Source organism: Colias philodice, chromosome 24 (assembly GCF_061535455.1).
Source record: "Colias philodice isolate Cphi_HAF_F1 chromosome 24, ilColPhil1 Martin Lab GWU primary, whole genome shotgun sequence".
NCBI classification, from domain to species: Eukaryota; Metazoa; Arthropoda; class Insecta; order Lepidoptera; family Pieridae; genus Colias; species Colias philodice.
Window position 1 is genome coordinate 6,733,493 of NC_143109.1, and position 434,835 is coordinate 7,168,327.

The 434,835-nt window shown below is 33.6% G+C and overlaps 7 protein-coding genes, 2 long non-coding RNA genes and 2 other non-coding genes across 30 annotated transcripts; 6 read left to right on the forward strand and 5 right to left on the reverse strand.

The window, feature by feature from the left end:
• Window positions 1-24,540: 24,540 nt before the first annotated feature.
• Window positions 24,541-46,048, reverse strand: LOC149477778 (facilitated trehalose transporter Tret1-like). The gene is made up of 4 exons (XM_089710366.1): window positions 45,805-46,048; window positions 27,200-27,248; window positions 26,780-26,915; window positions 24,541-26,359 (listed from the first exon to the last, which is right to left on the reverse strand). The coding sequence occupies exons 2-4, from the start codon at window positions 27,221-27,223 to the stop codon at window positions 25,020-25,022; spliced, it is 1,500 nt and encodes a 499-aa protein (XP_089566492.1). The 5' UTR covers window positions 27,224-27,248; window positions 45,805-46,048; the 3' UTR covers window positions 24,541-25,019.
• A 9,521-nt stretch (window positions 46,049-55,569) lies between these two features.
• LOC149477779 (uncharacterized) lies at window positions 55,570-81,785 on the forward strand. The gene is made up of 23 exons (XM_089710342.1): window positions 55,570-55,687; window positions 56,129-56,214; window positions 56,484-56,666; window positions 57,621-57,733; window positions 58,012-58,148; window positions 58,650-58,854; window positions 59,967-60,062; window positions 60,326-60,471; window positions 61,014-61,140; window positions 61,651-61,773; window positions 63,212-63,328; window positions 65,959-66,557; window positions 66,953-67,176; window positions 70,097-70,245; window positions 71,084-71,224; window positions 71,596-71,779; window positions 72,140-72,248; window positions 73,053-73,187; window positions 73,744-73,853; window positions 74,725-74,830; window positions 75,274-75,433; window positions 77,249-77,324; window positions 77,931-81,785. Exons 1-23 carry the CDS (start codon window positions 55,587-55,589, stop codon window positions 78,008-78,010), a joined length of 3,507 nt encoding a protein of 1,168 aa, XP_089566468.1. The 5' UTR covers window positions 55,570-55,586; the 3' UTR covers window positions 78,011-81,785.
• Window positions 64,215-65,824, reverse strand: LOC149477780 (uncharacterized). The gene is made up of 2 exons (XR_016317532.1): window positions 65,308-65,824; window positions 64,215-64,812 (listed from the first exon to the last, which is right to left on the reverse strand). It is a non-coding gene; the product is annotated as an uncharacterized LOC149477780 (long non-coding RNA).
• Window positions 81,786-83,888: 2,103 nt separating the features above from the next.
• LOC149477781 (facilitated trehalose transporter Tret1-like) lies at window positions 83,889-90,471 on the reverse strand. Its single transcript, XM_089710099.1, has 4 exons — window positions 89,993-90,471; window positions 88,091-88,226; window positions 84,731-86,083; window positions 83,889-84,262 (listed from the first exon to the last, which is right to left on the reverse strand). Exons 1-3 carry the CDS (start codon window positions 90,026-90,028, stop codon window positions 84,756-84,758), a joined length of 1,500 nt encoding a protein of 499 aa, XP_089566225.1. The 5' UTR covers window positions 90,029-90,471; the 3' UTR covers window positions 83,889-84,262; window positions 84,731-84,755.
• A 4,346-nt stretch (window positions 90,472-94,817) lies between these two features.
• Window positions 94,818-99,626, forward strand: LOC149477782 (facilitated trehalose transporter Tret1-like). 2 transcript variants are annotated; one of them, XM_089710104.1, is made up of 3 exons: window positions 94,818-94,908; window positions 96,509-96,644; window positions 98,134-99,626. In XM_089710104.1, exons 1-3 carry the CDS (start codon window positions 94,885-94,887, stop codon window positions 99,426-99,428), a joined length of 1,455 nt encoding a protein of 484 aa, XP_089566230.1. In that variant the 5' UTR covers window positions 94,818-94,884; the 3' UTR covers window positions 99,429-99,626. The 2 variants fall into 2 exon arrangements, with proteins under 2 accessions (XP_089566230.1, XP_089566231.1); XM_089710105.1 differs by lacking the exon at window positions 96,509-96,644 and adding an exon at window positions 96,681-96,816 and having other exon boundaries at window positions 94,829-94,908.
• Window positions 99,627-108,667: 9,041 nt separating this feature from the next.
• On the forward strand, window positions 108,668-215,800 carry ci (transcriptional activator cubitus interruptus). Of its 3 annotated transcripts, none has more exons than XM_089710324.1 (20): window positions 108,668-108,921; window positions 150,352-150,625; window positions 173,153-173,277; window positions 194,694-194,786; window positions 195,148-195,363; window positions 196,045-196,228; window positions 196,660-196,788; window positions 197,173-197,338; window positions 197,860-198,054; window positions 198,677-198,841; window positions 199,333-199,450; window positions 199,778-199,950; window positions 200,246-200,344; window positions 200,871-201,048; window positions 209,312-209,435; window positions 209,980-210,093; window positions 210,944-211,034; window positions 211,345-211,509; window positions 211,982-212,116; window positions 212,654-215,800. In XM_089710324.1, the coding sequence occupies exons 2-20, from the start codon at window positions 150,483-150,485 to the stop codon at window positions 214,607-214,609; spliced, it is 4,569 nt and encodes a 1,522-aa protein (XP_089566450.1). In that variant the 5' UTR covers window positions 108,668-108,921; window positions 150,352-150,482; the 3' UTR covers window positions 214,610-215,800. The 3 variants fall into 3 exon arrangements, with proteins under 3 accessions (XP_089566450.1, XP_089566452.1, XP_089566453.1); XM_089710326.1 differs by having other exon boundaries at window positions 195,148-195,351; window positions 212,654-215,799; XM_089710327.1 differs by lacking the exons at window positions 108,668-108,921; window positions 150,352-150,625 and adding an exon at window positions 150,669-150,743.
• A 5,725-nt stretch (window positions 215,801-221,525) lies between these two features.
• LOC149477784 (uncharacterized) lies at window positions 221,526-222,242 on the forward strand. The gene has a single exon (XM_089710089.1). It carries the CDS (start codon window positions 221,526-221,528, stop codon window positions 222,240-222,242), a length of 717 nt encoding a protein of 238 aa, XP_089566215.1.
• Window positions 222,243-229,793: 7,551 nt separating this feature from the next.
• On the forward strand, window positions 229,794-386,326 carry bt (projectin protein bent). Of its 17 annotated transcripts, none has more exons than XM_089710305.1 (148): window positions 229,794-229,868; window positions 261,670-261,897; window positions 262,679-262,818; window positions 264,883-264,904; window positions 265,234-265,396; window positions 266,341-266,482; window positions 267,595-267,730; window positions 267,806-268,009; window positions 268,092-268,393; window positions 268,632-269,258; window positions 269,344-269,516; window positions 269,598-269,771; window positions 269,859-270,113; window positions 270,449-270,565; window positions 270,798-271,250; window positions 271,469-271,576; window positions 271,664-271,780; window positions 271,868-272,032; window positions 272,127-272,240; window positions 272,345-272,446; window positions 272,532-272,630; window positions 272,707-272,802; window positions 273,195-273,287; window positions 273,450-273,527; window positions 273,615-273,734; window positions 273,837-273,929; window positions 274,017-274,148; window positions 274,230-274,319; window positions 274,405-274,503; window positions 275,187-275,279; window positions 275,557-275,634; window positions 275,717-275,824; window positions 275,914-276,003; window positions 276,481-276,594; window positions 276,683-276,751; window positions 276,957-277,076; window positions 277,439-277,546; window positions 278,201-278,242; window positions 278,449-278,508; window positions 278,789-278,881; window positions 279,358-279,408; window positions 282,171-282,347; window positions 282,434-282,640; window positions 283,225-283,269; window positions 288,345-288,489; window positions 289,320-289,556; window positions 289,670-289,806; window positions 291,855-291,932; window positions 292,951-293,076; window positions 293,156-293,585; window positions 293,779-293,884; window positions 294,137-294,297; window positions 294,855-294,993; window positions 295,363-295,577; window positions 295,677-296,008; window positions 296,085-296,268; window positions 296,508-296,632; window positions 296,906-297,083; window positions 297,242-297,366; window positions 297,747-297,773; window positions 299,430-299,589; window positions 299,781-299,914; window positions 300,973-301,144; window positions 301,837-301,988; window positions 302,350-302,500; window positions 303,506-303,614; window positions 305,934-306,130; window positions 306,833-306,974; window positions 307,616-307,764; window positions 308,083-308,240; window positions 308,911-309,052; window positions 309,547-309,686; window positions 310,114-310,348; window positions 311,121-311,327; window positions 311,849-312,012; window positions 312,491-312,626; window positions 313,210-313,334; window positions 318,838-318,994; window positions 319,669-319,866; window positions 322,917-323,176; window positions 323,578-323,728; window positions 324,170-324,451; window positions 325,211-325,351; window positions 326,152-326,310; window positions 326,927-327,065; window positions 327,446-327,609; window positions 328,260-328,573; window positions 329,193-329,460; window positions 329,894-330,054; window positions 330,534-330,675; window positions 331,096-331,204; window positions 331,997-332,201; window positions 332,772-333,039; window positions 333,351-333,511; window positions 333,699-333,843; window positions 334,327-334,479; window positions 334,889-335,017; window positions 335,954-336,144; window positions 337,585-337,699; window positions 338,332-338,527; window positions 339,100-339,318; window positions 339,769-339,970; window positions 340,642-340,786; window positions 341,228-341,359; window positions 341,772-341,985; window positions 342,473-342,626; window positions 343,030-343,266; window positions 347,447-347,661; window positions 348,612-348,831; window positions 350,133-355,121; window positions 355,670-355,837; window positions 356,250-356,402; window positions 356,810-356,959; window positions 357,801-357,995; window positions 358,427-358,525; window positions 359,048-359,153; window positions 359,717-359,875; window positions 360,217-360,421; window positions 361,154-361,290; window positions 361,944-362,153; window positions 362,610-362,965; window positions 363,500-363,620; window positions 364,056-364,253; window positions 364,628-364,747; window positions 365,747-365,911; window positions 366,576-366,746; window positions 367,359-367,475; window positions 367,929-368,094; window positions 368,641-368,801; window positions 369,378-369,536; window positions 372,407-372,614; window positions 373,249-373,435; window positions 373,847-374,001; window positions 374,336-374,488; window positions 374,963-375,086; window positions 375,658-375,757; window positions 376,337-376,502; window positions 377,388-377,512; window positions 379,121-379,316; window positions 380,317-380,486; window positions 381,134-381,252; window positions 381,523-381,679; window positions 382,440-382,606; window positions 383,085-383,223; window positions 383,712-383,823; window positions 384,270-384,406; window positions 384,932-385,101; window positions 385,606-386,326. In XM_089710305.1, the coding sequence occupies exons 2-148, from the start codon at window positions 261,725-261,727 to the stop codon at window positions 385,810-385,812; spliced, it is 28,503 nt and encodes a 9,500-aa protein (XP_089566431.1). In that variant the 5' UTR covers window positions 229,794-229,868; window positions 261,670-261,724; the 3' UTR covers window positions 385,813-386,326. The 17 variants fall into 17 exon arrangements, with proteins under 17 accessions (XP_089566431.1, XP_089566430.1, XP_089566433.1 ...); XM_089710304.1 differs by lacking the exon at window positions 229,794-229,868 and adding an exon at window positions 254,182-254,324; XM_089710307.1 differs by lacking the exon at window positions 229,794-229,868 and adding an exon at window positions 254,182-254,324 and having other exon boundaries at window positions 383,715-383,823.
• Window positions 230,500-231,640, reverse strand: LOC149477786 (uncharacterized). Its single transcript, XR_016317535.1, has 2 exons — window positions 231,009-231,640; window positions 230,500-230,654 (listed from the first exon to the last, which is right to left on the reverse strand). It is a non-coding gene; the product is annotated as an uncharacterized LOC149477786 (long non-coding RNA).
• Window positions 302,855-302,973, reverse strand: LOC149477787 (5S ribosomal RNA). Its single transcript, XR_016317585.1, has one exon. It is a non-coding gene; the product is annotated as a 5S ribosomal RNA (ribosomal RNA).
• Window positions 304,227-304,388, forward strand: LOC149477788 (U1 spliceosomal RNA). The gene has a single exon (XR_016317584.1). It is a non-coding gene; the product is annotated as a U1 spliceosomal RNA (small nuclear RNA).
• Window positions 386,327-434,835: the final 48,509 nt, after the last annotated feature.

Consider the following 434,835-nt stretch of genomic DNA (forward strand, 5'->3'; position numbering starts at 1 on the left):
GAATAATTATATTATAAGAAATCTTATTCTAATTCTATAAGTTTAAAGAATAGTTTCACTTGCTGCCGTCACTTGCTGAAGTCACTGAAGCCTTTGAAAGCTTATTTCACACATTTTTGATATGTATATTCATACTTTAATTGTCATTTTAATTGACAATTGATAAGCTAATCAGAACTTATCCAGCTGGTTGTAAAACTTTTAAACGAATGTATTTTTTTTTACATCTCCGAAAATCCTTTTTCCAGTTTCCACCGTACAGTTTTTCTTTCCATTTATTATATTTGAATATTTGGATTTTACTACAAAAGGCATCGAGATTACATTAAACTCGGTCATAGGTACGTGGTATAAGTACATGCGAAAGTGTATGTTTGTCACGCTTTCACGGCTGAACTAGCGAACCGAGCGTTTTGAAATTTGGTAGTTTTAATAGTTGATAATTCTGGAAGGTATAAACAATTTTGCAAGAAGAATAATTAACTAAATATTAGAAATTTAGAAGATAACTAGTAAAGTGGGTGAATGAAAGAGTTTGTAAGATTTTTCGTTTGGAAATTTAACTAACAACTCCGAAACAGTTTTATTTTAAAAGTAGCTTAATAATATTTTGAAAATAATATTATATTATATTTGATAAATAATTAAATTTGAGTCAAATCACTAAGAGAGAGACAAAAGAAAGAGAAAATAAACCAAATTAAGATAATTCCTTGAAATATTTACGGGCTATATGACATTTGCCGTGAAAAATGTCATAAAATTTTTGGTCGTGATTATAAATAAACAATAAAAATATAAACGAACTAGCTGTTCCCCGCGATGTTACCCGCAGTGATCCGCTCCTATTGGTCATAGCATGATGGCATGATGGGCTATCAACACCTAAAGAATTTTTTAAATCGGACCAGTAGTTCCTGAGATAAGCGCGTTCAATCAAACAAACTATTCAGCTTTATAATACATATTATAATAGTGTAGTATAGATAAAAGGAAAAAGTGGAACCACAATATACAACAAACACAGTATTTTTCGTATTAACTTTATCTAACTAAACCACTCGGATATTTAGAGCATTTAGATAATCCCAATTTTATCTGTCCCTAGCCTGATATGAACATTGCTGTGATAGATATTGGCTTAGTTAATTAATAATCTAGTTCTAGCTCAATACTAATATTTATAAATTCTAGAATATTCGATAGTAGATGGTTCTGGATGTTTCTTTTATATTTTGTCCTAAAGTATCACGATTTCATTTATCATCAATTCGAAAATTTAGGTGAAAATGGAAATTGAGATTATTATTGTTTTTTCATTTAAATTACCTACTTTACACTTTTGACTAAAATTTTATAAATAGAAAAATTTGGATCTAAAGTCATGTCATGAGGTATAATAATTTTTCCTTAAACAATGGGAGGAAAGTCGTCGAATGAATTTGCTTAACTTATATCATATGCAACTACGCTCCTTGAACTGTATTCTACAATTAATAATTATTCATAGATTTGGAATAGTACAGTCAAATGTATTCTGAAAATCTTCTATAGATTCCATACTTAAATGAACATTATCTACTTACTCTAAGCTTGTTTAAAACTAATAAAATTAACAGCCAACACTCGAAGCTCATTAAATTCCGTCCTCGTCAGCAAAGCTTAACAATTCAGCTAATTACTTACATTGTTTGCTGATTATAAAGTCTTCCTACGCAAGCGTGGGAAGCTGTGAGTCAGTGGCCTTGTCATGTCTGTTCATCACTCGTGTTTATCTGTGCTTACAGATAGATATAAAATATCGCACTAAGGTTAGTTATAGCACATTTATGTGATTACTAGAGCTACGTTTTCAAAAGGTTTTTAACACGCTTGTATTAGCTTCACCAGTATTTATGTATGCAACCGACTCCTCTAAACTTGGTGTTGATTTTTATCCAAACTTTGTACACTTAACAAGAATCGGTGGCAATACAATATCTAACTTCATGTTATTAAAGCGTGTTTTTTTAACAAATTTAATTTCAATAATAATTGCAATATTTAACATAACATAGCGTAGCATACGTAGGCGGCATGATTCCTATGCTTTTTTTCGATAAATGGGGAGGAGCTCCCAGGACCAGGAGTCTGGTGTATCTGCAGTGATATCAAATTTGATAAAATTTGATATTATTTTAATCTTAAAGATCTTAAAATTAGAATCTCTAATAATAATGAAAGACCTCATAGACTTGAAAATAATTTCATTTGATGCTGAAAACTAAAAACTTATTGGATTAAAATATTTTTAAATAAGGATAGTAACAGCTACATATATGTGTGACAAGCTTACGAGTTACTATAAATGCTAATTACGACAAAACTTGTATCAGGTATTTTTACTTACATAATCATGGGCTTGGAAAAACCTGTTGACTTTAAAATCGTCACATTGCTCTTGATTTAAAATTATTTGATGAATATTTATTGATTTAGATTTATTTCTCAAATATTAAGCGTGAGTTATTTTAATGCTCTGATTAAGATGAAGGATAAGTACTATTGTATTCATTATAACAGAAAAATAAAGGTTTTGTCTGTTAAAATCACTGTTTGACGACAAATAATCGAAGAGATTTATGTAGGTTGCTTTTATTTTTCAGTTAATATCTAAATACCAGTATTGAAGCAATTCCATGTTTTAATTAAATTAATAATATTTCCAATTCGATATTTCTTTAACAACGTAAGTACTCTTAAATTAGATATTTATTAGATTATTAAAGAAACAAAACGGACGTATGTTAGAAGTCGTAACTTGTCATTTTAATTTATGAATATTATATATCTATAAATAATAGTTAATGTTATATATGAATCTTAATGAAGTTTTAAAATATTTCTTACGATTCAGTAGATAAAAAAAAATTAACTTGCTGTTAATGAATGTCTAAATATTATAATAATTATATAAAATAATATTAATCGTGTAAACCGCAATGTATAAAAAACCCATTGTAACTTGCCATTCGACCTCGGCTTCCCCTCTGACCTCAAAGCCATTCGAGCGATGTAGCCCCGGTTCATGTTAGTTAGGGTTCCATAACCAAAGGTAAAACGGGGATCTATTAGTGAGACTTCTCTGTCTATCAGTCCGTCCGTCTGTCACCAGGCTGTATGTACTTCATGAACGGTGATAGATAGTCAGAAAGTTGATATTTTTAGAGATGATATTTACTAATGTTGCTGCTATTAAAACAAATTACGAAAAAATAAGAAGTAACGGTTGGTGCGGTTATAAATTAAATCGATGAACTTTTTTGCAGAACCACAGAATAATAACTATGGCAGAATATACGGAACCCTTAGTTTCGCGAGTTTGGCACACGCAGACTTATAATCATTATTGTTTCTTCTAGTGCTAAAAAACATAAAAAACATTAAACATTAAACGTATTTTAATTTTACAATAAGATATTAGGATGGATTTAGGTGTCAGAAGAATTTAATTATTTTATAATACGATGATTTTAAAAGTTATATCGTAAATGCTGTATTTATGTAACAGTAATACCAACTGTTAGTATGGTGAAATTATGATGTACATGAAATCATCATCAATACCTACATATAATAAAATTCTAGAAAAGTGGTGTCTGTACAATGAAAATATGTAAAAAAAATTTAGCAGGGGTTATTACTAAATCGATCCCAAACCCAAAACTGTCGTTAAATTTTTTTTGTCTGTTTGTCTGTTTGTCCGTTTGTCTGTTTGTCTGTATGTTTGAACACGCTAATCTCAGAAACGGCTTATCCGATTTAAATGCGGTTTTCACTAATATATTTTGGTAATCTTCATTTAACATTTAGTGTTTATTTCATGTCAATCGGTTTATAAATAAAAAAGTTATGACCATTTAAGTATTCACGGCGAACATTTGCTAAGGCATTCTATGGTACACTATTATACAGTGTACGATAAAACGTAAGTTATCTGTTATACGCTACAGTTATTTCTGGTGGTGGGGGTGGGGGTGAGGGGGTAAGCTGAGGTAGTAGGGGGGGAGGGGCAAATTAAAATTATGCTTATTTTTAGGTAAATTTTATACATAAAATGTCCTTTAACCCATTGACCACCGTAAGGCCCGATCGGGGCGCGACACAATAGATTTTCTATTGTGTCTGTGATTCCGAGGACTGATGGATTAAATTATGTCGTATTACATATATTTTTAAGCCCCGACGCAAAAAGATGAGTGATAAGTGTTTGACCGCTATGTGTGTCTGTGTGTGTGTATCTGTTTGTTCCACCGTAGCTCGCTAACAGGTAATCCGAATTAGATGCGGTTTTTTGTTAGGCAGCATATTTTCCGACGCTGGTTCTTAGATAAAGTGTATCAAAATAAAGTGTATCAGAGTAAATGTCAACGGACTGCGTAAAGTGTACAAGTATATTTTGAATGTGCTAATAATTGGCGTGTAAACAAGTCTCACAGTGATTTACCGAGTGTAATTTGTGACTCATTTTGATCCCATGTTTCGGACTTTTGAGTGAGTAAAACTTATAACACTGCTCACACATTATAAACCTGAAAATTATCATAGTTTCACTCTATAACATTTTCAAGAAGAGGGTAAAAACAGAAGAAGAAACTTTGAACAACCTAGTTTTTCAACAACAAAATAACAATAACATCTGCAACTGTCATAACTCACTGTCAAGTGTCAACTGCCAATTCACACAAAAGTTGCCATAGATAAAAAAAAATTATATGAATATTTTCTGCTAATGCTGTGTCTACACGATCATTGATTAATTATGGCTGGAGAATGTTTGGCATGTAATTTGAACGTATTAGTGACGCATAAGAGAATCAAATGCACTAAATGTAGTGCACTTTATCATACGGAATGCGTTCTATCAACCAATTCTTCACAAGTGGCCCGTACTAATTGGATATGTCCCGCTTGTGTTGCTGCTTCTCGAAGGGGTGGTGACAACACAAACACACCTATTAGGCCTTCTCCTCGTGCAGTGACGTCCCCTGTGGCTGCTTCCTCCATTGGTGACTCCGCGAATTTTTCTACCATCTTGTCGGAGCTCAAATCATTCCGTAGTGATATGCAATTGAGATTAGACAAACAAGAAGAGAAGATAGACACTTTCAGTGGGGCTCTTGATTGTTTACAATCTGAAATAATCGAAATGAAAAAGTGCTTTCAGTCACTTCGCACCGATCTAGACTCTGTAATGGAATGCTCCAGTAAATTAAAAGATATAAGCAATCGTAATGATGCCGCTCTGAAGTGTACGAAGAACTCAATTGTGGACATTAAAAACAAACTAGTTGAACATGAAAGCTCACTAGAATTTCTCTCGAAGAAGTTCGACGATATGCAAGCTGATTCCTCGTCACAGACATTAACTACAACTGAATTAAAAGTCAGTACTTCTACTATTGACAATAATTTGAAAACTCTTCAAAATAAGGTTAACCAATTGGAACAAATATCCAGAAGACATAATTTTGAATTACATGGCGTACCTGAAAAAAAGGATGAGAACTTAAGTTCAATTGTGTCTAACTTGTTGGATAAAATATCTGTCTCGCTTCCCAACGATGCTGTTATTTCTTGCTATCGTGTGGCCAAACGGGTGAAAAGTACCGACCGCCCGCGCACTATTTTGGTTACATTGATGACTCCTAGGCATCGCGATATGATATTATCAGCAGTGCATCGCTACAACAAATCTAACTCCAGGAATGTATTGAACTCGCTTGACCTCGGTGTTGTAGGTGAAGTTAAACAAGTTTATGTAGCTGAAAATCTCACACCAGAAATGAGACATATTTTCATGGAGGCTAGACAAGCTTCTAAGACACTTGATTACAAGTTCGTGTGGGTTAAGTTTGGGAAGGTCTATATGAGAAAAAACGAACATTCTCCAGCTGTAATCATCAATAGTCTAGATAAGATTAAAAATCTGCCTTAGTCTTTACATAATTATTTGCATCTACATTTAATTTTTATAATTATTTTTTTTTTTTTTTAACCGCTGCATTATGCTAATTTTTTACCAGAATGTAAACAGAATTAGAAGTAAGCTTCAGGATTTCTTTTTAAATGTATTAAACTGCAATTACGATATTATCTGTTTAACAGAAACTAATCTCGATCCTTCAATTAAAGATAGTGAAATATTGGATAATCGCTATAGAATTTTCAGGAGAGATCGGGATAAGTGCACTAGTCATAAAATTTCTGGTGGAGGTGTTTTAATTGCAGTAAAAAAAGATTACATAGTTAATAGAGTTTTCGAATGGGATGTGGAATGTATTTGGCTAAGCTTAATTAACTTTAAAAATAAACACATTAGCAAAATTATAAAAATATGTCTAGTGTACTTACCACCGGATCTTTCCATTGATAAACTGAAAGCTTTCTATAATAATACTACTGAGATTTTGTCAGGATCCGATGATTCTTTTATTTTACTGGGGGATTTCAATACTCCTAACTTAGATTGGATTAATTGTAACGCGACGAAAACTGCTACTCCTAGACCTTTGTTTAATGACGTTAAAGTCAACTTAATTTTAGACTTGATGACTTATGGCAACCTTAACCAGTACAATTTTATCAAAAATGACAATAATCGCACTCTGGATTTATTTTTTGCCCGTTTGATTCCGGTATCACTTGAACCCTCAATCGCACTTAGTAAAATGGACGTTCATCATCCACCTTTTGAAGTGTCTGTGAATGACATTCACGTCCCGTCCCTCGAACCATGTAAGAATAATAAAATCTTAAATTTTAGAAAATGTGATATAAATAAATGTAAAGATGAACTTAGGAATATTGATTGGAAGGTTCTCCTTTCCTCCGCGGATATAAATGAAAATCTAACACAGTTTTATGACACTCTAAATCTCATCATTAAAAATAATACACCTTATAAGCAACAAAGAAATTCATCAGTACCTATTTGGTTTAGTAACTCTCTAATCAAATGCCTACGGGAAAAAGAGAAATTTCATCATAAATTTAAAATGTATAAAAACCCACGTGATTATGACACTTTCTCTCTTTTGCGTAAAAGGTCTAAAAAGATGATGAAGGAGTGTTATAACAATTATTTAAAAGATGTTGAATCGTGTCTACATAAAGGTAACATTAAATTATTCTGGAATTACGTAAAGAGTAAAAATAAATGTTCAAGTTTTCCCCAACTAGTTAAATATAATAACATTGTTGCTACTAAGGGTAGTGATATCTGTCAAACATTTGCTAAATATTTCCATTCTGTATATGAAAATAATGCCATTGTTGAGGATCCCGTCCACAACAATTGGTCTAATTGTCTTAACAAAGTAGTAATTGAAGCGCATGATGTTAAAAAACTTCTTAAACAATTGGATCCGAACAAGGGTCCTGGACCGGACGGTATTCCATCTCATTTTGTTAAATCTTGCTATAACGAACTCACCTTACCACTTTATATAATTTTTAATAGATCTCTATCTACAGGCATCTTTCCTGATTTTTGGAAGATCGCTCACGTAATTCCAATATTCAAATCCGGCGATAGATCGGACTGTTGTAATTACAGACCTATCTGCATACTAAATTGCTTTGCTAAAATATTTGAACGTGTTATTTACAATCAAATTTACAATTTTGTTAAACCTTTACTTATTTCTGAACAACATGGATTTGTCGCGCGTAAATCAACAACATCTAATTTAACTGAATATGCTGACTATCTCCTAGAAACTTTGGACAACAAAGGACAAGTGGATGTCATTTACACCGACTTTCAGAAGGCGTTCGATGAAGTCAACCATGAGCTCCTGATTAAAAAGCTGATGATTTGTGGCATACATGGGAACTTATTGCGTTGGATCATCTCGTACATTAAAAACCGCACTCAAATAGTTGCTCTCAACGGCTACCTATCTGAACCCTATTCTGTTCCTTCCGGTGTTCCCCAAGGTTCCCATCTTGGCCCTCTTTTGTTCGCGGTTTTTATAAATGATGCACCCTTACGATTTAATATAGGTAGTAAATGTCTACTTTATGCGGATGATCTGAAACTATATAGAAAAGTCGATAATATTGCTGACTGTCAGTTGCTTCAAGAAGACTTAATTGCTCTTCATGCCTGGTGTAAGAGAAATTTAATGAAATTAAATACCTCTAAGTGTCATGTTGTCACATTTACTAATAAAGTAAACAGTATTAACTTTTCGTATCAAATTTCAAATATTATCTTAGGTCGTAAAGAATTCATACGAGATCTAGGGGTGACATTCGATAAAAGTTTATCATTTATCGATCATGTCGAATCTACTGTCAAAAAAGCCAATCAAAATTTAGGCTTTATATTACGAATGTCCAGATCTTTTAAAAATAAAAATAGTGCCCTAATTCTTTATAAATCTCTGGTCCGTAGCACCCTTGAATATGGCTCCTCAGTGTGGTCTCCATTCTACAAAACACATATCGACAAGCTCGAATCGGTACAAAAACGATTTTTACGTTCTCTATGCAATCGTGAACACCTTAGAAGATCCTTGCCCACCTATGACATTCGACTTAAATATTTCAATTTGGATTCACTTGAAATGCGACGTAAATTCATTGATTTAACTTATATGTATAAAATTATCAATAACCTAATTCACACCGATATGCTTTGTAAATTCTCTTTATATTGTAACGCTCGTGTCACTCGGAACGCTAAACCCTTCTATATACCCGCCACTCGCTTATATATTTCTTATAATAACCCAGTATATAGGTTATGCCGACTATATAACGAAATAGTTAATAAAGATAACACTATTGACATATTTTCAAATAGTCTAGCCAGTTTTCGTCGCCTAGTACTTACTGCTCTGCGTAGCACCTGAAGCATACGGATTTATGTCGAATCTTGTTAGCCTAAGTATATCTTTTATTGTATTTTTTTTTTTTATTTTTTATTGTTGTGGTAACAGTATTTTTAATTGTTTTTACATCTTTCACACTCTAAACATTTGTGTATCCATAGAATAGGCTTATACATAGAACGTTATCAATTGTACTTGAATAATTTGTTTGTTATATTGTTGTATAAGCTGTTTGGAAACTAATAAAATAAAATAAAAAAAATAAAAAAAAATAAAATCGGTTCATCCATTTATTATACCTACCTATAGGGGTAAAAGTGGGAATGAAAAAAATTAAAGTTGTCGAATCTAAGTCATATACATATGTATATTAAACTAGATTTCCGCCCGCGGCTTCGCCCGCGTTTTCAAAGGAAAACCCGCATAGTTCCCGTTCCCGTGGGATTTCCGGGATAAAACCTATCCTATGTGTTAAATGTTAAGGGGCCGTTCAAGTATTACGTAAGCAGATTTCTTACCATTTTTTACCCCCCCACCCCCCTTGTCATCAAAAGTAAGCAAAGCCCTTACCCCCTCCCCCTATGCTTACGTAAACATTTTTATTTTTTAGTAATAAATGTTTTTTTATATTGTTATTTTTAAAATAGGAAAATTCATGAAAATATTAGGTTTAACTGATACACATAGAGTACTTAAATGACAAAAAAATATAATCAGAAATAAAGAACATAACTAACATAAAGAATATTTTCGGAACAAATTAACAGTCTTCAGTCCATAAAACCTGAATCCATGATTCTAAGTTATCGTTGACATTGGATTGCTGCTCAGTGTTGTGAGTCTGCTAAATAAAACCAGCGTTTAAATATTATTGAAAGCTTTTCCCCATAGAAACCCTTCACATACAGATATTGAAAACACCGTGTATTTTGTGACTAATTGCCGGAGTCAATCTTAAGAAATAAAATATCAATCATTTACCTTTTTACTTTGACATAGGCCATCATATTTTTTACTCATAAGTCGTTTTAATTGTTACGGAACGTAAAGAGAAACTTTGTACTTATATTTACTCACCTTGGAAAAAAAATGAAGCAGATTGGATTTATTTTTAGTTGCCGCTTGCAATTCTTCTTAGATACAATAATATCCAGTTCCTTATGCTTTGCTTGTAATATATTATTTCTCCAAACTTCGTTAACTAACTTTTGTACATTTTGCACTTTCGTCCCAGTATGAGATTTTTTAAAACTTTCGAACAGTGAAACTTTTGACAAGTGAATAGCACACGGTAATTTCCCTAATGCGCGGTAATTCCCCTAACTAGTTCTCAAAGCGAGTGCCTACGCATTATATATGTATTATTTGCAGGAAACCCGAAAAAACTTAAATAACCAACGATGACGTAATCATCATCTAGACCCCCCCACCCCCCATGTCATCCAAAATAAGCAAAACAGAGACCCCCCCACCCCCCCTTGGTGCTTACGTAATACTTGAACGGCCCCTAATCCAAGTTACCCTCTATATGTGTGCTAAATTTCATTGTAATCGGTTCAGTAGTTTTTACGTGAAAGAGTAACAAACATCCATACATCCATAAATCCTTACAAACTTTCGCCTTTATTAAGATTAAGATGAAAGTGAACGTTTTATCAAAATCAGTTCATCCATTTATTTGATATAGGGGTAAAAGTAGGAATAAATAAATGAATTTTATCTGAGGAAAATTCGTATAAGTCAGGAAAATTTTTCCAAGTCCGGAAAATTTTCATACGCCAGGAAAAATTCTATACGTCGGGAAAATTTATACAGATGAGGAAAATTCGTATAAGTCAGGAAAATTTTTCTAAGTCCGGAAAATTTCCATACGCCAGGAAAATTTCTATACGCCAGGAAAATTTCTTTAAGTCGGGTAAATTTTTCTAAGTCCGGAAAATTTCCATACGCCAGGAAAATTTCTATACGCCAGGAAAATTTCTTTAAGTCGGGAAAATTTAAACAGATGAGGAAAATTCGTATAAGTCAGGAAAATTTTTCTAAGTCCGGAAAATTTCCATACGCCAGGAAAATTTCTATACGTCAGGAAAATTTCTATACGTCAGGAAAATTTATATAAGCCAGGAAAATTTCTATACGTCAGGAAAATTTTCTATAAGGTGGAAAAGGATAGGTTAGGTTAGGTTAGGTTAGGTTAGGTTAGGTTAGGTTAGGTTAGGTTAGGTTAGGAAAATTTTACGAAGTCCGGAAAATTTCCATACGCCAGGAATATTTCTATACGTCAGGAAAATTTATATAAGCCAGGAAAATTTCTATACGTCAGGAAAATTTTCTATAAGGTGGAAAAGGATAGGTTAGGTTAGGTTAGGTTAGGTTAGGAAAATTTTTCTAAGTCCGGAAAATTTCCATACGCCAGGAAAATTTCTATACGTCAGGAAAATTTATATAAGCCAGGAAAAGTTCTATACGTCAGGAAAAATTTCTATAAGGTGGAAAAGGATAGGTAAGGTTAGGTTAGGTTAGGTTAGGTTAGGTTAGGTTAGGAAAATTTTTCTAAGTCCGGAAAATTTCCATACGCCAGGAAAATTTCTATACGTCAGGAAAATTTATATAAGCCAGGAAAATTTCTATACGTCAGGAAAAATTTATATAAGGTGGAAAAGGATAGGTTAGTTTAGGTTAGGTTAGGTTAGGTTAGGAAAATTTTTCTAAGTCTGGAAAATTTCCATACGCCAGGAAAATTTCTATACGTCCGGAAAATTTATATAAGCCAGGAAAATTTCTATACGTCAGGAAAATTTCTATAAGGTGGAAAAGGATAGGTTAGGTTAGGAAAATTTTTCTAAGTCTGGAAAATTTCCATACGCCAGGAAAATTTCTTTACGTCAGGAAAATTTATATAAGCCAGGAAAATTTCTATACGTCAGGAAAAATTTCTATAAGGTGGAAAAGGATAGGTTAGGTTAGGTTAGGTTAGGTTAGGAAAATTTTTCTAAGTCCGGAAAATTTCCATACGCCAGGAAAATTTCTATACGTCCGGAAAATTTATATAAGCCAGGAAAATTTCTATACGTCAGGAAAAATTTCTATAAGGTGGAAAAGGATAGCTCAGGTTAGGTTAGGTTAGGTTAGGTTAGGAAAATTTTTCTAAGTCCGGAAAATTTCCATACACCAGGAAAATTTCTATACGTCAGGAAAAATTTCTATAAGGTGGAAAAGGATAGGTTAGGTTAGGTTAGGTTAGGTTAGGAAAATTTTTCTAAGTCCGGAAAATTTCCATACGCCAGGAAAATTTCTATACGTCTGGAAAATTTATATAAGCCAGGAAAATTTCTATACGTCAGGAAAAATTTCTATAAGGTGGAAAAGGATAGGTTAGGTTAGGTTAGGTTAGGAAAATTTTTCTAAGTCCGGAAAATTTCCATACACCAGGAAAATTTCTATACGTCAGGAAAATTTATATAAGCCAGGAAAATTTCTATACGTCAGGAAAAATTTCTATAAGGTGGAAAAGGATAGGTTAGGTTAGGTTAGGTTAGGTTAGGTTAGGTTAGGTTAGGAAAATTTTTGTAAGTCCGGAAAATTCCCATACGCCAGGAAAATTTCTATACGTCCGGAAAATTTATATAAGCCAGGAAAATTTCTATACGTCAGGAAAAATTTCTATAAGGTGGAAAAGGATAGCTTAGGTTAGGTTAGGTTAGGTTAGGTTAGGAAATTTTTTCTAAGTCCGGAAAATTTCCATACACCAGGAAAATTTCTATACGTCAGGAAAATTAATATAAGCCAGGAAAATTTCTATACGTCAGGAAAAATTTCTATAAGGTGGAAAAGGATAGGTTAGGTTAGGTTAGGTTAGGTTAGGTTAGGTTAGGTTAGGTTAGGTTAGGAAAATTTTTGTAAGTCCGGAAAATTCCCATACGCCAGGAAAATTTCTTTACGTCCGGAAAATTTATATAAGCCAGGAAAATTTCTATACGTCAGGAAAAATTTCTATGAGGTGGAAAAGGATAGGTTAGGTTAGGTTAGGAAAATTTTTCTAAGTCCGGAAAATTTCCATACGCCACGAAAATTTCTATACGTCAGGAAAATTAATATAAGCCAGGAAAATTTCTATACGTCAGGAAAAATTTCTATAAGGTATAAAAAGATAGGTTAGGTTAGGTTAGGTTAGGTTAGGTTAGGTTAGGAAAATTTTTGTAAGTCCAGAAAATTCCCATACGCCAGGAAAATTTCTATACGTCCGGAAAATTTATAAAAGCCAGGAAAATTTCTATACGTCAGGAAAAATTTATATAAGGTGGAAAAGGATAGGTTAGGTTAGGTTAGGAAAATTTTTCTAAGTCCGGAAAATTTTTATACGCCAGGAAAATTTCTATACGTCAGGAAAATTTATATAAGCCAGGAAAATTTCTATACGTCAGGAAAAATTTCTATAAGGTGGAAAAGGATAGGTTAGGTTAGGTTAGGTTAGGTTAGGTTAGGTTAGGTTACGTTAGGTTAGGAAAATTTTTCTAAGTCCGGAAAATTTTTATACGCCAGGAAAATTTCTATACGTCAGGAAAATTTATATAAGCCAGGAAAATTTCTATACGTCCGGAAAATTTATATAAGCCAGGAAAATTTCTATACGTCAGGAAAAATTTCTATAAGGTGGCAAAGGATAGGTTAGGTTAGGTTAGGTTAGGTTAGGTTAGGTAAGGTTAGGTTAGGTTAGGTTAGGTTAGGTAAGGTTAGGTTAGGTTAGGTTAGGTTAGGTTAGGTTAGGTTAGCTTTTTAAAACTAAATTATTTCTGGCCACGAAATTTATAATCGTAATATAAACCTAACTATTATTACATTGAGGTTCAAATTTATGTCTATCAAAAATTAACGCCCTCTTTTGTTGTTGTCGTCGTTGTGTTGATTCAGCTTCTTATAGCTTTTTGTGTATCAGTTTCTTTGTTTGTTTGAACGCGCTAATCTTGGGAACTACTGGTCCAATTTGAAAAATTCTTTCGGTGTTAGATAGCCCATTTATCGAGGAAGGCTATATCCATACTAATATTATAAATGCGAAAGTAACTCTGTCTGTCTGTCTGTTACTCAATCACGCCTTAACTACTGAACCAATTTGCATGAAATTTGGTATAGAGATATTTTGATACCCGAGAAAGGACACAGGATAGGTTTTATCCCGGAAATCCTACGGGAACGGGTTTTTCTATGAAAACGCGGGCGAAGCCGCGGGCGGAAAGCTAGTAAATAAATATATTTATACGAGTAAAAAAACTTTCAACTTTCCATATATGGTATGATAATATTATCATTTTATATACCTAGGTACTAAAGAAACCTAATAGTACTTGCTTGTAGATCTAACTATTGTGTGACCTACATAACTGGATAAGAATAATCATTAAAGATATTAAAATATAATTAAAATTCTATTATCATAATTATAGTTTTGTAATTAATTGATTCGTAAATGTTAACGATTCGGGAATTATTCGATGTTTTGTAATATTGTTGTTATTGGTGTCATTTAAAAAAAATATTTTCAGCTGTGTGCGGCGGCTGTGTTCAGCTTTGTGTGTGTATACATGATATTATACTCACTCCACTCTTTAATTCTTGCTCACTATATCTGTCTTCATCGAGTTGCTTGGAAGAAATCGCTCACAAGCGATAAAGCCGCTCTTTGTACATCTATATTATAAGCTATCTCAACCATGTAACAAACTATATTTCTGTGTATGAATAAAGAGTATTCATTCATTCATTCATGAGATGTGACATAACTCTAACTTCATTATAAATATACGCAGCTGAGCCAACATGTACCTAAATGCTATCTTTTATACTTAATTTTATCAAGAAAATTTTAAAGAATAGATAAACTCGATCAAGAGGCGGGATTCAAACCCGCGTTTTTCATCCCGGCAAGGCAAGAAATATCTTACTTACAAAGCATTTGATCATATTATACTTTTAAATACCTATTATCTGAAAATTAACGTTATAAAATTTTCATTAATAACCTGAAAAATGCGAGCATCGAAACTCAACCTAATCATAATCAATAGATACTTGCCTAACACATTAAAAAATTCAACTTTACGTGACTTTACAACACATTTCAATTCAATTTCTACACAAAGGATACCTTCCCGGATTCTATCGAAATCGGCAGTTAAATCGCATGTCAGGTATTTTGTAAGACACCCCCCCCCCTCCCTCCACACACACGATGTTCAAATACATGAACGGAATAAGAAATAGCATGGAAGAGTCGTGACAACACGTTATCATAGAACTTGCTACTTTATTGTTATTTATTTTTTTATTATACCGGTTTGTGTTATGTGTTTATTTCCGTTATCAAGGAAAAAAATGTTTTTTTTTTATTAGCTTCACTTGTACGTTTGTGTGTAACCGACTGCTGTAGATTTTGACCCAGTTTAGATGCAGATGTAATAAATTTTTTATACACTTATCAAGGGTCGATGACAAATGACAATACAATAATTTCATGAGCATTTTTTAACTATAATTATTCGGTCTAATAAATTAGTTCAAATTAAGTGACTTCGAAAAAGATTGGGAAAACAGATTCTTATTATAACACCGATTTTCATTACCCATAGGTTGCCTGGTACAAATCGCTGCTAAGTAGCGATAAGGCCGCCTTTTTAGCTTTGTAACATAATATTGTCTGTTTCTGTTTTATATGTATTTACTTGATGCTGAATAAAGTGTATTTATTATTATTATTTCTTTACCTCTATTAAACGTAAAAGTTTCATTAATAACACATAACTTCTTTCACTATTTCTATACCTAGATATATATTATCTCTCATGATAAGCAGTATTATTGAATTTACCTGATAAGAGTCAGCGAGGCAAGCGAACAATAATCCTTATATTTTATACGTGACATTAATTAAATTAGTAACCAAGATAAAACACTTTTATATTATATCAGTAGCGAGACATAAATTCAGAGAGTAAAATTAGAACATAATATGTTGTAAATATACAGGGTGTCCCACTGTTGGCATACTAAGCTCAAAGGAGGTTATAGTTAGGGCATGCACCCGGGTTTACCCGGTTCCGAAAAACCCGGGTAAACCCGGGTTTTTTGATGATCTTGAGAACCGGGTCTGAATAGTATGAAACCCGGTTCTCCCGGTTCCGACCAAAATATTAAAATATAAAGTATTATTTATATTTTGCTGCATTATTTTAACAAATTTATTGTATCTGGCAACGTCAGACTCACGTGCATCGTGAATTTTCGTGCCACGCCTCAAGCGTGGCTCTGATTGGTTGTCTAACCTTAGATGCTATAAGTTTCCTACGGTTGTATTACCAAGAAAAAAAAAATATTTAGGCTTCGAAAATGACAAAAATTAGGCTACAGAAATATTTTTTCTAGATTTATCGTGAATTTGAAAAGCTGTTGATTTTACTGTTTCATATAATGATCCAGTGTTTTTGTTTTTGGTATCAAGCTGAAATTTATATCGAATACTCAAGTCTTCGGTCCCTTTTATGTGAAAAAGTCAAAAAACTCACAAACCAACGCATCAAAAGATACAGCCGTAAATGCTGAAAATTTTCGCAAATTTTGACATTCGCATGGGACTCAAAACCTACAGCTGGGTACTTTTCATGAACACAGAGCCTTTAAATTTGGTAAAAGTAACGTCTTATAATACAGTTAAAGGAAAAATTGCTAGAAACATAAATTTTAAAGTTACAACATTATAAAAAATAGGTTTGTTCGGAGCCCTCGGAGCGCGAGTCCGACTCGCACTTGGCCGGTTTTTTACTTTACAGTTTCCAGTTAATGAATAAGGTTTAAGTTTATATGTGATATTATGATAACAAGGTACTTTTATAAGACTGATAAATAAAGAGAAGTATTGAAATTTTGTTTCTTTATTAATTTAATAAAATAAGACACAAGCCGCGTAAAATAAAAGGCCCATCAGGTACTTTTACAGTTACTTTTGTTTAATTTCGTATTTTTTCCGAAGTATTATAAAAGAACCGGGTAACCCGGTTCTACCCGGTTCTGAGCTCGATTTGGAACCGGGTTTCAAAAACTTGGAACCGGACTCGGTTCTGCATGCCCTAGTTATAGTTTTGCATACGCTGAGTTCGTTAAAAATACTTATAAAATTCCACACGCATTTCTTTTTTCAAATAGATGAATTCTTAGAACTCTATGAGTACACCCATAACAAGCAACCCGCCCAATTTTACCACCAGCACGTGAGCTATCGTTTACTATCTTATGCTAAACTACAAGTCTCTTCGCGCTTAGTATACCAATAGAAATGAAATTAGAAGTGTTTTTAGGAGAAACAATATTGCTTCATTATTTTTCTAAAAAAATGATTACATTTTATTTATAACATTAGTAAGTTTTATCTCATATACCTACATGCATTACCTGTGATATAATATAAAAAAAGCGTGTATGCCAAGCACACTAGCCCAGAAGTGAAACTTCTATGGCATCTGAAGATGGTCAAGATCCAGATCCATGCCGCGACCTTGATGTTTTACTACGTGCCTAAAGAAGTTTTAACTTAAAAAAATTGGTTGTCTGTAAAGTCGGTTTACTTACGATAGTTGAACGTGACAACGTCCGATTGTGCTTCTTTGTCGCTCGTTCCGCGCTCTCGCTTGCACTTCAAGCCTATGGAACGCCTCAGAGCGAGGTAACGCCGCATGAGTCATGTTTTTTCGTGCGTGCAGCCGGCTTTATCGAATTATAAGACGTTGCCACGTCAAAAAAACATTTGAATTCCGTTGTTTCTTAACAAGGTATTGATACTTAAATCAGAAACCGGAACGAAACGATAGGGAAATGATTTTTTTATTATTCTAATGTAATCAATAAACAGATACAACTGCGTATTGTTCAATGATATATTACGTTTTGCATAACACTAGGAAGGTATGTTAATTGAAATTTATTAGTAACTAGCTTTCTGCCCGCGGCTTCGCCTGCTTTATCTTAAACCTGATAAATGATATGCTAAATCCTTCCTCAAGAATAAATTAAAAAAAATTGCATTAAAAACCGTTGCGTAGTTTTAAAGATTTATATACATACATAAGGAATTAGAGGTAGTATTTTGGTATTTTAAAAGTTTATTAGAATCATAAAATACGTAAAACAAGCCATAGAGCCTGGGCAGTAGATATAAGATATATATTATGTAAAATAGGTAAGATATCATAAATGAAATAAGAATGGGGATTTTTTTAGATTACGTTCTAAGAATATTTACGCTACCACAATCGAAAATGTTTTAATAATAATAATTATTATTTATTTATTAATAGAACATCAGAGGTCCACTTGTAAGTATTATTTCTTAATTACTATGTTAGTTTACATTGTTTTTATGCAGTTTACATTTACATAATAAAAAATACGTTTTAGAATACAGCATTAAAATATTCACGACTAAAACTGAACATATCTGCTAGTTGCACAAAAATGTAAATCATAATAACAATTCATTCGAAGCAACGAACATGTGACTGCAACAGCGCTAATTGCAATAGCCTTCACTTGCAATAAGTTATACATGAGTATTGTGTGGAAAAACAACATTTACTATTTATTATATTGTATAACTACATATTAGTCAGTTCAATAAAGAAACGAATCTTCAATGGCGGCCAAAGCTGACTTTGACAGATGGTAGGATCATCAAAAAAGAAAATAAAAATAACGTAAATTGATAATTATTTTATTAATTATTTCAAATTGTTTGTTAACAAACTTTTTTGTTATTGTATTTGTGTATTTATATGAATTATCATATTTACGTATACAGAATGTAATAAAATCCCCATAATACTTGTAATAAGCCCATAAAACCGAACAACTTTTCCCAAAGAACATATTTTGTCAAATTCCAATAAAACATTATTTACTTTCGCAAATGCATAATTGTCATTGTGAATTTATGATAAAAGCTATTATAGGGAAAATCAAATACATTTTAGTGATTTTATTTTTCCATTTTTTTTGCATACCGTACGGCCGTGTGTGAGCGAGAGGGAATGATAAGCGCCGCCATTGAAGATTCGTTTCTTTAAAGAACTAACCATTTAAACTAGAGAATTTTAATAAGACGGTATTTAAATTATGTCAAAAAATCATTAAAATAAAAACTTTAGATTCACCGTCGTATAATCACACATTATATTTTGAATGCCATGTTTTTTTTTAAGTTGTAGGTAATAATAGTAAGGAGTCAGGAGCCTGTCAAACGTAGCGCAGGCGTTTTGAATAGACCCTGAAAGAAGCATTAGAACCTGTGATTGGAACAGATAATAATAGTTGATATTATTTACAGGACCGTTTTATATACCTACACAGAATTTTATTAATTTTAATTTGTGTAAGAAATTGTTCTGCAGATCCTTCTATTTGTCTTTTATTTAGATACATTTTTTATTCTTTTACATCATACATACATATTAATTTCTATAATTATACCGTGTTTTAACATTAATTTTCAAACGTGATTATATTGTATGACAGTATGAGTGTCCGTGACTAAAGAAACAATTTTCAGACATAAATATCTTTTAAAACTATTAAGGAAAAAATATACCAACTACATTGTTAACTATATGATAACAGCTATTGAGAAATCGTGAAAAAACAGTATTTTCCTTCATTCCCTGTACATTTACAACTACACATGTTTAATTGCCGCAGTTTAGAAAGAAGATTTAGTTAAATACGAGTATATTTAATAACAATAATATAATAATAGTCAATTTATTTTATAATTTGTAGCATAAAAATCCTACTGACTGTACTTACTGATAATGTAATTGTTATATTATATTTACTGTTTTATATTCTATCTCGATCATGATCGACTAAAAACGTCTAAAATGATTATTTTGATAATTTATTTATGCTGAATTTACTGGGTAGGTAATTACTGTGTAATTACTTAGTTATAACATACATAGTAATATTTGTATTCCTATATTGCTCATCTCTCCTTTGTTTTTGTATAATATTATTTAATTCTTAAGTTAAATGTCCTATATCTATCAATGTATAATTATTACAGTTTCTTGTATATGTATGTATTTATGCACTATCTACCTTTTTACTGATTTATTTTTACTATATCCCTAGGTTGCCTGGAAGAAATCGCTTTTAAGCGATAAGGCCGCCAAATTGTACATTTATATTTTAAGTTACCTATTGTTTCTGTAAATGTTGTTTTTGTGTGCATTGTACAATAAAGTGTTTTCTATGTTTTCTATTCTATTCTATTCTATAGTACCTACATAATGTACTGTCTATCTGTTAGGTGCATTTGGGAATGAATTAATACATAAAAAAACTAATGTGTTAGTTAGTTTAAAATGTTCATTCACAAACCGTTTTCCTGCCACGAAAATTACTACGTTCGTTTGATATAAACCTAGGTACATTATTTGTGAATTAATGTTGATAGATGTATATTATCTATGCTTACGTAACAATTGAAGGTCGGTTGCAGAGAATCATTTGGTTTGTAACTTAACTGTTTTATGTATTTAGTGACGATTTGATAAAATATATTTTTATATAAATAGTATACCGTTGATTATTTTTATACTGTGGTTAAAACATGCGAATGGGTTTGATTCTAGATTTGGGCTAAAAAATCAGTTTAGTTTGTATTAAATATTAATATGGTTGATTTTATTTCAAATTATTTAAAAAAATCTGCTTTTCATTAGGACTAAATAATAAAAAACTTCAAGATGATAATAACAATAATGTCATTTTTCTTTGTTTTTAAAATCTTGCATTTGTAAAATAATCAGATAAGCAAAGATATAAGTAGATACAAGAATCCCTGGAAAGACAATCAATTACTCGTTTTATTATTTTAATGATTTTGCTAAGTCATATACACGATAATTTATTTCATGCTAAATTAGATTAAAAAATATTTTCATTCAAACAATTAGATTAGGCGAATATTGTCTTTAATCTCTATTAATAGAGTCTAATCATAATAAAAATTCTAAGGTATTATAAAATTACGATAAACGAATTAATTACTCTGAAATTAGGTATTACATAGTTATTGTAAAATAAAATATAAACATTATCTTAAGGTTCTCAACCCTAATAAATTACATAGTACAACCTTCCTCGAGAATCACTCTATCCTATCATTCCTATCTAGTTACCTATAATAAAAACCAACGCTAAAATCATTATAAATCGAACATATTACATCATATTTTAATTACCCGCTACCCGCACTCGAAATTTATATTATCATTATCGAGTACATTCCGCGATCCGCTGTTATAATCCGACCATATTGGAAATGCATACTCGGTTCTTATTACGCTTAAGCTTGCATCACTGACCTACTTCATTTGGTCGTATGCATCAAAATCCGTTACTAGATTTAAAGATTTAAACTTTATTTTTAACAAAAAAAGGAGGAGGTTATATACTATGTAGTGGTGTTATGAGCTTCGACCTATCGGTATAGATGAATTTTCACCTAATACTAACTATCTCATTCAAAATTCATGCCACATTCATGCTCTTAAATTTAATCTTAATTTTTTACTTGTACTGTTTCAAGAGAAATTGTAGCGTACAGAATACCCATAAAGTAAATGATGATGAGAATATATCACATAGTATTATTATATTATGAGCCTGGTCATTAAATGTATGAACTTAGCTAATTATGGTAGATAATTAACGATGTATTATTTATTTATTTATTAGTATCAAATTATTGTATGTAGATATGAGTAAATTCTGCTATTGCTTAAACAGTAGCTTCAGCCAATTGTTTATAAAACCACAAATATAAATACGTATGTAAAGTAAAAAGTTATATACTGATTTATTAAATTACGAGTTTGTGGCTGTAACAATCTATACCTACTTAGGTACATTATAAAGCTAAAGAGTTTGTTTGCTGATTTGAATTTTTTTTTACTGTTATGTAGTTCTTTTATCGGAAAGGCCTATAGGCCTTATACCTTCGAATTACGCTACGAATTGCTGCCTCATCCACCGTATTCTCCAGATTTGGCCACTGGTGACTTCTGTTTCCTAATTTGAAAAATCACTCGCCGGGAATAGATATGGATCAAATGAGGAGGTTATTGCCGCCACGGAGCGCGGAGGCCTATTTTGCAGTTTGAGAAAACCTATTTTTCGGACGGGTTAAAAAAGTTGGAGCATCGCTGGACTAAGTGTATCGAACTAAAAGAATACTATGTTGAAAAATAAATTGCCACTTTTCTAAAATTTTCGTATACTTTTTGTAGGCTAAGTATTTATTGAATCGCCCTCGTATCATCAAGCTAAGGAGTGCAGCGATTTAGGTGACATTGGAGGGAAATGGCTCCAAACTCTATCTCAACCAGCATTCATGGTAAATTAAAAAAAAAGTGGCTAATGTCTTATTTATTTAGACATTAGCCACTTTTTATCCCGGAAATCCCACAAAAACTATTATTTATATAGATAAAAAATTTATTATTTGTATTGATAACAAGCAAGATAACATCTCTCGCGTTTAGTCGTTATTGCTATATGCATTTGTCAGGCGTTTTTAAATTTTTGATTGTTTATAAATGATTTATATAAAAGTAGAAAGACATATCTTCAACTTTTATCAAAATAATATAACTAGCTGTAGCTCATGGCTTCGCTCACATGGTCAAAAACAATTAACAACTCTGTTAATTCTGTCATACATGTCACATTTTCAATATAGCGCCATCTATTGGAATTGCTACATTTCGGAGTGATTCAAGTGAACATCTTAATGAATATTTAACTTCTATTAGATGTTTTACTGCAGTAAAAAGTTGCCCAGGTCACACTCTTGCCTCCTAACTATCTTCAGACTCAAACATCACACCATGAAAACGCCCTGATACGAAGAGAAAGAAGGACAAACAAATAGTCTCATAATCAATTTTTTAATATGATAGTAAGTGTAAGGACATCTTACTTACTCTTTCAGTAGAAGAAAGTACGGTAGGCCTAACACGTCTGACATTCCATCATCAAGCCATCATCTATATAACTATCAAATAATATAATATATACCTACTAGTGAATTTCTTGAATTGTTTAGATCCTCTATTTTTGTAGGATGGAAATTTCTAGGCCATTTTACGTATTTTCACGTAGAAAACGTCAAATGGATGAATTATATTTCCTACTGTAAAATGAGTAACCGAAAATGACAATTTTAATCCCGCTGAACATACCAGGCAACGAAAATTCAGGATAATAGGTTTTGAGGGTGATATTTGTATAATTTATAGGAAATTTTTTAAAGAAATAAATAAAATACGCAATATTTTGTACTGGTTTATTTCATTAACTTATAGGGCAGTGCGAACTATGATTCATTAAAACAATTAAAATACTACACGGTATAAAAATTATCACAAATTACATAGGAATATCACAAACGAACTGCGACATTACAACTTATTCAATATATTTACATATATATTAAGATTGAATTGTCACTAAATAAATCAACCATAAGACTCATATCCATTCAAAAAATATGTATCTACTTATTTAAAAACTGCTACGTGGTAAAGATCAGAATAACTTATAAGTAATTATTTATTAGTCCTTTATCTATACGAATATTTTGTTTTATTCGTAATATAATATTATTGCATTATGCATAAACATTTAAATTATGCTCTAATCATGCATACAGCATAACTGCAGGTACAATAATTTATCCACGCACATCGTGATCTTTATTCACTTTAATACATGTTTTTTCATTAAAATTATTCCTTATATCGTCAATCAATAAGAATGTCTATTAAATACATTAATATACTAAAATTTGTATTTTATGATGAGTGATGACTGATGACGGATGACTGATCAGTGAGGACCAAGAAGCTTATATCTAATACACTGGAGATTGCACTATGACCATTAAATTGTAACAAGAAAATATGACGTGCAATCTCCAGTGTATTAGATATAAGCTTCTTGGACATAAGTGATAAGATTGACAGTTAGCAGAATAGTCCGGGATACATCGCCCATTTTTGCAAGTGATTACTATCAAGCTAATTTTTCGTGAGTAGCTTTATTTTGATGAGATGCCCAATAATTTCATGTACGAAACTCTCGATTGTGGTAGCTACCAGAGGAAACAAGGATAAAATATTTTGATTTGATGGTTCTCAAATATTAATTACTAACTGAATGGTTTTTTTTTGTTCAATCTCAAGATTATTATCTAAATTATTCGAAAAAATATTTGTCCTACAAAATCTATGGTTTGATCAAAGAGTCCCCCTTTCCAATGTGTATCGATAACGAAGTCATCATAAATGATTACTAACCAGCAGATTTTTTTTATTTTCACTTATTTAATACTTATATAATTCAACAGACATACCTATTGTCCTACAAATTGCGTAATAAATATTTGAGAACCGTCAAATCAAAAATTTTTATCCTTGTTACCTCTGTAAGCTACCACAATCGAGAGTTTCGTACATGAAATTATTGGGCATCTCATCAAAATAAAGCTACTCACGGAAAATTAGCTTGATAGTAATCACTTGCAAAAATGGGCGATGTATCCCGGACTAGAAGCGAAATGTGTGGATAAAAGTGAGTGGACTAATTATAATTCTTATTAATTTTCGTATACTTCTACTTATTAGTTGTTTTTCTAATTTAACCTAGAATAGAGATTATTATTCAGAATATTAGGCTTAAAAAATGGGACCTAATGTTGATTTATTTAGTGACAGCAAAACATCTAAAAGTTTAGCTTATATAGTTACCACAAAATATCGTTACAATACTGAAACTCAATCTTATAACATAATGATAACAATTAACATACAGATATACATAAAAAAATTTGAGCGTAAAAATGTATCCATCAATTCGTTTTCATCTACAAAATCAAGTCTGCTATCACTGAGATTTTAATATAATATTTAAACAATACTCCAGTAATATTAAAAACAGTCTAAGACTGCATTTTCGTTCTCATACTAAAATAATCTAAAAATATGTTTAACATATTTTTTTTTTAATTTATAAAACTAATAATCTAAACTATATCTAAACAGCATTAATTTCCTTCTTTTCCATTAAACTAAGTTGAACTTCCCTGTCCGATTTACGAATTCCTTTAAAACTATTTTCGATATCGATCAGCGTTCTATCTTTCGTCTCTGGTAGTAAAAAGTACATAATTATTAAGCATATTGTCAATAATGCTGAATAGACTAGAAAAGCACCTTGTACACCTATCGTTGAGTACAAATGTGGTGCTGTTTTCATAGATATAACAAATGACGGTGTTAAAAATGAAGTAGACAATGTTGATCCCAAGCTTCGGTAGGCTAAAGGAAAAACTTCGCCACAAATAACCCAATTCAAAGGTACAGCGCCTAAACAAAACGACAAAGTATACGTTATCATTAAAACCATTGGTACTGTATCCAATAACCAATCTTGTGTAATAATTTCAGCGTTTCGCAAATATACAAATACAGATACAGCGGTTAAGGACAAAACTGTCATGGCTCCACTTATGAATAAGATCGTTCTTCGCTTATATTTTTTCAGCAAGAAAATAGCTAGGAACGCACAAATGGTTCTGAGGAAATCTATAACAGTGAACTGCCAAGTCACATCTGATAGGCTTTCTTTGTTTAAAACAGCTTGAAGGATAACATTACCATACGCTGGTATCATGTGCGCTCCGCCGAATTCAAATACTACAAGCATACAGATAGCCACTATAGATGGCTTATAGAACTCTTTCTTCTTGAAAATCTTCAACACAGTCTTCAATGAATTAATTACATATCTTGAAACAGACAACCACGAGTATTTATAGATCTTATTCCTCTCCGTTTTCATATCTTCCTGTGTCTCTCTTTCTTGTGCTTGAACCATCTTTTCGAATTCTTCCCTTTGCTCCTCTCCATCGCCTCGAACCCATTTAAATGCCTTTTTGGCTTCTCCAAACCTCGATTTTGAAACTAGCCAATATGGTGATTCTGGGGACAGCATTATAATAGCCATAGATATAATAGGGAACATAGAACAAACTACAGCCGTCATTTTCCAGGATAGATATGCGCCCCATACGTGAGATAGCAATATGCCAAGGCCAAGGGATATTGCGAACGTGCCAAGAAACGCGCCCCTGTATCTAGGTTCTGTATATTCAGCTACAAGGATTGCAGCGAGTGGAGTCCTTAGTCCTAAAGCTAGCCCGTGGAGTAACCTGGCCAGTAGGAACATTGGAACCGAGTTTCCCAGGAAGAAGATGATCCAGCCGAGCAGTGCGGGGATGGTAGAGATGAAGTGAGACTTCTGTCGACCCAGTTTCCACATGAAAACTGGGGATATGAAGTTTCCGACGATACCCATTAAGCCAACAGATGATGCTGGAAAATAAATACATTACTGATTAATACTGAGTTAGAAATGCATTTCAAAATAAAGTATTGATTTTCTATTAACTTTTTAATTATTTTAATACATAATTGAGAAAATGAGTAAGTTAAGAATTATTTATTATCTATAATTAATCGAGAAGAAAAACTTGAAGAGAACTTTACTAATTCTTTCACATTTCTCCTTCTTTACAGATTTTTATGCTGTATGTTTTATAGCAATACGGCTTTTTGTCATTTGTGGGTTTCGAACTTCGATGAACCATAATTTTTTTTCCACGATTTTTCTTGTCTCTGTGCTGTTTTTGTTGTGATGTATTCTTTTTCAATGGTTCTTTGTGCTATTTTTTTGTATGTGTGTGTTATGCTGTCCCTGATAACTAAATGTTTCTATCTTATTAAATAACCCACCAATCCAAGAGGTATCGTGGTCAGTCAGCGTGACCGGGCCGCCATCTCTGATCAACTGCGCGAACAAAACTGCTGGGTAGCCGTGTGCGCATCCATGACCCATGATGTTGAGTGCTGCACCGGATACCACGAACGCCTGGAAAAAGAAAAACATAGATCATCATCATCAGCCCATTATATGTTCCCAACATAACATAGATATAGTTACATATTATTACTATGTGGCATAATACTACATTTAGGTACCTTATGTGTTATGGTAGATGAATGAATGTCAATATTCATGTAATTTATATCTAAGTCGAGATTGGAGTCCCGAAAAATTAAAGAACATTTTCAAACTCACTATTTTTGACTTTTTTGAGCAATATAGATGGCATAAGGATGGCATAAACACAAGTTAAAGATTATAAAAATTACCTGTTTAATAAAGGGCTTCATCATTTTCGACTACATGTAGGGCACAAATCTGAAAATACAAAAAAATACATGTTTCACAATCAAGTCATCATTTATACCTATTCATTATAAAAAAGTGCTCGTAATTAGTAATTTCATTGAATGTATTTCTCATAGATATTATTATTTCAGGAAGATTTCACAATTTAATGTGTGCCAGTACAGAAAAGGTACTGTGAACTTTTATCTCTTTCTAAAATTGTATGCTTCCACTTATTTCTCTTATCTATGTTTACTACAGTCTCCATCTTGTAAATATCGGTCAATTGTATACAAAATTAATCGGTCACAAATACGTAATTTCTTCATAAATTCTCTAACATTTTCCTCCCATTGTAAAGCGAATTCAAACAATATGGGGCCTAGGACTTAAAACTTAATTAGGCTTAAAATTAAACGATTAAATTGAGAGAACCATACAAAGGTCGCAATAAATTTGCATAATAAAAAATAATAACTCGTAGGTAGTTGCGCACGGCTATAATTAGTTTTTAATTTGTGTAGTATTCATTTTATGACTCGAGTCATGCTATCGAATACAGATTTATACCTCTGCACACAGATGTTATATTATGCGGAAAATAATGTTAAACTTATGTTAAAATAATGTTAGTTTATTACAGGACGAATTAGGTGTAGTTAAGATGGTCAATAATCAAATTAACAAACCTGCGCACATTTTTTCTCCAAATATTTAAAAATTCCTTATAACAAAAAAAATAGAGAAACAGTGAAAATTGGTAGAAATGGAAAATAAATTTTTGATTTTCTTTAATCTACTACGATTATAAAGTAGGTACATGACGGTTTGACGCCGGCTTACAGGCCATCCTGTATAACAAAAATTGTTGGCCACATCCAGTCATCCTTACCGATAAAAATCAATATTAATAACTCAGGCCCCGGAATCACAGACACAATAGAAAAGCTCTATTGTGTCGTGGACCGATCGGGCCGTTCGGGGCTCAATGGGTTAAAAAGCAATGACCCCTTTTATCATATTATTGTAAAGATTTCTGCTGTACTTGTATTCCTCTCACACTTTAACAAAGTATTCATTCATTCGATTATCGCAATGTTTCGATAAGATCAGCTGAAACGTGCTTTGCAGCTTAGCTAAAATATGATGTGAATTCATCAACATAACCAAATATTTTGATAAATTTTCTGAAAATCTTTGAAAACGACCAAGATTTTCATTCTGTACATTAAAAGTTTTAGAATAGATTTGCCTTAGTACTAAGTGACTCTATATCCTAGTAAATGCAAATGAACGGAAACAAATAAAAAAAAATAGTCTAATATGTGCAGGAGATACACCGAAGTTGATAGTTCACGATGAAATTAACAAATTATCATCGTTACTCCATAATTTACATAAACGGAACAGAAGAAAAATCAGTCAGAGGAACATTTATACTTTGATATAATATCATTATGACTTCAAGCTGACTGCTGACAATGAATGACTAAAACCAAGCATGGGCTAGTATCTAATCTGTGGCATGGGATTCGAACCTCTACCACAGAATATACAGGGTGTCCCACTATAGGTATACTAAGCGCGAAGTGACTTGTAGTTTTATATACACTGATCACGTAAAAAAATACTTAAACAACAAAATTAAATCAAAATTATTTTGCAAAATTTTTCCTTAAAATTTATGTTTTCTTCTCTAGCTTCGCGCAGACGGCATATACCGCTTCGCTAATGTGAGCATTGTGTCTATGAAGACATAATCTTAAACGATAGCTCATATGCGGGTAGCAAAGTTTTGCGGGTTGCTTGTTATGGGTGTACACTGTACACATAGAGTTTTAAGATATATTTGAAAAAAAGCGTCTGTAATTTTGTAAGTATTTTTTACGCGCTCAGCGTATGCACAACTATAACCTCCTTTGAGCTTAGTATACCAACGATGGGACACCCTGTATAATAGCACTGCCTCTACACTTATAAACTAAACAGTTAAGTATATGAACTGCATGAAGGTGCAGGAACAAAGGCTTTGTGTTGTAACGAGGTTGTGTTCTGCATTATTTACGAGTATATTGGTTAATGGGGTTGTAGTTACGCTATGACCATTGTCATTTTGTGTTGTAGTGTTGAACGTTATTTCAATTTTTTATATTAGGTATAATATTAGCTGTCCCGGCAAACTTTGATCTGCGGTTGAAAATTAGATATTGACCGATTCTCAGATCTACACAAAATTTCATGAGAATCGGTCCATCCGTTTCGGAGGAGTATGGTAACGAACACTTTTAGAAAGACGAGAATTTATATACAGAGATAGTAGAAGGTATGTTTAACTTAGTAAGATAATACAAGAGTGCATGTTTGTGTTGGGAAGAGGTTCTATTTTTGTGAAATGATGATATCATAAAATATTGACGAACAGTAAAAACTGTGGGGTCCTAGAAACTAAAAAGTTAGCATGTAATTTAGATCATTTTTATTTTATTTTTGTACGTCGAACTGTTAAGTGTTTTGCTTATTCACCAGCCCATATACGTTGCCAGTTGCCACTGCTGGGACACGGGCCTCCTATTCCTATGAGGGTACAGGCCATAATCCACCACGCTGGCCAAGTGCGGGTTGGCGGATATTATTATAATATCTATAGTAAAATAAATTATTATAATTATTTATTTATTAAGGGGCAAGGTTGGGTCAGGGTCACCGAAGGTTAGCAGGATGCTTCGTCATTAAAAACGGATATATAACTTTAGCAGATTGTTCTGACTCGAGAACTATACTATAATTATGTTTTCAGGTTTTCCATTCATTTCGAGTAATTACTTTTAAATCGTGCGGAAATTCAATTTTGCTATTATTAATAATGATTACTGAAAAAATAACCTTGATCTAGCAATCAGTGTGATTCATGATCTGACTCTTTTAAAGAAAAAGTCGGAACACGCGGTAAATAGAAAAAAATATTATATTGTAGTCGACATATAAACTATTTTTTGTCGAAACTGTATCGAAAATTTAGTTTGGCATGTTGTTTGGATTTTCTTAGAATTAACTGAATAAATATTAGTGCTATGTGATTTAGGATACTAATTATAAATAAAAAAGAGAGTTACAGAGTCATTTGGAAAATTGCGCTTTCTAGAGATTTATTATCTAAATATTATTTTAAACAAATTAAGCGATTTTTATAAAACAATTACTTAGCTTAGATTTCTTTCATATTAAACATTTACCCTTCCGAAAAATTAAAAGGAATGGTGCATGAGGATTTAAAAATTATTGCGTATATCTGCGTATTATTGAAACGCAAAAACAAAATTATAGAAGAGCTAATAATAGACCGGGAGATACTGACACAAAATTTCGAGTCATTTGTAACAGGATGGCGGTTCTACAGGGGTCTTAGTACGCAATGACAAAAAGAAAAACGATGGCGTGAACGCTGGTACCGGCGGCTTAGTCGCGTGGGCGTTAGTCGAACTCGTCGGAAAATAGCGAAAGTCAAACGATTTGTAACAGTATGGCACTTATTTTTCCTGTAAGTTTGAGGATCAACAAATATAAATACAAAATTTCAAAGATCTATGTGTTGGAAATCTTCACTTATATAAATTAATAATAAATTAAGTTTTCAAGTATGACAGCACTTTTTCCCCCTACTAGAAGTATGGCAAATATAATAATGGTCACATTTTATCAAATACTCTCCAAAAATCCAAATGCAATACTGGTACAAAAAGTTTGGCGAAATAAAAATTTTTTGCAGATTTTCGGCGGTATGGCGACCATTTGGAATCGTCCGAAAAGTATGGCATGGCGATTTTCGTAAATGGCTGCACGACGATAGTTACCTGTGCAAAAGTTAGCCTGGTACAAATGGTTGAATGATTGTTTTATTTAAATCAACACATTCGCATCGGTATGGCGGGCTGTAAGTCACACCGGAAAAGTATGACATGACACTACCGCCTACTCCTTTTTATGGGCTATCGGTAAATTCTAAAATTTTTGTGTTACAAATCGTTTGACTTTCGCTATTTTTCCGACGAGTTCGACAAACGCCCACGCGACTAAGCCACCGGTACCAGCGTTCACACCATCATTTTTCTTTTTGTCATTGCGTACTAAGACCCCTGTAGAACCGCCATCCTTGTTACAAATGACTCGAAATTTTGTGTCAGTATCTCCCGGTCTATAAATTAAGTAATAAAGAAAAACAAGTTTTTCTCAAATCAATTACTCTATTAGCATCCGTTAATTATTGTTATTACGTTGAGTTATTTAATATTAATCATCAAGATGTAATTATTGATGGTAACAATTTTTTGAACGAAATAATATTTTACACACTTTTCACCTGTAAATACATATATACATAGTTATATTATAAATATTTTATTAAATTGTATTATTCTTACTATTAACATAATTTTTAAGTTATCAATTGTTACTAACAAAATGAGTCCTGATGCTTGAATTAATAAATAAATTATTATTATTATAAATTATTATATAGGGCGATTTAGCAGATTGACATTAAATTAGTTTGACTGTGTATTATGCCTTTTCAAATTAAACGTTCAATAATTTCGATTCAATTTAAAGTACCTATATGTTTGCTCCTCTTAATTAATATAGATTTCCAAAATGGGATATAGGGCGCATTACCTATATGGCTGTTATTTTTTAAATTTGCCTAATGTTTGCAACAATACAATTCTAAATACAGAGCAATAGCAATAATTTCGACTATACTTCATTAATTACAGATTCTCAGAATCTTTTTTTTAATTAACACACGCATTCAAGTATAAAATTACATTCGTATTATTAGCACAAGACGTTCGGAAGTAACAACAAATAGATTAAATAACTAAATTACAAAAAAAGTCTAAAATAAACGAACATGAAACTATTAGGCCGGGAGATACTGACAGAAATTATTAGGTCATTTGTAACAGTATGGCGGTTCTTCAGGCGTTTTAGTACGCAGTGACAAAAAGAAAAATGATGGTCAGAGCGCTGGTACCGGCGGCCCAGTCGCGTGGGCGTGTCAACCTCGTCGGATAAATTACGAATGTCAAACGATTTCTTCCGCAAAAATTTTACTATTTTCCGATAGCCCATAAAAAAGAAGTACCGAGGCGTTAGTGTGCCATTCTTCTTCTTCTTCATATATTGTATTGTCACCGATCCTTGTAGGTATACATGGTTTGAATTAAATCTGTCCGTTTAAATTGGTATCGAGTCTATAGGAGTCTAAAGGTGTTAAGGATTACATATTATCTATAGGTGAAGCTTATAAAGCGTGTTAAAATACACATAATTTCGTAAACATTTTATATTATTGACCGTTTCCGTATCACAAGTAATTGAACATTTTAGAACGATTGCTCTTTTGACCTTGATTATTCAATAGTTTACTTCATTCCTTCCTTCTTATGATTTTTTATTACTTTTTGGAGGGATTTTTTTCAACTAATCTTCCCCGATTCAGTTCGCTGACTTTTCTTTATATTATTTCGTTCACGTAATATCGTGACGATACGACCGGAACGATAAACTTTTTATCGATTGTAAGAAGTAAATGATTTTTGCTGAAATGCTATTCTTAGATTTTTTTTGTTGTAGTCTTTCACTTTGTATAGAAAAGTAAAATGAATCAAAAATAAACTCAAACTCAAACTCAAACATTTATTTATTCAATTAGACTTCTTCTAGAAGCACTTTTGAAACGTCATTAAGTACATATTTTAACATTTACCACCGATTCGGAAAGCAGTATCTACGGAGAAGAATCGGCAAGAAACTCCATAGTTGCTCTTTTTAATCATGTCAGATTTACAATTTTACTAATTACATATGTAATAATATCATAATATTATATTATCATAATATGCCAAAGAACTGTCCTGTGGTTTTTACGCGACAACCCTCCATGGGTTTTTATCTTCCATATATTCCTTAATACTGTAATAGGCTCTCTTGACAAGTACATTTTTTATATAAGATTTAAATTTAGAACTACTTAACTCTTTAATATTATGAGGAATTCTGTTGTAAAAGCGTATACCTTGGCCCATAAATGAATTTTTAACTTTAGCTAGCCGGAATAATGGCATTTCAATTTTATTTCTGTTTCTAGTGTCATAACAATGTCTATCTCCTACTTTTGTGTGTAAGTAAGCGTTATTATGTACATATAAAATATTATTAAATATATACTGCGACGGTACAGTAAGGATACCAGTATTCTTAAAGAGATCTCTTAGTGAGTCTCGAGCACGCAAATTATATACAGAGCGTATGGCTCTTTTCTGTAATATAAATATAGTTTCTATATCTGCAGCCCTGCCCCATAGCAGAATTCCATAGGACATTATGCTATGAAAGTAGCTAAAGTAAACCAATCTAGCCGTTTCTTCATCGGTGAGATGCCTTATTCTTCTAACTGCATATGCAGCTGAGCTGAGCTTAGCAGCGGTGGTGGTAACATGGGCCCCCCATTGAAGCTTCTCATCTAATGTCAAACCAAGAAAAACAGTCGATTCCACAGGGTATAATACCTCCCCGTTTAAAATAATATTCCTTTTCACCTTTTTTACATTTGGGAGGATAAATTCTACACAATTTGTTTTTTTTGTATTTAATAGTAAATTATTAGCATTAAACCAATTGGATATGCGTAAAAGAGCAGAGTTTACTTCGTCAACATTTGTGTCATGTCTATCCACATTAAAAATTAATGAGGTGTCATCTGCAAACAGTACTATTTCACACATATCCTGCAAATAATAAGGTAGGTCATTAATATACACTAAGAACAAAAACGGTCCTAAGATAGATCTCTGCGGAACACCTATGTTAATCGGCGCACCGCGAGATTTCTCTCCATTAACGACAACGGTTTGTACCCTGTTCTGAAGATATGAAGCTATGAGATCCTGAGCTAAACCTTTGATACCATAAAAATTTAGTTTCCGTAATAGAGTGGAATGTTCTACACAAGTATAGCTTTACCTATAAAAGTGAAGTATTAAAATTTAAAATGTATGTAAAAAACAAACCAACGACTATGCCAAATGACATTCAGGCAAGACGATGAACATTACTAATTTTAAAAACTTGACGAGCTGTCCTTTAGTCATTCAATTGAATGTCGTCGTCGTTCAATGAACACGCTAGTCATTCAATCAAATAGCAGATTCATCATTCAACTAGATGACTGCGACATATTCAAAACATTTATATTGTTACGAGGTATAAATAAAATGCTTAAAACATATTTTAGACAATATATTTCTTAGACTGCCTTTTAGTTTTCATTAGAGAAACCTTGCAATTTTCACTGTCAATGTCGATGTGCGCACGCGCACATGCTTACGTATTATTTTTTGTCAGTATTTTATTTCTATTATATATCTCTTCAATTTAAAGTTGCAGAATATTGCAATATTTCAATCCCGTAGGCGAATAAAAATTACAGACTAGATATTTATCTTTAAGATCATTTTTTAAGCCCTAAAAATATTTTTTACTCATATCTTGATATAAAACTTTTATATGCTTTCCATACAATTAATTGTCATGATCTTTAAATTATCCTGTTAGACATATGCAGTATGTAATATCTCCAGACCTCTGGCATGCAATAAATCTAACAAGACCTTGTTAATAAACCAAATAATTAATAAATTATTGAATTCTTAACTTATTCTGACGCCATTCTTGTGTGGCATTTATTAATAGTTTTAATTATCCTAGCCTCGCTAAGTAGATAAACTAAGTTTAGAATTATGTTCAGTCATACAAGATTAAAGATAAATGAATGAAAACGTGTTCGTTAAAATAAATACATATTGTGAGTTCAAAGATTATACTAGACTTTGGTTTCGCCCGGATACTACGAGGGACTATGTCAAATCACTACATAGTATAAAACAAAGTCACTTTTTCTGTCCCTATGTCCCTATGTACGCTTAAATCTTTAAAACTACGCAACAGATTTGGATGCGGTTTTTTGTAATAGATAGAGTGATTCAAGAGGAAGGTTTTAGGTTATATTTGTCTATGGTTTTAGTATATAATTTACTAGCGACCCGCCCCGGCTTCGCACGGGTGCAATGCTAATACTAAATACACTACAGAAAAATTGTGAACGTTGTATAGGTATAAAAATATAGCGGCCCGCTCCGGCATCGCACGGGTATAAAATACATAGCCGGGCGGCCGCAAACGCTACGTCCTGCAATTTTTAAATCTGTAATATCTTCGAAAATATTCACTTAAATCATACGGTGTAAAGGGCCATATAGATCTATATTAAATGAACAATGTATCCATGGTATTTAATTGGTTAAGGATTAATGCTGTATTGGTTAAAATCGCTTCGAAAATTAGCCATTATTTGTCGTAAAAAGTAAATGACAAAAAAAAGTTATTGTGGGTTATCCATAAGAGATAGACATATACCATCGCGGACTTTTCTGTAGACCTTTTCAATGTGTATAATACTTAGTACATTATTTTGATAAAACTCGTAGGGTTCAGCCTGCGTTTGCAATGTAAGCGGAATAAATGTAATTTTTTACGACATCACATTAGAAACCTCAAAAATAACAGTACTTCTCCACTACTTAATGGATTTTATTATACATATAAACCTTCCTCTTGAATCACTCTATCTATTAAAAAAAACCGCATCAAAATCCGTTGCGTAGTTTCAAAGATTTAAGCGTACAAAGGGACATAGGGACATAGGGACAGGGAAAGCGACTTTGTTTTATACTATGTAGTGATAGTGACTAGCAATGCCCTGCGGTTTCATCCGCATAGATAGCGATATCGTTACAGTGAAAAGTCTACTATAGGTCGGACTATAGGTTTAATTTTTAATCACATGATAATCACCTTTACCCCGTCCCGCACTACGGCCTTTTTTTTTGTTTTAGTGGGGAAATCTTTCATAGATACCCACGGCCTCCAGGGGAGGGGCCGTGGGTTATGTCGGATTCCTACCGACCAAAACCCCACTGTGTTCCGTCAAGACGCATATTGGTAGAATTCCTCCATGACCCCCGCACTACGGCTTGCTCGAACAGTATACCTACTATTTTCTGTAGATTGACACTTTTAAAAATTCCTTATATCTTTTGAATGGAATATCCAATTCCTTTCATTTAAAAAGTATTTTGCTGGTATTGAAACAGTCTATAATAAAACATCATTTAATGGGATAAGGATTAATATATGTGTATCGTAAACATGGTTTGATTACTGTCGGCACTTCTATTTACTTTGAAAACGTAAAAAAGTTGTTGTAGTAACATAACTACTGAAGATGGACATATGGTATCGCGGACTTTCTTGTAGATATTGATCCATTCTATAATACCGTAGAACATTTTTTTGTTCTATCTTCAATGGATTCCGCAGCGCACGCGATGACAGATTTTTTATTGAGGATTTTTTTACACCTTGGGTTACATTATTGCATTTTTGGTAAGGATCTCTAATTTTTTTGAAAATGCAATATAGCCTATGTTGCTCAGTAAAGATGCAGCTTTCTAATGGTGAAAGAATTTTTGAAATCGGTCCAGTAGTTTTTGCGTGAAAACCATACATACATACATACATACATACTTACAAACTTTTCCTCTTTATAATATTAGTATAGATTAGGTTTTAGACAAAGCGGGCGAGGCCGCGGGCGGAAAGCTAGTTTTTAATACGATAATTATTGTTACAAAACCGTAAGATAATGAATTTTAAGAATATCAATCTTTTCGTATAAGTAGGTTACAGGTTTGTAACAAATTTACTCCACTTTTATAAATTTTTCGTACTGAAAATATAGTAAGGTCACAGATTAGATACTAGGTAAGGTACCAAAATCACCCATGTTAGTCGGAGATATATAATTACTTGATTTCCGCGGATTCGCCCGCGTTTTCAAAGAAAAACCCACATAGTTCCCGTTCCCATGGGATTTCCGGGATAAAACCTATCCTATGTGTTAATCCAAGTTACCCTCTATATGTGTGCTAAATTTCATTGTAATCGATTAAGTAGAATTGGCGTGAAAGAGTAACAAACACACACACATATCCTCACAAACTTTCGCATTTATAATATTAGTAGGATAGGATAGGATAGGATAGGATAATGTTTCATATCATAATAAATATAAGTACTACCATGAGTACTACCTAATCATTCTTTTTTATCATAATCATCTTTCTAACCTGTTGCTTCTTAATTGGGGTCAGCACAGTCATCGTTAGTAGTTACATAGTTATATAATGAAACATTTTGTCAAAATTTAAATTAATTGAGAAACAGATTTACTTTGAGATTTTTAGGAAATAATTTACGAATAGGCGGGTACCCACACAGCGAGTAGCCTCGCGAAGCATTTTCTTCTCTACACTACCACAGAATAATAACTCGTAGACACTACTCGGAAAAGCGCGTGTTAGGCCTTTGCCACACTTCACGGAAATTACTAGAAGTCCTACTAATAATTATAAATGCGAAAGTTTATGAGGATGTGTGTGTGTGTGTGTGTTTGTTACTCTGTCACGCCAATACTACTGAACCGATTACAATGAAATTTATCACACATATAGAGGGTAACTTAGATTAACACATAGGATAGGTTTTATCCCGGAAATCCCACGGGAACGGGAACTATGCGGGTTTTTTTTTGGAAAATGCAGGCGAAGCCGCGGGCGGAAAGCTAGTTAATTATAAAATGGTTAAGCGGAACGACCGATCATTCGCGTAGTGTGCCCGCTTTTCGTATTCTAAATGCAATAGCATGTATTGGCATTCCGTCGCGGAAGATCCGTGACGTAATATCCGTCAAGTGTGGCAAAGGCCTTTCTGTATAGTGTATTCCCACAGACATACCTACAATGTGTATACCTCAGCGAAGTAATGTCCACACTCCACACAAATCGAGCGCTTAGGAAAGCAATTTCTTCGCAAGGCTCTTCGCTCTGTGTGGATCCGCCTAATGGAATATAACTTCAAACTGAAAATCGATTGATTTTGTTTTTATATTTTGATTTTACTTAACTATGTCTATTCTACTTAGATTTTATGTTGGTGACAATTAATTCTATTGGTGCAATAATCATCGCATTGTAATTATAACGTATTACTGATTATATGTGTAGTATGTGAAGTAATGTGATATAATAAGTTTCTGTGATATAAAAAGAATAAAGTTATGTATTTATATCGTTGTTTTATTTTTAAACTAGTAGACTTACCATTGAAATTTGCAAATTACGAATAATATTATACCTAGTTGAACTTATTCGAAATTTATATTTAATACTAGCGGTCCGCCCCGGCTTCGCCCGTGGTACATGTTTACGTTTTCTCTACATAAGAACCATCCTCGTACTTCAAGGAATATAATAAAAAAATAATTATCGAAATCGGTTCAGCCGTTCTCGAGTTATGCGCTTACCCAACACATTTTGCGATTCATTTTTATATATAAGATTACTGATTATATGTGTAGAATGTGAAATAATGTGATATAATAAGTTTCTGTGATATAAAAAGAATAAAGTTATGTATTTATATCGTTGTTTTATTTTTAAACTAGTAGTTTATCCTTAACTGACTGTTACCATTGAAATTTGCAAATTACGAATAATATTATACCTAGTTGAACTTATTCGAAATTTATATTTAATATTAAATTTAAATAATAATAGGTAGGTACGTGTATAACTTTCGATTGTACTAAATTAGATATTTTTTGTAGTCGTTGTTGTCATTGTAAAGTTTGTATAAAGAAAATTTAACTGGAACGGAAAATTTTAATCCGAGCGGAGCAAGGGTACTCAGCTAGTTTTATACAAATTCCAATTGTGCAAATTGTTGATTTGTCAGTTTAATTTTAACTCCATATCGTACAAATGTATTACATATTTATTTATCTATTATATCTAAGTAGGTACTATAAAAGAATATACCGGTCGAATTGAAGCTCCTTTTTTTGAAGTCGGTTAAAAACATCGTAACACTACTAGTATAGTTTTATATTATCTATGGTTATCCGTTTGCACTCATATTCCTTCTTAATTGTAATAATTCAATAATTTATAAGTAAGCATTTATGTAAATAAACCAAATGATTGAATTTTAAATATTTGCACATGCTCAGTTTGCGCAAACAAATGGAATACTTGTTCATTTTTTGTATTTTTCACATGGAAAGTGTGTTTGCTTATGATAAATCTTTTTCGGATATTGTCTGTACAAACAAAACTGGGTAAACGAGATCATATCGGGAATTTTTACTATTAATGTCTATAACAGCTAAAAAAATACGTTAAGGTACTTAAGTTACCGGAAAAGCGGCAGTTTTTTTTTACTATACTCCTTTTAAAACCATTTATTTGATCTTAGTTCTTACATCTGTGTTAGACAGGTGGAATTAATAGGGAAAGCTTCATAGGTATGGGATATATTTTCTTAACATAATGAAGACATCTGTCGTTAAGAGCTATAACACGAAAGAGTATCTAAACGTAGGTACCTAATTCAGGTAGGTGAAGCGGGGGCGGGTCACTAGTTTTTTTATAGATTAAACCCTAAACTTTAATTTAATTAGATTAGGGGCTAATTTTTTAATCCTTGGTTAATACTTATTCGTCGAATAACTTATAACGTATTACACTACTATGTATTTCAAAAATATATTCTTTGCCCGTCTTTGACAGTTTACGGGTGACATTTTAATATAATAATATTATCGTGTAATACTTTATTGGGCGGATAAGTTTTAACCATGGATTGAAAAATCGGCCCTAAAAACAGGTTATATTATAACGGTCTGCACCGTTGTCTGTCTAATTTTAGCAAAATAAATTCAGTTTTTAGAATAGTAGGTACTAGAATAAATAGTGAGTTCATATTTTTTTCTGTTAAAAAAACTGCGGGCCATTGGAGGAATTAGTATAACGATTTAGTTTTATTAGGTTACTACAAAAAAGGTTTTAAAAATTCCTTACTGTTTATATAAGCCCGATCTTACAAAACACAATGTTTTACTATTTTGAGCTCTTACTTCGTAAAGTCAACATTTTAATTAAAAACAATGTTTTATTATGATCTAAGTTACGTTGAATCTTGGTACGTAAATCTTAAATTAAATGGCAATTTATTAAAATAATAGATAACAATTTGTCAGTTAATTAATTACCTGAATAAATTACTTTCCTCTTTTATCAAATACTGCAATAATTTAAGTATAATAAATTTGCAATGGAGTGTTGAATAAAAATTAAATTATTAATTAACAATAATTATATTTCAATGTTATATAAGATTATTCTCATTTTGAACTTGACATTTTTGAAATTATAACTGATGAATGAAAATTATCTTTACGATTTTCCTTAGGATAATTAAAATTAATTCCAATAGTTTATGCAATATTTACCTCTCAAATATTATGATGTTTTCATAAACTATCGCACTGATATTCAAAGCATTTGACTTATAGCACAGAATACGTAAGACTAAGCTGTTGCCGAGCTACCATTAGCTTAAGTCACATCAAAATGTCCTTGACAATGGGCTAGTGAAAAATTGGTTGGTTCATTTAGGCTGGCGACAAACGAGGCGTTTTATGTATCTAGGACCGCCCAGTTACAGTTTAAATAAGTATATTTGAAGAATGTTTCACACAAACGGAATTTAAAATGTGAGAAAGTGGGATCATTACTATGTGCAACGTATTTTTTGATCCATTATTGTGGGATACAGTTTGCTCAACTCCAACTTGAGTTTTATATATTGAGAATAAAAAATAACTCTGTAAACTCTGGAAATTCATAGTATCTAAATGGCATTAGAGATATATTATATAAGATTAACTGAGTTTACTTCAAATCTTTTGTGTCGTGATCAGAGCGATTACATTATTTCATTTCCATAAGTAAGTAGGTATGTTTTATTTTACTAATTTACAATTTTTTTCATAAATCAACGTGAACTAAATATTTTTGAGCGAATGGTATTATGAATTTTACTTACTTTACTTACTTTTATACGTCATGTCTACTTAACTAAAAACGAACGAATTCAATACTATTGTTTTTAAAATGAAAATATGTTTAAAACTGTTTTATATGCCCAAAATAATGCATCTGGTACAAGAAGGAAATAAGGATCAAAACAAATTATTATCTAAGGTTAAATTAATAATAAAAACAGTAATTTATTGTGTGTAGTTTAATGAAATAAACTTTATGAGCGTAATTACAGTAAATAGCAAATCAATCATTTTATGTTAGTTAACCATTGTATCGTCAGAATTTGCATGAGTACTTTGCTTAAAGTACAAAGCATTCAGTTTATAACCGTCATTCATGTATGGTTTTCCTCTGGATGGAGACTTTAAAAAGTAAGCTGTATTTACTTAGAATTTTTCATTTTTAGTTTTATAGGCTTCTAGTTCTCAGTACAAAAAGTTATTCTATCCTTAACCATATCTTATATATAAAATTCTCGTGTCACAATGTTAGTCTGCATACTCCTCCGAAACGGGTGGACCGATTCTCATGAAATTTTCTGTGCATATCGGGTAAGTCTGAGAATCGGCCAACATCTATTTTTCATATGTACCACGGGCGAAGCCGGGGCGGACCGCTAGTTTGTTTATATAAGTAAATCGTATTTTTTTATTAAGTAAGATTGTAATCTAAAAAGGATAATATGAAGTATGTAGTAATATGAGAGAATTCGAAGATATTATCTACTTGTTCCAAACAACTATGTAGGTACTAAGAAGTAATCCATAGTATGACGTAAACCTTAGTTTCAATTTTCATTTTAAGTCTAAACAGTTTTAAGGAATCTTTCATAAATTAAAAATAACAATTTCTCAGAATAAAATGTTTGAAAAAAAACGTTCGTCTATAACCAGCCTAAATCGTAAACATTGCAGGAAGCAATGCATTGATTACTTCACGTAGCCACGCATTGAATTTGTTTCTATACAAAGGGAAATGAAAATTTTAAGACATTCACATGCATTTTAATAAATTCGTTATAGATTTTAATTTTTATCGTTTCCATACCGTGATTTGGTCAAATAAGGCATGTTTTATACTTAATTAAAGTATAATATTATGTACGGAATTAAAAGTGTGTTTTTTCTGCATTTATAGATATATCCTATATAAATACAAAAATATATTATAGTTTAGAAATAATAAAGATTTTTACGGATTTTAAACGCGATTTATTAATATAAGGGGGCCTGAACCCCAATCTATGTATGAATTCAAATAAAGGTTTTATTTATTATTATTTATTATAATTTTATTATACCGACGTTTCGCACAGTTTGCAGCGAGTGTGGTCAAGGGGAGATCAACTCTTGTTTAAAATCCGTTAACATCTTTAATTTCTAAATGTATAGGTAATACTCGCGTAAAATCAAAAACAATAGCTAGAGCTATACAGCCGGAAAATTTGGAAACAGTCAACAGTGGCACACTAACCATTAACGCTTATACAATGAAACCTAATTGATCCTACAGAATAGTTACTCAAAAAATATTACGGCACTATGGCACTAAGCAGTTCATCGTTTCTTCGTTCGTTTCATGTCACTTAAAACAGATTTACAAAGCGTTTACGACACTGTACTCTTCTCTTTATATTATGTCATCATTGGCTAGAAAACTAGTGTTTATTTAGTACATGCTATGCTATATAGCTCATGTATAATTCTGATTTGTAATCCATATTCCTGTGCAGTTTCATTCAAATCCGCTCAGTAAGTAGCTTTTATTTTTTTAATGAAAAAGAACTGCTTTAACAGAGACGGGAATGAAACTGGCTAAAAATTCCACCAATCATAAGTAGGTACTTTTCCTCCATAGAAATTTTTCACCCTGTACCTATACTTAATGTAGGTACATGTCACCGTCATCTGATTGAATCTGCTATTTGCTTGAATCGGCCTAGTCATTCATTTAAATGTCGTCATTCAATGAACGCGCTAGTCATTCAATCCAATAGCAGATTCAACCAGATGACTGCGACATACATACAGTGACACATAAATATTGTCGATTGTGTATTGCAATGCAATGTATCATCGTAATACATGCAGTGGTACACAAGTGAGAGTTAGAAGGTCAAATTTCGATAAAATCTAACGATCAATATAATTAGGAACAAAAATGACAACACTATAAAGGGGCAATCACTTATATAAAATTGACATAAGTACTTAAAACTTGCAATGATTTAAATTTAATGAACTGATAATAATTTACTACATATTACGAAATTACCTATAGTCGTATACCTATATCTAGTTTGGCAGCATCTTCACTGGCAAATAAGTAAATGATGAGGAAGATCAGAAGATGAAGTTCCTAGTTAATCCAAAAAGATTTCAAGTGTTATTATTTTTTTTAAACTTACTACATTTTTAAAATACCTTACAATAAAAACACTATCGTTATGCGTAATCCCCAAAAAGTATGTTTTAACGAAGGTATAGAAAACGTTCGATAATATTATATTGCATTGATATATAGATACCTAACTTGTTGTTTTATTTACAGTTTCACACAAAAAACTTTATATTACAGTCATTAAATAAGAATAACATCAACAATGCTTTAATCACATAATATTATAGTTTATACGCAACAGTTACAGTGGCGAAAGGAAAACTGTCAATTTACAAACCGTCCCTGAACCGAAATAATAAGCAGAAGTTATGTACATCGTTTAAGATAATAATACCCTTCATTCATATAATAGTTTTCCTGAATTTCGGTCATTTCGGCTAATAAGAATTTTTTTAAGTGGGGAAATCTTGCACAGATACCCACAGCCCCCGGGGAAGAAGAACTAAAACCCCAGTGTTCCGTCGGCGGCTTATAGTAAGCCTAACATTTTGCCATTTTTCAAGACCTAGGAATATTGAAGTGCACAGTTCTTAACCTAACACCGAAAGAATCTTTCAAATCGGATCAGTAGTACCTACCTGAGATTAGCGCGTACAAACAAACAAACTTAGCTTTGGCTTTATAATATAAGTATAGATTTAACTATACCTATTAATTTATTTTATAACACACTTCCAGGAAAAAGGAGGAAACGAACTCAAAAATTCATGTCTATAGATGACGTCTATTACATATAAAAGACAGTTATCCATAAAAATTATAGAAAAGTTAACTTAATTTTGCGAATATAAATATTATAATAATAATTCAAAACGAGCTTTTAGTTACTTTCTTAACAAAGCGTCAATTTAATTTCTTATGGTCTATCACTGGTCCAAATTTCTGTGAAATTAGTTCAGTATTTTAGGCGTGAAAGCGTAGCAGATAGGCATATAAATATACAGTTTCTCATTTATGAAGCATTTATAATATTAATTGGAATCTTTTTCAATTACAATTTAGTTGTTAGTAATTTAAAATGTTCACACTTCACAATAATATTATTTAGCTCAATGGATATCCTACAAATATTATAAATGCGAAAATTTATAAAAATGGATGTTTGCTAATCTATCTTTCACAAAAAACTGACGGATTTTGACGTCAAAGTAATAAATATAAGTGAACTATCATGATTCGTGACCTCAAAGGGACAACTGTAGTAAATTCTGGCGAATTAGCCACATTACAACTTACTCTGAGCGCTTTTCTATCTACACCTTCCTACATATACTAATATTATCATTGGTTCCCACTAAGGTCGTACTAAGTCTAATTACTAGAATACAAATAGTAGGTATTTACATTTAATTACTTTAAAATTCCATGTAATTAATACGCATTTCGTAGTCTAAACAGAAGTCTTAAGTACTGTTATTATTGAATTTCAAATGTACTTAGCTATGAGTAATTTTAACTATTTTTAAGTACAGTACGCAACAAGATTTACGAAATTATTATAGAACAGGAACATTTAGGAAAACCTTTCAAATACCTAGTAATTTTTATTGTTTTTGAACATTACTTTAACCATTTAATAAAAGTTTAAGTCAACGTTCCTTGTAAAAACGTATTTCAAAATTTAGAGAAAAATACAAATTTTGTGACTATTTAGTTACTTTGTTTTTGTACATAGCTTACCTGAAAAACTCATAATAAAATGCCTGTACTGAATCGCGTATTAATCACGCATAACATTTTAAATTTGGCAATTTATTTCAATATAAAATCTCTCGCACTAAAGTAACAAATCATACGATATGATGATTTCTCATTGCGTGTTAAAAATAAATCCCATGACCCTTTAAAAGTAATAAATCTGTATAAGACATATAATTGAGAAAGTCAAGCCCTTCCGGGTAAGTACATATATCGTGGTTTATATGGCTTTCACCTCAAAATGTTTTCTTTACGCATTATGTCATATTAAGTTATGTATTACATCAAGATTGTTTGGTTTGAAGATCACTGGCCTGAATATGTTATGACGGTAGTTAAAAGTAGGCCTGTATCTTTAATATAATTAACCGCAGGTTTTTAAAACTTACAACAAAATTCTACTAAAACAAATGAAAATGTATACTTACTGAAAAACGTAATCACAAACAATTTAACATTTCTTTCTAAACGAAAACTTAATTCCTTTTCCCGTTTAATAAAAAAAAACTAAACTGTCAATTTATACATCCCGCACATTTTCAAAATTGGAATTTTCATGGATCCACTAGTCTATGGAATTTCAAAATGAACGCGAGAAAGTGTCAACGGTCGATTTCTCTGTCGTCGTAACACCGACTGCGCATGCGTCGGTCACAGGTTGCAACACCCTGCGTCTGCGCCATTATATTATGTGTAATGTAGAGATGATTATGTATTGTTTATAATGGAGAAAAACCTGCGATCTAGTCAGACTTGTCTATGATTAAGAATTCTATTCATTAGCATTGTTTATTAATGATTACATTGTGAGATATATCTATGAAGTGAGTTCGTTTCGTATTCAGACATAAACAAGCTTATCCTAACAAAAAATAGATATCAAAAGGAAACTCACTTAAAATTTTGAAGCACAGTAAAGTTTAAATCTATACTAATATTATAAAGCTGAAGAGTTTGTTTGTTTGTTTGTTTGAACGCACTAATCTCGGGAACTACTGGTCCGATTTGAAAAATTCTTTCGGTGTTAGATAGCCCATTTATCGAGGAAGGTTATAGGCTATATTTCATCACGCTACGGGCAACAGGAATGGAGCCACGGGGGTGAAACCGCGCGGAGCAGCTAGTTTATAAATATAAAGAATAGAAAAAAATCACGAGGCGGGACTCGAACCCGCATCCTTTCGCGCCATTCCGGGGTGGATGCCTGACCAATTCAGCCAATTGCAAAGGAAAGTTGATAAAAGACAAAAAGCTTAGGATAACTCAAACTAAGATCTGGGATCAAATAGAACCACTTAAGTTGCCGACCTTTGAGATGAATTGTTACTGATCATCAAATAAGGGTAACCTTTCAATAAAGGTTGATTTTATAAAACCAAAAGTTACAATCTGTTTAAAATAAATACAATGCTTCCTATCCTATCCTTTCTACTAATATTATAAATGCGAAAGTTTGTGAGAATGTGTGTGTGTGTTTGTAACTCTTTAACGCAAATACTACTGAACAGATTATAATGAAATTTATCACACATAAAGAGGGTTAACACATAGAATAGGTTTTATCCCGGAAATCGCACGGGAACGGGAACTATGCAGGCGGGCGAAGCCGCGGGCGGAAAGCTAGTATAGTTTTAAAACAACTTCAATCTAACCAAATCTTTATAAGTAATTATGTTAATTGCGACAATTATTATATACCTACTATTGAAACCAAAAGTCACGAACCTCATGTATGTAGGGAACACAGTAGTGATTATTTATTGAATTAAATTGAAAGCTTCCAAATAAATGTTTTATATCAAAAGGTCAAACAAAATTTTAAGCTTCTATGACTATATGTGGTTTTACATAAGACACTTATATTTTTTTCTTGTTTATAATTTGCATTACGTAGTCTAGCTGTACATAACTTTAGTAAATCTGTGATGCTGTTGGTTTCATTATTTTTTAAAGCACGTACTCATTTCTTGCCAAAATATATGGAAAAACCTCTGTAGTACTTGTATACGTAGTATATTATTATTAGTCTGTGGTAGTACCTATTATCTATACTAATATTATAAAGCTGAAGAGTTTGTTTGTTTGAACGCGCTTATCTCAAGAACTACTGTCAAAATTGGAAAAATTCTTTCTGTGTTGGATTATGGATAGCCCATTTATCGAGCAAGGCTATAGGATATATGTATCATATCTTATAGGTATATAAAATTCTCGTGTCACAATGTTAGTCTGCATACTCCTCCGAAACGGGTGGACCGATTCTCATGAAATTTTCTGTGCATATCGGGTAAGTCTGAGAATCGGCCAACATCTATTTTTCATATGTACCACGGGCGAAGCCGGGGCGGGCCGCTAGTATCATTATATTATCATCACTTAGACCAACATAAGCGGAGTGAATAGATGAATATAGTTACCACTAAATTCATCTTGCTTAATAGACTGTACTGTAAAGAATACGTAATCATACCATTTTTATGTGTTAAGATGTGCTCATCTTTGCCAACTGTATGTGAAGATTGTTTGATATTTTTTTATCCTATAATCGCATCCTGTCCATTTATATTGCAAAAATGTTTAGCGAAATATTCGCTATTTATACGTACACGGTACATCATATATTACATAATAATATAATATCATCATCACCAGGCCATTTTATTCTATTGCAAGTTCAAACGCCATTTTTGGTCACGTAAATTAAGCAGTCTACACTTTAAGAATAAGACTCATGAAATTGTTGTATTTTTTTAAATAGGTCAAAATTGAAAATGGCGTCGGTTACCTACCTATATAATATTATGTACAATCAAACTGTATGTTTGTTGTGACGCTTATAGAAGCGTGTTAAAAAGGTTACTTTTCACCAAGCTTGTATAAAACGTGTATTATATATTTTTACGAAGTTATATTAGGCGTATCATCATCATCTTATTTGTTTCCCGCCGCAGGGGTTTTGCACAATCACCCACTACGCAGGCGTGTGAGTTCGATGTGATAAATGATGATAATAAATAACTTTTTCAGTAGGTAAATAGTGAGTAACAGAAAAACGTCAGCTGGTGTATAGTAGTTACTTATAAATGGCTTTCCGTCAGCAGCTTCGCTAATCGATACCATGGACCCAATAAATATTATTTGTCCATGTCGATACAGAGTCGGCAAAGAAAATTAGAAGTGAAATCTAGTGAAATACACACATCACATTATTAATATTACGGAGTTTATAATTTTCGAAAAAGTCATACTGTATGTGATCCCTAAGTACCTAGGCTCTATCGATTTTTTTATTAGTACTTATAGGTATTTTGTTTTCAATGGCGAATTATTCATTTGTTAGATTTTCTCAACTGCGGGGGAAAATGCCTAGCCACAAAGTCTGGTTCACCTGTCCTGGCCCCAGCCAATTTTTTTTTTTAGTTTTAAAATTGCACGCCTCATAAGCGAAGCGTTGAGGTGGGTACTACTGTCACTTCGCGCAAAACATCTGATTTTTCAAACTTAAAATGTCTTTATGTATCATACATTGCACTTGTAAGATAATACATACACACACATAATATTAAGAAAAAACACTATTTTTAACATTCATGATATTTTTGATGTCATTTTTGTTATTTAAACTAGTTAAAAAACAGTTTAAAAAAGTTCTGTCTTGGACGTCCGTGTGTCTGTATGTGCGGAGGATTTTCTTGTTAACACGATAGCGACCGAAATACTTTACTAATCGAGTCTTTTTTTTTCTCTTACGCTTGAGTATGCTCAGGAATAGAACCCTTTCATTTTTCAGGGTCTGATTCGATGTGGTTTAATTGTTATTACTTATTAAATAAACAAAAATAATTATTAATAAATAATTATTAAAAAAAAATATGAGGCGTGCACTTTTGGATTTTCCAAACTATTTTATTATGCCCTTGGTTTCATGGTTTGTTCTTAATTATTGTTTGCTATAAATAATTTTTCGTTCGATAATTGTTTTTTAAAAATAAATAAAATAAAAATATTAAGTATACTGTTTGGTTAATTTCATTTCAAAATTATTAATATTTTTTTCCATTATTAGTTTATGGTTTAAGTATAAACATTTTATTATCGTTTGTTCTTCAATAAATAACGTTTGTTCGAACATTTAATTGCCGTTTTATTATTTAATTTGTAATTTTTAATTATGTGAATCTGAATGTAGACCTTACTATTCATTAGTACTTTTTTTTTCACTTCATGGCAAGAAACTTAGCTTAATATAAATTATAATGAACAAACAATTATAGTCCATTGAATAAAAAGTTCTAGAGTGCGTGAGTTAGTAACGTAAGATGTTTCTTCGGAAACATGTCAAGAGTCCCTAGGTAATAAACATACTAAAACCCCGGGCCACTAGGAGGAGCCCCGGAGTGGGGGGAGGGGGAAAATGGGTCCATTTTTTCATTTTTCGCTTAAATCTCAAAAACGGTACATGTTAGAGAAAAACTTTCAAAGAAAAGTTGAAAGGCCATAAAATTATCTACAAGTTGTACCTGAATCATTTTTTCCTATATCCTACCGTTTCTGAGTTATACGCAGTAAAACATGATTTTGGCTCAAACAATTTCCACATCAATCGATCAAAAAATATTTCTTTCTTCCAAAAAACTCAAAAGTGCAACTTGTGACCGGTACTGATAGATTGCTCTTAATTAGGTCTATAATTGGTAAAATAAACACATTCCTCCATGGAAGCCTTTAGGAGGAATCGATTGTCAAAATATTATATTATGGTAGTTTGAGTTACTGAACTTGATCTTTTTATTTTTTTCTTCCAAAAAACTCATAAGTGCAACTTGTGACCGGTACAGATAGATTGCTCATAATTGGGTCTATCATTGATAAAAATACCAGATTCCAACACGGAGGCGTTTACGGGGAATTGAATTTTATTAGGGTAGTTACGATACTTGAACTTTTTATTTTTTTTCTCCAAAAAAACTCAAAAGTGCAACTTGTGACCGATACTGATAGATTGCTCTTAATTAGGTCTATAATTAGTAAAATAAACACATTCCTCCATGGAAGCCTTTAGGAGGAATCGATTTTCAAAATACTATATTAGGGTAGTTTGAGTTACTGAACTTGATCTTTTTATTTTTTTCTTCCAAAAAACTCAAAAGTGCAACTTGTGACTGGTACTGTTAGATTGCTCTTAATTAGGTCTATAATTGGTAAAATAAACACATTCCTCCATGGAAGCCTTTAGGAGGAATCGATTGTCAAAATACTATATTAGGGTAGTTTGAGTTACTGAACTTGATCTTTTTATTTTTTTCTTCCAAAAAACTCAAAAGTGCAACTTGTGACCGGTACAGATAGATTGCTCATAATTAGGTCTATCATTGATAAAAATACTAGATTCCACCATGGAGGCGTTTACGGGGAATTGAATTTTATTAGGGTAGATACGATACTTGAACTTTTTATTTTTTTTCTTCCAAAAAAACTCAAAAGTGCAACTTGTGACCGGTACCGATAGATTGCTCATAATTAGGTCTATCATTGATAAAAAAACCAGATTCCACCATGGAGGCCTTTAGGAGGTATTGAATTTTATTAGGGTAGTTACGATACATGAACTTTTTAACTAACTACCCTAATAAAATTCAATTCCCCGTAAACGCCTCCATGGTGGAATCTGGTATTTTTATCAATGATAGACCTAATTATGAGCAATCTATCTGTACCGGTCACAAGTTGCACTTTTGAGCTTTTTGGAAGAAAAAAATAAAAAGTTCATGTATCGTAACTACCCTGATAAAATTCAATTCCCCGTAAACGCCTCCGTGGTGGAATCTGGTATTTTTAGCAATGATAGACCTAATTATGAGCAATCTATCTGTACCGGTCACAAGTTGCACTTTTGAGTTTTTTGGAAGAAAAAAATAAAAAGATCAAGTTCAGTAACTCAAACTGCCCTAATATAATATTTTGACAATCGATTCCTCCTAAAGGCTTCCATGGAGGAATGTGTTTATTTTACCAATTATAGAACTAATTAAGAGCAATCTATCAGTACTGGTCACAAGTTGCACATTTGAGTTTTTTGGAAGAAAGAAATATTTTTTGATCGATTGATGTTGAAATTGTTTGAGCCAAAATCATGTTTTACTGCGTATAACTCAGAAACGGTAGGATATAGGAAAAAATGATTCAGGTACAACTTGTAGATAATTTTATGGCCTTTCAACTTTTCCTTGAAAGTTTTTCTCTAACATGTACCGTTTTTGAGATTTAAGCGAAAAATGAAAAAATGGACCCATTTCCCCCCTCCCCCCACTCCGGGGCTCCTCCTAGTGGCCCGGGGTTTTAGTATGTTTATTACCTAGGGACTTGTGCCGTCAGCACATTACAGTTACTTATTAGATCAGGCATCATGTAACATTAATATGTATTCTACCAATTGTACTTCAGTCGTAAATTGGCTCCAATATAAAGAGGTTGTCAATCCGTTGTTTCATTTCCGCTATCCAAAATATATAAAGCCGCTACAATCTGGTGACCCCGACAAACAACAACACCCGACTAACCACAACGCCTGACAACGCGACAACCTGACAACGTATTTCGTGACCTCGGACTTTACACGAAGCCATAAGAATATAAAAATGACAACTGAAAATAGAGCTCCGTCAGCAAGCCCAGCGTCCGAGTTAGCAACAGTAACAGTATCATCTAGAATACCGGAATTTTGGTGCGATCAAGCTCGCTTATGGTTCGTGCAGTGTGAAGCCATCTTAACACCTCAAAAACTAAGCGACGAGGCGAAATTTAACTTAGTCGTCACGAAATTGGGAAAAGACGTCATTCAACAAGTAAGCGACATATTGCTTCAGCAGCCCCAAACGAAGAAATATGACACCTTAAAAGCAAGATTATTAGCAGTGTATGAAGAATCAGAAAACCGGCAACTCCAAAAACTTTTGAGCGAAATCGACCTTGGCGACGAAAAACCCTCTCAACTCTTGAGGCGCATGCGAGATTTGGCCCGCGGAAAAATTCCCGATGAAACGCTGAGTATCATGTGGCAAGGTCATCTTCCAGCTGCAGTACGCTCCGTTCTCGCCGTCACCGACGTAAAAGATTTGGAAAATTTAGCTACGATTGCAGACAAAATTATGGAAAATATAAGACCTAATCAAATATCGGAGGTTAGTAGCAAACCGTCGACGTCAGCTGATACCGTTTCCGTGCTGCAAGAGCAAATAGCTCAATTGACTCTACAAGTGATGGAATTACAGAACATTTATAGATTGCAACATAAAAAACGAAATTATAATTATCGTAATCGGTCTAGTTCGAGATCCCGTGGACGTAACATGATACGGCGTGAGCCGCGGAGCGCCGACAGTCTTTGTTATTACCACGCGCGATTTTATCATAGAGCTAACAAATGTATAGAGCCGTGTGCTTGGAATAAAAAACCTAAACAGCAGGAAAACTAGAAGGAGTGCAATCGCAGGCGGAGATTTGCACTATTAAGCCATCGCACCGCCTTAACATTACCGATAGAACATCGGGACTAAATTTTTTAATTGATACGGGAGCGAATATATCAGTGATCCCTGTGACTAAAACTGTGCATAAGCGACCGAAGTGCGATAATTACGAGTTATACGCTGCTAACGGAAGCGTTATAAAGACTTATGGTGTAAAGACACTTACATTAGATTTAAAATTACGTAGACCTTACCGGTGGACTTTTATTATAGCCGAAGTGAAACAAGCAATATTAGGTGCTGATTTTTTGGGACATTACAAACTTTTAGTGGACATTCATCGTCAAAAATTAATTGATACAGTGACAAACTTATGTGTAATCGGTTCAGTAACTTTGAGTAAACATATACCAGTGAACACAATCGACTTTAATCATAAATATAGTGATCTGTTATCGCAATTTCCGAACATTACTAAGCCAATGCGTTTCATAGAGACTCCACGACATTCTATAGTCCATCACATCGAAACAAGCGGCCCACCCGTATTTTCGCGACCGCGACCTCTACCGCCTGACAAATACAATAAAGTTCGCGCAGAATTTCAGCGAATGCAAGAGATGGGGATTTGTCAACCATCAAAAAGTTGCTGGGCCAGTCCTTTACATGTGGTAATGAAAAAGAACGGAGAGATTAGACCCTGTGGAGATTATCGACGCTTAAATGCGATAACTAAACCGGACAGATATCCCATACCGCGTATACAAGACTGTACATACCTATTGGCAGGAAAAGCTATATTTTCAAGGTTAGATTTGCAACGTGCCTATCATAATATTGGTGTCGCCGAATCAGATATTGAGAAAACAGCCATAACTACACCCTTCGGCTTATATGAATTTAAAAGAATGACTTTTGGACTTAAGAATGCAGCGCAGACATTCCAACGATTTTTAAACAACGTTGTGTTCCGTGACCTTCATTTTCCAACTGATTCCGAAAATGGCGAGAAAAGCGAGGAAAACCATGATCGACAGAAGTACCTCTTGGCCAGAAGCTTTTCCCATAAAAGATATTACAGCAGAGACTGTAGCTGAAATTGTCTATTCAGGATGGATTTGTCGGTTTGGAAGTCCTATACGGATAACTACCGATCAAGGACGACAATTCGAGTCAAGTTTGTTTACAAATTTAGCAAAGCGAATGGGTATTAAAAAGATAAGGACTTGTGCATATCACCCGCAAGCGAACGGTGCTATAGAAAGATGGCACAGAGTATTGAAAACAGCTCTTATGTGTAGAGGCAATGCAGTCGACTGGGTTGGACAATTACCATCTGTTTTGTTTGGACTAAGGGCGAGTCTACGAGACGACACACAGACAAGTGCCGCCGAAATGGTTTATGGTGAAGCAATAAGATTACCCGGAGATTTTTTCCAGCTGCAAAGGCCTAATATTTCCGAGAATGAAACATTCCTTAGCCAACTGCGTAAAAAAATACACAACGTATCGTCAGTTCCTAAAAGAGAGTCCAGTAAACGCAATATATTTGTTCATCCAGAACTGCAAAAATGCACACATGTATTTGTACGTTGTGACAAAATGGTAAAATCGCTGACACCTCCATATCGAGGACCTTTCAAAGTTTTGGAAAGAAATGATAAATATTTCAAAATATCACAAGCAGACAAAGAGAACATAATTAGTATTGATCGTCTTAAACCAGCCTTTATAATAAACATTGATGACAATAGTCCGAATACGGTAGCGCAAGCGCCTAATGTAAACAACTTGCCGACTGTAACACGATCAGGTCGCATTGTTAAACCTGTCATAAGATTTAAATTGTAATTAGAAGTACTTACATGTTTATTTTATTTTTTATATCAATGCATTATGTTTATATTAACTTTTCAATTTTATTTTTACATTTATTTCTATTGTTTTATTTACATTTTTAACTGTATAATGTTGTTTTTTGCTATATACACTTTTATATACATTTTATTATATACCTTTTTCGATTATATTAGACAATTTTGAAATTAGAAATTTAAAGTTCATGCTAAAGATTATTTTTTATGTTTGTGATGATTATTATATTGTACAAGTAATGTTTACTGTTAAAAAAATTTTTTTTTTCAATGTATAATTTTTTTCCAAATTTAGGGGAAAGCTATGTGCCGTCAGCACATTACAGTTACTTATTAGATCAGGCATCATGTAACATTAATATGTATTCTACCAATTGTACTTCAGTCGTAAATTGGCTCCAATATAAAGAGGTTGTCAATCCGTTGTTTCATTTCCGCTATCCAAAATATATAAAGCCGCTACAGGACTCTTGACATGTTTCCGAAGAAACATCTTACGTTACTAACTCACGCACTCTAGACCCCCCTTGGAGGGACTCATTCAATGGACTATTACTGATATTAAAAAAGTAACGCCTAATGGATAATATCCCGAGCATCATGATGCACATAAATCCCGCCATCTATCGGACACATTAAAAAATAATTATTAATTATCAGTCTGTATGTTAAATAGGTATACAAATAAAAAAAATGATTTTTTTCATAAATAAATTTTATACAATAATTATTTTATAATTTGCAATGTAATTCAATTATATTATTCACAGTTCGATATTCTTTAGTCTATGATTCTAATTTTTATAATGTGGCAACCCACGATCGACGTGGTAAAAAAAATATGTTCATTGTCTATTCGCCAGCAAAATGGCGTCATCGAAGGAAACTTATTGTTTGTGTGGTCAACCATATAATATTGGGCAATTTATGATAGAATGTGACTGCTGCCGTGAGTGGTTCCATGGAAGGTAAATCCAAATATATATAAATTTTATCCAAGAAAGAACATTGTGTGTGAAGAAAAAATAAATCAATTTGACATCGTTCTGCGGTTCGGCCATCATGTTGTGAATTAATGTTTTATTTAATTTTTCTATAGTTGAAGTGATTTCAAAGTGTGTTTTGTGAATTTTAATCTATATTTATGAATTTGTGCTAATTTGTGGTAGTAATGGTCTTGGGGATTGCGTTATATTATTTGTTTACTGTTATGGTCACCATGGGACCTAAAAGTGCGTCTTGCAGTTCCCTTTGTGTACACACTATTAATAATTATTTGTAGGTTTTCATCTATTTCGCATCGATTCCCATAGAAAACAGTAAACTTTTCTATGATTTATGAACCCCCCTTTTACAGAAACAAATTTTCCACGTTATTGAAATTCACAGTGTTTCTACCTTTTTTTCAGTTGTGTCAATGTAAAAATATATCATTCAGACGATATAGATAAATACCACTGTCCAAAATGTGCACAAACCTACGGACCTTCAGTGTGTAAGTAAACTCCACATGTCAATGTTTTGAATGTTTGTTTATTATTATGCAATATTGTTTAACAATATCCAGTTTCATAACTGTTAATTTTATATGTTTGATAAAAAAATTGAAAGTTGTATAAATCGAATATTAATAATTATTAAGCCGTTTTATTTGTTGAACTTTTTGTGAAATATTATAGATAGCATACATAGCTAAAGTACATTTTTCAATATACAACCTCTACTTCTGCCAACACATCTATCAATACCAAGATGTATTTGCAGTAAAAATTCCTACAAACAACCATCGCGCGGATCGCTACGAAATCGGTGCAGAGACGAGGCCCTCTCAAGCTGGTACTCCAGCGTGGGTGAGAGCATTGGCCGCTCGGCCGATGCGACCCACACAGGCTGCCTTACAGAGGATGAGGGCGGATCAGTTTACAGAGGAATTTGTACAGGATAATGGTTGGTTTTAGAATATTAGTCTCCTATAACTATATATAATTTATATTTATTAATTACCTATTATCATGTATGCATGCCTCAGCCTCATTGGTATTAATTAGTTCTTTAAAGAAACGAATCTTCAATGGCGGCGCTTATCAGTCCCTCTCGCTCACACACGGCCGTACGGTATGCAAAAAAAAAATGGAAAAATAAAATCACTAAAATGTATTTGATTTTCCCTATAATAGTTTTTATCATAAATTTACAATGACAATTATGCATTTGCGAAAGTGAATAATGTTTTATTGGAATTTGACAAAATATGTTCTTTGGGAAAAGTTGTTCAGTTTTATGGGCTTATTACAAGTATTATGGGGATTTTATTACATTCTGTATACATAAATATGATAATTCATATAAATACACAAATACAATAACAAAAAAGAATGTCAACAAACAATTTGAAATAATTAATAAAATAATTATCAATTTACGTTATTTTTATTTTCTTTTTTGATGATCCTACCATCTGTCAAAGTCAGCTTTGGCCGCCATTGAAGATTCGTTTCTTTATTGAACTGACTAATACAGTGGTTAACGCGTGAGCGTAGCACCAAGGGGTCCTGGGTTCGATTCTCGGTCACGAAGATATATAAAAAAAAATGTCTCGGTTTGGCACGACACAGAAGGCTGATCACCTACTTGTCCCTAAAGAAAATCGATCAGTGAAACAGAATGTATAATGCATCTGCCCCTTACCCCACTAGGGGACATGGGACTTCACTTATTAAACATTTTTTATTATTATGCATAAACATTGCACTACTGTGTACTTTGATGAAATCTTTATTGCAGTGTCTCAGAATGTCTAATTATTAAAAAAATATTGTATGAATTCCCCTCGTTGTTAGTAAAAAAAGTTTCACTTTTGATTATAAAATGAATGTGAATAATTGTTAAATTTATTTTCAGGATTTACCCGGCCAATCATTTTCCACAGCACAGATGGATTGGACATGAAAATACCAAATTCTGCAAATTTCAATGTTAGATCAGTTTTGAGATTCTGTGGAGCACAATTGGAGGTATGTATACATTTTAATTAAATGAACTGGAACCTATTATGTCATAAAATCATTAGATATTGTAGGGACACTGATATCAAAGTAAGATTCTGAGTATTTATAATTTATTTTTGAATACTCAGACAGATACTTAAGTATATGTTTGCAAAATATTAGATTTCTATGGCTATTTATTGTAGTTATTTTAACATTATCTTAGTATATATCACATTTATTACTGTTAATAATTTTTTATTGTCTAGAATGAATATGGGCAATAATTATTTCATACTTTTCAGGTTGAAGTTATAGATGTAAGGAAACAGACAACACTTAGAATGCCATTGGGTGATTTTGTGGAATACTTCGAGACACCACCAGAGCATAGAGATGAAAAAGTTTTAAATGTTCTGAGTTTGGAGTTTAGTGATACACCGTAAGTTGCTTTTTAATATTAATTGCAAGTTGACGTTTATGTAGTCTACACTTTGATCACAGAGTAGTTTTTAAGCTATTGCATAGCTTCTATCGCGGGTCTTGAGCGCGGGGACCGAATCCAAAAATTCCGTAACGAAAAAAACCTCACGCTCCCCACTCCGACAGGCAGGGAGGTGTGGTTTGAAGGCATAGCATGCAATAGCTTTACCGCGGCAGTACCTGAGTGCCACGCGTCTTTTTTTATACTTTTTTAAGGCATTATTTATTTATGGACTTTGTGGCATATGTAGAAAGCATGTTAATAAAATACCTTCTATGATATCAGAATTCTATAGATTATTAATTCAATTTTAATCTTTAAGAATATGTCAACTTAAAATTAATAATAAAAACTTCCAACAACTATCTCTTGATCTCAAGTTAATATGCAATAGATTATCTAGAAGATTTTATATTCGTTTTGTATTATATAATATTTAACCTATTAATTAACTTCTAGCATGGCAGCACTAGTAGAACCGCCCGGGCTCGCGCGCCGTCTCGACTGGGCGGAACGTGTATGGGCCGGTGGCTCGTCCCTAGAGACGAGAGCTCGGCCAGCGGTGCAAAGATACTGTCTGATGTCCGCGGGGGGATCGTACACAGACTTCCACGTGGACTTTGGTGGCACTACTGTGTGGTATCATGTACTGCACGGACGGAAGGTGTGTACTAAATTATTTTCAACTAGCTTTCCACCCGCGGCATCGCCCGCGCAAACGAAAGAAAAGAGAGAAAAACGTATAGTTCCCGTTCCCGTGGGATTTCCGGGATAAAACCTATCCTATGTCCTTTCTCGGGTATCAAAATATCTCTATACCAAATTTCATGGAAATTGGTTCAGTATTTAAGGCGTGATTGAGTAACAGACAGACAAGAGTTACTTTCACATTAATAATATTAGTATGGATGTTAAAGTAGTGGAAGTTTGAAATGTGCTAATATTAAATGTTTCTCAAAAGTTGTTCTAATACTAGGGCACAGACAATTTAATTAAGGCCTCCCCCACATTGGGCGTAGGCCGAGCGTACGCGTTTCCTGAGCGTGCTGCCGGCGTCGGCGCGGCGCGGACGTCGCGTCAGCGCGCCGTCTGTGGGGCGCGGGCGTCGCGCCATCGAACGCTATGCAAGCGCTGCGCAAGCGCCGCGCCGACGCGACGTCGCGTCTAAAGCACTCGGCCGCCCGCGCCGTGCCCCTCGCACTCATTGCCCTCGTCGTCGCCCGCTAGGGTCAGTCACTAGAATGGATTCTGACGAGGAAACACTGCTGTTAGGCACGGGCGGCCGAATGCCCATGGAACGCGACGTAAGCGCGGCGTCTGCGCGGCGCCCGCGCGGCGCTGGACAACGCGTAGCCCGCGCCCCACAGACGGCGCGCTGACGCGACGTCCGCACCGCGCCGACGCCGGCAGCACGCTCAGGAAACGCGTACGCTCGGCCTACGCCCAATGTGGGGGAGGCCTTAGACATTATTGCAGTAAAATATTTCAAAGTTATGAAAAATTCGAAATATTGAATATATTATAATATAATTAAAATCGAATATATCAAGTTTTCATGTCACTGTGTTCATTACTCCTCCGAAATGGCTAGGCCAATTGTTTAACACTTTGGGTTGGTCTGACATGCCAACATCTATTTTTCATACTAAATGTTATCATAATATATCAGAAAGGCAGAAAAACATTTGCCGGGGAAGCTAGTTATTTAAAGACATAGACTATATAACAAAATATATATCATGTTAGTTTTATTCTTACACATAATGTATTTTTCAGATATTCTATTTAATACCGCCGACATCAACAAACTTGGCATTGTACCAACAATGGAGCGCTGCTAATAATCAAACTGAAAGATTCTTTGGTGATATGGTAAGTTCATTTCACGTTATGAAATGTGTATCGTTATAAAAATAAATTATAGGTCTTACTAACAAAAGCAAAATTTAGTATAAAGTGTTTAGTCCCTAAACATGAGTAATAATATTATAATATAATTGACCAATAACACATAGCCTCAATTCTCTCAGGCAGGTCTCAATTTGGCACTAAACAGAAATCTGATTGAATAATTAAAAAAAAATGATTTACTTAAAAATGTTTAAATAAATAAATAATAAATGCTATATTTCTAGGTGGAATGGTACGGCACAGCGGAAGTATGTCCCGGAGAAAGTCTATTCATCCCCTCGGGCTGGATACACGCAGTGTACACGCCCGCGGATTCGCTCGTGTTTGGTGGCAATTTGTTACATTCTTATGCTATTGAAATGCAGTTGCAGTGAGTATAATTTTCTATGTTTGTGATAGATTTTTAGTTGTTTCCAAGAAATAATGCATTTTTAACTACTTAGGTGTTTATTTTTCGATATAGAAATGGATAATGTTTTGAAACTCGGTTTTCTATTAAATTTTAATAGAATAAAAATCACGAGGCGGGATTCGAACCCGCGTTCTTTGCCGATTGTTATGTTGGATGATTGTGAGACCTACCTAATCTTTCGCCATATAACCAAGTCTCCTTGCCAAATGATATCAAATTTCTCTAGATAACAAAATCCATATAAGTTAAATATTATGTAAAATAATTCTGAACTTTAAAAAGTAACATTGTTTTGTCTCTTATTGTGTATGTCATGTGAAACAATCATTTAATTAAATCTATATATAAAAATGAAACCCGTTTTCCTTGGTCACGGCATCACGCGTGAACGGGTGGACCGATTTTGATAATTCTTTTTTTATTAAGTATATTCCTTGAAGTACGAAGAACGATACGAATGGTTCTTATGTAGAGAAAACGTAAATAATGTTTTATTACAGAATATATGAAATAGAGAGTCGTGTAGAAACACCGATGATGTTTAGATATCCATTGTTTGAAGCAATGCACTGGTATGCGGGAGCGCATCTATTAGCTATGCTTAGACGGCATAATGAAGAGACACAGGTAAAAAATTCAAATTCAAATAATTTATTGCATACCAATACATTTTTACATATTATTGCAATCAATCATAACATTTATTTGAATATAAAAATATCAAGTAGTGTACTTGTAGTTTTTATAACAAGTATTTTTATGCTGAAACTCAAAAATTTATTTATTTTGAGAAAAGAGAACATTTCAAGTGTAGAGTGAACTAGGAAAGCGCATACCATCTTAGACACAATTCAGCTTTCCATCAGGCGAGATTGTGGTCAAGCGCTTCCTTATATACTAAAAAAAACTTCTATCTGGCTTTTGAATTGTTAAAATCCATGATTTAATATTTTCCACCTCTTTGGAAAATACAGAAAATTTTTAGTTTGAATAAACAAAATTTAAACTACAAATTACAAAATTGTTTAATTCGAATTTTTCTTCCACATATTTGAAGATCTTGTATTATTTTGAACTAAAAATTATTTTAAAATCACATTTGATGTCTGACTTAGTTAAAAATATTTTTTGTCCTAGGATGAAGATTTTACGCTAAGTGAAACCTGTTTACCTCCAGTACAACAGGACTTACCGCCTTTACTACTGCGTGGTATTAAAATATTGGCGAATGCGCTCAAAGAGTGGCACGCGTTGAAAAGTGTAAGTATATAAAAATCATACATAATAATCTTATTATATATAAATCTCGTGTCACAATGTTTGTCCTCAATGGACTCCTAAACCACTTAACCGATTATAATAAAATTCGCTCACCATGTGCAGTTCGATCCAACTTGAGAGATAGGATAGTTTGAACATGTAGGTAGCACGGGCGAAGCCGGGGCGGACCGCTAGTCTCTATATAAAAATGAATCACTATTTCCTTGCACCACACACTACAAGTATGAACGGGTGGACCGATTTCGATAATTATTTCTTTATAATATTCCTTGAAGTACGAGGATGGTTCTTATGGAGAGAAAACATAAACATATACCTCGGGCGAAGTCGGGGCGGACCGCTAGTATTAAAAAAAAGTTACATACACGCAATTGATAGAAAAATAACATAAAATAGACTGCTTATTATGCTGAATTTTTCATATTCACAAAGGGAGTTTTTATCATTCACCAGATTTTTCTTTAAATTAATATTTTCCGCATTAATTACTATGTACTACAGTGAAGCGCCATATCAATTATTAGACTTAGCGAGATAATATGTATTATATAGCCTTCCTCGATAATTGGGCTATCTAACACCGAAAGAATTTTTCAAATCGAACCAGTAGTTCCCGAGATAAGCGCGTTCAAACAAACTCTTCAGCTTTATAATATTAAGTATAAATAAAATATTGAAATACCGAGTAAAATGTAAAATTTATAGAATTCAATATCAATATCATACATAAATATCATGTGTTACAGTAAAGGCAGGTCAGTAAAGCTAAATCATATAGTAGGGGAGGCCAAGAGGGGATTTTGGGATTTACTCGAGCGCGTCAGATTACTATAAGGGACGGTACCTTAGCTATTCATTAGTACCTCTAGTCAATATGAGCAGTTATGGTTGGTGGGTGCGCTCAGGGGCCGCCCCGCTGGAAAATTTGAATAATCCATAATTCCCTAAGGTTGAGCTCGAATCGTCAGATTAGCGAAATGGGGACTTCTTATATTGTAATTAACCCCCCCATATATTAATCTGACGCGCTCGAATAATATTACTTTAATTTTTTACCCTTTCTTCATAGCGATTAAATCGCCACTTAAATCGTCAGATTAACGTATACTTTTTTTCAGTGACGTCCTGGAGCATGCAAAATATCAATATCTAACGCGCTTGAGTATTTCCAAGCCAATTTTTTTCTTTTTTAAATTTTAAAAAAAAATCAAAAAACCCTTCCCCACCGCTAAAAGTGAAAACATTATAGGATCTTTTTTTCTCGCTATGGTCTAATCTACCAATTCTAATAGGTTCCCGTGACGCTCGAGTAAATCCACATTTAGCATCCTGGGCTCCCCTACTAATAATCACATTGTTAAGACGTCATAATCAATTACCAATAGTTTCCTAATATAATAATTATATTTTTATACAGACGGACACATCAAAACGTGACAATGTGCCGAAATGTCTCAACTCTGGGCAACTAGTGCGCGAGCTTTGCAAGGAACTGCGCATTTTGGAGAAGCGAAGCGGCACTAATAAGGATAAAGTGAGATAATTGTTATGTTAATTGACTTATTTACTTGTTAATATACTTGTGGAGTGTATGATGAAGTTTGATTTATATGTTATACAATGTTATACATTTAATGATATAATTTTAATTGGAAATTAATGATTTAAGTGATAAATAGTGTATGTATTGTGTCCATGGAACTATATATACTACGTATGGAACCCACACTCCCTAAGAAAAAGTAAAGTCAAAAAATTTGACCTTGAATCTTATCGTTTCCCCTCCGTCTCTTTCTAGTTACGGTGAGTCATAATATATATAGTATGTCTATATTTCCGTGGGGTGAGTATAAATGTAAAAAATTCAGGATATTAAGGAAAAAAATAACGGATACATCAATTTTATTCGTATTAAAATTTTACTATAATACTAGATTTTGCCCGCGACTTCGTCCTCGTTGAAGTCATAAAACATAAAATCCCATTTATCCCGTGGGGATTTCGGAATAGCCTTTCTAAGTGCACCTTTAGGATACTCTAGATATACAGAGTGTGCCAAATTTCATGTCTTTAGGTCCAGTGATTTTAGGCTGTGCGTTGTCTGTCAGTCACTAAGTAACGGGAGAGTTTTATATTTATTGATTGATTGATGGTTGATGATTTACGGCGGAAATAAATTACGTAATTGCATTTATTATTCTAATATAGTTACTGTAGAATTTTTGCAAATAGATAAAAAATAGATGTTCAAGTATTTAACATTGGAAAATTGTAATGTTCCTTTCAGCGTTTTTTCATGTTTGCGTCTTCCGTCTTGCATCTTCAGAACACAGGACCGCTATAAATTATGACAACATTTTGCTGTATAATTTGGCGTTACGTCCAGTCATTTGAGGAATTAATGAAGTAAAATATCAATGTGTTTTTATAATATTTATTTATCATTACAATGCCAACTGCCTTTACAAATTTGCAAATTATAAGATAATAACAATAAAAAGTAACGAAATCGGTTCACTGAAAATATTTTTATCATTCCATACCCTTAAGTATTTAAATAGTTTTAAGAGTACTTGAAATATGAGATCGTGGTCTAGCGCTTCCCTATCATACAATAAAAAACAAAATATAATATATTCAGGGTGTAATCGTTAAGTGTGCACAGGTGATTATTCCGTAACTATTGCAGGTATCAAAAAACTTTAAACTGATATCGATATGATACTGATATGATACTTTACCTAATGAGTAAAATAACAATAATAACTTTTTTTAAATATAACAAGAAATATCTAAAAATGTAACTTTAAACCCTCCCATACATTTTATTTCCCGTAACGTATATATTACGTTCCCACTGCTGGGACATGGCCTCCTATGAGGTTACAGCCACATCCACCACACTGGCCAAGTGCGGGTTTAAAATGAATGTTGCATATCTTCACTTTTTCAAAACAGGATATTTTTAATTCTACTATATTTAGCCATGTATTACGTTCCGCTAGATTGGACGGAAACCTGTAAAGAGAAAAGAAGATTATTTGCAAAATATAAAAAAAAAAAATGTCATTTAGATACAGATAACACAAAATTTGTGCTGTTGTCTTGTGCTTCTATTTCAGTAGGTACCATATATGTATGTACTTTGAGTTTTTGATTTTACAATACATATATCATTATATAAAAGTAGTAAACAACGTTTTTATACCATTAACTTTCACGCCAATTGAACTAACTCAAGTGGAGAAAGACTTCTCCTCATATAAAATACCATACCGAAATATATGTACACAATTTTATAAAGTATGGACACCCTAGTCTAATATTTATTACAATCATGAAACATTTAATAATAAGCAAATAACGATGTTAAATGGAAAAAACCTAATCAAAATTAACATTATAATCACAACTTCGATCTATTATTCCAGATTTAACAACAATTAAAGTAGAAATATTACTAAACTACAATTTTACATGAAGCGTAGTTTATGCATGGTTTTTTGTACTTACGAATGAAATATAATATCACATCCTGGATGCCATTCACTTTTGCAACCGCGCACAATATATTTACAACCATTTCTATTAATTTTGGCTCAGAATAATTCCAAAATACAAGAACAAACTCACGAAATGAACATAAACATCCGCCATTTTGCAGTAAACATTATTTGACACCTAGAATTGGGGCTGCCGCGCAACGATTTTCATAACATAATTCAAAATATGGGAAAAAAATTATGAGCGTGTTCGATAAGCAGTCCATTTTAAAAGTTGTAAACCTTTGTTATTTCAATGGAAAAGCAAACCTGCATGAATCTCGTTTAAATTTCATTTTTTTAGCGGATTTTATTAATGATTTATGTCATATAGACTATTATTACTGACAGTCGATTTTTTAATGCACGTCAATAGGGGAAAAATTTACAATCACGCTGGCTACCCTATGGGGTAAACAGGGGTTACTTGCGGTCATTCTATCAGTTTTTTATTTATTCTTTGGAGTTTGGGTTCCAGTATGACTATAGTTCCATGATTGTGTCATAGATTGTATTTTTAACGAAATAATCGTGTTTTGTACTAAAAAATCGTATGAAGAAATTGTTTATGCCTGTGCCTTAGCAAATGAATATAAATATTAATAATTTTATTTAATTTCAGGATAGCAAAGTGAAAAACCATTCGCCTACAAAGTCAAATACTAAAAAACAGTCATCAACACAAAAGAAATCACTCAAACTCACACTACCTAAACCTATAATGCACATGACACCAAATTCACAAAATGGTGAATTTATTGAAGAAAAAATATATGCAGATAAATATTATATAGATAACAAAGAAGTACCATACACAGAAAGATATGCTGCCGACTTGAAATATGTCAATGATGTCAAATATGTCAGTAATGATGCCAAGTTTGTTAACAGCGATGTCAAATTTGTTAGTAACGACGTCAAGTTTGTGAACAGCGATGTCAAATTTGTTACTAACGATGTCAAGTATGTCAACAATAATGTCAAGTATGTCAATAATGATGTCAAGTTTGTTAACAGTAATATAAAGTTTGCGAATAGTGACACAGTTAAGTATGTGAATACTGAGGTTAAATATGTGACGAGTTTGCCGGAAGCTAAATATATAATTGATGAAAAGGAAGTGCCAGAAAAGTATACTTATCAGAACTACGAGGTTGCATACCCAGAAGGCAACGGTTATGTTGAAAGGCCGGATAAGAAAAGTTTAAAGGTTAAAATGAAGTAAGTGGTGTCTTTTATATTTGTTGCAAACATTTATAAGCTAAAATTAGATCATATTTTTAGTTAGAGCAAAATAATCAGATAGCTTGACTCATTCAGGGTAAAAGTGAATAGGCTCTTTCTAGGCAGGCATGCTCATTCATAGACTGCATCACTACTTACCATGAGGTAGGATGCAGTCAAATGCCTGGCTATCTTTAATAAAAAAAAAATGTTATTATTATTGTGGTAAATCTTATTTTCAAGTGTATTTGATTTTAATTGTTGTATTTATTACTACCTTATAAAAATCAATTTATCATTAAATTGCATAAGAAATCTACCTTTGTTTCTTACATACTATCCTAAATATTTAATTCCATTCAAATACATATATAATTTTATGAAATTCACAGTAATTCCCCGTCCTCGTCCCGCGAAGAACCACCACCATACAGCCTTCCGGAACATTCTATACTCAAATCACATCTAATAAGATCGGATCGAACGTTAAAACCAATACAGCAATGGACAATATCTAAGAAAGATATAGGGGACTATCATGAAGAAGTTTTGTATACAAATGAGAATTTGCAAGCTAATGTGAGGCTGGAAGGACAGGAAATTAGTTATGGACCTGGTGAGGATTTTGATTATTATTTTATTACTAGCGGTCCGCCCCGGCTTCGCCCGTGGTACATATTTCGCAATAAAAGGTAGCCTATGTTCTTTCTCAGGGTCTAAAGATTGTCTGTGCCAAATTTCATCAAAATCGGTTAAGAGGTTTAGGCGTGAAAACAATACATACATACATAATTACAAACTTTTCCTCTTTATAATATTAGTATAGATATAAATTAATGTTTAAGTTGTGATAAGGGACAAGGTGTTAAATGAATATTGATAAGAAGTTAGTAATTCTCTTACATACAGGGTGTACCAAAAAGTAGTGATGAACGGAAGCTGAGAGGTAGAGGACCTAAAGGGCTATCCGAATCACCCCCATGTATGTTATGCGATTTTTCGTATTTTCGGAGTTATGACGTTTTTTTCAATTTTTCACCTATCGCCGAGTACGATGATATTTTCACTCATGCTGACGTCAATGATTGCGGAAGATGCTTGATTTTTGTTGTGTGCTAAGCTGAAAGATAGGCCAATTCAGTATGGTAACATTTACTATCGTTAGATCTTTGAATGGAATAAAAAAAAGAATTAAATGGCAAGAAAGATAAAATTACCCAATATGTTCACCACTTCAAGGGCCCGTAAAAAAATAAAATCACATAAAAAAAGTTTTCCGTTTGACTTTTAAAAACTTGCTCTATCTATCAGATAGCTACCCTGAAAATTTCATTTAGGGCCGATTTTTCAATCGCGAGATAAACAGTCTAATAACTACCCCTCGAATAGATTTATTCAATTATTTATCTAACTCATAACGGCTCGCCTATTTTTCAATCGTGATTTATTTGATGAATAACTATCTGACCAAATATTTCCATATTGGTAGCTCTGCTCTCGGAGTGGCGAAACAAAAATTAGTCAGGTTAGAGCAGGATAGAGTCTACTCTTGCAATTTGTCAACAACCGTCATTATGACTCACGTCAGGAGTGCATTTTAGTTTGTCTTGTATTGCTCTTGTCTTCTATGATTGTTGATTGTTGTTTTGATTCGAGTAAAGAGTTTGGTTAAATTTGTGTTTCAATTTATATATTTTACGATAGAAACGACATACTTAAAGGCAGCGTTCGGCAAATTTTCAATGGCTTGGTCATCAGTACTATCAAAAACATCAATTTCAATATGATTTTAATTGATAATAATTATATAGAAAGAGGTTTAATTGTTAATAATTCTACGCTCTATGTTATGACATACGAAAATATCCCAAATTTGACGCGTCAGTTGTCAACTCAAACGCCTAACCGTCGAATAGCGCGCTATCTGGCCGTTGGAGCGGCAAATAGATTTATTCCTCAAATAACGTAGTTATTCGATAGATAAGGCCTATTCGTCTATTGAAAAATTGAATATTTTGTTAACTGACGAATAAAGTCTATCTAGCTGTTTATCTGGGCATTGAAAAATCGGCCCTTAATTATTCAGAAGGCTTCAATCGAAAAATTTAAATCTAAATGTGGTAAGTGCAAAAATTGAATTAACTTGATGATCATTAAAACCAATAAATAGGTGTTTAATTACCAGAAATTTTTAAAATAACCCCGCTGTTGCTCAATGCAAGTGCGACATCACCGTAAAAAGTTGTCTTTTAAATGTCTGAATGCCCTTTTATCATTTTTAATGGTTTCTTCTGCTACTATGAATTTCCGGGTTATTTCGTCCAAATTGTGGCATTTTCTCAAGTAGCCGAGGTCTTTTTAGTATTCCCATTGAAACAAATCAATGGGGTTTAGGTCGAGGGACCGTGGAGGCCAGGCTTTAAGGCAGGCATCACCGGCGCATGCGCAGGCTGCAACGACCAATCCATCTTTCAGGGTATCTTTGCCCTTTAGCCTGGCCTGCACGGTCCCCGGACATAAACCCTATTGATTTTTTTCCTTGGGGATACTACAAAGACGAGAGACTGCCACAATTTGGACGAAATAACCCGGAAATTCATAGTAGCAGAAGAAACCATTAAAAATGATAAAAGGGCATTCAGACATTTAAAAGACAACTTTTTACGGTGATGTCGCACATGCATTGAGCAACAGCGGGGTTATTTTAAAAATTTCTGGTAATTAAACACCTATTTATTGGTTTTAATGATCATCAAGTTAATTCAATTTTTGCACTTACCACATTTTGATTTAAATTTTTCGATTGAAGCCTTCTGAATAATTAAATGAAATTTTCAGGGTAGCTATCTGATAGATAGAGCAAGTTTTTAAAAGTCAAACGGAAAACTTTTTTTATGTGATTTTATTTTTTTACGGGCCCTTGAAGTGGTGAACATACTGGGTAATTTTATCTTTCTTGCCATTTAATTCTTTTTTTTATTCCATTCAAAGATCTAACGATAGTAAATGTTACCATACTGAATTGGCCTATCTTTCAGCTTAGCACACAAAAAAAATCAAGCATCTTCCGCAATCATTGACGTCAGCATGAGTGAAAATATCATCGTACTCGGCGATAGGTGAAAAATTGAAAAAAACGTCATAACTCCGAAAATACGAAAAATCGCATCACATACATGGGGGTGATTCGGATAGCCCTTTAGGTCCTCTACCTCTCAGCTTCCGTTCATCACTACTTTTTGGTACACCCTGTATATATCTTGCTTCAATTTGGATTCTGAGACCATGATAAAAGCAATGTAACGGTTTTTAAAAAGACATTCATCTACATCAATTTTCTTAATTTCTTGTATTCGATGTAGGGCATCCTGCAATTTATCGATTTGTAAAAATTACTTCGCTAGTAATTAAGTGATATTTAAAGAAATCAAATAGTAACAATTACATCAATTTGCAGACAGCCTTATTGATGAAAACTTATAAATTTCCAAAAATTAGAAATATGATACATATGCATTAATTGTTTTTTTTTGAAGGTATGTACTCAGCAGAAGACATACAACACGACTATCAATACTCAGAAACGGCTAAACCGGGCTCGTACCAGCAATACGGCATACAACCGGCGACGGAGATCGCGTATGAACCGTACCAGAGGTTCACGGACGTCGTGACTACGCATCAAGTGAGATTTTTTATTAATTAATTAATTAATTTAAGTGTTTATTTAGTACTAGCGGTCCGCCCCGGCTTCGCCCGTGGTACATATTTACGTTTTCTCTACATAAGAACCATCCTCGTACTTCAAGGAATATAATAGAAAAGAATAATCGAAATCGGTTCAGCCATTCACACGTGATGCCGTGACAACGCGAAACGGGTGCAGACCCGCCGCCTTTTTAATTTTTATAGCTCCCGCCGCGCAGCGCGTCGAACGCGGCAACTGATACACAAAAATAATCCTTATGGCATGATTCTGTATTCACGCGCGATGACTTATAACGTATTTCATGTATAACTTTGGTGTTTCTACACCGATTTACATGATTCTTTTACTATAACCTGCCCAGGAGTATGAAGAATAATTGTGCCAAATTTAGTTAAAATCCGTCGGGTAGTTTTTGTTTCTATAACGAATATACAGACAGACAGACAGACAGACAGACAAAAATTTTACTGATTGCATTTTTGGCATCAGTAGCGATCCCTTATCACCCCTTCATAGTTTTTTTTTAAATATATTTCATGTACAGAATTGGCCTCTCTACAGATTTATTATAGACTACAGGCCCATGTTGAAAAAAATAGCATTATTGTATTTATGAAAAAAAAAAAGTTTCTAGCTAGTTTTCATCAAATCACAATGTTGCAGTTTGAAAAAAAAGCGCGTATATTCTGAAGTATTTTCCATTCCAGACTTTTGTAAAGAACAATTTAATTCACTGAGAGGCTCGTTTTTATCTCGAATATTCCTGGAACTACGACTAGAATTTAAATGATTTATTCTTATAAATACATTACAGAACCCCACATACAGTACATCAGGTGCGCAGGCGCAGAACGGCGTGTACGCACACACACACGCACACGCACCTGCGCACGCACACAACCAACTACCCTCATACGATGCGGCGATCGCACACCAATACAGTACTAGTAATTATGTGAGTTTTACTTAATTTTATTATATACACTAGCTGTGCCCTGCAGATATTCCCGCGGGCTTTTGCCCGACTTTTCATGTATTCCTATAGTTCATTGCTATTCTGACGTGTATACCTTTATTACTTATTATAAAATTTAATCGAACATCTTTAGATATCTTAATATTTGTTTAGTTATTAATATTTTCATAATAAATGTGTAAAATTATTCAATTACAATACTATAATAAGTAAGTTGAGTTAATTTCAAGTACAATTCTATCAATATTAGGGTTTACATTTTTTTTTTGTAATTGTACTAGTCAATAGTCATTATAAAAACATCCTGAATGTTTTTATACAGTTTCATTGAACAATATTATATACCTCAGGTGATAGAAGAGCAGAAACAACCAGAGACAACGCCAGCGACGCCCGTGCGACGTTCCGAGAGAGCGGTCAGACGAAGAATGTCCAACACTTACGAGTATGAAGACGGAGATTTATATGTGGACGAACCGGCGCCGGCCAGACGGCGGCCGGCGAAGCATAGACACAACCATAGACAGCACGCGGGTGAGTGGCCATAGACAATATACCATAGATAAGTTCGTAGGGCACGAATATTATGTGTGAGTAATAAGATATTATGTGTGGAGAATAAACTTTTTGATTCATTCATAAAGTATACTCAAATATGTGTGTAATAAACATGGCTAATGCTGGTGTACTTCTTTTTTAACTGCTATGACACACACTATATACTACTACGTGGAACTAAATATTTATTATGATTAGGTGAATAGACCCAGAAAAATGTGTCAATGCATAATTTAAATCACCAAAACGACCTAATATAACAGTAGTCATACAGTAACCATTTTTCCCTCGCTTTAAAAAAACAAATAAATAAGTAATATTTTCATAATTTTTTAGCGTCAAACAGCGCAGGCGCTTACAGATCGCGGCCGGCGCCGGCGAACGGCATCGAATCTCTCATACAGGCGTCCGTTTTGGCTGAGGAAGAACAGCCGGTCACTGAGACGTGAGTTTTTTTTTGAAGTGAAAACTTCTTTAGCGGCGTTGTGCACTTTTTCTGTAATGGGTATAAAATCTTAAACTCGCATCAGGATTCAGGACACGTGACCTGATCGAAAAAGCGTAAGACGGATACCATTCCAAAATATCAAACATGCTCAACGTTAATAAACAAGTTTTCACTTCTGCCGGAACTCCCGGAGTGCAACCCGTCTTTTTTTTTAATGTGGGTAGTTGTAGAAAAGATTTATAATTATAGTGGTTTTTATTAATTACAAGCTGTGCTTTGATAATCTGGAAGAGGATTTAAATATAAAAATTCTCTTTTGCATAGATATTTTAATCGGAATTTCATCGAAAGGACATTTTTTGTGTATGACCGTCTCGTGGTAACATGCATTGCTCTTCTATAGCGGGTCTATTTATAAAGTTGGATATACTTTAAATTATTGTAGTAATTTTTAGTTAAATAAATAAGTTATGTTGAATCTATTACAAAGAAATGTGTAGAATTTAACAAAAAAAACACATCATTCAGTGTAATTGTGCCGTCAAAGTTGTCAGAAAATTTATATTGTTTCATTTCCTTTGAAATTCGCTATAAAGAGTTAAACTATATAAAAAACTAGCAAACCCGGTGAACTCCGTTTCGCCACCAGAGACACCTTTTCTTTGCTATAAACCTTACGGAGCCCGAGACCTTTCCAACGAATGCAAAACCGTGGAAATCGATTCGTGCGTTCTGGAGTTATAGCGTCAGGAAGAAAAACCCGACTTATTTTTATATATGTAGTAGATATAATATTTACAGGGAAGACGCAGCAGTAGCCGGTATGTTAAGCATCAGTGAGAGATACGAAGCCCAGGCCCCAGCGAGGACGTTTAGTATTTCAGAAAATAATGTTGAACCAACAGAGAGGACACAGCCCACGTCTAGACTTGAAAGGTGAATGTTATTTGTATTAAGAACTTGACAAATCTTTATTTATTGTTACATAATATAATGATATTGTGAGAATTTAATTAAATAAAACATTAAATTTAAAACATTTCTGTTTACAATGTTAATTAATAATGTCGTGCTTCTAATAATTAACCAATTTCAAACCTAATGAAGTCTGAGATGGTGTTATTTTTCTACTAATACTATAAATATTGCAGAATGCTAACTTATAGGCGCTATTAGGGGGATATTGCCGCGCTGCGTCATTATAATATGTACTTGTAGCGCCTAAACTACCGCTAATCCCACCAGAACATAATATAAGACATTTATTTCAAGATCAAAAAATAAAAACTTAAAATATGCTTATAAACTTCATAAAAATCGAAATTCGAATTATGAGGATATTTATCCTGCATATTTGTATTTCAGGTTATTTTATGGAATATTTTATTCATGCCTCGCAAAACTTAATCACATTCCAAATTAAATAATTCTAGTATCCCATCCCTTTCTTATTATCCCTTGTATTCATTTCTAATATGGTTATTATTTACAGTACACCAAGCAGTAGTAAACGCGCAAGGAAGGCGGCACCGAACAGCGCTGATGAAGACTTCGATGATGAAGAGGATGTTATCAAGGAGGTCCATAGGGATGAGGAGTATGGTGAGTCATAAATAAATAAATAAATATTATAGGACATTATTACATAAATCGACCTAGTCCCACAGTAAGCTCAATTAAGGCTTGTGTTGTGGGTACTAGGCGACGATAAAAATAATATTTATTAAATACATATATAGATAAAAAAATGTATGCGTGTACTAGAGTACACACGTAAGAAGTGAAACTTCTTTATGACCTTAAAAATGTCACGAGTATGGCATAACGCAAAAATGTCACGCGTACGGCGTAACGCAAAAATGTCACACGTACGGCGTAACGCAAGAATGTTACACTAAATTTTTGTCCAACCCCGATAAAGAAGTTTCACTTCAATAACACCCAGACCCAAGAACAAATAATTGAGTTCATCACACAAATATTTGCCCTGACCGGGGATCGAACCCGGGACCGTCGGCTCAGTAGGCAGTTACTTTACCACTGCGCCAACCGCGTCGTCAAGTTAATAAATAGTTATATATGTATTAACTAGCCACATGCCCCGGCTTTGCACGGCTGTAATTATGTTGTATATATAATATGTATATCTTCAAACACTATCTATAAAATCAGATTGACACTTTTTTTAGGGTAAGTCTCCAATGAAAAAATGTAATCACGCGTTAATCAATTTCAAACACGGTTGAAAAGTAAAATCTAAGCTTATTACTGCGTTTTCTTTTACTTTATAATTCAAAGAAATAATGAAAAAGTAAATATTTTCTTCAAAGCAAATTCAAGAGTTATCGTTAAATAGATTTTTTCTGCTTGCATTAATTTAAAATTAATGTATGTAACTATAGGTAGTAAATATTGTTTTATTTTTTAAATAAACAATATAACTATAGTTAGATAATATTGTTTTATTTTTCAGTGTATCCATCTTTAGAGATGAGTTCAGATGAAGACGACGAATGGACGTCGTCGAGGCGACGGCGGAACTCTAAAAATAGAAACGACAATAAGGCTAAAAGTGAAAAGTGAGTATATACTTACTTACTTATAAGAGTGACGCAGTGACCCAAAGATGTACTTGTATAATAATTTTAGATAGGAATTTAAATTTTTGTTATGGATTAACTGAAGATCTGTTTCTTGCGGATGCGTGTGCGTTTTCCTGAATGAACAACACGATTAATAACTCTCCAATTATTTTTGTATTCATGTGGGATTGTTAGATCATTTCTTTTATATTTTTTTTTGTTTGTAATAATAATAATTCCTATATATTTGTTTGAGTTTTTGAGTATACATTATAAGATTTTAACTCCCATCTGCATCTGCATCGTGCAGACAGAAGTTATGTTTAAAATTAAACATAACGTCTGTCTGTCAAAATTGATAGTTTTTTAAAAGCAAAATTTGAGGTATTTTTTATTCTGTGAAGTTCGTGACGTATTCATAAATATATTTCTATTCGCAGGGACGAGTCGTGGTCGCCTCGCGCGCGCCTCGGCCGCCTCGTGCCGCGGCTCCGCGGGCCCGCTCGCTCGGCCGTGCGCCGCGAGTGCGTGCGCGCCGCACTGCACGCGGCCGCCGCGGGCAGGCCGCACGCCGCAGAGCCACCCAGTGTGCTGTGTGCGGTGTGTATATAGATACTGTGCTGTATACCGCGCTGCACACGAGTGCATATGACTAGCGTATTCATTGAATAACGATAGTTGCTGTGAATTTACTTTTGCCCCAAGAAGACGAGCGAGACAACGGAGCCCCGCTTCGCGGGGCTCCTGTACGGTGTACCTATACAGGGTGTAATCGTTAAGTGTGCACAGGCGATTTTTCCGTAAGTATTACAGATAACAAAAAACTTTAAACTGATATCGAAAGTACTTAACCTAATGAGTAAAATGGCGGTAATAAATTTTTAAAAATAAATCGAGAAATATCAAAAAAATTATCTTTAAACCCTCCCATACATTAAGTATGAAATATGAATATCCCATATACCTACATTTAATATGAAAGATTTTAGCTTTCTGTTTCTTTTTTTGGTTTTCTGCTTTAATTACTTCGCAAATTTGAAGTGACATTTTCCACGTTTTTCCGGACATTTTCACGCATTTTCCGGATATTTTCCGGGAATTTTCCAGGCATTTTCCGGACATTTCCCTGACATAGCCTGTAAATGTCTGGAAAATCCCCGGGTAATGCTCGGAAAATCCCCGGAAAATGTCTGGAAAATCCCCGAAAATGCCAGGGAAATGCTCGAAAAATCCCCGGAAAGAGCCTGGGAAATTCCCGGAAAATAAGCGGAAAATTCCTGGGAATTGCCTGGGAAATTCCCGGAAAATAAGCGGAAAATTCCTCGGAAATGCTCGGAAAATGCGTGGAAATTTCCGGAAAAACCGTGGAAAATGCCTGGAAAATATCCGGAAAATGCGTGAAAATGTCCGGAAAATCCCCGGAAAATGTCTGGAAAATCCCGGGGAATGTTCGGAAAATCCCCGGAAACGGTCTGGAAAATCCCCGGAAAATGTCTGGCAAACATCCGGAAAATCCCCGGGAAATGCTCGGGAAAGCCCCGGAAAAGCCTGGGAAATACCCGGAAAATCCTGGGAAATGCTCGGAAAATGCGTGGAAATTTCCGGAAAAACCGTGGAAAATCCCTGGAAAATGCCTGGAATATATCCGGAAAATGCGTGAGAAATGTCCAGAAAATGTCTGGGAAATGCGTGGAAAATCCCTGGAAAATGCCAGGGAAATGTCTGGAAAATATCCGGGAAATGCGTGGAAATGTCCGGAAAAAGCGTGGAAAATGCCTGGAAAATGCCCGGAAAATGCTCGGAAAATCCCCGGAAAATATCCGGAAAATGCGTGAAAATGTCCGGAAAAAGCGTGGAAAATGCCACTTCAAATTTGCGAAGTAATTAAAGCAGAAAACCAAAAAAGAAAAAGAAAGCTAAAATCTTTCATATTAAATGTATGGGATATTCATATTTCATACTTAATGTATGGGAGGGTTTAAAGATTATTTTTTTGATATTTCTCGATTTATTTTTAAAAATTTATTACGGCCATTTTACTCATTAGGTTAAGTACTTTCGATATCAGTTTAAAGTTTTTTGTTATCTGTAATACTTACGGAAAAATCGCCTGTGCACACTTAACGATTACACCCTGTATAGTTAAAAAAAAGACGTGTGGCACTCGGGGACTGCCGCGGTAAAGCTATTGCATGCTATGCCTTCAAGCCACACCTCCGCGCCCGTCGGAGTGGGGAGCGTAAGGATTTTTCGTTACGGAATTTCTCGATTCGGTCCCCGCGCTCAAGGCCCGCGATAGAAGCTATGCAATAGCTTAAAACACTACGAAACTAACCTAACTCACACAACCAAACCAATGACTGCCAAATAACGACTATAAGCTTAGTTCATAATATTGAAAATTTTTTTCCGCAGAATCCAAAACGGGCTGTGTTAGCGACAAAAAGCCGGCGGCCCCCACCGCCCGTGCACAATCCGGCTAATAGCAAGAGTAAGTTACTGTTTTATATTATACTAGCTTCCACCCACGACCTTTGTACGTGCATCCCCGTTTTTCCCCGTTCCCGCAAGAATTTCGGGAAATTCTTTCTTAGCGGATGCCTACGTCCTAACATCTACCTGCATGCCAAATTTCAGCCCGATACGTCCAGTGGTTTGGGCTGTGCGTTGATAGATCACTATATCAGTCACCTTTGAGTTTTATATATATTATATATTTTAATCTAGAATGTTCATGTTTGAAAATTTTAGCTGCTTTCTTTAATGGGGTAAAAAACTTTTAAAACACCTCCTCACTCAATATATTGTATTGTATTTTTTGCGGAATAATGTACCTTGCTCTATTCAGAATTGTTTAAGTTTGTGTAAGTTGATCTCAAGAAAACATTCTAATAATAAAAATTATAATGCTTCTTTATGTGTAATGTAGATGGTGTTAATATATTTATATTTAACTAGCATTCCGCACGTGGCTCCGCTTGCTTTGAAGAAAACTTAAAAAATTCTTCAAGAACCACTCTACCTGTTAAAAAAAATCCGTTGCGTAGTTTTAAAGATCTGATTTGTTTTATTTTATTTAATGATTTCTCTTTTACAGATATAAGACTGAAAAAAGGGATGAAGACGGCGAAACAGCGTCTCGGCAAAATACTGAAAATACACAAAATGATATATTAGTTTAGCGTACATATATAGATTCTATAATTATTGTATATTTAGTTGAACGTTAGACTTATGCGTAAATATAAATATTAGATGTATATTTTATATGTTAGATGGAGGACCAATCAATGTTGTAGCGGTGTGATCATATATCGGGACACTTGATTTGACGACGCCATTTTTGTTTATTCATTCATTCATTTGTAGCATATTATTCATTTTGAACCGACTTCACAAAAGAGGTTCTCGATACGGCCGGTGTATTTTTTTCTATAGTATTTTTGTAAGTACAGTTTTTCTGTACATTGAGTTATTTGGTGATTAAATTTATTCATTCGTTAAATGAACTATTCATTCAATAGAGATAGTAGTTTGTTGAAAAATATGAAATTTTGTTTGCAAATTTTCTTACTTATACTTTATTTGTACACAAAAATATATGAGTTTGAATTTTTTCTTCAAGAGACACTAAATATTTTTTTGTGTTTTCAATATATAAAAATACTGTAATTTCAGTATAATATTTACGTATATTCGACCCATATTTACATGTCACATTATCATAAATAATAAATGTAACCAAAACGTAGAATTATTTTTATAAAGCCTAGATCTGATTTCTGTAACTATATAATAACACTTGTGCAATGTAAGCGTAAATATATGTATTATGTATATATATTTTGTGAAAAAATGCGTATCTGTCTACTGATTTAGAACTAAACACCGATGAGATGCGATAACTTATAAAATTTAAATTAAAGAAAGAAGTTAAAACATATTTTTATTGTACTTTAATGATTGCAATCTAGAAAATAATGTTTTTTTTTAATTCCGCAAAAAAAAATATTTTCTAGTTTATATTACTATCCTAGTTTCTTCTAAGTAAAATAATATAGATGCATTATAATTTATAACATACGAGCAAACCCGGCGAACTCCGTTTCGCCACCAGAGACACCCTTTCTTTGCTATAAACCTCACGGAGCCCGAGACCTTTCCAACGAATGCAAAACCGTGGAAATCGGTTCGTGCATTCTGGAGTTATAGCGTCAGAAAGGAAAACCCGACTTCTTTTTATATAGTAGACGAAGGTCGGTAAAATTTTATGATAAAAATGTTTGACCGATTCCGATAATTGGCGATTCGGTTAATCGGTGTTCGGATAATCAGCATTCTACTGTAGTATTTAAAAGTATTTTTCAATTTCAATGTAAAGAATAATAATTAAAATATATGGTTATCGCTTCTCATTGGTTAACTATTGGTAAAAGACAGATTAGACCACCACCGACATTTATGAGATGTACTATGTAAACTCGGTTTAAGTATTTGTAGGTTTAAGTTCGTTTTTTATATTGTTATTTTGTTAGTTGAACATTGATTGGCAAATACTGTTATGTGTTGTATGTAATGTTCGAAATACAGGTTTTTTTTTACACAAAAAATTTGTTTGAAAAATAATTTTAATCTTAAATGACACCAATTTTGGTTGAAAATTAGATTATTGTACAATCCCAGTGAAATATTTGTAGATTTTTGTAAGCTTTAATAAAAATGAATTATTCTATATAGGATAAGCTCAGAACCTAATCTAAATTCAGTTAACCTTTCTTATCCAAATTGTGAAAAATAACATCAATATTGGTTAAGTTGTGATGTTGTGTGTGTAGTTTTATTAAAAAAAAATATATACACGACTTGAATTTATTCCAAAAATACGTAAACATAAGATGCTAGAGCTTTTATAGGTCATATAAGACAATAAATAAAAAAAATATATTTAATAAACAACTTAACATTGCATACAACATATAACAGTATTTGCGAGGGATCTTAATTTTTTTTATTGTTAGATTATCAACAGGGTGTTAATATTTATGACATTATATGATTTTGTTTCGTTTAAACAGTAACCGTCTTATTACAAAAACTTATACCTGGTTTAAACCCACATTAAAAACTTATGGTTTAACTTTTGAACAGAGGTTTAAACTTGTCCTTATCTATGGTTTAACGCATTTTTTGTAATAAGACGGTTAGTGACTATGTATTTCGAGTAATCAAATAGTTTACAGTGACGTAAGAAAGTATATTAAGTAATATTAAAATGACACGTTTTTAACGGGTTTAAACCGCGGTTTAATTGAACGTTAGCGGTTTATTTGAACATAAGTAAATGTGCAAGATTTTTTTATATGTGTAAATCGCTTGTCGCTTTTCCAGATTGGAATTATATGTGTTTAAAATCCCCTTAGTTGTTGTGATATTGATCCATTTAAAATAATATACACTTAGGTAATTTTTACGTATGAAAAATCAATTGTTTCCCCTTAGGTTTACGGGTTTAAAACATAATACAATTTAGCTAAATGGTGCATTAGGGTGATCGTAAATGTGATTTATAGATACATACTGTATAGCCCTTTGTAAGCGAAGCCTTATATTTTTTTTTATATTTCTTTTATATATAGAAAACACTTACAAAAATATTTAAGTCCATTTTTTACCCCAATGCACTAACTTAGAAAATTTTCTTTTATACATTTGTATATTCTTTTTTTATATCGAATTCGATATAGCATTTGTTTTCAAATATCTGTATTTCACAGTTTTTTTTTATATATTAGTAACTAGAATGGTAAAGAAGTATAAGAAAAATGATATGTAATATCAAGATAGAATAAATGTAGTAATGTGCCTCGAATATTTCCTCAGTAAAGTAATTATTTGATGGAAAATTTATTCTAAAAATCACGAAAACGCAAAATGGCGGTGGTCCCGTTTGATTTTTTTTCGTGTAGCTTTTTAATAGTGACTTTTTGGCTCTTTATTTTTAATTGTAAACAATGATTATGATTTACATGAATATGCATGTCTTTTTTTCTTGCCGGTTCTTCTCCATAGATACTGCTTTCCGAATCGGAGGCAAAATTTAAAAAATATGCCGATTCAAAAGTGTTTCTAGTAGAAGTCTAATTGAATAAATAAATGTTTGAGTTTGAATTTAAAATGAAGTAAAATTAACGATGTAGTCTGTATAAGCATAACATATTGTTTTGCAGTTGAAAATACTGCTATATTTCAACTAATATATATTGTGCTTTTTTGTCGTATTTTTTAATAGAATTATAGATATATTCGTATATTTATAGTCGTTTAATCAAAACTGCATTTTTTCATATTAATAGTGTTATTGTACATAAGAAATCCGAATGAATTTGTTAGCGTGGTAATTAATATCTCTACCTATAATTAAAATTTTATATAAAAAATTAGATACGTTTTGGCATAATGACTGACTAACATATAAAAAACTATGAACTAGTGTTTCAAATGGGACCATCGCCATATAAATATGTATTTAAGAGCAAATAAATATATCACATTGATTTTTCACACTTTTGTTAAATATAATTTAAAAATTAATAACAAAGGTTTGTATTCTAAAGTATTATAGATATAGTTGGAAAGACTCGGTTAGAAAGAAAGAGAAGATTGCAGTACTATATCTGTCTCTTTCTACTAAATTATGTTTTGTATTTAATTGCGCAGGAGTAAAAAAATACTGTGAGTTTCTTTTTATTTCTAACCGTGGAGTTGGATGCTTTATCTATAATACGATTATTTCTATTGAAATAAACAATAAAAATGCTGTTTATACGCTATACCACAGATTGTAAATGTAAGAGAGACGTGAGAGTATATAAAATAACATAAATATAATATGTAATATTGATTTATATGGTGACTTGTATGTTGTAATGAAAAAAAGAGTTTTCTAGACGTATTCTGTTGTTTTATTGATTTGAACCCTATTGCTATATTGGTTGGGGAAATTTTGGATTATAAAATAGTCTATGCACTTTAAATAAAAAGGTATGGGATTAGAAAGTATGTTAAATTGGCAAAAAAAATACATTGTTTTATAATAAATAAATCTTATATATAAAAATGAATCGCAAAATGTGTTGGTAAGCGCATAACTCGAGAACGGCTGAACCGATTTCGATAATTCTTTTTTTATTATATTCCTTGAAGTACGAGGATGGTTTTTGTGTAGAGAAAACGTAAACCTGTACCACGGGCGAAGCCGGGGCGGACCGCTAGTATCCCATAAAATATATTTTTGTTCAGTTTATCTTTTCATGGTATTCTATGGTCTTCATTGAAGCTTTAGATTACATATTGGACTCCGAACCTTAAATAATTTTCAAAAAAGATTACGAATTCCGCCATAGTCAAAATTTTGAGTGTCTGTTTTGAATATTGAAATAATCGATTTTTACTAAATTGGATATACACTGTAGATGTACATATACCGAAATAGTAATTTTATCAATTTTGTCTGTTCCGGCTAATGTCGGGAACGGCTGGACCGATTCTGACGGGACTTTCACTGACAGGTGATATTATAAGGAGTCACTTACACGGAGGAGGCTATTGTTTATACCGATATTCCCACAGAAACGGGATTAATAGGAAAAAACAACTAGCTCGCGGATGACGTTGCGCAGCTGGTAATAACTAAAACTATAAATATTAAAGTATAATACATAATGTAAACGTGTTATAAAATGATGTGACACTTTTGCTCTCATATCTCAATTATAAAGAATGCAACTAAATATCTGTCAGCAAATATTACAGGCACAGGTAGCAACCTTATCTCAAAGGAGTCGTAGGTATAAATTTTATCCCTTACCACAGAATACATAATAGTAGCTAAACGCTACAGAACGGACACTCTCCGCCTCCCGCCAAAATTAAAATTACCTCACCCCCGCGCGATCAGACATAAAATGGGCCATATTTTTCTGCAAGGACGATACGCAACGAAGATTGACAACATTAATCAAATTGACTTAAAGTAATTTTATTATTTTGGATTTGTGATTATCGTTTTTCGTAGAAAATGGTTAGATATTGTGCTGTTTACGGATGTATTTCATTAGAAAAACGCGAATTTCTTTTTACGCTAGTCACAAATGTGCCAACCATAAAGCGTTAACACACACATTTGCAGTCTCTACAGTGTGACTGTCAAAACGATCATTTTGTATGGAGTGTCCGGGGTGTGCCCTTACTATTATGTAGTTACTTATCATTTTTTTGCACAAATATTAACTACTAGTGGTCCGCCCCGGCTTCGCCCGTGGTACATATTTCGCAATAAAAGGTAGCCTATGTCCTTTCTCGGGTATCAAAACATCTCCACACCAAATTTCATGCAAATTGGTTCAGTAGTTTAGGCGTGATTGAGTAACAGACAGACAGACAGAGTTACTTTCGCATTTATAATATTAGTATGGACTAGCATGGACCAATATACTTACTCAATACTAGTTATGACCAAACTACGGGAAAAACTTTCATCCCCTTATCAACAATTTAGTGGTTGATTTTTGAAGAAAAAGTAGTCTGTGTTTTCATTTAAAATTTCATTGAAATTTATGCTGTTTTGCCGTTTTTACGGCTAAGCCATGACATTACAGAAAGAAAGACTCACACATAAAAAGTATCCTAGTGTAGTATTGATAGTAGATAATAATTAATATAAAGATACTTATATTATAAAGCTGAAGAGTTTGTTAGCTTGAACGCGCTATCTCAGGAACTACTGGTCTCATTTGCAAAACTCAGCGTTAGCCCATTTATTGAAAAAGGCTATATTATCATCACGCTAAGACCAATAGGATCGGAGCAATGCGGGTAAAACCGCGGAGCACAGTATAAGTTTAATAAGAAAAAAAAGATCGGATAACCTAAAGCGGAGCATTTTAAATAAAATGTCTTGGTAATGAAACCACTATCAATTAATTTATTATCTTTATTTATGAGTATTTAACAATAATAACATATAAAATAAAAAAATTTACAACTTACAATTTACAACTTCTTAGTAACTAACTTATAGTATAGTAATGATATAAATGGACGAACACAGCCGTTTTTATTTAAAAAAAAATGGAACATACCTAAATTCGAATGTAACTTTCTATGTTTGATTTAACTAGTTAAATAAGTCATATTTTTATGTTCTATTAATTCTATTATAACCAAAATGTAAGTCTATGATCACAACCACAGTGAGCATCTTCTTTAGACAACTAACCCAATTCGGTAACTACGTTATATTTGCTTGAAATTGTCGCAATAACAAAATAACACGTTTCCACATAACTACATAGATGAAATAAACAATAATTTATGAACACAACATTCTTTCACTTCACTTTAAACTTACTCGTCAATAAATAAATTATTCTATACCTATCACTTATTGCACGCCTCATAAGCGAAGCGTTGAGGTGGGTACTACTGTCACTTCGCGCAAAACATCTGATTTTTCAAACTTAAAATGTCTTTATGTATCATATATTGCACTTGTAAGATAATACATACACACACATATTAAGAAAAAACACTATTTTTAACGTTCATGATATTTTTGATGTCATTTTTGTTATTTAAACTAGTTAAAAAACAGTTTAAAAAAGTTCTGTCTTGGACGTCCGTGTGTCTGTATGTGCGGATCCTTTTTCTTGTTAACACGATAGCGACCGAAATACTTTACTAATCGAGTCTTTTTTTTTCTCTTACGCTTGAGTATGCTCAGGAATAGAACCCTTTCATTTTTCAGGGTCTGATTCGATGTGGTTTAATTGTTATTAAATAAACAAAAATAATACCTAATTAATAAATAATTATTAAAAAAAATTATGAGGCGTGCACTTTTGGATTTTCCAAACTATTTAACTTATATTACAGGGCTACTGCATCGCCTGTCTTGATTATGTTTCACAGACGTCAAAGACTGAGTTGATTTCACTTCTTCAGGAGAAAGTGGTCTTCCCCTAAATTCGTCTTCAATTTCTTGCAATGTCCTATCCTTCGTTTCAGGCAAGAAGAAATATGCTATGACAACGCAATACGCCACAACAGCTGCATAAATAACATAGGCTCCATGCACTCCGATCGTCTTAAATAAATATGGCACAGTCTTCAAAATTATGAAAAAGTTTCCGGAAAGGAAGAAAACGCTGATGCTACCCGCTAGACTTCTGTAATCCAAGGGGAATACTTCACCAGCAATAATAAATGGCAAAGGAACAGTTCCCGTGGCTATTGATACCATGTGGATGTGAATTAAGAAGATTCCAATAAAAGGATGGTCATAAGGAAGCATTTGATGCGCTTTAAGATAGCTGTACGCGGCTATTGCCAAGTATGCAAACAAATTTATTCCAACGGTTGCCATCAACATGGTTCTACGCTTCACTTTCTTAATTATGTATACAGCTATCCCGTTCGATATAATTCTTTGAGTTCCTAACGTGATTACCATCAAATAGATATGAACTTCAGTGCCGATTACGTTTGTAAACAAATCGATAGTGTAAGCTGCTAATATATTTGCTCCAGACCATTGACTCAATGTGTAAATATGGATCATTATAAAGATGGGTTTGTAGAATTCCCTTTTGCGTATAGTAGCGTTGAAGAATGCGAAGTTTGCCTTCATGCGTTTAGAGAAAGTGTCCTCTACTATAACCTCGGCTTTCGCTTCTCTTACGATCATACTAGTTTCAAGCATTCTCTTCAATTCTTCGTCTTCGGTATCGCCTCGGAGCCACCTGAATACTTTCTCGCTTTCCGCATAGCGGCCTTGGTCTGACAACCACGTCGGCGTCTCTGGCGAATACAAGACTATCAGTAGATCTATGAACATTAGAAAAGCGCAGACCAATGCGGCTATTTGCCAATGGAAAAATGCTCCCAAGGTGTGGACGAAAACAACTCCTGTAGCAATTGATAGAGATATCGTGGTCAAGAAGGCTCCTCTGTTTTTTGGGCTAGTATATTCTCCTATCAACACTGGACCCAACGAAGCAGTCATGCCCATAGCACATCCTTTCAGAAATCTTCCGATGAGCAAGACTTTTATGTTGGTCGCCAATATGATGCAAAACCAGCCGAGAAGCATGGTGATTATGCTCAAAACGTTTGCAGTCTTCCGGCCATATTTTGCCATTACTGTCGGGATTATGAAGTTACCCACTATCAATGCGAAGCCTATGATTGCAGCTGAAAAGATACACAAAGTTACAATTAGTGAATATCATATAGTTTAGGTATACATAAAAAGACGTGTGGCACTCGGGGACTGCCGCGGTAAAGCTATTGCATAGCATGCCTTCAAGCCACACCTCCGAGCCCGTCGGAGTGGGGAGCGTGAGGTTTTTTCGTTACGGAATTTCTCGATTCGGTCCCCGCGCTCAAGGCCCGCGATAGAAGCTATGCAATAGCTTAGTGACATATCACACTAGCGGATTGCGAGCGGTTTCAAAGCGGAGCGGGTGCGCAACGAATACGTTGCGGTTGCGCAGCGAATTCGTTGCGGACGCGTGGCAGATGCGCAACGTTTACGTCGCAGTCATGTACACTCATTAACAAAATGGAATCCGTGCTGGTTGTTACTTATAACTTGTGATAGTATAATGATTATGAGATCATTATTTTTTACGAGTTTCATAACATGTTAATGTTTAGGGTATTTTTTTATCCATTAAATCTTGGTCGAAATGCAATCAGATAACTTAATTGCTCATAAAGAAAGTTCATTAGTGAAATAAATGTTAAAGCTCCTTAACTAAAACAGGGCTATCTTATTATTAGATAAATAGCAGTGAATAGAAAATTTTATCAAGCAACCAGCAACTCACTATCACTTTGCTCATAATTAGGTTCACAAAATCTCTTTATAACATACGTTGCTATGGGAGAGATTATACTGGTCAGTCGTTACATACTTTTGGAATGTATGGTACATTCTAAAAGTCCTAGTAATTCAATTTTATAGCACCTTTTTTTAACAACTCCAGTTGTTATTACATCTTTAGTTAACTGTTAAGTAAGTGCATTTCCACAGTACGGTTAAAAAATTGAGTGCTACAGAAACGATGGAAATATTGAATGGAAGTTAGGCAAGGCGGAAGGGCTGGCTTTTGTGCGAGAGTATACAAAATGACGCGTCCGCAACGAATTCGCTGCGCAACCGCGGCGTGTTCGTTGCGCGCCCGCAACGTATTCGTTGCGCACCCGCTCCGCTTTGAAACCGCTCGCAATCCGCTAGTGTGATATGGCACTAATATTGTTTATTTTACTTTAAGTTGATTGAATGTATCAAACTCTAAAAATAATCTAACTAATCGATATCGATTTTTATTTTTTACAATGACGCATGGAGTTATAGGCCCGTGTAAAATTATCAAAAATTATGTAATTAATAGTAATATTATCAAAATTATCAACGTTTCTGCATCCGAAGATAAATTAGCTATAATCATCATGGTAACTCAATGGCTATATCTGATGAGTAGCCAGTAGATAAGATTATAATATAATTTCGTGGAAGATTAAAAAGAAAAAATCGCGGGATTCGAACCTGCGTGTTTCGTCTAGTTTCGCACGTTTAATCCCGTCTACTGATGGAGTTTTTCTATTCAGTGAAAATATCAATAAAACACTTTTTAACATAATTTTTCTCAATATATTATCTAAGATAGTGCATGCACACTTCTGGGTTTTGACGTCAAGTTTTATCTCCAATTGTTTTGAGGAAACTGACTCACAATTGTACCTAAGTACTATCGCGAATTATAATCTAATCACTCATCAGTAAGGCCTTGGCTTCTATCAGTTACTGAGTTATAGAAGTATAGGGGATATAAAGATTATTTCTTTTGCGATAAGTAAACATGGGGGAAATCGATCTTTGATATTTCAAAGGTCAATCTAATAAGAATCATCAATCAATATTATTAATTTAACTTTAATTCTGAGCCCGATTCTTATGTCATAATTCGTTGCGTGTAAATCAATCATCATATAGAACAGTTCATTATGAAGAAACACCACTAATTGACCAATAACTACCTACAGCTACACACACACAAAATATATTGTCACGGTTCCTATAAAAGTGTTTGAAGTTTGAATTAAATCTGTCCGTTTAGTAGATCAACATACAGGTAAAGCTAATACAAGCGTTATAAAATTATAGAATCATCAAGATTAACCAAATATACTTACAAATCCAAGATCCTGCGGTATCATCAACTGGTATGATGGAGTCTGGCTGTCGGAGCTGCGGCAGCACGATGGCTGCAAACCCCATCGTCAGGCCATGGGATGATAGGTTCAACGACACCCCCAGGGTTACGAAGCACTGGAAAATAGCATAAAATGTAAAGTATGTTGGAAAACAAGTGTTGTTTTGAAGTATGCGCTATGTTATCGATTTGTTATGTAAACGATAACATGTGACAAATACTTATCTACAATATCAAGATATGGAAGTGTATATTTTATTTATTTAATCGCTACTTCTAAAACTTACGTCAATCCAATCTAATAACATTGTTTTTTTTTTTCAAAAAAAAAAAGGTTAAGTGCGAGTCGGACAAAAGCTACAAACCTTACTGTTTTATTATATTACTAGCTTACCGCCCGCGACTTCGCCCGCTTTGTCTAAAATCAATGAATCACTCTATCTATTAAAAAAAACCGCATCAAAATCCGTTGCGAGTTTTAAAGATTTAGGGATTTAAGGGACATAGGGACAGAGAAAGCGACTTAATGTTTTATACTATGTAGTGATTATGATACTGCTTTCCGAATCGGTGGTAAATGTTAAAAATATGTTATGGCGATTCAAAAGTGCTTCTAAAAGATGTCTAATTGAATAAATAAATGTTTGAGTTTATGTTGTAACTTGTAAGTTGTAACTTGTAACTTAAAATTAATACTTTTCGCATTTTTTCCTTTATCTGTGCTATGAGACGTTGCTTTTGTACCAAATTTCGAGATTCACGGGAAATACCCTATAGGTTTTGATGCTCTTGCGAAAGTCGAAAATTTGCAAGCTGGTTGTTTTTTTGAACGAGCTAATCCCAGGAAATATTGGATCGATTTCAGGAAGTATCCCTGGATGCTCTATATAGCCTATAAGACTATACTGTAATATTCGTTACCTACCATGCGGATCGCTAATAGATAAACCCCTCTATTAGTTTTGTCAAAAATAAATATATTGTCAAAATAAAATCATTAAAGACTAATAAATTATTTTAAATAATAATAAGTACTCAGCGTATGCAAAACTATAACCTCTTTAGTCTTTGGGGCTCAGTATACCGTTGCTGGGACATCCTGTATATCCGAATGTAAAAGGTAATATTTGGAAGATGCAAAATAAATCATTAAAGCGATATTTAATTAAAATATCAAGTTTAATTATTAAAAATTATATTAGTATGTTAAACAGACTATAACCACAAATATAATACCTAATTTGCTGGATAATTAATTTGCATGAACGAATTGTACAGTAGAGTCTGACCAGTCAAAGCTGAACCCAGCAAAGGGCGGCAAATTTAAAAAATATGGACTTGGTAACATCGGCTTTAGTAGGAAAAAAACATTTTGATACTTTTGATATTCTTAAAGGTGATCATAGTATATAGGTACATTAGGTACACAACACAGCAGGATTTAAACGTTAACAAAACTGACAACTAACTACGCAGAAACGCCATGATGACATTCCATGTGGCCGCTACAAAAACACTGGGTTCAGCTTTGGCTGGCCAGACTCTACCTACGCTTCACTTTATTTCACTTATGCTCAACATACAAAGATCTTACCACACATATTTAGCTGAGTACAAGGGGTAATTCATTATATAGGTAATATTATTTATGTTATATGCAATATCCATGCAATATTTACTAATAAAATATATATTTACATGATTACATGTAAGTAGGTACATATACAGTAGCAAACGTTTAAAGGTTTATAAAAATACTGTTTTATATTTCGTCAGTCATGCATACCAAATTTGCAATTAAAATTTATACATAGCGAATACAAACTATATACCTATAACTATTCATAAAGTATTATGTATATAGGTTAAATAATACACTTACTTGTTTTTTGAACGGCGTTATCCATGATTTTCCCATTTTGTAGCTCCGTCACACCCGACACGACGTTAGTTTACTTCAAAATCATTTTGCGTTTACGTTCAATGCAAAGTCGACACTTGAGGATTTTTATCATCAATCGATAATATCAATTGATATAGACATACGTTTACATGTACACTTCAGAACGTTTACATTGCTGATGGCGCTATGCCAGTATTAAAATAGTATATTTCGTTATTATATGTACTTATGTTCTAGGTACTGTAGAGTAAGGCCCGTATTAATAACCGGTCTCAGAATTGAGTATGCTCTTACGTAAAAATTTAAGCTGCTTAGCTATACTATAATCTAAACTTGAGTTGTCACTTGGGGTTTTTTTTTTACTTTAGATAGGGAAGCGCTTGACCACAATCTCGCCTGATGGAAATCTAAGATGCGGACTAAGATGGTACGCGCTTCCCTAGTAGGTACCGGTTCACTCTTCGCTTGAAGCTCGGAGCAATTAACAACTTGAAGACCCTTGAAGAAGGGTTGCGTTTTCAGCTGAGTTTAGCGTTGATTAAAACAACACTCGGCTCTTATGAACACGCTGTGGCCTGTGGGCTGTGACGCTAAGTAGCATGATTGGCTCCCAAAAATCGATGTTTATGATCCCGCCAATGCGAGCGATCGCATTTGAGACGCTCTTGATATCTATACTAATATTATAAAGCTGAAGAGTTTGTTTGTTTCAAAGCGCTAATCTCAGGAACTATTAGTCCGATTTGAAAAATTCTTTCGGTGTTAGATAGCCCATTTATCGAGGAAGGCTATAGGCTATATATCATCACGCTAAGGCCAACAGGAGCGGAAATGCGGGTGAAACCGTGGGGCACGGCTAGTGTATTTATAAACAGCAACGATCTAAAGGTGCTCAACTGATTTCACAGGAACGCGAGTATGAGATCGGTTCCTAATCAGGTTCTTTATAAATTTTACGATGTGACTTAAGTATAATGTCTAACAACCTTTCACTTTTGCCTACTACAGAGCTATTAATTAATTTCAATGCATTTAGATTAACTTTAGTAAACGTAGACTAAATTTAAACTCATAATGCAATATTTTTTTAACTAGCTAGGTACTTAAGTACTACACTAGCTTTATTTTATAGTTTTTTTTATCGTTGATTAATTTTATTGATGATACTAGTAATGTCCATTAATTCTACTACCTATCTATTTACCAGAAAAATATATAGATATGTATAATAACTAAATAAGTATGTCGTGACTAGTTAGTTACCTATTTAAAAATTATTTCAAAATTGTATTTTTCAAAACTGTAAGTATAATTGTATATACCTACCTAGGTACTTTAAGGTAATTTTGGTAAAAGTTTGGATGAAACTATTATTAGGTACTTAGGTACTCAAAATGAGTTTCTATCCAAAAATATATTTTATTATCTTATCGATAGGTACCTAATCGCTATCACCAATTTTACACAGACATTTTCAAAAGAATTGTTAGTACCGCATCTATTTTTAAACACCTTCAATTGATTGGCAAATATGATGCAATTTTATGTTATAATCACAACACAAGTATAAACATACCCACTAGTTACGTATACCTATGTACAAAGAAAATTTAAATCCTAACAAAACGTACACTAACACACAATTACACTTTATTTATAGGTATTTTTATTACATTTTGCAAATGCAGATAAAATGCAGTTCTTAAAAATACGGGCCTTCAATGCGTAAAAAACTGCTAAAATTTTAAAACAAAACACACGCTAGCGGCTAAGTATAAATTTTAACTAAATATTATAACTATCATCTCACTCATCACTGTACAGAAACTACCTAGGTAGCTCTAAATTCTTTTTAAATAATTATTAACAAACCGCTGCTTTATTTATTTAAGACGCTTATCTGACAAAAACTATGTTAAATTAATTAGCAACTCAGATAATGTCATATTTGCTAACTGACAAACATATTTTTTTTATTTATCATTAGAAACAGCTGGAAAGACTGGAAGAAATTGCTTATAGGTAGAATAGAATAGAATAGAAAACACTTTATTGTACAATGCACACAAAAACAAAATTTACAAAAAACGATATTTAACTTAAAATAAATGTACAATTTGGCGGCCTTAATAATTTTTAAATCTGTAATATCTTCGAAAATATTCACTTAAATCATACGGTGTAAAGGGCCATATAGATCTATATTAAATGAACAATGTATTCAAGGTATTTAATTGGTTAAGGATTAATGCTGTATTGGTTAAAATCGCTTCGAAAATTAGCCATTATTTGTCGTAAAAAGTAAATGACAAAAAAAAGTTATTGTGGGTTATCCATAAGAGATAGACATATGCCATCGCGGACTTTTCTGTAGACCTTTTCAATGTGTACAATACTTAGTACATTATTTTGATAAAACTCGTAGGGTTCAGCCTGCGTTTGCAATGTAAGCGGATAAAATGTAATTATTTTCGACATCACATTAGAAACCTCAAAAATAACAGTACTTCTCCACTATTTAATGGATGTTATTATACATATAAACCTTCCTCTTGAATCACTCTATCTATTAAAAAAAACCGTATCAAAATCCGTTGCGTAGTTTCAAAGATTTAAGCGTACAAAGGGACATAGGGACATAGGGACATAGGGAAATAGGGACAGAGAATGCGACTTTGTTTTATACTATGTCTTCTTATATATAAAAACTAGCTTTCCGCCTGCGGCTTCGCCCGCGTTTTCAAAAAAAAACCCGCATAGTTCCCGTTCCCGTGGGATTTCCGGGATAAAACCTAGCCTATGTCACTCAGAAATGATGTAGCTTTCCAACAGTGAAAGAATTTTTCAAATCTGCCAAGTAGTTTCGGAGCCTATTCAATTCATACAAACAAACAAACAAAAAATCAAACCTTTCCTCTTTATAATATTTGTATAGATGAATCGCAAAATGTGTTGGTAAGCGCATAACTCGAGAACGGCTGAACCGATTTCGATAATTCTTTTTTTATAATATTCCTTGAAGTACGAGGATGGTTCTTATGTAGAGAAAACGTAAACATATACCACGGGCGAAGCCGGGGCGGACCGCTAGTAAAGATATAAAAATGAATCGCAAAATGTGTTGGTAAGCGAATAACTCGAGAACGGCTGAACCGATTTCGATAATTCTTTTTTTATTATATTACTTGAAGTACGAGGATGGTTCTTATGTAGAGAAAACGTAAATATGTACCACGGGCGAAGCCGGGGCGGACCGCTAGTATATTATATAGATTCTTAGGTAAAGTAATGGCTCTTACCCAAAGAAGATGTGTGTTATGTTATATGTACAATGAATATAACTTTAAAAGTCTTATCTCAGGTAATTGAAGATTCAGATAATCCTACAACATATTTGTTAACACATAGCAAATAATGATGTTTAGCCTTTTAGGTATCTCACATATTTTGCTCTCTACGTTTGTTTCATAAACTTGTTTCATGTATTTCGCCTTCCTATATATATATATACTAGCGGTCCGCCCCGGCTTCGCCCGTGGTACATATGAAAAATAGATGTTGGCCGATTCTCAGACTTACCCGATATGTACAGAAAATTTCATGAGAATCGGTCCACCCGTTTCGGAGGAGTATGCAGACTAACATTGTGACACGAGAATTTTATATATAAGATATTGTACTCTGTTGGAAGTTTTATATGGAATATACAAACATACATGTTTGCCTTTAAAATTTTTCAGGCGTTTTTACTTTGTACCGTTACTCTACGATGTAATTTTTATCACATCACACACATCCAGGTAGTTTTATGTCAAAGATTTTCATATATTTCGTAAACTCTATTTTTTAACGAACGAACGAAGTAAATTGACTGACCGATTGGCTTGGTTGGTAGTGACCCTGCCTTCCAAGCCAGAGGTCGTGGGTTCGATTCCCACCCGGGGGAAATATATTTGTGTGATGAACATAGATGTTTGTTCTGTGTCTGGACTCTGGGTGTTGAATATCTATATAAGTATTTATTTAAAATTATTATATATTATGTAGATATATGTTTATCAGCCATCTGGTTACCATAACACAAGCGAAAGCTTAGTATGGGATCAGATCGTGCCGTGTGTGAAAAATTGTCCTGAAATATTTATATTTATTTATTTAGATTGAAAGATAAAAATGTAAAATAACAAAGGACTTCTCATGCGAATTAGCAGTCCATCTGCCACTCTACGCATGTACCAAAAATCAAAATATATAGCTCAAGCTGTTATTATGTTATACTAATTTTCTATCTGAATAACAGTTATAGCCCTAAGCATTATAATCGGGGTTTTCCCAAAGATAAAAGTAAATATTTTACGATACATTAGATGCAATAATGCACCTGCGCTCTCGGGAATTTATAGATATAGATCGATACATAAATCTTTAAAAAATCTTGATTATAGAGAAAGGTTATTTTAGAATATCAAACTATGCCTTATAGAAGCGGGTAACCATTACAACATAAACGAAAAAAAAATATTTTGTCCATATGAATACAATTTTTTTGGAACGAAGTTCCTTTTTCTTTTAATTAATTAATTCTTCTTAAAGACGAGCCAGATTTTAGTTCAGTTTATAATAAGAAGGGAACGTCTATTCCTAACAGATTTACATCGTTGAAAAACTTGCGCAAAAGATTAGATACCAGACCCACTGTATAAACCAATATAAGTACTCAGCCTTAATAAATATACAATAAAACTTATCAATCTTAATCTCTAGTGTAAAGTTTTGTGTGTTCGTTATTATATTATGAGACAATGTCGGTAATGTGTTTACATTATTCGTAGAGATCATTTTATATTCATTTGTAAGTGGTGTGCGACGTTATGGTACCACCTTATGTAAAACAGGTAAAAGACAGTAATATTTAGTAAACTGAAGTTAAAATAGTGGTCATTTTTAACCGACGTTCCCTTGAGTTTTCAAATCAACTGCATTATTTTGTGTGTGATTTTTTGTGCATTTTTTGTCATATTTAATATTTTGTAGAAAATTTGGTGAATTTTTATGCAGAAAGGCTTTATATTTCGATACATTTGTGCATTGTAATTATAAAAATTTTATTTTATTATTGTTTGATATTACGCAGTGTGTTGATTTTACGGTCTACTCTTAGAAGTTGGAAACAATGCCAATAAGTAATTATTAATTACTCATTAATGGTGGAGAAGTAAATATTTGTGAACTTTATTTTCTTGTGTTTTATATTGCAAGTTTTAAATGAAATTTAATTTCTAAAGAGTGAAAAAGTATAAAGGTAAACTTAAAATAGTAGCTACCTATAAGAAAGACAGAAAGAAAAGAAAGAAAACGTTCAAAAGTAAGGATTAGATGTATTTTCTGGTTTTCTAGCGATTTTACTTACAAACTATTGAAGCGATTGTAAAAAAATAGAAACAATTATGTATTTTTATTATAAACCAGTTACGAGTACCTTAAATAAATACAAATAAATAAAAATATGTATAATAATATAAGCATTCGTAGACGGAATAAACCAATTTTTTTAAATATTAAGCCTGAAAAGAGATAATAAAATATGTTATTGGATCACAACTGATTATTGAAGACTTCAGTTTATAGATTTGATAAAATCATCAGTTTTTCCATTCGATAATAAAATTAGGTCAATACTTTCAATCTAAGTACGTTTTACTTCCAAAAATATAATGTTCACAATATGTTTGTTAATAATTTTAAAATAGTTATTTCTTAATAACCCGTAAGAAAACATCATAATGTTTACTAAACACAAAATTGTAATAAGTAATATTGTATAATTTATATTCATGGATGTTGCTTTTTACACCAGTTGAGACCGACGTGATGAGATATAATATCATCTATATTATAATCATCAATATCGTCGTCTTAATCTTCACCATCATCGTTGTCGTCTAAATCTTCACCATCATCGTTGTCGTCTAAATGTTCACCATCATCGTTGTCGTCTAAATCTTCACCATCATCGTTGTCGTCTAAATCTTCACCATCATCGTTGTCCTCTAAAATCTTCACCATCATAGTTGTCGTTTATATCCTCACCATCATCGTTGTCGTTTATATCTTCACCATCATCGTTGTCGTCTATATCTTCACAATCATCGTTGTCGTGTATATCTTCATCATCATCGTTCTCTTCAATATCTTCACCATCATCGTCGTCGTCTATATTATATTCACCATCATCGTTGTCTATATCTTCACCATCACCGTTGTGGTCTATATCTTCATCATCATTGTCGTTTTCCACATCATCAACAACATCGCTGTCGACTATAACTTCATGATCAGCATTACCGTCGTCTATCAGTATCGTTGTAGTCTAGATATCTTCACCATCATCGACGTCGTGTATATCTTCATCATCATCGTAAGCGACGTTGTCTTCATCATCATCGTCGTCATCGTCATTATCAGCAAGTAAAAGAAACTTTATATTACTTTCAGACATGGGCGGTGTTAGGTGTGCTCGTCAACATGCTAGGACAAGGCATGGTCCTAAGTTATCCTTCTAGTCTGATCCACGCTCTCCAGTCACCCGACTCAGATATACCAATTGACATACATATGTCATCGTGGATCGGTATGTTATTGTCATATTGACATGTTTTACTTGCAGACATGGGCGGTGCTAGGTGTTCTAGTCAACACACTAGGACAAGGCATGGTCCTAAGTTTTACTTCTTGCCTGATCCCCGCCCTCCAGGCGCCTGACTCTGATATACCTATTGACATACACATGTCATCGTGGATTGGTATGTAATTATCGGGTTAACACGCTTTGACATGTAGGTACATATTAACATTTATTTGGCTTCAGAATTGGGAAAATATTGGGAATTTGAAAATTCAGACTTCATTTAAATCTAAGACACTCGATTTGAAATTGACGACTGTAAAAAAATAACTTCAAGATTAAATTCCAATGTAAAGCCAATCCAATTGTTATTGTTATGCAACACTTGGTAGAATTATCTTTTGTTAGGAAAGAAAAGAGCGTCAAAATAAAAATTATATAATAAATTTACCTAAATTACAAATTACCATATGCAACAAAAAAAAAATAACATTCACACAATTTAAAAACCTTTCAGTGCGCGATCGGTTCAAACTTGGCCCTTGAAATTTTACTGAGATATTAAATTTTTACTATGAAGTTAAAAAATGATGTAATTTATTTGTATACTTACAAACCGTCTTTATGTCATTTGTATATGATAATATTTAGATCGTGATAACTTGAGCCGTATTCAAAACATAGAGATTTACCTAATGAATAGACTTATGATAAAAAATGTTATGTTTTTGTTATTTTGATGTTTTATATACTATAATAATAATTAACTATTCGATAAGTAATTTGTCAGAGCAATATAGAAAACATCGCATGCCTTTAGTCGTAATAAATATTTAATTTGTTACCAACAAGTCCATATATTTAAAATTAACATAGTTTTATAATAGGTATCGCCTCATCTTCATAATTATAATTAGTTAATTTCTAGTAAGATCCCTATATTATATAGGGTATATTTGCTCGGTCTATTGACTTATATTGTTTATCTACTTAGATGCAGTTCTATATATTACACACTGTTTACCTACTTACGGCTTGCCTAAGCTTTTATGCAGACACATAAACGGAGAAACGGAAAACGTTGTTGTTCGGTACAGCGTTCCCTGCGATAATTGTATTGTTTTGTGCCTGTTTATATTTATTCTTAGTAGCTCAGGGAGTTATTTCAGCAACATGCCCTTGGATACCAATAATGTTGTTTATTTTCTTTATTATCTATATTCTATAGTCTTTATCACGCTCTTTAACATCATTCACTGTGTCCTTGGGCCTTAGACAAAGTAACAATTAAAAAACGATAACGAAGTTAGAAAAGGCAAAGTGTATGGGATTGACATACGCCGCGTTAGATCACGTGGTCTATCTAATGTCAATCCCATACATTTTTCCTTTTCTAACTTCGTTATCGTTTTTTAATTGTTACTTTGTCTAAGACCCCTTGTCGGATTTATTATTTGCGTTTCTATCTCTATTAATATCTGCTTTTGTTTTCCAGCATCATGCATCGGGATTGCCGGCTTTCCTGGGTTCTTCATATCTGGCTTACTCATGGATTTAAAAGGGAGAAAAATGGCACATGCAATCGCCATGATACCTGGGACCATTGGATGGTTACTAATATATTTTGCCACCGACATAAGAACGATAATCATTGGAAGATTACTGGGTGGCTTAACAGCTAGTGCCACTGTTTGCTTGGGAGCTGTAGTTATCGGAGAATTTAGCAGTCCATCTAATAGAGGGATGTTTCTCAATATGAAGACGGTCGCAGTTTGCATGGGCAATACTGTAATTCATATCCTGGGATACTTCTTGCACTGGAGAACTATTGCTCTACTAGGCGTTGTGCCACATGCTGTCGCACTCACCATTATTATAACCTGGCCAGAGAGCCCAGCGTGGTTAGCTTCAAAGAAACGGTTTGAAGAGAGCGAAAAGTCTTTCCTGTGGCTAAGAGGAAACAGTGAATCATCTCGGCGAGAATTTGACGAATTGATCCGGGCGCAGAAGGAAAGAATGTCGGAAATACCACTGAATCTAACAATGAAAACCAGGGTGAAGGAATTCTTCAAGAAATTCACGCGACGTGACTTTATTAAACCACTCATTATAATCATATTCAGTGCCACGTTGTTAGAAACGTGCGGTAGACACATCTTTCCTGCATATGCGTTACAAATCATTGCAGCAGTCACAGGAAATAAGATGAATTCGTTTTACTATACTTTAGCAATTGATATAATTATAACCACAAGCGCTACGCTATCTTCAATCTTAGTTAAACTATTGAAACGGAGAACGTTATTGTTCGGTACAGCGTTCCCTGCGATAATTGTATTGTTTTGTGCTTGTTTATATTTATTCTTAGTAGCTCAGGGAGTTATTTCAGCAACACGCCCTTGGATACCAATAATGTTGTTTGTATTGTACTTCATTCTTGCCAATTTAGGTTGTACACCCATTCCACTTGCATTATTGGGTGAGGTCTTCCCTCTAGCTCATAGAGGTTCAGGTTCGTTGATATCTGGTTTTGCCTTATCTTTGCTATTGATGTTTGCTTTACAAGTAACACCATATTTGCTAGTTAGTGTTAAAGTTTATGGTACGTTTGCGTTCTTTGGTACTCTTATGGCGATATCGTTAATTACTCTTCATTTTATCTTGCCTGAAACAAAAGATAAAACACTCCAAGAGATTGAAGATTACTTTAATAATGGCAAATTCAAAGATAAATTGGACGATGAAGCTGGTATGAAGATGCTTCACAATGAAAAAGAAAATAAAGCATAAGTGTAATATATTTTTAAAAATTTAGCTTTTCTAATGTATGACAAAGATCTTAAGAAAAATAGTCATTCAGTAACTATATCTTAGGACCAGTTGTTCCCATAAGAGTGGAATGAGGGATATGTACAAATATTTTTAATGTATATATATTTAGTAGCTATGTAAATATATTTTAATGTAAGTTTCATTCGCCATTTTAGTGTTAAGTTTTTTTACTGTATTTTTTTATATTATATATGTAGTTGTAATAAAACAATTTTTTGTAAGATTGTTTTTTTATTCCAAAACAAAAAGGGGAAACAAGTGATAACTGCGTTAAAAACAACCGACTTCAAACTTGCACTTGCAACATTTACAAATACAGACAAAAATGCTCATAAAATAAAAACTACTGGGCCTATCCGAATAAAATTTTTATGGGACCAATTCGACACCATCCCGCATCGAACAAAAAAAGAATCACGTAAATCGGTTCAGAAACCTCGGAGTAATCGGTGTACATACATAAAAAAAAAAAAAACATACCGGCCGAATTGATAACCTCCTCCTTTTTTTTTTGAAGTCGGTTAATAAATTCGCAATGACTTTCCTGCTCTTCCTGATAAGATACTTATTTCACTAGTTGACTAGGCTAAAAGTACACTATTAAATTTTTGTTTGTTCAATATTACCCTAATCTCGAGTAAGAATAGATACATTTCTTATCAAAACACCCTAAACCTATTTAAACATTAAAAAATCATAAAATCCACTAAAAATATTTATGGAAAATTATTGTGTTAAATATTAGCTTATCAAAATATTTGCAGTTATATTATCATCTAGTAATCTTTATGACTAAATAACAGTTATATAGGCATACGCAGTGAAATGAGATAATTTTGACGCTAAGTTATATTATACTAGCTTTCCACCCGCAGCTTCGCCCGCGCAGTCAAAGAAAAACCCGCATAGTTCCCGTTCCCGTGGGATTTCCGGGATAAAACCGGGATAAAAAGTAGCCTATGTCCTTTCTCGGATATCAAAATATCTCTATACCAAATTTCATGCAAATTGGTTCAGTAGTTAAGGCGTGATTGAGTAACAGACAGACAGACAGAGTTACTTTCGCATTTATAGTATTAGTATGGATGATAGGTAGGTAATATTTGTATTGGCAATAGAAAGTAGAAACGTGATTTATTAAAATTTCCATTTCATATAACTGTTCCTTAGAACCACTATTATTATGCCTGAAAAATTAAAATTCAACATGATTTGTAAAGTGTTTTCCCAGAATTTATTATCGTCTCTCAAACTCAAACTCAAACATTTATTTATTCAATTAGACTTCTTGGAGAAGCACTTTTGAAACGTCAATACATATTTTTACATTCACCACCGAATCGGAAAGCAGTATCTATGGAGAAGAACCGGCAAGAAACTCCATAGTTGCTCTATGTCGACTCTATATCTCTATGTCGACGAAACAATCAAGAAACCTACTTCGCCAAAAATGTCTAGTTGAATAGATAAATTATAGGTAGGCGTTGTGATGAATATCCAGAAATATATTTAACTATCTACTATTATATACTATTTATAAACATTACCAGCTTTAAGAATTAGGTAGTGTAGTAATTGAAGAAATAAGAGAAATTAAAGTGACGAAAAGAATGCGGGATTCTGGCTCCTCCATTCATCAGACGAAATATAGTCTGTAGCATTCACTTACTTCACATGCTACTTCTTCACGAAGATATTATTCAATGCCATTGGAGATCTAGAGGTAAACTACGATAACATGGCGCGCCCCTCCAAATTACTGTTTCAATGTGTGTAGTGACATCCTTACGAAGGAGTTTGTATGTAGTTGTACGTATTCGTCTTTAGTACTTTACGTCCAGATTTGTTGGTCAACTAATCATAAGTTGCCGAGCGCCCAAGACAACGCACGTGTCGTTTTCATAGAATACGTCAGTGCAGCGCCATTATTAATAATAATGAGCGATTAGAGCGTGACTAGTCGAGCAACAAATCCGTGGATTTGTTTTTGTTTGACGGCCGTCTCATTACGCACACATGCGTTGTGAATCTTGGTGGTGCATTGTAAATACTTTCAAACGTTTTGAATTTTGGAGGGGCGCGCCATGTTATCGTAGTTTATCTCTACCCATAGGAGTTAGGACCCATGGTTTTAGTAATTGCCCTGTGCGAGCTCAATTCGTGTGGAAGCCATCAACCAACACTTTAAATTTTACATATCTACTTACTAAATAAAGCAACAATTTTGTTGTTTTGTATGTTCAATGAAAACTAATTATGTACATTATTATAATTTACAGTATTAGCTGTTCATTATATCATTAAAAAAATGTTTGTTAAATTGATTTATTATACGCCTGACATAAAAGTGTAGCTTAATCATTAGCCCTTCGGGTGTAAAAAATATCAGGCGCTAATAATTTTTGTAAAATAAGATAAATCAAATTAGAATTAAGAGTAAACAGGTAATTAGACGAATTTAAATAATTATTTACAATTAATTATAATTTTTAATGACGCAATATTAATTTGGTACCTACTTTATGGACTAAATGTAACAAATTATTACTTTTGCTACTACTATGGTTTAAATAGTTTAACAAGTTTAATCGACCAGCGTATTTACCTAATCATAAACCAACGCTTTCGCTGCAATCAACCACTCCACAACTAAACTTTACACACAAAATATTCCATCAAAAATACTTCAGCAGTTTTCGCATAATAATCGAAAGGTGGATTAAAATGTCCACCCTCTAACCCGCAGCTACCAGAGGACTAAAATCCACCAAAACTGGTTTAATAAAATAAGTGATTATTTTTATTAAGACAGGTCGAGTTAGAAAAATAAACAAATTGATAAAAGACGTGTCGCGTTGGAATTTATGTAAATTGGGAGGGCAGTGGGTTCACACTTTAATTTATCGCCGATTTATTGGTGTCCCGGGTTCGATTCCTGAATGGGGTAAGTTTTTTTTCCAAGGAAGGTATAAAGGTGTGTGATGAATTTGTTAACATTTAAAAATAGATTTAAACCTAAACCGAAATATTATTATAGTTATGAAAATGTTTCCAATAAAAGTTACTTATTTAAGTCAAGTTATTTTATAGAGGTAGGATTTAGATATATTTTAGTCTATTATACTTAAGTTGTACCTTAAAATATATATTATTATAATAAAATGTATGATTGAGTTTGACTGTGTTTTAATTACCTATATGTATACTACTTTGAGCTTTCCTTTTCCGAAATTCAATTAAATTCAATTTAAAACTTAGCCTATAAACACATTTTATGGTATTAATTGATCAGGTGTTAATTTTACTCCATATAAAATGAATGCGCATACAGACAAATTCGCAGTTAACCGCTAGTTATTATGAAGTGCCTGTTTAGCTTTCATAGTACTGGACCTAGGTTCAAAGGTCTGTAAATATATATTTAAATGCTTTCTCACGGTTCAACTTATGTTTCTTATAATAACAGTCAGCGATGATGCACGTGCAAAACTTTGTACTCACACGAATATCGAATTAATAAAAATTTATAATGTTTAGTGCTTTCTGCGCTTGATACCTATGTCTTTTATGTATAAGCTTTCCACCCGCGGCTTCGCCCGCTTTGTCTAAAACTTAAATAACGGCTAACCCCTTCCCGAGGAATACTCTATATATATAATAATATAATATAATAACCGCATCAAAATCCTTTGCGTAAAGTTTTAAAGATTTAAGCATATTTGAATGTCTTTTCACTAAAAAAAATGTACTTCTTGGATTTTCAAAGATCAAAGAGACGGTAGGTAGGCGGTAGGTAGACGGTAGGTTGTAGGAAGGTATGTTACGAATTTATCATGATGAACATTAAACATATCCTAGGACAGGAAGGATCTAGAATCTAGATTTCAATACGAAACCATTTAATGTTTCTATTACCTGTATAAGAAACTCTACATTTCAATTTTAGTATTATTATTAACCTTGTAGGTATGTTTTATGAAGTATTAATTCGCTTTAGTGAGTAAATATACTCATAATTAAGGACGGAATATTATTCGATCCCAGAACCCCACTCTATTTAAAAAATAACTTTGAGTACTCTAGTAATCACGGGTTAAATCTGAGATCGAATAACACTTATCTCATTAATGTACCTGTACACAAAACTAAATTCTACAATTCCTCATTTACAGTGAAGGCTATTCGACTATGGAATGACTTACCAATAGCCATACGCCAAGCGAGATCCATCGATGCTTTCAAAAACATGCTTTTTGACCACTACATCTCCTTAGTGGCCAAATGATGACTTTAATAATGTTTCCGTTACCTATATGTATTTTGTATATGTATTATATAATATGTATATATTGTATCTATTTATATTATGAATACGTATATATATATTGTAATATATGAATTTCTTTATTTATTACATATTGTATATTATTTATACTTTTACTTTTCTAGTAATTTATATTATTAATTTATTTAAACTTATTTTATCATTGTTTCTTTTTTAGTATACACCGCCTACTTGTATTTGTAATTGAGGAGCTGGGGAACAAAAGCGGACTTGTCCAATTAATCAAATTTTACACTAGAGCAAAAAAACTGAAATAGGTATATGCATATGGGCTGTAATTTTGTGCATTTCAGTATAATTAGTATTAATACAACATAATTACTAATAGCCTGCTTGTTGGTCATAAAACTATGCGTTTTATTTTTTTTTTTATTTTTTTGTAATGGACAAGTCCGGTTTTGATTACAAAAGGTGGACAACTCCGGTTATGATTGAAAGAGTTATGGACATGTCCGGTTATGAAAGAAAACTAGATTCTATTATTGTATTTTTTTATTTAAAAATTATATGAACTCTCCCACATCTGGTTCGCAACAGTCACAATCGTCACTGTGGTCGTCGACCGTCGTCTTCGTCATTTATTTGACTTGTTTCAGCAATTGCCACTGGTGAGGTATGGAATATATTGTTTTTAAACCAATCAAGCTCTTGATTATCCATCCAATTATCTCCGAATTGTTTCTTTAAGAGTGTTTCAACAATTTTAAATTCATCATAGGTTAGAATAATAACAAACACGCACCGGTAGGTATAATTTTACACTCACTTCGATTCCCTGTTGTTTTGCGCTTGCCGTCCTGTTTTTTTTCGTTTACGTGAGCCGTCATTTATATTGGCCACTATTTCTTCGATTCCGTCCATAATTTTGTCGGTTTTCTAGGAAAATTCTTCTCAAAATTACGAAAGCAATGACCGTCACACAGTGATTATCTTTTTTTTAATTTAGCAGTGTTGCCACAACTGATTTAGGGATATCATAACAAAAAAACAATGATTTTTTTTAGACTTGTCCGGTTTTGTTTGACATTTTTCGTACTAACGGCAATTCTCCTTACGTTTTTGTCCGGTTTTGATTGGAGAAAAAATCCCTTAGAATTTTAATAAATTTCTAACAGGACAAGTCCGCTTTTGAACGAAATCATCATTTTTAACAATTTTTTTCTCTAAGATCGGACCGCTTTTGATACACAATACTCCGGGGTTCGATAGATATGAGCTTAAAGAGTGCAAAAAAATAAAAATAAAAAATTCGAGTACAGTGGACAAGTCCGCTTTTGTTCCCCAGCTCCTCAATTTATCATTGTTTTCCTTGGTTGGGTCACCTGGAAGAGATGGCTCTGTAGCCATAAGGTCACCCATTGTGCAATTTGTTTGTATCGTATTTTATGTTATTTCTTTCAACTGGTGTGTGCAATAAAGAATTCATTCATTCATTCATTCATTCATAATTGACGCAATTAATCTTTTCGAGGTAATTAAACGAAATAATTTGTATAATAAAGTTGCAGACATTGGTCATATATTTGTAATACCTCTCGTGACTCACATACAAAGGTAAAAATTAAATCGACAGAAGAAACCACAGGCGTTCAACGGAAAATAAAATTCCTAGCACTATAAGTAATAAGGCTAGTAAAAAATGACATTCAAATAAATACGTTCTAAATTAATTAAGCGAGTCTAAATTCTTCACGACGTTGGGTGTTTAACGTTGAATCATATTGTTATACATTATAAATGCACAAATGTCTTAATTAAAGATTGAGACCGGCATAATAACTCAGAAAAAATACACAGCCTCCACTCAGTTCGAAGATTGCTTTTTGTTTCTTTCTAACAATCGCATTCGGATCGTCTGTCCCTTTTTTGCGCCAGACGAACTTGTAAATTGTACTTTTTACGATACATCCAGTTTCAAACGGCGTATCCAGATAGAGCGCATACAAAAATGAACTTTATTGTTTTAGATATACAGTTAGAACTATAACAAACGTTATGGTTGTTAATACATTTGCGTACTGATTAAGATGATCAAGTTATCTCGCTCGAACAAAACAAAATACAGCACAAGTCCTTTGAGCTTTCGAGTTTAGTTGCGCGATTGCTTTTTGTAGCACCGTCCCTTTCCTCGAAGCATTTCATTCGTAACGAAAACCTGTTCGATTCTGAAATCTTCTTAACACAACGAATTTTCAGTGAATAATAGACTTTACGACTTTCGCCCAAGGGTGGAAATAATCGGGTGGGATTATAAAAGATAAGTTGTTGAGAATGTTTACGTTAAGATGTTATTGTCACGTTCTATCGATGCGAGATGTGGATTTTCTCTTTTTGTCCCGTATTGAGACATACAGGCATTGCGCTGGACGTTAGTTTCCGAACTCGCATCATGCATGATTCATTACGGAACCGTCTTCGAGTTATGCAGTTTCACGCGAAACGCTGACAGTGACATTTCGTATACGAGACACGTGGGACTCGTATTTTTGACTCCTTTTTGTCGATTAAGACCTTTTATGATCTCGTATGACACACTTCCTTGTTATCCTCGCAGCTTACGCCGCGGCTTTTTTGCTGCACCTACACGAGAAATCAAAAATTGAACAACCCAAAACCAGTTATAAGTTACAAATTCCTTTTTTATATTGGACAAGACTACGGGCGGTTTTTGGCGTTGGCTGATTAACAATGATTTATTTATCACTTTTTGAAGGCGACTCACTTTTTGTGTTACGCGTTAATTGCTTGTTTTGAGGAATATTGCATTTTATACCCATTTTATGTTTTAATTACTTCAAGCCGAGGATGGATAAAATGTATGGACCAAAGGAATTACCTTTGATGCTTTATAAGTAATCAGTCTTTAGTTACAATTAATATTAAGTTCACAGAAGAATCTGAAATAAGCCTCTTAGGTATATTATATGGTATAAGTTCTTCTGTTACAAATTGACGCGAATGACTTGGTAGGTTATACCTACCTATATGGAGCTGTTAAACAGTGTGTATTGTCGGTTAAAAATAAATTTGAACAGCACGTGCATACAACATCCAATGAAACAATAATTTCATTACTGAAATATAAGTTGTCTACAAAGAAAAATAATTTGATCCCAAAAAGATAAAAAATTTAACAGCAACAATTTTTGAATCTGTGTAAAGTACTATTTATTGGTATGAATATGATAAAGCTTAATAATATATTAGAACTAAGTAGATAATTTCCATAGTATACAGAACACTTATTTTTACTGCGAATTTAACTGAAATATTGTAAGTTTAATTTATTCTATATGATTTATACAATAATCGAGTGAACGAAAAAAGTACCGTAGTCAAAATATTTGTCTCAGTAATAGAAAAAAAAACATAAGTAGGTACGTAAAGAACACATGATAAACACGTGTGTTTTAATTATTACTTGCACTCATATTTTTTTAAAGAGTATACTTACATAGTTTTTTTGTAATATAAATTCTGTAACTAGAAGAAATATATTATTTTAGAGTGGCATATTTTTCTAGCCGGGGCTAGAGTTAAGTAAATTATAAAAGAGAAATATCAAACTTTATGTATGTATGTTACAATTTAACTCAGAACTACTCATTCAATAAGATGGATGCCGATTGCCGAAACAAATGGTTTGTAAATTTTATAATTAAACGACACGCTAGAAATATAAACAACATATCTACATTCTACAATGATCTTCACTAACTCCTACACTTAATTTCATCATAACAACTGAAATTATAACAAAACCCTAACCACAAATCTAGTCCAGTGAATGTATGAATAAGGAATTTTTGTAAAGTTCCCAGAAAATTTGTCTTACTTGAGTCGTCAGCAATGTCATTACTAAACAAACATTGGCATAGTAGTCTCCATCACAAACACGACCCGTGATGAGTATTTACAGACCACTTAACAAATAGATAATTATATAGTCCGTTCTCAGATTTACTTATTTTACTTGCGTGCCGCTACATTTTGTTTTTATTTTTAAAGCGACATGCTTGATACTTGGGAACTTTCGCTGTTTATTCTTGGTGATGTGCTTGGACTTGCAATGTTCAATTGATGCTATATTAATTAAACAAAGAAAAATAAAGAAAGGAATATATTGTTAAGTTATAATTTTGAAAGTAGATATGTAAGTACTATAAGGAGATATTTAATTAATATTTGCTAACAAATATTTGAAAGTAGATGTAAAAATATCAATTTTTTTTATCAATGGCGTTAATTAAGTGCCGATGTAAATTTAATCTAAATACCTTTTTAATTAATAACAGAATACCTACATTTAAAATAACAAAAAAGTTTTTTGTCAACCACTTTAAAAACATTTTACGAACGACATTATTAAAAGAAAGATCAAGAATAAAATATCGCCTCTAATTTGACTTTATGTCTTAATAATACCGAATATTACAATGTATGCAAATTTCAGATATAAAAATAAATGAGTTGACTAAATTGCTATTCCGCCCACCCATCAAGTCTATACTTATCCATCGAAGTTGACTCATTAAAAACATTTTATCGCTAATCGCATGCAAATCCATGAATTATCATTGTTTATGTTAGTGCATCAGTCAGCATAGCGCTAAGCAATGCGATTGAGACATTATCTGGTTACTATCCGTGCGAGCGAGACGCAGCACAAATACGCCCGCGTATCATTTGTTCGGAAATAACTCCGCGCCAGAGCGGGACGGCGTTATTGAAATGTCAGACTCGACGCGCGCATAATGAGAAAACGGCTGTCTCTTTCGCTCCAGACGTTTTACAATCGTTTATTGTCATGTTACTGTCTCGTTTCGACGCAGATTGAGATGAATACGCCGAGCCCGCGCCGTGTCCTCCCGCTAATATTATCGGCACCGCGCCGGTGTCGGACGTCGCTGCGTTATTTTTTCTCCCGAAACTTTTTAATAAACAATCGTTTATTTATCATCGTGATCTGTGACTTTTATGCGATAGTGTTTGACAGTTGAATGTTTAATGAATTTTTTATGTGCTAAATTAATTGACAAGTGTGTGTGTTGTGTTGCGAATGGATTGCTGGCGTTGCATTTAGTGTAATGATTTAATTAGTGACAAGTAAGTTGAGCCCTTAATTTAATAATTAATTAGGATCTAAGGCAAGTGTGGTTTATGAGTGGATGTTGTGAAGTTGCGGCGGGGGTGTGTATATATGTAGATATATCTTGCTTAGTGACAAGTTTTAGCGAAATGTTCAACATGTGGTCCAGAATATTTTGTACCTGCCGGTCGGTCAGAAGGGATTGCTTTTTGTTACTTTAAAAACAAAGAGAGCCCTGCGACGGCAGGGTGCCCGCTCTCTGCCGTAGTGCAGTCACGTTTTCAGCTTTTCCCGGGAATATTTTTTATTTGTCACCTCACCGGGTATCATATGCGTGGATTTACATTCAGTTTTAATACTAACGCTATATTAATATGTCGCGGCGGATGTAAATAGACGTGCAGTTTGAATTATAATATCTGCGGTCGTTGCTTTTAAAAAGTTACCGCTTAGAAAATAGTGAGTTTCAATGAGTTGAGTCGTTTGTAGTTATTTCTAGTTGCAACTGAATAATGCACTTTGATCTCAAGATTCTTGACGCTTGATAAACTTTTGTCATTTAAAAACGCGAAGAAAGAATGCATTGATAATATTAATGAGATAAATAAAGAGATAATAATAAAGTAAGAACGTTTTAATCAATTAGTGTCGTAATTAAGCTGTTTAAGATCCGGCAAAAACTCAAGTATTTTAATGTTTTGTTTCGCTTTTAAAACAATAGGTTACTGCTAATGACACGGCCGCGGCGTGGAATAATTAAATGTTAAGTAAAACTTGGTCAGATAACGTATTCCGATATTGAAAAAGGCTCCACGTATTTCGGACTAGCGGTTCTCAAGTTACAAACGCTAAATAAACTTTGAAAAAGTTGGAAATCCTACCTAGGTACCTAGGTACCTACCTACCTTCTTAATACATATATAAAATAACCAATACTCCTCTTACACTGATTAATTCCTATGATCCAATAACTAAGTCAAAAGAAGAACACTAATTTTTTTAGGTAGGTAGTTAGGTACCTACCTAAAAAAATATGAACAATGCAGCGTATCTTCAAGTTATTTCGCTTTACTTATTTTTATATTTTAACAGTGAATGACATTGATGTGGTTAACTACAAGAACAAAAAATTAATATAAATGCACACATTGTAGGTAGGTACACACTAAATATCACATTATAAGAATTAAGAATCATCATTACTTTAACCTTAGTTATAGTGTGCGTCCACACTGAATGCGCGGTGGCGGCGGCCTAGGCGGGCGCGACGAGCGGGCGCTCGCGGTGGCCACACCGACGCGCGAGCTCAAGTAGCGGTTCGACGTTTTTCGGGTGTTGCAAACTTTGGACGATTTGCTATTTTTACTGGACAGTCCGATTTTGAGATGAGATCATTATAGAAGTTGTACACGAAATAAATAAAACAGAGGAATAACGGGTGAAACTTATATGAAGAATTGAGATTATACCCTACAAAATTACTGTGGTGTATATATAAGTGTTTTAGATTGAATCGCACTTATAAATAAAGAAGTTTCACTTCAACAATTAAGTATTTACCGCTATTTTACGAAAAACAATAAAGGATATAATATAAGAAGTCGAGCGACAAGACCGAACTGGTTTGATACCCCCGCCGTCCGCGCATTGGGTCGCTTGCTGACTAGGCCCGTAGTGTGGCCAGAACGCGCGGATAGGAGAGTTTGAAAACTACGCGCGCTGGCTCGCTCATTACCGTCGCACTAGGCTTCCGCCATAGTCATTTCAATGTGGACGCAAAGGCGCGTTTCATACGTTTGATATTTCGCGCCCGCCGTCGCAACCGCGCTAGGCTCGCAGTGTGGACCTGCACATAGCCTTACATCTTGCAAGCACATGAGAAAGCTACGGTCCTCACTCCTCAGTCCTCACATCACAATTACGACTAGAACTATTTATTATTTCATAATTTATCTATGCTAATTTTCTTATGTAGGTAGGTACCTATATACAAAAAATATAAGATGGGTTATTTACACAATCTTAGAATAACTCAAAAACGGCTAAACGGATCGTAACGAATTTTTATCTCTAGCGAACACGATTTAAAAACTGAGAGAACAGACCTATGTTATGTGTCAAATATCTGAAACTACTTACTTATGTACCTACCTGATTTTTGATATTATTTCACCACCAAAATATTTTTGTATATCGGGTCATCTAGAGCGGAGACTGAACGGCTTGCTATATTTAGGTATAAGCAAACAGTACAATAAAGCACTTAGATACAAATTACAATAAGTACATCTTATTTGAATTCAATTCTGTAAGACGCGACAGTAACATGAAAATATGGCCGACACATGAGAGAAATGTCAATTTGACAGTTAAAAGACACAGACATCATATTAAATTATTTAAATGATTGCACTTGGTACCTATTGTACATTATATTTCTCGTTCATAAACAAATATATGTTTATGTAATTTTTCCGATTAGTTATCTTCAATAATTGTTATAATTATATCGATTAATTGGACAATTCTTGCCATTACACAGAAAAATTAATCTGAAGTTCATTCTTCTCAATTAACTATTAAAAACCAATCCAAATGTCTTCTAAACAATCTATTCGTAATTCGAATTCTCGTTTCCAAATTTAAAATTAAACCGTCGAACGTTTTAAAATTTCTCCGCGCTTGCGGACATTTCCCTATAAACTGAAGAATGTAAAGTACCTATACCTGTACCTATACCCATACCTATATCTATACCTGTACCTATATCTTGACAACTCAGAGGATCACGATCGGTTCCGGCGAAGCATTGGCTGATCACGAACGAACGAAATATCTCTTTATGATGGGTTTTGTTTGGGATTTTCCGTTCTTTGTGTTTTTTGAGAAAGTTATTGTTCAAATATGTACCTACACAGTTTAAAAGCCACATTCTATATTTTAAATTACTTTTGTACCTAATTAAAATACTTAATACATTCTTGTTTCTCAAAAACATATTATTACTTGTACATAGGTAGTTAATATTAAAATAATAGGACTACATATTTATAAGTATGTGTGAATTGAATGATTAATTTTAAATATGTACAAAAAGTTTTATATGAGTACAGCTATCATTTAATTTACTGCACTGACCCAGGAATTTGCTACAATCACTGTTTTATTGTGATTTTGTATCTAAATTGCACCATAATGGTTTACTTCCTTTAGGATTAATACGATAGAATATAGACAAATGAGAATATCTAGTATAAGTAGACGATATTTTCGCATTTCTTAAATCTAGTGTCGAACTGTATTCTAGTTATGGCATACAATAACCTGTGATATTATAACATAATATAATTATCCGAGTATATTTTTCAAGTTATTAGTTATCTTACATCGAACCTATTTTGTCTCTGCTGGAATCGAATCAACGATCATGAGGTCAAAGATTACTAAACTAATATGTAGTTGGAACGATTTTCAATAGTTTTATATTTCGGGTCAAGTCAATTGTAGCCGTGGCTTAGTTGGTGAATAAGAAGATAATTTTAAAACTAAAATACCTGATTTTGTATATAAAATCTTTACTTTTATAAAAACTTCAGCCATATCGGTTCAGTAGTTTTTGCGTAAAATCACAAATATATGTATTCATACAATCATTCGGATTAATAATTATTAGAAGTATGGTTATAAATAACGATGTTCTATTATATTTTGTAGTTTTAAATAAATAAAACGATATCTGAGATCATTCAATAATTTTCAAGTTAAAGTTCATTTTTGTTAATTTCACTAACGAACTGGCATTACTTAACGAAGTAGGTTTGCAAAAACTCAAGAAAAAAAAATAATCGACCATAGATTCAACGATTTGAGTAGTATAATTTTTTTACGTTTTCAAATGAAGTATCCGTGTCTAAATCTTCATTATTCTATGGTTAGGGTTGTCAATATGGAAAAATTAGAATGTGATTTCAAGATTTATACATTATACGGATGTACAAATTTAAAAGAATGAAAGTTTATATAATACTACTGTAAGTAATTTACTCAATAAAATTATAACAATATAAAAAATATCACAAAAACCCCAATTAAATTTAAGGTACAATAAATTAAGAAAACAACTATTATAAATAATTGAATGTTTTCAAATACAAGCACAGCGCTGTTCTTAATACTAACAAACTAAAACATTATTCCAAAAAGTTTTAAAAACACAACCCTGAATATAAAATAATAAAATAACAATAAAGTGTCAGCCCTAGTGTTTCTCAGTCGATGACTGAAGCTTGATTGAAGATCAATCAGCTTGATTAAGCAATTATCAAAACTATACGTTGCCATCGCACGAATTTCTCGAAGGGTCTATGAATAAACAGCCATTTTGCCGTGAGACGATATAATATAGGATGAACCATGTTCTTTTTTAGGGTTCCGTAGCCAAAATGGCAAAAACGGAACCCTTATAGTTTCGTCATGTCCGTCTGTCCGTCTGTCCGTCTGTCCGTCTGTCACAGCCGATTTACTCGGAAACTATAAGTACTACAGTGATGAAATTTGATGGGAATATGTGTTGTATGAACCGCTACAAAAATATGACACTAAATAGTAAAAAAAAGAATTGGGGGTGGGGCCCCCCATACATGTAACTGAGGGATGAAATTTTTTTTTTCGATGTACATACCCGTGTGGGGTATCAATGGAAAGGTCTTTTAAAATGATATAAAGTTTTCTAAAAAACATTTTTCTTAAAGTGAACGGTTTTTGAGATATCAGCTCTCAAAGTCGTAAAAAGTATGTCCCCCCCCCTCTATTTTTATAACTACGGGGTATAAAATTCTAAAAAAAATAGAGGTGATGCATGCTAATTAACTCTTTCAACGATTTTTGGTTTGATCAAAGTATCTCTTATAGTTTTTGAGATAGGTTGATTTAACTGTAATTTATTATATTTGCTGCTACGGAACCCTTTGTGCGCGAGCCCGACTCGCACTTGGCCGGTTTTATTTAAATATGGTTTTTAAATGTGTTGTGAACCACACATATTGGGATTCTTTTTTTGAAATGTGGTCTTGTTTCGGACGTTATGTACAAAGCTTTGTTTAAGTATTATTTAAATATAGACAGTCATTGGTAATATATTTTTATGAAACTCTATTTTTTAACTTATCTTTATGGAGGGTAATTCTTATTTAAATGCAAAGCTTAACAAACATAAAAAATAATTCAAATAGTGAGAGAATTGAATCCTCTAGATATCAGTATTATAAATAAATAAATAAATAATAAATAAATCGTTTATTTGCAAGTAAACATGGTATACATTTTTAGACTACTTAAAATAAAAATAAAAATGTGTGCGTGTACTAGTGTACACACGTAAGAAGTGAAACTTCTTTATGACCTTATTTTTTAATAATTTACTAATATGCAACTTTACAGAAATACGTCGAATCAAAGATGGCGCGTAACGGAAAAATGTCACGCGTAACGAAAAAATGTTACACTAAATTTTTTTCCAACCCCGATAAAGAAGTTTCAATTCAATAACTTTGAATCAGTAATTTTCTCAATAATAATCCCTACTCTAAACTAAACTTTTCTCATTCTAATACATGTTTGAATTTGAGTACACTTTGAGTACACGCACAGGTCTACAGACCAACATAACACGTTCACATTAAGTATTATTGTGATTAATTACACAATACTCGGCTAACACTTTATCATATATTCCAACAATCTATCAAAGAGATCAATCAGCAGGATATTTTCACATCATTTATAACACTATATTATTAACATGTAGACATGGGTTTTTCAATTTCATGCAAGAATATATTAACTTCAAAATCATGCGGTTTGTGAGATTAAGAAATGTACATGTTAAGTTTTAAGTCGCTTTTATTGGCTCTATCTGTATGTTTGTATGGAACCGACATGTTTGTATGTAATCTGACTCCTTTAGACTCGATTTTGATGCACTTGAAACGGACAGATTTAATTCAAACTATGTACACTTATCAAGGATTGGTGACTGTACAGTAATACCATCAATTATAAGGTAAGGGTTAAAAATCAAAAGGTTGGCGAATCAATTACATTTAAATTTTGAAATTGTACACAAAACTTAGAATCAAATGGGCACATACCTACAATTTTTTAATTAGAAGTGAATAGTTATCAAAATTAACGGATCGGTGATAACTTCTCTAAATCCTGTTTGTGGAAGCTTTATTACAAATTGAAAGAAGTTGTTAATTGCGGCGTATTGATGAATATGCCGTGAGAATGAATTTGAAGATGATTCTAATTTTTTTTAATTAAATTTTAGTGTCGTGTCTAAGGTTTTTGTACTCTGTAGTTTGAAAGAATTTTGAAGATGATCAAAAGTTTTGTGTGGGTACTCGATAATTGACTCATAACCTCATTACTATGCTGCTGAATTAAAACCGGGAAGTTTAATATGTCCAATGGCTATAAACTTTCTTCAATTCTTAAATCTGTGCGGCAGTATGTATTCAAAATATAAGCTACAAAGCCCTACCGGTAGAAATTAATCCTTCATGATAGTACACGAACGAAAAACCTATGTACTTTACAAGGAAAACGGAGAGTCATGAACGATTTCCAAAAATAAACATTATCACAGCCTCGATCGGAATTGCGCCACTACCGTGACATTACCAGAAAATGCGGCGACAAAATATTTGTACAGTCAGCGTTGTAATATACAGAAGCGCGTCCAATTCGGGCCTCTACAAACAGAATCGATGAAAAAAGCGTCGACAGAGTCATCTTCTGGGGTAGAACTAATTGGCCTTCGCTGACCGTCCTTAAAAAACGTTATTTGTTGCTTCACTATTTGGTTCGATAGAAAAACGCCCAACTTTTTTACATCTTGATTGCATCTATCCATTATACTGGTGCATTGGTGAGTTTCAGCTCGGTTTACATCTAGATTCCGTATGCAGACACCTGTACCTACTACCTGTATAAATATGTAACTGGCTATTGTCTCCAACAAAAGAGATCTATCCGACGACTTGCTAACAAGGGTTTTTGGGAAAAAAATCAAGAGTGCTCCGAATTTGTTGGCGAACAATGGGAACCGAGAGGCTCGGCTCAGGTAGAATAAATTCTATTGTTAGCTGCCATTAGGACGTAATGCTTTTGGATTTTGTTGTAATAAATTCAATGAATGTTAAGCTTCGGGAAGGAACCCTGGTATTTGACTTTATTGCTCAACTGGCGATTCGACGTGAATGAGTAAAATATATAATAGTGCAAGATGTTGGTGTATGTTTTGTTGAAGCTAAAATTCTTCAATGTCCTTCAAGGATTAATATTTCCTACTTATTCGCTCTCGAAACAATTTAATTCATAACTTCTTATTCCAATTAAGTTGTTTCATCGTGCTTGCAATTATAGATGACTAGCGACCCGCCCCGGCTTCGCACGGGTGCAATGCTGCTACTTGTATACGTAGTATATTATTATTAGTCTGTGCTAATACTAAATACACTACAGAAAAACTGTGAACGTTGTATATAAAAACATAGCGGCCCGCTCCGGCTTCGCACGGGTATAAAATATATAGCCGGGCGGCCGGCCGGTACCGCCGCAAACGCTACGTCCCGCAATTTTTAAATCTGTAATATCTTCGAAAATATTCACTTAAATCATACGGTGTAAAGGGCCATATAGATCTATATTAAATGAACAATGTAATCAAGGTATTTAATTGGTTAAGGATGAATGCTGTATTGGTTAAAATCGCTTCGAAAATTAGCCATTATTTGTCGTAAAAAGTAAATGACAAAAAAAAGTTATTGTGGGTTATCCATAAGAGATAGACATAATATACCATCGCGGACTTTTCTGTAGACCTTTTCAATGTGTATAATACTTAGTACATTATTTTGATAAAACTCGTAGGGTTCAGCCTGCGTTTGCAAAGTAAGCGGAAATAAAAAACCGGCCAAGTGCGAGTCGGGCTCGCGCACAAAGGGTTCCGTAGCAGCAAATATAATAAATTACAGTTAAATCAACCTATCTCAAAAACTATAAGAGATACTTTGATCAAACCAAAAATCGTTGAAAGAGTTAATTAGCATGCATCACCTCTATTTTTTTTAGAATTTTATACCCCGTAGTTATAAAAATAGAGGGGGGGGGACATACTTTTTACGACTTTGAGAGCTGATATCTCAAAAACAGTTCACTTTAAGAAAAATGTTTTTTAGAAAACTTTATATCATTTTAAAAGACCTTTCCATTGATACCCCACACGGGTATGTACATCGAAAAAAAAAATTTCATCCCTCAGTTACATGTATGGGGGGCCCCACCCCCAATTCTTTTTTTTACTATTTAGTGTCATATTTTTGTAGCGGTTCATACAACACATATTCCCATCAAATTTCATCACTGTAGTACTTATAGTTTCCGAGTAAATCGGCTGTGACAGACGGACAGACGGACAGACGGACAGACGGACATGACGAAACTATAAGGGTTCCGTTTTTGCCATTTTGGCTACGGAACCCTAAAAAATGTAATTTTTTACGACATCACATTAGAAACCTCAAAAATAACAGTACTTCTCCACTATTTAATGGATGTTATTATACATATAAACCTTCCTCTTGAATCACTCTATCTATTAAAAAAAACCGCATCAAAATCCGTTGCGTAGTTTCAAAGATTTAAGCGTACAAAGGGACATAGGGACATAGGGACAGAGAAAGCGACTTTGTTTTATACTATGTAGTGATTACATTGATCAATTTTCGAAAGATATTCTTCATTTAATAATCCTCTCTTAATTAAATCATTATTTAATAGGAGATGTGGTTCTCCTCCTCTCGAGACAACCGTCAAGATTCTTAACATAATCCTGCTTAAAACAAATTTTATTCATAACCTTCTAAACTAGTCACTCAATATTTTCCTAGAAACCGATAAAACCTCGCGGCTTACGAGAATCGATTACAATAAACCTTTTCTATAACATCTCGATCAGAATCGAAAAAGTTCGATCAGATATCGGAATTTATATTTCGGCTTTTAAATTAATGGTGATTCTCGGCAAGTGTCCGTTACGGTGTCTACCTGGTCGAGTATATTTAGACATCAAAATACACTTTTTTTGTTGGATATCTGTGAAACTACTTACGGGGAACACAAACCAATTTCCTTTGTTGGATCTTTAATGATTTTTTCGTCACAATTTAGCGATTTGGTCGGTCATTCTGCGAACGCGGTATTTGGTTACCTGAAGGTGTGTTTTAACTGTCAAGAGGGTGTTATTTATGGAAGGTGGACGTGATTGTACCGATATGTAAACCTATTAGATAGTGTGGTGACTTCTGCCGAGTTTTTGCGTGCAATCTTGGCCCGGAAATAGGTTAATTTCACGATTCTTTATCCGGCGATTATGTGGCTTGTTAGCGAATTTTCGAGCTTGAGTTTAGTGATGTTATTATTGTGATAATTGAGTTCTTATACTTCTATGTTAATTAACAATCGAATTGTCTGTTTTAAGGTTTAAAATGTATAATAATGGTTTTTAAAACCGATTTAATCTCTTAGTATAAGCAATTTATCCTTTCTTAAATTCCTCAACTCTGCCTGGAAACAAGTGTTCTAACAAAAGCTATATGAAATCATTTTATTAATATTTCCATATGATACATCTAAAGGTACAATAGTTCAAGTACGGGACGCGGTATAAATTGTAGTATTAAATAATCAACTTCGGGTCGGAGTATGTTTGAGCACGTTATCTGACGGACAGACAGACAGGAAGCCCCTGTTAGATCTCATCTCTGACAGGCTGATCTCGACAAACTACCTCGTTACATGTTTAATCTTGTTGTGAAATTGATATTGTTATGTAAGGTGCTGTTAATGTTTTTTATCTATGTACCTACAATCTACAATGGGGTACACAATTTTGGTTCTGTTTTATATCGCTGTGAAGCGTTTCTTTGTTATGGGTCTTTATAAAATTAGGTTTTATTGGTTTTTGTGTGTTCAGTACGTGATATTTGTAGTCATTGGGTAAAGCTGTAGCAGCTGCTTGTTTAGTTTGTATTATGGCATCCAAATTCATTTTACAAGTAAGCAATCTTGTTTGAGCAAACTTTTTGAACTCGATTAAGTAACTGGAAGTAATTTACAATTTGATTGAACTTCTAGAACATTGAAACTGTCTTTAGATAAATAAATATACCTACATTTAATTTAATACATCTTATTTAGGATGCCAGTAATACGATCAAAATTCTCCCAGAATTATGTCCCTGTAATTCCGGATCTGAACCAGTACCCATATCCCACAAGATTACTTCATCAAACACACATGCATTAGTCCCAAGCTAGGTGATAACCACACTTTACACTAACACTTAGCACCACCACGCTAGCTACTGATGTTTGGACATTATAGTAATTTAGGATTATAACATCCGCTGCGATGTAGACGCGTAGAAATTTTTTGAGATTTTTTGAACTTTTTGAGAGATTTTTTGTTTGTGATTAATGTGGGAGTTTTTGGTAGTACAGTTTTTGTAAGGAATGATTGTTGGCGTAAAGTTAGGGTATAGTAAATAAAAAAATTCAATTAATAGTATAAACTGTCAATACTGAAGAATTTTTAAGTGTTTTAAATATTAAGTTTTTCTACATTAAAATTATTTAAGTAATACTCCATTCAAAAATATTTGAACAAGTTGTGTTTCAGATTTATCTTCTCACGCATTTTTAATTGTCATATAACATAAGGAGCTAAGGAAGTCGTATGTTTGTTTGTTGTTAATCTTTTAATACAAATTTACTTTGAAGCGCGTTACAATCTCCCACTGTTTTATTATTTAAAGAGTTATCTATGAATGTCTGATTATCATTTTACATCTACCGTACTTTTTACAACCTACCCGCTTTAAGTGTTCGTTGCTTTTTTTTCGTTTTATTTTTGGACACTTTGAATTATGGGTTAATTGATATAAGTGATAAAGAAAATGTAAAACTCGCATAATTTTTACGATCCCACATTTTTTATACCCTCACTTTTCCTTCTCTGTGGTTCAGTTTTCAGCGTCAAAATTGGTACATCCATCGGATAAACAATGCTAAAAGACTCAATCTATTAAAGTACAAACAGATAACCTAATTGCTCAAAAAAACGTGAAACACCTGCCTACAAAAATAAAATACCCTCAAAAAAAAATCTCGAACAAAAAGAAAAATCGATTACTTCCCCATATCCCCAGCCTCTATCTATAAAACCAATAAACTCAATCCGTACTTTAAATTTCACCTCTAGGAGTAATGGTTAAAACCAGTTTTTGTAGGAATGCGAGTGGGCGTCGGTTCTATTCCCGGTTTATTTGGATAAGTTCGAATCTTTAATGACTTGCTTGGTGTGATAACATTATTAAGTGGAACTAGATTATTGTGAATTGAACGTGTTGAAAATATCACTATGAAGTATGAGTACATACTATTATATCGTGAGTACCTACTGGATAGATATGTATTCATTTTTGAACAAATATATTAATTGTAGATGATATTTTAAGTGTTTTAAATGTGTTTTTGCGGTGGTAATGTCGCGTTGTTGAGATTAATTTGGTTGATAAACTCAATTATAAGGTACTTGCTATGAATTATAGTTGTCATAAGTGTATTATGTCATTACCCAACTGTGAATTCCTTGATTTTTCAAATTTATTTCGTAATAAGAATTTTACTCTTAAAACATGCCAAAAATACATCATCATTACAAAAATCACGTTCTCAAGCAAACTTCATTTTCCTCTCCACGAGGAAAGAAAATAACTTTTTCTGAAACCTGGGAGAACTTTTTCTGACGCATTACCCCAAGTTCCCAAAGGCCATAATAAGATACCTCCATACAGCCCGAATCCTGTACTATTACCTACTCGAAAAAGACATACCTATATAAAAATAGCACGTTATAAAATTCATCAAGTTCGTCTCCACTAGGAAAGAAAATAGCTTTTTAAAACCTGGGACAACTTTTGACACAAGGCCCTAAGTTCCCAAAAGCCTTACTATAAGATACCTCCATACAGCCCGAATCCTGTACTCTACTCGAAAAAGACATACCTGTATAAAAATAGCACGCTATAAAATTCATCAAGTTCCTCTCCACTAGAAAAGAAAATAGCTTTTTCTGAAACCTGGCAGAACTTTTTCTGACGCATTGTCCCAAGTTCCCAAATGCCTTAATAAGATACAGCCCGAATCCTAACTTTCAAAAACACGAAGTATAAATCCCACATAATTTCTTTCACATTGGATTACCTCTATAATTAATCCTCTCAGCCCGACATCGGCCATATTATTATTGTGTTATATGGATCTTAATAAAGGCTCTTGTTTTAAAGCTCTATTTATTACGATCGTTCCATCTGATTGTGTTTAGTTGTATAATAAAATACTGTTGCCTAATAGATGGAATTTTTTGTCAATAGCAGTTAGCTTTTAGATAAACAATAAAAGTTTATAAAGAAATATGAAACTGTTTAAATAATTTTGGTTGGTTTTCAAAACATTGTACATATCAAAAATTTGCTACAGTGAATTCTAAATAGCTGTGACATATTCAAAATTTTGTTTTTATTTTTATAAATATTGGATGAAATCGAAAAATTATTGCAGTATTCCGATTAAGATTTCCAAAGCCAGTAAGGGTGCTTTTCCACCAATAATGTTCGAGGATGTGTAGCGAGGAATGTGTTTGTAAATACTCAGCGCAAAGTTTTTTGAGGCTTCACAATACAATCATAATTACAGTCTAATCCTTATAAAAAAATACCGTAAAATCATACACAAGAAAGTGCTTATTTCTTAATTATTTGCAATACTTTTACACTTGTATTGTTGGGGCCAGGATTAAAATTAATACATACATTTAAGATTTAAGTGTCCTCGTGTATTGTATTAATACAATAGATATGACAGTATTTTATAAAAGGCTGCAGATTTGCGAAAATTATGAGCCTTTAAGAACCTTTCAAGAGGGTATTGTTGGTTTTTGCAGACATGTAAATTTTTTCATTTGTACCTTGAAGTGGATTGTCATGAGGTACTTGTTAGTTAGTAGGTAGATTTTTGTTTGTGTAATATAAAGATTTGTGTGTATTTTTGTATGTAGTCGCAAGCTGAAGCTTGTTAAAATAGGTAGGTAGATCTAGATGCAAATAATTTTCAATTTTTTTTTAATATACTCAGTAGGAAAAACGATAATAATTATAGCATGTTACTTATTATATTAATTATTATTATATCACACGGTGTACATTTTTTAAAGAAATAATGAAACGTTGTTTTAAAGCAAACATACATACACGACATGTAGACTAAATTTTATCCTTAAAAGTAACCACATGAAATTGTAACAAGTCAAACCCTTTTTGAGTACCAAGAAAAGTTATTTAGCGCGTTCAATATTGACCGAGCGGAGCCAGGGCGCACGGTAGTCTATTAGTTATATGGATTCTAGCTCTTGGACAAATATTGATTTTTTGGGAGCAAGGATTAGTAACTTTAAATAAGTTTTTTGTGTGGAATGCTGTTTGTTTAGTTTGGTATGAGCAATCGGGTTAAACGTAAAAAATAAAAGAAGGTAGTTACGTTTTTATATGAATTTTGTGGTTTGTGCTATATATCACTGAAGAAGAATAGGTTATTATGGTTTAATAATGTAAATAAAGCTCTGGGGAAACTTAAAAAAGGCAAAGTAAAATCATATTCGGTTTATAAGTTTCATTAAAATCTGTACAGCCGTTACGTAACAACAGTAGGTAATAACATTTTTAATCTGCATACTTTTCACCATCATTATAACATAAACATAGAAAATACCTTAGCTATAAACTCCCCACCTATTCAAATAGTACTAAATTAATCCAAACATGACAGTTTTATTGCATGACATATTTATTCCCGTTCCATTGATCGGCAAATATGGACACAAGTGCAGCGAGGTTGTTGTGAAGTAGCAATGCAATGTAAACTTTACAGATTTTCGTTTGCTCCATAAAAGCTTCTCGAGTTCTCGCCTTAACCAGGGCTGTCGCATGCACAAATTTTGTGAATCATTTTAATAAATATGTTTTATATTTAATTGTGTTACATGTAAATAGTAATTTCAATTCGACTATTTAACTTAAATGGTATTTATTTTTGATATTATTAATCAATTATAATGTAACGAACATTACTTTTAAAAGTCAAGGAATAAACGTGTGGAATAAAATAATCTGAAGCACTATTCACACTTATGTTAGTCTTGTTTATATGTAAATAATTAATTTATTCTATCTATGTCTACCTAGATAATCTACGTAGCTTATTATATAATTAAACTAAATTAATTAAAAAAAAAAAAATTTGTGTCGTTTTATGTAACCACGGTAAAAGTGAAACTTAGGCACAAAATTATCGTATTTGAAATTTGTACGATAATATTATCGTACGGTTCGACCGTCACGCCGCACGCGACTTGCGCTACACAGACCAAAAAGTTTGAGACGATGTAATAAAAGTTTTACTTTAAAAACATGAAACATATTAAAAATTCTTAAAAACCAACAGGGACAACCCTACCCCAGTCAATATTGACTCACTCAGTAAGCTGCAGCGAGGCGTCACAGCAAACTACCATTCAGCAAACATTTGTTGATGTCTGTTTGCCCACAGAACCTCTGCTCTGTTATCATGCCATAATGTTAAACGCTCAACGAATTAACCGTGTTTATTAATTAAGTAATTACTTTATAAAATGAACATTTTTCTGCTGTAGAATTAAATCATGAGTGATTTTAGTGTTGTTTGTGTTATACGAAATCTATCGAATTTCAAATTAATTTTATGCATAATTATTATTAAAACATCGTCGTTGCGGGTATAGTATTTATTAAACTGTATTAAAACATACAAAAAATTCTTACTTTGTTTGGAGTCTGCTATGTAATTATTTATCCTCCTATAAAAATCAATTTGCCAACAAGCAAATAAAGTCAGCAATAGTATCAAATATCAATTTATTTTACTAAACAACAAATGCGTTATTAAACCTCGATAATAAATTATCGACCAGCCGACCACCCTAACTCAGCGTAGACAAATAAATATGGATACACTTACAGCCAATACGTAAATACGCTGAGTGCACGTTTCAATACTCGCCTGTGATAAAGTCGTGGCGCTGCGGGCTGATAGTGATGTACTGGCGCCGATTTAAATGTCGATATTTTTTTTGTATTATTCGATGTTGAAATTTATTGTTGCTCGCGATTTTATGGCAGTTATAGATTTAGCTATGCTTTTTGCACTACTTTATGTCGAACTACATAATCACGAATTGTAATGTCTTCCCATTAGACAGACATAAAAAATTGTTATATAGCCTTTTATGGAAACTTAATTACATTTTTTTAAGATACCTAGCTGAAGTCCATCAATTACATCGTATTAAGACGTATCAGATCCAAAACTCAACAGTACGTCAATTAAATAAAAACAAACAGATAATAAGTAAACAAACATAATGGATCACTCGCTCGATAAATCGGGCTACAATCAAACTATTGAATACAAGAAAACATCATTACATAAAACAAAGGTACAATAAACACGCTTACCAATATAATCGATAACGTCCATGCCATTATTACTATGCTTGGTAATAATGGCCGGGGCGTTACTGAGCCACAAAACGAAGAACCAAACAGGTATGGTACGTGAACGTGACGTATATGTGGGACGCACACGCGATGTGTGTGCGCAAATTAATAGGGATTTGGGGGTTTTAAGTGAATTTTGTTTGCTTGCCTGTTCTTTTATAGTATGTGTAGTCTAATCTGTACTAATATTTTAGGGAAGGATTGATTGTTGTACAATTTATTTCAAAATCTACCTATACCGTTTTTCAACAATCTATTACCATTTGTAAGCTGCAGTTTATCAATTCTTTTCTGAGTTAAGAAAACTGAGTTAGGTTATTTTGATTTTATGTATGATCAAATTAGTTTAGTGGTTAATTAATAAATCAAACTTCACCTTTATTACATGACGCGTCATATTTTCGAAATTATTAATACAGAATTTATCAATTCAAAAGTCAACTAATTTGTGGTGAAGCAAGCGATTGAGCGGCAAATAAAGCATGACGAATTGAAAAGATGCACTACATCAATTCGAATGTACTTTAATGATAGCGACCGAGCCTCAGCTCTATATAATTTACAAAGGATTGAGTTATTAGAAGTACCTACGAGATACAAACGTGTTCACGTTTAATGCGCTTGCTTTTCGGACGACTTAATGTGATTTTGATATGGAGAGTGTTGAATAAGATTTTTTCCTTATCTAAGATTGAGTTTTGTATTAAGACGTTCGTTGCCCACAAAATGGGAAAATCGAATCGACTCAATCTAAATTACTTGGGACGTACATTTATTAAACTCATTAACATACTTGAATATTTGAATATTACACGAGAAATCTAGGATGAGGTCGTAAATAAGATCTGAATTGAGACGTTAAGGAATCTAGAAGCTATAAAAGTTTGTTTTTGATTGAGAATACAGTTTTACGTCGTATTAATATTTATGGCGGTTTAAATGATTTCATCGGAATCGAATCGATGACAACTGATGTATTTATTGAACTGTGACTAGTTTCTAGATTACTTTCAATTTCTAAACCAGTTTTGATTACAGGGACGTTTTGAGATTAAACTTATGGAGAGAAAATGTATATACAATAGAACAATGCAGTCGACAGGATTCTGAATATAGTGTTTTATTATAGTTTATTAAATAACGTGTATAATTTACGATGCATAAACCTTCACATGCATCTAACACATAATTAAAGCTCATTCATAACGTCACCGTCTAGTCTTTGTTTTGAAACGAAAATAAAGGTTTATCAAGAGGGACTTAATGCGTTATTTTTTCTCCCACAAATTATCTCATTATTCGTATATCCCTCTCGTGAGACGTGGGCGTAAGTTTGTCGCTTTCTTATGACCCTTTTGAATTGATTACAGTTTTTTTCGGCCATTGTAGGGTAATCACCGCATGTCTTTATCGTTCTTAATGATCTGAGATTAACATGTTCTGCCTAGAGGTTGGGATGACGACGCTCGAATTTCACTTCGTGTTTTAGAATACAATTTGAGCTTAGTTAATTAATGCTCAGGTCGACTGTCTAATGATATTACACATGAATTTATAATTCTGAATGACTAAGTAGGTATATTATTTAATGTCGCTGCCTGCTCATTAAAATTTATAAGTGTCGATGATAAATTCATGTATTTAATTAAATTTGGATAATGATATGCCAATAAATTGTTTTCATTAAATTGAGATGCTTTAAAATGTATTAGATGTATAATAACACGGCGAGCACTCACAAATCACAATACAGGCATGCAATCCCATCGAATAACGGTACTCGGTCGCTCATCGAGAAATAATTTATGTTACAAGGACTAGATCCGCTTTGTCATCATGTGTTTATTCAAACATTCAAAGCGGCGCGCTAACGACATCGGAATAGCTTTTGAAAAGCAATTAATTATTAATTTGGGATTCGATTTTCAATTCTTAATTATAACGTCGATATATAACTTCACGTCAGCGTAGCCTTTGTTACAAAACAAAAGGTGGGCATACGAAAGCGGGACCGCGAAACGAGTCCTAACGAACTCAAATATCCTTTTCTTTTTCTACGCTGGCAAGACAGCATGTCGGCGCACGAGAGCTCCTCCGGGCGATTTGGGCATTTTTTTCCTTTCATACCGATGTGGTTGCCCTCACCCGAGCTTGTTCTTGCTGTAATGGCTTCATTATACCAATCGGAATCTCGGAAAGCTTGCGGCAAAAACTGGCCGCTATAATGCTACTCGATCAAGATGCAAGCGAGTTTTATGAGCGCGCGCGGGTGTGTGCGTATTCCCAATTCGTCGCGGTTATACTTTTTAAGTGTTTATACAATTACGCATTCGGTTAAGTTAATTTTCACGAGAAATAGCAGTGGTTTGGTGTAATATGATTAACAGTTGAATAAGAATGGTAAGACAACTTTACTTTTTGGTTAACTTTTTTGAAGTAAATTGGTCGTGGTGTTTGGTTTACCTTCGTAATAATATATTGCGTTTAATTTACTTCGACGTTTAACTTATACGTACTTTTGATATAATTATTTACGTTCAATGACAAATTGTGATTTATTACACGCTTAATTATAATACGACTAAATAAATAACATGCATGTATTTTGAAATATGTATAAACAATTTTCGCTGTCTCAATTACAGCAATAAATATCGACTTAAACTTAATTATTTTCATCATATTATGTGGTTTGTGACAAGTGAAATATATATTTTTTTATTTTTACATAATATCGATAAAACATGCACATCACTAGCGGGGTGCCAAATCGACGGTCATGGCGGTCCTGAATGAGGCAACGTAATGACAGGCTCCCTTGTAAATTCGTTGAACCATCCAATTTCTTTACCATCAACATCCAAGTGACTTTATTTTACATCGCAATTAGGTACCCGGTACTTACATTATAATATAGCTTCGTGGAAGTCACTTTTAGCACAAATTTATTTTTTGGTAAATTATCATGTTAATGACTTTTCCTTTTTATTAAAATACTCGAAGTTTCAATTGTGAATAAAAAGATGGAGGTAGTTTCACAATTTTTTTTTATTCACTTGAACTTGTTAAATAGATAAATAGATTAGTCTTTTTTATCCACTAACCGCGTTATTGAATAGATGATTATTCTCAAATAACAACATTAAATATACTTTAATATAATTGAATTAAACACCAAAAACAAACCCCTCAACACAGGTTGAATCGTGATTCCAACTTGAACTCAAATAAACTTCATTGTACGAACAAAACGCTCCATAGTCCATACAAAAGGCACATTAATCTGCGGAACATGTGTTTATCTCTATTCAAGGTAAGGTGAAATAAATACGGTGGTTCGCAATTGAAATGTACGCCACTTAATAACCAGTAAGATCGAACGATAGTCTAGCTTTGTGCTTGGTTTGTGGGTATGACAGATTTTAATGTTAATAGTAGGTAATTTAAACGTTTGTCTAATCTCCGAAATGTGTGAACTGCTCTTGATGGATGGTAGATTAATCTGATTTATTAAGGTTACTTGTCAATGCACAGTCTTATTTTTTTTGTTATGCTCTATTTTTATTAAGTATTTAAGTATATTAGATCTAAGTTTACCTAAAAGTTTCATTTATACATTTTTAAAAAGTATAATCACAAATAATTCGTCAAAAACACAAATATAAGTTAATAAATGCAATTTCCCTGCCCACATGTGAACCGCAAAATGATCGAAGCGAGATTGGCATCGTTTAAACAAGTCGATAATTTGAAGTCGTGATCGCAACACTATCACGTATTAATCGATCAATTTGTAAGAAACAATCGATGAATTTTATTCGAGTCACGTGTGGTCGCGTTTTAAGATTAAAAGTATCGATATATAGGATGCTTTATACAACACTGGCCGTGGCGGTAAAGTGCTATTATGTGCTTTGTGAATTGTGACAATGATTGTGCCTTAACAAATAGGTGTTGGGTTCGATTCCTAGTAATAGAGCTAATGATTTGAAAGGATCTGTCCTTTTAGATCAATAGGGGTCTGTTTTATCTCGATTGTAGAGGGGTGAGTTATTTTGGCTTATAAACAATTAATTTGCTTTAAAGGTAGTACGAAATTATTAATTAAAAATATAATATTAAGGCTTTGAATAAGATGAATGATTTTTTTTTAAGTTAAATGTCATCGAACAGTGTCCGTGTCCGTTTAAAGTGTTACATACAACCTTACAAACATACAAGTGAAGCTAATAAAACCTATGTATTTCTCAAAAACTTACAGCAAACTAAAACGCACTATCGTAGGTATAACCCAGCCATGGCACCGACCTATTTAACACGGCCGGGTTATACCAACAATGCAATGACTATGTAGCGAAGAATTCCGCACATTCTCAATGCAAATTACGTAGGCTTGACAATTCTTTGTGTATTTCTATGCAAATTGAACGAAATTCAATGTTATTCCATGATTAAGAGTAAATTGAGTTTTAGTGTTGAATATTTAACTGTTTGATATAAAAAAAATGTATGGTATTGCCATATTTTCACCTTTAAAAGTTACGTATAGAAGCCGCGGAAGTGTCTTACCTTTTTTTTGTGTGTATTTTCTACAAAAATAAGTTGGCTTTTTGAAGACTAAACCAACAAATCGAAATTCCGAAAAGTTTATCCAATAGTTATAGGTTGTTTGTTTCGTATATTAAGACGTATGTACATATAAATAAGATTAAATATTTAGTTACATACATAAATCTATTTGTAGGCAATATTATATCAACGCATACATTGCTTGTAGGCGGGATTTGTCACATAAATACGAGTGCTTTAATGAGTTTTAAATTAATAAATCATTCTGACCTTTTCATTGGATAGCGTAAATGTTCATACGGTTTTATTATTTATCGATAAAGTTATTTTTTATCTTAATTTTTATATCTTTACTAGCGACCCGCCCCGGCTTCGCACGGGTGCAATGCTGATACTAAATACACTACAGAAAAACTGTGAACGTAGTAGGTATACAGGGTGTAATCGTTAAGTGTGCACAAGCGATTATTCCGTAACTATTGCAGATATCAAAAAACTTTAAACTGATATCGAAAGTACTTAACCTAATGAGTAAAATGGCCATAATAAATTTTTAAAAATAAAACGAGAAATAACCAAAAATGTTACATTAAACGCTCCCATACAATTTATTTCCCATACATTTTGTATTCATAGTAGATTTTCGAAGTGACGTCCTTATTGTGCAATACAATGAGGAGGTCTATTTACAGTTTCTAAATGAACTTCCCTCCAAATTTGCGAAGTAATTAAAGCAGAAAACCAAAAAAAAACAAAAAAAAAGCTAAAATCTTTCATATTAAATGTATAGGTTGATCCAAAAGTAATGATAATTGGGTATTTCCTGTGCACATAAAAATATAAAATAAATGTTTTATGCTTGCTCATGTAAACACTAAGTTATCACAAAAAAATTATATCTACAGGCCACGTTTCCAAGTATTAACATTAATTTTAATGTGAACAGTGCGAGCCAGAATGTTTCCCGACGAAAAGAAGAAACAACGATTCGACATTTAGAGGGTGAATTTCTAAATTTTTAATGAGATCAGGATAATTTTTTGTCACGATTTGTGACCATGGGCGTTACCTGGGTTCACCATGTTTATGCTGAAACCAAGAAACAATCAATGGCCTGGATGCGAGCTTCCAAATTGACGGTGAAGATTTTCAAAGTGAAAATTAGTGGGATAGATTAAAGCCGTAGTTTTTTGGGACGCTGAAGAAATGTGGAATATTTTAAGAAGGTAGCCACTACTACACAGGGCTCTTACTACACAGACCAAATTAAAAGATTGCGGGTAGGTTAGTAAGAAAAAGAGACATGGCAAACTTCGGTCTTGAATGTTGGTTCACCAAGACAACGCACCAGATCACAAAGCGTCAGTTGCGATGGCTGCCAATTAAAAATCGGCATTGAAAATGCTTGAACACCCACCCTGTTTGTAAGATCTAGCTCCTAGTTATTTCTATCTCTTACCTCGGCACAAGAAACACCGTCGATACAAGAAATTTTAAGACGACAGCGAAGTGATGGCCGATTTTGAGGGGTTTTTGTAGATGAAGTCAAAGTTTTTTTTTTCTAAGTTAAGGAAAAAATATATCGAAGTATATTATCTAGTTAGAAGACTATCTAGAGAAATACATAATTATTTTAAATGTAATGACCTTGTTTAATATTGATTATCATTACTTTTGGATCAACCCATGTACATGGGATATTCATATCTCATACTAAATGTATGGGAGGGTTTAAAGTTAATTTTTTAGATATTTCTCGTATTATTTTTAAAAATTTATTATGGCTATTTTACTCATTAGGTTAAGTACTTTCGATATCAGTTTAAAGTTTTTTGATATCTGTAATAGTTACGGAATAATCGCCTGTGCACACTTAACGATTACACCCTGTATATAAAAACATAGCGTCGCCCGCTCCGGCTTCGCACGGGTAGGTATAAAATAGATAGCAGGGCGGCCGGCCTGTAGCGCTGCAAACGCTACGTCCCGCAATTTTTAAATCTGTAATATCTTCGAAAATATTCACTTAAATCATACGGTGTAAAGGGCCATATAGATCTATATTAAATGAACAATGTATTCAAGGTATTTAATTGGTTAAGGATTAATGCTGTATTGGTTAAAATCGCATCGAAAATTAGCCAATATTTGTCGTAAAAAGTAAATGACAAAAAAAAGTTATTGTGGGTTATCCATAATAGATAGACATATACCATCGCGGACTTTTCTGTAGACCTTTTCAATGTGTATAATACTTTAGTACATTATTTTGATAAAACTCGTAGGGTTCAGCCTGCGTTTGCAATGTAAGCGGAAAAATGTAATTTTTTACGACATAACATTAGAAACCTCAAAAATAACAGTACTTCTCCACTATTTAATGGATGTTATTATACATATAAACCTTCCTCTTGAATCACTCTATCTATTAAAAAAAACCGCATCAAAATCCGTTGCGTAGTTTCAAAGATTTAAGCGTACAAAGGGACATAGGGACATAGGGACAGGGAAAGCGACTTTGTTTTATACTATGTAGTGATGATATGTAGTAGGTAAGTAATTGTTTTAGGGTTAATTAAGGGGATGAGATACTCTCATAATATTAGATAAATACTATTACTATATGTTTTAGGCATGTGTTTGTATGTGTCACACAATGATGTATCAATAAAATGTCTTAATTCAAAGCACGATTACGTGAGTCATCGTAGTACAAACAGTATCGATAAAAATCTAGCTGTTTTAAATAAAATACGACCATACCCATAGATAGGTACAGTGTTGCAATTCTCCTGACTCAAAAATCACGTAATAAATATATGTATCGATAATCGTTAGCTCAACAGATGAAGACTCTTAATTATCGTGTAAGTTAGTGCTCGTGTTAATCGTACTGTGTTCTTCGTTCAAATCACAGATTTATCTGTTTTGACAGCCCTATAAACCAGCGCAAAAATTCACGATAACCACTAGTGTTGGTGTATCGATACTGCATTCTTGTTTTTGTCTCATTCCACGTCTCTCACCAAATATTGATAGAATTATGACAAAATATATACATATATGTATCTTCAAGTCAAATAATTATTGTTAGTGTTGTCAGCCCTATTAACCCTAGCAAGAAGTCACGATAAAAATACACCACTAGTGTTGGTGTATCGATACCGCATTCCTGTTTTTGCCGAGTGTCGCCGGGGCGCGATGTCCAAGATGTCCGATAGTGTAACTGGTATCAAGTTGCGATGTTAATCGCGTACAAGTGAAGAGATTTAATACTTATTTACACGGAAAGTGACGGGTTTAAAACGGGGTTTTTAGAGTAATTCATGGAGGTCAGAGTGAGTTTTTAAGGGATATTTTGAGGATAAAATTGGGTAAAGTTTATCTACTTATGAATAGATCAAAAGATCGATTGAACATCGCTGCAACGGCCGAAATTCGGTCTGGTGAACAGTTATTGTTCTAAATTCTGCCTAAATGTGATAAATTTATACAATCCTATATATTCAGGTATTTAGGTAGGTACTTCCAGTTAAAAATTAAATAATTTCAGTAGAAATAACGATCCGTTTAAATGTATTTTCTAGTTTAAAAATGTCTAAGTATGAAAAATCGCATTTTCTCATATTTTAAACCACACATGCATTTTCTTATAAACACGTATAGCATTGGCAGTTAATTAACCCTTGCAGATTTATTGCGATATCCCGCGATGGTGATAAAGACCAAATCGTACGGTTTAGGGTTAAAAATATTTTTATTATTACCTACCTATTATCCTTTAAACTATGATGTATGTGCATTAAAATATAATATAAAAATTGTAATCGTTCTTCAGTATTATATGAAGTAGATCGGCTCTAAATTATAGGAGTTATTCGCTATTTGAAAATAATTTTTATTTTCCTTGCACATCTTTTTTAAAGAACTTAGTGAATAAACCAATTAATTTTATAATAAAGACGTTCAAATACTATCAATAAAAAATGAAATAAGTAGGTACTTGTATAAAAAAATCTCAATAATGGAACCCGGATAAATCAGCTAGCTTAGAAAAAAATGCCTTGCACCTACCCTTTAAAGTTAAGGCGGCATCACACGAGCATTAAGGCGGGCACACACAGACCCGTCTGATAATTAAAGAGGCCAACGGATGATAAATAATCAACTGTCGCGTTTTTACCGCACATGTCATTATCTCGACGGACTCTATCAGCCGTCACTCGATTAGGTACGAGTTTCCATGGAGCTGTTAATACCACCCTTGATGCATACGACTTAAATTACTTCGACTTTTAACTATCAGTATTTACGACGTACAACATATACATATATTGCAGTTTTATTATAGGAGATTAAAATATTGAACAACATAATTACTCGAGCTCTTCAGTCTATCATGTTCAAGCAGGTCAGAAATAAATACAAAACACATTTTAAATTCATTCTATTAAAAGACACTAACAATTTTATCAGCTCCATATGATATCCGTTGTTGAGACGACAGCGTAGCGCATACATAATCGAACGGAGCAACTTGATGAGGCGAGTGAGAGAGATTTTTTGTTAGCCATGAGAACGTAAACTAGTATGAAAAACTATACAAAACCTATAATTTTACTTGACGTTTAAGTGTCTGCTACCATATTAATACTAATCGACTTGTAGGTCAAATCGATCAATCGGTCGCATCTTCTCGATTATCCTCATGAAATGTATTGAATTAGTACGTCGATGACTTTTTAATTATTGGTGTTGTTTGTTTGTGCACGCGATGTTTTTAGTTTTATATGTTGTTATTTTTTTAGATATATACCTAGTTCAAAAAGGTGTGAATGGCCGTATGGACAATTAAATAGGCTTAGTCGTTGGATGTATTCCAGTGAAACTGTCCTACTAAAATGCAATAGTAAGGAATATAGATTGCATTTTTTTAATACATTCAATAATAATTATATCATTATGCTCGGTAATATCGTCATATTTATATCCATCGATATAAATAAATTGCTTCCTTTCATTTAAAAATTCAACCCAAATATTAAAAAACAACCTCATTTAAGAAACAATTGAAATACACCGCAACATTATAAATACACTCAGCAACATTAAATCATCACATTCGATTAAACATGTTCAAAAAAGATTCACGAACAAATATTAAGCAATAAACAATATGAAACACATAAATAAATATCGTAATCAACGCACTGTGCAAAAACAATAAATTGCATAGCGGTATCGCCATAAATATGAGCTTGATCAAATGACATATTGTAAAACGCCATCTATGGGAAGTTTTCACAAGATGTATCCATTAAGAGCTGTTGAAACCGCGAAAATAATTATTTTTTTTACGTTTTCGTTTTCATCGATAATTATAAACGCATTATGTTGTGTACAAACAATATGGAACAGGTGGTTTTGAGTAATACAAATATCTGAACAGGAACTGTGTTGAACGTTAATTATGTGGGATAAAAAACTTTATGAGATGTTTTATTTCCTTATATGTACAAATAGTTGTGCCCCGCCGTTTTTCCTGCAGTTTTCCGTTCCTGTTAGTCGTGATGATATATTATAGTCTATAGCCTTTCTTGATAAATGGGCTATCTAACATCGAAAGAATTTTACAAATCAGACCAGTAGTTCCTGAGATTAGCGTGTTCAAACAAACAAACTCTTCAGCTTTATAATATTAGTATAGATAGATGGTTTGATATTCTATGAAGTTATAATAAGTCCCATTTATATTCTAACAGGGACACGGTTGTTAAGATGTTGCTCATTTGTACAAAACCATGGCACGATTTAGTTAATGTTTTTTATTCCAACATCGAGAGCATGTCATTTCAGGATTAAATCTTATATATAAAATTGTATCCCGCATGTAATTAGAGCATGTATTTATAATTATTAAACATGATTTTAAAATTAAGACAAAATATTTGAATAAGTCATAACTCATAAGTGCTTGAATTCGTATAATTTAAAGGTGCGTTATTCCGCATGGACTTTCTGTACCAAGTTGGTTATTGCTTTAACCATACGAGTTTTACCTCAAAAAACCACTTATTACTTGTCCTTACAAAGTGCAAATATTTAAAAAATTATATTCACATGTCCTAGCATTCGCAAAGCCATCATCGCAAGGGCACTATTAAAGGTCAATATATCCCATTTAAAATAATTGCACGAAAAAATTTAAAGTATAAATCAGCCATTAGTCGGGCACACGGTGTTGCCAGCTTCAATTATGTCATTAATTTATAAAATGACTCCCGTCCAGCCTTACGGGGTGTAATGAAATGCAATAAATAAAGCATAATAGGGTAACACCTGCCAATCAAGTAAATGTTGCCAGCTTCGGGACGTTTTTTAGAGCATTTATTCGGTAATGACGTGTAAATAATTGAATTTTTAATTGTGATGGTTTTTAATTCGATGGTCGTTGGGCGGGTATTTGGAATTTCTTTTATCGATTGTGGTGAAGGAATTTCCGCTTGCGTTTATGAAATGTATTCACAAATATTTAAAGACTTAATTGCCTATGAGTTTACAACTAATATAATATGTTGTTTGTCTATCGACATATATTGTTAAACTAACTTCCCGCCCGCGGCTTTGCCCGCTTTGTCTAATACCTAATAAATTATATACTAAAACCTTCCTCTTGAATCACTCTATTTATTAAAAAAACGGCATCAAAATCCGTTGCGTAGTTTTAAAGATTTAAGCATACATAGATACAGAGAAAGCGACTTTGTTTTATACTATGTAGTGATACACCTAATCATTATTACAAAAATTTGTATAATACCAAATTAAAAGGCACCTATAAAGTTGAAGTGCCTGACTTCGGCTCAACCACCGCTAATAGTCACGCAAGTCAATATTTCCCAGAATACTAAAGCTCTGTAGCTATAATAATTCATTAAAACAACCCCTTTATTAACCATTGTAAAACTAACAAAGTAAACGATTACGGGAGCTGGGTATTTTTAAATTATGCCAACATTGTAGCAATGTTTGAGCTTGGTCACGCGCTGTTATACCGCCTTATTTGTTAAACGAAACATAATAAGTTATTTTTGCGCTAAATACACGCGAAACAAATGATTGTAATCCAAACATGTCGATATTGTTAAAGTTGAAAATATGTATGAAGGTGTACTTGGTTTTGATTCAGTGGAAACTGCTTTGGCAGTATTGAGTACGTAGTAAGTATAATTAATATAACATGGATGGGAAATAGGATGTGAAATGAACTCTTGGCCTGAAGACAACCCGAATCTACGTTGCTATCATATAAGGCACGACACAGGGCATCTGAATAGCAAATTAGGTACCCAACAAACATAGGTACATAACTACTGTAAAGTGCAGTGTACTGAATCAATTTTTTCACAATAATGAACCAGGCGGTCAGGATTTACAAAGACTTTTGCAATGTCACACTAATTGCAACTCAAAATAAAACGCAAATGAACCATAGCAAAATACATTACCAATCTTACCATCTGAAACGTTTTAATTCATTCTCTTCTATACTTTCCCCATTGACGTTAGCTACTTTTAAGTATTCTGTACCAAAATCAACTATTTCTATACTTCCAAAGCTTTTAAATCTCAATACTTCTATTCCTTGCTCGTATTAATAAACAGCTGAGAGAAACCACGGAACACAATTCCTTGTGGTCACTTACAGAAATTACGCGTTAGCACCAACAGCCTGTGAAATGGTTACCGCAGGGCTGTTTAAATCGTTTTGTATGTCTGTCTATGTATTTCTCGTGTCAGTGTTTGTAAATTCTTCATATATGGGTATATAGGTGAGTTTGTGTTTGTAGTCTAATGTATTGGAAATGGCTTGACTGATTTTTATGAAGTTTTGTGAATTGGATAGGTGTTAAATCGTTAAGTATAATTTTGCTAGATGGTTAGAGCTATGTCGGGTCTGCTAGTTCATATAAATGACTAGCCATGCCCCGCGGTTTTACCCGCATTCCTCCGCTTTTATTGGCCTTACCATGATGACCATACAGCCCACAGCCTTCCTTTATAAACGGGCTATCCAACACTGAATAACTTTTTCAAATCGGTCCCAAAACTCCTGTGATTAGGACATTCAATCAAACAAAACATTTGATTTTCTCCCATATTTTTTTTATGTATAAGTAGTAACAATTAGTATTGATAGAAAGTTATAAGATATAAACAAAGAAATGTGTAAAATTTAAACTATCGAAATAACCATTTTGTGGTTTGTAGTTAGGTTAGTAGTTGTCAAATTAATTGACCGTGAAATCGTCGACCGCACGCTCATTCATAGCTCATTGGGAGCAATATGGGTTTTGTAAGCAGTTTTTATGAAAATATTATGCCAGTTACATTGATTCTTGGCTCTTCAGCTATAGAATAATCTATTTTCAAATTTGGAATCCACTCAATTTCAGTAAAATGGATATTCTGTAATCTTAAATTTAGAATATGGAGATTTTGTATCGAATTCGAACTTTTTAATTCAAATTTCGAATCTCGGAATATTTCAATATACCTATTGCTATTATTTTTTTAATTTGAGAAAAGAGGATTCATAGATATGTATTCATACTCTGAACCTGAACTAAATAATTAATTGTAGGTAGTACTAAGTTAAGGAAACAAAATTTTTTCTTTCAACTTAAACGTATCATTCTTAGCAATGATTTTCACGCGTTTGCAAATTACATACCTTACTTATGGCACTAAGTTTGAATAACAAAAGGCCAGATGTCCAGGCTAGGCTTTGTCTGTAGTTAGAACCAGCCTAGCCACACACTGCGTTTAGCTTAACATTCTAATACTGTATTGTAGCTACTAGGCTGTGTTAAGGCGAAGCTGTTACAAAGTTTTCGTATTCAAAATTTTTATAATAAAAAAAAAAACGTAAAAATGAATTATTGTGTTGATACCGATCCTCGATAAGTGTACAATATTTGAATTAAATCTGTCCGTTTTAAGAGAGCAAGAATTGGTTTTAAAGGAGTCTGTAACACACCAACATGTCTGTTACATACAGACATACAGGTTTTGCTAATAAAAGCGTTTTAAAAAGAATTTACAAGAAATAATACAGAAAAAAAGATGATTAAGACATTGTATAAGATAATTATTGGTACATAAAGTTCTATTTCAAAGCGAATTTTATCGTAAAATATAGCAATATTTACAAAATATAGGTAATTAATAAACGTACAAGGGCAAGAACAACGTTATCAGCAGAAAATATAATTCAAGTTCGCATTAATAACAAAATTAATGGAGACCAGACTAAGTCAATTATACAATTAATATTAATAACTCATTGACTACTTATTGCTCTGTTTACGTGTCTATTTTTAAACATACATATGAGTTCAAATTGAAATTTATTTGAACTTCTGTGTGGAAATGGTAACACTTAATATAAGTACTGGGTATTAAATTTAATTGCAGTGTCTGGAAGTACGTACAATATAATTTATATAAATGATTGGCTTGAACGAGTTGCTTTTTCTTGACAATTTCGAAAACAACTTTAACGTTTAATTCAATTATATTTCATATCCATGAAGCGTGGCTTAGTTTATGCATGATTTTTTTTTGTTATATACATATACCAGTAGGTATGTGCGATATGTAGGAATATGCGATTTGATTGGATTTCTCATAGTTAAGTATTTCTGTGTCTTTTACGGAGTCTCTTGCCCGTTATTCGTCGTAGAAACTACTTTTCGAATCGATGGTAAATCTATGTTATCACTAGACATCGGATTATATGCACTAACAAAATGCCAAAATATGCATGCAAATATGCACTAAAAAAGGCCGAAATATGCACTAAAAACGACTGATATGCCTAAAATATGCACAATACAAAATCAAAAAACCTTTATCTTATATATAAAAATGAATCGCAAAATGTGTTGGTAAGCGCATAACTCGAGAACGGCTGAACCGATTTCGATAATTCTTTTTTTATTATATTCCTTGAAGTACGAGGATGGTTTTTATGTAGAGAAAACGTAAATATGTACCACGGGCGAAGCCGGGGCGGACCGCTAGTTATTTTATATATTTAAATCAAAGATTGTACAAATACAGTGAAATTTTCATGAAATTTAGTATAGTTTTTGTGCCAATATACAATTAGGCATTTTTACCTAATTTTCGAGCGCAAATTTGTGACGTTTGTCACCCGCGAGCCCAGTGTTGCCACCTTAGACCTTTCCGGGCTAAATCTAGCCCTTTTTTGGAATTCAACCCATGTTTTAAGTTTTAGGGTAATCTAGCCCTATTTTGAATAGCTCAAAATTTACTTAAAATGGAGCCCATTTTGTAATTTTTCGCCATTTTACCATGCCAAAATAGGGTTTGTTTACTCGCTAAGCGTTCTGATTGGCTAATAAAGGTTAGTCGACCAATCAAAACTCCCGTTACTTAACGAAATATGCACTATTGGGGAAAAAGGCTAAAATATGCACTAACGCCGTAATTAGCGAGTTTTATGCATTTGCACACATTTTTACATAATCCGATGTCTAGTTATTACGATTCAAAAGTGTTCGCAATAATGAGACTTCTTCTAGAAACAAGAAGTCTATTAATATTGAATAAATAAATGTTTGAGTTTGATTTTACCATACCTTCATTTTTTTCTCGCCTTTCAAATTTCCCCTATTGCTTCGCCTTAATCAGGTAGTTTACAGATCAGTATGCAGGGCCCGACTTCTAAGAATAGAGATAAGCGGCATTATTGCGCCCCGCGGCTCCACCCTCGGCTCCTTAGAAAAATGTTACGTAATGTACGACCGTTTGACGGTTACAATACATAGATGGCGAATTCTTTATTTAAATTTAAAAAAAGAAAATTTCTTCGAATAGTCGAAAGTTTTGCAGAGATTCCTATTTTGAATTTGAATGTTAGTTTGGAATATTTTTTTTGTTTATTGTCAAATTGCTTTTAATTTTTTTGTTTTGTACGATGATTTCAAATGTAGTTAATCACAAGGACTAAGTACAAGTATTAAGCTCTGTAACTCCTATTAATAAGTAATACAGTTAGTAAATTGTGCTTTGACTTCTATTTTCTACCTTAGGTACTGTTCACCTACTTTCATATTATAATGAAAAGTTACATATTGTTTATTTTTGCTTTCAATTGCATATCCATACTAATATTATAAATGCGAAAGTAACTCTGTCTGTCTGTCTGTTACTCAATCACGCCTAAACTATACTGAACCAATTTGCATGAAATTTGGTATGGAGATATTTTGATACCCGAGAAAGGACATAGGCTACTTTTTATTGCGAAATATGTACATACCACGGGCGAAGCCGGGGCGGACCGCTAGTCTACTATAATTACCATAACCATAGCGTAAATAAGCTGCCCAGTAGCAGTTCAAAATCTGTTTAAACCACAGACATAGATAGACTACGCAAGTACCGCGATCTGTATGAAAACCAAGCGTGTCATATTTTTTGTACTGACCTTGACGCGTTATGACGTCACGAGCGCTTTTTAGTGATGGTAATTTCATTTTACGCTAAATCGATTAGGACGCCACTCCCGCGGCGATTCTAGTATCGTCCTATCCCATCGAAGTAAATCGAAAGAAATCAGATCAAACTAGATCTATGTCTAAGAGGTAATTAAATAAATGAATCGTAATCGATTACTAAATCGATTCAAGACAGAAAAATGATAATTACCATAGACAGAGGAATGATAAAATAAATTTATAAACCTTTTAATATTCTAACAAGTAAACTAATGTGTTTTAGCTTTTTCTTACATATGCCCATTGAGTTACCGTGTACTACGTACTAGAGAGGCCATCGAAAGAAAGTAATGAAACTGTCAATCAATCAATCTTTATGTCCCGTTGCATCAATCCATTTTTCTTTTATGTTCGGGTTACTTGGAAAACTGAAAAAACAAACATAGTCTAAGCAATAAGGAGTTTTCTTAAAAAACTCCCAAGATGACACTTTAACTAATGGCGTCCATGTCATAATATTTATTTTTAGTACCTTTGTATTAAAATACTTAAAAGTTCTAGGTCAAGTCGTATTAAATGACAAAAAAAATCTATGCCTTTTTTTCTGAAAAATTGCTCCTTCAAATTATCATTTTTCTGTTCGATTATAAAATCGATTAGAATCGAGAACTGTTGCATCAAATGAACATCACTAACCACAAAATTGGACAGAAAAATGAGAACAGAAAAATGAGAAGACGCTATTCATTGCTTGTTATCATACGACTCGATCTTTACCGTGCCAAGTAAAAGCCGCAATGTATTCCGAATCATTTCGTATGATTTGGTATCCGTGTTTGTCACGATCGTTTTCCACAGATATTCTTTATTTGATTTTAAAATAAATAGTGCATATTCTGATTAGAAAATTACTTACCGGTGGAAGGAAACATCTCTGCTAACTCGGCCACTCACAGCTGTGGAGTTTCTACAGTTTATAACGGCGTAATTCGGCATTTTACTTTATTCAGCTTCACGTCTTTCCTTGGCGAACTGCAAGCGCGGACTGAGTGTAGGCCAGCGTCAAGTAAGTTTCATAATCTTAGTTTGGACACGGGAAGTACATACACTCGCTTAGTCTATCTTGATACATGTCTGTGGTTTAAACACTTGTTCTTAAACTCTCCTGAAGGATCAAAAAGACAAGGATACACTTACACCATTCTTCTCTGTCACACATATAGAAACTATAGCATCTTCTGTACGAAAAAGATTTCACTCCGTGTTACTTTTTCTTGCTTGATGATCGTTAAAACTTTAATTCGAAAGTACGTATTTAGTATTCAAGTGCGATAATGTAATTTAACGCCGCAAATGTACTCGATGTACATTTAAATTAGTTTGAAGAAACGATTTGAGCGCGTCGTAAAGTTCGCCGTTTATCGAATTTTTAATTTTTGTTAACTGGCTGCTACTGTACTGTGGTATGGATGAGGGTAGTTGTAATTTTTATGTGTGCGGGTAGATGTGATTTGCTTTTTGTTTTGTTTGGATAGTTACGTTTTAATAATAGGTACATATTTTGGTAAATTTAAACTGAGATAACAACAAATGATACTTGATAGCTTCTAGTAGGTACATCCCATAATATGAAAAAATAATTGTGTTATTTTTTTCATTTTATTTGTGATAGACACTCCTAGATAAATGATAGGCCCTTTAAACTTTATAAAATGTAAAAAAAAAAAATAACTGAATATTTTTATAATCTCATGGTGCCTCTGTTCTTCACTAGTAGATAATAAGTATATTTTTTTTAGCCTAGAACATTCGATCACGGGTGGAATAATTTCTTTGTACTCTACGAAAACTATTTCTGTGCAATAAAAATTATTATATCTCTCAACGAATGGATAGAAGCCAAGATATCGTGAACATTGTACTGTAAGGAGTTATGTAGTGTTGATACTTTTATTCAAGAGAATCCATAAATAAAGTACTTATTCCTCGGATATATTTGTCTTCGCCAAGGATACTAATAAATGTTGATACTTTATATAGATCGTTCGTATCAATCTGTTAATGGTTGTGTTAAACGAGTTGATATAATTGGACGGAAACGTTATGATACTTTTTAGGGAATACTATTACGATTTTTAAATAGAATCTATATTATATCTATAGGTTTTTAAGAAACTTAATAACTACGAGTTTATCATTCATATTTTAAACTTTAAAATATAAAAAAACGGTACTTATAACTAAAAACATTATATTTTTTCAGAATGATGTGTAGAATATTACTTATGTGTAGTATATTCACCACCTTGTGTCAAAACTGTTGAATAATTGACAATAAAAACCCGCCACAAGCAACAGTCACGTAAATGACGATATTTATACGCCAAACGCATCACTATAATAATGTTAAATTCATAGAAAAACACTTAAACGTCTTCCTTGAATCAATAAATTAATAATCAAACAAGTGATAACTGCGTTAAAAACAACCGACTTCAAACTTGCACTTGCACCATTTACAAATACAGACAAAAATGCTCATAAAATTAAAACTACTGGGTTTATCCGAATAAAATTTTTATGGGACCAATTCGACACCATCCCGCATCGAACAAAAAAAGAATCACGTAAGTCGGTTAAGAAACCTAGGAGTAATCGGTGTACATACATCAAAAAAAAAAAAAAAAAATTATACCGGCCGAATTGATAACCTCCTCGTTTTTTTGGAAGTCGGTTAAATACTAATCTTTATAGCATCAATTTCTTTTAAAACAAATAAAGAAGCCATAAACAGCATGGGAAATAGCGTAGACGAAATTTCACCTCGACTTTACAACTTTTTATTCCGACACCATAATCCTTCATGTTTGGAATAAGCTAATTCAGAGCACACATAGTTAAATTAATCAAAACTGTACCTTATTGCTATTTAAATAAGAGTTATTGATTGATTGAGTTTGAGTAACGTCAGCAGAAATAGATTTTGTAAATCAAAAATACACCTTATTGCTATGAAAATAAGAGTTATTGATTGATTGAGTTGGAGCATCATTAAGAAGTCGACAGCGTTGAGTAATAAAATATAAAGAACCAATGATATTATATATAGAAACAAGAGGTAGATACGTCATCAACGCACCAAAACTGATTCCGTGAATTGGTCCTATTTGGGACCAATGCAATCAGTCAGATTGTCACCGGTCCCAGTGAGCGTATATGCCGATAGGTACATTAAAGTTGTCGAAAATGCCTTCCTGTGTGTTCAGAAAGTGCACGTATTCGTGCATAAAAATAAAAGATAAAGGAATATCATATTATCACAGCAAAATATATTAAATTATTACAGTTTAAGAGTAAAAATAATAATTTACAATTCTTTATGAATGACACTTACTTGACACGTGTATTGAAATAATGAAAGGGATAAAACATTGCTTCAATCACTAGTGTGACAAAGCTAGCGTACACTGTGTTCAAAGATTATCATGTAGATACGATTATTGAAAATAGAACGGTTATTTTATTAATTTCGATTTTGGTAAATACTTTATTATTTTTATATTTAAATCCACAGTTTACATCCAGTGCATATAATTAACAAATATAGCTATTTATTATATACAATGAAATCGTGATGGCAAAAATGTTTGTTTGCAATAATAAAATGATAAATAAAAATAAAATGATGTTGAATATACGTAAACATTAAAGAAAAGATTATCGCTACTGACGAAAAATGCTATTTGCTTTTCTGTAAATAGCTATTGAACATAAATTTTATTTGTGTTTTAGATAAAAAAGGCTTATACTTCATCCTTTCTTTTATTTCATCCTTTTTTTCATCTAGGCACTACTATTATTATAATTATTATCCTACAAGTTGGAGTGATGACCTTGTACGGGTTTCGGGAACTGCCTTGAAACGAATAGCGTAAGATCGGTCCTTATGGAGTTCTATAAGGAGGATTATGCAGTATGCTCAGCAGTGGGTGTTTATCGGGTGAAATGATGATGACCGAAAACGAACACCACAGCTAGATATAAATACTTAATACAGTTATATCTCCAAAAAAAAATTTTTTTTTTCATTGTAATACGACATCATAATAATCATAAAATAGTAAATGAAATTGTCACATTTATTTACTTGTGCAGGAAACCTAACATCTATATTCTATAACATTGAACCTTCTGTGTCGTTAGTCTATGCCAATTACCATGGCAACTATTTGTTTATTTATATTTAATTGGCGAATTCTTATGACTTTTGCTTACACCTGCGCGGAAGTGACAAACTATCTTTGTCTTTTTTGTTTATATCATTTTATTAGAGCCATCTCTCTTATACAGTCTGTCAATGTAATAAATTAAGTAAAATGAAAATTGTATTTGTGTGTGCCTGACACTGCATATGAAGCATTTTTTTTGGATATATTGTGAGTATATAACGTATCTATACATAAAATATCATTGTAAAGAACATAAAATTTGGTGTGAATGGGTGGCTATGCAATTCAAATATATTGCTTTGACAATGGCGGTATAAATTCCAGGTTTAGAGTTTAGAGTTTAGACGTACTAGAGACGGTCTAGGCTAGACTATTCTGTTTCTTGGCACGCGCCTTGTTAATGGCCATATATTGAATTAAATAGATTTAAGTACATAATATTATTACCTACTATAATTTAAGTAGTTAGGTATAATATAGTTCACCTGAATTTCGTTCGCTTATTTAAAAGTTAGATATTTTAAACACGCTCGTCTGTAGATAATTCGAAACATGGATAGGGATAAAATGATATTATTACGATGAATTTTTTTTTCATCATAATAATATCATTTTACCCCTTTTTACACGATTTAAAACCGTTAAAAAGTGACGTTTTTTAAAAAGTTTTTTCGATAAAGGTAGAAAATGATATTTTTATCGTAATATCGGTTCAATAGTTTTTATATTATTCACAAAAAAACATATAAATTAAACACTTTATTAATATTATAGATAAAGATTTGCATATAAGTAACTCCAACTAGGTAGATAACCTTTGAAAGTTAATTCTAACAATTTTTATGCGTTTCTTATTAATATCTTTTACATATAAAAGATAGTTTATCTTTTAACTAAAAGGTACAAACGTGAATTCAAAACCAATTAATTTCAAATTAACAATTTAACCTACAGGTGTAGGGATAATATCCAAAATGGCACCTGCTAAAAATAATAGATAAATTATCCTTTAATTATGCCTTTTTATAATTACTAAACATTAAAACATCGATACATAAAAGTATTTTAAATTTTGATATTGCGCCATGCTCTTTCGCTCGCCTTCCTTCTTACAGCATTAAGTTGGTATAATCTGTGGTATAATGCTCTAAATTCTAAAACTCCCTTTATTAATTAATGATGATACAAGCAATATAATGTTTATTTTTTTATAAAAGTAATTCTTTGTCCTTTACCATTTGCCCCGGCTTGGCCTATACATACTTCGTAAAGAGAGAGCTAGCTAGTACCTAACTCAAAAATGTCTCAACCGATTTTATAAATATTTAACCCTTCGAATGCTACATCTTTACCTAGTTACATAGATTTTATATCTATCAATTTTTTTCGCTACCTCAAGTAAAACCGGGAGGCTCATACTTTTGATGATATTGATAACAATTATCAGTTATCACCAAACGGACGCACGTACCGCGGTCCTCAAAGGCATACGTTAGCCATTGTAATTTATGGATGAATACACGCTCGCTTACGGAATCCTAAATAGAGTATAAAGGATCAGCCGATGGTGTATTTTGTGACGGGTTAATATGCAACTGTCTCTGTCACATTGTACGGGATAGAAAGGGATGGAACGCTCTTGGAGACGATTTTAGTCATTCATAGTGAATTATAAACATTGTTTTTAGTATTAGTAATTACTAATTATTAGTATCTAGTAGGTATTTTATCATCTATGGTATAACTTAAATAAGTCTTTTTCTAAGATTTGATACGAATTGAGAGTGGAGTCGGTTTTTATGAAAGTTGTTTTTTAACATAAATATTCGATAAATGTAAACAAACAATCAGTTTATAATATTTGCATTTGAATCAACCAATCAGATGACAGCACTCTCAAATCAAACGACCAATCACATTGACGTGTTTCTGTACGCAAACGGTTACCAAAATTTGAATTTTCGTAACAATTGTTATTTTCAACACGTACACGTGATTATTTATGGGTGAAACAACCCATTTCTAATTGTCTGACGTGGTGTACTGCATACAGTTTATTCTGTGCGACTTTTAATGTTTTACGAAACGGTACAAAATACCAACATTTTGAATAGCGTATAATTGAGCGGGTAAGTAGATTCTATTTGTTATTAAAAAAAGTTAATTACATATGTGTATTATGACATGTATGAAATGTCCTATTTTCAAGAAAAGATGTTTGAACTGATTCGTATAATAAATCAAAGGCTTAACTAGCAAAATTCAGGCAAATGTATGTCGATTAAACATGTGGTTATTTCAATTAAATAGTTATATCATTGTACAACACAAATGACATCAACTTTCTACAACAAAACACTTCTACAATTATTCACTGACATATTTAAATTCAATAAAACCGTCAGGCCAATTATGCTCCCGCGAATCGTCACCAAACGTCGCCTAATGAACGATTTAACTTCGCATCACGGATCCATTCCAACCACACGGCTATAAGTCACACTGGACAATAGTAACCTATTAGATATGGCCTCTACTTCATTGGACCTGGTGTTGAAAACAAATTGTCTCATTAAAAAACTCCTGCGCACGTGTGCGTTCGTGTTTAACGTTAACACACGTGTACATGTGTGATTCGCTTGTCATAACCGAAAACCTTCTTAATCAAGTATCACTCAATTAAAGAGAAAATATCTCCCCAAAATTGTGGATACAGTTACCTACACGAGGTTTATCGACCTGTACCGATAAAAAAGTCGATTAAAAATCGATGATGAAATATATAATAATGACCCGCTTAAGAGTGAGCCCCGACACCATAAGGATAGACGGTTTCGAGGAATTCTGGACAGTTCGACGGCTAAAAAACAATTAAATCGTAATTAAGGTCCGTATTAAGTTGGACGGCATGCGTCTGCGCATTACGCGCTTTTTGAAGCTAGAGATGTGACACTTATATGGATTTGTATCGATATCATTTTTTGGAATGTTAATTTTATGCATAATGATATGCAGAATTTACCGTTTAGATATATCATAAATATACAATTTATTAATTTGTTTATCATTCTTAAATTTCATAATTTAAAATACATATTGATAAAGTTCGCTAGGCTAAAATCCAATTTACAGCTTTTAACACATGTAAATTCAAATGCTTTTATACGGTTCCCATTTTACGTATACTTTACATTTTAGCACTATAATTAGTGTGAATCTAACATTTAGAATGTAACACGCTATTTCACAAGTATATGCAAATAATAATCTAATGATCATTTACATGGTATTTTACGAGAAGTTCACGCTTAACCATTATTAGTTTTAAATGTTATAGGAACTACCGTTGCTTCATTTGCATTGTATTATGTATGAATGAATGAATTATAATATTTATATTGGTTTTTGTGCTCACAAAAAAGGTTGCAATTTAACAATTAAAACTTGCATCTGTCATAGGTAATTATCCAAGGAATTGTATAATCAATTGAATTCACCAGCTTCACTTGCGTAGGTACTAATGATCGGAATGATTTCATCGATATCGATATGTTTACCACCGACATCACTAGTCATTCCATTTAGGGGACAATGCACGTTCAAAACAATCACATCTTCATTAATTACAGAAGGAATTTTACTAAAGGCTCCTTAATAGCGTTAAGGTTCATTTACACTAGGTGACATTCTGGAGACAAAATATTCCTTAATTAATCTCTTTAAAGTATAAAATAATTTATTTGAATGGATTTACTCGGGAATTAATTATTTTGAGTAAACGATTAACTTAGGACTTGTCTATCAGAGATAATCAGATAACAGTTTCCAAGAACCCGTTAATAAGCATTGAAATAGTTGTATGAAAAATTTTAAATTCTGTAATATTTACTAGATACCGTTAGAATAAGGATACGTGTAATCTTGTAAGATGTTGTATGAATTGACATTCGCTTCTAATTATACAAAAAACATTAGACGACATTTCGTTAATAAATAAATATTTTTTTGAATAAATAAATCTAGTGTAAACTCACCCTAAACTACGAGAGGCCGATAAAAACCTGTTGAATTCAAATGTTGCCCTTTTCAGAACATGCTAACATCTCGTTATGATTTCATAATTTAGCCGCCTTTTACGGTATACGCTTTTTAGAAATCATCATGTCTTGCTAATTTTAAAGAGTGCATAGCTGAAACTGTTTCTCTTAATTAGACTTTTTATTACTTGTTAGTATGTTATTGTGATCATTACCCGACTGCCAAAGAAGGAGGGTAATGTTTTTCGAGTGTATGTAAGTATGTATGTATGTCTTTTCCTTTGTGACCACCTGTAGCCTAAACGGCTTGATGGGTTTTGATGTATGAGGTATCGTTAGATTTGTCTTGATTACGGGAGTGTCATAGGATACATTTTATCCTAAAAGTCCCACGGGATAAAGACATAATAATATTTTTTCTAAATTTTTACTCTTTTTTTAGTGTGCAGTCGGGTATTTTGTTTTTTTAATAATAATAATCTTGTTTAGGTATATTATCAGAGAAAAATTACATATTTTGGAGACTTAATGAGGGAAGCTGATTTTAATTCTATAAAGCACACTTGATTCTGTATCTAATTTAAAATAGCGGTTAAATACGTTCAACTTATGAGTCATATTAAATTAGATTTGTTTTATTTTCATTTCATTATTATCCATTTTCATAATTAACTAGATTTCCGCCCGCGGCTTCGCCCGCGTTTGCAAAGGAAAACCCGCATAGTTCCCGTTCCCGTAGGATTTCCGGGATAAAATTTCCGGGATGTGTTAATCCAAGTTACCCTCTATATGTGTGCTAAATTTCATTGTAATCGGTTCAGTAGTTTTTACGTGAAAGAGTAACAAACATCCATACATCCATACATCCATACATCCTTAAAAAAACTTTCGCCTTTATAATATATAATAGATTAGATTAGATTAGATATTAGATATTAGATTGCATTAGCTTTACCAGTAGTCGGATATACCGAAAATCAACGCATATGTTGTTTATTTAAAAACTAAACAAATCTATGTTCATAAAAACCTGTATTGTTATTTCAACACTTCATTCATCATTTTGTTTTCTATTCCTCAATCAACATTAATATGACTGTTTGTAGGTCATCACTTAATTCTTAAACGAGATAATTGCATTGAGTCGTCTGGATTGCCGCAAAACAACGTAATGCGTAGTGTTAAACAGATTGTTTGTAACATCACATCTTTGTACAATCTGATGAATATTATAATTTAAAAAATTATATGTGGAAATTATAAGAGCGCACGCTTCTGTAGCATGTTAAGGAAATTTATTGTTAACATAAAAACGCACCTCCTTTTAAAAAAAATACAAACAATAACACACTCCTTTCTTTGTTCCAGGTGACAAAATGCCAACCCGTATCGACCGTGCCACAACATTATAGCGCAACAATGACGGGAACAGAAGCGAGAGTGGAGATGACTTGATCGTGTTGTTTTTCCGTACAAACCAATAATGCCAGGACTCTATAATGCCTGACCGGGAGGCTGTCGGACCTGCGGGTAACGGTTTTCTGCCACTGCAGTTCCCGTCGGCGTTCGCTGCGTTCCATGCGACTGCGCCATCGCCGCCTGGTACCATGCACCACGCTACGCACTACCATCACCATGCTCAGTAAGTTTTGAACCTTATTTGTATTGAACGAAAATTGCATATAGCTTGTGTGTTTATGTGTAACATTGTAGTCGTCTAGTAGCATGCATCACGCTACGCACTACCACCACCATGCTCAGTGAGTTTTGAACCTTATTTGTATTGAGGGAAAGGTGCTTTCAGCTCGTATTTATTTGTAAGATTGTTTAAGCCGGCTGGTACTATGCACCACGCTACGCATTATCACTATCATGCTCAGTAAGTAATTTGAACCTTATGTGTATGGAAGGAAAAGTGTTTTAAGCTTGTGTTTATTTCTAAGATAGTTTAAGCCGTTTGGTGTCTAAACAATCCTAGGATTGCTTAGACGGAAAAAATGAAATTAGGAAAAAGCCGACATTTATTATTTATATTTATATAGATGGTAAAATTAAAAATATGAATATGCAATTAACATAGTAATGAGATATATGCCTTATGGTGTCCAAAAATAACTTAATTAAATTATCTACGTATTAGTAAGTTTTTAATTAAAATTCTTGCAATTTTATTCTTATCCTACATAATAAAAGGCGACTGAAAACATGGTTTTATAAAGAAAATCTAAATTAAGTGCCATAAAAATAATTACTATAGACGATAAGTAGTACTAAATTATCCATAGCAGAAATATTTTCAACATTGTAGTTTTTATTAAAGTGGAAGAGGGAGATTTTGATTATAAATTCAAAACTATACAGCTTATGGCTATAAAATTATCTCAAGTCTGGGTATTATAAGACGATTCTATAGTCATAAAATAAATTAATTATTACGTAAAAATAGGGTTTAAACTTTAAATACATTAGATATTTAGGGTTTTTTTTTATATAATTCCTATGTCGGTGTTTTCCGCTTATGTCAATTAAATTATCACTGATAATGTAGTTTTTTAGAGGTGTCAGTCTTTAAAATCGGTTACGTAGTTTCTACACTATTAATACACAAACTTACAGTCGATTTTCTATACATCTTATAAGTTTCAGTATTCTCATAGTACCTACATAAATGATATACACTTATAAAACAACCAAGAAAAGACATCTTTAACGCACCAAAGCGATTTCTTTTAATGTCACAAAGCATTCATTTTGCATTATTTTTTCAAATCCCACATTATGTTTATGGCATTTCAAGTGCCTATCGTAATCTGAAATAATCGAAAGAGCTCAGCGTATCGGATGAAATCATCTACATAAGTAATTTTATTATTATTCTCTTGAAACGCAAGTGTCCTTTTCGATCGTTTCGTACTCATTCCGAAACGCCAGATCCATTTATCGGATAGACTAGGGCTGGCACTTGGGTGTTTTTAAATTTAATTAATTTAAGTTCTTGTAAAAGATAAAATTGTTTTATAGATCTTAATAAATAAGTACAGTATGTTGTACTACATGATTTTTGTATTCTAAAAATATTGTAATTAAATAAATTACTCGCATTAGATCAACACTTAGCATTTGATTTGAACAATTTTAGAATTTTTATCACATTTTAAATTAAAGAAGAAATAAATTTAAATCATAGGTGGCAACCCTAACTAGACCATAAAACTGAGTGGTTCATTAAGCATTTGCACAAGACCCTTGCTACCTCTTTATGTATTAAGGAATATTTTTGCAACTTAATCGATACTTAATTTTATCATGTGAATTTGCATATTCATAATTTGCAAACTAATTTTGGGAGACTTTGTATTTTATGTTAATATTTGACATTAACTAAAAATGCATTGGAATGTTAAACAGGGAAAGAGTCAATAATATTTTTATGCTCAGTAAAATTTTAATTACCGTTAAAAGACTCAATAATAACAACGATTTTAAACATAAACGGAATGTACCTACACAAGAAATAATTCAAAAAGTGATAAAAAAAATTGAAACATCTATAGTTGCAGGCTTATTTTGGGATTATAAAGGTGCTTACAAATTATACCACAAGTTTTAATACCATTCTAAATTTCGATAATATCAATTCAATGTTGTTTGCTTTGTATGGTTGTCATTTTGTGAAAGTAAAATTTCTAAGTTACGCTAATAGGTAAAACTTATCCTTATCACGAATATAAAAGCACGCAGGTAAAACGTTTGATTGGCCACCATATTAACGCAGTTTACGGTCGAACCATAAAACCGGGGTGAGACAAGGTGTTACTTAATGATAATTTATTGCAACAACGGCCATGCGAGAGCCTTTGACGATAACATTAATCTCCTCTAACCGGACAAAGGTACAAAAAAGGGATCGAATCAAGAACAGGAAGTCATCAAAGGAATTGAGACATTTACAATGTTAGAGACGTTAATAAAAGCAAGCATTTCAACAAATGACTGTGCCGCTCTCAAAGGGTGTGTGATGTATGAAGCGGACGAGCCTCGCTCGAATGCAATGATTAATGCTCGAACTCGGACGCTTTTCTCTCGAATGTTCTAGAATATTAAAAACTTTTAAAACGTTAATTTACTAACAGTCCGCTCTTACAGCTCTGATGGATGAGACGGCCGGCTGGACGCCACAGTTGCAATATTTTTAACTTTATTGTTCGGGCTCTGAGGATCAATAGTGCTCTTTGTTCTTGTGTCAAATTGAAGTAAATCAGTACTGTGAAGTCCAGTAAATCTTTCGCACGAGAATCGAGTTGGTGGAATGATTAATTTATATTCCTGTGTTATTTGTTTAAGCTAGCGAATTGTCTTGTGAAGAGTTAGCTCGGGCGTTTGTTTGTGTCCATTATTTTTATTGTGTTACACGATGCTTAGTTCTTTCGGTATTTCAGGGGTTTTGGCTTTGATGGTTAAATGGTTAGAGCGTTCTGGGTTTCATTCAGTATATCGTTAAGATGCTTATTGCATATGAGTATCGATGTAAAAGTTTAGTATGGAATGCAAAATATCTTACCTTACTGTAAAGCATAAAAATATTGCAATGTTAAAAAACATACGATACACGCATGTTTATCCAAATTACATACAATTTTGCAGCATCGTCTTAACCATATTAAACAACAATATATTGTTCGGTTCAATTATGAATATTGCTTAATGTCTTGACCATAATATTATTATCCAATTTATTTTAGCATGAATGAAGTTTTCAGATCTACCAACACAAAAAGCTTAATCCTAGACAACATCAGCATGTTATTCTTGCAATATTTGTCTCGAGTCCATTCGGAATTTCGCCGGAAGTTTCGGCCGAGTGTGCCCATTAGCGGCTCCACGGTGCCTCATTTAACTCTCCGCTGCGATAATTGCCACCACGTGTTTATTTCTAAGCATTCTAATTATATCACGCACAATGGGTTGGACACGATTGGCTATTTTCGGTCGACGCTTTGGGTTTAGGGTTGGTCGTGTTATTTAGTGTTTTCTTCAAATACGTGTGTTAGATAATAGATGATTGATTTTTTTTCTTTGTATAATTAAAGTAACATAATAATTAACAGAGCTATACAGTAATAAGGTAACGCCAAAGTATTAAGGTAAAGGTAACCATTACAATAAGTTCGTTACGGAGTAAAGTAACAGAATAGTTCGTTATTTTTTTACACATTCATTTTCAAACGGGCGAAATATTTCTTCTACAGCTTTTGCGATATTCTAATACAGTTTGAGTGACAAACATTTTAATATTATAAGTACATAATGTGCTGTCACAAACTAAATAACTCACAGCTGACAACCCTAACACTCAGTCAATTCTGTTCGACCACAAAAGAGGTGTTGCGAGCCGATGTCGTTTGATTCATTAACTAAAAACCTTTGAACTGATGTAATGTCTAATGCGTTATGTGTAACGGTAATGACATTGTTTTTGGTTTGTTCAAATATTTCTTCTGTTTGAAGTTTTCAAACACAAATAAAATTATAATGTAATCAAAAGTTCAAACAAGATTTTATTATTATAGATATTAGACGTTAAAGCTTATAATTGAATAATAATTCTGTAAGATAGCAAGAATTTGATAATCTGGTCAAGTAAGAGTCGGGTATGCAAGGCGGGTTCTTTTGTATGTAGATTACAAATAATTGGAATTTATAAATTAGTTTTATCGATGTCTTAATTATTCTAAGAAAGTAGAAATAAAACGAATTAGAATTTCCTTGAATAATAAACAAATCCATCGGTATCAAATGATATTTTTGATAAATACACACACAAATAATACAACTTTCTCTTAGAGGCTTTAAAAAGAACCCTAAAAACATCATAGATACGCATCTACCACATCTACCGTCATAGGTAAAATATTTATCAAGTTAAGCCCAATTTATAGATGTTTAAAATATTATATGACGTTGAATAAGTTGTTTACATAAATAATAGACATCCAGTAATATTTATAATAAAATCTCACCGTGTGAAATAAGAACGGGTTGGGAGTTATCCGTATTAACAGTTAGGGATCAAATCGTTTTAATACTTGATATTATAAAGCGTATAGAATTTATATTGTTATAGCTCGGATCGATTCCAAGTACAGCTTATCTGTGACATGTTTGGGTTAATCTTATGTAATGTGAGAAATGAAAGGTGAAAAAACGAAGTTGTTAATAAGAATGAAGTTAATAAAATTGACAATAGAGGCGTTAGGCACGAAAAAAGATAGTTCGATTTATTTCGATCAATCTTTAATAATCAGAATTGTCTGTATCATCAAGGGACTTGCAATCTTTGAAAAACATTCCATGCTTTTCTATCGTCCATATAAGTATTATACATAGCCTTCCGCCCATGGCTTCGCTCTTGTAATCTACTTTACAAATCATATAGATACCTACTAAAACTTTCCCCAAGAACCACGCTATCCATTTGTGAAAACAGAATCAAAATTGGTGCTCTAGTTTTTGAGTTTATCGCGTACATACAGAGCTAGACATATCAGAGGACTTTGTTGTATGTAGTGACGAGCTTTCCTCTTATCTTTCACATGGTAACCGAACACCGATGAAGATGTACCATCTAATTGTCGACACTTGAAGTACAATGTGCCACACACGGCGCATTGTTTCGAGTAATTTGCGGGATGCGGGCCAAAGAATGGCCCTTCAGGTTATTGTGAGGACATGTGGTAGCTGTTTATGGCCTACGTACAAAACAGGCTTTGACAATTCATAAGCGAAAGACGGAACGGCTCAATTAAAACTAGTGAATAGTGATAGATAAGTGTTGTGTTTCCAATTGTTTATGCCTTATGGGTAGGTATACCTTTTTATGGTGTTGTAGATTTCATCGAACTGACATGATTATTGTTTTGATTGGTAATAAATGTTCTGCGAACTTATTATTTTTGGTGTTTGTTTACTCAGGTAAAGAATAGGAAAATATAGATGCATCAAATATTATAAATTATAACATAATATAAATTTGAAAAAAGAATCCCAGATTCAAATGACTCGCACATATTCCGTTATCATAATGCAACTTTTCTACCATCACTATACTTGGATATCTGTTAATATTTCTCCAGATACGTTAGTCGCGAATTCTATCTTAACTGCAGCACGAATAGTCGATGTTTACGGCTTTTCTCGTACGTCAGTTCAATTATTATTCTTGGAAAGGCAAAAATTGCGAGAACTCGACGTTTCCTTTTGATTTATTGGTCTGGTTTGAGGATGTGGAGTAACTAATTGTTGGTTAGTTTTGAGTTTTGGAAGCCATTTTGTTATTGTGGAGTCCTTTGATAGGAAAGCGAATGATATTATTGCAAAGCTAGTAGAATCAGCCCTTTATCTCGTGCAAGGTGTGTCCACAGTTGTGGGCATACTAAATTAATAAGCATGCCAGTAACTATAAATATTTGTGACAACTTCACAAAATCTTGATTAGGTCGTAAATCTTAGTAACGAACATTTTTCGAACATAAGAAAAATTCATAAAATACCACTACCATTTGGTAGAGGCATCCTTTTTTGAATGCTCGATCTCCACTTATATCGCTAGAAATAATACTTACCTTAACCACTCCAAGAAATCCCGTTCAAAATAATTGTAAGCCTATTTCCATCTATTACAATAACCACAAACTGTTGTCAACTACAACAACAGCTATTTCATTCAAGCAGTGCCTGCCTAATTCTGAACCGAACAAAAAAATCATTTAGACGGTCAATCGGGCCATAAACGGGATCCGGTCGTAAATTGGAGCTTCCTGGCATCCTGGACAGAGCACTATTGTCATAACTCCTCTATTAATAGATTGGGGTATGGCTTGATAGATATTGGAAGATTTTATGGTGAAGGCCTGTGGTCAGTTGTCTGTGCATGTGTCTAGTAAATAATCTTGCGTTATGTGTTTTTTCTAGTAGTGTTTAGGTTTATGAAAAATGGCTTGAGGATAAACCTTGCAAACTAAATAACGTGGTATATACTCTTTAATTGAGTTTCTCATCGATAGTAATAATTATAATAGATATAGAGTATAGGAAATTAGTTATTTGAATGGTACAGTTAAGTTCAGTAATTACTTATTAGTATAGTAATCTATATATATATATATGTATATATATATATATATAAAACTCAAAGGTGACTGATATAATGATCTATCAACCCACAGCCCAAACCACTGGACGTATCGGGCTGAAATTTGGCATGCAGGTAGATGTTAGGACGTAGGCATCCGCTAAGAAAGGATTTCCCGAAATTCTTGCGGGAACGGGGAAAAACGGGGATGCACGAACAAAGTCGTGGGCGGACGCTAGTATATTATATTATCGGTGGTAATATTAGCGTTATATTTAGGGTTATGTAGGTATTCAGTTGTATACAATTTTACCATTATTAATCTTACTTAAAAGTGCTATCACTAAAGAATGCCACTTTTAAAAGTTAAAACGCGTCTGTCCCGGCCCTTACACCAAGTCGTATAAAAGATGTATTAGGTGCACTTGAAAAAACAGCAAAACCGCAGAACAAGCCAGCACAAGTAAAGGGCACAAATGCAACATTAATCGAGTTGCAATAAATCGGTCGCCATTTTTACGCGCGATTGTTCCCGCGCAAACCGCGTGTCGTATTAAAACATTTGATAAAACTTCAGTGAGCACGATATTTATTATCGCTGTGGGTTCTGTATATTTTAGAAAATATTTAAACGCAGTGACATAGTTTTTTAATCTGAATTTTTGAATTCATTGCCTCTATAATGTACTCACATCGTTAAGCAGAATAATCTTTTGTTGATAATTGAGGGTGGATTATTTCAAATTTGATTGTTGTTTTAACAGTAACTATTAAATTTTATTTAAGTACTACGGATATAAACATTTAACTTAATCAAAACTCGGCAGTTTACCTAAGCTTAATTATTTTTTCGGTTAATAAGAAATAATCAAACTCTCACGTTTTATAAGTAAGTTTATAAAATTACTAGGAACGGTTTAAAGAGTTAGTTTTAATAAAATATGGAACCCTAAAGCCCGTTCATTGTCACATTGCGTGCTTAAATTCCGTTTTATTTACAACAAATGTGACCGCAGTAAAATTTAAAACAATGGCAATATACAGTTCGGTAATTACCGCGATAATTTATGATTATTGAATATTCATTTGTATAAAGAGATTAATTTCAGTTAAGTTATTTGCATAACTAATGTGTATTTAGTGTTTACGTCTATTTTAAAATATCAATTACTAGATTTCCGCCCGCGGCTTCGCCCGCGTTTTCAAAGGAAAACCCGCATAGTTCCCGTTCCCGTGGGATTTCCGGGATAAAACCTATCCTATGTGTTAATCCAAGTTACCCTCTATAATCTATATGTGTGCTAAATTTCACTGTAATCGGTTCAGTAGAGTTTGCGTGAAAGAGTAACAAACACACACACCATACACACACACACACACATCCTCACAACGCATTTTAAACTAGATATCGAACCTTATAAATATACTATAGCTTTCCGCCCGCGGCTTTGCCCGCTTTGTCTACACATAATAAATTATATTCTAAAACCTTCCTCTTGAATCACTCTATCTATTAAATAAAACCTTATCAAAATCCGTTGCGTAGTTTTAAAGATTTAAGCATAGGTACATAGGGACAGAGAAAGGCGAAAGCGACTTTGTTTTATACTATGTAGTGATAAATATATATGTTTATTGACAATACCCTAAACATACCTTTAAATACACAATAAGGATCGTAATTCTGTCAAAACCCAACACAAATAATGTATCAAATAAAAATATTTGCCAACAAAACTTTTATAGTGCTAATTAAACTGCTACTGGCTTGTCACGCGACGTTGCGTGAGCTTTTTTCATGTGCACTCAGCCTCCCATGATTACTGAGGAGATTTGATTTCAGTAATAAAACGCGTATTACGCAGAGTTTTATTGCTTTTTGTTCAGCAAATGGTGGTGTATGGTGCAGTTATTAGTTAACTAGCTGTGCCCCGCGGTTTTACTCGCATTGCTCCGCACCTATTATAGATATAGCCTCGCTCGATAACTACTAACGATAACTAGGTACGGAATATCTAAAAGTGAAATATTTTTTCTAATCGGCCCCGTGATTCCTGAGATTCATTCACATTCAAGCAAACAAACAAACAAACTCTTCAGCTTAATAATATTATGGGCATTAAAATAAGTAGATTAGGACTTTTCCTTGCAGTAGTACTCGGCAGATATTAATTAAATAACTTGTATGTGACAGTGTTACTTTGTTAAAAAAAGACAAAACATTCAAAATAACTGACGTATTCCTTGTTAATGAAATTTCTCAGTGATTCTAAACACTACAAAAGCTCTGAAACGTTATACGTTATCAAAGTTGAAGCTTGGCACCTGCCGCGTGTTTACAGAGACAAGGGACTTGTGGTGCGATTTATAGGCTGAAGCGGTTAGCGGTATAAATAATAATTAACTTAAGAACTGAACTACATAAAAATGAATTCCGATTATGCTCATATTTATATTTAAGTTGTAGAATTATGAGATTTAAATGAGAGGATACGAAAAACAAATTTCAACGCATGTTAGGTAGATTTTTTTTACTGTATAATAATAAATTGAGATTAGAATATACAAACAAAGCAAATTGTTAGGTTAGGTTATTAGAGTTAATTATTGAATAATAGAGTAAAGCGTTAAACATTTAATTCAAACTCAAACTCAAACTCAAACATTCATTTATTCAATTAGACTACTATTTAGTAGCACTTTCGAATCGTCATTACATAGTATTTTTAACATTTACCACCGATTCGGAAAGCAGTATCTATGGAGAAGAATCGGCAAGAACTCCATAGTTGCTCTTTTAAAATAATGTCAATAAATTTACATAATATGTAACTTATATCTAACTACATAATATGCCAAAGAACTGTCCTGTAGTTTTTACGCGACAACCCTCCATGGGTCTTTATCGTCCTTGTAAACTTGAGATGGACTGCTAATGCCGTGCAATGAATGCCGTGCAGAACACAATACTATTGTCTGTTATATATCAACACTACTACTAGTACACTAGGAGGTATTAATTAATATAAATCAAAATTAGATTTATAAAACTGAGTAATACGTGCTTGATCTTATATTTTTAGCTGACTTAAAATTTATTATTGTCGTTTAAGTCGCAACCGCTTATAACTTACAGTCCATTAGAATCAAGGCACAGTGTCAAGGGTTAGTTTTACACGTGATGTTGAATGTTGATGAACTAACGAAGTAGGAAATAGCGATATAAATAGAATCAAACGATTTATTTCGGAAGTTTCGGTTATAGTTTTATTATTATGGATGTTTGTTTGTTTTGTTATAATTGGGAGAAATAATGTGTGGGTAGAATAATTTTCATTCAATTAATATTGGAAACCTATTGATCTAATAACATATCGGTTCAGATGTTCGGATACCACTACCGTGTATATATTTTAAATTAAATAGATATACTTATACATAGGTAATTTACCGAATTAAGTACCTAAAAATTTTTAACCCTCGTCGTAAAGCTTTTTCGTGAAAATTAACAGCGTTAGAACTAGCAAAAATATAATTTTGATTATTAAACACCAAGGCTACATAGGCACACTATGGGATAGTAATACCTACTGGTAGCACTACCGAGAATTAAGTATTTAATTATAATTTATAATCCAGTAGATAAAAAGTATTTTATTTAATTTCTTATAATTTCATGCAACGATTACATTGTCAAATCAACACGCAATCGCGTGCAAATTTCAATAAACGAAAATTTTATTAACTCGATAAAGAAATAAACAAAAAAGGGGAAATATTAAAATTCATTCTCTCTTTTTAAGGAAGTTTTACAACGTTATCGTAAAAATACAATTTCATTCCGATCAGGTGATATTTTATAGTGATATAAAAATTGGAGATGATAAAATATTTGGGCCGTGGATTGGGTAATAAATTATTTTTGTAACGATTATTTTTATGATAGAGGAAGAGATATGATAAATCATCTGTAGTTGGTGACATATTAAACTATTAAATTTGCATTTGATGGGATTGCCATAAATAAATAGGAATGAGGTCAATTACAGGTAGTCAAACAATCTCGCTAATAAACAATAAAATGTGTTTTATAAAAAATTTACTACATTTGAATGCCACTTGCCCGTCATAGCAAAGAAAACGGGGAAAAGTGCAACACAATTTTGACGCCGTTCTAATGTCGTAAAACATTACCCTTCCCAGATTCGACACAGTCAGTGTAACAATAGTTAAAATCTCTGTTAAACATGTCCCGCTGATGAAGAAGTTAGAATTGTTACAGATAAAGGTCAAAACCAAGGGCCAAGACGGTCGTTAAACCCAGTTTCAATAAAAATCGCCCTAGCGCTCGAACAGGCCTTTTTACGACTCATTCGGACGTTTTATAACTTCTATACATATAAATATACGTAAACACAGCTCAAAAACAGGGAAATTTAAAACTGTTTACGGAGTCTAATTGAAATTTTATCGGCCTTAAAAGTTTGTGCCATGTGCATGGAGAATAGATCTTCTTGTTTATTTTCATGCGCCGGTATTGCTGTGATATTTTTAATCTGTGGTGATCAGGGTGTTATTGAAGATCATGTGTTTTGTCATTTGGGTTCGGTTGTATGTATATGACAATCAGAATTTAGTAAGTGTGTGTGGTGTTAACGGATGTGTGATGATTATTGCAGTAATACAATCAATACTTATAAGAACACAATATAATTCAACATGTTTTGTAGTTTTATGTAAAATGCAAACTGCACAGCATTTGAACCAAATCTATACTAATATTATAAAGCTATATACTTATATTATTATTTATTAAGAGTTTGTTTGTTTGTTTGAACGCGCTAATCTCAAGACTGGTTTGATTTGAAAAATTATTTCGTTCGTTCGTGTTGTGTAGCCCATTTATCGAGGAAGGCTATATATCACGCATAAACCAACAGAAGTGGAGCGACGCGGGTAAGGCGATTATCACACTGCCACGCACCACGCTGCATGTTGCGTGACTGCGTGTTTAACGTTACTTGTAAGTATCTCCGTTTGTATAGAAAACACGCACAGTCCAACACACTGAAAATGTACCACGCGCGTACATGCGGATCACGCGCATACACGCGGAGAAACATGCATCCCCGCGCGTAGGTGCGGGGCGAGACGCAAGGTATGGCACACCGAATCCCGCAGTGCCGCGCGTCGTGATGCTCAGTATTGTACGACCACCACAGAGAACGGCGAATAAATGAGAGCCGCCGTGCGTGAATCTACAAACGCACCTACGCGCGTGAGTGCGCAAAAAACCCGCACGATGATGCAGATCTGCACTCCCGCAGGAACGCGCGTAGGTGCTTCGACATGCAACATGCAGCGTGATGCGGGGCAGCGTAAGGATCGCCTAAAACCGCGGAGCACAGCCAGTATAGATATTATAGTTATACACAGCTAGCCAAAACTTAAAATTCGTATCAAATGACTCTTCCATCAAGACTTATACAACTGATTTCTTCTGCTAATACATATTATTACAAAATAATCTATTATACAGAATAAACAGAGAACTTATTGAACTGTGACGTCACCAAGTGCACTGTTTGCATACAGGACCAAAGGTTAATATGGCCGTTGACTCATTGTAGAATTATAAGCTATTTGTTCTCAAGTAATGGATGCTTTGACATCTAGTAGATGTTAAATTGGATGGCAATGAACTTGTGTATGTGTTTGTGATAGTTGGGTAGAAAAGATCTGATGGTAAGACTTTAACAGATGGTTAGGGCATATCGTTTCATTGGGTTATTAGGAAAATACCTTATAAAAATTCGTACTACAGATTAGAGAATCCGAACGTCAGATATTATATTATTATCTTGGATTCAATGTTTAGCAAAACAACTAATTTAAATAGGTAGGTATGTTTGTGATATTATAGTTGCCATGTATATTGAAAACATTCGACAAATCTGCATCCTTATTCGAAATCAATACATAGATGCAAAACTATGAAATATAATATGGAAATAGTTTTACATATAATATAGCTTCTGCCTGGCACTCAGGAATCACGTTAAAATCCTACATTGAAAGAATTTTTATTTATTTATTTATTTTTGAAATCAGTCCGGTAGTTCCTAAGATTAACGCGTTCAAACAAACAAACTCTTCAGCTTTATATTATTAGTACATATATCAATACCATCTATAATATAAAAATGAATCGCAAAATGTGTTGGTAAGCGCATAACTCCAGAACGGGTGGACCGATTTCGATAATTCTTTTTTTATTATATTCCTTGAAGTACCAGGATGGTTCTTACGTAGAGAAAACATGTATATGTACCACGGGCGAAGCCGGGGCGGACCGCTAGTTTTATATAGATATTAAAGCGTATAAATGAATGTAGTCTATCACGGGTCAAGTGAAGATAGCCCAAGTAATATTGATTACTTAATAATTAATGTTTAAACAGTGGCTCGTTGTATGAAAACAAGACCAAAATGAATAGGCTTTTGATTTATAACTATTTGCTGTTCAGATATGTTTTAGGTCTTAATACTTCCGCCATTTATAATTACGTAAGATGTTAGACTAGTGCAGTAGTTAGTTATTGGGATGAGGGTGTAGGTTCTATGTTTGTTACTTATTGGAAAAATAATATGTAATATTTTATGAATATTGTATATTATTTCTGGAGCTGGACAAATTGTTTAGTCAAACATATTTTTTTATAAAAAAGTTTTCAGTTGCGTAGCTTTCATAGCCTCTTGCGTTGTTATGCCTAGAAACTTTAAAAATTATCATGACAATTTAAATAGCTATCACATCTATTTGTTACGAAACCATTTGCTTTTCCTGACTATAATGAACACTGGTATGAAATCGAAAGCACAGAATCACAAACAATCAAATATCTCCATTTTATAATGTTATCTAGCTACTAGACTAGCTGTTTGCCGCGCCCGCGCCTTCGCCTTTTAGCCTTATATAAAAACATAGCTTACCTATATAATACTATTTACCCAGTAATATATAGGTAATGTACCTTTATAAAATGGTAAAATCGTTATTAAAATTGATAGAGCGTTTATATTTTACAGACAAAAATACATATTTATCTTAATATTAGTGTAAATGAAATATAATTACCTACTCATAGTATTTCACGTGGCAGTGCGACGACCCCACCGGAAGTGTGTGTGTTTGTATTTGTATACACACGCGTCAACGCGTTTCAACGATATTCTACAGTTTATGGTCTGCCTTTTATAGCTCTATCTTTGACCAGAGGTTCAGTGGTTTAGTTAGTCTATGGTTGATTACAGATTAAAAATGTCTTGCGTATTTTTTTTTTTAAATAAGGTTAGTGATAAACGTTGTTATTTTTATTGAAGCAAATAGTGAGGGTAAGAGAAATATAAGAGAAGAGAGAGATAAAAGCTGGTTAAAAAAGCAAAGAATTGATACTACTGATTTTTGAAGGATGATATAGAAATATTGTACCTACAGACCACACTATTGATTATTATAGTTCAAAATGAAACTTAGAAAGAAAACTTACTCCTGTGTCACATTTCGCAATTTTTCCAATATCTGAAAATTTAAATGATGCTGTTTTTCCTTTTCACCAAAACAAGCAATGCTAAGGCAACAATGAACAGATAAACTAAGACATACTAAAAGATTTTTGCAAGATTATCTCCACGGTTTCGTCATAGTCCAACTTATAGTCCACTGAGCCACTGCTTTTCTTTTTACTATATAAAGGAGATTTCAAAGTTATCCCAATGTATATTTAGACTGTATATTACCGTTCGGTAATTGTTTACATAACTGGTCACTGTTTATTTTCCCTTCATATGCATTAAAAAATCTCCGGAATTATTTACGTTCATAATCTGTTCTGGTTTATTGACTTCTGATTTTCTGAACGTTTTTCTTTAATCAACTTGTTGAATGTTGTTGACTTGGTTAATAATAACTCATATTTCATGAGTTCAGTGATAAGCTGATAATCAGTGACTGGTCAGCAAATGCTGAGCTTTTTTTTAAATCTTTATTTAAAGAGCTTAATCACAAAATGATTATGATGCTGGGTCACTTTTCGCCTTTTACTTTATTCATCGAACATTTTGTTAATTTATTTTTTCTAGTTTTTGCGCGTATTTTCATGTTTTCCATACAATTTCCCAAACATTAATTTCATTTCTTTCTAAAGAATTTGGTAACGCACGTGCACGTATAAAATGGAGTTGTTTTTATTCGAGTTTTTATGTGTTGTATTAATTTATTTCATGACCAACATTTAATATTACACACTAATCTAAAAACAACGCGGCAGATCCATAAAAATCTGTTATAAAAATACCCTCGAATTGCGTAATTGTAACGATGATAAACCATCATAAAAAATACATTGTAATTGTGTCACTCTCGTAAATTTTAAATAATTTCGACACGTGTCTATGTGAGTCGTAAATCTATTATTTTTAGTACAAGCCGCGGTTTATGGGTAGTTGGATCTTATCGTAAAAGTGCATTGCATAATTCGGTGCACGTGTTTTTTTGTGTGTACGTCTATTTGTAATTTTATATAGGTACTAGCTGTCCCTTCTACCTCCTGTCCTCCTGCCCGCTGTAGCTTTTTTGTAATAGCTGTCCCGGCAATCGTTGTTATGCCATTCTCTTATCACTTAGGTATGAAAAATAGATGTTGTTCGATTCTCAGATTCTTGAAATCCAGAAATGCACACAAAATTTCATTATAATCGGTCAAGCCGTTTCGAAGGAACTTCAAAAACCAGAATTTTGATTATATTACATTCTATCTCCGTAGAAAAAACTTCACAACGGAACATCCATTTTATGTTATGCGATATTAGTAAGCTGTAAGATAAGACACAGACATACATACATTTAAATTAACTTTATCCTTATTGATAATAATATAAATGTTAGAAAGCAGTCAATCAACGAAAGTGCATGTACGTCATCTAAAATGACTCGCAAAATAGTTTTAATTGGTCGTAAATCAGATTCGCTATTTAAGTATAAACATGATAGCGTTATCAGTCTAGAATATTATTGCGATATATGTAATATGAACTAGAATTTTAAGTTAATATTCATTCATGTAACTAGGCACAGATAATATCATTCAAAGAAAGTCTTTCATTAATTTTTTTTTTTGGAATGTTGTTTTTCTTCATATTCACATATGTGATATGCGTTAATTGTTATCTATTAATTTTAACTTTGTAGCTAAAAGCAAAGATTACAAAATATTCAAATAGATATGATTTATTCGCTATACATTGGCGAAAGACGCGGGTTCGAAACTGGCCTCGTGATCGAAGTTTTCTATAAGTACTTCAAAAATATATACATATTTATAAAGCATTTGAATGATATAAAACTAAATTTCGAACTTAATTGGTTACCAAGTCTTATGCTGGTGCAATTTTTTTTCAATGATAAATGTGTCGTAACATTACTTACACCTAGGACCTATCTAATCTGTGCTTATACATAGTTTTGAAACTTTAATTAGTTTTTTACTATGAAAATATCTTCATGTGTACAGCTATAAAAACTATTTCTACTGTAACAAAATAATTGAAACAAACTAACTGAGGTCAGACTGACGCGATCTTTGCTCCAGAACATTATCTTAATTACTTTGTAAACATTTGGGCCACAGATAATATATTGTTGCACAATTTTTTTGTATGTTGTTCTATGTTTTTTTAATGTGTTATATTTAATAAATAAAGTAAATATAAAATATCACTGAATTTTCCATAAACATGTGGTATATCGAGATGTTATTATTATATTCCTATGTAAGTATGTACATAGTATATGTAGCAAAGAGATTTATTTTTTTTCAAGGATTTTCGATTATTATTTAGTTTTTAATCTTGCTTGTTTTTAAATTTAACACCATTGAAAATAACACGTGTCTAAAAACCAAGAGACAAAGACATTTTACTTATTTAAGACTGAACTATTAAACATTCTTCCACTTAAACTTTCAAAATCCCAAAACTGCCTAGGGTGGGCACCCTAGGCAGTTTTGGGATTTTGGATAATTCACGACATTGTCCCCAAAACAAGACAATGCTGGTCACCCCGCACCCGCTGGCTTCTCGGTACCTTCACACTACAGGGTGATTCACATTTCATTTCATTTATTTTAATTGAGCTGTCATTTTGGCATATTGAAAAATAAAATGTCAAAAAGTCGTTGTCGGCGCGACGGGGCGCAATCGGAGGTACCCATTAGTTTAACTTCGATGAGGTCACTGTGTATTTTTAAAACAAATATATTAATTTTAGGTCTTATTGCATTTATTAGTTAGGATTTGGGACACGCTGTATTTATCGCATTTACGGTTTGGTTGCGTGTTATTAATTATTTGTGGCGAATTAAATGGAGGTTGCTGAATCACCCTGTACATTTAATATTTGGTATTTTAAATTCTGAGTAAAAAAATAGTTTTGCATACAGACGTGTCATACCTATTTATTTTCTTAATATTATAATATCCTTCATTCCTTCCATTGACATTATAAAATATGATCGTTATTTTTATCAATAACTAGCGGTCCGCCCCGGCTTCGCCCGTGGTACATATTTACGTTTTCTCTACATAAGAACCATCCTCGTACTTCAAGGAATATAATAAAAAAAGAATTATCGAAATCGGTTCAGCCGTTCTCGAGTTATGCGCTTACCAACACATTTTGCGATTCATTTTTATATATAAGATATGGACATATGGCACACCAGAATTTTGCCGGCAGAATGCCAGAACGGATTTGGATAAACTTTAACGTAGCAATAGATTAAAACTTAGATAATACGTCGCTGTAACACCAGAGCAAAGCGACATGGAGGTAGTTATAACTGTGTCTACGTTAAAAATAAAAACGTTCAAATGCGAATAAAAACTCAAATATAATGAACAACACTCCACAGCCTTTCAGAATTTTTCTACATTTATATTAACAATTGCAAAAAACACCATATTCATACATTCATAAAAGGTCTACTTATTTACTTGTTAAATGCCTATTAAAAGCCATATACAATATACATACATAATATAGAGCAGTTAATACAACTAGTTGCAACTGTAATTATATAGAGCAATTAACACGCCCACTCGACCTCACATTTCATTTCACTGACATAACTTTCCTCATATAACGCCTGCAATTGGTTGACACAAAACCTCCCTTTTTGCGCTTGGTTAAACAGAGTAATTAGAATCTAGCTTTTTATATTCATATACATATGTGCATGAAAGGGCAAGGTTTAATCATTAACTATATAAAAAGTGTTACGGTTCTTTGAAAAATACGTTTTTTTTTGTTTAAATTTCAGATTATAGCAGTATTGTATTTTACGACGTGCCTTGAACAATTACTATAGGAAAATAGAAAACATATAATTTACGAAAATCAATAGGTACATGTTATAACTTACCTTTTTGATCTTCCTTAAATGCTAAAAACCGTACAAGATATTTCACCGAATTTATAAATATATTCCAATTAATAAAACAGATTTATCTCTAAAATATTTCGCAATTTTAAAGCTTATAAATGCTTAATGGCCGCCATCTTAAGAACATAATAAATCTTGCCTTATTCTTTGTTGAGTCGGACAAAATTATTGAACTAATCCTTGGCGAGAAACGAAGCGTGAAGATATTATAGAGACATAAAATTTCGTAGTTAACACCTTTATTTGAAACTTGGAATAAGTATAAATTATTATGTGATTATGGGTTGCCTTGATTTTTGGTTAATTTTTTTGTGGTTGGTATGGTTTATTTCGGAATTTTGTGTTTTAATAAGGTCAAATGCTTTTTTCAACTAAGTTTAGTCTTTATGTATTTAGTAAATACTTGACTTAATTTCTCTATACAACCGGTTGTCTGGAAGAAATCGCTATTTAGCGATAAGGCCGCCGTTTGTTACAATGTATCCTAGATTAAGTCTCAATTTGTAATTTATTCAGGGCAATAAAGTAAATATGTACCGTTAAACTATCACTTCATAGTATAATATAAAACAAAGTCGCTTTCTCTGTCCCTATGTCCCTTTGTATGCTTAAATCTTTAAAACTACGCAACGGATTTTGATGCGGTTTTTTAATAGATAGAGTGATTCAAGAGGAAGGTTTTAGGATATAATTTATTAGGTTTTAGACAAAGCGGGCGAAGCCGCGGGCGGTAAGCTAGTAGAAGTATAAAGTTATTTAGCAAGAGCTTTTTAGGGTTCCGTAGCCAAAATGGCAAAAACGGAACCCTTATAGTTTCGTCATGTCCGTCTGTCCGTCTGTCCGTCTGTCCGTCTGTCACAGCCGATTTACTCGGAAACTATAAGTACTACAGTGATGAAATTTGATGGGAATATGTGTTGTATGAACCGCTACAAAAATATGACACTAAATAGTAAAAAAAAGAATTGGGGGTGGGGCCCCCCATACATGTAACTGAGGGATGAAATTTTTTTTTTCGATGTACATACCCGTGTGGGGTATCAATGGAAAGGTCTTTTAAAATGATATAAAGTTTTCTAAAAAACATTTTTCTTAAAGTGAACGGTTTTTGAGATATCAGCTCTCAAAGTCGTAAAAAGTATGTCCCCCCCCCTCTATTTTTATAACTACGGGGTATAAAATTCTAAAAAAAATAGAGGTGATGCATGCTAATTAACTCTTTCAACGATTTTTGGTTTGATCAAAGTATCTCTTATAGTTTTTGAGATAGGTTGATTTAACTGTAATTTATTATATTTGCTGCTACGGAACCCTTTGTGCGCGAGCCCGACTCGCACTTGGCCGGTTTTTATTTCATTTTGGGATGAAAAAAAAATAGGTACCTATAGACAATGAAACCCAGACTGTTCAAACTAGTTGCACAAATTAGGATTATATAATGTGCACTATCATTTTATCACTTGATTACACACTGTCCGAATATTATATTACAATTTTATTATATTTATTATCTTAAATTTGATCTTTCAATAAACGTAATAAAGTTATAAAAAATCAGGTAGTGGATAGGTATTAGCTTACCTTACAGCAAAGTAGTATGAAAAAATTTGTGATTTAAGTCATTAGGTACAGTCTACATAGGTATACATTGCACTAATTGATGCCTGCGGTTCTGTCTGAATAAGTGTCGTTTTAATTCCTGTATTATAATAATTAGTATAAATACATGATTATTATATTGCTAACTATCTGTCTGTTGCTCAATAGCGACTTAGGAGTTTTCGATATTAGCCGAAATGCTCAGCAGACAAACCTACATTTATATGTATTTAATTTGCCTCACGTGTAGAAATAAAACTTTCATAAAGTTCATTTCCTTTGAAAAGGACATGAATAAACGTAGGCTTTTTATTTTAGCTATGGATAGCAGTTAGTAGCTTTTATAATTCGAAAATATCCTACAAAAAGCTATAAAATCCTAACCATTTTTCTATGAAATGCTTGTATTCAAAACTGGTTTTATAAATTATAATCTCCAGCTCATAACAATAATTAAGTAACTTGTAATTATTGTAATGAGAAATATCTTCAGTTAATAACAAATTTAAATTGCCTTGTAATATAATAATGTTATACTTTAACAAGATTATGTGATAAGGAATATAAAGGTTGATGATTTAATTATGTTTAATTTCCGCTTATATCAAGAAAATTAGGTTGAAAATAATAGAACCCAAGCACTATTTATTCATATTTCAAAAATATTACTTGTGATCGTAAAATATAATGTCTGGCTAGTAAAAATATAGCAAAAATCTTTTTTTACATAGAATACATAATACTAATCCCATACATGACCCTTTATTTTAGGGTTGTCACTTGTCACACATAAAAGTATCTTTTTACCTAGAACTGCAGGTACATCGCTCGAACAAACTGATCAATCAAAACATTAAATTCGTTAACACGTTCAATAACAAGTGCGTTAACCCTTCACTAGCTGTCAACACTCAATATTGAATGAATAATAATTCGACAGAACGACCCTTTCAATATTTAGTCTGTGCGAAATCTGTAGAACTTGTTCCAAAACTTTCTTCCTGTTAGGAATCCTTGTTTCCCGTCTCGCTCACACCCGCCGGCTTGTAGCGACGTGTGACGCGCGAGAGCGGGACGGGTGACATGAAGACGTCACGCAGCGCTAAGGCGCGCGGCCTGCACTCCTTTATTTTGTTGGCAGACATAATTTTTGTTGTTTTTTCATGATCCCAAAGCTACGTCTTTGTTCGACTGAGTCTCGAGTTGGATAATTTCTTTATTCCGAGATGAACACACAATTTTCTGGGCCGCATTATTACGTTATGGAGTTGATTCGCGTAATAATTTTATTACTGGCCGCAATGGTGGAATGCTTTTACGTTTTAATTTTATTTGCGTCTTCAATTACGGTGAATATTGATGAGAATTAAGTGTTGGTTTTTTGTGACTGTTTTTGTGCCACCTGCGTCGGCTTTGTGAAGTAGCCACGGGTGTAGTTATTGACTTTGAGACTCTTGACTTGTTTTATTTTTTTGTACATTAATTATGCAGACTTAAGAGCTTTCTTTAAATTTTGGTCGTTGTATTAATAAAATCATAGCATTGCAGCAAAACTTTGCATATTGTATTTTGTTAGTTTCAAATTGGCAAATCTAAATAAGTATGTATATAATTTATCGTTCTTTTCTCTCACTAAACATCATAAAAAAGATTTAACTTTAGTGCAGGATACATACATAATATATAAATTACAAAATAAGTCAAGAGCCATATCTTATTCCGATATTACTTTTCACCTCGCCTCTAAATAAAATATCCCTTTGTCCCTAACCATGATGTCATTCAGTCGATAAGAATCTTTATCTTCAATCAAGCCAAGCCAAACACTCACTAAAAAATATCCGAACCAATCCATCGCTAACTTAATTGTAATACAATGCGTAATCAATTGTTTTTAGATTAACAACTGATTTACAATTAGTTCGCGGAATCAATTTTTGCTAAGTCATAAAATTTTATGACGTCATTGAGAAAGACATATTTATTAATACGGAGCAGCTTCGAAGGGTTAGAGCGTATACGCACTATGCGGGTAGCCGCATTGCGGGTAGCCGTCCGGCTGACCGCAAGCACAATTATGTACGTAACCGCAGACCGCACAGTGCGCATAGAAATGAATATTACGTACATAATTGTGCTTGCGGTCAGCCGGACGGCTACCCGCAATGCGGCTACCCGCATAGTGCGTCTACGCTCTTAAATGATTAGGTTTTTGTTCAATTGTCTTTATTTAGGATGCAAGACATTTTAAGAGGAACAAGATTTAAGATAAGATCTGAATCTGATTGTCTGATCTATATAGACTGTTTTTTTTCTTGTCAAAGTTAAAACTAGAGTTCTATAGAGTTTAGGCATTATACATTTTTAAATAAAAAATATGATTTTATAATACCGTATCTTTTTGATCAATTATTATAAATAAATGACTGCTATCAACGTAGAAAAATAAATACACCTATAAAAATTCCGTACACCACTTTACAGTACCCAAAACAAACTATAATACCTACATAGCAAAATATACATCAGACAGCCTTCTCTAGTAAATCTAGACTTTAATTCACGCTTACATTTTCCTACTTAATACCTTCACACAACTACAGAACCTTAAGTTTAATTATGCCTTATGCATACCTTCCTACCACTTTTATACCTTCATACAATTACCTTATGCTTATACCCTCCTTTTTTTTTTTTTAGTAGTGGGGATATCTTCCAAAGATACCCACGGCCCCCGGGGAAGGAGCCGTGGGTTATGTCGGATTCTTACCGACTAAAACCCCACTGTGTTCCGTCGAGCCGCTTTAATGATGGGGCCGCGGGTATTTGTTAGAATTCTTCCGCGACATGCTTACACCTTCCTACCACTTTTATACCTTCATACAAATACCTTATGCTTATACCCTACTACTTCAATACTCAATCCATCTTCTTGCAGGTTAGCAGCAGCGGCAGCAGCAGCCGCTGGGGCCACTAGCGAGCTGAGCTATCTGGCTGCACTCCACCCCGCCTACCGACCAGTGCCGTACGACCATCCCCTGTATGGGGCTAATACTTTACGAGGTAAGTGTTCCTTGTTAGAAGTTAGAACCCACCTACCTACTATGGGCGGGAAATTCAGAAAAGGAAACTATGAGAGTTCTATGGGAAAGAAATCAGAAGAACAGAGAAATAATATAGTTGTTATCCTCTGAAATTTAACAATTCATGTAAGATGTTTAAAAGTGTTAATGAATAGTATTTTTCATGAAACTACCAATTATAGATGGCTATAGTTGATGAGCTTATAAATATAATTATGCTGTATTTTTTTGCACATAAAATCTTTAAATGAATTAATTTTCGTTTAATAAAGCGATTATTATATACAACGGAAACATTGTGGCTTCAACGGTGATCATAAAGAGATATAATTATTACTAAATGTATAAAAACGCGAAACCTCGAACACAAGGAACTATTTTTAAAATAGAATATTTAGTAGGACAAACGATAAATACTTAATGCAAAACATTCATTACCTTTAGTTTGTAAAAACGATCTACCTAATTGTTATAAAATAATCAATCTCATTTTCATGAATTCTATGAAGTAATATAGACTAGAATATGAAATGACATCTGAGCTGAATGCACCAACAATTTAATGGTAAAGGTGACCAATGAAACCCCTTTTAAACATGAGCTTCGTTATCAGACGCTTACTTGTTAATGATAAGTGCAGTAATGTAATACCTAAGATTATTCTTGAGACCTAAATATTGTTTATATTATAGTCGAAGATTGACGGGTTGCTATGGAATAGGGTTTAAGTGATTGGTTTAAATTAAGTTTGAGTAAAATTTTAGAATCTTAAATGTCTTTGTTATATTTCTTCTAAGTTTAAAAAAAATATTGTTCTTCATAGTTAGATGCAAGATTTTTATTTGGAAACGCTACTGTGTTCCAGTTTTAAATTACAAGCTATGGCAATTTCGCAGCTAGATACAATTTATAAAGAATTCTTCGTTATGGGAAATATGGTACTGTCCTACTACCTATAACTAGACGTAAACAAGAAACAGTTCGCAGTCCGGATCTATTCATATAGCTATCAAATAAAAAACATCCGAACTGTAACGACGAAACGTCTTAATTGCAAGCTCGAAACTCCAACCCTTTCAATGCATGCCAATTTTAAACCACGCGGTCCTCTAATAGCCACATTTACCTATCTGTCATCTCGCATTGCTGCATTCAATTTGGAATTCTAATACACGGTGAGAGGGTTTATTTTTAACCGCCGTGCGTAAATACATGGTAGCAGTCGTGAGTTCAAATCCTAATTAACACCTTCGTGTATAGATAAATTGAGATGATAGCACGGATGTGAGTTGTAAGGGCTCTGGACAATATTTACGGTTGGTCATTTTTGGGCCGGCCCATAATGGACTGTATCGTTCAATATTTTCATATTTATTTTGTGCGCAGTGCCGGGTTAAGTTTGTTTGGAGTTAGGATAGGTTAGGATTCGTATGTTTGGGTTAGTGAATAGCTACATAGTTACATTTTTATGAAATTTAGTTAGAGCATGTGGATAGATGAAAAGTTAAAACATGAATTATCTAATCTAATACATCCAGTAGTACACATTACCGATACCTAAACTAGTAATTTTTAAAAAAGATAGTTATTATCTGCGTACACTGTTTTTCTACTGTGTCGTATATTAAGCATTATACCAGAACTACTAAAAACTATTAATATTGAAATTAAGTACTTAGAATAATAGGAGTCAAGCAAAGGCAGGGCGGGCGGCTAGTTTAATACAGGCATGTAAAGACAATATACATAATATTATATGCTTATACATATCTACTAGAATACAAAATCACTATAATTTTGTATAAGAACAAAACACCGAGGATTACCCATTCGACACGGGTATACAAGTGATGACATTAATCCTGATTGTAAAAGTGAATTGTTATAAAATATATTGGTTTTTGAGCCATAAGTTAGTATAGGAAAGTTCTATTTTGCTGTTACGAGTACATTGTTAAGTTTGAAATTGATTTGGATGAATTTTGATGTAGAGACAGTGGTTTTTATTGTAAAAATGTTTGTTTCCATTACCATTCAAAAGTAGGTAATTATAATTGGTATGGCAGTTAACTTTGTCGATTTTGATTGACTTTTGAAATTTGATAGTGAAAATTCATAAAGGAAAGGTGTTGGTAATTAGTAATTCCTAATTAGTTAGGTATATTTTTATTAGATTTATCTATAAAAATCCTTACAATTACAATTACCAATGTTCTGTAACATTTAATAATTAACGAATCATTTATCACTGTCTCAACAATATCTAGTGTTTCAATATTTGACCTTTAACTAATTATTAACCAATAAAAAAGGTTAAAATGAGAATATAGGTCTGTAGAGGACACGGGCCTTCCGGCCACTGTGCCTGTAACTTGAGAGGTCTCGGCCCAAGGATAAACAGCACCCGCTGGGATGGTAGTATGCAACAGAGCAGCAATAATAAAAATGTTTAGTTTGCCAAAAAATAAAATATTCAATAACAATTTTTTACAGTTTTTCTAATCATTGAGACATCTTTTTAAGCATTTACATATTATATGCTTGTGGTAGAACATCTCAACAAATAATAAAGTTTGACTGCCTTAATAGGTATTTATACTGTGATGATTTCATACCATTTGTTGTAGTTATTCAGCTTTCGCTAGAAGTATGCAATATAGGAACTATTTTTTTAAAGTATCTTTATTGAGATGATTTGTTAAACATTCAGTTGTTATATTGATTCAATTTAGAACGTATGTACAACATGTTCTCATCAAATATCTACTACATATTCTTTAGGTTAAGCGATATGTCGCATTGTAGTAGATTATCAATGTGTAGGGTAACGTCGACTCTAGTTTGTGTAGTTTTTCAACGTTGGGAGAATTTTTAGCAATAAAAATAAATTAATTACCAAAAAATAATTATGTTACACCTCTCGCATAAACCATCCAACGAAAAAATCGCACCTAATTGAGCGTTATCTACAGCCGTGTAAAGTTAGCCAGTAAGCCGACACTGCGGATTTCTGACCGTAAACAATTTCGGTAAAAACCGGTTTCATTTAACTTTCCGCGAATATGTTATTCTAGATGCTGGTTTCAGAGAAATTGTATTGATTTCAGATTTATTTGAAACCCTTTGATACTTGATTGGAAAAGGGTTTCGAAGATCCTCGAGATATTGTTATAATGTTTTATTTTAATGCATTTTGTTTCATGACTTAGGAAGATAGTTGTTAAAAAATATCAAGGTAATTAACAGTTTTTTTGATATAAAAAAAATCAAATGCAGTCGAGTGTACTTTTAATTTGCGATAAAAACAAAAAAAATGTCATGACAGTGTCTACCGGATATTGTCTTTAACAACTCAATTCATAATTTTGATAAAATCTTGACAGGACCTCATTCTAGAGCGGCCCTGAAATCTTTTATTAAACACTTGACCGTAATTTGAAGCTTACTTCATTGAGAAGGCACCTAGCTTTTTCCGCCTATTTTGCCCTCTCTTTCCGTTGTATATATGCTATCTCTCTCGCACACCTCTCCACCAGGTGGCGGGGCGCACGATAATGTGCGGGCGCTGGATGTTTTTTCATTGGCGTCTAGCTTCCGCCGCGAGAAGGTTGTCTACAAGACTACAACCTTGGTGCTATTAAGTATTAAGTATTGCTTAAAGCAAGTGCTAAAAGTGTTAAAAAGTGTATTCCGTCGGATCGGTACAGTGAGTTATTTTTACATCTATTCTAATAATATTTTACTTAAAAATGAGTAAAAATCTTTAAAGTCAACGGTATAATCGTTGGACTTTATTTAAAATGCTGAGGTTTTTAATGAATCCTTCAGCAATAGTTTATTTTTCAATATGCTTAAATACTTAATAGCATGAATAAAGATATTTAAAATTAACGATACAACCGTTACATTTTACTTGAAATAGTAACTTTTCTTTTGAAATATTTCATTATGCAATATGTACTAATTAATATTTGAATTTTTAATACTGTGAGTAAAGCTATTTTAACGGTGTTACCGTTCGGCTTTACTCGAATCGTTAATATTACTTTTGTGATTATTTGATATTACTAGATATATCAAATACCCTCTCTTGTATATAGATATTTTTAATTATTTATTTCATTTTTAATAATGTGTTTTTATTACAAGGTTACAAGTGAATTTTTCTTGGAAAAATTACAATTAATACCTACTTAGTATGGATATGAGCCAACTCAAAGCTTTACAGGCATACAATCCATTGCTACGACTTTATCACATTGTCGTTATCGCTAGGAACGATTCGGAATTCCTATAATAGTTTATTACTAAAAATTATCGAACGAGATGAGTCAGCTCCAAGAAGTCACGACATGTCAGAACATGTTGTGATATTATTTTATAAATCGTACGGGAGTTACCGCTCAACTGAATAATGATGGAATTCGCTCATGTATAGTAGATACGTACCATGAATGTACCACACATTCAAAACTATCCGTAGTCTATACGTGTCCTTTTATGAGTATTATTCTGATCCGTTTTTATGTGAAAATAGACATATTACACACGGCTAATTTGATTGAAAATTACGTTTCCTATGTTTCAAATGATGCAACTTTTTTGTTTAAACGAGTAAGTACTAAGTACCAAAATTTTACAATTAAATTCTTTGGTTTACTGAACTTGTGCTGAAAGGGTTATCGTATAATAATTATCGAGATACCTTAATATAAATTAGATTTAGATACATTTATTTCAAAGGATTTACAATTCACTTCTAACGTTTTAGAATAATATTATAAACTTGTACACCTTGACAAAAAGTAAAAAATTGCGGGTGAGTGGAGATTATTTTGTGCAATTAAATATAACGTCCTACGACGGTATGGTTGCGTTCGTAAGGAATGTTAACGGATATAAAGCAACTAAATGTTACATCGATTGCATGAACAAAAATAAATATGAATCGAAGTTCATTTTAAAATTTAGTGAATTGATTTGAATTATGAATTTATTAAATAGTTAGTTCTTTTTTATATAAACATAATAATTAATTACCATTGTCAAATCAATTCTTATTAATTCATCCTGGACAGTTGTCGCTAACATTGGAAAATAAGTTAAAGGACCTTGTTAATTGCTATATTATTTAAATGATTATTTACTGCTAATTTTATATTAGCACTAAGGTGTATCCTTGCTCGAAGCAGAATACATAAATGTGGCCACTACTCCTCGCAGGGGTTAGCCAGGTCAAATCCACCCTCGCAGGGTGTCTCTTAAGCATTTTTTGGCAGGCCCTACTTATTTCTAGTTACAAACATCCCTCGCGCAGCTGTCGCTCGCAGGGAAATGGTGCAAATATATATCGGCCCTCGCGGGGCTTTGATTACAACCGTCCCTCACGGAAAAGATGGTGCAAATATATATCAGCCCTCGCGGGGCTTTGATTACAACCGTCCCTCACGGAGAAATGGTGCAAATATATATCAGCCCTCGCGGGGCTTTGACTACAACAGTACCTCACGGAGACATGGTGCAAATATATATCAGCCCTCGCGGGGCTTTGATGGCGATTGGTGCAAATATACAAAGGATTGATCATTAAAATGATCATAGATATTTGCTTTCGTCAACGAGGACCCACGAAAGAAGTTTTGGATATGACCGTATCGGATCTTCACTCTTCTAAGGTAGGTAGAAAAAGGTTTTGAAATCTTCTTCACAGTGGGCAGTATAGTAATATGACCTAATAAATACAATAAAGGTTAGAGACGTCAAATAATGGGCGCATGAAATTGATACTTCGTATCCTAAAAGTTTACGCTTCAGGAATCAGGAAACCACCATTGGTTTACCAATTATGGAAATTGGAATTGAACAAATCGTATTTACCAATGTAAAGCCTATTCACAACAAAGGAAGGCGAGTCGGATCAAATATCATCTCGCAGATGATTTGTGGCGGTGGTTTCGAGGATTGTCACCAAGCCTTGTGTCAACGGTATGTTTGGTATCGTCATTCAATGGCACTAGCCGACCAATTTTCATATAAAAACATCGGAAGAGATTTTTTAATCGCAAAGCGATTGAATGTAACAAATGACGATTGATTCAAAATCAAATTTCAAATTTCAAACGATTGATTACGTATATTTGACCTCTCATAGGCCTATTTTAGTTGCCCGGTCTTGTAGGCAATTTATTTGACTCGTTTTTCAACCTATTTGACCTCATTATTGCACCCATGAGATTTTTCTTCAGGGCTCAAACAATAAATCGCTGAGGGATTAGGATAATCGTTTGTTAGACAAGTTTCTTGTCATCCCACCAGGATTATTATATTGTATAATAAAGTTATATACAACTATTTACGTAAAACGTTTAAGTACTCAACGAATACTGAGAATACTGACTGTTGAGTTTATGTAACTGGATGATAGAGGATAGAGGATAAATATGATGGATAGAGGATAAATAACGGAAAGTCAATCTATCCAAACAAAAGCCTCTTATTATTAGATATTACTTGGAACCCCTACCCTAACGAGAAAGATCTGCCAAATGACTGTTCATTTCTTTGCTTTGGGGGGGGGGGGGGGCAATAAATGAAATGCAGTAGGTACAGACTATACGGCTTTTAAAATATAAGTCTGGTAAGCGAACTAAACTTTGCTAGTTTAGTTCTTGCTATATCGCTGTCCGTGGCTGCCTCGCGTGTTTACGGATGAATAAAGTAATGTCCTGTCTTCGCATCCACAGCTAACTGTCCTATACTGTCATAATCTTTACACAGATTCATTGGACATAGCTCCCCACGAGCTCTGTTCTTCATTTTTGCACTCGCACAACTGTGGACAACACGAGAGCAATGCCTGCATTGGTAGCAGTTACAATCAAGGGCTAGCAAGGTAGGCTAGCCATATTACGGATGTTGGAACAACCGACTATATTTAGGGCAATTTTCTTTGTCCAGTGTAACGTTTAGACTGTCGTAGCATTCCTACGGAACAGAGATAGGATCAGATCTGCATCCTTAATGAAGTTAATCGAAAGGAGATACTTTCAGACGACGATAGTATTCAAAATCCACCATATTCCTGAGCATAATAATGCATAGTTAAGCTTATAATCTCTCTTGCCATTATCCTGCAGCAGAATTCCTTGGCGATAATTTGTTCTCGTAATGCTGGGGCCACACTAACGTCTAACGTCTAATGCCCTTTATCGCGATAATTATTCCGATAATTTTTAAGGCGTTAAGTGGGTGGCTACACTTGAACGGTCAACGTGAATGCCGATTGTTGGCGATAAAAACGGCGTTAATTTTACTAAAATTCTAGCAAGATGGACGTAGTGTGACCGCTTCATTGCGTTAATTCTCGCGATAAAGCTATCGCCTCGCCAAACGGCAATGTTAATGCCGTTGTTAAATAATACTGGCTACACCTAAAGTTAACGTCCATTATCGCGTTAATTAATGGCATTTCCCGTTAGTGTGGCCCCAGCATTAGAACGAGCGAGGTTGTTACGATAATATGAGAAATCCTGTCAGTTAGAGACCTGAACGACGCGATAGAGTACCGCTATTTCAGTAGTAGTAGCACCTAGAAGGGTGAAGGTATTCTGGAAAGCGGAACTGAAGGCCCGGTCAGCAGCACCAGCCACCTAATAGACAGTGTTCAGTGCTGCACCACTATAATCTGCAAAATGACTCTGACGGTATGAAAATGTGGAGTACATTTTCAAAATATCAAATGATATAGTTGGAATAAAAATCCTATTTGCCTCCGTCTACCCAAAAGACGTACGGAGTAGCTAGTAGTAGTTGGTTGAATTATAATAAGTATAGTTAAAATCCTTTATTACTGACTGGATAAATTTGGCTCTTTTCCTATCTGACGTTCATATAGCTGTTGACTGCCTAGTGTTATGCACAAACACTATTATAAATAAGTCACGTTATGTAGTCCCGAGACTTTCGGTATATAAGTTCTGATGTAAATCATAATTATATCTTAAAACTGAATTGATTAAAAGTAACGTACTTAGCTGTAGTAATTGCAGTTTTGGGACACAGATAAGCTCTTTTTCATTTTAGTCTCTTGAGTTCAGTATATTTGTTTCCAGTACAGAGTTTATGACCTATCAGTTTTAAATAAATAATTCATGCATTGTACTGAAAGTACCAGCCATGTTTAGATTATGATTGCGACGTTGGCTCTAAACATTAAAAGATACCGCACGGTTCAGTTGGATGTTAAAAATCTGTATTATAATTTAAACCATTTACCTGTTTTGATATTTTATTGCCTTATTCAAGGGGTGACCTTTTAAATTTACTTCTGACCCCAAAAGTAAGGACCAAGGTCTCTTCTTGTCCGCTTGTAGCAGGTTGGGTTAAAACTGTGTGAGTTGAGACATTTGGTAATTCTATGTTAAGATGATTCAATGATGCTTCTGCAGAGTTCTAATTGAATAAATAAAGGTTTGAGTTTGAGGTATTTTTGCCTCGTCGGGATCAGCTGTTGCTTCATTTTGTAAGTAACATCTAAATGCGTAATTGAAAGTCGTTACTGGCGCTTTCGCAGATTTACGCTAAAGATAGTGGAAATTGTAGTAACTTTAACTTTTCAAGCCCAAAAGGTTAACTAAGGTACGCTTGAACCAATCTCATAAGTTCTAATACTTTTAATCATTATGATTAACTTTTTGGTTCTTATTTGATTAACTTTTCATCTGGGATTGTTAATATATTATATAATATAAAAATTTGTGTGATTTATTAGTAGTATACTATCTGCACACCTTACCCTTTCAAATAAAGAAATAAGTAATTACTTATGTATTCAAATTCACATTGGCGTCACATTGTACACCAGGTGGGTAACAAGCAGGTCTCAATGAAGTAAGCTTCAAATTACGGTCAAGTGTTTAATAGCTGTGTTTTACCTGAAAATAAAACACATATTAAATACTTACCTATATTTGAAGCTTACACTTAACGTCCACCTGTTGTGGATTTCGACTCAATGAAAAAACATCCAGCGCCCGCACATTATCGTGCGCCCCGCCACCTGGTGGAGAGGTGTGCGAGAGAGATAGCATATATACAACGGAAAGAGAGGGCAAAATAGGCGGAAAAAGCTAGGTGCCTTCTCAATGAAGTAAGCTTCAAATATAGGTAAGTATTTAATATGTGTTTTATTTTCAGGTAAAACACAGCTATTAACATATTGTATAAGAACGTAACAGTTTTAATTGAAATATAAATGAATTCAAAGCAAAATAACAATAAAACAGTAACATTAAGACGTATGTGTAAAAGAAATAAAATCCCACAGAAACAGCTTACCCAGTGTTGTTAAAATTCACTCGACTTTATTACTGCGTTTTATTATTCTCATAATTGCAGCTCTTTGAAATAAGATTTTTAATAATCTTTCATGAAGACCATAATTTAACAATAACACTCGAAAGCCGTATTTATTCTCTATAAAATTTACTTTAATTAATCGCCATAAAAATGTACTTTGTTCCTTAAACGTTCACATCAAAACGTCCACATTATCATATTACATTAAATTATAATAAAATAATTAAAACAGCTAGCTCACTCGACTGCGTCCATTATGCTAAATATAGACCGTCATCAGTCGACTGCAAAATTTCGCAACCGAAGTGACAAGCCGAAACTTAATAACTTACTCAGAAATGCACCAACAAATTGGGAGTCAGGTCGTCTAACCGGCTCGGTAACCCAACTCTGGCTTACCGAACTCTCCGACACATATAAATTGTATTTTTATTCAAATGGAGCTTGCGTGCCGCGATAAAGCCTCCTTAAAAACAAATAAGTGCTCCTCCATGCATACAATACAAAACGCACTTTAAACATACCTGAAAAAGATGCATTATTCCTCGATGATTGCAGCTAGCTAGCCAGCAATCGTGATTCAGAGAACAAGAAGCTTTAAAGTTGCTGCAACAGAGATGTTGTTTCTGAAGTAACCACTCTTGTTACATTACTTTTAGCGGAACACGACAATGATACCGAAGCGCACTATATCTCCCTTTGCAATACTGTAAATCAAATCATGAGAACATTGCAGAAGGTTCTAAATCAAATGACAGAGCATGATGAAATACGCCATCCAGAATTGACCAACAGGAAGACCTTATTCGAAAAACATACTGAGAACGATTTAAAGGTTCATTGAGATAGTTTTTCACTCAATTTGTAAGCCTTGTTAAGCGGACCTTGGTTCGGCTTCGAGAGTTAAAAACAATTGAGTAATAACAGTATTCAAGGGTGACGAAGATGATAAAGTATAACTCCTTATATAGAGGCAGGTTTAATTATGGATTGATACATTCTGAGTAACACTTAATTAATTAATTAACGTCTCGCGTTCCGTGCAAGGAATTTTGTATTTTGTAGGCTTAACGCTCGAGGCAATCACGAGTTAATTAAACAGCCATAAAAACGTACCAAACCGAATTCCTAAAGCCATAACAAAGTTCGCAATCCAGCAATTTTAATTTGGAGTAACTATAATAAACGGAGTGGAGTTTATAAAATCGTTAAGCGTCTCCATAAAAATCGATACACCGAAAAATTATTATTAATGTATTCGTATATTGAATCGATGTATACGTCTTCAACCTTCGATAATCGTAAATTAAGGTCCAAGAGTTAACTGAGCGTAAAAACTGTGAACGAAAGATTGAGAGTTCATGTTACTTCGAAATTGTAAAAAGAAAAAGGCTCGAGCGCGCCCGTGAAAAAGAAAGAATAATAGCAGATGTCAAGTTACCGGAGAGCCCATTGATATTGATACGATGTTCCTGAAATGATAAGGCAACAGCGTAAACAATAAAATGTGTTATTGAGAGGCGACATTCACTTTTAAATGGAAATTCTTTGGTGACCGCTTCATTTTACAATTTAGAAGTGGAGATCGGGTTAATAATGTAGTTATACCTTACGGCATGGGGGTACTATATGGCATTGGGTAATATATTATTTAGATGTTTAGTCGTCTAAATTAGAGACTTTCCAATTTATAAAGATCTCAAAAGTATACATGTTTAGATAAATTATTTTAATAATCTTCATTTATTAACGCTTTTAAGTTACAAATACATACCACAATCCAATGTTCAAGATATTAAACTCTTAATTTACATTTACACCATCATTATAACCCTTATGATTATTCTTAAATAGATAAAAAGAACCTACTTGAGAAATGAATGCATTATGATTATTTAATTAACCGTTTATGTACTTTAAGCACTTAAAATGTTGCGTTTATCAAATGAATCAAACCCTGGACCCTAATCATTGTCAAGGAAAGAAGGAGAGGGTACCGGAACGGGTTTTAGAGTGAGACAGACGATGTTTGACAAGTCACCGGATTAAAAGCCAAATCTAACATACCCCGCATCCGAAGTGATCGAATTCACTCTTACAATCTACATTGCTCGGTACTTTGAATAAATCTGACCAGCAAGATCCTGTAACAAGAAGAAAAGCACCAATGTACATCGTACTACCAACGAACTTTTTACAAGTGATGGAGGAACGATTTATAACGCAGAAGGCTTAATTTTGATCTCGGGTCCTTTAATTGAGCGACTTTTTATACCGTTTCACCGAAACAGACTTGGAATTTCATGTTAATAACATTCGGATACATTAATGTTTATATTTTTTCGCGGTTTGCCCAGACATTGTTGGGTTTTATGTCTTGTCACGAATTTTAAGGATCTCCGAGATTTGCATAATGGTTTAGGAATGCGAGTAAATTAGACGTACAAATTGCTGTCGTTATACGTTCAATTACTTCGTAAAACGATAAATTCTTGCTTTTACCAGAATTCTGTTTATAACGGGCTTATTTTGCAAGGTATACAACATCCACACTCTTTATTTAATTTCCAAAATTTGATTTAGCTGTTGCACCATTATCATGTGTGTGTGTTTTTTATTTAGTTATTTATCATAATTTAGTCTACCTAGTTTTGACCAAAATCAAATTTATGATATGCTAGAACCAAATCTTCTAATCTTCAAATTATAAACAACAGCTACTTCATCATTTCCTCTAAATATCAGTCTTATTTCTACGCTCATGTCAACGACTATTTCTCACATTTGTCCAATCATTATAAACAACCGCTCTATAGTTTATACACTCGCAAATAAATTCATAAATTAAACTGTTAAACTATTCATCATAAATCGATACATAGCCAAGATCCAGTTTGTATGATTGACGATACGTACCTCGCGACCTGCTGTGCTCTTAACTGCTGCATTTAAATAAATATCTCCAGTGATTCCTTTAATAGCGATAATAGTTTCCTCTGTGTTAATGTTATTATCATTTATATCTGTTGTTGCTTTATATATTACTTTGACTGTAGTTATGAAAGGTTTCTTATGGTCCATTTTGATGTTGTTAAAAATGGATGTCGAACATGCAATATTATTACTTACTGTTTTTCATTTATTCATTTATGGAACTGATTCCGTCTTAATAAATAGAAAAAGGTTGGAAAATAAGAAGTTCTTTATAATATAGAAAAAGAGCATTAATATACTATAAACGTAATTAAATTATAATTGATTTGTTTACCTTTTTCAGACGAAGATTAGATGTTGTTTGTGTAGATATAATTAAAGGTCAATATGCCATAAAATAGATAGCAATTTTCTATTACATAATAACTGATTAGAAAAACTAAATAATTTGGAAAATCCAAAAGTGCACGCCTCATAATTTTTTTTAATAAATATTTATTAATTATTATTTTTGTTTATTTAATAACAATTAAACCACATCGAATCAGACCCTGAAAAATGAAAGGGTTCTATTCCTGAGCATACTCAAGCGTAAGAGAAAAAAAAGACTCGATTAGTAAAGTATTTCGGTCGCTATCGTGTTAACAAGAAAAAGGATCCGCACATACAGACACACGGACGTCCAAGACAGAACTTTTTTAAACTGTTTTTTAACTAGTTTAAATAACAAAAATGACATCAAAAATATCATGAACGTTAAAAATAGTGTTTTTTCTTAATATGTGTGTGTATGTATTATCTTACAAGTGCAATGTATGATACATAAAGACATTTTAAGTTTGAAAAATCAGATGTTTTGCGCGAAGTGACAGTAGTAGGTACCCACCTCAACGCTTCGCTTATGAGGCGTGCAATATATATCAAATGATACGTTTTTTCTTAAATTACTGTCATACTGCTATAGTAATTACCATCTCTATTATAGACAACTAGAAATCTTGATTAGTTATTTTATACATATAACCAGCTGTGCCCCGCGTTTCAAGCATTTGTAGTGGTATTGTATCTTACTAAGACAGAATAAATCATTAGTTCAACCGAGACGGTCGTGTCATTTCATTTACACCAGCTCCCCTCACCTCACATTGCTCCGCTTCTATTGGTCTTAGCGTGATGATATATAGCATATAGCCTTCTTTGATAAATGGGCTATCTAACACAGAAATAATTTTTCAAACCGTACCAGTAGTTTCTGAGATTAGCGCGTTCAAACAAACTCTTCAGCTTTATAATATTAGTATAGATTACATCTATTTCTGCTCCAAAATAAACTCTGAATTATAAAATCATAGTTCGATATCCATAATTACTAATGTATTTCTTTTCGTAGGTTCTTTATTACCTTTTTGCTAACATTAATAATTAAAGCCTTATAGTATACACTAGCTTCCGCCCGCGACTCCGTCCGCGCGGAAAAATTGAGAAAAATTAAGATTTATTTTTTATTAAAAGGTATCCGATTTTATGCCCAGGATAATAAGGTATAATTATACTACTTTTAATCTAAATCGAACCGTTAGTTTTCACGTGATGCCTGAACACAACACTGCTATTTATTTTTTCAATATCTTCAATGTACAGAATTGACCCTTCTACAGATTTATTATATGTATATGTATAGATTAATGAACGAGTAATTAACTAAATCCAAGCATGAGCTAGCTATCCTTAGATCCAAGTAATAGATACGTACAAATGTTTTGAAACCCGTTTGATTACAAAAAAACCGTCGGTGCGATTGATCAGCCCTGTATCGAGATTGAGACATCTTAAAACAAGTTCCAGTATTGGCTTGGATGTGTTATGAGCTGAAGCGGTTTGGTGATATTTATGTATTTATTTTATACTAGCGGTCCGCCCCGGCTCCGCCCGTGGTACATATTTCGCAATAAAAGGTAGCCTATGTTCTTTCTCAGGGTCTAAAGATTATCTGTGCCAAATTCGTAGCACACCACTAGTTTATGCGTGAAAACCATACATACATACATACAAACCTTTCCTTTTTATAATATTAGTATCGATTGTTTGTATTTTTTTAAGAATTGCAATTATTTTAACTTATGAGAAGATATGCATTTTAAATTCACAGCGGATTAGATTTACAAAAGAGATGTTCCAGTAACTACTGAACGATTACCTAGTCCAGAAACTAAGTCTTCTAAGAATGATGAACTACAGGACTGTTACGAAAATGAGAACTGATCAATTGAACGAAACAGATATGGAATTTTGGAATAGATATTTTCTATAAATTTATAAAGAATAGAAAAAATTCGATCACGAGGCGGGACTCGAACCCGCATCCTTTCGCGCCATTCCGGGGCGGACCAATGCCTGACCAATTCAGCCACTCGTGACCCGCCAGAGCAATCGAATTTATTCTATTCTTTCAGTTTTATGTGTCTAAGGGACACACCGCGCGCCATCTATCGCCATCTATAGATATTTTCTGTTTACTATAATTGATTATTTGATTGAACACAATGCTATTGAATTCTTGATATTTATTTATTTGAAAAGGGCATGGTCTGCATATTAGAGAGTCAACAAATCAAAGAACAAATGAAACGTCAGTGCAACTTGATAAAACGCAAGAAATGAATTCAATTTTAATATCAGTCCAATTATTATGTACTTAATTAAACTTGTGAAAGAAAAACACAAAAAATAGGCGCCACTATTACAAACGCTTCCGCTCATGCTTTATACCGCGGTTCCGCCCACGACACACGCTCATAATCATTCCCAGAATGTTTCCAGTTTTTAACCACTCCAATAGGAGAGGTAATTGCTTCATGTTTTAGTATACGTGTATTTAATTTTTATTCTAACGTTTAATTCGATTAATCGATTCCATTGTCCGATAATCGATTGTCTCGGTTCTTTTCAAAGTCGATAGGCGAAGTTCATCGGACGTTATGTAATAATTGTTCATATGATTGGCTTGTTTGTTTTTTTGTTGTATCTAATGAAGTGGTATCGTTTACTGTGATTTATTCTTTTGTTTGTGCGAATTTAATCGAATGCAATTTAAAGATGGGTTCTGTTGAATTGTTAAAAAAGGGAATTTCAATAAAGTTATTTTGAAAAGAGAATTTCAAAAGCAGGTGATTTTGGACAGGGGACTCTAGAGGAACATATTTATAAGGGAATTTCAAAAGACCGATATTATTTGATAATTTGAGGTAATTATGTTATAGGTTACAAGTCCTGAACTAGAAACTGAACCTCCGATCTCCCTAGAAAGTGCAATTAACCACTCAACCTATAAACAACCATAATATGTGTTAGGGGAAACATAAATCACTTCTACCGGGATCGAATGTCGTACCATTCGGTTCCTAGAAAGTTAATTAACAAGTCAACACGTGTTTTTGCGAATCCGACAACCATGTGGTGAGAATGTGTTTATTGAAAATCCCTTTTGGCGGTTTTATTTTGTCAACTTTGGTTTTTGTGTTCAAACTAGTTATTGTGATTATGTTTTAATTACTGTTTTTGACACGCGATAATTAAAGAATGATGTGCACTAGAAATATAATCTATATGTAAGTAAGTTGTGTAAGAAAATCATTTTAATTATGTTAAAAGTGTAAGTACGTCGAATTATTTTTATATTACTGATTTTCAAAACTAAGTTATAACATTAAAATGGACATAATATGGTAAGCTATTAAAAAAAACAGAGTCAATTTAAAGTAGGTAACTATATAGTATATACCTACTTGGTAAAGTAAACATCGATTATTTTAAATCTATATAGACTCTAAAACTAAGACAATCATAATTCCTCTTCTTATTTACTAAACTAATATCCAATCAGCATCTAGACAAATATTTGTTTTAGCCAATAGCCAATTGTTTGCTTGTAATTAAAGGTTTTCAATTTTTAATTGCTTAGAGGCGGAGCTTAATCATGTGTAACTTCAATATTTATCTTCACTTTAGTACCTAGTAAAGAAAAAATAGATGGAGCTTAATTAAATATAAAATAATTACGGCTCTTTGATCTTAATATTTAGGAAAATATGAAAACTTTCCAAAAATTACCATATAAATGTATAGCAATCAAAATAATAATATAGTAAAATTTATATAATTTTATTTCGCGAGAAATTAGAATATAATAACATTTTAAAAGATCTAAGAAGATAATTTACTACGATATAATGAAGCTGGATATCTCACCAAACAATGCTGATATAGGTATATCAATTTGTATCAATTTTCTTAATTTATGAATTTACATAAGTTTCTAAATAAATATTGTTCACAGTTTTTATCAACAATTAAGAACAACATTTCAAACCATAGTTTTAAAACGCACAACAAACGTCCGCGTCGCCGCGCGTCTCTAAATATCCTAAATCCTTAAAAATAACTCCTACACAAAAATTAACATCAGATTTAGTATAGTGTCGCTAACATTATCTGCTATTTGGCGACGTCATCGGCTTGTAAAATAAATCACTAGACATACCACCCGAGCCATAAATTGCAAGTAACGTCAGCAACACTTCATTCCTTTAAATTAATGAGAAAATAATTCTAATTTGAAACGCTATAAGTCATTAAAATGGTGGATGTCTTCATTTTGTTTTGTACAGGCTTAGGTTTTATAGGCGTTATTTCAAGGAAAATCTTAAATAGAGTGTAGGACACGATGGATTTCATGTGTATGGAATTTTGGCTGTTCATTACTAAGATTATCATATGCCTACAAATGTTTATCACACATAGTGTCTATTTTTTGAAGTGAAACATCTTTATCGGGGTTGGAAAAAAATATAGTGTAACATTTTTTCGTTACGCGTGACATTTTTCCGTTACGCGCCATCTTTTTCTTATCCCTACCACGCGTGATTCGACGTATTCCTGTAAAGTTGAATATAGTAAATTATTTTTTGAAAAATAAGGTCATAAATAAGTTTCACTTCTTACTTGTGTACACTAGTACACGCACACATTTTTTTTATTCAATAGAGCGTAGAGTAGAGCAATACTGTAGAGCCTATAAACTCACTTTCTCAAATAAGTTGGAGTTCCTGTTATCAACATACGTATGTTTTTTTATATTTTTATTGTACATAGACATTACTTTTTTCTTTTCTTGATCACTCCATAAAAATCTTTAACTTAACAACCCCTTTCCGCCAAGATCCACCCCTATAAAATTAATCACAAAATTGCTGACACTATGGTGATAAAAACACATAAACAGTAATTATCGAAAGCTGTGAGCACATGGTCTTCGGACCAATTATCTTAAGGGTGAGCTAATGATGTATGGAAATAGATTCCCTTTCGATTGTGATCAAGGGATCTTTCAGTTTTTTTGAGTTTGAGTTCAATGTGCACTCCACCTGGTTTATGAGGAAAGGCGCTAAAGTTGTTTTTTGTAACACTGCTTAGTGTTAAACTACATTGTTTAATTGAATTGTTGACATGTTAACTTGGAAATTAGTTCTGTAACTTAATTCATTAAAATTATTTAATGTACCTCAAAAGCTAGCGGTGCTAGGCATTTTCTAACGATACATGTTTATTTTTTTCTATCTTTCATTTGCTGTCAGTTGAGCTTCGTTAATACTTAATTTTATAACCCTAAAATGAAGCGAAATCTATTAAATCAAACAATTATTTTTTTATTTTACTATGGAACTATACTTACTTGTGCTTTGAAATAACGATTGTATTATAGTTTAATTAAGATATCTAAGTATATTAAAATATTATTAAACTCTAGCACCTTTATTCGCCTGTCGTAAATTGCCAAAAAGCCACCGGTCATATCTATCAAATCCTCAAATTAAACGATTTTTTACTTTTTACACTTCTGAGAAGCAGATGTGTTGCTCTACCTGCTATCACCTTTGATTATAACATAAAAACCTCGTTAGTTTAGGGTTGTCAAAACGGAGAAAATCAAAATTTGAAAAAAATATTTTTAAAATTGCTTTTGTGTTGCTTTGAAATTTTATCAACGTGTTGATATTAAATGGGTTTTATATTCGTTTTGATTCATATTGTTTATAGACTTGAACTGGTCAAGCAGTTTCTGACAGTTTAAAATTTTGACGAACCATATAAACACTGTAGTTACTAGCATGGTGAGAAAATTGACTTTTATTTCTATTATACATTAGGTTTCTTAACAAATATATTTTGAGTGCCAACCCTAGCTGTTGCTAAACAACACAGTCTAATCAGTTTTATGACATTTGATGTTTTAATGATATTTGGTAGCAATTCTGTTTTATGTGAGCGAATTTGAGGCTGAAAATAATCTTCGTGATTATGCTTTTACTGTTGCTTTTATTATGCAAAATTACTATTTGATATACTTTAAATATAGTCCTTACTACGGAGTAAGGTTCAACGTTTAGAAAACTATTGTTTAATTTCCCTTGAGATTACTTAATAATTGCTAAGCAAATACAGATATTATTTTTAAATAGATCCATTTTTAAATGAGACTGACAAACGATATTTTAACGCTTGCCGTTTCATAATACCGAAGTGTAATAAAAATTCAAATTTGACCGACTCAATATATTTAAATACGAAGGTTGCACCTTCATCTCGCCGCAAACCGAACATGATTTACGCGGCTCATTTAAATGTCACCCACACAGACACACAAACCGCATACTAGATGTCCACATCGACTAATTTTACGCCCGATCGGAGACAATAAAAATTAATACATCAGACGAGCGCCGCCTCAATCGATACTCGAATAATCGACTAACAAAAAGCGATTCAATCGATTTAATCGCCCGCTCGATTCGAAAAAAGGACGCATAGACCAGAGAATTCGGATTTCGAACGAGTTTTTTGTGGACGTCTGCCGAATGTCGCAAGGGTGACCATCGGCGGAATTCGAGTCGAGGTTCGCGTGTGTTTTTATCGATATCGATGATTGTTCTCACGGGGAATGAAGACATAAAAATTTTGGGAGCGCGGCGCGTCAAACGGGGACCACATGCGATATTTTGAGTGGTTTTGGGAATCGTGGACCGGCCGAGTGTCGGCTAAATTGGTGGTCCCTAACGCCTACAACCCATTATTTTGGTGAACGCCTCGTACGATCAACAAATCAAGTCGTTTCCTTTTTTTGCTCGCGCGTGTTTGTTTTGCGAAATCGTAAGGCATGTAATTATAATGTGCTGCGCGTTATACTTGATTAATAACTAAATAATCATGTTAGTTTAATATATTGCGAAGTCGTGTGCGTTTTTTGCTGAGCTTCAAGATTAATATCTAGTCGTTATGTAAAAGATAGATAGATAAACGCGATTGTATTTAAGTATGATTATTAACATTGAATAATATACGAGATGGCGATTTATAACTATTATTATTATCATAATATCTTGGATAACACGCTATTATAAATGCATGTTTGGATTTTCAAAATCTATGACGCGTATTATCACAAATAAAACAGAAATTCAACAACATATACGAAACATGTTATAGGTTAACAATTTAATTTACAATTTTACAATATATAATGTAGAAATTAAATTGGGCTGTAAAAACCAAAGTTTTGTATAAATTTCCGCCAATTAGGATACACGTATATGGCTTGTATCTCTCGCGGATTATAGCGCAGGAGATGAACCATAAATAACCTATAAATGTTGACATTTTAATATCGATGTCTTTAGTAACGATGATTAATTTCGGGACCTTTTTAAAATAAAATTATATACGCATTTTGTATAGTTTCGGTGTTCGATGAAACTTTGACGTCCGCAAATACTCGCCCCGCGGTTTTATTCACATCCTTTTGCGTTTGCTCCGTTTCTTTTGCGTGATGATTTATATTATATTTATATAGTAGTGTAATAATTTTTCAAATCGGATCCGTGGTTCCAGAGATTAGCGCGTTCAAGCAAAAATACAAACACACTCTTTAGTTTATAAGTATTAGTATAGATTTTACCAACCCAACGCCATTATCTAAAACGGCAAGTTAATATATTTAAGCTCGCTAAAACATTTATTTTGTTTTGTTTTAGAAACTCTGACTGCTTCATGTTTAGGTTCGGGTTAAGGTACCCAATACCCACATAATTTTTAAAATTATATGCAAATTATCGTAATTATGTTGTGATTAATCTCGCTCTCTGAGAGCTTACCTGTTTATATTATGTAGATAATGATTCATAAAATAGGTTTAAAATACTTATGTTTAATATATTTACGTTTCGAAGAAAACTTTAGAAGTAAAAAAAGTTGATTTAAATTTGAAATACAACAAAATCGAATAGCTAAAGTCTTTTATACCGTCTAAAATTTTGTGAAGTCCCGTGTCCCCGTAGTGGGGTGAGGGGCAGATGCATTATTCATACATCTGTTTCACTGATCGATTTTCTTTAGGGACAAGTAGGTGATCAGCCTTCTGTGTCCTGCCAGACCGAGACATTTTTTTTCTTCGTCTCCACCGGGAATCGAACCCAGGACCCCTCGGTTATACGCTCAAGCGCCAACCACTGTACCAAGCTACCGTCTAAAATAGTAACCAATAAAAGTTAATCTTACATTTTACGACTAGATCTTAAACTAGGTACATAAGTAACCAAACAAAATAATACATATTTGCATAATCAAGTCATTAAACGCCAGCTGCGTAGAATAGGTAGCACTTTATATACGATTTTGACATCTCAATGAGCCATTGGATAGTCTGTGCTTCTAGGAATTTATGCGTTTAATAATCTGTTGTAGAAACAGGCGGCAAACTTTGTTCGAAATTTAAATATTGCTTTTTTTGTTGACCAATCGATTACTTTTTTTTTTATTTGTTGTGTGTTTATTTATAATAGAGTAGTTTAAAAGTAAGATATTATTATGATACGTAATAATTATTTTACAGATATTAATTAAATGTTAGTGCACGACAGAACGAAGTCTTAATACAATTAATTAACAGTATAAATAATAAGTAAATTGTTCCTTTGATACATCTTTTTATTACTTTATCATGATATATAATTTGATATTGAATTATCTAATTTAATATTATTTTTATTCCAGGTCTTGAATACCTGAGTGCAGCACGTAGTCTTCATCCAGAGTTACACGCGGGTAGTACGCTTGCAAGTCAAGATTTTCAACTTAGTTTAGAAGGTAAGAAAAATTGTTTATTTTTATCTACTAAAAGTAAAATCATTCGTTGTTGTTGAATGTAATGTAGACAATATTAGATACTTGTAATTTTTCTAGTTTATTTGGGGTATTGGCAGAGTAAAATCGATATTTTATGCAGCTATTTATTACTATTTAATCTTACTACTTACGAATGCAAAACTTGTTGAATTTATGTTGAGAAAAAATCAGAAGTTGTTTTTGTTTTCCACGACTGAGCGAAATCATATACATAGTTAATATGCTTTGAATGCATAGCAATAAATGGACCTTCCTATAAAAATTATATGATATTGATTAATTCATTTTAAATATATAATTCTTAATGTTATGATATTCCCAGGTTCAAGAATAGCATCACCAAACCGTCTCCGGCTTTCCGGGGGCGCTATAAGTGCATCAGCAAATCGAAAACGGGCGGTATCCTGGAGTCCCTACTCCGCTGAGTCCCTGGACCTGGCGGCCGTGATCAGGGCGTCTCCAGCCAGCCTGGCGGTTAGAGCCCCCTCTGCAGCATCCACGGGAAGCTATGGCCATCTTAGCGCTGGTAAATATGGCTGTATGTTTGTCTATTCTCATATTAAGGGTGGTGTGTGCATAGTAAATAATGAAAGATGACTTTGTATTTTATGTTTCAAAAAACTAAATTCATTTTCATTTCCTTCTTAATTTTTATTTTCATTTTCGTCTTCATGTTTATGTTCATCTCCATTTTCATCCTCATCCTCAACTTCATATCCATCCTCATCCTCATCCCCATATTCATCCTCACCCTCATCTTCATCCTCATCCTCATCTCCATCCTCATCCTCATCCTCATCTTCATCTTCATCTTTAAATTCAAAAGATAAAGCAAAATATACTTTTTCATTTATAAATTACAACCATGCGAATATAACTAATAGCTGCTGGTTGTCTGAAAGAGAGAACTAATAAGTTGTAAGGCTGCAAAATTAGTTGTCTTTTTCTGTGTGTACATAGTTTTAAGGTTGCCTGTTTGTACAACAGCTATAACATTAAGCCGCCTTCTGTGCTGTTTTTTTCAAACTCAAACTTAAACTCAAACATTAATTTATTCAATTAGACTACTATTTAGTAGCACTTTCGAATCGTCATTACATAAGTATTTTTAACATTTACCATATTTTTTTTCTTGTAGAATACATTTTGTTTGTATTGTTTGTATTTTGGCAGCACAATAAAGAGTTTAAATAAATACATTCTTAACTACATTCTCCAGGTGCAATATCCCCCGCACTATCCCTATCCCACGCTTCCCTCGCGCAGCAGCTCCTTGCGAGAGGAGGTGTGGGGGGGAGCGGGGTGCTCCCCGCGGGGGTGCTGCTGGACCCGGCGCACCAGCAGGCGGCCGCTGCGGCTGCGCATCATGCTGCGCACGCGCATCTTGTTGCTGGTATTCATCGGTGAGTTGGGGCTTTCAGATGTTATATTGGGTAGTCATTGTATAATTTGTAAAGTTCTAGCTAAGTATTTGCGTAATATTTTTGTATTACAATCAATTTGTATGTATAATATCATTGATTACAATGTAGAACTGATTGCAGTTTTATTCGCGATTCGTGTACGGAAATGTTAGTAAGCGTCGTAAGAATAAGTAGGTTGAAGTTAATCCGTTGGTCATTTTTTTTTTAAATAGTGTCAACGAAAAATGTATATAAAATACATCTGTATGCAGGTTAATTTGTACCTCATACAATGGCAAAAAATATAATTTTTCTGTTGCAAATATGAGAATAATGACATATCATTTTTCCATTGCCCTCACTTAAAATATCTAAATAATAAACTCTCCTTACCTTCCCAATAATTAATCACCACCATCTTTTCCCTACAGATCTCACATCTCATCACCAACCCAGCTACTCATAGGAGCTCCAGTGGACGTCAGACCGGGCCTGGGGCTGGACAGCACCCCACCGCATATGCAGCAGCAGGAAGTCACTAGTGTTATGGAAGCTGATAGGTAAGGAAATGGTTTTTAGGTAGAATAAGCGATGGCAGGTTATAAAGAATTTCTTGGAAAATAATTCAATCAAAATATTTATAATGTTGGAATAGGTGAGAAATAAAGTAATAGAAGAAGGAAAAAGATGTAGGTCAGTAAGAAATCTTACTTTAAAAAATGTTCTCTCCATCTTGCTTTATAATAAATTAAGAATTAAGCACCATTTGAACTGTTATACCTACCATAATATTTAACTGGTAATAAATCTAGCATAATTACGTCTATGTAGATATTTATTCTACCACGAAATTCAATAATCTTAACAAAACAGTTTTAAAACACTCATTTTGAAACCCCTTAATTACCAGCTTAAAATACTTACAAAATTATTTTCCTCTCCAGCGCTTCAACAGCGCTAAATCAGCGCAAATCGCCGCAAAGCCTAATGTCCCATAGAGACAGTATGCACAGCAACAAGCCGCTGAGTGCAGCCGCTGAAAGCACTGTACATGATGGATTGGATTCTAAAGATGAACCAGGAGATTTTATAGAAACTAATTGTCATTGGGTAAGTGTACTAAAGAATAGAAAGAAGGAAGCAAAATTAGAATTGTGAATCGTTCAACCATTTTCTGAATATGGAAAATTTCTCACATAACTAAAAGCTTATGAATTGTTATTAATTTCTCCAATTTGTGAAAATGAAATGCTTATTAATATTTAATAGCTAATCCATACTAATATTATAAATGCGAAAGTAACTCTGTCTGTCTGTCTGTTACTCAATCACGCCTTAACTACTGAACCAATTTGCATGAAATTTGGTATGGAGATATTTTGATACCCGAGAAAGGACATAGGCTACCTTTTATTGCGAAATAATATGTACCACGGGCGAAGCCGGGGCGGACCTCTAGTTCTTTATAATTTGAACTAGCTCTTAACTGACCGAATAATTTAGCCTCATATAGGAAGGTCATTTTTCTGTCGTAACGGGAATTTTGTTTATCCAAATCTTTCACAATATTAACGGACCCTGTAAGACTTCTCCACAATTTGAATTACAAAGAATCCTTAACCATATTCCAGGTGGACTGCAAACTAGAGTTCCCAACCCAGGACGATCTAGTAAAGCACATAAACACAGACCACATCCACGCCAGTAAGAAGGCGTTCGTCTGCCGCTGGGTTGGATGCTCTAGAGATGAGAAACCGTTCAAAGCTCAGTACATGCTGGTCGTGCATATGAGGAGACATACTGGGGAGAAACCGCATAAGTGTACAGTGAGTAGAATATCTTATCTATACTAATATTATAAAGCTGAACTGTTTGTTTATTTGAACGCCGTCTCAGGAACTACTGTGCCGATTTGAAAAATTCTTTCAATGATAGATAATATTATCGAGGAAGGCTATATTATATCATTACGCTAAGACCAACAGGAGCGGACACACGCGGGTGAAACCGCGAAGCGCAGCTAGTTAATTATAATATTTACAACTAACTAAGAAGAAAAGTAAAAAGGGTGGCAGATAAAGGCATTATGGCTCAAAAGTAATATGAAATATCTTCCTCTCTCTTCTTTTATTCATATGTGAAACATAATTTATATAACAACTATACTCAGGATATGATTACAAGTAAAATAATACTACTTGCATTGACAAACTTCGGTTTGGTGTATCAGGGTATGATATAGATTCTAAACTGAGTAATAAATTTATATTTCACACCACTTTGAAAATTCTAGATCACCATATTATATTTATAGTTTTGTCCACTACCAAAACACTATCGCTAACACTTTTCTATAGAATAAATTTGTACTGGGTTCAATTCCTCTAAAAATGTCTCTTGCAGAACATATAAATAAGTATAATCATCATATAATTCTTATTATTTCAGTTCGAAGGTTGCTGCAAAGCCTACTCGCGGTTAGAAAACTTAAAGACTCACTTACGGAGCCACACCGGGGAAAAGCCTTACACTTGCGAGTATCCCGGATGCGCGAAAGCCTTTTCCAATGCGAGTGATAGAGCTAAACATCAAAATAGAACGCATAGTAATGAGGTAAGATATCTGATTAAATTATGAAGAAATAAGGTTTTTGAAGTAAATAGCTTCTTCACTGCAAAATTCTACTAAAAACAAATATTTTACTTATGGTAAGCGCATAACTCGAGAACGGCTGAACCGATTTCGTTAATTATTTTTTTATAATATGCCTTGAAGTACGAGTATGGTTATTATGGAGAGAAAACGTAAACATGTACCACGTGCGAAGCCGGGGCGGACCGCTAGTATTTACCGATCATATTTCTATGAACCAATCGTAGGAAAGAATACCGGTTGATGATGATAATGACTATGGCATAGCTTCTATCGCGGGCCTTGAGCGCGGGGACCGAATCCAGAAATTCCGTAACGAAAAAACCTCACGCTCCCCACTCCGACGGGCGTGGAGGTGTGGCTTGAAGGCATAGCATGCAATAGCTTTACCGCGGCAGTCCCCGAGTGCCACACGTCTTTTTTTTAAATATTTTCTTCAATTTTAATTTCAGAAACCATATGTCTGTAAAGCGCCTGGTTGTACAAAAAGGTACACCGACCCCTCATCACTTAGAAAACACGTGAAGACAGTCCATGGAGCCGAGTTTTATGCCAGTAAAAAGCATAAGGGTAAGTTATAATTTTTCTATTTGTACAATCTGTTGAAAGTATTCAATCAGGTATTTCTACAATTACATAACTAATCGTATTTTGTCTGTGAGCAATATAAAATTGGTTATAATGGCTTTTCTCTTTAAAATATGTTGTTAAATATCTATTCTAGAAAGAAATACTTATTATCATACGTATTTATATGTCAATTTACAGCAATGATCTGCATAAAACTTCGTCTACTATTTCTTCCAATTCTGACAAATAAATGGCATCCGTAAATAATAAAAAATACCAGAATTTAGCAATACGTGTAAAAATATAACCATAAAACATTTTGTCCAGGTTGCAACCGCGGCGATGACTCCGCAGAATCCGGTGGTGGGGGAGCTGGATCTTCCCCCCGTTCAGAGGAGGGGGGAGCTCCCCTGGGGGTGCGGCACACCTCTTCCGCGTCTGTCAAGAGCGAGAGTCCAGCATCTCCACTACCCTTGGGGCTGCATACTCCGGCTCATCAGGTAGGGTTTTTTATGTAGCATAGCCATCTCAATTAATCGAACTACATTATCTCAATTAATCGAACTAGAGTATCTCAATTAATCGAACTACATTATTTCACTTAATCGAACTATATTATCTCAATTAACCGAACTATATTATCTCTTTTAATCGAACTACAATATCTCAATACAGGAACTTAATTAACCGAAATACAGTAACCCAATTAACCGATGAATCATTTACATTAATATTTTTGAAAAATTAAGTGCACTTTTCTATGATCTTCATGAAAAAATTGATTTTATCTTCCAGCTATCAGCGCAATGTGGGGGTGAATTGGACTTCGGTGGTTCTGGTCTTGGAGGCTTTAGCGATGAAAATGGCGTCCCTTACTTTAGGCTAGATGGAGAGGTAAGCTGTTTCATCTACACTATAATATTATGAAGAGGAAAACTTTGTTTGTTTGTTTGATTGTAATAAATAGGCTCATAAACTACTGGACCGATTTTAAAAATTCTTTCACCATTCGAAAGCTAAATTATCCAAGAGTAATGTAGGCTAGGTTTTATCCAGGAAATCCCACGGGAACGGGAACTATGCGGGTTTTTCTTTGAAAACGCGGGCGAAGCCGCAGGCGGAAAGCTAGTTATAAATATTTTGATATTGATAGTTTTTGATTGTTTCAATTAATTGCACAAGTAATAATTATTTACTAAATGCAGCAGAAATAAAACTTAGAAAATCACATTCAATAATTGTCTAGAAACTCTGCCTAAACGGGTATCAGGCAGAGTTTTCAGTGACACGACAGATTTTGAACAAAAATGTCAAAAAGTAATATGTTAATTTCAATGACTTTTTAATAGCTTTTTATTTGACGATGTTGACGTTGTAGCTATAGTCCGTCATTGCTGTAACCAGACTAATCGTATTCCAGGTGGAAGGCGAAGTAGTAGGGGAAGTAGGGCAACTCCCTCTAATGCTGCGCGCTATGGTGGCTATCGGCTCCCCCCGCGCACACGCCGCACACGCCGCACACGCCGCACACGCCGCACATGCGCCGCGCTTGCACAAGCTGCCGTTGGCGCGCTTCGTGCCGCTGCAGCCCGACGTCGGTGAGTATACACTATAAGTATACGGCTTTATATCCTGAAATTAGTAGGATTACTAATATTAAAAATGCAAAAGTCTGTGAGGATGTGTGTGTTTGTTTCTCTTTCACGCAAATACTACTGAACCGATTACAATGAAATTTCATATTTAATCTTAAAAATCTTACATATTATCATAGACTAATACACTCAAGAAGACTTACAATCGCCATAGTAAAAAACGTAACTCGTTTCTCAGTTCCCAATTTTGTCGATAGATGTCACTCACAGTAGCATTTGGCATTTTTATAAGCTTTTTTATACGTTTAAGAACTAGATGTCGCCTTAGAGCATTAAGTCGGTTTAATGAAGCTAAGAGATGTCGCTACAAAAAAAATCAATGTGCCAAATAGTATCTTGACGTAAAATATAATACGCAAAAAACGTAAACTATAACGTAAAATATAATACGTAAAATATAATACGCAAAAAAATATTTTTATTTAAATGTTATTTTTTGCTCTGAATCGCGCAAGCGAAATGTTTTCGTTACAGAGCATATATACAACTTTCCGCCATTAATAATCGGGGCCTTTACGGCCGGCCGGTCGAGTAGACTAGTCTTTCCCTTTTTCGATTGAGGAAATCCACCTCCCTACCTCCACATCATTTTGTTTTAGTTTTAAAGATTTAATAAGCGTAAAATAATACTTTCTTCATTTTTGTATTTTGAGTAAACGTAACACTAATAACGGTTAGTTTGACCAGAGGCGACTCGTGACAAAATTGTATGGGTGTTTAATTAAGTATTGAACTAAAGTCTAAAACAAAGAAAATAAAGTAGCGTAGTAAATTCATTACAAAAAAAAAGCACCACAATAAGGGTGCTATTACAGATTTTTAACAAAAAACGCTATTTTACGGTACAATTTTAACTCAAAGCATGAGAACAAAGTAATATCTTAAATCTTTATATATAAAAATGAATCGCAAAATGTGTTGGTAAGCGCATAACTCGAGAACGGCTGAACCGATTTCGATAATTCTTTTTTTATTATATTCCTTGAAGTACGAGGATGGTTTTTATGTAGAGAAAACGTAAATCGTAGACGTCTCAAGTGGCTCCCCATTCGCATGCGACGTAATCTCCATTACCTTCAATTATTATACCGTATCCTTTTCGATCCCATCACTCCTTCCTACCTTAAGAATAACTTTTCATTTCTACACTGTGAAAACTACTCTCTACGATCCGTTGACAGACTTATTTTGTGTACCCCATCTCGACACACACACTTCTTTGGTGATTCCTTTACTGCCACTGCTGTTAAGCTATGGAACTCCTTACCACTAAAGATAAGACTTGCTCCCTCTTTACCCTCATTTAAAAACCTTGTTCGGAAACATTTCTTTTTATCAGCCTTTAATTCGGAATAGTATATTTATTATATGTATTTACATTTATTAGTATTATAGAATATATTTTTTATACTTTATGTAGTTTTATGTATGTATTATCATTAATTATTTATTTATTTTTCTATTATAATACATATATTGTATATATATTATGTAAGGTTATTTATAGTATAGTTATTATACATGTATGTATAGTTATTTATATGTGCATAATATAATGTACTTTTTGTGTAAGTATCATAGTTACTTTTTTTTTTATTTTCATGTTTATAGTTAAATTCTAATTTTATTTCCAAAATTCTATTTACTAAATATTTCGCTTTTTTACCGTTTGGTTGCCTGGCAGAGATCACTGCTTAGTGATAAGGCCGCCGATTGTACTACATCTTTCTTGTACCATATTTTCTTTTTATTGTTTCCTATTTTTAAGTGATTGTATTACAATAAAGTGTAATAAATAAATAAATAAATATGTACCACGGGCGAAGCCGGGGCGGACCGCTAGTTACAAATAATTGGAATATTTCGATTTGCAACAAATAATGTTAACGATATTTTTTATCAGTTAAATAGTTTAAGAGATATATCGTAAATACCATTTCAACCGCTATTTTCAAGATGGCGGCCGTGGGACAAGGGTGGCGACCCCACAAACTTGGTTTTAGCTTCACACTGACCCCCCCTACACATCAAAAAAACAAAATTGCGTCCTCTAAAAAATGCAAGGTTAGGGCTAAAAAATGTAACATTTCAATGGATCACTAATAAAAGTAACAAAATGAATTTTTAAAGTTATCTTCTGGAATCAATTTCAATAAAAATATAAAAAAATAATACTATCAAGTATGAAGATGATCTATAAAATGGATTGCGCTATGTTTACGTGATCTTTTGTTTCGCGAAGGACTGAAAATTTCTCTTAACCTCTTATTGGATTCCGTATTTAGGCATTTGATATTCGTATTGGAGTTTAGGTATACGATAAATTTAATTTAAAATTAAAGATATATTAATTGTTAAATGAATGAGCACAACTTTATTATAATTATTTATGGGAGTTCACTGCACCAGCGCTCCTTAGGATGGACCGCCTATTTTTGTCACTTCGTTCATCGCTGTTCGAGAGTGACTTCGTGACCACCATGGATGGTAATCGATAACACTCGCAGGCTTAGATCATTAAGTAATGGATGGAGCACGCTGGCAAATGTTCTAACTAAACTTTCTGCCGGTATTGGTGCGGGGAGGGTAACTCACACTTTGAAACACTATCACACATTCACAAAAATAATTTGTGTCTTTACAAACTCAAACTATTACAAAATGGACAGACTAGCATGTTTTTGCACACATACATCGATTACACAGAAAAATCTCTATACATATACGTAATAATACAATCGCTCTAAAGGGATGTAACCATATCGATATTACAAAAATAATAATTTTGTTGAAATTAGAAATAACATTAATATTATATTCATAAAAATACTACACAGGTCATTTGTAACGTTTTCATCATTATTATATGCATACGAAAAAACAATAAAACGCCATTTTATTTGTATTTGAATATGTATTTATTCAACACATCACATATTATATTCAATAAAATAAATATCGGTCTAGAAATTTTTATTATTTCTGTACCGAGGTGTCCATTCTGATTTTCTCCCACAGCATTCAATCCACCTTAGCCTTAAAGCAGGATTTTTTGTAAATCTGAAATATACGCAATATTCGTACATACATATAAATAAAGTAGCTGCTCCGCGCGGTTTCACCCCCGTGGCTCCACTCCTGTTGGTCGTAGCGTGATGATATATACCTTCCTCGATAAATGGGCTATCTAACACCGAAAGAATTTTTCAAATCGGACCAGTAGTCCCCGAGAATAGCGCGTTCAAACAAACAAACAAACAAACAAACTCTTCAGCTTTATAATATTAGTATAGATTATATAATAGAATAATTACAAGATTAACATTACAAAAAAAACGGCTAAATGCGAGTCGGACTCGCGCACGAAGGGTTCCGTACCATTAAAATGTTCTGCCAGTTAAAAGTAACCGAGCGTAAATTTTAATAAATATATACAAGACTTACAAAATAAACATTATACTCCTTTTTATGCAGTTGTGTAAAATTTTAATATAATAAAGATTAATTCTCATCTCATTTCAAATTATACTTAGAAAAATATTTTTTTATCGACGTTCAAGTTAAAAGCAGTCCGTCACTAAGAAAGTCGTAAAAATTAACGACCTTTTAAGCGACGAGTTTTTAAATTCAACTCTATCACTAAGTTCATAAAGATTAAATTTGAATTTCTCTTCAAGATAGTCTCGCTACATCACTTTATAGTCTCGTGGGGAGTGCGGTTCAATATCGCGTTCTAAATTCAACTTTATCGCTTAGTTCATAAAGATTAAATTTGTATATTTTCTCTTCAAGATAGTCTCGCTACATCACTTTATAGTCTCGTGGGGAGTGCGGTTCAATATCGCGTTCTAAATTCAACTTTATCGCTTAGTTCATAAAGATTAAATTTGTATATTTTCTTTCCATGATAGTCTCGTGAGGCCGCATCAATGATCGAGTATACACATGACTCGATTATTTGTCTTGATCATATCGCTAAACGATACATCGACGATTATTAGAAATTGCATTTAATTAGAAATGTACGTTAAAAAAATAAAAAAATATACACAAATGAAAGGTTATTCCATCTTTTTTAATATTCAACATGTTTGAATTGCTTCTGCAAGACTTGACAGTGCAAAACGGCATTTTTAGCGGAGCACTCGCAGACGTCCTTTCGATGTTTTACGAATACGCAGAGTGTTCGTAATCGATTACGCAAGTAGTTTTTATGAAAGCATAAGATTTTTCGATTCGAATAATCTTATACCTCGGCAAAAGGGGAAACGCCTGCGTGTGTTATCCATTACTTAATGATCTAAGCTCGCAGGTGTTTCCCCTTTTGTCGAGGTATAAGATTATTCGAATCGAAAAATCTTATGCTTTCATAAAAACTACTTGCGTAATCGATTACAAACACTCTGCGTTTTCCTAGGCTAAAACATCAAAAGGACGTCTGCGAGTGCTCCGCTAAAAATGCCGTTTTGCACTGTCAAGCCTTGCAGAAGCAATTCAAACATGTCGAATATTAAAAAAGATGGAATAACCTTTCATTTGTGTATATTTTTTTAACGTACATTTCTAATTAAATGCAATTTCTAATAATCGTCGATGTATCGTTTAGCGATATGATCAAGACAAATAATCGAGTCGTTTACTCGATCATTGATGCGGCCCCACGAGACTATCATGGAAAGAAAATATACAAATTTAATCTTTATGAACTAAGAGATAAAGTTGAATTTAAAACCCGATAATGAACCGCATTCCTTACGAGTCTATCTTTTAGCCCCTTGACCACCGAGCGGCCCGATCGGACCACGGCCCACGGGCCACGACACAATAGATTTTCTATTGTGTCTGTGATTCCGGGGGCTGAGGCATTAAAGAAATACAAATTTAATCTTTATGATCTAAGTTATAAAGTTGAATTTAGAACGCGATATTGAACCGCACTCCCCACGAGACAACTTGGAATGAAATACAAATTTAATCTTTATGAACTTAGGGATAGAGTTGAATTTAAAAACTCGTCGCTTAAAAGGTCATAAATTTTTACGACTTTCGTGACACAAATTATTTTTGTGAATGTGTGATTGTGTTTCAATAGTGTGAGTTACCTTCCCCGCACCAAAATCAGCAGAAAGTTTAGTTAGAACATTTGCCAGCGTACTCCATCCATTACTTAATGATCTAAGACCATGGACCACGTTGCTATGAACTGTTTTTGTCAAAGAATTACTCGAACAATTAGAGCATAAATTTCTACGTAAGATGTATAGGTGCCCGTAGCTGTATTGATGAGTCTCGTACTTAAAAACCGATAGATGCTGGTTCAAATCATTGCCGTACATCTTTTTTTTTTTTCCTTTCCCGTATTTTATGGTCATATAAATAATACTGTTTACAAGGGAATAATTAAGAAGAAAAAAGATATAGACATTTTTTTTAACAGAAAATAAAGAATTTAAATAATTTATATTACTAGCGGTCCGCCCCGGCTTCGCCCGTGGTACATATTTACGTTTACTCTACATAAAAACCATCCTCGTACTTCAAGGAATATAATAAAAAAAGAATTATCGAAATCGGTTCAGCCGTTCTCGAGTTATGCGCTTACCAACACATTTTGCGATTCATTTTTATATATAAGACTAGCAGTCCGCCCCGGCTTCGCCCGTGGTACATATTCACGTTTTCTCTACATAAGAACCATCCTCGAACTTCAAGGAATATTATAAAAAAAGAATTAACGAAATCGGTTAATCCGTTCTCAAGTTATGCGCTTAAAAAGAAATAAAGAAATACTCGAACAATTAGAGCATAAAGGAGAATGACCACGGGTGGTATCGGTAAAATTTTAGTTGTGCCACGTATTCGTGATATTGTTAATTCCTATTTGTATTTATAATGATCATATGTATCAATATTAAGTCTTAATTATACCGGATAAATTGAAATAATAGTAAAAGTTATTCTTTTGAAACATGTATGACCACGTATGGAATCGGTAAAATACTAGTTGTGTCACGTGTTCGTGATATTGTTAATTCCTATTTGTATTTATAATGATCATATTTATCACTATTAAGTCGTAATTATACCGAATAAATAGAAATAAAAGTAAAAGTTTCTGTTTTGACACATTATATCTATCTCTCTTGCAAGCGTCCTGCGTCATATGTCATAGTTGAATGAATGTGTTCGACGCATTGTTCGACGTTATTTATTTTGAATTATAATGTTTATTACGATTTACTTTTCACATTTGTCTTGTAAATTAAAATATTACCTATGTAATAAATGTAAAACTTAACGTTCATCGTTAGTATAAACTCGATAAAGTATTTTTTTGAAGCGTTGAATAAAACTATTGTTTTATTTTTATTGTCGTGAACTGCGGCTTATTTACATAATAACTTTAATCGTTTCTAAAAGTAGTCACTTGGGCAATCTCCTTTCAATGTAAAACGTATAAGTGCCGGTAGCTGTGTTGACTGAGTCTCGTACTTTAAAATCGATAGATGCTGGTTCAAATCATCGCTGTTCATCCACATTTTTTTTTCTTTTCCCGTATTTTAAGGGTCATATAAATAATACTGTTTACAAGAGAATACTTAAGAAGAAAAAAGAAAAGACATTTTTTTTAACAGAAAATAAAGAATATATATAATATACACTACTCTGATCACTATGTTGAATGTTTGTAGTGGGTGTCGAAATCTTATTAAAGGTACTCACTTCCTTAAGATGCTCCACCACCGCGTTGCTATGAACTGTATTTACTATTTATCAAAGAAATACTCGAACAATTAGAGCATAAATTTCAATGTTAGACGTATAAGTGCCTGTAGCTGTGTTGACTGAGTCTCGTACTTTAAAATCGATAGATGCTGGTTCAAATCATCGCTGTACATCCACATTTTTTTTTCTTTTCCCGTATTTTATGGTCATATAAATAATACTGTTTACAAGGGAATACTTAAGAAGAAAAAAGATATAGACATTTTTTTAACAGAAAATAAAGAATATATATAATATAATTATATTATATACACTACTCTGATCACTATGTCGAATGTTTGTAGTGGGTGTCGAAATCGTAATAGAGGCACTCACTTCCTTAGATGCTCCCTAAAAACTAAAATAATAATTCAAAAACACCGGAGTTTTTAAAACAACGCCCTCTAGATGTAATAATTGAAAATCGATAGTTTGCTGTTTCCTTAGTTCTAAAATTGGTCACTAGGTGGCGCTTTTAAAACTGCAAATTAAATAATAAGCTCAAATGAGAGCGCCATCTAGCAATAAGCTGAAATTACGGGGTACGATCTCTAGTATGACTAGTGTTGCCGAACTATCGATAGTTTGACTATCGATAGTTGACCTTGAAAATAAGTCAGAATATCGATAGCACTATCGATAGTATCGATATTATCGATACTATCGATAGCGTTAATCATGGAATACTATTGATGAACTGCAATAGTATCGATAAAATCGATAGTATTGATTGCACATAGTTGCTATACTATCGATACTGTCGATAGTATCGATACTATTGCTACTGAATATTGCAACTACAATCGATACTATCGATAGTACTGATACTATCGATAGTTTTGAGCTATCGATAGTAGTAAATTGTGCAATAGTATTTATTGTTCACGATTTCTTGGTATAATGGGTCAGTCAGTGCCACCGACCCATATTATGACTCAGTTTAAAAGTTAAGACTAGTATTTGGTTTAATCGTTGTAATAAAGAGACATCTAGTTCTAACATCTAGTTCTCTGTCATCCACTATAATATTATTGATAAAGCAATACTATCGAGAAAAAGGTCACTATCGATGGGACGATATTATCGATAGTATCGACACTATCGATAGTATCGATAGTTCGTTCGATATTGAGCTTCGATAGTATCGACACTATCGATAGTATCGATAGTTCGTTCGATATTGAGCTTCGATAGTATCGATACTATCGATGGTATTGCTATGTGTCGATAGTATTTACGCTTATAGGACTATCGATACTATCGATAGTATCGACACTATCGATAGTATCGATAGTGCTATCGATACTATTGCTTTTCCCCAACTATCGATAGTTAATCGATAGACTATCGATAGTGGACTATCGAGCGGCAACACTAAGTATGACAATCATCAGTCCTCTTTAGATTCTATTAGTCCATGATATTATTAATTTGTTTCCAGGAGGCGGTGTGCCTGGTAGAACGGAGATCGGTAGCACGAACGTGGCGGTAGAATTGAAAACTGGACTTCCCAATACGAGGCGAGATTCTGGAATATCTTCTGGTAGCAGCCTGTATAGTGCTAGGTAATGTATTGAGGTTTATTTTAATCTTGTTTTTATTAATTCTCTTCGTTAATTTTCTCTGATTTAATCGTATTTTACGTGAACATAAGCATCTTTATAATTGCATGACCGAAAGTAATTTCTATCCTGATAATTGAAAGTTTTATTTGTCATCTAAAGAATATCCAGTATTCTCTTTGTGTAGCCTGCAAATAGTGTTCGTATAGCCTGTGTTAATACTATTTATACGTTCAGTTTAATCAGTAACTCGCCCAAAATTTAAACTAACTCCTAGATCATCAAAATCCATACTAATATTATAAATGCGAAAGTAACTCTGTCTGTCTGTTACTCAATCACGCCTTAACTACTGAACCAATTTGCATGAAATTTGGTATAGAGATATTTTGATATCCGAGAAAGGACATAGGCTACTTTTTATCCCGGGAAATAGTATAGGTTTTATCCCGGAAATCCCACGGGAACGGGAACTATGCGGGTTTTTCTTTGACTGCGCGGGCGAAGCTGCGGGTGGAAAGCTAGTAACCAACATTTATGTTTGTAGATCATCCGACATCTCCCGCAAGAGCAGCCAAGCGTCCGTAGTGTCAGGCGCGGTGGGTGCGGGCAGACCGCCTCCCGCTGTGTATGATCAGCTCTCGCCTGATAGCAGCCGCAGGTATGTTATTAACATTATCATGTCTCTCTCCATAATACACGGGTACCACCAGAAGGAAGGTACCCGGTCCTTTGGGAGGCTTACGTGGGGACACAGGTCAAACACGCAGAGGCCCTTTAGAGAATTTAATGTGTTGTGGGACACCAGCCGCAGCCTGCCCATGACTGCACTATAGAGATACAGCCCTGGGCAGTCCGCAGCCAATGTAGGACTATTGCAGAAAAATAGAAATGAACAAAACTGGGTTATGGAAGGGGGTGTTAGATGGACTGGTATATTGGTTCTATGGGGACTATGGACGTCTGCCTTTTCAATATTAAAAATTGAAAATAATGGCAGACGGTGACTTGCCAGTTCGGTAATTCGGTACATTATCATTATTATAATTATCATGTTCTATATCTTTATTATTTTTATCAGCATTACCAGTCATTTTCACTATTTTCAGCAATACCGTCATGTTTTTTCTTTAAAATGGTCTTCTTAACTTCTTACTACTTCAAAAAGATCAGACAGTTAAACGAATTAAAACAAAATAAAAATCAAATTTAATTTGCCTTTGTCAATATTTACATTTTTATATTATTAGCTGTTATAATCTGCCAATTTAAAGAACTTGTTGAAACAACTGAATTGTTTTTGAAGTGAAACTTCTTTAAGCGCGTTGAGAGTAAAATTTCAAGGTCGCATCTTGGCAATATCGTCACTTCATGAAATAAGGCAACGATTTTAGCATCTTTGAATCTTGCTTAAGAAGTTTCACTTCTGACACGTGTGCTCAGCATACACGCTTTTTTTAGATTTTCTTTTAAATTGTTTGTTAATTTGACAATAATTAATATTTTCGCAGATCTAGTCAAGTATCGTGTGTCGGATACGCGCCGCCTCCATCATCAGCTCTCGCCGCAGTACAGGCAGTCAGAACCTCGCAAGGAAATCAGGTAAATATACATTTAATTTTAACGTGCTATGTCTGTTAAATTATTTTATTAAGCACGGGTTGATTTTTTGCAATCTGTAGTAGATCCACGTGAGTGACAACTTTCAAAAAAATTATTTTATTGTTCAATTATGCCAAGTTACACAAATGAACAACAGGCACAAATTATACAATTCTATGAACAGAATAAGTGTATGTTAGAACGTTGTTTTAAATAAATTTCATCGAAGAAGTGGTTTTACGTTCAAGATAAGGCGGAAAGCCAATAGCTATCTTATATATTTTAGTATTATACTATAATTATTTACCAGGCTGTTCTCCTCCGCGGAGTAACCTGCACAGAAGTAAGGGCAGAAGAATTAGCCCTAGAGCTGGACCCCAACGTGCAAGTTAAAGAAGAAGCCAGAAGACTCTCAGAACAGTCCAACCTGAGCGACCAGCAGTACCAACCGTACCCTTGCAGTAATGATGATGTGGTTAGTAGATTATCTATTAGAAAGAAGAAAGAAACCATTTATTCCAACACACACAACGCATATATCAAAATATAGCATTGTAAATTTTAAATAATAGGTAATAGAAAATATTAATTTATGTGTGATTAAAACTAGATCTAGTCAGATATCAAAGAAAATAAAATATGGATATACCCAGATAATATTAGTTATGCTATTATAAGACGATGTTAAAATAAATACTAGAATAAGCAGATAATATGGTAATAGATGTACACCAAGTTTAAAAAATAAAAGTCGGTTCCAAAAAATACTGAGTTCAAAATATCGAGAATTCCAGGATCAAGATCCAAAATTTAAAAAAAAGGTTATTAAATGTAATAATTATTGTACAATCTTAGAACTGTCATTTTTTACTTTCGAACTCCCTGAACTTTCTGTTTGGCAGAACTTCTTCTAAATTAAAAATATATTTATTATTTTTTTTTCCCAGGGTGATGTTCCATTCCCGTTCAAGACAGAGGAAGACCAGGACGCCGTCAACTACAAGGAGTCCCGCTCTAACTCCACTGTGGTGATCACCACTGCACAAGTTCACCATCCCAACCAAGAGGTTAACCTGGAACAGGTAAATATATTTTTTAAGGTCTATAATACATTTAGAAATCTTAAGAACTATCATGAAAAAAAAATAAACAAAAAAATACCTATTAAAAATTCTAAATTACTCATGATCAGAAAGTAGATTTTAAATTAAAATTTTTAATATTTAATGATGCATCCTTCCTACTAATACTATAAGTGCGAAAGTTTATGAGGATGTGTGTGTGTGTGTGTTTGTTACTCTTTCACGCAAATACTACTGAACAGATTGCAATAAAATTTAGCACTCATATATGTAGATGGTAACTTGGATTCACACATAGGATAGGTTTTATCCCGGAAATCCCAAGGGAACGGGAACCATGCGGGTTTTTCTTTGTAAACGCGGGCGAAGCCGCGGACTGAAAGCTAGTATAATATAAATTTAAACATTTTTTACAAAGAACGAACAATTGATCAACGTCAATTTCTATTATTAGTTAATAATTAATAACTGCATTTGATAATAAACCAAATATATAAGCAATGAAACATTATTAAATCCTTTATTTTGTATCAACAGGTTGCTGAAGGAGAAATGGTGGAAAACAAGCTGGTGATACCAGACGAAATGATGCAATATCTTAACCAATCCATATTGGGCACCGACACGGCACCAGCTAACACCGACTCCAAGGAAGACAAGGAAGAAGACAGTGCAACCAAAGAGAACATACCCACAGACATTCAGAACACAAACAATTCCTCTGACAAAATAAGCGATGTAGCCACAAGCGACGATTCTCTACTCAAAAACCTAGGTGCCATAGGTAGTGATCTCAACATAAGTGATATACAAGTCGATTTAAGGTCTTTAGATGTTAGTATGTCGGGTAACAGCGGCTCTCTTTTAGCTAAAACGCCGGACGATAAGAACCCGCCGTTGCAGGAACAAGTTATACCTGAAGTTGTTAACGAGAATTGTGAGAAAGAGTTTAATTCTAATAGACCACCAGCGAGTCAAGCTTCGATACCGAGTAATCCCTTACAATCATTGCAATCCATGACTGCGAATCAAACGGAACAATCCAATAGGATGCGAATGAACAATCCCTTACCTCAAAAGCAGACAGCAGTAACAAAAACAAACGTTCAAACAACTATGAGTACGAATCTCCCGCACGGCATGTTAAGTCCGCAAAGTCTACCTCACAGTACGATGAGTCCACAGAGTGTGATGAGTCCCCACAACATGCCCAACATTATGAGTCCTCCCAGTGCGTACAATGTGATGAGTCCCCAGAGCGTCATGAGCGTCATGTCGCCACAACACAACGCTATGAGTCCGCAAAGCATGCAGAGTTTAATGAGTCCCCAAATGCCGAATCAAATGGTGATGAGTCCCCGCCACAATAACATCGGCAGTCCGATGTCGCAAAATCTAAACAGTCCCATGATGAACATGGCGAGTCCCATGAGCCACGGCATGCCGAGTCCCATGCACCCAGGACTTCAAAGCCCTATAACGAGTCCCATGATTCAAAACATGACTAACATGACTATGAACATGCCGTCTCCACAGAACCAGAACCAAAACGTAATGATGAATATGAACGCAAATACTCCACAAATGGCACCACCTTACAACAATCAGAGGCAAAACTGCAAGATGCCGAACAAAAACTACAACAACGTTCCCAAACAGTATCCAAACCAGAACTTTAACCAGGCATACCCGATGCAAAACCAAATACCACAGCAGAACATGCAATATCCAATGATGCAACAATTTAACCAGAACCAAATGCAACAAATGCCTATACCACAGTCACAGATCCAATACAACATGAACTATCCCCAGAATTACGTTCACCAGAGCAATCAGATGCATCCAATGCAAATGTCCAGATCATCTATGATGAGCGTAGATAACAGCGGGAACATGAGTAGAGGCGCTATGAATAGTTACTGCGAGAACCAATGTCCACAGCAGAACATGCAATACCCCCAAAATGTGCAATACGCCCAACCACCTCCCTACAATTCAGTCAACAACGTCATGGGTCCACCACCCCCTAAAAATAACCAGTACAACCAATTCTACCCACGAAACCAATGGGAATACAACCAATACAACAAGCAGATGCAGAAATCTATGCAGAATTCCATAAACATGTCGACAGGCAGTCAAAAACCTGTCAACGGGATGAGGTCCATGAACCAAATGAAGAACGACCAAACAGACTGTAGTATGAATAGTTTGAGAAGCCAGAACCAACCGAGTGACGTCCAAGTGTGGGATATATCTCAATCTCAAATAGACGCGTCAAATAACAGGAAAAAACAGAACAGCATGCGACAGGACACGTATCAAAGGACATTAGAATATGTGGAAAATTGTGAAAATTGGAAAAGTTCTGAAATGGTGTCCAGCAGTACACATCCTTTACAAGGCGGGGATAACATGGTTGTAAACGACTTACAAACTTCGTTATCTTCGTTTTACGAAGAAAATCAATATTTACAAATGATACAATAGTTTATGAAATAAATAATATGTATAGTTATGTTTTGAATGCAGTTAATAAATTTTTTTACAATTTTTACATCTAGCAATATTGTAGTCTGAAAATGTCATGGTGCTAGTTAAGTCTTTGAATAAATTTTCCGCCTTTATATTAAGCGATTACATTACAGTTTTAAATGTTTTATACGCTTTTGTACACTATAAATAAATACTACGTATAATTATCAAGTAAGCTTAAACTTTTTTAAGTTTACTTTTCATAAATGTTCAATTTTTATTAATTTCTTCTAAATGTTTTAGAAAATGATGACATTTTATTTTATTGATGAATCTATTTCGTATTTAGCGGCGTCCTAGCACAAGTTTCTATTTCTATAAATATTCAATTTTGTACAATTGAAAAGTACATTTAGAATGTTATTTTTTTTTCTCTTACGAATTACAATTGAAATATAATTCCCAGTGGTTGTAATTATTTAGAAAATAAACGATGTTTATAAGAAATTTTGTGTCCAAAAAGTAAAATATTTCATACATAACTGTAATTTATACTAATATTATAAAGCTGAAGAGTTTGTTTGTTTGTTTGAACGCGTTAATTTCAGAAACTACTGGTCCGATTTGAAAAATTCTTTCAGTGTTAGATAGCTCATTTATCGAGGAAGGTTATAGGCTATATTATATCCCTCTTAGACCAACGGGAGCGGAGCAATGCGGGTGAAACCGCGGGGCACAGCTAGTTTTCATATACATTGTTTCCATGGTGCATCAAAGGTTGTTAATAAGTATATAGACTGATTAATTATTATTAGAAATATAAGTACATAATATGTAAAAGACACGCACAGGTTGTATATAAATTTGTATTTACGTCTTCCATTTAGCATTTTGTAAAATTGTAAATAGGTCTTTTTTTTAACTTCGATTCTGGTGCCTTTTTATTGTAAGTGCCTTGAGATTATTATGTACAAATACTTTTTTAAAACATTACTGTTAAGCTATTTTTAAGTAATTTTAAAGCAATATTGTCAATTTAGAAAGTTGAATCTCTTAGTTTTTATTTGTATTGAGATTATTAGATTTATTTAGTTTAGTGCAAGTATTGAATAACGCACAAATAATTGTAATAGAATTAATGACGTATTTTGTAATAAATTATTGTTTTTACTGTTTGTAAAGAACACATTAAGCTTAAACAATATTTTAATGAAAATAAATTTTTAATTGAGTATTTTTTGTGTTTTTGTTTTACCCTGCTGTTTTTCTTTTTAATGAATAATCTTCGCGAGTAAGTATTTAGATTTTAATCCGCCCTCCATAGTCGAATACAGCAGCAAATCAGACCAATGCTTTCGGACGAGCAACATGGGTTCCGGCCAGCGTGCAGCACTGCCACAAACCTCCTAAGTTTCATGACTCATTTGATCCCGGCGGTGGATGCTGGAGGCCAGGTGGATGTTGCATATTTTGATTTTCGAAAGGCGTTCGACACAGTCGATAATGACATCCTCTTAAAAAAATTTGCTGAAGTTGGGTACACCCCTAAGTTATTAGAATTCTTTGTGAATTACATGAGAGATCGGCAACAATATGTAGATTACAAAGGCTTTCTATCAGAACCATATTACACTAGGTCAGGCGTGAGCCAGGGAAGTAATTTAGGACCTCTTGGATTCTTATTAATGATTAATGATTTACCGGAAGTGATTAAACACGGGACCTGCTTACTATTTGCGGATGACTTAAAATTATTCATGAATGTGAAAAACTTTATGGATTGTAAACTTTTACAGAATGACATTAATAGAATTGTTCAATGGGGTCAAAGCAATAAACTTTATTTTAATACAACTAAATGCTACGTAATGAGTTTCACTCGCACTCGAACACCGCTACTTCATCAATATAATATTGAGTCGAGTTTCATAGAGCGAGTCTCTCAAATACGTGATCTAGGGATATACTTCAACTCTGATTTAACTTTCTCTGATCATATTGTAAACATTTGCAAAAAGGCTTATAGGAACCTAGGTTTTATATTGCGACAATCACGGGAATTTAGCGATATCGGAACTATCAAATCACTATATAATGCACTGGTAAGAAGCCATCTTGAATATGGTTCAGTTGTATGGGCTCCGTATGAACAAAAATATTCGTATGTTGGAGCGAATTCAAAATAATTTTTTAAGATATTTATACATGAAACTTTACGCAGTGTACCCATTTTATCCTTTGCAGTATCCTACTCTTTTTGTTCTCGGAATGGTAGGATATTATGATTTAAAAGTGCGAAGGGAGTGCCAACTTGCACTGATACTGATACGTATACTACGGGGCAAAGACCAGAACCCGCAAGATTTACGAAGCATTAGTTTCTGTGTACCGGACGCATATGTATGGAAACGTCGAAGCCCGCCACTTTTACTTGTTCCCCAGGCCAGAACTAATTTACTGTCTAGAGCCCCTTTGACAAAGGCTTTCCATGTTGTCAATGAGGTGCACAATAAGTCGGACATTTTTTCAAATAATTTGAGTGAATTGACAAAGATTATTTTAAATTTGATTGCTTACTCCTAGTCCTAAAATCTAACATATCAGTGTTAGATATTACAACTTATTTAAATTGTCGAGAAGTGGCTTTATTTAAATTGATGTATTTTTATTGTTTTATTATTATTATTTTAATATTGGATGTGAAAATGAATTTTATTTTGGAATGTAATGTTTTCAATTATTGGACATTATCTAAAACGTGCTAAAACTGTATATAAAGTGTATTTAAATCAATGTAGTGATACTGTTATTTTATACTAATATTGCGTTTTTGTATTAAATTTAGTTTTTAACTTTTAATTGAAAATGTTTTAAATTTGTGACATTGTTAAAAAATATGTATTATTCAGCTTTGTATGTATTAATCATTATAATATTTGACTAGTCACTAGAGTATCAAACATAATTGTAGCGGTTGTATATTATAATCTTAATTAATGTTATATTTTTTTTGTATTAATGAACAAATTGTATTGTAAATTTGACCTCCCTATCGCATTGGGTAACTGTAATGGTAGGAATGGTTGTATATAAATAAATAAATAAATTCCTACTCAAAGTAAATAAAATATGTAATCAAAATAAATTAATTCTAACTCTATTTTCACGAAAGTTTATGGGAACAAAAGCTATGTCCATAGTTCATCATTCAAAGACTTGAGAAATTCTGACAATCAATTAAACACTTTTATCTACGACGTCAATAAAGACATAATTTTTCTTCTTCCTTTTCCTCCTCATTCATGAAATTATGTGTTATAGAAAAGTGGGGATGAGTTCAGTAAAAAGTAGAATTGTACCTACTTTAGCAATCTTTACACGATAAAAATTAAATATTCCTTGCCTTAAAACAAGCTCATTATAACTATAAGTAGGTACCTAAACAGTCAGTTTATTTAATATAATATTGCACGCCTCATAAGCGAAGCGTTGAGGTGGGTACTACTGTCACTTCGCGCAAAACATCTGATTTTTCAAACTTAAAATGTCTTTATGTATCATACATTGCACTTGTAAGATAATACATACACACACATATTAAGAAAAAACACTATTTTTAACGTTCATGATATTTTTGATGTCATTTTTGTTATTTAAACTAGTTAAAAAACAGTTTAAAAAAGTTCTGTCTTGGACGTCCGTGTGTCTGTATGTGCGGATCCTTTTTCTTGTTAACACGATAGCGACCGAAATACTTTACTAATCGAGTCTTTTTTTTTTTCTTACGCTTGAGTATGCTCAGGAATAGAACCCTTTCATTTTTCAGGGTCTGATTCGATGTGGTTTAATTGTTATTAAATAAACAAAAATAATAATTAATAAATATTTATTAAAAAAAAATTATGAGGCGTGCACTTTTGGATTTTCCAAATTATTTATTAATGTAATGAATTAGATATAGTCCGTAGATACACCGTAGAGATACAAGTCTCGTATTCAAAAAGATAACCAAAAATCGATGCAATACCAATAAATTCTTAATTTATAATGACAAATCAAAAAACATTTCCTTGAAATTTACAGTATTTTCGAGTAATAAGTAATTGAAGAAACACCGTAGACGATAAAGCAAAAATATCATTATTCGTTCGCATACCGAACGTACGTCACGCATGAATTTAAAATAGACGCGATTATTTTTGAATATGTTGCCAGCAGACGCTCAATAAAATGAATAATAAAAACTGGACAAGTGTGTTCTTGATACTCGCATCGAAGTTCCGTAGGTTTTGCTTGGAAATCGAATTTAGGAATTGAAATTCGAAGAAACTGATCAAGGACCGAATTTGAAAGAAAGAATACATTTGACTTTTTTCAGCAGTCAAACTGTCCAAAACGTTCGTTTGGACAGCTTAAGTATATTATCTTAGATTTTATCATTTCTCAAGGTTATATGAGTTTAATAATAACAAATATCAACACTCAATACAATAATAACAAATATCAATTGTGTAGGTTACAATAAAAATGATGAGGAATATACTTAAAAGAAATTAATTTTGCTCTACATCTTGGGTATTTAAAAATAATTTGGAATATCCAAAAGTGCACGCCTCATAATTTTTTTTTAATAAATATTTATTAATTATTATTTTTGTTTATTTAATAACAATTAAACCACATCGAATCAGACCCTGAAAAATGAAAGGGTTCTATTCCTGAGCATACTCAAGCGTAAGAGAAAAAAAAAGACTCGATTAGTAAAGTATTTCGGTCGCTATCGTGTTAACAAGAAAAAGGATCCGCACATACAGACACACGGACGTCCAAGACAGAACTTTTTTAAACTGTTTTTTAACTAGTTTAAATAACAAAAATGACATCAAAAATATCATGAACGTTAAAAATAGTGTTTTTTTCTTAATATGTGTGTGTATGTATTATCTTACAAGTGCAATGTATGATACATAAAGACATTTTAAGTTTGAAAAATCAGATGTTTTGCGCGAAGTGACAGTAGTACCCACCTCAACGCTTCGCTTATGAGGCGTGCAAAAGCCAATGGAATGTGATAAACTTGATAATATTATTACAATTCTTTTTTATATAATAATTCAAAATCTTATGGTACAGATTATTGATATCTTGTTTCCGAAGCTTTATTTTAGAGCTTTTTCGAGCTTCCTGCGGAACACTATTACGTCATAATCTAACTTTTCTTTCCAAAGCTACAGGACGGAAAAGTCATTCACGATTGGTAATAAAAGCAGTTTCTTCTTGTATATTTGCTTTTTTCACACAATATTACATTGATCATATAATTTTCACGTTGTTTAAAAAACACAAGTTTTTATCGAAAATAGACTTGTGACTTTTAACCACATAATAAATGAAACAACATGATATAGTCACCTAGTTTTACTTTTGTTTATTGAACATATTTATATTATCCAGAGAAAATTGTAAAGAACTAAATCTATCAAATTTCAATAAAAAGTAAATAAAAATCTCTATATTTAAAAACTTCATAATGAACACTAGAAATGATGTTGCATTTTGATCGAGAAAGAACTAACATAAACTTTAAATTATTTTATCTATATAAAAATGTTTTAAGATTTTAATGACACAATACAATCTTGAGACTCAGATAAAAAGAAAGCTTTTTAAATACCAGATCTAAGACAGTTAGATATAAAATTAAATTGGAGACAAATAAAATTTAAAGAACAGGTGGTAACCGAATGAATTAAATACTAGTCATAACAATATCACAATAAGATAGAATAATAAAATATTGCTTAATAAAAATTGAATAATCTACAAGTATAGAACATAATATTTTTAATCCATGAATGTCTATGTAGGATTGTAGGACGAAGGTGTCTATGTGATATCTCCGTAAATAATTATAAAAGTAACACAAATAACTGTCTCGATGTACAAAAATAAAATCGCTTTAATTTGGGACAATATCATTGCAATAATAAGTAATTTAAAATGGATCAAAATTAGATTATGTTTTGTCTCTCCAAGTGTTAATGTTATGAATAATATAGCTCCAGTTTTGTGACGAAACACCTTGAAAACAGCTTGACCGATTTTTATGATTTTTTAAAAGGTAAGTATTTGTTTAATATAAATAGGTTGAAAAATATATCGCTTCAACCCATGAAATGATATTAATCCTGTATTAGTACCATAATTGTTAATGTATATCCAATGATAGTAACTATGTTTAAAATATCTCCTTCTCTCTAACAACGAAAGATCTTTTCTCGATATATATCTACCTCAGTCACACTCGAACCCAAGGTTCGCTTATTTAACACACGATATTGTACACTCACCTTTTGCATTCAAGAATTTTCTCCAAGCTGGCAAAGATTCACTCAATGTCGTCTTGGATATAAGCGGTCGACCTAATTGTGATATTTGGGTCAAATCTAACCATACTTCGGGAAATTATTTGTTTTGCTAGCGAAATTACTCAGTTTATAAACTTTTTCGTAGATTTATCTGTAGCACATGTTTGTGTTAGCATTTTACTAAAATACAGCTATGTTTTGGATAAAATATAAACTTAGATATTAAGTAAAACCTATTCTAGATATCTACTGGAAATGACCTTGTTCTCAAGAATTAGTAACTCCTTTACATATTGTGTCCCATAAATGGTACAGCCTGGTACAGCTTTTTAATACAATATTTTATCAACTACAATAATTATATCCTTCTCGATAAAAAACGCTTTAAAGAAGATTCATAAAGAATAACATAGACAAGATGCAGACAAAGAATAAAACAACTTCAAACCTTTCAAACGCCACAATCTAACCATTAATGTCACGTCAAAATCCAAAGTAAACATTAATTAAAAAATATAAAAAAAAATCCAAAAAAATTTTATCATGTGAACGAAACAATTGTTATGATAAGTGTCAGAGGTCTGCTGACTGTGATGTTCAGGAGTGCGTTACTCGTTACCCTCCTCACCATAACTATACCAAACCCCGTGGTTGCTTTTACAGGCCTCAAACACTGGTCCAGAAAGGCGTTGTACAATAAGATAGACCTCTGCACCCAATCCTGCTACAGCCTGATCATTCCTGGCCTCTACTTGAGCAATGCCAGAGCGGCCGCGGACCGAAATGTACTTCGACAGCTTAACATCACCCACGTCCTCACGGTTGAAGCCCGCCGGCTACCGAAATCAACTTTCGTTGATTCCAACATCTGCACGCTGTACATTAGGGCCAACGACACTCCTCAAACCAATCTCCTACCCTACTTCCCAATGGCCAATGCTTTTATTGAGGAAGGACTGCAAAAGGGCAACGTCCTTGTTCACTGCCATTTCGGAGTATCACGATCGGCGACGTTAGTGATTGCGTATATCATGCAGAAGTATAGCCTTAGCTTTGAACAGGCGTACAATTTTGTACGACAGAGGAGAAAGTTTATTAATCCGAATCCAGGGTTTGTAAGTCAGTTGAAGCAGTATCATAAGATGAACTATGACGTCAATGGCTTGCATAGATTCGAGGCCTATATGAATGTAAATGCAAGAAGGCATAGATATAAAATTGCTTCCATTGCAGCTGTGGTCGTGGGACTGATTCTTCCATTAGCAGTGATGGTTGGTTGACTATACTTGCACTGACGATTGCAATAAATATACCAGTTTGTTTTATACTTCTTTTTCTTTCAGGGTGCTATAGTTTAATTAGAAGATTGAAACTTTTTGTAAATATACATTTGCTATCGTCTCAATAAAGTTGATTGTTCATTATTTTTCTTTGAAAAATTTTAATATAGATACCTATCTATAACATTAGTTTAAATATTACAATACGTTTTTCTTAAATGTGAGAAAACGCATATTATGTTTGAAGACTGCTCGAAAAAAATAATTGTAGGTCACAATGTCTGAATTGAGAAGTCACTGTGAGTTATGTTTTGTTAACAAAACAACAGGTGTTTGCTATCAAAAATCCTCTTACTACGGTTAATTGAATAAACATATTATGTGGAAAAAGGTGGTGATGTAAATATAAAGATATTTTACAGAGAAATTATGAATTCATTATAGTTTAATCTTTCTTGTAAGAAAAAGAGATCATTTAAATGAGAGATATTTTATAATGTTATCAATTATATTTGAAAGTTGTACCTAACTATTTCTGGAATACATTCTATTACAATGTCAAATAGGTACTGATAAATTTTTATCTAGGTATATCAGAAATTATCTTTCGACTCTATTTTACTTTGCTCACACAAAACATATTATAAAAATCGGTCAAGTCGTTCTCGAAAAGTTAGGTTACAATTATACTAACAAGAGATTTACTATGTATAGATAACACCAATCAATAAGTCATCCCAATACATTATACATTGAACATTAGCTATGCGAAAAACGCAATCAATCACAAATCACAATACAAATTGCACAATGTATAACGATTTCGTGGTCTTAGCATTCCGACGTGGCACCTGCCTAACCTCTAATAATAATAGCGGTACAGAAATACCCCGCCAATTAATGGCCTGTGAAAAACATTCGCACTGTTTCACGTATACGTTGTGTTTAGTTTTTCACGTAGTCCAACTTTTTTGCTGTGTTTATCAAGATCGAGACGTTTTCAGATGTTTTAAAATCTTTACTGTAAAATAAAATAAAGACCGCCTCCTTGGTTCAGTGGTTGATGCGTGAGCGTACCGAGGGGTCCTGAGTTCGATTCCCGGTGGAGACAACGAAAAAGAAAGTCTCGGTCTGGCAGGACACAGAAGGCTGATCACCTATTTGTCCCTAAAGAAAATCGATCAGTGAAACAGATGTATAATGCATCTGCCCCTTACCCCACTAGGGGACATAAAAATAAACTGTAAAATAAAAGCATTCACTTATATTGTTAAAAGAAAACTATGCAAATTAAAATATATCTCTGTACCAAACTTCATACCGATCTAATCACATTTATTTGTGTGAAAAATCTGTTTCTCGTAAACTTTCGCAACACAATCTTTTACGTTTTAATACCTACCTAATGTCCAAAAAATCGCAATAATCGTATCTTGAATAACCATTGAAAGAAGACATGTTTCAAACACAACTTTATTTGTAGGTACTCTGTATGTATATCTCAAACTCTTACAATATACTCTTTTACCATTTATTAAAATATCGTTCAAGCCAAAATTTGCCAGAGACACTCTGTGCACAAATAAGTAGAATATAAATTCAGTGTCCACTTAATCCAGCTACATTTTCAACAATTTAGTAGCAGATTACAAAGCTTTGCATCGATAAAAAGTTCCTCGTGAAATTGGTGATATCACACCATCCACGTTGTATTGGTATCATCATCACTACATAGTATAAAACAAAGTCGCTTTCTGTGTCCCTATGTCCCTATGTATGCTTAAATCTTTAAAACTACGCAACGCATTTTGATGCGGTTTTTTTTAATAGATAGAGTGATTCAAGAGAAAGGTTTTAGTATATAATTTATAATGTTTTAGACAAAGCGGGCGAAGCCGCGGGTGGAAAGCTAGTTAAACATAAATCACAAATAAATAAATATATAAACTAGGATAATACCTGCTTCTACGACACAACTGGACAAATTTATAATAATTAGCAAATTTATTATTTCTTCCAAGGGCCTGGAACATTACCAAGTTCATTAACGTTTATGAAATATCGTAATTTATTTTAATTGATTATGTTATTTATAATATCTCTACATTAATAATTATAATATAGCTCTACATAATATATTCTATGGGAAGGTTTATTAATTTATTTTCATATAATATATGACGGAAGAAGAGGCCAAAGGCTATTTTTAAAAAGAGTGACGTCAGCAATTCTGACGTCACCATCATCAGGGCAGGCGCTCATACTCGAAGTAGAACGCCTGTGGGTATTTTTACTGCCTTTTTAATCTACGTGGAAATTATAGAGAGAGCTCCGAACGCTCCAACGGCCGGCGTGTGAATGTGCTCTGTGCCGTCGGTCGCTCGTATTTAAAGCAAACAATGACTCACAAGAATTAGTTTGAGTGTTGCCACTCGAATTTTTACAATGAATTTTCATCAGTTTTAACAAACATTAATTATTTCGTTAATTTAATTATTTCATTAGTGGTTGATTAATGAATCAACCACTTATTTAAAAAGATCAAAGTAAACTTTAGCTAGTTATAATTATTTAGTAGTTTGAGGGTAGTCGTTTATCGTCGTTGCGCCGACACGGCCATACTGACAGGCGGTGCGCGCTCTGTACCAGCCTCGTTGTAAATGTCTCGTTGTAAAAGCAGGTCACTAATGCGCTGGACTGACCAAGTGAAATCTGCTATAGGAATTTGTGTATCAGACTGCACCAGACAGTCTAGTAACAGGAAGACATGGCGGGAGATCGTGCGGAAAGCTGTGTCCGCCTCCACTACCGATGTGGATGTCTCAACGTGACCACGACCACTCTGCCAAGAGTGAATCGACAAAGAAGAAGAAAACGATTCTCGGCGTATTTTGTGTCGGTTCTCGGAGAGTCTCGAAGGTTCTCGTAGATTTATCGAAGGTTCTCGTAGATTTTAAGTCTAACACGGCCATACTGACAATCGTACGTCCTCGTACGCCTTTTCTCGTATTACAACACTACGGTAGTTCATCTCGGGATTTCAAAAACACACTGCCTCGGCCACGCTGACCTTACAGGACACACATGACAGAGGTAGTCCGTTCGCGTATCATGCGACCAACACCTACTCATTTGTGACATAGGCAGATTCTCGAAGGTTCTCGTAGATTTCTCGGAGGTTCTCGTAGATTTATGCTTATCACAAAGAGAGGCGCAGATAGCACGCACAATTCCTTCGATGAACTACACTCCCGTTACAATAATCCACGTAACAAACTTTTACTTTACAACGCACGAAAAAACACAAACGCCAGTATGCCGTTACAAAACTACGTAAACGTTTAACATTTAAAAAGAGTGAGCTTGAATTCTATCCCACTTCTGATGACGGAAGAAGAGGCCAAAGGCTATTTTTAAAAAGAGTGACGTCAGCAATTCTGACGTCACCATCATCAGGGCAGGCGCTCATACTCGAAGTAGAACGCCTGTGGGTATTTTTACTGCCTTTTTAATCTACGTGGAAATTATAGAGAGAGCTCCGAACGCTCCAACGGCCGGCGTGTGAATGTGCTCTGTGCCGTCGGTCGCTCGTATTTAAAGCAAACAATGACTCACAAGAATTAGTTTGAGTGTTGCCACTCGAATTTTTACAATGAATTTTCATCAGTTTTAACAAACATTAATTATTTCGTTAATTTAATTATTTCATTAGTGGTTGATTAATGAATCAACCACTTATTTAAAAAGATCAAAGTAAACTTTAGCTAGTTATAATTATTTAGTAGTTTGAGGGTAGTCGTTTATCGTCGTTGCGCCGACATATAATATGCTCTTTTAGTTCGTTAAACATCAGTTTTATTGGTAAATCACAATGATACGGCATGATTAAAAAAGCAGGATCAGTTTGCTTTCGGAGCAATTTCGAAGTAAGAGCATAGATATTAGATCCAAAAAAGAGTATTTATCTGCTAGACCAGTGTCTAAATGCAGATAAATACTCTTGTGCGTGGGTACACTCTTGACTCTTGAGCACTTTCTCGAGCATCTCTACGTAATGTAGCCGTTCTGCTCGATGCTCTGTTCGGCACAATTTTCGTAGCAAACATACTTACTAATAATTCACGATGTAAATGCTAATGTATTTACAATTAAGTAATTATTTCTCGTTAATTACAAAATAAAATAACATTCATTATTTTATTGAATCACAACAAACAAAGTCTTTCATTACAACAGATAAATAAAATGGGTATTTTAGTACAATGAATAACATTTTAATTGAGAACAAAATTTATTTATATAATCGTATGTCTGCCTGTCTAACCGTCAGTCACGTATTTCAACAGAACAAAAATACACACATTATGCATTGAATTTAAGTAAAATATATATACGTTATATTTTATAAAATAACATGACAGAAGCTTGTTGAATCTAAAAGCTTTGTGAAGGAAAAACATCTTGTAGTGAATTTTTAAATTTTATGTGAGCAAAGTTCTATAGTAGGTACTTATCATCATCACTACATAGTATAAAACAAAGTCGCTTTCTCTGTCCCTATTTCCCTATGCCTCTATGTATGCTTAAATCTTTAAAACTACGCAACGGATTTTGATGCAGTTTTTTTTAATAGAACGAGTGATTCAAGAGGAAGGTTTTATTAGTATATAATTTATTAGGTTTTAGACAAAGCGGGCGAAGCCGCGGGCGGTAAGCTAGTATAACTATAGATTGATCGTGAATAATTAATAAAGTCTGTTTTTAGTTCACAAACACTATTGTCGCCAAAATTAAGACTAAATTGCACAAGACCGAATTAAAATGACTCACACGCAAATAACCAACATAAGTCATAACGAATAATAATAATATAAGTAATGATTTGGACCAAAATTCCCCAAATTATCATATTTCAAACATATTCATATGGTAAGTGTGAAACTTGGCAGAGTCGGTTTTAATGCGGTATTGCTATAAAGTTTGAACGAAAATAGAAACACTGTGATTTAAAAATAGACGGGAAACAGTGTCGTTTTGAAATGAAAATGTTTCGAGGTCTTGTGTGCAAGCGAATAATGGCAATTGAGAGCCAATTTGCTGTAAATTCAATGTTGTGATTGTTTTTTCGAGGATTAAGATAATTTTTCAATGGATTTAAGACGTGGATTCTGGATTTATAATCTATTAAATCGTACTCAATGTTACGAGTTAAAAGCATTCAACGTAATGAACTTAATTTTTATTATTGTGTGTTGAGCTTGATTTCACTGGAAACCTATGTTATATTTTTGATGTTGAAGCTTTTGAATCAAAGTCACGATTTTGCAAATAAGTCTGTCATTGGTTTTTTTCTCAAAGTTTCTTACGATAAATATAAGGACTGAAAATGAGTTTTATTTGCTGCCATTTCCGACTAGTTGTAGGAATACATTTTGTTGTAATATCTCAGTTATGAAAATTACGTAACGTACATAAAGTACGTAAAGTTTTTTTCGAGCTTTCTATAAGTTTTTAGAGCTTTCGTTTCGTACGAAAGCTCAAATAACTTTTTAATTATTTGAGCTTTCGTACGAAACGAAATATATATCTACGAATATTGTCGCATCATATTTTTTTAAATTTAACTTTTTATCTATAAACGTAGAATATTATAATTTGTCTATGTTGAAGCTTCTCATCCTTTTCAAAGTAGTTGATCATCATTTTATAGAGTCTATTTGCCATAGATCTATCTAAGAATTAAATTGAATTGACCGCCTCCTCGGTACAGTGGTTGACGCGTGAACGTAACACCGAGGGGTCCTGGGTTCGATTCCCGGTGGAGACGAAGAAAAAAAATGTCTTGGTCTGGCAGGACACAGAAGGCTGATCACCTACTTGTCCCTAAAGAAAATCGATCAGTGAAACATATGTTAAATGCATCTGCCCCTTACCCCACTAGGGGACATGGGACTTCACTTTATCTAAGAATTCGAAATAATCTTTGATAGAGTAATAACTACTTCTACTACTACTATCTTTGTTTCTTGCCTTCAACTTCTAAGGACCTACAACGAATTACAATAGTGACTCTATGCTTATGCACTAATTAAAATGTTGCGTACTAACTCGTGAAATATATTTCTTCGATAAAATATAATATCTTTTCTGCCGATTCACACTTTTCTCATCATTTTGAAGGACTTTTGAATAAATAGTACTTATTTTATAAGAAAGGTCAAGAATAGTGTATACGTCGTAATACAGTGTTATCATTTGTTGGCATAGCACTCGACTACTTCACTTCACTTCACTAAGAGTAATTGCTGCATTTAACTCATTCTAACAAATTAATTTGATGGCATACTAAATGGCGATTTTCAATAAACGAAAATGTGCTTGTAATGTCGTTATCATAAAATGCAAGAATAAATAGTGCTTACTTATATTAAAATCGTACAGAAGGAATATTCAAGTGCATATTTTTTTATCAAGAAAAACTTCTTAATAAAATGAAAACCTTACTTCGTGTAATTTGTAGTAGGTAATTACAAAGGTAGGTATGGAATTAAAACAATAATCGTACAATGATTCATAAATATATTTCATCTTATTCTTATCACATAATATTACTTTGAAAATAATTATTATACCATTGCCTACTAAATATTTATTTTCCTCGCCTTTCCCAGTCCATTCCTTTTTTTTCTGTTGTCAATGTTTAACAAGGAAGGATTCTTTCATTATCACTTAAAGCTATCAACGGATTTGTAGGGGCTCTACTTTTGCAAATGTTAAGGGACGGTCGTTTGTCCAGGTCAAGTATCAGCTCGATTGCCAGCTCCAATATAATATCTAAATCCATACTAATATTATAAATGCGAAAGTAACTCTGTCTGTTACTCAATCACGCCTAAACTACTGAACCAATTTGCATGAAATTTGGTATGGAGATATTTTGATACCCGAGAAAGGACATAGGCTACCTTTTATTGCGAAATATGTACCACGGGCGAAGCCGGGGCGGACCTCTAGTATACTATAAATAGTGAAATTATAACCATCTTTTAATAGCTTTTACATCCTGTACTACTTCAGTGAATCAAAGACAAACAAAACAATTTAAGATCTAATAAATTTCCTCAAACATAAGAATCTGAAATGAATTTGGCTTGACTTCATATTGTTCGGTTAACATTAACTGAAAAACTTCGCTGTGAGAATTGGCATGCAAAATTGTATACGAAGCTTTTGATGTTAGAGCCTGTCACTTGTTGCGTATAGATTAATCATATTTGTTTACATTGAAACTGATCTCATAGGACATAATTTACTTGTAGGAATAAGGCATTAGGAGTCAGATATGTGTATTGTGTAGTATTATAGAGTAGACTAGGTGCATCTACCATTTACCAAAAACGAGACAAAATCACATCCACGATCCAGGCCACAGCATTTAGGTTAATGTGACTGCACTGTTACTGTACCGGCCTATTTATAAGACGCGGTTTATACTAAAGCCTAGGTATTATAAGTGTTGTAACAAAAGATATTTTTGGATCGTCCGAGCGTCGTGTTCAGCAACAGTTCGGTCGTGGCAGGCGCGGTGAGCGTACCTCACGAGTCCCGAGTGAATATCCACCCAGTGTAAGTTATTTTGCTTCAGTGTTACAGTGAAGTGGGTGCTAACACACTAATACAGGAGCGCGCCGCGCGGGGTCGGGCACGGAGTGGCGGGTGGCCGGCGGGCGGACGGCGGGCGGCCGGCGGGCCCGCGTGGGCGCCGTGTGGGTAGAGAAATTTGATAAGCCGCTTGACGCTCCAAGCCACTTTTGTATGCAGTACGGCGGCGATCACGGCGCACTATTTTTAACGGCCGAATGATATTTCAGTTATTTTCTGCGCGGCGGCGCAGACGGCGGCTGTGTCATTAATCTCTCAAACTATGCTTTGCATGTTTTGTAGCTTTCGGAGTTATATCTAGCTAACTATATACTGTATTGACGTCATGTCTTGTGGAAATTGCAAGAGATAAATGGGTATAACCGCGAAAAATTGTACCGTTACATTCATGACATCATAACAAACGTTACATACATGACTGAATGTTACTTACATGACCATTATAAAGCTTAGTACATATAACAGTTATCTTTTCTTCCTAGCATTAAAAAGTTAACGTCGACACGGTGTCTTACACTCACACGACAGGAAAAAATGGAGATATAGGTAGGTAAAACCAATTCATATCATAAAATAATGAATTAAAACAAAAAGATGCATAAATCAAAATTGTATTGAAAAAAATTGATATTTTTTCCGCTTTTTATTCCTTTCTGCATTTTTCGTTTGTAGTTCTTTATATTTCTCGGGATTTTGAACTTGTAACTTCTCTCGATATTTTTTTTGCCTTTCGGCATTCGTCAACGCCATCTGTAATTTAAAACATATTAAGGTAATGGAAAACTATAGATAAAGACCAATCCAATGATATCTTGCACATCAAAATCCGTTCAGCCGTTTAGATTTGAAAATATTATCGTCCTTTTTTCGCGAAATTTTTTAATAGACCTATGTGTTCTAAGCCTAACAATATGTCATGACTGTAACGTAACACATTTCGTTACACATCGTTACAATCATGACAAAAAATGCGGGCGACATAACCTTAAATTAAAATTACTACTCGATTGTGAATGCTAAGAACCACGAAGTAGTCTGATTCTTTAGTTTTATAGTAAACCTACGTAAAGATTTATAACAATAAGACAGAATATATATACTTACCTCGCAATCAAACACTTTAAATACCCTTTTTTCGAGCGACAAATCTCACATCAACACAAAACACCATTTCTCTCAAAGAAAAAATGGCTGCTTTTGTTTTTTAAATGTTGCCAGCATGCCAAATAGTGTTGCCACTCAACAAAATAAGAGAAGGATTCTGATAATTCTTATAGTATGGCAGTTAGAGACGTTACATACGTGACGTTACACACGTATAAAAAAAGTGGACAGTTTTTTAAATAATAATAAAAAATCGATTAAGGCCTTGTGCATTAAAAGATTTTTATGTACATGTTGAATAAGAACCGAATAACTTAAATTTTTCATAAAAATGCGAGTCAGTCATACCATTTCGTAGGGGTTATCAGTTTTTGTCACAAGGGTGTTAGGTGGACAAATATTTTTTATATGGACAGAAAAGTGGAGCCAGTAAAAAAAATATAAAATAAAATATTTCTGCAAGAGATAGATTGAGTTTTATGAAATAATCTAAAAGAACACAAGCATACCTTTTATTACATATCTAACAAAACACTTGTTGTCAAAAAACGTTGATGCCATATGAGAAATAAAATGGGAACATTGAAAAAATAATTCATGTACAATTTTTCGCGGTTTTACCCAAATGCAAAATATAATTAAATGACGGACGATGGTATACATATAAATTGTGAGGCAACGACAGGAAGGTTTAGAAACACATTAACATGCTTTGAAACGATGAATAAAATGTATCTTTAGCCGTTTGTTCTAATAAACTATATTATGTTAGTGTTGCATTACTTTGATCAAATTATGCAAACGATAACTATGCTGAATATTTATATAAAATAAGCTACCTGTAACTGTATACGTTAACGCATTATTCATATCAATAGAAAGTTATATTTTATAATATATTTGTAACAATTTAATATATTAGATATGCACTTTACGTTTGTTTATATAAATTATTTAAAAAATAATGTAACAAGGTCAACACTCAATTAAATTGACAATCATAAAATTGAAATCATGTAACATCAAACAAAATAGAAAACTTATGAAAGAGCGACGATATTTTCAGATCATAAACTTTTTATTAGAGTATTGCTTAATGCTGTGCAATTTGTAATAATATAAAATATAATTCAATAAAGAAATAGCATTATCATATAAAATTAATGAATTATATAAAAAATAGATTCTGATATCATGGTCTACATAGTTCGTAGCGTCGTAGAGCTTTCGTAGACTCAAGACAATAACTTCTTAAAACTACAACCTTAGTTGTAAAAAACACAATAACGAACTACTTCTATAGTATTATTTAGAGGCCGAAGTATTGTATTATTTCATAGAAATTCAATTCAAAAAACGTTTATTTCTAAAATATGTTTTCTCGATTTTAAATCTTTTGTTTACATTAAATAGCAGTGGTTTATCATATATTTTACGAATAACTTAACCAAAAAACAAAGCTATAATATGTGTGAATGGAATTAAATCAACGGTTTCACAATTCGAAAGGGAAAATTGAAATCAAATTATTAAGTACTCGCGGATATAATGTTAAAAATGTAAACAATATAGAAAAAATGTAGAGTTGTGACATTAAAATGAGGTTTAGTAATTTTGAGTCTATCTTGCAAAACTTATTAACTATATCATTTATAACTATGAAAATACAATACTCTACACATACAATACTCTACAATAAGCATATAAAATATATAATTAAATAACGCTCTGGGTGACTCTATTCATAATAATAAATTGAAAAGTTTACCTCACTTTCAGGTCTAAACTACAACATCATAATGGACAAAATTCAAGACCTATGTTCAAAGCAAGGGATGCTACGATTGTTTCAAATGAAAATTCGGGGTTGAAATAGGGCAGAAATAAGTTTGACGCGGAAATAAGTTTTTCACGATTTAACCGTAATACAGTGCAGAAGCTGTTGTGTATAATATAATTAATTATCCTTATTTAAACGTAATCTATAATATAAAAATGAATCCCAAAATGTGTTGGTAAGCTCATAACTTGAGAACGGCTGAACCGATTTCATTAATTCTTTTTTTATTATATTCCTTGAAGTACGAGGATGGTTCTTACCTTAGTTCTTACGTAGAGAAAACGTAAATATGTACCACGGGTGAAACCGGGGCGGACTGCTAGTATACAATAAAAACGTTAATTATAAATAACTAGAGGTCCGCCCCGGCTTCGTCCGTGGTACATATTTCACAATAAAAGGTAGCCTATGTCCTTTCTCGGGTATCAAAATATCTCCATACCAAATTTCATGCAAATTGGTTCAGTAGTTTAGGCGTGATTGAGTAACAGACAGACAGACAGAGTTACTTTCGCATTTATAATATTAAGTATGGATGTTATTCTGACCAATCGAACGTCTGACATTTGCGTTTGGCTTGTTTGATTTCTGAGAACAGAAAACAAACATAACCTATGTTATATGTCACTTTGAAATTAAATTAAATTCGTATTAATTATAATGTTAAATGTTCTCGTATACATGTAGTTGGAGTGGCTGTTACTATGATAGAAAATATTAGTTCTAACGCCCTTAATGATATGAATCTGATTCTTGTAGAAGACTGACGAAATTACTTACCTTATCAGTAAACATAAATTATTATGTGAAAGTCTTATAAATAAGAATTGTTATTTGAATTCAAATGCAAGTTTGATTGTTTGAATTGTCAAAAAGATGTTATAAAAAGGGACTTAAATACCTATTTATCAGTTATGTAGCTCATGATGTAGTCTATTTACGTAAATTTAAAATTTTCAGTAATTATATCGTGATTTATATTCCATTAAATTATGCCTAAATAATTTAAAATAAACACTTTGGATTCTTACCGGGCGAATTCCCATCGCTCTTTCTCTAGGTACGTAAAGCTAGCGATGAAAAATTAGCGAAATTAAAAAAAAACAACACCAGAATTTGTTGCTTATTTGTTGCTAATTAGTTGCTATAATGACGATTTTGTTGCTCAACCCGTTCGCTGAAAATCAGCAACAGTTCTAGCTTAACGTTAAGGTAGCGTGAAGAAATCGGAAAAAGGGATGGATCGTTGCAAAAATGCAGGTGAATTTGTTGCTAATTTGTTGCTGCATAAAAACAGTGAAAATTTTGAACTTTTTTCATTGGCGCCAAAAATAACACTGGCCACGTCAACTTAATTGTCGATTTTCGGTAGTGAAACATAAAAAAAAATTTGTTGCTCCTCACATCGATCACTGGCACAGTGTACAAAGCCAGCAACAAAATAGAAACCGGAAGTAGAGTTAATTTTGAAACCGGTTTGCTAGAAATTCGTCCACGCCAGCTTAACTGTCGATTTTCGGTAGTGAAACATAAAAAAAAAATTTGTTGCTCCTCACATCGTTCACTGGCACAGTGTACAGAGCCAGCAACAAAATAGAAACCGGAAGTAGAGTTAATTTTGAAACCGGTTTGCTAGAAAATCGTCCACGCCAGCTTAACTGTCAATTTTCGGTAGTTAAACATAAAAAAAAATTTGTTGCTCCTCACGTCGTTCACTGGCACAGTGTACAGAGCCAGCAACAAAATAGAAACCGGAAGTAGAATTAATTTTGAAACCGGTTTGCTAGAAATTCGTTCACGCCAGCTTAACTGTCAATTTTTGGTAGTGAAACATAAAAAAAAATTGTTGCTCCTCACATCGTTCACTGGCACAGTGTACAGAGCCAGCAACAAAATAGAAACCGGAAGTAGAGTTAATTTTGAAACCGGTTTGCTAGAAATTCGTCCACGCCAGCTTAACTGTCGATTTTCGGTAGTGAAACATAAAAAAAAATTTGTTGCTCCTCACATCGTTCACTGGCACAGTGTACATAGCCAGCAACAAAATAAAAACCGGAATTAGAGTGAATAAATTGACGAATTTCTAGCAAACCGGTTTAAAAATTAACTCTACTTCCGGTTTCTATTTTGTTGCTGGCTCTGTACACTGTGCCAGTGAACGATGTGAGGAGCAACAAATTTTTTTTTTATGTTTCACTACCGAAAATCGACAGTTAAGCTGGCGTGGACGATTTTCTAGCAAACCGGTTTCAAAATTAACTCTACTTCCTTTTTCTATTTTGTTGCTGGCTCTGTACACTGTGCCAGTGAACGATGTGAGGAGCAACAAATTTTTTTTTTATGTTTCACTACCGAAAATCGACAGTTAAGCTGGCGTGGACGAATTTCTAGCAAACCGGTTTCAAAATTAACTCTACCTTCGGTTTCTATTTTGTTGCTGGCTCTGTACACTGTGCCAGTGAACGATGTGAGGAGCAACAAATGTTTTTTTATGTTTCACTACCGAAAATCGACAGTTAAGCTGGCGTGGACGATTTTCTAGCAAACCGGTTTCAAAATTAACTCTACTTCCGGTTTCTATTTTGCTGCTGGCTCTGTACACTGTGCCAGTGAACGATGTGAGGAGCAACAAATTTTTTTTTATGTTTCACTACCGAAAATCGACAATTAAGTTGACGTGGCCAGTGTTATTTTTGGCGCCAATGAAAAAAATTCAAAATTTTCACTGTTTTTATGCAGCAACAAATTAGCAACAAATTCACCTGCATTTTTGCAACGATCCATCCCTTTTTCCGATTTCTTCACGCTACCTTAACGTTAAGCTAGAACTGTTGCTGATTTTCAGCGAACGGGTTGAGCAACAAAATCGTCATTATAGCACCTAATTAGCAACAAATAAGCAACAAATTCTGGTGTTGTTTTTTTTTAATTTCGCTAATTTTTCATCGCCAGCTTTACGTACCTTCTTTCTCTCTGCTTTTGGTTCTTTAATAAACGGATCTAGATTAAACATCACAAAAAAATTATGAACATCCAAACCAAATCTTTTTCAATAACAATATGAATTGAAATAGTCAAGTAGATAATTATTTTCAATAACCTATTCTATTCAGACCTTATTCAACTTCCACGAGTAAGATAAACCTTCTCCAAAGAGTATTTAATAATCCTAAATGTTAAATTAACACATTTCCTATATGTGATCTCACGTATACTAAGATCTAGAAGACCTAGATTACAATAGATATTTCAAACACACGTCACTCAGCCATTCCGATCGTATTTAATCAATGACTTGATTCGACACACATTGGGCTAAAATTAAACATAATAGGTTAGTAACAAAGAAATTTCTGCTGTAAACAAATAGCTTTTAAGTATTCTAAGTTTAGAAATGAGTTATGTCCTTTTATGAGGAAGGTATACCATTGACTGAAAAGATACTGTGTGTTATGACAAAATGAATAATGAACAATTAATGCTCTTATTATTATTATCAAGTTCTCAGATCAAGTTCGCCATGCCATGCTAGATTTAAATTTTATTCATTGTTTTCATTGTAATATGTAACAACTGCTAACTGCATAACCTAAAATCTATCGGTTGTTAAACTCACGCGTTATCTGCTACGCCAAACAACATTATTTCAACAACAACTCTATTACAGTTTATTGTTTACAGCTAACAAGCAATATATATTCATATAACCTAGATTCTAGAATGTAAATCTTATATATAAAATTCTCGTGTCACAATGTTAGTCTGCATACTCCTCCGAAACGGGTGGACCGATTCTCATGAAATTTTCTGTGCATATCGGGTAAGTCTGAGAATCGGCCAACATCTATTTTTCATATGTACCACGGGCGAAGCCGGGGCGGGCCGCTAGTATAATATATAAATCACTTCATAGTATAAAACAAAGTCGCTTTCTCTGTCCCTATGTCCCTATGTTCCTATGTATGCTTAAATCTTTAAAACTACGCAACGGATTTTGATGCAGTTTCATTTAATAGATAGAGTGATTCAAGAGGATGGTTTTAGTATATAATTTATTATGTTTTAGACAAAGCGGACGAAGTCGCGGGCGGTAAGCTAGTAATTCATAAACTCATAATGAAGTACGGTACCAAGTTGAACTTTTTAAAGTATTTGCTCTATAGTGTTTAATATAGAGCATTTAACTAGCGCGCTACATATATTGTTACAGCCTTCGACCGCAATCAATTGGCAGATTATGGAAGCAAATTTAAAAAAAATCTGCACATGATTAACATCACTACAACTGTAATTAGTTAAAATCAAACACAAACATTTATTTATTCAATTAGACTTCTTATAAAAGCACTTTTGAATCGTCATAATATTTTTTTAACATTTTTAAAGAAAATAATGTGATGGTACCGGTATGTCCAAGAAACAGAATACTCAACGACAGGACATATTGCCCTAATACCTTAAACCTAGGTCGACTATTAGGCATGTTTGATATTCCTAAAGGGAGAATAGTTACTGTGTACCAAATTTCATCCAGATTGATTCGGTAGTTTAGGAGAGAAGAAGAGGCGATAAGGCCGCCCTTTGCTGTTTCTGTAGTATTGTCTTTGTTATATGTATTTATGTATTTTCAATGCAATAAAGTATAATAAATAAATAAAATAAAGACAGACATACAGTTACTATCGCATTTATAATATAATAGTAGATAGGATAAATAATTGAAAAACTAGCTTAATTTATGGCATTTATGAGCAGGATACTTCATGTCATCTTGAAGGGTGTTAAAGTCACTTCTATGTTTTCATACTAACATACCACAATATTGGACATGCGCAATATCATAAACTCATAAATATTTTAACTAAACCATAAAATTTAACGAGCTCTAAAAACTAAATCTTAGGCTAAAATAATATATAACGTTATATTTTAGCTCCGACATTGATAACAAGTTTACTCATATCTCGAAGGTTGGAATTGAATAACATGTGGTTGCTGCAAAGTCTATTTAGAGATATTTCAATTCAGGATTCTCAATTCTCTCTATAGATTATAAGATTATACAGTGATGTCCCACTATTGGTATACTAAGCGCGTAGGGACTTGTAGTTTTGCATACACTGATCACGTAAAAAATACTTAAACACATCAAAAAATGTTTGCTAAATTTTTCCTGAAAATCCATGTTTTCTTCTCTAGCTTCGCGCAGCCGGCATATACCGCTTCGCTAATGTAAGCATTTTAATTTAACGATAGGTGCTGGTGGCAAAGCTGGGCGGGTTGCTTGTTCTGGGTGTACACATAGACATAGAGTTTTAAGAATTATTCATCTAATTGAAAAAAAAAATTGGTTGTTTGTAAAGTAGGTTTACGATCGAGATGTTTACGTGATAACGTCTTAATGGTGGCAGCGCTCGAGATGAGACGGGAGATCGGTCCGTCTCTCTCTCGTTATACCTGCGATCGCGCTCGTGAGGTTTTGGTGTGACACAAGTTTCTGAACATGTCACCCGACTAAAACGATTTTAAAAACGTTATCACGTTAAAAATGCGTCTGGAATTTATAAACATTTTTTACGTAAGTACTCAGCGTATGCAAAACTACAACCTCCTTTGAGCTTAGTATACCAACAGTGGGACACCCTGTATAATTTAGCTAGCATTTATGGAAGTGTAACTAGAACAAATAATCACACAAACTAAGGTTTAAGTAGTTTTTGTTTGACTTTTGAAATAGCGCTCATAGCGGTGCAAAATAAAATATGTGTAAACATAATACCTAGTTATATCGGGGCCACCCGCAGTACATGCGAGCGATGTCATATTTGTTAACGCAGCAAACTATGGCCACCCTGCATCGCCTTAATGCATACATATTGTATTTCTTCAAACGCTGCATTTTTGTTTAGAGATAAGTTTATTAGTTTAAGTTTTAGTTTAATTCATTCTGAATGTAGAAAGCACTAATTAAAGACGTGTAAATTAAATCTTGTGTTTTTAAAAATCGTCCTTCGGTCCGTCGAAATTTGAGTGGCGCAGCCGGTAGGATACTCGATAATATCCTGCTGCCGAGCTATCAGTAAAGCCATAATTAAGGATCTGTGATAGTGCGGTACAGACGAGTATCCTCGAACTAAATAAATAACTCCCGCGACGCGTACGCGTAAAAAACTGAATCGCTGCAGTGAAACGCGTACGGAGACTTCAAGGACGAGCATTCAGAATCATAAGTGAAGGACATGGGAGCGAGCAGACTGTGAGTAGACCTCTTCACTCCTGTTTTTCATAGTCCCTGTTTTTCACGAAATCCCCGACCCAAAATAGTCGGCCTAATCATTACGTTTATTTGATTTTGTTCATTACAATTATCGTGATAAGTCGTAATTTTTAGTGTTTAATTTTAATTGTTAGTTATTAGTTAGTGATTTTAAGTGTTAGGTACTTTCATTAATTTCGTGTTTTAATCGATAAAACTACGCAAAATGGAAGAGATTAAACTCATTCCTAGAGAAATACTATGTATCATTCCCAAATTTGATGGGGATGAAAAACTGTTAAACCTATTTATCAATAAAAGTGAATATATTATAAGGTCATTCCAAGATGCGAGTAATAACGCACAAAACTTATATGTATACCATGCCATAACGAGCAGGCTTATCGGTAAGGCAGCTTCACTGCTTAGTGATTACCAAAATATAACTTCATGGACTGAATTGAAAGAAATACTTACCCAACATTTCGGAGACCCGCGATCGGAAGAGTGTATAGCATTAGAGTTAGAAGGGTTAAAAATAAAACAAGGTGAAAGTTACATACAGTTTTGCCACAGAATACAAAACGTAAAAAGTTCCCTATTTTCAAAGGTGAACCGCTTCACAGATGAAGGGGTCAAAGCCGCGAAAATGATCATATACAATAATACCGCGTTAAATGTTTTTCTGTACAACCTCCCGGAGGACATGATCCGGATTGTTAGATTAAGGGGTTGTAAAAACTTAGAAAATGCACTTAGCGTAGTTACGGAAGAAGTAAATTTTATACAACAATATAATGCAAAGACTAGTAAGCCAAAACCTATAACCCAAAACACTTTTCAAAATTCATTCAAACCTAATTTTATTACAATGCCTTTAAATCAAAACTTTAAATACGGTAGCCCTCAACAACCAATTGGTTATAGACCGAATTTCGCACAACAACCGCGTCAAAATTTAATGCAACAACCTCGACCAAATTTTATTCAACAGTTAAGGCAAACACCACAAGCCCAAGGCTATAAATTTGGCACACAATCTGATAATAACCACCAATTGCGACCTTTTCAAAATACCGGTTATCAATTAGGAATCCCAAATCAACAAACAGACCAACCTCGTTTTAAATTTGGCATACAACATGCCCAGGCACCGAACCCCGGCTTAAATAGTGATGTATCAATGCGTACGGCACCTATGAGGCAAAACGTAACTCATAACATATATTACTGCGATGAACCAAATTATGAAAATTACGATAACTCACCCTTAGATTATAAAGAAGACGCCGCGAACGAGTTATACGAATATACCGATCCGGAAGTAACTGAAAGCAATTTTAATGACAATAACGAATTTCCTGTTACCGGCCTCCGACGAGACAGTGAAATAATAAATTTAAATTATTGTGACAGCTTCTTAAAATTACCACATATTATAGTTCCCGAAATAAAAGCAAAGTTTCTCATAGATACAGGAAGTAGTCGTTCCTTTATAAGTCCGGCCAAAGCAGAAGAATATTTTAGAGATCATAAACAGTATGAACAATTTACAGTTGTTAGTACCCATGCGCAAAGCACTCATGATGAGGTTATAGAAATTCCATTATTAAAAACTTTTAGAAGCTCACTTTCCCACAAATTTTATGTATACAATGTAGATAGTAAGTATGATGGATTAATCGGATCTGATTTACTTAAGAAACTAGATGCAAATATCGATATGAAGCACCAAGTTTTAGAAACATTTAACGCCAAAATACCGATTATATATAACCCTCCGTTAAGAATCACTTTAGAGCCTCGATCAGAAACTAGAGTATCAATTCCAACTAACCTTCAGAACGGTGACGCTATATTAGATTTTCAGACTTTTCGTGAAAGCGTTCGTATGCCAGCAGCAATAGTTGACGTGTCAATGAAAGTTAATGTAGATGAAAAGGAGCGAAATCTTCAAAAACACTTAACCGATGAAATAGTAAAAGTTAGTAACGATCAGGCGGGAAAATGTGACCGACCCTTGACGCCAATTACAATTTCGTCTGATTCAGACCGAACAGTGCCTATCACTAAAAATAATCGCCCGAGGTCCCCATATTCGATTCCGTTACCTGATAGTAGTACAATAACCGCGGAAAGCAGCACCTTGACCGCGTCTAGCAATAATAGCGAAAATACAGATACGGTTCACTCAACTCGCGATCTTGATACGGAAGGCATACTGATTCTAGATAAAGCTGGAGATTTTAATAAACAATTAACTCAACAATTCGTAAAAGATCACCACAAACGTACTAAATTTTCATACAAATATCTTACAGACAAAATTATTCATAAGAAACAGGTTATTAAGGATAAGCATGGCGGTGAAAATGATTTTAACATAGACATAGGAGATTCAGTTTACATTAAGGGAGTTAACACGAGACGTGCTAAAGATAAGCCTAGGTATCAGAAAGCGATAGTCACGGGACCGATCCATAGAAATGTTGTGCTAGTAACGACACACAATCGTGAGACTAAAGTTCCAATTAAATACATTAAGCGTCCTCCGCAGGTTACTGCTTCTGACGATCCATGTGATCCAAAACCAGGGCCTTCAGCTGCACCAGATTAAACGGAATCCCGGAATACTACCCCTCCGTGAAGGCTATGCAGTCGTCAGCAATGACACATGGAGAGTTATTAAGGTGTTAGATTTAAAGTTAATATATGATGATTTAGAATTTAATATAAATAGTTATCTATCATTTAGAAATCAGGTTCATAGTTGTATTGATGTAAAAGCGTTAGGTTCCGATTTTATTACAACAGAATTACAAACAGATTATCATATGAATTATACTATTGATAAATTTGAACAATTAATTCCGTCTTCTAGATCTAAACGTGGTTTATTAAATCCACTTGGTTCAGTTATAAAAATTATCACCGGTAACCTCGACAACGAAGATGCTATACAATTCGAAAACACTATTGAAAAATTAAAGACTAAACAAGACTCTATAATACATAAGATGACGATCGTTACTGAGATGGTGGGTTCGTTATTAAATGTTGCTGAAATATCTAATAACAATTTCATTGCAATCCAGAATAAGCTAAATGTAATTGATTCACTTTTAAATGACACAAATTTACATCAAAGGACTAATGAAATTATACATACATATTCCGCATTCTTACATAATTTTATGTCTATTTACGTTAGATTAAGTGAAATTGAAACTGCTGTAGCTTTTAGTAAAATTAAACTTTTACACCAATCCGTTGTAGATACGAAGGAATTATTACTTTTATTAAAAAATATTGAAACTAGCTCTAAGTTACCATTTCCAGTAAATTTAGATAATGTTCTTAAAATTGAACAATTAATAGAAGTACAAACTTATGTAAAACAAAGTCAAATAAAATTCGTAATGACTATTCCATTAATTACTGATGATATTTACTCATATTTTAAAATTATACCTTTACCTATATTTAACACAGAAAAAGGTCAGACTTCCTTTATCCTTCCCAAATACCCTTACATCCTTGTGAAGGGGTTGAAAACGATGCCACTTTCACAACCATGCAAAGAAATTGACGAAGACCGGTTCCTATGCCCGGAAATACTGACATCAACACTATACAAAGACGATTGTTTAACCGATCTTCTGCGACTATCTACAAATGTTTCCAGTTGTCAGCCGATTCCCATTTCCATAGATGACGTGAAAATCGACAATGTTCTACCAAATAGATGGATACTTTACGTAAATGTGGAAACAGTACTTACTAAGGTCTGTGAAAATGAGGTAACCCAAGAATTTCTTCGTGGTACTTATTTATTGGCGTTAGACGAGATTGGCTGCTACGTAAAAATCGGAGATATAACACTAAAGAAATATGAAGGGAATGGAAATGATATTATATACCCAAGTTTACCAAAAATTATATTACCAAATTTGATGAACTCCCAGACCGACAGGAAGCCTGTTAACCTGAAGGGTGCAAATTTAACTGACATAAATATGCTCAGGCATTTAATTGAAAATAGTGAAAATAGTGAAAACCAGTTTAATAGTACAGTGAATAGTGCCGTCGGAGTGATTAACATTATAACTTTTGTATTAATCGTAATTATAATTGTAATCGTCATAGTTATTAAGTCTAAATTAAGAAAAATATGTATTCAAGAAAACCCTTCAGATTTTCTTGAAACTGAGGATGGAGGAGTTATATCGGGGCCACCCGCAGTACATGCGAGCGATGTCATATTTGTTAACGCAGCAAACTATGGCCACCCTGCATCGCCTTAATGCATACGTATTGTATTTCTTCAAACGCTGCATTTTTGTTTAGAGATAAGTTTATTAGTTTAAGGGCCGATTTTTCAATCCCGAGATAAACAGTCTAACAACTACCAATCGAATAGATTTATTCAATTATTTATCTAACTCATTACGGCTCGCCTATTTTTCAATCGTGATTTATTTGATGAACAACTATCTGACCAAATATTTCCATATTGGCAGCTCTGCTCTCGGAGTGGCGAAACAAACATATTAAATTAGTCAGGTTAGAGCGGGATAGAGTCAACTCTTGCAATTTGTCAACAACCGTCATTATGACTCACGTCAGGAGTCATTTTAAGTTTGTCTTGTCTTCTATGATTGTTGATTGTTGTTTTGATTCGAGTAAAGAGTTTGGTTAAATTTGTGTTTCAATTTATATATTTTACGATGGAAACGACATACTTAAAGGCAGCGTTCGGCAAATTTTCAATGGCATGGTCATCAGTACTATCAAAAACATCAATTTCAATATGATTTTAATTGATAATAATTATATAGAAAGAGGTTTAATGGTTAATAATTCTACGCTCTATGTTATGACATACGAAAATATCCCAAATTTGACGCGTCAGTTGTCAACTCAAACGCCTAACCGTCGAATAGCGCGCTATCTGGCCGTTGGAGCGGCAAATAGATTTATTCCTCAAATAACGTAGTTATTTGATAGATAAGTCCTATTCGTCTGTTGAAAAATTGAATATTTTGTTAACTGAAGAATAAAGTCTATCTAGCTGTTTATCTGGGCATTGAAAAATCGGCCCTAAGTATTATTTTAATTCATTCTGAATGTAGAAAGCACTAATTAAAGACGTGTAAATTAAATCTTGTGTTTTTTAAAAATCGTCCTTCGGTCCGTCGAAATTTGAGTACCTACTGAACATTTTTAGTTCAATAGTTTGTTTATTGATATATTCATTACAATTGAATTTTATATTACCTACTTTATATTTAAATAAGAAAGTCGTGTTAGATACGCTCAAAAACAGCTGAAGCGATTTTAATGACCTTTGCTTTAATGAATAACTAAAAAATGACAGGTCACCGTGCAGATATAGCTTGTACCTAACTATACAAAAGCTATCTATTACTGCTAGTAGGTAACTAATAAATGATAAACTGAGCACCCATCATAGAACAGACCGCGCTGTCAATTGCTTAACCTACAGCTTTACAAGACAATCAAATAAGCAAACATGACATATAATATCCGTTTCGTATTAATTGCTATTACGAACACAATACTTCAATTTGGCAATCAACCAATGAGAGACATATTCAAAACGTTACGAATATTTTTCTTTGCGAGTCATGTTGCTAAAAATTAAAAACAATGTGCAGTGTGTATTACCGAGAAGATGATTAAGAAATAATGATATTAATGTAATACATTCTTAAAATGTACCTTTTATCTATAAAAATTAAAAACGCTTAAACATGCATATGCAATATGCATGCATTCTAGAAAATATTATCTTCGAAATTTAAATTTCAAAAGTGAAAATTTCATTTTTAAAGTGATTATCAACTTATCAATAAGTAGAAAAAATTTTAATGACAAGAACCTATCACCGATTCAATATGATTATGTATATTGCGTTGAATTCGATTGTTAATGCGATTTCGCATAATTTTATTCATAAAAAATTCAGGTATTACCTACCTATACATACAAATTTTTCAGCTTTTTCGCAATGTTCTTAAATGTAATTTTATTTATAATATGTTTATCTATTTGCAATAGAGTGAGGTATATAACAAAAATAATTTAAAATTGAAATAAACTGTACACATTGGGTTGTCTGAAAGAGATCACTTGTGATATTTTGAAGATTATTTTGTATGCGAGCACAATAAAGTGTAAATGAATAAAATGAGTTTCGTTAACAATATCCTTCCTAGAAATCGGTAATGTTACGCTTAATGTGATTCTTGGCACACTATATAATACACACACAGACATTTTTGTATAATACACTATATACACTATATAATACACACACAGACACTATCGCAGAGTTTTATCAGATTTGGCATGTTCGTTCGGGGTAAAAATATATTATTTTCTTTGGCCTTGAGATGTTATCTACCAGACGTTCTACATTATGTTTCAACCATGCGTTAATAAATTTTCGCTAATTACTTCATTATTTCAAATAATATTAATTTTTTTGTATTATGTACTAGCTGACTCGACAGGCGTTGTCCTGTCCTGTTTTCTTCATAACGAACACAACACAATCATCGAAATCGGTCCAGTCGTTTACTCATGATGCCGTGAACAAAGAAAATAGGGATTCGAACATAGGGATATATGGAATACAAACAAAAATTGCATAAACTCTCCATTTTATTATGATAAAAAATGTACATAATAATATTATATAAGTATACATTTAGTACAATATGTGTTTAGTACATGCATTTAAGTGTGTGTGTTTCGTCGATCGATGGTTGAAATCCGCCCTTCCAATCCATTGATTTTCAACTGAATTAAGTATAAGATACATCTGAAAAAAATACAAACACATATTCGTAAAGAGAACAATCTTGGAATCGCATAAGAAAACTTTTAGATAAAGACAAAAAATAATAAAAAAAATGTTGTGTGGTTTTATGAAACCACGGTAAAAGTGAAACTGTTCGAACGGTTCCGAACACTGCTTTGTGTAGCGCATGTCGCGTGACGGTCGGTAGGTATACCTACTCGGCAGCCGCGATACACGCGACATGCGCAGACCAGAAAGTTTGAGACGATGTAATAAAAGTTTCACTTTAATAACAAAAGATTTTGAGATTGTAAAATCAAAAGCAGAATAAAAATAAAATACATGGCGTTCTAACATACAAGACGTGTTTTGTTTGTTTGGTAGATGACGATACAAGCGTCAGGTGCATTCTATTGTAATCTGGTACAATCAGACATAATAAATTATGTCTGCAAGAAGTTACTTATGACTGTGTTCAAAGTTAAATGTTGAGTAAACCTGCACGACTCTACTAATCATTTACCACCGATACCACAATACAAAGTTTAAGTAAATGCCAATTGAGACGATAAACTTACTTAAATTATAATCTGTTACTGTATTACGTATTTAAACTTAGAAAATCATGATTGTATTTTCCTGTGTTTGATTAACTAAATCATAAAAAATGTTGTGTGGTTTTATGAAACCACGGTAAAAGTGAAACTTTCCGAACACTGCTTTATACCTACTCTGCAGCCAACCGTCACGCGACATGCGCTACACAGACAAAAAGTTTGAGACGATGTAATAAAAGTTTCACTTTAAAAAGTAATTCTTTCAATAGCAGAATTGTTAAATTAACCTACACAATATGGAACTAACCACAAAGTATCTAACAAGCTTTAAATCTGCCCTTAGTAAGTACCATAATACCTTACAGTTGCGCAAAAACACGAAAATTTACAGCATTTAAAATCACGTTCCAAGAGCAAAACTTACATTCCCGATACTAACTGTCATCAATAAAATGTAAACAATAAAACATTACGCAAACCAGAATATTCAGCGAGCGCTAACCTTCTGAAAACTGAACAGAAATAACTCCATCTATTCATAGTCAGGATAGCAACACAAGGTTTTTAGCATACATTTTTCTGACAAAATTACTTCGTCCCTTTCGCACTCACGCGAAAAATTAAATGCCATCTCTCTCACGTGGCGTAGTGCCAGACTTACGAAATATGAAAATAATTATGAAATGAGTATAAATAATGCACTTACGCTTTTCAATACGGATTATGAATGTGTTCAAGAAATGCTGTTTTATTTTATAATTTCTTCATTCAGGTTTGCTAATAAATAAGTGTCTCTAATTTTTTATCAAGAAGTAAGTGACTCGAATAATTTTCAGTCAGCATGATGACTTCTAAACAGACAAACGAGAATCTTGTTATCTCTTGTTATCGAGAAAGAAACTTGTGGCTAACATTTTATTGAAGTGAACTTCTTTATCGGGGTTGGAAAGAAATTAAGTGTAACATTTTATCGTTACGCGTGACATTTTTCCGCTACGGCCTACGAGCCATCTTGATTCGACGTATTTCTGTAAAATTGCATACCTATAGCAAATTATTTTTTGAAAAATAAGGTCATAAAGAAGTTTCACTTCTTACGTGTGTACACTAGTACACGTACACATTTTTTATTTGTTTTAACTCTTTGGTCTTCTTTATTTGATTAGCTACGAACATATTTATATTATTAAATTAATTATTTTGATTATATCGTATTCGTATTGACACTATTGATCTAACGATTTGTAGAAACCGCTCTACATTATCTAAGTCTCTAAATCTACCGTCCATTTCATGCATTTGTAGATTTAGAATTCTTTTCATTCCATTAAATAATACCACCTACCTTTTTTTCTCATATAGATACATTTTATGTACTTAGATTACTATTATGTATACTTTTTAGACCCAATAACCTACATTTTTAACGATTTTTTTAAACAAAATACCAAATAAAACTATCTACTAAAATAGTAGACTACACAATAAACGGATTTTTCTTAGAATCGATTGAGTACATCCTATCAACACATACTCAGAAAAACGTTTTATCATCAGTTTATTTTTGATCTTGACCTACTATTGGCAGATTTATTATAATATGAGTTACGTCTGCAAGTGATGCTAAAGTATTTCAAGTGTTTTCTTATGTGACGTATGGATTATTATACAATACATTTTATCATAATTTTTTTTAAATTTGAAGCGACTCGAGACCAAATATCTGCTAGACCTATTTGTTCAATATATAAGTAGAGATAAACTACGATAACATGGCGCGCCCCTCCAAAATTCAAAACGTTTGAAAGTATTTGTGAAAGTATTTACAATGCACCACCAAGATTCAGACCGCTGCCGGCCTGCTACTAAAGTACTAAAGACGAATACGTACAACTACATACAAACTCCTTCGTAAGGATGTCACTACACACATTGAAACAGTAATTTGGAGGGGCGCGCCATGTTATCGTAGTTTATCTCTACTTCTATATCTCTTTACATCATTTTAATTTACGACCTGTCAGCTTGGGGAAACTGCTATAAATGTACCTACTTATACGGGCTCATTTTTAACGCCCAACGGTGTAGACTACATTATTGGTTATTATTACGAATAGCCACCAATACCATAAAAATGAGTTCCTTGCCTACTACATGATCAAATGCTATAAATTTTCATGACTAGAATTCTAAGAAACTCAATTGACGTTGGCTAAAATGTAAATTCATGAAAAAGTCTAGAAAACCACCACCTATTCCCGGTATCCATACGCAAAAACTCATTGAAATAATAAACATTACACCTACATAATTCACACTGCAAACGAACATACAAAAATTACCCTTGTTTCATTGTACGTGAATCTACCTACACGTACGTGACTATAGTCGCGCAAAAATGTTCATCTGTTTGAGTAAGATATACCTAACGCTAATAAATATCTAAGGAAGGTCTTCTTTGATATTTTACGTGTTATAATCCTTAAATAAAACAGGTGTTTTCATACTAATGTTATGAATTTAAAAGTTAACAGAATATGAAACAGTTTAAATCCAAAACTGTTGATTCGATTTGCGTTAAATTCTACTATTATAAATGCGAAAGTTTGTGAGGATGGAGGAGTATTATGTTACCCTTTTGGGAAAATAAATGCAAGAACTTAACAGTAATAAAGGTACCTATTCAGAATAATCAACTATAGAAATACTAGATTTAACTAAAACCGCGCGGTACAGCTAATAGTTATAATATAGGACTCTACCATGTAGAGCCGCACGATGTCTCGCGGGCTTGATTCAGGCATTACGATTATAATTGGTCTTCAAATTGTGATCCACACTGCTTACATTTCAATACGTATATTGGGTATTGACTAAAATGTAAGCATATCATATCTAATAAATATTATAAAGGCGAAAGTTTGTAAGGATGTATGGATGTATGGATGTATGGATGTATGGATGTTTGTTACTCTTTCACGTAAAAACTACTGAACCGATTACAATGAAATTTAGCACACATATAGAGGGTAACTTGGATTAACACATAGGATATTTTTTATCCCGGAAATCCCACGGGAACGGGAACTATGCGGGTTTTCCTTTGCAAACGCGGGCGAAGCCGCGGGCGGAAATCTAGTACATCATAAAATCATACATAATTATTATTCTAACGATTGAACCTCAGTTTTGAACATTTACAGAACCGCTATGCATAAAATCTTAGTTTTAATGGTCAATTTTAACCTAATTAAAGGTAGGCTCTATAATATGACGATCACCTGAGCGAAGGTCAAATAGCTGAAGCTGGCTAAAGCACCATTTGGTGAACGTGCAAAACGCACGTATTCATGAAACAATGGCGAGCATTTATATCGTCACAATAACGTGGACAAATTAGCAATGTTCATTATTCATTCATTATTTATAGAATACTTTAAAGAAAACTTGAGACGCCTCCCACGCTTGCATCCGTTACACATATATAATTACTGACTGACTGATTATTTTTGAGTGATTAGTAATGTATACTTATTCCAATGGCTAAATATATCTAGCTAAATCCATACTAATATTATAAATGTGAAAGTAACTCTGTCTGTCTGTCTGTTACTCAATCACGCCTAAACTACTGAATCAATTTTCATGAAATTTGGTATGGAGATATTTTGATACCCGAGAAAGGACATAGGCTACTTTTTATCCCGGGAAAATGACGCAATCCCGGAAATCCCACGGGGACGGGAACTATGCGGGTTTTTCTTTGACTGCGCGGGCGAAGCCGCGGGCGGAAACCTAGTATAGAGATAAATGAAACTAGAAGGTGTAAATGGAAGCTTTTATTGCAAGAAAAACACATAAGTATAAACAATTTAAATTAAGACATAGCAAGTAAAATAAATTGCATATTACTAAACACATAACGCAAGATAATAAAAATATATGAAGTTAAATACTGTCATGTACTTAAGCTATAAACTAAAGAATAGATTAGATATTATTTTTCAGAGTAGTAGTAAGCTTTTCATTATCACAAACAAGTTAATAGACGAAAGTAGATAATATTATGCTTAAACAAATTGAAATCCTATAACAATCCTGAAAAAGCAATCAGCATTTTCATATTATTTAACGTCTATAACTTAAAAGTTAATATCATTATATTTTTACATTACATTGTCCTTAACATAAACAGGGATAAGTGTCAAGAACAAGTCAATAACTGCGTTAAAAACAACCGACTTCAAACTTGCACTTGCAACATTTACAAATACAGACAAAAATGCTCATAAAATAAAAACTACTGGGCCTATCCGAATAAAATTTTTATGGGACCAATTCGACACCATCCCGCATCGAACAAAAAAAGAATCACGTAAATCGGTTCAGAAACCACGGAGTAATCGGTGTACATACATATATATAAAAAAAAAAAAAAAAAAACATACCGGCCGAATTGATAACCTCCTCCTTTTTTTTGAAGTCGGTTAAAAACTAATAATAATTAATTGTACTTTCTTATATTGCACATTCATCACAAAAAACATGGAACCATATCCTACCCGAAATAAGAACCATTTTACCTTGACTCAATGAAACCTAAAAACCCCGCGTCGGATCAACTCGGGTAACCCGAATCTTATTAAAAAGTGGATATTTATAGTAAACGCGAGCGCGTGTTCAAATCTCTGCCAAATCACGAGATTTCAGTAATTGATCATGTCTTGGTAACAAATTGATTATTATTAACACTTGACTGTTTATTTAGACATACAGTTTTCAAAAGGCTTGAGTAGGTACTACACTCAGTTGAAGTGAGAAATTATCAGGTGTAATAAATTGGGAGTGCTAATTTGTGAATCAACTTTGCTAACTCGTGAAAATTTGTGAAAACTAATAAGGTATTCAATATAAAAAATTATGGATATTTTCAATATTGTTTCATATTAAATATAAAAATTATTTCGTAAATTACAAACTAAGCTCTTATGGATAGATTGTAGGTAATTGAAAAAATTTACTGAGCTTTCATAATGTAGTGGACCGAAGTTATTAATATTTCAAAAGTGATTATACAGGGTGTCCCACTGTTGGTATGCTAAGCTCAAAGGAGGTTATAGTTTTGGCTACGCTGAGTACGTAAAAAATACTTAAAAAATTCCAGACTCATTTTTTTTTCAAATAGATGAATTCTTAAAACTCTATGTGTACACCCATAACAAGCAACCCGCCCATTTTTGCCACTAGCACGTGAGCTCATAGACAAAATGATCACATTAGAGAAGCGGTATATGCCGGCTGCGCGAAGCTAGAAAAGAAAACATGGATTTTCAAGAAAAATTTAGCAAAAAATTTTTGACGTAATTTTGTTGTTTAAGTATTTTTTACGTGATCAGTGTATTCAAAACTACAAGTCCCTTCGCGCTTAGTATACCAATAGTGGGATACCCTGTAGGTATAGGTAGTTTACTATGATTTTATATTTATTTTAAGCAATAGAGTTGATACCTGCTTGCTATAACATGTACCTTCATGTTTATAGCCTTTGAGAATTCTATATCCAGGTAATATAATATACATCCGCATTGTAAATACTACTTTACAAGAGAAAATTCGAATGAAATAGAATTATCGGAAACATCTCATCCAATTTTGATACTTACGCATCCGCAAATACTAGAACAATAGATGCTAAATTCCTTTGCAATGTTTATGTTTGCTATGTCCTGGAGCCAGAAATAACAGCTTTGATTACAGAATTCAGAACACAGTTGTGTTTGAAATAGATTTCCTGTAACATAACCAGATTCGATAATATGATATATATTGCTAAGTGAATTACATTAACGCATATAACTCATGTTACTCAAATACTAAGGAGTAATAAGTAGATAAATCGTTCAAGATAATGCATTTAACGCTTCTACAGGGAAAATGTTCTAAAACAGATTGTTATAAAACTAAATTCCTAAGCATCTGCATCGCATTAGCAAGCATCATATACTTATATGCTATTAATAAAAATATTATCAAAAGCAAAGCAAAACTGCATCCCATTAAAATTAAAAGTTATTCTTTATTTGTCATGTACCTTTAACATATTATGTACCCTCTTCACTATGGGCAGCGTTGGGCGAGTATACAATACTCAATAGTGTAGAGGGCCTAAATGGTTATAATCGGCCGTCTTTGAAGATGATTAGGTATTTATAATCGCCGTAATGCCGGCAAACATCATTTTTTGGACCAACGCTGTACATTACGAAGAGGACCCAGTCAAGATATACTAGATGAGAAGCACGTACTCAACTAAAAAAAATGTTTATAATACACACACACCTCTCTGACATTTATGACAAAATGCATCCATAAATAAAGCATTATGTCACATTATCATCAGCGAGTATCACCTGTAGATTTATAGATCACCTGACCGACATTAAGCTGCCAAGAAATAGAAAAAATAAAAAGATAAATGGCCCTAGAGCCTGGAACCACCGGGTGACGAAGGGCGAATGTGCTGTTATTTTAAGATTGAATGTCACTAGGCTAGTGTTTGAACTAGATCTTTTATTTGAAATGTTCAAGTGAAGTGTAGTGATTATGTAGAATGGTGTGTAAATTGCTTTAGTGGACATGATTTGTATGATAATTTATTGAAAAGTTGTTATTAAATGTTTCAAAAGCATTTATTGAGATAATTTGCAAGTTTCTGGGAAATTTTAAAGAATAAACGAACTCGAGAATTAGCCTGATTAACTTTATTAAATGCAAAGAAAATGTTGTTTTATGGAAAACCTAAGTGCGAACTGGTTAAAATGAGAACGAAAGGTTATTAGCCTTTTGAAATCTAGGTCGATTAAGATTTCCGAAAGAAATTTGTTTCCATAAAAAATAAGCAAAACGATTTGAAAGCAGTAAATTATGTGTACATTGAGGTTTAAAACGAAATATATGGTAGGTAGAGATGATGTTATGAATTCAATCTATACCTACTAATATTAAAAAGCTGAAGAGTTTTTTTGTTTGTTTGAACGCGCTAATCTCAGGTACTACTGGTCCGATTTGAAAAATTCTTTCGGTGTTAGATAGCCCATTTATCGATAACATCACGATACGACCAACAGAAGTGGAGCCACGGGAGTGAAACCGCGGGGAGCAGCTAGTTGCTAATATATCGATTGCATGTTGAAAAACTAATAATACTCTTAATAAGGGCGATGAACTTGCCATATCAGAGATGTTGAGTAACCTGTTACAAAGGGATTTATTTATAGACTTTAATACTTATGATGCTGAATAGTTTCATGACAAAGTGGATAATTTGTAACTAGATGATGTGACAGAGATTAATGGCAATGAAATATTATTTGAACTACTTGAGAAAAATTGTGGAATGCTTTGATAGAAATTACGTTCTTGAATATAAGTATGAAATACTCAAGTAATTGTTCTAGACGTAGAATTTTGCGTATATCACAAATTTTCGTCAGTTGCGGATATATTTCATGAATAAGATACAGGGGAGTATTTACATGTATTTCAGCTTGATTAGATCATTTTCTATCTTCGACGGAAAACACCTCTGCATGGGGACGTCACGGGCGCCTGTCCAACCGGCTGCACCTTCCTACGCAAATTCCCTCCGCCTCGGCCGATCGCCAACTTTTCATAGTTTAGTTACGATTTCGAAAACGAACCGACGTCCCGCCGCCGGCATTTACCGATAGTTTCGATTTAACTTCGTCTTTATCTCGCGTTTCGATTACTTGTGTGATTGTGATATCGTTGACTAATTGTGATTTGTGCATTGGATTTATTTTATCATTTGCTGCAGGTATGTTTGTGTCAATAACTTCTTTGATAACGTGAGCTTTCAAAGCAGTGTTCAAAAAGTCTTTTATTTCAGTTAAGTTACTGAAATTGGGTAGTAGTTCGTTGAAAATAGTAAAAAATGATAAAAGGACAAATTATTTAAGATATAAACCAATCGAAATAGAAAGTGAAATTAAAAATCCAACGGACGGCGTTAGGTAATCGTCGGAAGTTATTAAAAAGCCCGAAAGCTCGAGGCCTTCAGCGGTTACAGAAATAGAACGGACATGTTTCGTATAATACTCATGAAAATCACTGAACTCCCACGGTTTTACTTGTTCGCTAGGTGGCGCTGGTCCATGACTCACAATCCTAATGATTTTCAGCCAAGATCGATGTTAAACCATCCCGATGGTGATTGATGAGTTTCAGTAATATTATGATTGACTGTGAAGTCAAATTTGATACATGATTCATTCGCTTTCAAGTATTTATTTAAAACGTGCTCTTGGCAAAACGTCGCATTGCAAGTAATATTAACAGAAGTGATGATGCGCTTTTGAAAAATTTGCCTTATTATGTGTTGATGGAAGACTTTATCTATTGTATTTGTATATTTTAATTTTAACGTAGGTAATAGAAGAAACCATTGAATACGATAAAAATACAAATCAGTCCACTCATGACTGGTTCTGAATGAGGAAAATATTGAATCCAGTAATATAATTATACCTAAAAAATACCTAAAATTCTCGAAATTTCTATCATAATATTATTATCTTCCATGCTTGGTCGTTAATCAATTTTTTTAAGGTAAAGTCAAATGTTAATACATATTAGGTTTTATAGTAGGATTAATTTCAGGAACTATTTTACGTTAAATTGGGAAATTAGGAATGTCCCAACTGACAAATTAGGAAAGACATTTTTGTGAAATAAAAAATATAAATTTATTATCAAGCATTTGTAGAGTTTAAATTACATTACCCACATTTTTAATAAATAAATTTTTAAAAGAACTTACACAAAAAAAAATATGGAATAATAAAATAACAGTAATAGAAACATGATGTTATGAATAACTTGGCTCATTTTAATTAATTAGATACTTACATAATATTTATACCTAACTACGGTGTTTTAAAACGTTCGTGTTTTAAAACTTTAATAAGACGTTAAAATATTGCGTATAATAGTTCTTCTATGCGAATAATGCATTTCTCAAGTAAAACATTTTAGTACAAATGATATGGTATTTAAGATTATTTATATAATATTAAGATTATTGTAGAGCATACAAAGTGAACAATTTTCCTATACACATAGCATTTTTTTGTAAAATTTTAAGACTTACTTTTTAGACTTACTTAGAGTGGCGCAGGGACCCAAAGTGAGTCTTGGCCTCCGACTATAAGAGCCTCCATTTGACTATCCTGTGCCAGTTGCCAGTTTTATATTATTTGCTTACGTTATGTTACGAACTTTCTTTATGTTACGTACTCTATGTTATGAAACCAAAATTTTAAGACACTGTGATATTATTGATTTATGACTGTAAGGAAGTGATATGAATAATGAACCTTTTAGGGTACATTGATAATATTAATTGGCCATAAATACAAAGCATAAACGACTGGTTACAGACATAATATTTAAAAGAGATTGTTTACAAAGTTATACAAAGTTTTAATATTAAGGTTTTCTTGATAAGACCAAATTACATATTTTAGTGAATATTTTTACTCTTGCTTTTGTAATTTTACATTTAAATGATTCAAAAGTAGGAAGTGTTTTCTAAGTATTCGATACTACCTATTATTGAAGTATCATTATAAAGGATTTCTCCTTTAATATAATTACTAGCTTTCCGCCCGCGGCTTCGCCAGCGTTTTCAAAGGAAAACTCGCATAGTTCCCGTTTACGTGGGATTTGTTAATTCAAGATACCCTCTATATGTGTGCTAAATTTCATTGTAATCGGTTCAGTAGTATTTGCGTGAAAGAGTAACAAACACACACATACACATCCTGGCAAACTTTCGCATTTATAATATTAGTAGGATAAATCTGTGTCTCCAGTGAATAAGGGAGTAAGACGAGTTATTCCCTTTGGTTTTTATTGCACCATTGGATTCAGCTCGTCAAAATACACAACATATCAAAAGGTCATATCTCTAGCTGCGTCCTAACCCATTTTTTCGAATGACCCAAACGGTATAAGTAGGGTGTGATTAACGGTATAAGTTACCTTATCCATCATTTTAGGCAATCGCAAAGGAACTATTCGTCTCGAGTCAAAAGTACCCACGAACATAAAGACGTATGTGTAGTTATACTTTTTGAATAAAGACTTAATTCATTTTGTTCCATCAGTCCTAACACTATTTTAGTATAAACGCATTTGTGTCATTTTTCTAACATGAGCATAAAGGAACAACTCTTTTAGTGTCATTGGTTCAAGTGATGACATGAGACAGTTTGGCATTAATGCCGTGTTGCTATTGGTCTATTTGAATACTGCACGGAAACAACACACACTATTCATTATTATTTTTAAATCGTTTTTTCAATAAATCTGCAACAACAAATCTTTATATTTTTTAAAAAAGGTATTTATCAGTTAACTTGAGATACTAATATATTTCTATGGAAATTAACTATTTTTTGCAATAGATATTAAAAATACAGTTAACACATTAAGTGCATTTAATGATATTATACACTTTGTTTATATAAATACAGAACGATAATTGAATCATCTAAAAAAAGCCAACAAAAATGTTAAACTTATATTTTCTTCTTATAATTGGGTAAGTTTTTAAAAAATAACTCGTTTTTAATATTTAAAAAATAATTTGGAAAATCCAAAAGTGCACGCCTCATAATTTTTTTTTAATAAATATTTATTAATTATTATTTTGTTTATTTAATAACAATTAAACAACATCGAATCAGACCCTGAAAAATGAAAGGGTTCTATTCCTGAGCATACTCAAGCGTAAGAGAAAAAAAAAGACTCGATTAGTAAAGTATTTCGGTCGCTATCGTGTTAACAAGAAAAAGGATCCGCACATACAGACACACGGACGTCCAAGACAGAACTTTTTTAAACTGTTTTTTAACTAGTTTAAATAACAAAAATGACATCAAAAATATCATGAACGTTAAAAATAGTGTTTTTTCTTAATATGTGTGTGTATGTATTATCTTACAAGTGCAATGTATGATACATAAAGACATTTTAAATTTGAAAAATCAGATGTTTTGCGCGAAGTGACAGTAGTACCCACCTCAACGCTTCGCTTATGAGGCGTGCAAAAAATTATCTAACTACAATAATCAAGACAATAATACTATAGTCTATAATAGTCGCATAAAAAAAAGTATTTATATAGCGTTTTAGCCACTGTGCTTTGGTAATTTGCCTTTTTTATAGGAAAAAAATACGCAATATCGATACTTCTTTGGTCCTGCATTTTCGTAAACATTTTATGGATACTCTGGTACCACATATTTTGAAAAAATTGGGCTATTGTCATGTAGAGTCTCTTCAAAGTGTGTGCCACAAGTCGTATTTTCATCCAAGGCACGTTCAAATCTGTGCTTAATTTTTTCATAAATCTTTGCAGCTCATTGTATTTTCTTTATTTATCTACATTATTTTGATATTATATAATATAGAAATTGTTAAAATTCTATATCATGCCGTAAAATATCGCCACTGACCAACTATAACTTTTCCTGTATTAACTGAACATACAGGAATATGGTTTTCGGGCTTCTCTTATCTCTTTATAGTGCTTGTATCCTCAATGTATACCACCATGACATTATGGCGTTGCCACTTTTATTATCTATCTATATTTTATTAAAGATTTTATTATCTGTGGCGTTCCGAAACGGAACGTACTTGATCGAATCTTAAATTGATTCGACGATTAATTTTCACTAGGACAATAGTTAATACGCAAAACGCAATACGCAGTTGATACGTATTTAATACCAATACTCCATGATTGTCTCCTGCTAACCTGTTCAGACTAGACTCATTGTGGTGACTGGTGAAACATTGTATAGCATTAACAACATTGTACTGTATTATTGAAAGATCGATTAAAGGTTTATTTTACAATCTACGACTTTCATTATACATGGGTTATAACAAAACCCCATAACATATTCGGTTTTACTCCGGACAACATCTTCAGCCACCCAATCCCCTTGCTTGAAGTCCAAATCCAGCGGAGGACAATAATCGTCATTTACAAAAATTGAAGGCTTTCGTCCTAGTATAAAAGTTGTCTGGATCCCATTTTATACTCAATCTATAGCATAATACTATAGATATCATGTGAAACGTGACTTTGAAAAAAATTATTCAAATAAATCACAAAATAAAAATTTGAAACAATCTTAAAAGTTACGAAAAACCCAATTATACGTCAAAATGACGCACAACATCCTCTTTACAACCAAATGGCGGAATTTACCGGGATGAGCCAACTATGTGCTGCTAGGTCTCGACGGCTAATAAGTTGGTTCTGGATTTTGCAGCGATTCGATGGTAAATATTATAGAAGAGTTCATACGTCAAATTTACGTAGATTGGACTTCTAGGGTTAAATGCATAAATACCTAAATGTTGTTTTGTTTTTATTATCTAATAACGATAAAAAAACCCGTTGATTTCATTCGTTTTTCAAGCTACGTACATAGTTTTTCCACTAAAATGCCTCAATTGAGTCATAAAGTACACAAATTTCAAGCATAATAAGTCACATCATTTCTATAAAACCAAAACTGGCAATAATATAAGTCGTGTTGTGCGATTATGAACATAGTGCATAAGGGCATAAGTCGTTATATTGCAAAGAGTAAAAAAAAAATTATGTGAATACATTGAGTTATTCCATGAAGTACTCGTTCATAAGGCAACAACTACAAAAAAACACGAAAAAAGTATATTTATGGGGTTGTTACAATATGTGTTCATATGTAAAACTATAGTCTAACATCATATCTTACCCATACAAGCTTAAAATTTTGAATTAATAAAGATTTAGTATTGATATATAGTTTTTTGTCTCTCCTGAAAAGTGCTGTTTTTGAGTTATTCCCTTATTCACTGGAGGCACAGAAATTATATAATTCACTTTTAAATCGTATTCTAATATATCTTATTAATACCATACCAAAATTAAAAGGTGGAATATTCAAACTTGTGCGGTATGCGAAACACAAAATATAGTCCAATGTAATGAAAGTCACGGTTAAGAAATAAATGCAATTTTTGCATCTCTGATAAATGTATATATACTTAAGTACATTTTTTTATTAAAACATCGTTCCCTATATCTCATATTATGTTAATTATTATGATACAATTGTAATAACTCAACTCATAAAATACATACCTAGAGGTACATACTTATTATACATTATTATACAGACGATTGCAAAATATGTTTTTTTGATTTGTAAACAAAATTTTTATTCGCAGCTAAACCGGAAGCGTAGGGAATGCTGTACACACAACATTATAACAATAATTTAAATATTTTTAATACTTACCTTAAGTTTTAGATAATTATATGAAAAACACAAACGAATAATCTCATAGAAGAGCAAAATATATAGTTTGTCTTGCAATTTACTTGATACATTTTAGCATAGAGATCGCTCATGTGTTTTGTTTGTGAAATAAGCTGGAAGTTCATAAGAAAACTAGGTAGATTCAATTTTGTAAATTAACGATGCCATCCGACGTAATTTTAACACCTAATAAAGTCTAAATAACTTAAAATAATCCCACTGTAATATTAATATTGATTGAGCTTTCATTTGTATTCATAATACAATATTAGTGTGATAAGTAAGAGCCTATTTAGACTTCTGGTCTGATAAATTCAGTGAAATTATAATTCCAATATATTATTCCTAACTTGATGAGTGACACTGCATCATTTCTCATCCCTGCAACATTTTTCATTGAAGCTCTACTTCTATCGACTGCCTTCTTGGTACAATGGTTGACGCATGATCGTAGAACACCTGGGTTCGATTTCCGGTTGAGATGAAGAAAAAAAAATGTCTCAGTCTGACGGGACACAGAAGGCTAATCACCTGCTTGCCCCTTAAGAAAATCGATCAGTGAAACAAATGCATAATGCATCTGCCCTTTACTTCACTAGGGGACATGGGACTTCACTATACTCACTACTAATACTCTACTGCTATTAGACGTAGCGTTATAAAAAAAAATTACATATTTTACTTAAGACTTTTGTCGATAATTAATATACTTATATGTTTTCTTTTTCAATTCGGTTCACTAGTTCTTTCTACTTGAATGCTCATACGCTCGTTCGCCAACACAGGTTATTTAACATTAATGAACAATTTTAACTCAATTTGTTAGTTAAATCAAATTCAAATCCAACTTTTTTATTCATATTAATTTAACAAGTATAATGAGTAGTTATTTTTAAGACTTGCACTGATTCGGAATGTTAATTCTACCGAGAAAAATCGGCAAAAAACTCGATAATTACGACTTTTATTATATATCTAGGTATATGCATTGAATAATTTATTAAATCTATATTAAAAACAGTAGGTGAAATTTAAATTATCATTACTGCTAATCTCACATCTAATATCTAATATCTAATCTAATATATATTATAAAGGCGAAAGTTTGTAAGGATGTATGGATGTATGGATGTATGGATGTATGGATGCATGGATGTATGGATGTTTGTTACTCTTTCACGTAAAAACTACTGAACCGATTACAATGAAATTTAGCACACATATAGAGGGTAACTTGGATTAACACATAGGATAGTTTTTATCCCGGAAATCCCACGGGAACGGGAACTATGCAGGTTTTCCTTTGCAAACGGAAATCTAGTTAAAAATAAACAAATGTTTACGATATTTACCTTCTTCACGTAACAACAACCAACATCTGTACATAATAATATGTACTTAGGTAATGTAATTTTTGTTTTGCCAGTTTAAACGTACTTATTCATTAGGAGGAACGCTGGATCATAAGCTCTAGTTTAAGAGACAGTATATTAGTCAAGGTGGATTATTGTGCACAGGGGTGATTGTAAACAACTAATAAGAATTATTTTCTATAATGAGTCAGATAAATTTCAAAACGTTTGAAAATCCAGAATTGTATATATAAAATGAAATATTATTTACAGTTGTAAAAGAGGAGTTTAGAATAGGTATTAAAAGTGTAAGTGTAGTTGTTTCAAATCACCCCTGTTCACAATTACCCACATTGACCCTACATAATTATTTAAGCTATAATGTTTTTTATCAATTTTTTTATTTATTAATTTACATCCACAGATAATTATCGCAGCGACGTCAGCTTCTCCACCAGTGATGACCAACACCTAGCAAAATGGGGGTGGCCGACGATTTTGCCCCGAGCTTCACGCAGAAGCCGCAGCTAAGGCAGGAGGACGATGGGAACAAGCTGGTCTTCGAGTGCCAGCTGCTCGCCGCGCCCAAGCCCGAGATTAGCTGGTACCGCAGCGATGAACTGCTGCAAGAAGATAATAGGACACAATTTAAGTGAGTGCTCTGTTTTATTGTTAACTCTACATAGAATACAATAATTTAAGAGAGTGCTCTATTTAGTTGCTATCTCTCTAATTTAAATGAGTGTTCTGTTCACGTTCTGTTTATTTGTTAACTCGACATACACAATTTAAGTGAGTGCTCTACTTATTTGTTATCTCTACGTAGAGAATAATTTAAGTGAGTGCTCTATTTCTTTGTTAACTTTACATAGGACACATTTTAAGTGAGTGCTCTGTTTTATTGTTAACTTTACATAGGGCAAGTTTAAAGTAAGTGTTCTTTTTGAAATTTACTCTATAATATCTTTGCTGTTTATAATTTAATAACTGTTTTAAGTGCAATAATATTTATCCCAAATAATATATTGTGGTTATGATAATAAGAATATCTTTTCATTTCAACATATACGGTAGGTTTGTTCAAACAATAAACTCGTGAAAAATTCTGGATTACGTGCTTGGTTATATAATAAAAACAGACCTGCATGCGTTGCAAATTAAGATGTTCATTATGTAAAATTCTGGATGATAAATTACGATAAGCTTTACAAAAAATGTTTAAAATATAGATACAACCATTATTGAGTAAGACGCAGATTTCTGAGTATCCAGATTATCTGTCGTAGACGTAGATTAATAATACAATTTCTCAAATTTTTGTTATTGCCAGGAAAAAGATCTGACGTAAGATAAATTCACGAAATTTGCATTAAAAATTAAACTCAAAAAAGTTCATAAAAAAGCAACAAAACTGATTACTATCTTGCCCCCAGGATCCAGAGCCTCGCAAACAACAAATACTTGGTGGTGCTCGAGCTGGATGACGTAATAGAAACCGACGCCGGACTCTACAAGGTTAAGGCTAAGAACAAGATGGGCGAGGTGGCCGCTTCCATCAATCTTAACTTTAGCCGTGAGTATTCGTAATGTTTAATTTTAAAGTTTAGTTATTTATTGTATACCAGAACAGTAAGGCAAAAAGTAAATTAATCTAATATATAAAGTAACAATGTTGTGTTTTTTTGGGCGGTGAGTAAAGCTTTGTAATTGTCTGTGGGCGAGCACTTGACTTTATGTGGCTTTACGTGATCAGTTGTATGAAAATTTTGGAGAAATGTTTACGTCTATAGCTGTTAACGATATAATATGTAAAGTATCATGAGAATAAAGTAGAAAGAGAGTTGTTAAATGTTCATAAACATTTCTAAATATTTGGTACTTGAATTTGGTGACGTTTTAACGTTTAATATAATCTAAGATCCCACTGCATGATTACTTCGCTCATAGTTTTTTTTAAAGAAACCAAAATTTTATGTATATTTATAATTAGGAGAATTTTTTGAATGGCAACCTAGTCGATATATATTCACCAATTATAAATGTACCTACATAAAATTTAGATTTCATCAAAAAAACTATGAACGCACTAATCCTGCAGTGGGATCTAATACTTATAATAAATTACAAATTTGAGGAATCTGACCTTGTGTCCGACTCGCTAAACATTTTTCCAAAATTTTTTTAATTTCAATCTTGCAAAAATTTCGCTCTAAAAATTCAACTCTGTTGATACCACCGAAATAGCAATATTAGTCAGAGCTTTTTGTTCTGTTGTTGAGTCGAAAATAAATCATGTAGGTATGACTGCGAAAATTTTGACGTGTGTGACAGACGTTGTATTTATTACAAGAGCTCAAAGCAAGTTTTTTAATAGGATCGGGAAATGTTAACCTGAAGGATACTCTAAAAATAAAGGTCTCGACGAAAATTAGTAGGCCTAAACCTCGAGTAGTTAAATGTTAAATAAAAAATAATAAACTTCTCAAAATATTGGGACTCTACCAGTAATTTTTTTATCAAAATCGGTCCGTTTGTCTGTTTTTTCATTGGTGTTATATTATTAACAAGAAATATCACTATTTTGTTAACATTGATATCCACAAAATATATAAATGATAAAGGAATTTATTAGATAATTATTTTATACGTAAATGCTCTACATAACAAATAAACATAAACATAATAAAAGTATATGCTATACCTATAGGACAATAGCTACTTATAATAACAATGAATTATGTAAACATAGCCTTGAAATATCCACCAATAACAACAAAACTTCTAAACCAAACCAAATAATGTAATTCCAATTCAATTTAACAATATCTCCAACACCTGCACATGAGCTCATCATCAAATCAAACGTTTACTGTTGAAGGCTATTCAAATAAACGAATAACATCAAAAACTTGGTTATTTTTATCTTCGATTTCACACAAACATCTGCTGTTACTTGTGCTAAAATTTGCTGAACGTGATATAGATTTTGCTGAATAAATTCGGTAAAAAGTGAATTTATAGGGAAAAGCTATGAAATGACTGTATCTACAAATTGTTATTATAATAGCATAAAACGCTTTGTTCTCCATATATCAAAGAGAAAGAAATATATTTAATTTTGATTTAAATTTTAAACAATCGATTGCGATTTGAGATTCGAACCTATATTATATTAAAACAAAAAAATGTGTGCGTGTTTTATTTAGAACTAGCTGTTGCCCGCAGCTTCGCTTGCGCCTAAAAGATAAATTTTCATGGTATAAGTTTTCATCCCCTATTTTACCCCTTTAGGGGATGAATTTTCTAAAATCTTTTTAGTTTTATTTATATATAGAAGATAGATTTAGTGTATTTTAAATTTAGTGTACACACGTAAGAAGTGAAACTTCTTTATGACCTTATTTTTCATAAAATAATTTACTATAAGCAACTTTACAGAAATACGTCGAATCACGCATGGTAGGGATAAGAAAAAGATGGCGCGTAACGGAAAAATGTCACGCGTAACGAAAAAATGTTACACTAAATTTTTTTCCAACCCCGATATAGAAGTTTCACTTCAAAAATATAATACTCGTAATACTATGTTCGTGTATGATTAACAAATGATACTGATGATATTTCTTTAAATTTTCAGCTGCAGACGAAGAAAAACAGAAGTAAGTAACTCATTAATTAATTCAATTTAACATGATCACTACTTAACTACATGTAGTAGAACTTTCACATCGCTTGCTGTCAAAGCTTCGTCTACCCTCTAATTTAACTGCCATTTTAATTTCGTTCAAGTCTCGATAATCTACATATTTAATACTCTTCATCTATACTAATATTATAAAGCTGAGTTTGTTTGTTTGAACGCGCTAATCTCAGGAACTACTGGTCCGATTTGAGCTCAGACTAATAGGAGCGGAACCACGCATGTGAAACTGCGAAGCACAGCTAGTAATCTATATAAAAATACTAAAATATCGATACATTTTCGCAGACAAGTAGACGGTAGAGCGCCAACGTTCGCGCGCAAGCCAGCGATCCGACAGGAGGACGACGGCAAACGACTGATCTTCGAGTGCCGCATTGAAGCAGAGCCCGTGCCCAACGTCAGTTGGTCCCACAGTGGGGTGGAGGTCAAACCTAGCCCTAGACATAAGGTACAGATAAGCATACTAATTACCACTTATTAGAGTGCTTTTTCATCAGAGATGTGCGAGGATGCGTTGCGAGGAATGTGTTTTTAAAGAACTAATCCTGTCGCTTTATTTACCTCGCATCTGACAGCACAGCTCTTATGGAATCGATACTATTGGTTCTTTACAAAAACAAACCCTCGGAGCGCATCCTCGCACATTATTGGCGAAAAACACCCTAATGAGTTATTACTGTGTACACAAAATATTTTAGTGTAGGTATTAGGTGAAAATATTTCAACGAAAATATATTATAACGAAATATATATTTTAAAGAAAAGAATAAGAGCAGAAAATATTACGTGTAACATAAGCGCCGTAAAAGCTTTTTTATAAAAGAATTATATTCAATTTTTTATAAATTAATTAGAAATGACCTTGACCTCATTTCTATTCTTAAGGATGCATTTAAACGTCCTTGGTGTAGGTGACCTAGATCCAAATAATGTATTTGTATTTGCTATGTCTTTGAATTAAAAGCATTAGTTTGAAAATAATTGAATTGTTAAAGAATATAAAAAGTAATTCAAACAAATAAATATCATCATCAGCAAAGCTTTTGAAAAATAAGCTTCAATAATAAATCATAGGGAGTTATTATTGGCTCAAGGATATTTTTACTAGAAGAAGTAAACAAATATAACTATGCTTAAACTGAAATATTTTACTTTCAAATAATCTCGATATATTTACAATTTATTTAACTTTAATTAAATACAATTATTGAGAACAATCAATATTTACGTATTCAATTATGTTGTGTTTCAATTTTGAATTTTTTACCACTCTTAATTTATAAAAAGCGACTGTACTCTATTAGATTTTTTAAATGTAATCCATCCTTGTTTCCATCCTTTACCATTTTTTTGTTTTAATTATTAATGAATATGCTTTTAAATTATTTACAGTTAACAGTAAACAAAGACGGTAAATCATATTACGCGTCGTTGGAGATCAACAACGTTACAGTGGAAGACGCTGGAAAATACAGAGTTACTGCTAAAAACGAACTGGGCGAAAGTAACGCTACTATCAGTTTGAACTTTGACAGTAAGTAATATAAAATTAAATACCTATCTAAATTATTGATAAAAATTCTTAAATAATTGTTACTCAAGTGCCATAAAATTTTGTTTCACCATTTTTTACATACTGCGTATACGTCTTTGAGACAGACGTTAGAAATGGTGAAACAGTATAAAAAATGTCAATCAGATACATTACAATTTCATAGTTGCTAGTTTCATTTGACTCTTTACACACTGGACACATATCTACATTTTATGGCGCTTTAAACTATACAATAAATTGATGATAATTATATTAATATTTTTTTTTATTTGACGCAAATGGACATTGTTTATTCGCTTTGTGTAGTAGATACATGACAATCTAACGCTAAAGATGCCAGATTTAATAAATGTTCATATTATATGTTATGTCATAATGCTGTTCTTGAACATTGTCCGTTTTATGTAAGTGTAGATTTTTCAGACAAGCTTTTGTATTATCATCAACTAATTCCTCAATTATATGATTCAAATACTCGACATTACACACTATAATGTATACATGTGTTGTAACATCATTGTTGTCTCCATTTAAGATGTTTTCTCATAATCCAATACATGTATATTTACACTAAATATTTATGTGACACTTAACCAGACAAATACAAAAACACAATACAATTATGTCCCTCTCAAGATACTAATCAACTTCATATGCACGAGTAGCACTTTTGAAATTTATATTTATTTGTAGTTACTGCTACGATGCTTTTTAACCCTATCTTTTATAATATTTTATACCTTTAAAAGACTTTTATTTAAGTATTTTGCAAACTCCAAGCTTAAGCAAACGCACATTAACAAAAATTAAAATACAGCCACTGTTATGCGTACTATTTATAAAAGTATCCTTAATTACAATAATTATAATATGATCCACAACATATTATATACGTATCTATATGAATATTTAACTGTTTCTATACATGCCTCGATTAACTCTTACATAAAACTGGCTGAGTGTAATTTTACCGATATTATAAGACACGAATGAAAGAAAACATCTTAAATGTGATAAACGGTTAACTCATAATAAAGCTGCAATAGTTGAAAAATGATAAGTGACAAAAGTAATGTAATATTTGATAATAGGCGATGAAGCGCCCGTACCAGAAGACTATATTAAGCCGACTTTTACGGAGAGACCTATCATCAGACAGTCAGAAGACGGTACTAAAATAACGTTCGAATGTAGATGTGTTGGCAAACCGAAACCAACCATTACATGGTAAGATTTACCCAAATAAACATTTATTGAACTTGTAACAATTATTGGAGAAACTAACGACATCGGTCTGTACAGGTATCACGGTAAAAAATTAGTAAAAGAGAGCAGTCGATACAAAATAACGCTAGAAGAGGATCAGACATTATACCATATCGCGCGACTCGAAATTATAGGCGTAGAGAATGCAGACAAAGGCGAATATAGGGCGGTAGCCAAAAACAAACACGGTGAAGGCGTAGCAAAAATAAATCTTAACTTCCAAAGCGGGGACAAACCTAAGTATGCATTCTTAATCTAATTGTTGTAATTGACATAATCAAAGTAGGTATTATTATCAACTAATTGCTAACCTTTTAAACAGAATCCCCGATGGAAAAGCACCTAGGTTTCCTAAAAAACCTACAATCAGACAAGAGGGTGACGTCTTAATAATGGAGTGCATATTAGAAGCACATCCATTACCCGACATTGTTTGGTATCATGGAGACAAAGAAATTAGAGACGGTGTTAAGATGAAAATGTCTAGGAAGGCAATTGGAAAAGATACATATAACTTAACGTTAGAAATTTTAAGTCCAACTAAAGAAGATGGTGGAAACTATAGGTGTAACGCCTTTAACTTGTTTGGTGAGAGCAATGCAAATATTGCTCTCAATTTCCAAGGTAATGAAAGTCGCACTTAAATTGAACAATCAGTACGCATACAGTAGCAATCGCATGCTGCAAAGCAAAGTCATTCAGCTGCATGTAGCATTTTTATTTTTTGCCGAGTTGTAATTTTGTGGTACAAGTAATCGAATAAATATTATAAATTAAACATATTTTTATAAAATATTAGTGACGCATATTTTGCTTTCCTTCAATTGTACATATCTCTCATTCAAATTCGTGTATTATTCAGGTGGGGATGACGAAAATGGTTTCGCACCCTCGTTTGTGGAGAAACCCCGAATCATTCCCAACGAAGATGGCACGCTCATCACAATGCGTTGTGTCTGCAAAGCTAAGCCGGCGGCTGAGGTCACGTGGTACCGGGGCACGACCGTCATTAAAGCTAGTAGTAAAATTCAAATCAAATCAACGGTCATAAGCGAAGATGTTTATGAACTGATGTTGCTTTTATCGAACCCGACAGCAGCGGACGGTGGCGCTTACCGCTGTTATGTTCAAAACGAGTTCGGAGAAAGCAACGCTAACCTTAACTTAAATATTGAGGCTGAGCCAGAACCAGAAGGCGAAGGCCCAACATTTGTTGAAAAACCTACAATCCAATCCAGGGACAATGGTAAATTAGTAATCATGGGTTGTAAGGTTAAAGCTAGCCCAAAACCGACGATCGTGTGGTACCACGAGGGTAAAGAAATCAGGGACTCGTCTAAGATCAAAACTAGGGTCGAAGTGCACGAAGATATATACACAATTGTATTAGAACTCCTCGACCCTGGTATGGAAGACTCCGGATTGTATAAATGCAATATTAAAAATGAACTTGGGGAGCTCAATGCGAATCTAACGCTCAATATAGAAAGTAAGTTTCGTTTGTGAATTTATTTAGAAAAATTATTTTGTTAGATGTATTCAATGATTACTAATAATGATTTTATTATTCACAGTCATTCCAGTTATTAAAGAGAAACCAAAGATCATTAAAATAGTTAAGAAGAAGACTGTGATTGTTGAATGTAAAGTATTAAGTAAATTTGCTCCTTCGTGTACATGGTTTAAAGAAGCTAGTGCTGTTAAGGAGGATTCAAGGCATACTGTGCTAATAGAGCCATTGAGAGAGGTAAGTAATTAAACTTTTATTTTATTATTATAACATCGATTGATCCGAAGTATTAATATCATATATATATATAATTTTCAGGGTGAGTTTACGGTAAAATTAGAAATTTCAAATGTGAGCCAGCAAGATAAGGGTTCATACAAACTCGTTGCCAAGAACGAGAAGGGTGAAGCAACATCACAACAAGTAGAGATTACAGACATTCCTGAGGAAAAGGGTGACAAACCAGTGATCATCAAACACCTCAGAAGCTTGGTGAGTAATACTGATAAGTTCTGATGTAAAGAAGAACACATTCAACTTAAATGTTCATTTATCAAATTTTAATTTAATAAATTACAGGCCAGAAAAGAGAATGAGGAGGCAGAATTCATTGCTGTCCTGAAAACATCTGATCAATCATGTAGATGTACATGGTACAAAAACTCAACAGTTGTTAGAGATTCCTCTGAAATTAATACCTCATTTGATGGTACCAACGCCCGACTCATTATTAGGAAAGTAACATCCAAGTACGTTGCAAACTATAGAGTGGTTATCCGAAATGAGTTCGGAGAAGATGAATCAAGCGCAGACCTTACGCTTGTAGAAGAAAAGGTAAATGTTATTCATTATTTCATAAAAATAATATTTTTTTTAATTGTGATTGTTGTGTAATTACCACGTGTCCCATGAAATTTGTCCAACCAAAAATGGATAAAAATTTTGAATAGTTATTTTAATCTAAAATTAATACATAGTTAAATTACGTGCTAAGTTAATGAAATTAATTTTGACAGCATTTCACATACATATCACACCCCGGCTATTCTTGTCAGATTAGGCTTTGAAATCATTTTCTATACACATACAATATAATAGAACGAGCGTATAAAAAACGTAAAACAATGAATGTTGATATTAATAGTAAAGTTTATTAAATTTTATTTCAGAAAAAGAAAAAGGAAGAGGAGGAAGAGGAAACAACAGTAATTGAGGAATCTGAAGAGGAAATGTCGATCGTGGAAGAAAGATCAGTCATAGAAGAAAACCACGTCGAAGAAAGAAAAGTACGATTTATGCTTACTATTTAAAAATTACTTTTAACTTCAATGGAATGCGTAATTAAAATTATTTGTTTAAAATTCCTAATTAACTAATGTAGAATATGTTTCTTTGTTATAATACCTTATCTCAAAAATGTATTAAAATGTAGTCAAAATTTCATTTACAATCCGGTTCTCGAATTTTTATTTTTGACATCAAAAATAGCAATATTATTCTAATAATTATGTTTAACAGGAAGTAAAACAAGAGCAAGAAGATGAAACTGTCATTGAACAGAAAAAAACAGCAGGCAAGAAAGTATCAAAGAAAGAAGAAGTTAAAGTAGAATCCAAACAAGAGGAAGTCTCTATTGAAGCCCAGAAAAGTGAATCAAAGGCTGAATCGAAGAAGGTTGAAACTAAGACTCAAGAAACAAAGAAGGCTGAAGTAGAAGAAGAAACTAAAAAGATTCTTGAAAAGAAAACCGCGAAAACTGAGGAAGAGAAAAAGGCTCTTCTAGAGAAACTTGAAAGCAAGAAGAAACCAGAACCGGAACCAGAAAAACAAATTGAAGGCTTGCCTAAATTAAAACCAGTCAAGCCTAAGGAAGAACCAAAACCTGAAGAAAAAGAAACTACTAAGAAGACCGAAGAGAAGAAGAAAGTCATCAAAAAGAAGGTCGTCGCTAAAAAAGAGAAAAAGGAGGACGTAAGTAGTTTGAATGTATGATAAATGTGTATATTTCGAAAAAGGTTTATGTACAAAAGCTTTGAGTAAACGGTCAATGAACAACTGTTTTAGAATTGTATGACATCAATTCTGAAGACACGCTATATCGGTGTATATTAGTGCTAATCATTGTGAATAGATATTTGTTTGGAGTGTTGTTCTAACTATTAGCTGTGTTACAATGTTATGTTTATTAGGACGAGTTTGACTTCGTCGACGATTACGAGCGTCCAGTATTGGAGAAATACGAAAGAATTACACCAACGCCCCTTGAAAAAAAACCCAAAGTGGATGACACACCAAAGGTAACACACACACAATCACATGTAACATAAAATTCTTTACAAGTATTAATACTCAAACATTCAAATCTTAATTAACAATTTATTTAGACTAAACGTGCTTCAATTTCCGAGAGCGTTAAAAGTAAACCTCAAGAAACTGAAGAAGAACCTACCGTGCCAAAAGGAGGTCCAGAGAGAACATCTAAAGTAGAAACTAAAGATGAGGTAGTAAATACATAAATATTTTTGTTAGATATATTTTAATGGTACAACGCGACATCCAATAATAATAATGTATTTTTAAAACGCTAGGTGGTAGAAGAATCTCGTAGAACTAGTATTAGGAAGGGTATTCCTAAGTCGGAAGAGCCAGTAGATGAAATATCAAAGGTAAAATTATCGAAAGCTCCAATAAAACCAACAGAAGAGCAACCTGAGGAACCACAAGTTGCTCAGTCTAAAAAACTCGTTAAAAAGGTAATACTTATTAAAGTACATCAGAATAAATTGAGTTTGGAGTTTTTATTCTATTGAGTATATTATTTATTTAAATGTTGTATTAATTTTCAAGCCTGAGGAACAAAAAGAGTTTGTTGATGATTATGAACGTCCAGATCTTGAAAAATATGACAAAGTATCTCCAACGCCTTTAGACAAAACTAAAAAACAAAATGGGGTTTCAGAGGTATACATTTTATTAAATCGTAACTTAAATCTTAACTTTTTTCATTTATTATCTTTAATTTTTATTAAATCTTAAAATGAATGTAATAAACTATAATTTTATAGGAATCGTCAGATTTTATTGATGATTATGAGAAACCTGAACTTGAAAAATATGAAAAAATTACACCAACACCTAAAGATAAACGTCGTCCTAGTGATACTCAGGTATAGCTCTAAAAATTCTATTTTGAATAACTGTTTTTAATATTACAAATGTTATACAATATAATACTTTTCGGTTCATTGATAGGATGAAACTGATATGATGAAGGGCAAAATAAAGCCTAAACCAAAGGAAGAAGAACCTGAAATGCCTACCCTTCGCAAACGTTCTGTAGCTAAAGATAAGGTAAACAGGGCTCTCGTTTGAAATTACTAGTTATACCAAAAGGCTTGTTAAAAACATTTTTTTTCTTCATATATAGGAGGAGGATAAAAAACCTGATGAGAAACCAAAAACTAAAACACCCAAAAAAGATGAAATTAAGACAAAGAAACGTCCTTCTCTTAAGGAGAAAGAGGTACACACAGCTTAATGAGCTAACAAAACAAAATTACTGAAACTAAACACACTAAAGACACGATTGTTTACACTGCACTCTGGGGCTTGAAATAATCACATTAATTCTTGAGGCTAACAAACGCCTTAAGTATCTTTCTATGAACTACAATAATTTTCTGTCTTGCTTCATTTACATGCAGATATTTTTGAGGTGCTCAGCATTTTTTTCTTCTCTTTTTTTCAGGTTACTGTAAATGTATATTTTATAAAGTTTAATTTTATATTGCATCCTGCATGTGTATTGATATATGTTTTATAATGTGTAAATAGTCAAAAAAGTCCTGCGTCGTTGGCTCCTATAATTTACACATTTATTTTATTTCACAATTTAATAGTAAAATAATTTTGAAGGTTGAGGAGGAGGAGTTTATTGATGATTATGAGAGACCAGTTCTCGAGAAATACGAAAGAATAACACCCACACCCATTGAGAAAAAGAAGAAGGTACACTTTAACACATTTACACTAACATCACAGATTATTCCTCTTTATTCTGCACTCAAAATTAAATGGCGTTTCTTTTATTCAATTCAGTTAATTTATATATAGTATTTGACGTTCTTTTATAATAATATGATTGTCATAAATATTTACAATTACGTATAGGATGATAAAGTTCCTGAAGATGTGTCATCTTCACCAACTAGAAGGCGTACTTCTGTTCAAGACAAAGAAAAACCTGAGGTAGGCAAACTTTATTCATATTAATTGTTTCACTCGATGATAAAGAGCACACACAATAACAAATAAAATATTTTTTCTACAACACAGCCTATGGAAATTGACGAAAATACAGATATCGTTGATAAAAGAGGTGTTAAAACTAAATCAGTACCTGAACCCGATGATGTACCTGCGACACGTAAACAACCATCAAAACCAGAACCTATGGTTTGTACATCTTACAGTTTTATAATTACAATCTTAATTCAAATATTTTCATTAAAAAAATTAGACCGAATTTATTTTAAATTAAACGTTTTTGATGCTTAGGATGAGGATGAAACAGAGGAATATTCAGAAACAGACAACTCTAGTAAAGATAAAACTAAATCAAATGAAAGAGTTCCTCGTACTGATACAGAGGTAAAGCTTATTAAATTTCTTTCGTTTAGTTCAATATTATTAAAATTTGTATGAATTGATTTATTGATACATGATAACGGTTTATAGAGACCCGTTGAAAATGGCAAGGATCGTAAAGAACCAGAAAAAGTTTCTGGCAGGGATCGTACAGAACCAGTAAAAGTTTCTGACGAAAAACCTAAATCGTCTACAGATAAACGTCGTCCTAGTGACGTTCAGGTACACAATATTTTCCACAACTTTAAAATAATTAAAATACAAATACATTTTTTTTATTAATACTATATTATACTTTGTTAGGATGACGTTGGTTCTGTGAAAGCAAAACCAAAAGACACTGAAGACGAACCAGTTAAACCTACACTTCGTAAAAAATCACTAAAAGATAAGGTGAAGATTTTAATTTTAACATAACTTCCTTGACAAATTTATATGCATAAAAAACATGAAATAATAAAATTATGATATTGTTTAGGAGGACGATACAACTAAAACTGATGACAATGAATCTGTTAAAACAGTTAAAAAAGTTAAAACGGTTACAAAGAAACGCCCTTCACTTAAAGATAAAGAGGTAATACACAACAATAATTAACATTACAAATAACATTTTGATACACACATTTGATATAACACACAAGATTTGGAAGTTCGACACGCCCGCTAATAAATCTGCACTTTGTCTATGAAATCAAAGTTATTCTTATAACACACACATCTTTCGCACGGCATTTAATGCAGTTTTGGACCAGCTAACGAGGATTTTATACAGATTTACAGACTACTAAGTTCGGCGGATGTTCACAGCTTCACACTAATTTTTTTTTTCCAGCAAGCAGATCTATTAAAAAGCAGTTCTTATTAAACAACAAGTTTATTTAATTATTTTTATTGCATGGCCTGTATATAATGCTTCGCTTTGTATAAAGCTTCTTGATTTTAAATTTTCATTTTCAGCTTATTCTGTTCGTAAGTATTGGTTATCTAATACGTGAACCAATTTATTCAAGTCACTGTCCTATCTGAAATACAACTAATTGTACGAAAACTACACAAAAGTGCAAAGACCGCAAAGAAGCGGGGTTATTTTTCTATTCATAATTTCTATACTCTGACAATAATTATAGTATGTCGGTATTAAGACGCATATAAAATATTTTCAATTAAAGATATTGTTAGCGTATACAAACACGATTTGTCTTAAAGTATATAAATACAAATATACAAGTTAAATTAAGCATTCAATTAAATTTGAAGGTTCAGGAGGAAGAGTTTATCGATGATTATGAGAGACCAGTGCTCGAGAAATATGAAAAAATTACACCTACACCACTTGAGAAAAAGAAGAAGGTACACAAACACCCGCTTGATAATACGCAATACACACCCCTTAGCTTAGGCCCTAAAATACTGATATTACATCCACAATTAAAACTAAACCAAATGCTTTATGCTCGTAGATACATCCAAAATAATTTTAACTGTATTATAGTTTAACAAGCGTGAATTACTATTCCTCAAATTGCAATGCTTAATAGTATTATAACTCAGTAAATGGCTATGGATTATATCATTTATCCTTTGAAATTTGTCCCTGTACCTATTTTAAATATAAAAAATACTACAGGAAGAAAAAGTACCTGAAGATGTTTCTTCTACAACGGTCCAAAGGCGTCGCTCTGTTAAAGACAAAGATAAGCCTGAGGTAGTAACCGTTTAAATAAATATCCTGTTTAATTTAATTTAAATTATATAATTATTTTAACGTAACAAATATATTTCTATAGCCAATGGATGTTGACGAGAGTGTCAGTTTATCTAAGCCGAAAAAATCGGAACCAGAACCTGAAGACGTTTCACTTACACACACAACTCCCGCTGAAACTAAGCCTACGGTTTGTATATTTTTGGCCTACAAACATACATGATTTTTAAAGTAACGTCAATTGAAAATCAAATTAAAATTTCTTAATTTTAATAATAGATGGATGAGGCTGAAGCTAAACTTAAGGTTAAAAAGCCGGAAATTGTTGAGGAGAAAACTATTAAACGGCCTAAGGATAAAGAACAAAAGGTACACTTTACAATACTACATAATTATTCTTAAACAGCTCGATACATAATATAATAAATTAAGATATTATGAGTTTTCATTTGCAATAATTCACAGATAGTTACCGACACTTATAAAACAAAGTCAGTTCTACCAATTGAAAGAAGATACTCATTCTTAATCAAGGTACAAAGATAATGAGATAAAAATAATATCGTTGATGTAATGCCACAAAAATAGCACAAGATATTTGTAGCACTTCACGAAAGCTAAATATAGTGTTTTAAAATGCGTAAAGCACCGACTCACTGAATTGTTCGCCAAGTTGTATATACACAGTTTATGTTATTCACTTCGAACTATATCTCACTATTCTATTGTTATCTATATTCTATTGTTCTATTACTTTTTCACAAACATCTTTTTCTTAGACTCTTTGGAATGCGTCTATTTTTTCTTCTGTATCTAATATATGTGTATATTTAATGACGGGATCAGGGAGAGGAGACAGAAGATTCCGTCAGCCTTACCAAGCCCAAAACTAAGACAAGCACAACTGCTCCTGAAGATGCCACACTTACTCAAAAGACACCAGCTAAGAAAAAGCTCACGGTAGTATTATTTAATATTTTAAACACCTCAGCTTAAAGTAATGTGAAATTATATTTTATTAACTGTATCTATTCTAAACGTAACACAGGAGGGTAGCGAAGCTGCTCAACTTAAGGTCAAAAAACCAGCCGTTGCCAAGAAGGCCAGTGATGCTGAGGTAGAAAAGCAAATTATTTACTTCGTAGTTTACTTAGTAGCTGAGTTGATTAAAATATTTGAAGAAGAAGCATGTTATAATACCACTGTTTGATGATTTTCCACAATCTCACTAACATAGAAACTGCTTAAGTAGAAATAATGCAACATAGAAGTAGTTAGGCTATAATATTGTAGAATCCAATTAAACTGTGTTACTCCCGTAGGAACCACTCACAATACAAGGTGGTAAATTCCAAGTGCCACAACTTAAGAAAACTGTCAAGAAAACACCAGACACACCTAAAAAGGCTACATCCAGTACCAAAGAAACTGACGCTGACGGGGTAAACTCCGTTTACATACAATACATGTACACTTCTCCCTTCTGTGTCTACACATTTATTTAAATGTTACTTTATGCACATCTATTTGTAAATACATTTCAACTTACACAATCAATGTTCGTCTTTTTACACACTGAATCGTCGTTTTGTACGCTATTCCTGCAACCGCAAGCTTCCACAGAGCGCGTCTGATATTTTGAAAACATACTGCTGGTCGCATGTCGCTTTTATCTCGCTTTTTCCAGGAAACTATGTGCAAGATGTTATGTACCCGACTGATTGTTATACCTGCTGTTATGAAGAAGAAAAAGGGATCCAAATTTTGCTTTAATTTTTACTAACATGTTGATTTTTATCTACAGTACGAACTGGACTTCGTTGATGATTACGAGAGACCAGTGCTGGAGAAATATGAAAAGATATCACCAACTCCCATAGTTCGGGAGAAGAAAGAAAAGGAAGTTACACAGGTAATTGATGATCTCTTAATAATTGAAATAATTCGAGTAGACGACAAGAAGATAAGTAATGTCCATTTTTGGTTGCAAGATTTAGTTGGATCTGCATTCGTCTTTATAAAGATTTAATTAACGTTGATTACAATAATATGGCAAAAATTATTATATTCTCAAGTAATTCTTCTGTATATTCAAAGGCGGTCGCAAAGGTTGCTCACGCAGAGCAGCATTTATCTGTCCAGGTATATCTATGTGCTTTCCTGAACCATGTATCTAATGAATTTTGGATTACAAATTGTTAACAATCCGGATTTGTATAAGAAACATCATTATTTACGTTCCCAAGTATTATTTTCGTTGGCAAAATCAGGGATCATCAGTCATTTTTGTTTGGGTTTGATATTTGTGAAATTTTAATATAATCATCGTGGGTTATTCATTATTGTATATTTATCGATCGTTTTGTTTTCTAAAATTATTTATGTCAATTTTAGAAAGATTTCAGCATGAACATCATGATTCTATTTGAACTGTATTTGTGTTATTATAAGCCTCATTTATTTATCATTTTTGTCCTGTGTACATAGATCCCTATATCGATGTTATAAACCAACTAACAGGTTTTATTGTAAATATTACTATGTGTTTTTATTATTATCTTTTTAGACTGAAAGCAGACGTACTTCAGTGTCGTCAGTACAAAATGAAGTAAGTTTTAAATGCTTTCTTTTATGAAAAGACCCTATAACCATTAATTACCTTACTTAAAGCAACTTATTTTATTTGATAAGCGGTATATAATATAATGTACTATACTGTAGATACAGTTGACAAAATAATTTTAAAACAAATGAAAGTAATTAGATTTAAAATTATTAAAAACTGCTCTAATAATTAATAATTGTTTTATTTAGGTACACGAAACAAAGACTGAGAGCAGAAGAAGCTCAATTATTGAAAATAAACAAGTTAAGGTAATGGTATACGCAATATTTCTGTTTTTAGAACTAATAAGTTAAGTATGAAATACACAATTATATGATTTTAGATAACTTAACTATCGACTGCATTATTGTACCCAGTTTATCTACTCGGCACCTTAAATATTATTAATAAAGCCATTTGATAATACATCTTTTGAACATGAAAAAAAAACATTTGACTAAATATGTCAATTTAACAATTTATTTAAAAGAAACGTTTAACAATTTTCTTTATAAAGGAATATTGATAAATTATATTATTATTACACAGCTTACAAAAGAATCAGCCGAGAGCAGAAAATCTTCAATATCCTCGATATCTGAACAACAACAAGTGTCGAGTTTCAGAAAGGGATCTCTCAAGGTAAGTGATAAAAATAAAGGGAACAGGAAGAAAATAGTTGATTTTATAATCAAGTTGATCATGAAGATAATATTGCTTGGAAAATAAAAGAACTCAAAATTTTGATTTTATTAAAGTAGTTATACAAATTGAAATTTGTAAATATATTCAGAGATCATAAAAAAATAAGAAGAACATAATAAAACAAATGCAAATGAGTTGGTAGTTAGTTTAACCAAAGCATTAAAAGATTTGATATTAATAGATTTAAAGGCAAGTTTTGGTTTTGAAATGTGTGAGGTAGAATAAGTAGTTAGAGCGTTCCGTTTGATATTAAGTAGTTACGTTTCCCAAGCTCGTATGATTTAGAATGATTTAAAATATTTGAGATGCATTAATCACGAAGCTTTTAAATTCAGTTTACTCCAAGAACTGGTTTAAGGTTTTGTAGTATTTTAGATTCCCCTAATGCTTACTATCCCATAACTTGTTTCTAGGCTGGTGTGAAAGAGGCTCAAGTTAATGAATTAGAGAAAGTTAAATTAAAGGTGAGGTATTGTTGCTTGTGTGAGCATGCTTTAATGTACTTAGATGTTCTCAAAATACACCAATACATTACATGTCTATTGTAAATAATACTGACAAAACTGATGTAGGCGTAGGCCATGACATGAAAAACGTTGCAGTTGCAGATATTTTTGAGTTGTGAAGCAGAGGTAAATTTTAAATAGCCTTTGTCTCAAAGCCAAAAAATGATCGCAATTCAAATGCGTTGACGTGTCATGGAGCGCCGAGTATCGTCACATCTTTACGTTTCTATGTTGTGTGCTCTATGTATATTTTCTGCAGCAAGCAAATTCAATCTTTTTTATGTTTGTCAATAAAATATGTTTTATAAATAGGACACACCTAAAGAATCAAAGGAAGATAATGTGGAGTTTGATAAACATGATAAAACATATCCTTGGCGACCTACGAACACAAATGCACAGGTAAACACACACATTCGCATAAACATAACACTTTCATAATGCAAATTACATACATTACATAAAATACATGTTTTACATTAGGACACAAATGATAAGGCTCATCCAAAGCGTAGTATGAGTTTAGATCAACCTACACCTAAAGACGATCTACAGCCCAGACGTAGGCATAGCAAGGTTGAGGTAAATATATTATAAAATGTATAAAATACATAATACACTTATACATAACTGAAAATACTTAAAACATTAATCACTAAAAACAGGACACAGAGGATGTAACTGAAACTAAAGAGACTGTAGAAATTAGGCGTAAAGTTTCAATAGACAGACCTACAGAACTCACATATCCGTGGCGTCGTCCTAGTCGGGAAAGTCCTGTTAAGGATGAAGACGTATGTATACTTTACTTTCACGATAATAATACTTTGATATTAAGCAAATATAATATTATTTTTATCGTATACGACTATACAAGACACTTATTGTATGAAATAGATCTTTTCATAATTTTTATAAAAAATAAATTGAGAAATCTGTTCTATAATTTTTAGGTAGAACAGGTTAGCAATTCCAAAGTTCAAGACCAAGGTAAAGTCGACAAAGACAAAGATAACAATGATAAACAATCGAAACTTTCTCCGAATCTGCCTCGTCCTGGTAAAACAACTGAGGTAAATAAATATAATATTGAACATACATAGATAATATAATACTAGAGTAAACGTTATTAATGTTTTTTTTACATTTAAATTTTATACGTACATGATTTTAGGGACCGACACAAAAACACGAAGAGAAAGTTCGACCTGATACAGAAAAACTAAAGGTACACACAACATAACTTTTTTATAAATTAAAACATCGATAGTTAAATTTAATAAATGTTATGTTTATTAGGTATCTGAAGACGTTAAACAAACAGACACAAACACTGATACAACTGCACAAAATACACTTTACCCTTGGAGAAAACCGAAAGAGGTAAATCACACAAAAACCTTTCATATTCTTTCTTTATTACATGCTTGATGTTTTTTAAATTTTGTGGAAATATTAGGTTCCAATCCTGGTCACACCGGATCCAGAATCAAAACCGAATGAGGTGCCATTTTCATGGAATGTTATTCCAGAAATACCTCAGGTATAATTTAAACGTTAAATATAAAATAATTATTTGGTATTATTAAATTTCTTGAACTACAATTAAATATTGAAATTATCAGGCAGAACAAACACCAGAATTGGAAGATAATTACACACCAACATTACTTGAAATAGATCCTGTACCTTGGAGAAGGTCTCGTTCTCCTCAGGTACAATATTTGTACACTATATACTTTATTTTTATTATTTTTATTTTATTTGTACACTACTTAAATAAATAAAGAAACACTTGCAACAAATTATATGCACACTACTATGTTTTTTATAGCACAAGCGAACCAATATTATAACACCAAATATACTGCAACATAGACAGGTCTCCTAAATTTATAACTCCAACTTGCACATCTTTTACTCAAGCACTGCACATATCGAAATACACGAGCACATTTACATACACTATTGCACCAACAGACATGCACAAAGCACATTAATTGTCCTACGACGCACAATATGCACATATTAAATAAAGAATAAGGTGATGAGAAACAGCATATAATATATTCTTCATATTAAACATGAAATATAATTCGTATCAATATGTACAAGTCTCATATATGTACAAGTATCACCTTATTCACCTGACACAACTATATTCACCTCGTATGGTCGCCATTAAAATCAATTGTTTTCTTTAGGCTGATGTAAACAACAAGGAAGAGAGCAAACCATCGTTAGCAATACCACAAGTAGCTATAAGCGGAACTCCTCAAAAGACTGATGAGGTAGAAATTGAACGAGTACAAAATTTATCAGCACAGTGCACTTAATACACGAATTTTATTAAAGCACCAGCACAATTGGCATATCACAAATTAGTAGTAGAAATAAACACAACACCTCTCGTAGAACACTATTGTAGAAGATCTTTTAGATTTGTGTCTTGTTTCGCATGTATAAGTAGATCCGTTTTTTTAATTCGAATTTTATTTAACTGTAGACTTACTTTTCTCGCTTTTGCTTGTGTAAATTGGTTAATAATGTCAATAATATGTAACATATTTTAAAATTAATGGTGAGTAAAAAGAAGGAACTTTTTTTAATAATAGGTGAAGCAAAGGACCAGTCCGGAGATAACATCGAAGACAACATATGGGATGTGAGAAAATATAAGAATAAACCTTTTTTAAACGGGATATTTTATAAATTTACAGAAAGTGGCAGCCAAAGAAGAAAAAGTTGAAGAAGAAGTGAAAAAGGCAAAGGTAACTTCAGTTAAGAAGAAGGCTGAAGATTTACCCGAAATCGCGGATTATGATCGCCCTGATCTTGAGAAATATGAAAAGATTTCACCCACACCAACAACAAGGGAAAAGCCTGAAAAAGAACCGGTAAAGACAGTTAACATCACGCTAAATATAACATTATAGGTGTATACTTAAAATAAGTTTATATTGACGTTAATGTTTTAATTTAGCCGGCTGAAAAACCGAAAGTGCCTGAAATCAAAGCACCCGAGGAAACTCCAGCCGCACCCAAAATTGAAGTCATTAAGGAAAAATCTCCAAAACCAGAAACGCCAAGGAAACCTTCCTTGTCACCTGCCCCTCCCGCTAGACGGGGTTCTCTCATCCCTCCACCGGAGGAGATGGGTAGACGCCCTTCTCTCATTATCAGCGACGAGGTATGTATACATTTTGATTACCAACATGATAAAATTGATGATACAACTTTTATTTCAATTACAATACATAGCTCATTTTTATGTCAACAAACACAATGGAGGTAATATGAATTCCTGTAGATAAGATTTCATTGTGCTGTCTAGAGTAGTTTAGAAGAATTACCTGATACTATAAAACTTACGAACCAAGTGATGTAAATGATGCATTTCACCTTTCTATTGTCTTAGGAATGTTGGCATATACCGACGCTACTCATGTGGTGCAAATGTATCTTTTCTAATTCACTTTGTTCCTCTGATGATTTTTTGTGATTTTACCAAATATTTTGAGCCCCGTAGACACCCTATTCTGTCAAGCCGAACCCATAACAATAGTGCGTCCAATACACTATTAAATATTACACTAATAATAATTTACCTACACAATGATTCCACGTGGAACCTAGCTTTAGTAACGGTTGAGGTTAGTTGATTTATTTGATTTTAGCTTAAAGTCCTCAATTCCTTGCTTCTTAGATTATTCACATAGGCACTGAAAAGGTAGATTGAATTGAATTTAAGTTCGTAAAAAACGTAATTCACAGGAGAATAGAAAACTAAGACCCGGTGAAGTGATCGAAGAGAAGAAGGTAATAGCAAAGCTGCAAAAACTTCGTGAATGCTATTCGTTATACTATTGCCGTGACGAAATCTTAACTATCTCTTAAGAATGCAGGAATGCATTTGCATCGCGGTTCGCAATATTTTATTACGAATACATTTCCTGAATAATTATATGATATAATCACTTCTACAACTTGCCCTGCATAGTCAAGGTTTATAGTCTCTATTTTCTTATTATGATTATTAAGAACATCATATAATCATTCAGCAAATTCTTCGCTGAATCTTTTTTTCGTACAGGCACAAAACTAAATGCACACTTTTGCGATTCGGAGCACACAAATAAACTGCACAGCTTGTAAGCACGTACGCACACAATAACGGCGACGGGTGGGTCGTGCATCGGCGGATATATGAGATTTAACTGGAGCAAATTGTTTGAATATTCATCACCGAAAGGAAAACTAACCACAAAATTAACAAATCGATGATGGCAAAATAATAAACTATAACTTTCGCACCGCTAGTGAAGTCTCTGCACATAATAACGTCGATAGGGCTCGTAGGGACCGTCACTCAGGTTCGGCGACAGAGGTTAGATAGGCAAATTTGATTGGCAGGATTATTATCAGTATTTTTTAACAACAGGTCACGAAATTACGTCCAGGCGAAGTTTTAGACGAGAGAAAGGTGAGATCGCTTGGGTCTGGTCTGGTTTAGGTGGACGCTGCTCGCTTTGCAAAGCATTTTGTCAAGTTTTATTTTCTCTCTGTTTTTACTATGGACATTTTAATTTTTCAACAACTGTTTTTTGCACATTGAATTTTTGTGAACACTGTGGCACTGAAACAGAATTTTATTCACAAAACACAGTTCACAAGTCACAACTTACACAGTCCTTTAACATAATCTATAGTGGATAGATGAACTCCACATTCTATATTTTGTGTCCATACCGTAGAATCTCATAGTTCCCTTAGATGTCTGTCCTACTTTAGACATATAGTCCTATAGAAGCCGCTTAGCCGTCTGCGAAAAATGATGTAAATCATTTTTCAAGCGATGTAGTGATAATTTCTGCCATAGGAGAACTAGCATCACATTTGAATTATAACGAGAATGTGAATAATTAGTACCTCTATGTTCTCTTATGGGATTAGCTTCTTAGAAGTAGAATGGCTGTAGATATTTAATTAATGATATCTAACGCTCTTATATTTTCTAATAATATTCTAAAACCTTTAAACCCCTAAACGCAAAAAGAACTGCACCTGTAAACCTATAACCTAACTCACGAAACTACAATTTACTCACACAATGTGGAAAACAAGTTGCACGAACACATAACGCTGACACATCATCAGGACGTTAAGGCATCACAATGAAAATAGAGATTGACAGCACACTCATGTACATCTATGCACAATATTAACTGAATGTCTAACTGAAATAATTATTTTTTTCCAAAAAAGAAACGCGGCAGGCCGGGCGAAATCGCGGAAGAGGTATAGATTGAGTGAAAATATATGTTTAGATATATGTCATAGAAAGAATAGAATCGTGGCTAACATAGTTTTGCCAAGTGATTAATTATTATATGTATTTCGTGTAATTTGAACCAAAGAAACCAGTAATAAGGCGAATACCGAAACCGTTTTATTATTGGTTTGAGTCGAAATCGGAAAAGTAGATAATACACACTAGAGTAGATTGAATATTAATAGTGCAATTAACACCTTGTCGTTCTAACAGTTTTACCAACATCATAAACACGTCGTAACACTAATTTCGTATATAAATCGCATGAGAAACGCTACAGCATTGATGTAACAAAAAATTTGCGATGCAGGTGTTGCAAATAAACACTCGTGAATTTATTGTTAAAGAAATGACACCCGAAGCCCACGCTAACCTAAATATTTAAGAATTAATGCTTCTCGCTTCAGAATGTTATCTATTAATTATATATTTTAAATTATTGGCCTTTATTACTCTGCTTTCTTTATTGATGTTCAATTTGATTATTGTTAACTAATATATTTGCTTCGCCTATTCTTGAAGAATACCACAAAACACTTAGCACTTAAATTTCAAAAGCCTTGAAGAAATAAATTAAATGTCTTATTACAACTGAGGAGAAGATTGAAATAAGAAATGATCTGATTCATTTTAACGATTCCAAAAAATGCCGTGTATAACAGCTAAAATCGAGTAAGTTTTAACTAAAAATGCTGAACGCGATGAAATCACAGTCTATGATGTTCTGCATAGTCGCCAAGAAACATTCGCGACACGAACTTCAAACACACGCTTTAATAGCCGAAAACTTGCCAATGCCCATGAATTATTGCTTCTATCGTGTATTGTAAAGACGATATATGTCTTACAAAATCAGCTGCCATATTGCATTATTGATCTGACTAATAAAAAGTATTTGTTATAAAAGCAGGTGTAGTTCGCGATTGATACGACAAAACAAATTCAGATGTAGTAACGTTTGTCAGTAATCTTACTAAATCTTAATATAGTCAACGATCAAGTTATCTATATCAACATTCTGTTTCCAATTAGAAAAATCGATAATAATAGATTAAAATCGAATTCCGAAATAGAAATCAGCTTACGTTAATAGATTTAAAAGAGCAATAAGTACCGTGTACGTTTCTAGACAAGGCTATATTTAAAAACAAGGACAGATACCAAAATAGACAAGAACAAATATAAATCTGATTGACAGATATATAAGTATGGATAGACATACCTTATGAGATGCGCGTGGGCCGGCCGCCTGCGGTGTGAGCTGCAACAATACTGGTATCTGAAGAACTTTTGGCATTGATGTTGATTCAGCATTCAGATTTCGGCGCCTAGGCATCAGTTGCTATACTGACAGGTTTCATCTGGGAAGAAAGAATTCCAATCTTCACTATGCGTCTCACGAACATGAATTATTTATAGCCATTTAATTTCGATCAATTATTCTATTGAGATAGGAAATTATGATCTCAAGTTACTTGGTAAAAGCAGAACAAAGTTATTTACTTATTTTATATCCAGAGGTTAGAAATTAGAATGTCGATTGTATGTACGGATAACTATTGGAAACTTTTAAGTAAAAAATAGCGACAATAAAATAATTTATAAACGTATCTAAAACAGTACAGAAGATGTGTATACGAAATGCATTATATACTTGTATAGAGCAAAAATGCAGAACTTTCGCTTAGCTATGCCTATGATACGTCATAGAAAACATTGACACAATTGGATGAGTATGAAAGATTGACTGACAATGTCGTCCGCAGCTTTTATCGGCCGAGACATTGAGCTGGATTTAGACAATGCAAAGTTCAGCTTTTGGCCTATTCAATCTGAAACTATTTACACACGACTCATGAAATTCAAAGCAAATTGTGGTAGATACGTTAAAAAGCAAAGCAGGCATCGGATATCGATCGACTGACGACATCAACACGCGAAATAAAACATCGTCCAAGTACACACATGGATACCTCACCTTAATCTGATAATTAATTGAATTGGTCTGCTGATTTGTGCTGTGCACAAATAGACACCCGCACTCCCCGCGCCCCACCCTCCCAATTTCGAGGCGACTCTGCCCGCGCGACCCCTTCAGTCTTTTGACATTCGCGCCAATTTTTAGATGGAACGACATTAATCGAACTGCCCATAACGAATCTTTTATTTTTGTTATTTTTTTTAAAGATAGGGTATACACTTAGTATTTTAAAGCATTTAAGTATCTAAAAATGTGTGAGTTTACGCACAACGTATCGAAAAACGAAGCGGTTTGTTATCAAGTCAAATAAAATAATAAAATCGTTGAAATGGCAAAGTGACTGTGGTTCATGTGGATATACTGTTCGTGTTTAAGTTGTTTTGTGGTATTTTAATTGTTATGTCTATGCACAATGGCAGCAGTTATAAAAAAATCTACTAAATCTATATCTAGTACCTCTACTAAAACTATAAGTAGCACATCTACTGGCACTAAAACTGTTACCTCTTCCACTGGTACGAGTATAAGTACTAGTAGATTATCGGTAACTGCTATTGACTTTCAACTTGATGTGGTAAGTACTTAGAATTAAGTTTTTTATTTATATGTCTTTTACAAGATTACACTGCTCAAAATAAATTCAATAAATTTTAATAAGTCATCGATGTATGTCTATAAATATTTATAAATCATTATTTTACATTAGTATATTGCATTCCAAAAAATACAGGGTATTTTTCTATTAGTGGACAATTATTTTAAAAATTCTATTTTGTTTTTAGTTTTACGTATTTACAAATTAACATTTTTTTCTCAAAGATATTAAATAAGTATTGCTCTAAGTATATTTATTTTAAGTTCATGTTGAAAATATTTTTAATTGAAAAAAAAAAGTTACTTAAGTAACTTTTTATCTTGAAATTAGACAGAACCAAATCTTTTTCTACATAATTTTTTAATTAATTGATTCCTGTTGACGTCACTAATAATTCCTATAATAATTTTTGGTGCAATGCCCAGCAATGAGCAACAAACATGATGTTCTCGTAATTTAACATTTCTTGCACCTGAGATTTGTATTCGATTTAAAATAAAACAAAATATGACGCGATCAAACAATTTATGATTGCCACATCAACACTTGTGGTACATTTGTCAAGAAGATCAGATCTCCAGGAGTCATTTGGCTAACTATTATGATCCAAAGCAGCAGTGTATAACACAACAAATGCATTTTGTGTTTGCTCGATGTTTTTTACAATCTATATTTATTCCCTGTTGAATTGTTTATATACTTCGATGACTTATTATTAACTATTGATCGACACATCGATCTCGTTGTCAACAATCCAACTTTTTATAGATGTGTATTCCAATTATATTTTTATAGATGTTTATATTTAAAAATGATTGCATATCTTTCTATTGAATCATTGCTGTGATATTTTTAGTTTATAATTTTGCATTTAATAATTATATAATTCATCTAAAATCAATTAATGTGATATTTATGTCGATTTCATGTGATTAACTTAGAACTTGTTTGCGTGCTCACAAACTCATTTCTAAATGATGATATAGCGAAGGAAATCTGGCGATGCGAGAAGACCATCAATCCAGGATTTGGAGGACTTGATCAACAAGCCTTCCGTACCATTGAAACCACATGGTGATGATGGACCACCGTCCATTGTTGACGTACAAGAGAACTACACTGCCGTTGAAGGTATGACTATAATATTTAGGTACTTCCGATAAAATAGCAATATAAATTGATACTATTATAATAAAACATAGACATAAACTATTATAATAAAGAATAGAATTTGAAATGTGATATAATAACAGTTTTTTTAATAATGCAAAAACACAATCCACTTCAGCTGTAATCTAGAGAAAGATTTATAATTTTTAATATTTTGTATTCTGCGATTTATTTTAAAATAATTATGTGATTTAATTGTCGCCTCTTTTAATGTTATATTTAATTTCAATATACTTCGAGCTGAATCTTATACATTTGTCATTACAAATGTATAAGATTCAGCTCATTCAGGGAGGGATTACGCATTCGTAATCCCTCCCGCCATGAAACATAAATGTTTACGATGGAGATAAATGTTCAGTATAAATTTCTTCTACTCTATCAAACGTTCAACTACTAGTTAAGTAGATACAAATGTATTGCAATAAATATCAACGTTCACAAGTTAATTATTTATAGACTCATCTAATTTATATACAGGTAAGCGTAAGCGGTAACACAGCTGTGCCAAATTCCAAGTCGATAACAGAATAATAACTGAAATAAACAACCGTGAATGATAAACTTGTACAATTAAAAGTTCCTTATTCTGTGTCCAGCTGAATTTATGTAACGCTGGTTTAAATTCACTTTGAATCAATATCAAATAAGTGAAGGAACTATAGTAACTAATAGCACAAAGTTTAATGTTTATCGTAATCAAAGGGAAATAAATGTAATAGTAAATCGTACTAAAGAACACGACATTAAAGTCAAACTTGTTATTCTTATCCCTAATAATTTCGTACCAGATCAAACTGGATACATCACGGTTCAAGTGGAAGGTAACCCAGCGCCGACGTTCAAATTCTACAAGGGAGTCACAGAAATCATTGAAGGTGGTCGCTTCAAGTTCATCACTGATGGCGAGACTGGTCTCATCACGCTGTGCATGCGAAAAGTCAAGCCCAATGATGAGGGAATGTACAAAGTCGTCATCAGCAACATCCATGGCGAGGACTCGGCGGAAACACAGCTTTATGTATCCGGTAAGTAAGAGGATTTGATAAAAGAAATAATGTTTGACAAAATTCATTCCATAAATGATTCATCAAATAATATGAAATAAAAATAAGTTCTTATTATTACATTCTAATAATAGATGCCAGTGGTATGGACTTCCGTGCCATGTTAAAGAAGCGAAAGTACAAAAAATGGGGAGAGCCAAAAGAGGACCCCAACTGGGGTGACTTGAAGGAAGTCGAGAAACCTCTGCCCGCATTAAAGAAGGTTGAAAAGGTAAGGTTAATTTATCTGTTAAACACTAATTTAAATAAATGTATGTTATTGAATACTGAAGATGGTGATATGAATGCCATTTAAATTGAAATTAAATCTTCTTAAATAAAATAAACTATAGATGACGTTGAAATGTTTTTATATAATTTAACGAAGGTATCATATCGCAAACGTTGTAACGCAACAAAATTTGTAATTCACATTTGATTAAAAATATTCCAACGGCATACTATTATAAATATATCAACATAAAAGGACAGCTCCATCAGGCTCTATCGATGAAATACACAAAACACCTTTGAAATATGCCAATAGGTCCTCGTTTTTCGCCAACATAACATGAGTTAAGTACAACATCGAGAAATTTAGCAGAGATTACACAAGAAGAGTGCAACAGACTTTACAATACTACCGTAACTTGTAAATCTTTTATTTCAATCAAAAGATTACACATTTTATGTCATTCAGTATATTTTAAATGATTATACTATCAATGAACACCGCATGCATCATTGTATTTGGTCCCTAGGGATTAGAAACTGGATATTTTGAAGATGAAGGGAATATAGTGGTCATATCAGAAGGTCGCGAGATGCTTAGATTCCCGGCTGCACGCAGAAACTCCTCAAACTGGTCCTGGTTTAAGGTCATCAGTTTTACCAAATACTACATCATTCACATCACCTTGTATTATTCTAAGAATTTTCACAAATGGTAACGAAATACCAAGTGCAGATTCTTGTTTGGGCACACTATCTATAGCTTAATATTGAATACTCCTTGCTGAAAAATTCTTCCGAGTGTTTGACAAATCTTGTCACAGTGGCGTCTTATTGTTTATGTCCTAATCTTTGTGATTGTGTTGAATGCATTATCTTCGAAACATTATGATGGCTGGTTGGCTACTACGAAAGATATCCCACTTGTTTCAAGTTAGTATGATAGTTAGCACACTTGACTAGGTCAGCCGAAAATCTCTTTCAAAGTCGATACTGAACATTCGACTTATTGTTGTGGTAAGACTGAAACATGGCTTTTATTAATGTAGCTTACACCATCAAGCGCACCCTGTTTGTGAATAGGTAGTCTACATGGCATATATCAATAACATTTCATATGAATTCTAGGGTATATATCAAATTCGGAGACGTATGTCTCTACCTGAAATAATACCCGATTGGCCTGCTTTGATGGAGGCTGTCAAAACAAAGGTTCGATAAAAAGGAAGTTTAAAAGGAAAGCTAAAAATATAAGAATTTCTGTTCTGTTAAATCTGACTAGAATAAACGAGACAATATCTTCTTTATAAGATAGTCTAAATCTGTTCAGATTATAATACCCAGTATAAGATTTACCACTTTAAAGGTTTAATAGAGCAGATTTTCTTTTATAAATAATGGAATGATAAAACACTGAATTAAACAGAAATAACTAAACATGTCTTCTGAACCTATTGGTATCAACTTCAATCTAAGTATATCCATATCCATTTTATTAGAGGATTTTTCTTGCCACTCCTGTTACTTATATATTATTTGAATCCAAATTTGATACCAGTACATTCAGAAAGATTTAAACAAAATTTATAAACATGATTTTTAAATAACTCGCACAAGGTTTTTCTATCACCACTTCACTTTTATCTTTAACGTTTCCAGGATTGAGTGGAATGAATGTGATAATCATTCTCACTTCTTCGTTTTACTTTCGACAATCTCTTGCAGGTTTCTGTGACGTCAGTTTGAGGAGCTTTTGTCACGTCATTCTCAAAAATTATATCTGTTTCATTTGTATTGTATCATTAATAATAATGTTATCTGGTGCATTCGGTGTATGCCGATTTTGGAATTTTATAATTTCAAATTTCTCTATATTAAATTCAAACTAGCACTATTTTTTTTTTAATTATTACTACATTACGGTTAGCGAGCATACTCACATAATACACACGATTGCGTAGAGGATTGCTAAAGCAATTTAATAACTCATACAATCGAGCTTGAGAACTTTGAGCGTAGGTTCAGTAAGGTTTTGTGAATATGTTGTAGAGATCCTCTCTTAGAAGACAGTCCCTAGCGGAACTGATCCCGGACTGGCCGGTGCTGCAATCGCACAAAAGAAACGAGGTTTGACACCGCGTTTACCGTCGTTAGATGACACATGCATCCTGAATTGTACCACTTAATGCAAAATCGCACAGAAATATGTATCACTTTTATATCTCAAATTGGACATGCCCGGCAAGATTATAAATTAACGTCTTGCACTGATATCTAATAATTTACCTCTGAATACCAATTAATTATATTGGAAATAGAATGAATGATAGTTTGAGGCCAGTGTACGCGTCATCTTCTTGGACTTGAGTTAATATTAGTCGATACAATTACATTAACCTTTTAATTAGCACTTAATATAAAACAATTTTGCTCATCTTTTATATGATATCCTTCCAAGATTTTAACGGTAATGCCTTTGCTTTGTACGCATTTTAAGTATCAGTGCAAATCTAATATTTCCGGGCGGTCCAACGCGACAACTATGTACCTATCACCTAGTTCGATGTAAAGTTAGCACAACTGTTTCAACCCTCTTCTGTTTATTTTCTCAACAAGCAGTTCTTTCGCACCTTCAACATCTTATATAGCAGCACTTCGCACCGGGTATTGCACAGTGACATCTAAATGTTTTAGGATATCTGTGGCTATCTCAAAAACATTAAATCCTAAGTTATTTCACAACTTTTTACTATAATTCACTATAATGATTTAACTTTTTGAGCTGGCACAGTTTACACTGTAAATCAAGTGGATCAGTCTTCTGATTTTTCCACTAACGCACCTTTCTTCAAAGTTAAAAGAATTCCAATTTCTGTACAGTCGCATGGAGTTTAAATTGATGAGTGACGATGAAAGGTTGGCTAATGAATCTAACGCCTCGGTTATCTCATCAAATCAATGTTTCAATTTACTTTACTTGCATTGGATTTATTGTGACACATTTCATGAGTGATCTTTTACAGCAAACAAGAAACGGGTTATTGGTGGTCAGCACCTAGCTTTTGTCTGAAGAGCACCTTTGTGTATCTGCACAACAGATATTTATTAAAAATTGGTTACTTTTATTGTTCACCATGTGTTTCAGAAACAAGAGTCTTTCTTGAAGCCTCTTGTAGATCAAAATGCAAAGGAAGGCAAGGATAAAAAGGTGACATTCGAAGCAATCTTCTCGAAACCCAACTCTAAACCTAAATGGTTCTTCCGTAAGGATGTAAGTAAAACCTCTAAAACACAAAATGAAACTATATAATCGAACTTTATTTATATTAAAAAATATGTATACTTTGTAGGAACTGTTCCCGGGATCGAAATACAAAATGACGAACGAGCAAGATTCGTACAAATTGATCATCTTCAACCCGAAGGTGGAAGATACCGGCAAAATCACAATAGAAATTGGCGGTGTATCTTGCACAGCTTTCTTACAAGTTGAAGAACCTGATCCGACTTACAACTTCACCAAACACCTGAAGAAGAAACTCACTGGATTCACGAGACACGAAGTGGTCCTGGAGTGCGCTGTCTCCAACAGCCTGGCTATAGTTTCCTGGTGGAAGGAAGAAGAGAAGTTAGAAGACAACGACGATGTCTCGATATCGAAGGACTTGTCTGGTGTTTGCAAGTTGATCATCAAGAAAGCAAAATTGGAAGATGCTGGCAAATACTCCTGTAGAATTGAGAAACAGACGGATAAAACAGAGTGTGATCTTAAGATTGTAGGTAAGTATTGAGCCACACATGTATTATTATAAAACAAGTCATAATTTGTCCGTGATTGAAAATAGTCTTGTAAGTACGTGTTCCTATAACGTACGTAGTATCTGTTATCTGTAGAAGAATATTGAACCTGTACATGTTTTATGAAAACAAGATAACGTATCATTCTATTCTAACGTTTTTACTTTATTTGCAGAATACGAATACAAGTTCACAAAGGTCCTTAAATCGCAACAAGCTATTGAAAAGGACACAATTACTTTACTTTGTGAACTGGACGATGCCGCTGGTGATGTGAAATGGTAATGATAATTCCTAATCTATTTTAATTCCTGTATTATTTTGTATGAAGATATAGATTTAACATAAAATTAAAATGATTACGTTTTTAGATAATAATTTATTAAAGAAGCAAAACAGTAAAGATTAATTTTATTAGTTACATGGCCGATAATTAATATTATAAGCCACATCATTCCTACTCATGGTACCAAATCTATTTTGGATTGTATGCAACTGAATGAAGTTAACATAATATTTTTTACCACAATCAGGTACAAAAACGACCAACCGCTGAAGGCAGACAAGCGTATTTCCATAGTGAAGGAAGGTCGCAAACGCAAGGTTGTGATCAAGGATGCCAAAGTTACGGATGCTGGCAACTTCAAGTGTTGCAGTAACGCAGATGAAACAACTTGCGAGCTTATTGTCAATTGTAAGTTCATTTTATTATTCAAATTTGTTAAGCAGATAAAGTTTAAAGTAACTATGCCATATAAACGCAACAAAAACTTCAGAACTGGCCGTAAAATATGCGTGAAATTTTAACTGGAAAATTTTTGTATGCAACAGTTGTTTTCGTATAGGAATGGTTTTTAACTATAAACTTGGGGGAATAACGTAATTATATTTCATAGTATTGCAATTATCGTTACGCTTTAAGACACAAAGTAACTATCAATCATTTAACTAATTAATGCAAGGAAGGGCCCATCCCTTCCTTTCTATTGTTTTAAACAATTGGACCTAGACTCCGTAGTGGTATAGATTTCAATTTGTAGACAATAGACTGGAATTTATTTCAGACTATGTTATAGTAAGTGATTCGTGTTAGACGCTTCTAGACCATATTAAACAAATATAGCAGAAACTGAATTGAGTAAATAACATACACGATTTGCTAATACTTATCACTTTGTTAATTCGTTATAATCTTCTTTGAAACAAAATTTTAAAGCTTTGATAATATTATAACGTTTTAAATTTCAACAGACTCTAATCGCTTCAACAAGAAGTTGAAGGATACTGAAGCAATTGAAAGGGAGAAGATCGTACTGGAAGTGGAACTGCAGGACCAGACCGCGGAAGCCGTCTGGTCTTTCAATGGAGTACCTATTGTTCCTAATGACAGGTATTTTGTCATGTTTATTATATTTTACGAGTTAGTTTTATTAGTTTAGATAAAAATTACTTATGAGGCTAGATTCGTACCCGCATCTTTCGAAGTTAGTTTTATTTTCAACTTTGATAGTCATTGATTGGCATTTAATTAGATTGCATTGTTATGTATACCTTATTTAATAATATTATGTTTATTAAAATAAAATAAAGAAAACGTAAACTGATGTAAGCTGGTGAAAGATGTGATGTGATGAACGTAAACTTAACATTAAAAAGTTTTATTATAAATAGTCAAATGTAAAAAATGTTACGCGAGTCACACGCTAATTAATCCAATAGTTGAATAAATAATATAACATACAATATTTTATCATAAAAGGATTGAGATCAAGAATCTGGGTGGTGGTAAACACCAGCTGATCTTCAACAAGTTAGAAATGGAGGACGATGGTGAAATTGTCTGCGAATCAGGAAAACTTACCTCTTCTTGTAAGTTGACTGTGAAGAAGGGAGAGTCGAAGCCAATGATCGAGTGTCCCGACGAATTCCACGGCACGGCAGGCAGTCCTTTCGTCATTGAGGTGCCATATAAAAGTAAGCAAACAAATCGTTAATAAACCTAGAATATACTAAACGTTAATTGCAACAGAGTTCAAATTTGAATGCAAAATTAAAATTCGCTATCCTTTGCAGTTTCTGGTAACCGTCAAACACAAATCGAAGCCAAACTTATCAAGGATGGCAAGATTTTGCCGAACAAAGAAGTCGAAGCCGTGGTTGAGCAAGAGAAGGTCTTGTTTAAGATCAAGAAGCCAGTCAGGGAAGCTTCTGGAAAATACCAGATCAGACTATCAAACGCCCAGGGCGAAGACAGCAAGGATGTATCGATTATCATGCAGAGCGCGCCAACAGCGCCGCAGAACGTGGAAGTTACAGAAATCTTCCAGACATCTTGCGTTGTTACATGGAAAGCACCTCAAGATGATGGTGGTGCTCCAATCATCAAATACATTATTGAAAGACAGGTAAATAATAATAAGAATTTATTAGACACTGCATTTTTCTGGAAACTGATTATTAAATAAACATTCCTATTTTCAGGACTTGTCACTCAAAGCAGCATGGGACCAAGTGGCCGATGTTGCACATGGTGAACCGACCAAATACAAGGTCGAGGATCTTATTCCAAAGAAAACATACAAGTTCAGAATCCGTGCCGTTAACAAGATCGGTGCCAGTGAGCCTGGTATCTTTGGCAAACCTGTATTGGCTAAAGATCCTTGGGGTAAGTTTTTCATTTCGTACTATTATCCTTATACTGATAATAAGCACCGAAGTAAAAAAATAAAATGGAACATATTGTATAAATTCAACTAAATTCACATTTTCTGTTTAAAGTAACAGAAATAATATTTCTTCTGTTTACTCATTGTTTTAGTTATTTTGATGATTTTACCAAATAGGAATACAAAGCTTATTTCATGATTAAAAAAACAATAACATCATATTATTTATGCCATTTAGATGAGCCATCGAAACCAAAGGGCATCGAGCTCACTGACTGGGACAAAGATCACGCGGATCTTAAATGGGAGAAGCCAGATAACGATGGTGGTGCTCCCATCACTGGCTATCAAATAGAATACAAGGTATGATTTAAATTTTTTATGATTTATGGAAAGCTCCATACCACATTACATTTTAAAATGTAAAATTATTTAACATGATCTTGTCTATTGAGATCGATTAATAAATTAATATAATTTGTATTGTTATTTAATAGAACTGTATTTAAGAAAATAGATAGTCACTGTATACGTTCATTTCATGCATTTATTAACAAAATACATAAATGTAATAGAATTAATATAATCAACGAAACATCAACAGGCATTTACTATTTCCAACACTTGCTATTATAGGAAAAGTTCGGCAAGGACTGGGTGAAGGGTGTAGAAGTATCAGGCGATGTTCTGAAGGCAACTCAGGATGGACTCAAAGAAGGGTGCACGTACGAGTTCAGGGTTCGAGCCATTAACAAGGCTGGTCCTAGTGAACCTAGCGACAGCACTAAGCCTATCGTTGCTAAGTGCAGATTCGGTACGTTTCACGCTTTTACAATTAAGGTTCTTAAATTAGACTGCAAAATAGTTAAAATTATAGGGAAAAATGATTTACTCACATGGCGAAGTGAAAGTTTGTTTATTTACAACACGGTCCCAAATTTTTAAATAATCGATATTTCTTTGGTTTAACAGTGAAACCATACATAATCGGTGAAGGACTCCAGGGTATGATCATCAAGAAGGGTCAGGTTATCACGTTCGATATCAAATACGGTGGTGAGCCTGAACCAGAGGTCAAATGGATGAAGGGTGAAGAGGTAATAACTGGAATTTATAATTTAATACCCATTCAATAAAATGTATATTCTAACATTGTAGAACAATTGAAAAATAATTTCGTTGCGGATATCAAGAGAATTTTTAAACTAAGTAGTTTTGTTTCCAAATTTGGAGATTATAATTAGGGATAGATAATACTTGAGAGATGCAGTTTATTAGACCATGATTCGATTTTTTGGCAAATTTTTATGGTTTGGAAAATATCCATTCGGCAAAATTATTTCGTCTATGTAAATTTATAGCTATTGAATAGATAAGTTGATAAGATATCCCTGCTTCGAAAATATTTTCAGTTATGAAATTACCAAATTTAAGAAGTTCCCATATTAATCTATTTTATTGTTTATTCCAACAAAAGAAACGCGGAAAGGCGTACACGGAGAAGGTTAGACGGGTGATACAAATAAATGTTGTCAATCAATGTTCTAAACAACTCATTCTCTACTCTTCTATTGAACACTGAAATGTGGCTAACATCACTATACACCAATGGCATGCGTTTATTTGAACTTCGAATGAAAAACTTATAAACGGAAAAGGTGATTGGTCCTTTTTGACTGCAGTTACAAAGTTTATTTTGAAGATACACCAATTAAATCATGTTATGTAGTGATCTATCTGGTTTAAATTAATGTACAAAAAATTTACTTTTAAGATAAATCATTTCGAAGTTCAATTAAATTTCTGTCAAAATTATTATGTTTACGCTATTTATGTTTAGCTGAATTCTTAAAATTATTGAATATTTACCGTGACCTATTATTATTAACATTTATTCTATATTCATTTATCCGATCGTTTTATTACCTCCACGTTACAAATATGGTTTTCATTCAAATAACAGTGAAACCAAACTACCCTTACTGTCATTTTAAGTTATATTAATTCAGTTAAACATAAATAAACTATTGTAATCGCCCTGAACGCGATACGATCGCTTTCGATGTTGTAAAATCGATGTATAAAGGTGCATTATTACTTTACACTATTACATGTTCTTCAAATAATCCATACAAGCACGATATTGTGTTACGACACGATATCTAATCACGACATTATATCGTGTCGTATTGAAGAACAAGGAGGGTAAGTTTAAAGCTGGTCGAGGTCTTAAATAGTTTTACGTGTCCATGGACTTGCATATTCTTGGAGAAATATAGCACTACTTGTTCAATCGATAAAAAGTGTAGCTACTGTTGATTGAATCTTTGTTATGTACTATATTTTTCTTGACTGTATTTACATTGCAATTTGTGCAAAAACGAAATTCTGTTACCATAGCATGATATTATATTGTGTCAGGATGAATGGATTGTATCACTCTCAGACCTCACTTTACACAAAAAATAAAGTTATAATGCACCTCCAATTGGCTATTTTTGTGACAAAATTGATGATTACAAAGCAAGTTCTATAAGACTTGGCGACTCTATCAAAATGTTTCTCTCAGTTTAACACGATTCGATGTATGCTCACTAAACACTCGATGTTGTGGTTGAATTTTCGTTTCCACTCGATGTACGCCGTTACATTTTGTTATTAATTATTACGTGAATACGTTTCAAATTTATTTGCATAGAAACTTCATTCTTTGATTCTACAGCTCCACTTGCAAACATGAAAATACTTAAAGCATCATACTCAGATATCAAACGATTCTATACTTTCCTATACATTTTTTTCCATTACTAGGTACTTTGTATCGCAAATATTTCATCTAAATCACAAGTAGGTACATCTCGTATTTTGTTCAATATGTAACACTGGAAAGTCTTTCCATTACTAACATAGTATTATCACTAAATCAATTCCTAATTCCTATGCACATCATTCTTTCTTTGATACATGCCGTAATATTATTCAGCATCATAACAGGTATGTTTCTATTAAAAGTTGAATAGATAACAACGATTAGATACACTTCCATGGTTCAGAATCATCACACTGCTTCATTCCATTCTCAATACATCAACTCGAAACGTATTCACGTCGTCTGTGCCACCTCAAATGTATGCATTATCTCATATCCATGATGGTATAGGAAATCCAAGACGACGGTGACCGTATCACAATAGACAAGTACGAGAGGAACACCGTGCTGACGGTCAGGAAGACGACCAGACCGGACAGCGGGAAATACAAGCTGGTTCTGACTAACTCGTCTGGTACTTGCGAGAGTCTGGCTGATGTTGTTGTACTTGGTAAGTTGTCTATATTGACATGATAAAAATTATATTTCTATCACATATTCATTATGTTATCCTTATTAAAACAATGCGAAAGAATTATTAATTTATGTATTCAGATTATTTCGATTTTATAATTTATGTAATTATTTGTCACTTATAAATGTAAATAACGCGGTATTAAAAAATATAATCACCATTTTTAGACAAACCTAATCGCCCCAACGGACCAATCGAAGTCGTAGACATTCGCGCAGAAAAGGCTACAGTGAAATGGCAGAAGCCAGACGACTTCCAAGGTTCCGACATTACCGGATATACTCTCGAGAAATTCGATATGGTAAGCTTATTAATTAATTATTATAATATAAAAACTATTTACCATAAAACCCCTAAAACCCATAAAACCAGTAAAATAATTTTCAACTTTTTTGAAGTGAAAACTTCTTTAGCGGCGTTGTCGCGTCAGGACACGTGGCCTGATCGAAAAAGCGTTTAAGGTGCGTATAAATTAAGCGCGGCAGCCGCGCGAGCCCATGTTCGACCAGAGTTGACGTTTATTTGCTGCGCGAGCCAATATGTAGATATATTTTAAGTTGAATGTAGTTGCCGCGCGCGGCAGGCGATCCATCACGAACATCTCTTCTGTAGGACGCCAAAAGTGTAGTCATTTTCTTTTTCAAGTCAGGAATAGGTATATCCATTTTCTTACTGATTTCTACCCACACATCATACCTCAGCGATTTATTGTGGTATTGGGAGGATTAGCTGTTCCACAAAAATTCATTAGCGCCATACAATTGTATTAGTAAACGGCACTTTTCGTTGTCCATTTTTACGTAGACGCCGCGCGAGCCGAATCACCAAAACTACAAACCGTCCACACGGCGCGCGAGCGAACGCCTGAAGCTCCTTTGATGCGGTCTCAAAAACCGACAGTGAGCGGATTGCCCCGCGGCACGTTCGAGCGCGGCAATGTTCGCGTCGCCGCGCGCGGCGATCCCGTCTACATAGTGCGCGGCCGCCGCGCGCGCCTATGTTCGATGGTTTGCCGCGCTTAGTTTATACGCGGCTTAAGACAGATTTTTGAAGTGAAAACTTCTTTAGCGGCGTTGGGTAGGTATAAAATCTTAAACTCGCGTCAGGACACGTGACCTGATCGAAAAAGCGTAAGACGGATGGATATCAAACATGCTGAACGTTAATAATCAAGTTTTCACTTCTGCCGGCACTCCCGGAGTGCAACCCGTCTTTTTTTTTAATAAATAATTATAGTGACCACAAACTACTGCTGCTAAAATAATTATTGTACAATGTACATTGATAACATTTTACTGAGCATCTAGTTACTACCTAATTATTATTAGTAAACATTATCCATCATACCTATTTTTACAGGACACTGGCAATTGGATCCCATGCGGTGAGACAGGCCCCGAACCCACCGAGTTCACGGTGAAGGGTCTCACGCCAAACCACAAGTACAAGTTCAGGGTTCGCGCCGTCAACAAGGAGGGCGAGTCTGAACCTTTGGAGACTGATGGATTCATCGTTGCGAAGAATCCTTACGGTTTGTGAACTCCTTTTATAAACTTTTCAACGAAAAAATAATTTATTTGCATAACTTAATAGGTATTATTTAGTAATACAATATAATTAACTGTTCACGATTCACTCTTGCTACGCAAAAGAACTTTTTTCTTTACTTTTTAAATGTTGAACAGCTGATATTAGTAAACAGACGAAAATAAATAAAATTCAACAAGGGTAAAATCCGCTTAGCCATTATATTATTATTATGCACCACATTAACTAACACAACTTTTTAATTATTTGAAAAGATGCGAACCAAATAATAATTAAACGAGTAGAATTTAATTTATTCAAACATCTTACAAGTTTAACAACAATTTCGTATTTTATAACATAAGTTTTACAGTGATTGCGTATTATTCAATAGTTCTTCATGTTTTGTAATGTTTGCAATCGGAACGCACCATATGGGGGTTTTTGCGAGACAGCTGTAACTTTGACAGATAAAAAATTTTTGTAAAGCCCGCGAAACATTGTAAACATTAAACATTGATCAGCTGTGATAACTAATAACTAAAACTTAAAATATAACTATTTGCGTATAAAATTAAAAATGAAAACGATCGTGCATTATACAATATTTTCAACATCCATAAACTTCAACTTTAGAATTCGAGCATCCAATACTTGACGGAATATGCGTTTCAAACGAATGTTCTTGTATTACAGATCCTCCAAAAGCCCCAAGCAAGCCTACAATCATCGATTATGACAACATGTCGGTCACATTGCAATGGGAGCCGCCAACAGACAACGGTGGCCGCCCTGTACTCGGCTATGTTATTGAAATGAAAGACAAATTCTCACCTGATTGGATTGAGGTAAGCTTATCTATGTAATTACCTAATTATTATTGGATTCAGATGCTGCTGGCTTGATGCCAACATTTTGTTTAAGATAAATGAATATAATATTTTGTAAATGCTGACTTAAAGATTGTATTAAGTATCTAATTATAAATTAATTAATGTTTGTTATTTTATTCAGAAAAACTTAGATATCTAATATATATTGAGGAATAACTAGGATAAATAATAAATGAAATACTAATAAATGAAACACTTTTAAATTCTTACTACTACTTACTTCAAAAGAATATACATATTCATGATTTGAAAGCTTCTAATAAGAAAACTTAAATAACTACCTATAAGATCATAAAATTGTAATTGAACATTTCAGGTGAGAAAAACAACGGACACCAAAACCGAGGCGAAGGTGGAAGGTCTAAAAGAGAAGATGATCTATCAGTTCCGAGTGAAGGCCTACAACAAGGCTGGTGTCGGTGATGCCTCCGAACCCACTGACAACCACCTCTGCAAGCATAGGAACTGTAAGTTTGATTTTATTAACATTTTAAACAGTAAATTGGTCATATTATTATGTTTTATAGGAAATGGTAAGGTATGTGAAATTAAGTAGTATAAATTCTGTATAAAAGTCTAAAGAAAATTGTGTATTATTTGTGTATTGTGTAGCTCTTGGTACAGCCTGGTAAGTTTACAGAAAAATAAAAGTCAAAGAAAAACAAATGCAAGGTACAGACGTGGTACATACTTTTTACAACGTGAAGAATCCACCATTTTAACCACAAAAAAGATATATTACAAAACAAAAAACATATATTAAATTATGTATAGTAAAATAGAAAATACAGAATTTCGATTTTTAAATTAAAATTGCAAAAAGCCAACATCACGCGGTGTTCCCAGGCGGTCACCCATCCAAGTACTGACCGCGCCCGACGTTGCTTAACTTCGGTGATCGGACGAGAACCGGTGTATTCAACGTGGTATGGACGTTGGCGATAGTGCTACAGAATTCTATAATCATATTCGACACTAAAATTAGGTTTTATTCAAAGATGAGGAATAACATTTATAACATAAATAGTAAATATTGTTATCAAATGTGATTAATATTTTTTTATGACATAGCTTCTAGGTATAGGTGTTAAACTTATATTTTTCTACAAGTTAGACCTCCACCAGTTACCAAAATAATATTCGTTAAATTGTATACTAGATAATATTTAAAACATGATATTACCACAGACTAATAATAATATACTACGATATTACTTATTTTTCTATAAGGCATATTGCTTTATGGTATAATAAATAATTAATAAAAATTAATAATAAAAATTATTTCATTATACTAAGTACTTATTTTTCTTTATTACATAATACATATCGTCATCATCATCAGCCCATATACTTTCCCACTGCTGGTACACGGGCCTCCTATGAGGGTGGGTACAGGCGATAATCCAACACGCTGGCCAAGTGCGAGTTGGCGGATATAATACGTATATTTATATTTAATTATTTTCCAGTGAAACCGCGCATCGAGCGCAGCACATTCAAGTCGGTGATCATCAAAGCGGGCCGCACGCACAAGTGGTCTGTGGACGTCATCGGTGAACCGCCACCGGAGATGACTTGGTAATTCTATTTATAATATATCCATTTATTTATATACAATTCATGTTATTAACAAGCAATAAATAATAGTTTAGTAGCTCAATTAATAAATTTGGCTTTAATATCTCTGTTGTGGAAATGAAATAGGAAGCTGGATGATGAATAAAGTGATGATGATAAGGACTATTCATTAATGAAGTGCATAATAATAATGATCAGACCATAATCCTTATTTCATTAAATTGAAAAAAATTGAAACAAATGAATTCGCAAATGAGATTCAAGCTAGGAGATAATTTAGTAAAAGATGAATATAATTCCTATCTACTATTACAGTTTTAAAATTATTTAATAGATACACAATAAAATATTAAACACCCTGCTTTATAAATTACATGAAAATCATTTCAATAGTGTTTAAAGCGCCATCTATCGAACGTATGTGAAACTAACGCAAACGGAGCGTGCGTCAAGTTACCAAAGGATAATAATAGCAGCGTAGCGTCCCTCACCGGTACAAAACTTACGAATGAAACAACTAGATGTCACTACACGCTTTATGCTCAATTTTAAATCGCGCTATAGAAGTTTTTTTCCGAACACGTAAATAGATCGAGTTAACCGTCCGAAAGCATACTTACCTGGCGTAGGGGACACCGTGATCAGGAAGGCGGTTCCCCCAGAGCGAGGCCCCGCCATTGCACTGCGGCGGGGTTGACCTCTGCGATTATCCCTAATGTGGATAACTCGGACGCGTAATTTTTGGTAGTGGGGACTGCGTACGCGCCGTCCCCCTATAAAGATATTGAGTAACGTGAAGTTACTAAAAGAATAAAATTGATGATCTTGGTTATTAGTGTTATAAAGGAGATGTCCAAAAAATGACCCAGAATCGACAGGAATGAAATGTATACCAATGGATTGGTAATTAAATATAATATAATGTAGCAAAAGCAGTAATCCTGAAATCGTTATAGTATAGGAGCTAGGAGCAAAATAAAATAAGTAAGAAATTCGTTTAAAAAATCAAAAAATAAGTTTACGTCATGTTGTAGCTTAATATGACGTTATAATAATGTTGTATCACTTGTGTTATACATGATAATTATCATCAACACATTTTAAAAGCAACAGCAACATAATAACATCATGTTCAATCACAACATAACTGACTAAAGATTCCGTTATTAAGTAGTAGTTTTTATTTTGGTTCAAGATACTACAATTGCTATAGTACTGTGTGTATTATTGGTGCCTAATTCTGTGGCTAAGGATTGGAAATAAAAAATAATAATAGGTATAGTATAGGAGTTAAAAGACAATAGAACTGAATAAAAAATCGTTTGAATATTATTATGATGTGGATGAGATTATCTTTGTTATTATAATTTTAATTTTAATTGATTAATTGCTTTTGCTGGTACATTCATGTGTAACACAATTTGTTGTAGATTCGAATGTAGTTGCTATTATAGATAGGTAGATTATAATATCATTAATACAACTTAATAAAATTAGACCTAATTATAAAAATAAATGAATAACAACGATATTCTAACACACAACATAACGAGTTTTTATTATTTTCAAACGATTTTTCACTTTGTTTTTTGGCTCTTAGCTCCTATACTATACAGATTTTTTTTTCAATCTTTAGCCATAGAATTACTATAATACTATAACAATCGTAGTATCTATAAAATAAAAGAACAAAACTACAAAATTGAGAGTTTTTGTTATGTTGTGCTTTAACGTTTTTGTTTCGTTTCTTGTAAAATATGATATTTATTATGTGTAACCCAAGTGATAAAACATTATAACGTCGTCATATTAAGCCACAACATAACGGAAACTTATGTATATTATGTTTTTTAAGGAATTTCTTAGTTATTTTATTTTGCTCCTAGCTCCTATACTATAACGATTTCGGAGTTGCCCCCTTGGTAATATTATATTATACTTCAATGCGAATCCATTGGTATACGTTTCATTCCTGTCGATTCTGGGTTTTTGGTTCATACATTTTTGGACATGTCCTTTCTAAAGTGAAATGACTTGTACATACATACAAAGTTATCTGTGGTAACTAATAAGTAATAACTATATCTTACGAGTGAATACTAAAAAAAATGTCTTTAATTTACAGTTTACATTATTTCATATAAGTTTCGTATAAGTTAATGTGCTAATTTTTACTCATTAATAATAATCTTCATTTCATATTTCCATATTTCATTTTCGGAGGAGTAGTTTTTGCGTGAAGGTATGAACAAATAAACCTACAAACTTATAATATTAGTAGCAAGTAGGATATGCCGTATTAACACCAAATTTTCACAGGTCATGGCGCGAGAACATAAAGCTGGTTAACACCGAGCGCATCAAGATCGAGAACCAAGAATACCACACGGACTTTACAATCGTGAACGCGGTGAGACGCGACACTGGGAAATACACGCTGCGTGTTGAAAATTGTAACGGTTTCGATCAAGAGACGGTCGAACTGACCGTGCTCAGCAAGCCTAGCTCGCCTAAAGGTAAGTTGTAGAAATAGTGTAATTTTGAAAAAAAAAGAAATTTCAAATATATATTTAATTTAATTCAAATAGTGTAGTTTTGCAAATTGTCTTACTGCTCCGATTACACGTTCTTGCATTTTTTGCATTTATTTGCATTCATGTTTGAACTCAAACATTTATTCAACAAGACTTCGTTTAGAAGCGCTTTTGAATAGACAAAATACAGAAAAATAATAATTTACCATTTACCAATAAATTGGTGTTTAACTATCTTATATATCTATAAGTATTCGATCTTTTATGTTTTTTATATATTGGTATTTTGGTACATAGGTACATAGGTACATTTGTACATTGTCACATTTTTATATTGGTCATAAGTCTAAAAAGCTTGCATTTGCGAATCAAAATTAATGAAGTGCCTGAACACATTTATATGAAGAAGGTATATATTTTATTAACATGTTATAACATCAATAAAATTACTCCCATACAACAAGAAGACGTGTGCGGTATGGCACTCGGGGACTGCCGCGGTAAAGCTATTGCATGCTATGCCTTCAAGCCACACCTCCGCGCTCGTACCCGTGGGGAGCGTGAGGTTTTTTCGTTACGGAATTTCTGGATTCGGTCCCCGCGCTCAAGGCCCGCGATAGAAGCTATGCAATAGCTTAAAAAAAGTACAATTTTCCACACTAACCAAACATTCTCCTCACCCAGGACCACTAGAAGTGACAGACGTCCACGCAGAAGGTTGCAAGGTGAGGTGGGAGAAACCGGAAGACGATGGTGGTTCCCCTGTCAAGGAGTATGAGGTGGAAAAGATGGACCTGGCCACCGGCAAGTGGGTCCGGGTTGGCAGGTATGTAGTATTATTAATTTTTTTTGAAGTGAAAACTTCTTTAGCGGCGTTGGGTATAAAATCTTAAACTCGCGTCAGGACACGTGACCTGATCGAATCGATCGATCGAAGCGTAAGACGGATGGATATCAAACATGCTCAACGTTAATAATCAAGTTTTCACTTCTGCCGGCACTCCCGGAGTGCAACCCGTCTTTTTTTTATATAAACGTAAACACATGTGTTAAATTCTTACCTGAAAGAGACAAGAAGAGAAAGAGTTATCCAACTGCAATTAAGAATTGTTAATTTTTATGTTTGCTTATTGTGGGTAGGGATAAAAAATCCAATAAGTATGAATAATTAATAATTTGCAACGATAAGTAAGCAGAAAAGGTTTAGCAAAGTTACCTATTAATTCGTAGGTATATATAGTTTTATCTTTATTTTGTGGCATTTCATGCAATATTTTGTTTAAGTATGTTATAAAATTAAATGTATTAGGGTATACATGGTTTTTTGGCTATCCTGCTACCAGTATTAAAATAATAAAGAAACACTCTTTATCCATACTTTTAATGTGAAATCTCTCTTTTAAAAGGTAGTAGTATATTATGTAAGTTTAAAACGTACACATTTTATAATATTTCCCCTCATTCCAGGGTCGCTGGAGACAAGAAGCCCCTAGAGATGGAGATCACAGGTCTGGAACCTGGTCACCAGTACAAGTTCCGTGTGACTGCTGTCAATGATGAAGGCGACTCTGAACCCCTGGAAACGGAGAAGGCGACCCTGGCTAAGAATCCTTTCGGTGAGTTAGTTGGAGCGACTTTGATTTAGGATTTCATTACTTTATGCCTATTTAAATTCGAAATGTTTTTTTTTCTACAGAAATACATAAGCTTTTTTTTTTCATAAAAAGTTCTTCAATAACGTAATGCGTCCAATGAAATATTGTGTTTACCAATAATTAATTTTTATACATCTCCGTTTATCGATTTTTTTTTAAAGATTAAATTCCGGATTAGCTAATTTTCTAAGCACACACTAATATACTATATGCAGCATGCTTTTAAGCAAATGAATGATTACAAAATTATCTGTATTAATGCCATATTATCCTGTCCAGATGTCGCGGAAAAGCCCGGAAACGTGACCGTGGCTGATCACGACAACCAAAGTGCGGAGATCAAATGGGATCCGCCGAAGGACGATGGCGGAGCGCCCATACAGAAGTACATTATTCAGAAGAGGCCTAAGGGCGGCGATTGGGAGAACGCTGCTGAGGTAAATTTTCCTATTTTTGGGGGTATTTCAATTCCAAAATTTCTTTGGGTAGCCTTTTTCGGGTCTTTTTATGGGCTTTTTAGTCACAATAAATAATCCATACTAATATTATAAATGCGAAAGTAACTCTGTCTGTCTGTCTGTCTGTTACTCAATCACGCCTAAACTACTGAACCAATTTGCATGAAATTTGGTATGTAGATATTTTGATACCCAAGAAAGGACATAGGCTACCTTTTATTGCAAAATATGTACCACGGGTGAAGACGGGGTGGACCGCTAGTATATATTAATATACAGCAAAGACATTTAACCAAAGATGTAAATTAGAAGAGTTATTTGTATTTTTAACCTAAATGTATGGACTGATATTTCGTTTTTTATTGAAAGTTTTGTCTAATCGAAATGTCTATGCTTGTTTCGGTAAAATTAGTTGACTCAGTTTACTGCTCTATTTTATATTAACATTGCTGTTGCTGGGAATTCGAAAAGTTGATTTTATACATATTAGCATTTTGTTCGATCATTATTATTTAATTTTATGTATAGACTGTTTTTTTTTTGACTAAAAGTACTTTTTACTTTTGATCGCTGAAAATACTATTCGTTACTTTTTTTCCCTATGAAATATTTTCTCGTTTTCATAATAAAACTAAATATTTTTTTACAGGTACCTGGATCAGCCACAAGTGGCAAAGTAGAGGGTCTACCAGAGGGTGGCGAGTTCGAATTCCGTGTGATCGCGGTGAACAAGGCCGGACCCTCGGAGGCGTCTGAGCCCACTGAAATGACCACTATACGGCATAAGGCTTGTGAGTACACATTTTTTTAATAAGTCCTATTATATTAATAAAAAAAAGCTTGTATGATGATTATACTGTTGTTAGTTGATTAATTGTTAGAATACCTATGTAAGAATGAAAGTAGAATGAAGGTAGATAAAGAAATTGATGCTTTGATGATGGGGAGTGATATAAGAGAAAAAGATTGTTGTTAACTTTGTTGGATAAATGTTTTAGAAGGTCAGATAGTCGGAACTTTGTTTTGATAAAAAAATGTAATAATTGAATATCCATTTTTTTCATATAAGTTCTGGAAATGGTGTCAGGATCATCCTAATTGTATTTTTATCCTTTTTACATACACTTGTCTATATGAACCGAAAAAAAAAATATTTTACGTCAATTATCATTATATTTTTTTCCTGATCTCAACTTTATACCGACTTCCAAAGAAAGAGTAGTTTCTCTGTTCGTCATGTTTATTCTATTCTTTTTTTCTTATAATTAATATTAATTTTGTCCAGTGAAACCGCGTATCGACCGCACCAACCTAAAGGCGGTGGCGGTTCGTGCGGGCAAGCCGATATTCTTCGACGTGAACGTTAGAGGTGAACCGGCGCCGAAGGTGCAGTGGTTCAGGAAGTGGAAGGATGTCGAGACTGAGGTGGGTTCGATGGTCACTATGTGCAAAAAATTACAAATCAATATATCTTTGAATGGTTAAAATAATTGCTTAATTTATGAACTAAACGAATGTTTATTTATTCAATTAGATGTCTATAGAAGCAGTTTTGAATCGTCTTAATGTAGTTTGACGATTACATTCTTACAATTTTTGCGTTTATAATATTCGTAGGAAGCAGGATAGTATGTAATTGGTCAATATAACAGTTTAATTGATTAGCTGTGTTAAGGATTATTTGATTTCAAATTCCTTTGTTCAATTTGTTGTACCTACAATTAAATTATTAACTCGCTCTTACACTGCTCAGGATAAAGAAAAAAATTATATGTTTATACCAGTGAAAACACTATCAAATTTAAGCAATTCATTGCCTGAAATCCAAAAATAAATCCTCATACCTCTCCAGGTCACAGAGAACGTAATCAACGTTGACTACAACACCAAACTAGACATTAAGGACTCGGTCCGTGCCATGACCGGCACGTACCGTATCCTGGCGACGAACCAGCACGGTTCTGATGAAGCGGAGGTTGAGATCACTGTGCTCTCGTCTCCAAGCAAACCTGGTGGTCCACTGAAGGTCGCTGATGTCACCAAGAACGGTTGTAAACTCTCGTGGAAGAAGCCGGAGGACGATGGAGGTGAGATATTTTACTGTAGTGTCTATTCGTGTTTATCGAATTTGGTTTGAGTGTAATTATGTTTCTTTAATAATTATTATCGTCTGCATCGACTGTGTCGTTAGTGTTACTGATGCCATCGATATCATCATCGTCATCGATATCATCATCGTCATCGATATCATTTTCGTCATCGATATCATATTTGCCAACGATTTCATCTTTGCTATCGATGTTTTTTTTTGTGTTATGAATTTCATTTTCTCTATTGTCACTATCGTCAATATCATCAGCCCTTGCTTGTTACCACTACAGGTATACAAGCCTCTAATAAAGTTCAACAACAACAATTCAATAAACTTAATAATGTAATATGTATTCTTTGTTCATCATCATCATCAGCCTATACATGTTCCCACTGCTGGGACATGGGCTTCCCAAAAGGCCATAATCCACAACGTTGGCCGATATAATATGTCGTCGATAATTTATCCTATGTTAAAAATTCTTATATATGCCCGGTCACTACTGGTGAGCTTACTGTGGGACTAGGTCGATTTGCGTAATAATGTCCTATAATATTTATTTATATTTATTTACTAGCGGTCCGCCCCGGCTTCGCTCGTGGTACATATTTACGTTTTCTCTACATAAGAACCATCCTCGTACTTCAAGGAATATAATAAAAAAAGAATTATCGAAATCGGTTCAGCCGTTCTCGAGTTATGCGCTTACCAACACATTTTGCGATTCATTTTTATATATAAGATTATATAAACTTATTAATATCCAGGCAAGCCGGTAACCGGCTACGTGGTAGAGAAACTGAACAAGGCCACCGGTCGCTGGGTGCCCGTCGGCAAGACAGATGACACGGAGATGGAGATCAAGGGTCTGCAGGAGGGAGAGGAGTACGAGTTCCGCGTGAAGGCGGTCAATGAGGAGGGCGAGTCGGAGCCGCTGAAGACTGACCACTCTATTGTTGCTAAGAATCCTTATGGTAAGTGTTCCAAGGGTCTGCAGGAGAGGAGTACGAGGTTGAAGTTGTTTATATGTTCTGTAGCGAAATATATTTCGCTACAGAACATATAAACAACTTTCTGATGTTCATGGAGGCCTTAACGGCCGGCCAGTCGACAATCCTCCCTTTTTCGATGAAGGAATTGGTTTTTTTATATTTTCATATTAAAATCGTGTTAGTAATACACACCATTTATTGAGACTGACTCACAATACTTTACAACTTACACACGTAATATTGACATCACATTAGCTTCTTCGTGCTCAAGGTCTTTGTGAAATAATGCTATACTTACTGAATTCAGCGTAAATTTAAAAAAATACGTCTATATAATCAATATCTTGTGACGAGTTTTTTTGACATTTTATGCTTAGATCGTCATATACTTGCACCGTGCACGCTATTAGAAGAAAATGACAATAACAATGACATAATGTTGTTATACTGTTTCTTCCACTGCACCTTTTTTGACAAATAAATAAATATAAATTTGAATACAGATATCCCCGGAAAGCCCTCAGTCCCAACAATCGAGGACTGGGACGTGGACCGCGTGGACCTCAAGTGGGAAGCGCCGAAGAACAATGGTGGGGCTCCCATCACTGGATACGTTATTGAGAAAAAAGACAAATATGGACACTGGCAAGAGGCGCTTGTTACTACGGTAAGTGGAAAATAGGGGTTGAATTTGTTGGTAGAGATGGAAATTTTTGGGGAAAGTTTGGGAAAAAGTTAGGTTAAAATGATTCGATGTTATCAATGTAAAATTATAGTGATTAGGAACTATAAGCTCTTTGAAAATTGTTATTAAAATTGTCTGGTAAAATTCGTTGAATGATAAAAAAAATTATAATTTTTTGCGAAACACATATTAATCATAACACACAAAAGAATAACGTACATAATTAAAATTGTAATTGTATTTAAAATTGTTCAAAAAATCTAAATTTTTTTTATATCAAGCATGGTAAAACACGATTTTAAAACTGATTTCTGTAGAAAAAAAAATCTTTCGCTACCGATAAGTTTCTCTATTTATTGTGAAGCTATAGAAGTATTTATTGGAAATTCTTTATTTATTGTAAAGCCATGAAATAATTTTTAAAATAACAGTATAATATATCTATCTCTATATCCCACAGACGCCAGAATGCAAGGCCCGTGTGCCAGAGCTGAAGGAGGGCAACACTTACCAGTTCCGCGTGAGGGCGGTCAACAAGGCCGGTCCCGGAGAACCCGGAGAGCCCACACAGCCGCACTTGGCTAAGGCTAGATTCTGTGAGTTTGTTTGTCTCTTCGTATGTACCTTGAAAATGAAGGGTAGAAATGAAATTCTATATTTTGATAAAATTACTTTGACTATATGTATATTGAATATTATCACGGGTTTATGCCAATTAAATATAGCGTTTAAAGCTACGACATTATAATATAGGGAATTTCGCAACAATATTATCGTATATAAATAATACAATCTATCAGAAATACATAACTAAGTATTATACAAATATTATAAAGCGAAAAAGTTCGTTTGTTTGGTTGTTCCGATTTGAAAAATAATTTCAGTGTTAAATTGCTCATTTATCAAAGAAGAATAAATATCAGAAAACTAACATTGCTCATTCTTAAAACATCAATTTAAATGTATAAGGGCTGATTTTTAAATCCTTGGATAAAACTTATTCGTCGAATAATGTATAAAACTACCATTTAAAAAACGTATTCTAATTGCCCGTATTTGACAGTTTACGAGACATTTTAATATTATCGTGTAATACTTTATTGGACGGATAAGTTTTATTATTTATAGTATCCAAGCATTGAAAAATCGGCCCTTAATAATATAATCATTTATTTGCAGTGAAACCACACATCAACCGTGACAAGATGGTGGCGATCCGCGTACGTGCGGGCACGACTATTAAATTGGACGTCGACATCAAGGGTGAACCTCCACCGACCAAGACTTGGACCTTCGCTAACAAGGTAGGTTTAAAACTGGGTATGAAGTCTGGAAATAAATGACGGTAGGAGGATATTTTTAATTTAATAAAATCCGAACATTCAAGCGAACCTTTCTTTAATTTTATGGACTAAGAAATTATACTTGTACAATTATGTAACTATACACTAGTCAGTATAGTACGATTCAAAATTAATGGCGGCTCGAAACATCGTACGATCCGATGCGCAGAAATAAATTTTAGGTATTAGCGGGACGTGAAATGATCATTGTTGAAATATTTTTCGCTGTGTTTTAAGTCACTATCAATTTGTATAAAAACTCATCTTCAATTTTAAAAATAAATAAATAAATAGATATTTCAGGACATTTTTCACACACGGCACGATCTGATCCCATACTAAGCTTTCGCTTGTGTTATGGAAACCAGATGGCTGATAAACATACATATATAATTTTAAATAAATACTTATATAGATATAATGATAATAATATTGGGAAATGAATTAAAGACAGTTGCGTTTTTTCGTTGTAATAAAAAAACAACATTTAAAGCCTTTAATCCATAAAAAAAAAATTGACAATCATAGAAATCAGAAAATACAGAGAATACAGAGCATCAATGTCACTTTTAAATGTCAAACACACAACAGATAATAAATAGCACAGAAAAAACAAATGTATTCTTTACATCTCCCCCCTTTGGAGAGAACAATCAAAATGATTGTTCGATTAGGAGCTAGCCATTACTGGAGATAATTTTGTAATATGGTAGAAGTTTGACTCCGTCTTCTTATGTCCAACATCAACTTCATAGATTGAATTTGAAATTTTTCTTAGGATTTTGTATGGTCCAATCCTTAATTCATCCATTTTCTTCCTATTCAGCCGGTTTCCGTTTTCTACATATACACTATCACCCACTTCAAATTTATATTCTTCTCTATGCAGATCATATATTTTTTTATTATAGTTGTGAGATTTTATTGAATTTTCAAATGCTATTTTCCTGTCTCTTTTGAGATCTTCTACTGTGCCTCTTGATTTCAATTCTGGTGGTAAAATGTCCATTTTCTCTCCTTCCAAAAGATATTTTGGTGTGAACTTAGTAACTGTATGCTCTGTTTCATTATATTTTTCTACACATTTTTGTGCAATAGTCGTCCATGCAGTCTTCTTGTCCCCTTCGTTTATTTTACACCTTATCCTATTTATTAAAGTTTGGTTTAACCTTTCATTAAGTCCATTTGAAAATGGTGCGTCCACAGCAGTGAATACCATTGTTATGTTTTTCTTTTTCAGGAAGTCTTTAAATTCTTTGGAATTTATGCCAGGATATTGGTCTGTTAATACCATACCAATTTGATTGCTTTGTGTCACATTTTTTATCAACTTGATGAAATCATTGGAGTTTTGATTTCTTGATGTCAAAATATAAGCATATCGTGTAAAATGATCAACCAGGAGATGTAGGTATTTTTTTGTGGACCTTGATCCTCCGAAACCTCCAATGGTATCGATTGACATAATTTCAAATGGGTGTGTTGCTGGGCCTAAGTGGGACATTAACCCAAATTTTGTCTTCCTTCTTGATTTGTTTTTTATACAAATGTCACATTGTTCACAAATTTTCTTAATGTTTGCGATGATATTCTTTGCTGTATAGAAAGGGGTTATTTTATTTATCATTTGTGTTATCCCAATGTGGCAGTAAGTATTGTGGACATCTCTAATTAGTGTTTTGCTAAATGCTTCTGATAGTATAATTTTTTTCCTGTTTTTATTCTTTTTGTAATAAATGTTATTCTCTAGTATAAATTTTGATTTTTCATCCTGTAGATTTAGATTTGTGTCTTGGTCCTGTTTTATATCTTTTATGTTTATTAAGTTTACAACTTTTAAGAAATCTTCTGTATTGTCATTAGTTTCTAAGACTGGATTTCTGCTTAAACAGTCAGCTTCTTGATTTGTCAGTCCCGGGTTATATTTTATCTTAAAATTGTATTGGGATAAATAATATGTCAAATCACCCAGCTCCTCATCAGTCCTAGACTTGATGTTCATATTTTCTAATGGTTTATGATCTGAGTATACTACAAATTCTTTATTCATAAGCCAGTGCTGCCAGTATTTTACAGCTTCCTTTATTGCTAAGCATTCCAAAAATATTGCCTTCTTTTTCTTTTGCGTCTCTGTCAATTTTTTTGAAAAGTAAGCTACAGGTTTATTTATTCCGTTTTCATCTTCCTGTTTTAACACAGCTCCCACTCCTTTAATACTAGCATCAGTGTAAATTTTTATTGGTTGTTCTGGGTCAAATATTTTTAGAATTGGTTTTGAGCATAGTAATTCCTTTATTTTATCAAATGATTCTTGGCAATCTTTGGTCCATAGAAATTTTACATCTTTCCGTAGTAAGTTGTGTAATGGATCCAGAATAATTGCATTATGTGGCACAAATTTATGATAAAAGTTTACTTTTCCAAGGAACTGGCGTATATTTTTTCTTGTTTCTGGAATGGGGAAGTTTCTGACAGCTGTTAAATAATCTTTGAGAGGTCTTACTGAATTCTTTTCTATTATGTGTCCCAAATATTTGGCATGATTGTTTGCAAAAGTGCATTTCGAGAATTTCAGTCTAAATCCTTCCGTTTGTATTGCCTCCAGCAGTTTTGATATATGTGTTATGTGGTCCCTGAAATTTTTTGAAAAAATTAAAATATCATCGATAAAATTTACTGCAAAATCTGATAGTTTGTATTTTCTTATTATGTTTGTCAATATTCTTTGGAAAATCGCTGGAGCTGTCTTTAAACCAAATGGGAGACATGTCCACTGGAAATGGCCTTCTTGCGTGACAAATGCCGTCTTATATCTGTCTTGAACCTTCAAAGGAATGGACCAAAATGCTGAATTTATATCAAAAGTAGAATAAAACTCACAGTTTACAGTCTTCACCATCAAGTCTTCAATCAAAGGAAAAGGCTGTGATTGAGGGATAACAATTTTATTCAATTCCCGGAAATCTATACACAGTCTCGATCTTTTCCCATCTTCTTTCTTATATGCCAGGGTCACCGGAGCAGCAAAAGGGCTATAGGATTCCTCGATTAAATTGTTTTTCAATAGTTTTGATATTTGATTTTCAATTTCTTTTCTATCTTCCATTGAGCATCTGTATGGGCGCTTGTAGCAATATTTATCTACTGTCAAGTCAATCTGAGCTTCATAATCTCGTACTGTACCAACGTCGTATTTGTCCTTGGCAAAGACTGATTTGTATTTCTCTATAAGTTTATCAATTTCAGTTTGTTTACATAAGTCGAGGTGGTTTACTGAAATTTCAAATTCACTGAAGTTTATATGTTCATTGAAATTAATTTCGCATCTGTTTTTATGGTTCATGTTTTTTTTGGGTACCTCAGAGCATAGAGAAACATCTTGTTGGTTTTTGTCACCTAGTACATCAGGAATTTCGTCATTCATTGAATTGAAAATATCCATTAGGGAGCCTTCATTTTTGTTATCCTCTTTATTTTGAACATTATTCTCGTTTTTTTTTTCAAAATTACATTGTATGATATTCAATTTTTCATCTTGGAGTAATCTAAATTTTTTTATACAATCCAAACCAATGAGAAAATCATAGTGAAAATTTTCATTATCTATAACAAAAACATTCATTTTACTTTCAATATTATATATTTTTATTTTTAGTGTTACCATACCTTTTGTTTTCTTCTCACCATTAATAGTTTTCAAGTTTGCAGTTTGCTTATAAAGTGTGTCTTCTTCTTTTTCATGTATTTTCAATAATTTTGCATTAATTAAAGATACATTTGAACCAGAATCATAAATTGCGGTAACTTTTAAAGTATCATTTAATAACAACTTTACTTTTATTAATGGTGGTATTTCTAGTTTTTTGGATTCTCCTTATTAAGTTCAATTTCTAATTCCGAGTTATTTACACTTTTCACCATTGCCTTTTGGTTTTTAACATTGAACCAGCAGGTTTCCTCGGGGTGAAAACGTTTCACTTTTTTCTCAGTAGCACAAATTTGGCAGGGTTTCTTTTCTTCATATTTTTTTGTTTTTATGTCAGAGTATGTGTGGTATTTTTTTTCATATTTGTTCCTCCCAACAAGATGTTCTAATTTCCCTATCTCGTTGTAGAGGTCTTCGGTTGCTTGTAATGTCTCTCGGTCAATTTTATCACTCAGGTAATTAGGCAGGCCTGCGGCTATAAGGTCTATAAGAGTACCAGTATCAATCGTCTTCCTCACCTCTAATAACAATTTTTCTTTTTTTAATGCGTACTCAAGCAATGAACCTGTTTGGTATTTAAATCCAAGAGCATATCTGATTGGCGACCAACCTTTGTTTCCAAATGTTTCACAAAAGTTTTTTTCCCATTTAATCCACTCTGATTCTATTGTTAATTTTATTAACATACAACTGTACCAATTCACACTAGGATATTCTAAAAACTGTTTTAAAATTTCAATTTTTTTTCTGTCTTCATTAATATGAAAGCGTTCGCATTCTTTGTTGAAATCCTTAATCCATTGGTAAGCATTTGTATTTCTACCAGTGAATTTTTCAATCACAAAATCCTTTGCAATTTTCCCCAAGTTTTGAGTTTCAGATTTTTTTTGCTTTTCTTCAAGTAATTTCTCTAATAGTTTCTCTAATGTTTCATTTGAGCTTCTAGTGAAAGATTCTTGATCATTTATGTTTTCCTTAATCTCTTCAAGATAAAAATCATTAAACTGTATATTTTGTTCTTCATCTAAATAAGTCTTTGATATTTCCTCAGTTAAAGTTATCCATATTTTCCTTGTCTGATGTCTTTTATTCAATGTTTTTCTTATCTTGGCATAGTTTGATGTATTTGTTATAAGTTTATGTAAACTTGCATTTTGATAGTCGGCCGGTATGGCAAAAGTTTTACCATCAGGTGTTCCTATTGAGGTTATGCAAATCACGTTCGATTTTCCATCTGGTGCTGTTTTCACACAAAAATCAAATCTTAACTTCTCCATACTTCGTGAAATATTTGCAGAAAATGTTGTTTTATAATGATAATAATATTGGGAAATGAATTAAAGACAGTTGCGTTTTTTCGTTGTAATAAAAAAACAACATTTAAAGCCTTTAATCCATAAAAAAAAAATTGACAATCATAGAAATCAGAAAATACAGAGAATACAGAGCATCAATGTCACTTTTAAATGTCAAACACACAACAGATAATAAATAGCACAGAAAAAACAAATGTATTCTTTACATAGATAATTAACACCCAGACACAGCAAACATCTATGTTCATCACACAAATATTTGCCCCGGGTGGGAATCGAACCCACGACCTCTGGCTTGGAAGGCAGGGCCACTACCAACCAAGCCAACTGGTCAGTCGAAATGAATGAAATGTGCCATTTGCTATAGCAAAAACGAATATACCCCGATTCTAGCCATTCATTCACATCCTGTCAATCCAGAACTAACATCTAAACCTTCCAGGTCATCGAGACCGCTCCAGGTGTTAAGCTGGAGAACGAGGACTACAACACGAAGCTGCAGATCTTCGAGTCGTCCTGGAAGAATACTGGCATATACACGCTGAAGGCGGAAAACGACTCCGGTGTTGATGAAGCCACTGTTGAGATTACTGTTCTTGGTAAGTTAATTTTGTGGAATAATTCGTGGAAAATAAGAAAAAAATATTGCGTTAATATTTTAATGAAAGTTGGTATACCTACCAATACGGGTATTTTGGTATTTTGTAACTTTATTTTGCAAAATATCCTCAAAATAGATTTGAGGATGTAAAATGAAATTTAACTCCTACAAAGCATATCTATAAACATGAGGTATATAGTTAACTCTCATTATAATTTTCAGGAAGAATCTATGATCAAAGAGAAATTTTAAATTTTGTACTCAAAAAGGTGTACATGCGTAGCTATCTAAGGGCCGATTTTTCAATGCTTGGATAAAACTTATCCGTCCAATAAAGTATTACACGATAATATTAAAATCTCACGTACACTGTCAAATACGGGCAATTAGAATACGTTTTTAAAATGGTAGTTTTATACATTATTCGACGAATAAGTTTTAACCAAGGATTGAAAAATCAGCCTTTAATGACTTATTGAAAAGTTCTGATCTTTTAACTTGTCTTTTAATATTTAACTAAAGTAGGTGTCAATAAAGATTCGTTAAAATAATACGAATGTATAATCTGAAGTTTATAAAATATATGAATCATTATACATAATTGTTACACCTATCTATATACATGAAAGCGTCCCACAACATTAAATAACACCCAAAATAATAATTCCCCAGATAAGCCAGGCAAACCGGAAGGCCCGCTCGAAGTGTCGGACGTGCACGCAGAACACGTCAAGTTGTCCTGGAGCAAGCCCAAGCACACGGGCGGTCTGCCGCTCAGCGCATACATCGTGGAGAAGATGGACACCATCACCGGGAAGTGGTCCCCGGCTGGGACTATTGACCCTGATGTCACGGAGGCTACTGTTACTGGTCAGTGTTAGAATCCTACTATATATATTACTAGCGGTCCGTCCCGGCTTCGCCCGTGGTACATATTTCGCAATAAAAAGTAAATGTCCTTTCTCGGGTATCAAAATATCTCCATACCAAATTTCATGCAAATTGGTTCAGTAGTTTAGGCGTGATTGAGTAACAGACAGACAGACAGAGTTACTTTCGCATTTATAATATTAGTATGGATAAATGCGAAAGTTTGTCATCGTGGAGAAGATGGACACCATCACTGGGAAGTGGTCTCTTGCTGGGACCATAGACCCTGATGTCACGGAGGCTACTGTTACTGGTCAGTGTTAGCAACTTCCCTGTCCAATGAGTCAAATATGATTCGCGAACGAATTGGGATAAGTTCATGAGTCACACGTGACTCATTTCTCTATTCACTTTTAGGCATATTTTTGGGTATGAACGTGACGTGATATTTTTTTGATTCATACGTGTACGTATAGCAAAAACCCTAACGTTTATGGTAATAAAAGAAAATTTCGCAATTTTTCTATAGTTCTTTATGTTATTACATTAATTGACTAAAAAATTATGGACACATTTTAAAAAAGTGGACACAAAAGTCGACTTTCGCGAGCACATGGACTCGGTAGCAACAAGGGCCTCACGCCTTTCTGGATTCATCATTAGACAGAGCAAATTCTTTAATGACTCTGAAGTACCAGTATTGCTTTTTAATTCCTACGTACGATCTCTCCTCGAATACTGTAGCCCTGTGTGGAATCCTACTTATGCCGTACACATACAGCGGTTGGAACGGATACAGAAACAATTCCTGTACCACCTAATTTTCACTCACAATCTTTGCCGTAACCTAACGTCTTATTCTTCTAGACTTATGCACTTTAAAATGAAATCGCTTGAAAGCATGTTAGTGAACTTAGCAGATCAAAAAAAAATGTGAGTTCTTATCGCGTGCAGTTGAGTTCTACAGTTCCTGATACTTTTTAGAAATAGTTCTGGCGTTTTTACCTTAAAAAACGTCATTTGAAAAAATGATCTGCCAACTTCCCGTAGCAGATCATTTTTAGCAGATCAAAAAAAAATGTGAGTTCTTATCGCGTGCAGTTGAGTTCTACAGTTCCTGATACTTTTTAGAAATAGTTCTGGCGTTTTTACCTTAAAAAACGACATTTGAAAAAATTTATCTGCCAACTTCCCGTAGCAGATCATTTTTAGCAGATCAAAAAAAATGTGAGTTCTTATCGCGTGCAGTTGAGTTCTACAGTTCCTGATACTTTTTAGAAATACTTGCGTAAAATGAAACACTAGAAAATTTATTTATGTCATATTTCATCACGCCGTAGCACCATGCCTTAGCAGCATGCCGTAGCAACATGCCGTAGCATCACGCCGTAGCATCACACCGTAGTATCATGCCGTAGCATCATGCCGTAGCTTCATGCCGTAGCATCTTGCCGTAGCATCATGCCGTAGCATCATGTCATAGCATCATGCCGTAGCATCATGCCGAAGCATCACGCCGTAGCATTACGCCGTAGCATCATGCCGTAGCATCATGCCGTAGCATCATGCTGTAGCATCACGCCGTAGCATCATGCCGTAGCATCACATCATAGCATCACACCGTAGCATCACGCTGTAGCATCACAGCGTAGCATCACGCCGTAACACATGCCGTAGCATTACGCCGTAGCATCACGTCGTAGCATCACAGCGTAGCATCCAGCCGTAGCATCACGTCGTAGCATCACGTCGTAGCATCACGCTGTAGCATCACAGCGTAGCATCACGCCGTAACACATGCCGTAGCAGCATGCCGTAGCAACATGCCGTAGCATCACGCCGTAGCATCACGCCGTAGCATCACGTCGTAGCATTACGTCTTAGCATCACGTTAAGCCGGGTCCAGGTCGGGTTTTTTCAAATGTCGTTTGTTAACGTAAAAACGCCAGAACTATTTCTAAAAAGTATCAGGAACTGTAGAACTCAACTGCACGCGATAAGAACTCACATTTTTTTTTTGATCTGCTAAAAATGATCTGCTAAGTTCAATAACATCTTGAAAGCAGACGGACCCTTTCTGATATCGTGTTTCTATACAAAATTATAAATGGTAAAATAGATAATTCTCAATTATTAGGAAAAATTAGCATACATGTACCAAGGCCATTCAGCCGTCCCACTAACATGAAAACGTTTAGTCTTCCCTTTTGTCGTACAAACTACGCTCAACACTCGTCATTGCACCGCATGTGTTCAGCTTACAACGAAAAAGTATGTAATAACGTCGATATATTTAGCGCATCCCTAAATTCATTTAAAAAATTAGTTTCCAAAATTGCATAAATATTGTATTTAAATTGATCCATAATGTTATTTTTCTAAATAATGTTAATATTGTAATAATGTAAATATGTATTCGCGTACTTATTATTGCAGGCTGTGTTCACCTCTAGAAGGTCTAGCACCTATTACTTGTGATGTATCATAGAATACCCATATCTATTTTTGTAGTGCTATGTCCAGTTTGGTGAACCTAATAAAAAAAAAAAAAAAGATGGACAGGATTGTAAATGATATTGCTCGAATTATGAAATGTCACTGAGTTGATACGGGGAAAAATGTGTATATTTAAAATACGTCATTTGTAGCTACGAACATAGATTCTAAAAAAACCGTCTTAACTGTAGTTCTTTTGGTGTATAGTTTATTTTAATTGCTTCAGTGATGATAGATCTTACTTTGATATTGGCTATATGTATAAATTGACGTTTTAAGTGCTGGTAATTTTGTATTTATGACATTTTTGAAATTACATTGTTGTAAGTTTAAATAGATCTAGTTAAACAATAATTCAAAATCTCTCCACAATGAATCAGATGCTTTCGAATTATGCCTTGGATATAGATAAAAATAGGCATCCAGTAAAACAGTGTTCCTGTATTTTTCATTAATCTGACTATTTCGTAAAACAACTAAATAATGATACTGTTTATAAATCTCGCTACATTTATATCTACGACAGTTTTAAACAAAATAATTTCCACACACAGGCCTAGAACCGGGTCACACTTACCAATTCCGCGTCAAGGCCCTCAACGAGGAAGGCGAATCTGAACCCTTGGAAACTGACCACGGGATCCTCGCGAAGAACCCGTATGATGTACCAGCTCCTCCAGGTCTACCTGACATCGTGGACTGGGACGAGAAGTCTGTGAAGTTGAAGTGGGAACCGCCCATCAGGGATAATGGTGCACCCATCACTGGGTATATTATTGAAGCTATGGATCGAGATCGTGGGGAGTTTGTTAAGGTATGTTGTTTTTAATTACTACCCGCAATAAAAAAAAACAGTATGATATCGTTCTTTGAACGAAGTTTGAAAAGTAATTTGAAACTGCGGTTAAAATATAATTATATTTTGATTCTATGAAGTCGTACAATTTTTATTTCAATATCTTGTACATCGTGTTACTTAAATTGACTCAAAATGCAGTATAATGATTAATTTAATAGTTAGTTTTAAAAATTATATAATAGAGAGCTCATTGGAACGGTCTAACGGTCAAAGACGACCTAAGTAAAAAAAAAATATAATGAAAGTTGTAAGTAACAATCATAGTTGTCATAGTTTTGGTTAAAAATATTTATAGAAATGTATATGCATTATACATCTAACATTGTTCAATTATTCATTCATAACTAAAATTAAAGATGGCGGAAATCCACGGCAACGTGTGCCAAGGCACAGTACCTAAACTGGAGGAGGGCAACCAATACCAGTTTAGGGTGAGGGCCGTGAACAAGGCGGGACAATCTGAACCCTCAGAGAATACCAACTGGCATACTGCTAAACCGAGATTCTGTAAGTATATAAATTTAATTTCGTTTTTTTTTCAGTGGACAATAAAAGACTAAAGACAAGAAAAAATCGTATGTTTTCAAGATTTTCAAAGTTATTGGCATCATATTATCTATGATGATGTCATCTGACAATAATAATAAAACAACCTACAATAAATGTTACATTAATGTCTAAAAATAACATTACTTTTGAAAAATTGGTACTCTTTGGAAAATATATTATGCCCTTTATATAATTAGAAAGATCTACAGCAATTTCTATTTAATAGAAACTAAATATGTATCCCTTTGATGTTCCTTTAAAATATGGAAACAATTTCAAACCCACTAAAACACATAGACTTATTAATATATTATAGACTGGATAATTGAGCAAACAAATTGCAGTCTCCTTGGTACAAAACATACATTCATACAATACATTCTTAACTTTATTTTACAGTGAAACCCCGCATCGACCGCACCAACCTCAACCCCATCACCGTCAAAGCTGGTCTCCCAGTTTCCCTGGACATTAAAGTCTTCGGCGAACCACCGGCCACTGTCACTTGGCACTTCAATGGCCAACAGTTGGCCAACAGGGACAATCTGGAGATCATCAACGTGGACTATAACACCAAGTTCCTGATGACCAAGAGCAAACGCGCCAATAGCGGCAAATACACCATTAAGGCGAAGAACGAAGTTGGTGAAGATGAAGCGGATGTGGAGATTATTATTGTTGGTGAGTTGGGTTTACTATTAATCTATACAGATAATAAAATGGTCGGAAAGTCAAAACTGATTATTAATAATTTTTTAAACATGCGGGTAAAACCGCGGTGCACAGTTAGTTCACATAAAATGTTGAATCAAACCAATTTAATATTTTATGCTATGTACACTTTAAAAATTCAACAAAAGAGCTCGATTAGTAACATTCTGTAACATGCTGTCCTTTTATATCGTTTTTATCTACTTTTTTCTTATTCGCAATACTATGTTGCAATCAACATCGTCCATTTTCCTAGTTCATTTTCTAAATTATCAATTATTTTACATTCCAACGCTTACGCTATGTCAATAATTTAAATCTTTTGTCTTTCTAACATAGTAATTTAGAAATTACTAACAAGGCTCTTATATAAATGAACATCACACAACAAATGAATGATAACATTAGATTTTTTTGCAATATTTTTTTTTTATATTTCGGGACAATTTTCACACACGGCACGATCTGATCCCATACTAAGCTTTCGCTTGTGTTATGGAAACCAGATGGCTGATAAACATACATATATTATTTTAAATAAATACTTATATAGATAATAATTAACACCCAGACACAGAGCAAACATCTATGTTCATCACACAAATATTAACCCCGGGTGGGGATCGAACCCACGACATCTGACTTGGAAGGCAGGGCCACTACCAACCAAGCCAACCGGTCAGTCAAAATATTGTTTTTACCAATGATTTATTCTTTAAATTTGTCCAGGTAAACCATCCAAGCCCAAGGGCCCGCTAGAAGTATCCGACGTCACAAAGAACAGCTGCACGCTGACATGGCAGAAGCCGGAGGACGATGGCGGATCGCCCATCGAGTATTATGAAATTGAGAAACTCGATCCGCTTACTGGTATGCTGTTTTTATACATAATAGTAAAATAAAAAAACTGTAAAAGGACCTTATTTTCTTGATATTTTGGGCTAAACTCGGAATTAAGGATTGATACTTTATTATTGGTAAATAACGATGCAGATAAAATAAATGCCAGTATTTCATAGGTTCATTTCTCAAACACATTTTCTAAAATAGAAATGTATTCGTTTTGAATTCTGAGTATTTTTTAGAATTGAAGTTAGGTTTCAGGTTTTGATATTAATAAGCAGTAAAACAATCACAAGGATCGGTTTAATCGCTTGCTGATAATGTCCCTATTTACCACTTTCTGATGTTTATTATCCTTTATTATTTATTATTTTAACTGACATATAAACTTAACAGATATATCCAGAAATTTTTAAACCGTACATTTCCATTTTGCCTATGATAAATTGTTACACAACAAATTTGCTTACTGATCAGACCAAGTCAAGATGTTTTAAGACCGCTATTACATCTTGCTTAGTTAATTTTTATTCTATACCTTTAATTTGACCGCCTCCTTGGTACAGTGGTTGACGCGTGAGCGTAGAACCGAGGGGTCTTGGGTTCGATTCCCGGTGGAGACGAAGAAAAAACAATATCTCGGTCTGGCAGGACACAGAATGCTCGTCGAAAAAAATCGATCAGTGAAACAGATGTATAATGCATCTGCCCCTTACCCCACTAGGGCACATAGGAGTTCACTTTCTTATTACCTTAATTATATTAATCATATTCATATTTAATGGACTTCGTTCGATAATAAATTCATATTAATCACATTCTTCCAGGCCAATGGATCCCATGCGGCACGGCCAAGGACTGCAAGGCCAACGTGGCCGGCCTCCAAGAGGGCAAACCCTACAAGTTCCGCGTGAAGGCCGTCAACAAGGAGGGCGAGTCGGAGGAACTGGAGACCGAAAAGACTATTATTGCTAAGAATCCGTTTGGTGAGTGCTGATTGGATAATAAAAAATGGTTGTCTGTAAAGTCGGTTTACTGACGATAGTTGAACGTGACAACGTCCGATTGTGCTTCTTTGTCGCTCGTTCCGCGCTCTCGCTCGCACTTCAAGCCTTACATGGAACGCCTCAGAGCGAGGTAACGCCGCATGAGTCATGTTTTTTCGTGCGTGCAGCCGGCTCTATCGAATTATAAGACGTTGTCACGTCAAAAAAGAACGCGTGTGCCAAGCACACGTGTTAGAAATGAAACTTCTTTGGCAAGATTCAAGGATACCAAAACGTCGCCTTACGTGACGTGACTGTATTGCCATGATGCGAGCTTGCTACTTTACTCTCCACGCGCCTAAAGAAGTTTCAATTCAAAATATTATGTTTAATAGAATATAGAACTACTTACTACCTGTGCAGTGGGATATATAATTACTGATTTTCAAGAAGACTTTTTCCTTAGTTTTTCCTTACAGTCAATATAAAATTTCGTAATAAGTGAACTAAAGTCATAATTGTTTTTATTTTTCGCAATAATTTCAAAATATTTAATAAAGAATAATAAAAAATCCTGTTTGCACTATTAATAACTTAAGTAATAAATATATAACAGACGAGCCCGGCAAGCCCGGAAGACCAGAACCACGGAACTGGGACAAAGACTTCGTGGACCTGGAATGGTCTCCACCAAAGGAAGATGGAGGTGCTCCCATCACTGGATATATTATTCAAAAGCGGGAGAAGGGTAGCAGGTGCGTAGTTATTACTGCTTTAAAAAAATAAAAGGCTATTTGGAAGTTTCTTCAAGATTTGTTAATTTGTATAAGTACTTTCTTATATTATTATTTTATATAAGTCTTCTCACACTTTAGCTGATGACCTTCTGCGAATGATATAAATGTTCTTTTGGCTCAGTTCTTTAATATTATTCGTTTTATAGCATTAAATGCCATTTATATATAAATTTGCAGAAAAATAAAAAAAAAGTATAAGTAAAAATTCGATTATGACGGAATTCGAACGTATCATTTATTTTAGAATGACTGTTGAATCAGAAAACAGCAGGACACATCTATTTTCATCACCTACCAAATAAAACAAATTTTAAGCAATTATTAATAAAAATCTCCAGGGTCTGGTCAGACTGTCTGCGCACAACGGGCGAGCGTCCGACCGGCCGCGTTACAGACGTGGAGGAAGGACACGAGTACCAGTTCCGCGTGATTGCGGTCAATAAGGCTGGGCCTGGTGAACCCTCGGAGCCCAGCAAGTCGGTGGTCGCTAAGCCGAGATTCTGTGAGTATTTTGGCTGGATTCCATATTAATCATTGATTTAAATAACCAAATAAATAAGGAAATGTAAATTTTCCCTCAAATTAAAATCGTATTTCGTAGAGGTCATTTTTTTCGACAAATTCTTTAGTATATTCGGTTTATCTTACATCAATGATATCAATATAAAAAAAAGACGTGTGGAACTCGGGGACTGCCGCGGTAAAGCTATTGCATGCTATGCCTTCAAGCCACACCTCCGTGCCCGTCCCCGTGGAGAGCGTGAGGTTTTTTCGTTACGGAATGTCTCGATTCGGTTCCCGCGCTCAGGGCCTGCGATAGAAGCTATGCAATAGCTTAAATACTAAAATTTTAAGTTCTTACAAGAATTTTGAACGTTGATAATAAGTAATAACTATCAAATTCTTCATATTCATTATTCTTGTGGTAAATTTTTGAATATCCTGTTATGTAAACGTAATAGAAACATCTTCTACCTTACACATACATCTTCTTAAGGCTGTTAAATTACTCAAATCAAAGTTTATGTGCGTATTAGTGTGTTCAATACAATTAATTTAAAAAATATACTTGTTTCAAATTACTTCATTGTTACCAAATTTACCGACCTTCCATAACATAACCTATAAATATAATATTTAATTTCTAAACAGTGGCACCGCACATCGACCGCAAGAACCTTCAAAAGCGCAAGATCAAAGTGGGACAGACGCTCAAATTCGAAGCAGATGTCAAAGGAGAACCCGAACCAACAATTACCTGGACCCGTAACGACCAGGTCCTAAAATCTGATGAGCGTCTCAAGATCGAGAACCAAGATTATCATACGACCTTCGTACTGCAGAAGGTCACTAGAGCTGATGGTGGAAAGTACGTGGTGACCGCGAAGAATGATACAGGCGTGGATAGCGTGGAGATTGAGGTCACTGTGGTCAGCAAGCCCGCCAAACCCAAGGGACCTTTGAAGGTTGGTAGATTGCTTTTTTAAGCTTACTTGATTGAGGGCTTTTGATTTTCCCGGTAATTATTATGTCCAGTAAGTGTTCAAATGAAGAAGTTGCTATAGCGTAAAGAAATTCGGTTTTCGTTAAAAAACGACTAGTTAAAATTGTTACTGTCCTTTGCTAAAATTATTATTATTCTTTTAGTTATGATTTATTAATCTAGCATAGGAGGTCAAATATTGATGACTTTTTGTGAAAACTGACTATGGCATTTTAGTACCATGTTATACAGAGGATGTGTACATTATTGCCATTGCGGACGCAATAAATCTATATAATTCTAACAACATTACCTTTTATTTATTATATTTGCCTACAGATTATCTAATAATTAATCTAGCGAGTGTGACATAATATTCATAGCAATCAATAATAATGTATAATGAACAAATATTGAAATGTAACAAATAATATTATAATAAATTATGTAACAGTGTAATATAAATTAGTGTGAACACAGGCTCCTGAAAAACAGTTTACCGCTATATTAGGAGCCTGGGTCATTATATTTTTGTAAGATATAATGGTGCAAATAAATGATTTATTTATTTATTACCTCAATTATAACCATCTCAATACCAGGTATCGGACGTCAAAGCGGACGGCTGCAAGCTCCAATGGGAGGCCCCAGAAGACGATGGCGGTGAACCAATCGAGAGCTATGTGGTCGAACGTATGGACACCGAGACCGGAAGATGGGTACCTGTATGTACCACTAAGGTACCGGAAGCTGACGTCACAGGCCTCAATGAGGGCAAGGATTACATGTTCCGGGTGAAGGCGGTCAACCCTGAGGGTGAAAGTGAACCGCTAGTGACGGAAACGGCTACAACTGCTAAGAATCCGTATGGTGAGTTCATTTAATTTTTATCAATGCCTCGTAAACCTACAGATGTTCACATGATATTTAGTTCAATGTGTAATTACCGGAAAATGTTTTGTAACTTTGTCTTTATTTATTTTAACGCATTCTGGAATCCTAAAGAGGTAACGTATGCTAATTAATAATATATTTTTACGATCCGGATACAAAACGTAGAAAAAAATAGACTTCAAAAAGAGTAATTACCGCGTTTCTTATCACGGCATTCCTATTTTATGGTAACTCATTTACTGCTTACAAAAAGTACAGTATTAAAAAATATTTTGCCTTCTTCTACATCTATATCAATAGAGTTAAGTCCCTATATGTACGTCTAAATGTTCTGAGTGTTTCTTTTTCAATACTTAATATTTTATTACACTTTGTATATATTTTTCTATGTTTTATATGTATTTAACAGGTGAACCAGACGCTCCCGGCAAGCCAGACATCAAGGACTGGAGCGCGAACCACGCGGACCTCAAGTGGGAGAAACCCACGGACGATGGTGGGGCTCCCATCACCGGGTACATTGTGGAGAAGAAGGACCGCGATACTGGCAAGTGGGTGAAGGCTGTTGAGGTTAGTAAGAGTTATCTATTTACCTATATCGATGCTAATTTATACGGTTTCGTCATATTTTATCACCCCCAATTGGTTTCTACACTTATTTCTTACAATCAGTTCTTGCAGTCCTCCACGTTGAATTAATTCTTAATTCATTATATTTAAAAAAAATTAAACGATATGAAAAACCATGCATCTTTTCAATTTGGAAATTAAATCCAATATTGACTATTAAATAGCTACAGAATCGACATTGAAGTAGAAGAAAATTCCTTATAACTGATGATAGTTTTATTTTTCAAAACGTGCATTCTCAATTCCAAAACCGGAAAACCTTTTATTTCACACGAATTCAGTTTGTCACTAAAGTTTCTACGAATTTATTTCTGCTACCCAGATCAAAGCTTCGTATGACTTATTGTTTCATACCATCCCATACAGACTAATCATAATGTGTATTTTATATCTAAGTAATTTATAAATATAATTTCCAGGTGCCCGGCAACAAAACAGACGCCCGCGTGCCAGATCTGATCGAAGGCAAGACGTACCAATTCCGCGTGAAGGCGATCAACAAGGCGGGCCCTGGAAAGGCCTCCGCGCCCACGGACAACTTGCTGGCCAAGGATAGATTTGGTTAGTTATATTCTTATATTATTTTTTCGAAGTAGGTTAATTAGATCCGGCTTGAAGGACCAATCATTATATCAAATACAACATTTTTTGTTATTGCTATGCATTTTACGTCTTTATGATATAGTTTGTAGTCTATGTTCTTAAATGTGCGATAAAATACTATTTTTTAAAAATATACAAAGCCGTCGGATAGGTCACTGGTTGACCCCGCAAAGGTTTTCCTAGTGGGTTAACCAGGGATTTACATTTTATGTAAAATTTTGTAAAAAATTTTGTCAAAAATAAATAAATATTCAATTTGAATTTGAAATTTGATTTCGATTTTTTTATTAACAATTTTTTTTCTGTCTAGCCATTATTTTCAGCATGATGAGTATCTAAAATTATGATTATTATTATTTTTTTATTTATCATTTACAGCCCCACCAAAGATCGATCGCACAAACATGCGCGACCTGACTCTGAAGGCGGGACAGAACATCAGGCTCGACGTCAAGGTCAGCGGTGAACCGCCGCCGACTAAGACTTGGTAAGATGTATTTCATTAAAAATATTATAAGAATAGTAAGAAAAAAATGTGTGCGTGTACTAGTGTACACACGTAAGAAGTGAAACTTCTTTATGACCTTATTTTTCAAAAAATAATTTACTATATGCAACTTTACAGAAATACGTCGAATCACGCGTGGTAGGGATAAGAAAAAGATGGCGCGTAACGGAATAATGTCTCGCGTAACGAAAAAATGTTACAATAAATTTTTTTCCAACCCCGATAAAGAAGTTTCACTTCAATAAGTAGTTTTATAAAATAATCAGAAAAACTCATGTTCTACTCACTTGAGATGTGTATCACGATGCTTTTAAAAGCAATAAGACTTATAAATATGCATCAGAAAAAAAAGATCAATTTGTAAAGTAAGCAATGAGCAAAAAAACTTATATATTAAGTATACTGAATTTAATACATACCTGATAGTCAAACTTGTTTAAATTTATTTGAAAGATATTTCATTGTCCACTTAGGCCTGATTTTTCAATCCTTGGTTAAAACTTATTCATCGAATAACGTTTTAAACTACCATTTCAAAAATGTATTCTAATTGTCCGTATTTGACAGTTTACAGGTGACATTTTAAAATGTTCGTGTAATACTTTATTGGACGGATAAGTTTTATTCAAGCATTGAAAAATCGGCTCTTAATAAATAAGTTATCATCTTTGCCTTATAAATCTTTTTATGAAATGAATAATCTTCTATTTTAACATATTTCTAACTACATATTGACATTTCCGCACATACTAATACCCCCAAAACCATCAGGTTCCACAACAAAGAGCGTCTCTCGACCCGAGAAGACCTCACAGTAGACGCAGAAGACTACAGAACCAAACTATCCGTGGTGGTCGCGTCACGCAAGCACAGCGGTACATACGTGCTGAAGGCTGAGAACAGCAGCGGCAAGGATGAAGCCACTATACAAGTTATTGTCCTGGATGTGCCCGCAAAACCTGAGGGGCCTTTGAAGGTGAGAAAAAATGCTGCAACCTCAAAAATAAACAGATTTTATCTAAACTTGAGCATAGCAAAAAAATCCTATAAGAAATTATGGAGCTTATTTGTAGGTACTGGGATACTGATAGTTTTAGCATCTTGCTAAAATGTTGCGAATGAATACTAAAAACTTTCAACTTGTTATTTAATTTAATTTAATCCATTGATTATAAGAACATCATAGGTCCACTTATTAGTAATTTCTAGTAAATTATTGATTCGCTAGAATAATATTGTTTCTGAGTAAAACACGAGCAGATACATAACAATTTATGGAATGGGATTAAATTATCAGGAATATGTATTGATATTTCTATATTGTAGGATGATTTATAACAAGGTGCATAATTCTTTATACATAATTCCGCGCCCTATTATGTAATCAGTTTTGAATTTATATTGTGAATCATCCACATATTATACAAGACTTGTCTTCTCTTTTATTCCTTTTGTTATCAGTAGAAAAACTGGACCGCATAAACATGATTTATCTTTATCTAATCATCCAATTCCATTTTACTAATCAAATAAATATTCTCCCCAGATATCCGACGTGCACAAAGAGGGTTGCACGCTCAAATGGAACGCACCACTCGACGATGGCGGAGCTCCAATCGACCATTACCTGGTCGAGAAACTGGACACAGAAACCGGTAGATGGCTCCCGGCCATGAAGACCAAGGATCCGAAGGCTGAGGTAGAGAACCTGGTGCCAGGGCATGAGTACAAGTTCAGGGTGTCTGCGGTCAATAATGAGGGTGTTTCGGAACCGCTAGAGGGAGAACAGTCGATTATTGCTAAGAATCCGTTCGGTGAGTTTGTATTTTGTGATATTGGCTCTGGTTTTCTATAAATGTGTGTTCAAAATTATATTATCATATAGTAGGTTAGATTCGGACAAAAAAATATGTTTGTGACAAAAATCGCTTCTAAGCTTGTACGTGTACAACCACAAAATTTTTATAGACGATCATAAAACTTATAATATATAATAGTATGTTCGTTCGTACGTTTTGATAACAATCAAGGTGCTATAAACGAAACTTAATCATAAAAAATATTAAATAAAACATATCAAACAATATTGAACCTTCCGTTAAATTACCTTAAAATTAATTTCCAGACGAGCCCGGCAAGCCCGGAACACCGGAAGTGGTCGACTGGGACAAGGACCACGTGGACCTCAAGTGGCAGAAGCCGATCAAAGATGGCGGCGCTCCCATCACTGGATACATCATTGAAAAGAGGGAGGTCGGATCGCCCAAGTGGGTGAAGGCCTGTGAGGTTAGTACACAATAAAAATAAATTATAAAATTTTACAACACACATGATATATATAAAACAACACGTCACGACACGACACAACACGTCGCGTAACAACACAACACGTCACGTCACAACATGTCACGTCAGATATTAGTGTATTATTTTTTACATCAATAAAGATGTTTATATTTTTTTATTCCAACAGGTCGGTCCAAATGACAACGAGAAAGCCACAGTTGGCAATCTCGATGAGGGCACGGAATACGAGTTCCGCGTCAGAGCCGTGAACGAAGCCGGGCCCGGGGAACCCAGTGACGCTAGCAAGTCTGTCACTTGCAAGCCTAGGAGATGTGAGTATAATTGTCTATTTAAAGTTAAAGCTTACAGATTTAAACTAGTATGTAGACAGAATAAATATCCTACTAATAATATTATATTAAATGCGAAAGTTTGTATGTTTCTTTTCTTTGTATGTTTGTTTGTTACTATTTCACGTAAAAACTGCTGAACCGATCATGAAATACGTTAAGGTGATTTGCACACGGTTGGATGGTGCTTGTTTTCTATTACAAATGCAGATACTTACAAAAACGTTAAAATTCACGCGCTACATTGCCTGGAGCAGGTACTGTACCAATCGCCTTACTATAAATTGAATTGGTAAATAACACGACCTTTCTTCCTTTTTTTAAACTTGTCATGTCATGGTGTAGGGTAAAGATTTTGATATCTTTGATTCTCGCCAAAGAAGTTTCACTTGTGACACGTGTGCTCGGTACACACGCTCTTTTTAATGAATTTAACTTTAATGTGACTTTATTTATTTATTTCAGTGGCACCAAAGATCGACCGTCGCAGCCTCCGCAGCATCAAAGTGCGTGAAGGCGAGCCGATATCTCTCGACGTTAAAGTGTCTGGTGAACCCCCACCGGATGTGGCCTGGTCGCTCAATGGCAAAATGGTCACTAGTGGCAACGGGCTTAAGTGTATGTATTTTTTTAATTATATTTATTTAGTGCTTACAGGATGTGCAGGTTACAAAAAAATCTGCAGTAAACAGAATACGATATAGATAGATATCTTAGGAAAATAAATAAAGTCTTTTCATTGGCATGTATAAGTCTTTCACAACACAAACAACGTGCTATGAATTGTATTACTATAGATGTTGTGGTATCATAGAAATATACCTGTTAGATTGAAAAACGAAGTGATCTAAAAAATTTTTTTCAAAAAAATTCTGTTGTTAATACCATCGTAGTTACCTCAATTCAGTGATCAGCTCGTTTCTAGGACTCCATAAAATCTTTTCAAAATACATTTTATTAACAATAACCCCGCAAAACGTAAATGTTTTCAAAATATATTTTATTTATATTTTTGTACATCTTTCAGTGGTGAACGTGCCCTACTTGAGCAAGTACCAACACTCGAGCCCGCGCAGGAAGGACTCTGGCACTTACAAGATCCAAGCCACTAACAAGTATGGTCAGGACACCGCTGAAGTCGAGATCACTGTTGTTGGTAAGTTGCAGTGGAAGATGAACCTTATTTATATGCATATAAAGTTATTTTTTAATCTGACATTTTTTTCTTAAGATAAATTGTTTGAAAGTGAAAGAGAGAGGGCATTATTGTTTGAAATGAAGGAGATAGGATATTTATCAATGTTGAATTATGTCAGAAAGTTAATCTATACTAATATTATAAAGCTGAAGAGTTTGTTTGTTTGTTTGTTTGTTTGAACGCACTAATCTCGGGAACTACTGGTCCGATTTGAAAAATTCTTTCGGTGTTAGATAGCCCATTTATCGAGGAAGGTTATAGGCTATATTTCATCACGCTACGGGCAACAGGAGTGGAGCCACGGGGGTGAAACCGCGCGGAGCAGCTAGTGTTATATATTATTTTATAGTTGAATTGAGTAGGAATACTAAATTATAAGTTGAGATTAAAAAAAAACACCTACAGTTATTAAATCAGCCTTTTGAGACAAGTTAAATTTGACATTGAACTTGATCAGCAACAACTGCGCTTGTTATCCATAGCATGTATAATAATCATAGATAATGTAATAAATGTTATATGCTTTGAATAAAATATATACAATTTTTGATTTTACATCGATATTAATAAATTTGACCATGTACTGTCCTATCTCTTTCACTTTCAAACTATTTCCACTTTATTATCAGTAATCAATTTTTTCACCATCAAACAAAAGTTTCAGTACCAGATTAATAAATATATCAGAGTTGATTATACCGAGGACACCTAATTTTTTGTAAAATCGTCTCAGTGCCCACGATACAGGCTTGCCTAGTGTGGGTACTATTACCTAGATAAAGCCAAATGTATGTAAAACGTGCAACATAAATACAATTGTAACTGTGTAAAACATATGTATGGTTTTTAAATAAATATATTTTTCATTTTTTAAATAAATATATAATCTTGCAGGCAAGCCCGACAAGCCGGAAGGACCGCTCGAAGTATCGGACATCCACAAAGAAGGTTGTACACTCAAGTGGAAGCGTCCCAAGGACGATGGCGGCGAGCCCATCGAAGCGTACCTCGTTGAGAAGTACGATACAGAGACTGGGGCTTGGCTGCCCGTGGGCAAGACTATTGGGAACGTGCCTGAGATGGAGGTGAGGGTTTTAGACAAAAAAAAACATTGGTTGTCTGTAAAGTCGGTTTACTGACGATAGTTGAACGTGACAACGTCCGATTGTGCTTCTTTGTCGCTCGATCCGCGCTCTCGTTTGCTCTTCAAGCTTTGGAACGCCTCAGAGCGAGGTAACGCCGCATGTAAAAATGTACGAGATACTCTTTTAAACTAACAGATTCGGAATGCTGGTGAAGATTTGGCAAGAAGCTCGATTGTTACTTTTAAAAGCTACTCTATTTATTTTGTATAAACAGAATTTAAATTCATTTGCTTCCTTAAATTATCCATAAACGGGGCTGGGTAGACCTATGTCGAGCAGTGGACAAATATAGGCTGATTATGATGATGATGAGGGCTGGTTATTGCGATCATAATAATATAAATTTGCAAGTCAGTTCAATTCACGATGTAGACTGTCTGGGAATAAGAGGATACGGCCCCTGATTGATTTACCTTATCACATATACAATCTATGTATTTTCATCATCAAAATATGCGGTTCATTGTTTAACAATATTTAATTATCTCCTCTTTGGTTTACTTTTCCTTGAGTTTTGATTAATAGTCCGGGATACATCGCCCATTTTTGCAAGTGATTACTATCAAGCTAATTTTTCGTGAGTAGCTTTATTTTGATGAGATGCCCAATAATTTCATGTACGAAACTCTCGATTGTGGTAGCTTACAGAGGTAACAAGGATAAAAATTTTTGATTTGACGGTTCTCAAATATTTATTACGCAATTTGTAGGACAATATGTCTGTTGAATTATATAAGTATTAAATAAGTGAAAATAAAAAAAATCAGCTGGTTAGTAATCATTTATGATGACCTCGTTATCGATACACATTGGAAAGGGGGACTCTTTGATCAAACCATAGATTTTGTAGGACAAATATTTTTTCGAATAATTTAGATAATTGTCTTGAGATTGAACAAAAAAAAACATTCAGTTAGTAATTAATATTTGAGAACCATCAAATCAAAATATTTTATCCTTGTTTCCTCTGTTAACTACCACAATCGAGAGTTTCGTACATGAAATTATTGGGCATCTCATCAAAATAAAGCTACTCACGAAAAATTAGCTTGATAGTAATCACTTGCAAAAATGGGCGATGGATCCCGGACTATAATAACATTGTTGTTCAAAGTTCCCTTGAATGAAAGTCTTTTTCATTGTTAGTTTTATAAAGTCAATGTTGAAGTTATAAGTACAACTAATTGGTCCTTCGAGGACAATATATCTATCTATGTATTACGAACGATTGATTATCTGCAATAAAAATTGGAAAATAAAGCTGACACTCAGCTTTAATAACATTCAATATGTGACCTAAAAATCTTTTTTACAAGCAAATAACATTTATTTCCTAAATATCCTTGTCTAAAACGTCTGTTTAAATAAATAACTTCCTAGGTTGACGGTCTGATCCCCGGCCACGAGTACAAGTTCCGCGTGAAGGCGATCAACAAGGAGGGCGAGTCTGAACCTCTAGAGACCTTCGGACCCATTGTCGCTAAGGATCCGTTCAGTAAGTTTCACTTAATGAATAAGTTAATAACTTAATAGTAATACATACTGCTGTTTTGAATGTTAATTTGTTAGTTTTATTCAAAAAGTGTAATATGTCAAACTGATGTGCCTTGTTTGTTACAATCATTCGTAATTGGTTGACATATAGGTTTCAATATATTAATGAATGTTACAATACTTATTATTCACAACAATATTGTAACCATAATGAAGTTATAACATTCTTTCTCTACTTAATACATACATTCTAACTTTAACTTCGTTATTACTTCTATATTGGACTAACTATAATCCTATAATTTATTTATTTATTTACTCTTCAATAAAACTATACATTGGAAACTTATTGCTAATATAAGTATACAAAACAAAAAACAGTATAGTTTATTCGGCGGCCTTATCACTTAGAAGTGATTTCTTCCAGGCGACCTGGGCAAAAGGTTAAGCTTACTAAAATGACAATAATTTGTATTTGCTTTCGACATGGTATATCAATAGTGTCATTTTAACTTATTTTTACTTTTCTACTTATAATAACTTAACCTGTATTTTATTTCCAATGCATTCTTGATCACTTTAGACGATTTGTTATGATTTTCAATTCAAAATTGACCTGTTTTCTCCCCACAGCGGTACCAGACGCTCCATCGACCCCAGTACCAGACGACTGGTCGGCCAACCACGTGGACCTCAAGTGGGAGGCTCCACTATCGGACGGCGGGTCTCCGGTCATCGGATATATCATTGAGATGAAGGACAAGTACAGCCCGCTGTGGGAGAAGGCGGTGGAAACGCATACACCGACCCCTAGCGCTACTGTTAACGGGTACGTTTGGATTGGCAGAATATACGTCGTGGAAGGGATTTGGAGGGAAATGGAAATGTGGGAAAATGATTTTTTTTTGTAATAGTACTTTTTAGATGCTGGTTTTTGTGTAGAATTACCATTCATTGATTTTTTTGTAGTAAGTGATTTATAAGTAATTATATACATAAGTAATCTAGTTATATGTGATATAGTTAGTGACTACCAAACGGATAATAAATTTGGTAGTATTTGAAACTTTTAAAACGCACGTACAAAGCATTTTTAAATGTTATCAACAATGATAAAATAGTGATTACTACTTTCTACTACAAATGGATGTTAATAAGGTACTTCTTCTCGTCTTCTACTTCGACTACTTCTTTTGAATACAAATCTATAAAAAGTGACATACTTTTGTTACAATTATAATGTTTCCATTTTATAACATTCCTACAAATTAAATAAAACCAATATGACGTTTGGATTCATATATTATAAGCTGTACCTATTTTCATATATTATAAGCTGTACCTATTTTTAATGTCAATAAAGTTTTTATTTATTTAATAATGCACTTATCATTTCCACAGACTAATCGAAGGCAACGAATACCAATTCCGCGTGATAGCGATCAACAAAGCGGGTCAGAGTAAGCCCTCTGACGCAAGCAAGACCTTCGTCGCTAAACCGCGGTTCCTGGCTCCAAAGATTGACAGGCGTTATCTCCGGGATGTGACGTTATCTGCCGGCTCCACACTGAAGCTGGAAGCTGCTATTAGTGGCGAACCGGCTCCGGCTGTTGAATGGAGGTATGTTATACTAAAAAAAAAGAAAAATATTATCATTTCTTGAGTATTTAAATGCAAGGCAATGCTATAAAACTAAATGTGAAAAACATGATTCATGATATTTTTTTCATCTTTTTGAACATAATATTATGTAGGTACACTAGAAGCAAGTAAAAACGTGCTTTTATACAATTAAATTAAACATATGAAATATGATGTTGATTGATTATAAAGCCTTAGCGAGATGGAAGTTTATGTATTTGTAGAACTGTCTGTTATTCTGCTGTACAAAATATATAACTGTGTGAAAAATATATAACTTTCTGCTGAAAATCGTTATCCTTAGATTCTGTAATAAAATAAATATCTGAAACTGTTTCTTATAAAATATTGCCATTTAGCAGCAAAAATTTCAACAAGTTTATCAAAATTTACACTACAGTTTATTAATCACACAAATATCACACACAGATACCAAAACATGCCATTACGCCCATCCAAAGCGGTCACCATCGACTCGCCCGACTACTCCACCAAGCTAGTGGTCCGTCCAGTGCGTAGAGACGACACGGGCGAGTACACGGTCAGCGCGGTCAACTCGAGCGGCAAGGACACGGTCACCATCAACGTGCTGGTCACGGATAAACCCGCCAGCCCTGAGGGACCATTACAGGTGGGTTTGAATGAGAAACTAGCTTTATCACTAACTTAACACTAGATTTAAAAAAAAATTGGTTGTTTGTAAAGTAGGTTTACGATCGAGATGTTTACGTGATAACGTCTTATTAGTGGCAACGCTCGACTCTCGAGATGAGACGGGAGATCGGTCCGTCTCTCTCTCGTTAAACCTGCGATCGCGCTCGTGAGGTTTCAAGTTTCTGAACATGTCACCCGACTAAAACGATTTTAAAAACGTTATCACGTCAAAACAAAATATAGGTGATCATCGAAACAGATTCAGTTTTGCTAACGGGCTTTGACTGAACAGCGTGGTAATTCATGCTAAACTTTTGTTTAATAACAAAGTTGCGAAGGTGCTGTCAACATGTTGCTATCAACACTGCGTATTGCAGGGTTTATAATGCAAGTTGAAACGTTTCCGACTTGGGAGCGACAGCATTTAAACAAATTTTGATTTGCACACAATTTGCACTAAAAATAATGTAAAAACTATACTCTGTCACTTATCACTTAATCTAGCTTATTATATTAGAAAGTTAAAAATTTCTAAACGTAGAATGTTTATTATTTTTAACAGCAAATTTAAAATATTGACTATGTAATTTATATCCTGTCAAAGTAATATCATAGCAATTAAAACATTAACTTATGCATTATTTTCAGATATCAGACGTCCACAAAGATGGCGCTACACTCAAGTGGAAGCGTCCCAAGGACGATGGCGGTGCGCCCATCGAATACTACCAGATCGATAAACTGGACACTGAAACTGGTGTCTGGGTGCCTTGCGCTAGATCTGATGAGCCTAGTGAGTAGTTCTCATGTTTAAAAGTAGTAGAAAATAGTTAGGAAGTAGTTCTGAAGTAAAATATTAAAGTAGTATTGAAGAAAATAGTTTAAAAGTTACTTAGTTCAGAAATTTTGTAGTTCGGAAGACCCAGTTATGAAGCCAGTTTGTTTTGAAAGAAAAGTAGTGCTGAAACAAATAATGTAGTTATAGTGAAGTAGTTCGGAAGCAAAGTTATTTTGAAGCACAGTAAATAGGATTCAAATTATTTCTAAAGTAAAGTTCTGCAGAAAAGTAACTACTTACTACAAAAACTACAAAAAAGCAAAAAAGTTCTGTATCAAAATTAGTTTTGAAGCAGTGTTTAAAATATTTCTATTTTACAATGATATTTACCCCGCGTGTACAAATTTATTCCATATCCATTACCTACAATGTTTTTACTTATTATTTTATTTTCAGAATGTGACGTCACCGGTCTCACCCCGGGCAAGGAATACAAATTCAGAGTATCCGCTGTCAACTCGGAGGGCGAATCCGAACCGCTCGTGTCGGAGACTAGCATTGTTGCTAAGAATCCGTTCGATGAACCTGGTAAATATTTGTTTTCTTGGTTATCTTTTGTTGTTGCAATTAATTTGAAGCAATTATTCTATTGTCATCTGAACCATTTGAATAGTAGCAAATTTTAAAATATGTACCTATTATCCAAATAATATTTATTCACAACCTTTGTCATTTTTTTCTGGAAAAAGAAACACTGCCTACGCATATAATAAACGGGCAGTTTCACAACGATACAATACACTTTGGACATTACTGCCACGACATAGTGTTTATTTCAATGAACGTTTAATGCAACAAATGTCTTACAATCTTTTTTAAACGCGACTGCAAGTCTAGTGTTGTATAGTACATCAATACCATCAAATATTTCTCACTACAAATCATTTACCCAAGATTATTTCGTGTACAAATTATTTTTACCCTAAATTATTTCTTCCAGGTGCCCCAGGCACGCCTTCAGTCACAGACTGGGACAAGGACCACGTGGACCTCAAGTGGTCTTCGCCCCGGGAAGATGGCGGAGCGCCCATCGAAGGGTACATTGTGGAGAAAAAGGATAAGTTTGGTAATTGGGAGAAAGCCCTGGAAGTACCAGCTGATAAGACCACCTGTACCGTGCCGGACCTGATTGAAGGACAGACTTATGAGTTCCGGTGAGTTGATAGTTAAATAATTTTTGACGGATTTTAGCTGTTCATTCATAGTATTTACTTTTTTTGTAAATTGAAAAGGAAAAATATTGAAACTTTTTTTTAAATATATTTTGTAAACTAGTGAAGGAATGATGCAGAAAGATTTCGATTATGTCAATTTGTACTCTTTATGTGTTTGATTATAGCATATAGATAAGAAAGTTATTATTGCTAATGGTCCTTCGAACCGGATTTATTGAAACCGATGTTTTGATACTTTATTTAGTGCTATATACTGCTTGATGTATCATGCGTTAACTTTTAAAAACTGAAGTGAACAAAACGTATAAAACTATTCACTAATTTTTATTTTACACGTTTTTTTTACTTTCCTATAACAAAACCGCTGAAATTAAACAATCTTTTCTTTTACTAGTTAATATAAATCATTTTTATGAACATTTAAAATTGTATATTCATATTATTCACACATTATTTACAATAACAGCGTACGCGCAGTAAACAAGGCGGGTCCTGGAGAACCCAGTGACAGCACACATCCAATCGTCGCCAAGCCACGCAACATGGCGCCCAAGATTGATAGAACCAACCTTATTGATATCAAGATCAAGGTCGGACAGAAGTTCGCGTTTGATGTTAAGGTGAGGTTTTGAGATAGTGTAGAAAATAAGTACGATAAGTGCAAGTGTAAGTAATAAATAATTTATACTTTTCATTGTTACCTATTGATGGAACTTGATTTTATATTATATTTATATTTAAGGTTTTGAAACCTTATAAAATACTGATTAAGTTTATGATAGATAAGAAATAAATAAAGCACAAATTTTGTCATTTCGACTAGATGAGTTTTAAAAATGTCAATTATAAAAACGATTTCTTAATTTTAAGGCTTATCTGCTATTGAAATAATTTAGATGAAACCACCTTAGTCGAAATAAATGACATATACTATCAAACTATTTGCGTATTGAAAGTATTAAAAAGCGCACTGTACACAACGCAAATTAAATAAAAACTGATTATTTAAATAACTATCTACAGGTATCTGGAGAACCGATGCCCGAAACAAAATGGTTCCTCGGCAAAAAGGAAGTCAAATCTGGCGGTGACGTCAAAGTACAGCACTCAGATTACAACACTAAAATCACTTGCAAGTCAGCAAGACGATCTGACAGTGGTCGGTATACTATAACAGCAGAGAACAGCAATGGCAAGGATGTTGCTGAGGTTGAGGTTATTGTACTGGATGTTCCTAGCCCTCCGGGAGGCCCTCTTAAGGTAAGAATTTGATTATATTTTGCAACTAGCTGCTCCGCGCGGTTTCACACCCGTGGCTCCACTCCTGTTGGTCGTAACGTGATGATATATAGCCTATAGCCTTCCTCGATAGATGAGCTATTTAACACCGAAAGAATTTTTCAAATCGGACCAGTAGTTCCCGAGATTAGCGCGTTCAAACAAACAAACTCTTCAGCTTTATAATATTAGTATAGATAATATTGGTCAATTTAAGCAGTGAGTTATTAGTTACTTCTTGTTATCATAGATCGGCTAAAATAAGTAGGAATTATTTGTTATCATTGTGATTTTTATAAAAAAACTAGCGGTCCGCCCCGGCTTCGCCCGTGGTACATATTTCGCAATAAAAAGTGGCTTATGTCCTTTCTCGGGTATCAAAATATCTCTATACCAAATTTCATGCAAATTGGTTCAGTAGTTAAGGCGTGATTGAGTAACAGACAGAGTTACTTTCGCATTTATAATATGTTGGTGCCGAACATTAAGGCTTATACATGCGCTAATAACCTTGACCATACTAGACGGATCTCAAACCTCTCCCGCTGCACCTTCTTTTTTCCTCGCATTTTGTATTTAAAAAGATACTAACCAGTGAAACAAAAAATCCTCGTCAGGGACTGTTGTGTAACTGATAATTTATTAAACATAAAATTTTCAGAGCTCTAAGTCAGCAGGTTACGAAGTTTATAGAGTATTTGCGGAAAAATCGATGACCACGGCACATTTTTTTTCTAGAAATCTATTACCTTTGGAAAAAATTCCTCGCGAGCAATTAAAGATCAAAGACCATCCTATTTTATATATTTTTTTCGGTATTGTGCTTTATGTTGTACCAGACTTTATAGAGGTTGAACATAGTCGAAATTGCCGGGTAACGCCTTAAGCACTTAGTATTAAGCCCGTGAACCGACATCAAACCTTTTTAATAAATAGCACATATCACTACATAGTATAAAACAAAGTCGCTTTCCCTGTCCCTATGTCCCTATGTCCCTTTGTACGCTTAAATCTTTGAAACTACGCAGCGGATTTTGATGCGGTTTTTTTTAATAGATAGAGTGATTCAAGAGGAAGGTTTATATGTATAATAACATCCATTAAATAGTGGAGAAGTACTGTTATTTTTGAGGTTTCTAATGTGATGTCGTAAAAAATTACATTTTTTCCGCTTACATTGCAAACGAAGGCTGAGGCCTACGAGTTTTATCAAAATAATGTACTAAATATTATACACATTAAAAAGGTCGAAAGAAAAGTCCGCGATGGTATATGTCTATCTCTTATGGATAACCCACAATAACTTTTTTTTGTCATTTACTTTTTACGACAAATAATGGCAAATTTTCGATGCGATTTTAACCAATACAGCATTAATCCTTAACCATTTAAATACCTTGAATACATTGTTCATTTAATATAGATCTATATGGCCCTTTACACCGTATGATTTAAGTGAATATTTTCGAAGATATTACAGATTTAAAAATTGCGGGACGTAGCGTTTGCGGCGGTACCGGCCGGCCGCCCGGCTATCTATTTTATACCCGTGCGAACTGCGAAGCCGGAGCGGGCCGCTATGTTTTTATATACAACGTTCACAGTTTTTCTGTAGTGTATTTAGTATCAGCATTGCACCCGTGCGAAGCCGGGGCGGGTCGCTAGTAAATAATATGTAGTAAATAATAATGTCAAATCTTTTTTATTTCTTACTTTTCCGTTTTTGAAGTCGGTTGTTTTTAACGTAGTTATTTTTATTAGTGAATATTAAGCTTTCCGTGCGATTAGAGCTTTTTGTGAAAATTAAGCTCTCCGTGCGATTAGAGCTTTTTGTGAAAATTAAGCTCTCCGTGCGATTAGAGCTTTTTTGTGAAAATTTAGCTTTTCGTGCGAATAGAGCTTTTTGTGAAAATTAAGCTCTCCATGCGATTAGAGCTTTTTGTGAAAATTAAGCTCTCCTTGCGATTAGAGCTTTTTGTGAAAATTAAGCTTTCCGTGCGATTTGTTTTTTGTGAAAATGAAGCTTTCCGTGCGATTAGTTTTTTGTGAAAATTAAGCTCTCCGTGCGATGAGAGCTTTTTGTGAAAATTAAGCTCTCCGTGCGATGAGTTTTTTGTGAAAATTAAGCTCTCAATGCGATTAGAGCTTTTTGTGAAAATTAATCTCTCCGTGTGATTAGAGCTTTTTGTGAAAATTAAGCTTTCCGTGCGATAAGAGCTTTTTGTGAAAATTAAGCTCTCCGTGCGATTAGAGCTTTTTTGTGAAAATTAAGCTTTCCGTGCGAATAGAGCTTTTTGTGAAAATTAAGCTCTCCATGGGATTAGAGCTTTTTGTGAAAATTAAGCTCTCCGTGCGATTAGAGCTTTTTGTGCAAATTAAGCTCTCAATGCGATTAGAGCTTTTTGTGAAAATTAATCTCTCCGTGCGATTAGAGCTTTTTGTGAAAATTAAGCTTTCCGTGCGATAAGAGCTTTTTGTGAAAATTAAGCTCTCCGTGCAATTAGAGCTTTTTTGTGAAAATTAATCTTTCCGTGCGAATAGAGCTTTTTGTGAAAATTAAGCTCTCCATGGGATTAGAGCTTTTTGTGAAAATTAAGCTCTCCGTGCGATTAGAGCTTTTTGTGCAAATTAAGCTCTCAATGCGATTAGAGCTTTTTGTGAAAATTAATCTCTCCGTGCGATTAGAGCTTTTTGTGAAAATTAAGCTTTCCGTGCGAATAGAGCTTTTTGTGAAAATTAAGCTCTCCATGGGATTAGAGCTTTTTGTGAAAATTAAGCTCTCCGTGCGATTAGAGCTTTTTGTGCAAATTAAGCTTTCCGTGCGATATGAGCTTTTTGTGAAAATTAAGCTCTCCATGCGATCAGAGCTTTTTGTGAAAATGAAGCTCTCCGTGCGATTAGAGCTTTTTGTGAAAATTAAGCTCCGAGCGATTAGAGCCTTAAATGAAAATTAAGCTCTCCATGCGATTAGTTTTTAGTGAATATTAAGCTTTCCGTGCGATTAGAGCTTTTTATGAAAATTAAGCTTTCTGTTCGATTAGAGCTTTTTGCGAAAATTAAGCTCTCCGTGTGATTAGAGCTTTTTGTGAAAATTAAGCTTTCCGTGCGATTAGAGCTTTTTTGTGAAAATTTAGCTTTCCGTGCGATTAGAGCCTTTAATGAAGATTAAGCTCTCCATGCGATTTTATGCGGTTATCAATTCAGCCGGTATATTTTTTTTTATGTATGTACACCGATTACTCCGAGGTTTCTGAAGCGATTTACGTGATTCTTTTTTTGTTCGATGCGGGATGGTGTCGAATTGGTCCCATAATTTTTTTTTTCGGATAGGCCCAGTAGTTTTTATTTTATGAGCATTTTTGTCTGTACTCGATGACTAAGTTGATATGTAGCAAGTAACTTTGATTCACTTCCCGGTAACCGATTGAGCTGAAATTTTGTATACGTATGTAAATTTGATAGCGATGAAACATTATCATGACATGAAGCTGATTTGATGATGGAATCGGAAGGTGGCCATAGGAACTCAGTAATATATTGACTCAACTTTATCGAGTTTGGGCTCGTTTGATTCGTGTTGAAAAATACACTAAAAAGTAATAAATAAAAATAACTGCGTTAAAAACAACCGACTTCAAAAACGGAAAAGTAAGAAATAAAAAAGATTTGATATTATTATTAACTACTACTTGATATTATTGTACATATATTTCGCAATAAAAAGTGGCCTATGTCCTTTCTCGGGTATCAAAATATCTCTATACCAAATTTCATGCAAATTGGTTCAATAGTTAAGGCGTGATTGAGTAACAGACAGACAGACAGAGTTACTTTCTTATTTATAATATTAGTATGGATATTGGTTGCAAAATGGGATCATTATATAAATTCTGAAATTCTTATAAGTAACTAATAGCAGCTACATGTTCTATTCCTGTTTTGCAACTCTTTTTCTGCATTATTTTTTCTATAAGAGATATCAATTTCTATATTTATCAAGACGCAGTCAATTCATATTGATATAACATACCACATTTTTTTTTCTTCTTTTTGATTATTTGCTTTGCCAATCACTTATATATATTAACAAAAAACGATCTATTTTTACCATCATGTGCACACATCAAACTTAACAAAATTCAACATTTAATACATTTTTCAGGTATCAGACGTTCACGCAAACGGGGCTAAATTATCCTGGAACCCACCTTCCGACGATGGTGGTCAGCCGATTGACAAATACGTGGTGGAACGTATGGACGAAGCCACTGGAAGATGGGTCACCGGTGGGGAGACTGATGGTCCTGTGACCAGCTTGGCGGTGGATGGTCTACAGCCTGGGCACAAGTACAAGTTTAGAGTTCGTGCTGTTAACAGGTTTGTTATAATTGATATTTTTGGTTTTATGGCATTCGAATGCTTTATAAATATAAATTTATAAAGAATAGAAAAAATTCGATCACGAGGCGGGACTCGAACCCGCATCCTTTCGCGCCATTCCGGGGCGGATGCCTGACCAATTCAGCCACTCGTGACCCGCCAGAGCGATCGAATTTATTCTATTCTTTCAGTTTTATGTGTCTAAGGGACACATCTCGTGATCGAATTTTTTCTATTCTTTATAAATTTATATTTATAGGTGGGTTATAACTTTATATATCATGTAAAGAATATGGTTTGAGAAGGCATTTTTAATTATACTGCTTATAATATTCTACCTAATAACAAACAATACGTGCTAAGATTATAAGTTAAACTACAAATTGATTCATTAAATAAATCAAAAGGATAAAATTCTGCCACTTATAGGGCTGATTTTTCAATACTTGGTTAAAACTTATCCGTCCAATAAAGTATTACTATGATGAGATATTATTCAAATGCCACGTAAACTGTCAAATACGGGCAATTAGAATACGTTTTTTATACATTATTTGACGAATAAGTTTTATCCAAGCATTGAAAAATCGGCCCTATAAGTGGCAGAATTTTATCCTTTTGATTTATTTAATGAATCAATTTGTAGTTTAACTTATAATCTTAGCACGTATTGTTTGTTATGCAGCAATACTATATATGATTTTGTGTAAAACAAATTTTTGTCGATAACTGTTACTTTAAATATCCTATTTGATATGTTGTGTTATTTATTTTAGGAAAGCTTTTTCACAATAAATTATTATATCTTTTTCTTTATTTGCTGATAAACATTACAATTAACATAATATAAAAAATACTTAAAAATGACACTTTTCCACTTCTCTTCACTTACTACCAAACACTTAATTCTAACACGTTTAGTAATATAAAATATAATTTTTCACCAGGCAAGGCAAATCCGAACCGCTCACAACACCGCACGCTACGGAAGCTAAGAATCCCTTCGACGTGGCGGGCAAACCAGGAACACCACGTATTAAGGACTTTGACAGAGACTTCGTTGAGTTGGAATGGACCAGACCAGATAGTGATGGGGGTGCTCCCATCACGGGTTATGTTATTGAGAAGAAGGATCGATTTGCACCGGACTGGGAGGAGTGTGCTCAGGTAATTATGGCTTATTTATTATCCGACTTCAAAAAAAGGAGGAGGTTCTCAATTCGGTCGGTATATTTTTTATTACAGTCAACGAAGCGATTTTTATGGAGTTATATTATGTTTTAGCCCCTGTAGATACTGTTCTAATAAAAATACGAAAGTACGAAAATTATTAAACACAAGTTAATGATACAATGAAATGTTGTGCTCATTTAAATAGTCACGTTGAACGTGGTAAGCTGAAATGATGAAAAATAAAAATAAAGTGTCAATTTTGTATTTCTGTAAAGTTATTAATAATACTGAACTGCGTAAAATATTACTTTATTGTTAAATAATATGATTTCACGCATTAAAAGTGAAATTCTCTACACTCTTAAATGTGTATTTTGAACATATTATAATCATTTTGAATTTATATTATTTTAACACGTTCGCGGACAGTACTGGTTTACAGGTTGCAGCTACTGAGACACTACTTTTTTTCATACATTGCCCAGGGGCGTAGTGTTACAACACATGGTTAAAAAACCATATGATATGACAGAACGGATATAGGCGTAAACGTCGTAAGTACTCAGCGTCAGATTCATAGTCACCATCATCAGCAAATGGGTATGGACTCGATTTAGGGGTAGACGCTGCATCAAACAGGTCTTGAAGACGTTTTTGTTCTTTTTCGAACGAGTCTCGAGACGCCATTTGCAAAAATATTCGTTACAAATTTAGTTCAACAAAATCGTGTTCACAACAAACAATAGCAACATAAATATGTTGTTTACATAAGCAACTAGACTTGAATTAGTACATCCAGTATGAGTAAAACAATTAAATTACGTTGGAAATAAAATACTCAATTTCTAAACAACAATTCACACGCGGCACGCGGGATCACCGCAGCGGCGCAGTACTCGACTAACCGTATGCAAACATGACGCCCACGGGCGTAGTGTGCGCGGGGAGAGGGGTAAAAAAATATGAATGTATGCGTGGAAGTACCTTCCTTTGACGAATTTTTGTAAATAATGCAGTGACAGTACAAAAGTCGTAATTATACCTGTGATGACAGTACAACATGCCGTTCTTTATGATAGTATGAAAAATCGCTCGTCGTTTGGCGTACTGATTTTATGCAAGTAAAAACTGATACGTCGACAGACGTACTGTCGTATCACTTTTAGCTGTCTAGACGCCAGTGGTCGTTACTGTCCGCGAACGTGTTAATAATGTCCTTGTGAGGCTATGTGAGGATAAATAATGTTTTTTCTTTCTTTCAAATTTACGATTCTAACACTTGAACTATTTTACAGATCGAGGGCGACGTAACAACCGGCAAGGTACCAGACCTGATCGAAGGCAACACGTACGAGTTCCGCGTGCGCGCCGTGAACAAGGCCGGTAAGGGCGTGGCCAGCGACGGCACCGCCCCCCACACCGCGCGCCCCAAGAACCTGCCCCCGCACATCGACCGCAACTTCATGTTCGACATCAAGATCAAGGTCGGCCAGAACTTCGAGCTCGACGTGCCCGTCGCCGGTGAGCCCACGCCCACTAAAGAGTGGCTCCACGAAGACAACCTCGTCTTCAACAGCGATAGAGTCAAGGTCACCAATGATGATCACTCCACCAAGATCAGGGTGGTGGACGCGAAACGCGCCGATACTGGAACATATACTCTTAAAGCGAAGAATATTAATGGAACCGATACGGCAACCGTCAAGATTCTCGTCATGGACGTCCCCGCTCCGCCCGAAGGCCCGCTGCGTGCGGATGATATTACGAAATCTGGCTGCACATTGAGATGGAGACCGCCCAAAGATGATGGTGGCTGTGAAATCTCGCACTACGTCGTCGAAAAGATGGACCAAGAGAACTTGCGGTGGATTCCGGCTGGTGAGGTGCAAGGATGCCACATTCGCATCGATCACCTCATCGAAGGTCACGACTACAACTTCCGCGTCCGCGCCGTCAACAAACAAGGTGAATCTCAGCCATTGGTCGGCCAGGAGCCGATCACCGCTAAAGATCCCTACGGCACACCGGATAAACCCGGCACTCCCGTTGTTAAAGACTGGGACAAGGATCACATGGATATCGAATGGGTTCCGCCCAAGAAGGACGGTGGTTCACCGATCACTGGCTACGTTATCGAAGCTAGAAAGAAATACGGCCCGTGGGAAGTGGCCGCTACCGTACCTGGAAACAAAACAACGGCAACAGTACCTGGATTGCAAGAAGGAGAGGAATATGAATTCAGAGTTATCGCTGTTAACAAAGCTGGTAACGGTGAGCCCAGTGATGCGTCTACACCTCAAGTCGCTAAAGCGAGATTCTGTGCACCGACATTCGATAAACTTCTGCTATCAGATAAGACCGTTAAAGCCGGACAGAGGATACAATACGAGATCCCGATAGAAGCATCTCCTAAACCAACCGTCGAATGGCAGATCAACGGCAAACCCGTTCAACCGTCCGACAGAATCGACATTCAAATTCTACACAACAGGGTTATTTTAGACATTCCATTCTCCGTACGTTCGGACGGAGGCGTTTACAAGTTGACCCTCAAGAACGATCTAGGAGTTTGCTCGGCCTCAGCTCAAGTTATCGTTTTGGACAAACCGGCGAGACCAGAGAAACCGTTGGTTGTATCGGATGTTACAAAAGATTCATGCTCGCTATCTTGGAAGGTGCCGCTTGACGATGGTGGTTCACCAATTTTGCATTATGTTATTGAAAAGATGGACCTGTCCCGTGGCACTTGGTCAGATGCTGGTATGAGCACGTTCCTATCACACCAAGTGACCAGGCTCATTCACAAGAAAGAATACTTGTTCAGAGTTAGCGCTGTGAATGCTATCGGACAATCTGAACCGTTGGAATTAGATCGTGCAATTGTTGCGAAGAACGAATTCGATGAGCCGTCCGCTCCTGGCAAACCTCAAGCTACAGACTGGAGCAAGAGCCACGTTGACTTGGAATGGACTCCGCCTAAATCTGACGGAGGCTCGCCTATCACTGGTTATATTATTCAAAAGAAAGAAAAGGGCAGCCCCTACTGGGTAAATGCTGCTCACGTGCCGCCTAACAAGAACAAGGCGACTGTACCAGATTTAGTTGAAGGACAAGATTACGAGTTCAGAGTGATCGCTGTAAACCAAGCAGGACAATCTGAACCCAGCGAGCCTTCCGATATTGTTACAGCTAAAGATAGATTCGTGGCACCTAAAATCCTCACGCCACTTAAAGAAATCACTATCAAGGCCGGTCTTATCTTCCATTTGGACGTGGACTTCATTGGTGAACCTATCCCTGAAGTTAAATGGACCTGCGATGGCAAACCAGTTGTTACAAACGAGAGGACTACAGTAACATCTGTTGGTCACCACACAATCATTCACACTGTGAACTGTAAGCGGTCAGATGCTGGTAAATATCATCTTTCGCTGAAGAACGACTCCGGTGCAGATGAAGGCAGCTTCGAGCTGATCGTACTTGACGTGCCCGGCCCACCACAAGCGCCATTCGAATACGAAGAAATCACTGCACAATCTGTTACGTTATCATGGAAAGCACCTAAAGATAACGGTGGCAGTGAACTTACTGCTTATGTCATTGAAAAGAGAGATTTGACTCACGGAGGTGGCTGGGTACCTGCTGTTACATATGTTAACCCACGCAATACACATGCGACTGTACCGCGTCTTGCAGAAGGTACTAAATACGAATTCAGAGTATTCGCTGAAAACTTGCAAGGCCGCTCAGAGCCACTTGTTACTGACAAGCCTGTGGTCGCTAAGAATCAATACACAGTACCCGGCAAGCCAGGCAAACCTGAATTGGTTTCCGCTGATAAAGATCACATTAAAATTAGATGGTCATCACCGATTTCAAACGGTGGATCCAGTATAATTGGCTATGATGTCGAAAGGAGAGACAAAGCTACGGGTCGCTGGATCAAGGTGAACAGAGAACCTGTCAGAAACAGTGAATATAAGGATGAAAGAGTACAAGAAGGCCATCAATATGAATACAGAGTTTCAGCTGTTAACGCAGCTGGTGCTGGTCAGCCTTCTGATGAATCTAACGTGTTCATCGCTAAACCAATGAAGGAGAAACCTAAATTGAGCTTAGACCACTTGATTGGCCGCAAGATTAAGGTCCGTGCGGGTGAACCGATCAATATTAACATTCCAATCGCCGGTGCACCCACACCGACTATCTCATGGACAAAGGGATCTATTCCGTTGGTTCCTTCGCATAGACTTACCTCCGAAACAACACCTGACATCACTAAACTTAGCATTGAAAAATCTACAAGAGACGATGCTGGCAAATACACAATCACAGCATCCAACGATCACGGAAAAGATTCTGCTGATATTGAAGTTATTGTTGTAGACAAACCCGGTCCACCAAAGGGCCCGTTGTCTTGCACACCTGTGACACACGATACTATAAGCCTTACTTGGCATCCGCCTACAGACGACGGTGGCAGCGAAATTACTGGCTACATTGTCGAGGTTGCTGAATTTGGCGTCAACGACTGGCGTACAGTCGCTGGATTCTGTCCTAAATGCTCGTTTAACGTTAAGAACTTAACAGAGGGCAAGAAATATGTGTTCAGAGTACGCGCTGAGAACTTATACGGTATTTCTGAACCATTGGAAAGCAAACCTATCGTTGCTAAATCGCCATACGATCCACCAGATGCGCCTGATACGCCTAGGATCACAGGCTACAGTGCAAACAGCTGCTCTCTCGAATGGGAGCCTCCTACAAACACTGGAGGAAGACCCATCACTGGCTATTATGTTGAAAAGAGAGAACGTGGAGGCGAATGGATTAAGGTTAACAACTACCCCACGCCGAACACGTGCTACACAGTACAAGACTTACGTGAAGGCAACCGATATGAATTCCGTGTTATTGCTGTCAATGAAGCCGGTCCCGGAAAACCCAGCAAACCGACAGAATCTATTGTTGCTGAAACACAAAGACTTAAACCGAGCGCTCCGGAAGCGCCCAAACCAGACAGAGTTACAAAGGACTCAGTTACGCTTTCATGGAGACCACCTAAATCTGATGGTGGATCTAAGATCAAGGGATACATCATTCAACAGAAAGCCAAGGGCGATAAGGACTGGAAGGACGTCAATACTGAGCCTATTCCTAGCCTCGTGCACACTGTGCCCAAACTCAAAGAAGGTGAAGAATATCAGTTCAGAGTCATTGCCGTTAACGATGTTGGTAAATCAGAACCTAGCAAACCAACCGCTGACATCACTATCGCTGAACAACCGAACAAACCTTGCATGGATCTCGGTGGTGTACGCGATATTACAGTACGTGCTGGTGAAGACTTCTCTATCCACGTGCCATACACTGGCTATCCACAGCCTACCGCATCGTGGTTCGCGGATGACAATCTGCTTGATGTTGAAGGCGATTCCAGAATATTCCAGAAACTTACACCTGACTCGGCGTCACTTGTTGTTAAAGACGCGAGGAGATCAGACGGCGGTCAATACCGCTTGCAACTACGCAACCCATCAGGATACGACACGGCTACAATCAACGTGCGCGTCCTCGACAGACCTGGAAAACCAGAGAACTTACGCGCTGATGAATTCGAAGGCGAAGCTCTCACCTTGTACTGGAACCCGCCAAAAGACAACGGCGGCGGTGAAATCACCAACTACGTCGTCGAGAAACGTGAAGCTAGAACTCCGACCTGGACAAAGGTATCCGGTTACGTCACGACACCGTTCTTACGCGTGAAGAACTTGTCCGTCGGCAGGAGCTACGAGTTCCGCGTCATGGCTGAGAACCAGTACGGCCAATCTGAACCGGCACAGACTCTCGAACCGATTAAGGCTAGACATCCGTTCGATCCTCCGGGCGCACCGGGTGCACCGAGATCGGTGGAAACAACGGAATCTTCTATCACAGTTACGTGGTCGAAGCCGCGTCACGACGGCGGATCGCCAATCACGGGCTACATCCTCGAAAAGAGGTTGATAACAGAAGACAAATGGACGAAGGCGTCGCACGCGCACATTCCGGACACGACTTACAAAGTGACCGGTTTGATCGAGAACCACGAGTACGAGTTCCGCGTGTCCGCAGTGAATGCTGCGGGCCAAGGGCCGTACTCAGCGAGCTCGGACGCCATCAGAGCGTGCGCTCCGCCCAACGCGCCGCGCATCACTAGCGACCTCAGCCTGCGGGACATCACTGTTATCGCGGGCGAAGAAATCAAGATCACTGTGCCGTTCACTGGCAACCCAAGGCCGAAGGTAATTATCATAATTCAAATTATTCACTATATATGAACTTAAATGTTCACTATTTTAATAAAACATAACATAACATAACTATCTTAAAATCGCATAAAATTAACAAACTTGAAATTACTCTTATGACAGTAACACGAACTTCTTTAAAGTTTTGTAAATTTAAATAAAGAAAGAAATTAATTGTCATATAAAACAACACGATGAACTACAATTAAATGGGTAACAAAAAAAATCTTTAATAATAATAATTCTATTGGTTTCAAAATTAACTATTTTATGCAAAACTAGCTTTCCGCCTGCGGCTTCGCCCGCGTTTTCAAAAAAAAACCCGCATAGTTCCCGTTCCCGTGGGATTTCCGGGATAAAACCTAGCCTATGTCACTCAGAAATGATGTAGCTTTCCAACAGTGAAAGAATTTTTCAAATCTGCCAAGTAGTTTCGGAGCCTATTCAATTCATACAAACAAACAAACAAACAAAAAATCAAACCTTTCCTCTTTATAATATTTGTATAGATTGTGTTCTCTAAACATATTTAAATCTTGCAGGTATCATGGATAGTGAACACAGACGAAGTGTTCCCAGACCACCGCATCCGATTTATAACGTCTGACATCGACACCGTCTTCATCAACTCGAGCGCTAAGCGATCAGACACTGGATCATACACCGTGAAGCTGGTGAACAGCGAAGGTTCTGACAGTGGAACTTGCAGGGTGAGTTTGATCGAAAATACAAATTTATAAAACTTAACGTTCCTATAAATTAAATGTGTTAAAACAGGGTTTCTGTTCTTATGTAATTCTGTGATAAGAAAGTTTCACAAATTAATAATATTAATTTTACAAAATCGGAATCAACCATAATATGCAACATTACAAAAAATTACCAATTTCATCATTTTGTTATTAAGTTTAACCGTGACAAAAAAGGCTGTTGTAACAAAATTGCTACTTCAATATTTATGAATTATGCCGCATTTTCGAATACTTCAATTATTTGACATAAATAAAATTTTCCTGAAAGCCAAGTTGTGTGTGTATATGCAACAGTTAACATTATTACGTTTACTTCACCTCTAGTAAGTACTTTTTTTTTATTTATTCTAATAATAATTATTTTTTCAAGGTTCTGGTAGTAGACAGACCATCGCCGCCAGTCGGACCAATGGAAGCGTCTGACATCACACCAGACACTTGCACAGTGTCGTGGAAACCGCCGCTAGACGATGGTGGTTCACCAATTACTAACTATATCGTTGAGAAAATGGATAATACTGGCGTAAGTTGTATTTTTATGATAAAGTAAAGGTAATTTGACTATTTTAGACTCTACATCATAGTTAAGTTATTGTGAAGTCTCAAAATTCGAATTAAAATGAAACTTATGCATTAGACATGGACTATATTTACATAGCTGTTTTATAATTAATTCATAATGAAAAATATTTGTAATAATATGTTGAAGTTTTTTATTTTATGCTGGGTTGAAGTCCCAATATATTTATATTAATAGTAACTTGGTTAACTATTTGTACCAGTAAGTTATTTCAATGCAATATTTTTTTTAATTACCTACATAGATTAAGAACCACACCCCATAGTATAACAACATTTTTAGGTGTCCTATGGCAACATTAAGCTATTTAATTCCCAAATTATGACACTAAAATATTTTTTTTCACATAGGTATGGTCAAAGGCGTCATCATTCGTGCGCAGTTGCCACTACAACGTGATGGGATTGGAGCCGAACCGCAAATACTTGTTCCGTGTGCGAGCTGAGAACCAATATGGAGTCTCTGAACCGCTCACCATGGACGATCATGTTATTGCCAAGGTTTGTATCAAATCAAATCAAATTGTCTTTATTTGCTGAATTTACTCAAACTCAAACATTTATTTATATTGGACTTCTTCTAGACGCACTTTTGAAACGTCATTACATATTTTTTACATTTACCACCGATTCGGAAAGCAGTGTCTACGGAGAAGAACCGGCAAGAAATTCCATAGTTGCTCTTTTTAATCATGTTTTACAGTTTAATTTTACAAAATACACAATATGTAAAATTATTATAATATGCCAAAGAACTGTCCTGGGGTTTTTACGCGTCAAATTTATAAAGCAAGGTACAAATTATATAGGTTCTTAAAAACATTCTGCTCGTAGTTAAGCGTGATTAGTTTAAATGGTAGTATGGAGAAGTAGGGAAGAGAATACAAAATGTTTAAATTTTATGAAGAGAATACAAAATGTTTAAATTTTATAATAACCATTTATCTTGATTGAAATGTTTTAAAACAAAACACTGCACCGTAAGAAGTAAATAAATGGACATTGTAATGATATTTAATTTCTAGTATGATGGTCCTTTCTCCTATTATGTCCAGTGTCCAAAATTGTAATAGTACTATTGAAAATTGTTATTTACTTTTGCAAAATTGTTCAATTGATGTTGAGATCTTTGACAATGATTATTTCATTAAATTTTTATCATTCTGTGCTTGTTATTTTATTTACCAAGCTGCTTGTCCCACCTTTTTATCTATCGAGTCGACTATTGTTGCCAAGTTTTTTTAGTATGACTTTTTTTTCTTACCCACAATTATTATTATACCTCATATATCTAATGTGTTAACTTGTGAATCACAATAAATAATTTGAATTTGTCCCCCAGTTCCCATTCACGATCCCCGACGCCCCGGGCGTGCCCCGCGTGACGGACTGGGACGGTTCCACCGCCACAGTGGTGTGGGACCGTCCCCGCTCCGACGGCGGGGCCCGTATCCAGGGGTACAAGGTGGAGTTCCGGGATGTCAGGGATGCGGTCTGGGCTGCTGCTGATTATCTGGTTAAGGACTGTAATTATCAGGTACGTGGTGTTTGTGGTGTTTAAAGATGATCGAAAATTTTGCCTTGTTTTTTTCTGGTATCGATTTAGTAAGTGGACTTAATTTTTTGTATTTTAAATCAGCGAAGGTTGAAATATAAACATTAATTAATAGAGTTGCTTTTTAGTGTGCGTAATAATTTTTTATTTACATTTGTTTGTTTGAAAAATCTGGACTGGTTCAAATCCTTGTCCTTAAAATATGATTTAATAAATATATGTAATTTCTATTGAACAAAACTTTTTTCAAATGTATAGCACAAACTGTTAGTGAATTTTCTATAATATGTGTATATTTAAAACAGATAATAGAAAGCTATCTAATAGGATCAATTGTTTTATTTATACTATGTGTGAATGTAATATTATATTGTAAGAACTATGCTAAATGCTAATATACTTTAAATTTACAGGCTTACAACTTAGAGCCGGGCCACGAGTACGAATTCCGTGTACGTGCTAAGAACGCGGCCGGATTCAGCAAGTACTCTGCTTCGTCACAAGTATTCAAGGTACGTAAATTTTAACAACACATATTTCTTCGACTGCCTGCTTAATATAGTGGTTAACGCGTAAGCGTAAATAATCTTGGGTTCGACTCCCGGTGAAGACGAAGAAAAAATCTCGGTCGGGCAGGATACAGAAGGCTGATCACCTACTTGTCCCTAAAAATTCAGTGAAAAATGTGTTAATCAGTAACATTACTGGTCACACCACAGGGTCACACGTTATAATTTCTGTGCATTTCAGTAATCTAATGGATATTTCCCTTTCAACCCAATCGGTTAAAGATATCTGCTTCAAAATTGAGTAACAAGATTTTACCCGAACATACACACATTGCAGAATCTTAATATACATGTGATATTATTACCCTAGGTCCACGATATCTGCTTTAAAAAAAAACTTTTCTTGTGAATAAATTCATTTCATATCATTTAAAAATGCGTTACAAGATTTCACCCGAACATATGTACATTAATATTATTTACATACATACATTGAAACTGAATAGAATGTGTGTATGACCCCAGGTCCGTGGTCGTGCGTCCCCCCCCTCCCCGCCCCGGTCTCCCCGCGTGCTGCGCGTGGGCAGGAACTACGTGGATGTCGCTTGGGACGCGCCGCAGAGCGATGGTGGTAAGTAAATATATTATTTATTCATTTTTATTAGATTACTTAAAATAAATAAATGTTTCCAGATAATTTTCACATACGGCACAATCTGAACCCATACTGAGCTTTCGCTTATGTTAAGGAAACCAGATGGCTGATAAAGATACATATATAATTTTAAATAAATACTTATATAGATATTTACCCAGACACAGCAAACATCGACGTTCATCACACAAATATTTGCCCCGGGTGGGAATCGAACCCATAACCTCTGGCTTGGAAAGCAGGGCCATTACCAACCAAGCCAATCGGTCAGTCAAAAAAATGTATTTTGAGATTGTAAAATCCGCAAAATTATAACCTAACGTGCAAGATTGGTATTGATGGACCGGTTGAGAAGTTGCAATCCGTGCGTAATATTTGGTCGCACTAAATTGTAAGCATTATGTCACGGACCGCAAAGGAGATCATTTTTACCGGTCATTCGTATTATAGTTTTGAACAGGGATTATTTTAATGTCCCTTTGCTAAGTTTTAAGTCGGCAAGTTTTATATCATTTTAAAAATATACGACTCTTCCCCAGGTGCTCGTATAACGGGCTACATCATTGAGCGTCGCGAACTATCCAGTTCAATATGGGTCAAATGCAACGACTACAACGTCATGGACACCAGCTTCACTGCGCTCAACTTGAGTGAAAAGGCTGACTTTGAGTTTAGGATTATTGCTGTTAATTCGGCTGGTGAGTACAGTTTTATTTTTTATTAATTTTGAGGAAAGGGTAAAATAATTTGTTTTAAGGGGATACAAAATAATGTCTTTTTCTACCTTTAAGTAACATTAAAAGAGTATACACCCTTATCTTGCAACAATTAATTTACAACAAGAAGAATTATAGTCTTATCATATTATCTTGGATGTGAATAATTAATATTACTTGTTATTTAAAAATTATATTTTGTCGTTTAATTCGCTCCAAATAAAATAACAATGAGAGGTGTAAAAAAATGTTTTGATAAGTGTCTCTAAAAATGAATTAGTAGTTCTTACAAACAGAATATTTCAAACATTACTTATGTACAGGTAAATCCGAACCGTCCTCATGCACCACACCGGTCCGCACCGGCGAGGAGGTCGGCGGGGCGAAGCCCGAGTGGCTGCAGAAGCTGCCCCCCAACACGTGCGCGCCGCTGGGCCGGCCCTTCGCCCTGCAGTGCGTGGCGTCCGGCAGCCCCGTGCCCAGCGGCCGGTGGCTGAAGGCCGGCAGGGAGGTGGTTCTTGGCACCAGGTATGTGTATGAAAAAAAAAAGACGATTTGCACTCCGGGAGTGCCAGCAGAAGTGAAAACTTGATTATTAACGTTCAGCATGTTTGATATTTTGGAATGGTATCCGTCTTACGCATGGAACATAAGGGCTAAAAAAAAATCCGTCTTACGCTTTTTCGATCAGGCCACGTGTCCTGACGCGAGTTTAAGATTTTATACCCAACGCCGCTAAAGAAGTTTTCACTTCAAAAATATTTTAAAAGTAATAGTGATAAAAATGTATTTGTTTTTAACTAGACTAGACCTAAAAATCGCTATACAATGACTTGATGGTGATGGGATAGAAAAATAAATTCACTTTGGTATTTGTATGAATAAGATAGTTATTAATATTTTAAATAATCAAGTTTTTTTGTTTGCTTTGCAGCCTACAATTATGTCGTCTAATAGACTATACAAGAAGACTTACCAAAATAATTAATTTATAGTCATCAAAATTAACTTACCTTATTTCACAAAAACAAGAAAAATGTAAAAGGAGAAGCTACAGAACAACCAAAAATACATAATTGCAGTTTGGTCGACAATTGATCATTTATTTGATTGTTATATCAAAAAACATATTTTTTCCATATTTGTTGAGGATGAATAACATAATTTATTTTCTTATTGATTTCTTGTGTTTTAATGATAATAATTTAATCAATAAATCGCGTTTTAAATCCGTTAAAACCTCTATCTTATTACCCACAGACTAATAGCCGAGTCCCGGGAAGGCACGCTCCGGCTGAACTTCACGGAAGTGACGGAAGCCGACGAGGGTGACTACACGTGCGAGGCGTATAACTCCATCGGACATATCTATTGCACTGTGCATCTTAAGATTGGAAGTGAGTAGTGTGGATATAAGAAAGAATAAGTAGAGTTTTCGAAGTAGAGTCGAAAAGAGTTAAATATTTTTTTTGAGAAGTTGAAAAGAGAGTAGGAGTTGATAAGAGAGTTAAAAATAGCTTATATTTGAGAGAATAGACGAAAATGTTGACGAAGTCTGTTAAAATAGAATTTGAGAAATGGGAATAGTATTATAAAATGTTGAGTATCAATATCTTACAATACTAGGAAGTTGTATGCATTGAATTCATATTCGCGCTATTCTGCAATTCAGAATTTTAATTGAAAATCAGAGCGCACCAAATAACCAATTACACCTTTACAATGTTTCTTTTTATACATTTGATTAAAAACAACTGATTTTTAACTCCCCATTGGATCAGTTATTTTCACACAACACTAAAACACAAATATAACAGAATAAAAATATCAAATTTTACTCCTCACTCAGTACGAGAAAACTAACTTACATCACTCAGTACGAGAAATACCAATTTTACTCCTTACTGAGTACAAGAAAACTAACTTATCTCACTCAGTACGAGAAATATCAATTTTACTCCTCACTCAGTACAAAAAATATTAATTGTACTCACACTCAGTACAAGAAAATTAACTGTTTTCCTAGAAAATTAACTATATTCTCACCCAGGTCCACCCCGCATCACACGAATGCCCGGTGACCTACATCTCCCCGAGCACGACAACACCAAGATCAAGATCCTCTACACGGGAGACCAGCCCGCTGACGTCACGCTGCACAAAGATGGCCGCAAGGTCGATGAGAGCACACACCTCAAATATACCGTGTTCGATGATTATATACTCATATTCATTAAGGACATCACTAAGGATGATATGGGTGAGTTGAATGAAGTTATAGTTTTAGTGGTTTCTTTGGCAAATAAATCGATAGGTAAACTGGGGAAATGCATGAGAACGTATAGAAAAAAAATAGAATAGTTTTATTAATATAAAATCTTTATAGTCTTTTTTCTGTTTATCTACGCTTATTATGTTTGTAAAGCTGCATTTTGACTAGCAGATTGTGTTACAAGTAGTAATAGACTAGTTTAATTTTTAACCGACTTTTTTCAAAGATTTAGTAACGTATTGACTATTGCCTACAAAAATGACCAGATAGATTAAAAAAAAGATCTCCTGTCCACCGAGATAAATTTTACACCTTTTATGTTAAGCACGCGGTCAAATCTAGTTAATTATATTAATTATCTGCATCTGAACTAATTGATTGTCTTTATTCATTAATCTAATTACAACAATCAATATTGTATCTAAAAATATTCCTTTCTTCCAGGCACCTACAAGATAACAATCAAGAACAACTCCGGCGAAATATCCGATACCTTCTCTATAACAGTCACAGGCCTGCCGGGCCCGCCGCAAGGCCCGCTAGAAACGACCGATATAACCCGACACACTTGCACTTTGACCTGGAAACCACCCACTTACGATGGTGGTCTACCAATCACCCATTATGTGGTTGAGAGGATAGATATATCCGGTACAAGTTGGATAACTATCGCGTCCTCTGTGAGGGACACGAGGTTCACAGTGCATGGGCTCACGGAGGGACAGGAGTACAACTTTAGAGTACATGCCGCTAATGATAATGGTATAGGGCCTGGGTTGGAAGGTGTCAATCCTGTTAAGGTTGGTTGGACAAGTTTTAATATTGTTAAATTGGTTTTCATAATTTGATACAGAGTATAATTGGCAATAGTTGATTTAACTCGTATTACAGTTCTTTTTTATCTGTAGTGTCATAATATTTAATCATCATATTTGTGATGTATGTTTTCATGCGCATATATCAATTTTGGTTTATAATACAGAATTTTCTGTAAAAATGGCACTCATTTTTTTAAAATTGCATTCGCTAAGTAACAAGAAAAGGCTACTACTACTTTTTAATACTTATGACATGGCTTTTCACTGTTTACGACACTTTCTTGATTTTATTAGATAAACATACGGTTTTAAGCTATTGCATAGCTTCTATTGCGGGCCTTGAGCGCGGGGACCGAATCCAGAAATTGCGTAACGAAAAACCTCACGCTCCCCACTCCGACGGACACGGAGGTGTGGCTTAAACGCATAGCATGCAATAGCTTTACCGCGGCAGTCCCCGAGTGCCACACGTCTTTTTTTATTATTGGCTTAATATATATTTATATTTGTCTATAGGCAAAGGCACCGTTCGACCCGCCATCAGCGCCCGGCATCCCGAAGATCGTGGAAGTGGGCGGACACTTTGTGCATCTCGAATGGGACAAACCAGAGAGTGATGGAGGTGCTAGGATACAAGGTAAGATGAAACATTTCTGATCAATTGGGAATAAGAAATACATTTTAAAATTCAGAGTCTGATTTAAAGTCGGCTAATCGACAAAAATGACCACATTCTCAAACAAAGATTGAAAACATTAAGTCATTTTCATTTAAGATATTGATAGCTTAAAATCTCTCTCAACAACCTACTGAATTTCAGAAAAATTAAAGTCATAATATTTACAAAAATGTATATCTATGCCATAAACTTTAAGGCCAATGAACTGAATTTCGGTAAAAATCAGTTTATTTTTCGATTCTCAATTTTACAACAACTTTGTACAAAAAAAAACACAAATAACAAACTTTTTTATATAACAATGTTATTCTTTGATTTCATTAGACCTGTTATAAAGAAATGTTTTTCTACATACAAAATTACACTAAATATCTATCTTATCTTCAATAACAGGTTACTGGGTAGACAAACGCGAAGTCGGTTCACAAAGCTGGCAGCGTGTGAACGCCACACTGTGCGTGGCAACACAGCTCAACTGCGCCAACCTCATCGAGGGTCGCCAGTACGAGTTCCGTGTTTGCGCACAGAATGAGGCTGGAGTATCGCCACCCAGTACTAATAGTCAGCAAGTGCGTGCGCAGGATCCAACAGGTATGTGGTGGATCTCATGTACAATAGGGTTGAAAATCCTATGTATATAGAGGATACCCTGTAGATAGTGTAGACAGCAAAACACAAACAAAATCAAACAAATTATGGAATATAGAAACTAGGAAAATAGTATATTAATACTTCAAGGCTTCCGAAAGACCGGGTATCTTGCACACACATAACAAAAGATAATAAACACAATCAAAGTTATATGAAGCTGTTCAAAAAGACATAAATTAAAATACTTTGCGCCAATGAGAATTGATTTCAAAAATTTTGTTATTATAAATTTTCGTATTAAATTATGATTCAATGCAACAATGCACAGATCCTAAACTCTCTATTTATCCAATAATTATTATTATAATTTGCAGCGGCCATACCGCCAGAGATAGTGAAGCCGCTGAAGAACGCGAACTGCATCCAGTACCACAACGCCAAATTCACGTGCACCATCACCGGGGTGCCCAAACCCACTATCACGTGGTATAAGGGTGAGTTTATTTATTAATTACTAGCTTTCCACACGCGGCATCGCCCATCGCATCGGCAAAAATTTAATATAAACAATTAGATTATTGTCTGATGCAAAACTCTGCCTACGTGTGTATTAAGCGCCATTTACATGATGCAAGTTTCTTGCCTGTTGCATACAATAAAATTGAAGCATAAATTACCTGCATAGTGTAAACAGTACGTAACATTTTGATGTTTAGCGCAAGTTTTGCTTGCCAAAATTTTCTTGGTGAAAATATCGGTCTAAACAAAAGATATCTGCAACTAAGTTTTGTCAAGACTTGCATTCAATAATTGCGTTAAATTTTCTTACTTGTATCCACGTGTAAACAGTTGCGTACAATTCTTGAAGGGCAATAAACGCACTTAATTTATTGCATTCAATAATTGCACTTGAATGCACAAGAATATTGTATCGTCTAAATCACGCTTTAGGCAGAGTTCTCTATTGAGTGATACAATGTTTGCAAATTAATTTTCACGAATGTTTTATACGTTGCTCAGATATTTTTTGACGAGTGATATAAAACTAAGTAATTTCCTTGAATAATAGCGCAAATTGCTTAGACCTTAATTTATTAAATTCATACTTTTCCATTTCATTTTTTACGTTTTATGTTTTCATCGTCATAAATTCCAACATTATGATTAATTATTTTACCAAGTCTCTAAGAATAGTGTATTTCTTTCTTGAGTGTTTCATCTCTACTTAGTTCCACATTACCAATTTATCTATTCCAAAAACAATACCCTCATTTTTTAAGTGAAAACTTATTTAGCGGCGTTGAGCACTTTTTCTGTAATGGGTATAAAATCTTAAACTCGCGTCAGAACACGTGACCCTGATTGAAAAAGTGTAAGACGGATGGATATCAAACATGCTCAACGTTAATAATCAAGTTTTCACTTCTGCCGGCACTCCCGGAGTGCAACCCGTCTTTTTTTTCTATTTATTAATATTAAAACTATTTACCCAGGTGCCCGCGAAATAACGAATGGTCCTCGCCACCGAATCTGGAGTGAAGGTGACAACCATTTCCTCACCGTGGTCGAAGTGTATGGTGAAGACGCTGATGAGTACCAGTGCAGGGCTGTTAACAAGGCTGGAGCCAAGAGCACCAGGGCTGAACTGCTTATTATGAGTGAGTATGATGATAGACAGACAGACAGATGGGGTCTTGACTTAGACTTTCACGTAATGCAAAAAATGCAATAGCCTAAAAAATGTTTAGTTTTTTATTCTTAAAAGAAATACGGTATATTTAGAAATGAAGGTCATTCATTGTCTATATTGAGAAAGTGATGAATTGATAATGCTACATGCTCCAGTTAAAAATACTTTAATATGGTTATTTGGTGAAATAAAAACTTTAGTATACAAACTGAAAACGAAATCTCAAATATTTTAAAATCTTGTTCTGGTTTTTAACCAATAATGTTTACGTTTTATTTACTTATTTAAAAGATAAATGACATGCTTTGGCACGACTGTCCAAAACTGTCCAGTAAAAACGTGTTCAAGTGACAACCAAAAAGTGTTTACTTCAAAACTGTGATATATCTCTCCATCTGTTTTTCTAGAAATATTCCTAACTAGCTTACCGCCCGCGGCTTCGCCCGCTTTGTCTAAAACCTGATAAATTATATACTCAAACCTTCCTCTTTAATCACTTTATTTAAAAAAAAAACCGCATCAAAATCCGTTGCGTAGTTTTAAAGATTTAAGCATACAAAGGGACATAGGGACAGAGAAAGCGACTTTGTTTTATACTATGTAGTGATCTATTACCATTTCCAAATCCACAGCTGCACCAAAACTGAACGTACCACCACGCTTCCGCGACACGGCATACTTCGATAAGGGCGAAAATGTCGTTATCAAGATACCGTTCACCGGACATCCGGTGCCGAAGATCACGTGGGTGCGAGAGGGAGAGACGATTGAGTCTGGCCTGCACTATCATGTGGAGAGGAAAGGTGAGAAAAATACGTGAAAAAGTGAAATAAATAGAAAAATCGATGATGGAAAGTCAGCTTTAGGACTGTGCTTTTCCACCTATAATGTGTAGCGAGGAATGTGTTTGTCAGTAACCAATAGTATCGCTTTTGACGCTACAAACTTCAAACTAAATGAAGCTTCATGATAAACACCCTTATTTCTGCTTAGAATTATCTCTGCTAGGTTATTGAGTTTATTGATTGAATCAAATGATAAATTGTTGAGTGCAGAAAAGTGCAATTAACAATTTATCATGTTTTAGTGCTTTTTATAGATGCATTTCAATTTGATGCATTTAATTTGCTCAATTTTTTTTTAAATTTGAATAAAAGATGCTATCAAATGTGGATGTGCAATAATTTATCTAAATCCATGCAACCATTTTTACGTTACAGCATACATAGCGCCATCTACAATCCGATTAATAAGACACATTTTGATTTTCATGTGACCACATTCAACAAAATAATCACCACTTTTTCAATCAATTGGCGATTTGCGCTGAACAATGAATTATGTACATAACATAGGTAAATTATCCACATTTCTTACAAGATAAATATTGAATTTTTATACTATTTTTATTGCAGAACGTCACGCGATCCTAACGATCCGCGACGCGAGCAAGGTGGACTCGGGCCCGTACCGCATCACCGCTGAGAACGAGCTCGGACAGGACTCCGCTACCATTAATATTGAGATTAGCGGTAAGTATTTAAAAATAATTAATTATAGGAGTAAAAGTTATTTCACAGAAGTGATATAGGTTATACCTATACCACTTCTGATCGAAAAAAATTAAAAAAATTTATTTATGTTAAATTGCCCCTCCCACGTCTGATCTGGAAGAATTTTGTTAAATCGACGCCATTTTAACATATTCTCTTACCATCTCTAATATATAAAAACTTCTATTCGAGCAGGTGCTACATAATTTCCTCTTTTAACGATTTAAAATGTTTAAATTTCATAATTTTACTTCTGTTTTAAGAATATCTGTTTTATGCATGATTTAAATTTATATAACTCAGGCCCCGGAACCACAGACACAATAGATTTTCTATTGTGTCTGGGACCGATCGGGCCGCTTGGGGCTCAATGGGTTAAGTACCTGCATATAATATTATGTCCATATTCTATTATTAACTCCCAATTTCCAGACCGCCCCGACCCACCCCGGTTCCCAGCAGTGGACAACGTGGGCGTGGACTCGTTAGCACTCAGCTGGCGCGCGCCTGTGTGGGACGGTGGATCCGATATCACCAATTATTTGGTGGAGAAACGGGAACATCCCATGTCCAGCTGGATCAGAGTGGGCAATACCAGGTGAGAATGTGTGCTGTCATATTTAGAAAAGTTTTTTAAATCATGGCTATTTTTATAGCGAGTAGTGTTTATTTACGCGATATAATAGTGGTGGTGGTATAAACTTTGGTGGTGAACACCAAGTAAAATAAATGATTCATGATTGTTTATTATAAAAATAAAATGTTCATATTAAAAAGTATATTATGAGTTAAGGAGAATTATATAAAAAATTTAAACCAAATCAGATGGAAAAGTAATCAGAACTTACCGAGAGGAAAAAGCTATAAAACAATTCATACATTATCAAATGATCAGCCATGCTAGCTTAGCTTAGCTAGCTAGCAATCTTAAATACAGCTGACCCGGAATTATTAGTCGTTCTATACCATATAACACCAAATAATTCGCAAAAGTTTCAACCAACTGCTGTTGTCTTTATATCTATTGACACCCAATAAAAACTGCTAACATCGAGTTATAATCTACCACCTATAATACAATTACAACAGAACCAAATTCCCTACACATCAAACCTTAAATACTATCTTCAACTCTATCCCCCAGATTCACAACAATGGCCATCACCGGCCTAGCGTCTGGCAAACAATACGAGTTCCGCGTATACGCTGAGAACATTTACGGAAGGTCGGATCCAAGCGAACCCACGTCGCTGGTGCAGACCAAGGCGATCATCAAGAAGGAGTTCAAGAAGAAGGAGTATCCTGGTAAGTTGGAAAGAAAAGAGGGAAATTTCTCCCTATAGTTACAAAAAATAATTACAAACTTTTTTTTTCAAGCTTAGAGGGTAGTTTTGGTAATTCATATTCAAATTTAACAGTTTTAGTACAGTTGGAAGTGGGTCATGGTAATATTTATTTCAATTTTTTATAGAAAATTGAGGGATATCAATTTTAAAAATTACCTACTATTTATTTAGACTTACTACGTATTTCAAATGCTGACTGTTTGACATCATTGAATTATTATGACTTTAAAAAAGCTCTATGATTTACATAAAACAAACAACACAGTTTACTAATTATTACCATCATGGAATATCAATTAGAAATTAATTTACGACACTTTTTAAGTGAAACTTCTTGAAATGCGATGAGGGTAAAATTTCAAAGTCGCGTCATGGCAATACCATAATTGGTATCTTTGAATCTTGCCAAAGAAGTTTCACTTCTGACACGTGTGCTCGGTACACACGCTCTTTTTTACACTACAACACAATTATATAACTCACATTTACTACACTACAACAAATAATTAACAACTAACTATTTTTTTTTCTCCAGTGGACGAAACAGGCAAACGCATTCGCACGAACGCGGACCACGGGCCAATCAAGGACTACGATAGTTATGTATTCGATATATACAGCAAGTATGTACCGCAGCCCGTGGAGATCAACACGTGCTCTGTGTACGACAAATACGATATATTGGAGGAGATTGGTGAGTCTGTTTGTCTTGTTTGTGGGTAGTTTTTAGCTGGTAGTTGGTTGGTAGTTAGTTGGTAGTTAGTTGTATGTAGAATTTAGGTGGTAGTAGTTAGGTTTACGTAGAATTTAAGGACAAGTAGTGAGTGTTTTGAAAGTAGTTAGTTTTTATGTTGAATAGATTCGATAGTATTTAGTTTTATGTGACATTAGTGAAGTTATCTCTTAGGCCTAGATTCACAGATCGCACTTTAACTTTACTTTGATGGAAAGTTCTACTTTCAACCAAAAATATATTTCTTAGTCGTGTCAAGCTCATCTTTACTTTCCGAAAACTATACTTTACTTAGTAAAGGCTAAGGAGTCGATAATCATGACTTTGGTCTCAAAGTAAACTTTACATGACTATGCGTATAAATCATGTAGGCCTTCATTTTAAACTAATTTCCTAGAACAGAAACGCATTTTAATATGGTTGGGTTATAGCTCGAAACGTCATGTCGATTTGAGTGACATTTTTTTGTTGATATTTTGATCGTTGCATTTCTTCGTTTGTCTTATAACATTATAATATTTTTCTGACGAATTTTGCTGTGGCTACCTGTTTTTTATATTTCTACAACAATCTTCCCGACCTTGCAAATCCACGTAATACCTATATAATGTTTTTTTTTTCTAAACATTTTATTTTTGATATAAAATAATGTTATTATTATATATAATATATAATAACATATTATTGAATTTAGTTATATTTCCATATTATGAAAATATTATAATAAATAAATAATATCCATATAATGGAAATATAACTAAATTCAATAGTTAATATGTTCTCAAAAATATAAATTATGTGTACGTAATAACGTAACGGTCACACGTCTTTCCCTGTACTTTACTTTGGGGCCGTACTTATCTAAAGAAAGTCAAGCAATTGTCTCTGAAATTAAATATGTTGAAAGTAAACTTCGGTCATACAAAGTTTACTTTGTGAAGACTCTTTTGCGGTAAAGTAAAGTCACGACTGTGAATCTGGGCCTTAGTAGTTAGTTTTGAGTTTAAAATTAGGGTCTAATTTAGGGTTTTATTCAAATTATTTGGTAGTAGTTAGTTTAATGTGAAATTAGTAAGTATGTCTATCTCCCTCTGACACGTTTTGGCAGCTAGCAGTTGTACTTTCGTGTAAATGTATAATATTCTCTCTATGTGTGTATTTTTTAAGCATTCTAAGCATTCCCCTTTTTAATGTTGGCTACATTACAGAATAGATAATATACTTAGTTATAAATTTCAATTATTTCTTAAGTCCTTATAATAGATAATTTTTGTTGCATGCAAATTAAAAGTGTGTGTCAACGTAGACGTAATTATAACGTATTTGTAATGTTAATATGAAAAATTAAAAGCAATTCCTTACTATCTAAATCAAATAAACAATATAAATAAATTGAACTTACGTTAATCCACGCACAATTTAAAATTAGCTCACTGTATTTAAAATAACAATGATATTTAATAAAACAACCGAAAAAAAAAAACAAATTAATCATAAAAAAATAATATTATATAGTTCTAATTAAACTAGTATATTAAATAAAAAATAGCATGGAAATAAAGTAGATCTTAACTCACGAAGTTGCTTGAGAAATAGATGAATTAGTAACACAAACTAACACGAGTAGTTGAACGAATTTAAACCTTATTACAAGTGTACATAATGTCGAATTTCGCAGGTGACTTCGTGAGATCATCTAAACGGAAACACGCTCGAGGTCTGTGTGTGAATAGATCGATGTAGTTGCATCTCTTTCTATTTGCATCTCTCTCTTTCACGCATTATATGATTATTTAAATATTTGTATTATTATGTATTATTGGCACCAACTATTTTAGGGTTTTAAAACATTCTTACAATGTATGAAATTATCTACGTATTATATAATTTAAAAATAACATTAAAAATATATGCAACGCTTTTTATTCGAATTATATTTGAAAACTTATAATATATTTATTTATTGTATTATTATGAAGTAATGATATAATATTTTGCTTTATAATTTTTCATAGAAATATTATAGTTTAACACACGGTTTGAGTTTTACAAGTTAATAAATATTAGCGGTTTGAATTAATATTTATCCATAAATTTATTTTCACATACACCATCGTTACGTAGAAGACGATTATTTTAGATGTAACATCAAAGAAATGAGCATAATATTTCAGAAACATAATTATCAAGGTTAATCCTAGGTTTATTCAAAAATTTTGACAAAACAAAAAGAGATTTCCAATTACTACAACGACTTGGAAACATGCGCACTATCCAAAAATTAATTACCTTTTACCAACTTGATTCAATCACGGAAAGTCTATTTTTTATTTCTTAGTACTTTTCTTATATTGATTGATTGAATAAAGATATTATCTATAACATTTTACGATTATTTAAAAAAATCGGTATTAGGTACACTCTACGATCAGCTAATAAATCTTTTTCAACGCCAAAATGATTAATTAGAAATGACTTCATAAAATCCTACTACTATTATAAAGGCGAAAGTTTGTAAGTATGGATGTATGGATGTTTGTTACTCTTTCACGTAAAAAGTACTGAATGGATTTGAATGAAATTTTGCACACATATAGAGGGTAACTTGGATTAACACATAGGATAGTTTTTATCCCGGAAATCCCACGGGAACGGGAACTATGCGGGTTTTCCTTTGAAAACGCGGGCGAAGCCGCGGGCGGAAATCTAGTATCAATATAATGAAACAAAGAAAATAACATACCTATATACCGGAAATTGTATCAAATATTTTCCAAGCCAAAAATTGGTTCATTTCACCCCAGTTGCCTAAGGTTTGCATAATGTTGTAGGCACAGGCGCGTTCGGTGTGGTCCACCGTTGCCGCGAACGGGCCACGGGCAATATCTTCGCCGCCAAGTTCATACCCGTCACTGGGGCTATGGAGAAGGAACTTATCAAGAAGGAGATAGATATCATGAACCAGCTTCATCATAGGAAGCTGATCAACTTGCACGATGCGTTTGAAGATGATGACGAGATGGTTCTGATATTTGAGTTGTGAGTATGCCGTGAAATATTTCATGTATTACTGGTTTATAATGGGTATAATACGTGTGGATTTGCAACGTCTTAGTAAAATAACAAAAAAAGACGTGTGGCACTCGGGGACTGCCGCGGTAAAGCTATTGCATGCTATGCCTTCAAGCCACACCTCCGCGCCCGTCCCCGTGGGGAGCGTGAGGTTTTTCATTACGGAATTTCTGGATTCGGTCCCCGCGCTCAAGGCCCGCGATAGAAGCTATGCAATAGCTTAAAAGTGAAAAATCTATTGCTGTAAAATTGTCAATTAAAGTACCTAAGCACTGCATTTTATTATGGACAGTGATTTTAATAGCATTATAAAAAAAGTTCAGTAAATATATCCTATGATTTTTATGTCTTGTATTCATGGTAAATATTTATCTGACAGAAAAGTTGAATCTACGTGTTGCCAAGCTACTGGCAAACCTGATTATTATTTTTGCAGCGTCAATAACACAATAATATGTTGTAAAGCTCTCACATTAAGAGCAACAATATAACTGTTGTTCAACAAATGCCTACCAAAAATACTACACATATTACATTACTACTTCTACTTTACTAAACTATTATAGTGTACTACTTTACTAAATAACTACCTACTTTCCAGCTTATCCGGAGGCGAGTTATTCGAGCGTATAACAGAGCCAGGATACAACATGAGCGAAGCAGAAGCAGCTCACTACATGCGACAAGTTTGTGAAGGAGTCAAACATATGCACGAACAGAATATCATACATTTGGACCTGAAGCCGGAGAATGTGATGTGCCAGACGAGAATGGGCACTGATGTTAAGGTGATAAGAGCTATTTTGTTGTATCTAATCTTATTTATCTGTATTTATTCTTTATGCACATAGAAAATGCAAAAGCATTACATAAAATCAAGGAAAGTACGACGCTAGTAGCTACGACGAAGAAATAATATTTTCTGTGTAAAAATAAGAATATTATAGATTAGAAAAAAATGTCGATAATGTTGACGGTCCATATAAATATCTTAGATTTGTTTTTCCAAGTTGTTAAATTTACAGTAAAATCTTAATTATGACAACAAGGAAGTTCAACAGTAGTTTTTAAAATAGATAGATGATTTGGATTAATTATTGTATCGTCCTTGGTAAATTTGTAAAAAAAATATTGAATAAAACATGTCTCAGTATTAACATTAGAAAATAAACTAATTTTTATTCTTGTCTATTTCTCAGATTATTGACTTCGGTCTAGCCACCAAGCTTGATCCTAACGAAGTTGTCAAGATATCCACCGGCACAGCCGAATTTGCTGCGCCAGAAATCGTGGAACGAGAACCTGTCGGCTTCTACACAGACATGTGGGCCGTTGGTGTTCTCGCTTATGTATTGTGAGTATTGCCTTTTTATTCTTAATTCTTAAAGTTACTCAATAGATAGAATATTTTCATGTTTGCAAAGTCGCTAAGTACCTTCGTTAAAATTAATTGGATTTAAAAAAAAAAACAAATGCTTCTCGACTGAAATCCTCATATTTAATATTTAAAATTTATAAACCAATTATTATTTTTTTATATTTTTTATTTATACTTAAATGGGCTGTTTTGATTCGAATATAGCATTTTACACCTTTTAGTTTTTGTTAGATACGTCTCTCTTCCTATCGGGGGAAATCTGAACTACAGTTTTAAACAAATTTCATCAAATTCTCTTCATCCATTCCAGACTATCCGGGCTATCACCGTTCGCGGGTAACAACGACATAGAAACCCTCAAGAACGTCAAGGCTTGCGACTGGGAGTTCGACGAGGAGGCCTTCCAGCATGTGTCTGATGATGCTAAGGACTTTATCAGACGCCTGCTGGTTAAGAATAAGGAGTGAGTATATTTTTGGACACTTTCTTTTATTTTGAAAAGCTCTAGGTTGAAAGTTTATCGGAAAAAGTCAAATGCCAAACTTCAATTTTACCTAGACCTTTTTATATGGCACATCAAGGGTGGTTCAGCACCATATTGGTAAAAATTTGTAAAAGCATGAATTTTAATCGACATGTAGTTAGAAATATCGTGTGAGAGTTGGCTTAATAGTTAATGCCTGCTGAAATATTCTCTTTCGCATAGCGGTTACATTTAATCAGTTTCCTGCAGAATTATTGATCAATTGTTCTTCTTCAAACGTTTTACCATAAATTATTGAATTTCTGCGTACATAAAATATATTCAATCTTTGAGACGGAGACAACATTTGTTTTGTCTTACAATTCCATGTCCATTTTCAAAAAGCTTCTGCCCTTCCCTCTACAGATCTTAATAAATATAATATATTCCTCTTAATATCAATTTTTCTTCCAGAAAACGTATGACAGCACACGAGTGCCTAGCGCACCGCTGGTTGGCGGGCGACGTTGCCAGTCGCACAACTATCGCTGCGGCTCGCTTGGAGGCGCTCAGGGATAGACTAAGGGCTAAATACCAGGTATGTTTCATTAAGGGCCGATTTTTCAATGCTTGGAAAAAACTTATCCGTCCAATAAAGTATTACACGATAATATTAAAATGTCACGTAAACTGTCAAATACGGCTAATTAGAATACGTTTTTAAAATGGTAGTTTTATACATTATTCGACGAATAAGTTTTAACCAAGGATTGAAAAATCAGCCCTTATTGTAATGAATATGGTTATCTACGTACCCGTTGTATTCTCTTTTACATTACTAACTTCTTTCTATGTAATACCCTCTTCTTTCCTGGCTGAATTTTGCCAAGGAAGTTTCACTTCTTACACGTGTGCTGGGCACACATGCTCTTTTTTATCATAAATTTTTTCGTTCTCTGATAGTTTTCTTCTTTTCCTTTTCTTGTATGGAATATAAGGTAGCTATTTCACATTTGCTCTAATGTCTTTGTATTTTGATCACACATTGACTTACCTGACTTGAATATTTTTATAAATTAGAGTATCGAAATTTAAAAAAAAATCTTATTATTTATTGCTATCCACGTTGTCTTATGAAAAATATGTACTAATCTTCACATAATTTTCAGAACTGGTCATCATTCGTGCTGCCGATCGGCAGGATAAGCGAGTACAGCTCGCTGCGTAAACTTCTCATTGAGAAATGGAAGATCTATGACGGACAATTCGGTACGTGCTATTATTTATATTTACTTCTCAGTAATGTAGGACTAAACTGAAAATATGTATAAAGATAAAACTTATTGATGAAAATTATTGACTGTTTATATTTTATAATATTGATTTTTTTATACAGTTCAATATCGTATGGTTATAAAATGCTATAAGGATCCAAATATATTAGTCAAAATGCTGTTTGTAATAACTATTGTGTAACTGAATGTATCCAGAATTCTTTTGTATTATTTACTAGATTTCCGCCCGCGGCTTCGCCCGCGTTTTCAAAGGAAAACCCGTTCCCGTGGGATTTCCGGGATAAAACCTATCCTATGTGTTAATCCAAGTTACCCTCTATATGTGTGCTAAATTTCATTGTAATTGGTTCAGTAGTTTTTACGTGAAAGAGTAACAAACATCCATACATCCATACATCCTTACAAACTTTCGCCTTTATAATAGTATTAAGATTAAGATTAAGATAGTGTTCGCTTTTTAAAATATATAAAACACCCAAAAATACGACAAATCCTTACAATACTGCCTCGCTTGTCGGACACATCAATAATCTGTCTATCTGTCCACCCGCAGACCGTCGCCAAGCGGCCCCGCGGTTCGTGATCAAGCCCCAATCAGCGTTCTGCTACGAGGGCCAGTCTGTGAAACTGTACTGCCGCATCATTGCATGTGCAGCACCCACAGTCACGTGGTCGCATAATAACAGAGAACTGAGGCAGTCTGTTAAGTATATGAAGAGGTTAGTATATTTAAATAATAATAAAAAAACACAAGACCTATAATATAACGTCTATAATAATACATTTGGTCGCATAAATACAGTTTTTAAGTGATAGATCCGGCTCGAAGGACCAGAACCTACAAAATGAATGAATGAATTCAATTATTGTAAATCATTTAGCCGCTTATTAACAAAGAGTTGAGATAGTCTGTTAAGTATGTGAAGGGGTTAGTACATTTACGGTCTTACTAATAAAATGTTGTCTTGTTTTTATGATTGACGTTTCATGTGACCAAGAGCAGGACACAGCTATGGTAGAAAATGGTAGAAATTTATCCATTGTTTAACTTTTTATTAGTAAGGCCGTTATATAATAAGAAAGATATTTCTATAAACTAATGTCAGTTGGATCTGGCTCGAAGGACCAGATTGTAGAAGATAATTGATTTGGTCACAAAATAAAAATAGTTGTGACAGTCTGTTAAGTATATGAAAAGGTTAGTGTGCTGTTTGTATGTGTGTACTTAAGGTAAATAGCTCGAAGGACCAGATCTTAAAGTAAAATTATATAATAAGAAAGTAGACATGTCTATAATACATTTGATCGCATAAAAACCTTATCTTGAAGTTTATTAATGCCAATCCAGCTTGATAGATCTTACAAAACAATAGTATTCATTCATCTGGTAGCATAATAACAGAGTTACTTGCTTGTTGGTATGAAAGTCAGTGGCTGTTTGGACATCTATATAATAAGAACTTACTTACTACTTACTTACTTACTTACAAGATAGAACTTAGGTAATTCATCTAGTTGACCGCAAGCTGCGACAGGCTGTTGTTAAAGTCATTCTAATCCTACAATATTATTTAATAATATTTAAATACAAACTCCATTCACAGATACGCCGGTGATGACTACTACTTCATCATCAACCGCGCCAAGTTAGAAGACCGCGGCGAATACATCATCCGCGCTGAGAACCATTACGGTTTCAGAGAGGAAGTGGTCTTCTTGAATGTGCAACGTGAGTTTATTTTGCTTTGTATTGAAAATAAACTATAAAATCAGTAATTGGACAAAATATTAGAAGATTGCTTGGTATCTTTCCTTAAATAATAACCGGGTAGATAGCAATTTGGTTACCATACTTATAAGTAACAGGGTGGATAAGCAGCGTTGACAGTAAAATTTCAACGTTGCGTCATGGCAATACCGTCACGTCATGGAGTAAAGTGAAGATTTTTGTATCTTTGAATCTTGCCGAAGAAGTTTTACTTCTGACGTGTGCTCGACACACGCTCTTTATAGTAGTATGTGAAATACATAGCAGAGTGTGATTCTTAAAAATTATGAGAGCATTTTGAGAACTGTTCTTATACATTACGTGGTAGATAACAGTTTGAGAAGTATTGTTATACATTACGGGATAAATAACAGTTTGAGAAGTATTGTTATACATTACGGGGTAGATAGCAGTTTGAGAAGTCTTCTTATACATTACGCGTAGATAGCAGTTTGAGAACTATTATACATTGCGGGATAAATAACAGTTTGAGAAGTTTTGTTATACATTACGGTATAAATAACAGTTTGAGAAGTATTGTTGTACATTACGGGGTAGATAGCAGTTTGAGAAGTCTTGTTATACATTACGGGTAGATAGCAGTTTGAGAAATATTGTTATACATTACGGGTAGATAGCAGTTTGAGAACTATTATACATTACGGGGTAGATAGCAGTTTGAGAAGTATTGTTATACATTACGGGATAAATAACAGTTTGAGAAGTTTTGTTATACATTACGGTATAAATAACAGTTTGAGAAGTATTGTTGTACATTACGGGGTAGATAGCAGTTTGAGAAGTCTTGTTATACATTACGGGTAGATAGCAGTTTGAGAAGTAATGTTATACATTACGGGATAAATAACAGTTTGAGGAGTATTGTTATACATTACGGGTAGATAGCAGTTTGAGAAATATTGTTATACATTACGGGTAGATAGCAGTTTGAGAACTATTATACATTACGGGGTAGATAGCAGTTTGAGAAGTATTGTTAAACATTACGGGATAAATAACAGTTTGAGAAGTTTTGTTATACATTACGATATAAATAACAGTTTGCGAAGTATTGTTATACATTACGGGATAAATAACAGTTTGAGAAGTATTGTTATACATAACGGGTAGATAGCAGTTTGAGAAATATTGTTATACATTACGGGTAGATAGCAGTTTGAGAAGTATTGTTATACATTACGGGTAGATAGCAGTTTGAGAACTATTATACATTACGGTATAAATAACAGTTTGAGGAGTATTGTTGTACATTACGGGATAAATAACAGTTTAAGAATTATTCTTATACATTACGGTTAGATAGCAATTTGAGAAGTATTGTTATACATTACGGGGTAGATATCAGTTTGAGAAGTATTGTTATACATTACGGGGTAGATAGCAGTTTGAGAAGTCTTGTTATACATTACGGGATAGACACCAGTTTCATTACATTTACGATTGTTTAGTAATTTGGCTGTGATCTTACTTGATTTTAAGGATAGATCTTTCAGTTTTCGTTCGTCTTCACACGAATTGAAGTGACCTATTCTTCTGTATCCCTTGTAGCGGTACCGAAGGTCCAGCGGCAGCACGTGGAGGAGGCCCCGCGGCGCCGCGAGCCGGCCCCGTACACGTTCTGGCAGGAGAGCAGCGAGACGGCGCCGGCCTTCACGTTCCAGCTGCGGCCGCGCGTCATGCAGGCGCGCGACACCTGCAAGCTGCTCTGTTGCCTGAGTGGCAAGCCGCCGCCCAGCGTCAAGTGGTGAGTGGGGGTGGGGGTGGGGGTGGGACAGGTAGCCCCATACAAGTTGCGGGCAGGAGAGCAGCGAGAGTGTCATTTATCCGGAGAAAACGTTAAGTCAAATCAAAATAGCATTTATTGTAACCATTACCATAATATAATAAGACAAAGAACAAACATACTTAAGTAATAGTAAAGTGTGTTCTTCACTAAACTGTATAAAAAAGTGCGATCAACACGTCTTCAAATGAAACAAAACTGCCAAAAGACAGTCGTAGACTTCAACCATCGTCATCGTTATAATGCTACGCATTGCGAAACTAATTTATTAACATTTTAAACTGCGCGCACGCAGAGATTCAACATGCGCACAGTTTCACAAAATTTGCTACAAAATCAAATTACATTTATATTTCACATCCTTTACATACTTTTAAAAATGTACAGGGGGCTGAATTAAATGTTAGTTTAAATGTAATAAAAATGTACTGTGATTCTACACAACTGCTTAATATTGATGTAGTCAATTGATAACAAATCACAGCCAGTCACCGATTATTAACAAGGCGAGGGTAGTTGGGTTAAACGTCGTATAAACAACATCTAAAACTAAGGCACGATACGTACGAATTCGCCACGATTCAAAGGAAGGCGGAATTTTATACAGTTTGAGAAGTATTGTTATACATTACGGGGTAGATAACAATTTGAGAAGTATTGTTATACATTACGGGATAAATAACAGTTTGAGAAGTATTGTTATACATTACGGGATAAATAACAGTTTGAGAAGTATTGTTATACATTACGGGATAGACACCGGTTTGTGAACAATTCTTATACATTACAGGGTTGATAGCAGTTTGATTTATAGTTGCCATTTAAAAATTAAATGCCAATAAAAATTTTTTGGCAACTATATTTATTGCCATTGTTGCTGTCGAAACAGCTAATTATCCACAAAAATATTAAATCAAAATTGACGTCTGACAATAATATTAACCTTATATTACCAATCCAGGTACAAGGACAAACGAGAACTGTCCAAGTACGACTACGCGATGACGAACTCGGACGGTGTAGTCACAATGGAGATCATCGACTGCCGGCCCGAGGACAGCGGCAAGTACTCGTGCGTCGCGACCAACGTGCACGGCACGGATGAGACCTCGTGCGTGGTTATTGTTGAAGGTAAATATCAAACTACCCACTTTTAGAGATTTTTTTTTTTAGTTTAGGCTGTCCAATTTCCATTTCATAAAACTCTTGTGTGAAAAAAATATTTTGAGGTTAGGTTTTTAAGTGTCTATTTTATTTTATTAAAAATATTTTATTCAAATTGGGGGTGTGGCAAAATGTTGTGAAATTAGAAAAAAAATGCTGATTTGTTTAATATCAAAATTCTGAAATGATTAAAAGTCACTTCTTTAAAAAATTGGACAGATAAATTTTCAACGTTAAATAAAATTCTTGATATGGGTATTGTTAAAATTTATTTCCTGTTTAATCCATACTAATATTATAAATGCGAAAGTAACTCTGTCTGTCTGTCTGTTACTCAATCACGCCTAAACTACTGAACCAATTTGCATGAAATTTGGTATGGAGATATTTTGATACCCGAGAAAGGACATAGGCTACCTTTTATTGCGAAATATGTACCACGAGCGAAGCCGGGGCGGACCACTAGTCAGAAATTAATATCGTAAAAATTTTGTAAATAATTAAAAAAAATTGTTCATTTCAATACATTAAATATCTAAACATTTTAGTATCCTATTTTAATTTTTCAATCTATTATAAACTTGATTCTACACAAAAAAATTCCAAATGTGCAGGCGAGGTGGTAAGCGCAGAGCAAGCTGCGCTGGCGCACAATTTCCTCCACTCCGGCGAAAGGCGATACATTGAGAAGCCGCTCAAACCGGCGCCTACACCCATCATTACTAAGACTAAGGTAAAATATTAAATAAATAATACTTTTCATGTCATCTTTTTTGTTGTATTTGCTTTGGTCAGGAGATGGATCTTAAGAAATAAAATTAAGATTTACAGCATTTTTTTAAATACATAGAAAACTTAACGGCCATTTAACTTTCAAGTACATCTATCGTCTCAGCTATTTAATAATAATAAATAAATAAACCTGTACATCTGCAAAGTCAGTACGTCTGTGTTGTTAGTTATTTAATAATTCATTATTCATTAATAAATGAATAATCAACAGGTCACAATCGACCCGCCAAGCAAATCGAGCACGGTACAAAGGCCGAAATATTCGCCGCAAACTTCGGTAGAAGCAGGCAAGAAGAAATATGGGTCTAAACTCGGAGACTCAGATTCGACTTCATCTAGATCCAGGAGCGCTACTAAGGAGCTAGTTTGTAAGTATACAGTTAATTAATAAAAATGTGGAGATTTTACTTATTTTAATTATTAAAATATTTTTTTCAGGTGTTATAAACGTAATGATTCTATTTTTTTAGTTAACTATTTTGTTCTGATTTGAGTTGTGTAAAAGTGAAGTTTATTGCATTTTTTTGCTTTGAAACTATTGAATGAATTTGGATAGTGTTTATTTTCTAGGTTAGATTACATTAGAACGTTAGCTTTGTTCAATAAAGAGACAACATTACATAGAGATTGTCGATATAAGATCTCAACTGCCTTCTGAGGGGGATAAAATATTACTTTATACCTTAAAATTTATTATTTTGAAAACTTTTCCACTATCTGTGCTATAAGACGTTGCTTTGACGTTTGCGACAACAGTGATCCTACAAGGGTTCCGCTTTTTCCTTTTTGGTTCAAAATCACAACTCTTTCTCTTCTCCGAAAGACTGACCGGGTGGCTTAGTTGGTAGTGGGCCTGCCTTCAAAGCCAGAGATCGTGGGTTCGATTCCCACCCGGGGCAAATATTTGTGTGATGAACATAGATGTTTGCACTGTGTCTGGGTGTTAATTATCTACATAAGTATTTATTAAAAATTATATATGTATGTTTATCAGCCATCTGGTTTCCATAACACAAGCGAAAGCTTAGTATGGGATCAGATCGTGCCGTGTGTGAAAATTGTCCTGAAATATTTATTATTTATTTATTTATTATTCTCCACTAAACATCTCTATCTCTATCTCTACAGTACCAGCAGCAGATTCGTCAATGTGCGCGCCATCGTTCGCCCGAGCTCTGCCAGACACTTGTGCCGCAAGAGATGGAGCTCCCCTGCTGCTGTCTGCCGCAGTGCGGGGCGACCCTGACCCCAGGGTCGAGTGGTTCAAGGATGGACAGCCTCTACACTCTTCTGAGGTACGTATTTAGTACTAGATTTCTGTCCGCGGCTTCGCCCACGTTTTCAAAGAAAAAGACGGGTTGCACTCCGGGAGTGCCGGCAGAAGTGAAAACTTGATTATTAACGTTGAGCATGTTTGATATCCATCCGTCTTACGCTTTTTCGATCAGGTCACGTGTCCTGACGCGAGTTTAAAATTTTATACCCATTACAGAAAAAGTGCTCAACGCCGCTAAAGAAGTTTTCACTTCAAAAACCCGCATACTTTCCTGTGGAATTTCCCGGATAAAAAGTAGCCTATGTCTTATACTGGGTGTTCAGCTACATACCAAATTTCATTGCAATCGGTTCAGAAGTATTTGCGTGAAAGAGTAACGAACATTCGTCCATCAGCATTTATAAAATTAGTAGGATTTTTGTCAAAATTTCCATGATATGCTTTTTCTGAGGTTTCCTCTGTGTGCAACTATATTGAATTGTAAATATTTTGTTCAGGTGGTAGACCTCAAATACAAGAATGGAGTAGCGTCCCTGGCCATCAACGAGGTGTTCCCTGAAGATGAAGGAGTATATTCTCTCAAGGCGATCAACAGCCAGGGGGAGATGGAGACCAAGTGCAAAGTCTCTGTTAAAGGTAGGATTATGAATAATTATGGTTTTTTTGGGTAGGAATTGATTTTGGCATGGAAAATGTGGAAAATAAATATTGAGAATTCAGAAATAAATTGGATAAGAAGTTTGCTTTTAGTTATTTTATCAGAATAAAGAAATTATAGTCTTGTTTTATTGCACTACATGGTAAAAGGTTTTGATAATATACTTTCCGGGCATATTTTGATATCTTTGTTTCGACAAGACAGGCAGTTCTAATTCCAATCTAGACAATTTATACCTAAAAAAAAGACGGGTTGCACTGGGGGAGTGCCGGCAGAAGTGAAAACTTGATTATTAACGTTCAGCATGTTTGATATTTTGGAATGGTATCCGTCTTACGCTTTTTCGATCAGGTCACGTGTCCTGACGCGAGTTTAAGATTTTATACCCATTACAGAAAAAGTGCTCAACGCCGCTAAAGAAGTTTTCACTTCAATAACTCATTTTAATACCATTTTCTCCCTTCAGCAGCAGCAGACAGTGCAGCAAGCGCCAAGTTGGGCGACAAGCCGCCAAGGATCGTGGACCACGCCGTGTCGCAGATTGTGAACGATGGCGACGCTGTCACACTGTCCTGCAGGTGAGATTTGTGTGTGTGTCTGTCTGTAGCGTGGAAATGAATGGGCTGATTTGGTTGGAATTTGTATGAATGGTGGATTAGATGACTTGGTTGCTCACTTGTCTCTTTAGGCTTAAGTTACTACGTAATAATATGCATTTTATCGCTTATCATGTTCTATTATACTTTGTTTTAAGTGAGTTATGACTTAAACATAAATGACTTAAAATTTTTACTAAACTTTTTTTTATTATCACCTAAATTATGATTTATATAATATAATATATAAAACATGTTAGTTATATCTAAATGAAGACATACAAAATATGATATTAGAAAACTGAACAGCCTGTTGATTATTTGTATGTAGTAATCTTTCAAACTACATCAGTTAAAAGGATCAAAATGACGAATTAAAATATCCAATGATTTTGCAATATTTTTAATACAAATGTCAAATTATCTAGGATAACCGGCGCAGAAAGGTTCGACGTGGTCTGGCTGCACAACAACAAAGAAATCAAACCGTCGAAGGACTTCCAGTACTCGAGCGAGGCCAATATTCACAAGTTGCACATCGCTGAGATATTCCCTGAAGATGCTGGTAAGCTTTCAGAATCTTTTGAAATAAATAATGGAGAAAAATCTTAGTTTTTGTCCAATATTTTTCTACAAAACACTCAAATTATAATTAGTTTTGTAAAAGGAAATGGAGGGAGATCATACAGTTTGTTAGGAATGATAGAATATGGGAGGTATTTGTGCATATAAACTAAAGAACAGTTAAATAGATGAAAATAATAAATGATAAGCGTGGATAACATTTTAAATTAAGTTTTAAGGATGGTCAAATAAAAACAAGACCTAAGTCCAGTCTGCTTTAATTTTCTATATTCTTTTAATTATTTTTTATTAATGAAAATGCTTTCTCAAATTGCTTCCCGAGAAATTGAAAAGTTACCTATTTTTATCAGTATTTTTTTTATTGAAACGAAGTTCGGTGAATGGGGTCTAGACAGAATTAAAACAATAATCTCTCTCTCTCTCTCATAGAGCTTTTCATCTGGGTGTGCCTTTCCAAGTTTGTTTTTTACTTTTTTTTTTAACTAATCATCAATTTCATCACCAGGCGTGTACACGTGCGAGGCGTTCAACGACGCGGGTGAATCGTTTTCCTCCTGCACCCTCGTGGTGACGGTCAGTGGGGAGACGCAAGTGTTGCCGCAGTACAAGATGTTCCCAGGATCCGCCACCGTGGTGACCGGGGAGCCGGCCGTGTTCACCGCGGAGCTGGATAAGGTGATGATGATGATGTAGTGATGAGTGTTGTGAAGGGTGGTGATGGAAATAAAGAAATAAGTGTCAATGATGAACCTGTTGTGTTTACTACAGCTGGATAAGGTGATGATGATGATGATGATAGTTGTAGTGATGATGGAAATAAAGAAATAGGTGCCGTTGGTAAACCTGTTGTGATTACTGCAGCTGCAGGTTACATAGTTCGTTTGAAAATAGAGAAGATTATGTAGCGTAAAAATATCGTACTTCTATGTCACTTCTTACAGTTACAATGAATGAATATTATTCTGTTAACATTCTAGTTTTTGTTCAACGAAAAAGCTAGATTGATTTATTTTACTCATGTGAATGTGAATTATTTTAAATTTATCTTAGAAATAAATAAAAGATCTGTGTATCACCGCAGTAAGCTTTTTTTACTTAAAATACTCACTTATAACGGATTCGAGAAAACCCTTTTTATACTGTTTTGAAATAAATACTAATATTCCATTATCCTTACAGCCACCACTCCAGCTCCAATGGTTGAAGGACGGCAAGCCGATCGACGAATCGTCCACCCGCTACAGGTTCACTATGGAAGGCAGCTCAAAGTATAAGCTTGAGATCGCAAGCGCCTCTACAGACGACTGCGGCCAGTACTGCGCACGCGCAGCCGGCTCCAAGGGAGATGCCCTTGCTGCTTTCTGCCTCAACGTCGTCGACAACTGATCGACATACAATACGAATAACAATGGACCCAGCGAAACACCTTGAGACACCCCAAAGCTTTTTGCTATCGAAAATTTAATTTGAATGATCGTAACGACTATAAAATACGGAGTCAAGGGATTCGTTTATTTATTAATTTAAAATATATCAAATATATCTATTATTTATTAATTTATTAAGTAATTTAAGTGTTATACCCTATCGAATGCATATTGTGAGACGACGTTCGGAATTCGCGTTTCGCTCTAGTCACTAAATGTTTATTTATTTATCGTCCTCGTCTAACAGAATTCGCTTCTGGAGATTTAAGCTTGAAATTAATAAATGCAAGTGTTGATGTTCGAACCTGCGACCCTTTGCCTGCACTCCGCTGCCACCGCGGGGTGTGGTCGACCCGGTCGGAGGGAACATCGACATGTCTATTTTTTACTTTGTACTATTTAATTGTAAATAAATTAATTTATATCATGTGACCGCATAATTTATAAATAAATATGTATACTTAAAAATACAATTGTGTTTTATTTACTGCTTCCTTGAGAAACTTCAGTAAAGCTTTTTTATAAGTTAACATTTGAATAGTGAGGATATTGGATATCGCACATGAGATTTTAAATTGGATATTAAAGCTATTACTTTCTGTACAAAAATAATCAATTCTTGATATTAGATTCATTGCATATGATATAACCACAGGATATAACTATAAAAAGAAGTTTTCTGAACTCGATAACATTCATATTTTAGATACATATAGATACTTCTCTAATTCATGGCACATATTCTATTGTCTAATTTATAGCATGACAGAGCTTTTGTATAGCTAAAAACTGGTTGACAATAACATTTCGCCGTCAGATAGTATAGAACAAAATGATGAAATTTTACTTTTATTTACCAGCCTATAATCTTATATAAAGAAACTACTTGCGTTTCATAATTTATTACAATCTCTTATTTTAATAACTGTCTTCTGGTTACATTGATTGACGTTAAATTCAAAGTTCGAAAGATCACGGGTTCGATCCCCAATGCTGACAAAAAATATACCTAGTAGGCACAAATAGATATAATACTACCTATGAGAATCTTATCTCCAAATTTTTAATCCATACTAATATTATAAATGCGAAAGTAACTCTGTCTCACTGTCTGTCTGTCTGTTACTCAATCACGCCTAAACTACTGAACCAATTTTCATGAAATTTGGTATGGAGATATTTTGATACCCGAGAAAGGACATGGGCTACTTTTTATCCCGGGAAAATGACGAAATCCCGGAAATTTTTTTTTCTTTGACTGCGCGGGCGAAGCCGCGGTCGGAAACCTAGTAGCATAATAAAAAACCGGTCTATGTACAATGACTGATCGAAAAGATTATGATAATAAGAAGAAACTTATTTTAAATCACTGAAATACACTCATTCAAACTTAAACCCCACCACCACAATATAAACACACTAAAAATATACTCAATGTTTAAAGTTCAAGCATCTGCATTAACATTAACTTAATAAACAAAATCTATATACAAAAGTACTATTACTTTGACCGAACCAAAAACACTTCTAAAATTAATAGCCCATAAAACGGTAGCAAGGATTCGACCCTAAAGTGTTCAAAGGGCCATTAAGAGAAATTAAAAAATGGACACAAAAACCGTTGGATGCAAGAATAAAAAGTATCACATCTCATTCCATATTTCAAATTTATCACTGTATCGTTTTCGTAAACTCGAAAAGGGTATGCTTGTACTTTTTTTTTCCAGTCAGTTCGGTTTCTCATTATAAATGAACGCGCTCACTCGAATACATTTTTTAAAAATCATCCCGTTTTTGAATTTAACTCGATTCTTCCATTCTTGTTGACGGTAGTGAATTGTGGATGCGACATTTGTTTTAGCTTGTTTTTGGTATAATCTCTAGCTTTATGACACTGCTTCTTTTCATGATAAATTGATGAAAGTTACTTAGATTATTCTTGGCTAAGCTTATTGCTTATTATATTTCTGGCAAATTAGTCCTATATCTATATTTTAAACACGGATCAAGACAACGCTTTGCTGACGAAAACGTTAGCTTAGAGAGAACGACAAATTATATTATGAATAGATTATGTACATCATTTAAATAATAATGAGTGGTCACAATCGCAACAAATTGTTCTAAAAGCCCGCGGCTTTGTCCGCGTAGTTATAAGAAAGTCCTATGGCAATGAGAGGTTTAACCGTGATAAAAAGTAGTCTATATACAAAAATATCTATAACAATAATTTTTATATTTTAATTCTTGTACCCTCTTCTTTATTGATACCTACCAATAAAATACCTAAGTCTGATTAAATTATATTTATATAAAAATAACGGCGTATCCACACAACACCAAACTTAAGAGGTTGTCCTTCAACGTATTAAGCTTTTTCCTACACTACGATTGTTTATAATCTTAAAATTTCTATTATATTTTATTGTTCTTTTCCTTTGTTCTTGATAAATCTATGAACGTAGAGTGTATAGATTACTGGATTGGTTTTTATTGTTAATTATATATAATAATATTTATTATGATTTCTAATTCCTTCGATGTTACTAACCACTACAATATTGAAGAAAATACATATTAATTTCTTAACTAGAAAGTACCGTAATTTTTATAAGAAGTAGAGGTACTTATTACTATTTTGAATACTTAATTAATAATCTTCGCAAATTAAAATACTTGAATCTTTTCTTAATCTTAATCTTTCTCATAAAGAAGTACCTACCTATATTTAATTCTTTTTTATTGATTATAAAATACTCAGAGTGGTTATCAGATGCCGGTTTTTATGCGAACAAAATATCTATTACCACTTTTTACCTCAATTCTTTTACTTTTAAATATCCGTCAGACAGGTAAAGGGAACAGGAAGTGTGGCATCTTATTTTCACGTCGAATACCGATATTTAGAAATACTTTTTTTACACACTAGACATTACTTATACCCCTTAATAATTAATTATTATAAGCTTTCTAGTTGCAATTATTTCCAATTAGACTCCATACAACTTTAATACTAGAACGCTCCGATAAACAACCCGTCGTCGTGCACGAAGACAGAAACATAAAAACATTGAAACGTACGAGCCTGATAATTTCCGATATCAACAAATAGTCGATGAAGAGCAACAAAAATAAAATCGATTCCGCCGCGTCATTTCACTCAACTCTACACAATAAAAATAACCAGTCTTGAGGATTTCATATTTTAAAATATGTTTGAGTTTTGAATAAGTGGTTTGTGCTGAGTCACGTTCTGTGTTGTTTAGTGCACTGTGCCCGCCCCGCGGCGTCGCTTGATAGACCTCATTGTTTCTGCTATTCTTGTTTAATGAAAATCGCTCGATTCCAACGTGGCTTGTTGAACGTTTTTTAGAGAATTGATTAAATTCGTGTAGATTGTAGATATTATGGATGTAACATGAGTTTAGAGTGGTTAGATGACGAAGTATTTAGTAAAAGTTATCTATAAATTGAATAAATAAACTAGGTCTTTAAGTAGGTATACTTAGTACTGAAGCAATGTAGGTACCTTACCTACATTATGTACAGCATACCTCCTTATATAGCACTAGCGGTCCGCCCCGGCTTCGCCCGTGGTACATATTTCGCAATAAAAGGTAGCCTATGTATTCGCAATAAAATTATATTATATTTATATTATATTTCGCAATAAAAGGTACCTCTTTCTCAGGGTCTTAAGATTATCTGTGCCAAATTTCATCAAAATCGGTCCAGTAGTTTATGCGTGAAAACCATACATACATACATATACAAACCTTTCCTCTTTATCTTATATATATAAAATTCTCGTGTCACAATGTTAGTCTGCATACTCCTCCGAAACGGGTGGACCGATTCTCATGAAATTTTCTGTGCATATCGGGTAAGTCTGAGAATCGGCCAACATCTATTTTTCATATGTACCACGGGCGAAGCCGGGGCGGACCGCTAGTAATATATAATATATAGATAATAGGTACCCATATTCCTCTTTATAATATATAGATAATACCTATAGGTATAAAAGGTGCCAGTTTGTCTTCGCTTACAATACCTATATCACTGAAAGCTTTAATACATGCATTCAAAATTTCAACTCAATCCGTTCGCGTTGTAATTCTGATAAGTGCAACAAACATCATCACACGTATACCACCGATTGTTAATTACAATTTACAATTTTATTAATCATCAAAAATGGAAAGAATATGACTAACTGGAATACTACTTTACAGTCATTAAAAACAATAAATCTAAATAATAAAAAACAAACAATACAATACTAAAGAATCCGTATGCTCCCTATACTGCAACTTCTAAATCAACGTACACGCACGTATCAGAATAATATCTCGACATATGCTAATTGCTGTAAATTCTCGTTTTATTGATAACCAGTTTAATTAATTAATGGTTTAAACTCACTAGTTTCATTTGCATGTATGTTTTATTTAATTACGCACCGGTGGCGACTTCAAAGAGTGGATTTCCAATTTTAGCAGAAAAAGTACGCGGCAGTTCTTATAAACATACTTAGTTTAACGGAAAACTTACTATACTGGTCGATTCGATCGCCTGTTGCTTTGGAACTAATTATCTATCAATTAAAATATATAACAGGCCGAACCGCGTTAATTTATGCGTGTAAATAATAAATATGGTTAGACGAGTAAGCTTTTAGTTTCGTACGCAAATGGAATGGCGGGAAAATCAAGTATTCTATGTAAATTGTTGTCTAGAATATTTATTTAGTAAATTTTAACAAATAGGTAACAAAATCGATAACAACCAATAAAATTTTCAATTAAGGAACTAATAGCAAGTGCTCATGAATCACACGTAGCTCTGTATAAAGTAAATAATAGATAATCTCTTTTAAAAGTTTTTTCACCATTCTACTAATTAACCTGTCATTAGGCTCTATAACAATAAATTCACACTTAAGTTGTTATTATTGTTATAATTCTTTCAAATAAATAATTTTATATTTATAAAATGTGTTTTAAAATCTATTATGAATTGATTGAAACCAGCAGTTTCATCGTGGTAGGTCTATAATCTACATCTACACTAATATTATAAAGAGGAAAACTTTGTTTGTTTGTTTGTTTGTTTGATTGTAATGAATAGGCTCATAAACTACTGGACCGATTTTAAAAATTCTTTCACCATTCGAAAGCTACATTATCCACGAGTAACATAGGCTAGGTTTTATCCCGGAAATCCCACGGGAACAGGAACTATGCGGGTTTTTCTTTGAAAACGCGGGCGAAGCCGCAGGCGCAAAGCTAGTAATACATATATATCCAAACCAATGTAGGTTAAATAATCTGAAAAAGAATAATTAATGTTACTTAATCTATACTCTACTGTATGTTTGTTTGTTTGTTTGAACGCGCTAATCTCAGGAACTACGGGTCCGATTTGAAAAAAATATTGGACTGTTGTGAGGTCAGACCAAAAGGAGCGGAGTAATGCGGGTTTCTTCAGCGGGGCACAGAAATTAACAAAGGATTGAGTTTCTAATGATTTATTTTACTTTTATTTACATTCTCTTCTTTCCTCTTCTTTTAATTGGTTTCCTTTAGACACCACTGTTATCTGAAGGTATCTATTAAGACTCCCATAAACTTAAACACATTACACAATAAAATACACGCTTAATAAACAAACATAATATTATGTAACATAATATTAACTAAGAGATTCGAATAGGTACATATTGGAGCACTTTTTGCATTCTCAGGTAAAATATTAAAAACTTAGTCCTGTGGAAATAATCATAAACTCTTAATAACTCATCGTCTGCGCCCGCGCGGATTATAATTTATACCTACCTCGCTTAGGGTTGTCACTCGCTACTAAACTTAATAAAAATCAGAACAAACTTACATAACATAATTAAATTACTTTTATACATATGTGTTATAAATTCTTCATTGTGCATACAGTGGATTTTTTGTTAGTTTAGTATATTCATACATTAATCTGATTCGCATAGAGAAAAACTTAAACACAATTACAACTAAATAAGGTTGGGTCGCCTAAGATCGGATGTGACATAAGATCGGATGCATGGAATAACTCGCAAACTAGCCAATATTCTCTACTGCTACCAACACTACTAGATCCGCCATTTTGTTCTGCCCCTCTCTTCACTCTGCGGCCGGCCAGCGACCAGACGGGACGTGTACACAGGTGATTCAGCAGAAAAGGTGTATTTTGTGGCGAAAATCGTCGATCCGATCTTACCTACAAAATTTTGATGGCTCATTGTGGAGAGTACTTTCATTGAAATAATGTAATTAATTATTTTGGGGCAGAATTAGCGAATCCTCTTTCCATCTGTATACTTTGATTACGCCTAGGACGTTCACAACCCGATCTTCCCTCCCAATGCCGAAGATCGGATCGAAGTTTAGCTCTTGACTGCGCCTTATGCAATAATGCGCAATAATTATTAACTTTTAATATATTTAACTATCCAATGACGCTATGACTATCAGACCTTAGGTACATTTTCATTATTTAGTCCTAGAACACGGAGGATAAAAGTTTGAGAAACTTAATTAGGATGAGGAGGGAAGACCGGACTAAAAAAACGCAATAAAAAAAAAACTTCTTTGTCAAATTTTTTGAGGAATTTCCTGACTCAATCATTGATGCTCAATGTATGGACGTAAGTCCGGATGTTTTCCTAATGTTAACATTATTATTAAACGCATAGAAGTGAAGATACTACATAGTCCGATCTTCGGCCGAACTGTTATTTTCTTCACTATGGTAAGTCGAAAAAAGTCTGCTTTTTAGGCTCTAAATTTGCTTAGATAGATAGCATCTACGCAAACCAAAAAATTAGGGGTTAAACAATATTTTCTTGTCATCAATTTACAGTTGACCGCAACAGAAAAACGACATCGAATCATGAGAAATAAAATAAAAAATACAGTACGTATAAAATTTTCGGCATATGCGTCCGATCTTAGGCGACCCAACCTTAGAGTATTGTAATTCTTTTAAAATAAGAACCGAACCGAACAGAACCGCGCTCTGCCGCGCGGTTTCACCCGCATTGCTCCGCTCCCGTTGGTCTTAGCGTGATGCACTACGTTTACATGCACTACGTTTTGCAGAAATGTTCGCATGTACACATGTACGTATCGCATGTACGCATGTACACATGCGAACATTACACATTTTTTTTTATTTACTAGACTTATCAATGCCAGCGGTGCTCCAGTTATCCTTAAAATTTTTCACTGACAACCCTGAGACAAGGTGTTCCAAACTTTATAATCCCGGGTCGTCGACCCCGCGGCCTATTGTCTCAAGCCAAAAGGGCCAAAAGGTAAAAAGGCCGTCATTGTGGCCCCGTCGCTGATCATTTCTCAAAAACTACGAATTCCGCATTAAATAAGATTTGAAAAGGGTTGGATTTATTTTCATTTTGAATGCTTTTAATGTTTTCGAGATGAGCAAAAAATTCCGATTCATTTTTTCGATTATTGTATGGTTTTTACTCGATTGTTAAGGAGTGTTGTTTTTCGAGTGTGTAGGCTGTACTTTTTTGACACGCTCACTCAGTTTAGTTTGTCATAGATAAGTGTTAAAAAATAGACAAAATAATATTGTGTTAAAATGTGTGATTTTGTTCATTAATTTTAATGAACAAAATCATACTTTCTAGACAACACTACTAAGTGCAGTATCAGCTTTTAATTTATTGTTTCTAGGAATTAAAATCAGTTTCACTTTCACATACTTAGATTACAGAAACTAGACCTTTTTTTAAGTTCTTAAAACATTAGAAATTTACTTTATTGTGAGATATAGTGGTGATCAGCTAAGTAGACACAGTAGACCCGCGTTACTCCAGCCCGTGGATTTTCCGCTGCCCCCTGGAATCCGATATATATCTATAAATTATTGAAAACTATATTTTGATAGGTACTTTTTGAAATAGTTCGACATAAAAGCACTTATAAATACCATTATTAAAAGTATCAGTTCTTTTTTATTTTTTATTGTAAATGGACGCAAAGATCGGTCTACTGATATCTAAGGCCATGTACCTAACCATTATTTTTCCTCAATGTAGATTTATTACTAATATAACCACGAATGTAGGTACTAGATGACATTTCAAATTGAAGATATAATTTTTTATTCGATTTCTTAAAATATACATTACTAGCTTTCCACCCGCGGCTTCGCCCGCGCAGTCAAAGAAAAACCCGCATAGTTCCCGTTCCCCGTGGGATTTCCGGGATAAAACCTATCCTATTTCCCGGGGTAAAAAGTAGCCAATGTCCTTTCTCGGGTATCAAATTACCAAATTTCATGCAAATTGGTTCAGTAGTTAAGGCGTGATTGAGTAACAGACAGACAGACAGAGTTAATTTCGCATTTATAATATAAGTATAGATTTACGAATTAAAGACAGAATTAGGTCAGATTATTCTGAAATTTCAACTTCGAAACCAATTAAAGTAGGTACCCAAATAACATTTATTTATTATTATCTTATATAGGTAATATAAAATTCTCGTGTTCCGGTGTTTTTCATACCCCTATTGATAAGAGTAAGGCAGAATATTTGCCGGGACAGCTACGAGTACATTTATATTCTAATTTTAGTATTAGAGCTAATTAGAATTTTTGGTACAAAGTGATTGACCATGTTTATACTGCTAACTAACATATAAATCGAACGGTTAACGGTGCAAGTGTGTTGTCAAAAGTTCTTACTTTAAAATTCATATTTAATTGCTTCTTCTAAAGTTAAACTACAGTGACTGTGAAATTTTTAAGCTTTAATCTGTGTTCTATCTAAAGATTAAATAAACTGCATTAGTTTCCGTCTACAAAGTGCCATAATCATCAAATAAATATCGAACCGTAAGGATTTTTTTATATTTATCTACCCGAACGAGAATCACAACCATCTTCGCGGACAAAACGCGTAAGCGACACGTTCTGCACGGCGCTTAAGCTCTTTTAGCCACAACGTTGGGACTTGGGACGTACTGCAACGCATCGTGAGCATTTATTTCCGTGCAAATTCAATGAGATTAATATTCTGACTGAAAGTACTTTTATATGGGAGCATTTATTGCAGCTGAGCTTTTCCAAAAATATTAAATTATTGCTATATTTCTTTTTTGCTTTAAATTGTGAAAGCAAATAAGATAGATAAAAATTTTTAATTATGTCTGCATCTGAATTGGAGTGGGGATGCTGTTCCTTAATTGATATTAATGAAGAATATATACATTGCATTAAATGCAAAAAATCTTTTCATTGTAAATGCATGAATCTGGATTCAACAACGTGTAAACCAACTGCGTGGATATGTCCTATTTGCGTCTCCCAAACACCTAAAACTAAAAATAACGATAATACACCCGTTCGTTTCAATCCGAATATAACTGTTCGTGGCAATAAGAGACAAGCTTTACAATCGCCACCAGGAACGTCAACAATAATGGCTGAGGACAGTGTACGTGCTATCATACAGGACGTAATCGGAAATCAATTTGATACGCTGATCGGAAAGTTCACAGCTGCTATGAAAGATATATTAAACAGCGAGCTTAAATCGATGCGCGAAGAAATTAAGGATATTAGAGATTCTGTGAGTTTTATGAGCCTCCAATATGAGGATATCTTGAAAGACAGAAAAGAGGACCAAGCAATTATCAAGAAACTGCAAGAACAAAATGATGTACTGTCAGCCACATTGAAAGATGTCTCATCGCGTCTTAATAATTTGGAACAGCAGGCTCGGGCTAACAATATTGAGCTGCAGTGTGTTCCTCAAAAGAAAAATGAGAATTTAATCGAAATAGTTAAGGAAATAGGGAAAGTTATAAATAGTGATGTGAAGGAAGAAGAGATATCCCACTGCACGCGTGTTATGAAATCCAATAATTCCAGTAAACGTCCTAAGTCTATAATTATCCAGTTTAGTACATCGAAACGCCGAGACTCGTTTCTTGCAGCCTCAATTAACTTCAATCGTTCTAAATCTATTACTGAAAAATTAAATACTTCATACTTGGGGCTTGATGATGTTAAATCCCCTATATATATCACTGAACATCTAAGTCCCTCAAATAAAGCGTTGCATGCAGCAACCCGCATCAAGGCAAAAGAAAAAGGCTATAAACATGTTTGGGTCAGAAGTGGTCGCATTTACGTGAGGAAAACGGACTTTACTGATTACATATTAATAAGAGACATCGACTCATTGAATAAAATTGTTTGATTTGTATAATTTAGATCTATAAGCAAGTTATATTTATTGTTAGTAAGCATTAAAATTCAATAATTTAAGGATATATTATCAAAACACTCGCGGCTTGAGATCAAAATGTGAAGATTTTTATCGTAATTTATGTAATTCTATGTATGATGTAATTGTTTTGACAGAGACCTGGCTCAATGAGGATATCGTTAACAGTGAACTTTTTGACGATAGATATTTTGTTTTCCGGCGAGATAGAACGCTTACTAAATTCAATAATAAAATTAAAGGTGGCGGCGTTCTGATTGCTGTCTCAAAGAGGTTCGCTGTTAGTGAACTCGTAAATTTTAAAAGTGACTGTGAGGACCTATGGGTTTCAATCAATATTGGTGTTAGATTTAAAATTACATTTTGTGTGGTATATTTACCACCACCTGTACAAAAACCAATTCTAGATCATTTTATGGATAATTTTAATTCTGTTACTGAAAGATTAAATGACGAGCATATAATACTCATTGGGGATTTCAATATGAGCTGTTTGGACTGGTCTCACGTAAATATTTCTCGCTCCAACGCGTATCCTAAATTATATCAAGATTTTATAGATTTTACACATTTAAATAATTTAAAACAGTGTAATTATGTCCGTAATTTTAATAACAAATTGTTGGACTTGATTTTTGTGGATGTACTTGGTTGTCTTGTAACAGAAGCTACAGATTGTTTGTGTAAAATTGATCCTTATCATCCCCCACTTGATATAACATTGAATTTGAGTTTAGATAGCAATTTGGAACCGAACAAATCTGTCAGATTTGACTTTAATAAAGCAGACTATACGAATATCAATACGGAGCTAGGATTGATTAACTGGCATGAACTATTTAATGACCTTAGGGATCCAAATTTGATGGTTGATATTCTGTATGATCATGTCAATGATCTAATTAAAAAATTTGTTCCTACAATATCTAATAAAAAACGTAATAAGCCACCTTGGTTTAATAAAAAACTTGAGAGATGTATTCGGGAGAAAAACAAGTACATAAAAAAAATTAACCTTTATGGAAACCCCCTCGATAAAATAGCTCTTCGTTTATGCAGTAAGCGTTGTGAGAAGTTATCCAAGCAATGTTATAAACGGTATATAAGTCAAATGGAACATAAAATTAAGGAACAACCAAAGTATTTTTGGTCGTATATAAAAGCTAAGCGAAACGGATCGAGTACGTATCCAAAATGTATGTCAAATGGAGTGAATTCAGCATCTACTGGACAGGATATTTGCAATTTGTTTGGCTCATATTTCCACTCTGTATACTGCCCAGTTAGAAAGTCTTCCGAAGGAAATACGTCATCCGCCAACTTAAATATTATAAAAAATAATTCTGACTGTTTCTCTTCTTTATATATTCACAAAGATGCTATTATTACCAAGCTTAAAAAACTAGATATCTCTAAAGGGTCAGGAGCTGATAACATACCCCCTATTTTTCTGATAAACTGTGCTGATCAATTAGCTATTCCTCTTTACAACATTTTTAATATTTCGCTTAGCACTGGAATATTCCCAGATAAGTGGAAGCTAGCAAAGGTTGTTCCCATTCACAAATCTAATTCAAAAGATAATGTATGCAATTATAGGCCTATTGCAATTCTTTCAACTCTGGCAAAAGTTTTCGAAAGTTTAGTTTGTCCGAATATCCAAAGTTACTTTAAAAAATACGTATCCGACTACCAACACGGTTTCACTACTGCGAGGTCTACTTGTACTAACCTGGTTCTATTTGTAGAAAATACTATCGAGTCTGTGGATGCTAATGGGCAAGTTGATGTCGTCTATACAGACTTCTGCAAAGCGTTTGATAAAGTCTCACACAGTGTACTAATTAATAAACTATCTCTTTATGGGTTCACAGGACAATTTCTTAAATGGCTTAACTCTTATTTAGAAAAGAGGTATTTTTATGTTGTTGTTGATGGCTATAAATCTAACATATTTGATATAACCTCAGGCGTGCCGCAAGGTTCACACCTAGGGCCCATACTGTTTAACATTTTTATAAATGATCTGCCTAATTGTTTTCTTAACTCTATTCCTTACATGTTTGCCGATGACCTTAAGTTAACCATGACTATAGGTAGCATTGATGATGCTTTGTTACTACAAGATGATGTCAACAATTTGTTCACCTGGTGCAAAAGCAATTGCATGGAGCTCAATATTAAAAAATGTTCGTGCATTACATTCACACGCAAGACCAATCCAATCATCCATAATTATACATTGAATGGGTCACACTTACAAGTTGAATCATCTATCCGAGACTTAGGGGTAATTATGGACAAAAAGTTAACATTTGTTCCTCATATTGACGCAGCGATTAATAAGGCTTCAAAATCTTTGGGTTTTATTATAAGAAACACTAAATCGTTCCAAAATGCTGAAACCAAAATAATGCTATACAATACGCTGGTGCGCAGTATACTGGAGTACTGTGTTGTTGTGTGGAGACCTCACTATGCAGTGCACAGTCTTAGGATAGAGCGTATTCAAAAGAGATTTTTAAATCATCTTGCGTTTTCTGTAGGCAAAGCAAAAGAATTAAAAGGCTATAATGACCGTCTAACCCACTTCAAAATTAAAAAGTTAGATAATAGAAGGAACGCATTAGACTTAATGTATTTATTTAAAATTTTAAACGGTCATATAAACTGTTCGGCGTTGCTATCAAAATTCAAATTTAGAGTTCCTTTTACATATCCCAGAAATCCCGTTAACCTTTTATCTCCTCCATTACGCAAGACTGTCCTTGGTTCCAACTCTCCGATTCCCAGACTATGTAGACTTTACAATAGATATGCTAAAGATTGTGATATGTTTTCCCTTAGTCTAAATAAATACAAGTACCTGGTTAATCACTTAGACTAATGGATGTTGATTTGTTGTTTAGATTTAAGTATAACTATTTTTTTTTTCTCACTGTATAATAACACCTTTTATAGTTTAATTGTACGCATGTGGTGTTTACCTACTTAAATTGTGCACTTAGTTTTAAGATTATTTTTTGTATACTTGCTTATTTGTGTAACAATTACTGGTAAACCTAAATAAATAAATAAAATAAATAAAATAAATAAACTAGCTTAATCCCTGTCATACCTGTACACAAAGTAGCCTATTTGCTGCTCCAGACTAATCTATCAATGCTATTTTATTCAATAACACACATAGCTTGTACCTATGTACCTATGTACTAGCTTGAAAAATTTCACGCTATTATTAGTAATTTAGTAGTAGGATTTTTTGACGATCGTCGATGATAGTCAGTATTAATTCCAATTTAGCTAAATTCCTATTAGAATCCTTACGAAGTCGTCCAATTCACTTAAACGCATGTCATGCCTGCATTACTGTGTAGGTACCTCTTTATATAATTCAGGAAATAGTTTAATTCTACATCTATATCTATTTATCTATACTAATATTACAAAGCTGAAGAGTTTGTTTGTTTGAACGCGCTAATCTCAGGAACTATACTGGACCGATTTTAAAAGTTATTTCGGTGTTAGATAGCCCATTTATCGAGGAAGGCTATAGGCTATATATCATCACGCTAAGACCAACTGCAACGGGAGCGAAGCAATGCGGGTGAAACCGCGGGGTACAGCTAACTATATTATACATATAGAAAAGTATATGTCCCATACTCCATTAGCGTCCATCCACTAATTAACGTCCAAATGTCCCATACCCCACTCGGGACGGATCATTTCACTCGATATCTTTACAAATACATCGGACAATGACAAACGGTTACAGACAGACGCACTACAATGTTCTTGTTTATATTTATACGTAAAATATAATGCATCCGCGCGCCTTCACCCCTACATATGAATTTTATGAATCGAAGACAGAGGTGGCGTGGAGACGCTTTCGGATTACATTTTTATGTTTTTTGTTTTTTTTTTGCTGGTAACTTTGAAGGTTAAATTATTGAAATTGATGTTTATTTTCATGTCATTTGATATACATATACACAATTAATTTAAATTATTGCATGTTTCTTTCAAAATGCTTATAAGAATGAGGATATAGTATATAGGATAGGAATTCTGTATTTTGTGTGCAATAAATAATTTTTCATTCAATCATTCATACGCCAAAGTATTTTATTCTAAATTTCGTCTTATTAGACTTACGGAAACGTTTAAGGGCCGATTTTTCAATGCTTGGATAAAACTTATCCGTCCAATAAAATATTACACGATAATATTAAAATGTCACGTAAACTGTCAAATACGGGCAATTATAATACGTTTTTAAAATGGTAGTTTTATACATTATTCGACGAATAAGTTTTATCCAAGCATTGAAAAATCGGCCCTTAAACGTTTCCGTACTACCAATTATAGAGATTAGATAAGAAACAAGTCTCTGAGAGTAATCATTAAATTTAATTTTCTATTTAGAATACATTAAATAAGCATCTCTACTTTGAATTTTCTTGCAATTTATAGATTAGTAATGTAAAAAATAGATCCTTATACAAAAATGTTGAAACAACAGTAAAACATATTAGAGAAGAAGATAACCTAGAGTCAATCATTGTGCTAGAATTTCTTAAACTATAGAGTTTAGACATTTTATTCAAATAAGGAGTTGGTCACATTCATTCAGCTCACACATTACAGATGCATTTATTATGAAACTACCGCCTCATTTTTTATATTTTAGATTTGGCCCTAATCCTTTTTGCTTGTTATGCTTGCCATGCTAAATGCGTTATAATTTCAAATACATATATAAGCATTTAAACAAACATAATAAATAATTCAATCCATTTAAATTACTAACATCTCTCACATAACATGTGCAAAAACACGCGCACATCTTTCCCTAACCCACGCATACCACCTTGTAATGTCGTAGTAGAATTAATTGGATTACAAAAAATCCATTGAAATGCATTGAAACAAATTAAAATAAAATTAAAATAAGACAACGCATGTCGGCTCTACGGCTCCGCCGGCGGCCCCGCGGCGACTGGCTTCGATTTATGCCGATACTTGGTAATTAAAAACAATCCGCCATATCGTTTTTTGTCTCTTTTCCTCCGTTTTTGTGCGCTCATTTGATTGTCTTATATTTCTTAATGCTGGATCGTCTTGTAAGAGTAGATGGTTTAATTTTTATTTGTTGCTCCGTTTTCAACGAAAGTTTTATACGTTTCTTTATTATAGTTTGACGGATATATGCGGGTTTAGTAATTTCCCTGAGGTCAGCGACCTTTAAACAATCGAAGGAAGATTCATTCTTCATGAGATGTATCAGATTTAACTGTCACATCGAATCTTTAGGCTGCTTCCGTATTAGAACAAAGTAGGTAGTTATAGGAGTTGAAACAGAAAACCCAAGTATATTTTCTCTACTGCATTCCCACGTAGAATAATTTCCTTTCCATACACAAGAGAAATTTAAAGATTTACATTTAGCATGCAGTCCTGTAACATAATGGTCCCTTATCAGCAAGTCATCATGCAGTGAAGTCACGTACCAAAGCTAGAACAAATTCTTTTGTCTTCAAATTAGGTAATTAAAATTTTTTCAAGATTATTCGTAAACAACTTATCTCAAACATTAATTCAAGAAGACTGCTTTAAAAAAAATTCTGCACTGTGTCTGTAAGGAATTGTGAAACAATTTCAAACCTATAAATACTGCATGTATATATACCTAAATATATTGAAAAATAGTTTAGTTTACCTACGAATAAAATAAATAATGATCGGTAGAGTTCAATCAACGACATTTTCTCAATTTATACAGTATTAATTAATCAATATAAAAAGGTTCTATCTCATTTTTTTAAATTTACATATTTCATTTTGAACAACTATGTACAAACGTACAAAGTTAACGTTAACGTTAAACGTTAACTTTGTACGTTTGTACAAAGTTTGTTTTATCACTTCCTTCGAAAGAGCAATGTTTATATCGAGCTAGTTACTAATCTAAAAAAAATGTTTGATACATTTATAACAACACAAATAAACATAGAAGTAGCGAAGGTATTAAAATAAAATAAGATCAAAAAGCTAATAATAATGTTTTATTTGTACCTATAACTAATTCATTCTTGTCTCCAATAAAATATTCACTCGTAAAAAGGCGCTGACATCAACCCACACTTAGCCAGCATGGATTATGCCCCAAACTGCCTCATAGGAAGTATCTCTGTAATGGAAAAAAAACATGATATTGATGATACTAAAAATCTTTTTTTTACGAAAAATTAGATCACATTCACACAAACGGTAATTGCTCATAATTTGTAAAATGGCGCCATTTCATCTGTCAGATAACGAACTTCTATTATGTGCCAAAAATCAATATTGACCCCAACAAAAGGAAATTTGGCACTTTTTTAAATTTTGAACAAAAAAGTACCAGGTGTAGCGAAAGGGTTGGGTATATCTATCTCTCTCTGGTATACGGATTATATTCGCTGTCTCGCTCTTATAACCCTTTTAGTTTTTTGGGTCAAATTTGGTTTTTTCTCATTGAATGTTGGTTATAATGAGATATTATGTATTGTGTGCGACCTTTTGTTAGATTTAGAATTTCAATAGAGTTTAAAGTTTAATACGACTTTCGTGTAAAATAGGAACTGGGATATTTTTATTTCTTAAATAACATACTAAGACTATAGACACTGCAGGGATTATTTGCGGTTTCTGTGCTTACAAGAGTCAAGAAATACTACATAGTTATCACGGTGATTATTATTTTCGTTTTTATAAACCAACAAACAATTTTTTTTATCTTTAAACTTATAGTATAGTAGTATGTAATAGGTATATTATTATATGTAGGAAATACATTTCTATAATACATTACATTCAAGTTCAATTTAAGAACATCAAAGCTCTCAATTTTGTTTACGCGGCAAAAAGCACGATTTTACACGATAAATATTAATTACACGCATTTAAAATAAAATTATCGTAGGTATAACTACTATGAAAATTAAAGTACACAATCATTGAAACTATCATCTACTTATTTATTTCTTGTTTCCTCGTACCACCCATCTACAACGAGTCGAAATTCAAATTTAACATTTGATTTTCACATTGTATCAAAACTAAAAATGATTACCAAATAGTATAACTGTTTTCAATGACTACATTGTATCAAACCGCTGACTAATCACGCCTACACCTCGTTCTTAAATAACAAATAAAAAAAATAATTAAATACAATTGTAATTGTGTAAGAATCTTCGTGAACATCTGTTATTGTCAACACACCTGAGTTGTATAGCTGTCTCGTTCTAACCTAGCGTATTTGTAAGTGAAGGAAAGAGACGGCGAGTATGAATCAATGTGGAAGTGACAAAAAACTCACGCTTCCTGTGTCTTTGGTATCATTTGAAAGAGGAATAATGCTCGCGTAGTATGGGAAAGACATACAGATCGTTCAGCTTTTGTTGTACTATTATTGTGAATTAAATTATACAGTAAATGTATTAATTAGGTAGTTAAAATTAATATTTGCATATCCGGGTCACATAATATTGAATGAATATTTTTTAATATTAATAGAAAACAATAACTTATATAGTATTCAAAGTGACAGAAGTTGGTTTGTTCATTTATTACTAAACACACAATAATTAGGTAATGTAAATAAAGATAAAACAAATTTACTTTAACTTAAACAAGGAGCAAAAACTTTTATAAAATACCTATAGTTAGTTTGAAAATACATCATAGGTACATAATACGAAAAAGACATAGTTAAGCTAAGCTTCGAAAATCAATCATAGAAAATTTTGTGTTTTATCTGAAGTTTTTGCATATACAGTACTAACTACAGTTTTGACGTATTCCATACAATGTGGAGTTTTTAACAATTCGAAAATAGAACGTTTTTAACTTAACCCTTCCATATTTGACAAAAAACCGTTTTTAAATTTAGAACGCGACGCGGCCCGAATATGGATTTAGTTCTTTTGAATTTGGAAACGGTTTAAAAATGGAAGAGTTCTAACTTCAAATTGTGGATTAACCAAAATAAACTAATGGGAAGCGTTCTTATTTTGTTTGTGGTTGAAGCGTATGAGTTTATTATGGAGTTAAAAAAAGAATTTTAATGGTTTCATATTCGAGACGTAGTTAGGTACTTGTGAGAAAAAGAATCTAGTTATCAAATCACAAATTAGAACAGGAAACGGAATAGAGAGTCATGCTTTTATCTACAATTCAATTGTAATTTAAGGAAGTGAACTCTATAAATTTATTATTATTATCCATACTCTGTCATTTTACTAAGAAATAGGTACAATTTAAAGCTTTGACAACAAAAAAGTTTACAAAAACAGCCGTCACATCGACACAGCAATTTCTGGGGTATCATTATAATTTTATCTGCAATCACAAAAAATATCAGATGTCTCAAACGTTGCAACCCTTTGTACGAATCTTGCGTAAAGGGGTTATTTTGAGAAAAAAGTGTTCGCTACATAGTAATATTTTGACAAAACTGCGGAGTCATGTTACAGCGGTTCCGTTGAAAGATGTGAAACATTTTTTAAGGCGTAAAAAACTTGAGAATATGTTTTTAAATTTATTACATATTATTTGTTTTTTTTTTAAAGTATATGCTTCAAATTCAAATTCAAATTTCATTTATTTCTGTAATTTTTTTAATTGTTTGTCTATTAAAATATAGAATCTGTGCCACGTCTATCATTGTCATTAGCTCTCTAGCACCTAGTGATTAGTTTTTATACATGAGTAATTAATAAATAATTATGCAGTGTATAATATGAGTAACGAAATACTCTATTACATCTTAATTTCATACCTATTATCAAACTAAATATATTTTAAACCGTTATTTCATTTTTAAAGGACTTTTAAAATAAATTTTATTATGTAGTTACTTATCATGTTACACTTCAGAAATTTATCAAGATGCAGACAAGATTGTAGGTAGTGAAATTACATTTCAATAAAAAAAAACACACACACACACAATTCACTAGGTATTTTAACTGACATTAGCCAAAAATAAAACGCGAAGTAATCCCAATCCCGAAACTAACAAACAAACGAAACAGATTGTACTCGCATACCGTTCTCGTGAAAAAGTTGCGAAATTTCCAAATATTTCTAATTAAACCGTCGACTTTTGGGACGCGCAAAAATCCACCGGCCGTTATTAATTTTCAAAATTTAACAAACCTAACATTACTCAGTTCGACAAATATGCTGACAAAAGCGCGCCAAAAATTTCTACGCGCGATCTGGAGCGAGCGAGCGAGATAGACTATATTTGTGTTATATAAGAAAGGGATAGATGCTGGCAGAAGTGGCAGATGGTTTATACTGTATAAATTATTTTTATAATATTTAATAATACAAGATATATTTGTAATATTTTCTTTGATATAAATAAATAAATAAATGCTGGCATAGTGTTTGCATAAAAACTTAATTGAAGTTATGAGGATATATGATCGAACTAAACCCTATAAACTATAAAGCTTTCTGTGTAGGTAGCGAATCCTTTATCTAAGATTAGTTACAAACTACGTAAAGTTAGGGAAGTCTAAGTATGTAAAAAGTTTACCATTTAGTTTTATGGAGTGAAATTCGAAGAAATGACTTATTATTTGTTCATAGCTAATGTAATAAAGACATAATAAATGAAATAGTACCAGTATATGCTAGTGCCTAGTTTAATTATCAGCAATGCTAGGTACTGTATATTACATTATATCAATTTATTTTTACCATTTTTTTGTAAAACTTGCATATTAATATTTGAAATGAAATGCAAAAATTAACACAAAATATGATACGTACGAGCTAACAAAATATCTGTGCAGCGTTGAAGGCGGACCGCCGGACGCGACGAAATTTCCGAACACACGTTTTTTGCCCGTTTGTAATTTAAGGAAAATTCGGGCGCGAGCCGGCCGCTAACTCCATGTAATTATACCTATTTCGATCGGCCACACTTTTTCAAATCATTGCTGCATTACTTTTCCGCCGAAATTCGCTCCCAACCTCGACATGTCCGCGGCCGGGATGCCGCGCTTTTTTGACGTTCGATTTTGAAAATGACCTTCCGATGTTGCCAGCAATTATTCTTGTTTATGGTTCTCGAGCGCGGTTAATTTATGCCGTTGTCAATGGTATGCTTAATTTGTAAAAACGGCTGTATTTTATTGGAAACGGCTAATTGATTGTGTTCAACTTACATAATTAATTCTGATTACTTGTTACTAACTGTGTTTTACGGATGCGTAATGCATTAAATCTCTTTTATGCGTCTCTCAAAAACATGGACCGTTAATTTGGAATTTTTAAATTTTCTCAGCGAATCAAGACTCGAATTATGAGTAAAAATATTTCTATTAAAATGATCTAGCAGTGCTGGGGTGAATCTGACCCACCTGCTAAATCTCGAGGCAGACAATACACGGGGCACAAAGGGCTTCGCCCTGCGCCCGCCGCAAAAAACGATCAATTGTAAAAAATGCGGAAAGATGGCAAAGGTGTCTCAATTTTAACAAAAAATCCGCCGAGGTTAAGACCCCTGGGAAAGAGTTAGCTACGGTTCAAGATTCCCGAAATGCGATATCTTAGAATTTTGTAGTTTTTTTCGCGTAACTGTTGTAGTACCGTTCTATCAATGGTTCGCGAATTCACCCCTTTAGGAAGCAGCCGATGTTCGTGAGATAATCTGTCGTTTGATTTATAACTGTTTGCAGTAATTTAAGACTTTTATAGACATTTACTTTTGTTAGGTTTCCGGATTTGGTAACGGTTTTTCGAACGGTATTTTTGTAAAAATTTAACGTCTTTTTAATCTAGGTATTATAATACAATATTATGTCATTTGTTTTGTACTTTATAGAAAATAATATATACCTAATTACTAAGACCTAAAGTACTTTTTGTAAAAAATAGTAACTTAGCCAAAATTTATAACCCTTAATTACAGCACATAGTGTACGCTATACCAAAAAACGTAATCCGTAACAAATCTGTTCGATATCATTGACAATTGTATTTTTTCTTACAATCAGCACCTTTTGTCCGTTTGGACTTTTGACCACCTAAGGTCGAAGGGTCACAATTGTGGCCTAAGAAGGCGACAGTTTTTATTACACCATTCACCCCACAAGGTCATTTATTTACAATTGTAAAGAAATTCCGAAATTACGAATTCTTTTGTAATGTAATACTTGTGCGACCGCGGGTCAATCAAAAGGGTTAACTTTTGGACAATTGACTAATTTTTGTGTTTTCTTGATATTGGAGAAATTTTTAAAGTTTTGCCATTGAGGGATTTAAGGTGTTGTGTTTCGTCTTGAGATTTTGTAGTAGATTGGAGATGAATAGGGAACTAATTTATTTTTATTAAGTGTATTTTTAATGCAATATTGAATTATTATAGTTAAATTATTATTTATGTTTTAAAACATAGTTTGCAAAAAGAAAAGTAAAATAATGTAAGGCAAAAGCTTAGTGTCGTTTTTATCTTGATTTTTACACGAGTTTAATAATGAATTAATAAATTACAAGAACAGATGTTGTTAAATATACATAATATAGGTATTCATAAACCTTTAAGCAAAATTATTATCATACCATTTTCGTCACCAAATATATTTTTTCTTATGTGTATGCAACATCTAATTTTTCGTTTATGAATTGTGCGTAATGTAATCACGATCATCAATTTGAATTTAAGATACATCTCAGTATAATAAATTATACATAAACACAAAAAAGTGATTTAATATGGTTTAACCTTGGCGTCTTGGACCCCATTTCCCACGTTCACCCCAATTTTAGGGTTATCTGTTAAAGAGGATCGTTTAATTTTTTTGCCATTTCACAAAATAGATAAAAACTTTGAACTGTGTGACCCCATTTTGTGATGAGGTCCCGAACTACTCACCCCGTGTGTTTTGAAATTTGATCCGGTTATTGCAGATTTTGAGATTTTTTTGCAATTTTTAGTTTTTTTGCCATTTTCAAATCGCGGCATTTCGCGTGAGAAGATGATTTGGTGATTCAAAGAGTTAAACAATTTGGATATTTTATTATTACTATTTGTACCTAACTAGTTACGTGGTTATTTTTTTTAAGATATTTTTAGCACCTAAGAATATTTTGTGCTATTTATTATAATAAATGAAATATCAACATTCATAAAAAAATAATATTCATTCGTTTGAAAAAAATCCTATTCCGACTCTATTCCGATTTCTCCGATTGTCTCTTATAATAAAACGTTCACTGTATTAAGTATTTGATACTTTGTATTAAAAATCCTTCGTGTTTTGTTATGACAGGTGAACGTTTTTTAAAGAATAAATTGAAACAATTTATAAAATGGAATAAGAAAATATTCATTAGGTTACTTTTAATTACTGAGCGTCAAGGAATGAAAATTAATGTAAAATAAGGAATATCCGTTTTTAATCCTTGTTATTAAATTAGTCGTCTGTTCATTAATATACAAAATAAAAAAAACAAAATTTATACTAATAATTTATACTAAAAATTACCTACTCATTTTTAGTGTTTTATTGCAGTAATAGTTCGAATTGTGATATTATATCTTATTTTTTGCTTACCTTATTTTTTACTGGTCCGATTTAAAAAATTCTTATAGGATATAAAATGACACGATGAATATCAATAATAAAAACCAACTTTAGAAGACCTGCCAAGGTATTGAACAGTGAACGTAATGAACACCTATCTTTACTGGAGAGTGGAGTGCTTCTACGAGTAACGTGCAGCGTTTTGAAGTGAAACTTCTTTAGGAGTAAAATTCCAAGGTCGCGTCATGGCAATACCATAATGTCATGGAGTAAGGCGACGATGTTGGTATCTAGGATTCTTGCCAAAGAAATTTCACTTCTGACGCGTGAGCTCGGCACACACGCTGTTTTAAAACTCAGCCTTCGCTCTATTTTATAAAAAATCACATGAAATCTGTATAATGCAACAAAACAGGTATCTCAATTTAAACATTAGGTAAATTACATTATCAATCGCGACCGTGATTTGGAATTTAGAAATATTTTTTTTTATACTATTAACACGTAAATATTTTTACTTCAACCTCAAAAAAATCTGGGAAATATATTTGTCTGAGCATATTAGCCTGTTGAACTTAAAGTTGCTGATTAAGATTTAATTATTTTTATCAATTATTATGATTAGTACAAACTTATCGAATAATTAAACAAAGTAAGATACTAGGCTCAATTTACAATTAGAACTGTATTGTTTACATTCTATGTTTACAATTTGTAAACATAAGTACATAAAACTTTTTACCCCAATTCCAAACCTCGGAACCTCGTCGGTTATGATTAATAAGTACCTAATATCATTCAATTCTTCGTAACCACTTTAAATTATAAGAATGTTTCTATTTTTGCAAGTCAACAAATGCACTTACATTGACAGCAAAAATTATCATGACAGTTACCATCATAAATTAAACAAAAATGTAATATAAATTCCATTATAAATTCCCAGTTTTGTGTTAATTATCCGACATTTTTGCAATTAATCGATCGGAATAACAAAAAACAAAGTAAAGGTCAATATATAAGTATTAAATTATACACAATAAGTTTTTGCTCGAAATACCGTCATAATATGTGATATAAATGAAAGATAATTGTGCAAGAAACAGCACAATGTGGCACATGTTTTGTTGACCGACTGCGCGGGATTAATGAGGGTTATGTTTTGCATCCTCTTTGGTACATTGGTGCAGTGGTTAATACGGCAGCGTTTGAGCGTTGGACCGAGAGGTTCCATGTTCACTTCTCGTAGAGAGTAAATATCGGTGCAATAAGGTTGTCGCCCATTTGCCTGGAAAGAAAAAAAAATCGTTTAATAGGTGTGAAGTTAATCGGTCCCACAGGACATGGGACTTCAGTAATTAAGTCTGCAAGCAGTGTCAATTGTTTGTGTGCTTAATAATTTGACTAATAGATATATTCTATTAGTCCATGCTAATAGTAAATATATATTATATTTTTAGTAAACATATATAAGTACAATAAATCGCCTAAAATAAAGTTAGTTCAGTTACTAGAACGTAGATACCACATTATAATATCGAAAGTACCACCCATAAAATCCAAAACATCAATGAAAACTGCAAAGATGCATCGAAATAACAATTCATCGATATCCATACATCCCTATCAAGTTTCGAGTCAAATACACAAGTTTATGCGAAATATTAATAATTCCAGCGAGCCCACTTCTCGGTAACTTCTCGCTAAAAATAATTTCCATCGTTTAATACAAAAATCGCAATAATTAAGTTCGTTACAGACCAATAAATTACAATACGAAAAGAAATGCAATGCGATGCACACTGTAACAGTGTTGCTGCGATACAAAGATCGGTAGTGATGTGCTGGCCTGTTGGTGTGTTTATCGACTGTCGATAGATTTTTAATATTTTGCTCTTGGTAGATTAGTGTGTTATTTAATTAAATTTGAATGTTTTATACGGAAAAAAGCAAGTGGAACAAGTAGGTACATATTATTATATTTAGATATTATGAATTGAAAATACATGTGTGACAAACATTTTTCTTTTGTTTTATTTTGAAATTTAATCCCTGTAAAATAATCTGTTATAATAACGACTAAAAGGATTTATCTATACTGTTTTATATAACAAGTCAATCGAAATAAGACTCATTAATTTTTAATTTTCTATTGTATTGTGTATAATCAAAAAAATCTCTGTAGCTGATTTTTATGTGATGTAGGTTTGTAACCTAGTTAATAATATGTCCATCCAAAACTAACAAATCCCAAAAGCAAATTGTTACAAAAATTGTTAACACTAAAATTTAAATTAAACTCTCAGCCCGTCATTGTAATCGATATCACGCACACATCCCTAAACTCCATCCGATCACAAATACATTTATATGATTTATTGTTAACACGACCGTGCGGTGAGCGTGTGTGCGTCACACACACAGCGGTAGTGATCAATTCATATAGTTTTGTTAGGCCGATGACAAGAAAGGTTTTATAATTGTTTTAGGATGATTGTATGGTTTGCAAAATTTAGTTTTCTGGTTGGGAATTGTGTTTGAGACTTAGATATGTGCAATTATAATTTTTTAATATGTAAAATGACACATAAAAACATAAGTAAGTAATCGTTATGAAGATTTTACTGAATGTTGCTAGTTTATTTATTTCTTCCTTATTTAAAGAAACTAGATACCGAAAATATACCATAAACTAAATTAAAACATGGATTTAAAAATAATTGAATTATGAAAGGGTATAATAATTACACTCTTGGATTTGCAAATAATTATTAATTACCTAATTTTATAACTATTATGTATATTAAATATTAATATGTCGGTATGTGGTATAAAAAATGCATCTCGCGACCTTGTTCGTGCAGTAGCTGACCTATCTGCATTCCAAAACATTCGATTCAGTATTTTCGCATGTAAGAGTTACAAACATCTTACAAAGTTCATATTTTAATAATATTTGGATTGCGAATCATCTTTGTTTGCTGCGTAGATAATATCACAATATCACTACATAGTGTAAAACAAAGTCGCTTTTTCTGTCCCTATGTCCCTATGTATGCTTAAATCTTTAAAACTACGCAACGGATTTTGATGCGGTTTTTTGTAATAGATAGAGTGATTCAAGAGGAAGGTTTTAGTTTATAATTTATTAGGTTTTAGACAAAGCGGGCGGAAAGCTAGTTATGATATAATATACTATTCCACTGCATAAAAAAAAAGCTTAAAAAGGCTTCATAACTTGTATTGTAATGCAAAAGTAATGAACTTTTTTAAGTACTTATACAGATTATACAACATAAACAGTTGAATTAATATTAATTAAAATGTAAAAAGTTGTAAGACGATCAAATTAAAGATTTTATTGACTCGTTGTTTTTATGTAAAGTTAGTACCTTTTTTTTTTTTTTATAGTGGGGAAATCTTCCAAAGATACCCACGGCCCCCGGAGAAGCAGCCGTGGGTTATGTCGGATTCTTACCGACTAAAACCCCACTGTGTTCCGTCGAGCCGCTTTAATGATGGGGCCGCGGGTATTTGTTAGAATTATTCTTCCACGACATGTAAAGTTAGTACCTGCTACAATTTTAATAACTAGTAACTACACATAAAATTACACAATATTTACGCTATTGGTACAATAATTCAATTTATTATAACACTAAACTAGTTATTCACCTGTCATTTGTCACACATTATTTAATAATACATTGTTATAATTATATCATGCTCAATTATTTGGACGCGCTTGCCAAAACCGCGTTTAGAGGAATAAAATATTTTAATTACTTACATAATATTAAGTTCTAGGTATTGATATTTAAACAATTAAAAACAACATTAAAATGGTTGTAATGTTTTTTGTATAATGTACCTACGTAATGTCTTCTTAATAATATTGTACTTTTTCGATAAACATTAACTTATATTTTATTCCAGAACGATAAATCTGTCGACTGAGGGACAAAAATTATCCACATGTTAAGACAGTTTACATTTAGTTCAAAAACACAACCAAAACTTTAACAATAGTGTAAATCGTCTTAACGTAAGAAAAATATCTTTATTTTTATTCAGTGTTAGCATGTGTTAGAACTTAGAACCTCACCACTCTTCATCTCCCAGGGGGGCAAAATCTCATCATCATCTTTTGATCATTTTAAGCCTTCCGACAATATATAATAAAAAATAATGGAATCTATAATGTCTAACCATTTTTTGCCATCTCTATCAGCAATGCAAGAGCTGAAATTCAGTGAAACCTGCTGATTTAAAAACTAAAGGGTTAAGTTTACTTTAAACTTCGCATTTACTTAACTCTGTGATCTCGCCTTCTGGCTTACTAGATGTGCCCCGCGGTTTTACCCGGCAAAGCTTTGATTGAATAAACGAATTTGAAAGCTTTCATCCCCTTCTTAAACACGCATTTTAAGTACTGTAACATAGTCGCTCTACATTTATAATAATATAAGCATAGATCTTTCGAAACTACACAAAAAACAAAATATATATCCTATATATTGTAAATAGATGAATTACAATCCTATGTATATCAATTACCTTACATATAGTTTCGATTGAAAATGTCACTTTAATTTTAGCGAAGCGTCTGTCAGCGCGCGCGCATTTGTCGCGTTAGGGCATGCGTGTTGGCACAATTGTTTCACTTTTCCTGATCCACGATATATTACTGGATCTTGACGGGTGTCTAGATATTGTGATTTATAGCTAGATTTTTTTTTTGTAGCCGGTAGCTATTAATATTTAGATACGGATACATTTAAAGTCTTTGGTAGAGTAATTGGCGTCAAATAGGATGATGTTTTTGGTTTTGGTAGATTGGGATCGTATGAAATAGCTCTACTTTGTATTTATATCAAACGAGCGAATGCTCTTTCTTATTTTCCCACTATCAAATTATTTCAGTGTAAACAGGCGTAGTGCGTTCGAAAAGATTCTATGAAATGTTCTAATACTGAACAACACTGAATACGTGTTTTCGTTTAGGTACACTAAAAGATCATTGATGTAAATGCAACGTAAAAAATATATTTCCTAAAAAAAATCAAAAGAACATTTTAACCCTTATGTTAATTTATCGATTAAAAAGTTTTCGTTCTTGACTGAATAAATAGCTTGAGTATATTTTTGATATCGAATACTGTAAATGTTGGTCATCACTAAGTCTCTGTTTCAGTAAAAAAATGAAATGAATCAAACCAATACCTATAAAATCAAACCAATTAATAAATTATTATACTCATTCATGAAAAAAATATTATGAAATTTATTATAAGGACATGAAATATATTATTTATTTAGGTACCTACTTCATGTTTTCATAACCTAATTATAATCAATAAAGTTGTTTAAATACATCACTAAATTAAACATTATTATTAATGTGATAACATCACACTAAACGGTAAACCATGAAACAATCTGTCATAAAATAATAATATCAAAAGCTCACATTGTCCCCAAGATTCGCAAAGCAATGAAGGTCACGTGGCCGATTCGCTCCAATTTCCATCTTCGCAATCATAAAAACATCGTCCGACCTCGCAGTTAACCCTAAAGGACCCTTTCTTACGTTTTTTGGAAGAAAAAACATACGTGCGTAATCTTCATCTGCTTCTGCCCAGCATTCGTCGCCGAGCCGCTGCAGCGAGCGCACGTGCATGTAACCCTCACCTCTTTCCGAACAGGAGCGCGGGAAAACTTGACATCTGTCAAATATTTGCCACCATTTTTCAATAGCGTTTCGCGGAAACGTTTATTTAAAATCCGCGCCGTGTTTATTATGATTCGTACAATAAACCGTGCATTGTTTTTAAATATAACATTGTTGGGATCGTATCGTGTTTAATGTTTAAAAAAGTAGGGCTGGGATAAGATTTTCGTTTGAAAACATTGTCGATTTCGCTGAGCGCGTTTTTACGAATGTTTTTGCGTGCGGCCGTGTGGTGGGGGAAGGGTGGGGCCACGGCTGACTCGTCCCTCTCCTATCGAGTATTTTGATTTAGTTTCCAACTCTTACGTGGATGTGGTAATTTTTTCAGTCGCGTCTGATATGCGTGCGCGGCTGTTGTTTCTCGCGATTCGAATTTAGAATCGCATTTCCCCGGTTTTCCCGCGCGTCTGACACAAACTTTTTTTTACAGAACTGTGCATATTTTATTTTTTTTAATTGTGTGTTGGATGGTGTGTGATCATAAACTGTGACAATAAGTGACATTGTGTACAAACAACGTTCCTGATTGGATATTTTAAATAAGGTAATGATTCATTGTTTATTAATTAATTTAATAACAACTCTATTAATATAATATTTTTTTTTAATTTAAAAAATGTGTACAATAACTGTAAAAACATGCAGTAGAGACTAGCTCATATAAACATTTTTTACAATATTTTAACCATATTTCAATTATTGTTGATTAAACAATTATTATTACCCCCTTACAGGGTATTTGTAAAAATAAAATAAACGCCAAAGTTTCAATTTTTAAGCTATCCGGGCTAGAATAATTTTCTTAATTTATGTTTATCAATTTGATTTTTATTGGTTTGTATTAAAATTTAATTAAATATATTGATATATTATAATAAAACAAATCAATACTTGTCCATATTTAGCCAATTATATCGAAATTTAAAACATTTAAAGCATTTTTTGTAAGCTTTTAAAAAAGCTCATGAAAGCGCACTGTTCCACGCTGAAATACCTAAATCCAATTTATTTGTACAATATATGTATAATATACTAATATTCTTATTATATTTATATAATATAACAATATATAAATTATACTAATACATTTATTAAAGCTTAGAGTTAAGCTTAGAAAACTTTGTCAAGCTGAAAATAGATTCCGCTTTTAGTATTCACTAAGGTATTAACCCAAATAAGTATTATATTTATTAAAATATTAATATTACTATTATATAAATACATGTTTACTATCCTGGGTAGTTTTTTGAACAATGTAATAAACACGGTGTCTATAAAAATTATACTTACCTACCTAACCCTATAACACTTTTAATCATGAATACTAAATTAGTGCATTTCATTTAATACCATATTTTAATAATTAATAGTTATTTACTATATTAAGTTACAAGTTAAAGCACGATTGTCACTTACAAATAACTTCGCCCGTAAAGTTATAAGTGAGATAATTACGCATTTACTCATTAACTTACTTACTTACAGCTACTTAATTCTATGATTAAGTTAATCTAAGTTATAGACAATTATTTTCAAGTAACTAAGTACCTATGAACATGAAGTTATTGTTTAATTAAAGTTTAATTCAAATTGAAAAGTAAGATGGTCTTCATTTTAATATTTATTTATTTATTTATTTAAGTATTATTATTTATTTATTCATTTTAATATATAGAAAAGCTCATAGAAATTGTCCGTAACAGCGATTAAAAAGATCTTAAATAGCTTTTTATTAATATACATAATAGAAATAAATGATAATGCAATTAATATTAAATAACAACAATATCTTATATATAAAAATGAATCGCAAAATGTGTTGGTAAGCGCATAACTCGAGAACGGCTGAACCGATTTCGATGATTCTTTTTTTATTATATTCCTTGAAGTACGAGGATGGTTCTTATGTAGAGAAAACGTTAATATGTACCACGGGCGAAGCCGGGGCGGACCGCTAGTTATAAATAAAAATATGTTTATTAGCTCGTATATTGTAATTTAAAGGTGTTATATTATACTAATATTATAAATGCGAAAGTAACTCTGTCTGTCTGATGAAATTTGGCACAGATAATCTTTAGATCCTGAGAAAGAACATAGGCTACCTTTTATCAAAACACCACGCGGGCAAAGGCGCGGGCGGACGCTAGTATAGGTACAATATTTTTTTTCACATTTCAAATGGCGTGAAGAAATGAATACCTATTGATCTTTCTTTTCTTTTTAAAAAATAAGTCGTAAATTAGACTTCTTTACATTTAATATATTTGATTATATTTTGTTTGTTTACAGTTTACATTAAATTAATCATTAAATTAATCAATATTTAAAGAAATGAAGAATTCAAAACATTTTATCTCTGTAGCCGTTTTAAAATGGATTCATTACATTGTCTATGCCTTACTTATATTTATATATTTAGACACAACGAGTCCTATTTGAAGATAAAATGATATTAATATCTTCACTTATATTATGAAGAGTTTGTTTAAACGTGCTAATCTCAGAAACCGCGGGACCTATTTGAAAAATTATTTCACTGTTAGATTGTCCATTCATCGAGGAAGGCAAGATTATGATAATTATCATCACGCTTAGCTTAGACTAAGAAAAGCGGAGCAATGCGGGTAAAACCGCGGGGCACAGCTAGTATATTATTATAATTATAAACTCTACGTTATATTAATTGTCTTAGCGTGATGATATAATATAGCCTACCTATAGCCTTCCTCAATAAATGGGCTATATAACACAGAAATAATTTTACAAATCGGACCAGTAGTTCCCGAGATTAGCGCATTCAAACAAACTCTTCAGCTTTATAATATAAGTAGGTATAGATTTTAAGCAGGACCCCTAACTAAGTTAGTAAGTAACGTAACTTAGATCTGTCAGTTGATACGAAAGGTCGTAGGTCGAGTGGTTGAGATCACGCCATAGTACCGCGTTCGATTCTGACATTGCTAAATACTTTTAGTAGCTATTTTATATTGGGGGCATTGACTTTCTTTTTGGTATAAAATCGTGTAAAAAATTGATGTAATTAGAGGTAATTTGGATTGGAGATTTCCACTGAGTTGATTCTTGTTTGATTATAAGAATTTACTATGCATAAAATTATAATCAATAGTTTTTATTTAATAGAGATTTTTTAAGTTTTTAATAGAACCAGCACTTACCGATGTGGCGATGTAGATAATAAATAGCAGCAATGAATATACCTAGCTACATGTTGATTAAATATAAGAATAATTGTTCTCACTGATAATAATTAAATGACTTTACCGCATGTCCAAGACCTTACCAGTAATATAATTATTAAATTTAATACACTACTACGATCACACTATTTTGCTAAGGTACTTAAAGTTAAAATATTGTTTTTTATAATTTTAACCCACATTGTATGAAACGTAACAATTTGTTGCTTGGCGGTCCGTGAAGAGATACATACAGATACTAATATCATGTTTATAAACAAAATAAAAGTAGCCTAATAATTAGAACTTAATTTAATTATTTCGTTAAACATTATTGTTGTTGTCAAATTATAAACGCAGACGTTACCAAACATGGGCATTTGTCAGATACAAATGTGCGCAATTATTTGAGAACGACTGTATAAATCATAACAAATTGATAGGTTTTTAGGTTTTCTACAATAGTACATAAATTACTCTCACCAAGCACAACACAAGCAAAACCACGGGCTGCACCTTATATTAAAGCCACAAGCCAGGATTTCGACCGGAACCTCCTTATCAAGATTATGACGTCACAACACAAAACAATCAAGAACGTGATCCTTATATAAATAAAGTCCAACAATGCCCTGGAAACTGGCAACACTAACATTAATTTTTTAATTGGCAAACTTAATATGGCAATATGCGCGGCGGTATTTAAAATAAACTTTAAAGGAAGATAATATTCAAATACCATCACGGTGCTAACTGGAAACGTACGTGTATCATAATATTTTATTCTTATTGTAATTCCACATGGCTTTCCAATAAAAAACACATTTCCTAATTTACTCGGACTCGTAAGTACGCGGTATCGGGAACAATAGCTTGACTCATGTCACGTGATTCATTCAAATACGCGAAGCGATTCCATTTTCAAATTAATTCGATTTTCATAAAGCGACGCAAAATTTGAAGTTCATTATCGCTGGTAGGAGTACATGCACTAATATTCCATTTTCAAAAATTGTAGTCATTTTTAAAGAATTGTTTCTAAATTCAAACATTTCTTTTTTTGTAAACTGCCAATAAAAACTATAAAACCGTTTTGACCGGTTTCCATTACTCTAATAGGATGTAACAGAATGTTTTAATTTAATTGGAATTATGAATTTAAGAATTTGATTTATTGCCGTGTGACATTCATTGCAATAAAAAGAGCTGCCGATCGAATGATCTATGGTCGTATTTTAATGTATTTAATGAATTATTGTCTATGAACACTGTTTTTGGGCAAGTTATTAAATTTTCCACATTCCTTACATAAAGTTAAACTCAAAGATTTATTGATTCAGCTTAATTTCCTTCAGAAGCGTTTTGGATCGTCTAAATACATAATTAAAATGTTATTAGGTACCAACCGTTTTTTGAAGAAAACTATGTATTGTTTTAAATAGATATTTATTCTTATTTAGTATCGTACATAGTAACTAGTATCTAATCTGTGATATCGTAGTAAACTCTAACATTTATTTATTCAATTAGGCTTCTTCTAGAAGCACTTTCGAATCGTCATTACCTACATATTTTTAACATTTACCACCGATTCGGAAAGCAGTATGGAGAAGAAAAGTAAATTAAGCAATTTAGCTTTATCTAATACAACAAATACTAGTTGGACGAGTGTCCATAACGGGTGACTTCCATACGTCAGTCACATCTCCTAGCGAGGCTTATTAATTGTTATTTACTATTGCAGATTTATTTATTCAACTGATGTCTTTATTTCGTATGCGGTTAATTATTTTTGATGGATACTTTTCATTGTTTGATAATTCAGATTGGTCATTATAATCTCGCTACGTAAGCGATAAATTATTTTTAAACTTGTTAATATAATGTATATAATGTCTAGGTAAATTAATTTATGCCAGATCTTAATCGTTCAATGAATCAAAGTCATTCATTCACTAACCTTTATAAAATCTATATAAAATGAAACATTCGCTCTTCGATTCGAAATTTAAAAATTTACCGATTGTCTATTGCCTAACAAAGTTTTTATTTAAAACGAGGTCGAAAAATAAAACTGTCAAACTCGTTCCACATTTGAACTTATTGAAAAATCGCTTTTGCGCTTTTATTTGTAAACAGAACGACCTTGGTTCGTAATTAAAAAGTAGTAATTGTACCTAATATTTAAAGGTCGAGACGTAATCAAATGTTCTTATCCGAAATCATTTGATACTTTATATTGCCGAATCAGGAAATTGGTAAAAAGCAAATTTAATTAACGCATATAATGTTAACGGTTCAATGCTTCCTGTTATTTGTAAAGTTGATCAGGTTCAACCCCTCGCGGCGCTCTTTTTGATAAGTTTCTAGTTTTTTACATAAAATTATCGGTTAAAGATATATCTACCTAGTTACCATTTCACTAAAAATTCGTTATTAGTAAGAACATAATATAGGTACGTATTCATTAAAGACGTTCGATTTGAACGGAATGTAAAAAATAAAACATGGGAATAAACAATCTTACAAAGAGTAATAAAATTATAATAAGCCCGACACATTAATCTCATATTTGAACCGTCCGGTCCGCCATCTTTGAAGACAATGAGCGTTATTGTCTCTGTTTAATTCCATTTTTGAAAAAATAATCCATTTCACATTTCATCTGTTGCCTCATTGATACTTAGACTACAGTTAAAATTGAACTTTATATCAACAGCTTAATGTGCAATTTCCTTTGTGTTAATGTATAAGCTGGTTATATTTAATGTATAAAGAAAATTGTGACTTATTGTCGGATGAAACAAGATTGCTTTAACATTGTTGTAAAGTGCAGTGATGAGTGCGATAGATATAATATACGAGGGAGATGTCATCATAATTGTATAGCGTCAGAATAATGTTACAATAATTATGAATGAACCAACGTTTAATATTTATTGCAAGTTATTGGAAGTCACTATTGCGTTTTTTCTTAAAATGTTGCATCGAAGGTTTATAGAAATTCTTCATTAATTAAGCAAACAAAAGCATTAATGCGTGTAATATTATCAGTCAATAAGTACCTGTCTCATTTTAAGAGACAAGTTTAATATTATACTAAAAATTTTACTTATCTATCTATTTAAAAACGTTACACACCCATCCAATTAACAACCACTACCAGCAACGCTTACCCAGATCACCATTCACTTACCAAATAGGCAACGTACCGTGGGACACATAATGACGTGTCAAGACTTCCACAAAGCTGAATAAATGTTCATTTAAATAGAGCGATCCCTCAATTGGGGTTAATTCCCGTGTTTAAGGAATATGGAGTTTAATTATGACTGTTATTTCGTAGAATGTTGATCTTGTAACTAGAAAAGTCTTATGAACATTAGTTTTGCGAACGATTAAATTGTATAGTTATTGCATTGAATATGAAACATCAAATTATATTATACGTGGATTAAATATTATTTGTTATTTATATGATTGTTTAGACTAATAGATAACTGTATAGAATAAAGTCGCTTCCTCATGTCTGTATGACCCTAAGTATCTTTAAAAATTAAAACTACGTAACGAATGCGGTTCTTTTAATAAATAGAGTGATTCGAGGAAGGATAGAATATTATTTATTTTATTACTATAAAGTGACTAAGTGAGTAACGCCGCGGTCAGAAAGCTAGTCATATCATCAAGGTAATGTACATTTAGCAAAATCAACAAAAGTATAATTATTAAAACGTTTTAAAATTTAAGCAATCAAATTCTGTTATCTAACATAATAATCTAAAGCATTCAAAAGTTCCCAACATTTCGTATAAGCGAATAATAAACGTATTTGTAAAACACTACAGTACAAAAGGCTAATTAACGGATTGCGTAACAAGTAATAAAAATGAACGATTGAATGAAAGAACGAAACTTCACTCAATATGTAAATGACTCTATCGGGTTTGGACAATCGGGCTTAACTTTTATTTTTGTTTATTGCTCTAGTTTGAATTGATTTATATGTATTTATCGTTCTCGCCATAATTGTTATATTGTGTATTATGTTATTTAAATTCTTGGCAAATCAAGCTGTTTGATCTAAATAGTAACAACATATGAAAACAAACAATACTGTATTGAAAAATCACAAGCGCATTAGTCGTATAAATTCCATTCCCTTTTCGTCAGTTCTCTGCCATTAAACAAATTGCATGTACTTACTATACATAAAACCAATTACTTACCACTTACCAGGTCGATATTTAATTACGCCACTTTCAAATAGATCCGGAAACAAGAAATTCTAACATAAAGAGCACGTCGCTACTTACATCACACGAATCGTGATCCAATGTAAAGAACATATTCAGATGTAATGACCAATCTCCGGACGAACATACAAAAAAACTAACGATCATTCGAGGTATTAATGCATCAGTTAAACCGTCAGACGAATGCGCTTGCGCATCCTTACGTACGTATAAATAAGAACAACACGTTCCGTTTCCGAACGAGCCGTCGAACGTTTACTCCGATTTCAAATTTGAAAACAGAAACGAAATCGGAGTCCAGTTTTTAAATTTTGAATTTGACACACCGACGGAAATTGAATAAATTCCTTTTTTAAGTTATTGTACCTACGGGATCGCATTATTCATCTTTCGTTTCTGATTTATTGCGTATCCGTTTAGAGTTTGACGTTTACAAATGAATAAGTTTAAAACGATTACAATAATTATAATTAATTTCTGATATTTATCTGCAATCATTCGCTATTGACTGAAAATTAAATTTGGACAAACACGGCCGTGACATGCAATACATTCTTTATACATTTTTAATTAAGTCTAAAACACGTAGCCCGTACCACACACTCGGGGTCAACATTCTTAGATCAAGCAGAGACCAGTGGAGCCTGAACCGCGGGTTACAGCAGCGCCCTCCTGTGGGTGGACACTAATACATTGGTCGCTCTCAACACGCAGCGTGGTCACCCATCAATCAATGGGATCATATCTCCGCCGAAACGAAACTAGCCAACCGACATTATGATTTTATAAGTTTGAGTAATATTTTATTCAAATCTACGCTCGATTGAATGTTTTATTTACGCTTTTATGATCTCCACGTGAAATAATAAATATTCTTTATTGAACTACGCTACAGATTAAAAGGTATTTGCAATTTAAATACGTACACTATTGACTTTTTTAAGAACTGTCTAAAGTTTGATGTTTTCCAGCCGCCCGCGCGTCATAATCTGTCTCGGCGTTCGATATTTGAATACAGTCAAATTCGGAACGGGCGCGTAACGTGAACTTAGTGCGTTTCGTTTTTCAATCGCTTCACTAATATTTTGAATTTGGAGCGACCGCGACGTCGAGATAGCGTTTTGTTCTTTTTGATGGTATTCGAAAAATTGAACTTTCAAAATTCGAAACTCGTTCTTAATTTGAACGATTCGTTCGTCAAATGAATGTGACTTTCGTTACCATAGATATTGAATGAGGTTGGTTATGAATAATCTAATGTTCGTAAAAGAATGCGAGTGAGGGCCACCCCGAGTTATTGCTGGGACGTGTCGCTGGCGCGTGCCGCTGGCCCTGGCCAGTGGGTACACACAGACACAATACACCGGGTTACGTAAGTAAACGCGTTTAGAATTCACTGATACGCGATTTCTCTATCACCTTTCGTAGTGACATTACAATGGTCCCAAATTTATGGATAGTAAAAATTGTCTAGACAAGTTGAATTTAATAAAACTCGGTATTCGGGTATTCTTAATTGTTATTCTGGTTTGATTCGCTTTGTTAAACGACTCATAACTTTTATGTCAGACGGCCGATTGTACATTTTTTTTAAGCGAACAATTTTGTATATCATTATTTTATTTCAAGAAAAATATACCTAAATGTGAATTTGAAATGGACGCAAGTAGATCTACGGGACGCTATAAGTACGCGTTAACAGAATTAAATTTGTGATTATTTACACGCACTCTAAAGGCGTCTTCACAATTACAGCTTTTATCTGTTATGACATTCATAAAAGCTTCCAATGTGGTGACACTTTTACTGCCTTGTTAATTCAAGGAAAATACTTATTAACAAAGTAATAACTAAACATCCAAGCAAAAATTTACTATATGGACGAGATTATTCCACGTATTATTTGTTGTTCTACAAGTTCAGCGTAAAAAACGCGGCGTATAAACGCCCGCAGTGTGGCTTTACTAAGAGGTCATATCTCAAGACAATGCTCAATGAAGGCTCTGTGGAGGGAGGGAGGGTAATTATTCCCCGCTACAGACACGCCCGCCATTGTGAAATATTCGATGGCATTTATAGTGAAATTGAATATTTTATGAATAAATCGCTTCAAAGAACTTTATACATTTTTTTTTATTTTGAGTCTCTTTGGTATAGTGGTTAGATCGTGTGCAAGCGAGAGGTCCAGGGTTCTAATTTGGATGTTTTTATTTTAATAATATAGGTAACTAGGTAGCTATGTCATTTGTGTAAAGAAATGTAACATTTTTATAAAGAAATAACTACAAAAGTCCAGTTTTTGAATCCACGAATAATTTTACAATATCACAAATCAAACTATTCTTTACTACACCTAAGTAGGTTACAGTAAATCCAATAATATGTCAGTTCAATAAACGTTTGTAAAAACTAAAAATCTATTTTTAAGAAATGCTTTTGCTTTCGGGTTAATGCAAAAATTTCATATTTTCCGTTATGGCCGCTTTGATTGATTTTATGATCCGCGTCGATGTTACCAAATGGATTTTTGTTGCTATCAAAATATATTGATATTGTTGGATGTTAATATATTTATTTAGTAGTTTTTTGAGGTAAAGTTTTGATTAGAGTGGAGATTATAAATATGCGTTAGTATGTTGAATCGTTAATTTTCTAAGTCTGTACATGGGTCATTGATATTTTAATTATGTTTTTTTTTTAAACGTAATTTAGGTACTTACCTAAAAGAAAAAGTTTAATAGACATTTTTGCAGCTTTTTTCGTAAATAGAAATTCACAATAACGTTTAAGTACTAAAAACACGAATATAAACAAATATAAATATTAAATATATTAACGGTCTATTATTATCTAGATATATAATAATACTAGGTTTTCGCCCGCGGCTTCGCCCGCGGCTTCGCCCGCGGCTTCGCCCGCGCAGTCAAAGAAAAACCCGCATAGTTCCCGTTCCTGTGGGATTTCCGGGATTGCGTCATTTTCCCGGGATAAAAAGTAGCCTATGTCCTTTCTCGGGTATCAAAATATCTCCATAGTCCATACCAAATTTCATCAAAATTGGTTCAGTAGTTTAGGCGTGATTGAGTAACAGACAGACAGACAGAGTTACTTTCGCATTTATAATATTAGTATGGATGATATTTATAGAGATAAAATTTGTTATTCAAGTTCTCATACTCCAATATCATTATAAATTATTACGCAATAAAGTGAAGTATAAACAGACAGACATAATTGTTTATATCTATATCATCAATACGATCTCATAAAACTTAAGAAAATAAATAAAAATATATTGGTCGAGCGATGCGCCTGTTTCCTATCAACATCTGGATGTACATACATGGCTTGCCCTGTGGTTGTGTGTGTATGATTTATTTATATTGTAGTTAGGAATTTTGTTTGGTTTAGTACACTTTACTTTCAAAATACGATCGATGTTTCAATTATTTGGTTTCGTTTCGTTTTGATAATTTCTTTTACATTTTTATGAAGCAGTCTATTAAATATTTCGCATTTTTGCCGCTTGGTTGCCTGGCAGAGATCACTGCTTAGTGATAAGGTCGCCAATTGTAATACGTCTTTCTAGTACCATATATCTTCTTTTTATTGTTTTTTGTTATTTAATGGTTGTATTACAATAAAATGTAACAAATAAATAAATTTATACAAAAAATCACAAAATGGAATCACCCTAAAATCCAATATCGCCAAAATATTTTATTATGAAACATCGAAATATGACTACAATGTCAACAATTACAATTTACAAACAACGGAGTCCGAATCGGTCCGGTTCCGAAATTCGGAATTTATTCGTTTTTAGCGCCATTCCATTGCCAAATTAAAAATGTAAGAATCCCAGCTCGCGAATGGTATTTATATTTTATTTCATTTCATTAAAATCCGCCATCTTTTGTTACCCCGCGGCAGTTTCGATTGGAATTCATATTTTTCTGTGTTTTGTTTAGCTTTGCGTCCGTATTGTTTTATTGTTTGTCGGCTAAACGCTCCGGCCCGCGTTCCGAAACGTGTATTAATTATTTTCTTATTTTTGATGAATGCGCCGCAAAAGGTTCCTTCGAGATTCGTTCAAATGTTTTATTGCTTTCAGATTATGACTTTACGCAAATTCTTTTAATTAATATAATGCTATAAATTCGTTGGATTTGATTACGTATTTTTTACTTGTAACTATAAATAAATTATTATACTTAAAAGAAAGCTATTTGATTATATGTATAAATATAGAATAAAACAGCCATAAAACATATGACACGCATCTATCAATCCTAGAACATAATTCGATACACTTAAAAAACAGTTATTCCAAAACCGTTTCGCCTGTCAGGATTAGTTAACTTTCATACTTATAATATTATATGGAACGTTGACTCGTAGATACGTATCGTTTACCGAAAATAATACCGGTAATCTGTACGTAGTTGCGCAAGCGGCTTCCCTATATTCGTTACTCATCAATCTCAAATAGACGCTTTGTTCCCGTGACATTTGCATCAATATACGAACTGTGTTTGAGTAATTATTGATAAATAAAATGGTAGCAAACATTCCAATTTCGAATGTCTGATACTTTTTTTTTATTAGAATCGAAGTGGCCAGTAATTATAAAATAAATAAATAATAGATTCGAAACATAAACTACAAATTTGCATCGGGATCTTTTCCGCAAATGTAATGCAATAATTTATTCCAAATTTAAATTCGTATTTTGAATTTGGAATAGAACACATTCCTAATTGTTTGTGTCGCTTTGGCATTTTGGCATACGCTCTAGTGCTATTGGCTGTTACGTTTTCGTATTTCGAACGTCGCTTTGTATACGAATTTAGAAAAGGCGTTCATTTGCTTTCTTTCTGTCGTTGCACGTCATTGTGTGCTAATGTAATTGTCGCGTGTGATCCGAGGTGTTCGACTGGATCAACTCAAACTCTTACGAAATATTGTATTACAAATTGACACAGAATAAAAAATGTTCATATAGTTAACAGATACGTTGTACTGAATGACATTCTGTATTTTTATGTATATTTAAAATATGTTTAATAAATGAACGTATAAAGACTCTATATAAATAGTTGTATATAATTTATAGATAGGCTTTTATAGTAAAAAGTTGTTTTCAAAACGAGAAACCGATAAAATGATAATATTACATATCGATAAAAATGAACAAGTCCGGTAGCGTCATTCCATCACAATTAGATATAAATATCTGGATTGCGATAATAAATAACTTGTTTCCAGCTGGAGTGGTTACTGGAATAATGTAAAGTTGCCATAAATATGAACATGGAATTATGAATTGTTCGAGCATCGCATCGCGTGTAGCGTAAGAGCTGAGCTTTTGTATGTAATTCTCTACTATAAATATTATTTAGTTAATAGTTAATACTATATTCTATGGAAGAGGTATAAAATGGTTAAGTTAATAAAGACATTAGAATTCAAAGCCTATTTGTGTCTAACTTTAATAAATTATCTCATCAATTTTAATCATATTTTATAAATTTTACTATACTTACTTACACTAACTTACTTACACAGATGTTTTATTAAATATGCCACAAATAAGTTGTCAGCAGCTCTTAGACTATATTACATTGAAGACGATGCTGAAAGTATTGACCTCAGCATTTGTTTTATTTCTTTAATTTATTATTGCTATCGAGTATTGCGTGTGTTTCAAATGGGATATCTTTCGTTTCTTCGAAAATCAGGAAGGTTTTATATCAAATCTTCAAAATATAGTGTTTTACTCATATAAATTAGTTAATAAATATAGTTGAAAAGCGCCTCTACAAAGAAGTCTATTTGTTTTAGTTTGAGTTACACAGTACAAACTATATAAATTTAAAATACCTTCAAAATACAAAAAAAAACTTTTCACAAAAAGCTCTAAAGTAAGTTCTTCAAATAACGTAACATAATAAGTTCGCCAAATCGAACCCACTAGCCGGCAAATTAAATTGATAATATAACATCTTAGATGCATTGCAATATCGCAAGTAAACAAAATCCCGTTTCCCCGAGCCTGCCAAGTAAAACTGCCAAAAACTATATAACTGGGGATTTGTCTGTCCGTACTGATATATTGAGAATAACAGTTTTATTAAATTGTGTTATATCATTTTTCATTTACGAGACACTTTCATAACTTTGTAGGTACTATCTTATATAGGTATATGTTCTAAGATAAATCATAGAATTATATTTTTATTAAACTAAACTTTATAGGATTTAGATTGATATGAAATCAATGGTAGATAAACTAAGTTTAAGTTTGAAGACTATATTTTGTTTTCCAATGTATGTAACGCAGAAGAGAATATGATAAAGCACATAGACCATTTTACACAATATTGCTTGATTTTGATGAGCTTCATCAATTTTTTTTTTGAGGTTTTACGAGATGTTTAAACTTTCTCTAAACTTTTAATTACTTTAATATCTCGTACAAGTCACTTCGCTTCATTGGAACTTTGTGTTCTAATTCTAAACCAGATTATTTCACACCAGACTCTTAAATGCTATCACCTTATTTTTTATCTATTACATCAGGCCAAGTTATTAAAGGTAACTAGTGTGACATTATATCAGAAATGTCACACTAGACGCAAAACAGACATTTTAAATTTATCTGCTCTCATATCCAAACAATTATTTATTTCCACGTAACAATCGCCGAGACAGATTTACTGTGACGTAGTATTGTGACTAATGTTCCCACTTTGTATATTTAGCTAATCACTTTTGTTCTAATTACAAACCTATAATTTATTCTATTTTCAAATTCGATTTTCAATCCAAATTCTACATTTCTAAATTCAAATCTATCCACATTTGTTTTGTTTACGTATTCGTCAATCCGTTTGAAAATTGATTCCAATTACAAATCTCATAAATTAACATGTTCGGTCGAACAACTCAATCGTATCAAAGTTTTGAATTTCGAACGCGGGCATGTCACTCGTTTAAAGAAATGTGTCAAATTGAAAATTTATATTTCGAACAAAATATTTAAATTTATCGCCTGTCAATGAAGTCAGCCGAACAGAACGATCGAATAATGCCGTTCTAGAATTAAATCTATCTAAATTGTTGTGCGCCGCTCGAAATAGGGCGCGTTTGCAGCAATTATTTTAGCTCTGTCTTTCTGAAAATTGGCAGCCGTGTGAGATCTTTTGCGAACGGTATTCGGTTGGGAAACCGTTGTGAAACTGACCAGTTCTTGAAGAACCACGATGCGCCCTCCGCCTCGTACAGCTTAGACCAAACTGACAAGATGGATATATCAACTTACACTGGTCACACTTTATAAATAAGTGTTGTGCGAATAATAGGTAAGCGGTGCATTTATTATTTAATATACTTTTGTCACGAGCAGAATTTGTTCTATCGTCTCCACATCAAAGCGGATTATTTACGTTTATACTATAAATCAATTGAGTATTAGGCACTTGCTTAAATCATTCAGCGAGCCAAAATACTAATCTTTGTTTGACGTGATGCAGTACGGACGGAAAGATCAGTTCGGCGATTAACAAATTCCGCAACTGATCGAGAAACAATACCTAGTTCAAGAAATAAACATTCTAAAAGCGTAAATGCCGGCTATTAATTCTGCTACAATTTAATACCATAAAGAGAAATCGAAGAGAAAAAAGCCGACCAACGCCGTCGCGAGCTGAAAATTTACATTTGTAATCAGAGACATTAATGTCTACAATAAACTGCATTGACATGCGTACGAGCGGAACGGCGCTACGGCGCGAGAGCGAGATAGCATCACGTATCGCAGCTACGTCGCACGCAATTGCATACTTCATTATACAAAAGGCGTATTTTTATGTTAAACGTTACGTGAAAATGGGCTGTAGAATCAGTGGATAGAAGTTAAAATCGGAGATTAGTTGAATATCGTTGTATCGTTTTTGTCGAAGTGTGATATCGGCGCGTGCGCACAAGTGAGAGGGACGTATTGGCGGGAGCGGGAGAGGCGTATTGTCTGCTCTACAATGCAATAGTGCGTTATTTTATGCGTTTGCGAAAAATGCAATTTATAGATTCGCTTTCCGCGTAGTCTATTAAAGATTGCGCTCGCGCAGTTGTGTGCTTCGCTTTTCTTACTGATGATACACGGATGATTATTTATTGATCCTCTCTCGTCCATAGCTTTTATTGCGGAATGAATTATAAAAAAACAATTTTTGTTCATTTTCTTTCCGCTTATTTATTACGAGCTTGGAGAGCTTTTTATCGCGGTTTGGTTTATAACAAAGATAACTTTCTTGTTATATTTTTCATTTCTTTTTATGACAATGTTGCGGGTTCCTTCAAGCTGCGTATTATTGAGCAAATAAAATAAATGCCTTATGTGTTCTTTATTAACTTGAAGTCTGAACATTCCGAGCATATATACATTCTAAGCATGGCAAGCTGACAAACATTCTCAAGTTTTTGTGGGACTTATGAAAAATTGCTATACGTATTCAATTTCAAATTCATATAATGCTCTAATTTACAATTATTGATCTATGAAAAATTGTATCAATATGACAAAGAAACAAGAGCAGCGGCAGGTGCGCATTCCGCCAGAACACGATTAATATGGGATGCGCGCGCGCAGGTTAATTAATATTACACTATTCTCAGTGCGAAATATTGTTGTTATTTATGCGTCTGGCCATTATTTAGGCGACACGCATCGCGCTTATCCTGGAACCGTTTTCCAGGATTAAATAAGATGAATTAATTATTTATTAGTCGACAAAAGCATATTTGCTCGTCTGGTTATTCTCGTATTTTGTTTCATTTAGAACAAAGTACCTATCTATTTTATGTCATTTTTTGTCAAGCCTCAACTTTGTAACTAAAGTAACTTGAAATTCATAAAGTTTCAGTTTATATTATAACTAGCTGCGCTCCGCGGTTTCACCCGCGTGGCTCCGCTTCTGTTGGTCTTAGCGTGATGATATATAGCCAGCTTTCCTCGATAAATGGGCTATCTAACACCGAAATAATTTTTCAAATCGAACCAGCAGTTCCCGAAATTAGCGCGTTCAAACAAACAAACTCTTCAGCTTTATAATATTAGTATAGATAATATGTATTGCAAATACGTAATGATTCATGACATAACAGCGTGACAAAAAGCGCGTAACGTCGTGTAACAGTCCCGTTGTATGCCGCAAATAGCAGACATGTCGCGTCTGCGGCGGCTACCCCGAAACGTCATAAATTGATAAATACGATCACTTACCACCTATTTGTCGACATTCGAAATTAGAACGAGTTTTCGAAATTAGAATTTCGAATTCGATTGTTGAGTTCGCGTTCGAAATTTGAATAATGCATTTTTTCGAAAATTGATTAAATTTGTCGTACGAAGTTAGAATTCATTTTCAAATAGATAATTTCGTTCTTCATTCATACATATTTTCATTCTAAATTCAAATGTTTTAGAACTAAAATGTTGAAATAATCAAAAATATTGCAAACAGATTAAAATTTAATTATGTACTTGCTAAATAATAACTTATATTGAGATTTTTCCTACGAACCGTTCAGAACTAATGTAGTTTTACGAGTTAGTTTAGAAGATGTTAAAATAGTTAATAATTGAAACATACAGACTGTAAAATGTTCGCTCGTTTATTGCACAAGTCGTAAATTAAAAGTAAATTAAGTCTTATTAACTGTTGCTTTCTAGTTATTTGAAATGGTCTCCATATTGGTTATTCGTTTTTTTTATTATTAAAATGTATGTATGTATGTATATTTTTTGTTATTACGATTTTTCTGACGTATATTATAGGAAAATAATAAAATTTACGTGTTTTTAACCGATTCAAAAAAATGGAGAAGGTTCTCAATTCGGCCGGTATATTTTGTGTGTTTTGGATATTTTTGATTAAAAAAAAAAGTCAATTATTTGAAGCATTAGGTAGTAATACCCAGAAAATTAGCTAAGAATAAAAACAAACATACTAGTTAGTAGTTACATACAAATAACAAAAAATATATTATGTATTTTAATATCCATAATCCATATTTTAAATACTTACCTTACCTCTCTACTAAAAGAATAAAAAACATTAAAAAGGGTAAATTGAATTACAGCATCTGTGTAAGTTAGACACATGTGTAAGCTTTACAACCGTATTATGATGAACATCCTGTAATGTGAAACGATTGATGTACATTGCTGAGTCTCATCGGATTTTGTTTAGCTTTTCCGTGTGTGAATTTTATTTATGTGGAGAATGTTGGAAGCTCTATCAGTTTTAGTAGAGCTTTTTGATTTTATGTTAAATGGAGATTGGCGTAAAAGTTTTATTAGTTTTAGTAGAGCTTTTTGGCTGAATGCTATGAAATTTTTTACGTCGTAAGTACCTATACTTTATTTTAAAAGATTAAATTAGATATAGGAAGGATGTGAAGCTTTATCACTTATACGTCTGATCAATTGTAGAATTTTATCAATTTAAGCACAGCTTTTTTCGTTTTTGTTTGCTTTACAACTTTTGTATAGGGATACTAAAGTATCTACTATCTACACTTTTTATTTTTTTTCTCATTACCTATTTTACAATAAAACCTATAAATTATAGCACATAGATAACTTACGGCCATAGTTAGATCAATAATTATTATTTCCATACAAATGGCGCAATGTACATCGAAGCTTGCGATAAGAACTGCATCCTGCGGACATTCACCCTGAATTGCTTTTTCTTCATATTTTAATTGTTTCCTCCATACATTTCTTGTTTGACCTCAATTTTGAAGGGTTTCTTTTTCTTATTGTAATAAAACTCGGAAGTTTTGACGATTTGGTATTTGTGGTTAATTTACTGCAAAGTATAAGTTTAGATTTATTAGTAACTAGCGGTCCGCCCCGGCTTCGCCCGTGGTACTTACGTTTTCTCTACATAAAAACCATCCTCGTACTTCAAGGAATATAATAAAAAAAGAATTATGGAAATCGGTTCAGCCGTTCTCGAGTTATGCGCTTACCAACACATTTTGCGATTCATTTTTATATATAAGACTAGCTTTCCGCCCGCGGTTTCGCCCACTTTGTCTAAAATATAATAAATTATATACTAAAACCTTATTTATTTTTTATTTATTTATTACACTTTATTGTAATACAATCAATAAACAATAAGAAACAATAAAAAAATATATATATGGTTCTAGAAAGATGTAGTACAATTGGCGGCCTTATCACTAAGCAGTGATCTCTGCCAGGCAACCAAGCGGTAAAAAAGCGAAATATTTAGTAAATAATATTTTTTGGAAGTAGAATTAGAATTTAAATAACATGAAAATAAAAAAAGTATGATACACAAAAAGTACATTATATGCACATAAATAACTATACATACATGTATAATAACTATATTATAAATAACCCTACATAATATATACAATAATATATTATTATAGAAAAATAAATAAATAATTAATGATAATACATACATAAAGCTACATAAAGTATATAAAATATATTCTATACTAATAAATGTAAATGCATATATAATAAATATACTATTCCGAATTAAAGGCTGATAAGAAGAAATGTTTCCGAACAAGGTTTTTAAATGAGGATAAAGAGGGAGCAAGTCTAATCTTTAGTGGTAAGGAGTTCCATAGACTAACAGCAGAGGCAGTAAAAGAATCAGCATAGAAGTTTGTGTGTCGAGATGGAGTACTCAAAATAAGTCTGTCAACGGATCGGAGAGAGTAGTTTTCACAGTGTAGAAATGAAAAGTTATTCTTAAGGTAGGAAGGAGTGATGGGATCAAAAAGGATACGGTATAACAATTGAAGGTAGTGGAGATTACGTCGCATGCGAATGGGGAGCCACTTGAGTCGTCTACGATATAAAGATACCTAACCTTCCTCTTGAATCACTCTATCTATTAAAAGAAACCGCATCAAAATCCGTTGCGTAGTTTTAAAGATTTAAGCATACATAGGGACAGAGAAAGCGACTTTGTTTTGTACTGTGTAGTGATTATTGTTTAACAATCTTTATTTGTAAGTATATTCTCACAGATTATCTTTAAAGAATTAAACATAGACAGTTTAAGTATCTAATAACAGCATTTTTCTAAAAAAAACATTGTAATAAGATCGTAATACGCATTAATGAGCTAATAACTCATCGAATGTAATCAATTACTTAATTACACTCCATTTCCTCAAAACAGGTTCAGCAGTTACGTAGTAAATACTCTTTGTCTTTGCATTGTTTTTACTAGAAATACAGTTTTCTCATATTTTTTTTTTATTTAATTATTTTTAGTTTTAAGAAATATAATCGATTTCAGTAATTCCAAAGTTTATACTGTTAAGAAAACATCTATCTCAGTTGCTCTTAAAATGAGTAACACAGATTCATGGTTTTATCATTACTGCATCATCATAATCCCAGATGTAGGAATTTAATTAAAATAGAACTAATTTTCTATAAAATGTTTCCTGTTTTATAAGTCGGAATAAAGACGTTACTGTTTTTTCATGATAACTATGTACATAGGTACACATTTTTTGTTTGGTATCTATACTAATATTATAAAGCTGAAGAGTTTGTTTGTTTGAACGCGCTAATCTCAGGAACTACTGGTCCGATTTGAAAAATTCTTTCGGTGTTAGATAGCCCATTTATCAAGGAAGGCTATTATAGGCTATACATCGCGCTAACAGGAGCGTGTTTTAACTCCTGTAACAAAACTTGTTAAAAACCAACGATGTTTATTTTCGTCATGCCCTCCCAAAATAGACTTAGAAAACCTTTCATTCAAAAATTAAATTTAATGCAATATAACCAAAACTCAGTATTCATCAATCGAATTACAAAAACCCCTCCACAACAA

Coding starts and splice junctions, on each gene's coding strand:
- LOC149477784 (XM_089710089.1), top strand. CDS start 221,526: ATGATAAGTGTCAGAGGTCTGCTGACTGTGATGTTCAGGAGTGCGTTA.
- LOC149477781 (XM_089710099.1), bottom strand. CDS start 90,028: ATGGGAAAATCATGGATAACGCCGTTCAAAAAACAA. Junction 88,227..89,992: donor TAACGCCGTTCAAAAAACAA/GTAAGTGTATTA, acceptor GCTATTTTCCAG/TGCTTCGTAACCCTGGGGGT. Junction 86,084..88,090: donor TACCGCAGGATCTTGGATTT/GTAAGTATATTT, acceptor GTATCTTTTCAG/CTGCAATCATAGGCTTCGCA.
- bt (XM_089710305.1), top strand. CDS start 261,725: ATGGGGGTGGCCGACGATTTTGCCCCGAGCTTCACGCAGAAGCCGCAG. Junction 275,280..275,556: donor CACTTGAGAAAAAGAAGAAG/GTACACAAACAC, acceptor AAAATACTACAG/GAAGAAAAAGTACCTGAAGA. Junction 339,971..340,641: donor GCCCTGAGGGACCATTACAG/GTGGGTTTGAAT, acceptor CATTATTTTCAG/ATATCAGACGTCCACAAAGA.
- LOC149477779 (XM_089710342.1), top strand. CDS start 55,587: ATGGCGTCATCGAAGGAAACTTATTGTTTGTGTGGTCAACCATATAAT. Junction 71,225..71,595: donor AATACAGTACTAGTAATTAT/GTGAGTTTTACT, acceptor TATATACCTCAG/GTGATAGAAGAGCAGAAACA. Junction 73,188..73,743: donor CCCACGTCTAGACTTGAAAG/GTGAATGTTATT, acceptor TATTATTTACAG/TACACCAAGCAGTAGTAAAC.
- ci (XM_089710324.1), top strand. CDS start 150,483: ATGCCTGACCGGGAGGCTGTCGGACCTGCGGGTAACGGTTTTCTGCCA. Junction 198,055..198,676: donor AGAAACCGCATAAGTGTACA/GTGAGTAGAATA, acceptor TTATTATTTCAG/TTCGAAGGTTGCTGCAAAGC. Junction 212,117..212,653: donor AAGAGGTTAACCTGGAACAG/GTAAATATATTT, acceptor TTGTATCAACAG/GTTGCTGAAGGAGAAATGGT.
- LOC149477778 (XM_089710366.1), bottom strand. CDS start 27,223: ATGATGAAGCCCTTTATTAAACAG. Junction 26,916..27,199: donor TGAAGCCCTTTATTAAACAG/GTAATTTTTATA, acceptor TTCTTTTTCCAG/GCGTTCGTGGTATCCGGTGC. Junction 26,360..26,779: donor CCACGATACCTCTTGGATTG/GTGGGTTATTTA, acceptor TTTATTTTCCAG/CATCATCTGTTGGCTTAATG.
- LOC149477782 (XM_089710104.1), top strand. CDS start 94,885: ATGGTACCACCTTATGTAAAACAG. Junction 94,909..96,508: donor TACCACCTTATGTAAAACAG/GTAAAAGACAGT, acceptor TATTACTTTCAG/ACATGGGCGGTGTTAGGTGT. Junction 96,645..98,133: donor ACATATGTCATCGTGGATCG/GTATGTTATTGT, acceptor TTTGTTTTCCAG/CATCATGCATCGGGATTGCC.